This window comes from Pezoporus occidentalis, unplaced genomic scaffold (genome assembly GCF_034315485.1).
Source record: "Pezoporus occidentalis ecotype Australia unplaced genomic scaffold, CSIRO_AGI_Poc_V1 ctg4, whole genome shotgun sequence".
Taxonomy (NCBI): domain Eukaryota; kingdom Metazoa; phylum Chordata; class Aves; order Psittaciformes; family Psittacidae; genus Pezoporus; species Pezoporus occidentalis.
Window position 1 is genome coordinate 1,582,254 of NW_026915724.1, and position 499,605 is coordinate 2,081,858.

A 499,605-nucleotide genomic window follows, 5' to 3' on the forward strand; every position below is an offset into this window, starting at 1 on the left:
ATAGACCTGAGGTCCTGCCAGAAGACATGCACAATTCCACCCCAACCTAATGCCATGGCTATTTAGTCAGAGAAAGCTTATAAGATGCTCAGTCTCCCCTATTTCAGCATAAGTTTCCTACAGTTGCATCTCAAATGGTATTCCAACTGAGTGTATATAAATAACCTTCTCTGAACCTGGAATAGTTTTGATCTTTTTTATGTATCCCCACCTGACACAGCCTTAACTGCTATCACACAGGTAGCTTGCTCATTATACTACTCCATCCTCTGCTTCAAGTTACTTTTCTTGAAAGGCTGCACTGCATGACACCCCCAGCATGACATTGCGCAAGTCATGAGAGATCATGTGATATTGCAGGTAGTTTTTTACCATGTATATCCAAATGAGTGAATTAGACCTTTCCTCTTACCCTGCCACCAATGTTACCACCAGTTTTCCTCTCCAATTAACCCATTACTGTAATTGTCTCTCACCAGAAATGTTTGGTACTTTCTGAGAGCAAGGAACAAGGAAACTCCAAAGCTCTATTAAAATGGGTATGTGAACTTTCAACAGCCTCCATTATCTTCTGCCACCAGTAGCATCATGCTGTTGTGATGTTTTTAGGGGGAAACTCTGTTAATGCTGGCAGTCATTTTTCAATGATGAAAGATGTGAAGTTCCTACTGAAGTTCAGAACACTAAATTGTGGGAGCCAACACCTAAATGCAGCCCACTTGCAAGACCTATGACACAATAAGCTAGTTAGTCATAGGATGCTTCAGTGGATGTTATTCGATGAAGTACATTATATACAGAAACAGATTGAAACCACTGAAGAGAAACCAACAGAAAGGTCAAGCAAACAGCAAGAGAATTACTGAAAATTTGTCCCTGGGAAAAAAGAGAGTGAGCACTTCTTGGGCAGGATGCTTTCAGGAAAGGGTGTTGAAACTCTACTGCAAGAATCTGCCTTCTATTGTTTGACTTAAACTATATCCCAGGATCAAGGTGATCATGTACTTATGCCCTTGAAGATGTAGAATAATAGTGAAACATGATGAAGCCTAACCCTACTCAGCCCTGAGACTATTAACTGTTCTGTGGATAAATGTATCACAGAAGTCACCCTTGTTATTGCAACCTGGAATTAAATATTCATTTTGTCAGAAACCCTTCAAAATATCCCCATGTTTAAAGAGGGGCAAGCTGGGCAGTTTCCTGAGTGACCTGTTTTCTTTCAGTAAAATCTTTCAGTAAAATCTCCAGCCGTAAAGAAAATCTACCACAAATTTGTCTTTTCTCAAGATATTTTGGATTTTGTCACTTTTAAAACAAAAAAGAAACGTGTTTTGAAGTTTTGGAAGGCAAAGTTCTTTTTCTTAAGAAATTGAAAATGGTGAGACAAACCCCACACACTTCTAACAGTAACCATTTTGTTTGAAAAACAAAAAAAAAAATGGCAGTTGGTGGACCTAATTGTATAAGTAAAAATACAGTCAGGAACAGGCTGGCTGTTTCCCACTAGCCCACTTTTCCATTCCCTGTACCTATCTCTGTATTTGATAGAAAATGTATTTGACCGATACTCACTGCAAACAAGCCAAGTTCTTTTCTCTGAAAACACAGTAAATCATGAATTAATTCATTAAATTTATTACATATTCCAGATTTGGGTCAATTGCTGAGGTGAGTAGCTCGAGAGAGGACGCCTTCAACACCGGAGCGGGGAGGAGATCAGCGTCCAGGAGCCTCAACTCAGAGCCACAAGAGCCACCGAGGGAGCCTCAAGTCCTCGACAGGACCTGCCCGGGAGCCGGCAGCTCAGCTGACGAGAGCGAGCAGCTGACTCACAGGGGGCGGAGCCAGGAGCAGCGGCACCAGCCCTGATTGGTTAAAAACCTGCCTCAGGGAGCGCGGCGACCAGGAGGGGCAGCAAGGGTGTGGGGCGGCAGTTAGTGTGGGCGGGCAGGATGGTGAGCACTGCCCTCATGGACAGAGCCCGGTCTGGGAGCTCTGCTCTGGCTGCCCCGGCGGTGGCCAGCGTAGGCACCCAGAGAGAGCAGACGAGAGGGGAGGCTGCAGTGCAGAGCTCAGGGTGCAGAGAGTGCCTGCACCGGTCTGGTGAGGGGGGGGTGCACAATGGGCAGGGCTGCACTCGGTGCTCCCTGGTGGAGGTCCTCCTGCAGCAGGGGCTGAGCTGCGGGATGCTGTTAATAGAATGCAAGATGTCGGGGGAGCTGAGAGGGAGCTGGACTGCTTGCTCCAGGCCTGAACTGTGCAGGGACCTCAAGCATCCATTGTAGCTCAAGGGGCTTCCCCCTAAATCTGATGTCCCCACCCAGAACCACTTTGCAGTTCTGCAGGGGGCTGATGAGGAAACACACACCTTGCAACATGAACACCCAGCTGATGCACTGGTAAAGAAGATCCCTACTGGTGCTGCCAGGAAAAAGCAGCAGGTCGTAGCAGTAGGGAACACTACTTTGAGAGGCACAGAGGCACCCATCTATTGCCCTAACCCAGTCTCAAGGGAGGTGTGTTGCCTACCAGGGGCTCAGATCAGGGATGTTGTAGACAGGCTGCCTGGTCTAGTAAGTCCCTCTGACTTACCCACTTCCAGTGATACCTGTGGGTGTTAGTGATACAGATAGCAATAGCCCAGAGAACATTAAGGAGGACTAAAGAGCCCTGGGAGAGGTGGTTAGGGGCTCTGGAGCTCAGACAGTCTTCTCATCAATTCTCCAGGATAAAGGGGAGGACCTTAAAAAGGCTAGGTGGATTTGGCAGGTTAATATATGGTTAGAACAGTGGTGCCATAGTCAGCGGTTTGGATATTTAGAATATGGGACTCTATTTGGGAGGCCAGGTTTACTGGAGGCTGGTGGAGCTGACTGGTTGGAATGGAAGGTTACACGCTTTTAGAAAGACAGGCTCGGTAGACGGGGAGGGAGAGTTGCTGTTTGTGTTAGGGATAGGCTGGAGAGTATGGAACTCTGTCTTGGGACAGATAATCAGTTAACAGAGAGTTTGTGGGTCAGGGTTGAAGGGAAAATAGTTATGGGGGACATTATTGAGGGGATATGTTACAGACCGCCTGATCAACAGGATGCTGTGGATGAAGCGCTCTATAGACAGATAGGAACAGCCTCACGCTCGCAGGCCCTTGTCCTCATGGGGGACTTCAACCACCCTGATATCTGTTGGAGGGATGGCACAGCATGGCACAAGCAATCCAGGAGGTTCCTCGATTGTGTAGAAGACAACTTCCTTCTGCAAGTAATAGAGGAACTGACAAGGAGAGGTGCCATGCTTGACCTCGTGCTTACCAACAGGGAAGGGCTGGTTGGAAATGTGACGCTCCAGGGCAGCCTTGGTTGTAGTGATCATGAGATGGTCGAATTTGAGATCCTCAGGACAGTGAGAAGAGCATGCAGCAAGCTCACTGCCCTGGACTTCAAGAGAGCAGACTTTGGTCTCTTCAGAAACCTGCTTAGTAAGGTTCCATGGGATATAGCCCTAGAGGGCAGAGGAGCCCAAGACTCTTGGTTGATATTCAAGATCACCTGCTACAAGCTCAGGAGTGTTGCATCCCAACCAGAAGGAAGTGCAGCAGGAGGGCCAGGAGACCTCCTTGGGTGGATAAGGAGCTGGTGAGGAAACTTTGAGGGGAAAAAAAGAGGCTTATAAAAGGTGGAAGCAAGGACAGGAGTCCTGGGAAGCATACAGGGATGTTGTTTGGGAAGCTAGGGACCAGGTTAGGAAAGCTAAGGCCCAGTTAGAATTGAACTTGGCTAGGGATGTGAAAGATAAGAGGAAAGGATTCTATAGGTACATTGCAAATAAAAGACAGACTAGGGACAATGTGGGCCCCATCCAGAAGCTATCAGGAGAACTGGCTACACAGGATTTGGAGAAGGCTGAGGTTCTTAATGACTTCTTTGCCTCAGTCTTCACTGGCAAACGCTCTGATCACACCACCCAAGTCTTGGAAGGCAGATGCAGGGACTGTGAGAATGAAGATCTCAGGCCCACTGTAGGAGAGAATCTGGTTCAAGAGCATCTTAAGAACCTGAACGTGCACAAGTCCATGGGACCTGATGAAATCCATCTGCGGGCCCTGAAGGAGCTGGCAAATGGAGTTGCTAAGCCACTGTCCATCATATTTGAAAAATCATGGCAGTCAGGTCAAGTTCCTGATGACTGAAAAAAGGGAAATATAACCCCCATTTTCAAGAAGGGGAAAATGGATGATCCAGGAAACTGCAGACCAGTCAGTCTCACCTCAGCTGGAGACCAGTAATGAGTTGTGTCCCTCAGGGACTGGTGTTGGGACCAGTCTTGTTCAACATCTTTGTCAGTGACATGGACAGTGGGATTGAGTGTGCCCTCAGCAAGTTTGCTGGTAACGCCAAGCTGTGTGGTTCGGTTGATACGCTGGAGGGAAGAATGCCATCCAGAGGGAACTTGACACGCTTGTCAGGTGGGCTGATGCCAACCTTATGAAGTTCAACCATGCTAAGTGCAAGGCCCTACACCTGGGTTGGAGCAATCCCAGGCACAGCTACAGGATGGGCAGAGAGATTCAGAGCAGCCCTGCGGAGAAGGATTTGGGAGTGGTGGTCAATGAGAAAATGAACATGAGCCGGCAGTGTGCGCTTGCAGCCCAGAAAGCCAACTCTATCCTGGGCTGCACCAAAAGGAGCGTGACCAGCAGGTCGAAGGAGGTGATCCTGCCCCTCTACTCTGCTCTTGTGAGACCTCACTTGGAATATTGCATACGATTCTGTGTCCTCAACATAAAAAGGACATGGAACTGTTGGAACAAGTCCAGAGAAGGGCCACGAGGATGATCAGGGGACTGGAGCACCTCCTGTATGAAGATAGGCTGAGAACGTTGGGGCTGTTCAGCCTGGAGAAGAGAAGGCTGCGTGGAGACCTCATATCAGCCTTTCTGTATCTGAACGGGGTCTATAAGGATGCTGGAGAGGGACTCTTCATTAGGGACTGTAGTGATAGAACAAGGGGTAATGGGTTCAAACTTAAACAGCGGAAGTTTAGATTGTATATAAGGAGGAAGTTTTTTTTCTGTGGGGGTGGTGAGGCACTGGAATGGGTTGCCCAGGGAAGTTGTGAATGCTGCATCGCTGTCGGTGTTCAAGGCCAGGTTGGACAGAGCCTTGGGTGACATGGTTTAGTGTGAGGTGTCCCTGCCCATGGCAGTGGGGTTGGAACTTGATGATATTAAGTTCCTTTCCAACCCTAACTATTCTATGATTCTATGGTTCTATGATTTGAACCAGTGAAAATCTGAGCGGAATTTGGCTGTATGTCTTCAGGTGTGGGTTTATTTATAACTACATTGGTAACATGGTAATGATGAAAAAAGCCCAATGAAGACTTTCTAGACATGAATTGTGCTGCCCTGAAGGAAAGGGACAAAATTATCTATTCTTCCTCACAGTTGTCAGTGATAGCATTTTGCGGGACTGATAAAATGTGTTCCTCAGCAGGGCCTCCTATTGCTGGTTGCCCAGGACCATGTCCAGACAGTCTTCCCCCAAGGAGGGACACTCCACAACATTCCTGAGTAACTTGTATGAGGGCTTGGTCACCCTCACAGTGAAAAAGTGTTTCCTGATGTTCAAAGGGAACATCCTTCATTTCAGTATGTTCCCATTGCCTCTGGCCCTGTCACTGGGCACCACTGAAGACAGCCTGAGTCTGTGCTCTTTGACTCTCCTTTCAGGTATTCATACATACTGATGAGTCTCCCTGAGCCTTCTCTTCTCCAGTTTCTTAATCATCTCTGTGGTCCATCACTGGACTCTCTTCAGTATGTCCATGTCTCTATTGAACCTAGGAGCCCAGGACTGGGCCCAGCAATCCAGGTGTGGCCTCATCAGTGCTGAGTAGAGGGGAAGGATTAACCTCCCTCTGCCTGCTGACTTTGCCTCAATTGCAAACTGGCTTATGTTCAACTGGCTCATGTTCAACTTGGTGTCCACCAGGACACCCCATGTCCTTTTCTGCCAAGCTGCTTTCCAGTTAGGTGCCCCCAGCCTGTACTGGTGCATGGGGTTGTTCCTCCCTAGATGCAAGACTTTACAACTCCTCTTGTTGAACTTCAGGAGGTTCCTTTCACCTCATTTCTCCAGCCTGTCAGGGTGCCTCTGAATGGCAACATGACCCTCTCACATATTAGCCATGCATCCCAGATTTGTATAATCTGCAGATTTTTTGAAGTTTATTCTACTTCATCATCCAGATCATTAAATTAAGATGTTAAACATACAGTATTAGCCCCTTGGATATACCATAGTGGCTGATACCTACTGGCCTTTGGTGGCCCTTGGTGGCGAGTTACTTACTTACTTTTATTTGGAGAACACCACACTCCCAGCAACACAGAAGAAAACAAAGTAACATGAAAAGAATATGTACATGCACCTCCTTTCCCACTTATCCCATACTCTCAGGACCAGAAGGAAGACAGTGACAGCCAGGCAAGCAAAAGAGCCAAAGCTGCTTTAAATTGTTATGCACTATTAGGCAGTTACTCCTATTGTCTTTCCTAATGTCTCACCCTAGTATCACATTTTAGAGTGACGCCAGCAAAATATATCAAGCATACTAAACCATGACGGCACTCTGCAACATGCAACTTTATTACATAACCTGTTTGTAATAACTATGTCCTCTGCAGCTGTTCTCACACTATTAAAAAATATAACCCTTTGACTGGTGCTGAATGTACTCATATTCCTATGTCAAGCCAAGATGACACATACTAAGCACCACAATGACGCATGGAAATGTCTGGTACAGTACTTCCCGTCTTTATGGCCATAACAGAGGATTACCAAACAGACGGAGGAAATTGTCCATTCCGCTCGAAAACACTGACCTCCAGTGGCCAAACCAGGTGTCATAAAATACAGCGTCTGCTTTAGGCCAAATGCATAACCTAATGGGTGTTTCTCCTTCCACTAATCCAAATTCCGTGATACAAATATTTCCATAAAAGTTAAGCAGGACAGATTTCCTCACTGACATCTTACCTTACAACCCAGACCTGCCTCAGAGCACAGGCTTGGCTGGAGCACATCATACAAGATGGCATGGGAGTTCCTTTTATTTACAGAGTGGATGCTTGTAAATAACAGCTGGACAAAATTGTTCACGAGTCTTGCAGAATATCCTGCAGCGAAGAGGAACAGATTTTCAAAGACACTAATGGTCTAAATTCACACTAACTTTTTTCGCTTGTTTTTTTTATGTCCTGAAGGCAGTTGCCCATATGTTTGAACTGCTTTTCCTCTAGAGCCCTTGATGGTTGCCAGACAAATACAGCTGGGACAGTCCTGATTTTCTGTGACTTGTCCTTCTGTCCAGCAAAAGACTTAAGCATCCTATAGAACAGGAAGAAGCAACTGTGATGCTTTAGAACATTTAACAAGCAATTGTTACAACTAGGACAATGAGGTAGGGCTTGAACAAAACCCCAGATGTACTCATGTGTCTTTAAGTAAACCCAGCTTTGGTTGACTGTATGCTTACATGATAATTCCACATCAATACTATGATGTGGCAGCTCAGCTCAGCCAGCACAGGGAAGATCTAATGAACTCCTTCCGTTACCTCATAAGCCAACAAAAGAGCTCACACTTCAGCCTTTGAAAACGTGTAATTATTAAAGTCCTTTTGCATTTCTGCAAGCCCAGTGCTTTCAAGAGCTCAAGCTGGGACAACCAGCAATGACATGGTGTGTTTCTCAAGGGCATGAGCAAGCCCAGGGCTAGAGTTCTAGTCTGGAGAGCAGTTGTGAGATTTAAGAGTCTAAACCCCCACTTTAGGCATCCACATTTAACTGAAAAGCAGTGAACCTTAAGCTTCCCTATTATTAGGAACTTCCAAACATGCAGTGTAGACAGATTAAAGATTATAAAAACATTAGTCTTTCATGAATTTAAATCACAAAAAATCAACTGGCAGAAAAATGGCAAAACCCCAAAGAGGCTGTGTTACTGCTTATTTCATTTAAAATGCTTTGCATTTAAATGTCATAAGGAGATGGGAAGTTACAGTTCTCAGTCAAACAAAAAAAAAGGGTTTACTTCACCCTGAATTTAAGGATCTCAAAAGGCTTTGAGTTTGATCATGAGAGATAATGGCAGAAATACACCTGAAGACACCCCAAGGAGCATCTTCTTTTTCCAAGTGTCAATCTGTGCTGGATGGCAGATCTCTATTTTGGAAATAATTTTCTATGTCATCCCCTTCACTCCCACTTCAATGGGAACATGCAACAGTACATTTTTATTACACACAGCTGCAAGAGGGTGCTTACAGGCCTGATGACGTCTAGACATTTAGAGTTGTAAGCTCTGAAGAACAGCTCTGAGACACAAAGCTCTCAATTTATTCTGAGATAGGTGTATACAGTGCAAAGGCATCTGAGCTCACAAGCCCTCTGTAAAGACAATCATGTGTGTCAGAAGCACTACAGGGGCAACAGGTACTTAGCAACCCCAGAGGTACCAAACTTGTTTCTAGCTCACAGCAGGCTCAGTGACTATGTTGTCCTGAAATCTGCTTCATGACAAAGTCTAGGTATGCCTAGTGGGTCCACTGCCCTGCAAAACTATGCTGGTACCACACCAGGAGAGGACAGAATATGCAGCAAGAGAGGAAAAAGTGAGGCCAAAATACTCTCATCCACATGTGCAAACCCTAGGCATAAAAGGGCAAGTATATCCTCAGTGAAAGTGTGTGTGTAAATTTAAGCAAGGATCTCATCTTGAAAACTGCTACTTCTCCACCTAAACCCTACGCATGATGGTGGCAGGGATGATGTATTCATAGTTGCAAAGAGCAGGTATGGCTGCAGTGTCGCTGCAGTACTGAAGCAGGCTGCTTTAATAATCTTATTCTGGCACAGAGAATAACCGATTACTTCAGACTATGCATGCCAGCCCTGAGCAGCCTTTGAAATGGAACATGTGCAAAGGGACACTCTTTGCTCTCTCCTTCTGTATAGATACATAGATGAGATAGTCTCTAAATTTAGCAGTTGCTATAGTAGAAAGTGTATTACTGTTTTAAAATCAGGAAGTAACACATTCTGTCCATTCTTTTGTATTTACTTTTATGGATTCTAATGTACGTTAAAACCCAGCTTTCAGACACGAGCACTGTCAATGATTACAGAGTTTTTTCCCTTTTTCCTAGAATTGTCCTTCATGTAATGCTTTCCAGACTAGCTCAGCTTTTCATAAACAATGTAGTGAAACCATAATAGCATTGCTGCAGGTTTGTTGAGAGTAAAGCCATATTAACTCTGGCTGGCTGTTGGCTTGGCAAAATTTGCCAGTTATATGATGCAAGGTCACTCTTTTTTTTTTTTTTTTTTTTCCAGCACCATCCAAATCTCTTTCCCTTTTCCAGAGTATTATATCATTTGCCTTTTTTTTTTTTTTCAGTTCACTTAGTGTAATATATCCCTGAAGCAGCAAAACAGCTATACTTTTACACTTGGCAAAAACAAAGTACAGAGAATAATGACTCAAAACCAAAGTAAGACAATCAGACTTGTCTTTTGAAAGGTGCACAAAGAATGAATACTCATGACTGCAGGCCAAGCTTTTCAAATCTGAAGGCCTAAAATTAAGCACTGAATGAAGAGTGGCCCTGGTCTGCATCACCATATCAGACATTCTAAGAGTAAGACCATGTTCGTGAAGAAGATCGAAAAAAAGGAATTCAATTTTATTATTTATACTTTCTTTCCTTTTTTTTTTTTTTAATAATTCAGTCACAAGTAAGGGGTCTCACTAGAAGAGAGAAGTTTTGCTAGCTGAAGCGTTATTCTTCAAGTATCATATATAATGTCACAAGAAAATAAACTCTCTGGCATTCTTACAGTTCCTTAATGGGTTCCAAGTGCTATCATAGCCAACAGTCAGGGAAGGTAGGAAGAATATCAAATAGGTTGTGGAAAGAAAACTAGAGGGACAACACGAAGGCACAGATTTCCAATTTTATTAGAGTCTAGGAAGCCTTTTGTTGGTAGATGAGTACTCTAATTAATGTGTTCATAAATAGAACTGGCCAGGAAAATAAATTTCCATTCTGTGTTAATTTCCAAATTACCAGAATATTTTTCATCCTGCTTTGGGAAGAAAACCCGAACACTGGAAAATTTTCATGGGACTGAAGTCCAGCCATATTTAGTTTCAGAAACTCTTAAACACAAGGTGTTTCCAAAATGAAATGTGTTTCCCAAGATCCCTGGCAGTCACGGACTCGAATACAGTTATTGTAAATGGTAACAGTAACAGATGTGCATTACTGCGCACCAGTCTAAAACCAGTTAGTGGTGGACTTCTGCATAATCATGTTATTAGTGTTCCAACTGCAGTCTGCAATGGCCGAGATTCCTCCTGCCCCAGCCTCAGAGCAGCTCAAACAGTAACAGAGCTGTTAGACTTGGAGGGCCTAGGACCTTCAACCTGAGGTTATACAGAGAAATGCCATTTGGAAACTCATCATAGAGTTCCCATCCCCAGACACAGAGATCCCTGCTGTCAGGGTGGACAGTTTCTCCAGCTACCTGGGAACCCTGGGGCTCCCCAGTCCTCAGCCTGCCCTTCAGCCTACCCTCCTTTTCCAAGGAGGCAGGAAAAGGGCTGCCTAGGAAAACTGATAAATTTCTATCTGAAGCCTGTCCAGCACCTAAAGTTCAGATCCTACCTGTCATCCATCAGTGTGTAGGAAAGGCCTGACAGCTGCTTCTCCACATTCTTTGCCACATTCCCTATTAGAAATGTAGGAAGCACTGTACCATAGCTCTGTGCAGTCCTACTCTGGCAGCCTGCTCCAGCTGCTTTGCAAAGGATGTTTCTTTAGAGCACTCATTGATGCAACGCTGCTCCGCAGAAATAAAACCTTATGTAAGCCAAATACTTTGAAGTCTACAACATGAAACCCAAAAACTGTTATACATCAACAACCTCTAATTCTATGATTCTATAAAGCCTGAGAAACATCATACATCTTATTTTACAAAATAAGCAACAACAAATTCTATTTTTACCAAAGAATCTATTCTGGTTTCTCTTTTTTTTTTTTTTTAACTCACTCGATCAATGGCTTGGCTGACCTTTATGCCATTCTTTGTCCTCTGCCAAGATGATAGCCTTACCACTGCCTGTAACATCTCACAAAGCACAAGAAAACACTGCTCATGGATCCTTTATTACCTCTTTGGTAACTGTGTATCAGTCAGTTCCAATCTGCTTGCTTTTCTTTTTCGAATTCTGTGAAAAGGACAGACTCACTGCTGAACCTAAAATCTGACTGGTCATTTCAAACAAGCCCACCTTTTATGAAAAGACAGAGGAAATAACATGTGTCAGGTCCATTATCATGTGCCAGGATAAGATGGAAGTTGTCTTCCTGAAGCTGGAGATCTGCTCTGCCATGGGCCTCCATGGGCTGCAGGGGCACAGCCTGCCTCAGCATGGGCTGCACTGCAGGCTGCAAGGGAACCTCTGCTCTGGCACCTGGAGCACCTCCTCCCCTCCTGCACTGACTCTGGTGTCTACAGGGCTGTTTCTCTCACGTATTCTCACTCCTCTCTCTGGATGCAATTGCCATGTTTTTTTTCCCCCATTCTTAACTACGTTATCCCAGAAACACTATCAGTGTTGCTGTTGGGCTCAGCCTTGGCCAGCAGTGGGTCTGTCTTGCAGCTCTCTGGCATTGGCTCCACTGGACACAGGGGAAGCTTCCAGCAGCTTCTCATAGAAGCCACCACTGTAGCTCATCCACTACCATTTGGTTTTGCCATGCAAACCAAATACATGTCTTTATTTCTGTAAAAAAAAGGCACATGGACTTTACCAAACTGCTGATACCCTGACTCCTTTAAAAAGTCTGCACCCACTTTCAGGCAAAGATTCTACTTCCTTGCTGTTTCTTGTACTGCTTTCAGTGAGCTGTGCTTAAGTTTTGGCAACATTGTTTCTTATTGCCTATTCTGTCTAGACAGCAAATAGTTTAATTGTCCTCCTGGGTACTCCTCCAGCAGCACAGTTGCACAAAGATGGTAGAAAGCTCCATATCCAACTATACTTAATTAAGTGTACAATCTTTCGCCATAGACCATCCTGGCAAGACTTTGCTGCCAGAAGAGCCACGCAGTTAGGCATGACTTAGAAGCCTAGGACATAAGACTGGAAGGAGCATCAAATCCAGTTCCCCTTAAGGAAACAATTTACTATAATACTATTCCTGCAATTACCATATAATCCAGTTTCTTCTCTCCATTCATTTTGGTAGACTAAACAAGCCAAGCTACCTTAGAGTTTGTCTACATCTGAGTAGCAGTGCCAAGCTGGGCAGCTGCAAGCCAGGTCTGACCCAGGGGTCATGTAAAAGCTTTCACACAGCACTGTGCCAGAGTTAATATGCCCTGCTGAAAGGCTGGTCATGTTGTCTTGGACACAGCTCTATGCTAATCCTGCTTTATGTCTCTGATGAATGTTGCTGGAGAGATTTGTGATGAAGCTACCTCAGATGATGCCTTGCCAGTAGCTTCAGACCTGTTAAGCATGTACCCAGCGATGATGAGGGGAGGAAACAGCACATCCCAGTCAGATGGGAGGTGGCTGCTGCCTCCACGGCCAGCCATCTTGCACATGCCAGACTTCCCCTTGGAAAGGTAGTCTAGTAAAACCTGGCTGCAAGACAGACTGATGTTCCTGAAAGACAGTATGTGGCCCTCAAGCATGGACAATTGGAATAATGTTTTAAGATGCTCTTAAAACATTATCTTTCTCAGTCAATGCTTTCTACCAAAACTATTAAGATTGGCCCAAAATAGATCATGTAACTTCCTATTAGCCTCAGAGTTCCCTTCTAAGCAAAACTCATGAAGTTTTCTTTTCAGCCAGTTCCTTACTCACCTTGCAATTTTTCTTCTAATTCCCATTTATTTCAGTTTAACTAGTAATTTCCTATGTGGCAGCATATCAAAAACTTTACTGAAATCCAGATAGATCAACTGTATTTCTCTAGTCTAAAAATCCATTTTTATTAAAGAAAAATATTGGGCTAAACTTCAAGATCAGTCTCTGGTAACCTAATATTGCATTTTATCCTATTCTCCTTTTGCCTCCATGTGCTTAATTATTTTTCCTTTAAAATTAGTCCTCAGTCTTTTAATACAATTCAAGCTATGCTAATATGTTTGACATTACCCAGAACTTTTTTCCCCCTCTTTTCTGTCTCCATTTGCACAATACAACAATTAACTTATTAAATACCCTTCTTAATTGGTTTTGCAATGCCAGTACTTTCACAGTTCAGGCTAAAACTTAAGCTCAGTGAATTCTGCCTCCATCTCAAGTGCCTTAATTGTGCCCTTTCAGACTTATTAGCCATGCTGCATTTGGACCCATGTTCCACATCACCGCCTTTATTAAAAGAGAGACTCCTTGTTTCTCAAACCGTAGTGGAGTCTGGACCAGTCCCTGCTAGCCCTGGGACTGTGCAACCACAGAGCCATACCACAGAGCCATCTTAAAACATCTCCAGTTTAGAGGGATTTTGTTCTGTGAGGTTATGCATCTCACAGTGTCAGTTTACTTGCTGTTTATACTTGTGTTACTGAGATTGTTTATTCAGAGCATTGTACACCTCTGGCATATAATACACATTGGTTGAGAGCATTATATTTCTCACTGTTTAAAAATCACAAATAATTTAGTTGTCTGCACTCACAAAACTGTGATCACATAGGAAAAGTTGACATCCCCTGAAGCTGTGTGTAGCTCTTGGAATAATATAAAATACTGCAACATTAATTTTGTTATTTTAAATATCAGACTGATAACGAAGCTCTTAAGAAAACACAGTGCCACAACTTTATGGCAACCATATGACAGTCACATGTGAACTTGTTGTTCTTGAAAAGGCCAAAGAGCTTTTAAATTCTGGATTTCTTTCAGATTAAGAAACAAAAACCAAAACAAATGTTCTTATCCTTTGTTCCTTATTGACTAGATAATAGGTTACTTTGAAATTACTTCGTACAGTTATTATTATTGGAAGTCTGTTTTCTACAACACAGGCTTCAGAGTTTGCAAAACAGCCTCACAGTTCTCAACCTTTTACACTGGAAATAGGTTTTCTTGAAAAAGAAACCAAAATGAATGCCAAGATCAAAGAAGCCTAAACATTTAGTAACCTTTTGGCCTATATCTTTCTAAAGCACCTGCAGTAACATAGGAAGAAAAGAATAAAAATAGGTTCTTTTGCAGGATTCCCAGCATAGGCTGTTAGTTAGCCTTTGTGAGAAAGTGCACACAAACACAAACACACACACACATCTAAGCAGGAGGGGCCAAAGGGGCAGGTTACCCTGACAATAAAGTGATATTAGCCAAATGTGACCTAATTTCTCCACAGAACAGTCCAGGCAGAATTGCATCCAAGGGACTTGCTTACACAGAGAAAAATCCTCATTTTGGTATCTTCTTTTACTGGGGGGACAGGACTTTTGTTGTTTAGTATTCTTTTTAAATTAGCACCCAGACACTAATCTCTTCTTCAATAAGTTACAATGTAGTTGCTTACCCACTTTTCCAAAGTGCATTAGTTCGACTGTAAAAATCCATATTTAGTCAGCAGAAGTGCCCTAAGGCTGTACTCGCATTTAGAGTTATGTTGTTGTAGGAATCTTGCAAACACATGTGAGGGCACTGATTTTCCCTAAATCACTTGCAATAAGTAAAAATTCCAGTCAAGATAAATCCAGATCAGAGCATACAAAGAAATAGTAAAGAAGGGGATGTAATCTTAGTCAATCTGTGTACATTAGAATGATTTATTGGCCCATTTTTTCACTTTGAAATGTAGAAATAAAACAAATATGCAGGAAATAGTCTAGGAATATGCATGGTAAGTCAACAGTCTCCTTAAGCTGTCATTATATTAGCTTGGCAAATGATGGGAAGTAAATTTCTGGAGAAAAGCCTAAACTTGTCAGAGGTAACTTGGATGATTCTGGAAATGGTAAATTCCCATTTAGATAAAATGCCCACTACACATCAATTGGATAGGGGCACTACACCTGTACCTGTGCTGCCTTTTGGGTAAGATGTTAAAAATTTAGATTTTTTTTCTCTCCATAAGATCATTTTATAAACAGGGAGAGGTTAGCAAGGATCTGGGAAGGTGGTGTCCACTCCTCAGACACGCTTATTCACTTCTCTTCCTACTTGACAGTAAAACTGTGTGTATTAAAAAGGATTTGGTAAGCTTCATTTCCCATTTTAAATGCACTTTGAAATCTTGAATAATTCTATGGCAGTTATAGCTGTTACCATATCCTGTATGTATTTTTTCCAGAACAGGGCAGTTACAGTGATGGCTAGATTCAGTTCTATGCAGAAATTACGGCAACCTGTATACAAAATGTGTGCAAAATGCAGACTATAGTCGTACACCAAATGTGAGCAAAAGATTCATACATTACAGGGATGATGTGCATGCATGACTTGTTTCTGCAGGCTGTCTATCATTTCCCTAGAAACTCATAACACATCCATGTATCAGAGCTGTAACTATTATATGTCACTTTTGTAGTTATGAAATTTAAGAGTCCTTACTAGTGACTGGTAAGGTATCAGGACACTGTCAATACAAACGTACCTGAGCTGTTCTAGCGTATATCCATTGTATAAACAAAGCAGTATAATTCTCTTGATATACCTCTCATATATAAAGAGTCTTAAAAACTCAGAAAAAAAACTGTCTCTGGGGTTTTCTGCAGCATTGTCACCTGCAGATTTTGTGGAAGAAGCGTTATTCATGGTTGGACACTAACAGTGCAACATGCTGATGCCCACAGAGTGAGAGGATTTTCAAGACAGAAGACAGCAGTGAATGAAGACAAATTTTAAAGAAATATGACATTTAGGAATGTACCATAAGGTTGAGATGGGGGTAAATGAGACCTGAAAAACAGGCACTGCCGCAGAACAGTGGCATCACGGTGCAGAATGAAAAGGAGACACCAAAGAAAGGCATGAAAGAACAGTTCAGTTAGGTTGCCTAAACAGCTGTCCACAGCCATTTGAGACCCCCTGAGGTGTCTAGGACTCCTTCACAAAATAGGCAAATTATAATACACAGGAGACCCAAATCAGCAGCTGAGTGCCAGACAACATACTCCAGTTGCAGTAGATGATTCTGTTTGAACAATCAAACTCAGAAAAAAATGTTAGTGGACTGGGAGTAGAATATGATTTTGGAGACCTGCAAGGGTCTTGAAAATTTAACTTTGCCTCACTGAGCCTTCTTACTAAACAAAGTTAGAAGCTCATAAAACCAACAAGGATATATAAATTATTCTGCTGTAAAATTTTTACGTTCCCCAATCCTATCTAGCACTGATACCTACCTACACTATATTATCAAGTATTGATCATGGACGGTTTCTTTTCCAAAGGCCAATCCACTGATGCTTATTGGTGGAACCTCTGTGATATCGTAATCAACAACATTACGCCACATATTTTTCATGCTATTCTCCCTTCCTCACAGCCCCGGTTCTTAACTTGCAAATAGTGATCCAATCTAGTCTTACCACACTTTACAGTTCGTAACGTTGTCCCTTCCTTTCTTTTCAGAATAAATTAAAAAAAAAAAAGTAAAATTGCTTATACATATTGTAACCCATCTTGTTGTCTAATGTATAGATTGCTTTTTAATTCTTCAGCAAATTTACCTTGCCCCTGTCTGTTTCACTTGCAGTTATCAAAATATCTTTTCACAGATTCTACCATGCATTGTGGAGAAGGTGTTTGGACAGCTGAAACATGCTTTAGACACTGTTTGTTGTAATGTTTTACTTCCCTATGTTAAGGATTACTGTTTGCCATTTGGCTTTCAAGATCTTAAAATGCTGTTCAGGATCATAGAATCATAGAATAGTTAGGGTTGGAAAGGACCTTAAGATCATCAAGTTCCAACCCCGCTGCCATGGGCAAGGACACCTCACACTAAACCATGTCACTCAAGGCTCTGTCCAGCCTGGCCTTGAACACTGCCAGGGATGGAGCATTCACAGCTTCCTTGGGCAACCCATTCCAGTGCCTCACCACCCTCACAGGAAAAAACTTCTTCCTTATATCCAATCTAAACTTCCCCTGTTTAAGTTTTAACCCGTTACCCCTTGTCCCATCACTACAGTCCCTAATGAAGAGTCTACACTCAGCACCCTTATAGGCCCCCTTCAGATACAGGAAGGCTGCTATGAGGTCTCCATGCAGCCTTCTCTTCTCCAGGCTGAACAGCCCCAACTTTCTCAGCCTGTCTTCATACGGGAGGTGCTCCAGTCCCCTGATCATCCTCGTGGCCCTTCTCTGGACTTGTTCCAACAGTTCCATGTCCTTTTTATGTTGAGGACACCAGAACTGCACACAATACTCCAGGTGAGGTCTCACAAGAGCAGAGTAGAGGGGCAGGATCACCTCCTTCGACCTGCTGGTCACACTCCTTTTGATGCAGCCCAGGATAGAGTTGGCTTTCTGGGCTGCGAGTGCACACTGCCAGCTCATGTTCATTTTCTCATTGACCACCACTCCAAAATCCTTATCCACAGGACTGCTCTGAACCAATTCTCCAGCCAACCTGTAGCTGTGCCTGGGATTGCTCTGACCTAGGTGTAGGACTTTGCTCTTGGCTTGGTTGAACTTCATAAGGTTGGTATCAGCCCACCTGGCGAGCGTGTCAAGTTCCCTCTGGATGGCATTCCTTCCCTCCAGCGTATCAACCGAAGCGCACAGCTTGATGTTGTCGGAAAACTTGCTGAGGGTGCACTCTAATCCCGCTGTCTGTCCTGGGTTCAGCAGTAGCAGTCATTTTTCTCCTTATTAGTAGCTGGTGCAGTGCTGTGGTTTTGACTTTCAGCCTGGGAACAACACTGACAACACAGATGTTTTTAGTTGCTGCTTAAATGTTTAGTCTGACCAAAGATTTTCTGAGTCTCATGCTCTGCCAGGGAGGAGGGGAAGTCGGAAGGGAGCAGAGACAGGACCCCTGACCCAATCTAGCCAAAGAGGTATTCCATACCACACCACATCATGCGCAATATTTAAACTGGGGGCAGTTACCCGGAAGGGTTAGATCGCTGCTCATGTCAGGCTGGGTATTGGTCAGCAGGTGGTGAGCGGTTGTATTCTCTTCCCTTGTTATTTCCCTTATCGTTATTAGTACTGGTGGTAGCAGTAGTGGTTTGTGTTATACCTTAGTTACTGGACTGTTCTTATCTCAGCCTGTGGGAGTTACATTCTTTCGATTCTCATCCCCATCCCTCTGGGAGCGGGGGGAGGAAGGGGCAGGGGGGAGTGAGCGAGCGGCTGTGTCATTCTGAGTTACCAGCTGTGCTTAAACCATGACAGTGTCTATGTTACCGACAAAGATGTTGAACAAGATTCGTCCCAACACCAGTCCCTGAGGGACACCACTCGTTACTGATCTCCAGTTGGACATTGAGCCATTGAACACAACTCTTTGCGTGCTGCCATCCTGCCAGTTCTTTATCCAGCGAGTGGTCCGTCTATCAAATTGATGTCTCTCCAATTTAGAGACAAGGATGTCATGCAGGACAGTAACGAATGCTTTGCAAAACCCCAGGTAGATGACGTCGACTGCTCTACCCCTGTCCATCAGTTCTGTAGCCCCATCACAGAAGGCCACCAAATTGGTCAGGCAGGATTTCCCCCTAGTGAAGCCATGCTGGCTGTCACCAAGCACCTTGTTGATTTTCATGTGCCCTAGCATGCCTTCCAGGAGAATCTGCTCCAAGATTTTGCCAGGCACAGAAGTGAGACTGGTCTGCAAGATGGTATTCCTTGCTCAAATAGTAGCATCCGAGATTCTGTATGTATTAAGAAAATTAACAGAGTACAATGAATGATAGGGAAGTCCCATTGGTATCTGTGTCCCCTGGAAATGTACCAGATCTCCTACTGTGTTAAGGGTAAAAGAGTCCTGTAACACTGTCTAATGTTAGACAGAGTCCTGTAACACCGTAAATGTTAGACAGACGGGTCATTGATCCATTTGTTTTCCTGTGATTTTCCCAGTCTTGATGTCTTCTCCAGTTTTCCTGACTACACCCATCATCTGTTCCAGCAACTGGCCTACCACACAGGATGAATTTTTTGTGATACAAGCCTTTGGTGAATCAGATATTTTCCCATAAGCGTTCAGTTTTTCAATCTAGAATTTTTTAAGGGAAACTAAAGCAGAAAGATATTGAAATCATTATGGGCTCCACATTTCACAATGTCAGAGCATTTGCTTGTAAATATTTTGCTTTTACAGAATAAAACTGAGCTTCTTTTGTTTGCTTATCCTCATTTGTTTGAAATGAGATCTGCCTTTTGACACCATGTCTCCAAAAATTGCACTTTAAATGTTTCATGCAGATTACTTCATTTTGGAATACTGGCACTCATCTCTGGTTGATGTAGGGAATTTTTGCCTTTTTTGGCATCCGTAAAACAGCATATTGCATCCAACTGCAGATGGACTAGCTCCAATACAGTTCAAGAGCTGTTGACTTATTTTCAGGTATTTCTGTTAAAGTCCCCTTAGCTCCCTTCTAACAGGAAGCATTTTAATACTGAGGCAGGTATTTTTCTTTCATAAGAATTTTAAATAGCAAAGCACAAGGCAGGAAGAAACTGGCAAGCAACAGGCTTCCTAAAAATGAACCTGAGATTCAACTAGACTTTACATATATTTCAGAGGGATGGTTTCACACCTTGCATTTTTTCCCTCTTTCCAAATCTATGTTCTGCAGATTCCAAAGTCTTCCATACTCCTTATGTGGCTGTATCTAATGTTTTGACCAGACGCAACTGAAATTTAATGGAATTCAGTAATTAATTGACTGTTCTTTAGGGATTATTAGAAAGCTGGCAATTTTAGTCAAGACTAAGGATAGCATTTAGGAGTCCCAGGAGGTTTCATCTTTCACATAAACCAGGTCTAGAGATATCTGGCCCATAGATGAGGAATGGATAGATGAGAAGGAAAGCTCAAAGCTAGTACTGCTTAAATATTGATTAATAACACCCTCACAGCATTTGTTAAAGAGGAGAAAGTGCCTAGCCCTCCATTTGGTAATGCCATTCAACCATCTGCTGTAAGCATTCCCCTAAGCAGGGCTATCATGCAGGTACCTTGGCTGAACTGCCTGGCGTTGAATGCTGTAACAGATACAGTGGGCTGCAGTGAAGTACTCTGAGGGGATATCCTATCACATGCATTATTAATTTTTCTCAAATTGAAAACTTAGTTCAATCCGTGTTGGTCATAGTCAATCTAGGTTGATGGGCTGGTTCGTTTCAAGTAATTTAATATGCTAAGCAAGCAGGATCAGCTTTATGGATAAGATCAGGCAGTTTCATGGTCTTGGGAAGAATTCTCACCACCTTGGTGACCTTTTGCTCAGGAACTATGGCTGCATTTCAAATATCTCACTGCAAATTATTTCCAGTTTTCTGACTTTATTTATTCAGGCATTGCATTCCAGAAATTCTAGTTCCTTGGCATTTAAGCCATGGGATAACTGGTTTAAAGTACATTAGTTTGCTTTGGAGAAAAGGTTCCTATAGGTTATATACACCTTTGTCCACAAAGTCTCATATTAAAATCTGTGTGAGTGGAAAGCAGCAAAAATATTTTTGCAGATTTAAAGCCCACAAACTTGACAAAGCTCTTTCATTTCCTAGTTCTATGACAAGTCTTCGTTTTTCTTGAGATTATGAAAGGATTTATGTGCTAGTGTTTTCTGTGGTAACAAGTGACAATTACTGGCTTGCAAGAACCTTTGCTAACCTGCAACTCCCTACTTCCATATATCTTAGGCCAGAAATAGTGGGACAGTTACCATGGTGTGGAAACCCTTAAGATTTTGATTCAGCTCTTCTAAGTCTGCTGCTATAGATTTCTTCTTACTTCCAGTTTTTGACTTGCTCCTTTCTGCACCACTGTGCATGAATAATATGTGCATCATGAGGGTGTGTTTCAAAGGAAATGCACAGCTTGGCAATCGAGCAGGAAGCACATACTGTACTTAATGATTAGTTGGCATTTAACCACACATCAGTCTATTATGGGATTAAAAATCTATCACAGTGCCAGCCGCAGGAAAAGAAATACACAACTGCAGAGACTACTTGGTGAGTGTACACACAGCCCCATCCGCCCTTGCTGTGATTACAGACACTTGATAACTTTCCTGAGACATTCTCTAAGAAAATGAGGTACAAATGTTTAATTCTGGATTATATTTGCTAATATAGGTTAAGGAAATCTCAGATCAGAAGTTTAGGATAAGTAATAATAAACAGCTTGGCCAGTAAGTAGACTGGGGTATTATAATTATCTTTCCTCATATCTCGCACACAGAAAAGGTGACTGATGGTCTGTTACTCTGAGACACTGAATCACCCCCCACTGACTGTACCTTTTACCCCCAGTTAAACTTCTTCCTTAGCATTTATTCATTTATAAGTTTTCAATATGGATAATTTGTTTTTAAATCTGAGATTTAGGTCACTTTGGAAAGAATCACTTTATACTTTCCTTTTGGAGTTGCTGAGTTTTGAGAGATGTTTTATGATTTAAAAGCTGTTCTCCTATTCCAAAATAATTTCCTGAAGTAAATCTGACCAGCTTGTATACATCGGTGTGATTATTTCTTCATTCATATGCATAGAGTTGTATACATTTGCCACTGTATCTGTGCTAAAAGGTAAATGCTGTATATAAAAAGATACCTGTTTACAGATGATCTGAATGAATCACAGAATCATTGAGGTTGTAAGGGTTGTTGGCTGCCTTTCCTGCAGGGGCACATCGCTGGCAATAGATTCAGATGTCCCTTGTGCCACTACTTGCACAGGCAATAGGCATCAAATGGGAGCAATACTCAAAGCTCCCTGTAAAGAACTTTACCAAGTTACAGTTTTTGCTTTACAGATAAATAAAATCTGAAACAGTGGTCCGGGACAAACAACATAGTTCTTACTAGCTTATGGTCAACATAAAAGCCAAGACATGAGAAAAAGATTTTACTAAGATAACTTTACTGAATATAATTAAAAATGTCAGGTTGAAAAGTTACTGCAAGTCAAGACTTGCCTTTATTAGTAACTTGAATGCTTCACTAACTGTGAAGCAGAGATCTGTTGAGGAAGTCACAAGCAAAAAGTCCTGCATATAAAGAAAATGACTGGCAAGCCCCTGAATGGATTTGCAACCTGATCATTCCCAAATATTGCACCTTGCAGATAAGACTGCTGTTCTGCCAGCAGTAAGAGATTTACCTCTATGTTTCAAGCAAGGGTCCTCAGAAACATACAGCTTTAGACTCAAACCAAGAATTCATAATTCCCTTCCAGAGAAGTCTTGTTCCATTCCAGATCTAGCAGAGGGGTTCAAGATTTCTGCCAGACTTCAGCTTGAGAAATGTTACTTTATATCTTCATTATTAGGAACTAAGATAAACTCACACATCCCTGTCTGCATTTGTGCTTACACCTCATGCACGCAGCAGCCCCCCCTGTATGCCACCACCAGTTGCCTCCTGTAAAAGCCCCCTCCTTCCATGCTTGCCAGGTCCCAGCACGACAATACCAGCAGGTGGCCTGAGCAGCGGCTACAGCACTCCAACCTCTGGTGTCCCAAACCACCTCCTGCCCAAAACCCACTACAAACCTGTGATGGAAAAAACAGCATACCAAGTTCCTCATTAACCAACACCCCCAAGTCCTTCTCCGCAGGGCTGCTCTGAATCTCTTCTCTGCCCAGCCTGTGGCCGTGCCTGGGATTGCCCCAACCTAGGTGTAGGACTTTGCTCTTGGCTTGGTTGAACTTCGTAAGGTTGGCATCAGCCCACCTCACAAGCATGTCAAGGTCCCTCTGGATGGCATTCCTTCCCTCCAGCTTATCAACCAAACCACACAGCTTGGTGTCATCAGCAAAATTGCTGAGGGCGCACTCAATCCCACTGTCTGTGTCACTGACAAAAATGTTGAACAAGACTGGTCCCAATGCTAATCCCTGAGGGACACCACTCGTTACTGGTCTCCAGCTGGACATGGAGCCATTGACCACAACTCTTTGCGTGCAGCCATCCAGGCATTTTTTTATCCACTCTTGTACTTAAATAGACAATAAACTGGTTGAACACTGTGCTGGCAAGCTCCATGGGGCCAGGACCATCTCCACTGCTCTTTCACTGTCCCATGATCAGCCCGAGAGCAAGTTGAGCAGTACTGATGTGCTGCAGCCAGGATGAGTCCATGGGGGTGGAAATTAGCCCTGCCCAGCCTTGGAATGCAGGCTGCAGCAGGACACAGCCATGTGGCAATGTCCTCCAGCCAGGCCCACCCGTCACATTGAGCCTGTGCCAGAACCTGCACCCCATGCACAGTGAAGGCTGCGAGGACAGGACAAGGTGTGCTGCCAGCAACGCGTGGTGAGGGCTGCCTGCTTCAGGAAGGCTCTACAGCAGCTCTGGACCTTGGACTTGTATGTCCCTGTCTGCATTTGCACACACAGCTCCTGCACACAGCAGCTCCCCCTGCACTCCACTGCCAGCTCCCTCCTGGAAGCACCCCTTCCCTCCTGGCTTGCCAGGTCCCAGCACGACAGCACCAGCAGGTGACCCTAGACCCAGCTGCAGTCCCCCAGCCTCTGGTGGCCCCAACCACCTCCAGGCCCAAACCCTGTTCCGCCCCGCAGGCTCAGGACGAAGGGTCTCAGCAAAGAGAGATGGCAGGAGGTAAAGGCTTGGTTTGGACAGCAGGATCCAACCGCAGGCCTTGTGCAGGCTGCTCCCCACAGCGACCTGGGTCTGGGCACACTGTGGTGCTGTGATGCCATGACTGATTCCTCCTGTTTCCCCAAGCTTGAAGAGCAGCCTGAGAAGCCTTGGTCAGCGCTGGCACAGGCTGTTCCTGATGGCAGCACCAGGCCAGGTGTTCTGCAGCCACCAAGGTGTTGGTGTGATCATCCAGACCTTTGGTCCCTCGCCCGTGCCCAGCCCTGCTCACAGCTGCAGAGAGCCTTAAAGAGCCGCTCTGCCAAGGCAGCGAGCCCATGCGGGGCACCTGTGGTGCCCCAGCACCCAGTGCCAGCAGCCCCAGCCTCCTCCAGCCCCAGGAGCCGGGAGCAAGTGGAAACCACTTGTCTGCCAATGCCGTGTGTGCTCACAGCAAACACAAAGAGGTCTTGGGTCACAAGAAGATAAGAAATGTATTTACAGAACAACAAACAACAAAACAAAAACACAACAGAACAAACTACAATTCTTACACAAGCTACCCTATCCTATCTTAAACTACAATCTACAAACAACAACTCTACTGCAAACTTGAAATTTTCTACAAAAAAAACGTCTTCTACAGACTACCAATCTTCAAAATAAGCAACTCTTCTTCCTGAAATATCTTCCTTTTCTACCTTGATCGGCCCTGGAAGCGAGCAGCACAAGGTCATTTCAGTGAGGCTACTGATGGTCACAGTGTCTGCCACAGCCTGAGACACGCTGGGGAGAGCGTGACTGTGCCGCGGTGCTCAGCTCTGGCTGGGGCTGGGAGCCAGGCTCCTCACTATGAGACTTGGCAGCGCAGGGCAGCGCTGTGGTCGCCCCCAGGACAAGGGCACCGGGCACTGTGGCCCTGCAGCATGGTCAGCCGCAGCACAGCGGCAGCAGCCGAGCCACCCTCACTGCCGTCTTACCTCTGGTTAGTCCACTTCCATCTCCTCTTCATCCTCCAAGTAACACGTGCAGGCAAAGCAACCAAGATACTTTGTGCTTTATGTTCCCAAACAAAATAAACAAATAACTACAAATGAGTTTTGCTCCAAATATCAGTTCACCATACACGGCCCTATTGGTTTGAGTCAGTGTATACTCGCATAAATTATTTGGTCCCATCACACACAGTATCACAGTATGCTAGAGATTGGAAGGGACCTCAAAAGATCATCTAGTCCAATCCCCCTGCCGGAGCAGGAACACCTAGATAATGTTACACACATGCAGCAAAATTCTCTCTTTCACCCACCAAATGGCAGCATATTTGGCTGCAGTGGTTGCAAATGATTTCTCTTTCTTTAATACCACACTGGAGAAACTGGACAGTTTCCAATAGACAAAAAGCAAATAGAAAGCAAGCTGCTTCAGTCTTCAGAGAAGCCTGTTCTTATCTGTCAGTGAAGCCAAATGAGTCCCAGAACTATTACCCCAGAACTGCCAAGTCCACCACTAAACCATGTCCCTAAGTGCTACTACATCTATGCGTTTTTTAAATACCTCAAGGGACGGGCACTGTCACCCTGGGCAGTCTATTCCTGTGCTTGACAACACTTTCAGTGAAGAAATTTTTCCTAATATCCAACCTAAACTCCCCTGGAGCAGCTTGAGGCCATTTCCTCTTGTCCTATTGATTGTTCCTTGGGAGAAGAGACCAGTTCCCACCTCACTACAACCTCCTTTCAGTTGTACATCCTTTCAGGGAGTTGTAGATAGCAGTAAAGTCTCCCATAAGCCTCCTTTGCTCTGGACTAAACAACCCCAGTTCCCTCAGCTGCTTTTCATAAGACTTGTCCTTTGGACATTTCCCCAGCTTTGTTGTTCTTCTCTGGACCTGTTCCAGCACCTCAGTGTCTTTCTTGTAGTGAGGGGCCTAAAAGTGAGCACAACTGAAGAGATGAATGCCTGTCTTCAGTTTCCATAACTCTCAGATAGCTCCAAGTTGCAACTGGTTTACGTTATAGTTTGAGATAAAAACATTTCCTTGTTTCACCTGAAAATAACGGATGTCAAGCAAAAGGAGTTTTTTTAATTTTTTATATTTTTAACATAGGAATTCAGCACATAACTTCCAGGAACAATAATTGAAATCTGAGGATACAAAGACTTTTTTTTGTCTCTATCTACTGGGATAGAGTGTCTCATTATACTGAGACACTCAGAAATAACCCTTTCCTCTGCATACCTCCTCTTGCTAAATATTAGTTGCTCTAGACCAGTAAAGCACTAGAGGGAGCTCCGAGACAGACTCAAAGCCAGCTCTACCCAAAAATGGGAGGCTTAGGTTGGGCCTAACTGTGAGCACAAACCTGTATATCTGCGAGAGTTGTATTTGTCTTCACTGCCGTCTCTCATGCTTATCACCGTTTTATTCCTGTGAAGTTGGTAATACTCTGCTTTTCAAAAGCTACCAGATTTTCTACCGTGTGCTGCCTTTGGTACTTTGGCAGAGAGCTGAAAGCTGCTGTGGACTCAGGATAGGGCTTCCTGGATGGGAGCTTGCATGATTAAATTATTAAAGATTATTTTGTGCATATGCTTAAGATATGAATTAAGGCTGAAAAAAAAAAGTTTTAATTCACTCTTTTTTTCTTTTTCTTTTTTTTTAAAATACATTTCAAAAGGCATGATTCTGCAATGTTAAGTTACTGATTTAAATTTCTGGATGAAAAACTTCATTGTACCCAAAAGAGTATGTTATATTATTTCATTTTAGAAAATGAGCAGGCATTTTGTAGGCCATGGTACATATTGAATGACCAGAAGAGATACTGAAAAAACAGTAGGAACAACTGGGCTGTTTCACAAATGTATCACCTGAAGAAAGTAAGCAGGTCAACAAAAAGGCTTGGTTTGGTTGCTGTGAATATTATGAGTTGCAGTGCAGGAATGTAAAGCCACATCTTTAGAATTCAGCCTCTTTGGAGGTCCTCCCAGGAGCTTTTGGGATGTAGAATCAGGATAGATTTTTTTTTTTTTTTTGTGCTCTATGAGGTTGTTTGTACAAAGAGTTCATCTCATTTTTACTGCGAATAAAAATGTAATAGCAGTTGGAGCCTATGAGATGCTCTACAGCAAATTGAAAGACATAACTCACCTGCAGATGTAATATCTGCACAAGTTCATCCTTAGAGACTACTGGATCAAATGACATGATTTTGCAGGAAAGTGGCAGCTAACAAATTTTTAAGGCAAAGAGAATTATCATGAGTAGCCTTAGAAGCCTTGGGGTGAGACTGACACAGCTCACAGAAGGAACTACTTCACTCCAACTTATCTCTGTCAGTGTTCAGTACTATATACTGCAATGTAAAGGCTCCTATAAGATATTCATGACATAAGCTTTCTCTGGAGATATTTTTTTTTCCCCCAAAATTGGCAGTTGCTTCTCTAAAACTTGAGGATCTATAGTCCTTGACCTACAGAATTTTAGCTCAGCACTGAGCACATAAACTGGCATTAATGAATCCTATATTCTTTCTGGATATTTCATATCAACAGAAATTTACTAACAGCAGGGGGGTGGGAGGAAGCTTTTCTCATTATTTTGAATTTTCAACCAATCGTCTTTCAGTTCTGTTAGAAAAATATTGGGGAAAAAACACTTAAAAGTCAACAAGGAGAACATAGGAGAAACACACATTCACCATTCTGCCTTCTGGTGGCTCTGCCTCTGAAATTTAACAGTTCCACATTTACTCTTGCAGCCTTCAGAGACAAAGATCTGAACAAGATTTTAATAATGCCTGCCTCTCTCTTATTTTTTTCCAGGTTTTTAGACTGTTCCTCAGAGAAGAAACTTGTCTTTCTAATTTTCCTCTGCTCTTTTCACTAAGTGTTCAGCCTGAGAAGTGCCTCCTCATCTCAGCTTCAGTGTAAAAGTTTGTTGCTCTGGGACAGCCACTTCCTGGATGATGACACACTTCCAGTTTTATGGAAAACACTTTCAACCAAGCCCTTACCACATAATCGGATGCCTTCTCCAAATTCAAAGTTTCCACTTGAAATTGTACCTTCAAAATACAATTATATTCACAACTAGACAGACCTCCCACCTAAATGAGCTGTTTTCCCCCTCTTATAATCTCTCCCAGGTGGTGTTACTGTTTTTCCTACTCTCTGCGCCTCTGCAGGCACACCACAAAATTCTCCTCTACACTGCTTCATTTGTTTGTCATTTACTGTAGGAAGCGTAGCATGATCCTATCAGCCCAGCCTCCACCCAGGTCTCACTAGGGATGACTGCTGGTCTATAGGGCTGTATAGGAATACCCATGCTACAAAAACATAATGTGCATTCCAACACCACCTTCTTCATTAAAACCACTTTACACTCATAAAATATTGTCTGTCTCAGAGCTCCGATGAAGTTTAAAAGTGTCATTGTTTCCCTTCAGACAACCAACACTCATAAAAGAAATCTATTATTCTACATTTAATTTGTGGATTTTATTCCAAGTATCATGTTGGGGTTTGCAACTCCCAAATGACTGTTGCTGTTATTGTATGTATTTGGATGTTACGAGTCTTTGCAGGGACCAAGAATAAAAAAATAACTTATTTTTCATAACGAAAGTGTTCTCAATAGTAAGACCCAGGATCTCATTACCTTCAAATTAAAAATAACTAAAAATAAAACATTTCAAGATGAGTTAGAATTCCTTGGAGCAGATTCTGATCTGTTGATTTTCCATTTGTACAGCAAAAATAGAGCAATCAAGTAATAATACACTCCAGACGGTGCACGTTGGTGTGATTACTACACACCTCAGGTGGTATTATAAAACTTAGAGTCAGTGAACTTGAACCACCCAAGAAGAAGAATTACTCCATCAGCATTGCCTTGGAAGTCAGCACACTGTTGTGGAGAAATCAGAAAACAGAGCTGTGTATGCACTCACTTCTAGGCAGCTTAGGAAACATTACTTTTTTTGTTGTTGAATGGAGTTTCTTTGGTGAAGGAGAGTCATAAAACAAAAATTGCATAAAAATAAAAGATGTTGGTGAGACACAGTGGTTTCAAATTATCTATTTGAATAGTGAAAGAAAAGAAGGAGGTCAAGAAAGAGGAAGGAAAGAAGGAAGGGCGGGAGGGTGTAACGGAGTGAGGGAGGAAAGGAGGGAGAAACGGAGGGAGGGAGGAATGGAGGGAGGAAGGGAGGAGGAAGGAATGGAGGGAGGGAGGAATGGAGGGAGGGAGCGAGGCAGGGAGGGAGGAATGGAGGCAGGGAGGGAGGAATGGAGGGAGGGAGGGAGGAAGGAATGGAGGGAGGGAGGCAGGGAGGGAGGGAGGGAAGGATCACAAAGACCCTGAATGTCTGTGATGGCATTTCTAATGTGAGAGATCCACTTCAATGTACTCCAATTGTGAGCTAATCACAGTCTCCAACTGAACAAGTCCAAGTTTGACTCAGTTCAGAGCAGAATAGGTTTTCAGGAGAGACCTCTCAGAGTGCACCTGAACTCCTGCCTAGTCCTGAGAAGAGAAAAAGGTCTCTATTCTTTTCAAGAATAAATTTTAAGTATCTGTTTAATACCACACCTAAACTTTGTTTTTCTTTTATATTGCACTATTTTCCCAGGAAGTTTTCGTCTTTTCCAGGCAGCCCTATGAAGGACTAGAGTATCCACATTAAAAAACAAAACAAAATATTAGAACCCTGTATACATGTTCAGTATCAATATGAATATCAATTTTGTATGCAGATCCAGCTACAGGCCATATGATTAAACTTTTGACTCACCATGCTGATGAGCACCTAAACTTCTGGAGAAAGAACGGATTGAGAATAAAGGTTTGCTAGAAAAGATCTGTGTTACCTTGTAGTACAGGCCACAAAAAGGCACTCAAGGAAATGTTTTGACTTTCATATTAGATAACTATGGGTTCTGACTTTGAATATGCAACTCAAAGCTCAGGAATCATTCTCAAAGGGTTAACATTTGAGAGATCTAGGCTCCCATTCTAAGTTGTTTTGCTCACTGATTCCCTTACTGTGAATGGGGATGATGGTGTTTCTCACATCTCACACATGTAAATGGGTGTGACATAAATATGTATTTCTTAGCAGAAGCGAGTACACTAGTGCAAGATGGACTTTGCTGAATTAAAATCAACTACCGTGCGCCAAAGCCTATCCTAGCCTGGCCAGGATTGTCAGCATTAGTTGGGCTTCTATTATCTTTGGCACAAATGGCAGTTTCTTCCACTTCTATCTAGGATTACTTTACACATGAGGAGCTAAAAATAGAATTAAGCAAAACAAATCAATGAGACACTAGCATAAAAAAGAAATTTGGATATCTTAATATTTAATTAGATTTGAAACGTAACGTGAAGCTTAACACTGTTCTGCAGTGATAAGGGACAGGTCATCAGTAGGTAGTAGCTGCACTGCTTACATCAATGATTCTAGTTTTCACACTCCTGGAATACAAGTATCAATAGCATAACCTTTTTACTGAGATTCACTCTCAAGCCTTCAGGATTTATTTTTTTTCTATAATACATGTTTCAAATATATACAATAATCATAGAATTATAGAAAAGTTAGGGTTGGAAAGGACCTTAAGATCATCTAGTTCCAACCCCCTGCCATAGGCAAGGACACCTCACACTGAACCATGTCACCCAAGGCTCCGTCCAACCTGGCCTTGAACACCACCGTGGATGGAGCATTAACAACTTCCTCGGACAACCCATTCCAGTGCCTCACCACCCTCACAGTAAAGAACTTCTTCCTTATATCCAATCTAAACTTTCCCTGTTTAAGTCTGAACCCATTACCCCTTGTCCTGTCACTACAGTCCCTAATGAAGAGTCCCTCTCCAGCATCCTTATAGGCCCCCTAAATAATTTTCTAGAGTTACTCATTTATTTCAGCATAAGAGATATTTTCACAACTACAAATAAGTTAATTTTTCAGAGTTCAGTGGAGAAATACCGAAGCTTGCTCTGGAGCCATCTGTGAAAATGGCAGCATCTGGCCCAGTTAGTGCCACTGGGCACAGTTCATGATTAACACGGCCGAATGCCACATCTACACATCTTTTAGATACCTCCAGGGACAGGGACTCAGACACTCCCCTGGACATCCTGTTCCAATGCTTGGCAACCCTTTCAGGGAAGAAATTTTTCCTGATATCCAATCTAGACCTCCCCTGGTACAACTTGAGGCTGTTTTATCTCATCCTACTGTTTGTTACTTGGGAAAACACACTGACACCCACCTCTCTTACAACCTCCTTTCAGAAAATGCACAATAGCCATGTTATAGGCAATCTCAGATGAATGTTTACATCTGTTCTGTAAAATCGTGTTCTTTAGTACCATCCAAATGCATGGACCACAAAAAAACTGATGCAATTGCAGTGATGCTACATCGAGATTGTATTTCCTCCTAGGAGACTTTTATCTGTTACTGATGATCTGTTAAGTTATGCTGAACTAGTGACAATACATTTGAGCTTTGAATAGAAAAAGGTGCTTCCTCTTAACAGATAACAGAGTTAGAGACTAGAGAGTGTGGAGAACCAAGTCTCCAAGTGCTCGCTCCCAGCCCCATCACTGACCTGCTGTGCAATCTTTGCTCTTACTTGGAGAAAATTGAGAAATAGTACAGATTGCATATCTGTAGCTGGTGTGAGTCAGCCTATTTGCAGCAGGATAACCCCCAAATCATCCCATCAGTTATATGGAACAAACTGGAATTTAACTGGAGAAAGTACAACAGAAGACCAAGATCTAGACCCAGTGAAGCCAATAGGAAAAGATTTCAATAGACTATTTCTTGCTAATCTTTATTTATTAGCTGACTTCTCAGATACTTAAGTGAGACTGCATAACATCTTTCATTAAGTGTAAGACATCTGCCATTTCGACTAACAGCTTGCAATTCAGCAAAGTCTGCCTGATTTTTAAGGCAGAAACACTGTCAAATACAAATGTCCAAAGTCCTGTCAAAATAGGTACTGAAAAGCCTGTATAAATGAAGACACCGCTTTTTGAAAAGTCTCAAAATATTTATCAGGGCATAAACCTTCTTAATATAAATGTTTTCAACTCTGCTTTCTATCTTTCAACCATTTCCAGCAGCAAAAATTACTACACTTCATGTCAAATTCAGTACGCTGGCTCCCTGGCTGCAGCAAACTGCGACCCTCTGATGAAACCAAAAGCCGGAAAAGCTTAAACTGTCTGAAATGAGTAACAAAACAAAGAACAGTTGCTAGTTCTCTGGTTTCAGGTGTTTTTTTTTCTGTCAGGCTTGAGGAGGGATTCAGAAAGTACCCTGGGCATCACAAGGGAGCATTATGGGAGTCGAAAGAAGACAGAGGCAGAAGGGATGGTGTTCCCACAGCTACACTGCTGCCTCCACCCCTGAATTGTTTTCTCCCACCTTTTCTCTTCCCCCACCACCACTGCATCTTCTCCAGCCTCCTTGGAGAGCATGTGACTGGTGAAAGCTCATGGGGTGGGATGCTGTGTGGGTATGAGCTAGCAGGAGGGGAGTGGGCACAGAGTACAAGCCAGTTCACCAGCTGACTGAAGTACACTTTTGTACTATCTTAAAATTTCACTTTACTGATACAAACAAATAGCAAACAGTGAGAATTTTCTCTCTCCTTTACTAATTTTAATCACGGATTTGAGTTTTACCTACAGGTGATGATATCATTACGGGGGTTCATTAAAGAACTCATCTTCAGCTTTCTCCAATCCAAATGCTTCTTAAAGATTAGTTCTCAAAATGGATCTGAAAGCTTCTGTCTCTTGAGGATGTCTCAGCAGGTATCTCTTTATTTACCAGGCCTCAGGTCTCTACTGCTCCTGGAAAAGGAGCTTGAAGTTCAGTGATGAGTAGGTCAATATTACATTATTTTATACATCAATTAAGTTTAATCAGCAGGTCTCACTTGATACAAAACCTGCAGCTCTGTCTTTTGGTTGGTACAGGTATAGTGCCTGGAGGCCCTCAGGACAGAAACACTCATTTGAAGTTGTTTTCAGTATTTGAAGTGGCTGTCAATAGATGTTGAAACATTTTTCACAGCTTTTTCCCATGCAAGTGTGAAGGGCATTCAAATAAATCTAGCAAATGGGACATTCAAAACAAATAAAAAGAGAGTTTTTACACAAAATGGTTAAGTCACAAAACTCCTTGACAAAGGATAGTGACTCCTAAAAGTGTATATATATTTAAGAAAACACTGACAAGTACATTGAAAAGAAATACCTGGGGTGGGGGAGAGTATTAAACACACAGAATCATTTCTACCTCAGGAAGTACCTGTGCCACAAACCATTGTCAGCTGAGAGACTTCTCAAAGCAACTGCCATTTTATGATTCATCTAACATGATCTTCTCCCCTGTGCTTTTGCTTTAGGCCATTGTTCAGGACAAAAGAATGACCTAATACAGCCTCTCTTCTGTGATGCTCATTGGCTTGTTTTCCTGTGCAAAGTAAAAAGCGGGCTTTAAAACAACAAAGACTGGAACAGATGCATGTGTCATGGACTGGTTCTTCCCCTTCCTCAAGACTTATCAGTTCAGCAGATCAAGCGAGATACCCTCTGAGCCCAAGCCTTTCAGTTTCTGGGCTTTCCTTCCTTAGAAGGAGCTAAGTGGGAGGTCAAGCCCTGGTTCTGCCTTGGTTGTGTAACTGTCTTTAAATGTTTACCAAGATATGGCTTATCTCTGACTGGTTTTCTCCTGGTTTGCTTTTCTTACAGCCCAGTGTTTAACTAAACAAACAGCCCAACAGTCATCCCAATGATCATGTCAACATAATGTATTCATTAACTATTTTAGCAGCTCCTAATCCATCACTCTGGATATTAGAGCCTGACCTGGACACAGAAGGCATTGTCTTTAAGGACAAGTGTTCTGTTTGGCTTAAACTTCATTCAACTGAGTTAGTTCAAAGTGATGATAAGCACAGCTGGGCTTTTTTAAATGAGGAAGAATATAATCTAAACCACACTTCAAATACATAGATTCAGGTCTTCATTTTTAACCAGGAGTGCAATTAACTACTGAAACAGGCTAACAAAGGAAGTATGGGACTGTCTGTTTCCTGGAAACTTAATGCCAAGATAAATGGGTATGGTTTAGTTATTCAATAAGATCCAAGTGGTGACTAGGAGGAAAGGGATGAGGGAAGTACGAAAACTGAAGCTTTATGTTATACTGCAGGTGACATTAAAATTATCCATTCTGGCCTATAAAAGACGCTCTGATTTCAAAGCCATATTCTAGTGGAGCATTAATCCCTCTAGTGATTCCATATTAAACATAATGGCTCAGATCATTCATGAAGCTTATCAAATATCCCATCAGATTATATAAACTGGTAAAACCAAATCTGAAATAGAGACAGGATATGATTGTCTTCCTCTAGATCCATTTTACTTTTACTTACCTCCTTTGCAGTTCTTTTTACTTACCTCTTCACAGTTCCTGTTCAATAAATGATCTGACAATAGATTCATTATTTACAAAGCAGTGTCTGATCTACCATTTATACATGACTCCAAAGATTTTTCTTTTTCAGCTGCCATAATGATGTTTTAAAATATTTTCTAGTGATGTGACATTTACTTGCTCTACAGTTCTTGATTCAAACACTTCAGCATTATGCATTTTCAAGCAGCAGCTGTAGCCATACTTGATCTCAGAAACAATAATTCTTATTATAAATGCATTTCTTTTTTACAACAAAATCCCTCTTCACTACCTGTCAAGTTTAATAAAACAACTGCAATGCTGGGCATAATTCCTCAAGTAATGGCCGGAGATTTCCAACAGTTTATATTTTCCTTGCTTTGTGGAGTTGTCTGTAATTGCTGTTGTCAAATGCAGTTTTGAAACACAGTGAAAAGCCACATTTTCTTATTTTTACTGTGAGTGATTTTGCAGCTGCAACTCTTCACTACTTTCTCTTATTTTTTTGCATGAGAAGGCAAGTCATGTCCTGACAAGTACAAAAGTATAGAGTGTTAAAAATCACAGGGGGTAAAAACCTTTTTATCTGTAGATTCCACAGGGAAGTACTGTGTCTTTTCTTACCCTCTTTGCTTACCTTTTCCTTCCTATATGTGTTCAGCCTACTGGTAAAAGGTGAATGGAAGACCATACAACTTGGCAGTTCTTTGGCCAGAAGAAGTAATAGATCCCAATAACTATCTTATATCCACCAGAATTTTAGAAGCCAAATCTGCAAGTCTGACCTGTATTTTTTAACCCACTGCAATAAATTAAATCCTCAGCAAAGCTCATGGGCATACGCACTGACATGTTGTGATTTGATTTGTTTGCTCCAAAGGCAGTGTTTCTGACCCATTGGCCTAAATATTCCTCTCCCTCGAAGAGAGCAACTCAACCTTTGTGCCATGGCTAGTTCCCCTGTCAGCACACACAGTGCCAGGCAAGTGGAAACTGGGAAGAGGTGATCCTCAACTAGTGTGTTACCAGAGCTGCCATGCTGCTGATTGTGGGAGTGTCATGGTTTAACCCCAAAAGTCAACTAAGTACATCACAGCCGCTACTCCCTTCCTTCCTCTTTTGCTCCCTCCCTCCCTCCCTCCCTCCCATCTCCAGCTGGATGGGGAAAAGAATAAGAAAAAGGCAGAAACTATAGGTTAAGAACAGTTTATTAATTGAAATAAAGTCAATAATAATAATAACAGTAGTAATAATAATAATAGGAAAAAGGAAGAACAAAAACACAAGAGATGAACAATACTCACCACCTATTGACCAATGCCTAGCCATTCCCCAAGCAGCAATCAGTGGGTCCCAGCCAACCCCCTGGTTTACATACTAAGCATGACATCCTATGGTATGGAATATCCCTTTGGCTAGTTCTGGTGAGGTCTCTTCTACCTCCTGGTTTCTTGTGCCCCTCCTCACTGGAAGAGCATGAAAGACTGAAAAGTCTTTGATCAGGGTAAACACTACTTAGCAACAACTAAAACATCAGCATGTTATCAGCATTATTCCCAGACTAAATGCAAAACACAGCACTGCACCAGCTAATAGGAAGAAAATTAACTCTATTCCAGCTGAAACCAGGACAGGGGAACACTGGGACAGCATCTGCAGAGCTGGGGGAACAGAAAGTCCCTTGTCAGAGAGAAACACAGCTATGGCTGCCTCCTGTAGAGCTCTGTTGTGCTGACAGCAGTACTTCAGGAGTGTCTGTCTCTCAGCATGGGTGGCCTGAGGCTGCAGTCTTGTAGGGGTGTATGTATGATCCACTCAGCAGCATCCAAAGCTGTTTCCATCTGCCGAGGGTCCCATGGGCTCCTACAACTCCCTAAAGTTCTGGTGCACACTAGGGTGCTCATACCAGTGCCAGAGCTGTTTGGAACTGGCTGTGGTTGGCACAGTGTGGTCCATGGCCTCCTTTTGTTCCCATCACCTTCACAGCCTAGCACTGCCCATGCCCCACCACTCATGGCCAGTGAAGTTCTGTGAGATGGCTGAATTGAAGAGCAGAACAAAAATCTCACTTTTCTCAACAGAGGGATCAAGCAAAGAGACACGAGCCAGGGCTGACTCATGAGCCAGCACTCCCAGATCAGCCACAGCTCTTGCTGTGCTTCTGGAGGGAATCTCCATAGGCTGTGCTCCAAGTCCCCTGAGCAGCTCAGGCTCACTCAGTGGTCCCCACAACCTCAGGAGGGATTGCTATGAGGACTTGTTAATGTTTTTTTATACTCTGGAAATGCAGTAATTAATTACATGTTATTGGTATTTATTCTTAAACTAGGACAGAAACTGTTTGTCATGGCTGGTGTACAATACTCTGAAGCTGCCAATGTCACATATGATATCAACTTCTTGGCAAGAAGGAAGCTCTCAAAAGTAGACTCTGAAAATTTTTACTTTAATAATTCACCATAGTTTTCTTCATGGTCAAGAACATCTTTTCTGAATGTTCACATTGTTGGGATAATTAAAACAATATAAAATAAGTGGGATGAATAAATGTGTTTTTCTTACAGAAATCAGCACTGAACAAGGAGTATTCTTTTGTGAGTGGGTTTCTGCATACACGAAGGGTGTTTATAACAGTACAGATGACTTGTGATTCAACCTTAATTTAAGTTTCTAGCTGGATTGTAGTCTGTAGCAATGAGAATTAGAATTTTAATACTAGTCTTGTATTTAATTCCAAAACCGTTTATTTGTTTCATATTTTGCTCCAAGATAAAATCTCAATGACAGTAAATAAACAGTGACATGAAATCACTATTTATTTATCAGCACTAACAGAATTAATTGGAACTGAACTGATTTTCTAAAAGGGTTTTTAAGGGGTTGTGGGTTGGGTTTATTTTGTTTTCTGTTGGGTTGTTTTTTGGTTTGTTTTTTTTGATTTTCTGCAAGCATTTTAACTTTATTACTGTGTTGCTGAAAATGCTGGCTTTGCACTGAATACTGCTCTCATTTGTTGTGTCCTTCTCTCTAATGGACTTTTGGTTAGCAAATACACTTTATAATCTTACCTTTGGGAATATATTTATGGGGTAGGGCATCCTGTGGAAATTTTCTTTTCTCCCTCTGTAAAATACAGCAGTTTAATAGTTTTACTCTACTATTCTGTTATGCTATTTTTATAGACTGATTATTGCACATCAATGCATTATGGGGATATACACCAGGAAGAAAGAAAGCCTGCTTAAGCTGTAAAGACGTTACTGGTACAAGTACAATTGGGTATGACTGAGCTATGAAAGCTGGAAATAAGCTTAGTGTAAAAATTTAAACTATCTGAGAACTGAGATTCTGCTCTAGCTTTGCAATAGATGATGGGGGGTGGGCAAAAGAACAAACTTATTTTAAGACACAAACTGATGGTAAAGCTCGACAAAGAGAAGAGGTGTCTTTTAGGAGGAGGCATGAATTTAGGTGATGAATGAAACGGGGTTTTTCCATGGTAGTAGTTTGCAATAAAAAGTACAACATGCCGTGAAAAGGGCCAGGACTGTTCTGAGTATAAATTAGGTTTTATCTTCAAGCCCTTTGATCTCCACACCCAAATGAGGACTTGGGGATGACCTTGAAACAGACATTTTAAAAGCACTGATTAACAGACTTGTGAAAAGGAGGGGGAAATAGAGGCAGACATGAAAAATATGCTTAAAAACTGGAAAAGCTGCAAAAAGTACTTGATAAAATGGTGCCTTTTTAGTGAAAAAAAACCTGCTGTTAATTGTGTCCTCTCTGCACTTTGTATCAGGCAAGGCTGAAATTTTTATAGCAATGATAAGCAGGGGCAACAGTGCTCTGAAACTGGGGGTCTCTTTATAAATCACCAAATCCAGAACATCAAAAAGACTACCCTTTTTGCAAATTGACTGTGGCACAAAGCTGAGGGGAGGCTTCTCAGATGCCTCTCAAAGCAGGAAAAATTTAGGCAAGTTTTCAGGATGTAGTTTTTGTTCCAGAAAGTGTAATAAGCAAATAATAGGACACTCTCCTACACTTTGTTATAATCAACCATTAAATGGTGAGCATGAATTAGTAATTTCAGTAAGACTAAACAATAACAACTAAGGTTCATGTTTCTTAGGAAAAGAGGAAAGGAAAACAAAGATGGTAATTTAAGGATTATATTTATTTGTATGTATGTTACATTTTTTATGGAAAATAATGTAGGAAAATGTGGAGTTCAAAAGAGTTGACAGTTTCTTAAACAGTCTATGGTAAGTGTATCAACTGTTGCAATGAGGAAGAAGAAAATGTATCAAGATCTCTTTAGGCAGCTTAAAGGCTCTGTAGTATCCTCAAAATAACAAGGAAGCATCCAAATAAGGCCAAATTAGTACCAACAAATAGCTTAAGGATATAGGCTCAATTCAAAGAATAAAATGTCTCTTGCTCTTGTTATGTCAAAGGTTATCAGAAGGTAGTGTTACTGAAATATGAAGCAGAGACTATTCATTGATCTTTCTCTGCTGCATTGCTATTGCTTCTTCTAGGTTTGGAAAAGAGTTTTTAAGAAATCATGCCTCCTCAGACTTCTTATATACACTGTATCAGCCAGACTTCAGAGGCTAAAGAGAAAATAATTTTTCACATATAATAACTCCCTGTTTTGAACACGGCCATCAAGGTTCATATTCAGACAGAGGTACTACAATTTGGAAAACTATCTAGTGTTTTCTTACAGCTACTTGAGCAGACAGCATGGAGTCATTGCCTCTTGAGGAAATTATGCAAATGTCTTACCCAAACACTGCTGACCATAAACCACGTACTTGTACTGAGCTCCTTTCGACGAAGCACAGTGACTACACTTCATAAGCAAAACTTCAAGTGTAGGCATGTAAACCCCATAAACATTTGGCATGGCTGGGCTAGAAAGGAAAATTCCACCATTTGCATTCATCTGAAATTTAGCTGTCTGTCATGTAGCACAAAGAACAGGGCAGTTGCTAGAATAATACATGTAAGTACTTACTGGCCTTTTCTTCAGCTTGAGGAATGAGCCAATTCATGTTCCCGAACAGATAACTGTTTTTTTTTTTTTTTTTTTTTGGGGGGGGGGTGTCTTTCAGTCTATCTACTGGTTTTTTGCAAGTACAGATGCAAAAAGTCTGGAGAAGAGAAGGGTGTGTGGAGACCTCATGGCAGCCTTCCAGTGTCTGAAGGGGCCTATAGGGTTGCTGGGGAGGAACTCTTAATTAGGGACTATAGTGATAGGACAAGGGGTAAAGGATTAAAACTTAAACAGGGGAAGTTTAGATTGGATATAAGGAGGAAATTCTTTACTGTAAGGGTGGTGAGGCACTGGAATGGGTTGCCCAAGGCATTTGTGAATGTTCCATCCCTGGCGGTGTTCAAGGCCAGGTTGGACAAAGCCTTGGGTGACATGGTTTACTGTGAGGTGTCCCTGCCCATGGCAGGGGGGTTGGAACTTGATGATCTTAAGGTCCCTTCCAACCCTAACTATTCTATGATTCTATGATATGCAAACTACAGAAATAAACATTTGCATTTCTGCTGAGGTTTCCACCTGGTGATGCTCTGAAACAGTGGCAGCCTGATTGAAAAGCTCTTAATAAGTATTTTTAAATACTTCTTCAGAAGTCTCATGGAACCTAATCAGACCACTTCCACAAGTAAGTTCAGTGAATAAGGATGCTGGAGAGGGATTCTTCATCAGGGATTTAGTGATAGGACAAGGGGTAATGGGTTCAAACTTAAACAGGGGAAGTTTAGATTGGATATAAGGAAGAAATTCTTTACTGTAAGGGTGGTGAGGCACTGGAATGGGTTGCCCAAGGAAGTTGTGAATGCTCCATCCCTGGTGGTGTTCAAGGCCAGGTTGGACAGAGCCTTGGGTGACATGGTCTAATGTGAGGCATCCCTGCCATGGCAGGTGGCTTGGAACTAGATCATAAGGACCTTTCCAACCCAAACCATTCTGTGATTCTATAATAAAAGATTTATAATTGGTACCCAGTAAATTACCTGGTAAAGGTTCAATCTGATTTTTAGATTGTCTGAATATGAGTCTCAAAAGATAAAACACAGAAAGTGTTAGCACAACTATAAAAGAAAGAAAAGTTTCCACAGATTTTTGTAAAGTGAAACTTCTGCTTTTGGATCAATTGCCAATCTACCACACTAATCACTGTTACACCATGCTTTCCCAGATATGCTCGCTATATGCAAATTGCTTAAGGAATTTTACATGTGAAAAGGTCCCATTTCTCAACCTGACTTATGTATGTTTCTCCCAAGTGAACTGCATTATATGTAATAATAAGGACATCAACTGTGAGACTGATTCAGAGGTCCTAACTGCCCACAGTCTTACTGAGTTAGGTGGGAGCTATGTGTTCTAACAGGCAGTCACAAAAAGACCATTGTCTTAAAGATGAAGAATTCATGATACTAAATGTATTTCTGCCATTTAAGGTTTGGAGAACTGGCATTATCTTTCACAGATTACTGCACAAAACTTGCAGTTATATTTCTAAATGGTACAATTGGAGCACAAAGTGTTAAAGATAGGTCAAGCTAGAAATATGCATGAATTTTCCTCATGGAAAGCTAAGCAATACCAAAAGTAACTGACATATCAATTACAGCTAATGCCAAGCTGTTATTACCAAGAAGCATGCCTCAGAGCATATAAAGCTTGATAAATCCCTTGCTTTTCTTAACCTCAGGAAGCAATTCCTTTAAATTAAATCATTCTTGCAAGCAGAGTCAGTATGTACAACTCCTCGCACAAAGCGCTGTAAATACAATTTGTGGCAGCACTAATACAACAGGTAACATTAAAGTAACATCTGCCTAAGTTTCTTCCCTTTATTCCTTTCTTAAAGGGACACCAATCCCATCCCAGTTTCCCTATTCCCATAGGCAAAGCTGGGACTCCACCAGCTCTGTTGAAATCGTTTACATAAGAAAACACCGTGGGTTACTAAATCACTAGTTATTAACACAATGCTATTGTAATGTTCCAGTATTGCTGTTAGTGAATTTCTTACTCTTGTTAAGCACCATCAGACTGCCAAATACCCAGGCCTACAGAAGTACAACAGAGAATCATGACACAGTAATTAGACATCAGCCTCCTGCTCCAAAATCTAGTTCCGTGGTCGAATGTCATACAAGACTTAGGGCTCCTCTTCCCAAAAAGGTGGCGGGATCAATACCCTAACTGAAGTGCATCTACACCAATGCACGCAGCACAGGCAACAAACAGGAGGAGCTGGAAGCCATGGTACAGCTGGAAAACTGGCACAGTTGCTGCCAGAGAAAAGTGGTGGGATGGCTCACAGAACTGGAGTGCTGCAATGGATGGCTATAAACTCTTCAGAAGGCATAAGCAAGAAAGGAGAAGCGATGGCTAGCCCAGTATCTTCAGGAGTATTTTTGTTGTCTAGAACTTAATGATGATAGGGTTGAGTGTTTATGGGTAAGAATCCGGGGGAAGGCCAACAAGGAAGATATGAAGGGAGTCTGTTACAGGCCATACAACCAGGATGAAGAGACAGCTAAAATATTCTACAAGCAGCTGGGAGAGGTCTCACACACACTCGCCGTTGTTCTTTTGGGGGACTTCAACCTACCAGGTGCCTGCTGAAAATACAGTAGAGCAGAGATGAAATAGTCTCAGAGGTAGGGCATCATGGCTGGTATCGGAAAGTGTGGCCAGCAGGACAAGAGAAGTGATCATCCCCCTGTATTCAGCACTGGTGAGACTGCACTTCAAATACTGTATTCAGTTCTGGGCCCTTTACTATAAGACATTAGAGCATGTCCAGAAAATGGCAAAGAAGCTGATGAAAAAGGGTCTAGAGAATAAATCTTACGAGGAACTGCTGAGGGAACTGGGATTGTTTAGCCTGGAGAAAAGGAGGCCCAGGGAGACATTATTGCTCTCTACAACTACCTGAAAGCAGGTAGTCTCTACTCCCAAGGAGCAAGTGGTAGGACAGGAGGAAATGGCCTCAGGCTGCACCAGGGAAGGTTAGACTGGAAAATTTTCTTCCCTGAAAGGGTTGTCAGGCACAAGAATGGACTGCCCAGGGTGGTAGTGCCCATCCCTTGAGGTATTTGAAAGACACGTAGATGTGGCATTTAGGGACATGGTTTAGTGGTGGATTTGGCAGTTCTGGGCAAAGGTGGAACTTAATGCTCTTAAAGGTGTTTTCCAACCTAAACAATTCTATGATTCTAAGATGCAACATTACACAAAGTGTCCACAGCTAGCAGGAGCCTAGGGAACTGCAGGTTATAGGGCAAACAGCCCAGATTAGAACCAGTCCTGTTCAAACAAACATGAGATGAAGGACTGCAGTGTAGCAGAACAAAACTACTTTTGAGGCAAGGTCCTGTGGTGAGATTAATTATAATACATACAAAACCATAAAATTTGTTATTGCCTAATAAATCATTAATGGAATAAGCAGGGAAATTACTGCTATCTTAAATCTGTGTTTTAAGCTGTGGCTGAAATACAGAGCAACTAATTAAACAGAATCAGTATCGAATGACTCAATGAACCACATAATAATAATGCTTGTTTCCTTGCACATCGACTCCCCAACAGAGATGTTCAGAGGAACTCTCACACACAGTAAGCAAAGTCTCTATCTGCTTATCAACAGATAATATGCTGTGATTGCATCTCCCTCATGACAGTATTGCACACATTGCAGTGTAGCAGTCTATCAGGTGTGGATTTATTCTTTATTAAAAACAAACAAAACCCAATCAAACAAACAAACCCCAACAAAACAACAAAACCAAGTAAAGCATAAACCTTAAGGTTATCAGCCTGCTAATGTGTAATGAAACTTACCATTTCAGGTCCTCTTTCTGTCTCCATTACTGTCTTCCCAATCTCTTTTCATAGAACCACAGAACAGTTTGGGTTGAAAGGGACCTTCAAAAGTCATCTAAGTCCAACCCCTCTCTCATAACATTATGGTGTTGACATGTGTCAGTTTGAAATGTTAAACTATGCCTGAATTTCAGAACTTATTCTTGCTAAGGTAAGAGTTTTAATCTTTTACAGCCCTTCCTCCAGAGAAAGCTCTTTCAGTGCTCTTTTATGCAGCATAATCTTCTGTAAGAACTAAAAGACCTTTTACAGTTTGGAAGACCAAGGAAAGGTTTTGAATCTTCCCTCAAGACATTCTGAGGAGGGGAGAGATCTCCAGTCTTTAAATACAGGATCTCCCTCTTTACTTAAAGATGCATGAAGGAAACTTCATGGTTGACCTGACTGGGATCTTGTCTGTATTGTCTCTGCTCTGCTTTGGGCTGCCTTGAGAATTTCTAACATAAACTTACAATACTCACTGTAAATTGTGAGCATCCTTTTTTCTCCCAATGTCTTTTATAACAAAATATGAATATGTTTTTCTTCATAAATACATCTTCAAGATATTCTCTACACAAACACAAGTATAAACTTTTGCTTGATTCCAGATCTCCATACATAGGCCTTCTCCAAAGCAAAGACTGACACCTGATAGAGCCATTGGCAATACAGCCTGTGTAAACATTCATTCCAAATTAGACAGAGGTGTCAGGGACACGTTAGGCATCTAGCTGGGCAACCAGCTAAGCACTGACACTTCTTGCATTGGGTTCGAAGTTTGATTTGCTTCTCCTCCCACATGTCATGCAAGGCTGGTGGATTTCACTAAACTTCTTTCGGCTGCTGCTGGACTTCACCTCCATGCGCTGCTATGGATGCCAGCCATTTCGGGTGTATTTACATCTTTTCCTTTGCACAAAAGAATCCTGAGAATTTCTTGTAACACTCATGAATTGGCAGAACGCTTATCCAGCATGATATTCCTATGAAAATTAACTAAGCAGTTATTTTCACTCTATATATGTCTGTAATATATATACACACACACATAGAAATCTGTTATCTTTTTATTTGCTAGAGATTCCTTGTATCCCAGCCACAATATGCTGTTAACAACACTAAAATGAAGTCAGCTATAGCTTTTTGGTTCTCTTTGAAATCCAAAGAATAAAAATTTTATGATGCAGTTCTGGAATGAGTCCTAAACATACATTCTTGGACTTGTTTTAAAAGAATTCTTTATTCCAGAAATAACTCCAAAAATATTCCAAAATTTATGATTCAATACATGCTGCCCATATTACAAGCTTAAACAGCTTTTAAAAGCTTCAGCTCTGCATATAACCTTTGTTTCGAAAAGGTATTGTGCAGCTTTCATTGTCTTTGTAACAAATAGGTTGATTAAAACAAAACTTGTCGAGGCAAAGTCTTAAAATGTGATTGACGGCATAATGACTTTAAAATCAAATTCATATCTGATGTAAGAAAATGCACCACAATTTTTTTTGTAACAATGACTCATACCAGATCTGAATCTGGGTTTTTGTTAGAAACTGAAATCTTTATACCTCCATTACTGCAACATCAGCCAATCTTGTTTCCTCTACAACTTTTAGTGGCTTGTGCCTCCGTGTGTTAAAACTTTCTAAAACTCAGCACAACGGAAGAGCGCACAACTTTTTAAGGCACCATATTTAGACAAAGAGCATCTGGTACACACTTCCTGTGAGATCTTTGTTTCTGGTGCTATTCTATTAAAAGACCTGACAATCTAAGCAATAGGTCCTTCTGCTTTTACTGCTCTGGCTCTGGGGTACAATCCACAAGTCTAGTTGGCTGTGACAAGGTGTCTGGGAAGAGTTATGCAGTTCAAAGCATATGCTTTCACAGTACGTTTCTGAACAGCGGTCCAACTTAAATATCTGTATTAGGAAGTTGGCTTCACCATGCATTCAACCAAGACAAATGCTCCTTGATAGCATTTACCTCCATTGATTTCAACTAAATAGTTGAAGTAGACAGGACAAATACCTCCCATGAAATGGCAATACAAATGCCTCTCTCCATCTGCAGAAGAGTCACCCAGAACTGGATCAGAAGAAATGGTGATGGAGCTTCTCTGGACAGTTTCTTCTCTGGTTCATTTGGGCCTGGAATTCCCTCTGCTTCACCAAACCTGTGTTACGCACCTAAAAACACTCTTTCCAAGAGGTCAGCATTTGCTAACTGCTGGCTTTTAAACATAACTGGCAAAGGAGGCTGTGTGTAAGCCCTGCTCTCCATAAAATTGCTCAGTGATTGGTAGTCTCTGATTTCTACAGACAGACATGTTTTGTGCTGGTAAAGAAGCCTTACTCTGCAATCTACAGCATAGGGCAAGTAACCACGAGGGGGGAGTTTTTCCCCTCTACTGGGTTTTACCAACTTCGGTACAAAGTTCACTTTCTGTAAGGTAAATGCCTCAGTAGGTGACAGAAACAGTGGTCTCCTCACACCAGGGCTGGCCCCATGAATGTTCTATATTCTGCTGTGTAGGGAAACAATGGTATTACCTGCTTGAACACTTGAAGTTAGGTAACCTTTCTGAAACAAGCCCTAAATGAGCCGTTTTCAGGATGGCAATTGTTTCTCAATGGCTAGCTTTTTGTCCAGTCTAAATGCAGTAGCATTCAGCTTCTGATGTGGACAAACAACTAATAGGAAGCACCAAATACATTAATTTATATTCTCAATTACCTACATTCATGATGTTACCAATGTTATCAAATACTACCATAATGAGACTGAAGTAAATAAGGGCAGACAGCAGCTGAACCTGTTTCATGTAGGAACAGTGAAGAGGAACACATGCCACACAAAAATATGCAGTCACACAAGCAGTCTGACTCACTCCTTCTCCATGTGCTCCCCAGTTCTGCCTGAAAAGCAAATACCTTTGGAATCATAGAATGGTTTGGGTTGGAGGGACCTTAAAGATCAGCCGGTTCCAACCCCCCTGCCATGGGCTGGGACACCTTCCACTAGACCAGGTTGCTTAAAGCCCCATTGGACCTGGCCTTGAACATTGCCAGGGATGGGGCAGCCACAGGTTCTCTGGGCAACCTGTGCCAGTGCCTCACACCCTTGCAGTGAAGAATTTCTTCGTAATATCTAATCTAAATCTACCCTCTTTCAGTTTAAAGTTATTATCCGTGGTCCGATTACTACACGCAGTTGTAAAAAGCCCCTCTCCAGCTTTCTTGTCAGCCCTCTTTAGATACGGGAAGGCTGCGCTAAGGTTTCTCCAGAGCCTTCTCTTCTCCAGGCTGAACAAGCCCAACTCTCTCAGGCTGTCTTCACAGGAGAGCATCTTCGTGGCCTCCTCTGGACTTGTTCCAACAGGTCCACATCCCTCGTGTGCTGGGACCCCCCGAGCTGAACAAAGTACTGTAGAAAAGATGTTTCTTTTTGGGTCTTCAGCCACAGTCAGGTATAGAACCCGTCCTTCGCTCCCTTTCAGGCTGCTGGTGGGGAGTATACCTGACCTCACAACAGGATTTAGACAATGTCTAAACAAAGGGTCTCCAAAATTGCACATAGTAAAGAACCGAGTTTGAACAAAAACTGTCTTGTGTTAATTTAACTGTGTTAATTGTAAATAAATCAACCAACTTTCAATCATTTTGGCTTTAGAGCTGTTTTTTACAAACAATGTAGCAATATACGTACCTGTCAATTACCCATTTTTAGCAGAAGAAATGGAAGGGATAAATAGGGATGCTGTATATAATATATAAAGGAAATTAATATCTATTCATAAAGATATTTGTACTTAGTTATGCTATTATACATTAGTTTACACAATACACTTTTATACCATTATAAGTATTTTAAACTTTGGTTAAAAAAAAAATGCTGATTTAAAGCTAAGATGGAAACAGCTAGAATTTAAATTCTGCAAATTCCAGCAGATTCTTCCCACAACACTAAATTTATCCACAGCTTAACTATTTTATGGTGGAACATTTTTAACTTCACATTAAATAAAGCACTATGATTGTAACTTAGAAAGAAAAACAGAAATAAAAATGCTACTGAAGTACTGTACGAGTGAGTTAACAGTACTGCAAGAACTCTGGCTTCTGGAATTTTCTGCCGAAAGTCAGTGCCTGACTTTGTGACTTGATACTGCACCAAAACTAAAAATTCATTTTTAAAGAACGTAGAAACAAAACATGTTTTGTTTGGGATTTTTCTACATGCTTTTGACTTCCTTAGTACATCTTATAAATTGCCTAAGCATAACCTTACACCTCTTTGTCTAACATCAGCTAAACAGGGAGGTAAACAATAATGAGAACTCAGGAAAGAATTATCTGTCATATATTTTATGGCAGAGTACACTGGGCCTTAGCTAGCTCCTACTTTCTATTTCTATCTCTAATCCCCAGGAATTAGGGCATGCCAATCTGCTCTCTAAACATTAGCAGCTCTCAAAAAATTAAGACTTAAGTAAAAAATGCCATTAAAAATGTAATATACAGAAGGGGACGTATGCTGTGTGAACCTGGACAAGGTATTTCTATTTGCTGTACTTAGCTTCCCATTCACTCTTGCTCCTCTTCCCTGTTTAGACATAAGCCTTTCACAGCAATGGCTCTGTGTATACTTCTGATTAATGCTAACATCAAGGATACCTCGAGGTTGGTCATAGACCACAGGGGTCATAATCTCCCTGAACTCAAACCTGACCAGCTGCCTACCTGATCCTAGCAGCTCTCACAACTTTCAAATAGCAAGAGGAACTGCATGCAAGCCTCAAGGACTGTTGTCTGTTCTTCTGCTACACTGCAAGGCCAAAAAAAGCACAAAACTAAACATTTATGGAGACACTAACACAGGTCAGGACACACCGCTTGGTCCCTTTAAGGATAACATCAGTGTGGACGCAGCTTACATGCTTGTCACGCATCTGACAGGAGCCCCAGCTTCTGCAGCTCTACAATGTAAGCCAAGAATTGGGGTCACATTCAGAAGAGAAGTGGTGGTTTCTTTAGTAAGAATTAATTGAAAACACAAGAAGTGCCTGCCTTCCTTCTTTAAATGTGGTTGTTTGGGATTTTTTGCATTATTAAATGCAAGGTAACCTGCTGAACACCTTTTCAACTGAAATAGCAGAGGCTTTTCTCCTTGAACAGAATCAAACTCCTTTCAGCAACACTGTGCGATCTTCAAATGTACTTTGTTTTACTGATACAGAAGACATAAACCAGTCGAAAAAGTGGTCTTGAATCAGTGTTTATTGTGCAGGTCCCACATAAAAAGATATGAAATGTATGTGATGCATGATAGGAGAACAAACGGGAAATGAAAACCGGAAGATGGCTTGTGTATCCAATCTAAATAGTAAAGAGAGGTACCACAGCAAGGAAAATAAGGCAGGCTGAAAAGAAACTTTACAAGCACCACACAAAAGCTGTCCTGTGCAAAGAGCGAAATACAACACATGTGCTTCTAAGTCTCATCCTATTTTGAGGAATTTAATCGTGGATAAGCCTTTCCCTGCCACCTGTACAGAAATCGATGTTGCACAGAGTACTTCAGGGCAGTGAAAATAAGGAGGCTTCAAATAGTTGAAGTAATAAACATGAATTAAACCAGAGATCCAAACTTACCCACAGTACAAGTTTTATCCACATTCATTCCTGCAGACAGGTTTAATTGCTGTTCAGTTACATTCATTTTAATGTGAAATATTATTTCAACTTTGCCCTCTTATTTATCCAGTGTCAAAACTACACACAAGTATAATTGACAGGCATCAGAGAACCAACCTGTGATAGACCAAAGCAGTGGTTTCAAGGCTCTTGAGAGACTACCAGTCTGAAGGGGATGCTCACATCCATCTTATGCTGAGATCACATTATCTTTGTGAAAACTGTAGTGTTTTCCTGCACATCCCAGAGGAATGCCAAAATGTAGCCCTGGAGGACTACTGACATCTGGTGGTCACTTCACTCCTTCCCAACAGTATCTGCAGCTCCTGGCAGAGATCCCTGAGGTCTGGGGGGAAGTAGAACTGTTACATTGATAATTTGTATCACAGACCACAGGACTGTTAGCGTGAACTAAACCGGCACACCTCTGGGAATATAAGTGTTCTTATTTATAACTAATGCATTAAAAAAAGAGGAAAGAAAAAGTAAAATATAAATCAATTCTAAAGAAAGCTAAACCATATATATTGAAGTTTACCCTGACTTGATCAGATTATGTTCTACAGATGGCCTGACAAGAACACATGTCAGGGAAGCATTAAGTTACAGGCCGCCTTACTCTGTGTCAAACTTAGTGGAATTTGCTTGTTAACAAGTAAATGCAGATGAACTGCAATACACAAACAACAAACTCAGTTGAAGCTGCCGGCACATTAATAGATTAAGCTTACTCTAAAGCTTTTATAAATAGAGCATATTTAATTCAACAAGTTCTTGAGGACAACTGGGTTATGAAAAAGAATTACATAAAACTGTCCTTTTAACAAATGAAATACAGCATTGTTTCTTAGGTAAGATGTTTCTTGTTACTGAAAAGGAGTAATGAGATTTAGGTCTTCTTTTGCTAGACAACTAGCACAATATTAAATTATGAGTAGAAGTATTCAACAATTTTATCCATTTTGATATGTGCTAGATGGTGAGACTGGCCAGGCTGGCCAGTTCTCTCCAGCAAACTTGAGAGTGAATCTTCTTTCTGCTGTGTGCAGAAATAAAAATGCCACCAGCACTGGATCTAAAATGTTCTTAGGCTATTTAAAGCTAAGTTTTGCTTGTCGCAGTTATCTACAGCTTGTAAACAAAATTCTGAGGCTTTCAGACATTCATCAAGAATATAAAAATCTTATTAAACTGTCAGAGAATTTTCAGCCCTTCCCAACTGATTTCTTGCTGAAAAATGTTTCAAAGTCTATTCCAGGTAATTATGCACTTCTCATTGAACTGGGAGATCATTTCAAACCTAATAAAACTCTCAGCATCTGCTGAATAGCAGGAAGTAATCAAAGTGTTTTTCTACACCTTTCCTAAGTGCTGCAAGAGTGCAGCTTTGTGAAAAATCTGCAGTACAAATAATCTGTCTCCAAACTGACATCTGTTTTCACTTACCACCAATATGACACCTCTCCATAAGTAAACAGATTGCTAAACTACAGTTCCACCTTCTATCTAGGCTACCTAACCAGACTGAAAGATAGTGAACTATTTTAAACTACTTCTACAAAATGCATTGTTGTGCATACATTTTCTAGTTGGCTGTGGCACATTGTGGGCAATCATTTTTTTATAGAGGCATGTGCCATTGCTAACATAGCCAAGTAGTGTGCAAGATATAGCTAGTGCTCGGAGTGGAAACAAGAAAGGGTACATGGGACACTGATACAGCAGCAACTCTATCAAGCCACCGCAATGAAAGCAGTAAATGTGCACTGAGATTGGGTTGACTCAGTCAGGGCTCGAGCTGACCTGGGTACCTGGCTGAGCCAAAGCCTACCCAAAAAGCTTTCAAAAGACAGGTTTCAGGTTTTTCACTCGCATTTGCATTTCAGCAGAAGCCTAGCATCTGTTGACTGCTGATGTCTCTGGAGAATCTCACTCATGTGGCCCACAAATCACTGATGTCTGCTCAAAACCAGAAGACATAATAGAGATGGAGAAGTGGACAAATAACTACTGAGAAATACAAGGGCATTTCCAGGGTGTGCAGTGACTCAGTTAGAAAAGCAAAAGCTCAGCTTGAACTGAAACTTGACAGAGGTGTCAAGAACTACAAGAAAGGGTTCTTCAGGTACATTAAGAAGCATAAATACAAGGAAAATACTGGCCTGCTGTTAAGCAAGAAAGGGGAATTAGTTACCAAGACTGAATACGCAGAGATTCTCAACACTTTCTTCACCTCTGTCCTTACCAGCACTGTTGGGCCCCAGGTCTGGGGATCTGAAATCCAGGCTGACACAGACACAGATCCACCACCAGTGAAGGATGAGTTATTGTATGAACTGTTACAGGAGCCTGACCCCTACAGATTGATGGGCACTGACAATATCCACCTGAGGGTGTCAAGAGAGCTGGGTGATGTCACTGCCACCTGATGGTGTCAAGAGTGCTGGCTGATTTCATTGCAAGGCCACTGTCAATTATCTCTGAAAAGTCATGGAGACTGGGAGAGATCCCAGAAGACTGGAAGAAGGCTCGTGTCACCCCATCTACAGGAAGGGCCCAGAGGAGGATCCTGGAAATTACAGGTCCATCAATCTTACATTAATCCCTGGGAAGATTATGGAACAAATCCTCCTGTGGCCTATCACAAGTCAAATCAAGCACACAACTGGGAAAAGCCAGCACGAATTCAACAGGGGCAAACTAAACTGCGGACTCTGCCTACCTGGATTTCTCCAAGGCTTTCAATATGGTTTCCCAAAGCCTCCTAGAGAAACTGTTATATTATTGTCTTGACGAGTGGTCTGTGCAGTGGGTGGGGAGCTAGCTGATCACACCCTGAGGGTGGTGGCAAAGAGCTCCTTTTCGAACTGGCACTTGTCACTAGTGGGGACCCTCAGGGATCAATACTGGGCCCAACACTGTTCAGTGTCTTCATAAGTTATCTGGATGATGGGATCAAATGTACCGTTATTAAGTTTGCCAATGGTACCAAACTGAGTGAGGAAGTGGACGCTGTGGAAGGAAGAGCTACCCTGCAAGAAGACCTGGATAAGCAGGAAGAGTGGGCTAACAAGAACCTTTTGAATTTCAACAATGACAAGTGTAAGGTCTTGCCCCTTGGTAAACACAATCTCTAACAGTGCAGCACAGGCTGGAATCTATCCATCTGGGGAGCAGCTCTGTGGAAAGAGACCTGAGGATCCTGGTGGACAGCAAGCTCAATATGAGTGAACCATGTGCAGCTGCAGCAAAGAAAGTCAACAGGATGCTGGGTTACATCAACAAGGGTATCCCCAGTAGAGATAAAGATGTTGTCCCACTCAGTACTTCAAGTCACACCTGGAATACCATGTTCCTGCAACACAAAAAAGATGTGACAAGCTGGAGAGAATGGCTGCAATGATGATCAAAGGACTGGGAAGGCTGTTCTATGAGGAAAGTTTAAGAGAGCTGGGCTTGTTCAGCCTGGAGAAAAGGCGGCTCAGGAGAGACCTTATCACTGTATGTCAGTATTTAAAGGGTGGCCACAAAGATGGAGACTCCCTTTTTAGAAGGAGTCATATGATAAAAATCAGGGGTAATGGGTACAAGTTACTCCTAGGGAGATTCTGACTGGACACAAGAGGAAAATTTTTCACAATGAGAACAGTCATTGGAATAATCTCCCCAGGAAGTGTTGGATTCCCCAACACTGGACACTTTAAAATTCAGCTGGACAGAGTGCTGGGCCATCTTGTCTAGACTATGCTTTTGCCAAGAAAGCCAGATGATCCTTGAGGTACCTTCCAACTTGGTGTTCTACGATTCTATAATATCTGTTTCAGGTCTCTTCCTGCACTGGCGTATGAACATACAGTGACAAAAGTGGCTCCACAACACTACTTCTTAAAAAATTCCTAAAGGTCCAGCTGCAAATCAGTAGACATTCATCAGTACAGAGACACTCACTCCAGCACACACCAGGCACAGAGCCTATGTTCCACTTAAATCCTACTCCAGCTACTTAAGAGTAAGTGCTATTTTCTGTATTTCAACAATGCTGGTTTCTGCACAGTAATACATTTCACCTGCACTGAAAAGCTGTCACATTGCTGCATATCTATTAAATAAAAGCATTATAATTAGGTCAGCTACTGCATAAAAGAGACAATCACCACTTTAACAAAGCACTGTCAAAGCCCTTACAGGTCCTTGTCTGAAGAGAAAGTCTCTTCTTTCCTTTGTTGTCCCTCCTACGTGTGTTTTCCAAATATCTCAGCATTGCTAGTCCAATTCTACAATAGCAGGAGATGATTACTGTGTGACAATGTTCTAATTCACAGACATAATCTTTCTTCTATGTTTATATTTTATTGGGGAAGTTTTCCAGGGGCAGGCAGAGATGCCCTCCACTCACCACCAGGGACAGATGGGTCTAAAAATAACTTTGCCTGGTTCTAAATGGTAGTATCACGTTGGTAAACCTCTTTCGGAGACACATGAAAGCAAGATAACCCATTCCTGCCAGCATGCTGACCAGCAGGGTGGTGCCGAGAACCCTGGGAGCTCTTTTCTTGGCCACACGGAACGCTGTTGGCAGCACAGCTGAGATTAATATATTGTTGACGTGTCCTAAAACTTTGCAAAATGCTTTTCTCTTCAGGACACGCTCATAGTAGGCTTCCAAGTTGGGCCGCCTTCCATTTCCCCAGTTTCTTCTTGCTAATCCCAGAAACTTCAGGCGATGTAATGTGACAGCAAGTGATACATCTGCCAGACTGAAGAAATCACCACAGAGCCAAGGCTGACTTCCATCTTCTAAGCAGAGATAAAACATAAAGAATTAGGAGCTAATGGAATACAAGCCACAAAGAAGCCCCCATGTGCCAGCACTTAGTTTAGTGCTATTTTAAAATGCTGTCTAATAAACACCATCAACACTTCAGCTAAAATAAGGCTATAATCAATGAACATTTCCCTAAACCCTGTATATTCTTCACACAATATTCTAAACTCTTAGGCTCAGCAGCCTGGCCTACATTTGTTGAGGGGAAAAGAGATGCATTTTAGGTCCAAAAATTAAAACCCACAGTAAACACTTATTTTCCTCAACTACATTTCTCAAATCTGGATTAAATTAAACAGGAGTGGAAAGGAAGCTGGCACCTTAGCTTTTATTGAAAAGCTACCACTTGCCTGAAGAATTCATCATCTTGCCGGTCCCACTCAGCTCTATGGCATTCACTCAAACACTGTTAATTTGTTGGAGACTTTTAAGTCAAAAATAAATGGATCAGATGACTGACCAACACCAAACACACTAGCTCAGTGAGAAGACAGAGTCTGTCCACCTGTCCTTCCATGGGCTTTTTTTACACTGAGAAGATGTGAATGCCCCATCCTTGGCAGTGTTCAAGCACAGGTTGGATGGGTGTTTGAGCAACCTGGTCTAGTGGGAGGTATCCCTGGGTTGGAAGTAGATGATCCTTAAGGTCCCTTCCAACCCAAACCATTCTGTGATTCTGTGGATATTCACCCTGCCCACCGTTAGTCAAGAGCACAGATGGAGAACCCAGGCTCCCTCTCCAGTCAAAGGAAAAAAGGTGAATTTTCCTGGGATGGCTCACAGAAGGCACTGCCAGGCAGCATCACACCTCAGTGATCTGAACCACCACCCCATGAAAGGGCTGACCCATGCTGGCTACACCAAGAGGTTTTGAAACCCAGGATATGAAATTTGGTAGCTAGCATAGCTGCCAGCATGATAACCTACATCTCAAACAGGACTATGCCATTTCCTCTCTATTTGCAACTTTTTGCAGTTCTTCCCACACAACTGGAACAAAAAACACTAGTATGAACATTCAGCAGCACCTCTGTGGAAACAGTGAAATTTTGCAATGTCCCTTTGAACTCATTTGCCACCAGAGGAAAGTGACAGTCTGGCACACTGCTGGTACTAGTTTATTTCGATCAGTTATGCAGGTCTGGAAGAAAGGCCTCTGCAAAGAAAGTGTGTATCCTATGTTGCTGAAATGATACCTGAGGATTCATCCTGTGCATTAAGTAAGTAAGATGATGGAAAGGAAGATCAAAGAATCTAACCTGTGCGAAAGAAAGATGCCTGCTGTGGCAGCAGCAGTAAGTGAACGAGTGATTGGAGTGGTAGTGAGAGAAGCAGAAGCTCAGAGGTTGGCCAGGACCTGAAGAAGCATTGTTCACAAACCTCAAAAATGTGAGTACCTCAGACAAAATTCCAAGAGGCAGGTAATAGCCTGTGATCCTGGTGGTTTCCATAAGCTCATCGATATTGTATCAATTGACTCCTTGGAAAGGCTATTTAGCATAAAAAGCAAATGGGCTGCTGGAAATGGTGACAGACTTAGTTTGCTGAACAAAGTCATACCATTCTTTGTGAGTTAGAACATTTGCTACAACTCACGGTTGTGCCAGTAGAAAATTTAACCTAGATTTTCAATTGCTGTTTCAAATCCGCTGTCTTGATAATAACTGATAATTACACTACAGCTATTTATAGAGCCAAATGCAAATAGTCAGTGATTCAAGCAGATGTAGGTGATATTGACTAATGCTTCATGCAGCTCCCAGTGAAGTCAGAGGAAGGATTCCTATCTGCACTACTGGAAGTTGGATCAGACTCTGAAGAAGCAGAAGACTAATCCCATTTAAACAAAATTTGACTTCCATTTGGGTGGGTGGCAGGAAAACACAACTGCTTTCCAAGAGGGTGGGGGAGAGGAGTTGCTTAATGATTAGAACACTTATCCAAATTGCTAATTCTGCATATACTACAAACATCAGCACAGTATTTACACAAGATTGTAATAAACCTGTGTTAAACACTAAGGTTGCGATCATTTGAGTGAACTGAGGCCTGCAACTACATCAAGAATAACATTATACAGTTAAGCTTTTTTCTTATTTTGTTGTTAAAATACTGCAAAATTGTGCAGCTGATTACACTCACTATGCTGAAAGTGTGATCAAGCACTCTCATAAGATAGTGAGAACTCACTGCAGCAGTAAACTAAAATAGTATTCAAAACAGCATTAATCCCTCCTGTAATGTTAGATCAGTATATGCTAAAGGTAGCAAATCGGATGCATTGAAACCAGTTCTATAATGGTGCTGTCGATAAGTTTATTCTGTCTCACCAAACATAAGCACCAACAGGACTTAGGAAGAATAATTACTTACCCGGTGTTTCCTCATTTCGCCGCTGCAATTCAGTCTCAACCTGATCCAAAACTTTTTCCAGTTCATCCAGTATTTTCTTTAGGTATTTTATATTATCATGATCCAGGAGCTTAGACTAAACATATATACAGTTTAGTGTTTTAATCATCGTACAGAGTCTATACTTTCATCAGAGAAATTTTTACTTTAATACTACAGTGCTTATTTACAAAACATGACTATTTTCTCCACACACAGTCAGTTGGATATCATTTGGATAGTACTCAACAGCCTGATACCAGATATATACTTACATGTGAAATCAGTGGGATCAGTCCAGTACTTCAGTACACACTGAAGTGTGTAGCTGATCATAGGGGATAACTGCTTCATGCCTTGTAGGGTTAAACCACTGCATGGCATTACTGGTAATGACAGGCAAAACAAATACTTACATTGTGACAGAAGGAGCCTGACAATAACAAGCTCATAGTAAAGGGGGGGAATATAAAGAGTTTTCTTACTTTAAGGCGCTTCTGTTTTGCTATGTAGGCATCTTGAAGGTCTGGATTTTCTTCCGCAAGTTTCTTCAACTCTGATTCTGTGTTACTGATTTGGCCTGACACAGAAAAACAAAGGAATGACATCAGATACCCAAATGTACCCATAATGCAAGAAACAGATCAATAGCTTGTGTACAAATATCACACCAAAGAAATGGGAAGTGGTACTTCAATGAAGCACCACCACCAACTTGGGATTCAAAAACATCATATTTTGGAAAACTTAACCGCTGCATAAATTGACCTCACCACACCTGCTCATCAGTTTGCAATGAGTCATATGAAGTGATTATCTGCCAGGCAAGAATGAGAAATTCTTGTTAATATTTTTCTCTTACTCAGATTTCTCTACCAAAATCTGTCCGTGAAATTCTACTAAAGCACCTTTGGCCTCTGCTGGTTTTGCACCTCATTTCCTGGGTTCCTAACACACTTTTCATGCTGTGAAAGTGCAGACAGGCCCATACTGAGATCTTCTGCACATCAGTGTAGGTCACATGCATAATTCCACAGCAAAAGCCTAAATACCACTGAACATAGAACCAAGTTATTTTCAGTTAGCTAAAAATGTGACACCAACACCTGTGATCCCTTTCGGAAATGTTCATTATGCAGTACAAGGTTGTTCTAGAAAAACATTCATTACACGATTTAAAGAAATAATTATGTGAAAAATTTAAAATAATTTCACTTATTTCTACTACATGTATATAGCCTTTGCTCTTCTTAAAATGGGTCTGTGTTTGAAAATGCCATACTTACAGACCTAGAATACTCTCACTTGTACTTGATAATTAAGATTAGTTCCAATTAAGTTTTATAAATTAAACTGATTAAAAAATTCTTGCTAGAGAATAATGAACTCACTGTTTTATATATTCTTTATTTCAGCCTGACATGACTGTGAAAGCCATCTTTCAACACAGTATATGAAGAAATTGAAGGATGTAATCACATAACTAAAATCTTATATATGCAATTAATTACTTAATGGTATTTGGTATACATTAACGTAACCTATAACTGGCTGGTGGCTTATTATATCTAACACTCTCAAAAAGATCAGCTTTTCAAAGCTGGAAACTAAACCATCTGGGTTTGAACCAGCAAAGGAATTGTTTATGAACATCAAGAGCTATTAAAAAAATGCCTCAAATTAAGAAAGCAGGCTATGTGAACAGCATCTGCTGTCCAAACCCTGGACAAAAACAAAGCAACAACAACAAAATAGCTATAATAACTGAAAGATTATTTGCCAAGGATTTTTCTGAATACCACTGAACTATGCATTTCTGCAAATTACTGGATTTCATACTAGAGTACATTTCAGGAGGTTCGCTGTTATAATGAGGACTGGGCAACATAATTCCTCTACAGTTATCTGCCCTTTGCATATTTTTTTCATGGGAAACTGGTATGTAGTTAGAAGTCCATCAGGTAAAATACCCATCCCAAGGAAGTCAAAGAACATTTCACCATTGATTCCACCAGACCACTGGTTCATCCCTCATCCTGATTTTATATTGCTGCATTATTTTCACCCAGGATTTTAGTTTAAATTGTGGTTTAACAATTTCCGCTGGTCTGATGAGCCCATGCTACTTAATTCTTCACACTTTTTTTCTCCTCCCTACTCCTGGCACCAAGCTGACACTAGTACATTCCTCAGACAAAAAGGGCCTGATGATTCGCCTATTATATATTAGATAAACAGGCTCTGTTTCACTGAGGCAAATTTGCATTTGCATCACTTTTGAGAGAAAAGCAATTGCTTTAATTTAACAGGTAAACTTATTACAAGTTTACAAACACAGAAAAGAAGTGTTTCCTTCAGTGTAGTGGTTGGATGTAAGCAGTAGTAGAGCTGATCCCTAGAAATGGCTTTAGAAGCATAAACAGCAAGATCAGAAAATACAGCAGTCACAGCTGCCATTTTCTGTTATGTACAATACACATTTTCAGTCATTAGGGAAATTAATTCCACAGACACCTCAAAAATGACACTTGCTCTTCCAGTTTTCAAGGCATAACAGACTGCAGTATTAATAAAAAGTATATGCACAATTTACCAAGAACTGCAACCAGAACTGGAAATATATGTGCTCCACATATTCTGCTTAAGGTGCACTGAAGATGCAAGATGAGCACAGTGCAACAACCTACTAAGTGATAGGCATTCAGAACTATACCAGTACATACTACGAATTCTGCTGGTAGCATAGGCCGGAATCATGGAGTCCACTGTTAACTCAGGGTGCAGGATGCAGCCATGTGTGTAGGCATCCATAGGCAAGGAGTCTAAAAGCTCTCTATAGTGCTGCACCCTCGGATAATACATGCTCCCTTCTTCTGGCATTAATCTTGGTACTCCCTCTGCAATACAAAGTTAAGAGTGAAGTTAAGAACAGAAGAACCATGTAAATGACTAAAAGCAGTATTTCTGAAGTTGCTTCAGTTATGTCCAACCAGCACAGATGACATAGTCATAGCTAAGGAAGCTTCAATTGTTCCCTGCCGTAATTCAACAGTTATCAGAGGTCAGGGAAATGTGTATACACATACATCATTTTGAAATGTTTTAATAATTCCAATTCCTATGCAGCAATCCACATAAACACATATTTAAGAGGCTTTCAAAACAGAAAAACAGATTCAGCATCTATTCTGTACTTCTAGGAATGAGCGACTGTGGCACACAACCCTTTATCCCTCTCACAGTAGACTAGAATATTCTGCCCACCACTGAGTTCTACTCTGCCCTCAATCTGCTTGGGCCCAGACTCCTCATCTGATAAGGACACCAGCATTAAATACAAATAATTTTCTCCCAACAATGAAATTTTCTTTGTGCCTTAGAAATTGCAGTGCTAACCCCCTGAAACACAAAGCACTGCCTCTTCACACCTAAAAAAAATTACAGTTCTGCATTTCCTTCAAAAATTGAGGCAGCCTGTTTTCTGTCACTACAGACTTTTAAAGGCCTGCATGTGATCACTTCTGAGTATTTCTTCCTACTTTCTTCCCTCTTCACTCCATTTTGGCTCAAAAAATATTCTATTTTTCCACCCATTATTCTGAAACTGAGCATCTTTCTTTTCTTCTCACAGAAAAGCAGGACCTCCCCCACCACACCAGCTGTGCAGTTCTGTTCAACCATTATTTTTCACTGCAGTCTCACCACTGGCTTAGCACAGTGCAGCACCACCCTTACAGACTTCACCATCCTTCACCAAGGGGAAGGAGGACAGTGGTAGGTTTTTACTTACAGCTGCTTGTAAAGGTGCTGGAAGGCCTTCAGTTCATATTAAAAGGATGCGGGTCTATCCCATACTACCACTAGGAAAGCCCCTTGAGAGACTATAAACGTTTTCTAGTCCTGAACAAACTAACGTGTAACAGCTGACACCAACACAGCTGCATGCTATGGGTATGCAGGGAAGGATTTCATTTTGGCTGGACAGGGTGCTGGGACATCTAGTCTCTAAGTCATGCTTTGCCTAGAAAGGCTGGACCAGGTATCAAGGTCCCTTCCGACCTGGTATTCTGTGATTCTATGATTCACACCGAGAATGCGCATGGTATTACCATCGACAAAGGTTGCTTCCAGGTAATCAATGATCTGCGTTGCTTCACAAACGATGTTTTCCCCATGGATCAGGACAGGTACTTCTCCAGAGGAATTCAAACGCATGAACCACGGTTCGTTGTGCTCGCTCAGCGGCAGGTTTACATCGCGTTCTTCACACTTGAGGCCTTTTTCAGCTATTGCCAACCGCACCTGCAGCGGTACCAACGGGTTACCACAGCAGAGGCACTGCTCGGGCAGCCGTCCCTAGCCTATGGAGACGACGGGCGCGGCCCTGCCTCAGGTACCCCCGCTTCCGCGGCCACACAACCCGGGCCCTGCAGGCCGCGCCGCGCCCCCCCCCCCCCCCGGCTCCCCCCTCACCTTTTGCGAGGAGAAGGACTGCGTCCAGTGGTAGAGCACCAGCGGCGCCATGGCGGGCGGCGCGGCGAGATGCGCTTCTCTGCGCTGTGCCGGGCGGAGCAGGAGGCCTGCGTCTGCCCCGCCTCGGCTGGCTTTTGGCTATGAAAACAAGCGGGTATGGCCGGGGGGTGGGGGGAATCCCGTTTTTTCCCCGCGCTGCTCGGAGGACGGCCCTTTCTAAGGGGCAGCCGCCTGCAAAACCATCCACAGCATCCCCTTAGGCAGCGCGGAAGTGTGGATGCGCCGGTAAAAAGGTCACATTGCAGCATTTCCTCTGTATTGGGTTTATCTTTCCTTTTTTTTTTTTTTTTTTTCCCTCTCTCTCGAACAAGTATTTCCACTGTGAATTTCAGGGACACTGGCATCACGCACTTGGGGAAAAATACCAGAATTACCAGAAGACATCCTGAATTGGGCCTTATGGGAACAGTCTCCTGCAAAATACCCTTAAGTTATTGCAATAAGAAATACAGCTCTTTAGCCCCCTGTGTTCTTTCAATCTCAAGAGACAAGGCTTCTTAATTATTTTTTTTCTAGACAAAAATAGAAATTTGAACAGTTCTGCAACCAGGGTTTGGGTTTGGGTTTTGTGTTTTTTTTTGTGTTTTTTTTTTTTGTTTGTTTGTTTGTTTGTTTGTTTTCCAGGGCAGAGGAATGTCATTTGTTTGTTTGCTGTTGTTTGGGGGATTTTTTTTATTTTTTTTTCTGTGTAACATAAAGTCCTAGAAGCATCTGGTAATACACACTAGCTTCCCTTGTCAGAAAAAGTTTCCTCTATATCTCACCCAGGAGATTAGAGAATCACACAATGGTTTGGGTTGGAAGGAACCTTAAAGATAGTGTATAGTTTCAACCACCTGCCACGGGCAGAGACACCTTCCACTACATCAGGTTACTCAAAGCCCCATTGAACCTGGCCTTGAACACTGCCAGGGATGGGGCAGCCACAGCTTCTCTGGGCAACCTGTGCCAGTGTCTCACCACCCTCACAGTGAAGAATTTTTTCCTAATATCTCATCTATATCTACGCTGTTTCAGTTTAAAGCCATAACCCCTCATCCTATTACCACACTCTCTGACAAGGAGCCTTCCCCCATCTTTTCTGTAGCTCCTCTTTAAGTACTGGAATGCCACTACAAGGTATTTCCAGAGCCTTCTCTTCTCCAGGCTGAACAAACCCATCTCTCTCAGCCTGTCCCCATAGGACAGGTGCTCCAGCCCTCTCTCTTCTTGGCCATACTCTGGACCCACTTGAGCAGGTCCATGTCTTCGTTATGCTGGGGCCCCAGAGCTGAACACAGTACTCCAGGTGGGGTCAATAGTTTAGAGGATGCAATCACTGATAGTACCTCTGTCACACACTATTGCTGTACTGGGGAGATGAGGAAACTAAAACCATGGTCAGATTACAGAGTCCAGAATATTGTTCCCTTCATCCTGACTGCTTAGTTCACAATAAAGGCAGCTACTTCAGGTGAACCTGGCAACCCACTCCCACAGGCAACTTCTATAATACCAGATAGATCCCACCATTAATAGCCTTAAGACCTGAACCTCGTATATCAAGAGCTACATCCAATAACAAGTACATTTAATTTTAGGGGAAATTTTGACTAATTAAGCAAGGGAGTGGATTTAAGTCACTAAGAAAGAGACAAGGTAATGGACAAATCATGTAAATCAAATGAGAAGAAACAAAGACAGCTTCCAGCCCTGCACTATTCACACAAGCAGCCCTGTGCCTCCTCCAGAGACTAATTCCAGCCAGAGTCACAAACCAAAATAATCTGAGAGGCATGATGAGAGACTGCTCACTAATCCCAGCTGATAGCTGTTCAGTAACAGAACAGTTGCAATCATACTCGGGTGCTTCAGCCATCAGTATTTCTATGAAATACCACCACAATGCCCGTGTTTATAGTCCTGGCTTGCTTAACAGCTGTTCTCACGACTGACCACACGAGGCCTCCCTTTTCCAAAAACACGGTGCAAAGTACCTTCTCCTTCAAGAGACGCTGAGGGAGGAAAGGAGCAAATGCCTTTTTCTTCAGGATGAGTTCCTATCCGTCCACCAGTGTCTGCTTCCAAGCCCCTCTGCCTTCTCATACACGAATAAAAGCAAGCAAAAGGGCCAGGTTATAAAAAAGCTCACAGCATCCTGTAAATGCTTTTTCCACTTGCATTTACACAAAGCTTTACATGACAAATGAAAGCCTCTGTAAACTTACTTTTTAATGTATAAATGTCGTGATTACAAAAGCAGCACAAGGCACAGAGCCACCAGCTGTAAATCTGGCCAGCATCTTGGCATGTTGTCATCACAAGCAGACCGCTAGCACTGTGTGCTAATCACTTTTCTGACCATGTCAATATTCCTGATGTGTTTCTCTATATGGCCTCTCTTTGGCCTTTTTTAGCATCCTGTACATGCTTATGAATAATATATATACACCCCTCTACAAGTCTGGGGTCTTTTTTACATCAGGGGAAGAAAATAACCTTTACAGGTAATACTAATAGATAAGCAGTACTAAAATCAGCTTAATAAGGAGATGCAGAAATTAGTTCAAAGATCTGGAAATTAGTATTCTGGTAATTGGTTTTCTTACTTCACCATTTACTCCATGATATTGTCAGGAAACATCTAGGCCAGATGTGTCATTAAAGTGATGGACGCAAGTAAAAAAAGAAAAAAAAAAAAAAGAGCAAACCAGTATCTTTCTTGACAGATCAATTATTTGTAAAAAACAGACAAGAAAACAAAATCCCAAGTTTGATTATATTATGGGGAAGGGGGAAAGAGGGAGCAAGGAGGACCAAAACAAAAAAAAACCTCACCCTTTTCTTATTTTCTATGCAGCCATAGCCATTATAGCTGAAAATTAGCTGGATTCTGTGTATGCATCATGAACAGATGCACTGGTTCAGTTCCAAGTGCAGAACTGGCCTAATTGATAGTGCAGGAGTTAATACTTGTTGGGAAAGTAAGACGGGTTTTATTCTGAACCTTCTGTCATCAGCTGTTATTGGCTAAATTCCTGTTGCAGATGCTGCATTACTGGTGGTGACATGAGTCAAAAGGACACAGCATTGAATTCAGACATGCAGGTGAGATTTAATACTGACACAAGAACTGCCTTTAATATGACAGATGAATTACGTAAGCAACTCTTTAGAAATGGAGAAAGCAAAGTTACATCTCAACAGTCACAGTTGAGACTATTTGTGCCCTAATTTAACTGGGATGCCAACTTAAGTAATTCTAGATAGGTGATGCATATTCTCAAGCAATATAATTATCAAGTTACCATTTTACATCCAACAAAGTCTATGTATTAATAGAACTTATTTAGTCACTTTCAAAGTTACTTGAGCATATCTTCAGGGCTTTCACCACAAAACTCTGGCAAAGTTTTCCCTAAATGCCATAGTCCAACCTGTTTCATGCAAAAGGAGTTTAGTATGTCAGTACTTCAGAAACACTGCTTAATAGTTAATTTTTTATATAAAACTATTCTTAGTAGTTTTATAGCAAGTCTAATTCAAAATTTCCTACATTTCCAGTTCTTGAGCTGTAACAAAAATATTAAATGTTCCAATCGTATAAAAATTTCAACAGTTTTGATGATTGGAATAAACTTTCCTGAAATATCAGTGCTTTTAATCAAGTACAGAAATAAATGCATTATATTTATATAAGGTGCAAAAAGGGCAATTTCTTAGCTATAAGTCTTAAAATCTGGGTATTATCATTACAGCTTTATCCAGTCTATCACTCCTCAAGCTTTTATGCAAACAGCATCTTCAAATTATAAAATCTAACGTATCAGCCAAATTCAAAAGATGTAAACCACGTTTTCAGTTCCTTGCCCATGTTTGTTGTCTCTGTGCATTTACGTAATATGCTGGCTCAGGAACCTGATCATTACTGAGCTTTTAGGAACAATTCACATGCTTATCGTTCCCTCACATTAACTTAGTTGTGTGACTCACATGAGTAAAAATTCTATTTAAAAGTTAGATTTTTATCACGTCACATGCTTGCACAGCACTGTCTTGCATATTGGGATTTGGTTGTCCATTAAAATTCACGACTAAAATTAACCACAGCACAAACTATGAATGTAAAAAATAGTATCTTCCACCTATTGCCTATGGACAAAACCAGATCATGCAACTTTAACCTAGTACAATAGATTATTTAGATGTTGAAATGAAGTCCACCAGAGTTAGTGGGGTGATTCATATGACTTCAACGGCTGATATATTAGGTCTCAGGCCTGTTCAAATTCTACTACAATCACACTGCAAAATATAAAGATCTAGGTACTGGGATAACAACCAGGCACAGAAAGTCTTAAGGAAATCTAAGGGGTTAAACACAATTTTGTGAAATGTCCTTTGAAGTCTCATGCAGTATTTTATTTGAGTGGAAAATAATTTTAGAAGATTTCTCCTAAAAAAAGCCTGAAATCAGATTCTTTCCATCCCCAAAATAAACCCAAAGTTTAACAAATTTTCAAAAATTTTTAAAAGTCCTAGTTACACTTTATATTGAAAACGTTCTGAAAACTTTCATAAGTTAATTTGTAAATTAATTTAAACTAATCATTTGATCTTTTTCAGACAACTGCTCATAAAAATAGTGTTACAGTACTTTAAAGCATTATTGTGTACTTCCAAACATTTTCATTGAAAAGTAAAAAAATAGCTGCCACAGAGGAACAGCCATTACTTTTAATATTAATCACTGAAGTAACATTGAAATATATTTCTTCTTGGAAATTCTTATTACTGCAGCTTTAATTCTTGATGTTTGCTCATTACCTTTGTGCAAGCTGGACTAAATAACAAACAGTAATATGCAACGTATTTCAATTAGCCTCTTTGAAATCCCACTTCATGACACAGTCAGACAGCCATGTTAGATGGAAGTACAAAAAAGTGCTTTCAAAAGCTTAGGTCATCCTCTGTTCCAGAGCACCCTGTGCCAGCACAGCAACAGGGATGAAGGCTCTTCTGCCCTGTGCCATCTGAAGGCTCCATGCCACCACATGAAAATCATCCGGCTGTCTTAGTAACCCAGCTTGTTATTGCTCATGGAGGGGATGAGGCCATTAAGTGTGAATATCTTCTCTTACTAGCATTTTTCCCCCCAATATAAATTCCATAAATTACACACCAGTAGTGCAGTGTCATCAAATTATAGTACTGTAGAAACAAAGAGAAAACTGTAATGGTCAATTACAATACATCTATTTACTGTATTTACTGAATTTTGAAAGCTGGAGAATTTTTCATTAAGTTCCACTTCTCAGTACATCTCTATTAGCCAACCAGAATTTTTGTTCCTGATGTTTCCCAGTGGAGGGCTCTCAGTGTGCATGACTTGCGGTACCAGCTCTCATTTCTGTGCTTTGACAAGGGGAGACTCAGAGTTCCTGTTACACAACTTCCATCCTCTCCAGCCAGACATCAGGATACCGTTTTGTTAGGTCTTCAGAAAGATTTAAACTACTTCTCCTGTTTTTCTTCAAACTAACAAAACTGCTATTGTGGTTTTGGTTGTTCTTTGAGCTTTTCAGCCTCTTGGCATGTGTTGATGAAAAAGCCACAAAAGAATTAGCCTGTTAATCGATACCAATTAGTAAACCCCTAATTCACATCTGGATCCACAGAGATGCCACTTTAAATTATCCTTTAAGTCTGTAAATGAGTCTTCTTTCTTAAACATAGTTTAACTGTTTAAGAGTTTAGTAATCAATATTTATGGTTTAGGTGTACTAAACAGCAAGAAACTGTAAACTCTCTTGCTTTGTAGACAAAAATACTTTGGGGCACCCAGGTATTTTCAGTGAAGTAAGGATGATTTAAGAAACCAGACTTCTTTGGCTTGATTGTTACAAACTATCTATACCACTTAATACCTCAACTTTTCAATGCTTGAAATAAAAGAACAGCAGAATGTAAGACAGCTGGATAAATTCATTATCAAACAGCAAATGAACACAACATTCACCTACCTCCTCTTGTAAGCAAGACCCTCATTTGCGAAAGTATAAATAGGACTAGATACAGTTTTGGACAGCAATACATCTGGGCACTGAATTGCTGTCTATGTTCTTTTGGCACTAACTGAAACATGCTGGCATGATTTTTTCTCAACTATGTAACGTCACTCACTATTACAGAACAAATACCAGAGCTACTGCTCTGAAAACACACTTCCCTTGTCAGATTTAGCTCAATGAGATTTTCTTAAGAAAAATACAGTACATTAGCACCAGCTGAAGGCAGTAATACTTGCTATGCAGCATTTACTGAGTTATCTGACAAAAAAAAAAAAAAAAGAAAAAGAAAAAAGAAAGGCTGTACAGAGAAAGGGAAGAATTTAAATCTTGTGTGTAACTGATACAAATGAAAGTATGAAGCTGTCTCCATGCCCTGTGCAAGTGCAGGGGAGAAGTGAGGGCAGCAGGCAATGGTATGTGTCTGAAATAACAAACCCTTTCCACTAACACCCCAGCTAATGCATCGGGTGCAGAGGCAAAGCCAGAGGAGAGAAGCTGCAGAAGCTGAAGCAAGCTTTTCAGATTTTACAGAGACGCATAAGCCGGTGGGGGGGGAAGGGGCTGGAAGAAGACGCAAATTCCCTGAATTCCCTTAGTGTCCTATGAAGTCCAGTGGCCAAAACACAAAGGCAGGCTTTGACTTGTGTGTTACAGTCCTCAGAGCAACATACAAACGTTAAAAAAAACATAGAAACTATATTAATAGAAGAGTCCATTTGAGCAGAGCTTAGGTACAAGGAGGCAAGGAAGTGAGAACACCCTTTTGGCCCAGAGGGGATAATCTATCATTTCAAGATGAAGAAATTAGCAGGGCTTTTTCTTGACCTTGAATAATTAATTCTTTCCCTCTAACATGCTAGATAGGCCATTACCACAGACCTTCAGGGCTATCTTACTGTATTTCAATATATTGCACAAAGTGAGAAATAACTGGAACTGGAAAAAAAAATAATTTAATTTCAGTCTCTAACTTCACTTCTTAGTAACATTCTAATTCCAGCTCTGAAACTGTGTGTGACCTAAGGCAGTTGAACAAAGAGCTATTTTTCAGTCCACCTTTTATTCTCTACGAAAGCTTCACCCTTTAGTGATTCTAAGTCTGTGGAAAACACAATCAAGTTAACATGAAAAGGGAGTTTAACAAGAAGACGGTTCATATCTTGGAACAGTTTTTTAATTTTGTGACTAAACTTGTATTCCCCCTAAATTGTGTTTTATTTGAACTCCCTGGCTTGTGATCCCATTTCCTCCTGTTTTCTTGATGTCAGCTTCTTTGCTGTGGGCAGAAGGTCCCTCTAAACTGCAGCTGCATTTGTAAATGTTTCATCAAAGGCCCTAAATGTCCTGTAACCAGCAGACATGGTGGGTGCTACAAATGTGATCTGGGTCTATCTTGGGGAAGAACAGCATGACCATATTTACTGCCGATGCTATTCTGGGGGCTGTATGACGTGCTTCTCCCCTCTGGCTGAGCAATGCTTGCCCGTTTGTCTTTCAGCACTCACTCCAAGCATGATAGGATGAAATAAAACTAAATTTACTGGTTGCAAGCTTACTTGCATATTGAAGACTTCCATTTTAACAACTTAATCATGTATACACACATATGCTTATTTTAATAATAATGTTAAATTTTTTATAGTCTAGATAGACAGGTTACATTTTGAAAAAAAATCAAAACCCTAAAAAAACCTATTCGATATAGAATCATAGAATCGTTAGGGTTGGAAAGGACCTTAAGATCATCTAGTTCCAACCCCCCTGCTGTAGGCAGGGACACCTTACACTAAATCATATCACCCAAGGACTCGTCCAACCTGTTCTTGAACACTGCCAGGGATGGACCATTCACAACCTCCCTGGGCAACCCATTCCAGTGCCTCACCACCCTAACAGGAAAGAATTTCCTTCTTATATCCAACCTAAACTTCCCCTGTTTAAGTTTTAACCTGTTACCTCTTGTCCTGTCACTACAGTCTCTAATGAAGAGTCCCTCTCCAGCATCCCTATAGGCCCCCTTCAGATACTGGAAGGCTGCTATGAGGTCTCCACGCAGCCTTCTCTTCTCCAGGCTGAACAGCCCCAACTTCCTCAGCCTGTCTTCATACGGGAGGTGCTCCAATATAAAATAATTCAAATTAGTATGGAGGCACAAGCCTATTGGTTTCCATAAATGAACTAGATCTTAAGTCAGATAGGTGGCAATGCAGTATCTCCAGCTCTGCACAATACCTTTAAATGTGGAGAGCAGCTGTGACTCCCAATCACTATGAAAATGGGGAGGAAGAAATACTGCATTTCTTGAAGCAAACATGTACATAGAATTGCCTCTTCCAAAATCAGGCAAGTAGCTTAGGTATACAAACCAAAACTCAATCAGAAGCCAGCAGAACAAGATAGGTACTTCCAGTGATTGATTAAACCCGAGCTAGCACAAGACCTGTACTACACTGCGTAATAGAAAGGAGGAAAAAAGGCCAGCAACAAAACTTCAGATTAAGATGACATGCATACTTTGCACACTTCAAATATTACCATTTTGCCAACATGAATATGTTTAAACAAAAAACTAGAAACATGCCACTGACATAGAAAGGCATAGAAAACATCACAAATCACAAAACATCACATTTTTTTTCTTCTTTTAAGCTTATGCAAATACATTTTCAACAATAAAACTGGAGAATAAAAGTTGCATATTGTCCAATTAATTCATTCTCTGAAATTTTGGGTAGGCAAATCCAGATATTACAAATTTTCAAAAATGGCTGACTTTTTTAAGATATTTCATTGGGCTCAATTTTCTAGATATGATGAGCAAGCATCTCATTAGAAGTTTCAAATGTTAGACAAACACTGTAGTCTCAAACTTATAGGAAACCCATATACAAAGCCTTAATACATGAGAAAAAAACCCTGCAGCCCCCTAGTGCAGCATGTTGTGGCAAAGAACTACAGTCCTCCAGCTCTATTACACTTTTTGGTATTCATGGCAGAACCACATATAAGCAAAAATACCACAAAGTTACCATAGGTGAATTAACAAAAATTTTGCAATGTGTCATATGAAACAAGTGAATTTTAAAATTTAGTTCTCCAGTCAGCTGAAATGACCTTTGTAACTAACATACCCAAATGTCACTCAGGTTAATGATGTTGCCAAATTTTAAAATTTAGAACCTAAAGCATGAACTAATGTGATCTCTACCATGGACTTCACAGCACAACTGGGCTTAGGCATACCTACAAGTGAAAGATTTAATTACAAAAACATGAATAACTGAATACAATTGATAATAGTCAACTATATTTCTTATGCATTGACACATAACAGAACATCATATAACTCTTTTTCAAGCACACTATATTATTAGGAAGATACACATTCTGTAATTGGAGCAGACATCCCTAGAGATGTATTTTTATATTCTGTATGAATCTTAGATTAAATTTCACTGTTACATGCTGAATACACATTATAGTTGGGGTTATAAAAACTCAAGTAATGGCTACTCTTTCATAAAGGACCTATTGCAACAAAATCATAAACTTACAAATAAAAGGATTTTGTTTACCATGACAAATGTAGTTACTAAAGGATGATGCTTTGACAAAGAACATTAGGAAAATGGATTTAGACTCTACACATAGCATGAGGTGTTTTCTACTTAAAAAAAACAACCAAGCAAGCAACCAACCAAAAGAAAGAACCCGCCTGAACCCCATCCCCAATGTTCCTTTTAAAGAAAACTAAGGCAGAAACCCCTCCCATACAGTCTGTCTTTAGGAAAAAAAAAAAAAAAAAAATGGAATGCAAATACTAACACATCTAATGTCCATCTTGCACTTGCCAGAAGTACAGATATACATAATGTACTTACATGCAGAGTTGCAAACACGAATTCATGTTTTTAATTCACTAAAAGAAGAGCATAAAACTGTACTGTGAAACACACACAGCACCATCCCAAATTCTGCTTTAGTGGTTATGTCTTTCCAAGAGTAGCATCTAATCTTTAAGCTGAAATTTTAGTGCACCAATAAGAATCTATTTTGCAGCAATGCAATATTAAGTGTATTTTGCATCTTGAGAAATTGCTTTCTTAGCAAAGGGGCTAATAGCGTAATACATAAAGTGAACAGGTTTCTTCATCATACAAATATATGATGACATTATGTTACCAGCATTTAAAAAAGCCAACAGAACAGAAGCAAACTAAGAATAAACAAAATCTCATACCAGCTGGGAGTTTTAATTCATCGCTTAGGCTAATCATGATGCACTAACCCTTGCTATATTTTTTCAAGTAAAATTAAACATCAAAATACATTTAGGTGTTTAACTTGCTTGCTAGCTGTGATGAGATCAATTCTCCCCAGCTCCCAAGGCCAAATATTCCTGAAGAAGCACTAGAAACTTACCAATAGGGTGCATTTATCAACTCAGGCATAACAAGCATCTGTTAGTCTTTTACTGTTTTATCAAAAATCAGCAGGAGTAAGCCGTATTATCCTCACCAAAGTTTAAGCAGATTGAGGGAGTGGCTTTCTATTAAAGGCCTTTACAGTGCAGCCTGCTTCGCCCTATAATAGCATCCTCTGAAGTTCAGTTCCTTTACTGAGGACTCTGCTAGCAGAAATGAATTTTAAAAGAGACTACACTGTACACAAAATTATCCATATTAGATTAATCATCAAAGAGCAAAAACCTCTGCTTTTGCATCTCTGGTAGCATTTGCCTTCTCCATCATCATCTGGAAAAAATCCAAATGAACACAAGCAAAAGAACCACCAAGGTTGTACCTATAAATTATATTTAGAATGACAATGATTTTCAATCCATTTCACAAATGGATTCCCTCAGAGAACAGATTTTTACATAATTCTAATAAATTATCCAAGACATCAGAAGCACCAACAGCTGTTTTGTTCTGCTCCAGCACAGAATAACCGAAGTGCTTGCTAATAGCCAGGGCCATCAACATGCCATTTAAATTTAGAAATACCATCTCTAATTGATACTTTAACATTAACTTACCATCTATAAAGAATAAAAAAAGGCATTTCAATTTTTTTAAGAAAAAGAAACAGAGTTCACAAGACAGACCCCATCTTAAGATAGAATTAGGTACGAATGCAGACAGACATATGGCTTTGTCCCTATGTCTGATCAAATCTGCCAGATAAAACCAAGGCAAATGATAAGGCGCTGCAAGGTCCAGGGAGCAACTGGGGAGGTGCAATCCCTAAGGAAGCTGGGATGCATCCCTTCCAGAAGTGCACTCCATCGCAGAGGTGGCCCAGCATGATCTGCAAAGCTCTGGTCTTCTCCACCAGAGTCCTGCTGTGGGAGATGGAAATCGCATAGCTAGGACTGTGATGAAAATATTCTCTTCACCAAAACCTCTGTGAAGGTCTGTAATCACTGGTGATGAAATTGCTAGCTAATGAAGGAAGATTTTTAATGAATAGGTGGCCTAAAGCATGGCAAAAGGCCTAGATCTCTGAGAAGATGTAAGTGACTCTCAATAGAAGTATTCAGCATGGTGAGCAGTAAGGCTGCTGAACTTTTTTTCCCTGCAGTATTAATGCAACATGTATGAAAATTATTTTACTCATTAGTTAATTTACATGAAAATTGCCAGAGAAACTAAGATCTCAAAGGTATGACATTTCCACAGTCTAAAACAAAGCCACAAAATACACACTCAGGTAAGAGAGAGAGAGAGATGGCTTGCAGATCACTAAAAAACATGAAACAATCCCAATTATTACCTGACGTGACAGCTAATACAAACCCTCCAAACAATATAAAAAACTTCAATCAGGTCTTGGACCTCTCCAGGCACCTCGAAAATCTGTAGGATAGGAAGGGGCAGGGCTCAAGGGCTTTGGGTGTTGCTGCTGTTTTTTCAGAGCACAGAAAAGGATGAAGATGGGGGACTTTAACAACTAAGGGACCTGCTGGGAAGATAGTACAGGGCAAATTACAGTATTGCGTTACACAGAAAAGGGTTTTTTACCCAGTATGTGACTATGTCAAATCAGGAATATTTTTTATTTTTTACCAATACAGGATAAGCTGACTGAAAATGCAAGACTGCAGGCAACTTGGGTGAAAGATTATGGGAAAATATTACACGTATTTCCTAGAAAAATGAGAAAGAAATTAAAAACAAGACTGAACTGTAAAGCTGCCAGCTTTTCTGGATGCTTTCAATTGAATTACGGCAATTGTTTGCATAGATGCTCCGCAAACAGAGCAAACGATTCCACTTTAAGAGCAAAATAAAAATAAATCTTTTTGCTGGATTATTTTTAAGCTGGATTGGTTCTCTGATCCAAATCACAGCTCACTGAAGAAACAGTTGTGCTGGCAGGACAGAGGGCTAGGGGCATGAGAATATCTCAAGCCAGTGTCAGCCAAGACTGCCTTGTTAAACACACAAACTTAGATTTACTCTCTCCTAGGTTTTATTTTGTTATAAACTCCAAAACGAGCAATCTGTGTTCTTAAAGAAATTATGTGAAGGTCATAAACACAAATTACCCCATGTGATGGAAAAAAAAAAAAATAGAGATGAGTATCATGACACAAACGTGACTAAACTGAGAGCTCTTCAATGATCCTGAAACACTAGAAGAAAATATACGCAAGTAGAAAGTAGGTCAGATTACTAAAGGAAGACTATTAGGGAAGAGTGCAAGCACATGGGGCAAAACCAGAAAGGCCAAATGACAGAATGAGACCTAGTTAGGAAGGAACAGAAAAGGAAACAACTCAGCTACAGAAGAGGAGGGTGGTGGTGAAGGGAAGGGCTGTGCCAGTGCTCAGTGGGGAGGGACAACTTTCAGATGCACCATTAAGATGAAACAAAATGTTTAATGCTTTTTCCTTTCAGCCTTCACCGAAAGAGATATTCTGTATTTTAACCTCAGCAAAGCTGCTGCTGTTTGTTAAAGGTGATCTAGCTAAAGCTGTGGCAAAAGAGTACACATTCTTTACAGTTACTAAGCAATGGTTATTAAGTCTCAAGCCTGAAAGATGTATCAAATGCTGTATCTGTACCAAATCCCTTAACATTCATGAATAACTTTCATTAATAACTTTCATCTTGGAAAAGTTCAGTTATTGCATTTCAAATGTGCAAACTGTTAGAAACCAGGGAGGAACTGCAATATGGGATTAAAATTCAAAATTAACTTAACACTGGGGAAGTAATCTTAAGCAGGGAGGAAAAAAAAGTGTGCTGTTGAAAACCTGCAAGTGAAACTCAACTTCACTAGTAGAAAGTGGGAAGCAACTAGTTAAATAAATATTCTGTGAGAAAGGATTAGGACTACAGTGAATCACACAATAAAGGTGAGTTGTTACACATCATATTCTTGCTGTTGGGAAGGGGAAGGAATCATCACACTGCTGATTCCTGGCACCGGTGTAAAAGAACAGTGTAATTTGGGAGTCACACAGAATTATACTACTTTAAAATGGCACAGTATTAGCCAAATAATGTGTTTTGGTTTTGAAATAAACTTTAACAAATGCATAACATAACCGGAGAAAGTCCTGACAACAGCAACAGTGATAGTCACGAGGTCTAGGTGGAAATAATAACAGAAGATATTGCCTGTAAAACATGAGGAGCCATCTTCAAACAATTATGATTTTGCTGCAATGAGGAAAGCAACAAACCATATCCATCTTCCTAAGGAAGCAAGACTTGAACTGCACCAGTCGCAGAACTCATATCATCACCGTTTAGGAAAAAATTGCTAGGGATAAATCTGATTTTGTATATCTTTTCCACCTATATAATTTGGGTGGTAATTTAGGGAAATCATTGTACTTTTCTCCAAATTAACCATTATAAAATCTAACACATTTGGAGGTTGGGGTTTTCTTAGTGGATTAAGGTAAAGTGATGCACTCACTTTTGCTCTGCAGACATATAAAAAAAACAACCTACAACAAAAACACTAAATGCTGACAAGACCCAGAAACAATATTTCATGTTTTTTCCACAATATCATATGTACCTACAAACATAAAAAAATGTTGCACACCTTCATTGTAAGATAATCTAATATCTTTACACGTTTTTTAAAAATTGTTTAAAAAAAAAATTCTGATACACCTGATCTTACTTGCATGAAGAATTCTGTTGCTGTTTAAATCATTTCAGAAACAAAGATGATCATCATAAACACTGCACTTCTTAAAAAAAAAAAAACCACACCATTTTTATTGAAAATCTAATTCAGTTGCTTACAGCAACACTGAAAATAGATGTCCAGATACAGAACATACTCATCCTGCTTTCAAGTTAGAAGAGGATCTGTATTTTTTGTTTTTAGAAGCTTTATCAGCACTCCTGCAAGGAAAATAACTGTATTCACCAAATAAGCATATATCTGGAATTAAAAATACTATCTTACTGGCTAGGTCCCTGGTTCGAGTGCAAGGTAGAAATGACCAGTGCAGATAGGAGAGTAGTTTCATAACATAAACATTTATGTTAAAGTTATACAGAACTATGTTTATAAATGCTAATTTCAACTCTAGATACAAAAATTGGCATAAAAATTGTGGCTGTTTGTATGGAGCCAGGAAAGTTTGACTTGCTTTGAAATTTCTACAGTGTGGCTTTTGTACTGCCTTTACTTCTCTGCCTCCCATACAGCAGTCCTGCGTATGAACTCATCCAATACAGTGTGTGCAGCTCACGGAGCTCATCAGTTAAGCATCGTGCCTCCTTTCTGTAAAGTACTTGAGAACATTCTTCAGAGCTTTGCTTTATTTGAGTACAGATACCTTGCAGATATTTAATTTAAAGCTCATGTGTAGTCCCACTGAAGTAAATGGGATTACTAAAGTACTTAAAGTAATTCCTTGCTGAATCAGGCTTTTAAGGGTAAGAATAAATGTGCCTAATTTTTATTCATGCATCAGATATCTATAGACTAATAGTTTAAACTCAGCAATTTTGTATCTAGTTAATATTAAATCTCTGGGGTTTAATATCTTCACCTGATATATCTACCGTTCTTGCACCAAGGACATTTTTAATGTAACCTTGCAGCACAGTTTTTGCACTCACAGAGTCATCAGACACTAGTGCTTTGATGACTTACACAGAAACAGAGCAAGGTAAACTTTCTTTATTTGGCCAATATACAATCAAAATCACACTGTATGGTAAGTGATAAATGAACTGCACCTGGACCTTGTACTTTCTGAATGTTACACATACCGAAGACTTCAGAAAAGAACTCCTGTAAGTTAGATAAAAAAAATAGTGGAAGCAATTACATTTATTTTGGACAAAATAGGTAAATTCATTCATCTATCTATAACTGCTTATTTCCTGCATCTATGGAGGTTTAGAAAAATTTTTAGTACTGGGCAGAAGTGTCCGAGGAAACAAAAATCTGTAGATCTAAGGTATTTAAGAAATACATGATACACAGTGCATTTATATGATCATTACACCTACACCCTGGCCAGAAGCAAACACAAAGTGGCATGAACTGAAGGTGAGGCTTGTCAATGCAACATCCGTCAGTACAAACAATAAAAATTAAAAAATCTACAACCTCATCAGCAATGAGACACTTCAGGGCTCTTACATCATCAAGACCTGGCTGACTGATGCTAAGAGTTCTCCACAAAGTACTTCTATCCTCATATCTATCAAAATTTATCCCCCCAATTACTAGTTTAATTGCATAACAATATCAGCTATAGGTATGCTGACTTCTAACAGGTTACACCCATATAAACCATTTCACTCCTCTGAAATTAAATATGACAGAGCTTTACCTTGTGCTAAGAAAACAGAAAGGAGAGCTTGATAGAGTGAAAATAGCATGCTTCTCAAAGCACGTGTCCCATCACCACTACTGTTCCAAATCTTTTTCTTGACTAAGAAATGCAAGATGTGTGAGGGATAAAACCTGATCAGATCAAGAAACACTAAGAGGACGCTGGACAATGTCTTCTCCAGCAATCCCACCTCCAGCAACCTGTTCAGACTTCACCGCTGTGCTCAATAATGGCTTTCCACAAAGGCTCACACTGCAATGAAGGTCTTAGTCCTTAACTTCAGCAGGCTATATAGCCTTTCTCAGGGACACACAAAAAATGCATAATGTCTGCACTACATTGTGTGCTTTTCTACACACAAAAATATACAACAAAACTCTCAGGGCACATAAGGGGCATCGAAAGCTTCCCCATCTTCTCAGGAACAAGGCACAAGTCTTTGATCTTGCCTTTTTCTCTTTGTATGTGCATGTCTCCAAATAGGTGCACATTCTACCTATGCATATTCAAGCAGATCTAGAGATCCCAAAGCCCCTTCTGGGAACACAAGCAAGGCTTTGCAGCACACACTTCCTCTGATGAAAGGAGCCAAAGGTGCATGTATCACCTGTGGTGCTCAACTCACTCCTGAAGGTACTTTGCCACTGAACTATGCGAGTGTGGCATAAAAATGCACACAGAGCAGTATCTTGTGAAGCACAAAGCTTGAAAATTTATCTAAGTTAAATGGGTACATTCAGCATATTCAGTATCTAAAGTCAAAACTGCTTCTAACTGGGCTGGGCTGAATTTGGCACAAATATCTGAAGCTTAACCATTTCAGCTTCTAATGGCTTGTGTTCAAAACTTTAATTTGCAATTAAGTTTCTGGTTTTACTTACTAACATAGCCATTGCTACTTCCCCACTTTTCCAAATCATTTCTGTTCAGACAGTACCACTCCCCCTGATTAGTAAGTACCATCCATGCTTTTAACAAAATCCCCACTGAAGAGGAACATTTTCTTTCAGATTTCCTTCCAGCCCTGGTCTGTAGCTGTGACAGAACAAAAAGCCATGGATCAACAGCTTCCAATCCCTTCTCCACTACTCTCTCATCTGTTTCTACACTTCCATGTTTCTCTCGTCATTTGCCTCTATACTTTTATCTGATTATCAAATATCTGGCAACAAAGAGCTTGGCAGGATTTAGAGCCATTCAGTCACCCAAGGGCCACGGGGCTGAAGGTATAATGGGAGAATCCTCACCAAGTTCCCAGCGGCAATATCCTTGGAAGGCCCTGTCGATGCCACTCACGTGCCTTGTGCGCTATGGAACTGCTGCTGCTTTGCCCCTTCAGGACGTTGGGCTCCGTATGTGGTTTGGAGCAAAGACAAAGCATAGCTGGCCCCTGCTGCGCAGCGTAAAAATAGTCTTAAAGCTCAGAGAAAGTGAAAATAAGGAATAAAAGCAAACAGCGGCACCACTTGAAGGCACTCTCTTATCGCCTACTTGTTGCACGATCCAGCAGGTGCGGCAGGAACCTGCTCGGGAACCCGAGGGACGGGCGAGGGGCGCGTAAGGCCAGGCAGGGCAGTCGCAGCCCGGGACTTGCAAGCCCCCGGGTCTTGCCCCGCCCCGAGAGCCCCCGCGGGGACGGGACCATTTCCCCGGGTGGGGCGGGCAGAGGCAGAGCTGCCCCCGGGGCAGCCGCACACAGCCGGTCGCTTCTAGGGGACGAGTGCACGCCACCCGCTGCGGCGCGCCCAGTCCGCGGAGCGCGCACCTGCCCTCCGAGGCGGCCCGGGCGGCCGGGGGCGGTGCCGGGCGGGGAGCAGAGCGGAGGGGCGGGAGGGGAGGAGCGGGGGGCGGGCACCGCTTGCCGCCGCGGGGCTGCGGCTGGGCTGGGCGCGGGCGGGCGGCCGGCGGAGCGGTCGCAGTCGCGGGGAGCGGCGGGGCGGTCGGTCGGCGGGCGGGAAGGAAAGGAAAGGAAAGGAAGGCAGGAAAAGGAAAGGCGGGCGGGAGGCGGTGGCGGCGCCGCGCTCGCCCCGCTGCCCTGGATGACGGGCGGCCGGTTCGACTTCGACGATGGCGGCACCTACTGCGGCGGCTGGGAAGATGGGAAAGCCCACGGGCACGGCATCTGCACCGGGCCCAAGGGGCAGGGAGAGTACGCCGGGTCCTGGTCCCACGGCTTCGAGGTGGCGGGCGGCTACACCTGGCCCAGCGGCAATACCTACCTGGGCTACTGGGCGCAGGGCAAGCGCCACGGGCTGGGCGTGGAGACGAAGGGCAGGTGGATGTACCGCGGTGAGTGGTCCCACGGCTTCAAGGGGCGCTACGGGGTGCGGCAGAGCCTCAGCACGCCGGCCCGCTACGAGGGCACCTGGAGCAACGGGCTGCAGGACGGATACGGCGTCGAGACCTACGGGGACGGAGGTGGGCGCCGGCGGGGGGCGCCCCGCGCGCGGTGGCGGCGCCGGGGGGCGGTGGGAGGGAAGGGAAGGGAAGGGGGCGCGCCTGCGTGGGCGCGCGCGCTGTGGGCAGGGCCCTTCCCCCCAGCGGGCCGCCGCCCTCAGGCCGGTCCCCCGCCAGCGGCGGTGGGGTCTCTCTCATTCCCGTGCCCGGGCAGCGCTCACGGGGGGCAGCACCTTCTTCAGCGGCTCCGCCTCACTTCGCCGTCTGTGGGGCCCTGCTGGCAGCCGGGGAGCGCCACAGGTGCCTGGCGCCCGCCCCGCCTCGCTCTGTGAGGGGCTGCCCGGGTCCGGCCGCCCCGGTTCGGGCGGGTTGCGCTGCCCGGCTGGGCGCTTTCTCCTGGCCATCTGGTGGCAATCCGCGTTAGGACCGTCGGAGGACTGCTTTCCTTTCGCCCTGCTGAGGCGGCCGCCGGGCTTCCCGCCCGCGATAGCTAGACCCGGGGCGGCAGTGCTTGTCTCCGGGAGAGCCGGGGAGCAAGCTGGCCACTTCCCCCTTTCCCTCCCTCGTTTTGCACCGTTTTCATGGTGAAACAGCGAGGACTTAATAAGAGAGTCCTTGTGCCTTGCTACATTCCTGGCAGGGGTAGCCTTATACACTCAATACCTGTAAACAGGACGGTGAAGGTAAGTGGGTACACAGCTGTAAACCTGGGTCCACCCTCATGCAATAACTCATGTTTTATCAATTACAGTGCAGTTTTTAGCACAGTGCTCCATGTACAAGAAGCATTATGAAAATCACACAGGCCTGCCTCTCGCGCCCTTCACAGCGAGTGTTGCGAGGGCTGAGCTCCCGGTGCAGAGAGGACTGGGCAGCCTGCCCTCCTGCTCCAGTTGGGAGCAGCCAAGGAGTCAGGGTTCCATAAGGACACTTAATGTTGGAGCTTATTTGAGCGGGCAATTACAGTTGTAACTCCGCTGTATCACGTTCTGCAGGACAAATAAGCCTGGTATTTCTGTAATTCATCCTTCGCTGCTGTAATGTCATTGGCATCAGCGGAAGTGCCACCTGCAGCTTCTGCAGAGTTGTTCTTCAACTTGGATTATGCCATTGTAACAGGAAACACTGCTTCCAGTTTTAGGCTTAAAGAGTTTTGGGTTTTGTTGTTTTTTTTTTTTTCTGTTTTTTGTTTGTTTTTGTTTGGTTGGTTTGTTTTTTTTTCCAGAAATGCTGCTCACTGCACCTTTGAGCAGCATACTTCAGTAATATGAAGTAAATAGAATTTACCAAAATTGGAGATAATGTTCACATGATGTAACTCAAGGACTAACCCATGTATCAGGTCTCTTGATTGATGACGTTGATGGATCCTTCAAGGAATTCTGTTAAGAGATTTGCGGCCAAACTTTCAGGATCATGTCAGAGAACAGATATCTCTGTATTAAGCAGAGGAAGACACGTTTATAGTTGGGGTCATCTTTTCCTTCTGAAAATGCAAAACGTAGATAGTTCGGTAAGATTCATCTCATTCAGAAAATTAAATGTACTGTTGGTTTTGTGCCTTTTAATCTCTTGGGTGGCACCTTTTTGTAGTTGTCTGAAAATTGTTCCTTGGTGTGTAAAGTTCTGATGCTGAGAGACAGCAGAGATGTGTGTTTGGGGACTGAAAAACAAAAAGCATGAAAGAGATCTGAATTTTAATTTTACCACACAATAGACTTTTCAGGGTTCATTATATTTGTTTTGTTTAATAAATTACAAGCTGAAGAATAGCTGAATTTTTGTTTTTTCTTTACAGAAAAGTAAATTGCCATTCCAGTAAATCTTCCAGGAGTGATTTTCTCAATCTGAAGTTCCTTTTATCTTTTTCTTTAGGATTCTTGTGGAATATTTAAAATCTCAATTTAATCCTGATCTTTGGAACTAAATTTTTTGAATTTTAGACTTAGAATGCACAAGAAATCCTTTGTGTGAATCAGCGCATGAAGCATGCAGTTTACACTGTGAGATGTTTAGTCCTGTGAACTGTACCCTGTTACCATGGCCCCAGTCTTTCACGTGTTGCAGTTCATGTGAACAGAGGGTGTGAAGTCCCATTGATTTTAATGAAAGTGCTTATGAATGAAGCAAAGCAGCATGTCGTAGATATTTGCAGATGTGTTTTTGTTTTCATACTCGGGTTAACAATAGCTGTATTTGTACACCAGTAGAATGTATAAAGTGTTTTTACAAGGAAATCAGCTTTACATACATTTTTTTTAACATACTGTGAAATATTTGCAGGAAAGCTCTCTCCTTATTATGACCTGAGAATACCAGCATAGGGAGATAACTGTTTAGACAATGCCAATTGCCAGTTTGTTTTCAGATTGGCTAAAATCCAGGCCTCTTTGCTGCTTTTCTTTGTTGTTGTTTTTTCTCCCCTCAGTTGTTTTAAAATGTATTGGTGGCATTAGGAGATGTAGTTGAGAGGGCGAAAAGGAGTACAATCACTGACAGTGTTCCTCAGTGTTTATGCACACAGCACTTTGCACGACATGAGTAATATATGTCATGCTGTGTTTAAATGCTTAAAATTGTCACTCAGTCAAATCTCTGAGGAAAACACTATGAATTATAAACCATGATCCTTCACTCATTGCATGGGCCTTCAGGTGGCCTGTCAGGTTGTTCCCTGTGGCAGTCTGGACTTCTGTGCTGCCTCTAAACGGGATTTTGTTGAACCTGTATGAATCTGCAAGCCTACTGGAGGATATTTTATGGAGGGAATAATGCCTAATTTGAAATTTCAGTATGTGTAAATTAGTTTGCAATTTATGGTCCTGCCCACAATAGCAATAGTGGGCATCTTGCTGTAAGGTTGTGCACTGCCATGCCACAGAGGGAGGTCAGTGGCAAATGCATCCTAAGCAACAGTCATTGATAGTATATTTGTGGTATCTAAGCAGTCTTCTTTCTACGTGGATGCTTATCTAATATTTGAGTCTGAAAAGCACATAAAAATGCTGGTCTAACAACAAATTTGTTAAACCACAAAAGACTTAAGTAAACTATAGGAGCAAGTGGAGTAGTTCAGTAGGTCCTCAGCCTCTCAGTTTTTTCACACAGTATAGTATTAAGTTTTAGCCACAAGTAGGCAATAACATTTACAGCTGTAATTTATACTGAGGGATTTTTGGGAAGGATGACACAACTCCAAAGAGACAGGTTATGAAATTATACCTTACAACAATTTGCCAATAGAAACAAGAGGGAAAACATACTTTCTAATAGTTCCCAAACTCAAAATATGAATACCTTTTCAAGGGAACCAATTGAACACCAGATGGATGGTCGGTAGAAGTTGTGCCTGAACATTTCTTTAGTTAAAAAGGATACCAAATTTAGCTTTTGGAAAATTAATGCTGAAAAATGCTATTGTTTTATGGTCAAATACAGTTTTAGATTAGCTTGGTGGTTAGAGTGTTAATTAAAATTTCACAGGTGACCATTACAAGAACTCTGAACAGTCAGCATATAAGATAATGTGTAAGTGAAGCATTATAAGGGAAAGCAGGATACAGTGTGCATGTTGGTATTCATATTTATATAGACATAATATCTATATCGATTGGTAAATGTTACATATATCGTATCTTCACATAAGAGAAAAGCTTTTTTTATCACATATTATGTCATTTGCTGTAATATTTAATTATATTGTAATATTAACAAACCTTAACTTGCTCATGTAAAGTTTCCTACAATTTCTATTGTTGAAGAAGGTATTACAGTTGAGTCTGATATCATCAGTCAAATTACTGTGTCTCTGGACACTGCTCTCCAGACTTTTCATTTAAAATGTAGGTTGAAAAATCAAGGAAAATGACTGCACTTTCTAGCACACTAGTATCAGATGCCTTTCCCTTAATGGATTTGTAATGATAGAAGAGATTGTTGTCACCTGCAAGACTGCACAGAATTCTGGCTAAGTATCTTGGGTACTTTCAAAGGACCAGTTCAGTATGATTCTTCCATTTCCTCATTGACTATTTTCTCTTTAAAAGAAGCTGGCATTGATTTTATTTCCCTAGTAGAAAGGAAAATCAAACGAGTAAATAACAGCACATCAGTTATCCTTGGTTTAATGCCTTTATGGGCAACAGTGACCACTTCCACTTCTTTCTACAGAGTAGTGAAAAATAGGAGTCTTAAATGAATTAATTGGTTTTGAGTTTTCCATTTTTATTAATTAAACCCAGATATTAGTAAAAAAAAAAGGCTGCCCTTTTGTACTCTCATAAAATTCCATACTGAATAAGTGGATTCTGCTTTTAGTCTGACACTCAAATAGCAACATAAAGAGCCGTAATTACAAGTTGCTACTCTAATATGATATTGGGGTATAATCAAAGTTAGTATTGGATTCATTATCTCTAAATTAAATTAACTGGTGCAGAATGTTAGACACGTTGTTGTACGTAGCTGTAGGTATATGTAGTCAGATTCTTAGCTCCAGCATATCATTGCAATACCAGGGGGATCTCAGATATAATTATGGACAAAATGTAGTCGTTTATACTCATACAATATTAATACATTTCTGGGAAATGTCTGTTTAATAAAGAAAAATAATGCAATGTGGCTGTACTTTTGCAGTATTTACAGAATACGTCATACCAGTGCTTTGTGCTCATGTTTCTATTTGTTCTTTTCCATATGCTGAGGAGTTTTTTAAATAATCATGTTTCTAGATTCAGCACCCTTACAACCAGCAAAGCAGTAGGTATCCAGGAGACGGAGAATGAGAAAGAAACTAAGTTGTTTGTTTGTGTCAGCAGCCATCTGTTATAAAAAAAAACCTGCTTCCACTTTGTAGAATTTTCTACCAACACAAAATAGTTATGTTGTGGAACCTATCTAGTTTGATGTAATAAAGAAAGTGGACTTGGCAAATTTAATTGCATGTTAACATTGAAATGTAACTTAGCAGAAGAGGTAATATAGTAAAGCAGTAATTGATAGATAATTGGCATGTACATGATCAAAGTAGTATGCTTATACAAAGGAGATCAAATCTCAAAGCAAATGAAGCTTTGACCTACATCTGAAACTGCAGGCATTTCACAAATATTTTCACAAAAATGAAGTCAAGCATTGAATTTGACATTTGATATTTAGTTCTCTGAAGAATAGTTTTTAATAAGTGCTCTAATTAAAGCAGATCAAAATCAAAGTATTTTAAAGATGCTTATTCATCCCTCTGTAAGAATATCCAGACTCAAAATAGCTTTTATTTTTTTAAATAAAAAAAAAAGCAGCACTAGGTGTGTGAAAGACTTCATTTTGAGAAGCTTAAAGCAGTTTAATGGGAATTAGAGTGAAATGACCTTAGAAAGCGCATTACCTTGTATTTGTGGGGTTCCTGGCACTGTTCTTTGGAACTTCTTTGGAATTTTCGGTACAAATGACTTTCGAAGACGGGACACTAGAGTATGTATCCTGTCAAAATGAAAATGCCTTTCAAGAGTGTTCAAGGCCAGGTTGGATGAGGCTTTGAGGAACCTGATCTAGTGGAAGGTGTCCCTGCCCATGGCAGGGGGTTTGGAATGAGATAGTCTTTAAGATCTCTTCCAGCCCAAACTTCTCTGATTCTATGAATACAAGTCTGCAGTAGTAATATGATAATGCTGGATGTTGGCTCAAATGCAGCTTTGCATAAATATCATGACTTCTCATATCAAATACCATGTTGTTCCTTGTATCGGTCATTTACAAAATAGTTGTGATTGCAGCAGTGAAATGTGTTTATGGCAGAATGCTGTGCGAGTCTCTGTTTCTTATGTACTGCAAAACAAATGAAAGGGGGAAAAAAAGTGCTAAAGGATTCGTGTTTCTGATCTTTCTGTCACAACGTGGTGTAGAGTACAGTGCCATTTTTATGATACCGGGAATGCCAGAAAGTGTTGGTATCAAGAGTTCGTAAAGAGTAAGATTTACCAAGGTTTTGCTCTTCTGTTCAAGTACATGCAAGCCTTTAAACTGTTTTAATTTTACAATAGAGATTTATAGCAGTGGATCTAGAGCCCCATCTCAAGACAAGGCAATTTAGTGTTTTGTCAAATATGTCATGACATGGAGAGGTCTGTAGTCACCTTAAACCCAGAATAACAGGACTTTTAATACTACTCCTTGCTCTTTCTCTGAGCAGCTGGAGGAAAGAGCTATGAGTGTCCTGCTCCCTCCCCCCCTCCATCCTTGTCTTCCTCTCCAGCTGACCATATGCAGTATGGTTCTGCTTCTGCTGACCACCTCCTCATTTGACAACCTTAAAAAATAGGGAGTCCTGCTTTAGAAGGTTATCTTGATTTTTTTTTTTTTTTTTCCTCTGGACAGATCTATTCAAAAAATGCTTGCAATGATAGCTACTGTATCTTAGTTGACAAAATAAATTACGTCAGCTGGGAAAACAAGGATTTGCTAGGCAGAAAAATAACTTGTATGAAAAACAAGTAACAGAAGTATTTTATCTGCTATGTCATGTGCTGTGATTTTTCTGCGTTTCTTCTTACCAAAACCAGAGCTGACAACATACCATTGCCTTGTAGTGTACTGGATGTAGCATGCTAGGTCTATTACAAGTATAGTAAGTCTAAGTCTGCTTCCTAAATTTAATTTCTTCTTATTACTTTAAAAGGTACATACCAGGGGCAATGGACAGGAGGGATGCGACATGGCTATGGTGTACGTCAGAGTGTACCCTATGGCATGGCAACTGTGATCCGTTCACCCCTCCGAACATCTCTTGCTTCACTTCGAAGTGAGCAGAGCAACGGCACTGTTCTGCATGATGCCACTTCAGACAGTCCAGCCGGAACAAGAGGAGGTTTTGTGCTCAATTTCCACAGTGATGCAGAGGCAATGGGCATTAAGAAAAAAGGAGGCTTATTCAGAAGAGGATCACTTCTTGGTAGTATAAAACTTAGAAAATCTGAATCTAGGTCATCGATATCTAGCAAACGGAGCTCTGTTAGGAGTGATGCTGCTATGAGCAGAATTAGTTCTAGTGATGCCAACTCTACAATTAGTTTTGGAGATGGTGACTGTGATTATTCCCCCATGGAAGACCATGTTGATGCCACCACTACGGAAACCTATATGGGTGAATGGAAGAATGACAAGCGCAGTGGTTTTGGTATTAGTGAGCGTTCAAATGGTATGAAATACGAAGGAGAATGGCTGAATAACAGGAGGCATGGATATGGATGTACCATGTTTCCAGATGGCACCAAAGAAGAGGGAAAATACAAAAATAATGTTTTAGTCCGTGGAATAAGAAAGCAACTTATACCAATACGAAACACAAAAACTAGAGAAAAGGTGGACAGAGCAATAGAGGGTGCACAGCGAGCAGCTGCCATGGCAAGAACCAAAGTGGAAATTGCAACTTCAAGGTATGTTATCACAAAGTATATTTGTTCGTCACTGAATTTTCAGAAACAAGATTGTGTTACAGTATGTGAGCCCTTATTGTTGACAAAAGATTCAAAAGTACAAGGCTGTAAATGTCTTTAGTGAATGAATACTTACTTTTCAGTTTCACATGTGTAACTCTGTTGACTTTTGAGGCATTACACGTATGAAAAGTAGAGCTTCCATTCATTTGAGCAAAGATGTTTGTATGTGTTCCATAATATACTGTGAAAGTAAATTTCCATTCTCATACATTCCTTCTTTCACTCTAGAGCTGCTGCATTATGCCTTTAAACCTGTTTGGAAAATAAAACTAGTGAGCAAATGGATTATTTGGGGCATGTGAGGTGAAGACTAATATTTTCCCATAAGCATGCTCCATACGCTTAACTGTGTTGATTTTTTGGATAACATCTGAGACTCACTGAAGTTTCACATTTGACATCGAGCATCTTAGGATGGCATCTGTTTATCTGAGAGACTGTGGTAGGAACAGTGTAAGAATAATGGTTGAGGCTGTTGTCCTTAGAGGCTGTTGATGTGGTTGCCAACGACAGTATCCGTTCAAAGAGTTCTGTATGAGAGCTCTCTTTTTGGAGCATGCCTCCTGCAGTCTGAACTCATCTGGATCTTATGACCACCACTTTAAACCATAGCGGTCATCTCTGCCCTTCCCTCCCCCCTCCTCAATCCTGTCAAGTGTTTGAGATGGGAAAAGTGTTAATGGGTATAAATAGTGGGGAAAAAAATGTCATTTTCACTTTGAACTCCTAAACAAAAACCAAGCAAAGTTGCCTGAAATTGAATTGTTACAAATGAAAACAGTATAGACAAATTTAATAGGTTTTGATATTAAGTCTGAGAGCTCTTTAAGAAGCTGTTTAATTTTTAAGGCCTTCCAGTAGTTTTCTGTAGCAGTTTCTCTGTTGCTGTTTTTAGTTTGTTTCCTCAGGCAGGCTTTTCCTGAAATATGCTGTGGACCACAAAAGAGCCAGGAAATGTGCATGAAAGAAAATCTTCATGCTATTTTAGAAGGGGGATATCTCATTACACTTGGAGCTGGACAACTGATTCCTGATCTAGTGTGGTCACTAGTGTGACTATCCTTTTTCTGACAGTCATAAAGAATACAGAATAGACTGAAAACTGTGTAAGTGGAAAAACTTGCATACCATGGGTGGCTGTTAGTGAAAAGTAGTCAAGACACAAACATGAAGAATTTGGCATACTGTTAGGAAAGCCTTCTGAGCAATGGTCACCTAAGTAACTAGAGGGTAACATATACTCAACTACTTCTGTAGATATATGTAAGGCATTACATGACAGCATACCAAATTAGAAAAGCACATCAGTAACAGCTAACTTTAGGGAATTACTGGATTCCATTCATGTCCTGTCAGTGCATAGTAAGCCCTAGATGTGAAAAAATTGATGTTGACGGGTGTGTGGAAGAGTTGCCACCATGATTCCATATAAAGCTATTAAAAAGCCGTAGTCTGAGACCTTGGAAGTGAGGTTACAATGTGCAATTTCTGTGCTTCCCCTTTAAGAAGCGATATGTCTCTGAAATGTTTGCTGTTCCTTCCCTTCAATTTTAGGTAAAGGACAGAGCTCAAATTACTTCTTTTGGAATAGTCCATGAAAGCAAGGTTTATTTCTTGAAAAGATGTTTTTGAAAGTGCAGCAACAGAAGGCATCAGTTGTAGCGCACCTGTAACCATAGGTTTTTCAGCTGAGAATTTCTCTGAAACAGTCCCATGGACTGTATGAATAGCAAGATTGCAGATTCAGGTTTCCACTCGTTAGTGGCCTTTGCGCTACAGTACTGATAGTGAGGCAGAGACCTGGCACCTAGTCAGGCAACATCAGGCATAAAGATTGTATTAACTTCACTTCTGAGTGTTGCCCAGTAAGGATGACGCAACACTTTCCACCCCTTTAGTGTTCAGAATTGCCTTAAGTATCAGCAGTGGGAGCAAGTTCATGGCATTATGTGAACTAAGGGATTGTCATACTGGCAGTCAGTAGCACAGACTGAGAGCCAAATCATCTGGAATAGGTTCTAAAAGGGCATTGAGGAAGAAACTTCCACATCCAAAGGTTGCTAAATTCTAATCTGACAGGATTGATACAGTTTCAGGATGAAAGAACTTGCTTCTGTCCCAGTGAAACTTGAGGACCAGTACTGGTTTGTGAATGCTTTTTTACCAAACTAATATATTAATATGTCCTGGGTTTGGCTTGGATAGAGTTAATTTCCTTCCTAGTAGCTAGTACAGTGCTGTGTTTTGGATGTAGTATGAGAATAATGTTGATAACGCAGTGATGTTTTTAGTGGTTGCTAAATAGTGCTGACCCTGATCAAGGTCTTTTCGACTTCTCATTCCCTGCCAGTGAGAAGGCTGGAGGAGCACAGGAGGTTGGGAGGGAACACAGCTGGGACAGCTAACACAAACTGGCCAAAGGGATATTCCATACCATATGATGTCATGCTCAGTATGAACTGGGGGGAGTTGGCCAGGGAGGGCTGATGGCTGCTTGGGGCTGAGGTGAGCATCTTAGTCAGTGGGTGTTGAGCAATTGTATTGTCCATCACTTGGGGTTTTTTTCTTGAATTTTATTTCTTTTTCTCTTTGTTATCTCCCTTTTCATTACACCTAGTAGTATTAGTGTTAAGTTTTACTTTATTTCAATTTTTAAACTGTTCTTAACCCACAAGTTTTACCTTTTTCCAATTCTTCTTCAATCCCACCATGGGGGGAGGGGAGCAAGTGAGCGGCTGCGTTGTGCTTTGTTCTGGCTGGAGTTAAACCATGGCATAATAATATATTAATTCTTCCAACAGTAGCACTCCTGCAATGTCTTAGATGAACGTGAGGACAGTGGTCTTCTCTGTTTCCTAACAGTCGCTACTACACAGAAAAGCCCAGGAGGAGTGCCTTTTGTAATCTCTCTAATGTGTAATACAAAGGTGGTTCTGCCCATCTGGCATAACCTCACCTGGGCACACTGGCCTGTAAAACCTTCTATGTTTTCAGACCTGGCAGATGTCACCAGCAATGCGTGCTCACTCTAATCTTCCCTTGTTAGTGGAAGAACTCTACATAGACCTTTTCCCACCCCGAAAAAACATCAAATGTCCAGGTTTCCATTCTGAAGGGCTAGAAACCCTGTCTCTCAGCCAGATACCTTCCTTTTCAATGCAGCTTTGGGTTATATGCTGTTCTTTCTGTATTGTTTATTTCCAAAATCTTTGCTCAGCCAAATGAAACCAGACCATACTCCTCTTCATAGCTCCCTGCTAGTCATGACAGGTTTGGCCGGTAGTTTGACCTGTGACAGGTGTCCACACAGTCGTCAACAAGACCAACCACTGTTTTACCTTGTATTCCCGGTGTCTTTTTTATGCTTAAAGTCCTTATTAATAAGCTGTGTAGTCTTCCTTTATCTGAAATGGCAGGTATACGAAGAAAAATCTGAGGTACTTCTCAGTGCTTCTGGTTCTTCTCTAAACCTTAATTTACATTGCTCTCCTGACTCTTTAGGGGTTTGAGGCATTTTTAGTGAGGTGTTTTGGATATAATAGCAGCATTTTTCGAAAGATACCAGATCACAAAATTGGTGATGTGTAGAAAGCTGCTGTTATCAGGGAAACAGCCTCTGTGACACAGATCTGTATCCAAAACAGACTGTAAATTTGTAATGAATAAAAATGATAATGCAGCTTAACAGTCTTGATTGTTTATTATAGTTCTACTAGTTACATGTAATACAAAATATTAAGGCACAAATATAAAAATCCCAGAATGGCGACTTTCAGACATATGCTCAACATTTTACCCTTTTAAAATATTAAAAGGCTTTTTTTTTTTTTGCACTTTTTTCTTTTTTTTTTTTTTAAATAGGCAGTAATCAGTTCAAATTAATCTTTAACCCTTTTTTGCCAAAAGCAGTCAGGTTTACTGTTTACTCTGTAGACCAGTTTGTGGTCTTGGTGTCTAAAAGGAAAAGCTGCCTTCCAGAAATTTTTAGTAACTTCTTTCCTGTGTGTTTTCAAGCACCTGTAAAGTGGTTCAAGTTCTGGAAGATGTACATTTGGAAGTGCCCTTTGACAGAAGTTAAAAAGCCCCAAATGTCCACTCAGCAAACTCAAATAGAAACTTGGTTTGAGTATATCAGATGATTCTCAGTGCAGGGATTCTGAACTTTCTTTTCATTGCTGTCGTGTGTTTTATTCGAAGGGGATATCCCTCTGCTGTTCAGTATGAACTGGAATTATATTAGAGCACTTCTTCCTGGTATGAAAATCACTTAAGTTCTCATCAGAGGAGCTGTTTAGTGTATTATATTAACTTTGCCCTCATCAGTACTTACAGTAATATAAACTTTAATGGTTTTTGGAATTAAATCTCAGAGTCTGAACATAAACTTAACTTCTAATTCCTCCATGTCAGTGAGTGCTCTTATGTGTATCAGTCTTGTAAAGTAAACATGTAGCACTGGAAGCAGAAGGAAAGGTATTTGTTTACATAGAATCCTTCATGTACCAGATTTTTTCAAAAAAAGTGAGTATTAGGGTTTCAGAATTTACCTCTCAGAGCCAGGCCTTTTCTTTTGCTTTTTTTCCCTCCCCTCAGGTTTTATCTCAGTAATACTCAACATGAAACTCTCCTTTAAGTGTTGACTCTCTGAGGAAAAAAAACTTTGCAGAGACAGAGAGGGACAAGATAAAAGTACTATAAGAAATACGAATCAACAGATAGTGTATGGAGGGAAAGGGAGAAAGAAATCAGAAGAAAAAATGTTTCCTTGTAGGTATTTTCGTTATACTCCATTGGTCTTTCAGGTCATAAAACAAGCAGGTTACAGAATTGTTATCATCTTATTTATTCTCCTTTCTACAGAAGCTAAATACTTTTAATTAAAGTTCTGAGTGAGTTTTAAGTAAAGTGTGCTGTCATAATATGCCATGAGAACTGTTGACCACCTTAAAAGTAGTATTGTAATGGGTTTTCATTACATGAGCGCCTGAGGTTTGGTGGAAGATAAGGGTGCCTTTGTGTTAGGCACCCCACAAACAAATGACCCTGTTTAGAGCTGTTTAGAGACCTTGAAGCCTGGGAAAGTGGCAGTGCCCAACAAACAGAAACTGGCAGAAGATTGTGGAAGGACCAGAGATCAAGATCACAGTAAAATTAATATATTGCAGCTAATAACACAGAGCAGTTCCTCCTTGTTAGTTAGCTGTCTGTGCTCAGATAGCAGTGCCTAGCAAGCCTCTAGTTGGGAAGGCCTTGTAAGGGGAGCACTGAAGGGTGATTAAAAGACCGGTGCCTTTTCTGCAGCGATTTCTTTTTCAGAGTAGCTTTTTTAGACAGCTCAATTTTATTTTTAGCATGTTTGTGTCCAAGTCTACAAATGCTATGGCCTTTACTTTTTAATAGAAACTGCTACAACTCTGATTGTGATCCCATGTCATGAGCAGCCTGCTTTGTTCTGAGCCTTGAGTTGGTGGCATGGCCTGAGAAGGCAGGTGGAGGAGGATTGACTTGATGGCAGAGACCCCATATCACAGTTTCGATTTTGCTTGGGAGTGAGTCTGCTGCCATAGCCTGGAATTCCTTGTGTCCCTGTTCTCACTTGCTGTCATAGCAGCCTACTGGAGCCAGTATCTGGCTTGTGTAATATTTGACCCTGGGGATTATAGAATCATAGAACGGTTTGGGTTGGAAAGGACCTTTAGATTATCTAGTTCCAACCCCCTGCCATGGGCAGGGACACCTCCCTCCCACTAGACCAGGTTGCTCAAAGGCCCATCCAACCTGACCTTGAACACTGCCAGGGATGGGGCAGTCACAACTTCCTCCGGCAGCCTCTTCCAGTGCCTCACCTCTCTCACAGTAAAGAACTTCTTCCTAATCCTGAGCCCTGGCCTGGCACTGCCCCAGTCTGGGCCTGGGCAGTTAGCGTTGGCTTCACATCACTGGGCTGCACCTGCTTCTGAACAGTGCAGCTCAGTTATCCGCCCCTGGGCACCGGTGTTCACTGTACAATGGTTAAATAAGAAAACAATGTTCATATATTTTTGTAACCTTAATTCACAGTAAGCTTCCTTATGGTGTGCTGCATGTGTTGGATTTATGTGAAGTGTGTCTTAACTGTCAGGAAAGAGTACTAAATGGTTTAGTAGCCAGTTCCTTCCTTGTTTTCATTGCCTTGTGTGACCAGTGCTCTCAGCTTAACCTGAACAAACTGTGATTTCTAGGAAGAGATGGAATTATATGGATGTGGTAGTATAGTTTGTGTCCACGCTAGATGGCAGCTGCCAGTCATTCCAAATGGCACTGAATGTGCACCACACACAGCTTTCCATTATGAATTTAGCTGACACTACCAATCTCAATTTACTCAAGAAACTGAACTGGACACTTGCAAGACTACTGCCTCACACATCTTTGAGGTGCTGTGCTTATTATAGATGAAATATGAACATTGTGTTTAGGAATAGGATCCAACAAATACCAAAGGTATTTATAAGACTGTTTGCTTTAGTACAAAGAGCTGCCTTAGGTTCAAAACAAAATCAGTTTTAAGCATTTTAGTGAATAGTCTATTTTAAAATAACAAATATAATGCTGTGGGGAACTTAAAATTAAGTCTTGAGCTACTACGGATAGTAATTTTAATGTTAATTCTGAATTCTTTAGAGGAAAGCATATGTTCCTTGAATCCTGTGGGAATTACTGCACTAACTTCAGTGGGGCACATTTTCACTCGGATGAAACAACTTGTTGGTAACAGAATATAATCTTGGACTGCTTCTCTGTTATTTGCTGGGGAATGAGAAATACATCTGCTTGGAATATACAAATCACACAAACATCACTACACAGATTTTATTTCTTTTCTTAGTATTTAATGCAGTAAGATTACATGGCTGAAAATATGCAGAATTACTCCTGTACTATCCGTCAGCTGGAAATTTTAGAAAGTCTCGAGTATTTCACTTTCTGATCAAATTACCTATATCCTAATTCACCTACCTACAGCCAGACATCTGAATAGGGATATATTAAGGAAATTAAAAAAAAAAAGGCAGTTCTGGAGTGTAGCCAGTCTTACTTTGTGTTTGTACTGGACACACAATTGTTACCCTAGAGTTGCTTTCCTAACATGTTTAAATTTAGGGGATTGCTAGTACAAGATTAAAAATATTCTGTTTTCAAAATGTAAATGAACCAACACTGCACCACTGTTTTTTTTAAAACAACCATCTAAGGAAGCCTTTTTTTAATATACAGACCTTTTTGAAATGTTTCTTTAATGAGATGGATAAGGATTTTTTGCCTGGTTTCCATAGTACTTAATTTAGGAGCTGAAAGTCTTTATAGTGGCAGCCCAGCAAATATATGTGAAAACACTAATGTTGGTTTTTTTTTGATGATAGTGAGATGCACTAGCAAAAGACTAATATTTTGTTTTGCATACAAAGATGAGCTGTTATGCAGATTCTTGCCTTAGTTTTTACACAGCATCTCAGTTTTGATCTGCATTAGAATTGTTCAAAAGCTAAGCCACACAAACAGCATCTGTCTCTACTGACTTTCAGGAGGTTTTCTGTGATGGAAATAAATCTCCCTTAAAAAAACAAAATCTGGGTTGCTTGTACAGGTTGGTTTCATATGAACCATAGTGCAAAGCCATTAGGCTTACATTATTAGTTGCTATAAAAATATTCTCAAAACCAAAAAGATATATTTCTACTGTACTTAGTACAGCTATGTACATAGGGCTAGTAGCACTAGTCAGAGCTTGGGTAATTTATTTGATGCTTTGCTTAAAGACAAAACCAATTAATACAGAACCTTCCCAGCTTCTTTCTTCAAAGAGATAAGAAAACTTGCTGTCATTTAACTGTAGCATTGTCTGGGTATTCTACAGGGTAGGATGTTTTTCAGTGAACCACTGCAGCAGGAAAAATAGTAATTTAAATGATTTAGTTATTGCCCCCTACATCGATCTACATGTATGTTTCCCAAATAATAATAATTTTCTGAAAACTCATGTAGTTCAATGAGTACTGCTGTTTGTTTGAATACTAATTGATCAGTGATACGTATTATGACTTTTGTTTATTTTTCTGGCAATTAATACATTTATCTATTTTATACATCTAGTAGACATTGGTACATATTTTCAAGCACTGACTAGATTTTATTTGCCTACCTCACTATGATTTTCCTCTTTTACTACTGCTCTTTTTGTACTCTGTTCTACAATCCTCTGTTCTCATTGTCTGGGAAGGCAGAGGCACAGTCTTTTCACGGCTAGTGTCCAAGAGTAAATATCTCTTATGAGCTTGACTCCCCTCAAGCCCATGTAAATGTTTAACATCTGAAACAACCTCTTGATTATTCCTGTCCTTTTTAGATGTTTTCCCAGTTCTGCTACATAGATGTGTTCTCCCAAGAGCTCATTCCTGAGGTGTCCTGGTTTGACTTCAAGGACATTTTATTTAATAATAGAACATGGCAGGGGGGTTGGAACTAGATGATCTTAAGGTTCTTTTCAACCCTAATGATTACATCATTCTGTGATTCTATTTATGAAGTTAGGGTTGTTCTGCCTTACACATCACTCACTTAAATTGAAATTCATTTGGTATTTAAGAGTGAACAGTGAGTTTTGTGCAGCCCTTCTTTGCAGTTGCTCTCTGACTTTTTTTCTGTAACACTGATAATCACAAGTTCTGCTTCTTAGCTCTTCACACCTTTGCCCAACCAACCAATACTTGTGAACATCATGGGTTTTCAGCCCTGAGTTCTGTGGATATCCACTGGTGAACCTTCTTGGTTGGGAAAAATAATAATTTATCCCCTTATGTTCTGTTTCTTTTCCAACATAAACAATTCTGTGATTCTATAACCAGAAGTTAAGAGTGTGAGTCAAAAGGTGTTGGTGTCCTCAGCATAAGAAGGAGCTGTTAGAACAAGTCCAGACAAGGGCCACAAAGATGATAAGGGGGCTTGAGCACCTCCCATATGAAGACAGGCTGAGAAAGTTGGGGTTGTTCAGCCTGGAGAAGAGAAGGCTGTGTGGAGACCTCATAGCAGCCTTCCAGTATATCAAGGTGACCTACAAGGATGCTGGAGAGGGATTCTTCATCATGGACTGTAGTGATAGGACAAGGGGTAATGGGTTCGAACTTAAACAGGGGAAGTTTAAATTTGATATAAGGAAGAAGTTCTTTACTGTAAGGGTGGTGAGGCACTGGAATGAGTTGCCCAAGGAAGTTGTGAATACTCCATCCCTGGCAGTGTTCAGGGCCAGGCTGGGTGGAGTCTTGGGTGGCATGGTTTAGTGTGAGGTGTCCCTGCCCATGGCAGTGGGGTTGAAACTAGATTATTTTAAGGTCCTTCCTTTCCAACCCAAAATGTTTTGTGATTCTGAGTAAGTTTATCAAGGCGTTTGTGCTAAATTTGATTTTATGTTTTCTTCAAATTGATTCTTGATCAGAATATGCTCTCAGTGGCTTTTAACAGTTCACTAAAGTTCTGACTTTGAAATGTGATGGATATTTGATTTGAATTCATCTGCTCCTTGCACTTACAGTGATAAAAAGCTGTAAAAGTGGTTTTGAGGTCTGTTAAGTTGTGAGTTAACTGCTGACATATACAGTCATTCCATTACATGACGAACTTTGGCCATGGACTGTAGTGGTGAGGAGACACTATGAAAGCTGATGTCTCTTTCGAGAAGCTCAGAATGCAGTACAAGTACAGGTAGGTAAGCTAACAGAAAACTCTGATGCTTTGTTGCACACCTAGATTTTTGCTGCTTCCAGCAAGGATAAAGCAAGACTGGAATCCTCTTGATACAGAACACTATTAAATTATGGACCAGTATAAAAAAAGTACTTAGAAATATTGAATTGTGCACTGGTGTTTGCATAGGGGTCGTAGAAGTATTGGTCTGGCAAAACCTTTCACACGACAAAAGTCCTTCCATTTATTTGCTATTTCACAGTGTATTTATTCAGCTATTATTACTAAAATGGACATTTTTGGCTGACAGTTCAAAGATCATCCTGACTGAGTCTTCACAGGCCAGTCTGAGAAGTCAGCTTAAACTATCTTCAGAAACATTGCTTGCTTGTTGAACATCCCTAACAATTTGAAGAATTCTTCTCTACTTTCACTGTATGTAATCTGATACTTGAAAAGATACTTTTCTCTGAAAAAGCAAATGAATTTGCCAGTATGTGAAAATGCATATTTGAGTGGATGTATAACCTAGCACTGCTAAATCCATGCAAGAAATTAGTTCTGGTTTTGCATAGAAATTCACTTTTTAGAATTACGGTGACAGTTTCCTCTTGGATTATCTGCTTTTATGCACTCATTGTTAAACTTAAAACCATTTGATATTATCTCTCTGGCTGAGACCATTTATTGTCTTTTCCTTAGCAAAACTAATTCATATCTTTGAAATGTTCTGATCTTTTCATCTTTTCTTTGGCAGTGAATTGTCTCATTTTGCAAGTAAAAGTTCCAAGGGAGATGGAAATTGAACTTGCTTAGGTGCACATCAGCTGAGGAAACATTTTGTATGCAACTTTCACATTTGTATCTATTTATAAATGAAACTTTAAAGTAGATTAAGTAAGACCTGTTAACAGTATGACTGCTGTAGTTTGTTTCAGTTTATAGTGAGGAGTATTTTAGCTCAAGTTGTTTTTTTTTCAAGAATATTTACTGTTTATAAAAGGATTTTTGATGTGCTTTGCTCCTATTCCCATTCTTCTTGGTTTAAGTAAGTTTTGTTTCTTCTAAGATTAATATGAAGTAGAATATAAGGGGAAATGAACGGCAAGATTCTGGTAATATCCCCAATAATAAACACTGCAAACCTACATTTTCTTAGTTTTCATAGTTGTAGTTTTCTGTAAGATATTTTAGATATGATATCAAGTATTTATTACTTTATTAAGCATTTAACATTAATGCAGCAACAGCACTGTAAAAAGGAACTAAGAGAAAAAATGGAAATCTTGAATTTTAGAGCTATCAGAAAATTATGTTAGTATCTCTTTATGGCTGCTTTACTGTCCATTCTCAAAAAATAATACTGTGAGGTTTGGTTTGGCTTTTTTTGTTTGGTTGGTTTTTGTTGCTTGGATTTGGTGGTGTTTTGTGGTTTAGGGGTTGGAGTGTGGGGTTTTTTTTGATTTTGGGGTTGAGGTTTTTTTTTTTTGGGGGGGGGTGGTTTTTTTTTTTAGAAAAAAAGTATCAGTTGCTTCATGTTTCCCATGCAGCATAAACTTCATGTGCCATTCAGAAATTGCCTACACGTTTGGTTTTCTATTTGCTTGATTATCTTGAGGTGTCATCAACATTTTGCATTATGAGACTGCTGTTTGAAATATTTTTGTGAAAGTTTCCTTCTTTTAGCTCCTCCATTCAATTATTTATAGTGTCACCTGTTCCCAATCACTGATAAGCCTTGCATAAGAATGGATGCCATAAAGAATAAATTAAGATACTTTTTTATTTTCTAGAAAATATAAATTCCTTGTCAATATCCCCATGGTTTTGACCCTGTTATTGCTATCAGCATAATGCATGTTCTTCTCTTGGAAAGAAATGCATTAGATGGATTAGCTAAGCACTAAAAATATCTTTACTTAACCACCAAATTATATAACCATCCGATTTCTGTTGGCTGCTGGTCTCATACTGTGGTGTGTTTTAGAAGTCTGCATTTCACAGCACATCAAGTGAAAAAAAGTTTTTCATTTACATCAGATCCTCTTTCAGAATTTTTTTATTTTTTTTTCTGAATGTCATTTTGCATTCCAGAGGTTGGAAGTAGGATTTACTGAAAGTTTCTGATAACTGTTGTCACTTCAAAATTTTAAAATCCTGCTGCTTTTAGACAATACAGTCCTTCTTTTGTTTGGTCACTCTGGGGCAGTATGTCTCATGCTTTCTTTGTGTTTGTTGTTTGTTTTGGATGGGGGGGGGGTTGGATAGTGAATAGTAATTTAGATCAGATCCACTGCCGAGAGCCTTATTAATCTGAAATATGATGAGTAATTCTTCTAGAAAACGCTTTATGTATGCAAGAGAAGATCTGGTGACAATGGCCAGCTGTAGAGCTGTGTGTCATCTTTTTTTTCTCTGCATTTTCTGCATCATTTGAATTAAAGGATTTTCTAGAGTTAATCTATACAGAGGTCTCTGTAAGAGAGAACAAGAGGAAAATTGTTAATCTTCCCTTAGATTACTTAAAGCTTTGTAATGTCAAGATTTCTCTCTAAATTTATCTTAAAGATTTAAAGCAATTTCTTTCAGTACAGTACTGCAGTACTTGACTGTCTAAATAGGAGTAGCAGTAAGTTTATGGTATAACTCGAATTCTCTTTGCATTGGTGAACAAATCAAAAACAAGGCTTAACTTCAATGTGTAGATAATGGACTGAAATGGTCATCAAAAATGTTTGTGGTGAGGTAACTTTGTAGTCTGCTGGCTTTCTTTTTATTTCTTTATGGCAAAAATCTCATGTACTGTAATGGAACTGTTGCCTCTAGTCAGGTTCCCTGTGATAGGTCTGTGAGATTTTGTTCTTTGTAAATGTGACAAGTTTGCTTATATCCTAAGGTCAACCAAGTGTCACCTTAGTCTGCAGTGACATCCTGTCCTGCTGTTTGTTTTTCTATTGTGAAGCTGTAATTGAAAAGAAAAAAAGGAATACATGAATAAAGGAAATGATGCCATCAGAGCAATCACTTTGCATGTAAGGGAAAATATATAATCAGCTGGCTAAAGGGCATGAGAACATCCTGAAAGGTAATTGGGCACCTTTTGTTGAAATACTCTTGATATATCCCATTAACTTATTCAGTGTTGCTCAGAAACAATGCCTACAGACAGAGGTATGATACTAGGCTTTTTTTGCCTTTATTCAATCCTATCATGGTAGATAGCATCATCCTAAAACCAGTATTGTTTGCATATAGTTTCTGGAGAAATATGTACACAGAGGGTTCAAACTTTCCTCAGCAAGCTTTTCTGTGCTTTCACCCATGATGTTCTTTACAAGTGAGTGGGAGAAGCCCACGCCTTTTTCAGACCGTTCTCAGGGTTCATCTCTGCAGTTACATGGCTTGTAGAGCACAAGAGATGGAGTTGCTATTTCGTTTTGATTGAACAACTTGGAATCATAGAATCATAAAATAGTTAGGGTTGGAAAGGACCTTAAGATCATCTAGTTCCAACCCCCCTGCCATGGGTAGGGACACCTCACACTAAACCAAGTCACCCAAGGCTCTGTTCAGCCTGGCCTAGAGTACTGCCAGGGATGGAGCATTCATGACTTCCCTGGGCAAACCATTCCAGTGCCTCACCAACATCACAACAAAGAACTTCCTCCTTATATCCAATCTAAACTTCCCCTGTTTAAGTTTGAACCCATTACCCCTTGTCCTATCACTACAGTCCCTAATGAAGAGTCCCTCCCCAGCATCCTTTTAAGCCCCTTTCGATACTGGAAGGCTGTTATGAGGTCTCCACGCAGCCTTCTCTTCTCCAGGCTGAACAGCCCCAACTTTCTCAGCCTGTCTTCATACGGGAGGTGCTCCAGCCCCTGATCATCATCGTGGCCCTTCTGTGGACTTGTTCCAACAGTTCCATGTCCTTTTTATGTTGAGAACACCAGAACTGCACACAATAGTCCAGGTGAGGTCTCACAAGAGCAGAGTAGAGGGGCAGGATCACCTCCTTCGACCTGCTGGTCACGCTCCTTTCGATGCAGCCCAGCATACGGTTGCCTTTCTGGGCTGTGAGTGTACACTGAAGCCAGCTCATGTTCATTTTCTCATCAACCAACACCCTCAAGTCCTTCTCCACAGGGCTGCTCTGAATCTCTTCTCTGCCCAACCTGTAGCTGTGCCTGGGATTGCTCCAACCCAGGTGTAGGATCTTGCACTTGGCATGGTTAAACTTTGTAAGGTTGGCATCAGCCCCCCTCACAAGCGTATCAAGGTCCCTCTGGATGGCATCCCTTCCCTCCAGCATATCAACTGAACCGCACAGCTTGGTGTCATCGGCAAACTTGCTGAGGGTGCACTCAATCCCACTGTCCGTGTCACCAACAAAGATGTTGAACAAGACCGGTCCCAACACCGATCCCTGAGGGACACTACTTGTTACTGGTCTCTAACTGGACATTGAGCCATTGACCACAACCCTTTGCGTGCGGCCATCCAACCAGTTCTTTATCCACCGAGTGGTCCATCCATCAAATTGATGTCTCTCCAATTTAGAGACAAGGATGTCATGTGGGACAGTGTCGAACGCGTTGCACAAGTCCAGGTAGGTGACATCAACTGCTATACCCCAGTCCATCAGTTCCATAGCCCCACCATAGAAGGCCACCAAATTGGTCAGGCAGGATTTCCCCGTAGTGAAGCCATGCTGGCTGTCACCAACCACCTTGTTGTTTATCATGTGCCTTAGCATGCCTTCCAGGAGAATTTGCTCCAAGATTTTGCCAGGCACAGAGGTGAGACTGACTGGTCTGTAATTCCCTGGATCATCCATTTTCCCTTTCTTGAAAATGGGGATTATATTTCCCTTTTTCCAGTCGTCCAGGAGCTTCACCTGACCACCATGATTTTTCAAATATGATGGACAGTGGCTTAGCAACTTCTTTCGCCAGTGTGATGGGAATGATAGGTGGCTTATTGCACAAGCAGTATGACAGAGGCTTCCAAGGAAAAGAGGGTGCTGGAGCCATTCAGACAGCTGGCTCCTGGCTGTGCATTTTCCTACAGGATCTGTAGGAGCAGGCATGGAATGTGCTGTGAAATTCTGGTAACAACAGCCAGAGAGCCTTGTGGTAGATGCAGCAGCTATGGGAAAGATGATGGTCAGGAGTGGGCTGCTGTTAACTTTCAGAGTAATTCTGGTAGCTGATACCAAAAAGTTAGCAGTCTGCTGTGTGCTGCTATTCCCTAAGTATTCGACCAGCCAAAAGCCAGCCCTGGGTTTGGTGAACTGGCCTCATGAGCTGCGTACACTGTCAGGTCAGTGGATCTGTTGCACAGGAGAGCTTGGTTACGTGCATGGTTATTTCCAAGCATGCCACAAACTTCTGTGTGACCTTCCAGCAAATTAGTTATGGTGAGGCACCATGTTAGAGATATGTGACCTGGCTTGGAGTACTTCAGAAGGTTTGTATGAAAGGGGGAGAGTGTATGTGATGAAAGTACAAGGTCTAGGTTCTGTCTGAGGCTGTGACCCTATTGCACTTTCTCTGGACTGTGGAAAAACAGCCTTACTTATTCTGGCTCTTAATGGCCAAGCTAACTAGCTCAGATCTGGGACTGTCAGGACTGTGCTAATGCAACTATATTGCTTCTAGGTCTGGAACAGACTTGTTCAGTGTTTCATTTTATGTTGTAGATATTCTTCAGTCAAGCTTGTGCACAGACTGTCCCATGTGCAATGGAAAATAATGCCTTATCTAGCTGGCGTGCTCTAAGGATAAAATCCAATGACTACTGCTGTACATCTGGAGCATTGAAGGCCGTATTGCCTCTACTAGAAAAAAGCAGAATATGAGCTGAGTGCTTTAGCTAACATGATTAATGGCATTTTGCAATGCCGAGTAAGTTTTAATAGAATATATTAAGAAGGCAGGCTGAGAAAATTGGGGCTATTCAGCCTGGAGAAGAGAAGGCTGCGTGGAGATCTCATAGCAGTCTGCCTGTATCTGAAGGGGACCTACAAGGATGCTGTAGAGGGACTCTTCATCAGGGACTGTAGTGATAGGAGAAGGGGTAATGGGTTCAAACTTAAAGAGGAGAAGTTCAGATTAGGTATAAGAAAGAAATTCTTTACTATGAGGGTGGCGAGGCACAGGAACAGTTTGTCCAAGGACGTTGTGAATGCCCCATCCCTGGCAGTGTTCAAGGACAGGTTGTATGGGACTTTAAGCAATCTGGTGTTGTGGAAGGTGGGAGTGGAACTAGATGATATTAAGGTCCTTTCCTACCCTAAGTATTCTATGACTATATTATCATAGTTCCAAAGGGAGCTAAATATGTGACATTCAGTGGATCTCCTGTATTCAAGAGCTGATCTTTTGGCAGGCACTGTGAAATTATATACAGCAGAATCTTGTTAATTCATGCTAATGACCTAAGAGACTCATCACGGATTACTTGATTTTACAACTTAGCAAGTGAAACATGATGACAAAACTTTTAGAGGTGCACACTTTAACACCATGTTCTCTGCTTATTTATGTTGATGATAGCAGTTTAGATGTAAATATATTTGTAGTATATGAGTTAATGGATAGTAGTATTATTAATGAAACCAGTGATGGTTTCCTGAAATGACACTTGAGTACGACAGCCTATTGTTAAATCTCTTCAAAGAAACAGGACAAATCTAGTTCTGTGTGAGTGTGAGACCACAGAAGTGGCTGTGAAAGTAACAGATGTTGGTTTTTTTAGCATTAGTAAAAATATTCTCCTCTTATGTGTCCTATCATAGAATAAGTGTAGCTAAAGGTACTTGGGATTAGACATTCTGACTAGCACAGTACTAGTAGAATGCAGGCATATATGTAGGTCAAAACTGCCTGAAAAGTTTTATCTTCAGGTTGAATTACTTCTACAGAACTTAACTGCTAACATATGTTCATCCTTAAAACAGTAATTCCCAAACTACAGGCTCCTTGAACTTTGTCTCGTATGTTCTAGTAAATTCCTTAGTCTCTAAAGTACAGGGTAAATATCTTCATTATGAAAGTCTGCAATTTTTTTATGACCAGTTTTTTTTGGTCTGCAGTGTGTTTCCACCTTAAGTACTATTAAGAATGCAGTTTCATGATTGGCAGTGTGCTCTTAAATCAGCAAATGAGACTTTTTCAGTATGCCTTAGGAAGTGACACTGAGCCATTTAATATTTGTTATGCTCTTAGTAAAAGAAGGAGCTGAAGCCTGCTTGTACTGGAAACATCACACACACTTGTTACTGTGCATTGGTGTGTCAGCAGAGAAGTCTAACTAAATAAGGCAATGCATGAGTAGAGCTTATCAGCGTTTGACAGGAATATAGTCCACTAACAGCTGATACAGTAGCCCATCTTTTCTGTGCTATCATCGTCTCTCTGCGCTGCGCACAGATGTATGCTTGTCATCTGTTCGGCTACTGATTGTGTTCAGAACTTAGCCCTCTGCTTTTCCTTTTCAGTTACTTTATGCAGAAGTCATACCAGTGAGCTCAAACACTTATCCAAATTTTATATTTGTGTTTATAAAAAACTGTATGTGGAACTGTCAGCTTTCAAAGTTTAGGGAAGAGGCATACCATCCCTTCTGTTTCTTCTCCCACCAAATAGTCTATATTATTGTTTGATAGTATAAATAAAAAATAAGAAACTTCATGCATATGGGTGCCCTCATGGTCCTGCTGTGCAGTAAATGCTTGTAAAAAGTATCCATAACTTCATGAAAGCAAGTCTTGACTGATGTCACCTTCCTCGCTCTAAAGGACTGATACTGCTCAAGTGATTGGCTACGCTCCCAGTGACCTTCCTGGGAAAAGTGTTACACCTTGCATGTTGGTAGGTGCTTTTAGAAAAATCTCCAGTGTAAAATGCCATTAACATTGTTTCAGTATCAGTTTTTGCCTGTTAAAATCAGTTTGGTTCTCTGACTTTGTCCCTGTATTGTGCAAGAGTTTGGATAAAGTTACTAGGCCAATAAATAATCTTTAAGATCTGATGGCACCTGAACTGCTACAGAATGTCGTCAAACAGTCAAATACACTTTTTTTTATACTGGGAATGAATTTAAATGTCTGTGAATGCGTGGCCTCTTTTAAGGGATTTGTGAAAAATATCAGACTTTAATTTCTTAGCATTTCTTTCTGTGAAAACAAATTAGTGATTTGGGAATCATTCCTTTCCTTTCACATTCAAGTCATTAAGGTGCAAGCTCAAACATATTGAATTATTGACTAAAGTTTCTGTTACACAAAGTGATAAATACCTTTTACACCAAGTGGGAATTTAAAATAACAATGAAAAATACCTTTTACTTCTCTGTAGCACACATTTAATTTCTCGTTCCTCCTGAGTTATTCTCTGCTACCTTCTCAAGTCAGGGAGGGAGGAAGGGAGGAAGGAAGGGATGGATGGACCCTTTTTAATTTGTTGCACTGACTTCAGTCTTTTCATATTAATCCTTTTACATCTATCTTGAGCTCAGATGTGTACCCCCAGTTGTTTTTGACATATGCAACTAAAAGTAGCCTTGATAAATATAAAACTATTCTGATTTTACTGTAAATGCAAAGCAGACATTATGACCTTCTGTGTATAAAATCAGATCCAGTGTACTTCTGCCTTTTTACCTTACACTGTATGTGCTTTCTGCCACCCAATACTCTGGCAAGTCAGTATCTTGCTTATTTGTTCTTCCATATCCCACTATTACTGTCTTCCCGTTCTCACAACAGCATCATCAGTGTTCACCTGCAGCTTGTCCTTTTCTCTACAGGAGGCTGGCTGGGGAATGGAGAGTGCTTCGTATCTTTCAGAGAGCATTCAAAAAGTTCAAAGATTGTCATATGGGAACCTCACATTTTGTAAAAGTTGTTCATCGTGCTCTGTTAAAAATGATGCGGAGAGACTAAAACTCCTATAGCAGTTTAGGGAAGAATCTTCTGATAACTTTGAATCAGTCACAGTTGTAGAAAGGTAGAACAGATACATCTGAAAAGAAACACAATAAGGCTTTGGGGGGGGGGGGGGGGGGGGGGGAGGGGTTTTAGCTTTTTCTTCCTGTTCTCTCATCCCTAAGCTTACAATGAAAAGTCAAGTTTCTTTCCCTCCACAATTACTTTCCTGTCAGGACAAAGAAGAGACTTGCATCTTTGTGTGGGAAGAATGCTTCCCAGTGTACACTCTAGATGGGTATTTGCTGGAAGTGTTAATTTCTGGTGCACCACTTAGTGTCACAAAAGAATAAAATACACAGTTCCTGGTTGGGAGTAATACATGGGCCCTGCAAGCACTATTTGCTTTTTCCAAAGCTGGTTATTTTCAAATTGCCTTTTCATCATATCCAATACAGTGCTTAAAGAAAAAGAAAAAAACTGCCATTTTAGTTAAGAGATCCATCTTCTTCAATTTGATAACCTGGCGTCAATGTCCTAATGTGAATTCACAATTCAGTAGCATTGTTGTATGCAGTATGCATAACAGAGATGTCTTTCTCTCCTCTGAATCAATCTCTGATAATGGTACTGAAAGAATAAGCAGCTGATTGGGATGCTTGTCATTACAGCACGTGTGAAGGGTTTGCAGTAGATGCACAGCGTAATGGACTGTTTGCCATGTGTGTATCTCTTGCACATGGCTTTATAGCTAACACCCCCCCCCAAAATAAGAGCACTTTTGCAGTGCAATTAAGGACAATTTTAGGCTGCCTTTTGACACTTTTCTGCTGTGCCCAAAATACTCAAGTTTCTAGAATGTGTCTACAACCTCCCAGTATTGAGCTGGATGCAGTTCTCATACACCTGCATGATGTGCCTGGAAAGCAATATGATGTGTCCAGAGAGATGCAGAAGCTGTATAGTCCTGAATTTGAGTGCAGTGCCTATGCAGGAAAGCATGGCAAAGCCATTAAAATTCTTCAGTCATCCTTTATTTGGAGGAATTTCATTCATGAATATTATCTTTTTAATTTCTGAAAATGTTGAAAATATTTTAATTGTTGTAACCATATTAATTATGCAGACTTAAAATTTCACATTTTCTGTTTTTTTTTTAAAGATACACTCTTTATAAACGTTTTATCTTGTCACACTGCACAAATTTACTGACTCTGTAATGAAGGCTGTGTGACATAAAAAAAAAAACATAAACCAAGTTTGAAGCAGTTCAGTGCTTCACAAAACACACATTGTAGCACCTGGGTATCTGCTCATGTATGACAACTAGAGTTGGGCAAGCCATATCATATATTATTAATTGTATATTACCCTAGAACCTACACTTCAGTCAGTAGCACTGAAGCTTAAGAAAAGCATTGTCTTGGGTAGAGGCTGTACTTGGTACAAATTTTTACCCTGTGTCAACTTTCAATGCATTTCATGGCAAGTGTGTTTGGCATACATCGAGGACTGATAAAGAAAGAGCTTAACTTTAGTGTTTTAGAGGACTAAAACACTCCAAGAACTTCCAAGTTCTTCTGCTTGGCAGATTAGAATTTGAAAGATAGTGGCAGAATATGATGCCCATAATAATAAAAAAATGACAGTTGTTAGTTGTGGGAGATATTTTGGGGCTGAAAAAACTAACTTTGCTATGATGAGGCTATATTTTCAGCATTTCATTAAAGTTTATTCTGTACTTTTATGCAGTTCATGCTTATAATGACTTCTAAATTCAGACTTTTCTTAGGTGATTTTAACTTTACTGTTCATTAACTATGATTTATCTTTGGTATCATATTGTAAGTTAATGAAGTCCCACATGTATAGAAGTTTATCCATTCTGACTTTGCTTCAGCAGGTTGTAATGTTTACTGTTCATCCTGCAACTCCAGTTGCATGTTTGTGATGTACAGATGTGATTTCATCTTCTTGAAACTGAACAGTTTGAAAGCTTTTGGATTGAAATCTATTAAAAAATTGATTTATACTTTTGAAACTGTAGTTCCCATTCCTTTATCTGATGGGGGGAAACAAATTAGGGACTGTAGTGGTAGAACAAGGACAAGGGGTAATGGGTTTAGACTTAAACAGGAAAGTTGAGGTTAGATATAAGAAAGGAGTTCTTTACTGTGAGGGTGGTGAGGCACTGGAATGTGCCTCAACTTGGATTGCACAAGGAAGCTGTGAATGCGCCATCCCTGGCAGTGTTCAAGGCCAGGTTGGACAGAGCCTTGGGTGACATGGTTTAGTGTGAGGTGTCCCTGCCCATGGCAGACGGGTTGGAACTAGATGATCTTAAGGTCCTTTCCAACCTTAACTATTCTATGATTCTATGAAATCTCTTTCTATACATTTTGCCACCTGCTCAGGCGCACTGTTGTCTCTGATGGAACTTTTAAGCTTGTGGAGGATGCAGTTTTCAGGTTGTAAAGACAAATTCTGGTTTGGGCCACCAGAGCATTTCTTCTAGGTGCCCAACTGCTGTAACTAGGCCTGAGGCCTGGAAGTGAAATATCCTGCTGCATATATTCATAGAAACATAGAATGGTTTGAGTTGGAAGGGGTGTTAAACATCATCTAGTTCCAGCCCCCTGTCACAGGCAAGGACACGTTCCACTAGACCAGGTTGTTTAAAGCCCCATCCAACCTGACCTTGAACACTTCCAGGGGTGCTGCAGCCACAGCTTCTCCAGGCAACCTGTGGCAGGGCCTCACCACCTTCATAATAAAGATTTTTTTTCCTAGTATCTAATCCACTCTCTTTAAGTTTAAAGTCATTACCCCTTGTCCCATTGCTATATGCCCTTGTGAAAAAGTCCCTTTCCAGATTTCCTGCGTGACAGGTCCTGAGTGTATAGCCTGTTTACTTGTATAGCCTGTTACACCAAGGGCTGTTTACTTTGTGTAAATCTGTACTTTTCTGAATATTAAATTACTCTACATGTATGGTGACTTGTCTTCATTTTCTTATATAAACTGTCTTAATTGGAAATATTTTGTCTGCTTCTGCTAATGCTGAAATTACGAGAAGAAATCCCATTGCTTTTGTGATGAAAAGCTCAAAGTTATATAAATAATTGTCTTCCTTGGAGTAATTTCTTTTGTGGGTTGAACCTCCTTGTATTTTCTTGTAAGGGCTGTGAGGGAACATTGCTAGGAAAGTTGGGTAGTTCTTTTAAAGTATATGGGAGAGGTATTCTCTATGAAGAACCTTATTCTCCTAAGAGAAAGAACACTGTTCTCTCCTTTGCTATGAAAAGCATGTGAGGCTTGTAAGGGTTGTCTGTAGTGTGCTAATACGGAGGGATACTTTTCCTCTCCTGCACTCAAGTTACAATATACTAAGCAAATATTTATTAACAGACTTTTCAGGAGCAGTGCAATGTCAGCAACTGCACTCAGCACATCCTGGGTAACTGGGAAGCTTAGCTGCTTCCTGCCCTTCTTGCAAATACCACCTTAGTTGCCTCATTGTGTATGAATACAGTACATTACCTCTGTTTCCACCCTCAGTGAATAAACCACAGTTAAAGATACTGATGTTTCTGTGGAGTAAAAGCATTAGATTGATAGTCTGCTCCTCGACTGATTTTTTTTCCTTGTGTCTCTGAGCGAATAGTAATTGCGCTTGTGACTCCATTAGTTGCTGCTGGGCTCTGCTTAAGTGTATGGCAAGTTATTGTAGGGTTTTTGCTGCTCTATCCTGGCATTTCACACAAAGGCAACCATTTTTGATTATTTCTTCTCCATCTTTAATCCAGTGCTTTTTCTGTAAGATAACATATCTGAGGGTGACATTTCCTTTGTGTAGCCCCACTTCTTCACCTTCTGTTATAGTCCCAACCTTAGTGCATGGTGGCTAGATGTTTTGCAAGTTCTCTCCATTGTAGAGGTTCTGTATAACCAAAGGAACTGGGGAGATGCTTGCTTATGCTGTCCTAAACTTGTTCATTTTGAAAGATCTGCTGCATTGTCATTCTGTGTTTCTGTGACTGTTTCTGTTAGCTTATTTGTAGACCCTGGTAAGGTTGGTGCTGCAATGTGCACCTGTTCCTCTAAATCTTTCACCTCTTTTGCATCTTGTCTTTCATGAAAATGCAGGGTGAGAAGGGGTAAGGGAAAGAAGATCTGCCACAGGAATTTCTCTTTCAGGGTTGTATTTCACTTTCAAGATTTTACCTTTGTCGCTGTAAGATCATGTGCCAAAGTCTTGGTGATGCAAAAGCTAGAAGTTGTTAATATACTTGGAAGTAGGGGTGACCATTCAGCCTGTCTCCTCAGTGACATTCAGCTGGCTCTCCAGTGTCCTTGAAGAAGAGGGCTTGGGAGTACACTGAATGGATTGTCTTGATGATAGCAGCCCACTCCTGACTCCCAAGGGTTCTCAAACACAGCTGAGAGTGGGTAGGGATTTACTGGATGGAAACAATGTAGATGGGGAACATCAGATGGGATGAACATGTGCATCGCTCACCAACTATTTATGTATATCCAGCAGTGTAGTGGAATGAGGGGCCACTACTGCTAGGTGCCTTGGTGACAGGGTCCCTGCCCTGCCATGGCAGAGCATTTAGACACCATTGCTCTATGGCAGAGACGGTCACCTAGCAGTAGCAAGAGAGCAGGAAAAACATTTTTCTCCATCTTTCCATTCTCTGGCTTCCAAGTGCCAAGCGATGGGCAACAGGTTGTTGCTAAGTAGAAGGAACCTTGTCTGAATATGCAGATGAGGCCCCAGCATGTTCTCCAGCCAGGTGCAGTGCCGTGCTTCTGCGCCTCTGCTGATCTGCCTGAAGAGAAAAAGAGGCTTCAAGCATAGCTGATGTAGCTGTGTTTATTATGGAAGAACTCTACTGCTATGCTGCAGCCATATCTATATGTATATCTATAGTGTTCTGGGTATCTGAGTGCCATGACAGATAATGACTTATTTGGATTCAGTTTTTGTGTGACAGTGTGAGTACCGTTGATCCCTTTCCCCCTGAGGCGCTTTCATGCAGCCATGCTACTGACAGTCATGAGTGCTTTCTGCTGTCTCTTTTCTGTAATGGTTTTTGTTTTTTTTTGTAGTGTTTTGTTTAGCTTTTGAAAGTGATTAAACCCTTTGTACATGAAAATCCTCTTTATATTTCTGTCATAGTAGTGCTAGCTAGATTTTATTTTTTTTTTTCCTTTCTTCTTAAGGCACTTTGATCAGCAGGACTAGTCTGGCACCTTCTCATAGGGAAATTGCTTTAAGAACTCCTTTACCATCTTTGCTGTACTGGGGTGCATCAGTGGGGACTCTTCTGATCTGTCTCCAGAGTAATTAACCAGCTCTGCACAGATTTACATTGTCTTGTGTCAAGAGTTTTTCAAAGGAAATTTCAAGTTTTACTCCCTGTGTATCATAGGTAATGTTAAAAGACTTTTCTGCTGGTCTTGGATCATATTTAGGTATAACTACAACGATAACCTTCTGTCAAAAGTTCTACTGTTCTGCACACTTGGTTGGAAATCTCTCTTATGCTGGCGATTTACCTAAAGCCATTCATTCTATTACGGCACCATATTTTAAGCACAGTGTTAGGAATGTTTCTGTCACTGCTCTTAGTTTAGTCACGTCCTAGATATATTATGTGGTACAGTAAAAATTTGCTGGGGAAAAACAAGCCTAAATAATCTCATGTAGTTGTTAGTGCCCCACAGTGTTGCTTTGTATGGATCCTGCAAATTTTTGTTACAGTGTTGGATTTGGGGGTTTTTTACTTGTTTTATTTTCCCCCCAAATTATGTGCATTAATAAAAACTCAAGTTACATTCCCCACTTTATTCCTTCCTTTTTGGACCAACTATTTTTTGTAATCCTGGCAGCAGAGTGGACCACCCTCAAGGTGGTATCTTATCTCCACAAAAGAACTCTTCAGTTTGGCAGCTTAAGTTGTTCTCCTGGTATATAGGTAGTAGAGATTCAGACTGGGAGCAGCCACGCACAGTTCAGGTTTCATACTTCCTGATTCAATGTCCTAATTACCAATAGTGACACAAAGGATGTACAGTACTGCAAATTCTGCCTTTGGCAATGTTTTCTGAATGCTGACCATAAGCCAGTCATCTGTATTTAAATGCATGAATTTAGAGCTTAAATTCTTCAAAATTTTTACTACCTGCAACTCATTATCACAGAGTCATTTAAGTCCAAATGAAATAATGTATTTTGAATATGTCTCTGAGTATCTCCTTTAGGCAAGTTTAAGCTTCTTGGTGTTTAACATGCTGCCCAGTACCTAATCTGTACATCAGACTCTCTCCCATTCACTATGAAAGGACCTAAGCATTATTTCTGAGCATTAGGATTTTTACTCCTCATATCTGAGCACAGCATTGCTGAGCTTCATAATGCTTTGCTCCTGATCCCCACATAGTGTAAAATGTGAGCAGCTTAAATTTCGCTATTTTACCAAGGCACTTTGAAGATAAAGTGTATGTGCTGCAGAGATGGGGTAAAAGTACCAAGGTGAAACAACAAGTGGATGAGCTTAGTGCCTGCCTCAAAGGCTGAGAACCCAAAACAGCTAATGAAAATTCCAGTGTCATTCAGTTTACATCAGTGACTGCTGAGCAGTTAGTTCTTCACTGTCCTCTTTTCATCCTAAGGTATCTGAACGGTATGGACAATACTGAAGGTGTTTGAAGTAAACTTCAAGGTGATGCAAGTAATAGATGTTGAAGTGTTGTTCTGTGCATGTATAGGAGGAGGGGAGCAAACACAGGAGAACTAGTTAAAATGTATTTCAATTATACACACCCTTTCTGTGACAGATGACAAATAACTCCAAAGAAGATACGGGAAGTGCATTTTAGTCATATTTTTAAATTAGCCAGAGCAGTAATAGATCATGTTGTGTTGGTAAATATGTAATCTTTATTTCTTTTAGTCAAAATGTTTCTTTAAAAACAGGTTGATACTATTATTTAGGTTTTCTTTTAATACATGAATTAGACTGCTGAAAACTATAAATTTGTATTTTTGATTCTTTACCACTTCACTGTGGTATTTTATTCTTTAGCAAAACAAGCTTTTCCATGATAGCTTATGCTACTAAGGAGGATTTTTAATTAAAATCATTATTATTTTCTTTTACTGGTGCTGAATTTCTTGTCATTGGGAATAGGACTAGCGTACGATGCTGAATGCAATGCTGTAGTACTAATACATTTTTTTCATTGTATATTTGGCTGAAAGAACAAAATACATAGCTGAATTTGAGAATTTTGAACCGATATTGTTTACATGTGCAAGTAGGAAAAGATGATGCACCCTTCCCCCTTCATTGTTAAGTGGTAAATTGTTGCTATGGTGATCGTTCTTTCCATCTCATCAGCTATAACCTGGTTTTCCACATCAACTGAATAGCTGCAAGCAAAGCATGATCTTTATTAATTTTTTTATATCAGTTGATATTGTTTTGCTACATAGTTACTGTCTTGGGACTTAATGTCAGCATCAAGATGCAGTGAATGTAAGCAAGATAGTTCTAATTTTGTAGTACACAAGTCTGTGCGCTCATTAAAACAATCTTCATGTAGCTGCCAAGCACTTTAAGTGGATTTCTTAAAAGGAGCTTATTTTTGGTGTATACAGTTAATTTGTATTTTTTTCATCATTATCTGAAAGACTATAAGCTTTTGTAAATATGTGAAAAACTTTGTAAAATCCCAGAATAAGGTCTCAGTGAAGCAATTTGTTGTTTGTTAGCCAAAGTGATAAAAACAGGATGGTTGTAGTAAAATTTCACAGGACAGCTCTATTTTCTTGCAGCGTATATCAGTACACGTGGTTCAAATGCAGAGAGATGCCTGTGCTGTGACAACAGCATGCTGGGTGGCCTGTTGGAAAGTCACCAAAGGACAGATATAGATAGATAGATAGATAGATAGATAGATAGATAGATAGATAGATAGATAGATAGATATGCATATATATTTATATGTACATACAGAACTGATTTGTGCCAAGACAAAGGACATAATGAGCGTATGTGCCATCAAACTTTTGCCCTGAAGCCCGAGATTTTTCAGGAAATGGGCCAGATGTCCTGATGAACTTGGAGCCATAGGTAGGACACTGTGGTATCGCATGATAAGCATGGACTTTTAAATAACCTCTATGAACTTAAACTGATGCCTTTAAAAGTCAATATTAGTCTAAATTCACTTATGCATTGTTCATTACAGTCAGTCTTTCATGTAAGATTTGAAGTGTTGAAAAATGTAACCATATTAAGTTGTGTCCTGCATTGCTAGACAGCATATGAGCAAGTCTGGTTTTCTGATTTTACTTATGTTCCTGTACATTTCATTTGGGTTTTGGTGATTGGTTGGTTATGTTGGGTTTTTTTGTTTGTGGACTTTTCCCTCTACATTTCATCTGCATGACATGTTCCTGTTTTAGATTGTGTGTCATGAGCAATAAAGAAGTGTCTGTCTCAAAAGAAGTTTTCTATTTATTACTTGTTTTATGGTTCATAAGAGGGCCTGCACGATACAGAAGTGTTCTTAAAGACTACTTTAGCCTATCATTTCATGTAAAAGCATCCTAATTATCATATATGAAAATGTAAATAAGAATCTTAGTTTCTTGATTAGTAGTCTTTTTGATTCTGTATATGAAACTGTATTTTTCATGTCTGAAAATATTGTGCCATAGGCAGACTTCCCATTAGATGTTCCTGACCTATATTTGCAGTGAGGAATATTTTGCTGAATAATGTCAAAGATCATCTCTCAGTAGAGCAGTTTCTTAAAAGATACGGTGAGAATTCTAGTACAAATGTGTGTTACCTATGGAGGCAAACTAGGAATTGGATTGATATTTTAAGTAAGAAAAATGTCATTTCACAGTTTAAGTCTTACTGAATTACTTAGATCATTTGGAAGTATTTACTGCATGACTACCAAAGGATTAATCCTTTTGGTCACAACAAAGTTTACTAAATAGCCTGTCAGAAAATACTCCATGAAAGTGAGGAATGCCGTATCTCCTTCCAGCTGCAGAGGATGAGAAGTATTGAGGACTGAGAAAACATACTGTAAAGTTGCTCGAGCCAAAACAACCATTACAGTGTTCTTGTAATATCTGTTTGCTTTGCCTAACTTTATCAGGTATGGTATTTTAGCTTGTGAATCTGCTCATCTTGGTTTCATGAGCTGTCTCATTGCTTAATTTCCCCTTCACCAAATCTGTATGATAGTACAAACTGAGCACCTGCAAAAGAATATATCCAGCCATGAGGCATGAAGTCCTTGCATATATTTCACAATCACCACATAGACCACAGAAAGACTTTATTGTAATGTACTGATCCTTTTTTGCTGGGGGAGGGATACAAACAATTCCAGCTTTTGGAGCAAAAACTGATTGTGAAAGAGAAGCAGCTGCTTCATGGTTTGTTGTTGCATTTTCCTGAGTAACAAAACCAGAAAATAATTCTTCCCTGAGCAGGAGCAGAATGACCCAAGACTTAATGGCCCCCAGTGCCAAAAGAAAAACTGAGTAGTCTTTATACCAAGCTCTTTCATTGCCCAACCTTCTCATTTCCTTACTTCTTTCCTGAAGCTTGTAGTTTCAAGTACTTTTTTAGCCTGCAGTACCAATGAACCGGTACCAGGAACTGGCTGGAAACATGAGACATTCCTGAGTGCAGGAATGGCTGGCTGAGACTGGGGGAAAGAAAAGATGGTTCCTTTCAGCTGTGCTCTTCTGCAGTTTTAAGCATACGTGAAACTGTAGCCTAGCTTTATCTGGATTTTTTTGTCCTACACAGTCCCTTAAAGGGATCTAATATGTTCCTTTGTTGTATGAATGTAATCGGGAATTTGATGACCTGGAAAAAACGTATTCAGGCAAAATGCCAGCCAGAGAAGAGAATCCTCTGCACAGTAGGACCGTGCACATGGGATCTAGTATTTCTTTCTGTATTATTTCCCTTTATAATAATTGGGGTTTCTTTTAATGCTTCCGTTGCTATTGTTTCTGAAACCATGTACACATTTATACAGTATAAAGATGGTTCAGTAGTGGCGAACATAAAATCAAAACAAAACCACATTTGCCACATAAAAGAGCATAAGATAATTGTTCTTCATTCCACTTGAATGTGTGAAAGGTGTGCACAGGTTACCCTCTTTAATCTTGCTAAATTCTACTTGTTTCCTATAACCAGTATTCTGTTTATTTTGCCATCTGTTAATTCAAATACCTAGTTCTAAATTCTGCTGCATGTAGTGGTAAATAGACTTTGTGGCTATGACATCTGAAAAATAATTCTAACTTATTTCATAGTGGTGTTGAAATAGATTAGAAAATACAGCTACACTGATAAGTTACATATTTTTGTTTATTGTGCAAAAACATTTAAGTTAAAAAAACTATTACAGTTTTGATCATCTTGCGTATGAATGTGCTGGGAAGGAGATGGTGTTCTCTCATTGCCACTCATATAAGGAAAGCTAGACAAAGAGGCTGTTGGTGTCTGCCAGAGAGTATCTGTTGCTATAGATTGAAATGTATAATGTCAAAACCAGTTTAAACTAGAAATGATAAATAGTGCTTTAAAAAAAACAATAACAAAAATAAAACAGCAACAAAACACACCTTCTTTCCTCTGAATTCCTCTGGACCTGCTGAAGAATTGCAGTTCTGTCTTCTACCAGAAGTGTCAAGGGTGCAGTGTTTTGTCTGGGTGAATGTAGTTCCAACCCTAAATTCAGAAACTGTCTTTAATTCTTTTCTTGCCTTCATAATTCACTGGGAAAAAGACAAAAATTGTCCATACCAAAGATACACATACCAAGGAATTTTCTAAGCCGTACTGTTCAGGGTTTACATTTATTGGTAAAATTTGTCTGAAGATACATTTTTTCCTGTTTGTAAATCTTAGTTTCTTCACCTTGACTCTTGTTTCTCCACAGATACACTCTCAAATACTTTAATTTCTTTCTTATGCTGCTTTCACAGCTTAATTGCTGCTGAGCATATGTTATTTCCTTACTTACCTGTTTGGCTTCTTCCCTTTTAATATTTCTGTTCTGACACAAGCTTGACACCGTTAAGAGGCAATACCATTTTCAGGGAACTTGTTTAGACAACGTGTGCTTTGTTCTTCTTGAGCACTCTAAAAAAATGTTGTCTGAAGTATAACAGGGAGAAAAAACGTCAGACCTTTCATAAATATTTTCATCTGAGATTAGTGGCACTGCTTCTGTGTCCCCCAGTCTTTCATCCAAGCAAATTATGAGAGGGAAACATGATTTGCTTCATCCAAAAAGCATTGTAAGGGAAAGAAGAGTTTTCATTAAAAAAAAAAACAAAAACAACAAAACATACACCTGATTTGTAATAAGTAAATTAGCAGACAACACCAATGTAGAGATTGTTCTCCATAGCTAAAATACTTTTTAGCTGTGTAAAATTTTCTAGATATAAAATATTCTGGATTAACTATTCGGAATTATCTTTCAGGGTAACAGTGCCTTTTCCTTGTGTGTTTTGAAAGTGCTTGGGGCAGAAGGCATTTGGGTTTTTGGATTTACTCCAAACTAACTGTTATATTTTGCATGTAAACCAAATCTTATTCTGGAAATGTTTTCATGTGTAGGGTAAGAGACCACTGAATAAAGTAGATGGATAGTACTAGAACTGCAGTTACCACAAAGAGCATTGTACTGTAGAAGGATTTAGAGATAATACATTAATTTACTTGAAAGGACATTAAGAGAAAGAAGGTATAACCTGCAAAGAAATCTGAGTAGTTTTAGTTGTGACATTGCCACTACTAAGAGAAAGGTAAGTTTCCATTGATTATTAAACACAATGCCATATTACTTGTCAAAATAACAGACCTTTTTTCTTTATTTTTTTTCAAGACAGATGGATACCACGCACCTCTGAAAAAAAAACAAAACAAAACATAAAAATGATAGCATATTTAAGTTTCTGAATTCCAAACTTCACATTTTCGAAGTTTTTAAAGCTTGTGTTAGATGTAATTTATACGCTTTAATGCAGAGATATTGTAGGAGGAAAAGTAATTAGCTGGAGGTGGACGACTCGTTGCTTAATGAACCCATCTCCAGCAGGGCTAAATTCAGCTCTGACATAACACCAGCAAAAATCTTACACAGAAGCAATGTTCAGTTGCAACAGTGCAGTACGTCATGCTCCAGTCTCACCAGATGGCATTTCTTCTTCAGGTGTGTGTCACTTGAGGTGTGGACACTCTTCAGGGAGGTTAGATCAGGGAGCTGTTCTGTTTGTTTTTAATAGCAGCACACTTTCTGAACCTACACCTAGCTTAGCCTTTCATGCTTCCATGTAGGCTACCATAGTATAAGACGTCTAAGGCCTCCATGTAGAAGGATAGCATAGATGGGGCTTACTTATTTCCCTCTCACTGTCAGTGGGAGAATGGGATGGGTATTGAAAATGCTTGTTCTCAGCTCAGACGTGTCCAAAACCTTCCAGATTTCTGTCTGTCCTGATATGGTATTCACTGGTTCATATGCCCCTGCCCAGATTCCTGAACTGAGCAGGTAAGAATCTGCATTCTTTAAATTTAGTCCACCATGCAACTAACATACTCTTCCCTGTACAACATAAAAAAATCAATTATTCTTTTGCTAGGGAAACTCTGTGTTCAGATATTTCATATGCCTGCCCTTATCTGCTTGAATGCACAATATGTGAGATTCGTGACTGAAATTCTATCTTCTGCAGCAGCTCATGGCCTCATGAAATCTTAAAGTAAGCTCCAGCATTTCAATTGTAAGCAATTAGTGTCCATTAAGTACACCACGGAGCAGACTAATGCCCAACTGCGGTAGCAAAATGTCACAGAATAATAAAGAGTTAGCAACATACTGATACTCTTACACCCTGCTGAGATAAAATTTTTGGAATGACGACACCACTGGTGCTCCCAACATAGACATCAGTAGCCATAGTTACTCCAATATGAGTCTCCATATTGATCCCAATTACAGATAATGAGGTTCAGCCACTAAACCTGGTCTGTCACTGGTTATGAGATAGCAGTTAGCCCAAATATAAATTGTAGTACCAAGTACATTTTATACAGTGTTCCTGGAGGAGGTTTGGCTTTCTGGTCTGTGCCCTTCTCGCTGGACAAGGGCCCATTCCCCCTTGCGCAGCATTCTACCCGACATCAGCCTATTTGGCGTCTTATGGGAGCATCTTGAGAGTGATACTCGGGATTGACTGAAAGCAGGAAATTCATCTTCCAGTTAATTGGTTTTTCACTTTTTTCAGGCACTGTCTTTTAGATATTGGTTGAGAGTTGGCTTTCTGTTATGATCTGAGGCTTTACCACTGAGGAGTGTGTATGTGGAAGAATTTGGTCTCATAGTATGTTGTTAATGCGTCTGGAGATTCAAAAGACTGAGGCCCACGTAAATGGTTAACATCTTGGAAGTCATGTCATGTCATCTTCTTATTCATGGAGGGTCATTTTCGACGTTAATGAGTGATGCTAAATTCAATGAAAACACTGTAGTGTAGTTTTATAGTCACCAGCCAAAGACAGGCGTGACTAATTTATAGAGAGGGGCAAGAAAAAGAGCTTGAATGTTTTTACAGTGACTCCAGCTGAGCCTCCTAAGTAGTATTAGTTATACAGAAGGATTCTGTCAAGCAAAAGCACACCTAAGGACAAAGACCCCAGATGACTTGACCTTTCTCTGAGGAAACTATACCTCAGCTTTGCTAAAGCTGTTTGGCTGACTTCCACATCTTGCTGGCAGGGAATCATCTTTTCATATAGGGTGGAGTGACACCTTGTTCTCATGACAACAAAGAGCTCAATTTTGGTGAAACAAAAGGTTCTACTGTTAGCCAAGTAGCTTTGCAGGAAGAAATGTACACAATGGATATCCCAACCATTTATGGCTTGGAATGTGTAGCTGCATAGCTTCAGGTGCTCTGGAGGAAATGGGGCTTTTTTAGAGCTCATGATTCTTCAGCGTGTAAATTTGGTGGCATATACTCACCAAAAGAACTGGGACCTCTTACCCTGGGCAGTGGAGGACTGACACATCTGCTGACAATTGCCAAAAGAATTGTTCCAGCATCACAGATGAAGTCCCATGCCAAATATTCCTGAGATGCTGCCATGGGAGTCAGCCTTCCTTTTATTTTGACAATATTCTTGCTTCTAAGACAACCCAACAAATTTAACAAGAAAGTAGAGATCTCTTTTTAACACACACTATAAAATATGACCCTTCAGACTCTGTCTTGCCCTCTTCCCTCAAGACTAATTGTTAGGACCTCAAATGGTTTGGTCCTTAAATATAAATTTTTCCCTTCCAGCCCATTCAGTTTCAGCCTTCCGTGTCAGAGATGGCTTTTATTTCCTTTCCTTCTCTAAAGATTTCTTTCTCTCTGTGAAGCCTTTTTCAAAGAAAATCGACCTTGCTTTACAGAAGATCTGTAATTGACGTTCCTGTTTTCTTAGCACTGGAAACTGTGTATTTTCTCAAGGTAGATAAGAAAGGCCATTTCTTTCCTGTCCAAAAAAAAAATTATAAAGTTGTCCCAGTGCTATCTCACTTGTAGGCTGTTAATACTTGATTTTATCCTATCATGTTCAAAGTCTTAGACTGAGTCATTGTTTGCAGCATTTCTATGAAGATAATGTACGGTGTACCTGAAATTACTAGTACAGGATGTTGCATCTTGAACTTTTCTGTGGTGCTGTCACTCTTTGTAAAATATGTGATGTATTTAAAATAAGGAACTGACTTTTGTTTTTACCTTGACAAAAGCTGTTGAAAGAGAGCTATAGTGCAGTGATTCCTGTTGTGACTTGTATGCTCTCTGTCCAGATACTATGGAATTGTGCAGCCCTGTGGTTTCAATTGCTATTCATACCCATTAAACATGAGAAGAGGGTATCATTCTACTCTCCAGTAATGGCTCTTTTAGCAAACTTACAGATAGGTTGAATTTCTGCCTGTAAGAATTCTGATTAAAGTGCATAAAAATCCTAGACCTAAGAGTTCCTAAAAGCTTTCTTTGTATTTCTGCCATTCTGTGGAATTCCACCTTGATGGTCAGATAGCAATCTAGTTTCCATGTTGACCCTTCAAAAAGAAGTCAATTTGTACCCTATTTTCTCAACAATTTGAATATTCAGTGCACTGCTTTGCAACTAGACAGGTTAGCCATTCAAGAAAAAGAGTAAATTGCAAGACTTTATAGCTGGACTCACTTGCATGGCGGTTAGAAAAAAAACCTGCTGCCAGCACATTTCAACTCACATTAAAGGAGCTCCACAGAATTCATTGTAAACGAGCCCATTAGTTTAGCAATTCTTTTCAGGGCTGTATTTTATAGCACGAGTTTTCTTTATCTCAGCAGACCTTTCACCACACATCTGTCTCACAGAGAGTGAAAATGTTAGTTATTTAACAGATTGCAGAGTAAGTCTCTATTTGTTACCAAATGACTTCTCCTTTCCAATGAGAAATCACATTCCATGTACATCCACTTGCTGCCAGACTCTGCTCATGCCAGAGCAGCAAGGCTACTTATGGAATGGGCCCTCATGTTTTATTAAATATTGGCAGCTAAGCATAATAGGAGGTCAAATTCCATGTTCAGTAGACATACACTTCATTGATAGATATAGCTGAAATTCTGACTGTAGTTCATTGGGGGAGAGATTATTATTGTTATTATTTTGCTAATTATATAAAAATAATCTTTAATTACCTTGCACTGATCATCTTGAATTACAAATTCTTCAAGGAGGCATGTGTTTGCTTACCCTACTCTTCCAGTGGCTCTTCAAGAATGTCCTCCATTCCTCCTTTAAGCCCCCAGTAATGTAGGCTTCAGCAGAAGAACTGAGGCAAGACTGAAGCCTTCCCTGCTGCTGACCTTCATTTTACCCCATGGGATTCATACAGTAAGGTACAGATTCAGGTGAAGGTGGATTTATATGGACTCTGCCAAGGACCATCTTGTATTGGTACACAACCTGACAAAGTAAGTTGTTTGGGTTGTTTGGCCCAGAAAAGGGAAGGTTTCAAGCAGACCTTGTAGCAGCCTTCCAGTACTTAAAGGGGGCCTACAGGAAAGATGGTGAGGGACCCTTCATCAGGGAGTGTTGTGATAAGATGAGGGTAATGGTTTTAAACTGGGATCTGCAATTTAGGAAGATAACTTATTTAAGATACTTTACAAGGAGAGCTGGGTTTGAGGCTCAAGAATTGCCTTCCTCTCAGGGCACCAGATCTCAAGACTGGGCCTTAGTAGGAACAGCTTTTTAATGGGAGGGGGAGTGCATAGTATTGCCTAATAGGAGATTCTTGTATTACCAGCTGCTCTGGTGTCAGAGTCATGAGAGTCAGTAAAACCCATCAACCTTTAGATAATCTGGCAAGTCTGGTAGATCTGTGTTTGTGTGAAGAGAGGAAAATAAGAATTAGGATTGATTATTTTGGGACTTCCTTCTTCATAGCACGTAGTAGTATTTGCACTAAAATTCAGCTATTAGTGGTGCAGAAAAGAGAATATTTGCTTTCTAGAAGAGAGTGGGGGAGAATGCTAAGAATCCAGACAAGGACCATAGTAAGGAAAAAAAGGAGCAAATAGACCACAAGTGGCTATGTTGAGAGGGTCTCAAAACAGTAGGCTTTGTAAGTCTGCAATAAGTTGTTACTGTCACAATCCTTAGACTTACCATGCAGATCTGCATATCTTCAGATGAACAAAGCAGTCAAGGACTGCTTTAAGAAGGACTAAATAGGCTGCTGTGAACTCTCAGCAGTCTCTGAATGCAGCAAAAGCCTTTTGGGCATCTGGGAAAGATAATCAGCCCTATGGGAACCAGCAGAGAGCAGTGATCCTGGGTTTTCAATTTTTCTGGTAGCTGATAGGACATGCCGGTTATTTATTCAAATTGTGTGATATTGTCAGCATTGCGGTAGCTACAAAGGGTACATATATACAAATATTTTATTTGGAAGGGGGGGTATGTTTATGAGAGAAGACTATTTTGAAGCTGTTAAATGTGCTTGTCATAAACCCAGGTTTTGCATTTCCTTCACACTGGAGATGACAAAACCTGTGCAATAGCTGTCACCTGCTCTATGCCTGAAAGGATCCAACGTTACTTTCAGTCTGAAGTGCCCTTCAGTTAAGAGGAATTACATGTTTACAGATGGAAGGATCATCAAAGTCTTTCCTTAGCTTGTTTTTACTGTTCAGTCTCTTAATGTATATTAATATTAATATTATATTAATATATGATACAAGCAGATTCATTCATATCTGCCAGCCTGGAGAAAAGTCAAATCATATGCAACCATCCCTACACTTGTGCACTTGTCTTTAATGGAGAGCTTAGGTCTTTTGCTGATAAGGCTGTTCAGATATAACACATCGGTGTTTTCCGTTATTCAAGTATTTCTGTGAAATTTCTTTTAACAGTTATCTTTAAACATGTCAGAGAATTTGTAACAACTGAAAATAGGAAAACTAACCCCAGAATGGTTTGCTAGACAGTTTACTATCAATACTGTTTTTGTAGACATCTGGCACCTGATGGGGAACAGAAATGAACCACGCAAAGAAAGATAAGCCCAATTCAGTTTTGGCTGTCAGACTGCTAAGGACACAAAGATTGAACACACGCCTTTAAAAGTATGACAATGCCAAAGTTCTGTTTCTCCACTAGATTTTAATGCTCAGAGATACTAAAAGGACTGTTAAAAAAGAAAACACATTGCCACAGATTGTTTGCATTCATGTCAATATGTTTGTTATTTAAAGAACTTAATCACATATTCTTCTTTTAGTTGTAAATGCTTAAATTGCATTATTGTATCTCATGAAAAATTATTTTTTTTGCCGTTATGTTGTAGATATTTTTTCAAGGCTCCTCCAAACTATTTTAGATTTAAACTTTATCCCATGGTCATTGTATCCTTTCTATTCTTATTGGTTATGAAGTTTTCAATTCCATACTATTGTTACTATTATTTTGAGAAAATGGCAGAAATAAATGTGCGTGCTACAGCTTTTGGAAGACAAATAAGCGCCAAGCAAGTAAGCCTGAAGTTGTGATTTTTTTCTTAGTGTATTTCCTTCTGACAAGCACAATAATCAACTTTTTCTATTCTGATACCAGAACTGTAATCTAATAAGTGAGAGACTGCCAAAGTCATTTAGGAAAAGCATGAAGCATATTCTTATAAGTATTTACATTCAGGCAGTTCATCTTAACATTTTTTGAAGCCAGCAAAACCCACAGACTATTAAGTAAATTTTCACTTTTTTTTTTTTCCCTGCAATTTCCTGTGTTGTAATTGTCATGTAACCAATGTGTTGCAAGCTATATATATTATGATGTAAGGACAGATCAGATATTGGTTTACATTATGTATTTTGCTTTACAAATGCTTTTGTATTCTTTGCTAAAATATCTGGACATTTCCTGCCCTAAAATTAAAAAAAAAAAAAATCCTTAAAAAACTGCATCAACTCTCTACAAAGGAGAAATTAAGAAATACAGACATTGTGAAGGTTGAAATCTGACTTAGTTTTGCTGATTAATAGGGCTTTCAAAAGTTTTATAACTAGAATTATTCTAACAAAAAATGATTTAACATATTTTTTTCCTCAAAATTGACAATTGATTTCATACTTTCTGGTCTCTTCCTGTAAGCTGTTCCTGGTTTTCATCTAGCTGTATCCATGGGATGATGATTTGCTGTTGCTTTCTTGCACACAGTTTAGAGTAGCTGCCAGGTACTGGTGTTGATGATAGCAGTTGTCATACGTACTATTTTATTTCATTTGTCCCAGGTAAAGAACAGGGTTAAGGCATGGGGGAAGTGCAATGCACTAAAATATACTGTAGAAATTGTCTGATCGAATGATTACAACAGTCCATGTATTCCCATTTCCTTGAGCAGGAATTATACCTTCTCAGTGCAGAATGCTTATTACGTGGGGTTCTTTTTCCTTGAAGCTCATATTTTATGATGAAGGGAAGAGAAACATATTTATCTCTTTCTTTTTTTCTTCACTTAACTGTTTCATCAAGAGCAGCTGAAGCTCAAGTGTGCATCTATTTTGTTTTATGCTTCCAGCTAGATTCTGAAGCTGTCTTCAGTCAACCAATATAATTGGCTTTGGTGATCAGAAACGTCAAATTTGTTGCAGATATTCCTTTACCCCTTTCCAAAAATCCTGTCTGCAGGAATTAACATTATGGGGCCAGGGAACTGGAAGGAAAATACTGCTCACTAAGGAGACTTAATAATAAAATAGGATATACTCTGTCCTGTAAAGTAGCATAGACAAATGCGCATCAAGATTTCTACTTTTCTGTAGATGTACTTGGCACTTAGTGACATGAAAAGATACCAGCAGTGAATCACTGTTAGCAAAAATGGGGAAAAAATTCTGTAAGTGCAGAAGTGTTATTTTCCCCAAATTTCCCCACAGGAAAACTTGCTTTCTGCTTGATATTTTGCTGTTCATCTTGCTGAAATTGAAGACCATCTTCAAGATTTCTATGCCAGTGGTAGGGTCAAGTACAATCAATATGAAAGCAAAACTTCATTCATTCAAGCTCCTGCTAGAATAATAGATAAAATTGAATACATCACATCAAGAGCCAGCTCCATTACCCAGGGGCAGATTATCTGGTGTGCACATAAGTAATGCCAGGCTAGTGGGACACCTAAGGTTAGGGGAGTGCCATGTAAATGCAGCTTCCCTAGTGATGCTTAATAGCAATTTAAAACTGCTTTTTAAATTCAGACACCTGCATATGAGTCTTTTTCCAAACAGGTGAGCAGGAGTGAGGCCCTGAAAGACAGACTAAGGAAATTGAACTAACTTGTCTTGATTGTTAAAGGTGATTTTCAGAAATACTTTATTTTTCATGGATGCTGTCCTTCATTCACCTTAAATCTTTCTGAACTGCTGAGTACACATGGGACTAGTGTAAATTACAGAAATGTGTACCTCAGTACCTTTGAGTTGCTGAGCAGTTCTGGTTTTATTGATGTGGGCCACAGAGGTCTAAAGGAGAATGCAAAGGAGTTGTGTATCTTGGCATAAGAAGGGAGCTGATCATAGAATGGTTTGACTTGTAAGAGAACTTAAAAGATCATCGAGTTCAAACCCAATTCTTCTACAAACACACAGACTGATGTTTGCCATAGGACTTTTCGTATACTGGTAGGCACAGCAGAGCACGTTCATGCTGACCACTGCAGGAGTCCAACATCCACACAGTTCAGAGGAGCAAATTGTAAATATTTCAAGTTCTTTATTTTTAATGGAGTAGGAGGGAGTGCCTCCAGTGAGATGATCAGAGCACCCATGTCGGATGTCTGAAATACCTAGTATAAACAGTCCCTAAACCATCTAATCCCACTTCCTGTAAACAAAAGACTATGCCATTCTTTTCTCAGAAAATGGATTAAAGGGGACTTTTAGTACTCTGCCTCATATAATTTTACAGACTCAGAAAGATCTCTCTTTTTCTCTGTGAAATATACCCAAAACATTTCAGGGTTGACTGTGCCCAAATTCAGTTTTTATCATTGGACCAGGTAAGTTTTTACCTGAAACACTTGTCTTCCCCATTTTGTCTTCCCCATTGTTTCTTCACTGAAGATCTTCAGGAAGTTTTAAGTTAAAAAGTTTTTCTTTTTCAAGCCTGTTATTCTGTGGTCCTGACATTTCTTTTTCTTTCTTGAGACCTAGATGAGCTAGGAGTTATTCCGTCAGTGGTTTTATGGAGTCTGAATTATGTAGTACGGCAAGAACAAATTCCTATTTATACTTGATTTTCATCTCTCATATATAAAGACCACATTAACCTTTCTTTTTGCTGCAGTCTGTGGGGCTAGTCAGATTATTCTCGTACTCTTTCTATGCTACTTTCCATGACAGTCTCCCATACTTGCTAGATGTTTAGTTTCCCAGTATTCTGTTTCATGCAATGGGTTCTGGAGTTGTTCTCACTGAACTTTAGGTTACAGTAAGCTTTAGGTTACAGTAATTTGTCCACTTGGGGGTTTTGGAATTCAGAAGTTGTGTAATCTGCCAACTGACCATAGTATGTTTTAATTCATATTGAGACATCATGAAAGTAAAATATTAACTCTGGAGCAAAAACTAATTCATAAGGTAAAGCACACACATCAGCCTTTTTTTTTCTTTGTAGGTCTTCTACATTAAGCTTTGACATATGTCAGAGAGTTAACTTTTAATCCATCTTGATGTGCTTTTTTAATGCCATGTAATTTATGCTGCTGTTTAATTAAGTTACCATAGGTTACAAAATCAGAAACCCTGAAAACAATCCAACGATGTTAAATCAAAACAATCTAGATAATATACAGGACCCATAATCTTTACATGTGTATGAAGAGTTTGCAAAATGTCATTTGGCTAACCAGTCATTACCCCCAGGTTATTTTTTATGCAAATACTAAAATCAGGTAGGCCATTTGCCAGTTGTAAGGAATTTCCTCCATTTCTAAGCTGTTGTTACCTATAGATTAGTATTTTTTTCAGTTCTTCTAATACGAGTTTGGACTGGGAAAAAAAGCCAGAAATGGATTTATGGTGGGAAGGAGGAGTTTTCAGAAGCAAACTTCACTAGGTAAGATGATACAAATAAATGTGCGAGCAGCGTGTACATAATAGATCTGCTTATGCTTCACTACATGAGACTTTACTGACAGCACCAAGACAGTCCAGTTCCTGTGTGAAGGAGGTGTGGTTGAAACTAAAATCTGTCAAAGCACAAAGGAGATATCAAGTACTTTGAAGAGTTTTAAGTTCCGAGTTCTTGACTGAGGACATATATCTCATTTAGCCACTCCAGTATGCAGTCTATGAGCACTTTTTTCACTGGCACGAAGCTCTTGTACTGCAGTATCTCTAAGTCAGTCTTTTCTCTCTGTTTCCAAGATTCCCATTTCTTCCTAGTATTCAGTGACCTTCCCTCACTTCTGTATTACAGCAATGAGTTGCTGAAAGTGGTACAGCCAGCAATTCTTAGCTAGCTCTACATAGTTGTGAACATACGTCTTTTTAACCCTAGCATAGCAGAATACTGTTTTTCAGCACTATTATCACTGAAAGAAGCTGAGGAGGATGACTGGCATACTTGTTAAACGGCAGTGTGTCACTTGCACTGTTAAAAAATACATAGATGCTAGATAATTCTCCAGCATTCATTACTGATATGTATCAGAACAATATGGAAATAAAATGGGGACAAGGAGAAAATTGAATTACCAAAAGAATCATCCCTTAAAGTTTTCATCTCCAGCTCATCTTTTCCTGGAAATGCTATTGTTTTCTGTAGCAATTTATCAGAGCTCAGTTTTGCAGCATTGAGCTTCCAATAGACAGAAATGTAAAAATGTTGGGTAGTTTCATACCTGGAAAAAAGCAACAGAATATTCTTTGCTTTTTAGAAAAATCACTGTAGTTTAGAATTAGAAAAATGGAAAATATTTTTTTTAGATAATTGCAGTTTCAAAAAGGATGATATGAGTAGTGACCCACAATATGGAATGTTACTCAGACAAGCCTGATAGCTTTCATTAATGAAATATATCTCTGAGAACTTCATGTAGGTTTAGCCTTTACTGCTTTTTTACTATATGGAAATCTGTTAATAAGTAAGTGTTAATAATTTAGTAGAAGCATAATCACGTTTCATGTGTTTGGCAAAGAGAAAACAGAGAGAATTATTTCTATCATCTGAAGAAATAGAAAGCAAGCTCCTGGAAAGCTTTATGCTGGAAACACTGTGTTTAATAAAAGCTGAAAACTGAAACAAAGTAAACGTACATTGCTTACATTTTTACTCTGGACTCTGAATGAGGTAGCATTACAAGTGCCTTTGAAGGATACCATGGAAATACAAACTAATCTGGAGGGTGATGGGCAGTTCTAAATGGCGTTTAAATTTAGCTAAACATTGCATAATGCATACCAGACACATGGCATTATATATATGCGTTGTTGCTGCAGAATGCTAGATAGATGTTTAAGCTCTTCAGTCCTCAGTACTCCTTCTTCAAGTCACTTTTCAGACAGAAGTAGATAGAAATCTGATTGTAGTATTGCTGAAAGGGGGAGACTGCTTGTAAGAAACCCCTGACTGCTCAGAATCTTCATGAGTATAGCTAAGATGATGTAGTGAAAGGAAAAGGGAGAATGGCTTTAAACTGACAGAGGGGGGATTTAGATTAGACCTTAGGAAGAAATTCTTTACTGTGAGAGTGGTGAGGCACTGGCACAGGTTGCCCAGAGGAGCTGAATGTTCCATCCCTGGCAGTGTTCAAGGCCAGGCTGGATGGGGCTTTAAGCAGCCTGGTCTAGTGGAAGGTGTCCGTGCCCATGGCAGGGGGGTTAGAACTGGGTGATATTCAGTGATTCTGTGATATGTGTATGTTTACCTACCCAATCAAACACAGACAAGAAAGGTTATCGATATTGGAATTGGTTGTCCCCCAGGCTAGAAAGTTCAGGCTTCTTTCAAAATCAGACCTCCCCTTATGAGTCTGAATAAAATTTCTAACAGCAAAGTTACTCAGCCATTGGTCCTCCAGCCCTTGTTCTTTGGCAACAGAGATTGGTAGATACAGGAACACGACATGCTGTCACCAGGTACCAAAATTCTGCATAAGCTTATAGCTGTGGGTTCCTCTTTAATGTAAGTACAGTTTGATTTCTGCCATATCTCAAGATGCAACTTTATTTTGTCCCTGTCTTGATTGCATTTACCACCCTTGTGGACTCATTACCTAGGTAGTAGATTGTTCCTCTAAATATAAATTTGTTTCGGTTTAAATACTTTCATTTTATATTGGTTTGAAAGCTTTCAAGCACCTGTTTGAGACATCACATGGAACATTAATGGTAGGATGATATTTTTGAGTAAATACACAGATAAAAACACATGGCAGTTCAAAAGTTAGTGATGTGTATTATGTATTATAGTTGCTGAGATTGAATTTTTACAAAGGCCTGCCTCTTCACAGCTCTCCCTTTCAAATTCATTAGCTTTCTTTATAAACTATTCAAAACTAACATATTTTTCTCCAGTCTTTGATAATAGCATTCTAATAGTGTGGGGATCTGTGCAAGGCAAAATGAAACAACTACAAACAAAATACAGTGCCAAGCAGCACTGTCAGCAGGTAATTTGGAAAACATGCAGACAAATCAAGTGTGGAAGTCAGAATTAAAAACAAAACAAAACAAAATGCAGAAAAATTATTTGAGTCTGACACTTATAAAGTAAGTGTTCAGGAAGTGAAAGAGATTTCTGAACATGCAGTTTCAAATTGAAATAATGTACATATAGATGAAGTTATCAGTAAAACATCCAAAAACCATAATAGAAAATAATGCAGCTAATGCCTGTGTTCACAGGTGAAGCACAGTGCTCATGTTCTTTTCACACTTGCCGTATGTTGTCGGTCATTCTTGCTGAGGAAACCATCAGAGACGCGTCTCAGCGCAGCCACGTACACACTTCTCTTTTACTGGTCAAAGGCCTGCTCAGATGTGCCTTACCCTCCTGGGCCTATTTAATTCCTTGTGCTGTGTCATCTCTTGGGACAGTGCAGCACTGAGGCTCTGCTCAAGTGTGTCATTGAGACATTCCTTGACAACATTTGTGTCTGAACAGTTCCTCTCTTTCTGGTCTGCTGGAACTCCTGACTCTGCTTACAAAAGGGGCAGAATAGCAGGAAGTTTGAGCTGAAAAAAATAGGTGTGATTTAAGGTGGTGAAGGAAAGCAGTGCTCATTTACCCTCTGTTTCATTGGCTTCTTCCTACAGTGATGTACTTTGCACAGTTTCACTAGCTTATTTACTTATGTCACCATTTAATTCCTTGACTAATTGTTACTGTATGTTTGAACAGGATGCATGATTTGCTTCTTGGATATAATGATGCAGACGTTCACAGGCATCAATAAAGAACTGTACTATCCTGGCAGAATGTTTTCCTGATGCTGGTCATTTAATATATTAGCTTTTAAAATGTCTATTGTAGTGGGGCAATAGTATTTGACTATTTTTATATGGGGATAGTCTGGTTGTTCTGTCATCACAAAAGGATGATCAGTGTCTAGTCTATGTGGAGACTACATTATTATCTCACAAAACACTGTCCCAGTGCTAGGATTGCTTCATTAAGTTTATGCTACATAGACATAATTATTCAGGAGCTAAGAATAGCTCATCTAATTGAAAATAATGATTATAGAGAAAGAGCGGGTTTGATTACTGTTACTAAGCAAGCACATACTGTACAGTCATTCATGAACTGCACAGAACACATATGGGGTAATACGGTGTGTTTGTTTTCATTAACAGCTTCTTTCCTCCACCCCAAGTTGAAGGTGTTACTGCTTATTTGCTGTTTTGGGTGGTTTTTTTTTCAGGGACCTGTGAGAAGGCAGCATGAGCAGATACTTACCCAGTAAATTATGACAAGCTAAGCTTTGAAATAACATTCAACATTTATCCCCACACACATTTTAGGGAGGATGTAACTTAAATAAATCTTCTCCAGGCACCACAGATGAAACTGTCTATGTGGGGGTTTTTTATGTCTGTGTTTATACTAGTACCCTTCGGGATTAAACATCCTTTTAGAAATGCAAAGTCTGCTGTACTGTTAATCTTCTGGTGCTCATTCTGATTAATGCTAACATTTAATTTTTGCTTCATCTGAACCACGTAGAACTCTTCTGTATTCCTTGAAAATAACACTGATTTTTTACAGCAAAGTTGTTGAAAGTTTTCATTTATTTGATTGCTGTTGGTTAGTATCGTGAGACACATGGGCTCGAGGTTGCTGCTGCTGTTGTGCTCTTACCCATTTTTCTTCTTACTTAAATGTCAGTTTTCTGCTAGAATGTTATGACAAAATTCCTGATATCATGAAATTCAATATTTCTGGTTTAGAAAAGCTAATATCTCTGGAAGCTGGAAAAATCTCTGCCAGTTTGCCATGCTTAGCTTCCCCTCCATTCTGATGAACCAGTTTAGAGCTCTAGGCTATGTGCTAATGCTGTGGAAGCACAGAGAGATCCCTGCCATCAGGAATTTTTAAACAGATGACTGTTTAAAAAAGGAAGTTGGGAGGGAAGATGGGACAAACTGTGATGCAATCCTGCAGTCACACAACTATCAATTTGCACAGTCTGGAATCAGAGGCACTTGCACAAGCTGTTCTTAAGATGTTTTAAGAACTAGTAGAAGGATAAAAGTGGAAGCAAAGAGCAGATTACTTTACAAAAGTATTCAAACTGTTGTCTTGACTTCAGAAAAGTTGCCTTTTCAGATGGCTTTGGATTTGAAATTCAGTGAGTTAACAAGCATTTAAAACTGTTAATTTTCTATTTATACAAATGCCTATTGAAGCATCAATTACATTTTCCATCCTATTCCTTTCCAACATGGTCTGACTGTGGGAAGATTTCTCTTATTTTTTAGGCCAACATACCTCAGGTTTGCCCTTCAAAAAATTTTAGATGGCACCCAGGAATGAGCATTAACTTTGACATGCTGAAAATGCTGTGGAAATGCATCCTACTGTCCTCTTGACCATTGTGTATTGTGGTTTCACAGATCCCTCTTTAGAAGTCAGTGTAGTGGCCCAGTCTAACCTTCTGTACACTTCTATGCACATTCTGGTAACGTGTATTAAAATTATAATCCCAGGTTTTGGTCACGTACTATTTACTTCTATCTAGAAATCTTAATTATAAGCTTGGGCTGTAAATTTTGTACCTGCAATTAAATTTGATACAAGGATGAGCAGGACTGAAGGACTGAGAGGAATAATGTGTTGATTCCAAAATACTTTAACTGATTTGCAGTTACTTACAGCAAGTGAGCATAAGAGTGCACTATCTCGTATAATGTGTGGTAGCTGAGGACAATAATCCTTTGCTTGCATGTTATTGATGCAACTCATAAAAGACTTCTCTGCATCTAAACTGTTTTCTGCTCTGTACAGAACTGCACATGCAAGAGCTAAAGCTGACGCTGCAGATCAGGCTGCTCAGGCTGCTCACCAGGAATGTGATATTGCAAGAGCAGTTGCCAGAGAACTTTCACCAAATTTCTACCAACCAGGTAATTGTAGATTGGGGTTTTTTGTGTCTGGTTTGTTTTTTGTTTTGTTTTGTTTTGTTTAATTTTATTGCAGCGAAAAGGTTCTGTGTTAAGTTAAAAAGTTGACTTCAGTTTGAATGTTTCATTTGTACAGAAACAATAGTCTTGTGTAAGTCATGAAGACTACACTGCTAAAGGAGAATTTGTTTTCACTTTTTAATCATTTGATGACTGTTGCTTTGTGTAAGAACAGTTGAGTGTCAAAAAGACAGTATCAAGCATGCAGCTTTGCCTCAAGTTAATGGCTTCGTCAGGTCAGTGCCAAAGACAAACTTCAGAGAACATAAATCAACAGAAACCTGAGTTATTTCTATAATGTGTGTATTAAGGGGAAGATCCTTAGCTTTTTTACTGTCCAAGCGAATTCTTGATAGTCTTGGTTGGGTAAGGCCTGAATTCTAGAGAATGCTGTATCATTACACATACTTAATATATGAGGGAATCTTTCCGTGTTCTGCCTGTGGTGCTCTATGGAACATTAGTCTCATACTCAAGAGATCATAGAATTAAGCCTGTGTCACCTGTGCCATCACTGCAGCCCATTTTCACCTGCCACATGGTTCGGAAAGTTGCTATAGAAAGAAGCAAAGTGGGTTTTGCTTTGTTTTTCTGGTGTCTTTTCATGAGGTTAATATTTTTGTGTAATATTTTTGTGTACTGCAGTGCTCCTTAGCTTAAAGTTGGATAGATAAAATGGAGTTCTGTTTGCCAATTTAACGTCTTTATAAGTCTGTCCTTTAACCTGTCAAATCTGTTGAGTCATATCTCACTACTACTTTTTAAGGACTTGCCTGCAGTTGTATGCTAATACAGATTATAGCTTTGACATTCATTTTCACTCACTGTCACCTTCTGCACATCCTTGTTTGAGACACAGACCTGTTTATTCTTAAATGTACCCATATGGTGGATGCACACTAATATCATGACCTGCAAAATGGAACAGCGTTCCTCAACATTTTCTAGCAATTCACAATTTCCTTCAATTTTTAGCATAAATGACCACTGTATGTAAGTTCTTAGTAAATCGTTATTGTCAGCGTAAAGAATACTTGTTTTTATTTTATTTCTAAGTATTTGGTTGTAGAGAGCAATACGTGTTTAGGGGTTGGGGGGGCTCAAGCACTCTGTTTAGCACGTAAGGCGAGAGCTGGTCATCTCATGCAGGTTAGAATCTCCATTCCCCATATCAGTCTTGCACTCTTTCTTTGTATACATCCTGCTATAAATTCATCTGTCTTGAACATGGCTATTGAGACTGTAGGCAAAGCTCAGCAGAATTATTTCCAGTAGTAAAAGTTTACTAGATTTAAAATAATATCAATATGTACCTTTCACTGTTGGAAACTACCTCAATACAGCCTCTCCCATGGATTTACATTAGTGGCCTATACTCACTACTGATACCCGTCACCTTTTTTTATTTCATTCTTCCATCAACTGATGAACTCCAATTTTCATAGGATCAACTAGGTTGGAAATTACTTTTAAGGTGATTAAGTCCAACCTTTACACCATGACTGCCAAGTCCAACACTAAACCATGTCACTGAGACCCTCATCTACACGTGTTTTTAACACTTTCAGGGACGATGATTCCACCACTTCCCTGGGAAGCCTGTCCCAATGCCTGATCACTCTCTCAGTGAAGAAATTTTTCTAATACCCAGTCTAAACCTTCCTTGACCCAGGGTCATTATCACTTGTTACTTGTCCTCTCTCCTGTACTATCACTTGTTACTTGGGAAAAGAGACTAGCCACCTTTTCTTTCCATCCTCTTTTCAGGTAGTTGTAAAGAGAAATTTGTAGCAGTAGTTCATGTTATGAGTCATGAGTTAAGAAGTCATAAGCTTAGCTATGCGAAAAACAGGGACCCTGTCAAAGGAAAGCTTGATAGATAATAGAAGTAAGAGGGAATTAAGGCATTTGGAGTGAAAGCATTTCAAAGCTGCCAAACCTCTGAAATAAAGAAATGGCTAGAGTACTGGAGAGAAAACACAAATACCCGATGACATGAAATTTATACCAAGAAATCCCCCAGATCAAGAATTTGTTAGGTGGCTTTTTGTACTTCCTACCATAGGATGTGAAGCAGCATTGCGGACAGATTTGCTGAGATTTGGAAGGAGAAGATGTGGCATTCTTATTTTGCTCTCATTTAAAACTTCTATTCCAATTACAGAAGGGAAGTGTTTGTATCCCTTCCCCAAATGCATCTGTATGTGCGTACGTGTAACAGAACATTTCTCAAAGTTCACTTACTCTGTTCTTTGTGTGGAAATGTCTGCTGTGTCTATCAAAAGATAAGTACCTCTTTTGGAGCTGTCATGGTTTAAACCCAGTCAGGAAACTCGTTCACTCATTCCCCCCCCCCCACTCCCGGAGGGATGGAGAGGAGGATCAAAAGAATGCAACTCCCACAGGTTGAGATAAGAACAGTTTAGTAACTAAGGTATAACACAAATCACTACTGCTACCATCAATAATAATAACGATAAAGGAAATAACAAGGGAAGAGAATACAACACCTCATCACCAGCTGACCGATAACTTGCCCCCCCCCCCCCCCCCCAACCCAACCAAGCACCGACCGATACCTCCTCCAGCCCTGCAGCCTCCCAGCCCTTCCGGGGCACTCTCAGTTACATCCTGGGTATGACGTGCTGTGGTATGGAATACCTCTTTAACTAGCTTGGGTCAGATGTCCTGTCTCTGCTTCCTCCTGGCTTCCCCTCCTCCCTGACAGAGCATGAGGCTCACAAAGTCCTTGGCCAAACCAAAACATCATTGTTATCAGCTCTGCTCCCAGGCCGAAAGTCAAACCACTGCACTGCACCAGCTACCAAGAAGGAGAAAAATTACTGCTACTGCTGAACCCAGGAGTAGACAGGAGTCTAAATTTTAAATTACCTCAGTATTTTCATGATGTCAAAATAGAGCATATTTATACACATTTGAAAGAAAAATTATTTCTATTGCTTAAATAACTTTAAGATACCAAGATATTAACTGAATTTCAGTTATCCCAAATAAGCTTCAGCAAAGACCAGATTCATACATCATTGTGATCCTTTCAAATACTATCATGTCAAAGATGCTTTCCATTCTCAGTATTCCCAGTGCCCTTTCAGATACATTCTGAGTGGTACCAGTTAAACCCATAGACATACCTGTGCACATATTTCCTTACTTAAATTTTCTCAGGTGCCATGCTATGAGTCACTGGACAATGTTATAATTTGCTTTTGTCATTTATGGTAATAAAATACATAATTTTTCTTTAGGCATGTACCTTCACTCACACAAACAGTAGTAAATATCTGTTTCTCAGATAGCATTTTTCAATGTTTGAATGAAAACAAGGTAACCACTATTGCTTCCAAATAGTGACTTCTCAGGTTTCTTCTGTTGCTTGAACTTTTTATTTTTACAGTATCTTTATAATTTTCTGTTAGTGCTACTAAACTAATAAGTATTAATAAGTATTACTATTAATTAATATTAATAAATTATTAAGTATTAATAAGGTAATAATACGTATTGTCTTTCAGTCCCATAACTAGTTAAGAGAAAGCTTTCCATTGTGCTAAATCGTCTTGAAAAGAAGTTATTAGGGAAAATGTAATTTTTTTCTCATTGCTTGAATTGCTTAGTACAGTAAGCAAGCATGTTCTCAGCAGGGAATATATGTATGTATGCAGTATAAAATAATGTAGTATATCAACAAAAGTATATAAAAGTGTGTAGTGTATCAACAAGTCTCTTGAAAGAGAGGCCAAAGAAAAGGCGAAATACAAATACCTCTCTGTAAACAACAGTTAAGCATTTTTTTTATTTCTTCTGTCTTGGTGATCTCTGCATTACCTGTGGCCTAACTCCATTTAAGTATTTGGCAGTCTTTTGATAAAGATCTTAAATTTCAGATTCTTAAAAAGCAACCTTCTGGGCCATATAGCCTAGTATTACACACAGTTTATAAATACAGTGAATATTCATTACTCATTGTACCATGACAGTTTTTCCTTCCCAATTACTTTCTCTCACATTTCAATTTTATGTTCATTAAGACATTCATCAGAAGCTGCCAAGAGGTTCTAGCTTTGTAATGTACTTTAAAAGAGATTGAAAGGAGAACAAAGTGGTAGGAAGCAAAGTAGCATCCATTGAGTAAGAATAATAATGTCAGCCTGAATCATGAATGCTGGGGTACCATGGAAATCTTGAAATCTAGCTTTCCCAGTAATTGATTACATTATATATGCATATAAGGAAAGAAAGGATAATTGAAAAGGTCAGTGCCATGATGTAGGGACCGGCAAGGTTACAGGGAGCTGTTTTTCCCTAAGCTTGTTCATGCTAGTCTCTTGCTGCTGCTTTGGCTGTAGCAAAGATTTGGCTAGTGATTGGCAGATATGAAGATGGTATAACTTTGCAGAGCCCTACTCACAAGACTATACATTTTGTAGATTTAACAAACCTTGCAGTCTTTATAAAGACCATACTTCACTGGCCTTTTTATCATCAAATAAAATGAATTTTGAGAAATCCCAGCTTTGGCCTGTTTGTTTCCTTAAGGCATCACTAAATTTGCAGATATGTCAAAAAAGAGCACACCAGGACAGGAAACAAATGAAACATGAGTCATATCCTTATTCAAGGGAGTCATCCAGGGACAGTTTGAGATTGTCTTTGCTTAGAGAAAAGCAATAAATTCCATTTTGTGTCTTTGGTTAAAAACTAGAGAAGGGTAAATGACTAATGGGTGTGCTGTATCAAAGGCATAACAGAAAAGAAAAACATTTAGCACCCAGTAAAAAAGGGGGAATATTGTTCTAGTCTTGCACAAGGTTAATGGATCCTTCGGCTTGCCCATTCATTCTAAATTCCATGGGCCATCTCTAGGATATAGTGTTGTAAACACACTATCGGGAGATAAGATAAAGTATGAATTTGTGCAGACTGGACAGCTATGCCATAATTGTCTGTGTGCATATATATCCTGCAGCAAATGGATACTGCCCTTTCATTCAGTTTGGATGAATAACGTGATTAAATGAAAGTGGGGTAAAACTACTTTGCTGATGGGTAGGAGCAGTCTGGGCAGTTTACCATGGAGCAGTTAAGGTCTGGAAATTCAGATCTGAATTGTCTTATGGCAGATTATTTGTCAGGCCAGCCAGCTGCCAGATGAACATACATGGCTCACCAGAACAATTCAACCAGCTTTTGACCTCCTAAACAAGGCATGAGAGAAATCAAAAAGCAGTTTATCAGTTAACATTCTCTGAAGAGATGAGAAGGATTTCTTTAGGGGAAATATATGAGGAGAGAACAAAGATTTTCTAGTTAAAAGAATTAAGAATTTGTCAGGTTTTACCAATATTTTTTGCAATGGTTGGTTACCGTTACAGCATCAGTATTAACATGCTGTAAATACTTCAGTGTCGTGGTTTAAACCCAGTCAGGTAATTCGTTCGCTCACTTCCCCCCCTTTTTCTTGCCCTCCCCCTGCTCTCGGAGGGACGGAGAGGAGAATCGAAAAGAATGCAACTCCCACGGGTTGAGATAAGAACAGTTTAGTAACTAAGGTATAACACAAATCACTACTGCTACCACCAATGATAATAATGATAAAGGAAATAACAAGGGAAGAGAATACATCATCTCACCACCAGCCGACCGATAACTCGCCCCCCCCAGCCCGACCAAGCTCTGACCGATACCTCCTCCAACCCTGCAGTCCCCGGCCCTTCCGGCTAACTCCCAGTTACATCCTGGGCATGACGTGCTGTGGTATGGAATACCTCTTTGGTCAGTTTGGGTCAGGTGTCCTGTCTCTGCTTCCTCCCGGCTTCCCCTCCTCCCTGGCAGAGCATGAGGCTCACAAAGTCCTTGGCCAAACCTAAACATCACTATCAGCTCTGTTCCCAAGCTGAAAGTCAAAACACTGCACTGCACCAGCTACCAAGAAGGGGAAAAATGACTGCTACTGCTGAACCCAGGACATTATCCACCCCTTATTCCATACCATTCACGTCATGCTCAGATCCCCCATTTTCAATATACCATCACTCTTGGTGCACTCTTAACTTAGTGCATGGACCAGTCCCTATAAAGCTGCTGAGTCCATCTGGTCCATGACGTCAGGCTCCATCTCTTGTAACAGTCTTCCAGAGCAGGAGAGACTGTGTGCAGTGTTCACACTCGTGAATAACCTGGGCAATAGTGTCCATTGCTAAGTCCACCCCTCGATCATGAGTCCATCTCTGTGTTGCATCTCTGCTCTGATGGCCTGAAGTGCCATGGGCCCACCAGGCTCAAAATAATTCACTGTCCCCTTCAGCAGTTTCTGCAGCTTGTTGCTGGGGACTCCATACAGCTGCCTTCCATCTCCAATGCTTCCAAAGCACTGGAGGGGCCCAGTGGACTAGATACTTGCCCATACTGTCCCACACACCCTGCCACTCATGACTGTCCAGCCTTGGAGAAAACCTTTTGGTCCCCCTATATCCTTGTCTAACCCCAGACAAGACCCAAACCTGACTCTGCTTAACTTTTGAGATCAGACAAAATGGTTGTGGGTAGCACACATTCTGTGTGTGTGCCAACATGCTGATCCCCATCACAATCAGCAGGCAGGTCCCAAGGACACCCAAAGGCCATTCAAAACCTCCAGAACTCTCAAACGATGCTGCTGTACTTGTCACTGGGGCTGGTGTAGCTGCTGTACTTGTCACTGGGGCTGGTGTAGCTGCTGTGCTTGCCGGCTCTCCCACCGCCAGCTTCTCTTTTCCTGAGTCCAGCTCTTCCTCCTCTGCCTTGCTGGGAAATGCTGCGTGATCTCCTGCATCCTCCTGGGGCTCGGCGGGCGGCTTCCGGGAAATGCTCTCGGCCGTCGCGGGGCTCGGGTCGGCCGCGGGGCTCGGCTCCTCCGCGGGGCTCGGCTCCTCCGCCGCCTTCTCCCGCTGCTCGGCAGCCGCCTCCTTCTGCTCCTCGACCGCCCCGACCTCCTCCACCGGCAGCCGTCCCCTCGCGGCCTCCGGCTCCGTTTCCGCCGCCGCTTGCTCCCCGGGGCCGCTCTCCCGGGCCGGTTCGGCTGCCGCCGGCTCCCGGGGCCGCTCCCCCTCAGCTCCCCGCAGCCTCACGAAGATGGAGAGCAGGGTGAGGGCCAGGACGGTGAAGAGCAGCCGGACGGCCAGGTACAAGTCCACGGCCACGTCCGTCCCGCCCTGCTGCTGGAGCCCGTCCGTATTACAAGCCATTGCCATAAAGCACAGTGAGACAAGAACCTTAGCCCAAGCCCCATACTTGATAAACACTATCACAGCAAATACCGGCTCTACGTAAGTTACAACATTCTGAAGCTGTGAGATCAAGCAAAACAACTCTGAGACCCAATAAATCAGCATTGTGACGAGTGACTATTAATCCAGTCAGATCTGTCGTTATCTCAACCCTTCGTGCCCCACGTTGGGCGCCAAAAAGAACTGTCGTGGTTTAAACCCAGTCAGGTAATTCGTTCGCTCACTTCCCCCCCTTTTTCTTGCCCTCCCCCTGCTCTCGGAGGGACGGAGAGGAGAATCGAAAAGAATGCAACTCCCACGGGTTGAGATAAGAACAGTTTAGTAACTAAGGTATAACACAAATCACTACTGCTACCACCAATGATAATAATGATAAAGGAAATAACAAGGGAAGAGAATACATCATCTCACCACCAGCCGACCGATAACTCGCCCCCCCCAGCCCGACCAAGCTCTGACCGATACCTCCTCCAACCCTGCAGTCCCCGGCCCTTCCGGCTAACTCCCAGTTACATCCTGGGCATGACGTGCTGTGGTATGGAATACCTCTTTGGTCAGTTTGGGTCAGGTGTCCTGTCTCTGCTTCCTCCCGGCTTCCCCTCCTCCCTGGCAGAGCATGAGGCTCACAAAGTCCTTGGCCAAACCTAAACATCACTATCAGCTCTGTTCCCAAGCTGAAAGTCAAAACACTGCACTGCACCAGCTACCAAGAAGGGGAAAAATGACTGCTACTGCTGAACCCAGGACATTCAGAAATAAGCATTTTAAGTTTCTCATAAGGCAATTTCTAATGTTGTCTAATGCCTTGAAGAGCAACCGTGGTTTACATTCTGTTGACCAGTTGTGGATGTCCATAGCCTCAGAAGAAAACACATTCTTCCCGTCTTCCTCCTCTCTGCCATCTCCACCTCCTCCAGTTCACAAAATGCAAACTCCATATGGACAGGAAACAGAGATTTCTGCCTGATGCTAATTAACTGGAATGTACTGGCTAAATGCATATGGACCAGGCCAGATATTTTTATTTTAAAATTGCAATGAGCATTTTGCTTGATTAGAGTTACCAGCCGTGCCATCAGTTTGTGCCTTAAAGCATACGGAAGCACACTAGTTATTCTTAGTCATACAAGAGCCTGTTCATTTTCTGAAATTATTCGACATACGGCTTAATCATCCTCACACAACTGTTGTCAGGATTCTTGCTATGGCATCTTTTCTCTACAGTTTATTGCTTCCTTCCTCTTTCTACACAACTCTGGAGAAGCCAGAGCCTATGGAAGTATCCTAAGGCACTTCTGTTGTATCTAGTAATCAAAGAGAGAGGGTGTATTAGAAGAAAATATATCAATCTCAAGCTTTATTCTTCTCCCATTTCCTTTTATAACTCCTGTCATACCAGTCTTCACAACTTGACTGCCAAATTTATTGCTGGTCTCATCAAACCCTAAGTACAGATGCCCCTACCTTTCCACATCTTTTCTCTTGCCCAGTGGGAGGCCTGTCCAGCTTGCTTGCATTCTGCATCTTTCCTGCCCCACAGCCAAGCACACATGCTGCCTCAACCCACTCCTCAAGTGTTCCTGCATGCATCTGGGACAAGAGAGTTTTCTTGGGAGAAGGCCAAGGAATGAGAGACAAAGGAGCCTTAATTCTTCAGGATGCTTTCTTAGTCTCTCCAAGATACTTTTGAGTCACATAATCACATGATTTACTTAGAAAAAATTGTGCATAATGGGGTTTGAGCAAATTGACTTTTAAAACTAATAACAGATAACCAGTTTCCTGTAGAGGAATAAAGCTGTTATAATCACTGTAATTTTCACAGGCTTGCATTAAGTACTGATTTAGTTAATTTGCATCTAGATACAAGTTGTGGTTGCTTAGTAAAGGCTATAGGATCTGACTACAAAACTGTCTAGATAGTAAGGCAGCTAGCCTGGGCTAGCTTTCAGTGCTGCCTCAGCTGTGTTGCTATCTTGAAGTAGCTTCTTGTATTCTCACCTAGGTATACCTGTCTGAGCTACCATCATGGGACTGTTAATTACAGGTATAACCTCAGAGAAAGTGGAGTATTGTGTACAGTTCTGGTGTCCTCAACATAAAAAGGACATGGAACTGTTGGAACAAGTCCAGAGGAGGGCCACAAGGATGATCAGGGGACTGGAGCACCTCCTGTATGAAGACAGGCTGAGGAAGTTGGGTGGGGCTATTCAGCCTGGAGAAGAGAAGGCTGCGTGGAGAACTCATAGCAGCCTTCCGGTATCTGAAGGGGGCCTACAAGGATGCTGGGGAGGGACTCTTCAAATTAGGGATTGTAGTGATAGGACAAGGGGTAATGGGTTCAAACTTACACAGGGGAAGTTTAGACTGGATATAAGGAGGAAGTTCTTTGCTGTGATGGTGGTGAGGCACTGGAATGGGTTGCCCAGGGAAGTTGTGAATGCTCCATCCCTGGCGGTGTTCAAGGCCAGGTTGGACAGAGCCTTGGGTGAGATGGTTTAGTGTGAGGTGTCCCTGCCCATGGCAGGGGGGTTGAAACTAGATGATCTTAAGGTCCTTTCCAACCCTAACTATTCTATGATTCTAAAGAGGTCAGTGCTACCTTAGAGCTTTAATTGCCTCCTTTCTCCTGTTCAAAATTATTCATTTGCTCCCAAAAAGAACAGTTTTTTCAGGACACAAAACTTTCCCACTGTTGGCCTGCTCCAGTAAATTCCCATATTGGTCTGTCACAGTGTCCAGCCAAGGACAAGATGAAGTAGGGTCTATCACATGGGAGTATTATCACAGTGTCAACATTTCCATTATAAATTCTATTTATAACTGTGTCATAAATATTTGTTCCATGTTGAAATTCAGCTAACAAAGTCTGTACTGTGAGAACTTTCCTTATTGTGCTAATTTTCACTAGAGTGTGGTAATTTATTTTGAAAGTATTTTATTATGCTAATGAAGGCTTAAATTATGTTGAAAAAGGTTGGTTTCTCATAGTATTTTATAACACGTGGTATGGGTTACATGAGCAGTGGTTACAGTGCCTTGTACTACTTGACCATAAGCGGTTAACACTTGCTGTGGGCTCTTTTGCAATTGCTTTTTTGGAAATGGAGAACAAGATAGGTATTCCAGAGGAGAGGGTACACAATTAGAGAATAAAGTCTTCACAGCTGCATTTGTCAAGGCCAGAAAGTCTGCAAAACTGTAGCTTAGAAGTAGAGAGAGAACTTGAAAAGAAAGATGTTATTCCGATTACACACTTGGGCAGCATACAGCAATGTGTTATTATTTAGTCTGATGTAAAAGGTCATGCTGAGAATTTGAAGGAGATGAAGATTTCTGCCTATTAGTCTTGTAACAGTTATTCTCTCAGATCATAATCAGAACCGGAGTCAAACCTGGAACTGAAACACAGCCAGCAAGGAATTGGTAGTTGACTTTTTGTACAGTGAAATTAAACAGGATGAAGATTGTAAAAAGAGTAGAGGGACCAAGAACAGAGTAATCTGATATTACCTTCCTCGAAAGTATAGGCAAAAGGTGAAAGAAAAATGAGGGGGAAATAAAACGGACATTAACAGAGGATAATTGTCCGGAAGTGGGGAATGGGTCGCTGTGTCAAAAGAAGATGAGAATAGAGTACTGATACTGAGATATGACTGAGAAAACATAGACTCATAGAATAGAATCACATCAACTAGGTTAAAAAAGATGCTTAAGATCATCAAGTCCAACTGTTACCCCGGACTGCCAAGCTCACCACTAAACCATGTCACTAAGGGCAAACTGATCTCCCCTTATGGCTGCCCCTCATGATCTCCACTCGTAGCCACCCCTCATCTGCCCCCATAGTGGCCTACACTGTATAGCTGCCACCGTGCACATCCCATGGCTGTCCCTGCTCTCCCCTCATGATCTTCCCTCCTGATCTCCCCTCATGACTGCCCCTCACCCCTCATGGCCATACCTAACCCCTCACAGCCACCCCTCTCCTCCCCTCACAATCTCCCATCATGGCCATCCCTCCTCTCCCCTCATGATCTCATGACTGCCCTTCACCCCTCATGATGACCCATCATCTCCCCTCATGTTCAACAGTGTTTAAATTAATTTTGTTCAATCAGTTAAATCAGTTTTGTCAAAAAAATGTCCAATTTTTGTACAACAGCCACATGTATACACTGCAGAGCCTGTTTTGGCTTTCCACCCAACAAGGATTAACCACGTGCTATCTACTTTATTGCATACACTCCCTACCCCACTCCATGTACTTCTACAGGCTCCTCTGCCTCTTTTGGCTTCTCCAGCTATACAAACCTCACTAACTTAGCTACAAGGCCAGATTACCAGCAGAGCAGCCTCCTTTCTACAGTACGGAGGTGGGTGTTCAGCACACTGTGTATCTGATACTCTCTGATGCTCCATTTCTGTCTGTAAAGTGGAGTAGGAAATGCTCCTTCCAAGAGACTCTGGAAGAGTCTTCATCCATAATTGCTTGTAAACCACTTCTGTAGTAAGTGATACAGAAATCCAAAGTGGTAGTTGTAATAGAAGCTTGAGATTAATCTGGTTTTGGCATGTTATACATACTTACAGACTTGATTCAAAGCAGTCACTGAAAACTGTAAAGTATCCAAAAAGTGATAGGGAAAAAAAAAAAGTTTGATTAAAAACCATTCTCTGAAACCTCTTCTTACGGCCTGCAGAGGAAGTGTTCTTGAATGTTTTCTGGTCACAATAGGGGACACAAACCTGGGAAGAGCCTTCTCAAAAAGTACGATGAAGAGCAAAGTGTCCTTTGTCAGGGGCAATTGCCAAACTGTGAAGAGTATGGAAGAAATTTGGAGGAGTATTAAATGGATACTGCAAACTTAGAATTTAGAAATGAAAACTTAGAGCCCAGAGGTGAAGGGAGAAAAGTGCCGCTGTGTGAGGTCAGAATGGTAAGTGGCATGATGATTGGGGTTTCTCTTAAAATGTAAACGATAAATAATATGTTGGGAAAGAAGCCTGAATAGGGTGGAAGACTAAGAAGATCATATGCCCTAGTTTTACCAGAATTAAATTGATTGTTGTATTTCTATAGTTCTGGCATCTGCAGTGCAGCAATCAGTTCTGTTAGCCCACTTCAGACTCTAAAGCTTCTTAATTGATTCCATTGCTAGATATAAGAAATTAATTTTGCTAGAAGTGCAGTGCAGTTTAATGAATGCTGTTTCTGAACATTGAAAAATACTGGATTAACCCTCTACTCTCCAAGAAAATTCATAAAACCATGTATTTTAAAAACAGTAATTTTTGGGTCTCTTTATTTTACTCCTGGTTTTGCATCTTTCGTGTTCATAATTTCAAGTTGATTTTCTATAAACAGGGGGATAAAGGAAACTTCTAAAAAAAAAATGAAGTCTAACGTTATCATATAATGATGAATCCATTTGAAATACCTACAGCTTAAGTAAAGACAGTAATGCATATCTAAATCTGTGACTAGAATCAGTGGAGTCTAATACCGTCTAGTTATTTCCATGTTCCTTTGCCCATCTGAAGGATTCAAATGTAATTTCAGTTGTTTGGTTACATGCATATATTTCATGTTTTCCCTGCATTAGGCTTTGTAGGCACATATTCCACAGGCATAAGAAGGGCTGACATTCTGGAAACCAAGCCCTGGATGCATATCCTTGGATCTGCTTTTTTCTTTAGTGAAGAGTGGAAGGGTGTTCAGAGAAAAAACAGTGCAGGCATGGTTTATTTATCGAATAAGGATTTTTAAAGAGCCAAAAGTTAAAAGGGTTTTGGCAACTACTATGATTTCAGTAATTTCTTATATCTATATAAACTTATGTACCTGGAGAGATAGACCAGGAGATTGAGGCTCTGTTTGTGTAAGAAATTTTAGTTTAAATTGTTCTCAATATATGATACCAAATTCTGCAAAGCCAATCAAATGCAAGGAAGAAAAACCTACTGCTTTTGTCATGTGTGAATGTGGCCCAAGAGGCAATATATCTGATAAAACTTTACAGTAGAACAGAAAAGCAAATCTAAAACCGCTTTGCAAGAGGAGAGATTATACTGAGAGCAATATGTATTAAGAGCCATATGTATTTTGGTTTTAATGTAAAGCACGGTTGCCATATCAGTTTCAGTTTTAATCCTAATACTCATCAAATATAGTGTATCCTGTCTAGCTAAAAAACAAGACTTGACAGTTACTAATCTATAACATTTTCAAAAGGAGACTCAAATGTGTTAAGATAGTTTTCATGTCTGGTTGCAATAGGAATACTGGAAGTAGTTGATGAGAAAATAATAATAAATGATATTGAAAAATGGCAGGGAGAGAGAAGCATGATAAAGTTACAAGGAAATTTGAAATCATCACTCCTGAGTCTTCACTAATGGCTAGCCAAATATCATGGGTGATACGTTGTGTAGTTGTAGCATATGGTGAACAACATACTGTTTAAATCAGCAGGTGAGAGTGAAGTGGCATGTTAGTGGTGGACTTGGCAGTGTTAGGTTTACAGTTGGACTTGATGATCTTAAAGTTCTTTTCCAACCTAAATGATTCTATGAAAAACAAAGTTTTCAGTAACATTCCACATATAGCTGAAAGTAGCTGCTGCCACTTAACAGCAGTGGTCACTCACCAAATGCATACTAGTTTGCAGAATTGTCAGACCAAGATTTAAACTGCAGTGACTTACTCTGCAAAAGTGCTATGAGGAGCCCTTAGGGACTGACAGACTCAGGCAGTTGGAGATGAGATGTGAACCTGCTCTTGTTGAGGTTATCTGCCAAACTTCCATGGAGCAGGATGATAGCCATGCACTTGAAATGTGATACAGCAGGACAAGTAGCTTACTACTCTTCCAGGCTGTATATACAGGGGAAGTACATCATGGAGGAAGGTAGTGGTCCCTTCTCTGCATGATCCCACTGACACTGAATCTGAAATATTGTGTATAACTTTGGACATCAGAAAGTTGTGGGCATGCTGGAAGAAATATTAAGAAGTCTGGATTCTGTTGGGTAAAGGCAACTATTATGCCATATTAACAGTTCCTTTATATATATAAAATTCATCTTTTCAGGGATGTGCAGTTTTGATGAGAACAGGCTTTCATTTCTGCCCATCATTTATGATAGATGTAAAGGAGCTTAAAGAACACTACTGCTGCAGTTAACATTTGCTAATATTTTCAGTGTACCATTCTTAATAGCAGTAAAACAAACACTGACACCAGGCTTTAGGCTCCTTCATGCCTCAGTCCAGCTTGGCTGAAGTAAGGTAGGCTCTAGATTTTCTGTGGAAAAGCTAAAAACTTACCTTCTCAGTTATCTCATATTAAGCAGCCTGCAGGATCAGAAGCATTCAAGTAGGTTATAGTATGTGTATTACTTAGCTGGAAGCATTCGCCTTAACTACAATGTGTATATATTATCTAACGTGGAAGAATGAAGCTTTTATGCAACACCATATAATCTTTCAAATATTTTTTGAAGTACTATCAGTATTAATGAACAGAGAATTAGGGTAAGTAAAACAAGCCATAATTAAGATTGCTAGTCATGAACGATTTCTGTGTCCATAAGATGATGTCCCAGTGAGGTGTCAGAGAGAGCTGTGCAGCACTCATTGTGCCGTGTATCAGGTAGGATAAATCTGATATATTTCTCTGATGGCACCGAACCCAAAAGTATAAGGACCTACGCACTGTAATATTTATGCAGCTACAACAATGAATTTTGTGCCCTGTTTTGCAAATGTCACAGCTACTTCAGTTGCCTACTAAAGCAGTCAGAGAAATGGAGCAGAGGATAGATTTATAAGTCAGGATAAATACTTGTTCTTGCTTGGTGCAGGCTGCCAGCAGTTTTTGAGATTCATTAGTCTATTCTTTTCTGCCTTCAGGTGTCCCAGTGTGTATATGTCTACTCTATAATGATGCATTTAGAAACCTTTTGAAGAAGAAAATCTTACTTTTAGGGATTCTTTTATCCTTAACTATTTTTAATTATTCATTGGAGAATGCAAAAATGCAAAATTTAAAAATACTGGTTCTGTACTATGTTTTGGTATGTTAATGGTAGGAAGACGTAACTTTAGATTTGGGGAAACTGATGAAAGAGACAGTCTGCATTTTGTACAGATACAATTTTGTACAGGAATTGCATTAACATCTCTGTTTTGTCATCCTACTGCTAGACTCAAAAGTTTCTGATGTTGCATATGATTCAGATGGTTTAGTGGAAGTCCCTTTCCTTTTCTGTTGCCAGTGCTGTTGGTGGCAACTCAAGTCCATGTGCTTGAATAGACGTTTTGATATTTTCAGGAAGCGCTGCAAGATAATGTAGTGCCATATACATTTCAACAAATACCTGTGTGAAATGCAGAGACACTAGCAGTAAAGTAGTCAGTTCACAAGCCACACCAATTAACTCTCTGGTGCTGTGTAAACATTAGACCAAAGTAAGCACAGAGACATAAGAACTAGCCTTGAGTTTGGCTGAAGTTTATGTGTATCTCTGTGTAGCTAGTAAATATGTAACTCAGCTCTCTTGATCTCTGTCTAGTCCATGACAGGAAGCATTTGATGTGGGTTTTGAGAAGGCCCTGTCATTTTCATTGATGTCAAAACCAGGAAAATAAAGTACTGGAAGGCATTTTAAAGATGGTAGATAGCTATTCTAGCAAAGCTACCTGGAAGTTATTAATGATCCTGCGCAAAGCTGCTTCCTGAGGAGAGATAAAAAAAATAGTTGTGAGGGCAGCCTTGATACACAAGAATTTGTATGTCTGGGGTTCTTCTGCATGAGACAATAAGCAATTTCTGACAGTAATTACCTACTGTGGGTGCTTAGGAAGAAGGTAAGGTTGTGTTTAAGGCTGCATTAAAACCTGCTTGTATTTAGCAATGCTACCTTTTAAAGTTAGTTCTAGGTGGAAGATTTGTGTGTTATAACTTTTACATTGCTAAATGATGATGTGCCTTTGTCAGGTTGTGGCAATAGTGTAATATCACATTATGTGCTATCTTTATGTTATATTTTTAGGTCTTGTCAGTAGTACATGATTTGAAGAACAGCAGGCTGCCAGATCAAATCCCAACAGTTCCATAAAATAAATACGTGTTGACATCATTCTCCATGACGTTCATGGATCTAGTAAGTGAGCAACTGTTGGCACATGCTAGTTTCAGTGTTGTCTCCAGCGCAGCAGGAAAAGAAAAGCTACTAGGAATACTGATTAAGGAAGCAGATTAAGAAGCCCTAGAAGTGTAAGCTGGAGAAAATTTCAGCAATTTTATGAGGGAAAGGGAGGAGCAGGAGGAAATGAGGATCTGGGAATAAAAGTGAATTAAGAAAGATTAAGAGGCATTCCAAATAGTAAACATTATATTCTGTAGTATTTTTGGATTATGCAAAACATGCACCCTTCTCCCTGTTCTTTACGTTGCAGTTTGTTTTCCTAGGCAGCTGAGGTACTTCCAGTTTAGTGTTATTAAGACCAGAAAAAAAAAAAAAAGAAGTACTGTAAGGCAGCCAAATGGAATTTAAAAATTAATCCAGGCAAGATTCTTTATTTGCTTCCTGCTAGGGAAGCTGCTTACTAGGATTAAAATGTTGATCAAATCTCACCAAAATGCTGTTGCCATCAGAGGCTAAAAGTTAGAGCAGGCATCCAGATTTGGGATTTTTTTGCATCTCACCAAATAGCGTCGACAATCACTTCCACTTCAGTTCTTCTTTCTCTTTTCTGACACGCTTTAAACTTCAGCAAATGTGTGATTTATTCTCTAAAGCATTCTTGAGTACAGTTAGTGAGTCATTATTCCAGCTGGCATAACCAACTTCAGATGCAGCCAAAACAGGGCAACAGGACCTACATCTGTCATTTTGAATTAAGGAATTTTTAAATAACATATGTATGCATCAGTAGGAGTAGGACATTTCTTTCTAGGGAAATCTGACCTCCGATTTGGCAGTCAAATCAGGTGTCATTGTCTGGGGGACAGAAATTTTGCATATGTTGCTGTAGATTGATCCAACTGTGAAGCACCTACACCATTCCATGCCCTATTGCTGGGGCACTGTATCCATCAGAAGGGTACAGCAAACAGCTAGGGTGATGAACTCTTAAACTACCACTAGGAAGCATTTCTTTACCGAGAGGGTGTTCAAACCCTGGAACAGGCTTCCTTGAAAGGTGGTCAATGCCCCAATCCTGCCAGTGTTTAAGAGGCATTTGGACAATGCCCTTTATAACAGGCTTTACATTTTGGTCAGCCCTGAAGTGGTCAGGCAGTTGGACTAGATGACTGTTGTAGGTCCTTTCCAACTGCAATAATGTAGTCTTGTCTGTTGATATTTAAGTCAGACGGAAGTGATCTCTCAGTACCCTATGCCTGTTTAAGCACCTTGCCTTCTATCCATTAATTTCTCTGTGGCTATAATCCTCACCCCTTCATTTCCAGCCCTGTTGAGTCCCAAGATGGCAAACAGAGCTGTCAAACATTACTCAAACCATAACCATATCTCTGCTCCAATGAGTTCATCAACATATTTTGTATATGACAGTGCACAGCCCTCCTTCATTTGGTCTGAATTCAAGCCAGCAGCTGAGCAGTTAAAAGGTTTTTTCTCTCCTGTGTTACCAGTACAACCTTCAGAAAAATAAGATTTAAAACAGAGGAAGTACTAATTACATTAATTATAGTTCCCCCCCATCTCCACAATGAAGCAATAATAATAAACCTTACCTTTTTAAAGTTTACTGAATATAGTTATTTGCACTTTTATAATGACTCATCAAATGACTTCTTTTAGCAGACTGATAAGCAATTATTTTTATTTCCTTTACCTACACTTACTATCCTGAATGATGAGAATTATAAAAGAGATGTCCTGTCCTGAAAAATCCTGAAATAAATGCATTTTGGATAACAAACCAGATAGTTTTCACTGGCTTATTTCTCAAACAATATTTAGCAACCTGTAGTACCAGCACCAAACTATCTATTTTCGTTTTTTAGTACAGTGCATTTAAACGCAAAAGACTTCAGATTTTTCTTTAACAGTATTGTGCCCTGGATTTGTACTGGGATTTAATGTGCAGTATGAAACTTGCTCATAATTTACTATTTTCTTCTGGCACTCTTTTAATTCTGATTCAGTAGACATTTCTCAGCTCCTTCAGGAAGATGATGACATTTATGAAGATGTGATGAACTTAAGGCCAAAGTGCTGTGTTAGCTTTTGATTACTCAGAAGACTTGCACTCCATTCCTGGTTTTAATAGAGGCTTCCTGTGCAACTTTAAACTATCACTTTACCAAAATTTAGCAAAGACTGATACCTGACCACTGAATTCAGAGAGATTAGTTGGATGAAGCATGTGCTTTGGATCATTATTTCTCTTTGGTTTAGCTCCCCCATCTATGAAACAGGCTATTGGTATAACCTTTGTGCTCTCTTTTATATTGTACTTACAGATTGGGAACTTCTCAGAGCAGGAATTCCCTCTTTTTAATAGAGGTGTTCAATAGTTTAGTAAAAAGGGTCCTCTAATCTTGGAAGGTTTGCATATAGACTATAGTGCCCTGATTAAGTAATAGTGTCATCAGTACCGCACAGATGGTAAACCTTGCAGTAAAAAGTGAGTCTTTCTGCTAACAAGTCCTATGCATAAACAAAGTTAGGGAGTGAAGTAACTGCTTAAGGGATGGAATTTATCTGTTAGTGCAACGTAAATTTTCTTGTAATCATGAAAATATATTGTGATTTGTTATCTGGGTTGCTGTTTATAGCACTGTATGTTTACTATTTGTTAACTCAATGTAGCACTAGTTAGGTTACATTGTATAATGTGCACTCTGGTTTAAACAGCAGAAATAAGTGCATGCTTACCTAATATATTTCTAACATGCCCTGAAATTTAATTACATCATTTCAGCATCAACAGTACTTTAAATATTATGTTCTGTAAATGCTATATTCCAAAGCCTGCATTAATGACATTGCAGTAAAATTGGAATAGGAAATGCTTGTTTTTCTTGAATTGGAAGAATGGTGGGGCTGTGGGGACAAATGAGTGGAGGAAGTATCATGAAGAAATTATAGGATGTTCATAGAGTTATTGATGAAGTTGGGATGTTTTTCTTCAGGAGAAGATACGTTTTTTATTTTAATATTGCAAAGTATGACAGCCTAAATGCTATTTCCATATATTAAGAAGATGGTTTTGCAAAGTTTTTCATTTTTCTCTTAAAAACAAATAGAGAGAACATGTCTGAAGAACAAAATTGGTCTTTACGGTAAAGAACACATCAACCTCTAGGTTTTAAATATAGTTTTTCAAGTTATGATGACCCAATTAGTCATAGTCTCATTGGTAATGCCAGGTAATTCCCAAATTAGCATTTTTTGCACAGATTATTTACTTACAGCACCTTCTATCCAAATCACTTTCAAATGATTTAAAGATTGTGGCTGGGCTTTCACAAATTGGAGGATCTTTATCTCTTGTGAAGCAGCCAACCAGTTTACATGGAGTTAGCATCTTCTGTCATAGTATGATGAGAAGCTCTCAGATGAATTGCATAGTATCTCAAGCTTAGCTCAGAGAAACCTACTCTCCCAAAGCCTTTGCTGCTCCCAGAGAGTGGTGTTTCTAGTGGACTTCTAGTGGAGTTTCTCACAACATTCCCTCTAAGAAGGATTCATAGAATGGTTTGGGTTGGAAAGGACCTTAGGATCGTCTAGTTCCAACCCCCCTGCCATGGGCAATGCATCTGGCACTGGCTGCATTGAATAGGCAGGGGAATGACCTGTAGCTCACAAATATATAAGCATATACCTATATCTCTTTCCTCACTATCCTAGGTGTGTTCCACAAACCCTCTCAAGTTTTAGATTTCATGCTGAACTGATAAGGCATAAAGTCTTTTCTTAGCCTTCTTGGGAAACAGTGGCTGCATTTATAGGTTCCTGAAGGATGACATTTTCAGTCACTGCTTGAGATGCAGTCCTGAAACAGCCTTATGCTGCCAACACATATACCTCACTGGGCATGGGAGAGAGCATGTGGCTGTCACCTCTCTATAAATGCTGTGGCAGAACGAGGGCACCCTTCTCTTCTCATTTACAGGGCTGGCCATACTCTCACATCACTCACTGGAGCCATTCCAGAAGGAGGGACGTGTTACACAAAACCTGCATGAGAAATTCAAGATTTAGAACTATACATGTGTCTGCAGCCAAACCAAAGCTTCCCTCATCCCACAGCCATCAATGAAATACTCTTCCAGCAGGACAGCTGACAGTATGAGACTCTACGTGCATATGTCTACACAGTCATTTGGCTTTCAGAAGTTATTCCCCCCAATACTGGCTAACTCGCACTTCAATGGTGTCATCCAGCTGTTTGCATCACAACAGCTGTGTGAGCCAAAACTGACCTTCAGCCAGACAAGGTGCATCAGTTTTGAACCAGTGGTAGAAGGATCAGCATGTCACCATGAGAAAGCACACAGAAAGCTTATCTTTATTTATTTAGATAACATTTCTTTGTTCTGCCTTCCAGACCACATTTTTCTTAAGCACTCAGACATACCATGCCCAGAAATATATCTGCTGGTTGCTTAAAGAACAGAACTCCATGTTTATTTCCTAGACCAGATAATCCCACCCTACCTTCTTCCCACCCACAAATCCTACTCTCTTCCTCATTAAGATCAGGTAGCTGTGAAATCTTACAGAATCAGATGTTAGATACTCCCTTTCCAAATTCTCTTGGCCCTGGTTCCTTTAAACTCATGCTATAGAACTTTCTTATGCTGAAAAAAGAGGACTCCCTTGCCTATGTCTGTAGTGTTAGTAGATAATAATTTTAATGAATGTGACACGGTAAGCTGTGACAAGGATTCTTAGTCCTCAGAAGGGAGCCAAACTGTGTTCCTGCTGCTTGGAGTCAGTAGTTCAGACAGGTGCATAATCTGATTGTACTGAATGCAGCGAACAGTCCTTGGACAATCTCCAAAGCTAACTTCAGCAGAGCCAAGAATTTGAGTATTGGAAAGACCTGCCTGGCAAAATTGCAGACAAGAGATGTATCTGTAATAGCCATATGTGATGTACTGGGGGATGTAAGGGAAGGCTGCTGTGTTATGTTAAGGCAATCGCTCAGCGTCTGTTCAGACACCCTCAGACTTTACTTGGATGCAGATGGCTGCAGTTTTCTCTGGTGAGGCTCAGTGTCACTTAGCATCAAATATTGCCAAATACCCAGTAAAAGTATTGCGCTGGTAGCCTGTTGACACTTAACTTCTTTGGGAAGCTCCAGTTAAAAATTGTATTTTTGGTTTGGTGTTTTGTTCTTCACTCTACCAGTCTCTTGTGGAGTCATGGGCAGCCAAGACCTAGCTCCCTTCTCGTTTTAGAAATTCCAGCACAGTTTGGAGGTCTTGGGAGGAAAAAGATTCCCTCAGGCCAGCCTTGGGAGGCTTTTCGTCCTTCATAGGAAACAGTGGAGAGGGGTGACACTTCTGAGTCCCAGATACGTTCCTTATGAAAGTGCCTTCAATTAATCAAATGCCATCAGGATATTAGTAAAAGTCATATATTCACATACACTGGGCACTGGAGAGCTGTCACAGGATGTGAATTTTCTAGATAGGTGAGGAACAGAACAGTTGCCATTTGAGAGGTATTATAAGGCTGAAAAGATGGTATTCCAATTGGGATACTTTCAGCACAGGAGTCATAAGGAGCAAGCTAATATGAATGTGGATGTATCCATACTAAATAAGCATTGCAATTTGTAGCTCCACAGCTTGGCCTTAAAGGTTAGGTGGAGCTCTTTTAGCTGTCCTTTTTCTCTTTATACCCGCTAATCATATCCCCTGTGAAAAGAGAAGAAAACCAAAGTTCATGCCTGTTAAAACCCTCAGCATTACCTTATGCAGCCCAGCAAGACAGAAGGAAACCCCCTATGTGATGGAGAATTTTCTGAATGGTGATTGTAATTGTAATTTTATATATTAAATAATTATTTTATTTAAATCTGAATTATATTCAGAATTTTCTGAATGGTGATTGTAACTTTATATATATTTACATTTATATATGTAAATTTATAAAGTTAGAACTTTATAACTTTATAATGGCAACTTTCAATTTGTGCTGTGCTGCCTTTCCCTTTTACCAGGAACATTATAAAAAAATATAAGAACCAAGCCTCTAGTCCCCTCTCTGTGCAGGCTTAATTCTTCAAAGCTTCCTCCTCAAATGTTATTTGAGAACAAACCCTGACTTGTCTGTCTAGCCTTCTTTCTCAACAGCCCCCTATTTCAACCGCTGGTTTTCACATGCCAAAAATGTTGTGATTTTCCTGCTCAGAAGACATTGCATGCCAAGTAATTCTTCTTCTCATCAGTGCTTACTTACCAGATGACTCAGTAACTTCCAAAAACTTCATGCTGCTATTCCTTCCTCTCATCTTAGCACTGTGTAGTGATGCATATGCTTCTGGCATCTGTAAAAACACTGTATCTGCCTAGCACAGCTAGAGCCTCCTTTAAACTCAAAAGCAGAAAAAAGTGTGCAGACGTTCTTCTCTGGGCACAGAATATCTCTGTGGCATAAACCACAGATAAGCCTCACTTACAGAAGATCAAAAAAATCAGAGGAAAGTAGTGGTGGTAGCAAAGATAGAAGTAGAGAAACAGTTGCAATGTATTTGGCAAAAGCCATTATTGAACCTACAGAAAGATCATTGCAGTTCTTTGTTCACAGAGCATCCCAGCGTCTCATGGGACCTGATCCTGGAACCTGGGATGTGGCCTCTAGGGAGAAAAATAGGCAAGACTGCCACAATGCAGGCAGATTTACAGCAATTTTGTTTCAGCAGTGTTTGCTCAAGTCTAACGCATAGAATTGTTAAATCAGACAACAAAAACCTGGAGCAAAGCATCTAAGCCAGCTTGTCTTTATGTAAACAGCTGCACAGAAATGCAATTTAATAAGTGGGTCCTAATGGTAAATGTGCTTATCGGTGCTTAGCTGAGGCTTGGGGGGGAGGATATTCTTCCTACTGGCTGCTCTGTAGTATTTCCCTAGTAAATGTGAGAGAATTTGCCTTCATAGCTTCTAAGCAGGAATTGTGTTACAGAGTAGAGTGGTTAGTCTGAGTCTTCATATGGTAAGTGATCGGATTAACAAAACAAAGACAGTGTGTGAGAGTTCAAGGCACATATATATCTATATACAAGCTAACATGCACAGAAAGGGGAAAAAAAGTGATTCAGGCCCCATTTCCTGTAGGTCATACGGGAAGAAGAATAATTTCATTCTGATGGATAATTACTCCCACGTCAAACAGATACTATGATCATGAGGGTAGAAGTTAGGTTAGGGCAATTAAGCAAAATGTACCTCAAAACATGTCTTTCAGTAAAAGAAACATATGTAAGGCAAGTCAATCTTCAGTCCCTCAGACTTCACTCAGGGACAATTTATGACTCTTTGCAAAGCTGAAAACATAAAGTCACTGAACCACATTATTACATAGTCCCAACAATTACCAAAAAGTACAGTAACCTCAGTTACTGAGCTATTTAGACAAAATCACTAATGGATGTCCGTGAATTTTTGGTACCAACTGCCCCACCAGCATTTTAGTGAGGCGGTCCAGTCTGACATCCCACTGCAATAGTTTTACTCTGAAGTCTTAATTTTGTTTTAATCATAATGTTCCTATTACACTATTTTTCAGGCCCGGATTATATCAAACAAAAATTTCAAGAAGGAATGGAGGTGAAAGAAAAATCTGAAGAAAAAGTTCAAGAAAAACCACCTTCCCCAAAAGAGTCACCTCACTTCTATCGAAAAGGTACTACACCCCCTCGAACCCCAGAAGCAAGTCCAAGGCATAGTCCTTCTCTTCCTTCTGAGCCTTCACCTTCAAAACAACTAAAAAAGCAAAGCTCTGCTTCTGGGGCAAGACTCAATCAAGAAAAAAAGCTTTTAGCCACTGAGAATATAACACCCACAATTAACAAGCCTTTATATTCAAAAGCACCAGTGAAGGAAGAAGTAGCTGTGAAACACCAGTCAAAGTTTTCAGCCCATCACAATCCCATCAGCACAGAGAATGGGGAGCTGCATGACTACTACCATGGCTATTATGTAAAAATGAATCCAACAGCGCTTCCACAGGAGCTCAGGGAAGAAGATGAATATGTCAACCCATCACCGTCATCACTTGCACGGATACCACCCTCACAGAAGCCAAGTCCTGCTAGGTCTGGGGGTAAACCAGAAGCCAAAGAAAACAAACCTGACACTAAAATTAAGAAACCAGAATTTGCCACGCCAAAGAACCCATCTAATAATGAGTCACATACAACAGTGAAAAAAGAAGTAGAAAACAGCTCGGTAAGTACTGCAAAAAACCTTTCACTTTCACTGCACTTTCTAGTGCTGAGCTTTGCAGACTGCATACAGGCAAAGCTCACTTCTGTCCAATCTTCATTTGGATACAGTTTGCTAGGTAGAACACACTGCACCAGGCCAGAGTGAGGAACAACTGCTCCAGTCCTTTATATTACCTTCTTCGAAAACTGGGAAGGGATAGTTTACAGCCAGATGCTAGTAGACTTTTGAAACATAAATCCCTATTGCATCCAAAAATACAAAAATGTATTAGTATGTGTTTGTATGTATATGTATGTGCAGGTTTTATGCATGAAGAAATGTATTTGTACATACATATTTACACACACATATTTATAGAATCATAGAATAGTTAGGGTTGGAAAGAACCTTAAGATCATCTAGTTCCAACCCCCCTGCCATGGGCAGGGACACCTCACACTAAACCATCTCACCCAAGGCCTCGTCCGACCTGGTCTTGAACACTGCCAGGGATGGAGCATTCACAACCTCCCTGGGCAACCCATTCCAGTGCCTCACCACCCTAACAGGAAAGAATTTCCTCCTTATATCCAGTCTAAACTTCCCCTGTGTAAGTTTGAACCCATTACCCCTTGTCCTATCACTACAATCCCTAATTTGAAGAGTCCCTCCCCAGCATCCTTGTATAGGCCCCCTTCAGATACTGGAAGGCTGCTATGAGGTCTCCACGCAGCCTTCTCTTCTCTAGGCTGAACAGCCCCAACTTCCTCAGCCTGTCTTCATACAGGAGGTGCTCCAGTCCCCTGATCATCCTCATGGCCCTTCTCTGGACTTGTTCCAACAGTTCCATGTCCTTTTTATGTTGAGGACACCAGAACTGCACACAATACTCCAGGTGAGGTCTCAAGAGCAGAGTAGAGGGGCAGGATCACCTCCTTCGACCTGCTGGTCACGCTTCTTTTCATGCAGCCCAGGATACGGTTGGCTTTCTGGGCTGCAAGCACACACTGCCGGCTCATGTTCATTTTCTCATCAACCAGCACCCCCAAGTCCTTCTCCACAGGGCTGCTCTGAATCTCTTCTCTGCCCAACCTGTAGCTGTGCCTGGGATTGCTGTGACCCAGCTGTAGGACCTTGCACTTGCCATGGTTAAACTTTGTAAGGTTGGCATCAGCCCCCCTCACAAGCATGTCAAGGTCCCTCTGGATGGCATCCCTTCCCTCCAGGGTATCAACCAAACCACACAGCTTGGTGTCATCGGCAAACTTGCCGAGGGCGCACTCAATCCCACTGTCCATGTCAGCGATGAAGATGTTAAACAAGACCAGTCCCAATACCGATCCCTGAGGGACACCACTCATTACTGGTTTCCAGCCAGTGTAGGCCCCATCTCTCAGAACAATGTTTGTTGTACTTCAATGGATAATTGGGTAGTACTGGGAGCTGCACTCTTGCTCTTCTCCAGAGGTCTACTTTTGACTACTATTGGAGACAGGATGCTGATCCAGCCCATACAATCTCCCATTTTCATTTTCTTTCCTGTGTTGATTGTAGTCTCTAAACCCAGGCAATTTCCATCAAAATATAAACTGTTTAAAAATGCATACTTATAACAATGCTTGTGTTTTACAGTGAAGTGAAAAGTATTCCTTTCTTTTTCATCAGGAAATGGAGGAGATTTTAAACTATTTATTAAAGTTAGTGTGAATCTGAATCTCATTATTTAGAAATAACAGAACTATCAATAGTTATACAGAAAAGGAGAGATGACTAATAGCATTTCTATTCCATGTTAGAAGGAAAAGCCAGATTATCAAATTCAGAATCTCTGATGATGATAAAATTACATCTGGGACAAGAGAAACCCAGAGAAATGGTAGTTGTAGACCCTAAACTTCACCTTTAGAGCATGAGGAGGTCTAGATAATTGTAATAATGTTTCTTTTTTATAAGCATTGTTTCTTTGAATTTCTTTTGGTACTTAAGTATCAAAAAACAGTGTGTCATTATTGATGGGATAAACAGAATGGCACATTTAATGAGATCCAGATAGCTAATCACTGGTCTCAGTCAAAACAGCTGAATAATTGACACCAGACTTCATTAATAAAGAATTTAGAAATAAAGATGTATAAGAATTTCCAGCCAACATGCATTGTAAAAGATCATGTCAAGCAAGCTTGACATCTTCAGGTGTGACAGAGGAATCATATCCTCAATCAAGAAGGTCACTTGATGTGTTTTTCCACAGTAACTTATTCTGACAAGGAAGCCAGAGAAATGCAAAGGCTAAATGTCACATTAAAATAATTTTCAAAAACTGGCTGATGATTCTCAAGAAGTAATTAGAAAAGCATCAGAAATGTGGTATTATTCTGGTGGGGTCATTCTTGGATTAATTCTGCTACTCTATTTTATTAATATTGTTATTAATGACACAGAAGAGGACATAGAAGCATTACCCAGAAAGTTTACAGAAGACACAGAGATCAGGAAACTGATAAGTAATGAAGGCAGTGGAACACCAATATAATCTGATCCAAATCACCTGCTAAGAAAGATGCAATTATAATTATCCACGTACAGCACAGCAAAATGTAAGATTGTATATTGAAAGACAGTTAATAGAGCTTGGCCTTGCAGGATCAGAACTGGGAAAGGTTGCAAGAGAGGCAACTGAGCATGAGCTTCCAGTATGCTGCTGTTGCTCAGAGATGTTAATATAATCCTTAGATTTATCAACAGGAAAGATTATGCAAGAGTATATGGGAGTCTGTTTTATCTGGTTTTGGCACTGGTGCAGCCACTTTTGGAATAAAATACAGTGTCTGTAAATCAAGGATTTAAAATGAAAAAAAACCAACCTAAACCACAAGGAGCTGCAAGAATGATTAAAACATATCTTGCAATGAAAAATTCAAGGCAGAAAAATCTGACACATTAAATTATTTTCTGTAGTACACCTTGTAAAATAATTTCCAAGGCTATCAGGCAATTGTATAAAAAGATCCAACACCTTGACAGATTTGGATAAAAGTCTTGTTTTAAGTTGCTTTTAATGATATTAATTAAATGTAACATCAGTTTTCCAATGCTGAGGTTTTAGAGCAGTCACTGAGTAGTTCAGTAACGAGCATTTTGCCAAGATGGTATCTTCTCATTCATCAGGAAGCTTATATTCTGTTTTGTGTGGATCAGAGAAGATGTTCACAGTCGTTTTGTAATCTGCAAATCTGTATTACAGCTGATATCAGCCCTTTAACCTTTCAAATCTCACAGATAACAACTCCTATGTAGGGTGACACAAAGCTGTCAGGTTTGTAAATGTTGAGTGAGCATGCACAGAATTTTAGCCTGAATTGGAATTTTTATTCAGCTCAGGTGAAAATAAGTGACTAGAAATAATCCCTATTTTTACTACATTCCATCCAAACTAAATAATGGTTTGGAACTGAGGGAGTCTTCACCTTAAGAAACAAAATGGGACACCTAAACAGCAATTTATTGACCTGAATAATCAGGTTAAGGACTGTGAGCTTATAGCCTGTTATCAGGAAAGGTGGAAAAGTGATGAGATAGTGTATATTAGTTATTGTTTACTGGCATTACAGGTCATCTGGGAACTGTACCTCTCCTTCATTTGGAGCACCCTAATTGCATTATTCTTATTATCAGCATTTCAGGAAGGAAGGAAATTAGAGTTTAAGAACTCATTTTTGATATAATGGCATTTTAAGATATATGTAGATGTATGTGGTTTTTTCAAAGATGCCTTCCATAAGTCTTCCATATCGATAAATTTGCCTTTATAGAATAAATTTCCTACATGCTTATTTCTTTAAAATGCTGAAAAATGTAAAATGTAAAATTGAAGGAGAAGGGAGTAGCCTACTGGCCAGTAGACTGAGGGAGAGACTTAATACAGAATAGCTGTTAGCATTGTCTGGAGACTTTTCTTTTTAATATTTAGTATCACCTCTCAGCATCAGACAAGCAGTACCTATTCTGCAGTGCTCCTGACTGAGCTCAGCAGTGTGGTGGAGTTACACAGTAGCTAATTTAGGGTGCACAGTTACTGAGGAGAACCCAGATTAGCGTTCTTCTCTTTATTCCAGACATTTCTGAATGTTGAGAGAATTCTAGGGCTGCACTTGGGAATTATTTTGTTTTAGTCAGTATCTACAATAGTTTTATAGTCATCCTGACAAATGATTTTGCTGGGTTTGAAACTATATCTGTCTTAGATCCCCCATAAAAGTCTAAAATTATATTTGTTATGGAATATAAAGGGAACAGAACTCTCACTCTCATTAAAAGAGAATGAGAAAACATGGGTTTGGAATGCAAGATGAATCTATAACATTAATTGAACACTTTCATTAGGCTATCTGAAAGTGCTGTATAAAATTGTGCTGCACTTTTTAGAATCATAGAATAGTTAGGGCTGAAAAGGACCTTAAGATCATCAAGTTCCAACCCCACTACCATGGGCAGGGACCTCACACTAAACCATGTCACCCAAGGCTCTGTCCAGCCTGGCCTTGAACATTGCCAGGGGTGGAGCATTCACAACTTCCTTGGGCAACCCATTCCAGGGCCTCACCACCAGCACAGCAAAGAACTTCCTCCTTATATCCAATCTAAACTTCCCCTGTGTAAGTTTGAACCCATTACCCCTTGTCTTATCACTACAGTTCCTAATGAAGAGTCCCTCCCCAGCATCCTTATAAACCCCCTTCAGATACTGGAAGGCTGCTATGAAGTCCCCATGCAGCCTTCTCTTCTCCAGGCTGAACAGCCCCAACTTTCTCAGCCTGTCTTCATATGGGAGGTGCTCCAGTTCCCTGATCATCCTTGTGGCCCTTCTCTGGACTTGTTCCAACAGTTCCATGTCCTTTTTATGTTGAGGACACCAACTGCACGCAGTCTAACAAGAGCAGAGTAGAGGGGCAGGATCACCTCCTTCGACCTGCTGGTCGCACTCCTTTTCATGCAGCCCAGGATATGGTTGCCTTTCTGGGCTACGAGCGCACACTGCTGGCTCATGTTCATTTTCTCATCGAGCAACACCCTCAAGTCCTTCTCCACAGGGCTGCTCTGAATCTCTTCTCCACCCAATCAGTAGTTGTGATGAAGTATAGGACCTTGCACTTGGCATGGTTAAACTTTGTAAGGTTGGCATCAGCCCCCCTCACAAGCATGTCAGGGTCCCTCTGGGTGGCATTCCTTCCCTCCAGCCTGTCAACCAAACCACACAGCTTCGTGTCATCGGCTGAGGGCGCACTCAGTCCCACTGTCAATGGTGTCAAACTTGCTGAGGGCGCACTCAATCCCACTGTCCATGTCAGCAACAGAGATGTTGAACAAGACCGGTCCCCACACCAATCCCTGAGGGTCACCACTCGTTACTCATCTTCAACTGGACATTGAGCCATTGACCACAACTCTTTGCGTGCGGCCATCCAGACAGTTCTTTATCCACCAAGTGGTCCACCTATCAAATTGATGTCTCTCCAATTTAGAAACAGCGATGTCGTGTGAGACAGTGTTCAACACTTTGCACAAGCCCAGGTAGATGACGTCAACTGCTCTGCCCCTGTTCATCACTTTGGTAGCCCCCCCATAGAAGGCCACCAAATTGGGCAGGCAGGATTTCCCCTTAGTGAAGCCATGCTGGCTGTCACCAAGCACCTTGTTGTTTTTCATGTGCCTTAGCATGCCTTCCAGGCGACTCTGCTGGCCTGTAATTCCCTGGGTCGTCCTTTTTCCCCTTCTTGAAAATGGGGGTTATATTTCCCTTTTTCCAGTTGTCGGGAACTTCACCCGACAGCCATGATTTTTCAAACATGATGGACAGTGGCTTAGCAACTTCATTTGCCAGCTCCTTCAGGACCTGCGAATGGATTTCATCAGGTCCCATGGACTTGTGCACATTCAGGTTCTTAAAATGGTCTCGAACCAGATCCTCTCCTACAGTGGGCCTAAAGTCTTCATTAACACAAGTGAATTTCCAAGTTTTCCAGTGATAGTGCATTAGGAACATAGATACAAAATGTAAGATTTTAGTTCTTCCTTCTATGTATCGAAATCAGAACCATTGCTCACATCTGAATGAAACAAACATCTGGATTAAGAACTTTAAACAACTTTAATTACAGAAAAGTCTGCAGCAGCTGTTTTTTGTAATCAGTTCATGTTTCATATTTTCTGTGAATCTGTTACATCCTGAAGAGTGTCGTTGAGTATCATCTGTGCAGTAAGTTAGTTATAGGAACAGTACTGATTCTCTAGATACCTCATTTCCGGCATTGTACTCTAAAAATATCAGCACATACTTTTTATTCCACGCCTACAAATGTGTTTTTCTTTTTGAACATTTTTCTAATATTCAAATACCAAAGTTTAAAATCATTTCAGAGCTTATAAAAGTCATAGTTTTATCAAGGTAAAAACATGCTTAAAGCATGATGCCAAAGTCACCATTCATCAGCCGCTGCAAAGCAGCTGTCTGTTTGCAGGCAATTTACTTCAATAAATGAGAGGTAAATCATCCTTTTTCTACTGATAATTAAGTTTCGTCAAATTTTCTTTTACCTACCACAGTGTGAAGTTGCACAGACACACTTGAGTATGAACTAGTACTGTTTAAAATTGCTCATTAGCAGCCTCTAGCCCCAGTATCAGCTTGTGTGCTGCAATCCCACCTTGAATATATGCTAATTTTAGATTGTCTTGGATTTGGGTAAAAGGTAGGATTGAATTGCAGAAAATACCATTGTAGTATATATTTGTGAATACACATTTTATTTGCCTCATATGTGTCCATGTGTTGCCCTAGGTCAGGTCCAAGCCCAGGCACAAGTGTTCTACTATACTGTAATTTTTATCATTTTGTTTGTTGAGATCTTTAAGCCACACAGAATATTTATCATGGTTTTTACCTCTATTTAAAATCATTACTTTTTGCTGAGTATTACCTGGTGTGCTTTACCCTCATCTCTTTGTTCATTTAACATCCAGTAAGTGATATAACTACTATGATGTTAGAAAAATAGATCAGTATTTGTCTGTTCCTAAAAAAAAAACCAAACCTCTGAGCAAGAACTTTATGCTATATTTAATGGACATTCCTAATGCAATGGGATTACAAGACTAGTCTTAATACTTCCTGGCACTACATTTTAGGAAAATAACTTTCTTCCCTTCCCAAATGAAAACTAAGAATATAGTTATATTTTTAACTACAGTAGTGTGTGACTTACTAGAAGCTGAAAGGGCAGTTTTTAAGCAGGACTGGAGTTTTTCTACTACAGCCTCTTTAGTGCACCTGTTCTAGTCACTCTTGGACTGTTCAGACTAATTTTGGCTTTTGCTATTTTAAGCTCTTGCAGGACACTAAAGTCTTATTTGTGGTATTTGTCTTAGAGCATTAAATGCTCATTTCATAGGTGTCTACATACAGGTAGTAGTTCACTGCGTAACTGCATGCCACACAAATACTGTTTGATCATTTTTTAGTGTATTAGAAATTCTGCTTTGGGCTGAAAGTTGTGGTTATCAGAAAAGGAAGCAAAATGCTGATAGCAGGCCAAAAGAGATGAGATTTGCTTCTTTGTATACAGCATAGACTCGTTATCATAAACAGATAAAACGTTTTCATTTGATCAGCAGCAGCTCAGTTCTTAAGGTGTCAATTTCTTCTGTCTTTGTAGATGAGATTTCTTGATTCAGACCATAGTCCCCAGGGTTTTTAGCCTGATTTATCTAATGCTGTTGTGATGAGATTGTTATACATATCCTGACTGACACATGCATCATAAAGAAGTCCTTTCCCCTTTCATGAAGCTTGATTCTCTAAGATGGAGCACCAGTGATACCAGCTTGCTTTTTGAGCTGCAGTCCTGACTTGCCATGCAGCCAAAAGCTGTCTTGAAGCTGTCAGGATGCTGTTTCAGGGTATATTTCAGGTTCCTGTGAAGTCCCCAGAGGTCCAAATTTACCTTCAATAGCAGTAAATCAACTTGATTTCCATGGATATTATTTTCAAATATGCAAAGAATTAGACAGCCAAATCCTGATGAATTGTAATGGTGTTAGGCAATGATGTCCTTCACAGTTCCTTGCAATTCTTGGTGTGGTACAACTGTAAAATACAACTGTAAAATCTTTAGGTGGGATCCTGAACTATAAAGGAACTATTGACCTGATTTTGATAACACTGGTGCCCCTGTCCAAATTGTAGAATCATAGAACAGTTTGGGTTGGAAGGGGCATTTAAGGATCATCTAGTTCCAGTGTCCCTGCCATGGGCCCGGACACCTTCCACTAGAGGAGGTTGCTCAAAGCCGTGTCCTGCCTGGCCTTGAACGCTGCCAGGGATGGGGAATTCAAAACATCTGAGCAACCTGTGCCAGTGTCTCAGCACCAGAGAGAAATATGCTGAATCCAAATGATAGTGGAAATTAATATGTAATCGCACTTCCTGTAGAGAGATATGTAACATTAGCATATGTGTACTGTGGTTTGGCATGAGATTCTAGGAATTTTTTGGAAAAGAAGTCATCATTGAATGGAAGCTTCACTCTAAGACTGTTGACACTGACATTCCAAGACAGCAAAACTGCAAGATTATTAAAGTATCTGTTTCAAGTAAAACATGTTTTATTGTCCAAAATCTTCCAATATGGCTTTCATACATAAGTCTCACAATTGCCAAATGCATTTGATGGGAATCCTGATGGGAACTTGGATTTGCTTCACAGTAGAAAAGCATAGAAGTAACCAAGCTAGCACAACTGTGACCATGCTAGAAAGAGAAAGAAGAAATTAACCTTGAATTACACACTGTTACTGCAAGGCTGCTTACAGTGCAGTAGTAAGAAATGTAACCATATCTGGAGTCACAATTTCCTTTTATGCCTGTTCTCTGTCACTCATATTCTCTGGCACATAGTGGCTCACTTCCAGGAAGAAGGAAGAAACATGTTTCCACTTCTGTTCTGTGACCCAGTGGGTAAAACTTACCACTGATTTTAATAACTAACTTGTTATTCAAAATCCCTTTGACTAAGGTGACTTTAAACCTAGTGTTCATTTTCCTAGTGCATATTTTAGACATTCTGCCATTAAGCAAAATGCAAATCTTGCTGCCAATACCATCCCCCTATGGCAACATTTAACTAGCATCCTGATAATCTCAATTATTGGAACTTGAACACCTAATTCCTCAACATGTGAACAGATACCTCAGATTGGGTGCAAAGGGCACTTTAGTGCCATTATGAATAGAGGTGCTGGTTGGGTTTAGAATCCCCAGGGATTTAAGGAGTACTTGACATAATGTAGAATCTTAGAATTATAGAACGGTTAAAGTTGGAAAGGACCTTAAGATCATCTAGTTTCAACCCCCCTGCCATGGGTGGAGACACCTCACACTAGATTATGTTGCCCAAGGCTCTGTCCAGCCTGGCCTTGAACACTGCCAGGAGCATTTGCCACTTCTTTGGGCAACCTGTTCCAGTACCTCAGCACCCTCACAGCAAATAACTTCTTCCTTATATCTAACCCAAACTTCCCCTGTTTTAGTTTAAACCCATTACCCCTTGTCCTGCCGCTACCATCCCTGATGAAGAGTCCCTCCCCAGCATCCTTGTAGGCCCCCTTCAGATACTGGTAGGCTTTTCTTCTTCAGGCTGAACAGCCCAAATTTTCTCCACCTGTCTTTGTAATGGAGGTGCTCCAGCCCCTTTATTATCTTCATGGCCCTCCTATGGACTTGTTCCAACAGCTCCATGTCCTTCACACATATTTTGTGATTTACTGAAGAATTTAGCAATCCACATCTTGCCTACCTTTTTAACGACTGTGTAAAGGTGTTTTCTGGTAGAAGATGTTTAATGACTCTGTTCAGGATGAGAGGATGTGATACAATAATGACAGAAGCACTATTCAGTAGCTTCCCAGTTACACTGCTGCACCAAAGAAGTAATAGTAAGTCCTTAAACCTTAGCATTCCAGAAATTCTATAGCTAATGTTACTGTTACTGTGAAGCATAATGAACTTCTACAAGGTGCCCCTCATGTGGAAAATGAAAAAGGTGTCATTTCTAATGAAATATGTACCTTCTTACACAAGCCAGTGAGACTTATGTAGCTCAGAAGATTGGTTTTGCAGAGATTTTTTGTTCAGCTTTTAGTGATTTAGGAAAGTAGTGTCTGAGTTTTTCTGTTACAGTAAATGTGCAACCTTAAAATACAAGTGGCTACAAATCTTTGTGAAAATATTTTGTAGTAAACCAAATATGTTAAGAGGAAAACAGAAGAATTAAGAATCTCCATCTGTTCAGGACATTATTTCAAGTTGCATCCATGCTTAAAAAAAATTTACCCATAATTGCTGAAAAAAGTTTAAAAGTTTGTTCTCTGGCTTCACAGTTTTTCTAAGCAATTTTAGCTCTAGCTAGGAAGTATTTTGACTTCCCATTTCTTCAGTACATAGGTCTGTAAGGTGTCAGAGTAAATCAAAGTAAGTTTAATTTTGCAGTGTAAAAACAGTTTTTTAACTGTAATGGAACATAGTTATGTTGGCGCAATGTGGTAAATAACTTTTTTTCCCCTTTGGTTATCAAGAAAAGGGTATTCTTTTCAATTGTCATGTCTGTTTTGAAATCGGTTGGAATTCGGGAAGGAAGCTATATTAAGGATGAAGAACAGCACTCCAGCTTTCCTAAAATAGTTCAAGTTCTTTGTTTTTATTTTAAGCTGATACTGTTCCTGTGTGGATGGGTTTGTTTTCATTTGTTTATATAGTCATATTTGTCAGATGGCTTAATCTCACTGTAATTAAGAACAGTGTAATATTATACTCATAAATACCTGTATTTATACAGGTAATTTTCACAGATATGGTACTTAGCTCATCTCAATACCAACGGTAATGGCTGTGATTTAGGGCAGAGTCTGTATCTTTACTATTTAGATAATCCTTTAGTGCAGGCACAAAGCCAGTGGAAATGATGAAGTCAGGTCATGTTCATTGCTGCGCACCATGTGAAACTTTTCATTAATTCTAATATCTTTATTTCATTTTCAGGGCCCCAACTCTGTCATGATAGCCCTGGTAATGCTGTTGAATATTGGTTTAGCCATTCTTTTTGTCCATTTTCTAACTTGATTGGAATTTGGAAAGGTAAGAATGGTCTTGTTTTCATATAAAATCACCATATCCACCCCACCTAAAATGATAAAGATTAAATTTTTTGCGTATCTTTAATGTTCCCTACTTTAATTTTAGCTGTGCCTGAATGTGATTCAACATAGTTATTTAATAATATAACTGTTTTGACCCTTCAGTGAAGTCATGACAACTAGTGGTGTTAGCCCACAGTTCTCTGCAGTTGTGTCATCAGCCTTTTAAATGGCACCTGTCATACTCAGACACAGGGAAGGAGGCTTGGAATTGGGATGGGACGCAAGAGAGATGAAACTTGGAATATTCAGCCAGGGGCCCAGCTCAGTTTCTCTGCTGATGGCTCATGGCTTTGGGGTCTTCTGAAAGCTGAAGCAAGCAGCCATGTTGGAAAACAAACAAAATAATCTGCTGAAGCAGCCCCACCAGTGAAGTGCATTGGCTTCTCCATCTGTTCCAGCAGAGTGTGACTAAACTGGAAATGTACGGAGCTGCACTTTTTGTTGATGGAAGCTAACAGCTGCCTTACTATTTTACCGTCTGATGTTTTTAGTGGGGAGATGGGAAAACGACTGCCAGAGGAATGTGGTCAGAGGATTCTGTTGCTGTGGAAGTGATTCCAGCGTTCACTCCTATCTCATTAGAAGAAATAGTTAGCATCATCAGTCACCAGTCTTATTCCATTACCTGCTGCTTTTAACATCTCCTGCAGTGTTCTGGGAGATTGAATTTCTTTTGCCTGTGCATGATTCTATTCATTTGTTGTTTATGAAATTTGATGTATAGCCATAACATACTGTCTAGTACGACCTGGAGAAAGCTACCAGTTCTGCCTAGCAGCAGAAGCAGAAAATGAATGCTTTTCCTAATCTGAAGATAAAATTCTTAAATTTATTTTCCTAAACCTGAAGAGCAGTTTTCCTTTATGATTTAGTAACTAATACACCATGACTGCAAAATATAAAGATGTTGATACCTTCCTAAACGTGATCAGTTGCTTATGCGAATAGCAAGCTAAATTTTTCATAATAAAACAAGAATCTTAAGTTGATATCAGCACACTCTAAACAGGAGGTGGAATATCAGAATAAGGACGAGATACGGAGTTTGCATGTTGACTATTTTTTCTCTTTTTTTTCTCTTTTTTTTTTCCTTTTTTTTTTTTCTTCCTTTTCTTCTTCTTCTTTTTTTTTTTTTTTTTAAATTCTGGTGCTGTGGTAACTGCTGATTTGAATTATTATGTTTCAACACTGAGGTATTTTGCCAGCGGTTAAACTGAAGTCTTGTCTGAGTACACATTCATGCCAATGACAGTTAAGCTAGCTAATGCTCATAATAAATTGCCATAATTTTAAAATACTACATTTGTGTTGAATACATTCAGGTAGAGCATTTAGGAATGTTAGGTGACTGTGTATCAATTTGATGCCTTTGAAGTCTTTAAAGTCCTTGTATAATTTTACCTCAGCATTAAAAAAAGCCTCAAAATTTTTCATTTGGAAAGTTTGTCTTAAGTAGTTTCACAGCCCTTTATTCAAATGATGTGATCATGTTTCTTTTTATGTGCCATTATACTGTAATTATTGTACCCTGTATTAATCAAAAGCATGCTTATTTACTGAAAATACGTGGTGTGATCATTTGGCAAGTAAATATTTTAATTTAAAGCTGCAAAAAGCAAAGGGCTTGTATTATGGTTTATTTTATCTCTATTAGAAAATCTTTCATACAGTATAGTTTTTGAACCTGTTTGTAAACTTCCTACATGTTTGCATGGTTTAATGGGCAACATTCTTACAAAGTACATTAGCTATCTTTGGGTGCAGCATATTAAAGTAACGTAGGTATGGACTGAATACTGTGCAGCGAAGCAGCTCCAAGCAGGACAGTAACACGGTGGTGTTTTTTACAGAAGTATGTTGAGAATCCTGTGTTTTGACCAGTGTGGATAAAGAAGAACGCAGAAAGAGAGCAAATGAAAATAAAACTTGTATATTTATTAAAAAAAAAAAAAGTTTTAATTGTGTTTTAAATTTAGGAAAGTCATTTTTAATTAAGAACAAAATTTTAAAAGTTACTGTATAAGCCTTGACATAATGGACAAAATGTTCCATCCAACAGTGAAATCACCCCCTGTCTCCTTACATGGAGAGGTAATTTTGTAACTGACATATTTAATTCCTATTAAATGTTTATTTAAAATACTTTATGCTCTGGAAATAATGGGTAACAAAGCTTATGAAAATGTTTATAAATTTAATTAAGCATGTTAGTACCATTTATAAATATGTATGATTTATAAGCTTTTTTAAAACAAAGCTCAAACAAATTGTTGGTATTTTTCTAAAATGTGCACAGCTGTATTTTACATGAAAGGCTATTTATAATTGGTTGTTATACTGTACACTACATTTTGGACAGCACAATGAAGCCTGCCAATGTACTTAATAATGTGATTTTTGTCTATTTTAAGTTTCTTGCTGTCAAAGAATGAACTCTTTAAGTTTCTCTATTTATAATTCTTGACCCAAAATGTACAATGTACAGTTTTCACAACTGTATTTGCTCTAATAAAAGTAAGTTGGTTATTAATGGAGTTTCAGACTAGTCTTTCCTGTTTATTAATTACTTTGTTCACTCTCTGGAAACAGTTTTTCTAACAAATTCAATAAACAAGGAATGAAGCAGGAAAATGGGTGAAGTCCTGGCCCCTTTGAAATCTTTGTGTGTTACTGGTTTCAACAAAATGATTGTAGGAAACAAAAGTAAAAAAAAAAAAAGAAAAGAAGATCAAGTTTCCTTATGTGTCTTCTTTTACCTTCTGATACAGGACTTCCATATCTTTATAAATTTAGTATCTGAAATTATATTCCCACTGCAGGGATGGTTTAATCAATCTTGTTTTAATCAGTGAGTGAGTGGTCCATTAACAGCTGTAAGTGAATCAAGAGCTTTTAGATTTCCCTCCTTCTCAAGGTCTTAATAGGTTCAAAATAAACATGAAGTTTGTGAACCAGTATTCTACACAGAGAAAATTTGCCATTACAACTTAAAGCCACTGCATTTCTTGAGCTGGTAAATCAGCTGAGAATTTTATTTCGGTTCAGATTACAGCCAACTGTATTGAGACCCTAATGTTCAGTTTAAAAGGAGAGCAAGTTTTCTTTAATAGTTCCTATTTAATGTTAACATATTTTTAGGAAGTAATCGTTGCTGTCTTAATCTCTAAAATAATTCTACCCGCATGAAGCTTAACTTTAAGAGTGCATATTTTCTGCATAATAACCCATTCTCTAAAGAAAACTGTTGGCTTTTCAAGTACAGAAAAATACATTCTCAAGAAAAATAAACAGAAATAGCTATAATACTAGAAAATTTTGGCCAGGTTCACTAAGATGGCTCTCCTCTGACATTTTGTGATCCACATTATATATGATCGATAATGAAAGTAAAATTGACATGAAATAATTCTTCAGTTCTATGAATGCAATAATAGGTATATATAAATCTTAACAGCAACAAGCAAAGGATTTGCCCAGAAATAGAAGAAAATAAAGTTTTCATAATCAGCTGAGGAATATGACAGCTTTCAGAAAAACAGCAAATGAATGATGTTGAGGTGCCAAAGGCTGAAGAAATAGCTGAAGAAATAAATCATCTGTCGTCGTTGCTTTTTTAGTAGAGCTGGTCTTTTCTTTACTTAGTATGTATAGTCCTTACTTTGCCTTCCCATCTGAAAAACAATAGGAATGCGAAGAGTGTGGAATCATTTGCATTTGTTTTCCAAAAGGAGAGGTTTGGTTTAAAGCAGAAATTTCATGACGTATGACTACAACTTGCCTTTCAAATACAGACATATTTAAAAAATCATTAATACAACTGAGTGCTGACTTTAAAAGGAGTAAGCAGCCCTATGAGCATTTGATTGAAAGTCTCACAGTAGTTATTTACATAACTTTTAATGACACATCTTTCAAAAGCTCTGTTAATACAGTTACACAATACTAAGAGTCTGACAAAAATGTGGGTGCAATGATAAAAGCCTGCAGAAATTCACTACCTATTGCACTACAGTAACATTCTTAGTTGTTATTAATAAAACATGGTTGTGAATGGTATCTAAATGATTTTATTCATAGCTCATTTGAATCACTTAGGGGAGACAGTTGTACCTACCACTCTTCTATGGAAATGTAATTCAGTAAACAAAGCAAATGAAGAGAAGGGAAATTAAATAAGTCTTTCAAATGAAGTAGTCTTTTCATTCTCTTGTTTAATATTCACACAAACAGGAAAAAATAGAAATTAGGTTAAGTCTGAGCAAGAAGCTGTGTATGCCAACATGCAGTAGCTGAGCCATCTACAGTAACCATCTCATTTTTTTCCCACTAGACGCAGAAACTGCAAAATAAGAGACATTACACCTCCTACCATTGTAGGAGGTAAATATAATTAACATACACAACATCTTTAAGCAAAACTGTCTGTGACATCAATGGTTTTTAGCCTAGGAGGAGAAAGTAAAAATTTCATCTGTCTAAACAGTTAATGTGGCCATCACTGTAATAGCTGAACAAATCCCTCAGCAAAAAGAAAAACACAATAGGAAAAATTAAGCTGGTAACAGAATTTGTTAAAATCTCTCATGTTTCTTCCTTTTGTTTGCTAAAAAGGAAAAAAAACTAAAAGGCAGGGAGCAGATGGAGGGTTTTAACCTGATAATCTAAATTTCATCATGTCAGTATATGTGTTTGTTTCAGCTAATCTTTTTCAAAACTGCTTGGGATTGGTTATCTAGGAGATTTTAGGTGCAAACTGGCAGTATCTTGAGTGCCGTTTCTCCAAGAGGGAGGTTTTGAATTTTTTTCGGTGATGGAAAATAGCAGGATTTTCTGTATCGCCCTTGAAGTGGGTTTAGTTGTATTTTTAATGTGCTCCCACTATTTTTTTAATTATCTTTTATCCTTCACTGCCCACTCACCCCCAACTCCAAAGGCTGTTCAAGTTACTCTCCTTTTCCCCACATGTAGCTATTTGTCCCCATGTTTCAGCCTCTTACTCCAGTAACTCGTGCTTTTTCTGTTGGGCACACTTCTTTGAGCAGAGAGTTTAGCTCTCTGTGGCTACAGAACCCATCTCTCTTGCAGTTTGTCCTACACTGAACTGCATGTGTCATGTCACAATTTTCATTTTGTCCAGTTTTCTGCATACTATTGATGCTGGTTTATGCAACTGTTTTGTGATTTCAATCCTATGCTCACTGTCTCCAGTGTCAGGACGGTAAACTAAACATGGTAGTTGGGAATGAAAGAGAGAAGAAAATGGCTGAAAACACTATACACAGAGATTTCTAATGGCTCTTCAGGATTCGTAGAAACCAACGTAATGTTGTCATCATGGAGAAAAAGATACTGGGTTATGAACTCCACTACAAATGTCCGCAGTAAGATTGTGAAAAAGATTGGCCACATGGCTAAAGCTGATTTTCAACTCACAAAACCAAGGAGTCCTGCTGAGGGTTGTGATTTACAGGGAGAGTGTGATATGATGATTTCTGGACTTGATATACAGACATATGGATTGTTAGCTGGAATAAAATGCATCCTCTGTTGGAAAATGGGGTTTGCTCACTTACCTGAGCTTTCATATGTCCTCCTCTGTGTCTTACACTGATTAATCAGTCAGCTCAATGGAAATTGAGGCATATACATTTAGACAAGTACTTGGTTTTACTTTCATAAGTGGCTTCAATGTTAATTAAGTAAAGAGCAATAAATGATGTGTAAATTATAGGCTTTGAGCCATAGGTTTTGAACTCTGCTTTTTTTATGCCGATTTATCCAAATTGGAAGAAAATACAGAATGTAGTTGAATAGAATTCCAGGTGTTACCTTTCACAATAATAATGTGCATGTTAATCCATTACAGCACCTGAATTCCTTTGAGATCACTACATGAATTAGAGAGAGAAGTCTTTCTCAAATTTCCAAATCTCAGTTCTCAGTAGCAGCTTGGGAGAGACACTGTATGAGACCACAGAAGAGATCTTGACCAGGTTTGTGAGAATGACCGCCTAGATTTATAAAGTTCTTAGTCTTATAAGGTTCTTAGTCTACACTGAAAATCCTAAATTCAAAAATTTTCCAGCTCCTCAACACCTCACAGACACTGTTAAAAGACTTTGGCAGGGACAGGAAGGCGGCAAGCATAAGAAAAAACAGATATTACACTGAAAACTGAAGCCTATGAAAATGTTGAATCTGGCTTAAAAATATGCCAAGCATTGAAAGCATTTACACCTGGGATTTGGATCAGCCTTTGGAGCTACGGGATCTAATTCTGGGATTTCGGTCAGAATCGAAATCCAGGTCTGATTCCAAGGGCACACAGCTGAAATGCTTGAACTGGATATGGTTTTAAGGAAGGGACAGTGGAGAGTTAGGTAAAATCAGGCTGCTGTAACCCTGGGTTAATTAACCGTTACATTCTGTGCTTCTTGAACAGTGTCATTAACTGTATTTAACATTATAATTTTATTGTACTCAGGACATGTTCCACAGAATACCTCAAAAAGTATCATAATTTAAGGTAATGGTGCTTAATTACTTACCCATTTTTAGCTGGGAAGTACTTTTATCATGTAACACCACCCAGTCTTCAAAAATACTGTAAACTGCCTTCCATTTTAATTCTGACCGTTCTAGATTTGGTTAGGCCACTGATAGTCATGAAACGATGGGATCGGCTACCATGGAAACAGTGAAGGCAGAAGAACACCAGCAGCATTTCACAGGAGCTGGGACTAAAAATGACATTCTGCAAAGAGGAGGTAATTGAAAGGCATTTACATCACAGCGGATAGCTTCCATACATTCCTGTCATACCAGGGCAACACATTCCTGGCATAGATTGCAACAAGCCTCCACATGTGCCCATGATGTACAGCAGAACAGGCATTGTTGGAAGGATTGGAAATTAATATTTAGGAACAAGGAAGTATAGGCATGTTGAAATCAGAAACAGAAGACAGTAAAAAGTATGGGGAAACGCAAGAGGGTGAGGGGAAAGGAGAATATGGGGGGGGGAACCTATATGTGCTAAAGAGAGGGAAAGAGACTGTGGAGATAAAAGTACAAAGAAAATGGACTATGTTGGACGCAAGAAAAATTTGTTAGATGGGAATATGGAGAGGGTAGAAGACTGAGAAGTAACTGTCCTCAGTACATACACACCTGCTCTAGAAAGCTGCTTTCCAGGCCCACGGGGATTAAGACAAAAACAGATGGACTTAAATTGCATGAAAATTGAGATCCAAGTTAGGCATAAAGGAATATTCCCTAATTTCAGGAACAGTATCTTTGAATTTTATTACAGAAATGATAGGATTTTATATTTTCACTCTGGACAAGATTACGGATTGAAAGATTGCTGAGTGTCCTTAAGGCCTGCTTTCTGTGATTTCACGCTAATTAATATGGAATCTGGGCACTAGGAAGAGGTGTGATGGGAAAGAGCTGGGGGACTGGGGAATAAGCCCTTCTTTACAAAACCACATAAATTACATAGGGGGAAGAGAAACTTGAGGATGTACTGCAAAAATAAGGTAGGAGGATGTTAGGGCAAGACAGATGGTAGGAAGAAGAAAACGTGAGCAGTGCAAAGTCAAGAAGAATGTGAGCATTTGGGCTGAAGGCACACATGAGCGGAGGGGATAATTGGCCAAAACCCACAAATGTTAATTTGAAGAGGGTGTGTACTGCAGGAAGGACTACAGAAGTGGGCTGGGAAGCCTCAGGCAAGAGCACAACATAGAAGAACAGCAAAGATGGCATAGGAGCCCAAAGAAGACCCAAGAAGTAATACCAAGGAAGCATTGGGTCAACTACAGCACAGCTGTCCATCTCCTTCATTTTCTCAGTTGAAGATATTCACTGGACTTTCATGCAATTTTTAAGTTGTGGGAATAATTGAATTTATCAGGAAGCTTCCTTTTATTAAATGTTCAGGAAAACATCTGCATCCAAAACCTGCAGAAAACAGCAGCTTGCTGTTACAGCCAGCTGGCTTGAGTTCCACTGAAAGAAGTCAATAATACACACGGTAGCAATGCATTTTGTTGACTCTGTAGAATTGCTCTAAGAAGAATACTTCACACAGTGGGACTTTCCTCCTATGAATACAGGTGTGATAAAACAAGAAAAAAAAAAACCACAAAAAACAAACTCCTATATAATCACACAAGCTCCGCATTGGAAAGAATGTTTATACAAAATTGCAAGTTTACTTCTCTGTGAGCATCTCCTAAGACTACAGAAATGTTGTTGGTATTTACACTGGCTCACTGCTATAGCAAATGTTGCATATGCTCTCTAGACTGTTGTTGTGAGTCACACAAGAAATTACATAACATTTGGAAATGCATTCAGTCATCTGCTTGCTGCAGAAATATTGCTAACAGATTCTTCACTCCCTTGATCACCCTTGTTATGTGTTATTTTCATGCAATTTCTTCAGGGGAAGATGACTCAGCCAGAGAGTAAACTATAATGCTCCATTGACACCAGTGGCCGTATGTGCTGGTAATCAGGTACTGCCATCCCTTCATCCTCGACAAAGGAATCTATTGCATGGGGGTTTATTTGCATCCAGAGTACTACTCCACACTGCATACAAATGTTAACATGAACAGACTAAACGGCTACAAAACATGACCAGGAAAAGGCACAGCCCTCTTTCCAGAAAAATACCAGTTCTCCAAAGCATCAGCATTCCCTCTGACCACGCTCCTTGCAGCCTCTCTCATGCCTGTGCACACTGCGAGGCAAGATGAGCTTTTCCCTAAAGGTGAACACATGCAGGATCAAGGACAACTTTTACTGAAGGGTTCCTTCCAATAAGCCAGACTTAACTCATTCACCTCTGATTTACTTGCTAATTAGTTTATGCCAGGTCCCCAGAAGGCTCTGTGGGCATCTGCACACCTTAGGGCATATAAGATTACAGTATCACAGTATGCTAGAGATTGGAAGGGACCTCGAAAGATCATCTAGTCCAATCCCCCTGCTGGAGCAGGAACACCTAGATAATGTTACACAGGAATGTGCCCAGGCGGGTTTTGAATGTCTCCAGGGAAGGAGACTCCACAACCTCCCTGGGCAGCCTGTTCCAGTGTTCCGTCACCCTCACTGAGAAGAAGTTTCTTCTCAAGTTTAAGTGGAACCTCTTGTGTTCCAGTTTGTACCCATTACCCCTTGTCCTATCATTGTTTGCCACTGAGTAGAGCCTGGCTCCATCCTCGTGACACTCCCCCTTTATATATTTATAGACACTTATAAGGTCACCCCTCAGTCTCCTCTTCTCTAGAGACCCAGCTCTCTCAGTCTTTGCTCATAAAGGAGATGCTCCACTCCCTTAATCATCTTCGTTGCCTTGCGCTGGACTCTCTCCAGCAGCTCCCTGTCCTTGAACTGAGGGGCCCAGAACTGGACACAATATTCCAGATGCAGTCTCACCAGGGCAGAGTAGAGGGGAAGGAGGACCTCTCTCGACCTACTAACCACCCCCCTTCTAATACACCCCAGGATGCCATTGGCCTTCTTAGCCACAAGGGCACAGTGTTGGCTCATGGTCATCCTGTCGTCCACTAGGACCCCCAGGTCCCTCTTCCCTACACTGCTCTCTAACAGGTCGTTCCCCAACCTATACTGGAACCTGGGGTTGTTCCTGCCCAGATGCAGGACTCTACACTTTCCCTTGTTATATTTCATCAAGTTATTCCCTGCCCAGCTCTCCAGCCTGTCCAGGTCTCGCTGAATGGCAGCACAGCCTTCTGGCATGTCAGCCACTCCTCCCAGCTTAGTGTCATCAGCAAACTTGCTGATAGTACACTCAATTCCCTCATCTAAATCATTGATGAATATATTAAATAATACCGGTCCCAGTACTGACCCTTGAGGCACTCCACTAGTTACAGGCCTCCAATTAGGCTGCGCCCCATAGACTACAACTCTCTGGCTTCTCTCCTTCAGCCAGTTCGCAGTCCACCTCACTACCTGATCATCCAGTCCACACTTCCTCAATTTAGCCGTGAGGATGCTGTGGGAGACTGTGTCAAATGCTTTGCTGAAGTCAAGGTAGACTACATCCACTGCTCTGCCATCATCCATCCACCGTGTTATTTCCTCATAAAAGGCTAAGAGATTGTTCACACATGATTTCCCCCTGGTGAAGCCATGTTGACTGCCCCTCATAACCCTCTTATCCTTGATATGCCTTAAGATGGCACCAAGGATAAGGTGTTCCATCACTTTCCCAGGGATGGAGGTGAGGCTGACCGGTCTATAGTTACCCGGGTCCTCCTTCTTGCCCTTTTTGAAGACCGGAGTGACATTTGCTTTCCTCCAGTCCTCAGGCACCTCTCCCGTTTCCCAAGACTTGGTAAAGATGATGGAGAGTGGTCTAGCAATGACTTCTGCCAGTTCCCTCAGCACCCGCAGGTGCATCCCATCTGGACCCATGGATTTATGGATGTCCAGATTGCTCAACTGGTCTCTAACCCATTCCTCATTGACTAAGGCAAACCGCTCCGTTGACCTGACTTCATCTAAGGTCTCAGGGGTACAGGGCTCTTCAGGACTGCCTGCAGCAGAGTAGACAGAGACAAAGAAGGCATTCAGTAACTCTGCCATCTCTGTATCTTCTGTCACCAGGGCACCCATCCCGTTCATCAGTGGGCCTACATTGCCTCTGGTGTTAGTTTTGTCTGCCATGTATTTGAAAAAGCTCTTTTTGCTGTCCTTGACAGCAGATTAAGCCATCCGAGCCCCACTTATTGCATGGAAGGGGGAGAAGGGGTGTTGGGGTTTGTATTTGTTTTAAACACATGCATGCACGAACACATGTGTGCTGTCCAGGGTCCGTCTTTCTCAGACAGCAAGAAACTGTACTTCTACTATTTCCTGCCAGTTACTGTGGTCATTTCCCTCAGTGAAGCAGCCTGAAGGCAGCAAAGACATTTCAGAGACTCAGCGTGAACATGTGAGTTTCATCCTTTACCCAGGAGACTGACCACTTCTATAGCCCATCACTGCTAGAGAGGTAAAAATGCTGGATACATAGAGCATGTAAACAGCTGTAGAATCTGTCATCGATGCCTCTGGCCACTTTTACAAACATTTTATTATTGTGAGAATCAGAGTAATTTTGTCTTTTAAATTGCAAGTCTGTAGTGATTGACTCAAAAAATAAAAGGATGGCTTCATCTGCCAGAGATATGGACTGCTAAGTGTTCAGATCTGTGAGATGCCATCTTGCAAAGCAAAAATAAAGAAGGAAGGACATTTCCAATTCACTTTATGACTACTAGCTAACTGGCTGACATTTCAAAACCCTGTGTTCACCCATCTCACATTCTTCACACAAAAATGAGAGATACTGAAAACCAAAGAAAATGTATTTTCAGGCATAGGAGCAAGCATTATTTGAATTTATTTTGTATGGAAATAACAAGTGCCTTTAGGTTATGTATCTGAGTCAGACAACCTCAAAGATCATTTGTATACAGTTGTATTATGTCTACTGAAGCCAAGCCTGCATCTCAAAGGCTTCATATACAGGCTGTACACATACCCTACTGTGGACACCCTCTGTGTGTTGACAAGGCTTCTTTCAGTTCACTGTTTGGGCAACATTGAGCTGCCAGCTGACTGTGGGTATGAGCTTTAGGGGAGAGGACTTGCTATGTGACCTGGAAAGCTGGAGGTGGTGGAGCAGCCTCCTAGGCTCAGCCACTGATGGGCTCCTGGCATCTACAGGCACCTCGCCAACTCTGGGTCTGGAGCACAGTACCCTGGGGAGGGCAGTGATGAATAATCATAGAATCCTAGGATCATTTAGGTTGGAAAAGACCTTTAAGATCATTCAGTCCAACTGTTAGCCTAGCACTGCCAGGTGCAGCAGTAAATCATATCCCTAAGTGCCACATCTACACAGCTTTTATATACCTCCAGGGATGGGGACTCAACCACTTTACTCTTGCAGTGCTTGACAACCCTTTAGGTGAAGAAATCTTTCCTAATATCCAATCTAAACCTTCCCTGGTGCAACTTGAGTCTGTTTCCTCTTGTCCTGTCACTTGTTACTTGGGAGAAGAGGCCAACACCCTCCTCATTACAGCAGATCTGTAATGTGCCCAACTCTCACAGCTGTACTGGCCCCCAAAAGCTAGGTGCTTACAGCATACCATCACCGTTTTACATATTACAGCAGAAACCAGTTGTTGCATCTAGGAACCTATGGAGTATTTTCAGTATTCCAAATATGAATTACCAAAGCCCCACTGAAATACTGTGAAATACTGATGGTGATGTAAAATAAACCGGAAGGATAACAGAAAAAGTCACCACTTGTAAAACAAAAACAGAAACAAGAGGTGCTTCCGTCCTTACAGTTTGCACACGTGACTTGGGAAACAAGGCTGGTGGCCAAAAGCTGCCCAAATGTGCCTATCAAGTGTCCCTGTGTTGGGAGGGAATGTCCTGAGGAGCTGTCTGGCCACTGACATTTGGAAAACGAATGAATTGTGCTTGCCAGGTGCTTGAGAACAACATTTGGCATGAAATAGCTGGTATGACATGAGCTTGCAGGCTGTGTTAGCATTTCCTGTTCTTCTAGATCTTCTCATTGTATCAAGGGTCTAAACACAAGCTTGTTTCAGAGTACATCAGATATTCCAAGGGGGATAGTTACAGAAGTATTTACAGTATATTAATTTTTAATGACGCATTTAACTAGAGTAGAATTACATATAACAGCAGTGGAGACCTGAAATGCATCTGGAGTACGTGCTGTGGACACAGTGGGAAAAGCTGTGACAAGCTAAGGTAAGAAAATGAGGAAAGGGAGGTTCTGTTATCCATAGTGGCTCTATGATTGCATCCTCCCAAGTTTCTTTTCTCCAATTGCCCAGTGCCGAACAAATAAAATGCATTAGTCACTTTTCATAACAGGAATCCTTGAACCTGCTTGACATAACTCTGTTATTTCCAGAATGAATGAATTTTGCAGACCTGAGCTACCACTGTTATTTAGAGACCTGCTTTAACTGGAAATGGGATAAGCCCTGCTCTCCTCCACCCTTAACACTTCCTTTATGATTTTGGTTTGGGTTTTTTTCAATGCTACTTCAATATTTCTGTCCTTAATACCATGGCAGAAGTAATTAAAGTCAAGTATAAGGTTATATCTAATAAAGCAGTCTGGCACACACTGCTGTAGAGCAACCTTTCAATCCTTAGCAATTTGTGTCTCCTAAAGAAGACACTGGGCCTTTCCTGGAGAAAAGGCTTTGTTCCTGGAAGCCAGAGGTGCTGCTCATGGCACATCCACACCAGAGAACTCACTTTTACCTAACTTTGTTGCATTACTCAAAGATAGAAAGTTAATATTCTAAATCAGTGGTAAGGCTGATTAGCCAATACCTCTTATAAACTGTAGAAAATGCAATCGCAGTAAACAGAACTACTCTGTAGCTGGACAGGAGCTCTTACAAGCTGTTTTCTTTTCTACGAGGCAAAATGATTCTGAAAGAATGTTGACTAGTGACTTTTCATAAATGATGCAAGTAGAAAAGCCAGACCAGAAACACAAGCTACCTATTTCCTCTTGACATATTAAAGTCTTCCTGTCTCATCTGAGTTTCCTGAGTTTTTCCATATTCTTCAGAGATTCGCACAATTTGGCCTTTCAGTCTTTACAATAAAGGTGAATCAGTGATGCAACATGTGACATCTTATTACTGAATATGCAAGACGTTCACTGCACTGATTTTCACATTTTTCCACTTTGATTTTCACTACACTAATTTTGTTTTTATCCACCAAGAGACAAATTTCACTCAGGACATGGGTGCAAAATGTGCTGCGCTGGCACAGCTCCAAGGAGAAGCAGCAGAAGGGGTCAATAGTAAACATCCACATCATTCAGCTTAGGAGACTTCAAAGGGCTGAATGCTCATCCTGCTCATTAGTAATTTGAAAGTTACAAATGGTAGTCTTAGCCTTAGCCTTTCCTTCATCTCCCTCTGGCTCACCAATAAATCTCTGATATTTACTGAAATGTACAGCTTGTGTAAGGACACCGAGACGCTAGATGTTGTTTCTCCTTGACTTCACAGACACTGTTCTTGTCAGGATCATATGACTTCGAAATGAATGCACATCCACTTGAAAAGTTCAAATAGACCTAAACATTAGGTGAATTACCTTCTCCCACTGACAAATTTACAGTTTTCACCAGAAAGAATGGGAAATTTTGGCTTTTATACCATGTAAACAAAATCAGAGTATGATGAGGGCTTAAATAATTACTTGGAATCTAATAAAAAGATAAATGATAATTTATTACATTAATTCAATTGCATTAAGGATTCAGTTAGCATCTGCTTAATCCTAGTGTTACTGCAGCAAATGAATAAACATTCATCTAAATGCAGGAATGCTTTCTTGGGGAGGAAGGGACATATACAAGACATTTTCAGCTTGTTTGCTTGAAGATTAGGTCTCAATCAAGATTAAACAAGGAAATTAATTGAAGTCTCTCAAGTTTGGTATTTCACTACCTTTGGAAAATAAAGCCTTAATAAATCTGTTTAATAAAATTCAATGAGGGTTTTACAGAATTCACAACTCTGGGCAAACTCCATGGTAAACGTTGGGATGTTCATCCTTGAAGTAGAAACTGAAGCCTTTCTGCTAACAAACTTAGGATAGTGTTTGCAAAGGGATATATATTTCACTGAAAAGAGAAATGTGAGCTTTGGCATGTTTGTATCATTTGAAAGTATGTGATAGTGATGAAATTTCAGTTCTTGAGTAGGCCCTTTTGCAGATTTTTACACCTTTGCATAGTAACAAGATCTGTGCTAATGTCAGTGTAGGCAAACATGAAACTTCAAAGCAGTATCCTTATCTAGCACTACTCCAGCTGCTGCTTCTGCCTGGGATGCTTCATCATCCCACATTTTAACAAAGTACCTATGGAAACAGTCCTACCCAGCAGGACTCCATGTACCGTCTCCATTCAGAGCTTAGCCCCCTGCACCACACTTGTTTAAGGAAAGAGCAATACAACAAAATGGGCATGTTCATCATTTAAACCTGAAATGAAATAGCTACAAAAGCAAGTGGGAAATGTTATTGCAGGGATCTGCACCAGAGGTATCAAAGAAAACCCTGAGGCAAGAAAGCAAAAAATTTCTTCGTAATTCTTGTAATAAATTATGTTTATTTGGTGGCAGGAGAGTGCTGATCCCTCCTTTCTCCTGAGTAACTCTGTGAATATTCTCATTATTTTATATGTCAGATTTCACCGATTCACAAGGAGAATATAAAGTCAATAGATCTCAGTCCTCAAATCACTGTCTTGCAATGGCCACATGCCCTTCACCTGCACAACCACTACCAATGGACAAAACGCTCAAGCACAGCAAATAATCAAAAGGACTAGAATAACAAACACAAGTATCAAACCAGAATATGCCAACAGGTATGCTTATCAAGTTTAAATGCATTGATGGATCTGCTATTGTGCAAATTCAGATGATCTTTGCTTATTTTGTTTAAAACTGTCAATATCTTAGGCATCAGATGTGTCTGCTCGCTTTTATATTAAGTGAAAGAGTAAATCAGAGGAATAATTCATTGTGTATATTTCTCTTACTCTTTGGCTTGTTGTGTTGAATTGTCTTATTTTTTAATTTGATATTCTTATGATGTTCTATATATATAAGTCTTTTAATTCATCTTCAGCTCCTTGCTCCTATAGTATCCTTTTTTACTTGGTATTATCACCGCTGACTGTTAAGCGTCAGTACATTCAAGACTATTCTCTATGCGTTTGCCTTTGTGATACAGCATTCTCCTTTGTGACCTGTGTTTCATCTCCAGGGGATCTGACTTACTGCAATGTCACCCTCTGCACAAGCTTTCATTTCTCAGCAGAAACATGCCCTTCACATGTGCTGCTCATTACACGTCTTGCTTAGCTCCTTGTGCCCCTGTACATCCTCCAGTTACATCACACTGAGTTAACTGCATCCTCTGACTATTGTCTTTCCCTTTCTTAGCTCTGAATTGACAGCATTCTGGGTCAATTAAAGATCCTAGGTCAATCAAACCTTTCTGAGACACAGGAATATAGGGCTTCATCTTTAAGCCTCTGGGGACCACAGTTCAGTTACATGTCCTCGTCTTGGTCTTTGGTTGGTCTTCCAAGAATAGGGATCACAGGGAATGTTCATCAAAAGTCTGTGAAAAAATAAGTGTGATAATGCTTTCTCTCACTTGTCTTTACATCTGTGTATATACAGCACTAACATATATGAACAGTTACGAACTGTAAAAAAATAATATACAACAAGGCTCACAAAAATTATCATTTGCTGTGAGGAAAGGCTGACAAGTTGAGATCTGGCCAAGGTAGATCCCGTGTTGAAGACTCCAGCCAGGTCCATGTGCTGCTCAGTAACTGGTTTGTGGAAATCAAGCCTTGGGCCTGCCTACTCCCCATCTTCTGCCAGAAGCAGGAATAGGTTTATGCTGGCAGCTGAAGAGTGAGGCAGCACGTAGTGTTGCTTTGCAATAGAATGAGGTGAAAGAGCAACCAGGGTGGTTTCTTGCATGACACAGCAAATGATGCTCATCCGCAGGTATCCATAAAGTTGGGACTCATGTGCCTGTGTTTTGGAAGTGCAAGCCACAGGGGTCACAAGGCACATCAGCATGGGCTGCAGTAATTTGTGGTCAAGTCACAGTACTAAATCACCTCAAAGCACTGGAGTTTGCATGGCATTCCCCCACTCTCTGTTTGCAGCTTTGATACTTGGCACTTTAAACTACCTTCAAAGTCCTGCCACTTCCCCTGTAGCTGAACTAAGAGGCTGCTTCTTCCAGCACCCAGAGCACATTAACAGAGCAAGACCAGTTGTGTTACGGAACCAAAGGGGTTCATAACCTTCACTGAAGGAAATGGGCACAATGGGGAGCTTTGTCCAGCAACCTCACCAGACAGCTAAGATCATCAGCATGTGTGACAGCAACTAAAATTGCAAAACACCACTGCTTAGAAGGTGTCACGCAACATCAAGACTCATCTCTCTCTCATTTCTACAGGGGGTTGTCCATAGCACCCATAGCAATGGGGAGGAGACTCTGTCACCCACAGACACTGTGCTGCAGCCTTTGAATGAAGACTTCATGCTGAGACTCCCTCCAGCTGAGACAAGCTAAAGCTATTAAAATCAAGATTCATACACTTGACTTTAGTCAGACATAGCATATACTGACCAATGCCCCCCCACCAGCATGACAGGAGGGTGCTGGGCAGGTCTGCCCCATGGGTATTTTCAGAAATAGCTGAGCTCTTCACATGTGTAAGTTGCCGAGACCTACAAATTTATTGCACAGAGCCAGCACTCATTTATTTTCCATAGTATTTGAAACTGCCTGGCGTCAAATTCTTACTATTTATAGTCTTACGTGCAACTTAATATTTATTTCAACCTCCAATAGGGATGCTTATTGTAAATGCCAGTGGATTATTTACTATGGCAAATTAATTAGTTATGTAATGATTCTCTTTTTAGGGAGGAGAGACCGTTAATGCTTGTTGGATTATCTGAGCATTATGATCCTTTGAAGTTCTTCAGCATTTGTGGATATTTAGTTCAGGACAAGGACCATTCATCTTTAAAGCAACTGGTACAAATAATATTCTAGAGCTCCAGCATAAAGAAAATTATTTCACTTAACTCCGGTATTAACAGTACTTTAGTTCAAATGAACATGTCGGTTGTGCTAAATTACAATGAAATTCCAGTTAAAGAATATAAGATGGGAACATTTCATGACTTTATTTTGATGAATGTCATTATGGTGACTATCTGCTGTATTAATAATGATAGGACAACTAGAATAAAGTATCACCAGCTGTTACCAACCAGCTAAAAACCACTATTTTTTTCTCCCTTGCATCCTAAATGAAATTTTTAAAAGAGAAAGATGAATACTGAAAGATAGACATTCACATTGGTTTGTACTTCAACTTCCTTTGATGTTTTGGAGTGTAATCACATTTTATTTGCAGAAGATGAATCCATGTGCAAACAAATGATTACGTAGAAAATGTATAACTTGATATAAAAGAGCACAGTTCCCTGGGAAATATGACAGGCTACATGCTCATAGCTAGCACTTTAATTTGTCATTATTAGATGCCCTGCTAAGCAGCCAGATATGCAGAGCAGTAGTAGAGGCAAGCTCTCTGGGATGGGACTAGATGGAACTGACTTAATTCTTTTATTTTGTACTGCATATACTTCACTTGTAGAGCTTATACATAAATAATATTTACTTCTTTGTTGTCGTAATTTAGCGTCTATTTGGAGATGCAATTTTTTATTTCCCATGTAATTTTACTTTATTCCTTTCCAGCTGACAAGCAAAGGGTTCATGTTTTTGTTAGCAGACTCTGTCAGTCATCACTGCTTTTAGAAGCCCCTCAAGAGCAAGAAGGATGGGAAGCTGTCAGGAAACAGTTCCAAAATCAGCACTACTGCAAAGCACGGCCAAGCTAGAGAAAACACATCTGAAGGAGCTCTTCCCAGTGGGGATGTTTGGGGCAGGACTAATGATCTGCCCAAAAGAGCACACAAGCAGGAAATTGGGGAAACAGATGGAGCCGTGAGACAGTGAGAGAGGAGAGCATAAAGCTGGTAAACTAAGCAAATGGGCACCATTGTTTCCAAACCCAAGAAACTCTTCCACCGGAAAGATTACAGATTGCAATTAACATCTGAGTTCTTTGGTGTCCTTAAATCTCTGCACCCAGGGGTCCCATTTGAGGGATATGAAAGCACAACTTCCCATCTCAGAAATAGCAGAGTTGGTAGGCAATTATTGCCAAAAGATTTATCTGTAGTCAGAAACCCAAAACAGCCTGTAGGAGTTCCTAGATGGGAGCAGACATGGCAAGTGCCCTGTCTGCAGCTTCCCCCTGTGTTCTGACAGTTGTTTTTGGTTGCTCAGAGTCATTGCTGCTCAGAGTTACATTAGCATCAACACAGATATATTGGGAAGGAAAAAAAGTAATTGACACTGTCTTGATTGCATTCTGGTTCACATGCAATCACCAAAATAGTCATCTAGTACCAGGAATAATTAGCGGATTTAAATCACTGTTGCAATTATCATTACTGATACTCGTTGTTACATTCAAGTCATCCTGATGGTCTGGCATAGTATGGTACTGTTCAGGAAAATAAATAAACCACAGGCAGCTCTGTTAAGGTAATTTTTCACCTCAAGGCTATTAAGGACTTCAGAGAAGTTGCATCCCCATTACTGAAATGAGAAATTGGATCATCAGCTGATCTGGTTGATATGATTGGACATGGTCTCTTCTTTCATAGCAAGTCTCCATCTAACTGTGAAAAGAGAATCCTAAGAGATCTGAAAAGGCCTACTTACAAATTAATAGAATTTCCAAGCCCCAAAAGATACTGTATTTACTTGGACTAAGTTTATCATACAAAAAAAGGCCAAATTTGTAATTCTAAAACCAAGTTATATAGTCTACATTCTGGATTTGTAAATATACCTGAATAGGTTTGAGTAGTCCTGCCAATGACTACAGAAGTGCTTAAAGTACAGGCTATTTTCTGATGTCTCTGAGTTATGTGTTTCAACATGTCTGCATAATTTAAAATGATATATGCATGAACTGTCTCACATATGTATTCAGCAGAAAAGAAGCACGTAACTCAGCTCACGCTGCTAGCAGAAAAAAGAATGGAGATCAGGCCATTTTAGAAATAGCGTTTAGCAAGTTATGCCATGAAAGTAAAAATTGCAAAGAATCACCCTGTAACAGCTTCGGTAAGTCTTGAAGGGACTGTTGACTGACTGAATCAGCACTAATCTACATCCTAAGACCAGAGGAATGTAAAAACCCATATAATTTTGACAGTGAGCATTTCATCAAATATATATTTACATTGATGATGATATCTGTTTGATCATCCTCCTAAATGAGAGTCAGCTAATCAATATGAATATAATTTAGGGGGTTCTTTACTGACAGCTCAAAAAATACAATTTCTCTATACATTAATTATTTAAGAAGTCACATGTGTTGGCCTGCAGTAAATAAAAGTACTATTATGTGAATAAAATAGCAAATTTTAATTCTAGTTCCAGAAATGACCAGGCCCTAAGTGAACTTTTCCTGATTATATGGTTCATCCATGGCAGATGGTATTGCCGCAAAGAATTATGAGTTTTATAGTTTGAACTTTCCTGCAATTCATTCTAGGATGGTGCATGACTGGACTTCCAGCCAGCACAGTTTCTTTACCCTCAGTTCCCAATCAAACATGGAGATCTCTTCCAGGAACCCAGATCAGGTTCAGCGGAAAGCTACTACCTCTTAGCTCATCAAAGTGATGCCATCAGCATGCCTCCCAGAAAGCTAGCTAGCAAAGGATCTCGAGGGTTAAATTCAAGAGGTTCATGACCTTTTCTCACAGCTATAACTACACTGCGCCAGCAGCGCCTATGCTGCTTTCAGCGTGTCGGCTGAACCGGGTCCCAAACTTCTCCAGGGACACAAATTCTACATTATTAGGTAGCCTGCTCAGAAAGTCCTGTGTGATTAAAAAGAAATGTTTATAATGTCTGAATGCATGAATATTCACACATTTCAGGTGAGATTACTTCAAACTCACTGGAGTGAACACTGAAGTTTCAGAAAATCCATGAGCAGTCCAAGATGAAAGATGGGTTTTAGACACATTCTCATGAACAGACCTGTGCTAAAGATGGGTGACAAAGGCCTGTCTTAGGATAATGATTTACAGCAGGTTGCATGATAAACAGGAGGTTCTTGTCAAAAGATCACATATATTATCTACTCTCTACCTTGTAACAGAGCCCCTAATAAAGAAATCTAGCAAAATGTTGATCTAGATTTATTCTGGGCTTGTGCTTTGAGAAATTTACCTTCCCCTAAAAGGCTGAACATCTTAACATGTTTTTTCTTTCTATATTCTGTGACTTATTGTATATAATGCAAAAAGTGAGCTACTCTAACAAAACATTTCAGATCTTCATGTCTTATTTTAAATTGAAATACTGCATAGGGAGAAAGGGGAACAGATGCTGAAGATATGATGTCTCAGCCACTCCTAGCTGAAGTCTGACAGTTGTCATCAGTATAGATCTTATGACGCTGCTCCCAAAATGGAGGGTAAACACGTTATCTGAAATTATTATGTACGTAAATTAGTGATATTCTGGCAGCAGTTTTGACTCAAGATGATACTTGGTACTTTTTGACAAAGTCTGCTACGTAGGATGCTGCAAGCTTTCAATCTGTTGATGCATTTCTTTCTTGAAGTGGGTGTATTTAAGTGGTAGGTATAAGGGATAGACAAAAAAAAAAGGCAGAAATCTGAATAAATCAATCCATAACTGGGCAGTGCTGAATGCCCTGTGTGAAGACTTTTTGTACACCCAAATCACAGGCATGCTTTTCCTAAAGTATCACAAATTGTTAGCCTTTACGACTGACCTAGATGAAAACATGTTCAGCAGAACATCTGGGGGAGCAAGCAGTTGATGACCGAACCAAGAGGAATCAAAATCCTGGTACTTCCACACTGGTGCTATCATGTTCAAAATAGCACCAGAGAAATTAGGTCAATGTCAGCATTGCTAACTGGCACCAGCAAACCTCTTCGGCAGACTTTCACTGAACCTTTTTCTAGGCCTGTCTTTGGTAGTGTGATTTACTTAGTAACATACAGTGCATCCTCAAAATAAAGCAGTTCGTCAAAATTATGTATTTTTAGCCTCCTTCATAACTGAAAAAAAAACCAGAAATTTACCTCTATTTATGTCTAGAATAGAAACTTCTACAAAAATCACATCTACTAGCCGGGCATCATAGAGAAAACGCAGATGCACGCCAGACGTGTGAGTATGAACACAACCATCAAACAGCCCATTTTACTACAGCCCTCTCCAGAGTCACTTTGAAAGTTGCATTGCTGAACCAAGTTAACAATCTGAGTGCTTTTATAGCACTGTGGTCAGGCTTACAGGTCACTTCAATAGTCTGAGACATGATCCTTGGCTGATAAGTGGTGTCTGGCAGGATCATATAATGGGATTTTCATAACTCTCTTCAAATAACCCAAAGATAATGCCCACCAAGTAAAAAAAGAATAGAGTGAATGTTCTTTGACAAAGTAAATCAATTTCAGATTGATTTCAAGGTGCACACTTCCAGCTTTCTATGAAAGTCTTTACATTACTGGCTTTTTTGAAACTAATAGGAACAATTCAACATAAGTAGGAGCTTCTTCTGAAGCTAATTCCAAAAGGCACAATGTCCCAGTTATAAGCATTATATGTTCATCTTTGAATCAAAAAAACTAGAAATAAAGAGAAGTGGGAGCAGTTTTAGTTTGGTTTTGGGAAAAAGTAGGAAAATTCAGTGAGGGAATCAGTTCCTCCCATCTCCAGGCACATTCAGCTGTCTGCAGCACCACAGTCTGAGCAGTCGTGGCCAAGTGAGGTGTCAATGGTCCTTCTGTAGACTCAGAGAAGAAAGAGGACTCTCCGTCATGCAATTCATTCTAAGAATTCAAAACACCTTTCTCAGGATAGGGTGAAAGTCTCTCTGCGTGCATCTCTCCCATAAGTTTGTGCTTAAATGCAGTCAATCTCCTTGGAAGTGTTGTTCCACAGAAAAATGTAAACCATGATTTTGTCCTGACCTCAAGAGGTTAGAAAAACCCTAGCATTTAGCATATAAATCCTCATCTCATTAGCTATTGTAAGCAGAGTTTCCTGGAATTAAATATGAACTTTTAGAAGAAGCTTGTGGGAGAATGACTTGGTAAGATGCTTGGATCATGGCCACCAATGGAGCAATCAGCACTGTGTCTTTGGGAGCTTGGTCTCCTGCACCTTGCCTGGAGATGGCTGGAGAAATCCAGTCATCAAATCCCACATCAGCCTTACAGGCACAGCCCTGAGAGTAATCCTTTGGACTCCAGCCTTCTTTTTACACTACTTATACATCAACCATCCAGCTGTCAGCTCACATTTTCCTGTTGCAAGTGGTGGGATATTTCATATTCACAGCTATTTCATTCATATTTGCTAGGATTAGATGATAGACACTGAGACTTCAATTCCTGAATCATAGAACGGTTAGAGTTGGCAGGGACTTTAAAGGTCATCCAGCTCCAACCTCCCTGCAAAGCAGCTTGTTTGCATTAAAGGGAGAAAAAAAGAAAAAAAAAAAAAAGTGGTTACAAAGAAAAGACAGAAAACCCCAAACCTGGAATTTTCAAGTTCAAAATCCAGGAAGGGAAAAAAATCCGGGATTTTAGTGTATTTTGAAAAGTCATTATTTTAATGTTCTGATTCATGCATTTTTAATGTCTAGGGATGTAAATGCAGCTTTTAGCTCGCAGGCTATGCATCTGAAAGGAAACCAATTTAATCCGCTAAAAAGAACATTTAATATGTTTGTTTAAAAAATGTGGCAACAATGTCTATGTTCGTATTTTGCTGTCAGACCAGCACAACTTTGACATAAACAACAGCGAGGAGTACATCCTAAATTCAGCTTTCACTTCTTAACGCATTACGTTCATATCTCACAAGTTCCCACCAGTAATTAAAACGTAAAAATGCTGTATTTATTTCTTAATCCACTGTCTTATTGTTTTTAAGGCTGAAACAGAACACCCACGGATGCCAGTAAGACCAGCAAAAACTAAAGTGATTTCACAGAGAGGCTCAAGTGTTTAAATCTCCTTTTTTTTTTTCCCCTAAGAAAGAGGACTGCAATCTTTCATGAGAAAGATTATGATTCACTTCCAACACTAAAATCCCCTATCTCTTTATTCCAAAAAGAGATATTTTTTCCTGCATTACAATTTCCCAAAACATTGAAATACATTGTTATTTAATCTGGAGATTTCAGAGCCAATATATTGCCAAAATCAGATTTCTAACACCATTTTGAAGGACAAAGGCAAGACTGCATTACTTTGCTCCTCTTATTTCAGAGCTCCTGAGCTTCAGAATACACAAATGTCCTGCACTTTATTTGTATTCCCAGTATTACAGAACAGAGTAGTAATGAAATCGAGCCTGTCTCTCAATGGTGCTTCCAAGACTCCTGATAATCAGTGTATCATCTTTTGCACCACCACTGAGCCCTGAGCTGACACTTGGCAAGATCACAACAGCTCCCCAAAAATGTCTTTCTAGTAGTTTATGCAAGTTTGATGAATGGATATAGTTGAACTTCCTTTTACCCACGTGCATATTTTGCCCTTACAGCACTAAATTTCATCTGCCTTTTTTGTCTTGTTACTGTGAGATCTTGATGCAGCTCTTTATAACCATTTTTTTTTTTAGAGTATTCTGGATAATTCTGTATCCTTTGCAACCATTATAACTGCTGTTCTCTCTGTTTGCTTGTATATGTAAGAATATATTGAGGTGCTAGTGATGTCCCACCAGTCAGCTGCCTTCACTGCCTTCACTAGCTATGTACATAGTCTTTGCATTACAAATTTAAAAGTTGGTGGTTTTTTATCAAAGAGAGGATCAAAAGTTACTTGCCAATAAACTAATAAAATCATGGTGCTCAATTTGGTCCATCTGTCCATTCCCAGATCCATGATAACTTGTATTTTGGGTTTGAGTGGCAAGGTTTTAGTTGCAGGGGGACTACAGGGGTGGCTAGCAGCTGCCTGCTAGGCCAGCTTGGGACTTACCTGGACTGTTCACCAGCAACCTGCCTATAATCTATAGAGAAAACCAAGCAAAGAAGTAAAATAACTATATAGATGAAAGGAGGGATGGAAGGGAGGACTAAGAGGCTAAGGTATTTTTTGTGTCTGGTGTAAGACAGCTGTTCTTTTGAAACTGTTCTTTATAGCCTATGAAAAATATAAAGTGACATGTGAGATGCAAATAATTTCCAAAGCTGCATTATGAGAAAGTACAATTCATTTATGCTGTGTTGGTTGGAATTGAAGTCTAGTCCTTCTCTTGAGCTGTAAAAGCAAGAAAACCCAACCCCCAATTATTACAGGATGTTTCTGCTGCAAGAAATACCATGTACCTTTTAAAAAATAATTGATAGGCTTGTCACCCATGTAACTTAAGACTTCATCCGGTCAATGAATCACTTGTTCAGTTCGTTTGTCTTTTGACTTCCCAAGCTTGTTAGTTGAGCAAAAACGAGCCTGGCTTCTTCACAAAGGGCATTTACACTTATTTTTCTTTCAGTATCAGTACATTTCTAATGCCTGGAGATACATGTTGTAGGAAGAAGGCTACACGTTGCAGTTCATTTACTCCAGTGGAATTTGATTCCATCATATGAATCAGAGAACTGGAAATCATTGATGAACTGAGTGCATTACATTAGCATTCTAACAAGCACATTTCTGTGTGAAAAAATATGCCAGTGCTCTCTATTTAGGCTTAAAATATAGGAGAAAATGTCTTCCTGAGAATTTAAAACTATAAATTTGAGAAAAGCAAACTAGATTTAACCACCAAGACGTGCTGAATCTTCAGAAGAACAGAACATTTGTCCTTTCAGGCACTCCTGAACACTACCATTATTTTCCAAAGTAAACACTGCAATTTAGCAGTTATTAGATGATGTGGCTCATGCATCACTGATCGTGACTGTCCAAACATAAGCCCAACCTCTGCAACACGCTCAAGAGCGCAGATGGGGGAGAAAAGGTGAGACCTGGTAGTGAGGGGCTGGAGCTGGTTTGGGGCATTGCTGTGTGCATGAGTCCTACTCCTGCCCTCCAACCCTAGCAGGAGCAATGCCCAGCACACATTAACACCAAGGCTGTTGTCTTGACCTCCTCACGAAGGCTCAGTGACCAGTGGGGATCCCCATGACTCAGGTCCCCAAAGTTTGATGCCCCTTGTGAGCATGGGCTGATACCAGGATGAGTGGATGCACAGAGGACACCTCAGGGGTCAAGATCCTTCCCTCCTTCACCCCACACACAACCTTGGCTGATTCTCTCATGGCAGAGGTGAGAATGAGCCAACCATTTGCCCATAGCTATTTGCATAAGAGGAGCTAATTGCTGAGGAGAAGAAGGAAGAGCCCATCTGATGTATATGTACTGACTAATACCAGCTCAGGATCTGGCTTAGAGCATATTGTCTAACATTTTCCATCACTCAGGAAAGAAGGATCACTTCATGACACTGGGAGAAGTGACAGTACTTAAACCAGAGGTGGGCACTGGAGACTTCAATAACAGGAGGAGCACTCCACAGCTTGGAGAAAGTTCTGCTCATGCTGTTGCCAGGATAACAGATTCTTGATTATTTTGTGGAATTTCTTTTCTGTCTTTGTAGGCAGTTTACAGGAGGAACCATGACCTGGCACTGAAATACAGACTCTTATCATGTCTGAAGACAGCAGTATTGACAGTTTTCAAACAAACTGAATTTGGAGAGATCTTAAATAATTTCACAAGGATACAAGAGAAGACAGGGCCTTAGGTAGAACAAACAAAGGCACTGCCCAGTTTCTATCCTCTGTCTGCATACATGGACCATACTCCTTACAAATTAGAAATAAAGGGAGAACAAAAAAATCATTCAAATTCAGGTTTTGTGCATCAAAATGACTCTATTCTAAGTTTTTCCTGAATATCAAAAGATGTCCATATGGCACAAAAACAACCTAAAAATGGTACAGAAAAATGAGAATCATATTCACTGCGGCAAGATAATGGTAACAGTTCAGAAACTAACAGATGTCTATGGCTCAGTATTTTAAAGTTTGTTATTCTGATTCTGTCAAGGTGACATTTACAGTACAGTAACAATAATGCCATAATTTGATCAACTTAAATTACTTCTATTTTTAGCATTTGCAATGTTTTGATAAACAACTGAGAAGTGTTTCTTTACCAAAATACCAAATTATATGTCTTAAAAAAAAAATAAATAAATCAGTATATGTGGTTCAAAAATAAGGGGCAAAACTTCTCTTGAAATAAAATATAGGAAACCAGTGAATCATCAGAGATGATGGGTCTGCCATGATAGTAGTATCATGACAGCATTGACAGATCTCTTTATCTGAAGAGCTAAATTTTAGGGTCTCTTTCTTTTTTTTCTCCCTTTTTTTTTTTGCCTAAGACACCAACTTTTCCAGTGACAATTTCAGATACATGTTTCTGAAAAGCACTGCTTCTCTCTGCAGTCATTTGCCAAAGAAAGATCTGAAAGACACTTATATACAGGGGGTATCACTATTCCTGTGTTTTAAACACTGAACTAACCAGTTACATACCTTTCTCTAGCCCAAACCCTTTAATCTACAATTTTTTTCCAGTCATTTATAAAGTCCTGCTTTCAAACAGTGTGGTCACTAAATTAGTAAAGTAATTTAAACCAGTCAAGCATTAGCCAGCCCAGCCTAGTAATTGCAGTTGACGAACTATTTTTCTAAAATGTCTAAAGAAGTCACCTTTTTGCATATACAAATCATTCTAACTTAGGTTATTCCATCTGTACATTTATCTCCTAGACTAGTTACCCCCTAACCACATATTATTCCATTATTCTATCATTTCAGGCTTTCCAAACCAACTCAGCTTCTCTTGCAGTGCCTAAGACCTGTGGAGCTTGGGCTTGCACACTTAAAGCAAAACAACAAAGGCTTGTGAACAGTCAATGTAGCCAGGAAGACAACGAAGGGTGTAAATCATCCCTATTCACTGAACTTATTTTCTGTTATACCCATACAGATCTGTTTCCAAAAGCACCAAGTACCTCCCTCTTACTCTGATTTTACCACTGCTCATGAGAAAAGCTTTTGAAAAATGAGGCTCTATTTTGAAGGAATTGGGATATGAAAAGATGCTGGATTGATTTTCTAGAGAGTTAATTTATTTTTTTTTATATACAATTTTCCCAACAGACACCATTTTGGCCGCAGGTTTAATTTATATTGGCTTGTTATTTGCATTTAGATGACCAAATTCCTTGATTTAAAAGCCATTTCAGCCATTTCCACATGGCCTGAACTGCCAGACCGCTTCACTCACAGGTGCTTGTGTGCTTGAACAGAAATAGCAGTAGCAAGTGCAGAGCAGAGGCAAAGTAAGCCACCTTGCAGAATGGCAGCACGAGGACAGAGGGTCTCTCTTCTCTCCCACTCCTCCTATACTCCATTTCACAGGCTGCTCCCAGTTGTCACCGAGCCCTGGGCAGCGCCAGCTATCCCAGCTGCAGCCAGGACATTGCATTTTCCACCTGGCCATGAGGTCTGACCTGGCAATAACCCAATGTACCCACTTACCTTTCCTCAGCCAGCTGCTTTTCTGCATGATGGGAGAAGTGTTTGAACCATGATTCCCCTTTTTGTGCAAGGACTTGCTATCCATCATGCTGAGACTTTAATTGGAGGTGGGCTTCCTATTGTGGTGCCATGAAGGTTTTCCCTCTGCAACTGCATGTTTATTACCAGTTTCTCATAGAAACAAGGCAGAAGTATTCCAGTACCCCATGCTTTTCCTGCTGTGCTGAAAACTCACGCTGTGTACCATGTTTTTATTAACCATTCTTATTCATAATTATTCCTGCAAAGCCTCATTAAAAGGATCCTAAAATGCTCTCTGCAGCTTCCTCCCCTCCATCCTCAACATCACACATCCTCCTTTTCTCTCAATTATGCTAGCAGGCTCATGAAGAGTCGGCTTTGCCTTGCCATCAAAGCATCTCACTGCAGAAGGGCACCCGAGGTCACCCCAGCCCTCAAGGAGTGCCACTGGCTTCCTGGCTACTCACAGCAGGAACGGCATCACCCGCAGTGACGTTATTGTTATCATCCTTTTACCATCACCATTTGCAGTTTAAACTGTGAGCCTGTCCAGGGCTCTGGGTGTGTAAAACCTGGCTTCATTATCCCTTGTGCCCAAGCCCTGCTGATCCTGCTTTCCACCACCCCACATGACCGCCAATTACATGGTTTCTCATGGTGCCAGAGCAAGGACCTCTCTCGTTAGGACAGTGTAATTACATCTGACATTTGACAACCCGAAAAGGAGGAGTGGGATGGGGAGAAAGCAAGGGAAAAGCTCCATCTTCTCTTCGAACCTGGGAACCTCAGGACAGCATTTAAAGCAAAGGAGGAAGGAACCCCAGAACTGTGGGCAGCATCTGATGAAGAGGTAGTTAATACAGAGGAAGGTAGTAAATTTGGTAATGATTTATTTGTGGCATTATAAATTCCTTTTGAGAAACAATATAAAGAGAGAAAAAAATGTGTCAAAAGAGACACCAAGCACCAGTCACAGGACAAGTCACTGCACTGAAAGCCCCTGTACCTCCTAATACAAAAGCTCTTATGTTTGCATATTTATTATTTAGCTGCCTTAAATTCAAAATGAAAAGAGAAAAAAAGTGAAGATTACTTTCAACCCCACCTACCCCTTTGAAATACACAGGGACACTGTCACAGAATTTTGCCACACTCATTAATGCCAGCATACATTTTCTATTCCAGAGAGGGAATATTAACAGCTCCTCCTAACCCAGGCTGGAACAACAGCCGGCGAGCGGCCCCCGGGCACTGCCATCCCCTTGCAAGGATTATCAGTTTGCATTAGTCACAACAAACCTCCTCCCATCACGCAGCTTTTGCAGGGTTCTTTGCTTGGGAACAGTTGCAGGGCTGAGGCTGCTCAGCTTTTAGCTCTTTGGGTTGCCAACAAAAGAAATCACAGGTGACTGACGGGCAGGACCACGCTTGGTAGGGTTTTTTTTGCAAAAGAGACTCTGTTTGTCCTCTGGAACAGCAGGCATCAAGCTTTAGCCTGCAAATCCCAGACACATGGAAGGACAGCTTCTAAATCTGAAAGGCAAGCATGGGAGCTTGGTTGCGAGAAGTGGAGATTTTTTTACTAATTTCATGACACCGAAAGCTATTTCTTAGCACACTCTAGGGGGTACAGCTTAAAACTTCATTGAAATTGACATTCTAAAGAACTGTGGGGGTTCTTTTTTTTTCTAATTTTTGCCAAAATTAGCAAAGGGGAGAGAGCACTGAGGACAAGATCCATACATATTTCCTAAGAGATCCCTTTCCCAAAAGTAAATTTTGCAGCTTTTATGTTTGAAAGCACTCAGCTGGACCACTTTGAGAGCTTCCCAGTGCACAGAGCTTCTAAAGCCAATTTCCGAGCTCATTGCCTTTCCCCACCTAGCTCAGGCCTGTGCTTCTTGCATAGTTTTCATTTCAAAGACTGTTATTTCCAAGAGCACAACCTTTTCTTTGGGGTGGATGCAGTCACACTGAGAAGGCTGGTCATGCTTTAGCAGACATTAGCTAACACCCATGTAACTTCTAACTTAGACCAGGTACTAACATTTTTAATGTTTTTAATTGCATTTAAATTTCAGATAAGGAAAATTGGGCTATATTATAAATCAGGACTTGTTATAACACTAGTCCTATCAAGTAAAATCATGTTTCTAACAGTGGTTTCAGAAAAAGTACAGAGTGCCAACAAAGTCAAAACCTGAGGCTTGTTTCTAGTGGGATTTTGGGGTGTTTTTTAACTGAGTAATGAGGTGTCAGAAGGTGATGTCTCCTCTTCCAAGCCAATAGCAGTGTTTCAGTCTACCCAGTGAGAGGATCAAAATTGTCTACTTCAAGGGGTATATATTTATGGATATGTGTCATATTTGTGTATATGTATATGTGTCAAAGAAAATACCTTAAAATCCATGTATAGAGTATTCTGAGATTAATTCAAGGCACTTAAATTTGGATAGGTTTACATCCTGCCATGGATTTGGAGGCAGCTTGGACAAGTAAGTTAATGACAGCCAAGAAAACATAAGCAACAGTAGCAGAGAGCCCACAAACAGCACTGGACAAAGAGGAGGGAAAAAAAGGAGGGGTAAAGACTGCCAAGCTTATAGTAATTTTTGTTATATAGAATCACAGAATTATGGAATGGTTCGAGTTGGAAAGGAACTGAAACATCATCCATGTTTATGCCATGGGCAGGGACACCTTCCACTAGACCAGGATGCTGAAAGCCCCAGCTGACCTGGCCTTGAGCACTGCCAGGGATGCGGCAGCCACAGCTTCTCTGGGCAACCTCTTCCAGTGCCTCACCACCCTCACAGTAAATAATTTCTTCCTAATAATTAACCTAAATCTACCCTCTTTCAGTTTAATATCATTACCCTTTGTCCTATCACTACCTTCCCTGATAAACAGTCTCTCTCCATCTTTCCTGTAGGCATCCTATACCGGAAGGCTGTTGTAAGATCTCCCCAGCAAACATATTTATTTATGTATATATCTGTTTATACACACCAATATATTTGCATATGTGCTTTATGAAATATATATTTATAAAGAAATTACCTTCACATGACTAGCCAAGTCAGGAAAATCAACCAAGCAAATCACAGAGAAAAGAGAGAAGGAAGCACATTAAAAAAAGTCTGCAGGTCTAGGTTCCATTTCAAGATATTTGTAGCTTCAATGTATAGATGGTGCAGGAGGGCAAAATCTGAGAAGCAGAGCCTTGGCTGCATCAAAACACAGCTGTCATCTGTGCTTAACACGTGTTCTTTTTACCTACCTGAGTGGTTATTTAGACTTGCAAAAGCAGTGGCTAAGCTGTTTTGACTTGTAAGATGCTAATATGTGCCCAGTGGTGTGGTTATGGTTTCCAGTCTCACAGATTTAATCCTACCCACAAAAGAGTCATTTCTGACAGTTGCCTTTGGATGATCTCTTGGAGCAAGATCAGCCATAGACCACAGGCTGAGGCTGCTTGCTCCAGGGTAAGTCTCCAGACAGAGAGCAGGGTAGGATGGACACCTGAAACATCCATTAAGGAGAAGCAAAACCACATTAATTCATACATAACGTTGATAAATCACTCATCACTACCCTGCAAATCTTTAAATTAATTAACTGCATTGATTTTACTGGAAGAAGAAGACAATTCCAATAGCACTAACATCTCTAGACAACTGTGATTTTACTCAGAATCATATATATTCCCCAAATTCCTTGTCCAAACAAAGAGACTGACAGGACAAGAACATGTCTGTTTGGCTGTCTCTCCAGGCCACAGCTCTTCACACAATTAATGAACCATCGCTGTCCATCTAAGTCGTGGCAAAGAAGGATCAGATGGGCTAAGATTAATATGATCTATTTTGCCCTATTTCCTACTTCTGTCATGTTGTTATGCTTGCTGTATTACCTTTATTTCATTTTGATGATAAATTAAATGAACTGACACTTCCTGTGGAAATACAGGCTGGTTTTATGTGAGTGGATGGTTAAGGTGCTGGCTTAAATGTCATCCAAGCCCTCCATTTTTCATTAACAGGATAAGGAGAATAAGAATATGATATAAGAAAAATTACTGATATGCTCAGACCACACAGTGTGTGAAGCTATCCACTGCTGACTCCAAGCTTCCTCACTCTCTTCCACCTGAAGCCACACATTTTCTCATCATCCAGACAGGGTTTAAACTCCCTTCACATCCAATGTATAGGTCCTAGCACAGCGTGGTCCTGCCCAGAGCTGCAGCTCCTTGTTAATAACAGAAAACATACACTTGCCTTCATAGGACACCAAGAAATATGGTTCTTTGTATAAAAATAACTCTCTTGAATATCTATATGCAAACAAAGCAAGTGCCTGTGGAGAGATAGCCAGAAAACCTTGACACTCGCATCCAGCACCCCTTTCCTGTATGCAGGAACCTTGGCATTCTCAGGACACCCAGTGACAGTCAGCCTAGCTTTTGGAACTCCTCACCCAAACCTCCACCTGCTTTGGGGATTTGTAGTGTTATAATACTGACAGAGTGCAAAACAGTGAGCTTGCGATTTGAAAGCTCATCTTAATGACACTTTATCCCCTCTGTAAAACTAAGGGAGATGAACTTGCAGAACTCTGCGCTCTCCCACCATCTCCTCCAGCTGCAGAGTCATTACCAGCAGCTCTGTTCCAAGAAAGCAGGACAGACAACCAGAACTGGGGCTTCTTTCCATACCTCACTCGAGTCTATAAATCATATTGCTCAGGTCTTCTGCATGAAGCATTCTCTACCTGTAGATAAGTAGCAATGCTACAAATGATCTGCTGCTGGTCTTACAAGTATGTGTAAAATCAATTGCCTGCCTTCCCTGCAAAGCCATCTCTCTAACAAAGGTCCGGGTTTTTCAGGTGGTTATATCAGGTCCATTTTTAACTCCTGAAAAAGGACACATTAAGATGACAGGTACCTAAACAGCTTATTTACCAAGAGAGGCAAGCCAACCTGCAGGTCATCACAAAGCCCATGTAGCCCTAGGGTTATAGACATCTTCTATTCCAGCTCCTCGGTTATCCTCGGAAAGGGGCTCTGGCAATCTGTTAGCAGACACTCCTGTGATGTTTCTGTTTCATTCACAAAGCACCACTCCTTGCAGTTTGGCTTGGGTGGTAACAGTCATAGCAATAACCAGATTTTAAAAAAAGTGTAAATGCACAATAAGGAAATATTGTGAAGGCCATTTTCCACTGATTCTGCCTCCAACCAGTCAGATGAAATTTACCTCAAGGAGAAGGAGATCCAAGTAATCCAGGTCTCTTATGCAGCGATCACCTCTGTGTAGCTTTTCACACAAATCTTGTGTCTCTCTCTCCCTGTGAGCCAGGTGAATCTGTAGATGAGTCCATGCGGAAGGTGTGGACGGGTGGAGATATCAGTGCTGGGGTAACAGATGACATCCGCAGTATAAATTAAGGAAAATTAGCATTGCGCACAATTGAAGGACTACAGGGAAGAGCACCACAGAGTAAAAACAAGTAGCAAAAAAACTTGTTTAAGATGCTGACCTCTCTAAGCTAAGCCTGTCAGGGCTGGGCAGGGCATTTTTCTATTCCATTGCAGTTCCCACATGACAGGCCTTGTCCTTGAGATATCCTATCCCTGAATCAATAACCACTGGCACCAGCTCGTCCTGGCTTCTCAGAAGCTGCTCTGCAAGAATCCATGCCTGTTGCAGTAACACATATTACTGCCTTCTTTACTTTCTCCCACCATGTAAATCTGTGTTGCTTTAATTACCTTCATCTATGACCTGATATTAAGGGATGTGCAGGGGTCCACCAAATTGCCTGGGCTCAGCAGCACAAGAGGTAGCAGGACTTTCAACCTTGCAAGGTATCAAGCCTTTCACACATCTTGTGAAGTTACATAGAAAATGAAAGTTTGGTTTCCAGGCATTCTTTTAAGAGCTATCCTTTGTTATGTGTCAAAATCTCTTTTTCCTTTTTCTTTTTGCACCAAAGATAAACATCCTGTCTCCCTGGAGTCACTTGCTGTTATTGCACTGTTTGCCCACTTCTAGCTTATACTATTGATATTCTTCAAACAAATAGCATGCCTAGCCTTTCCTAATTCACTTCTCACTGAATTTTAGCCCTTGCTTTCCTACACACTTTGGAGATATCTTTCAAGTAAAGATCTTTATTTTTTCCCAGGATCAAGACAATAATTTATGATGTTATTTTAGCCTCTATTAAGTTAAAGCCTTCTGTTTCCCTGCATTTCTGGAGTACTACAGTTTTTTATCCTTATTGAAATAATTTTTTTTTATGCTCAGATTTCTTACAGTGGGAAAAATCTATATCCATGTATTTATAATTTTTATTCATACAAATAGATTTATGTTGATATTCATGTGTTCATTTTATATTCAGCTTAATCCTTTTCATGTATATTTAAATTCTTTCTTGACTTGAGATCAAAAAGGAGGAGCTTTCTATGCCTTGTTTGGCTTACGAAGACTAAGAAAAATTTCTTCCTAAATTATTGTATTTCAAAGATTTTCTTACCCAATTATCTTCTTGTGTGCATTTGAAGAGATTCATAACAATTATCACAACTTTAGGAATTATGAGAGTAACTCTGCAATAGTGAAAAGCATTGTTAATTTAATTGCAAACTTAAATTACTTCCAATACACATCATCAAATTTAACATCTGTTAGTTCAGGTGGGGTTGAGCCACTCCCAGCACCTTCAAAAATCCCCAGGAAAAGAGGATTTTCAAGTGCAAAGTCTCTTACAATACCACAGCTAGAAAATCACAATGGATGGTACAACCAGTGAGTTGGTCTTACTGGACAGATTGTGAACTTCCACCAGAGAGATGGAACAGAGAAGCAAAGATGTCACCTGAGAGACATACTCAGAGATAACCGAAAGGGCTATATATAATGTAGTTCTGCCCATAACAGCAAGAGTCTCTCTTACTTCCAACAACATGAATCAGTGTGTGCAGCCCAGATGGTGCAATCTGGAGGGCTGCAATGCCTAAGAACAAATGAGGAAGGGAAGGAGATATTTATCACAAAGGAGGAAACCACAGCCTAGCAGATCTGAGGCTTGTTCTCAATAATAAGAGCTGTCCAACTCACTGGCTAATGAGAACAGTCTTTCCCACTTCCTGGGAAGGTGCAGTTATTTTGGATTCTTAATAGAATGAAATAAAACCATACAAAATACTGCAAACAGAAATGCCTCTTCTGCATCAGATCCTACTTGTATTCTTACCAACTTAATAATTCATCAGCCAAAAAAAATAGTTGGGGTCAAAGCAAACTCTTCCCAATACAGGATCTTTGGTTGATGATGTCATAGCTCATTTGACTTGTTGCTGCTAACAGCAAAATAAATGCACAGATACGATGTTCAAGAGGCAAGCTGCAACAGCAGGATTCTTACTAAGAGTAAGAATGTTCATTCTTCCCTACTCTGGTACTAGGAAACACAGATGATCCCTAGCAGATTAAAAAAAAATGGCAGAAAAGGAATGGAAGCAAAGCATTATTAAAGGCGTTTTGGGTCCTGCCCACTTTTTCAAGCTTGGCTGCAGCGAGAAGCATTATTTTCAAAGTTTCATAACACAAAATACTGCAAAATGTGCCTGCTCTGTGCTATGTCAACATGACACCACCCTAGCCACCAATACTCTCACAGCCTGTTATGGAAAACCAGTGCCTCAGCCACATAGGCATTTGAAAGGCATTGCACTCAGGTTATCACAGAGCACATTTTACTGTAGAGCTTCACAACCACTTGATGGTCTTTCGTGGGAAAAAATAAAATAATAACATAAACCAGCTGGCCTATTTCTGCAGCAGTACATTCCTTGCTCCACCTTTCACCTGAACATGCTGTGCCCCATCTAGAAGTTCCTTAATTAACCCTTACTTTATCTTAAAACTATCAAATGTAAATTAATAGTCATCTGGGGTCATCTTTCCAAGGTTATGCTGCATGGCATCCACCTGCTCCTGCCTGTCAGAATTAAATCTGGAGAGTGCTGAGTTGCTCCATAACCTACGTCATTTGAAGATACAGCTTTTCACCTATGCAAAATGCAATCCTAATTTGGGCTTCACGATGTGAGCAATAAAGTCCCAGGAAGGAAAAACCCTCTTTACAAAACATTTTTTCCCTTTAGGGTGAGAAAAAAAAAGGGCGAATAACCATTTTGGGATGCTATAGCCTTGCTTAACTCTCTCTTTTTCATGCATGGTGGGTTTATTTTAAAACAACTTTTGTTAATAAGGAACAGAATTCCCTTATCTGACCTTAGACATATGTAGCTTCCCAGATGGGAAGGAAGGGCACTTTAGGCTAAATAAGCAAGTGATGTATAAGGTATAAACTGAGGAGAATTCTTCTCCTGTCCTCAGGCAGCACAGCTGCGAGTGGCAGCTTATAGCGAGTGACCGGCACACAGCATCACAGCGCTGTGAAAGAAGTTATTCCCCCCAAGTCACCACAAATGGCAAAGACAGCCATTCAAATGTAAAGCATTTTCAACTGTGTTAGCATTAGGCTCTTGATTCCCTTAGAACAGATATACCTTCTGTTTGCTTGGAAAAACTCCGGGGGCTAAATTTGCTGTTAGAAAATAGTGAAATTTGAGGCAGCTGCATGTTGTTATTAGCGACTTCTTAGCTAGGAACTGTGAAGCAGATTGAATGTTATTACGCAGTGGTAGATTGAGTAAACTGTATTTATACAGTCACCCCTCCAGTAGTCATGTTTAACAACTGAGGCAAATAAATACATTAGACCTTATAATTTTAGTAAATATGATATTCACCACTATAATTTTTTACCCTTCAGTCCTGGAAAAAAAAAGATTATATTTGAAATGTAATCTCCTCTTTCACTCTATTCAAGCTTTCAAACTTTTTTTACTATAAAATAAGAGACAAAGAAAAGAAAATAAGAGCAAGCATTAAAATAAACTTTGTAATTTCTAAGAGCTTATAATTGAATTTATTTTGCTTTTCACTTCTAGATAAACTTCTCTGTAAAAAAAAAAAAAAAAAAAGCACACAATACCTTGTAAACACTGTCTTGCAGTATTTCCATAAGACATCGCTCCCTAAATATGAGTCTTAGAAGCTGAAACACTAACACAAAGTTCTTAGAAGACTTCAAGAGTCATTCAGTAAATCTGTGCCAGTGGACTACGTAAATGAATATGCCTCAAAGCCTTTGATCTAGTAAGTAATAAAGCCATTTATCATGTACAAGTTCATTTTAATGTCTAAATTAATCAGAATAATAATTACTGATCCTGAACTGTTAAATTATTTATTTACCTGTTAGTTCATGTAAGTTCATAATAATACCTAAAATTAAAATTAGTTCTGTTGCTTCTCCCAGGTGGCATTCTTCATGAAGGTAAGGTTGCTTAAACTTTTTCTGACAGAATAAAAATGTAAGAAAAATATATTGAGGAGACTACTTGTAAGAAGAACCCCAGTTCATAACTCATGACAGCCAAACTTCAAAACACTCCAAGACAGAGCAATTTCTGCACCATAATAACTTTCCTTTTCCTTCCAAAATACAACCATATAGCATCCATGTGACAGCTCAGTCACATCAATAAACCTACATCTGACGCCAGGAAAACTGAGCAATATTAAAACAGGTATTTGTATCCACTATTCCTTTATAGCTCCTGGCTGGAGCTGAAGGCCATGTCTTTAGTAAGTAGATTAGTATACTTGTTGGCCAGAAATGGGGAATTCAGTGAATTCATTGAGCCAAAAGACATGTAAGTGTATGACCTTCCTACCCTTTCATCATTTTCTCAAGTCCGCTTATTTGGCTGAATTCAACTACTGATATACCATTTGTATAAATAACTATGAGTAAGTACTTTGCAAATCAAACAAAATCTATAAAAGGCTAGTACACACACCTGCTCACACTCGGGTGCATCCACAGAAATAAAGGATAATACACCTTTGTGCTTTGGGTTACATGGTGTCATGTGCAACAGGATCTAGAGAAGATAAACTTCCTTATTGAGGAAACGCAGGATGTCTGGAGGGATCTGGCCTTGGACATGACAAAGAGATCTTTTCTGCGATCTTTTCTGCTTGTTTTCATAGTGAAGAGGGCATAATTTGGCTAGATTTAAAACCTACATCCTGTTGAAACCTCGAAGATGGCTAATAACCCATACCTTAGTTTCCAGCGAGGTGGTACAGGTAACACTAATGAGAGGCTAGTGGTGCTGTGCATCTCTACTGTTGCCCTTTACTGGGCAGAATCACATCCAGTATGCTTCATGTCCTGGGCATTACACTGCTAACAGTTAACAGAAGTTTCCTGCTGGTTTAAATGGGTGTAGTTCCATCAATTCAATGAACATGTGTCCAGTTGCATCACTCATTAATGTAATTCTGCACTCTGTCTGAGTTTTTGGCACAAGCATCATTCTTGTCCACATTCTTGCCTTGACATTCCAGTGGATTATAGTGTCAGGAACAACACCCTTCTTAGACAGCTCTAAAATATCCCAGGCAGTTGGTATTTCAGTGGCAAGACCAGCCATGAACTGGCAGGTCAGCAATTGCAGTAGAATCATAATGAAATCCTGTTTGATATTTCATGACTAAATCGTTATTCTGTGCAGTTTACTCCACATGTTAATCATTCCAACTCTTTGTCCATCTCTGTCAAACACTGCTATTGAGAAGGAAGGGGTAAGAATTTTGGTCCTACTACTCTGTCTAGACTATTCAAATCCTTGTTTCTCTGTTAGGAACTTCTTTTTGTTCTATATGTGCACTTGTCACAAGGACAGGATTGCTCTTTAGTTTCAGTAGTTCTTTGCTCCCTGGTCTTTGTACCCTTGAGGCATTCCTAGAAAGCAATTCATTTTGCTTGGCAAAGTAACATATTTTTAGTATGTTCTAAAACATCATTGATGTCATGGTAATATTGTTTTCTGCAAGTATTAGAATGTGAGTTCATATTACTTGTTTATGCATGACCAGCACAACACGCAGTCTGCAGGAGAGGTCTCACCAGCGCATTGCAGAGGGGTGTATATACTGCAATTTATCCCTGTGGAGATAATCCCTATGGAAGTCTCTGCTGGAAGTGAAACATACGATGTATTTCATCACCTTAAGTGACTTTTTTCTCCATTGATACTATAGATGCTTGTGACTTCTTTTTCTCTGCAATCTTTGGCACATGAACTCCTGCCATATTGCAAGAAACTGCTGTTATTCTTCCCTAAACACACAGGCTTGCATATTGTAGTGTCATATCTAATCCTGTTTCTATTACTTAGTTATCACAGTCATCCCCTTTTTCTTGTAGGAATCCTCTCTGTCCTAAAACCATGTTGTCAGCAAATTCCATTAGGAAACAAGTACTCACTGTGACAAGGTGATCAACGAATACATAAACCAGGACTGGAGCCAAAGCTACAATCATGACCTCTTCCCTGTCTGACAGGGACGCTTTCAACACAATCCACAGTCATCTCCTGTAGGTGGTCCTTCAGCCCTTTCCCCCAACTGAAACGACTTCTCCTGTGGTTCTGTATCAAAGTCATCAGTGCAGGCAAAGGTTATCAAAGGCAGATATCTACCTAAGTTTGCCCATGTCTCAGACTGAATTTCATCCCTTTAGAATTTACTTTTATCTTGTTTAAATGCTTCCTTCAAAATGTCTTTTAAATCCTCGCATACCCTGAAGTCAGAGTAGCATATTCATACTAATCTAGGTGAGAGTAAAGGTGAGGTTTAGAAAAAAAAAGAGTAGAGCTCCATCTGGAGAGGGGTTGCAGCCCCACTTTGAAGAGTCCTTCAGTCTCCCCTAAGATAAGAATAAAAGCTTCAGCTGTTCTTTAGTGACAAAGCTGGTGAAGGGGCCTACAGCACATCTTCTGAGGAGCAGCTGAGGGAACTGGGGTTCATTAGTCTGGAGTAGGCTCAGGGGGGAACTTTATTGCTCTCTACAACTACCTGAAAGGAGGTTGTAGTGAGGCAGGTGACAGCCTCTTCTCCCAGGTAACAAGCGATAGGACAAGAGGTAATGGCCTCAAGCTGCACCAGGGGAGGTTTAGATTGGACATTAGGAAAAATTTCTTCACTGAAAGGGTTGTCAAATGCATTGGAACAGGCTGCCCAGGAAAGTGGTGGAATCACTGTCCCTGGGAGTGTCCAAAAACCATGTCGATGAGGCCCTTAGTAACATGGTTTAGTGATGGACTTGGCAGTGATGGGGGAATGGTTGGACTTGATGATCTTAAAGGTCTTTTCCAACCCAATTGATTCTATGATTCATCTGGTAACCCTTATCAGTAAGACAGCTTTCTTCAATGCGCCTTGCGTTGCTATTTAGTAATGACTTATGCCTTTTTCAGTCTGGTTTTATACCTATTTTTTGTAATGGGCTCATATGTGCCATGTTTCTTTTTTTGTTTCCTAACTTAAAACTCACTTGTCTTTGAAGGGATTCATCAGTGAAATTACCTCATTGCTATCTTCTCTGTGAAAGGTTTTCACAAATACTATCATAAACTGATTGAGGATAAAAGAGTTTGGTGTTTTTATTTTAGAAAAGGCACAGGAGAACACATTTTCCACCATGTGTTGTATAAGTAATTATTATTGTTAGACACATCATTGCAACTTGCAGCAGCCTCAGATCTGGCCCAGGACCCAGCTGTGCAGGGTGATACATAAATGCAAAAAGGTGAACCTTGAAATAAGGTTTTAAAAATAAGAAACATCAAATATGTACAGAAAGAGGGAGAATGAAAAGTGCTATAAACTGCCTGCATTAACAGCATCTTAGATTTATGATAATGGAACCTCTTGAAAAGCTAAGCTAGTTTTCATCATTTGTGTCACTTGTTTCCTTTTTATATTTTGCTCAGCTTGAATGGCGACAGGTTCATTGGTATTTCAGTCAGTTCTGTTGTCAGGCAGCAAAACTACGTGGTGGTTCTTGTGTTGTAAATACTCAGAGGGAACATTTTGAAATAAGCTATTTAAACAGAATTTGAGAGAAAATCTTGAGAATTTTACAGTTAAATATCTAAACTTTGGCTCAAAACTGACATGATGCAACTTCCCTTGGATATTTAACAGATCTATAATGCATGGACACCATTCTGCCTTTGCACAAAATACAAGCATGAAACTAAATTAACGCCTATTTTTCATTCATATTCCACCCTACATACAGCTGCAGATTACAAAAGTAAAAGTTGTGAAAGGTTATTTGGCTGCAGAACAGCTAGATTTGATTTTCTTCTCAAAACTGAAAGAATGAACAGAGAGTAGCACAAGCTTTTAACCCTTGTAATTTTTGCTGTGCTGATGCTCCCCGCTAAACACAACAGCCAGAAAATAATCCCATTGTTCTTCGAAGTTCAGTGTAAGCACAAGTTGACTTCAGTGATGAATCTGATTTTTCTGCCACTCCAAGCATTAACATACCCAAAACCATCTTTGAAGAGAGAAAGCTCTCCTATAAAATAGCAAATCATCTTATTCATGACCCAAAATATAACATGGAGATAAAAGATCTCTGTACATTTGACTTCTTGAAATAGCTCAAGATTCAGAATTTATCTGTAATAATCCAGAATTTCTGTTCTTAAAAGAAAAAAAGAATTAGATATTTTTTATCAATGGCAGAATAGCTCAGAAAATACCTAAGAAGCCTTAATGTCTCTGCAACAGCACTAGTGCTTACTCTGGAATTTGAAAATAAAATAATGTTGGCGCAGAAAATATTTACCCCAGGATGCAAATATATATCAGAACAGAGAGGAAAGTAAAAGGCTAACCCATAACTCTGTTCCTTGTCCACTGCAGGAGCAGAGGCGGTAGATTGTTTTGGGGAGATTGGGAAAAGGGGGAAATATTCTGGTCTCCAAACTTCTCAAACTATGTCTTCTAGTACAATAGCAGAATCAAAAGAGAGCTTTTGCCTCAGTTAAATATCTCATGCTATTTCTCTTGAATACAGTTAGAAGAAGTAAAGATGAGGAAGTAGTCAGAGCTCCTTTAGTCTTTGCTCAGGAAAAGCCTACCACTGCAGGGGAGCTGATTTGGGATATCTCAATAAGTAACGTTACCAGAAGCCTGACTACCAGGGAAAGGCACTCAAAATAATTGCCTCTAGGTGATCTCTTTGTACATCTCCTGCATTGAGATTATGGAAATGGTAATACAAGAGCCTGCTACACTGGCACTGTGTTCTCTGGTAATTAATCATGGTACTAATTATGTAAGACAGAAATGGGTCTAAGGTATGCAATTCAGATCCAAAATCTAAGACTCTCACAGTTTTGAGAAGTTCAAATTAATGAATCCGAACTCATCTCTGTAGAATTACAGAAATAATTGCTGCATAATGTCACCAAGGAAGTTAAAGATTGTATGAGTATCAGATCCAAATATACATAGATTAAATTTAATGTAAATCTTCTCTTTGCCGCGCCATATAATCAGACTGTACAAATTTTCCCTTACTCTGTCCTTACGTTCAGCCAGGTTTCACTACAATTTCTTCCCAAAGCTGTGGCTTCAGAGAGAAGTTATCTGGAGCAGCATGCTTCGTACAGCTCAAGATTTAAGTTTCTGATGGAAGCTCTTGTGATTATCACATCCAGTCTCCATATTGTAAGGCAGTCCACAAAATGAGCTTGAATTTTTTTCTGACAATTCAAGAATGCCTGCCTAAGTGAATGTTTCTACTTATAAATAATGTACCTGAATTTTACAATGACATTAAAGATGAGGGACCACAAAAGGGAATCCTACCTGGACAACAGAAATGCTTTAAAAAATTCCAACAAATCTTCAAAGATTACCTGTGCTATCCCTTTAAACTTCATTTAAATTTTAGTTAAAAGCCTGACAACAAAATTCGTGCAGTAATAAAACTGACTTCGTCCTTGAAACAATACCAGGAAGTTTTTGCCAAGATTGGCAGCGGTCTACCCTAGAAAGAGATTTTTCACCATCAACCCTAGAACAAACATTTGATCCATGGCAGGGGGGCTGGAACTAGATGAGCTTGAGGTCCTTTCCAATCCTAACTGTTCTATGATTCTATGATTCCTGTGAAAAGCTAGGAAAATATAATCAGAGTGGCTTTGCTAAGCATAGGTGCAGGATGCCACACATCAGGTGTTTATGGTGTTAATCTGCAGTATGAAACTAGAAAGAGAAGGAAAAAGAGGAGTTGTGACACAGTATTGTCAGCTCTTGTCTCTGCAATTCCTTTCCTCAGAGCTTTAGGCCATGTCTACATGCAGAAGTCACATCAGCTTTACTGAAACTGATACACTTAAGCAAACATCTTGCATTTGTGCGAGTATGTTTCAAATTAATTGCAGATACAACCTGAAGTGATATTAGTCTTAAAACCCTCAAAAAACTCTTCACATTTTAATTGGCACCAGATTATAGCATTATTTAAACAACAAAAATATTGCAGTCCTCGATCTTGTTATCTCTGGGACACAGGACAGTTAAGCTATCCTCTGCTTAGATGCTGTTCTAGTCAGGTAGTGCAAATCCAAAGGCAGAAAGCACAGGTAGGAGGCCTCAGAGAAGCTGGATGAATTTATCCAGCAGACCTGGTACAGCAGGTGTTTATTTATAGAACAGTAGTAGTGCACATGCATTCCCCGAAATACAAATCCAGCTTACATGAAGCAGGCATGTTTCCAAAGCTGTTTGGAAGGAAGGCAGAGCAAGAAATACAGACATGCTGCAGTTGGAGTTTAGCAGCTGTTCAGCTATTTTTCCTTTTATGTATTTCCTAGCTTCATATTTAGTTTTTCTCAATAAATAGCTTTCTTGAGTTTGCAGAAGGACAGGACCTGGGGAGACAAGGGTTTTCCTGGTGACTAGAAGTTGGTGCAGAAGAACACAACTATATTTCTTAGCTGGTGCAAATTACTGTATTGTGGGAACTGGCACAGAGTTACAAAGGTGGAAGATGCTTACCTTGATTAAACATACAGCGAGGTAGATAAAACTTAGACTTGGGTTCAGGCAGGCTGGCTCTGGGGATACTGGCAGCAGCTGCTGCCTCCAGACTGGGGGCAGCCTGTGTGTTACTGGTGGGAGGAGGCTGCAGCCCCTGCTGCACCCCTAGGTGCTTTGATGTTTACCTCTCTTCTTTGCAGACATTTTGTCCGCATAGTCAGACATTTCCATGCTTAATGGCATTGAGTATGCTGGAGACTGGACCATGAGAAACAGTGTGAATACCCTGAAAAAGTTCAGGCAGACTGTGGGTGGGTGCCAACCAAGGAGAGACAACGGGGAGGGTACAAGTTCCCAGTGATTAGCTGTATCAGTTGGCCACATGGGGAGCTGGCTGCTGGTCCCACAGACAGAATTTTGTGTCCTAATTTGCCACCTGCCTTTTGTCCTTTATCTGGACTATTTACTCTCTCAGGGTGGCTGATGCTGTTATCATGCACCCCCAGCTCTCCCACCCCATCCTACAAACAAAGATCTCAGAAAGACGTATGTAATCTTGCCAAAAGCCTTTAAGCAGAAAATGGTGTAAGACAACCCTGGGTATTTATACAGACCAGCAGGTGCCCAAAGCCAGCACAGCACTGGCTGCAATCAATGGTGACAAAGGTAGCATGCATTTCCCTGCCACTGGGTCCTACCAGCCACAGGCAAGGGATGACAAGTAACTCACTTGAAATCTACATGACATCTTCCCTCACATTTTAAGAAGCAGACAGTGGTCTCACAGGACACCACCTAAGTAAGTAATTTGCCAGTTAATTCTTAGGCACCCTTCAGATGCAAAATAATGAATGCAAAAGATCAATGGGTGAATTATTGATCCTGTCAGGAATCTTTAAACCTAATTATAGCACTGAATACTAACTGAAGTTGCTGTTGGCTACCTACCATCCACAGTAGGATCACTAGAATGTTTGCAAAAAAATACCCGAACAACTAAATCTTGCACTGTTACAGTATTTCACCTCATCTATTCCAAAGGAATGAACAACACCTGGATTGTTTGGGGTGAGGCAGTGTTTTAAATACAAACTCACTTGTCCCTGTCATCTAAAGTTGGGCACATTTCTAGCAACAGGAATCATCGCCAGCACTTGTGTGCACCTCCAGCTAAGCAGGAGCTCACTGCAAGGCTTAGTTTGTGTTAGTCACAGTACACATCCCCACCTTAGAACATGAAAAAGGTCTAAAATTATTTCAGAGTCTCTCCTTCACTTTTCCAGTGTCATCTCTATTGCATTCATGAAGGCTTTCAGAGAAACAACTGAGCAACCTGGTTTTGCTGTGCAAACTATTCTGCCAAGAGCTGAATCTGCCTGGAGCACATCATAATTTTCTGTTGAAGCAACTGGATTTTAAAGGTGGTTGGTTCATATAAGCCAAAGTTAACACTCCACTGCTCATCTCTCTTGTATTAACAAGCATGAGGTTCTTTTAAATTTGTCAGTAACTTTCTTGAGGCCTCCTCTTTTTCAAAGAGACATTTGCCTTTTCCACACTCACTGGAGTAGCTGGTAGTGGATACTTCATGTGTGGGAGAGAAAAGTTAAACCTCCAAATCTAACTAGAGTACTTCCAAGACATGAACTGAGGTTATTCCTAGAGGTCAATCGAGCCCATTCTGTGTCTCAAAGTATCACAAAGCAAAAAGCTGTACTGGGAAAATCTGTTTGGAACCAATACACTCCTACCAGCCCTTTTTACTGCAGTGAACTGACATGTTCTAACAGCAAATATACATCCCAGAATCTCAATCACCTGCACTCTGATCACAATTTATTAATGCCCAGCAAGCTGAGACTCACAGCAGAGCTCACCTTGTGGTACATAGGACAGGACATCTGTAGTTTAGGAGGCTGATGTACTGCTGGGTACTGCCAAGGGGTAGTTTGTAGACTCTGCTGACTGCAGCCTGCAGGTACTATGGGAGAAAAGTTTGAGAAAAGATGATGGTGCTTTAATGGAAATGATGGAATTGAGTGAGAAACTGAAAATCTGCCTCAGACAATGTAAAGAGAAAAGCTGAGAAGACAGGATTTGGGTGCCTTGTGGCCAATCCAGACAACCTTTTTAAAAAGACGCATACTTTCATGTGGAGTCCATTTCCCCAGACTTTAGGATGGACATCTAACAATGTCTCAATAGTTCAGGGAAAGAAGTAGGCACAAATCACCTTATATTACATTGACCTCCAAAGCACTTTAGAAGTAGCATCCAACGTAGCTACTTTTTTTCTTTCCATTGATTATTGTAGGGTGGGTTGACAGGTCGCTTAGATGGAGACACTGCAGATGCCTGCACTTTGACAAGAAGAATCTCATTCTGCTTGAGTCTGAATCACACACCATCTACCCATGAATGAGTCTTTGAAATGCAGGACAAACCAGAAAGCTCTATTTCAGAGATACTTCATGGATGAGTATGATTTTTTGCTTCCTGCACTATCTCTCCACTGAATTGGTCAGCAGTCTGAAAGAGGACAAAAAAGTACTTCTTCTAAAGAATCAGACCCTTGATATGGAAAGAACATTCTGGCAGGACACAGAGTGCCTGATATTCATGAACCAGTTTTTTTCCTTTTTATTTAAATAGAGATTTCCTTGTAACGTGCTCAGATGGCATGCTTAGTGCCTCAGGCAAGCCTGCGCAGCTGCCTCTACAGCTTGCAAAGGACTTGGCCACATTACAAGTGTCATATTTTCTCACAGATAAATTGTTCTTGAATAACATTGCCTAAGTAACAGGGTTTCCATCAGTATCAGCTTTGCATACTTCCTTCCCCTTTCTCACCCCCACTTTTATGATACAGGTACATTAACTGTGACCACTGCGAAGAAACTCTATTTACACTTTAGTTCCCCTGAGTCCCCCTTGCAACCTCCAAGAGAATGGATGGCATACAGGATCATGTTCCATGTTCCACCCTTGTGTCTTTTTTTAGCACCAGCTTTAAAAATCCAGGGCCACAGTGCAACGGACAAGGTTTAGTGAGTGCCCACAGCAGTTGTTATACAGTAGGTTAGAGACTGAAAGGAACTATCCTGACCCAGCATTACCATTTCCAGGATTCATTCCTGCAAAGTCCCAGGACTTGTGAGGACTCACTGGAGGCAATGGGCTTGGAGAGGAGGTCATGCATGCGTGAGTGAGAGAGGTGTGGATTTGTAAATTCCCAGAAAAGAATTGACTTCAACATAACAACTGGACATCTATTTTTTGTTTATCTGAATAATCTCTCTTATTTCACATATTACATATTTAATCCATATCCTCTCCTTCTGCGGGGCTGAGAAGGGACAGTGTGACACTAATGTATAGACATTTTTATCCTGAAGGAATTCTAGCTTCCTAATTAAAATTTCTTCTTCTGCCTAAATGATTCCCTGATGACACAAATTACACATGGCATGAATGGCAGGACATCAGGCTGTGTAATCTCCTGAAGACCATAGGAACAGCACAAAGCTGATGTGCAAGGTCATTATTATACTTATGGACAGTGCACCCAATTCCCTGTTCCTAAACCCAGCTAAATAAAAGATTTCAAACTTGCACTATGAAAGCAAGACTTAAAATCCACCACATCCTTGTCTGCAGGTAGGCAGCCCCTCTGTTGCTCTCTGTAGCTGTTCCTCACCCAGTGTGAGCCCCAGTCTGAGCTACCCTGCTCAGAGCTGTGCCATCAAAGTTGCATCTACATTAACCTGATAACATGGCGGTCTTCCTCTTCACCTCTCAAAGCCACACTGAAAACCCTGAAGAACCCAGATGCTGCATCTGATCTCTTTTTTAAGATTAAATTTTGAAGACATGGCAGCCTCCTGCTGCTGGATGGAGTGGAAGGGTTTGTTGTCCCACCCACACTTTCAATAAAAATGGCCCCAGGCTTTACCAGGAGAACCAACAGGGTTGGTTCAGAGCAACATGAGTATAGGCTAATATTAACAATATTTGCAGCACAGTGTCACCCAGCTGAAGACAGCAAGATGACACAGTGGATAAAACACCAATAGCTTCCATGGATTTTTCTATGTTACTGCTCCCAACATTGTTATCACTGATGGTGGCTAAAGTGAGGACAACAACCAGGGGAAATTTTAGCCAATGTTCAGTAACATGGCGGCAGCCCAAGTTGCCATCCAGAATGTAATTCCACTCCTCTGAAGACTCAGCAGGGCTCATTGCAGCAGATAAACAAGACGCTCTGTTACCCTGAGGCGTGACAAATACCTCTGGGGAGCTGCCTGGATGGAGAAGAAGGGATTGAGCACAAGATCCAGCCCCACATTCCTAAAATAAATTAAAAAAAACAAACCTCAGCTTTCTACTAGGTGCTGTCTTTTCACAAGTAGAACACATATCCCATTTCTGACCCCAGGGCACCAGTGCAGGACTTGAAACTGAATGTACTGTCACTGCTGGTGGCTTTCCCTCCTCTTGCCTAGGCAGAAAATGTTGAAGGTGCAAGCAGGGTGATTTGGGTTCACTCCACTGCAGTGCCATGGATATTAGACATATCACTTTGGGTACGTCTATATTAAGAGGGTAAAGACACACAAACCCTTTCCACTTTCTCTGGGGCCCCTCTAGGTCTGGAAGGAGAAGCAATAGAGAAGCATAGCAAATACTAGCTGCCTCACCAGAGTCCAGAAGCAGATATCCTTTTGATATAACAGCTCTGCACAGTTCTGCATCAGCACTTTTGTATTTTTCCAACCCCAGGCTGTCATATCCTTGTAGCGTCATTCAAACTCATCTATTTAGAAAAAAAAAAAAAAAAACAAAACAACAAAAAAAACATCTAACAAACAAATACTAAAAAAAAAACCCAATCAAACAAATAAACCCTTTGAGGTGCTTAGGTAGGAAGCAATATAAAAGCCCCAGAGAAATATCTTGTGTGGTGTGATAGCCAGTGAACTCTGCCTGAGAGCCTGTGACGTATGCCTTCCATTAACGTTCTTAGAAAAATCAATGAAACCTGCACTCCTAAGCAACTTAAGTATCCTTTTCCACAAAGTGGAGAGACAGAACTCCCAGAAGGTATCAGGAGCATCCCAGCGCAGAAGAAATGCAATTTGTCAGACAGCAACATTGTGAAATATTTCACAGCTGAAACTAGACTGACTTGACAGAAACTGAAGCCAGTTAACACCTCTTATTAGAATTTTACTCAAGAATAACACTTGGGCAAAGTGGCCTTAGCCCCAAAAAACATGTTGAACATGTTCTGACCTACCATAAATTTTACCATCTGCCTTCTCACCACAACATGCTCCCTGCCTCTTGGGAAGATATAAAACCAGAAAAACCACCAGTGAAGATTTAAGCCTCTCTCTGACTACCAAAGTTCAAGGCATCTACCAGCTACACCATGTACCAAAACACAACACACATGGACTACTTGCAGTCATACACTCAGTAGTCAATGCTTCTGTTGGACTATTTATCATTCTATCTGTTGGAGAGAGAAAAAAACATAGAGATTAATGTAGGATCAGATTCTGCCACAAACAATCATTGTCATGCCCGTAGTTTGTTCCTAAATTAAGGCCCTGCTTGATTTGGATTGAATAACAAATAATGTACAGAAAGTTGCATGTTACTAGGAAAAAGCCCATGAGCTGAAGAAGCAGCTAAATTCACAGCAAATCTGAAGTGCTGTGAACTATTCTTTCAACTTAGTTACTCTGTGTGACAGTCATCAGAAAAGTTTTACTGGCAGTTAAATGTTCTAACAGTTAATTGCTGAAAAATCAACACTGTATACTAGGTCAGGATGTAGTTGATAGGTGTCTGAGGACTCCTGTCCAACTTAATCCTATGCAGACTGGTCAGCTAATTGGCCTGCTTTGAGGAGTTATTAAAGTTCTTGTATCTTTAATATTCTTGTATCATCACTACTTACACTTACTTAATTCATGCTTTTTGTCACATTTTTACATAAATGACCACTCACAACACAAGAATGTTGCAGCTTGCTTTGTTCAGATTGAGGATAGTGTCTGCTGTTTTGTTGCTGCACTTTGCTTCTCCACCAAGACATTATGTCGTTTTTTTGAGCACAGCAGACATCAAATGGAAGAGTGTCCAAGGTCACTCCACACTCAATCCCAAGAGCTTTCTCTCCTTACCAAGACCATCACATCCGCCTGTGTGTCCAGGTGGAGTTCCTCTTGCAGGAGCTCTGTCCAGAGCAAAGAAACTAAATCTACTCCTCCTGAGCGCCGGGAAGATGCCTCAGTATCAGCCTGTCTTCCTGAGGATAATGAATTGCACTTTAATACTTCCCACTTGCTCACTGATAACCATTAAGTAAACTACCTATGACAACACTAGTGGTAGGACAAAACCCAAAAACTAAAAGAAATGTCACTTAAAGCTGCGACAAACCACAGCCATAGCTCCAAATACACTGAGGTCACCTCAGCCCACAGGGAAGGACAGGCAGAGATGGCTTGCAGCAACACACACCCTATGTCAGAAGTGATCATCCCCACACTTTTTGTTACTCCTCAGTGGGACCACAAAGAGTACTTCCCATTTCTTTTTTGTTTCTTTCTTTATTTATTTATTTTGGTTTTTTTGTCAAGCAGCTGGGAACTGTTGTATCCATGTATCACTTTTCCCTTGCCAGGCTGCTAAATGAAACTTAAAAGACCTTCATTAGCCACTTCCCATGGTTCTGCATTGTGGATCCATGCAATAGAAAAGCAAGGTCATTGACAGATGAAACCTGGCAAGTCTCCCTGAGCCATTCCAGGATTTCTGACCTCGCAGCTTGCTCTGTCAGTGATAACCACCTCATGTCAGAGTCAGCAAAAGAGATGTGCCTCAGCTTCTGCAGTCCGTGCCAGTGTAGCATTGCAGAGTACAAATGGCTGTCAGGCCGCAAATGGACAGACCTTAAAGATGTCACCACAGCGTGTTTTGTTGCTATTCTTTTGCCACCTCCCTGCAGAATTGATTTTACTTCATTATCTACTTATTTGCTGTTAACATTGCCATTTTCTCACTGAACTACAGACTGCTGCTTCTTATATCTCCTGTTTACTTGCACACAAAGAAACTGAATACAGCGACCAAACTTTCAGCATACACCCTATTCTTACTACCAGGCCCTTTGCCAAATAATACTGAACTTCTAGAGGAGCAGGCAATAAAATGTAAGAGGGAAATGGAGGTGAATTCCACATTCACTTACCCACAACAGTGATGTTATTATGAGCAATATACCACTATCAGACATTAAAGAAGTGCTGGACTAAACATGCCTTCGAATTAAACCTCCAGTCTTGTGTAACAAGGCTACTAATCTCTTTTGCAATTTAAGTTCCTTGAGTTTCCTCCCACACCACACTTTAACCCATTGCTGGTGAATAGTCCTGATACAATAAATAAAAGTAGTGACAGTGGAATATGAATGCCTGTACATCCCAATGTATCAAAGTGAACCACTCTTAATCTCAGAGCGCAGCAGTTGGCCTCACACACAGAAGTCGGGAGGCTTAAACAACAAGATCTAATGTTTTGGTAATTGCCAGTTTTCTCAGCCTCATCAGGTGAAGGGAAACATTTGTGTCTTGCTTCAAGAAATGCCCAGCAGAGCTGCTACCAACAGTACTTGAGATGCTGAGGTGGAGTCAGTTCTAGCAATGACTTCTACTAATGAGTGAACACTTTCTGTAAGAGAGCTGGGAAGCAGCTTTTCCAGAACAGTTTCAGTCAGCCTGCTTTCTTGCCAAACACCAAAGGGCTGTAGAGCTTCTTTTTTAGAAGGCAAAGGAAATTTCACCGAAATCTCCTGAGCAGCTTTGAATTAATTTATGTGACTCCGTAACTAGCTAGTAATGTAGCATTTTTCTTTGAAAACCTAGCCACTTTCATCTTCCTTTTTGTTCATATAAAGCAAGCAAACTCAGGTGAGGCAGCCAGGATCTGTGCTGCGATTCATAATTGTAGGGCTGAGAATCTATTTTCATTGACTGGACAACGGACAGAAATGGTGACTCTGCAGCTGACTCCCAGGACAGTATGTAAGATATGCATGGCATGCTGTAAGCTTTGTAGTCTCCTTGGCAGAGGAAAATTCCCTAGATAAGGACAACAGTAGGGAAGGGGAGGATGAACTGACTGAAAAAACTTACAGCAGCAGAAGTCCTCAGAAAAAAACCTGAGGTTTGGATTAGGTTCTTCTCTTTCATGGATAAGAATAATTCTCTTAAGCTAAAACAAGAGCAAGTGTTTAAACATCTAAACTTGAATAACTGTGCTAAAGTAAACCCTCACAAGCACAAATGCAAACAACCTTACTTCACCTCTGTCTTTCTGGATCAAGGCATGTCTTGAGGCAGATCTAACACCTACACAAATAGTGACAGGCAAAGAAAATAACTCTTATCTGAAAGGCTTAGGTGACTTGGCAAAGATTTTCCTCATCCTCAAAGGCCAGAACAGAACTCTCTCTCTTTAAAAATAAATAGTACTGTTAATTAAGAAATATCTAAATCCCCAGTGATTTACAGGTATCTCGTGCTATGCACAGTGCATTGATCTCGCATCTTAAACTCAATAATCTTTAGTAATCAGAGACACTTACCAGTTGAAGGAAGGAATATGCCAGCTTTCTCTTTCTCTGCAAGTTTTTTACCTCTGCCACACAGGAAAATGTCATAGTCTGTTTGGACATCTCAATTTACAGGATAACATACTCAGCAAATTAAACTTTACTTCAGAAACTGATTAAGTTAAAAGAAAAATCAAATGTGAGCTCAATGCCATCTGTGTAGACTAGTGCAACACATTAATTCGCTAATTCATCACTTCATTAACTCACAAATTCTCCAGGTCACAAACTCTCTAGCTCACACACCTGCAACCAAAGCAGCTACCAGCCAATGATGAGCAAGCTTGCCCTTCCTCCTCCCTTGCAGTGTGGGAATCCCTGTGCCACACTGGGAACCACAGGAGCTACTGATGGAGCCCCCCAGAGGCTTTTTGGGTAAGCTGGCATATGTCTACCTTCCAGCTTGAGAGCTTGGTCTATACATTTCCATAGTTTGGTGGATTCTGAAGAAACCAACAGATGGTTCCTCTGCAGGAGACAGGATCTGCAAGGGACAGCAGGCTGCAAGTGACAACAGTGTCAGAGTCATCCTTATCTCTTCTTCCCATGGTGTCTTGCCCATGCGGTGCTCCTGCTGTGCCCCAGTGGCTCAGCACGTGTCAGGCTGTGGCATGAGCTGTGTGTTGGGCCAAAACCGGAACTGATGAACAGACACACTCAACACTTGGCATAGAACAAACACCTAGCAAAACCGCTTAGGTGAGTGGAGGTACTGTTAGTCCTCTTCCTTGTCAAGGGGTGAATCCAGGGGGAAGATCTGGGTGTTCACTTAAATCCAAATGAGGTAACAACTGGTGATGCATGCTTTCAACACAGAGAGATACATGATAAACATAAAAACATTAATGGCAAAACTAATAAAAAGCAGCGCAATAATACAATGATCATAGTATGCAACATAAGATGGGATATGCCACTTGCAGATGGTGCATATTTCATAAAAACATAATACCAACAATGCCCAGCAGTTTGTTCTATCTTTGTTGAGATTCTGACAATCCTGTCAGTATCATGTTTGATAGCAATGGTCATCTTTTTTTGACAAATAATAGCCTTTTTATACTTGGTGATTGAAGTTTCCAATTCTTCATTTTGAGAATATGCTGTGTCCCCTTTTGGTCCTAAAGGACCAACTGGGTACAAGTTATAGGCCAGTATTTCATAAAGCTGAGACAAACTTAGCTTTATGGTCTCTATTAAGTTGTCCACAAGTCTCTAGTAACATTCATAGTATCATAGAATAGTTAGGGGTTGGAAAGGACCTTAAGATCAAGTTCCAAAGCCCCTGCCATGGGCAGGGACACCTCACACTAAACCATGTCACCCAAGGCTCTATCCAGCCTGGCCTTGAATACCACCAGGGATGGAGCATTCACAACTTCCCTGGGCAACCAATTCCAGTGCCTCACCACCCTTACTTGTTCCAACAGTTCCATGTCCGTTTTATGGTGAGGACACCAGAACTGCACACAATATTCCAGGCGAGAGCAGAGGGGCAGGATCACCTCCTTCGACCTGCTAGTCACACTCCTTTTGATGCAGCCCAGGATACGGTTGGCTTTCTGGGCTGCGAGTGCACACTGAAGCCGGCTCATGTTCATTTTCTCATCAACCAACACCCCCAAGTCCTTCTCTGTAGGGCTGCTCTGAATCTCTTCTCCGCCCAACCTGTAGCTGTGCCTGGGATTGCCCTGACCCAGGTGTAGGACCTTGCACTTGGCATGGTTAAACTTCATGAGGTTGCCATCAGCCCACCTCACAAGCATGTCAAGGTCCCTCTGGATGGCATTCCTTCCCTCCAGGGTATCAACCAAACCACACAGCTTGGTGTCATCGGCAAACTTGCTGAGGGCGCACTCAATCCCACTGTCCATGTCAGCGATGAAGATGTTGAACAAGACCGGTCCCAACACCGATCCCTGAGGGACACCACTCATTACTGGTCTCCAGCCAGACACTGAGCCATTGACCACAACTCTTTGTGTGCAGCCATCTAGCCAGTTCTTTATCCACCGAGTGGTCCATCCATCAAATTGATGTCTCTCCAATTTAGAGACAAGGATGTCGTGTGGGACAGTGTCAAATGCTTTACACAAGTCCAGGTAGATGACATCAACTGCTCTACCCCTGTCCATCAGTTCTGTAGCCCCATCATAGAAGGCCACCAAATTGGTCAGGCAGGATTTCCCCTCAGTGAAGCCATGCTGGCTGTCACCAAGCACCTTGTTGTTTTTCATGTGCCTTAGCATGCCTTCCAGGAGAATCTGCTCCAAGATTTTGCCAGGCACAGAGGTGAGACTGACTGGTCTGTAATTCCCCGGGTCATCCATTTTCCCCTTCTTGAAAATGGGGGTTATATTTCCCTTTTTCCAGTCATCGGGAACTTCCCCCGACTGCCATGATTTTTCAAATACGATGGACAGTGGCTTAGCAACTTCATTTGCCAGCTCCTTCAGGGCTCGCAGATGGATTTCATCAGGTCCCATGGACTTGTGCACGTTCAGGTTCTTAAGATGCTCTTGAACCAGATCCTCTCCTACAGTGGGCCCTAGGTCTTCATTCTCACAGTCCCTGCATCTGCCTTCCAAGACTTGGGTGGTGTGGTCAGAGCCTTTGCCAGGCTTTGCTTACCGAGGCAAAGAAGTCATTGAGAACCTCAGCCTTCTCCAAATCCAGGGTAGTCAGTTCTCCCGACAGCTTCCAGAGAAGGCCCACATTGTCCCTAGTCTGTCTTTTATTTGCATTGTACCTATAGAATCCCTTCCTGTTATCTTTCACATCCCTAGCCAAGTTAAATTCTAACTGGGCCTTAGCTTTCCTAACCTGGTCCCTAGCTTCCCAAACAACATCCCTGTACTCTTCCCAGGACTCCTGTCCTTGCTTCCACCTTTTATAAGCCTCTTTTTTTACTCAAATTTTCCTCAGGAGCTCCTTATCCATCCAAGGAGGTCTCCTGGCCCTCCTGCTGCACTTCCTTCTGATTGGGATGCAACACTCCTGAGATTGTAGCAGGTGATCCTTGAATATCAACCAACAGTTTTGGGTTCCCCTGCTCTCTAGGCTATATCCCGTGGAACCTTTCTAATCCTCTTCCTGAAGAGACCAAAGTCTGCTCTCTTGAAGTCCAGGGCAGTGAGCTTGCTGCACGCTCTTCTCACTGTCCTGAGGATCTCAAATTCAACCATCTCGTGATTGCTGCAACGAAGGCTGCCCTTGAGCATCACATTTCCAACCAGCCCTTCCCTGTTGGTGAGCATGAGGTCAAGCATGGCACCTCTCCTTGTTGGCTACTCTATTACTTGCAGAAGGAAGTTGTCTTCCACACAGTTGAGGAACCTCCTGGATTGTTTGTGCAGGGCTGTACCATCCCTCCAACAGGTATCAGAATGGTTGAAGTGCCCCATGAGAAAAGGGCCTGCAAGCGTGAGGCTGTTCCTATCTGTCTGTCAAACATTGTCTATGACATTACATTGCACAAGCACTCTCAGAGAGGAAGGATGGTTCTATTGTATTTGTTCCATAACAAAGCTGAGAGCAGACACTGCATACTCTCTACATAGACACTTTCTGTAGTACATGGGTTGAATGATGGCTTTTGCTTATTCAGCAGTTCCAAGGATAGAAGAAAGAAGACTTAGGTCTTGGATCATATCCAAGCCTCAGCAATGATTAATTTCACTCCCACAGTATCAACAGTTTCCCATATTCCTTTCCCTCAAAAGCGCTTCAGAGTAACACAGTGTCTTCCAAGTGATAAGTGTTAAATTCTCACCTGGTCTTCTAGACACCATACTGAGGCATTCAAAGCATTTTGCTGGTGTTGGTTCAGCACTAGGCATTCTTCAAAACCTCTGTACAGTGGACTACCAGGAGGAGTAGGAGCTGAGATTTTAGCGTTCTCGTGTCCTACAGTAAATTTTCTCCCCAGTCATCACCATTATGCTATTTGGGTGGCTATTTAAGCAACCCATTCCATCTTTCTACTATATCATTATTCTGAGGCTGATAGAGTAAGTGGGAAGTCCATGTAACTCCATGTGTTACATACCACTCCTGTACTATTTTATTTGTAAAATGTCACACATTATCTGGCTGAATGATTAGTATTGGCTGATACATTGGGTTTGTGTGGTAAGGTTTTTTGTAGCATGGGGGACTACAGGGGTGGCTTCTATGAGAACCTGCTGCAAGCTTCCCCCATGTTCAGTGGAGCTAATGCCAGCAACTTCCAAAATGGACACACTGCTGGCCAAGGCTGAGCCTATCTGCAACAGTGGTGGTAGCACCTCTGAGATAACATGGTTAAGAAGGGGGACAGCTGCTGCACAGGAGCAATTGCAGCTGGAGAGAGGAGTGAGAATATGTGATAGAAACAGCCCTGCAGACACCAAGGTCAGTGCAGAAGGAGGGCAGGAGGTTCTCCAGGCATTGGAGCAGGGGTTCCCCTGCAGCCTGTGGTGCAGCCCATGCTGAGGCTGGCTGTGCCCCTGCAGCCCATTGAGGTCCATGGTGGAGCAGATTTCACCTGCAGCCTGGGGATGACCCCACACTGGAGCAGGGGATGCCTGAAGGAGGTTGTGACCCTGTGGGAAGCCCACACTGGGGCAGGCTCCTGGCAGGACCTGTGGCCCCATGGAGAGAGGAGCCCACATGGAGCAGGTTTGCTACAGGACTTGTGACCTCATGGGGTACCCACTCTGAATTAGTCTGCTCCTGAAGGACTGCATCTCATGGAAGGGACCCAGGCTGGAGCAGGGGAAGAGTGTGAGGACTCCTCCCCTGAGGAGGAAGGAGCGGCAGAGACAACGTGTGATGAACTGACCACAACCTACATTCTCTGTCCATCAGCACTGCTCGGGGGGAGGAGGTAGAGAAACTGGGAGTGAAGTTGAACCCAGGAAGTAGGGAAAGGGGGGGGGGGGGGGTTAAACCGTACCTGGGTATGTTGCATGTAGGGTAAGCATTACCCAAACTGATCACTATTTTAACCCCAATCATAATGAATTTACACCCTTCAGAGGTATGTGGCATGGGACCTATAAAGTCTACTTGCCAAATACCCCAAAGGATTTTTCCTTCCCTAAGGATTTCTTGCTGTTCAATTTAGACAATATAATCCTTCATTTCATTACAAAATCTACAGGTTATCACCAGCTGAATTAAGGCTGTAGATTTCATTACATTCTCCTTTTTCTCCTTAAACTTTCATCAGTCATGAAATAATTCATTCAAGTCAAAACTCTTCCCTTTTTTCATGTGTGTATAAACCTAAGCAAATCTTTTCATCCATAAGTGATGGCAGAATATTATTGTGTGGAACCACTTTCATTAGATTAGACTTGAATCTTCATTCCATGCAGTAGCCAGACAAAGTAAAAAAACTTCAGTAAGATATGAAATCAAAAGTCTTATTACTTCTGGCTATTAAATAGATGGGGCAATATTCTGTAAATGAAGTGTTAACCCAGTAAGTCTAATAAACCACCTTCTCTCTTCGTTATATTTTGCTAGCATTAACACCTTCATCGTTAAACATTAAACTTTTTGTCACTAACACTGCTGTACAGTCTTTTCTGAACCCAGTGAAAAGGCTGTTTTTACATTTTGTAAAGTAAGGATTTCCTGTTTGCTGAACAGTCTCCAAATTTGAAATGCAACCTACAAGTCTGTAATTCTCTATTTCTTGGCACACACATTAGAATAAATATTGCATTCAGTTTTAACACTGACCTGTGAAGACAAAAAACCTCAGTTAAAAGCGACCTGTTCAGGAACTCCTTCAGAGAAGGAATACATACAAAAGCCCAGGAGGACTACAAGGTACTGAAGTATCTACATTTAAATAAATACCCAGTCCTATAGTTAGTCTGTTGTTTTGAGGAGACCCAACTACACGTGCTAGTCAGGGGTAGAGTTTATCCAGCTAGTCAGGGGTAGAGTTTATCCAGCTAGTCAGGGGTAGAGTTTAGTTTGTGTGCCTGGTCTGTTGTGGTCAGGGTTCTCTCCCAGGCACAATTTCTGGTCTGCAAATGTGGTTGAGATCAGCAACGTCCGAGTTCAGGCTCCTGGGAAATGAAATCGGGATCTCCTCACTCTGCAGCTCTCTGTATATGTTTCCAGTGAAACCCCTTTTGAGACAATATGACTGAAGACCTAGCAGAAGAATTTCACGTCTGGGGATACTTCAACTCCAGCAGAAGCATCATCCCTCTGTTCTCCTGCCACATCTTAAAGCAGGCTCACACTTGGCAGCCAAATTCTCCTAGTAGCACACGGTTCCTTCTTCAACAAATCTGAAGGATCAGTCTCAGTCACAAGTGAAGGCAGTGGCAGCAGAAAGTTATTATCCCAAGACTGAAGACATCACTTCTGGAAAATCACTGAGTTTTATGAATCTTCTTTTTCCAAATTCTTTGATAAATATTTAGCTATTCTCATCAGTTCAGTGAAAAATAAGGGAATGGTTCCTTCTCATTGCCTGGCTCATACAGACCCTTTGCAGCTCTAATAGGAAAATCCTTGAGGTCCCATACCTGCTAATTAGCAATTGTATAGCCTATTAGCAAGCAGGTAAGTGTCATATTTCAAAGCTAGGAAATTAAATGTCTTATTGCTGTAGGGCTGCTACTGGAGTGCTTTCTGCAGGAGCGTAAGTTAGAGTTATTTTTAATACTCAAAAAAACCCTATCCAAACTGCATTGTGTCAAATGGCCTTCCCATAGCTGTTGGGACTTTCTGGCTCTAGATAAAGTTAGTGGGTTTGTATCAACTTTCACCATGTGGAATTTGTCTAGTTGTTGTAAAACAATAGAAAAAGGTGTGCTTTCTTCGGTTTTGAAGAGACCATGACCATAAAACCAGCTGCAGGAGCCAATTCTGAGAACCTCTAACATGCATGTTCAAATGAACCATCTTTGCATTATCACGGTTTTTTTCAGCACTCTGAATGTTGCAAGTGGCTGTGGCTGCTTAACACCTCTTAATACAAGATACAGCTTGCAAGGAGAACTAACTTGTGCCAATTTTCCCCAGCTCAAAGGTGTTTGAGGGTTTTTTGTGTGTCGCCTTTTTGTGAAGTTCAGAAAATATCCAGGTGACAATTTATCTTTATAGATGAGATCCATATCTGTACAGAACAGAAATGGAAGGCTCTAATGAGGGTCTTTAGCACAAAAATGGCTTCCATCCTAATGAACTCAACATATTCATGTTGTAAGGGTAGTTGCAATCCTGACCCTAATGAGGTCAGGAAAGGAACATGTGCAGCAAAGTGACAACATCAGGGTGTGTAAGAGATTGAACTGCATCAGCTACTACTAAAAAGAAGCTCCAGCCCTTTTGCTATATCTGCTGCTAAAGCTCTTGTATACATCTATATAAAATCACACACACATTATTTCTTTAATCAGCTATTATCTTTGTTTCTGCTTTTTATGATGAACAAATATTTTTAGCATCTGCTGATGAAAAGAACTATCATTTTTGGTCATAGATATCATATGCAAAAGCTGTATGCAGAATAAATTTAGTTTAACAGTTTTAAATACAATTTAAAGAAGACGTTTAAATAGAATAGCTGGAGCTTGTCTTGAAAGAAAAGTTGAAAGAATGAATAAAGGCATGTAGCTGAAATGGAGGTGGTAACAGCAGATGCAAGAAAAAATATTTAAAATTAATGAGACCTGTGAAAAAGAATGGTAAAGTTGCATCTAAAAATAATATTCATGGGCATGCCATTGCAGGATATATTCACAGCAATGTTCCAGGCAACAATGACAACAACAACAAAACACAACACAGAAATTACAGAAAATGTTCTTCCTGTTAAACTCTTAATTAAAAATCAAATTATTAACTAAAAATAAAAGAAGATATGGTTTCTGCTTTCACCAGAATAGTATCTTTATGCCAAATGCCAGCACAGAAGTCACTTTGCACTATAAAATAACTTCATTGCAGCAGGCAGTGTACAACTTAATGAGATTGCTCACTTTTACAAGACAGGCTTTGGATCATTTTCTATTATCTCTTGCTTTCTCACAGCTAAGCATGCTAGGCCAGTACATGTTAATCACAGTTTTTAATTTGAATCACTATTAGTTTCTTTAATATTCAAAGCAGCCCTGCTAAAGAGAGAAACAATAGCTCCAAGGCAACAGAAGCTTTTCACTTCCCTTCTACTGAATAATAATATTTCCCAGCCTTATTTTCAGGCTGATGCTGAAGTATGAGCAGAGGTGCTCACAGTTGTTGCTAGATCCAGATGACTGTCTATTTCCATACCAACAGAGGCAGCCTCCTCTTCCTCCTTCAGTGCAAATAAGGAATAGAGGAGAAGGAGAGAGGTGGAAAGGAGCCCAGACCTGAGCCAGTGGCTGCAGACGCAGGTCAGGTGCGCCTCCAGCAGTCCTTCTAAACCTTCATGCAGTGGGACATGTGGCATAGGAGGTTGCTGACCTTGGTGGCAGGACCCACCACTGCAGCCAAGTTAGCTTCCTAGAGGGTAAGGCACCAAGCTGTGGAGGTGCTTGAGCAATCAAGGGCAGATTTTGCTAGGATCAGCCTACAGAGCAAACACCCTTCTGTGGACAGGGGATCCTTGACTACCCTCTGCTGCATGTGTCCTCAGTGACTCAGCATCACTGCTACAGCTTTTTCTTACAACTCTTCTTGGGTGTTGTCGGTCACTATCTGAATTAATTAGTCTGGTTTTAATTAGTAAGATAATTAACACCTCATTTTAAGCAAGAAAATAGTTCTCTTAATTGAAGTACTGTATGATTAAATCTGAATTTTGCCTCCAGCCCAACAGCTCCCCAAAAACTTGACCTGATAGTGAATCCATTGCGAGTCCTGGCCAGGAATCAGCATCCCAGAAAATCATGTTACAAAGATGTTCCAGCTCTGCCTGTTCCAAGCTTTGTATGATTTTTTAGGGTTCTCAACCCATTTTTTTCCTCAGGGTATATCCATGGCATTGCAGACAGTTTCACTATACAACCATATGAAGACTCTTCCTGCTGCAGAAGACGAAACACAAGAGACCACTACATGATTTATCATCTTCACTTGGGTTTGGTTTTCATTTACATTTCATAGGGAGGGTGGAAAGATACTGATTCAGCCAGTGGCAAATCGTTTAATGAAACCATCTTCAAAACTTTAGTCTGTGCATGGATTTGAGTGACCCAGAGTCACACGATGAGCAAAACCCCTCTGTGCTGTGGGAGATTTTTACACAGTAGGTCTTGTAGTAAGGGGAGGAGAGGAATTTTGCTAATACATGGAGAGATCTACAGAAAATACTGCTTGGGATTTTTGCATAACATTTCTTGCAGAGGGCACTTTTGGTTGCGTGGCAGATCCATGCTGATAGTCTACAGGTGAAAGGCTTTCTGCCACATTTCTAGTCTTATGAGTCATTCAGGAACACAGTGACAAGCACATATTACGTGTATGCACTTATTAAGGGCTAAACTGTAAAAATCCTCCTAAAAAATGGCTTCATTGACTGAAGCAGGTTTGTGTCACATGTAAGGATGTGTAGAATTTAGTTCCAAGTACAGTGCTTCCCTTCACATTTGATTGTTAATTTTTTATTCAGCAAGATAATAGCCTGTCAATTGTCAGCACGGGTAAGCTCTCCTAGCACTGTAATCCAGAGAGCTGCTGTTGATTTCACAAAGCGAGGCACTAACTTGCATCCAACCTCCTCCTTTTATACTGGGCATGATACCAGCTGTGTAAGAGTTATTAAGAATGTAAAGCCTAAACAGATCATATTCCATTTTTCTTGAACACTTTAGTATTTATCTTAGCTGTTCAAACAGGCAAATATTACTTCAGGTTTTTTTCCCAACAGAAATGAATAGAGTAAACCCAGTATAAAGCATGCAGGCAACATTGTGTAGTTTGCTTTCACATGCATCAAGATCTCCTGAAGGGAATAATGCTCTCTTGACAACTCAAAAAAATGTACCCTGCGGGATATGATAAATTTCATTACTTTGCATATATGCATTTAACTGGCTCTTGGGTTGTGTGAAAAACCCCTACTGTTCGGCAGCAACTAAAACACAACAGGGCAAAAACCTCACCCAATTTGGAGGCCTCCACCTCAACTCCAAGTATGCAAATTGTTTCACAGTTTTAAAGGAAGGAGGGAAATGGAAATACTCACTATTTCAAGTAGGGGTTTTAACATCAGGAACATGGAAAATGTAGTAGCCTAGCAAGATGAGAGTCAGCTTGGGGTTTTAACCCTTTGATATTTATTTCTTCTTGGTAGAAAAAAAAATTGTGTATATAGTTGAGGCTACCATGCAACTGCTAGATTCTCTCTATGTTACTGTGTGCACGATGAGATATCAAACATGGTGAGCTTAGGGAAATCAGATTCATTTGTAAGACCAGACCTATACTGTGGGGAAGGCTCACAGCCCTACAGAAAAGAAGGTGCTGGGTGTTGGCTGGTAGTAACCACCCCAGTCCATCTAGGAGTGACACTGATGTTGTATGATTCTATGATTCTATGTTCCTGAGGTCCACAAGTCTACAGTGATTCCTGTGAATGACCTCTGGGAAACTGGAAAACCCTCCAGTCCCACCAAGAGATGGCAGACTGAAAAGTTTCCACCTGACTGCAGTGCACATTAAGGCAACATGCCTCGAAGTGTATTGCTTTTTGCTTAGTTTCTCAAACTTCAGATGATAGAATCTAAAAATAGAGAAAGTAGTCACTGAAAGGGTCAGTGATTTGCTGTAGAGATCGCAATGATGTTCTTGTGTTACAACCTTTTTGATAACAGCCACGTACTTTATTGTGGTGGAAAATAAGATAGCTTAATTTGCCTAGCATCTTATATTACACGGAAGTATGGTCAGTGTGTTGTTCCTCAGAAATGTGTGAGACTGTTGCAAAATAGACTAAATTTGATGTCAAATCCATGTAACATCAATTTAAATATCCAAACAATACGTATGGTCAAGACCCACCACAGCTAGGCATCTGGCTCTATTTTCAGCTTGGTATTCCAGTGAAATCCGTGTGCTTAGATTCTGGTACATACTTTACTGTGTTACGCTATATGCTTTTCAGCCTGCTAGTGCTTTGAAATAAGAATTACAGTGGAAATTGCACTGGAAAATAAGAATGAATTTGGTTTGTCTGCCATCCCTTGCTACCTTGCACTGCTCCAAACCAGTCCCTTCATCGCATAGGATCTATGGGTTGTTCTTTGGAGGTGTCAAAAAATCTCACTGCAGAATTAAGGGATTCTGGGTCATTCTCTTGGGGCTAGATGCTTAGTAGATGCTTTGAATCTGGCCATGATTCACATTTCAAAGAACCCTTAAAATATTATCTTACTAATTTCATAAATATTTATAAAGTATGTAGCAGGGAAGCAACAATTCTTATTAAAAGCTTCTTACAGAAGGCACCATTGTAATCCAAGTATTAAAAACCCAGATCATTATAATTGTAATTGCTGAATACCTTGAGCTTATGGTGAGTGTAACTCTTCTAACAGAATTATGGTATCTTACTCATCCTTGTTGTATTGACAGAATGGAGAAAGTCTCTTCTTTCAAGTAAACCTAATATTAGTGTCTGACTCACCAATATTGCAATGTTTTGTCTATAAATATTTCAAACATCTTGTGTTTGATTGTATATTTGCTGCAACTGTTTACCCCACTTATACGTTCTCCCTTATTCTCTTCCATATTTTCAAATCTGAAATTGTATTTATCATTTTACTCCATACTTTCTCCCATTTGCTTTTTATATAACCAAAAGCACTAAAATAAAATTATAATTTACAAAGTTAAAATATATGTCAGTAAGAAATTATGTTAGTAAGACATTAAAATTCAAAACCACAACACCTGTAGCTAAGGCAGCTGTTTAAGCTAAAGTCCCTCTCTAAAAAACTCTGTGTTTTTTTAACTCAGAAGCTTTGGAAAGCTGTTATATATTATCTGGCCAAATACATACATGTGTGCATATGTGTGTGCATGTATGTGTGTATATATATTAAATGTATGATTATGTGTATGTTTATGTGAATGTATATGTAGATGTATACGTATACATATATGTATACGTATATGTATATGTATATGTATATGTATAAGGTTTCTTTTTGCCAGTAGTAAAATGTACCTTGAAGAAAAGAGGTTATGAACATACCAGTCTATAGCAGCCATGCATCAAGGCCCCTGTGACAAGTATGTGTGCACAAGTGACTATTTTCTAGGACTTCCAAAGTCCAGTCATTTCTAACAGCAGCAAGGAGAGTTTCCAAATTTCCTTTCTCCTCTTCTCTCTGCCCTGAGCTCTGCAGACATGAGCTGCCCTCCCTTCCTTCCCTCCCCACCTCTTCCCATTAGAAATGTCACTATCCCCATCTGCTGCCCCTGCACTCCCTGTGCTGGCAGGAACGTGCAGGCAGAACGAAGCAGCTGAAGTCATTCAGCATAATGTGGTACACTGACACTTCAAAGGCAATTACTAGCATTTTTCATGGAGAAAAAAAACTGTGCAAAAGGGATTAACGCTGCTATGTTTCTCTTTTGATGCCTGCAACACAGATCCAGACACATCTCCTGCACTGTCAAGTTCAGATCCTTCTTGCTGCAGGCATCATGTAGTTTATTTGTTCATTATGAGCATACACGCTTTTTACTAGCTAAGCTAACTGGTTACTGAGGGATTGTTTATGCCTTCCAGTACATCCCTGGAAACAAGATATACTTTCATAATACCTGAATTACATGGAATTTCCTTTGTGTGTCTATCTTAAATGATGTTACAAATTCAGACAGCAAATGTATATGTTATTGTGGTTAGCAGGACTTCTTTCATTTGAACCTATGCATGCTTTACTGTTTTTATCACATAAAACTGTAATAACACAGATCAAAAAGTGTGCGCTCTTATGGGAAAACACATTTTACAGGAACTGCTTCTTCTGATAATTACATATTTGGTGACAGAGGGTGAGGGGGTGAAGAAAAGCTATTTTCCCATCTGCAGCAATTCCTGACAGCCGCTTAAAAACAACAGTAATGAGGGAGAGAAAAAGCAATACTTGTGAAGGCTTTAAAATTAGTTTCAGATAAGTGTGCTACACACAAAGCCTTCCTTGATTTATTGCAGTTCGCAGGGGAGGGGGCTTTGCACAGCTCACTGGAATGCCTGGAAAATGCAGTTATCTCAGGATGTGTAAGTCTCAGTGAATATTTTAAGCAAGAAACACTTAGTGAATGGTTTACTTCACAGCATTCACACCATTCCAACTCTGGACAGATCCAGGAAATGAAGAAGTAAAAAATGGATCCAAGTTTACTGACCAAATAAATTGAAGAAAATGGAAACATTCAGATCGGTCTTTCCGAGTCCAAAGTAATTCACCTCATTCTTAACAGACTCCTCTTTGCTGTGGAGCCCCAGGTATGGGCTTGGGAAAGTCTAGAAAGGAAAAATGTTAAATGATAACTTTTTTTTCAGTGCCAGACAACAGCAGAAAGCCTTGTAACTGCTGTGTCCCAGGAACAAGACATGCAGAGCAGAGCTCTGCCCTCAGCTGTGCCCTTCACCCTACAGTATCACAGCAATTTCAGGGTAAGCTGGTTGCATGATCTTATACCTCACAAAACCCTGTCTCCTCTTGTCCATGGGGGTATGTGGCACAGCAGCCACCAGCACTGCAATAAGCAGAAACCTTCAGTCATGTGCAAGAGAGAGTCTGAGGCCTTTGAAAGGTCTTTGCTTTATAAAGTTATGGCTCCTGTGTTCTGCCTCGCAATCCTATCTGCTGGCATGTGTAATCATAACCCTTCAGCTGAAGACCTATACTATAAAAGTCTGCAATGCAAGTTACTGAATACATATGTTTATCTGTAAATGTCCCTATTTAGATATAGAAATTCTATTTCTACCTTTACATATACTGTACATTTTCTGTAAAATCAAGGCATTAAAATGTGTGCCTATGAAAAACAGAGTACACAAATGCCCTTGATTTCCAGGAGCTGTTAATCTCTCCTACCTGTGGAATTTACTGCTTAATAAACAAAGCGTTTCTTCTAAGACCTTGGATAATTCAGGGCAGCAAAAGTCTCAGAACACTGTCACTAAAAATTGTTTTGAGGCTTCAGCTGGTGATTACTGGACACTGTGAAATGGGTACACAGGGATACAAACACTCATACAGTAAAGAGTGTTCCCTAGACCAGTAAGACTATTTGAAATGTGCAAAATAGAATAAGAAAAGTAGGTATTGGTTATCAGGCTCTCCGTCTGCTTTTGATTGACATTTTAGATTCAGAGGAAACTGATTGCAACTCTAGTGACTTGATTCAAATATAAGCAGCAGCTGCTGTGATACTCCATCATGAACTGCTCCTGGAACTGTCTGTGGACTGAACACAAGTACAGACTTTTCCATTACCACATGGATGTAACTGTGGTTTTGTGTCTCCAGACATGATGCAGTTAGACTTCATATATTTTATTAACTCTTGATTTTGCTTTAGATTGCAAAACTAGCTATACTGACACCAAGTTTTAAATGAAGTATCTATGCACTTGGGTATGGCTTTTTTCTTGAGTGTTCTGAATTCCTATTTCAAAAAACAATTTTACATTTAAAGTGACGTCAAAAGCTTAACTTCTGCTAATTTTTGTGCTTGGTATTTAGCAGCCTGAAAGAGCGTCAGCTCGTTCTGGGTTTTCATTTTTTCAGGCATTTGGAAGCAATCTGCTAGCATAACCCAGCAGCCAGCGCAATGTGCAACTTCTTTAGTGAAAAGTGTCTGAACTCACAAAGTTACCACTGGCTGGGGACTGAGGCTGGAAAGAGAACATGACATCCTAACATCATAAGGAGGGTACCTGTCTGAAGGCAGGAAGCATTTGTACACTGCTCTGGTCAGCTGTCTTTCACCATACAGTGGCATCCAAGGATGCCAGCTCTCTTCCTGAGGGCCAAATCTAATACTCTGTCAAAATCTCATCAAAGGTCTCAGGTGTGGAGGTGCAGCAGAGAGGGAAGGTGCATATTGAGTGTCAGGCTGCGCAAGGGACAGTAAGTCACAGCAAAAACTTTAAGCATGCTTTTGATAGCTGAGGAATAGACCAACTTGTTGGGCAACGACCATTCTCCTGCTTCTGAAAGGCTTGTGTAGCCTCTGCCCCTTGGTCTTTGACCAAGAGCTAAAAACACACTATGGGGTTGCAGTTATAAGCTGTGGATGGCTAAATTCAGCCATACTGTATCAGTGTAACTGGAAACATGTTCCACTTTGCACGTTAGGCACATCAGCTAGTACAAATTGCAGAGAACATAAGGAAACACCTAACAGAAAGCAAGAGGAGAATACAAAAACATTTCTCAAAATCGATTGTACAAAAAAATTTATTGTTTAAAGAAAAAAACCCCACACAACACAGTTCCCAGATTCAATTGCTGTTCTGAGTGCAAGTAAACTTCTGATTCTTGCACTTCAAAATTTCTTGAATTAGTTTAGCAGTCTGAAAGGACTCAGCTTTTTCATAACTTAAGGCACAGCACCAAAATGCTCAGCCTGACATCCAGTCAGGGTTATTCTGGGGATTAATCAGGATGCCTGATTCCCAGGTATTTTGTGCACATTGACTGATCATCTGATTACAGCAGTGCTATATATGGATAAGACTATCCATCATGTAGCTTTCCAGACAGTATTTGATGTACTCTACCTCAGGAAAATTAGTGTGCTTATTATTTCGCAGCTCAGATTCCAGTTGCTTGCAGAAGCGACCTCCATGTTCTGCAATGATTTGAAACATTTCTTGAATTCAGAAAGCATCTCGTTTTACTATCATGGTGAAATTCAAGCACATGATCATATTTTTCTCAGAATCATCAGAAAATCCTTGTAAAATAATGCTATAATTGCCCTAAAACAAGCAAGAAAAAGGAAATTAGTGCATAATGCTGCCCACTCTTGTCTGTGTAGCTGCTTGGAATGGTTCTGATGATTTCTGTGAGGACTGGAGTCATCACTTCAAGCATGAGAAAGTTTTCTGACATTTCCTTTTGCTGCTTTCTACAGTTTGGGTGAACAACTCTTTTCAGAAAATACATGTATGGAAGTATGTGATTTTATTACCGTTATTTCTTTGTATAAAATGCTGAGAAGTACCTTTGGAAATTTTGTTCTTGAACCTTTAATGTCAAACGCCGTTGCAAGTGTTTCTGTAAAACAGAGATAGTTACAATACAAATGGTTACTTAATCATAAAGCCATCAATCAAACTTCCTAAATAACTTCAAAGCAATATGGCGTATCTCTTAGGAGTAGTGCCAATGCCATTTACTCTTCCACTGGTAAAGCTCCCACCTGTTTCTTCTCCCAGAGCTCTGCATATTTGTCTAAACTACATTAGAAAATAGAAATTAACCACAATGCTCCTGCAATACCTCATACAGACCCATCCCACTGTGATAACTCCCGTACTTACACTAGTAGTTCAGCTGAATGATAACCAAAGAGAGATTATGTTCATTTTTAAAGAACAGAAAACATGGGCTATTTTGACCTCCTTACAGGTCTTTTTGTCCTTTAGCTTGACATCCTGCCGGAATACTCTGGATCTGAACCTGTGTGATGTTAATGTGGGTTAGCCCCTAGAACAGGATTGACTCTACTAAAAGAAAGCATTATACATGGGTGTAGAGAATCTCTTTATAAACCCATCTAGGCACTTATTTAAATAAACTGTGTTCTGGATATTAGTAATGCCCCTGGCTTTCTGCACAGTCCAGTCAAGTGTAGTCTTTCCAAGTAATTTTAGAGATGTTAACAATAGAAGTGTTATAATGAGATGAAGGCTATTAGTAATCCTAATTTATAGAGATGGAAATTGCAGTACAAGGATACTAAAACATAGAATTTGAAAATTCTCTACTTCAGTGGGATTCTGGTGCCGGATAACTGCCTGCTCTGAAGTCTGCCGCCAGCCAAGCAAGGTCTTGGTTATGGAGAGAAAAATCTGTCTGCATGGGTCTTTTAAGAAACCTGCTTAGTGGTGAAAAGGGCTGGGAGGATATGGCCCTGTTGCGGAGAACCTGCCAGGCAAGGGAAAGGCACCGTCTGTTTTACACACTCACCTCCTTTCAGCATTCCACACACTGAGTATTCATCATCAGCTCCACTGCAAATGACTTCTTTCCAGTGTAAAGCTTTGGCACCATCGTACCAGACATTGAAGACGATCTTCAAAAAGATTATGTCACTTCCTAGTTAAGACATTGCAAATAAGAAAATGGTAGCTGGTGGGGAGGAAAACCATATATGCAGACAGATAAAAACTGGTGTTCTTTGAAGTAGAGCACTTTTTAAGACTTCCCCAAAACTAGCAAAAATACATATCTTGATACTGTTATTTCCAGTAAAACAAAAAGCTGGTTTTCAACAAAACCCACCAGTCTTAAAAAACATTTGAGTGAACAATTTCAAAACCTGCTTTAAATTTCTTTGGCAAAGATAACAGAGTTCATTCAGCTCCACAGGTAACCAAATAAAGATGAGGACACTGTAGTTTTAAGCAGGTGTTGCAAACAAGCTGTGCTGAATGCTGGTAGCCGTCACAAAGATAGCTATCCAGGGAAGCAAACTTAGCCCAGCTCCAGATTTTTTACTCAGAAGGTGAAGTTTATGACACAGCCATTTCATAAGTAACACAGGTTGCCATCTTAAAGCCGGGTTTAAATGTTGAAGCTGGGTTTTTATACACAATCCAGTACCATTTCCAGCTTCTGGAACAGGAATATTTTTAGTAGAAGTCCTGCCATACTTGGCTAGCCTAATGATATTCTCTCTCCTAAAAAAGATGTGGATCTTCCTCAGCCCAAAATAGCTTGAGGGCTTGCAAATCTTGTCTGCTTCTTCCAGACAAATGCACTTCCACCTAAACCATCTCAGGTTTGCATGTACAGTGCCAGTTAGCGTGTAGAGCTATGGTAACTGATCCAACAAGTAAAACTCATACACTTATTTCCACAGATCATCATTTCTGTCCATCACTGTAGTTTATCTATTCCATTTTTAATCACCGAAATTGATCTCCTAAATCATTTGGCATTTAGGATGGTACATCAGCTTTTTGCTTGCATTGAATTTTCTGCATTTGCAGAATATAATTGTCTAGTCAAGAGGAACTCAGGAACTCACTTGGAATCCAGGTAAGAGCAGCATTCCAGGTGGATTTGTTCATGGTGCTGCAAGGAGTCAAATTAAACATGAAAGCATGGGCTGTAGAATCTACAGGGAAAAAGTGTTTCTTATTGGTAGTGTGAATAGACTTTTGCAGGAAAACAACAAAGATATACATATATACACACTCAGAATAAACACATACACATTTTGAAATGTATTTAATATAAGGTATATACTATAAAATTGCCTAATATAAGTATTCATAGTAAGTATTAAATATGTATGTTGAAATATATTCTTTATTTATATGCTTACAGGGCACATTTCTTGAGTAGCAAGAGAAGTCAATTATCTGGTGGATATTTGGCTGATACTTTGCATGAAAAACTGAGAGGCAGCAGTACCTTTATTCCTCTTTTGAAGCTACAAGAACATTTTATTAGTGGTAAGCGAGCATGGCCCTCTGCTGAAAATATCCCTACTTATGCTAACCATGGAATCTATACAAACTTGCTGACTACAGCTAAAAATGTTTTTAACATAGCAGCATATTTTCCAGGATAATGTAAATGAGCCTTTGAGTAGATTTGCTTTTTGGGTGACCCACCTAGCATTGTACAATGCACAGTGTCAAAAGCAGTGTGATAAAGCATCATACAACCTGAATCTAATCAAATTTAGAGCCCATTAGCTGGTATTTTAAATTTTAAACAGATCATTCAGAGGCAGCCTTTGGAAGGATTTCCTGAGAGCATTTTTGTTTGTACTATTTTAGGAAAGAAGTCTGCTCAAGTCAGTTTGCTTCTGCCCTCCTTGGTGTGCTCATGCTGATGAAGTGCCCTGCTTGCTGTGGGTCTGGTGATGGGAAGCATGCTCCCTGTCCTAACCCAGACAGCAAATGGGATGGCAGGGTGCTTTACAGTGAAGGGTTTTGCCATGTGTTTTGGGGATTAAAGCAGCGGCCTGCAAAGGGAAACTGTTTGGCTGTCAGTAACCAGCAGTCAGCTTCTCATCTCAGATAGAACTACCCACCGGAAATTACAACAGGAAGAAGATCAAACAAAACTCACCATGGTCAAAGGTTTGGTTTGTGAGCTTACGTATGACTGCTTTACCCTTGCTATATTTTTAACATGAGTATTGATATAAAGCAAAGTACCCAAAATAAAAATCTCCTTTTGCACCTCAGTTTATAGAGCTATTTTACAGTGATACACACCAGTAATGCACAAATTTACAAAAGACATGGGCCTTTCCTTGCAAAATATTTCCACAAAAGCCCACCTTCTGGCCGCTGAGTCCACATGAGCACACTAGACACAGACACCATGGATGTGCCAAGTTGTTACAAAATCAACAAAATAAAAAAAATCAGTGAACTACATAGATCCAGCAGCCCACAACACAGGCACAGCAAGAAGGGACACACTCTGTTATACCAGACATGACTGATCCTCCGTCCAGACAGAATATCACATTCCCTCTTTTTTTTCAATAAAGCTTTTCATTGCAATATATTAGTTAAATCAATGTGGATAGCTTATACATTTCAGTACTTGCAAACACGTTTAAATCCCTTATCCACTGATATTTCCTGAATCAAAACATACCTGCTTTACTTGGAAGTAAACTTCTCTCATAGTTGCTGCAACAAGCATTCTGGTAATATTTATGCCTATGCAGTATAATTCTTATAATAGGCTAATTAATAACAGAAATATAACAGCTGAACTTCTTTTTATTTTTCTGTATTCATCAAAGAAACAATATGAAAGATCATATTTCCTCAGACTACAGTAACTGTTGTGCAAATGCCAGTAAGAAAAGAATAAGCTGGTTTTTACTTACCACAAAAAGTGTATGACATTTCTAGATCTGACGACGTACAAAGAAGTTCACTGACTCCAGGGGTGAATAAAATGAAAAAATATAGCCCAAACATGGTTACTTATTTTGCTCACTACTTAGCGAGCAAACTTTCTTTGAGGAAAAGAGGAACAAAAAGTCAGCACAGTCATCCTCGGTCACATGTCTTCAGGGAATTTTGTCTTTGGTTATTTTGTCAGATTATTTGCAATCTTAATGCTACTGCAGCACTATCAGTCATCATCACAATAAATTTTGTGAAGAGAATGTATTTCTGGTTTTGTTGTCACATTTTCCTCAGACAACACAGCTCAAACTACGAGTGAAAAATGAAAGAGAAAACTGCGTGAAAAGGGGAAGTGAGGAGAAGTAAAATTATGATTACCAGAAGTACATAAAGGGTAAGTTTTGTTGACTCATCAGATGTAACATTTGTTAAAGCAAACTTCAAACACTCACAGAGATCCCTGTACATACTAAAGAAGAGAAAAATCCACACATCATGAAGACTAAGTCTACTCTTTTATTCATATGGTATTCAGTAACTATCACAAGTTTTCAGTATGAATTTCTTACAAAGCTCACCATGCTTTAAGAACACACCAGCACTCTGGAGGAGTGTAATTAGATGATGTATTTCCAAATGGAGATAAATGCAGGAGCTGAATGCAACTTTCTCGCTTGTTAATGAGTGGAACCACTGATGTCCTGTACAGTCAGCTACCCATCTTCAAAGCTATGTCTACCACAGTTATACTTCTTAGTGAAAGCAGTCTTAGAAATCCATAAAATTACAATTGGTAAGTCCCACATCTGCCTCCCAGCCTCTCTCTTTGACCTTATCCCATGCTCTTGCCCACAGTGTCTCCTGGTGAAGCTGCACTGAACAATTGTCCAAGAGCACAAAGCTCAAGCCCTGACTGTTGTGACAATGCAGCGCACAGGCTTGGATCCAGGCAGACACTAAACAGGAGACAGTGAACAACAAAAGCTGTCAGATTGTGACTTGGATCTTTCTGTAAGAACATAGAATCTACCTGTTACCGCTGAAGCTAGGTTAGGAACCAAATTTTACCCTGGCATGTTGAAAAAGTCCAGGTTGCACATTTTGGCACTCAAGTTTGAAACACTAAACCAAAAACTCTTGAAGCACTTTTGGTATTAGATACACACTCTTATTTCTGCCTGGTAGTGCAACACACATAGAATAACATATTTTTTCTGTATCTGCTAAACCATTTCTGTGACCCAAACCTAGGTCAGCTTTTACTGCACAAACCCAGTAATACTGCTAGTCCCAACTACAGAAACAGACCCCAAAAAGTCTAATACCATATTTAAGAGAGCACAATCACCATCTGACAGGAAAAACAATTACTTTTCTGAATATAAAAAAATACAGAAACTTACTGAATATATGGAAGAATGACTTACAGAAATTATTTTCTCGGGCATTACCTTCTTGATTCGTATGTCTGCAGGTTCCTCTTAGATCAGGAATTGTATTTTTTACGACAAAGAAGCAATATATACAGTAGACTGGTATTTGGTTTTGTGCTAAGCCAGAAACTCAAGAAAAATTACAACAAATATAACTTAATCGATTGTTATGACTCTCCCCACTCCCCAGTACAGTGCTAAAAGTTTTTATTCTCATAAATTCTGTGCACACCAGGGTAATATTTTACATATTATAAAGTGCAAAAGACTAAAAAATTAGTTTTCAGAACCCTGAATGTGCAATGCAAAAGATAATTTAGGACTAGTGACATTCACGAAAACATGACTGATGCGCCCAGAAGATGGGAGGAGTTCAAGACTAGTTAAGGAAGGTGAGAATTCAATTAAAAGTACCTAAAAGTGCCAACTTTAATGAGCTAATACATGTAATAATTCACAAAGATAAAAATTTAGAAATTTAATATGTCTGGAGAATTCTCTTCTGTATTTCCAAATCTTTCTACAGACCACAAGAAGAGTACCACTGCTCTCACAGAGTTCAAGACTGAAAGAAACATCTAACCTTTATCTCTTAAGTGGGAATTCAAAATTACACAACTTTCCTGACAGATCTCTAGAACGCATACATCACACACAGATTTTGGCTGTTGCTTAATAGGATGCTGTGAAACATGGAGACCCTTTGTGATCATAGCAATAATACAGTTCTGTTTCAAAATGGCCAAATTTTGCTTAAAAATAGTAAGATATGTAGCGAAATTGAAATAAATTGGGTAGGATGTAATAGCTGGGAAAAAAAGAAATGGAGTGATGCAACAGCCACTAAGGAGTGATGAAGCAGCCACTAAAGAAGAGCCACCTTGTGCATGTATGGTCAAAAAAGGCTCCTTTCAACCACAAAGACATGGCTACTGATGTGGAGTCTGATCAATTAGAAACCAAGCCAGGCTCTCTCTTCTGGCAGTCCAATAGGTGTAGCAAAAGTCACAGGTCAGTTTGAGATGGGCATGAGACGGCACTGGCTGTACCCTATTGATACATATGATTATCCAGCTGAAAGCACATCCCTCTTCAGCCAGACTTGCACCTGCTTCGCTGCACGGTGCATTGGATGACTGATGTACATAGGCAGACTGGAAAAAGAGCTGTAGATTTACAAGATTTAATATAAAAGCTCTTTTAACATGAATGAAGACAAGCTCTCTGCTGAACTCTGTGACTTTCTAGACCTGGCTCAAGAACAGGTGGGGTTTTTTCAGATACTTGATTCAGTAAATGATATAGATGAGGAATGAGTCCCCCCTGGTGGCCTAGACAGATAGACACATGGGGAAACCTCTATTCTCTCCTGTTCCTTATTGGACAAGTCAAGACAATCACAATGCTTTAAAAAAAATCCATTTAACTAGGCTCCATTTTAAAACAATCTGGTTTGCTAATGGGAAACTAGGAACAATAAGTGCTACTGGTATCAGGGCTAAAGTTTCACTTCTGACCATGATTATAAAGTCTACAACCTTGACCATTGTGTCTGGTCAAATTGTCCTTAAATCAAAACAACCTCAATAACTTTAAAATCTTTTCAACAAATTCAATTTTAGATGCTGTGGCTTTTGATGCCTGCATGGATTGCCATTCATAGAAGTAACCTCTTGTGATGCTCACTGAAGCCCAGACTAGTGGACTAGAGCTGTGAGGAGTCTCCTCTTTCCCTTTCATTATGAAGGTCACTGGTGAAGAAGGATATAAAGGTCTATATATTTTACTTTTACTAAATAACCTTTCTTTACTATAATCTTTTCGTTACATATCCTGATACAGAAGGAAGATGAAAAAGAGAAAGAGAAGTGGAAAGAGCTGCACAGTAGTGTTACTTCACTAGAGTTTTGTGACAATTTATTTCATTCATTTTCATTTATTTTTAAACCCTTTGCAACTGTATTTAGTAGGGACCAACTTATATTCCCTTAACGGTACATGAAACAAATCCAAGCCTAGAGAATTTAGGACTTCATACCTATGACTTTTCACTGTGTCTACAACCGACATCCTGAGAGTAAAATTATAACTTCAAGCCTCCTCACCAACTTGTGGCTAAAATCCTTCAACTAATTAATGATATTTTTATCTTCTTTCTCAAGATATCTAAAAATTGCTTAACTTGTGATTGTTTTTCAAAATAATCACTTCGTAATTGGGTTGTTGGCTGCAGATGAGTACTTTGACCAGATAAGCACTTATAAGTCACAGAAATCTCCCTCTGGACAGATTTATAATACACATTATCATAATATCCCATCACAGAAAAATAAATAACAGGATACCAGTACAGCAGAAGGAAGTACTCCATTTCAAAGTGTTAGACAGAATTAAAAATTATGCCCTAGGTCTTGGCATGTACCAAAATCTCTTGTTAATGGAAAACTCTTTTAAGATGTTAGACACATTTTTTTAATAAAGAGGCAATAATAATTCAATTTTCCTTGCAGGACCACTTGCAACAGTTTTTGAAGTAGATCATTGTGCAGCTGAAGGCAGGCGTGTTTATTACTTCTGATCCTGGGTTTAGAGTTGCTGCTGAAGACACTCCAGTATAAAGGGGTAAGGCATAAGGCATGTGTTCACAAAACAGAAACATGCACAGCAATCAACATGAATAGAAAACTGTAGCAGTTCATGGATAAATCTCTCTTATCAAATCCTTTCATTCCATCTTTGACAATGTTTATAGTGGAAGTAGAAAGTCGTGCCCAGGAGTACTGGAAAGCAGCAGAGGAGTCAGCTCCTCTACACACAGCTGATGAAGTGCCTGAGAGTGCCAGGGAAATCCAGCCCAAGAGCAGTGCATCAGCACATAGCCAGTGGTGAGCTGGTAGCATTTGAGTATGAAACCAAATAGCTGTGGAAAGAAAAAGTGATGTGCATTATTCTGAATATATTTTTAAATGCTGTTTGCACTTTGGCTTAGTGGTTTGATTTGAATATATCCCATTAAACCACTGGAGACTATTAAAGTGAAGCAAATATACCAGGTGGTATCCTGCGGAAATAATTACGTTGGAAATATTTCTGCCTGTTGCCAGTAGGCTTACAGTTTATTCTTTCCAAGACACATTTAGGATTAAAGCTTATAGTTATATCCTAAAGTACACATTAAACCATTAAAGCTGTCATAAAGAGAAAGCAGAGGGGGAAGGGAGATGAAAGGGTTGTGTCCTACCTGAGGCTGTCAGAAAGCACACCACAGCAATATTGTCCACCCTGGTATTCCACAAATGGAGACAGCTGGACATGTTTTGCAACCATTTGCTCTTGTTCTCTGTTCTTCCCTGCTTAAAATAGCTGCTTGCTGAGGTCTGTATAGCTGTGGGATAATCTGTTATAGTGGCTCCAACCCCTAGCCAGCACACTTGTCCCATTTCTCAGGGGGGCTGCTGCAGGTCATGTTGTACATGAGAGCATGAAGAAATCTATGGTATGACCACAGAACTCCAAAGCAACCAAATTGCAGCAGCTTACCAAGTTTCCACCTATTAAATTATACTGAGCAACTGTAACAATTCACGTGTGCTCTTAATTTTTACAGCACAAACAGAATTTCAGGAAGTTTCCATCACCTAAGTTAGGCCCTCCCAGTACCATGCAAATATCTACAGATTTTCTTCATCTTTGCAAGTGTGATGATTTTGGGTTGTAATAAAGCAAACTCCAGTGACATTAGTTACCTTTTAATTCTAGAGAGTATGGTTAAGAGTGTGAAGTACCTCAGAGCTTTGAAGATTTCTCTTTGAAGTATCAAAAGGGGATAATTTTCTCATCAGACATTTTTACATTTGCAACAAAAGGCTGAGGGTTGTGGGATAATTTAATTTAAAAAATAACATTAAAGAATGGCAAGAAGCATTGTACTTCCTAATTAAGAACTGAGAGAGATTAATGAATAATATTGTGGACAAAGTCAAAAACTTGAGAAAAATGGAGAGAGACACTGGCAAGAAAATAGCCCGTACTCAAAGGCTAAAAATTAAAATTCACAAGTATCCTGTCTGTTTCCCTAGGAAAAAAAGTCATCTATAACCTTTTGTAGAAGCTTTTTAAGGCAGGAAAGGGAAGGAAACATATGTCTAGGAAAGAAGCTTGAGTCATTTTATACATTCCTGTCCTTCACAGCAGATTAAGTGGAACTGGTACCAGGGTAAGATGGTACTGGAAAGGCTGCAGGAGCTGGCAGCCTTCATAGTAGGTGTAGCCTTGCAAATAAGATAGCTTGTAAATCAGATATTTTAGAAGACTGGACTTCTACATCAGTATTTCCTTCAGAATCTCCAAGCATTGAGCACATTCTCTAGGTCTTATAAATTAATTGTTTCTTCCACATTGTACACAAGTTATCTACACCCAAAGAAACAACAGCATCTTCCAGGGATGACAGTGTTAGCAGGCAGTAATACTTCTGCAATTATAACTATTTTTCACCAAGGATATAAATTGTGGGGGAAAAAAAAAAAAAGGAATACAATAGTTCACAAAATTAATAAGATTGTGAAGGATGTGGAGGTAACATGACCAAGCTTTGGGAATTACTTGACAACATTTATTGAAACACTCACACTACAGTGACTTCTCTTGCAGTATTTGTTAGTACCAAGAGAGCATGTTTTGGTTTATGCACATTTCCGGGCTTAGAAGGACACATAGCACTGCAGTCTCCCACTTGGAAATACACTCCGTGCACTATGAAATATCTGCATTAGGACAAACTGTTCAGAACCCAAAGTAAAACAGAAATGCATCTGGAAGTCTTTTTGAGTTACACTTCCATTCCTTTATTTTGTTTCTAACATGAAGAACAAACTGTTTGAATACTACAATTTTGCGTCCTTCTCTTGCAAACTCTTACGTACTCTTCTTTCTGTACTTGGCATTTAAAGATGAAGTTAACTTTATCCACAAGCACAAAAAGGAGAGTAAACACATCAGACATGGAAAGATTATTTGTAATTAGGTGTAAACCATGATTTCAATAAGGACAAGTAGTACAACTAAGTGGTCAGAAGTGCCCTCATGTCTTCAATATGATTTACAGAGTTTTTTGTTATATATTACTGTTACCTAAGGAGTGATACTGGCTTAATGGAGCTAGAGCAGGCTTTTAAAATTATAGCTGTTCCAGACCAAAGGAACTGCCTCAAAAATATCTGGATGGGATGATTTGCTTTTTAATTACTCAGCAAGTACACTGAGAGCAGTTTCAACAGTCAGGAAAACAACATTTTAAAACACTAATGGCTTAATATGATCTATAGTATCATCCTAAGATGGGAACCTGCAGTAATAGTCTTGGAAGACATTTAGACTTTTAAATACATTTTTTCAGCTAGAACTTAGGAAACATCTGGAAGGGTAGCAATAATTATTTTCTTTTTATTTGCAATATCAGGATGATTTAATTAGTAGCACGATTTAGTTATTAAAAAGGGCACTTCTAATACAAAAGGATTAATTTGAATTTTGCTGCATTTTTTTTTTAATTCATTCATTTTTAAGGCTCAAAATATTATGCCCTTCATTATTTGAAAAAAGGTAAGTGTCAGTTTATGTGACAAACTTCTCCTTGGACTAAAAATATTTAACTCCAATTTCTGCATACTCAGACTGCAGAACTAACAAGTCTAGTCACACAAAAAAGACCTAATCCTCTTTTTACTTGAGTTAAAGGTGGCTTTCTTCGCAGTGCTTAAATCAAGAGGCATGTTTTTAAAGGCACAAGTCATAAACAGCACTCTACAGGAGATTCCCTCCTGCTTCCTCACCTTACATGTTAACAGAATCCATTTTAACAACCAGCTGCTAGTATTTTCTTAAAGTCAGTTCAGATACAGCACCTCTTTACGATGACATCTTCACAGAGCAAATCTTATGCTAAGGTGCTTTCCCCCCCAACAAGGAGAAAGGCTTCTAGCTCTCGACCTCTGGGGTCAGGGCTGCTCAGAATGGGGCTCTAGATCAAGAAACCATTGAGAAGCTGTGAGTAGCTAGAGATTATGACAACGCAGCCATTCTCCCTATCTTCTCCAGAGGCCTGCAGGCCTGTAGACTGAGGCTGTAGCAGAAACCGGCAACAATATGTCTGCTTTCTGAAGACTCCCCCTGCCTAGCAGTGCTCTCACAAAGCAAAGTGAAATTCATTTCCACCCCCTTTGTACCACCAGCAGCATTGATGAAACAGCCTGATCTTTTTGGATTAAGGATAATTACTCTTTAAAGCTTAAAAGCTTAACTATGCACTTGACAGGTAATGAGCACTGCTGATTCTTCTTAAAGGAACTGTTCTCTTTGCAATGGAGATGGTGAGACTGCTGCATAGCCCATGTGTTTTACAGTTCTCCTGGATAGTTAACAATAAAAACAAGCCAAGAACAAAGAAGCACAAGACAGATCTAAGGTTTCTTTTTTTTCCTTTTCTTTTACTATGTTTTGTGTCGTTAACTCTGAAGAAACCTTCACATCATTTTTAAGTTTAAAAAAATGTTTTGGATTTTTTTTATACATTCAAAAAATGCATTAGGGAAACTCTAGCTATCTGACACTTAAGAAACAGTAAGAGAATTTTACATTCTTTCCCATTTATAGCATGGCACCGCGAACAATGATAATGACGTTCATTATCTTCGAATTATTTCTTTTCATTGGCTTCATTTTCTTCCTCTAAGTTAAAATAAAAGGATTTGTCATAGCCCATGAGATGGTTAAAATCCTGAGGATCTGGGAAAAGTGCAGGATTCACAAGCATTGATTTTGTTTTAGCATAAAATGTTGTAAACATCTTGGTGATGTCTGGAATCTTTACATCTTTCTGATGGAAAACAGTTGCTTTTTCTGCCAAGATTGCATTGTATGTAATGGCTGTGTATGTGTCCATTTCATCTTTATAATAGAGTCGAATCACATAGCCTTTTGTAAGGACATGCAAAGTAACTGGAGTTACAAATGTAAAAAACCCGATCACCCCATAAAAAGCAGCTTGGATAAACAGACTTTCAAATCCAATACCAGTTTTGAACATGAGGTAGGGCATCATGAATAGGTTGAATATGCTGGTGGAGTAAGAGAAAAACTTCACACCTACATAAAACAAAACAAAAAGAAAATGAAAGTTAATACTTATGAGTAACATTTTCTCTATAATTACATATGTTCTGCCATTGGGTACTGACTGCATTACTTGAATCACTGCAGTTACTGAAAATCCAGGTCCCTTTTTTTAAGCTCACAAAGAAGCCATTGGAAGTTCAATCCTGTCTTCTTGTCACTGTTCTGGTTCATTTTTATGCACATGCTGGGTTTATAAAGCTGGTAACTGGCTCTATTTCTATGATGAACTCAGCTACTAGCACATATTATGCATACCTATTAGGGGTTTACTTCACAAACAGGAAACTGATTTCAAAAGAAACTTGATCCAGTCATGGACAGACATAATGGTAAACATCACAAACACGACTGGGATTTTCTCTCCTCACCAGTAACCAATGTTGACACTTAGTGTGCATTACAAAGAAGCGTGCCTGGTCTCCCACCATGCACAACCTGGAAACTCTATGTTAGTCAATATTAACAGGTACTCCACAGTCATCTTGCATGCAGCCTAAATGGCAGGAACCAGTATTGTGGATAACCCATGGTCCTTAAGCCACCATGAGAACCAGTAGTCTAAAACACTCTGGTTATTAAGTGTGTTAAGGCATACTTCCCTACTTAAGATACATTTCAAAAATACATATCAGAAAACATCCAGCAGGTTACTTTTCACTAAGGCTTTGTAACATTAACTGGTCAAAGAAAGATAACAAAGTCTCATCACAGGTAGTGCATTTTATCACAGCATCTGTCTACTTCAGAAATACTTCAGTAACATTTGAAAACATACAGAATGCAAACAGCAGTTACAGCTAGTCTTTGTTTGTTACTGGGCTGGGTAACACAGTCCAAAAGCTGCAAGGGAAACATAAAGAAGCTGCAGTTACAGAGGTGCACAGTATCTACAGAACACCCTGCACACCTACGTGTAGAAGCAGAAACCAAGCACCACCACCACAATTTTTGCTGTACAGAGGATCCAGGTTTTAACAGGGTTGGAAAAGAGAACACTCACTTTTACAATGTTTGATTTTAAAGTTATCAAACACTTAAATAATAATTTTTTTTTTTAAAGGCAATACAAATAATTTCAAGTCACATACCTAACACTGCCTTTGCTAAATTTCCTTTATAAACTAATCTTCCGTGTTCTGGGTGATCGTGAGGGGTGGATGTGCTGAGGCTGCGAACAGCCAGTCCTTGAAGAGATGTAACCTGAAAGATGAAAGCAGGCCATGGCCAAACAACATTAGCACCAATCTGGACTTTATAATATATATGTATATAGCACACTAGGTTTCTCCTAGCCTTGAACCTACTCCAAGCATCTTAAATTAGGAATTAAAGTTACGTCATATTACAAATCACACCACAAAGTCGAACTAATATATTTCTTGACTGCTTTCGTAATGCTCCATGTAGATATCCCAAGAAAGCATTTAATACTTGCAAACCCACTGACGAACACTCTGCTTGCCATTATTTCACATACGACTCTGCACCGGGACACTGGCAGGGCCCACGCCTGCCAGGCCTCCGTCTGACCTCAAATAGCCCTGAAGGGGACCTAAGTTCCCCATTTTCCGGACGGAAAAAAACCGCGATCCCACGACTGCCGCCCTGCCCCCGGTCAGCTCCTCCCGGGAAGGGAAGCGGGGCCGCGTCCCCGTACCACCACCTGCTACACAACCTGCTGGGTCCCCGCGGAGGTGGGCAGGGCCGCCCGGTGGCGGAGAGCGGCGGGGAGCTCGGGGTGAGCAGCGCCCCTCAGCCAGGCGGCGGCGGCAGCAGCGGAGGCCGGGACGACGGCACGCCGACAGCCCGCAGCCCGCAGCAGCAGCATCGTGTCGGGCCGCGTCCCGCTGCAGGCGGGTAGAGGAGAGCAGCACGGCAAGCGGTGCACCAGCAGCAGCCCCTCGCCGCCACGCAAGCCCGCGCTTTGGTTCCGCCGGCAGGAGCGGCCTGGCCGACTCCACCGCGCCCCCACCAGGCTGCCTGCGGCCGCCTCCGCCTGACGCTAGAGCACGGCGGTCCCGAGGGTGGTCTGGGACTGTTAGACGGGACCCAAGGGTGCCACTGGCACTGCATTCGTGGGGACAGCAGAGCGGGGCGAGCTGAGGGCCTACGCCCTCGGGTTAGGACCCGAGCCCGGTGAGTCAGACTGCGCCCGGCCCCGCGGACCACGGCTGCCGCTAACCCCGAAGCAGGAGCCGCCCCCCGGGCGGCACCATCTCAGCACCTCCCCCTTCCACTCCTAACAGGGCAAACCGGAACCTATTTACCCCGGAACTACGCGCCCCAGCACACACCGTTCCCGCCGTACGGCATGCCGGGAGCCTGGCGCTGCACGCCTCCCAAGGCAAAGGCAAGGCACCGGGGGGCGCTCGCCCCGAGCCGGAAGTGACCTGTGACCTGGCCGGAAGTTCTTGTGAGGCAACTGGCCCGGTACAGCGGGGCCCTGCGAGCGGGGCGGAGGTAGTGGTGCTGACGGGTGAGTGGCTGTGGGGGCTCCACCGCTGTTCGGGGGCCGAGGACGGCGGGGAGCCCCGGGGCCTGCCCCTCGAAGGGCAGTGGGCCTTGTCCACTGCGCCGCGATCGCCCTGCTGCCAGAGGCGAGCGGAAGCCGGGCCGCGGAACGGGAGGCTTGGAGCGGCCGGGGGTGCATGGAGGGGCGCGGTGCCAGGCTGGGGGTCCCCGCCGGGGCAGTGGTGAAGGGTGCGTTTCTCTGCGGGAGCGAAGCGGCCTCCTTGAAATCCAGGCGCCGCTGGGATAGGGGCTTTCCGGAACCATGTTTTAATTAAGTATCGCTCTTAAACTTTTTCCGCTACAAATGACGCCCACCCTCTTCCCACGCCAGGCCCTAGAGAGTGGGGAAAAGCTAAGGCCAAAAGCATTTAGGATGCACCCGCAGAGGTTGTTACACCAAGGTGAGAAGTGCCAGTTAAAGTGCTTTAGCTGTAATGGTCGATGAATATAAGCAAAGCAAGGTTGACGGAAAAGAGTGATACACTTACATGTAGTAAGAAAAATAAGGTTCTTAGTGCCATGCGTTCCTCAGAAGAAGATTCTGCTTTAATATAAAGAAACCTAAGCATTGGTAAGTTATTGATGGCTTCAGACATTTGGACAAAAAGGTGATGGTGATGCTAGTGGTTAACTTTGATGTCCAGTTTAATCTCAATTTGTGCGCAGGAGCTTAAAGATGTGTATTTAGTACTGTAGCTTATGAGCTAAGCTTGGTAGGGCAGTTTAGATAGTCACAGGGCACTGGTTTACTTGGGCTTGCTGAAGATCACTTGCAAAAGTTCACTTTGGAAGAAAGCCAGAAAAACATAGTTAGGCAGGTGAGGGACCTTTGAGATAAGATGTGTGTTTGTACACACATTTCTGCATAATTCCTGATGTGCTCCAATTTCCTGTTTTTGCTATACACATACGTATATAGTGGCCAAAAAAATATTGTTGGGAGAGAAATAATATTTATTAAGGGAAGAGTGAACTTACAAGTGGAGTAAGTGTTAACTACCTTTTTTTATGATACATTGGCTATCATCTTTGCACACGTAGTGCACACCATACACCTTGAGATCAGCCTTTTAATGTACTTAAATTTTGTCAATAATGGGCATTTCCCATTAACATTGGGAGCTTTGAGATATTCTTTAGAAACTTCCAGCACTTCAGCGTTTATTTTTTTTTGTTGTGGCAAAGTCATTTGGGATTTCTGTTTTTTTTTTTTTTTTTTTTTATACTAGAGTAGGGGATTAACAGATTTGGGTAGTTTCATGTAGTCTTAATGTGAAGACTTAATATTGGTACCACGAGGAGATCCAGTGGATTTTCTGAGGTTTCTTCTATCTCCCAACCTCGTATTTCTTTTCCCAGTACGTTTGTGTTCATGCTTCCCTAACCCTTACGCTTTGGGGAGAAATTAATACCTTTTAAAAGTATACTTAGCTTCAGATGTTTGACTGTGTTTTTGCAATTCTCAGTGTATATTATAAGAAACCCCTAAGTTTTGTCATAGAAGTGTGAGTTTTGTCAGATGGAAATAAAGTAATTCTGATGTATTTTGACAAGTTCTCTTGCACCTAGAAAGGTTCAGAACTTAAATTATCTTCAGCATGGTGTGGCTTGCATAACAGTAGTCTTTGATGAATGCCTATGACATTTTGCAATCTGCTAGCAGCTGTTTTTATCCCTAATGGCCAGAGCTGTACAGTACAGAGCTTTTATTGTATGTTGGGACATACAATAACACCCCGCTGCCTTTTCTTTTTCCCTTAAATTTTTATTGGGAGTTACTTAAAAGGAAAGTTTCCATGGGCAGAAGAAGAACATCTTACGTGAGATCTTTCATACTCCTTATGTGGTGGTGTCCTGCCTCACCTCCTGTTTATCTTAACTGGCACTCACCCATAGTATATTGTCTGGTCACATTTCACTGTGCTCCTGAATGTTTGAATTTTAGTGCCCGTGAGCATGGAGTAATGAATCAGCTGATGTCTAAATCACACCGTACAGGTTTTCTTTCACAGGATCACAGAATCCCAAGGGTTGGAAGGGACCTCAAAAGATCATCTAGTCCAACCCCCCTGCAAGAGCAGGGTAACCTAGAGTACATCACACAGGAACTTGTCCAGGTGGGCCTTGAATATCTCCAATATAGGAGACTCCACAGCCCCCCTGGGCAACCTGTTCCAGTGTTTTCTAAGTACACTACAATCCTCATTTACATTAATTTTATTTTATGTGTGGTGAACAATGAATACTGAACTGGAGAGCAGTATTTTTAAACAAGTTAGTGTACAGGATCAAGAATAGGACTAGAATTTAGGTTTGAAGAGTAGGAGGCTTCTCTTTTTAACACACAACAGCGTTTGTTTGCTGATGAACTCTTACAGATATACAAATGACACACAGAAAATGTCACATTTGGCTTCTAAACTGATCTAGGAATTGTGAAGACATTTATGTTATTTGCCCATATTTTCCAAAAATTAACAGTGTAGGATACAGAAATGTCGCTAGCTGAAGCAGACAGAGGCTGTGTGTGCAGTGCCCAGCTAATGAATTGGAAGCCATTTGCGTTTCTTTCGACCAGAATCTGAGTATTTTAAGAGTTTTCTGTGAGGTCAAAGAATTTGAGTGCTTGAAATGTTTGCATAGATTTAATTTACTTGTGCTAAGCAGAATAAAGCAGTGGCATTCAGGAATCTGTGCAGTGGTTGCATGTGCTGCAAGTTAAATTAGTGTATGCCCTTCATAACGTAAGTGTATGTCTATTCCAGACTCATCGACATACATACAGGATGTACAAGGAAATTATAATTCTGGGAAGCTTTGGGGATTAGCACACAGCTTTGGGAGTGAGGTGGGAAGGTCATGGACATGCTTTGGGTTTTGTTTTGCATTCAGTGCTCAAGAGAAGTAGAAAAGAGATCAAACTAAACTCACCATACCATAGTATTTCTTCTTAGAGTTGTAAAGGAGGAGAATAAGATGTTGAAGTAGGCTAACAAGAACACAAGAACACATTCCTTGTGTGGGTTAATTACCATGTTCTATGATACTTTGCTAAATTCTACCTCATAGGTGTAAATATTCTAGCAACTTGTGAAAATTTTCAGTCCTTTAATACCCAATGAGAACTTTGTTTTCTACAGCAAGAGCTTCCTTTTTAGACTGGTTGGAAAGTTTCTGTGCCAGATACACTGGTTCTAGTTGTCTCTTATTCTCCTCACTTATTAAAAAATGGCATATCCTTTTTATGTAATCTTTCTCCTAACAATTGCAGGGTTTGCTCACCTTTTTTTTTTTTTTTAAAAAAGGAAGCAAGGCAGTAGAGCAATAGTACCTAATATATGTGCATTTTTGAGATTAAAGGCAGGGAGTTGAGCTACCTAATTGCTAATGCCACATCAGCTTCTTGAAGAGGAAATGGAATTACAAATGTGTTTCAACAAAAATCAGTAGTTCTTCGCAGGAGTCTGAAATAGTCAGATCAGCAAAACATAGTAAAAAAAGGCAAATGCTTGAGTGTTCAGAAAACTTGGATTGTTCTCTTCCCCTGTGGTGTAGTCTTGGTGAAGTCAGACAGGCAGCTACAGAATGTGGAAAAGTAATTAAAATACAGGTAGTTACCAGAATTCTCACCAAGTCTGTTTCTTCATGTTGTCTTAGAAAAAATGTCATTTCTATTGTTTTCATTATGCAGAAGGAAATAGTGACATGCTTTTCAATAAATAGTGCATTGGAAATACACTGTAAGAAAAGAATTTCTGGTAAGAGAGTATACTAGGTCACTTGACTTTTCTGTTTCTAACCTACTATTTAGCACTTAAGGACATGCAATTGTCAATTAAAAATATATATATTTTTCTACAGCAAATTTCCCTTCGCACTATTTTTACTATACACACAAGCAGTAACTTGGGTGTGACTGGGAATTCTACCTCCCATTAAATAGCAATTCAAGATTCTATCCAAGAAATAAATAAATCTTGCGTATTTTCTCTGCCAGTGTTTTGGTGTATTACTTCTGCTATCCCACTTATTTTTCTGCAAACTTTGGAACCAATAAGAGAGTTGACTAAAAATAAGCTGTGGCTTGCACAAGATCATGTTAATACTGTCCCAAATGACTTTAATGTAGCTTTTGGGAAGGAGATGCTTTTCATAAAACAATCAATTTTGAACTGCAGTTATCTTCTAAAGTGTCATGACACACTGAACACTTCTTGATCCAGAAGAAGAACCAGTAGATTCTAAGAGGTTATTATTGGTTTGGAGTTATTGGTTTGGATTTTTTTATTGGTTTGGGGCTATTTTTTAGGTTTTTGATGTTTCCCAGTTTCTTGTTTTTCTTTCCTTCTCTTTTTTTTTGCATTGACTCTATGATACCAGCATAGAAACTGAGAGAAAACAAAATGTATCCCTTGCTTACATGTCAAATGCATCATATAATGGAATGTATTATGCCTTGTTCTTAAAAGAAGGTAGGCTTTATGCATCTTTTACTTTTGGCAATAGAATGTTAGTTTTGTTCTATATTTGGAACCAAACTTGGATTCTGGAATAGCAGTATGAATTTTATTTTTTTTTTAGTGTATGTTGTTTTGCTGGACTTAAACTGAGGAATAAGATTAGAATACTTTTCCCTCTTTGTTTATCCTTTTAATAAATTCTTATGTCTATGTTCATTCTAGTTTTATTTTGCTAAACTGAGTAAAGTGAGACTAATTTTTATTTTATACAACAGGCTCTTTGGTCAGTTCTGTAGTTCTTGTAATTAGAACTTGGTTTTCTTGAAAACAGGAATTCAGAATTGTGTGTTGTATTCCAGACAAGTTGTTGCTCGTGTGCAAGAATGTTCATATTTCCCCATCTTTATTGCAAAGAAATCCTTGATATGCATTTGCCTCCTTTTCCCCCCACCGCCCCCTCCCCCCACTACAGTGCTGCATCGGCTTATAATTGACCACAGAATGACTATACTCCCAAATAACAAGCCCTCACTACATGAAAGAAACTTGCATCAGTCCCTGTGTGCAGGAATCTTGCATTTAATACGATATATTTTCATGTGGCTCCTAGTTTGTCATTTTCGGGGCTGGTGACTTATATGTTCTGCAGTGTTTTCCACTTTTGTATTGTCTAAATCTGCCTACTCTTTTCTGGCAGCATGGTTTAAAACAAAAAAAAAAAAAAAGAGTTTTTTTAGGAATTAGTAGCTCTTCTCTGGTCCAGTTGTTCCATGTTTGCAACATCATACTGTATTTTGGTACTAAGTTTCTGTCTCATATTTTAAGATTACCTTCTCATCTATTTATGATTTACAGATTCCAGATTGCATCTTGATTGTGTTTCCTTTTTTCAAGGAAATGATTGATTCATTTTTTAGGTATTGGTTTATTCCAGCATGTCCTAAATCTGCAATGCTTACTGCACTTCTATCCCATCTTCCTTTTTAATACAGTTGAATTCAGACCACTGAGCCTGATTTTTTTTTTTTTTCTTCTTTTTTTTTTTTTTCTTCAAGCGTTAACTACTGGGTTTTGGTTTGTTTGGCTTGGGTTTCCCCCCCCCCCCGTAATCTTATAATAGCACATTTCATTTGATTTTATTAAAATGCTTATTGCAGCTTTTTGGGACAACTCTAATATTCTGGTGTAGACTTTTTTTTTTAAATTCCCCAGCTTTAATGTATTAAGTCTTCTCAGGTTATGCTTTTACCTTGCAAGATGTTAATATATTTGCATTCCCACTAACTAGCCTGTATTTATTCTGATATTTAGCGGCATTATTCTTATTGGAAACCAAGGCACATTTTATCATCATCAGTACCTCCAAACGGTATCACTTCTTGTGTGGTTTTGTTTTTGTGGGGTTTTTTGTCTGTTTGGGGGTTTCAGGGTTTTGTTTGTTTGTTTTATTGTTGCTATTATTTTCACTACTCTTCTGGAATGTAGGGAAGGATTTTCTGGCTTGAGAAAGAGGTAGCAAAGTGATCCTCTCCTGCAAAGCAGAAGTAATAATGTCAGGTATCCCTTCAGTTCCTGAGCAACAGATATTCTCCAATAAGATGATTGATATCTATTTACAAAAAACTGTTGAAATAGGGTGAAAGATCCCATCAGTTTTGTGCCGCATCTGTTCCAGCACCTAGATGTAATTTCCTTGGATGAGTTCCTGGAATTACTGAAAATGGCAAAGGCACTTAACACTTGATATTAATGTGTCTTGATGACAGTGGATGCAAGTTAACTCTCAAAGGTCATTCTTGAAATGTGTCCTGAACTGTATATTCAGGAACTTTTCATCTGCAAGAGTACAGGTGAAGATGTTCCTGATACCAATGGGGAAGGAAAATAGTTTAAGCTATTTCTGTGAAATAAGGATAATTTTCAAAGACCACGATGTAAGTGGAGGATGATTTCCGCTCAGTTCTCCAGAGACAACTAAAACCAGTTGGTTATGCATGTGTAGTTTGATTAGGTGTACATAATAAGTCAGCCTCTGAAAGCTTGAGGAAACATTCAGACTATTGCATATTTATAGAAATTATAGTTTTAGAAATGTAGAAATAATTTGAGAAAAAGGAGATGGAACAAATTGGCACCAAAGTGATGGTGAGAAGTGAAGCTATCGGCAGCATCAAAGAGCTGCATCTTCTGAAGAGATGCAGAGATCTCTGTAATTCTCCCTCCAAATCTTTCAGCTTCCTCCTCAACTTGCTTTCTTATTTTGCTAAGCTTTTACCAGAAACATTGGAGGGAAGAGATGTGAGTAGTGATCTGTATTCTGGTTTTCACACTTGGGGTCCTTTTCTAGTAGGTAGTCACAGTTCATGCCTCTGCTGTCACTTGTTGCTTTTCAAAGCAAGAACATGATTTGTCAGAATTCCTACCAGTCTTTTTGTTGCTGCCAGCTCTGGGTATCAGCTGTGAAACCACCCAGAATCACTGGTGCTGTTTTCCTGACCATGTGGGCACAGAAAAGTGGTAATGTACTACTGAACAGTAGTATTGATTTGTACTGGGTTAATGTTTAGAGAGTAGCTGTTAATGTGAAAGGAATTTTAGGACAGCAGTTGAGTGAGTGGAATTTCTCTTCCCAAGTTTTCTTTTCCACAGCAGAGATGCAGTTCAAAGTAAAGAAAGAAATGTTGTAACTGAGCATACCAGATTTGTCCTGTAAACAAGTGCTTCTATTTCTCTAACTCTTTGGATTCATTTACCTGGCAAAATTTGTAGCAAGCTGGATGTCACTATTTGTAAACTACAGAAGCCCCTGGTTAACTTACCATGTAAATACCTACATTAAGTGTCTGAAGTAGACTATCTAGGTGATACTGGTGGCTGTATCTGGAACTGTCAATCTCCTGGAAAGGATAAGTTGGAGGCCAGGTATTTAGTGCACACTGATTAGAGTCATCCCTCACCCTTCTCTTCTCCAGCCTAAACAACTGCAGTTCTCTCAGTCTCTCCTTGTATGACAGGTGTTCCCACCCCTTGGTCTTCTCTGTGGCTTTTTGCAGGATTCAGTTCAGCCTGGCATATGCTGGGGAGCCCAGAGCTGAGCCCAGCACTCTAAATGTGTCCCACCAGTGCTGAGTAGAGGGGTAGGATCACCATCCTCAGCCTACTGGCAACATGCCTCCTGATACAGCCCAGGCAGCTGTTGGCCACCTCTACTGCAAAGGCACATTCCTGGTTCAACTTGGTGTCCACCAACACCCCCAGGTCTCTTCCTGCAAAGCTGATGTGCCCCCAGGCAGGACTGCCTGGGGTAGTTCTTCCCAAGGTACAGGCATTTGCATTTCCCTTTGATGAACTCCACACTTTTCCTGTTGGCCCCTTTCTCCAGCTTCTGGATTATGGTAGGGATCTCTCAACAGCAAAAATAAATTTCAGAGCGTAACACTTTCAAAACATAATGTTCATCAACATTGTATGCTGTGTATTGTGAGATTCTTTTCTGCAGAGTGTTTATGGTAGCATTCAGGCTAATAACTAAAGCTGACTTATGACTGAAGGTGTTGCCACTTGTGTTTTTTTCAGACGCTCCTATTGCAAAAGCTGCAGTTGAAAAGAAAAAAAGCTTAATAGGAAGAGAATGGGTAAGTTCATCATCTCTGAGGTTTGGTAGAGGAGGTGGATTGTAAGACTTTAAATAATGATCTTGTCACTGGTTTTCTTGTAGCCTCAAGGGTTAATGGAACTTCCTACAGATGTTTTTAGGAAGATTTTCTGAAGTGACTGTTCATTTGCTGAAAGACCTGTTCAGAATGCATCTACCTAACAACAGATTTCACTTGTTTAATATGCATAGTGCTGAAAATTTACATGCTAAAACAGGATGCCTTTAGGCTTCTGTAACACTAAGCTTTTACATAGTAGACAAAAAAATTTCGCTGTGTGCTGTTTTAAATTTGTTTGTTAGTTAAGGTCAGCCTGTTGAATTCTGGAAAAGAGATCATAATAAGGACTGATTTCTGATAAGTTACATTGTGTGTGATCTGACTAAATCTCCAAAACTGTTGTGTCTGCCTCTACAAATGACCACTTAATGAAACATGATTGGAAAGATTAAAGATTTATCTACACTTTTCCTGAATGTACTTTAGCATGTTTGGCACTGGCAATACTTTATTAAAACTGGCAATAACTGCACGATAATTCAATTTTTACTTCAAATTCACAAAGCAGCTTTATTGATTGGGAGAATTCTGTATTTGCTGTAACACTAGATATAATGTGAGGTGCTTTGACATAATTAATTCCTATTCCTTGTTTTGTCAGAAGGAAAACCAACTCTGACAATCAAATGTCAAGGCTGTAGTCTGTACCTGTTTCATCTCCTGTACTTCTGCATGCAATCATAAATACTGGCAGTTATATCACTTTTCTAGAAGGGTACAGATCTCTTCTATTATACTTTCCAAAGCTGGAAGAACTTCCAGGACTTTCACTTTTAACTTTTTGTCAAGATAATACTGTTTTGCAAATCAAATTTTGTGCAGTGTCAAGTTCAAGTACTTTTAATGGTGTTCTAGCAATAGTTGCTGAATTAGTCCCTTAGAAAACGCAGTGTTTGAAAGGAGGCATTAACTTTTCAGTCTGAATTTGATAGAATTGTATATTTACGTGGGGTGCAGTTTTACATGCATTTTTTTCAAAAATATTTTAACATTACTGCAGTCTTTATTCCTGAAGAGTTTACAGGAATATGCAAAGGCCAGGTACAGAGTCACGTCTCCTTAGCGTGATGGTGTCCTGTAGTGCTGAGCACTCTACAGGCACAAAGCTGTCAGTGGTTCCTGCCTGCTGCATAAATAGACAAGGCTGGTGCAAGATGGAGGAACTGTGCATCCTGCACAAAGTGAACAGTGCAGTGGTGGCAACAGACGTTTTTTCAGCTTTTGTTAGGAGAGAATAAATAAAGGAGCAAAAAGAGAAGGGGGATAAGGCTTCTAGAGAAACAGAGGGTAGGTATGTAGTGAGACAGAAGGGAGAAGAGAAATGGAAAAAGCACAGTCAAAACTGCTGTGGGGAGTGTTTCCAAATTCCCTTGGGTTTACTGCTTTTGTACTTTCCCTGTTTCCAGCAAAGGTCACGACATGGATGTGCACTAACACTGCATGGTGCTTGGTTTGGCTGGGCAGTGGGGGAGGGTGAATCTTACTTTATGTCATTTCTTCATACAGGAATACTCACTGCTTTTACTCTTACCTGTACTTCAAAACCCACTTGTTTTTTGTTTGGGTTTTTTTTGTTTGTTTGGTTTGGTTTGGTTTGGTTGGTTTGGTTGGTTGTTTTTGTTTGGGCTTGCTTTGGTTTGTTTTTGGTTTGTTTGTTTTGGTTTTTATGTATATTCAGGTAACTTTTAGTAAGTAAAGCCATATTTATCATACATTTTAGTAAGTATGATAAATATGGCAGTAGCCTTACAGAGGGAAGCAGTAGTATGTTCAATTCACCTGATAATGTCTAAAGGAAAATTTCATCCATACTTAGGTTTTGGAAATCATGTCAGAATTTGATGATGGAGAAATGAGAGAGATATTAACAAAAAAAGTTCCTACTTTTGCATAAATTCTGTCTTCAAAACAGACAGCTGAGTGATTCAGAGAAGCCATTTTCAAAAAGGCAAAAGGCTTCTGTCTTACATCTGATTATATTGGGCTCTTTGGTTTGTAAACATAGAGAAGCTTGCATACTTAGTGATGTGAATTACTCATTGTGTTCTGAAATGATTAATCTGTTTTCCATTATAGATGGAGAAGAGAAAACATATGGTGGGTGTGAGGGCCCAGATGCTATGTATGTGAAGTTAATATCCTCTGACGGCCATGAGTTCATTGTAAAAAGAGAACATGCATTAACATCGGGAACAATAAAAGCTATGTTGAGTGGACCAGGTAAGTACAAAAGATATAGTACCTTCATGTTCTTTGTTCTCACTTTTGGACAGGTTTGAATTTATATCACACAGTGTGTGAAAGTTGGAATAAGTAGTAACTTTTCCAGATCCAGCCTAGTTCCTGTTTCCAGTGGAACATTTCACCTGTGTGGGGTATCGTACTACCAGCCATATAATTAGACTCTGTCTGCTTTTGGAGAGTTAGGGACCTTACAGTATCATTACTACTAGTTTCTCATGGTGTGAGAACTTGAGGGCATTACATGAGATGTGTAGCTGTCAAGCTGAAAGCAAAGAGGAATTGGTAGCTCTTCATTGCCACCTCCATGGTGGAGCCTTTAGTATTCTGTACTGGGTCTGGCTGGTAGAGAGTTAATTTTCTTCATAGCAGGTCATACGATCCCGTGGTCTAGATTTGTGACCAAAACAATGCTGATAACACACCAAACTTTTTAGCTATGAAGGGTTTGCACAGTGTCAAGGCCTTATCTGTTTCTCACTCTTCCCCACCCCCCCATGAATAGGTGGGGGTATTGTGCAAGGGGTTGGAAGGGAACACCACCAGTTAGGTGACTCAAACTAACAAAAGGGATAATGCATGCCATACAATGTCATGAAGTAAACAGGGAGAGAAGTGGGTTAAGGAGGTTAGCTATTTAGCCATCTTTTGCTTGGGAACTGACTGGGCATCAGTCTACCCATGGGAGGTAGTGAGTGATAACCTTTGCATGAGTTGTTTTTCTTTTTAATTCCACTTGTCTTTTGCTTATTAAACAGTTCTTTATCTTGACCCATGACTTTTCTTGCTTTTGCTCTTCCTTTCCTCTTCGCTTGTCTACTGCAGGGGAAAGTGAACAAGTGGTTGTGTGGTGCTTAGCCATTTGCTGGGGTTTAGGCCGCAATATGGTCATGAGATCCTATGGCAAAGAGTTCCTGTTTTTAATGACAAAGGGTAGCTTAAGAGGAGGGGAGATGAATTTGCAGCAGGGAAGGACCTCATGTTACTGCATATATAAGACTGCCTCTGGTTTAAGTGTCTGAAGTAATACGTGAAGACCAAAAGGGTGGAGGAGAAAAGACGGAGAAGTTGACACGAGTGCTTTCTCTCTTCTGTAGTGTCATCCCCTACCTGTCCCTCCTGCTGCCTGCTTTCACAGCTTATCAAGTTAATGTGTCTTTGAGGTTTCAACCCTCTGTCAAATCTGCCTGAAACTGGAAAATTCAAAGTTACTGTGATCATAGAAGGGACTACTGATAAGTATGCATATGCAGATACAGAACATATAGACTTATTCTTTCTTGGCTAAGACAGCTAGAAATTTCGATTGTAATACTATTGTTGTGACCTTTGGAACTGAACAAGAGCACCTACCAAGCAAGCATCAGAATTAAACCTAAATTTCTGGTGTAATTGTTCAGAATACTGTTAATAGACTGCAGCCAAAATAAACATTTTGCAATGCAGGGGATCTTAATATTCTTGAGGGTTGTAAATGCAGCACATCCTGCTTTATGCTGAATACCTAGGAATATGGGACTAACACAAGTCTGTTTAGAATGTGTTGTATTCACGTGGTAAAGCATTTCATCTTGCAGTGAATTGAGAGTCTGACTTTTGGTTTGGTGTTTTGTTTTTTTCTACAGGACAGTTTGCAGAAAATGAAACAAATGAGGTGAATTTTAGAGAGATCCCATCCCATGTCCTATCCAAAGTATGCATGTATTTCACCTACAAGGTCCGCTATACTAACAGCTCTACGGAGATTCCTGAATTCCCAATTGCACCTGAAATTGCACTGGAACTTCTGATGGCTGCAAACTTCTTAGATTGTTAAATAAAATAAATTATAATAAAAAATGTAAAACTTTTTTCAGTATTTAATACATGTAGTTCAGTTAGTAACTTTTTCAGATAGCATGTTGCGTGTGTGCTGTTGAGAACTGTAAAGTTCACTGCAGAGGCAGTTGCCTTCAGTCCTTTTGCATATAGCAATCATTCAGTTGAAATTTGTTTTGCTGCTTACACAAATAAGGAACTTTTCACAAACTGAGACAAATAAACAAATATGCCAATTAGTAGATGGCTATGCCTTATCCTTTAGGTGTGGTAGAACTTTCTTTTAATAAATGACCATAGAAAATACTGGAGTTTAGTCAAATGCTCTTTAAAAGGTAATTATAGTTAAATATGAGTAGCTGCTTAGGGTTTCTAACTTTCTGTTACTGTTAAGGTTTCTAAACATCTGAACTTAATCTCCTTTGTAAGATAGTAGCATAGTTACACTAATTAGATTAGCAGTGCCCTCTGAGGTTTGTGTACTAACAGTGATACTCCATTTAGGTTGAAAGTGGAATGTGTAGGAGAATGCTTAGGGCTTTTAATTTAAATCATAGTATAGACATGTCTAAAGGTGTACTTGATACATTTTTCTTTTATAACTTTGATTTTCCCCATTAGTATTTACAAATATTCAAGTCACTTGTCCGTACAGTAAGACTGTGATCATACTGACAGTGGCTTTTAAGGGGAAAAATAATTTAGAATCTGTGTATATTATCTTCTGTATAACCTATAAGGCTATTACTAATGTACTGTCACTTGAACTGATAAGGATTTTATATGGTTTCAGTTATGGCTTATTTCCATTGTTGTGATTGGTTATGTAAAGTCTGTATTTAATCTTTAGAGTAGTAGTCATTTAGATTTTGTAACATAATGACTGAAAAGATAATTATCCTGTCTTTTACCTCTTCCTCGATCTCTCTCTTGTATCCACAGAAAAAGACCCTGAAATGTGGAGGTCTTTTATAGTTGAAGGAAAGGGCATTAAGCAGATGTTTAAGGAGCTGTTTTATAAATTTCATAGGTATTTCCAATGTTTTTACAAATATTTAGGGGAAAAGGATTGGCAAGCCACTGACATAATACTAGAGTGGAACACATAACCTCTTGGTAGTTCCTGCTGGTAGCTGCCTGGACTTTGTTCAAAACATTTCCATAAAGAAACAAAAAAAAATAAATTAAACTTGAGAAAAGAAGTTGCTTTTTGTTCAGCTGCAGCCATAAGAACTCTTCTGCCAAAATCATCTGTAAATGACAATAAATCTAATGCATTATAAAAATTATGCCAGAACAACATGGTTAAGCATTTCCATCAGCTGCCACTGCTTCAGCTTTGTTTTGATCAAGAAGTGGTTGTGGTCTTTCATGGAAAAATCCCATGAACAGATGGTGGGACCTCTACTGATGTATTAACTCACGGTGAATTTAGAGGGCTGAAACTCTCCTCTAAACCTGTTTGCCAAAGTGAATACAGCTGTGAAGAGATTTTTCTGGACAAAGCCCAGTAACTTACATAGACTATGCAGTCTGCCCGTGGAGGAGTTCAGTTGTGACAAATGAAATTTTACCCTGGGCTTGAACAATGCTTGAATAGACAAGCTGACATTTGTCAAAGTGTTGATGGATTAGCTGACATTCACATCACATACTTGGCACAATTTATTGTGTTAAATGTGGGGATGTTTATGACTACATTGGGTTTTGCACAATAAAGCTGAAGTGCGTTGCAAGGCAATACTCTGAAATCCTATGTTTAAGCACTCTGGTCAGTGCTCTTAGTAACTCATTTTCAAGAGCACTAAAAAAGATAAACACAAACCTGTTGTGCTGCTTTTGTTAGAGCCACTGGGAATACCCTAAAAGGTCAAAGAATACCGACGTGGATATTTTAGTCCCAACTACATTTCAGTCTGAGCAAGTTGTACGTTCTTTGGCCATTTTTAATAGTTTGGATGTTAATGACTTGAAGTTTAAAACTATTTAGTTTAAAATTGAGGCAAAAAGGATGTCTTTTTAAAAAAAAAGTTGGGGTTTCCTTTTTTTTCCCCTCTTTAAGCGTTCCAAAACTATTTCCTGTTAAAATACATTGCATTTTATGATTCCATACTTCAGCAGCAAGGTAAAATAGCTGGTTTAGTTCTGAATAATAACTTAATTGTTTTTCCTTCAGTTTAATGTATAATACAGTAGCTTTGAACACTCAGGAAATGCAGTAGTGTCCTAGAGCCACACTATTTGCAAAACCATCGGATGTTAAAACTAACCAGATTTCTAAGGGGGAGGGTGGCAGAGGGAATTAGTGCAATTTCTGCAATAGCGACATGGGTGTGCTATTATCAGACCATTGGAAATTTACCACGCTTAACCCCTGAGTTTGAAATAAATTTCAATATTGAAAATTTTTAAACCTGTCTTTCTGTTGATTTATGGCTTTTCAGAGCATATTCACATGGAGAATCATGGTTTTCATATCTATGTGGTGAGCAAACTGCTAATATGTGTTTGGATACTAGGTTGTGAAACTGCATGCGTAAAATTAAAGGTCTGGGGTGTCCATAGTTCTGAAGAGTTTCATAGGTGTGAAGTGTTCAGCTATCTTTGTGCTCCTCAGAATTACAAGTATACACAGTTCTCAGAAACTACCAAGTACTAAAAGAGGATGGTATTCCTGAACAACCTTGAAGAGGGCATTTTGAAGACTTCAGATGTCCCATAATACTCCTTTTTATTTAGTAAGTAAGCCCTGTGTCTGATAGTTCAAATTTTAAACTGAACCACTGATTTTGCTGTAAAAAAATCCAGGTTCTTCAGTAACTGCAAGCAATGACAGAGGTCCTGCTGGATCATGTTTTTTCATCATTTGACTATGTCTAAGTTGCTGAAGAAGTCTCCAATGGGTCTCCAGCATGAAGTAGTCTGCGCATATGGAAGGATCAGAACTCCGTTCCACAAGAGATGGAATTCCTTTTTGGTTTTGAGGCTGAAGAAAGGAGGATTCACCATCCAGATTCACTGTGCCGTTACATTCAACAGCTGTGTTGAACACGACATCTAAAAGGCATTTCTTAACAGTAGTAAGTGTGGAAAATCAGTTGCTTCTATTTGCGTTTTATCGCTGTGCATCGTATTTCACAGGTACAAGTTGCAGCAGTGGCCATTGGGTTTTTTTTCACCCTTTCTTCTTTTTCCTCTTCCCATTGAAAGGGACTTCCCAACACCTGCCTGAAACACCTGTCTTGGTTTATGTGATAGATAAAGTGGACAAGGAAATTAATGGGGCAGGAAAGGTAACTTTGCAGTCCATGTATTGTGTCCCTAGTTTTATTTATTTTGTTGCGTCTCAAATGTCACACTATAAGAGAGTAACAGCTCTCTGCAAAGTTGATAAAAGCACAGTGTTAGGTGTGTAGGTATGTGTAGGTACTAGTTAGAAATAGCAGTTTTCCTGGGCCAAAGCTAAGGGCAGAGGCTGTGGTGTAAACTTCATTTCAACAACTGAATAAAAGAAAAATAGCAGGAACTAAATGTTTTACGCTTGAGTAGATTTGGAAATTATATTGGGTCTTTAAAGACAGACTAAAGAATTGCAATTAGCAGGAAGGGGCCTTAGGTAGTTTTTCCCATGGAAAAAGTTCAACTATGTAGGAGTTTTTGACAAATAAACTGGACTGGAGTTGGATTTCTTTTTAAATATAGCTTATTAGATGGCAGTTTTACAGGAAGTTTCCAATGCTGTGAACTCGATGTGTTGCACAATGACTGGAGGAACAAGCAAAGAGCACACAGTAGATTTTGTGATTATTATCAGCCACCCATGAAGCTTGAGTGTCATCACAAGGGCAGCACAGGGGAAAGAACAGTGAGCTTTTATCACTGCAAGTTTTAACAAGCGTTACATGTCATGAAATAAAGCTTTGCGTACGTTATGTCTAACACATAGGTTGTGGTGCAGTCTTTCTTCTATGAGAGAAAGGTCACAGAAATAAAGGAGAGAAGAAAAAGATACTTCTGTCATTGGCATGTTACTATTTTATGTTTACAGAATACAGGATTTTCCTCCCATGCTCCAAGGGAGGAGAATCGGAGATGCAAGATCATGACTGTACTTTAACAAATGGACTTCTTCAACCTTTTACCCTATTGAATTTACATATTTGGGCAGTTTTCAAGAGGTTAAACATGTAATGTTTTGTAGCCTCACTAGTTGACGGTAGAATTGGAAAATTAAGTTAAAGTTTCCCCTGAAATACCTACTGCAATTTAGATTGGTGAAAGTAACAACTTGAGAGGGTTTTGGTAAATTGGAATCTTACTGTACAGTGCCAAAGTCACTGGTTTTCAGGATAGTTTTGTGAGATTAGTTTGGGGGGGAATACAGACATGAAGTAGTGCTATTCCTTACATGTTGCCAACTTCTTTCCTCAACCCCAAGTCAGTTGGAAGTTAAAACAAAACACTGCTAATTCCTTTCATGTTAATTCAGATTTAAAACTGCCCTTCCAGGTGAGAATTCATAGCAAAGGCTTTTGTCCACATGAAAAAAAATGCCACTGGTATCCTATTTGCACTTAATAATAGAAAACCTTTATCTCCAAAATCACCACTACATCAGCCGTGAGACATAATTCATGCCTTAGGTTGCTATAAATTCTTGTTTCTCTGTTTAGTAAAACAATGGGATACTTGTTATACAGGTTTCTTTACTCTCACATAAATAGTTCTCAGTTTTGGTTGGTATTATGAAACCTGAAAAATATCTAACTGCATTTGGCGCAAAGGATTTAACTTTTTTCATGCAGGAAAAAACTTCCCACATTACCATACTAAATTAACAGATAATGTTTTCTAGAAGTAACACTCCATTTGACTCAGACTTACTTGGAGTTTGCTACAAACAAAACATGTAAATGATACATCAATATTGCATTAAGATTTAAGCTGCTTTCAGATTTGGCATAGAGCCTTTCAATAAGGAAAAATATCTTGACTTGTAACAAACAACTGTGACTTAAGAGAGCTGTCTGAAAACGTTCAGCTGAAATAGTCAAGTAAGTGCTCATCTATGGTGTTTTCTTAACACAGCTCCCTTTCCCTTTCTCACATAGCCATATCCCATAGGAAGTCCTGTCTTTCCCAAGGGACATTAAATAAACAAACACAAATAGACAGGCTGGCCCAGTGTCATCTTGGTGTACAGGCCTGCAAAATGCAATTCTGCCAGCTCTGTAAGTAGAGTTCTGGGTCTGATGATGGCAGTGTGCAGTCTGATGTGTGCATTTGAGGATTTGCTCCTCAGCACTCAAGAGTTTGTAATAGCACAGAGTAGGGTACCAGTAAACCTCTTCTCCAACAATTTTATCTTGCTTCAAGACTAGCAAGACCAAAAAGCAAATTAATTTTGAAAATTCCTTATCAGTATTGTCTTCATTGGTTACGAAGAGTCACTTCTGCATATTCCTGCAACAAAATCAACTAGGTATTCATAGTACTCTTGGGCTTACCTGGGAAGTCTGCAGTGCAAAGTCTTTAGTGTTAAAATGAAACTACTAAATGATAATTGTATTTGAATCTTACAGGTATTATCACTGAGCAGCATCTGAACCCTTGTTATTTGATGGAGGCTAATTAACTTGCTCACATGGGCTCTGGAAAAGGGTGTTTTTGATGTGGAAGAACTTTTAATTACATAACTTAGCACTTTTAATGCATCCATCTATTTAAATGAGTATAGGTCCTACACAATTCTCATTATTTTAATTCTTTACAGATTTTATCTTTATAGATATTTATCTTTAGAGCACTTAAAAGCGTTAGCGGACTACTGGTGCCAAAAAACATGGCTTGACAATTACTACAAATTGCTAATTATGGCATATTACTAAAGCAGGCATTTCCACTCCTTCCCCTAGCCACATGCCCTCCTTCTTCCCCCGCAGAAATTATAACAACTATGGGCCCACATATTAAGACAGACTCTTTTTCTGATCTGATGGAAAATTATTTTGGTAGTTTAGTCTTCTGTGGATAAGCTGAAATTCACACATCACACAGTGGCTGCAAAACTGTCAAATCCTAGACAAGAGAAGAAATGGAAGCATATGACATCCAAAAACAGTATTAGCCTCTTTGTGCAGCCACTGTACATCCAGTGGATCAGGAATAAGGTGAAACTTCTCTTTTCCTTAGTCTCCTTTTGTGCCTTTGAAAGTCCTGGGATGGAAGTGATAATCTGCCTGTTGCTATTTTGAACCAAGATGAAAATGGAATATGTCATTGATGAAAAACCTACATTATCACTGAGGAATAAAACAACAATAAAATCTCAACAGCTCAAAGGTATTTTGCAAATTTGGGGTATTTTTTTTCATTTTTAGATATGTATGCAATTTATTTCTTTGATATTCTTGGTAGAACCTTGTCTTGGTTTGATTCTACACCTTTAGATGCAGGTGCATCACATTTGTGTTTGCCATTAGGTCTCCATTCCATAGACTTTTTAAACTCCTTCACTGGCAGGCAGGAGTGGAAGAAGCAGTTGAAAATTCCTGTAAGAAGCAGGGAGTCCTCCACACTCACTCATGAGAGGCTGTCTCCTGGCACTGCAGGTTACGGTTGCTATGCCACTGAAGTAATATGGGGAGGTGAATGTGAACGTATAGTTGAATTCCTCCTTAGAAGGAGCCAAAATGGAAAGCTAAAAAAGTCTAGTGGACACAAACAAAAGAAATCAATCCCCTGTGTTATTACAGTAGCAGAAATTGTAAAGAAGCAGGCAGTGATGAGTACGGGAGGAAAAAATGGGGGGAGCAGAGGGAAAAAATGCTTGGTAATGTTTGGAAACATTATGGATAACACAGGGGATGGAATACAAAATTATAAAGACCCTAATCAAGAAATGTATTTGACCTTTGTGAAACTGCCCAGATATAGATCAATTACCTAATAAATGTAGTTTGAACAGTAGTTGCATTTTTCTTGTAAATGTAAGGTAATGCAAACTCTGAAGAAAAGTGGGTTTTTTGATCAAATTTATGAATATTTATAGAAACAATTTTACTAGGAGATATAATTTTCATTATCTGCTTTATATGTTTTTGATATGCGAGTCATAGTCATGTATTTGATCAGATCACTGCAAGATAGCTTCCAAAATGAAAATAACAGAAGAAATTCCTCTTACCCCTGAAGTTTGGAGTATTTGGGGCCTAAGGCTCCGACCCTTGAAGTCTCTGTCAAAATTTAGATTGAGTGATGCAGCATCAGGCTGCATTAGCCAAAGACTAAAGCTTTCTTTTTTAAAAACAAACGGCAAAAACCAAACAGCTATTGCATTGGCTATCTCTACACCTGCAACAGATTTGGAAGGATTAACTCAAGTGTTTTCCTCTACATTTTGCATAGGTAAAGGTCAACACTGAAAGAAACAGCACATTACAATATAAGTGATTCCTTGTGAAATCTACCCACTTTGGGATTTTGGGCCCTTCATTGCTGAGAGTACTGAGAAACAGAACAAATAATACTATGAGCTATCGCAAAATCAAGAACGGAACTGTATTTAAGGAAGAACATACTGACATTCACATAAATTCTCTCTGGGAGTCTGCTAACAGTGTTTGTTTTCTTATTGTGCTTAGGAGATTGAATCCCTTGAGCATTATGCACCACACAAAAACACTTAATAAAAAGCATTCTCTGAAAGCCAGGTTACCAATAAATGAGGAAAGGGAAAAACAAAAAAATTGACAAAACAATAAAACACAGGGAAAATTCTCCAGCTGCACCTATTCCCATGATGACGAAGAGCTAAAAATGTTGCACGTACATATTAGGCAATTGTGCAACACTTTAAAAAACAAAGATGTGAAAACAGTGATAAAATATACCACTAGTAGTCCTGTAAGAATAAACTCTACTCAAGGTGAATTTAGGGATGGGGGGGATTCTGGTCAGGAGTTTCAGCTACAGAGTAATGCTTTAGTTTCTTACATACCCAGTTAAGACAGGGTGGGTAGTAATTAATTTGTACTCTATTCATGTCAAGGGCAAGCTGCCCCTTGCTTTTTATGCTCAGTATCTTCAGGAATGGAATTTACAGTGCAATTGGAAGCTGTATCTAAGTAAACAATATTTTGGTTCAAAATATGGTGCCTTGGTTTTAACACTGCAAACCTCTGTGTGATAGGAAAAAAGTCTTCTTGAACATAAGAACAGTTAAATGCTATGATTTTCTGTTAGGGTGGCTTTTTGTCAAGAGAGATTATTTTCCTTATTACAGAGTGTAAGTCATATTTATACCAATTACACTTCACTTAAGACTAAAAAGCTGATCTCTCCATGCAAAACCAGCTTGCAGCCTACAAAGTGTGCTGGCATTCATAAGCTTATGCCTTTTCATATATTCTGACCTTCAACAAGGGTTTTCTGGAACATGGTTAAGAAACTGAATATACTGGATTGAAATTAGGTTTATCTCACTGTGATTATATCAACACGGATAGTCAATATGTCCATGTTTACAACTGAACACATGTCCACTGCTTAAACTTGATGTTCTTGCTATCTTTGTGGCATATGGCATTAAGAAATTTATTTTAGGATAAACATATGTTTGGTTCATGCAAAACAACAACATCTAGTAAAACAGAAATAGCAACGCTCCATTTAATGCCTTACTTCAAAGAACTGCAGGGAAAAAAAAACCTATACTAGGTCTAATCTAACTGTCTACTTAATGCAATAAATCCTCTGCAACCTAAATAGCATTGCAGAATGATATAGTGTGTAACTACGGACTTGAAAACACACAGAGCAAGACCCTTCTGACTTAAATGTTATTTAAACGGAGTTGGTAGAGCAGTGCCAGGTTGCACAGCACCAGTAGCTCATATTTTGTGACTGAGAATTGAAGCTGAATTTAGAGAATAAGAAGTATAGGATTTGGCTTATATGGCAATCATTTTTCCATCCTTACTTGGGGCATGCTAGTCTCCTTTCCCACTCAGAAATCAACACATGATCAATTCTGTCACCAGCAAATTCCCATAAAGCCAAGAGGCTTTCTTCCTTCGGCAGCTGCCTCACACGACAAGGATGCTGCTGCTGCCTTTTGTTCGCCCCTTTAAACAAGCCCCAGAAGTTGGTGTGCTCACTTTGACATCAGCAATACTGCTGATACTGGATACAATTTGAAAGCTGATGCTTTCATGTGCTGGGTTTATGTTTTCCTCCAGTTAGCAGTTTTCAAAGTTGAGAATACATAAAAATACACCGGAAGGTAAAGCTGTAGGTTGAAGTAGTGTTTTGTGTCATGCCAAATAGTAAAGTTAAAGAAAATAGGCAGGGTTTCAGATGCACAGCCCGTCTTGAGGTCTAAAATTAAAGAATCAGATTTCAAAAGTAAACACAAACTGAAACCAATTGTCTGCTAAGTTCATTGGATGTGTACAAATTAGGCCATCTCTGGAGGAAAAAATCAGGTGCTGCCAATGGAGCAGAGGGAACACAAGGGGATTCTTTAACATCATCATGAAGTGTGGGTATGAAGGGGCAGAGAATGGTACTCCAACGTTGCTTTTTGAATGTGAGCCAAAGTAGTGAGTAGGTGGAAATTATAATGACCTATAAAATCAGTATCTTTATTAACCCCCTGATAGTATATATCCACTAGATTATGAGTTTTATAGGTTTATCTTTGGAAAAAAAAATTGTGTTTGAGGATCCCTTAGGTCTGCAACACTATACCTGGAACAACAGCTTCATGACAAAGTGTTTCCACAAGTTGCTTAACTTACTGATTGCATGCAGGTCGCTTTTAATGAATGGTGCTTGTTTACTTTCACCTACACAGTTACCACAAAATCATCTGGTACAAAACACAGAAGACATTCCAGCCCAGGAAAGGAAAATGTGGAATCCAAAAAAGCTCTCTCTGAACTACACCCATGCTAATTTGGTCTCCGGACCACCAGTGTAGAAAAATCAGTCCATCTGACGACCTGTGGCAGACTACCACAGGGACAGGTCTCCCCTCACGAGAACTGTCCATCAGCGCGAGCCGCAGGCAGGCCTTCTCCCACAGCCCAGAGAAACCCATAGACGGCCACAGCCGCCATCACCAGCGTTCTCTAAAGAGTCTGGACTGCACAGCTAAAAACCTTTACAAAGAGAGACATCGGTCGGGGGGGGGAGTGTCAACCCGCTCCCTCCCGGCGGCGGCGCTGATGGCCGGCGTCATTGCCCGCCCCACCGCGGAGACACACGGCTCCCTCCTCGCCGCTAGGCGAGCAGCCCACGGGCAGCGGAAGCCCCTCGATGGGCGCAACGAGGCGCCTCCCATGGGCCCACGCCGACCCCTCAGAGACAGCGCCCGCTCGCGCACCGGTCTCTCCACAGTGCTGTCCCTGCGCATGCGCGGCCTCTCGAACCGGCGGCACGGGCACGTGACCGGGGAGGGGACGGTCGCGCGGCGCTGCGTCTCCGTGGGCCCTGTCCGGCGGCGCAGAGGGGAGGGGGAGGATCCATCATGGCGTCCATGCAGGTGAGGAGCTTGCGGTGGAGCCGGGGCTGCGGTACAGCCGGGGCAGCCGCGGGGTGCGAGGACCCGGCGGCGGCGGCGGTGGGAGTCCGGAGCCGGGAGGAGCTGTTCCTTCGGGCGTGTGCGTGGTAGTGCGCTGCGGAGACCGGTGCGGGCGGAGCAACTGCTGGGGCAACGGCTGAGGGGGGTCGGTTGCGTGGCGGCCATGGAACGGCAGCGGGCACAGGGGGCAGGCGGCCGCTCGGCGGGGCCGGGGAGGGCAGGGCAGGGCGAGATAGGGAAGGGCCAGTCCGGCGCTGGGATGGAGGTGAGACCCCTAGGGCAGGTTGTAAGGGGCAGGCCGGGCCGCGGCGGGTGGGGGGCGAGGAGGGAGCCGCAGGTGAGGGCGGGCGGGCCGGGCTATGTCACCGCTCCTTGGGGAGGCGAGGGGAAGGTGAAGGGATCCCTGTCCCCCTAGGCAGGGTTTGCGGAGGGCTCAGCTTCTCTGGCCGCCCTGGGAGGTGGCGGCTCGGCCCCCTCCCTGGCCGCAGCGTAGCGGGGATGGGGGGGGGAGGTCTGGGACAGCCGCCCGGTGTCACCGAAGGATGTGACCAACAGCTCCATCTTCACAGGCGTTTCCGGGGTTACGGCGGGGCTGGGGACAGCAATGTCTCGTTCCATAGCGTGTGTCCATGTTGCCTGTGGGTTCCTCCTTTTTTCCGTAAAACGAGATTGTAGTGTGGTGTCAGACCTGTGGACAAATAATGCCTGTTTTTACTTGGTTGGATTTGGTTGCTGTAGGTACAGTAGCATGAAACATCCTGCTGCTTGACAGGTATTTCCAGCTGAATTATTTATTCATACCTTCTCTGAAGGAGTTCTTAAACAGTAGCTGTGGAAATTGCTCTGCAAGAATGGATCACTTTCTCTGTGTGCTGCTCTGAGTGGGTGGTGATTTATTATGACTGGGCAGGAGAAGAGATAGCTGGGTTTTATGGCAGTGGCCCTGTGTTTCCTGATTTCACCTGTAACTGCACTGCTTTTCCTCAGTTTCTTACAGTTTTCCATTTTGTTTCTAGATCTGGATGATTAGCACTCCTGTTTCCTTTCGCAAACTGCTGCTTCTTTTCTCTTTCTTGTTTTTGCTTTGGTTCAGTATAACACATTTTTTTTTCACTAGTGATGGAACAGCCTAGAAAGAGTGTACAAAATGAATGGAATTAGTTTGTCCTGATAGCTTAGATTTAGTGTAGCTAAAAAAGAGTTAAGGTGTTAGAGCATTGAACTTCATGGGGTGAAAATTCTGCTCATGAAGTTTGGAAGGATAAAAAACCCTATGGTGTGTCTTCCTGAGTTACTGAAATGAAACAAGATCAAGTACTTGAACATACTGTACAGAATGTTCTTCATTTAGCTGTAGCTTAGACAGATAGTCTGATCTGCCTTCCTTTTGTCAGCTCTATCTGGCAAATGCATTTTTGTAATGCTCTTCTAAGGTTCAGCCTTTAACAAGCATAACTTCAAAATAGAGGGAATGATTTATTAAGTAGTATATTTTACAAAACTGTGAGAACTACAGGGAAATAGTAGTTGTGAAACTTGAAGCAGGCACTCTATGGGACTTTGTAAACCTGTGCTGTCCTGTTGTCTCTGGCCTAGTAAATGACCTTCTGCAGCTTGCTTCACCCTTGTTCCTGTTGCTCCCTCTGTAAAGGGGAAATGTTGATTACAATTAAATGAGGTTGTTTGGGATACTTGAATGTCAAATGTTGCCTAAAAGAGGGTAGTACTCACTTCCTGAAAACACTGTCATGGTAGGTCTGCTGTTGTAATTGCTTTCAGTTTAGAAATGCCAGCTGTAAGGTAACACTTTTTTTTTTTTTTATTACTAGTGTTCTGTTGTCTTTTGATGAGACATTCAAAGAAGCTTAGAGATTTTTTGTTTGTATGTTGCTAGTTGTAGAACATTCTGGTGACTTTTTCCTAAGGTTAGGAAACTACTGATTTAGTAATGTTGTTTAGCAAATTGGAAAAGGAATTGTTAGGTGTTGGTTGGTTGGTTTTTTTTTTTTTTTTTTAATATGTTTTTAATAGGAAGTGTAAATGAGAAATTTAGTATTGAACTGTAAAATTAGTCAGCTTCTCAATAGCAGACACCTTTGCAGGTGAGCAAGGTTTCAAGGCTCTGAATTCTTCTATTAATTAACAATTAAATCTTCAGCATGAAAAGCATTTATAAAGAAACTGTTGTGTACCATTTTAAGTGTTTTTCAGTTCAGGATCATATAATTTATTATTATCAGTACTAACATTTAATATGTAAATTGCCTGACAGAAAAAGATGTCTTTTTTCTGATTATGTAGAGTGTTTTTAAATACTCAGTTTTTAATTGAAATGTTTGTGCTATCCATTGCAGACTCTAACTATACCAGTAGTCTATCACTGCGGTTTATGGCCATGTTATTTCTATTTCTGATAAGAATTATATATTGATACATTAAAGAAGTTTTAGTTGCTTCTTCAATTGGCTGTAATTGTATACAGCCATGTATGATGTCCTGGGTTAGTTACATCTTATTTTCACAGATCCACCAAAATTTCTCTGAACTTAAAACTAGAGTTACCTGTTCAGCATGCTCTAAGTTAGCCTACAAGGAAGGTTTTGAAACTCTAACAGATCGCCTCTTTTTGCCAGTGGCGCTGAACATCAGCCTGAAGAGCTCCTTCGGTTCAGTTGATGGATGCGTAGTGATTTGTAAAATTTGTGACTTTGAGCCTTTATGCGTATCATTTAAATTTATTGTGATCTTTGTCTGTGTGGACATTCCTTAATGGTAGTTTTCTGTAATGCTTTTCTTCCAGAATAGTAGAAGCCAATGGTGATGCGATCTTGTGTTTTGTTTTTTGACCACAGTATTGTGTTGCCCAAAGTGGTGGCTAATTTGCTACTGCTGGATTGGTTTGCATAACTTTAAATGATGTTTGTTTTTCAAGGAAAAAAATTAAAACCCCCAAACAAACCTTGAAGGAAAAGCATTTATTTCAAGGTTTTTCCCAGAAAAACACAAGCTTGTGCAACTTTTTCATGGAAAAAAAGAATTAAAAATAAACAAACACAAAACAAACCCACAGAAAGAAAAAAAAAACAAACAACAAAATAACAACAAAAAATCCAAAACCACATAACCTCCCCTGAAAACAGAAGCAAAACCCCAACCCCCAGAAATATTCTGAGAAGTTTTAAGTAGTGTACAACAAGTGAATAGAATGGATTTGCTTTAGAAAATTTGGTATAACATCTTTAGTAATGTGAACTCGTAAAGCTACAGATAACATGGAAATGCAGCAAATGCTGAGGAAATAATAAGCAATAAACAGTTGCTCTTAGAACAGCTGGAGAAACAGCCTGTATTGTGGGTAGAAAGTAGCACCAAGAAAGTTCAGTTGAAAATGCACAGAAAATACATCATTGCTGTACAGAGTGTTAGATAATTAAGGCCTTTCCCTCAACCCCCAGAATGTCAGCTATTTGCATCTTAAACTTGGAAGACTGACTTTATCTTTAATGCTGACATCTTAATTACCATTGTTTTACATTTCCCCTCCTTTCAGTTTTAATACCAGATGACTTTAAACTGTAAATTACGATTTGACATCTTTAAACAGCTTTCACAAATGCATCTATGGGAACAGGTTTAGGTTTGTGTTTTATTACCTAGAATAACCTCATGTCTTTTCTTTAAAATTAGGCACATGAGTGTTGTACATGTAGGTATTTAAATCTGACTAAATAGAGCTACTGTAGTTAATAACACAACCACCTTTAGTCAAGAGTGTAGAATGTCAGCTTTCACCATCCGTTTGTGTAATCAGGATTTTATTTTTCTTTGCTCTTGAAAACTGCCTGTGGGTGGGCTGCCATCAAAATACATGCACACATCAAAATCAAGTGCTACTTGAGAAGTCTTGTTTCAGCAATAGTTTCTTTTTAAATAAATGTCTAAACAGGCATTTAATAAAATAATTGTTCTAGGTGACAATGCAGAATTCATGTTACCGTTCGAGATCACCAGGACCTTTTATCACAAAACACAAGTCAGTAGCAATGGAAAAGGTTCCCACCTTTTTCACCCAGTGGGGTAGGGGATGGGGAAAATGCATTCAGGCCACTGACATGTCAAGAAAAATTACATATGCTTTTGGGTAAACTTACCTGGTTCTATCCTTTATCTGCTCTTGGGTCTATTTTTACCTGTCCTTCTAGTCTTAGTGGAAGTTCTATGTTTCCAGCTGTTCTCAGAACAATTACTTATTGCTTTATCTTCAATATTGTCAGCTTTTTTATTTAATAATTTGGGAATAAGTTTTTTCTTTATTTAATTTGGCAGCTTTGTCCAGGAAAAAGTTCTAAACTATTTTTAATATATTTTCCAAAAAATACCAGACAAACCCAGCCTTAAGCAAGGGAAGCTTTCAGTCAACTGAAACTTCAGTGATGATGCATATGTTCTGTACTGTGAAATGTCACAGTATGGGATGCTATTTGTGTTGTTCAAACAAAATATTTGAGAAATTAAAATTAGTGGTTACTGTAACTATATAATAAATTCTGGGATATGGACACAGTGAAATTATTGGTGGTAACGTCTTGAAGTATGTAGTGGTGTCACTGGTAAAAAAGTGTTGAAGATAAAAATTTCAGTAATTTTTTATGGAAATTTTTGAAAATGCAAGTCCATAATTGAGACCAGAATGCGTGGAGAGTAAAATACATTTCTTTTGTCCACTAAGAATTTGTTAGTCCTTTATGTAACCTTCAGTTATCAGTCTATACTGATGTGTCGCATATTAGCTTTGGCATGTAGCCAAGCTAGAGTAAAAGAATATAAATGCAAAATATATGAGTATTTAACCAAGATGAGGTAGTTCAGTCTTGGTTTTCTTTGTTTTTTTTTTTTTAAATAAACTTTAAATCAATTGAATATCAGGTGAAATTTAAAATTGAAAAGTCTGTAAGTCAGTAAAGAGAAATAAAAGTTATGGCTTTAGGCCCTAAGAAGTCTCTCTTGCCTTTTTTTTTTTCATCTGCTTACATAAATAGAATTTTGGGAAACACTTTGCTGTGCAGCAACTGCACAATTTTTGAGGTGAATGGAAGAATTCACTTCTGAAAAAGGAAGAAGTGGTAGGCAAATTTACTGAAACCAGTGTCCCTGAGTGTTATCACCAACCTTTCTTCCAAAAAGACCAACTATATAGCTAAAATACAGAAAACCATGAATGCTTTCAAGCTGTCACATTGCATGTTGGTACCTTATGAATACATCTATGGTTTAAATCAAGAAAATAAAAGTATGGTTATTTATTGTAAAGAATAGTTATTCCATCTGATTGTTTAGTGGTGTACTTGTATTTGCTCTTAGGCCTAGCTATTTGAGCTCTGAGAAGGGGAGAAGACAAAACAATAGATTTGCAAAAGCCAGGGAATGTTGTCTTGTTAAGCTGCTCCCTTGGAAAGTTCTGCGAGTTTGTAATTAATAAGCTAAAGCAGCTTAGCTCAAACAATGTGTGAAACTCTGTGATCAAGCACTTTCTTTAATTGTTTGCACAAATTCTACTGAGCTAAGGCTTTCAGACTAAAGGATCTTCACTATAAATTATGCAGGTATAATTTACCTGGTGAATACTCCCACAGATTGTGTGGTTAAATTACCCCTATTAAAATGAAAGAGAGAATGCGCAACTTCTGTTGAACTTAGCCGTGATTATAGCTGTGGTCAACAGATACAAATGTGTTCAGTATTATCGCCATGTCTCTTATGTAGCCTTGTTTTACAACCAAGAGACAAGCTTTCGAGCAGCTTGCAGTCTGAAGTTTCCACTGGGGCAGAGGACAGCAAAGGTCTCTTGCTCAGTACTTGGAGCCAGAAGTTTTGTGCGTCTTGCATTGTTTTGAAGAGGTTTTGTCTTTTGAAGGGAAGAACAGCTAAGATTACCCATTCATTGAATCCTGCATAGCTTCATTTATTAAAAAAAAAGGAAACAAAATAGGTTAAGTAAAAAGAGCCAGTAAGAACCTTTTGTGATAGAATGAAGGTCATATAATGTGTCTTCTGCCTGCTTTTGATAGTTGAGGGCTTTCAGAAGGTATTCTGGAGTCTGCCAGCCTTTGCAGTATTTTTTTCTTTGTTTTTGTTTTTCCTCTGAGGTCACCTTAATCACTAGAATGAAAAACAGGTATCAGTCCAGGGTGGCAGAGCAAGAAGGGAGAGAACCCCATCATTTGCCTTCCTGGGAGCAGTATTAATGTGTTAAAGGACAGAAGTTAATGATGGTAGAGCATGAATTGTAAGACATCTTTTTTTATAATTAATGCTCTGATTGATGCTACTAGCTATTCATCCTTTCATACACAGTATTAAAAAATAATTGTTTCTTCTTGGGTGATTACAAATACAAAGTTGTTAATCTTTTTGTGTTCAGCTTAATTAGAAATACTGCTTGGATCAGCCCCAGGAAGACAATCCTGTATATATGTCAATAGATGTTTACTAGAGTATAGCAAATATTGTCTCTAAAAGTCTGCTGGAATAAAATGCTTAATAGAATTTAATGTTACTTGTTCACATAGATTTATGTATTTCTTTTTGATTAGAAATTGGTGGCTACTAGTGAGAAGGAACAAGGAAGCTGAATGGATTGAATTTTCCTAAGTTAGGAATTCTCTCCCTGTCATATTTAGGGATACAGATTTGATGATGATTTAAATCTTATTATAGTTTGCGTCTTCCAACATTTTGCCCCTTTTCTTTCCTAAAGGCTTTTTGTCAGAATGTAGCATTTTATTTTGGTTATCAGTCTTTCGAATGACTTCTAAAAGGATGAGAAATTCCAAGGTAAATATTTGGTTGCCCTCACTGTGCTAGCCCATGCTATTGTCTTAAATGCATTTCTTTAGCTGAAGCAGTTAAAATAATGCCAGACTCTTGTCATTTAAAGATAATTTGTGTTTGATTTCTTAATACTGTGTGAGGTTTGTGCTTGGTGTTGGTACATTTGAAGTCTCCATTTATAAAGCAAATGACTAGCTTGTCAGTCTTTTTTTTTTATTAGTGGATTTCATTTAAATTTGCTTTAAAATGACAAGTTCATGCTAAAAAAATTGGATTATCTGGCAAAAAGCTTTTCTGAAAGTGTTTTGTGTGTGTGGTTCTTGATTTATCTTTAATTATACTGTAGTTCTGATTTCAAGTTGATCTTACCTCTTAGTGTGTTTGTTAAACATATCACTCTGTTTAGAAGAGGACTGTGTTGCTTCCAGTTAAATATCGTAGAATATTTTGGAGCATGTGAAGTTAGTATTCTGTTAGTGAAGCAAGAAATCAACAATCCTTCCCCTCCAATGCCTAACCTAGTGAAATTTTTAAATGCTCAGAAGAACAAAGGATTAGTGGTAGAAACTTATTTGTAAGTAGCTAGTTAAAAGATTAATGTGTTGCCTTTTGGCTCTTTTATAAAGAGCAAAATGTACAAAATGCCTGCCATTCAGAACTTGAAGTATGGATTGGTCTGGGAAAATGACATTAGAACTGGGTTGCCAGATGTTAACATGTTTTATTAGGAATGAGGAGGAGGAGGAGACTAATCTGCTTCTGCATTCTCAGTACAGATTGAAAACCTGATATTCAGCCAAAAATAGATAAAACGGAAAAACAATTCTTCAAATCCGGGCATTATTTTTTTTTTTTGGACAGAGTATTTTGTGAAGCTGTGTTGTTGTGTGTCCTGCTGAAGCTTTAATTGGGCACATCCAGACAATTCTCTTTTTTTCCTCCTCTGGGCCTTGATTAAAAGTTACTGGAAGAACTTTGATTAGGAAGAATTCACACAGGAGTATAATAATCAAGTATGTGCATTGCTTGGGAGTTTGGGCCAGATTATTTCTCCTGAGCTGTAGGATACGCTCTGCAGGGGCTTTCTTGAGTGACCCGATTCATTAGGAAACAAATGATCTTTTAATTTGTTGGGACTTTTCATCTCTTTAGATTTTCTTGAGTAGCTTTTTTTCTTAAAATGTCACCATTTTTAATCTTGTTTCTCTTCATTTTGAGAGCTTTTTGGTATTTAAAGGCAAGGTTAGAGAGTAGCATGCAGTAAATTTCAGCAACACTCAAACTGCTTAAAACATTTTTTCTGTAGAGGAGTTGTGTTTGAAAAACAGGATTATTACTCAGTGTTTAGAACTTTATATTCTGGATTTGAGATTCTTTTCAGTAGAAATGTGTGAATGGAAGAACCAAAATACTGAAAATAGAGTTGGTCGTGGTCTTACTCTCAGGCTAGTAGGTTGTACTGGCAGACTAGCAACAGCTTTGCCTATGAATCAGCTTGGTGGTGTTGTAACAACAGTAGTGTTACAGCCTGTTAACAGCTCCTCTTGTTCGGGTGCAAGGTTCCCGTTTGTCTCTTGCATGCAGAAACTTATTCAAAACAGAAAAGATGTTTTTTGTGAAATATTTTGGGACTTGACTGGGCAAGGAGGTGACAGCCTATAGCTCATAAGTGAAATGTAAATTATTTGCCATGACTGCTTCCTAGTACTGACTGGTTTTTGTGCTAACAGAGTTTGTTGGCTACATTTATATCTTTGGGTGTGGAAGGGAATCATTGGTAATTACAGAAGAAATATTGTTAGGTGTCCCTGGGGTGCAGCTGCTTTACCAGCATAGAATAGAAGAATCAATCCCTGTGGGATTAATTTTTAATTTTTAACTATATATGAGTTAGTTTTTCTTCCTCTTTGATATCCAAACCAGATTAAGATTTGACTTTACAGTGTCTAAGAAGGCTTGGCCTTGGAAGGCTACTCCTTTCTTACATCACAGCAACAAAGAGAAAGGAATTAAAAGTGTATGGAAATAGAAGGATTCTAACAGAATTCACGTTCAGATGTTTTGGGCACCCGTGCTTTCTAGTCTGTGAAGTTGCTGTTCCATCTTATATCCCCTGATACTACCTAACTGAGCAGTGCTAGTGAAAGTCCCTGCCACTCCAGGTGAAAAGGCCACTGCATTCCAGCTTAATCACCCATCACAGCTTGTTTTTGTGGTAAAAGGTGTGGTGGTGGAGCATTTCCTCCGACAGAAATGAAGGGAAGCTGTTGCCCATTTTCGAAGCTGTTTGCCCATTTTTGACGTTTTGCTCTACTGGTAGGTTTCTGCTCTACTGTTAGAAAAAAATTGCTTTTTCCCCAGCAGTTTTCTGACAGACTCATACCACTGCTCTTAATATATCCTGCCATGTATTGAATCTCCTGGTGGTTTAATCAGCTCAGCGTTTCTTCCTTCCTTTCTTTCTAAAAAGAAATGTCTCCAAAATAAGACTTTCAAGTCGATATTAAGGGTTGTTCATCATAGGTAAAATATTTGACTAAGATGGTGTAGTGTTTATTTTACCCATTTAAGATATTGCTCATTTAAAACCCTGTGCATTTCGTGCAGAATGTCTTGAAACTACAGAAAGTGGAATATTCAAGAATTGCAAAGGTATGGCAGTTGAATATACTCATTGATCTTTCCTCAATTTTATTTTCTTTATATAATTTACCTTCATAAAGTTCATAGTTTCAGCTCTGAGGTGATAGTAAGTCAGGAGTATGGGCACATGGTCAAACTTGATTGGATTATGGTGTTGATATTTTAACTGCTAATCAACAGCACCAGTGTTAACAGTGTATGCATGCTTTGCCCACTGCAGTTATGAAGCATAGCGCATTAACTGAAACAATATTCATTGACTGTCTTAGTTGCCCTCAGCTATATGTACATAATCCATACTTGGTAGTGACTCTTATAACTAAGGGTGCCTTGCTTTTTCACTGTAGACGTTTTTGTTTGCATATAACTTTGTTAAACTTTAACTCTGTGGGCCCTAGTTTTCCTAGGGAGTGGCAAAGCTGATGTAAGAGTTTGGCAGTGGGCTTAGAACTGGAAATAGACACCTGATATTGTGATACTCCTTTTTAAAGGCATTGAGAAAGGCATGTAAAAACTGCCTACAAGGACCTGATAAGTTTTCATTGCAGGGGAGGAAAATATCTTTGATCTGCACCATTGCACTGTGGGGGATTGTGGTTAAAGTCTGTCTATCTGTCTGACCATGGGTATGATACTTGGTTTTGGTAGAATCGGAAAATGATCCCTGGTTTTGGAGAATGTGATGGTAATATTGCCATATATGCTTTAGGAATATGGGTTATTGCCTTTTGAGTTACTTGACAGGGACAAAGAGACCGGTGAAATAATTCTGTATTTGTTAGAAAGCATTTATGTGATATATAACATGTAACTCAGTGGTGCACAGCAGCTCAACTATCTGATTATAGAAGATGCGTTCTGAAATACTTATGTTGCTGACTTTCAAACCTCCTCCTGTCCTAAATTGCTATCCTCTTCCCCTTTTCACATACTGCATCTTTTTGCATGCTTCTGCCCTGCTTTCTGGTTCTTTATGGGATTCACCAGGAATCAACACAAGTGAGAATTCAGTGATGGTATTTGAGAACTCGTTACCACACCACTTCCACAGGTGTCCAAGTAAGATGTGTGTCAGTTTTGAGAAGAAGTATGTATTTCTGCTTAGTAAAGGTGCTAGAAGATACTGGCTTCAGAGATACATTTAACTGGAACCATGACAGACATTGAGTGTTGGCTGTCAGGATTGAAATGTTAGAGGTTGTTGTGAGCTGTCTGGAGAGCAGCAGGAATTTTACTCCTTTGGCACCAGTTAATGTTTTTGCTTTTTGCTCCATATGCTTGGAGAAGTCTTATGAGCTGGACAGTTTAGAAAATCTGTGGAGGATAACCAAAGGGTTCGCACAAATCCAGTTTGACAGAATAAGCAACAAAATACAAGCCATTGCTATGTCAGTCATGTCTCAACTACTGGCATAAACTCTCTTTTGGAACGGATGTTTGCATCAGTGTTAAGCTGTGTTCTTTGATTTCATCCTTGAGTCAACGTTTCCTGTAGAGGCAGGTAAATCAAGTAATCTGTGTTTCAAAGACTTTCACCTTTTTGAAAATACTTGTGTAAACTACTGGTTATGTTACTACTCATTGCCTTTTTCAGCTGGTTATTTCTTTAGTTGAAGGACTGTGGTGCTACCCAGTCTTGGGTTTCTGATCTTCCTACTCTGGCGTTCTGTTTCTGTCTAGATAGTGAATTGATGTTTCAAGTTAAGATTGCCTGTGCATCCTTCATTTATCCCCCTTTACATAAATAACTCCATGACTGCAGTCTGTGTTTTCTTTTGCAGTCTCTCTAAATAGAAAGTGGACAAGCAGGAAGGGAGCTTCTGTATAAAATCTTATGATGGGTTAGCAGAAATGTTGGAAAGATGGTCTTGTGATGTGAAAAGAACAGCTCCCAAGAGCGTATCAGTGTATAGAAAACATCTGTTTGGAGGCTGTTGTGGGAGTGAGTAGCTGCACTAGCTTATATATTGGTTTAAAGGGGCTGGCTAAGAGGCTGAAAGCAACTTGAGTATGTAATGAAAAGAAAGGTATTCTTGATTTGTGGTAAGAAAAAAAGCAAAACCAATAATGGTATTGACTTCAGATGTCCATGTCGCAACATGGGCTGGAGATATGTAAATAAAAGACTCCTGGTTATAAATAGTGTTGAAGAGATAAAAGTTTCCAGAAGAAAATGCAAATTTACAGTGGCAAGCTTTCTCAATATGGAAAAAAATAAATAGGAATAATAGTAAAAGGCAGTATCACTACAGGAGGAGCTATTTGTAACTTGAAGACTTTGTACAGAACAGAAAACTGACTGCTGAAGCTCAGTATGAAAGGAAGGAACAAGCATGTAAGAGTGAAATCTACCCGTTGTTCGCTGCTTTAAATTACCAGATTTCATTGACCTCACTTGTAGTAGCGTGTGCAGTTCTGGTGTCCTCAAGAAAAAAAAGGACATGGAACTGTTGGAACAAGTCCAGAGGAGGGCCACAAGGTTGACTGGGGGACTGTAGCACCTCCCGTATGAAGACAGGCTGAGAAAGATGGGGCTGTTCAGCCTGGAGAAGAGAAGGCTGCGTGGAGACCTCATAGCAGCCTTCCGGTATCTGAAGGGGGGCCTATGAGGATGCTGGGGATGGACTATTCATTAGAAACTGTAGTGATAGGACAAGTGGTAACAGGTTAAAACTTAAACAGGGGAAGTTTAGATTGGATATAAGGAGGAAGTTCTTTACTGTAAGGATGGTGAGGCACTGGAATGGATTGCCCAAGGAAGCTGTGAATGCTCCATCCCTGGTGATGTTCAAGGCCAGGTTGGACAGAGCCTTGGGAGGCATGGTTTAGTGTGAGGTGTCCCTGCCCATGGCAGGAGAGTTGGAACTTGATGATCTTAAGGTCCTTTCCAACCCTAACTATTCTATGATTCTATGAAAAGCACTAAGAGAAGTTTTTATAAATCACTAGAAAGATGAAGGGATGAGACTGTGAATAGAAAAGCAGAAAATGCATGATGCAGTTAAATGAACAACAAATCATGCCAAATAAAAAGGACAGAGCTTAAATGTATATAAATAGCAATAGCAGCCTGAGCAAGAAAACAAAGTGACATGAACTACTGTTGCAGGATATGAATCTGGAAATTGCAGCAAAAATAGAAGTATGGCAGGGGTAGGAGGAAAGCACTGACAGCTGGAACAGTACTACTGCAAAACACGCATTGTACTAGGAAGATAGAAATGAAGGGAGCATTTGCAGGTTAGTACTAATCATAACAGTGCTATAGATAACCAGTAATGTGTGTTTGAAAAAAGATCACTTGAGTCAAAACCACTTTGTTTTGCCTTTTTTCTATACTAGGTTTCTGAATTTATAGTAGTCTTTCACTGTCTGGCTGAAATGTGAGCAAAGGTCTTGGGAGTGCCTTTAGACAGCTTGTTCTTGAAAATGTATTGTGACACTAGTCATCAGGTACCTTAGTGGAAATAGGAGACAAATGCCACTGTGGCTAATAATGTAGATTTTTCCTGGCTGGTGTAGCTGACTCGTTCTACATAGCTCCATGCTCCCCCCCACCCAAGTTCAGAAAATCAAGATGATCTGGTTAAATAGTTATATTTTAAATCATCTTATATTAAAACTAGAATTACATTGGTCCTGCTGGTTTGTTTTAAACTGAGCAAAAGAATAAACAAAATGGTTCTGGAAATAGGGTACGTAAATAAACTTCCGTAATCTAAAGAAAGTGAAATAAACTGAGGAGCTCAGGGAGATGAAGGAAGGCTGAAATTTCTTTAAGTGAAGGATGCTAACCCAGTACTGAAATCTTAACCACAAGTAAAAAAAAGGAAGAGGAAGATGTTGCAGGAAGAGCCACTGAAGGCAAAGGTAGTTGAGCTGGATGAAGAGCTCACCAGGAATATGAAGAGTAAGTAAAGAGTCTGTAGGTGTACACTTTAGAAGAATTAATAAATAGGAACAGCTTCCTTTGATGCCTGGAATTGGGAGAGATAGTAGGAACTTACGGGAATGAATTTAAATTGGGTCATTTAGGAACAATTGACAATTTGATTTTTTTTTTTCCTAATTATATACACTTTTAAGAATAAAGTTTTACTTCTGAATGTTTGCTGAATGTTGTTTAGTATAACCTGAATGTGGATGTATAAGTTACATGAGGAGGTACAGCACTTTGGGTATTTAAGGAGACATTAAGGTATTTAATTACCTTGATACTTAAGGAAGCATCCCTGGCAGCGTTCAAGGCCAGGTTGCATGGGCTTTGAGCAACCTCGTTTAGTGGAAGGTGTCCTTGCCCATGGCAGGGGGGTTGGACCTAGATAATGTCCAAGGTCCCTTCCAAGCCAAATCATTCTGTGACAGATTCAGTATCTTTTAGACATCGGGTATTGTGTCAGTCACTAGGATCTTTCTGTCTGGGTTGGTTTTATTTTTTTTTTTCCCATTGTGTTTAAGTATCTGAATCTGAGGGCTTTTTTTTGATGTTATTTTGAGTGAGTTTCCAGGTGATAAATGCTATTTTTATTCTTCTACTGTCATGTGACAGGTTGGCTTCTGCAGATCACTGAACCAAAGAGTTTCTGATACCTATATGAATAAATAGACAATTAACTTGTGAGTTTCTAGATAAAAAGTAACCAAAATAGGTTTTGGAAGAAGAATCACACTGAACTGATGTGATTTACTTCTCTTACTGTGTGGTAACTATTGTAAAAGAGAAGCAGGAGCTGTATTCTGACTGGGCAAGTATCTTTTATTTGTGTTAGTGTGACATTTGAATAAGTACAGAAGAAAAATGTGGTATAAACCACTCTTTGTATCTCTTTTGTTTGTTTTATTAGTTGCAAAGACCACATCTCAAGGTATCACAGTTGTAGTTTGGTTGTAGTAAAGTAACTCTAATTTCGACTGTGTCTCTGACTGGGAGAGTGCATTTGTCAAGCTGAGTGAATTTACCAGAGGGTATTTTGAGGGCAGTCTGCATTGGCTTGAAAGAATTATGTGTTTAGTTGAGTAGATACTGGGGAAGGCTAAAAATAAGTTGAAATAAGTATAAGAATTCTCTGTCTATGAAGAATAAGAGAAGTAATCTGACATAATTTATATGACTCGCCTAGATCTCTTACTGTGAAGAAAATTCTTCCAGTTATAAAAGCAAGAGATAGTGATGTGGAAAATGTTAAAGGCTTTTAATGGCCAAGGTATTTTAAGAATTATTGATTCATGCTTGTGTTAGTAAGATGGAGAGGTGACTTCCCTGAGGTATCTTCCGAAATTTATAAGCGTCTACAAATAAGATAGTTAAAATCTTCTGAAAAGCGTTAATCCATTATACTTTGCCCTGCTATGCAAGGTGCTGCTAATTCTCAAGTGCTTTGTGCTGGAGGAAGTTTTCTGTATTCATGGCTGTCAAATACAAGGCAGGCTTTTCACCATATGAAACTGTTCCTTTTCAAATGCTTAATTTAAGAAATTTACAGTTGCAGCATGCCTTTTGTATGTAACGTGCATGGGCTTGATATATCAGAGTCATGTTTCTTGAAAAGTACATAAATGTTTTATCTTGAAGCTAGGAGTGCATGCTTCTGGTTTTGTGCATGGTGGTACAGTAGTAGTTAGACTTAGTGTTACTTTGAGAGAATTAATATTCTTTGTACCCCCTTTGATTAGCTAGTACATATATTGATAAACACTGGAATTCACTTCAAGTTGTAGCATTTAAATTTGAGATGTTTTCTGAATAACTGTGGTAACCAGCTCGATTTCCTAATTAAACTCTGTGAATCTGGTCTGTAAGGGCTTCATTTAAGAGCAATTTTTTTTTTTTTTAATTTAAACTAGATTTGACTCCTGATAATCCAGTTTTGTGTATCAATGAGACACAACATGGGACAGATTTTTTTAAATCATGGTAAGGGGGAGAGGTTAAATAAAAACCAATCTCCTTCATGATATCTTTGGAGAGTATCTTCCAAATTTTCCTAGGCTGTGTGTGCAGGCATGTAGCCAGCAGCTCAAGGAAAGTGATTCTTCCCCTCTCTCTGGCACTTGAGACAACATCTGGAGTATTGTCTTTAGGAAGCCCTGGTACAAGAAAGATATTAATGTGCAGGAGTGAGTCCAACAGATACCCACCAAGATGGTACAGGGCTGTACTACATGATGTACAAGAAGCTGACTGGATTTCTTCAACCTTCAGAAGAGAAGGCAAAGGGAAGACTTTGCTGATGTCTGCAACAGGCTCATGGGAGGATGTTTGGGAAAATGGAGCCACAGAGGGAAGACAAGGGGTAACAGACACAAACTGGAACATGAGATAGTCCAGTAGGATATAAAAGAAACATTTTATATCTTGAGAATAGTCAGACACTGGAAAGCATTGACCAGAGAGTTTTTTTTTCTAAACATTAACCCCTCTATTAAAACAATTTTTCAGTATTGGAATTAATTCTTGTTAATAGGCTGGGATGCACTCTGCAACTTGTTGCAATTGCTGTAGAGTACTCTAGAGCATTTTCTGGAAAAGGTCTGCAGGCAGGTCTTTGTTAATCTGTACAGAAGTAATTGAGCTGATGATTGATAGAAGAAATCTTGAAAATAATCTGGTGAAAGACTGAGGATACCCAGCTATGTTGTTAGGTAAGTTATGATTAACTTGTATGGCATAGTTAATGGAATAGTAGAATGTTGTAAAATGGATAGTATATTTTATTATTCCAGTTGGAGAAAACCCAAATAAGAACTTGTATTCCCCAAAGTATCACATCTTAAATGTGTATCATTTGGTCCAGTAGAAGTAGTTACCTTTGTGTGAAGACTTTGACTTGCTTCTGTCTGAGGTGGCTAGAATAATACTTATGAAATCTTTTATAATGCTTATAGCATTTTCCCCCATGAACTGTAAACCAGTTTGAGTTCCTGTCATTATGGGGACAGGAGAAATCTAGGAATTTATTATAAAATTATACTTTTGATCTTTAATTTCAAGGGAAGTTATCCAAGATGGTCATTATGGCTGGAGAGAACAAAAAAAAAAGGTTTGTGTCATCTCTAAAAGCAGTTGTTGGTCTTCTGTCCTGATTGCCTGCAATTCTGGGGTGAAATCGCACATTTGGAGTGAGTGTTTATGTAATTGCTTAAAAAGAAAAGACTTAAAGTGTCTGTCTGGGGTCAGGGTAAGGATTTGAAAAACAAGCTCAAAACAAGTTTTCAGTGCTGCTTGATAGCAATAGAAGGTTATTTCAAACCATAAACTGAATGTATAAGGACCTTTTCTTTAGGAGTTTCTTTAGGAGTTGTGTGTCTGAATAAATTCAGTAGTTCTGTGTCAAAGATACGAGATCCTGAATCACTTCTGTGTTGACAAGTGACTGCCTTATTTTCCCCTCTGCATTTTTTTTTAAGTTCTACTAGGCACCAGAAAAGTTGTTTGGAAGATCAGTAAGAAGCAGCTACAAGTGCATGATAAACCTGATTTTAAAAAATTATATGTTGAGTCAACATTAGATATTAAACTCCCAAACCATGTATTTTTACTCCTCTTGAGTGTAAGGTCATTTTGAATAGTAAGATGATGGAAGTGGACTGGTAGGCAGTAAATCTTAAAATTGTTGGCAGGAAAAAGGAGAATAAGAAATTAAAAAGCTTTGAACTTTCTTATGTGGCTTGGAAATGACAAAATATATTGCATAACTATTTATATATAGAAAAAACACACTGAAAGCAGTGCCAATAGCAGTACTTCACAGAAGTTGTATTTCCCTTGCTCCAGAGGTTGTAAGAAACAGTTCTGGTAGTTCTGAGAGAAGCAGCTGGTTGCAGTTACCAATTTATCCATGCCAAAATAGGTAGGAATTACCTGAGCTCTTTGTATTTCTAAATACTCTCACTCTATATGTTCTAAGTTACTATAAAGTTGTAATATAGTTTGTGTTCTTCAAGTCACGTAGTCTTCTTTTAGCTTTGTGTTCTGTCCTCTGGAATGACTTGGGACAAGGCAAAGGCTTTCACAGATGCCAGGTAGAAGTGTCTTAAATTACTTAGAGGAGGAAGAGTTGTGCTGTTAAAATCTTGGAGAATTAATTGTATATCTGATGCTGTCAGGGGATTATGAAATGTTTGCTGCCAGGTGTAGAGCTCCGATTGACATCTTTGTATTATGACAAAATTCTGGATACCTCTGTGTATTTCATAACACAACACAGTTCTTCACTTAGCAGTGTTGCAGATGTGAGTGCTGCTGCATTTTACTGAAACAGTAAGTTTAAGGTTTGTGACTTTTCAGTTTGATTTCTGGGACAAGGAGTCTTCCTTCTTTCTCATGTTTCAGTTTCACTTTGTATTTAAGTTTTCAAGTAAGACTCCTTTTACCTTTCAGTAATTGATGCAATGTACTTTAGTGTGAATGTTTGTTGTAGAACTTTATTTAATATTTCAAATATTTATACAATTTCCTTATAGAAACGATTACAAAAAGAACTATTGGCATTGCAAAATGATCCACCTCCAGGAATGACTCTAAATGAAAAGAGTGTACAAAATTCAATTACACAGTAAGTATGTACGCTATTTTATTTTTGCTATCAAGCTGAAAAGCCTATGTAATGAGAAGTTCTCTGCAGGCCACTTCCACCACTTATTGCAAGTAACATTCTGAATTTTTAGTCTAGGGAGTAGAATGAAAGACATGGTTCTGCTTAATGAGTATGTTGCAGTGATGTGCTGGACACTCTCAGGAACTTAATAGTGAATTCATTAATTTTTTATTAGGCATTTAGTGTCTAACAAATTGTCAATTGGTAGAAGCTTCTGCATATTTTAGAATAAAATAATTTAACAGTCTCTCATAACTACAAACCTCTGAAACCCCTCTAGATTTATTGAAATAATGGAATAGATGGTTTAGTCTATGTTATTTTTGTTAAGTACATTTTGTAGCTGTTAATTTCCCTTACCTTTTTTTCTCTAAAGCAAATGGAGGAAACTTCTTAAAGAGCGAAGTTATCCAAGAACATTTGTTTGCACTTTGCTCCCTGCTGTATTTTTTTTCTGTGATTAGCAGAACAGAGAATAACATTGTTAAATATTCTGTCTTCTATCCATTGAAATGGACAGAGGTATTAATGTTTTGTTGTTTTTTTTTTTGCTTTAATTGACTGCAGTTCTAAAGATTTAGACTGTGTTGACCTTTCTTTTAACTAATTTTCTTAGTTTAATTTTAGAGAAATGTTTAAAAAGTCCTTAGCAGATGTAAATGTGAGTATGAATGGCAGGCTGCATGTTCTGTACTATTGACTGATGGATCAACTTAAAAACATAACATAGAGCTGACTACTGATGGTGCTTCACACCTGCTTTTTTGGAGGTGGCACTCAGGCCATGTTACATGAGGCTTTTCTGAGCCTTCTGTGTACTGAATTAAACACTGTCGCTTTTTACCTGCTGCTGATTTTTGTGATACTTCATGCAGATGACTGTGACTAAAACAAGAAGGGACTCAGTCTCATATTGCAAGTGTTTTCTACTCATTTAAACATTTAAGCTTACACTTAAATAGAAAGTTTACAGCAGATGAATGGAAAAGGGAAAAGTCTGTGTGTTTGTTTGTTCCCAGAGACATTATGTACAACTTTTATACCTTGAAAGTAAAAACTTCCTATTTACTGTCATGCTAGGTCTTGGAATTGTCACTGTTTAAGAGGCTTCCTGTCTCAGTAACATTGTATTTTTTCTCTTTGAGGGTTTTTGGTGCCAAGTGGCATGTTCTGAGTTAATTAAGTTGCAATTTGAACTGGTGCAGTAAAGATTGGTGTGGCAATGCTGGTTGGGTTTGAAAGGTGTTGAATAAAATAACTGGTTCCCATGGTGTAACTGGGTCATTTGAAATGTTAAGCAATCATCTATTTTAAATACACAAGGATTAGAAATATGAGATGGCTAAATTGTAAAGCGCACAGGAAAGATGGGTTCTCTTGATTCCTTCACCATAAAAGGAGAAAAGTCCAGGCAGAGTTATCTTCTACTTAGTAAATGAAACTATTTCAAAAGTTTGGAAGTGGAGGTTCTGGATCACAGGGAACAGTAAAACTGAAGAGTGTTGGTCCACCATGTGTATAAATGCAAAAGCAGAAGGTATAAGAAGAGTTAAGTGGTCTGGAGTGCAGATAGGCAAAATCACAAAATTAAAATGTGAAACACCACTACAGCTATTACCATGCTGCTGTTGAAGATGCATTTCTGCTGAAGAGCATGACAGTTCAGTAAAGAAGCAGTTTCTCTAAAAAAAAAAAACCCGCCAAAACACAACCAAAAAGCAGCCAACCAAACAAAAGAATAATAGAAGATAAAACATGTGCACGGTTTAAATACACAGGGAGAGAGTGTATATGACAGGAGAGATGGAGAGGTTGGGAATAGGATCACCAGGACTGCCAGCTGGAGGAGATGTCAGCTTTTCTGAACATGTTGCTATTCTGAAAATCTCAGCTGCCCCACTGGAGACCGATGTTAATGTTATCTGAGTCTCTTGCTGAATCTTCACTTTGTCATATTGCTCAAATGTATAAAACTTAATCAAGGGTGAAAGACAAAAACGGGGAAGCAATGCTGCAAAGGATGGTATAAAGCGATCATCAATAGAAGTAAGAAATGAGAGAAGCTAGATAGCAGGGTGTTGCTGTATGTGTTGAACAATATGCATTTATTTTTGACTGGATTAAAAAACGCCCATAAATCCAACCCAAAACCAGTAACCCTCCCAGCAGCTCCACGTGTAAGCGACTTACCTGTTGTTATGATGGAAGGAGAAAATGAGAGGAAAATGAATACTGTGATACGTTGAGGTATTGTCTTTATTATAGTTGCAAATTATCCTTTTTGTTTTGTTTTTAATTTTCTGTGACCTTTTCCATTCTATACTTTTCCTTTATATACTAACTTTTCTGGTTTTGGTTCAATTACCTGTCAGGTTATATGCCACTAAATTTCTGAGTTTTTCACAAATGTAAGAGTAGCATTGCCCTTCCCCCTTGGATACATATTTTATTCTAATAAACTGTATGGATGATTTCCTTGACAGAAAAGTAAAACAACATGAAAAAGAACACATACCAGTTTGTTTCCTTCAGCCCTGTTTTTGTGTAGGAGTAAACTGTAACAGTAGTAGTAAACAATTGTTTCAGCTTTGTTTCACATTAACAGTCATTATATTGGGAACTGATGGTTTGGTGTCGAGTTCAAGTCATAATTACTTGTATAATTCACAGCAGTTATGTTAAATGCCTGTATGTAAAATACAAAGCTTGTTTCCTTCAAGTGTAGGCTTGTTATGTTACTCACCTTTGTAATTGTTATGATACTAATGGATATTTTGCTGTGATTGGTAATCAATTAGATTTGTCCTGTGCTGCAGGAAGAAAATTGTAATTTGTCAGTCCACAATACTAAAAATATTTTTTCCCATTCATTAGATGGATTGTCGACATGGAAGGTGCTCCAGGAACCCTATATGAAGGGGAGAAATTTCAGCTTCTATTTAAGTTCAGTAGTCGGTATCCTTTTGACTCACCTCAGGTAACCTGATTTCTTTCTTCTTGCTTAATGCTACCTCTGGGTTATAGCTGCCTGACACATGCTGAATATAAATATTATCCACCTATCCTGGTATGAGATTTAGTTACTTTAGTTTGTATTAAACACATTGTGCAGTTGCTTTTTCTTTTAAAAATGAGACTGCAGTGAAGTATAGTGTTGTGACAGTTTACTTGGTTTCATAGGAGGTGAAAGAGCAGTGTAAATTGAAGGCTTGAGATTGATATTCATATATTACAAAAGAACAACACAGGGTAAAGTAGGAAGATTGTGTTGAACTGTGGTACAGGAGCAGAGTAAACAACAAACTGCTTTTTTCATCCCCTTTTTTGCTCCAGCTTATATTTTTTTCTAGTTTGTATTTAAGCCTCTTGCATGTTCTCTACTGGTGTGTTAATACATCTGGAGAAATGCTTGTGGTAGGGATTCTCATAGATACATGGTGACATGTCTAAGAGAGGCCTGCAAATCTAGTGGTTAGAATTGAGCTGGGAGGTACTGTGTTGCTTTCACAGCAGTGTAAAGACCTGAAGTGGCAGCAATGCTACCAGGCTGCAGAATGAGCTTTGTACAGCCATCCTTCCATTATCTGCGGGAAGTGTTACAAGACATAGCTGGTAAGAGTAGTGTTCAGCTATCAGCCCTGCTTTTCTGAAACAGGAGAAAGAAAAGCAAGAGCGCCTTAGTTGTTGGCTTGTCTGTTTCAGCTTAAAGTTCCAAGAATGATCTCTGACACTTTTCTCATTGGTGTTGAAACTGAAGCACACAGCTGTGAGAGACACTTAAACCATAAACATTACATATTTTTAGGAACTGTGATTAAAAACTAGAATGCTGACATTTCAGTCTTAGGTTTTAAAGAATAAACTGTTCATCTGTGCTTCTGCACTTCATGGGGTTTGCAGCGAGCTGCTCATAGGTAATCCACAACATTGTAGCCACTTTCATTTGATTTCAGGTAGGTACTGTTGGTACTCATTACCTGATCTGTGCATTAGGCTCTGTGCTATTTGCTGTAAAGCAGCAAATTAGATCTGTACATGTACAATGATTTTTAGCACAGAAAAGTTAGGAATTTAAGTTCCTGATACTTGTTCGTTGTAGACAATTTTATAAAAATGCTGCTGTGCAGTAAGTTCATTCTATATGATACATAATTCTTTTCCTGCAAATCTGCTTGCTGTGAATTGACAGTTTACACTTCTGCTGCTTAATCACTTGGTTGTTTTCTGCTTTTAAATGTATGTTGTCTGTCATAGTGTGCATAATTTTACTTGCCTAATATGCCGAGTTCTGGTTTTCCTATAAAAGGAAGACATTAGTTAAAGCGAAATATATTACTGGTTTATGAAAGTAAGCTCTTCAGTGCTTAAGAAATACCAGTTTAAAGACTTAGGGAAGATCATTTTGCATCCAGTTTTTCTGCTGCCTTAGAAATCCATCTGCCATTTAGCAGATAGGTGTTAAACTATCTGATTTCAGTTTCCTGCATGATGAAGATGTTGCTGCTTACTTGTCAGTGTGAGTGGGTGTGTTGTATGCACGTATACGTATTTGTACGCATACATATATATGTATAACTTAGGAAACACTTAAGAGGCTCTTGGGTATTATATATATGAGTGGTAGAGGTTTATTATGTTGTTGCATAAAAGATGATAGCGGTTATGTTGGGTAAGGAGCTTGGGAGGATAAAAGCTGCTACAAAATTTTTAATCCATTTCCCTTGGCCCCGAGCCAGCTATGCGTTTGGCAGGAATTTGACGTAAGAGCAGTGGTTGACAATATTGCTTTTCTAACATTTTTTGGACTGTGTAATGTTATCTTTTAATAGGGCAGAGTTAAGGTTCTAAATGCTGTTCTTCCATATTTATCCATGTCTAATAAAAATATATTTAATTTGAAATAATGATCTAAATATATTCATAGAATCATAGAATCGTTAGGGTTGGAAAGGACCTTAAGATCATCTAGTTCCAACCCCTCTGCCATGGGCAGGGACACTTCACACTAAATCATATCACCCAAAGCCTCGTCCAACCTGGCCTTGAACACTGCCAGGGATGGAGCATTCACAACCTCCCTGGGCAACCCATTCCAGTGCCTCACCACCCTAACAGGAAAGAATTTCCTTCTTATATCCAACCTAAACTTCCCCTGTTTAAGTTTTAACCCATTACCTCTTGTCCTGTCACTACAGTCCCTAATGAAGAGTCCCTCTCCAGCATCCCTATAGGCCCCCTTCAGATACTGGAAGGCTGCTATGAGGTCTCCACGCAGCCTTCTCTTCTCCAGGCTGAACAGCCCCAACTTTCTCAGCCTGTCTTCATACGGGAGGTGCTCCAGTCCCCTCATCATCCTTGTGGCCTTTCTCTGGACTTGTTCCAACAGTTCCATGTCCTTTTTATGTTGAGGACACCAGAACTGCCCACAATACTCCGGGTGATGTCTCACAAGAACAGAGTAGAGGGGCAGGATCACCTCCTTCGACCTGCTATATTCCCTGTGTGGTAACATACTTCGGTTGTACAAGTCTTTTATAGTTAATAGGATTGACGTGTTTTATTATTTAAGCTGGAACCTGGGTGAGTTGTCCAGAACCCAATTTCTATTGTGCTCAGGGTTATAGAAATATTTCTTTGTGAGTCTCATTGTAGTTCCTGGTGTATGATGTTGTGGCTTATGAAATCATCCAGTGTTTTGGCTAGGCAACTGTATTCCTTAGGACGTGAAAGACCAAATCTGCAAAATATAAAAAGTTTAGTTTGATGTCTTTATACTGTTACCTTTGCATTTTTCTATGCTGTATGAATATCCATAGAGAAAAAAACAACCTACACTGAACCATTTGTTTAACACAGTTTTCACTAGCTATTTAGGCTCCCATTGTCTTATTTTATATTTCATTTAATAGCTTCCAAAAATGAATGAACCTAACATGGTAAAGTGTATTATTTAGTGTAAGTGAAAATGGCAGATCCACTTCTTAAACAACGTATTACTATTTTCCCAAAAGCAACAGTCTTATTTAAATCTGGACAGTAAATTACAGTTGTTTGTTCTTTTTTTTTTTTTTTTTTAGGTCATGTTTACTGGAGACAATATTCCTGTTCATCCTCATGTTTATAGCAATGGTCATATCTGTTTATCCATTCTAACAGAAGACTGGTCTCCAGCTCTCTCAGTGCAATCTGTTTGTCTTAGCATTATTAGCATGCTTTCCAGCTGCAAAGAAAAGGTATGAGCACCTTTGGCACTGTTGGAGCAAAATAAGTAAAAGTTAATAGAATTCTGCATTGAGAAGTGAAGTTTTAATTTCAAAATTCTAAAATAGACTAAACTACTATATGTACATTTCTACTACTGAAAGGATACTGAGCTAGAACTGCAGAATAGTGCAGTAAGTGCTTTGTTACTGTTTTCATGGTAACCTGTGCATATATCATTATTGCAAAAAAGAGTGAATGGAACCCTTCTAATTGTACTAATTCTGAAGTTCAGTCATGTTTTAGGACAATTCTTTGTAAAATGATTCCATCTCTAAAGGCAGTGTGAAATAACTATTGAAAGGTCTCCAGTGCAGATGTTTGCATGGCTTTACAGCTGTACTATTTCAGTGATCATTGTTATTTTCATTTCAGGGAAGTAGATGGTGCTAAGCTGCTTTTTTGATCATGGATGAGTGGCACTAATACCTTATGCCATTTTTGTTAAATGTCTACCCTTTTATTCTTGACTATTGCAGTGGAGCGTATATGGAAGTTAGATGTGGTCAGAGTTTGTATGTCTGTGCTATCCAAACATGCCTATTTATGTCACATGCTGATCAGTCCTAGTTATGTGTATGTGATAGAAAAACACCCTCCAAATGGCTTTGTACTGTATCCTAAGACTCTGGTTATGCATAATGATGACACTTGTAAAGAAAGCTGAAGAATATGAAGTGTGGATCAGATACAGAATTCATGTTAATTTTTTCACCTGCTCCAAGCTGAGGTGTGTGAATGTGAATTGGATCTAATATATCAGAATTAGATTCCGAAATGCAAAAGGAATTTAATTTGGATTTTTTTGATTGGATGGTTGTGTTTTTTGAATCATAGCTGTTCCTTTCTTTTGGGTTGGTATTTTTGCTTTCTTAAAATTTATTTCCCTCCCTCTCTACCTCCAAACTGTTTTGTCTTTTTCATTAATTTTTTGCTTGAAGTATCTTCAGTAAGAATTATTACCTGGATCTGTAGGAGATTTTTCTTGACAAAGGTCTAGCTCTGCCTGTTGCCTCATTTTCACTGCATTCACATGGTAGCCTTTCGTAAGCTTATTAAATAGCTCATGCATTACAATATGAGGATTGTCTGATTATTTGTAGGTCTTTTTTTCTGTTGCAGAGGCGACCACCAGATAACTCATTTTATGTAAGAACGTGTAACAAGAATCCAAAGAAAACAAAGTGGTGGTATCATGGTAAGTATTTAACTACGACCAGGAATTTTGTTTACTTTTTGTTTTTTTCAGGCTGAAGGCAGTTAAAATGTAGGGAAGTAGGATAATGCATTCAAAGCCTTAAACTCTCCTTTTAAATCTCAAAAGTTATTAAAATCCTGTTTCTAAGATACTCTGCTGCATTTTTTTTTTTAATTATATTTCAGTTAATTCCTAATGGAAATTTAACAGCACAGATGTATAGGTTTTAAATTTTAGGATTGGATTGGAAAGAAAGTTCTTGTAAACTGTGTTTAGTCCATGACAAGTCTTAAGTTTTGTGTTAAGGAAGGTACATAAGGAAACTAGATTTAGTTCTCAAGTCAGGTTGTTTTTGTTGTAGTTTGTTTGTTTGTTTGTTTGTTGTTAATGCTTTAAGAGCTTTTATGGTAGTTGAATGGTGCTTGTATGTTTTTAAACAGCTATGTGATTTAATAATTTCCACTGCTAATCAGAGTTCCAGTGTGGGACAGTTGGCTGACTTACAGAGGCTCTTAGGAGCTAACAGTCAATAATATAGTAATAAGATTCTACATGTACATGATAAAAAAACAATATTAAAATTGCTATGCATAGTGTCATAATGTCTGCAGTGCTAGTATTGTGTTGGTTTGGTTTGTGTTTTTATTTGATGTTTGTTTTGGTGTTGTGTGGTTGTTTTGTTTGGTTGGTTGGTTTGGTTTGGTTTGTTTTCTTTCTCCTTTTTCCATGTGTTCTTTGTCTTTATACTCTTTCTTCTGTCCCAAAATTTCATGTCTTCTTCCCAGAGCTGGGGTTGTATGTGCTTGTCTTATCCACTTCATTGATGAGGAAAGAAAGGAGGAGGGGATAGAGATGGGCTGTGCTTCTTGAACAAACCTTTCTTTGTTTTCCATAGGGAAATACTGTACAAATGAGGTTATCAGGAGCTCACGTATTTGGGAAGGGTTATGTTAGGGCAGGTAATGCTGTATGCTAGGATGGTGCAGGAGGTGTTGATCCCATCACTACCTTTCACTGAAGGCTCCGTCATAAGATATCCTCTTGTTTTTTTGCTGCCTCCCCACCCCAGGACATTTCTTGTCCCCCTGTCTGAAATGAGACCAGGTATTTTGAGACAGTGGGACTTAATAACAAAAGAGGCAAACACCAAAGCCTTCGTCCTTAGATTCTTAAAAGCCTATGGATGCCTTAACAAGAAAAACTTGAGAGTTTCATAGTGCTTGCAGTGACCCTTGGGGTTTTGATACATGATAATTTAGGAGAATGAAACTCAGTTTCTCATAATACTCTTACTAGTATCTCTAAAACAAGGTGACTTCAATTACAGTTAGAGGAGTGTGTATGTCATGGGATTAAGAGATATTTAAGAAAGTCAGGACTATATACCATGTGATTGTACATTATATTGCTTTTAAGATTGACCCCAAGAATAACAATCCTGTTGCCCACAAGGCTGCATTTTTCATCTTTACCACATTATTCAGTAGTCACTTTCTCTTTTCTGATTTGTTTGGGGTTTTTTTTTCCACTCTTGTAATGTGTTTGGTGCTTCTCAATTTCTAATTTTGCTTCCTCTTCATTGGCAGTTTTGGGAGAGTTTTTATTAACTAGTTTGATTTTCACTTACTAGTTATTTTAAAAGAGAAACAAGTAAAGTTTCATTTATTCGCTTTGTGATTCAAGTATGTATCTTGTACTAAAATTGTTTTGACTCAGGATTGAAGGCTATCAAGGGGAGCAGTCTGCAGATCCTACTATGATTTCTTACTCATAACAGTCAATTTGAGTTAAACAAGTAAAACTCCAAATGAGTACATAAAAGAAATGTGGGTTATCTGACTCTGAAAGTTGCTCAAAGCCATTAGGCTGCTTATAGTCCATAGAATATGTCATTTAATTACTTTTAAGTAACTGCAGTGGCTGTTTTCTGGAAGCCAGAAAACCCTCCCCCCCCCCCCCCCCCCCCCCCCAGTTTCAAAACAACCTAGTAACCAACTTCAGGCAAGAAAAAGTCAGTTCTGCTTCTGCTTCAACTGAAGGGTCACGTATCTAATCTTGTGATTCAGCCACTTTGGGCTGGGTAAATTGGGGGAGAAAAACCAATCCAAACTGAGAAAGAAAACCAGCTACCCAAGGGTAAACCACTGGGTGAAATAAATGCCAGTGCTAATAGAACATGAGAAGGGAGATGCAGAGTGGTTCTGCCCCTTCTGTTGTCATTAGACTGGCTTAGCTTTAATGTGAAATTGAATCACTGTGTTTTGAAGAGGAAGGAGGAAGACTGTTGTCACTTTTAGTATATGCATTTGAAGGAATTATTTTTTTTTTTATTTTCCAGGGTTTTTTTCGTTTTAACTTTGAGCAAGTAGTGCGTGGTTGGGAGTTGATATAAAGGGAACCGATATGAACACAGACAAAATGGCCATTTGAGATGCATTCTGATGTGTAAACATGTGTCTCTGAGTATTTAGCTTATTACAGTTTGTAATCTCTCATTTCATCCCTGCCCCAACAAAGCAATTTAACTTCATAAGCAGAGTTATGGAGCCTTTTTTGCTACAAACTGATATTCTTGTTTTGAGGCTCTTGATATTTGATAACTAAATACATTTCTAGATTGATTGCCCTACCCAACACCTGCTTCAAGTGTACATTGTTTTTGTGAAATTTCAAGCTCGGAGTTGACCATGTTATCTTAAAGACAGAGGAAGAGCTTTCAGACGCAGTTTACTTAGGCATCCAGGCTGAAATTGTTTTCATAAAGCTGTTGCCTGGCTTTGGTATCAGGAAGTAGATTTTTGTGAAAACAGGACAATGGTCATAGTCATAGAATTCTAAGGGCTGGTAAGGATCTTAAGATCATCTAGTTCCAACCCCCCTGATATGGGCAGGGTCACCTCACACTAAACCATATCACCCAAGGTTCTGTCCAACCTGGCCTTGAACACTGCCAGGGTTGGAGTATTCACAACTTCCTTGGGCATCCCATTCCAGTGCCTCAGCACCCTTACAGTAAAGAACTTCCTCCTTATATCCAATCTAAACTTCCCCTGTTTAAGTTTTAACCCATTACCTCTTGTCCTGTCACTACAGTCACTAATGAAGAGTCCATCCCCAGCATCCCTATAGATCCCTGTCAGATACCGGAAGGCTGCTATGAGGTCTCCACGTAGCCTTCTCCAGGCTGAACAGCCCCAACTTTCTCAGCCTGTCTTTATATGGGAGGTGCTCCAGTCCCCTGATCATCCTTGTGGCCCTTCTCTGGACCTGTTCCAGCTGTTCCATGTCCTTTTTTTGTCGAGGACACCAGAACTGCACACAATACTCCAGGTGAGGTCTCACAAGAGCAGAGTAGAGGGGCAGGATCACCTCCTGGTCACGCTCCTTTTGATGCAGCCCAGGGTATGGTTGGCTTTCTGGGCTGAAAGTGCACACTGCCGGCTCTAGTTCATTTTCTTATCAACCAATACCCCCAAGTCCTTCTCCACAGGGCTGCTCTGAATCTCTTCTCTGCCCAACCTGTAGCTGTGCTTGGGATTGCTCCAACCCAGGTGTAGGATCTTGCACTTGTCATGGTTAAACTTCATGAGGTTGTCATCAGCCCACCTCACAAGCGTGTCGAGGTCCCTCTGGATGGCATTCCTTCCCTCCAGCATTTCAACCGAACCACACAGCTTGGTGTCATCGGCAAACTTGCTGAGGGTGCACTCAATCCCACTGTCCATGTCACCAACAAAGATGTTGAAAAGGACCAATCCCAACACTGATTCCTGAGGGGCACCACTCGTTACTGGTCTCCAGCTGGACACTGAGCCATTGACCGCAACTCTTTGTGTGCGGCCATCCAGCCAGTTCTTTATCCACCGAGTGGTCCATCCATCAAATTGATGTCTCTCCAGTTTAGAGACAAGGATGTCATGTGGGACAGTGTTGAATGCTTTGCCCAAGTCCAGGTAGATGACATCAACTGCTCTGCTCCTGTCCATCAATTCCATAGCCCCATCATAGAAGGCCAGCAAATTGGTCAGGCAGGATTTCCCCTTAGTGAAGCCATGCTGGCTGTCACCAAGCACCTTGTTGTTTTTCATGTGCCTTAGCATGCCTTCCAGGAGAATCTGCTCCAAGATTTTGCCAGGCACAGAGGTGGGACTGACTGGTCTGTAATTCCCTGGGTCATCCATTTTCCACTTCTTAAAATGGGGGTTATATTAACCTTTTTTCGGTCATTGGGAACTTCGCCTCACTGCCATGATTAATGGTGTTTGTTTTCAACCAGCACCTCCTTACTGCTTTTGGGTTTGTTTTGATTTTTTAGTAGAAAGTGTTTTCTCTGGTATTGGGCCTAAATTTTTAGTACACAGTTTAAATACCCCTTCTATCTCTTTTTCATTCTGTCCGGTGTATTTTACATCTATAGTACCCTACTGTCAAAATGAAGAGGTTTTTTTATGTGCAATACTATTAATGACATAATATTTTTCAGTGCAAATGTAGACTTATTCACTGTTATTTTATGCATACTAAGTCTGTAAACGGTAAAAATACTGCTTATGAACTTATATTTTCTAGGTGTGTGAGGTTACAAGTGCATTAAAAATAGTTTGCTTTCTGTTAACAAGCATAATATTTACTGTTGACAGATGCAAGTATACTGCAGGAAGAGAAATACCTTACTATTGAGCACACTGAAGGAAAGATTGCCATAAATTACACTTTTTTGTTATGTCCTGTGCAATTACAGTATCAATAATTTTGTAATGAAAATTATTTTCAGGTTTAAGATTTTAGGATTACAGTAGAAACATATTATTTTTGCATAATTCTGTCAGCTGTAGTTTGTTTTGATTCTTGAGAAATAAATGTATGTACATATATATGAGTATATATATGTGTGTATACATATATATATTGAATGCATCAGAAGGAGCGCACTCTGCCAGCTCTTATCACTACATATTCTTTATAAAAGGATTTCTCAATGTGATAATTAGAGTGGACCTACTGTACTTCAGGGGTGCAAAATGTTAGGTGTATTTGGTTTTTCGTTTTCCTGATGAGTGGCGTTCCAAATATAGACTATGAAAATAACTGTCCTTTTAATGGAATACTTGCCAATTCTAATGAGTCGGGGAGCGTATGTGTATTTTTGGAAGTTTCATGGTTAATACTGTCTTTTTACCTAGTTGTTACTGAACAGAAACACAGAATTATTCATTCAGTGTATTTCCACTGCATGTTACTGTCAATGCTGGGATTATTTCTGCCTACAGCACCTTGCTAATTTGGATTTAGAATGTTTATATGTTTTCCATAAATGCTCTTCTTTTATTTTTAAAGATGACACATGTTGATGCCACCATTTTGTGATCCTCGTAGCAGAAGATAGTCCTACTGAGAAAATGAGCACTTTGATCATTCAGTCTTTGAACTTTAACCTTTGACTGGAAGTGACCTATAGGCAATGAAGACTACTTCCTTTGACTGCATTTTTACTAGTGTGCATTCTGGGCGCATGTTGATCGCTGGTTCAGTCCATGCAACTGACATGCTTTTATTAGTCATACAGTATTAATGCAGGTGTCCAGAAATGTCAGAATAATTCCATTATTTTTATTTTAAGCTTTTGGAAGAATTCCAGGTCTTCATATATTGTGCAATAACACTGAGCTCCTTGGCGGTTTTGGTGCATCCATTGCCGGCAATGGACATTGTACCAGGGAAAGGTTTTGCTCCTGCCACAAAAAAGATTGGTGCATGACAGAGTTTATGGAAGTTTCAGATATATTTGGATTATAAGCAAGGGATCGACCATTACCTTAAAAGCTACCCCATTCTTTGATATTTGGATTCTATGCACTGTGATTACAAAACTAGCAGCATGAGTTACCATGCTTAGCTGAAGGACTTTAATAAGATCATTGCATATTTATTAAGTTGTTATCTGCTGTCAAATTGTTTTGACATGGAAGGCTTTTCAAGTGACATTGGCAGAGAGGTACAATGTTATCCCTATGGTGAAATAAAACTACTTTTTGTATATAGTTATTCATATCTCTGAAGCAAAGGTATGAGTAATTTAGGGTATGAGTGATTTAATCAAGAATTTATTTTGGAGATAGGAGAGGATGGCAGTGATATAACTGAACTTGCTGCAGTCCATAATTGGGCTTGTAATTTGTACTTTAGAGCTTTTTCCAAATAGATTGCACACTGTTATTTCCTGCTAGCCATCAGCATGAGCCCTACTGCCTACACCAATATTTCATTTATTTATGTGTTTGAAAGCAATCCATATAACATTTTTTTGTTTGCATTCACTGTTTCTTTTGTGTTGTATGTCATGTTTGAATGTTACAAAACAATATTTTGATTGAAAAGCTTTGTCAGAAGATATTTTCATGTAAATTATTTCTTTATCTTGTAAGCATCATCTTGTCTTTTAATCCTGTACTATAAAAAGAAAAAAAAAATACATTTTTGACAGAGGCTTAATGTTTTGACAAAAAAGTGTGGACCTTCTTATTTAAGTTTAGACTAAAGTATATTTTCTTATCTTGCTTATCACATGCATCCATACCAGTTTTTTTTTTCCAGGCTTTTACTTCACCAGGAAAGGGGAAAAAGCCTAAAATCAGACATTTTTCTATGGAGCAACATTTATTGAAATGATAGTTGTTCTCACCACTCTGTAATATTTTGATACTGCCATTAGTTGTCTTTTTAGGAAGCACTTTTATAAACTTAATACCTTTACACATATGCAAAATTTCTATAACTTTTTTTTACTGTTGCCTTATTATTGCACTCAAAAAAACGTAAAATCAAGCAATTAATGCATGAATGTGTACAAATAAAAGCCAAAAGACACCCCTATGAAACCTAAACCCAACCCAGACTGAATAACTACAATAGCAAACAGAAAATTGGCTGAAAATACTGATTCTTTCTTTTTTCCTACTGCTCTGTGATAACTGACAAGTTTTATAGCCTTGTACATACTTCTCTGTTACCTAATATTTAAAACATATTAAAGTATAGATGCTTAACTCAGGGTGGATAGAATTCAGATGGATTTGCTTCCTTCAGAGAAGTGTTTTTTACAGCAACTGAATTATGAATATTGGCAGTGAAGTGAGGCTACAGTATATTTCAGGAACTGCTATTTTTTCTACTGTACTGAAAATATCTCTTGGCCTTTAAAACTCAATGGTGAAATCTAGCTTTCAATATAAATTTGATGTGTGTATATATTTTCACAATGAGCCTGTAAGACATAGAATTCAGTTTCTTTTATGAGCCAAAAATAATAATTTTAAGCAAATGAAATAGTACTGCTCCTGCCTCTTTGTTTAGCAAAATTTTATTGTTGTGAGTTGATCAAACTGGTTATTCTTGGAAATGGTTTTGTATGAAAGAGCAGCAATCTGATAGTTAATCTGTATATTCATGTTAGCTGCTCTGTATTGATTGAAGTGATTGATGCATCTTTGAGAAATTCATGTATGAATGAAATCACATAATGGATCCTATCAAAGAGTCCAAAGGAAAGAGACCTTATTGTGACACAAGGTAATGTCTCTGAAGACATGGTTCAAGTACATCTCGGATTCATGTATCTTTTCATATGGTGGCTTGCCATACTACAATACATGGTTTCTAGAGAAGCCTTATACTGTATGTATTTTGTTGAAGATGGGTGTTATAGTGCAAAGCATTATTTTATTGACCTATGCTATCACATGGACTGCAGTGAAGTTAAGTGATCAAATTTGTGCTGCTCTTTAATCTCCCCTATAATGTACTTAAAAAAAAAAAATACAAGGTAGCTTAGAAGAGAATGTACCTCAGGTCTTTTAGTTTACAGTTCAAATGTCTCCATTGGTTCTCTTGTAGATCTGTGGGTAAGTTCACCTATATACAGAGGGCCAAGACAAAGCCTGTGTACCACTCAAGCCCTCTAAATAGTGCAGCTATACTTACAATGCTATGATGTCCTAAAATAGGGCTTGAATTAGATTAAGGTGGTGCCATTCTTTCTGTAGGGTGACCCTGTGTATGTAACTTTCTTTCACTTGGAATTTCTCACATGAAATGGTTACAGAATTAGCTTGAAACAATCTTGCTTTTATTTTATGTCAATGTTCATGTTGTTAAACACTTTGTTTTGTGTTTAGTGTCTTTATACTATAACACAATAAATTCTTGTTTTAAAGTAGTTTGCTACCCTTGAATGGAAATACGTGTGGGCCATTTCATGGTGGAGGGCGGAAGCACTGTTCCTTACATTCAGTTACTCTTGTGACAAAGCTGTCAGTAGTTCAGAAATGCTACACTGGCTGTCAAGGGAAGAATTATGATAATAGTAGGAATTTTCTCTTTTCTCCCAAGGGTATGTTGTAACAGCTGAAGGAAATAGTCTCTTAAAACAAACAAAAACCATAGTAGTGCTTCTATTTCTCATGTATGATCAGCTGGCTCCTTATCATGGTTCTTTGCTATTTGACGAACACTTCAAATACTGAATGGGGAGTTTCAGAAGCAGGATTCTTGTTTGCTTGCAGTGGTGGGAATAAAGTTTCTATTACATCATTAGCATATGTCAGGACTGTTAAATGAAAATTCTGCTGCCTCATATCAATAGCTGCTTTCAGTCTTGTGCAGTGTTTTATTCCAGAGATGATGGCTTCTGATTTGTAAAAAGGCACTTTTTTAAAAAGCCCTATTTTTGTTGAAAACAAAGTTGTTTTTTTTTTTTAAATTCATTTATGATATGAATACTGTTCTGGATGCTTAACTATTATTACTTTATTTGAAATGCTGATGAAATCTAGTTCACATCTCAGGTTTTAAAGGTACGGTCTGAGGAGACCATAAAATTCCCATGTCAGTAATTAAGTTTTAGAGAAGAGATTAAACACACGCCTGTCAGGAAAGGTTTAAGTACAACTGACAGTAAGACTTTCCTGTCTTGTTCTTGGTGAGGGTTTTTTTATATATGTAAATATTTATTGAAATGAATGATGTTTAAAAACGGGGTGGATGGGGAAACCACTGTGGTGCTCATATTTCTTAGAAGATGGCCTGTCGATATTAAAAGCTTTGCAGTGGTGCAGCTATATAATTCTAGCTTTGTGGAGAGAAACAGTATAGTTTTTGCCTCCTCTGGTAAAGCATTATGTTGTGTTTGCACACTCACAAATACCGATCATTCTAAAAACTAATAGGTTTGAACGAGCTTGTTTTCCAGTTACTTATAATCCAAATTACTCAATCCATTTTGGAGTTGCTCTCCTCATCAGTGGTACGTGAAGAGTTGAATGTTGAACTGGCTAAGGGGAAATAAGCTGCCTTAGTGAGACTCAGTCTGCAACTGCAGCTACAGAGCAGGGTGGGAAGGGGGACTTGGAATTTGGTTTGTGTGCCAGGTAATTGTTGGCCTATAGTTTCCAGAACTTCTGTGAACTTTCCAAACTTTCCAAATTTAAATCAAGTTTTAAAATAATAAAATTGGAAGAGTGAACCCTCTTTTCCTATATTAAAATATACTTCAGAAACACGAATTTGAAAATAATTATTTCAGTTTACTGATAATAGCAACACAGGATATTCTGTTCACTTGCCCTGTTTTTTCCCCGCCAGATTTTAAGTACTTTTATAAGTAGTATTCGAAGGATTTTGAACAGTTGATTCAACTTAAGTTCATTCTCTCTGGGGCTACTTAAAATTGAGGTTGTTTTGGGTTTTTTTGTTTTGTTTTGGTTTTGTTTTGTTTTGTTTTTAATTACAAAGCAAGAGCATTTTCAGTAACTTTGCAGTTCCAAAGTAGCTGCTGTCATATAGTGGCTTCCTTAGAAACTTCTGTGGGTTTCATTCACCAAATTATTTTGTATTTGAAAAACACTAAATGCAAAATCAGTTGATCGTGCATGATTGATATCAGTGTAGAGATTAGATTTATAAGCCTCTGTGCACAGTCTTTTTAGTATGATACTCCATAGTAGCTCTTAAGGTGTGCGTGATAGTAGGTTAGATTGTATTTAACCGCTTCAGTTTATATACATGTTCTCTTCAAGTAACTTTGTCTTTTGAAGTGTCATTTTTCTTCAGACTTCTGCTGGTGAAAGAGCTGCTTCTGAGAGACTCTGCTTTTCTGGAATAGGAATCTAGCGAAGAGCTGGAGACCATAATGGTACCCTCTAAGGAAGATGTTAGAATCTGGAATCCTGTAACACTGACCACATTTGCTTCCCTCATGCTGGTCTGGCTTTTGATATTTAAAATTTCCATGATAAGATCATAAAACTTCTGTCTTGTCTTCAGCAGCTGGGGACCTATTCTTTTGGAGCTCTTTGGAGTGCTTTTTGCCAAGTAGGTCAGGATTAAATCTGTTCAGATGAACATTCTGTGGCCTTTCTCTTCCCAGGACTATGATATTATATGCATGGTGCTAATACAGTTCTCCGTGGCATTTTATCTTGACATATAAAATCAAGCAGGGTTCCTGCTATTCAGTGTCTTTTCTTAGTGTGTTGCCACTGAAAAGGAAGAATTTGTACTCCTCCTCCTTCCTTTCCAGTCTTATGATTCACATTCTTACCTTTCCTTCTAACTTGGTTGTCCCTGCCTGCACTGAGATGATTCACCATGTTAGACCAGTAGGGAACTGACTTGAGATGAAGAAGTGAAAATCTCAATTAGCATATTGAATCAGTTTGCTGCATAATTGTTTCAGAGCTAGTGCAAGAAATGGGAAGGATTTTTTTGTGCAGCTGGGGTTTAGGAGGTGATGACTGGAAAACTCTTTTGTATCTTGAGAATTTTCTGCATAATATAAAGCACTAGAAGTCTTGTTTTACGCAGAAGCTGAGTTACCTGCTGTAAGAAGCCTGTCCTGGGGGTCTGGACTGCTTATGCCCATCTGTTGGCAGGGGTTTCTTCTGTCTGTTGTTACAAAGCCTTTGATCTTTTGCCTTGAGTGTCTGTGCCTAGGATTTTTGGGGGATGTGGTTTTTTTTTTAATTTTTTTTTTTTTTAATAGCAAGCAGGCAGCATTACTTTGTGTCGATGTTGTCAGTTAAATTTTTATCAGAGCAACAGTGTCAAACCTTCATTGAATACAGTTACAGATTCAGATTCAGAAAATAGCCAGTTATTTTCCTAAAGGAAGGCAATCAGATGTTCTTGAGATTAGATAGAAAGCCAAATGTGGTATAGTCATCTAATACAGAGGACTTGAGACAGAAGTCTTGGATACAGAGCTCATTTGTCTATTGTATGCTTAAAGAACAGGACTCTTGCACTGTGATGGAAGGTTTTCAAGACAAAACCACATGGTTCCTTGTCTCACTCATTATTCTGAAGGTCTTGTTGAAAAGATGGAGGAAACTGTTTTAATCTCTATTTGTTATTTGTATTGGTCAGTAAAGAGCGTGTGATGTCATTCTGACCAGTGATGAAGGGTAACTAGCTCTTGACTGTTTTTCTTATTCTCTAAAGTGTTCATAAATCTATAGAAACCATTGGTAGCTATCTTTGCATGCACAAAAAAACCCCAAACCCACATCTTTTATTGGGTCTAAACAATTTGTTGAAGATTGGTATTCTGAAGATAGCAGTATAGAAAGTATACAATACTAAGTAAACAAGTTGCAAAGACTGATAAAGCATCCAGTCTCCAGATGATTTAGAGTATATTGAGCCTGCAGTCTTGATTCGCATCAGGATTTGAGTTTACAGGAGCAAAAAGAAGTTTGGGACATCACCTTGCACTAATGTGTTCTATATCACACTGAGTTTTGGACTATAACTTTTTAAACCTTTTTTACATATCTGTGCATTATATGCCCCAGGGAGTAACTTCGATCTTAAACATCATGCTGGAGTAACAGGAGACTTTGGCTTCCTTGAACAAGTAGGAGTCCAGACAATCCTATGTTGGGAATGATCTTCCAAATGCTCCTGCAGATTGTGTTGACTAACACAATAAGGATGCTGTATGGAGATAAAAAATGCTCACAAAGTGGGGTGGGAGGGAGAAATGAAAGGGGGAACAACCAGTTCTTTAACGTTAATTCTGATAGATTTCTGAAGGTGTAGCTGGTTGGGTGGAGTTCCTTTGGGGTGTTTTGTGTGTGTGGCAGTTCTTTTTTTAGGAGGGCATCAGTAATTGCACCAAGCTGTAATTCTTCTTACAAATTTCTTTAAAAGTGGAAGAGGGCAAATGCAATAAAACTATGGTCATGATCCAACAGAACAATCAAGGTCTTGTGTAAAAACCGTTATCAGAGTTTGTTGGGATAAGCTGCACTAAGAAAAACTGCTGGCCTGATCAGATTTTACAACTTGGAGAATAGATAGCCTCTCTCCATGAACTGAGGTAATAGGTTTCTTTTCGCTTTGCAATAATTTTTCAGGAACCCTGGTAAACTCTGAGCAAAGTAGACCGTGCTGTGCCTGATCAGGTTCTGCAGTCTTGCAGGTGAAAAATAGCCCTGGTATGGTACCTTGTTACGTTTTCGTAGTTCTGAAAGTTACTTCTGTTAGCTTCCTTCCTTGTTTTAGTCTGTAGGAATAGACTAAATCGTATCTCACATCTTCCTGGTATCTGAGTTACTATGAGGAAATGCTGAATAGAAAAGCTTGTGATTCTTTTCCATAAAAACTTCTCAGAACTTCTCTTAAAGTTATCTAAATGTCATCTGCTTCTATACTTTCCCATCAGCTAGTTTGTAATGTTGGGGGTTTTTTGAAGCTCATTTCTGTGCAACACTTTTTGAAAGTGAACGTTATAAAGGCTTACCATTTGGATAATGATAGGGATTGTCATTTCGTCTGGAAGACAAGTTTTGTTATGTCTGGAGGATCCCTGCACCTCATGTTTAATGTCTCGGGATTCTCTTTGGAGTAAACCAGAGATCTAATTGGAAAATTTGTGGCAATCTCTGCATAAGCCAATTCCATACTGTTTTGTAGCTAGATGGCTGCCTTGGGATGCATGGAAAGCCATTAATGCACCTGGCTTTATTTTGAGTAGAGGGTCCTGTCACTGTCAGGAGTTTGTCACAAGGTAAAGCATTTAATTCATTCTTTTTTATATTTACCAAGTTGTATTGCAGGATTTGGTCTCCAGAAAGAAGTTCTGCTGCATGAATTTAGTGCAGCTGGTTTTGTCAGATTACTTACCTGACAATATTTATGCTTCATTGCTGACAGTCATTTATAATTTTACTAGCAGCCCCCCAAAAAGCTTTACTAAGGGTTGGGGACTCACTTAATTTTGACAGGAGTTTGAAATGATCAGAAGCCAAACAGCTTTAACCAGCTTCATCTAACGTAAATATGATCTGTGTCTCTTTCAAGAGTACAGTGTTATACTATTAATCCACTCTTATCCTGTGAAAAAGTTATAGTGCTAGTTGCTGTAACATGTATAATATACAGCAAACTTCTTGCAGAGTAAACTCGCTTAAAAATGGCTACTTTGTAGGTGAAGTGGAATAGTTAAATTGCTTTTGATGTAGGTGTAAAATGTGTAAATTCTGTGGTTTCAACTGATGTAATACCTAGTGTTTGCTCAGTAGTGCTTCACCTTTTGAAGCTGCATGTTGCTGCTGTCCCTAGAAATAGCACACATTTAGTTGCTCTGGGAGCCATGACTTAAATATTTGGGCAAACAGACTGAAGCTGATACATACTAGCAAGAGGTAGTGTTAATGGCAAATTGGAGGCATTGGTAACCCTCTGGAACCGACCATCATTGGAGCAACAATGCGGCTGGTTGCCCTTGCTTTTAGCCGTTTCATTCATGAGATTCTATACTTCCGAGCACGTGTACGCAATGCTTTAGTGCAGTTCCTATTGGCAGGTAAGCCCTGTATGTGTTTTACTGATTCATGTTTACAATACTAGTAACTTCTGAAGCTTTTTTTTTTTTTTTGAAACCTGTTTTCCCTATGGAGACTGTGTCTGTTCTGTATACATAATGCTGTGCACAGAGAATTTCTTTCGTTTCTGCTTGCTGTTTGACTTCATAGATGTCCAAGATTTCTCTTGGAACAAGAACTTAATAATTTAAAAACTTACTAATTTAATATAGGTTTAATTTCCTGTATAATTTTATATTCTTGCCCAATTGCCTTAAGTCATTATTTTACCTTCTGCAAAATAGCAGAAATACGAGTCATTTTCAACTTGTGGCAGGGATTTTCCATTGCAATAAAAGGAGTCCTGTGATAAAAGGAGCATTTTAAGGAGGATTAGACTTAGTTTACCTTAACTACCTTAGTGTGGTAGCTAAGGAATATAAGCTTGTTACTGAAGTAGACAACATGTTTTGGAACAGTATAACTTACATAGCTGGGTGGAAAAGCAAACAAACTATGCAGAATGGAAAGTACCTTTCTGCCGATTCAGTTTTCTGCAAATCAGTTGTGTCCTTTTACATCTGCTTAACTGTTTCTGATGAATTTGATGCCGGTAGAAGAACATGTTTGGCAGTGAGTGAAATATTTAATTTTTATGTCCCAACACTGACCTTAACTTACTCTAAGATTTAAAAGGCCTGATCCCTGCTTTCTTTGTGACTTAGTCCATTACAGTCTGCCACTGGTAAAGTTGTTGGTAGGTATGATTAGGTACAATCTCTCACTAGCACAACTGTGCTAATAGGTGTACCTACTCTCGTCACTGACGTACAGACAGACTCATGCAGTTACTGGGTGTTTTTTTTTGAGGTGTAGTGCTGTAATCTGTGCCTGCAGTGAGAAGCGCTAACGAGAATCAAAAGCACTTCAGGATGGGCGTAATGCTCATACAATGCTGTCAATGAAAACAGCATCATGTCTGCACTTGTTTGAAAGCCTTGTTATGTAGTCAGAATGCTATCAGTAAAGCAAATCCTTAACAAACAAACATTCAGAAGCCAAAAAACAGCCTAGGGTTGCAAACAGGAATTTAATCTTATAGAGTCTATTGCTGCTTTGACCTGTAATTACACTTTGGCTTTCCTATACTTGTCTCCCAAGCAAAGCCCGGTGATGCAGAAGTGGGCCATTCCTAAATGTCTGACTGTGCACTTTGCAATGGAAAACTGAGACGCTATGGTCTTCAGGTTGATAGTTCTGATGTTAATTCTCACTAATTCATCAAACTGCAGTTACATTTGTCCTCATTACCTGTAGGTCACGAGATTTGAAGCCCTGATTGACCTGAATTAGCTGGGTTTTCTTCAAAAAATCCATTGCCTGTGTTTTATAGGAGTAATCCAAACCTAGTTTTCTAAATCTGGAAACAAATAGGAAATAAGAAAAGTTTCCTGCATTCTACACAGATGATGAACTTGTGTGTACTAGCTAACTGCATAACACACAAGTTCATACGGTTACTAGGCGTATTAACTATATAGGCACAAATGTGCGTAATTGCATTTTCTGTAGTTGTAAGCAGCCAGGATAACTGTACAGAAAGTTCTTAGTTCCTTGTGTTGAAAATTAAATAGAAAATTATGGAAATGGCTGACACAAAACCATTCATTTTGTTGTAACCCCAAACAAATTAAATGTGCAGATTAAAACTAGAGACTTAGGGTTAGCTTTTGTGTAGTTTTGGATAAGTGAACTGCGATAATGAATAATGTGAAGTTTTCTGAATATGTAATACAGCTCCTAACATTTACTATAAAATAATTTACCAGTATAATTTTTAAATTTCACTAGCATTATTCAACAAATAAGTTAAATACATTTAGGCAAGGCTTTACTATTTCCAGCACTGATGTGTGAGAGCAGTGAGAGCAAATAATTACAGAGAAATACAATTCTATCTGCAAAGCGATCTGAATTTGGGTCAGGGGGCCAATGAAAAAATGGCTTTGATACCTTGATGGTAAGAAACTTAGATGTAAGCTGGTAGTTGCAAAATCAGCACATTGTTTGGCTGGACTCACTTTGGTGTGTTCTAAAAAAATTATAATTGCTAAAGGAGATGAGGGCCTAGAAGTTGCACAATGTCCTTACACCAACAGTAATTTGAAGTGATGGGAAAAGTTGAATATATGCTGACAAGTGCAAGTTCTAGTTCACTTCATTTAGATTCTTAAAGTGATTGTGTGATTCATCTGATTTAGGGAACATGAATTTTAGACATGAATCATGAAAGATAATGTGTTATGTGAGTTGTTAATGCTCATGAGTGTTCACTGGAGCATAAAGAATAAATGGTTTCCTTTACCTGAGAAAACTGTATAGTATTGACTCGTAAGTTTATTGTATCTTGGTTTGTTCATGTGTCTCATTCAGTGTGCTACATAAGGTGCTGAATTTTTTTTTCACTAGTATGACGTGCATCGTAGACAAAAATCTTCCTTCATAGTCACAGTTCTGCACCTGTAACTGGGGAGAGCAAAAGTCCAGTAAAACTTAGGTTTGTCAATAATGCTGGCTGTTAATCAAATGTAATCCCAAACTCCTGGCTATTGTTTTTTTAATAGCTTTTAGTTATTGGAAAAATAATATTAAAAAAGGTAAGTGACCTGTTCTTCTGGTATTAAGCTATTAGAGGCTTTCACTCAGTTGAATAATACACGTAATGCATTGTCTGCTTCCTATTGTTATATTATGAGCACTCTGTAACAGCTTAATTACTCTCTCAACTTTAGTATCAAAATATATACTAAGTCCTTTAATACACGTTTTAAAAGTACAGCTAAAAAGAAACTTTAGAAAACCCTGGGACAGATTGCTGGAAGAGGTTGTAAAATCTGTCTTTGTGGAGGTTTTCAAAAGTAAACTGAGCAACTTGTGAACTCTGAAGTCAGATCCAGCTTTACAGCTGGTCCTTCTTGGGGGGGGGGGGGGGGGGGGGGGGGGGATGGTAGAGCAGGTGATCTTCAGAGGTCCTTTTAACCAATTTTTCTGTTCCTAATATGTTGATTTAAACTCAGTCTGCTGCTTCTGTGGTTCTGTCAATCTCCTTGTTAAATACATTACACTGCATTTTCTGGGGGGATTTTTGTTTGCTTTGTTGTACAAGTGTGTATGGAGAGATGGAAACTCATTTGTTGGTGACTTCTTTTTAATTACAATTCTAATAATAAAATTTATCAGTAAAAATTAAAATATTTTGATTTTTGCAAGTCAGCTTGAAAGTGCCAGTTTATTTTTCCTGAATCTAAGGTTAAAAATGAAAAGGCCAAGTGTCTTCAAGTGTCCTGCTCTCGTGTACACAAATGGAATTTCTCTGTGTCCTTTCCCCCAGTTAGGCATTTGCACAGGCATTTAAGCATTAATGTGGCTTTTTTTTCCTTCCTCTTGTTTTCAAACTGCATACTGAATTAATCACTCCTATTAACAACTTACCTACTGAAACTAGATTGTTGGGCAAGTCATGACACTCCCATTATGTACTAATGGAGTGGATGAGTATATACAAACTATGCATCTCATTTACAAAAATCGAGAGGCTTTAAATTCTGTTAAGCTGCTCTTACTGGAGGTACTGAGTAGGCTTCATCCCATATCTCAATAGCAGGGAAAAAAAACCCATGAAGGTACAGTAAATCTGAAGAGTTACTAGTAACGCAACTTAATTGTTCATGTATGTAAATCTCCAGTCACACAGGAAACTTACTAAAAACCAAAATGCTAATATTTGATCCTTTGTTTTATACCTGGACAAAATTAGATCCAGAAGTTATCAGTGTATTTAAAATATATATATATTAAGTTTTCAATTAAATTTGCTCTTTGTTATTTAAAACATTTGAATAACAAGTATTCAGTTTTCTTTCAGCCATATGTTGTTTGCAGCACAGAATATGTATTAAGATATGAGACTCTTCTGAGTTAATACATGTGTTTCAAGATACGTTTTTAAACTAAGTTTTTATCTCTGTAATAATAGCAATACTGTAAAAAAAGGTAGCTATTGAAATTAATAGCACAGACTGGAGACTTTAGAGGTCTGTTGGAATTCTGTCTGTCGCAGGAAGTTCAGAAAACTTCCCCTGTAACCTGATGCTGACATTCAACTAATGCATTTTTCTGCTGGATACACGGATACTAGGTGTATGCAGTGTGCACAGGTTGTTCTTGAAATGACTAACAATAAGTAAAAAGCAACAAAATCTTTTATAGACAGCGTTATGATTCAGCATCTGAACGAACCCTTACTTATGCAAAAGCTTGTAGTAGCCTTATGACAGGTACTTGCATGATTATCTACTGCTAACTTGTATCAGAAGACTGCAGAAGAAATTATACTATGTACTTCTGTGCTCGGCTCTTAAATGAAATGAGGGATGAGGAATCTCAGAAACGGAAAAACAGTGGAGGAATGAGAAAGGGGAGTATGACAAGCTACTACAGCTGAACACACGGTATGTATAAAAATGTCTCAGCAAATGCTGAGCTCTAAGACTATGATTAAATAAGTTTTAAATCTCATATTATTAATCTGTTGGATTGAATAAAACCTTGCTATCATTTAGACACTTGTAATACAGTTCGGCCACCAAGTGTCATTGCACTTATTCGGCATATAAATTATTGTCTGCAATATATAAGCTTACTACCAAAATTCACCTGGGTTATGTGTTATTTGGGAGTGTGCCCATACCATCTGTTTGGAAACCCTGTCAGGCTGCATCTTATTGTTTATTGGTCAGTTTTCATGCTGATCCACCACTTGGTTCAAGTCAAGATTCAAATAAAAAAGAGTAAGAGAAACCGGAGAAAATGAGAGTGCTGGATTCATTCTGATCCTGACATGTATCTGGATTTTTTAAATTACATTTGCTATGTCCAATGTTCTAACTCCATACCTATCATTAAAATCCAGTTGCCTAGGATAAAGATACAGACATCTCCCAAATCTAGTTTTGTTTATAAGCCTGAGGAGTTTTGTTACTGCAGTCTTGCAAATCGGGCAGGAAATCCGTTGCTTCAAGTTCTGATGCTTCTACCAGGCTTTGTCATGGATTTAAAAATTCCTGGTTTGTTTTACTTGACAAATAATTACCTGAGCCAGTCAAGAAAGCAGATTCCTAAAAAGCAAATCAGGTAGATTATGGACTAAACTCAGAAGCCTTTTTTCTTAAATAAACAATAAACTTTTGATTACTTTGAGATAAAGAATTTTACCTTTTTAATGCTAAAGGTTAATGTCTTGGAATTCCCTTCCCTTATTCTCTCTTCTATTGATTTCTAATGTCAAGGAGGACTTCAAGGAACGGTTTAGCCTTTAACCTCAATTTTGCACAGCCGCAAATCTGATTGCCAACTGCTTTTTTATTTTATTATTTTTGCTTTCTTTTATTTTTTCTCTCTAGCTGTACCTTCTGTAGAGGCCATACAAAAACCTGAAAGATGGGCAACGAGGTAACTGCTGGTGGAACCACAGGGCTGCTGTTGGTTGGAAGGGCACGGACAGGGGGCAATCCAAAAACGTGCACCAAGTGAGACAGGGCTTGATCCCGTTGGGCAGTGGCAGGGTGTGGACTTGCTGGGCCAGCCGGGGCCCCAGTGTCACTGCTGCTGGGGACTGGAGCAGGTACGGGAGGGCAGCAAGGCCCGTTTCCTGCGGGCTCCCCCGGGCAGGGCAGTGCCCAGCAGCCGCACCGGCTGCCCTTCCCTTCAGCAACACCATTTGCCCTAATTCCGCCCAGGAGGAAAGCTCCTGCCATGCTGCGTTCTTTTATCCGCCTCTCACTCGGTTCCTGCAAGCCATTATTTTCTGCTTCCTCGCACTAAGCCTCGCTATTCCGCTCCTTGCAGCTTAATCTCTGTGGGAGAGCAGGAATCCCCTGCCTCCAGCGCAGGCAGCGCTTTCGGGAGCAGCCAGCAGGGGTCAGGAAACGTGACCCACACGGAGGTACGACCACGGCAAGGCAATTCGCAAAGCGCGATGACCCCCCGGTCGCTCCTTCCGTAGCACCCGACTCAAGAGAGAGGGACTGCGCCGGGGCGGTTCGCCGTCGGCAAAGCGAAGGGGGATCCCGGGGAGCGGCTGGAGCTGGTGAGAGCAGTGCCCCGCGCCGCCGCTGGGGGCGCTGCGCGCCGCGTCTCCGGGCCGGGGAAGGGACGCGGACGGGGCCATTCGAGCCGCGGGAGAGGGGGGGAGAGAGGCCGGGGTGCAGCGCCGGGAGCCCTTCGCGGGCGGAGGAGCGCGGTGGGGGAGGCAGCGGCGAGGCAGGAGGAGGCCGGCGAGGGGCGGCGGGAGGCGCTGCTGCGGCGAGGCGGGGCGGTGGCGGCGGGAGGGCGAAGGGGGGGCGGAGTGGTTGGGGCCGGCGGCGGCCGCCGCGGCGGCGGGGTCAGTTCTCTTTAGTGTTTGCCGATGTTGGAGGCGTCTCCAAAGTGTCCCCGGGAAGCAGGTAACCGGGCCGGCGGGGCGGGCCCACCACCCGCTGCCGGGGGGGGGAGACCGCTGGATGTGGGGAGCCGCGCCGCAGGGGAAGGGGCTGCCTCAGCCGTCATATCCGAGGCCCCCTCCCGTCACCCTCTCCTCCAGCCGGCGCAGCGGCTCCGGGGCTAGGGCTCAGCAGGTCCCTCGGCGGCCCTCACCTCCCCGGGGCCCGGCAGGAGCTTCTGCGCCACGGCGCTGCCGTTCGGCTCTGCTCCGGCTGGGGACGGCGGTGGAGGAGGCGCCAACCCCGCCATCCGCCCTGCGCCCCCAGTTCCCTGCCGAGGGGCGGAGGAGCCGGGTGGGAGCACAGGTGGGGCGCCCAGAGCCACCAGGGGCTGCGGAGGAGGCCCCTCTGCAGCTCCCCACACCCGAAACCCTTCTGCTGGCGGCGGCCGCTGTTCCAAGGCCGGCCGCGGCCGGGCCGTGCGCTGGTGCTGGGATGGGCTCGGCGGGTCCTCCCCGGGCCTGCCCTGCCTCAGACCTCGGGAAGTAGTTGGGTGCGACCTGAACTTGCTCCGCGGCCCGGCGTGTCCTCCCGGGCCCGGCGGCGCGTTGAGGTGCGCGGCCTCGGAGGCGCTGGGTGGCAGCTGCCGGCGGCGGGGCGAGGGGCGCCGGCGCGGATCCCGCAGCCTGGCCATAGTGCTTGTCGGTGCCGTGTGGGTCACCCTCGCCTCGCACATCCTGCGCTGCCCCCAACTTCGGACAGGGCCCGAAACTTTGCCAGCGGGGCTGGGAACTCCCACTCCCAAAATGGATGTCGGCGATTCCTCTGCGGAGCGATGGGCAGTGCAGTGGCACCAGGGCTTGGGGGCTGTCTTTGAGGTGGGCCCCAGGGAGATACTGCTGGTAAACGGCGTAGCCCAGGCCGTTAGGCAGCGTTTTCCTAGTGTTAAGGTCTCTGGTGGGAGAAAGTTCATCTCTCACAGCCAGGCCTGAAAGTCCCAGGCATGCCCTCCTGGGAAAGTGGGGGCTGCTCGAGGCGAGCTGGGGAGGGTAAATCCCGCAGCGGAGCTGTTTGCCTTTCGCTTGGGGTCACACCCGCCAAGCCAGTGATACCCAAGCAGAAAATCTCCCCACAGTGCATCTGCCCGGTGTTGCCTTACGGCCAGTAAGCTGTTCCAAGACGTAAGCTCCTCAGGCTGTGCTTGGAATGCTCCCCGTGCAAATACCATGGTGCTAAAAAAAAGTTTGTTGTACAAAAAAGTAGGAGTGTTGCTGTTGTTACCCCTCTCTTTGTGTGAAATACTGTATTGAACACTACTGAGGAACATGCATGCATAACCACGATGTTGCAAGGCACATATAAGACTTATTTGCTCTGGTGTAACTAGGTGTAGTTGCCTTGCGCTTCTGTAAGTGAGCGTATGTTGCTCTATCTCGCTTATGTTACTGGTGTCATCAAGCTGCTCGGGAGTAAGGTCTTCCTGAGCTGTGTGGTAATTCCAGGTTAGCAGTCTACACCAGGGTAGTAATATTAATGCAGTTAAGTAGTTTATTAAATAGAAGGAGGTTCTGTATAGCCTGTACAGTCATCACTGTCTGTGTAAACAATGCTAGGCTGACAGATTTCTGAATGAAATATCTTTTCTAGAAAGCCAGCAGCAGTGCAAGATTTCCAGTTCTGATTTCCAGCAGCTGAACCTTTCGCTTTGCCCTAGAAAGACTCCTGGAGAGAAATATTTGTGCTCTTGCCTGTCTTTGCTAAGATTCCTATTGCTGACAGCTAGGAACAGGATTGAGACTGCCTGCTTGTTCATAGTTTTTGAGGGGAAGGGACAATTTTCTTTGCTTTACAGAGGGCTTCTCACCAATGTTGCTCAGCTTTAGCAGAAATCATCCAGCTTGAGTTCAGTTTAGGCTGTAGTCTGGAAGACAAAATCTTGGATTGCCAGCTTAATCTACCTTGTCCCCCAAGAATTATGTCAAAATAAGAATGATTTTGAATAATCTGATGCCCTGAACTATGAAAGTAGATTGTAAAGGAACATTCTAATTTTACTTGCAGATAAACCTGATTGGAGCTGTTTCAGTGACTTGACCAAGTTTAAATAAGCACTTAACTTGATTAGCCTCTTCCCTGGGAGAAAATCTCAGGCTTGATTTTCCTGCACAGGTTTATAAACATAACGCCACCACAGTTCTGGTTTACATTGGTGTGAATGTGGGAAGTGAATCAAATAATATGTGTTTTATTTGTAAAGTGTCATGAAAAATGACCTTGGGAAGGTTAGGGAACAGGCTGTAGTGAAGCAGATCCTCTGATTTCAAGACTACTTCTCCAACCATTAGGAAAGGTGCACCTGTCATGCTCTATCTAGACAGTGACCTGAAATATGTGGCTGTTGACTTGTCAGTCTTCAGAAAGTCTGAAAAATGCATCAATTATGTCTAGTCCGTCAGCCTAAAATGCATCTTGTAGTATCATAGCATTGGAGAGCAGGCCTTACAAACTGTGCAGGTTTTAGTGCCATTTTACTTGGTGTATAATTCATAAGTACACATATACATGTGCACAGATCTTCTCCCATTGGAGAGTCAAGTATCTGCTTCCTCACATGGGTCACAGTAACGTGGTGGGAAAGGACCTAACTGCATCCTTTCAGGATACTGTAACAACATAACTCCTGTTAATAAGCCACCAAAGCCTCACTTTTCTTTCCCCTGCTTACACTGATTTCTTATCAGCAACAGCAGGATCTATGACATAGGAGTTAGGCCTGTCTTTTGCCAGAATCAATTATTTTGCATTTCTAATCTTTGGGTCACACATAGCCTGTATATCTTATGACAGATCTTGATTTTTTTTCTCTCTTCCAAAAAAGAGATAGAGAAACAAAGGAAAAGAATGGCTCCCTTAAAGCTGCTGTGGATACTGGTGTCAAAATCCACATGGGAAACCAGGAATCCCTGCTACCTCTTTCTGCCTTCATGCTTCTTGGCTGTTCTTGTTGCTGGTTTCACCATGTTAATGCTTGTAAATACCCGCATGTATGGGTCTGAGCTGCCAGAGGCTCTGCCTGGGTCTCTCACCTCACCCAGCACTCGTCTGCTTGCTCTTTGCTGACAGGTAGCATATATACGGTCTCTGAAACCAGCAGGTCAGAAGGATAAGGCAGGAGTTTCCATTTGGTTGAGGGCTGTGTAAGGCAGAAGGCTGGGGTCGTGTGAAGGCAAGTCAGGGAATGAGGCTGGCAGTTTTGTTCAGGGAGGAGAGGATGTATGGTGGAAGGGGGAAATGAAGTTGATGTGAGCAAGTGACAAACTGCAAAGAGAGGAAATGGAACCTGTGTATAACATAGTTAATATATACATATATATTAAAAGTCAAGGGCTCGGTGCTTAAGGGATCTGCTCATTGTCAGCGCAAAGTCGTGATCAGCATTATCCAAAGCATGTTTGCATTAAAAGATCAAGAGTTCAGTAAAAATCTGAGGTAAAAATTTGTGAGATTTCTTGTCAGGTGTTGTTCTGGAAACACTTTAGGAGTTGTGACATGCAATCTTTTTTCTAATCTAAAAATGAATTTTGAAAAACCATCTGTGGTAGTGTGATGCTAAAGTCACATGCATGTCTGTAGCTGCTAAAGTTTGTTTGTACTTCATTTCAATGGTGTTTTGGTTTTCCTTTTTTTTTTTTTTTCCCCCCAGTAGTAGTCTGAAGGTTTCCCAGTAGTAAAACCTGTATTCCAGGGTCACAGTGTGCTCACCTGGGTCACACTGCATCTTTTCTTTTGCTTTATTCGACTGCATTTCTGTATGTTACAAATTCATTGATACTTAACCAAATAAAAACAAACTGTGGTGGTGGGTGGTTTTGTTTGTTTGTTTGTTTTTTTCCCTGGTAAATAACACTTTTGTATATTAAATTATTTCATTTTGTGACTCCAATATATTTCTGTATCCCCATAATCTATTTTAGTCAAAAAGCTGGGAGAAGTTCTTTTTAGACTAACTATAAATGAATGTTTGAGCACAGATTGCTGTTGGTGTTTGAGGATGTCCCAGTGATAGCCAGCGGTCAAGTATTATGGTGAGTGTGTGTTAACCTGCTATCTTTACTTTCTGGGGAAAGACAGCTTGCTGAGGTGTTTACTGTAGTACCACATGCTCAAAGGGTGTGTTTACAGTCTCATCTTTTCCTGAAAACTTCCAAAGGATGGTGTTGGCAGTGGTCACGCTTCCAGTTTTCATTGCTTGACAGCTTTGAGGAGACTGTCTTCAGGCTGAAGGAAATGGCTTTTGAGTTCAGGAGATGAGATTTTCTGGGGAAGTTTATTGCAATGGAAATGGTCACCTACTGGAACAAGAAAAGTTCTTTAGGAGATGAGGAACCCAATTTTTATTGCTATTGCTATTTTTAGTGTCTTATTTTTGGCAGCTGTTATGTATTTGTAGTTTCCAGTTTCTCATGCAATAACACCAGTTAAAAAAAAAAGGTGGTGTACAAATATAAGGAAATTTCACTATACTAAATGTGCAGATTGATGTCAGTAACTGAAGTTGTCTGGATCAGTACCCGGCTATAAGTGATAGAGATCTTCCATGTCAGCCAAATCCCAGGTCCATACACTGATATGGTGAAGGGAGGAAATCGAGATACACTGTTCCCAAGGTGAGAGTGCAGAACTGATACAGAGCAATGTTGGGTCAATTTGTAGCATATCCAGTTGTAGTGATACAAACAAAGAAATGAAATAATGTCTGTATGTATTTAGGCTTTGTTAAACACGGTAAGAACAAGAAATAATCTAAAATTGTTTGTTAGGAAGCTGTATTCATTTTTTGTTTAATTCCACCCCCACCCCCTTCTCCCTCTTCCCCCCCCCCCCCCTCACAATTCTGGTCCTTTTTCAGTCCTAGATACTAAGTTGCAGGGCTTTTGCCTTTCCAGGCTGTGGAAAATGTCTTCACTGCTTTTTGTTCTGGTCTTGTGTATCTGGTGGTACTTAAACCCACCTGCTTTGAACTGTATTCCATCTGTGGTGGCAATGGCCTTCAAGTGGACATTGCCAGTGGGTATTTTGTTTAGGACTGTATACTCAAGAGACATTCCTTTTGTACCAGTTTAAGGCCTGGGAATCTTAATAAATTACTTCAGAGGGATTTTCTGGAAAACTTCTGACTGGCCCTCTTGTAATTCAGTGCAACACACTAAGTCGCCTTGTATGAAATAGGTTCCTGTCAGCTTCTGCACAGCAACTAAGGCTGTCTGTCCTTCATGAAAGGGGATGAGAAGCTTGTCCTGGATGAAGAGGCAGGTAAAGCTTACCCTGGTTTCTCAGAGACATCTCTCAGTGTTCTCTTAGCTGTGTACACAGAGTTAGATATGGGATTTGACCTCTTCAAAAGGGAGAATGGTCCATATCACCTTTTCTTCATGCCTCTTCAACTGGCCAGTTTTTTATCACTTAGAGCCTGAAACAGGTGAAAAGTCATTGAAGATGCCAGCACTGGATCCCATTTCTATGGACTTGATGGAGTTGTCATTCATGAGAACATTATGGGTATGAATTTGCAGGCAACCGGAGGTATTTGCCAGGTCCCAGGAGAAGAGTTAATATAACCCTTCGGCTGTTATGTTACAAGGCTCTTCTGAAACTGGCTGTTCCACAAATTACTGTCAGTGGCAACTCACCACAGGAGGTGGCGTTGGAGGCCCTTTTTCATGTGACCATTAAGCTATACCTAAAATTTTGACTCTTTTTTTTCTGGTTCTCTTCAAATCCCACTGCAGTCAGAGCCCCTTGATGCTTTGTAGCATCCACCATCGTTACAGGTAGGCATGAGAGCAAACTGCTGCTGTAGCTGGTGATACGGATCTTTAATACTACAGTTTAATACCATACTTCAAGTATTGTAAAAGCAAAGTAAGCAGCAACTTGCCCATTTTGGATTTGGGTTTGTTTTTTTTCTTTTTTGGGTCACAGGTAGGACTTTGGACCTTTTTAAGGCTTTTAAGCCCTCAAAGCTTACTAGCTAACTCTGTGATCTCTAGGAATTTTGACATCTAGCACCAAAAAAGAAGCAGTTTTATTTGCTGTCATTGTAAATACTGCCTGGTACTGTTTACCTTTGCTCAGGCACTTCATAGTTGATAGGAGGAAGGGACACAGTTACTAACAAACTAATATACCTAATATATCCCCAAGATGGGGCAGGGCTGAGCACTGCAGGTGAATAGGGTTAGCTGAGCCAGTTCCAGGGTCTACTCTGCTTTTCAAATGTAGGTCTCTTTGCTGTTGTGCTGGATTGCAGACCTCTGCTCCACAGTTCTGGGGTCTGCATTTCTAACCTAAAATTCTGCTGCGTATCATTGCAGCCTTGATGCCTTTATTGCAGGAGGCAAGACTGTGTTAGGCGTATATATGTAGCCAAATACCACGTGTTCTGTTGGAGATCCTAGAAAACAGGGTCCTTTTTTCCTTTTGAAGTACTTTTTATTTATTTGATTTTGGTTTTGAAGGTAAGGAATGGGTTTTTTGGCTCAGTAGTGGACAGAAGCATTAGCTTTCTGCAAGTTCCAAAGCAAGTTTTTTCTTTCACTCTGGTTTAGAATGTCTCCAGAGTCACAAAAGCTAACTGTACCCTGCTGAAGATAATGTCCCTGGAGTCCTGAAGGTATAGTAAGTGGTCAGAAAGACATTCTTTTAAAAGCAGTTCAGAGCATCATCCACCCATCCATTCTGTCTCCAGGTAGTTGTGAGCCTATGCTGATGCAGACAGTGTTGTCATTCCTCATATATGCAAACTTAATTTTCAGTTTCACTCATTTCTGGGTGTGGTTTCCTTTTATTTTGAGTCATTTCATGCTGCCACTGAATCAGGCTGCACTTTTAGCCAGAGTTGTCTTTTGTTTTATTTCTGACTCTTTATAAAAATACTTGAAAGAATTCCAAATTTTAGTTCACAGTTTGTTTACATTTTTCTTGTGTAGTAGCTATGCTTATAATTTCCTCTGGTCTGGGAAAACAGGTTATTCTGAATCATCACCTATATGGCTGAAGATCTCTTATTTGTTATCTTATGATATATCCTGCTTGGTACTGCTAACCGCTAGTACATAAGGAGTTGAAGGAAGAAGTCTTGTTTTGTCATGCTGGTTCTGTGCCCCTACATTATTCTCAATTTGAACCAAATCTTTTTCACCAGGACTCTTCCTTTCTGTTGTTGGTTGTTAGTTTAGTATCCTTCTTACTGATTCAATTCCAGAAATTAACCTTTTGTCACCCTGCCTGAAGAGCATAGTCTCTGTGCTTCAGCAGAATGTGTGTTCAGTGTGTGGCAAGTTTCTAATGCTTAGGTAACACTTAGCACTGATAATACATCCAACAGTTTTACTTCAGTGTTTTCTGCCTTTGCGAACTGTGAAAGGATCTGTAAGCATGGCAGTAATGTTTTTTAACTCTTCCTGGATTGTCAAAATCTTCTATAATCTGTAGTTTCTTCCAAAGATAAATCACTTATATGGCTATGTTTCATTGCACAACTTCATAATTTCTGTTCAGAGCATTGGTTTGCTGCAAGAACTCAGTAGGCAATTGAAGTGATTGTCCTTGAGTATTTTGCTGAGTTGTAGATGATTGTTTTCATTCTCAGGATGCTTGAGAAAACTGCACTGCTAACTATTTGCTGCATGTGGCTGGACCAGTTAGCTCTGGCTTTCCCTTAATTCTTCCAGGTACATGCCTCTTCCTATCTTCTCTGTTGGAGTCCAGTGTTAGTGGCCCCAGGTCACCACTGGATACATATGCTCTGTCCATTTCCTTAATTTTTGGCCTCTTTGTTTTCATTGCTGTCAAACCAGGCTTGTGACATCAATTTGGCACCAGTTTATGGCCTTGTCCCCAGACACAGCATCTCTAAACTGTTAATTTTCTCCAGTTGAAAATTTAAGATTTTGTGCTTTTATTCTCTCAGAGAACTTGGTATGCTTAATCCAGTACTTAGTAATTATTTTAACCTTTTATTGTTGACTGAGGAGAGCTGCATCTAAAGTAGGGAGGAGCCTCTGAACTCACTGCAGAACTCCTGATATGACAAAGTATCTTATGCCCTGTTCTGTCCACCAGTGAGCAGGGAGCTAGTCTCATAAGCTGTATGTCAAAATTGTCTTATATCCAAGCATCATAATATCCAAACATCACATCCAAAAATCACAACATCTGTGGGAGAGCTAAAGAAAGGGAAATTCTAGGAGAAACTCATGAAGAGAAATGGCAATTTGACCCCAACTGGGTCTGGGAGCTGCAGCTTCTTGGAAGCTGTATGAGACTACAGGGCGGACAGTCATCACTCTAGCTGTGAAATACTGTTTTTCTTTAAGTACACTCTTGAAGAATAAAAAAAGGCACTCAAACAGAATTTTATCTACTTCTAACAATAGAGCACAAGACCCGCAGCTTTGTCCACTGAAAGCACCTTTTCTGAAGATCTTGTGACTGTTAGTAATAGGGAGTGATTATGGTATGAGGAGGGCTGGTAGCAGGAGCAAAGAGAAAGGCATGTTTGTGCTACTTCACCAGTCTTTGTTACTTGACATGATATGAGAAGTATTTTGTCACAGACAGTTAAGGAAAACTGAGATAATTTTCTGAATTCCATTAATGATATGGAATTTCTAGTTAGGGAATAAACTTAATTAAGAAGTAATTTTTGCCTGCTTCAGAACAAAGTAAAAGTTGGAGAGGTGCTTTACATCTTGTAATTTAAAATCAGTAAAATCTTATTTAAGATCTTAGGAATATAACTACCAGTTGCTAGCAAAGAATGGAAAAAATATAGCTTTTGGAAACATATAGGAGAGAAATTTAAAAACACTAATTAAATAAGAAGCTGGGCTCTGGGAGGAAGCTCTGGTTAGACTCCAGTATCACAAGTATGAAACCAATTACAGCTTTGATGCAGACGAGTCTTTAGTGGCAGTGTATCAAGTCTGAGTCACCTTTTTTTCATTTGCTTACTTAATCCTCTTGTGCAGTTTTAAGCTGATGATTGATTGTTAAACTAGTGGCTTAGGCTTCCCTTCTTTTCAGCTATTTTTCTTCGTGAAAAATCTTAGTTGCTCATTTTTGTTTCACCTAAGGCGACTGTGGTTTACCTGCCCATCACCAGCAGTAGGATGATTATGATGACTTCTGTATATGATGGCAAGCAGTAACCATTTTGGTATAATATTTTGTGTCTCAGTGAAAGATTTAAATGGCTGTGCTTGTATGACTTATTCCAGAAAGTAAAATAAAGTATTTCCAATGATTCGTTTCACATATTTCTAATCTCAGATTCCTTGTCCACAACTTCTGGAGCCACTAAATTAATTAGTTATCTTCTTGAACCTTTCTTATATGTTTTGTGGGGGGTAAATTTTGGGGTAGCCGTGGAAATTCAGTTCAATTTGTGTCAGTGTTGCCTCGAGTTTCTCTGGATGGTCCTCCTCTCCCTTCTCCAGGAGTTGAGGGACCAGGTGAGGTCAGGTTTTTACAGAAATGTTACAGATGTGACTGTGTATCACAGAATGTCTGGGGAGATACAAGTTTTCAGTTTTCAAGAAGTCATAGGTTACAGTCATGGTAAGGTGGAGATCTAAAGAGTTACAATACTGGACAGCCAGCTTTTGTCCTTTGGATTAGTGGTTACACCCAGCTGCAGTAAATGAATACAAAGAAGGATATTACTCTCTAGTGTTGGGGAGTGTGATGTGCCTCTCATCTGTATGACTGTGTAGGCATATGTAAGCTATTTCTTTTGTATATACCTCAAACCATGATGGGTTTTGGATGTGGAAGGCCTTCCACAAAGAAGGCTCTGATGGTCACCTTTCTGTTTCATGAAGGAGTTTCACATTTTCTTCTCTGTGATAATTCAGGGTATCCTGGGTGGGTCAAACTGATGCTGTTTCTGAACCAATGTTCTGGCAGGCTGGTTCGGAGTATTTTCTGGGCATAAAACCTGTAGCAGCATGAGAATTGGGTTAGTTCATATTGGCTGCTGGAAATTTCCGTGGCTTTTTAATCATCATCTTTGTTTTCTGGACAGCAGCAGTAAACTGGGACAAACTTTCTGATGAGTTTATTATTGTAAGGTAGCAAACATTTATATGAAACAGCCTAAGTTTTCCCCCTTGGACTTTGGGTTGTAAATAAGTTGAAAAGCATTGAGATGCTTGATTGGCTCAGTTTCTGATGTAACCGATTGTCTTTCCTTATCTTTTAGTTTTCTTCTGGCATTTAAGTCTTTGAGTTGATAATCTGATTGATCTCCTTGGTCATTTCAACAGAGAACAGCAATCTTTCTTTCCATTATGGTTTAAGATGTATATTAATAAAGTTTCTCTACTTAGGAGCTCTGTCTCATGTCTTCCTGTGAAGTCTCCACTTGAGACTTCAAGTGGCTGTCTGGTATACACACGACCTGACTATAGTGTCTTTCTTGGAAGAGAAAATAAGCCATGTGTACAGGCTGGGGTCATTGAGTTTTGCTGTACACAGTAAGATACGGCGTGGCCTGGGTTGCTCCTTTCTCAGCTTTTTCGTGTCAGCTTTGTTGCCAGGGAAGCAAGGGAAGAGTTGCATTCCTGCCTGTCAATATGCTCCACTTTCTGGTAAGTTTCTCTTTCGTCCTGGGTTCAATTATAACAGTTATTTTTCTCCTTAGTAGCTGGTGCAATGCTGTGCTTTGACTTCAGTCTGAGAATAATGCTGATAACACTGATGTTTTTAGTTGTTGCTTAGTAGTGCTTACCCTGATCAAGGACTTTTCATTGTCATGCTCTGCCAGTGATGAGGGGCACAAGAAGCCAGGAGGAAGCAGAGACAGAACACCTGGCCCAAACTAACCAAGCAGGTATTCCATACCACAGCGCATCATGCCCAGTATAGAAACTGGGGGGAGTTACCCGAAAGGCCAGATCACTGCTCAGGTCTGGCTGGGTATTGGTTGGCGGTTGGTGAGCAGTTGTATCGTGCATCACTTGTGCATATTATTTTCTTATCCTCTCCTGTTTTAGTTTTATATTCTCTCCCCTTATTATTTCCCTTATCATTATTGGTGGTAGCAGTAGTGGTTTTGTGTTATACCTTAGTTACTGGACTGTTCTTATCTCAACTGTGGGATTTACATTCTTTTGATTCTTCTTCCCATCCCTCCAGGAGCGGGAGGGAAGACAGGGGAGAGCGAGCAAATTTTAGGCTTTTGCACATGCAACTGTGCAGAGTTACGGTCAGTGCCCTAACCCGTGCATTTTCCATCATTCCTTACAAAAGGCCTGTCTTAGGCAAATATATTACATGGGAAACCTCTCTGCAAGGGAATTTATTTGCTTCTGTAATTTTGTCTATTAGTTTTAGTAAGGTCCATGATTGCTTATTTGTTGAGGGCAGGTTTGGCAGTAGACTTTGGGTAGGCTTCATTTGCTGTATTTTGGCATCTAGTGCAGTTTGAGACACTAAGTTAACCTGTCTAGTCTTCAGTTGCCATTCAGCTGTGTGGTGTAGCTAATCCAAAATTAGAAGCCTACTTGTTGATCACCTTGAATAACTCCCTGAGTCTGCTGGCTGTGTTGACTAGTGGTGTAACACATTTGTTTAAATACATGCATTATTGCCATTTCATTGCCTTTTCATGTTGGGGTTTATCTGAACCATCTGCCACATGCAGTGTCAGATGTGGCATGGGTCTTCAGAAGTCCTCTCTCAGCTTGTTAAAGCTGCAGCTGATGGAATATGCAGGTATCCAGATGTAATAACTTAGGATATCTCAGATGGCACTGGAAGCCATGAGTAGACTACTGAGTTCCATAACTGCATTTTCTTTGACTCCAGTGGGAGTTTAGACACCTTGCTTATATTTGGAAACAAGCAACATAAATATACATAAATTATGTGTATCTAATCCTTACCTGAATCCTCATATCTCACTGTACAGCAGTGCCATATGGAATGGGTAAGTGTTCTCATGTGATTACTGTACATGTAATGGCATTGTAGATCCCATGTTTTTCATACTAGTTACTTGTCTTTTGCTGTAGTGGCTTAAGCAATCTACTACATCCAAAATGCTTGCTTATTATATTTCCCATGTGACATATATTGTGTACTTCAAGTTGTATGAATCCTATCGTAAACATAAAAAGGACATGGAACTGTTGGAACAAGTCCAGAGGAGGGCCACGAGGATGATCAGGGGACTGGAGCACTGCTGGTATGAAGATAGGCTGAGAAAGTTGGAGCTGTTCAGCCTGGAGAAGAGAAGGCTGCATGGAGACCTCATAGCAGCCTTCCAGTATCTGAAGGGGGGCTATAGGAATGCTGGGGAGGGACTCTTCATTAGGGATTGTAGTGACAGAACAAGGGGTAATGGGTTAAAACTTACACAGGGGAAGTTCAGATTGGATATAAGGAGGAAGTTCTTTACTGGTGAGGCACTGGAATAGCTTGCCCAGGGAGGTTGTGATTGCTCCATCCCTGTCGGTGTTCAAGGCCAGGTTGGACAAAGCCTTGGGTGACATGATCTAGTGTGAGGTGTCCCTGCTTATGTCAGGGGAGTTGGAACTAGATGATCTTAAGGTCCTTTCCAACCGTAACTATTCTATGATTCTATCTTGATTGCAGAGTAAGCCTTTTCTAGCCCCCTTGCTCGCACGTCATAATTAAATGGCAACAAATATTCTTACCTTTGGCCATTTTGGTGATTGAAGAAATCTTAGGTTTTAGTCTTTGGCTCCGTAATTAGTTACCTTATTTGTTTTGTTTAGTTTTGTTTGGAAATTTTCCTTTCTTTTCAAAATTACACAAAGCTATTGTAAAGAGAGTTGTTTGATAAGGATTGAATTGGTGACAGATGTAAATAATTTGTATTCCCAGATAGTGGTAATTTGGTCATAGATTTAGGGACTCATATGCTTCATGCAGCCTCTTGGATCAGCATGGTATTGGAAATCAGGAAACCAGTATAGTATCAAAAGAAGTCTGTAAGATGAAGCAGTTTCTAGCTCAGTCTTCTGAGTCTTAAGTCCTTTTTTTTTCTGATTGTTTTAATGTGCTTGCCCAGTAATTTGAAGGGGAAGTTGAGCTGACTGCTGTTCGAAGAAGTAGCTGAAAAGTATTTTGAGTGCAGATTTTTAATCTGTTCAATTTCCTACTTGATTTTTATTTTCTTTTTCAAGAATGCCTTCCTGCCTCTCCTCAGAAGGCTTCTTACTGACCCTGTGTAGGAGTTTGCAAAGGATAGTCCTTCCGTGGATGATAATATCCTTACAAAAAAAACTTGTGTGTTTTCTGAAAGTGTGGTGGGATTTGATGTTCTGACCTGGCATTCATTGCAGCTGCCTGGCCCTGCCTTGGCTTCCCAGGGGTTTATCTGCAACGTTTTTCCTCTCCACTCCAAGAGCAGAGGAAACTGCTTGTAAGGAAGTATTTAGTTAGTCCTCAGGGTCTGGGCTTTAGCACTGGGCAGGTAGGGGGACTTTTCTGTAAGGCTTGCAGTTCCTTGGATTTTGAGTATTAGTCCCCAGTATTCTGTGTCAATTCACTGTCCTTTTTGTGTGCATTTTTGTCTTTGGTTGTAGATTAATTTATCAAAATAAGCAAAATAAAAGTTAGTGATTCCCCTCTCTCCCCAGCCTCCCCTTCAGGAAAGTAAAATGCTTTTAAGGCCTAAGTTTACTTGCTGTCATGGATTACCTAGCTGTTAATTAGCCAGTAGCTATGTCCAGTTTTCACTGAAATTAAGATTCTCTAATGCAATGTACTGTAAAAAAAGAAAAAATAAATAAAATACAGGCCACAGGTTTCTGAGGATGGAATCATTGGGAATAAGATCGTGGGTTTTGTGTGGAACAGTGTAAGGAGCTTTAACTTTGGTGTCTGTGGTTTGACAGCGAAGCTAAGCTGATTAGCAGGAGCTGAAAGGGCTAATTCCTTGCACCCACTCCAGGTCAGGAGTTTATGGCCCTCCCTCTACAGACACAGGCGCTCCTCTGATCTTCCTCCTGAGCTGCTTGTGAGCTAGTTCAGTGAGGTAAATGGACAGAAAGTATTCGCTTTTTTTTTGCTGTAGGGGAGGGAGGACGTTGGCAGCCAGCTGTTAGATCAGTTTGGCTATTGGCAAAGCATCCATGGTAAGGCAAAAAGCAACAATTTAATGGAGGAGTAAGTGGGGAGGGACAATGAGGACCAGCAGTGTTGCAGAATGGCTCTAAGAGCAAGGCCATAGATCCTTAGAGGCCTTGTGCGAGCAAAGCAAGGTGTAGGCCTCACAGGTAACCGGATGCCGGATGTGGGAGGAGAATGTGAAGGAAGCTGTGTAGAACTAACCAGTACTGTTGTGACTAGTAGGCGTGGCTAAACACCACGCGGATGTAAGAGAAGTGCGCCACAAATAAAGTAGAAGTTTGCTTATCACCCATATTGGGTTGGCCTGTCTTGCTTCTCCTCGCCGCTTACACAGCAGTAATATAGAATATAAATATATAAATACAAAAAAATATATATTTAAAGACATATATATATATACCCTAGATGATTTCATGCATGCTTTGTCAATTTTTCCTATTCAAAATGTATGAAATAAGATAAATTTTATTAATAATTCTAGGTAATCATCTGCTGACTTACTTTAAGTAGTGCTCTTGCTAAAATGCTACTGTGTGGCTATCTTGTTATTTGATTTTATAGAACAAAAAAGATTGAATTAGTGGCTGGTCTGAAAGTAATGCAAAGCTGTGTGTTTTCTGTCTTTCCCAAATAAGCTTCTAGATATAACCCAGTGAAAAGAAATTATATAAAGCTTAGGACTTTTGTAGTGCTCTTTGTATCAATGCACATACATGTACAAATATTTACTGTGAACATGAGAAGTGGCACACAAGAAATAAATTTTACCTTTTGGCAGTTTTGTATGCTTTTGTGTAACTGAATGAGTGAAGAAATATCAAGAGAACAGGAGGAGAGTGGGGAATTCAATGTTAAGTCTAAAATTAAAAGCAAACCCTCCTTAGTTAGGAAGCTGTTAACTATTAGTGTTCTGTGACTTGAAACTTTTACAGAAGAATCACATTAAAAGCTGCCAGTCAAAGCAGGGGTTGATCTGGAAAAACCCTTGAGATGCTGCTCACTTAGACACTGCCTCCAGTTTGTTGTAATGCTTGCTGTTCCTATGCCTTTCCATATTTTCATTAATTATGTGGATGAAACAGTGCACTTATTAAATTTGTAAAGGTTATAAGGTGGGCTTAGAGGAGGCTGCAAACGTTTCTTACCTAGAATTCAGTGTGATCTTGAAAAATTGAAATTATCTTCTTTTTGCCTTTTTTTTTTTTTTTTTTTTTGTAAGGGAATTTAAGGAAGACCAGAACAAACCCTCATTAGCTGCAGAAGAGATTCACAAGCAGCACAGGCTAGAACTTGCTGTGTAGCAGTTCTGCAGAAAAGGATCTGGGATCATGAATGTGACACTGTTGTGAAAAATAACAATTCAAATGTGTAAGTGGAAGTATTGGATATGTGAGAGACAAGCTCAGCAGTGGCTGGCCCTCAGTTGTTAACCTTTGTAAAGCACTTCACAAGTATGTACCATGTGTCATGTGCAACATACTTGTACACAGATTAGAACTTGTACATTGGGTTGTGGCAGAGCAGTGTGAAAGTGTGGTAACACCCTACTGCATATGTGCATTTTCACTTTCTGTGCAGATGAAGTCCAGTCTTCCAGTTCAGCTGTTCAGATCTTTAGTTTCTCCAACTATTGGTTTTTCATATAACAACTTGTGTTTCAAGTCAAGTATTGCTTTTTCAATTTTTCCACGTTGTGAAAGTGTTTAAGTCATTGTTTACGTTTTCCACCTTCTGTGCCGTCTTACCTGCTTACATATCTTTATTTACTCAATTTCTGTGACATATTCTAAGTATCATTTTCACATGAACATTTATTTCATATCTTAAGATATAAATTGATTGATGTTCCAGAAAATATAAGAAATTATAATCATCAGGAAAAAATACAAGTAATTTTTTATGCTGTGTGGTGCTTTTTAGCATGACACAAGTATATTCACAGTTAAAAATATTCTGCATCTGTGAATATAACTAAATTAATGCTTATATTGATTTTCCAAGGCAAGGTTTTGGTAGGGGGGAGCTACTGGAGGGACTTATGTGAAAAGACCCTGGAAGCTTCCCCCGTGTCAGATGGAGCCAATGCCAGTGGCTTCGAGATGGACATATTGCTGGCCAAGGCCAAGTCCATCAGTGATGATGGTAGTGCCTCTGGGATAACATAGTTAAGTAAGAAGGGGGAAAGTTACTGCGCAGGAGCAATTGTAGCTGGAGAGAGGAGTGAGAATCTCTTAGCAAAACAGCCTTGCAGACACCGAGGTCAGTGCAGAAGGAGGGCAGGAGGTACGCCAGGCACCGGAGCAGAGGTGCCCCTGCAGCCCATTGAGGTCCAACCCTAACCCATCTCCTGCACTGCTTGGGGGGAGCAGGTAGATAAATTGGAAGTGAAGGTGATCCCAGGAAGAAGGGAGAGGTGAGGGGAAGGTGTTTTTGAGGTTTGCTTTATTTCTCATTATCCTACTCTGATTGATTGGTTGTAATTTAAGATAATTTCTTGAACTCGACTCTTTTTTTCACCTGTGACAGTAGTTGGTGAGTGTTTTCGCTCTCTCCTTATCTTGAGCTTATATTTTCTCTCCCCTGTCCAGCTGAGGAGGGGAGTGGTAGAGTGGTTTTGGTGGGCACCTGGTGTCTAGCCAGGATCAGCCCCACCACAATGTTGTGTTTCCAAACTTAGAGGAAAAATGAATGGAACGTTTGACAGCAATATTTTAGCTTTAAAATGTGAAGTGGTTTGTTTTGTTCTTTTATTGTGAGTTTGTTTTGGTTTGGGTATTTTTAGTGTGAGACTAAAAATTGACAGTTTATATATAGTTTAACAAGAAAGTTAATACCAACTGGTAATGGAACCCGTGTAGCTGCCTGTGTGCAAAGTGCCTTCACAGCGGATGGGAAGTAAAATGCAAATATAGTATATTTACATCCCTTTAAATGCCTGCATATCATTTCTAAGCTGTGCAGGTTAGAGCGTTAAAAATACTGCAGTGTTATGCTGCAGAAGGCACCATAAGGTCTAGAATGTAACTTTACAAAAATGTCAGCACTGCGACATGCAGACTTTGACTGGGTGGAGATGTATGTGATTAGGACTGCAAGAAATACCATTGCTGTGGTGTGTTAACATGGCAGCTTGGCAGCTCAGTAAAGACACAACAGTGGCAGTCACAGCTGTGCAGTCCTGCTTTCCCATTGAGATCCAAGTGTCTGTGAGCATTGCCTAGTATCGAGGGGAACTCCTCTGGAGACACATGGGTGGAGTGGTTTCCTAGATGAGAGTTGGGTTAGCCACCTGAAATGAGATCCCTAACCCTATTCATAATATGTAAATAGATTTCTCCTTTTGTATATGCCAGTTTTCTCAAAAACATCCACATAGAAGATTTAACAACGTTTTGATTATATAACTGCATTTCCTCTCTGACCAGCTTAGTGAAATCTCTCTCCCCCAGGTCATACGTTTTGTTGTGTAGTAACAAATGGGTCTGTGCTCCTGGCTGGAAGGCCTCAAAATGTTCTTACTTTGCTGTTTATAGAATAGTACAACATTGGTATATATGTAAGAAATGTAAAGAAAAGATGGAGCACGGAGGTTTTGTCCCCTTTTTGTCATGGCATCAAAGATTAATCGGTTGGTAGTGTGAAAATGACATGACAGCATTATATCAACTGTGTTCTCTGTGTTGCCTCTGCTAGTGGATTTTTAGAACTGATTACAAATTTATTATCTCCATATGCATGTACTTAAAGAGTTAGTCCCTACAATTACATTTACGTCCTGGGCACTTGTTTATACAGATTAATTTACAAAATACTCGTCATTTCTCATAGGAGTTCTGCAGCTTGAGATATATAAGAAAACCCCAGCACCTATATGTTATGATTTTATTCTGATTTCATAATTTAATTTCCTATGAACTTTATTGTAGGACAAAGAGTGTATTTTTTTTTTCTCCTCAACTTTATCTTACTCATTTTCATACTTCCCAGATGCTATTATCAAACTGGGGGTTTTTATCCTTATTAGCAAAGGATCAAACCTACAATTTCTGCCTTTAGAACAACAATACCGTAAACCACATTATTTGGTCATTAGTAAGTTCTGCTTACTTGGAAAGAAGAATAAGCTTTCAAAGTACTGGAAGATGAAAGGCTAATTCACAGCTGGTAGGGCCCAAGAATGAGTCTTCAGTATATCTCATATATTACTATGTGAGTACTATGTGAGTGATGGCTTTCTCATAGTCATGTTTATAAAGCAGAAATGCTCCAAATTGTAAGGAGTTTCTTAAACTTTAATTATTGTGATGATATTTCATGTTTGTTTCATTTTAATAAATATGGCCTGATTCTGACATCATTGACTTGATGTTTACAATTAAGAACCTTTTATAATTCATTCTGATCTATACCAATATATTTAAAATCAGAATGAAACATGTAATATACGAAAGAATTCTATAGTTACACATTCTCAGTATTTAAGTCCTTCTAATAATACTGCTGTATGTATGACAGCAGTAGGACTTTTATGGTCTAAGCATAGTCCATATTTTTGAACACATGAATATATCTCAGTTGACTGCATATGTTTTTTATAATTTTTTGTCACTACTAGCGTTTTACTTAAGATATTTATGAGAAGGCCAAGCGAGTGCATCTTAGCTTCATTTTCAATTTTTTACTTTTGCTTTTCCAGAGATTCAAATCAGCCTGTCTTTCCTCAGTAATAAAACTGGCATTCCAGTCTGAACTTCTTCTCCAAAGCACAGTCAATAGTAATAGGATTTATTATTTTCGTTATAATAGTGCAGCTGTTGTACTTTATGGTGTATTGAATGATTTGGGATCTTAATCCAACAACAGTGTCCCTCTGAGTAGAGATACTTGGATGTTTTTTAACAGATCTGGGGGGGCAAAAATACTGATGTAATCAGAACTTTTTTATATAATTCTACTAATTTCAGTAAGATCTTAGATGGGATTGGTTGGGATTTTTGCTTAGGAAGAGAGAATTCCTCAACAGAAGTAGCAAGCAGCTTAGTGGTAAGGGTCTGCTTGTAATGGAGGAGAGCTGGGTTCCTGTCATCTTCTGCTTTTGCCAGAGGGACCAGAGCTGCTGCTGAGAAAGTCCCAGGTCTCCAGGCTGCTTGTTGGCTGCTTTGGGGGTTGTCTCTCTATTCACTCTGTACAGACCATATTATGGGCATGAAACCTAAAAAATCAAGTCCGTGCCCATGCTACTGCATAAAATGTATCATCCCGTTTGCTGCTGATGCCAAAAGGAGAAGTTCAAGACTTTCCCTGGAGGACTGAGAATGTCTGCCTCCTCTCTTATTTGTGTGGATTGCCTGGGATGCCTCCTGGCCTCTGAACTGCTCCCATGTGGTTTTTTCAACAGTTTTTTGTCAGTAGCCAAAGTTTTGCCGACGAGCATACTCTCAGTGAATAGTGTGAGGGAGCCGTGCCCTGACCCTCATTTGTTTACGAGTGTAGACTTAGCCAAAGAACAGGTATTGGTAATGAAGAGACTCATTTTGGGTAGTTGAAGAGAGATAATTAGTACCTGGCATGTTCCTGGTAAATGCTTTAGGCAGTGGGTTAAAGGCTAGTTTAGGAAATTGTAGTACCTGTGCTAATAGTTTATAGAAGTGTTGAAGTGCTCCGCCTGTTGACTGAAGAAGCAGTTATTTTTTAGAACGCTGCTTTGGTATTTTATTTGGTGTTTGGTTTTGCTCTTTTTTTTTTTTCCTCTTTTGTAGTGTGGTAACAGGCAGAAAACCCCAGGGATTTTCTCTTTTTGCCTCATTTGGTATTTTGTGTGCAATTTACTGAAAAAACTATGGCAAAAGATGGCTATGGCAGTTTGTTGTAATGACGTTCTTTCTTGAAGAAACTGGCAGGTGCTAATCTCATCAACAAAATAATTACATGGATTTTTATTCTAGAATAATAGTTCTTCCTCCTGTATTTCAGTCAGGGTCTGTCCATAGCTGAGCAACAGAACATTCATGGCATGTGGCTTCTGCTCTGGTGATGTTCTTGGGCTATGAGCTCTCTTTCTCAATGCTTCAGTTTGGAAATAATGTTTTCAGAGGCATTTACTTCCGTGGATAGTTTTGTGGCTCAGATCTAGGAGCAAAAAAGAAGTGTTGCTAATATCGCTGCCATTATTTGATAGTCAAAATTCAAAGTGCCCTGCTTATAATAATTTGTTTATTGCAGTGATAGGCAATGGCACAAGTTAAGATGCAGACTACAGCAAACCTGTCCGGACCCACCATGTCTCCTATGGTGCTACCCCTACCAGTTGCCACTACAAATACACTGGGTCTGCCATCCGCAATGAATGGATCCATTTCAGAATCAGCTGCCAGCTGTAGCAGTCCTACTGCTGGCCTTGTGGATCCTGCTCCTTCTAGCAACTCACCAGGTAAGTTGGTTCAGGTGTATTTTCTTGGTGTTCAAACAAATTTTTTTGATGTCTTATTGATTTGAAAAATAACTAAATAAATTAGGTCTTAAAGATTATTAAAATAAGAGAAAAAATCCTATAGAAAAATATTTTGGCTAAATAGATTGTTTATTAAGTTAAATTTCTTTAATTGAGCTCAGACTTACTGTGAAGTGTTGACCAATGACATAAAAGCTCAGAAAAAAACGAACGTCTATTTTGTCAAATTCTGAGCGTATCTTTTGTACAGAAGTTTTAGTGGTGCAGGAAGGTCTCCAAGTGTATTTCTCTTCCCTAGAACAGAATGTCTTCAGACTGCTTGGCAGTATTCAGTGTTTCTTTTGTAGCCTAATAAATACTGTAGTTCCTATGCTGAACTGGGTATAAAATGCAGAAATGTTATCCTAAAAAAATAAGCAAGAGACAGTGTGTGTTAGGGATGAGTTGAAAAGCAATAGAAAGTTAAAAAATAGTAAGGCAGTACACATGAAGTAAGTCATCTAAGAAAAGCAGAACAAAATCCTTAAAGGGGGAAAAAAGGTGGTTTTTGGGAGTGCTCTGAGAGTGACTTCATTATTGTGAGAAAAGTCTAAAACACCAGGAAGAAGCAGGGAGAAGCAGGTGGGGACCGCAGGGTTTCATCTGCTATATTTATCTTGCAACTCTTACTCTACTTCTGCTTCAAAGTGTCAAGAAACCATTCAGAAAGAGTAGTCAGTTCCTGGAACCAGTGTGCTCCTGACAGTAAACTTGGTGGCGTGGAAAATGTAGCATATGTATATGTCCTCCTACACTGTCATGCTTTATAGAGACATTTTGGAAAGAAATAGTTGTATTTTTAGTATTTTTTTTAATGGCATGTAATCAAAATGGTTATTGTAAAATACATATTCTCCTATGATTAATATGTAAATAGCATTTAAACATTGTATTTAGCATATTGCAGAATTATTTTTTAGCCAAAGTATTTTCTTTTCTAAGCCTGATTCTGCTTTTACAAAGCTTTACAAAGTTGTGAAGAACACATTTCTCCACAAAAACTTTACAGACTCTTTATTTGCAGCTCCTCTCCAAGATAACATGGCAAACCCCAAAGAGAAAACTCCAATGTGTCTGGTAAATGAGTTAGCCCGTTTCAATAGAATTCAACCCCAGTATAAGCTTCTGAATGAAAGAGGGCCTGCTCATTCCAAGGTAAGGTCACAGTTCCAGGTGATGAGCCATACCTTAAATGCTGAATAGATAATGTCATGGTCTGGACAACTGTGCTTGTCAAAGACAGCCATGCTGCTTGTCTGAGGGGTTTCTTACTGTTATTTATTTGCTTTCTTTTTGTTCTTTACTGATTTCAGAAAGTATGTCTGTATTTCTGTGGAAGTTCTGTACATCATTTTAAACGTAACTTTCACTTCCACCTTTGAGTTTATATTTGTTGGTCTCTGTAAAAGACCTTGTGAAGGTCTTTCCAGGGTAGGACTACGCTTTCTTAATCATTGTGGAGCATTTGCTTTTTAAGTTGCCTGAATCTTTCTCCCCAGTTGGTGTGCCTCTGGTATCAGGGTTTGTTTCATAGTAGTGCAGATGACAACAAAGCTAGTTTTGTGTCATTTCTTTTAAGCGCTTATTTTTATGATTCTGTATCCATAAAGTTGATTGCATTGATGCTGTATCATTGGATCTAGCATTATAGGGCACAGACGTTGTTACTATTCTTTCTGTTAAACTCTGTGCAACTTTAACATTTCCTGTGATATTAAGACTCCTGATACGATTATAGCATTAAAGTTTCTAGTGAACAGCTTTGGGCAGTTCTCATACGAGTTTGCATATCCAGCTTCGTTTTGGAAGTACAGATTAGGATGCTTTCAGGTGACGTGGAATACAAGGGGATAGTCTCATTATAATAATTTTCAGGCATAATTTTGAATTTCCTTCCTAGTTAAGAGCAGTCTGGAGGATTGCCTGAAAAGCCTGAAAAACTCAGAAACTGTGGTGTAATTAATAGCTGCTTGGAACTCAGTAGTGGCAGAGCTGTGTAAGGCAGTGGGGTCACACTGCCTATTTCAGTCACAACAGTTTCAGCTAGGTGTGGGCTGCCCCTCTGCCATTGCCCCTGGTTTCTCAGTTGCATGTTATATTGTCAGCTAGTGCAGAGTTGATGTGAATCACTGACCTTGTTTGACCTCATTCATGCATCCTTTATACTGGTAGAAAAGTCAGCAGGTGCAGGGCTAATGAGAGTCAGAAGGCTTTTAGGATTCCTCATTGCAAATGGAAATTAAAGTGCTTTTTAGTTTCCTGAAGGCATTTGGCACCACGGGATACACTGGTTGGTTGGTTTTAGGTTGTGGCATGTTAAATCTGTTGTGCTTTTCACTGTTGTGTTGTATATTTATTTTTTTACCTTTTATCCATTACTGTGAAATAAGAAGTACTTTCAGGATACCAAAAGGTGGCTGTTCATACTCCTTCAGCAGTAAAGAAATTTGAGTTACATTACATTCATGTTATACTTTACATTTTAGCAGGATAGGAAATAAAAAAAATCCCAAACGTATGCTCAGAACAATATTAAGGCTGATTTTGACCTGTGCAGCAAATGCAAAAAACAAAGGAGGGGAGGGGGTGGAAGAACAAGGGTGATATTGATAAGATTATGCAGACTTGTGTACCTTTGACTTACGAAAAGCAGAGACATAGAAATTATTATGACTGTGTTAGCAGTTTAGTATAATGTCTTGCTAGTAATAAGTTGATATACCTGATAGAATATGTGAAATGGAGCTGGGTTTATCCTAGAAAGCATGATCTGAAGGATGTAATGCTGCTGTGGCTGTTTGCCGTTGAAAGAACATCTCATCTTGCTTTCCTCTTACACATACTCTGTTCTTCACTAGTAGTTTTCATAATTTCCAGAGGCATGCTCTGTGAGACAGCTCACTGTATTGTGACCACAAATGCTAGTAAATTTTTGTATCCTTTTTTCTAGTTATCTCTGGAAAGTAAGTTCTGACACTTGGGGTGAAATGGGAAACTAGAAACAGTGGAGATAGAAGTGATGCTTCCTGACAGTGCAGTTAAAGTTTCTAAGAGTCTGCCCTCCAGGTGGATTCTTCATCATGAGAAAAATCTAGAAGTGTTTGTTAGCATAAACGAGAGTAAGCTCTGTGCCTTTGCATTTCCACGCTTTAGCCATCAGGTAAATTAGGGGGGAAGTAAGGAATACAAACTTCCTCAAAAAATTGGTGGGAAATACTTCTTAATTCGTAGCAGAATTGTCAGCTCCAGTATTGTAGAACTTGAGTACTTCATTGACTACTCCAGATTTTGGTTTAGGCAGTTCTATTCCTTTAATTAAATCCCACTTACTGCTGGGCGGGGCGGGTGTAGGAGTTTATCAGATGTGCTAAGTTGAGAAGGTTGGAGCTCTGGCCGTAGAAGTCAGCTGAGCAAATCCTTTATTGTATTGATTTTCTGCTTATTGCTCTAAGCATTAAGAAGAGAGTTATAGGTAGGTAAGTAGCCATTATTAATCATATTTTTATTTAAATTCAATATTATTCACCTCTTATAAAAATACTAGACTGATACTTTCTTGCAAAATAAAAAATATATAAACACCACGTCCAGAAATCAGATTTCAATTCTTCTAGTAATAAGGATGTATGTTTATAGATAATTTATGTAATTACAGGTATTTAGCTGTAATACCCAGCTTAGCTTTCAGGGGAGTGGAGTGGATAGCATTTGACAGAAGGCAAAATAAAGATACTCTTTCTTCCTTCTTGTTTCTGAGGAAATGTCATGACTGTTGTGGAAAAAAAGGACATGGCAATAGGAACTGTGATAGGGGGACTGGCACTGTGCTTCTGAAAATTACAGTAGGCCAAAGCTCAAGCCTGTAATTAAGACACAAGTATATATTTATAGCATTCAGTTCATATGCATGGTATGTACATGTATAGGGCTGAGTTGGGAGGTAGACACATACTTGTGTACAAATGCTTGTTTGCAAGTACATGCTAAATGAAAATATATGTAAAGGCAAATTTAAAGGTTGCCCATCTCTAGATACTTGGTCCTGGATCCAGCAAGTTTAAATAACTTAAAAAATTACAGAACAAACACCTATGAAAATAAAAATTGTATTTTATATACTCCTCACACTAACATGTAGATTTCTTTATGTTGGCTCAAGTGAGTTAACATGTTCTCTGAGGTAGGTATATCTTAGTTTACCATGTGTATCTGTCTTTTAAATCCTGCTTTATGTGTACGGAATTGATATGATAAAGACTTTGAGTTCTTACCCTTTCTCCTCTTATTCTTATATGCTCAAGTTGAACAGAACATGGACGTATCACACAGAAGATAAAAGAGTCTATCTAATGTTTTAAAATATGCATTGAGTTTCATCTTCATGATTTGCACAGCATAGATACTGCTTGAAATAATCCTTTATTCCAGATTTGAAATATGTTTTTTGATCAGTTAGTCCATTTCTGAACTCTGAAGTTTTACAGTTCCGTTCTTTGCTATAGAGTCCACATTAAAGAACTGCAGTTTTATTCAGAAAGATAATACTTCTTTTCTTTCTTACTTCATATTTTCGAACATATTTGGGTTGTGACTCTGCCCTAAAGTTATTTTCAGAAACCAGGTTGTGTGAGAAATTATTTCACTGGGTTCATGTGTTTGCGCCACATTCTCTGCTGCCTTGAAGAGGAGCAGTCATTTAAATCCATTCAGAATTATTAAAAAATTACTTTTTTTAGTAGCATTATTTACATTTTTCTACTAGTAGAGTGACTAAATTCATTCAAATGTGTGTAGAATCGTGGTCTTAACTGATCTGTATATAGTCTTTCAGGAGTAGATCATATGTTTTATGTTATTATTACTTGGTTTAAATATTATTCTGCTCTTTCATAGTTGACATTAACATTATGCTATTTTGCTTTGTCGTTTGAAAGGCTTAATGTTGCCCACTGCTAAGGACTCACTGATCTCTCTAAGAATCAGATAGTTTTCTGGGAATTGAACATAATGAAAAGAGAGCACAGTTTCTCTTCAGCTCTGAAAGCTTTTATACAGATTGGTCTAGTCCATAGTGATAATCTTGCCAGTGTTTACCTTTTCTTTGTCTTTGAAGATGTTCACAGTGCAGCTGACTCTCGGAGAACAGACATGGGAAGCTGAAGGAAGCAGTATTAAAAAGGCCCAACATGCTGCTGCTAGCAAAGCACTGAATGAAACTACCCTTCCCAAACCAACACCTAGACCACCCAAAAATAATGTTAACAATAATCCAGGTATGTCATTTTCCTCTCTGTGTAAATACTGTTGAAGTGTTGGAATATTATACTACCAATAAATAAATTTAATAAGATATAAGTTGAGTTGGAGGATGAGAATCAACATAGCTGACTTACAGGTATGATAGTGTAATGAAGAACTTCTAGGGAATTTGCACAGGAGAATTTTTAATGTACATAATAGTTGAACTGTATGTGAATATGTTATTTAGATTAGGATTGGATTTGTACAAGGTTGAGAGAGGTCCTCCTTCCCCTCTACTCTGCCCTGGTGAGACCGCATCTGGAATATTGTGTCCAGTTCTGGGCGCCTCAGTTCAAGAAGGACAGGGACCTGCTGGGGAGAGTCCAGCGCAAGGCAACGAAGATGATTAAGGGAGTGGAGCATCTCCCTTATGAGGAAAGACTGAGGGAGCTGGGTCTCTATAATTTAGAGAAGAGGAGACTGCGGGGTGACCTTATTAGTGTGTATAAATATATAAAGGGGGAGTGTCACGAGGATGGAGCCAGGCTCTACTCAGTGGCAAACAATGATAGGACAAGGGGTAATGGGTACAAACTGGAACACAAGAGGTTCCACTTAAACTTGAGAAGAAACTTCTTCTCAGTGAGGGTGACGGAACACTGGAACAGGCTGCCCAGGGAGGTTGTGGAGTCTCCTTTCCTGGAGACATTCAAAACCCACCTGGACACATTCCTGTGTAACATTATCTAGGTGTTCCTGCTACAGCAGGGGGATTGGACTAGACGATCTTTTGAGGTCCCTTCCAATCTCTAGCATACTGTGATACTGTGAGGTACAAAGTGATTGTAGATGACTGACATACAGGACAAAATAGTGTAAAGTGATAGGACTTTTAAATGAGTTCTCTTAAAGCCTACTTCTTTTGTTATCAGCTTTTCCCTTTAAGAATATGCTCAAAGCCAAAAAAAATCTAGAAGCTTGTGTAATACTCTGCAATGTCAAGAATCAAACCCAGGATTCCTTTTTATAGTCACAGCTTTTTAAAGTCACAGTGATTTTGAAGGACACAGGGCAAAAACATTGTCCTGGGCCTGGAGAAGCCATTTATTGGTCTCTAAAGTAGCAAGAGAGTGCTATCACACCACTTCAAAAGAATCCTTAATGGCTAATGCCCAGGATACAACTCCCAAGCTATTTTTGTATTCTGTGACCAGTAGATGGCTGTAGTGACACTGATTTCCAGTATTGTTTTTCAGTTTGTTAGATCATTACTGTTAGCTCATTAGCTTTTAGTTATAGTCTTAAATTTTCAAGTCTTGCAAATAAAACATTTTTTCTAACCTGTAAGATTACCAAATGACTGCAGTAATGCCTGTTGCTGTTTGTTTGTTTCAATGCCTCATTGCTCTCTTTGTGGTTTTATTTAATGGTATTCAGTGGGAAGAGACATTATTTTTTTTATAGTTTAAGGAAGTGTCATATTATGAGCACTTTGGAAAGATGAATAACCAGCTTGATTATAGCACTGACTTTCTCATTCATATATGAAGATTAATCTGAAACTGCATAGAGAATGCACTGAGATAAATGTTTTAAATGTTCTTTTTTATTGCTTGTGGTTAGGTTAGCATCTATATTCCAATCTTTTAGAGAAGCTGAAATGTCATGGTAGTTGCATCTTTTTCAATTTAAGAGCAGAAGAATATCATGCAGCTGCCTTTTTGCTGCTCATCCCAGTTTTGCTTGTGTCTCTTGCAATATTTGTGGTTTAAGTGCCTTACATGTATTCTTTGGGGGTTTTTTGCAGGCAGTATAACTCCAACCGTGGAGCTGAATGGTCTGGCTATGAAAAGAGGAGAGCCTGCCATCTACAGGCCATTAGATCCAAAGCCAATTCCCAACTATAGAGCAAATTACAATTTCCGGGGCATGTACAATCAGAGGTTTGTACTTTTCCTATTATTTCATTGTTTTTATTCATTGCTTATAAATCTGCTCTAAATCTTTGTGAAGTTCCTAAGTTATTTCAGAGTAAAATGAAACTCAGATTTCTATGAAGAAGAGTCTCTGCAGTGTTATTTTGAAACATGCATAATCCCTTCTAAAAGAAGAGAGGTGCCCTAAGCATGTCACAAGGAATAAAGACATGTAAAGCAATTGTTCCTGTTTTTTAATGTGCATACTGGAGTTACAGTCTACAGCTGTAGCAATGAGGACGCAGAACATTAGAGAGAGGTTTTGCTTTTCTTGCTGTAGTGAAACGTAATTAGAATCTGTATCATTAAAAGTGAAGTGCTCTTTTCTTAGAAATTGGATATAAAATTAGGAGGGATGCATTTTGAAAATTAACTTGAAACCATTCTCAGGTTTCTATTTTTAAACCAGTTTGATTGTCCAGCTATCTCGGTTCCTTAATCCCCAGTGTTTAGTGAGGAAAAATCCTTCATTTCACAGGTTAGAAATCTATATTCAGAGCCCTCCCTCAATGCAGTAATTACTGTAGTAAGTTGAGTAATTGTTAAGAAGATGGTATTTAAAATTATGTTTATAAAATATCAAATTCTTAAAGATTAAAAAATTTGAAACTCTTAGTGGGTGGAGCAGTTTTTTAACTGGCTATTCAAATATTTTGTTCTTCAGCATGTTCTGAATTTTTGAAGCATCTTTGTCTTCACTATTTGTACAGTTTAATACAGACAGAAAAAAAGTGGAGTGGGGCAGAAGGCCAGAATCTGAACTTGCCTGCTTCATTGTGCTTGTTTGAGTGCAGTTGCACCATGTAGGATGACTAAAAATACTGTAGCTAGCAAATTGATGAAAACTAAGTAGTAAAAAAAATAGATATGCATGTCTACCTGTATAAACACATACATAAACCCCTGTGCATATACCAGCTTACACATGTGTACCACAGTAAAGATGAAACAGAACAACAATGCCATGTAATACTGTTTTGGGGTTTTGGGCCTACTCCTGTTCTGGACATAATTGTTCATTTCCTTGTTTTTGATGTGGAGGTGCTGGGTCCACTATGATCCCAGTAAGAAAGACACTTAGTCCCTGTAAGGCATCATTAAGAAGATGTATAAGAAATATACAGTATAAGTTGTATGTATAAGCTGCCATTGTAAGAAGAGAACAGCAAAGATAATCTTCCACCCCTTCAGATGCTGAGAGCCCTGAGTGGTGTAGCATTGAACAAGACTGAGACCCACATAGAATGTCCCATGCAGACCTTGGCCTCAGCAGAGATTCTCCCCTTCTTGATCATTCACACAGGATTTTCTTACAAGGAGACAACCCTGTAATTTCTATAGGCAAACCAGGAATGGTGTTCACATGAGAACTTCTTGCTGTACTGTTAGATAAAGTCAAGGCCACGCAGGTGGTACCGAGGGGGAGCTGCCCGCAGGCCCCTCTCTTGCAGCAAGTCTGTCCTGTGGCTGAGTGATTTGTGCATCAGTCTCATCCTATGCCCCATGCTGGGCATGGGTCCTGCAGCACAGCGCAGCCCACTCAGGGTCAGGCTAGCTGCAGCGTGGGACGCTGGATCCTGCTCATCTGCCAGTCAGAATTGCTGCATTACTAACAGAGATTATAATAAAGGAAAAAACCCTCTGTTTTGCCACTCAAAATTTACCAGTCTTATACTGGTTTATACCAGTTTAAAGTCTCCTAAGTTGGAGTTTTGAGCAATTTTGCAACAAAGGCACATCAGGAGCTTTCAGTTCAAACAATATACATTACAGAAAAGCTAAAAATGGTTAACATTGCATTTTGTATGGCTTCTTTTATCTAAGAGCTTTACAAAGCAACTGTGGGAAAGGAGGTGCTGATGCTTTCAGGGTCTGTTTACTAGCTGATTAGGTTTCATGTTTGTCAGCACAGCATTTGGCACAGTTCAGTAGAACTGGTGCTCTACTCAGAAGAGGCCAAGGCTGGAAACAGCAGCTCAGGTTTGAGAAATATTGGCGGAGCTGAGGATGAAGTGTGCATACTACTCATCTCTGTAGCCAATGCTAGAACCTGTATTCCCTCACATCCCTGAGTATGCAGTTGGCTTGTTCATGGTTGTTCAAATTAGAGCAATTAATAAAATAAGATGTTGATTCTGACTACAGGGTCATCCAGTTTGCCTTGTCACCATTGAATGCTCGTTTGTTTTATTTTAAGCTATTTTTTCTTCAATTAGAATTAAAGAGAGTCATTCCTGAAGTTAAATTGTCCTGCAGTATTTTCAATTATAGAATGTCTGTAAGTGACAAAACAGAAATTACATCCTGTAGATTTACCTAAAGTAAGTGTTTTAAGCCAAGAATAAAACCAGTAGAAACTAAATAGCAGCTTTTGGTGTTTTAATATGGAAAATAGTGTTAAAGACATCACAAAATTCAACCCTTTGTTTCTTTGAGAATTCAGAAGCTATTTGCTTCTGATACAAAATTCCTCAAAATGTGTCTCACTGCAATCGAGAAAGCTTGAAAAACCTTCACAAAAATAAAAAAAAGGCTTTCAAAATTAAAACCGCTTGTGAAGTATAGGAACAAAGAAAATGCAAAACAATGACAAGCTAAACAACAGACATAAAGTAATTAAAGCAGTTTATTGCTTGGTTTTGAGGAATTTGGGTAGTGTGATAGTTCTTTAAGCAATGTCACACAAAGTGGTGGGGTCCCTGGAATAAACTACAGCTTCTGTGCATTTTGGCAGCTTCTGCTGCACTCAGCCTTTCATGTATGTGGTTGCTTGTGCCTGCATGTATATTGAATAACTGCAGGCTAAGACTGTCACCTTTCCCCTTAGTGCATGGGTGAGAGTGCACAGATCATTCCTCCTTTTCTTTTTCTTCATAGCCCTGCCATTTTAAGTACATATTTTTTCGATGTTAGCTTATTTCCAGTGCTGTTTGCAAGGCCAAACTTGGAGAAATAGAGAACAGCACATCCTTGCCTCTGCTGGAGCCATCCAAGCTGCCTGGCCAAGAAGCACAGGGTGACACCGTTCGTGGACATGTAGTTCCCACCTGCTGGGCAGGCAGCTCGCCTTCTGGGTACTGAGTTGATGCATGGAACTGTTTGCTTAGGCTTAGTTGCTCCTGAAATTATGTATATCAAGCCCTGTGGACCAGTACCCTGAATACTGACTCACCACATTAAAAATGAGATATAGTAAAAGGAAGTTTAAGGACTGGTCTTTGACCAGCTACATCTGCAACTGCTGTCTTCATAGTGGATCAATATGTTGCCCACATTAATGATCAAAAAGGGAATAGACTGTGTGATTATGGTATAAATTACTGAATTTATCATATCAGATTAATAAAAGATTTTATGGTGAAAGAACAGAATAAAATGAAAACTTTGTTTCTTCTGTGAATGCTGAGTTAAAGATTAAATATATGTATCAAAGGGAACAAATTTGAGGCTAGTGTTACTTGACATGAGTGCGTAGCAATGCAATCTAAATCCTCACGCAGCTTCATTTGTTTCACAGAAATTACATAGTCCCATGGGGAAGGAAGGAAAATCTAGCCAGAAGAACAGTTGCTAGAAGCCAGCTTTTGAAGCGAGTGGGTTGCACTGAGGGAGACAATGTAAAATCTGTTGAGTCTGTCTCCAGAAATACACCTACAATTATACAACCCAGTTATCTAATTTACAGAAAGAGAATGAAGTCTGAAATTCTCCTGGCCTTTAGAAGTCCTTCTGCACTGCCTGAGCACCCTGTTTACCTTCTAGGAGGAGACTTCTTTCTGCATGGAGAGCCTCATCCATCTGAGGCACAAGTAGTCCAATGCATAATGTAACGTGTTGTTGGATGTGAAAGACTTTGATCTAGTATTGATTAGATCATCCAGTAGCCTGGACAAGGTAAAGTCCATATTATTCCATGAAGCTCTTTCATGACTTTAGGCACATGATTAGCGTATTGTCTGTTGCAGAATTCCAGTCTGGGGCTTTCTGCTGAGGCTTTCTGCAACAGAGCAGGATTTTATGTGCGGCTGTGTACAAAGCAGATTTTTTTTCCCAAGTATATGTACTGTGGGAGATGTGAGGACACTAAGTTGCCTAAATATGGGCCTCTAGTGCCCCTTGAGACATTGTAGGGTGTTTGAGACATCAGTATGGCAACAGACTTAGAGGAGACCTTTGCTAGAGTGGCAGCCAAAGGCCAGGCAAGATACCCTAGAGCATTTCAAATGGCCCATGTAGCTAAGTTTAAACAATTGAAGGAATCTCTAAAAGTAGCGTTCAGCCATCATACCATTTCATGTAATCCACCAGGACTCCAACTATTCATGAGAAACTTCTGCTTTTCATGAATCAGTCCTGTGTCATATAATGCGGATGTCCTAGGTACATGACTACATCTCAACTGGTACTGTGTGCTTGTGGTTGGGCAAATAGGTGCTGTTCAACTGTGCTGTTGGGATTTGAATCCAAGCTCACATGCCTCTCACATAGTCTCTGCCTGGTCACAAGAAACCCAGTTTCCCATTCTAACCAGTAGAAGGTCTAGCAGAGCAGTTGCATGTCTAGAATGCTCTTTGTCATGCCACAAACAAGGATGTCTAACTTCTGTATGGAACTCTCCAGAGCTTCACTATAATAGCAACTTCGCTTCTATACATTAACGAAATACCTTCAGGCATCTGATCTTGAGCTGAGTCATACTCGAGAAATAACCCTAAGGATGTTGATTTGTAATAATGTGATGAATGCTATAGTGGGAGTCATCTGACTATTGCAGTGGAAGGACTGGAAAAAGATAAAAATCTCTTCCCAGGGAGGAGGCAGTGAAAAGCTTCAGAACAACAAATTCTTTAGGGGCATATCTGGGTAATAATAGTACTAAGGAGAGGCAGGCATGCAATAGTGAAATGCTTTTGGTTGAACAAAATAGTGTTTTGCTTAAAAAGCTGTTAGGCTGTGGACACCAGTGCCCTTGCTCTCCAGGTTGAGTGAACCCCCAGTTCGGAAGTCTGCTGTGTTTAGCTGAGCTAGTCACAAGAGAAGAACCTGCTTGGTTAGGAGTGGTGTGGGGTGGCACTGGGATTTTTACCTTGCAACAGTTGTCAGCTTCAGACTTCAGCCGCAGGGTACAACATCCCTCCACTAAAAAAGGCCAGGAAGAGTCAGAGGTGCTTTGCCTGCATTTCCAGTCAATTGTTGCAAAATTTTGTCCTTAAAATTTGCATTTTATGGATTAAGAGGTGTGATGATGAAGATGTTTACTGACTGACTTTGAGAAAACTCCTTTCTGCATTCCTTGCCCTCCTTGCAGCCTTTTGGACAAATGGCCAAAAACCCTTTTGGAAGAAAGGGTTTTTGAAAACTACTTGGAAATAGAAATTAAGAGTTTGGTTAGAATAGGTTGTATCTCCCTAAATACACGGTAATTTCATTCTGAACAACAGATACAGATTTCAGATAGTTAAAATTTAAGGAAAGAAAGAATAGTTCTAAGAATAATGCAAGTGATCATTCAGTTTAGCAATTTGATTGTTCAGCTGGAAAAGTCTTGTTTAGACCATTAGATGGCAGCATTAATTCATGTTTTGTTGTAAAGAGTCTCACAGCAGAAGCGCTTTCAAAAGTTGCATTTTCCTATTCTGAAGCTTTTTATTACTTTAAAATGTCTTAAATCCAGCAAAAATCAATTAAAACTGGGTTTGCTACAAAGTTTTCCTTCATCTGTCAGGTTTTCTTTCCCTGAAATGCAGTAACTTCAATGACATTATCTGCTTTTTATGTAAATCTAGTGCAAGTAAAAGGTGCCAATTTATGAGCAGTGAAAATTGAAGTGTTTGGTTTATCCGCAGAAAGATAGTGAGAATTCTGCATTTCAATATATTATTTAATTTCTCAGCCTTGACCTAAAGACATTTCCTTAAAGATAAGGCTGCAACTCGGCCACCAAACCTGCAGTCTGTTCATACTAATGAAGCTTTCAGATTATTTGAATATGTCTTCACTTGGAAGGAACTGAGATTGTTAGCTGATAGTTGATTCAATTTTGTACATTATCAGTTGAGGCAGGATTCAGATTGTAGCTTAAACTCTTGTACATCACACTGCTACTACCCTGCTAGTGTATCAGCATGCTAGTGTAATAATCCACTCATAGACTTTCAAAATAATTCTTTGTGTTTGTCTTCTGCATGCTGCATTTCCCTTCCCCTGGCCTGCTTGTTCCCACTCATTGCCTGCCTCCCACACAGACATATTGTTATAAGGAAAGTGTTGAGTACAGCTGTGCTAAGATTTTTCTTTGCTAGTATTTGTTTCTAGGAAAGGAAAAGGGAGAAAGTCAGTCCATTTCCTGTTGGTTTAAAACAGCAGAAACATCTGTTTGTCTTACAATAGCTTTCCCAAAAGAACAGTGGCAAGGGAGCTTGCAGGTGATGAGCTTTGCCATTGCCAGTAGCTATCAGTTTAGACAATGGTGATTAGTATGGTTGGCTTAAAAACAATATAAAAATTCCTTAAAAGACAGAGGATATTTATTCCTGCAATAAAATTTTTGACAGCTAATGTTTAATTTCCATAGTGTTTTAAATCATAAAAATACACGGAGTATCTGGGATCAGAAACCCCAGATTCTGCTGTGGAATCTACAGACTTCTTAAATGCTGTCCCAAAGCGATTTTTCTGCAGTCCCCTCACCCTATTATGGGATATTTCCAGAGTGCTCACAAGATGGTGTTATGTGATGTGTCCTGGCACAGCTTGCTTGTAATCCTTCTGACAAACCTATCCACTACATTAATGGGTGCATTTAACCTGTGAGGGATCAATAAAATACATACTCTTAAGTGTATTTACAATATTACATTGACAGCTGTTAAAATAATGCTATGTAGACTAAAAATCAAGCTGACAGAATAAAGAGCAAACTTTTTGGGTAGTATTCTCAGTACAGTGTTTCTTCAGTCTCCAGGTCAGTGTACTTACTTGGTATCATTAAAATCTCAGCCTTAGCTGAAGAGCCTCTAGATGCTTAACGCTTTTCTTGCCTAAAATGTGATATACAAGACATGGCGTTTTGTGCTGTTGCAGTGTTCTAAACTGTTTTCACTTAAGATTAAATAATTTTGTCAATGAGCTCTTGACCCCATTTATACAGGAGCTCCTAAGCCCTAATACTTTATTCTTCTCTTAATATTTGTCTTCATTTTCCGTCAGGGTATAGTGACCTCCCCAGATTAATTGCTTTCTTACTCTAAGAGAACTGCCCTGTCCTTTTGTGGTCCTTCGCTCACATTTGGGGTATTTCTGAATACCTGAAGCTTCTTTCAGCGGATAGGGTTCTTTTGATTGTCAACTTTCTCAGATCTTTCTTTGCTCTGGAGAAGGTACATCTGGCTCCACATCTCCCTCTCCAAGTTTCAGCCATGACTTGTCTTGTTCTCGCTTAGGCTGAAAACATGAAGAAGCGAAATATAGATCCTCTTAATCTTTGGTTTCTTAATGTCTGTCTTTCAATACTGTTCTTCAACTTGGGAGAGTTCCTGTAAACATTTTGATTCAAAGATTTTCAGAGCCTGCCCCAGCACCTCGTGAATCTCTTCAGTCTCTTGGCTTTGCAACTCACTGGGTGTCCTTTCTCTAGATCTGGTTGTTTTAACGCACCTTTACTTTCAGGATTGGACAGAAGACTAGCATTGCTGGTGTGTATAAATGTAAGCACTGATTCAGAATGCTCCTCTAGGAGCAGGAACTTTTGGGGTGTGTTTCTTTCTTTCCACAGTTAGCTTTTCATTCACTTATATTTTTTTCCTGTACTTCTGCTGAGCTGTGGGTATTTCAGTCGGGAGACACGTGACATAGCGTGTTCAGTGGAAGCAAGCCTGGGTGGCCTCCCTTTCTTGGTATGGTCTTTCTGCTCTGTCCAGAACCTGAACATTGGTTACCAGTAAATATGTTCTTTCAGAACCTGAGCAGTGGTTACCAGTAAATACATTCTCTTTCCTTTGCCTGCTTTTTTTGGTAATTGCACAGATGAACTGCTGTTAGAGCTGAAACATTAGTCTGAGAGGCTCTTGTGAGTTTCCTGAAGCAAGCAAGCAGAAAGAAGCTTAGTGGCTAATTTTTAACAGATTATAACTGAGTAAGATCTGATTGGAATTGTACTCTCTCCTAGTCTGAGATCTTTGTCTCTTTTGAACAAGAAGCTCTGCCGCAGGTTTGAGGAAGTATTTCGTTTTCTCAAGAAAGGTTTTCAGGATTCTTTTATGACAGACTAAATGGAGTCTGAATGCAGAACTTCTCACCAGCAACCACTGTGTTACAGTTTTTCTTCAGGTCTTGTCTACAGTTGTGATTTTGGTGGCTGCTTCTGTGAAAGGAAGTACAATTAACATCTCTTCTGAAATGCTAATTACCAGGATTGTGTGAAGATCTGCTTATCTTTTTAGGATATCTGTTTTAGTTGGTCATTGTCACACAAAGGATAGCTGCATTCACAGCATCAGCTACTTTGGCACCATGATATGTTTGGATAATTTGTTTCACTGATATGGGGCTGAATCCCCCAGTGTTGTGATCAAAAGGGAAATCATCTCTGCAAAAAAACTAACCCAAAACTCTCTTAGCTTTTAGACAAGGGAGGGGAAAATGGAGGCTAATCACCTCACTGATTTAGGTTCAAGTCTGACATTATTGTCAGTGAAACAGAAACAGGAATTCTTAAGGAGGTGGACATCAGCAGCTGAACCTTAGTTCCATTCAGTAAAGGTAATCTCTGTACTGACCTTGTTTACTAAGTCATAAATCATAATAACCATTTTGGATACACAACAGAAGGAGATTAAACTCTTCAGAAGGGATAGGGAAGGAGGGAGAGGCAGTGGGGTAGACCTGTGTGTTTTGACTGTCTAGAGCTTAATGCTGGTGACTATAGGGTTTGAGTGTTTATGGGTAAGACTTAGTGGGAAGGCCCGCAAGGCAGATAGTAGTAGCCTGTTATAGATCATCCAACCAGGATGAAGAGGCAGACAAAATACTCTGTAAGCAGCTGGGAGGAGTCTCATAATTGCTATCCCTTGTTCTCATGGGGGACTTCAGCTTACCAGATGTCTGCTGGAAATACAATACAGCAGAGAGGAAACAGTCTCAGAGGTTCCTGGAGTGTGTGGAAGATAACTTCCTGACACAGCTGGTGAGTGAGCCAGCTAGGGAAGGTGCCCCTCTGGACCTATTGTTCATTGTGTGTGATGTGATGGTTGGAGGCCATCTTCAGCATAAAGATCATGAATGATAGAGTTTTTGATTCTTGGAGAAGTAAAGGCGGGCAGGGGGTTCTGCAGAACTGCTACTTTGGACTTCTGGCATGTTTAGGAGCCTGGTTGACACCAGAAGGCAGTCCTAAAGAGCAAAGGAGTTCCAGTATGTTCAGGAAAGCTGTCCATGCTTCAAGAAGGAAATCTTAAAGGCACCAGAGCAGGCCATCCCCATGTGCTGAAAGACATGCTGGTGGGAAAGAAGACTGGCCTGGCGGAACAGAGAGCTCTGACTGAACTCAGGAAAAAATTAGAGTTTCTGAACTTTGAAAGAAAGTGCGGGCAAGTCAGGAGGGCTACAAGGATGTCATGGGGTTATGCAGGGAGAAAATTAGAAGGGCAAAAGCCCAACTAGAACTTAATCTGGCTCCTGCCATAAAATAGAATTAAAAATGTTTCTGTAAATACATTAGCAACGAAAGGAGGACTAAGGAGAATCTCCACCTTTTATTGGATGCGGGGCGAAACAGTGACAATGGATGAGGAAAAGACTGAGGTACTTAATGCTTTCTTTGCCTCTGTCTGAATAGTAGGACTATTTTTTTTTCTCACTGTGCCCAGCCCCCTGAACTGGAAGACAATAGGGACTGGGAGCAGAATGAAGCCCCTATCATCCAAGGGGAAATGGTCAGTGACATGCTACACACTTAGACATACACAAGTCTATGGAGCCAGGTGGGGGGATCTACCCAGGGGTACTGAAGGAGCTGAACTTGATGGATCTTAAAGGTGTTTTCCAACCTAAATGATTCTGTGATTCTATTCTAACAGTCCTTCCTGTCTTTGTCCTCCATGTCTTTTTTGGAGTCCCTGCTTTCTAGAATACAGTTATACTCTATCCTATATACATTTTCTACCAAGTCTGCAACTTATATTGTAATATATTGATCCAACATGATTTAACTTTTTTCCTGCGTTAATATTCAGTACCTAATTGTACTCAGCAGACCAGCTGAGGTGAGTCACCGTGCATTGGTGACTGCTACTACTGCACCCTCATTGCATCACTTTTATGTTTTAATTAGCAATTTATTTATATTTAGTTGTCTTACAGTATTTACATTGGTGTAAATCCATTTGTCCATTAAAGTTTGAATATTGAAAGAGTATTGTATCTGCTATTCATGAACAAGTTTCCCTAGGAAGTCTGCTCTTTTTATGCTTTTAAATAGAAAGGAATTAAAGCATGGAAAGACTTCTCCACTCATCTTTTTAGTTCCTGACCTTTTTGCCCCTTCCAAACTTCACTATGATAGATTAACAGATCCTTTCCCTTGCCTTCCCTTCACAGGTGCACATAAAGCTTCCTTCATAAGACCATCCACGTTATTTTCAGCATCCCTGATAGGATCCCTGTAGGGCAACACAGAATCTCTTTACAATTGACCAAGCTCTCTCTGTCTCACATTTTATTTCTTTGCAAGTCTGATGACACAGGTCTGAAGTTTTCTGGACAGAAGCTGTAGCTGGCCATGATAGTAGTTTTTTATAGGATGCAGAGATGATAACTAGCAAGGTGGGAGAGTGCATCCTCAGTTAACTGCGCTCAGCTGCTGAGAATTGACTCTTTAAGCTGGAATTAAGTGTGGTTTTAGAGTTTGTTCTTACTTTTAATCGTATAGTTGCCAAGTTTAAAATTACAAGTTAATTTTTTTACTCCGGATAATGCAGTTAAATGCCTGTGTTTACATTCCTCCAAGTGGGAAGAGAATATAGCCGAATATACACTAGTTATTTGAATTTAAGTTAACTTGGATGGTAAGAATCACACTGTGAGCTTGCTTGGACCTTCTTCCTCTGTGGAATTTTAGGTTAATTAATTCTTATGAAGCCCTTGGCCTGAGATGATTTTGTTAGTAACATTTTTATTAGCATTATATTACCAGTATAAATATATGATAAAATTAAATGAGGTACTTCATTCTTTCATTTGCTTGGTCTCTAGGTGACAGGTGACATGATTTTATTTTTTTTTATATTAGTTTTTTATGTAGAAAGAAAATGACATTGTAGTCAGATATGCAACACTGTTTATGTTCTTTTACTGTAATGGATATTTGGACAGCATTCTCAGTAATCACTCTGCATGCTTGTAAAGATTAGTGAGTAAGACAGTTCATGGGAAATTTTATGAGCTGAAGTAGATAAGAATTTGAGATGTTTGTCTTCTGAATGTCTGCTTTAACCTCTAAGTGTACAGTGTACATCACAGCTTCATTATGTTTTCCCTTTTATTCTTATTATACTTCTTTTTCTGGCATAGAAAAGAACATTTTCTTTTTCCTTGTATTTATCTTTTTCTCCCTGCCGTCTGCTATCTCCATTACAACATTGTCCACTTGACATTATCCAATGCCTTAAACTCTGGAGGCAGTATTCTTGTTATGTTCTTGTATTATTCATGCTATTTTTGCAGTCAGGAATAAGTTGAAGTTATGTTGACCATTTTCGTTACTTAGTTATTCAGTTGACAGATAAAAATACTTCTTCAGAGGCACATAACATTCTGTGCTCTCTTCTTGATTTTGATTGTTGTTTTTCATTTGTTTTTTCTCTTAATCTGCAGTGTAGGGTACTTTGGAAAGTTCATCTCATGATCTTTTTTTTCCTAGTTTTTTTTTTTTTTCCCTTTTATTCTTCTTAGCCTTTCCTTCTTTTCCTTGTATTCTCTTGTACTAATTTGTTTTTTTTTTAAAAAAAAAAAAGGTATTTGGGCTGGTTTTGAGACCCTTCTGGCACTTTGAAAAGTGTTAACTTCTAAACTTTAAGGCTTTACACTGTGAGAGAGAGAGCAAAAAAAGTGGAAGAAGAGATCTGAACCTGCTGTGCATGGAAACATCTCTCTATAGCTAGTGCTGCAATATGTTTGTGGTATTTCTTGTTAGAGTAATCTATGACTGTTAAAATATTTAACTTAAAATGTCTGTAGTTTTCTGTTCTTTTTTTTTTCTAATTACTTTTGAGGAGCAAGTGTTTTTACTTGTTGATGTACATATTTGCTGCAAATGGTAAACAAAGTAGTGGTACATGTAGAGCGTAAATATTGAAATACTTATTACAGTCAAATGTACTGAGCAACTTGGAATTCAGAGATAGAGTGATGTGGCAATGTTATTATCTTGTCATCACAAATTCTTCTGGAAAGAGTCCACATTAGATAATGTTATGTTAAACTGAATCCCCCTCCCTTTTGTTTTTTTACTCAGGAATGCTTCAGTATTGTGATCCTGAAATCATGAGTCAGTTTTTTTGATTAAGATAGTCATACAGCTTGAAGGAACTGCATGGTCTCTAGCCTAGGAAAAGAAGAAAAAAAAGGGAATCATCATTAACTTCATGGAATACTCCCAACTCAGCACAAAGTTTAAAAGAAATTATAAATAAAGACATGCAAGTAAACAAGGATAAAACTCACTACGAAGTTACTGTATTCTAAAGGTAGATTATGTCTGGCTAATGTGTTAACTTATTTTTTAGGTAAAGGGAGTAAAGCAAAAGTTATATTTGTGAGAATCAGTTCAGCATTTTATAGCATTAGATAAGGATACTGTTTTCATTAAAGTGAAGGAAATGGAAGGATTTATATAAGAAATGCAAGGTGGAAAAGGAAAAGAAAAATAATCAGCAGTATTGAAAGTCAAACGTGGAGGAAGATGTATTAAATACAGATCTTTCAGTTTTAGAATCAAACTTTCAAATTTCTTTGTTAAAGGTGTTTGCACAAAAAGTAGGAAAAAGTTCATGTGCTGTTGAAGGCTCAGTTGCTACACAGGAAGATCAAGATATGCCAGGAAGAGTTGGATGATCATGAGGACTGACATTAGAAATGGGGTGAGACTAGACTTTCCAGTATAAGATGTAAGATGAAGACTGTAGGCACTAATAGCTCTAGCTTGGTTGTCACCTGAGAGTTAATTCAGTTGGAAATCACAGAACAGGATTTTTATCTAATATTATTAATTATTTGCAAGATAAACGAAGAACAGCTGATTGAACCAGAGGAGAGGCAAATGTGATTTTTAAGATGGGTTGAGCAAGATACTTCCAGTAAAAATCTGTAAATATTGCTAATACACAAAACACTGTTAGCCTTTCATATAGTATATTTTCTACCGTTCTTGACACTCATATTTAAGAACAGGAGCAAGCATAGGGAAGGGCTATGAAGGATTATCAGGATAGTGGGTAGCCTTTTGTACAAAAGACTTCTAAACTAACTTGACTTGTTCCCTTGCAAAACAGAAGTCTGAGAGGGAATGGGAAAGCTCACCTTGGAAGGTAAATATAACAAAAAAGTAAGTGAGCTATATAAGTTAAAGGATTAGCATTGACACAAAAACAAAAGTATAGCCAACCTGAGTATTAGGAGATTCCAAAGTATCAACTCAGTGTCCAGATCATATTCCCAGCAGAATCACTGTTTTCTAATAGACCTTAATAGATAAAGAAGACTGCATTTGCCTGCAAGATTGCAGTTGCCTGCAAATCATGGATCTTGAGTGTTTAATGGAGGATTTGCTTGCATTCTTACATTTGAAATAGAAAGGGTTTGGGGGTTCTGCGTCTTAAAATAGGAAGCATCTTTGTTATGTTTTCTCATTATTAAAAAAAAAATACAGATGCTTTTGAATCTCTCTCTGTTAATACATTTCCATCACATGGTTATTCTTTACAATTCTTACATGGTCAATTAAATGTTCTATTGCTTAGTGGTTTTCTACCAGGTCAAAATTGGTTTCATAAACTGATCATATAGAGAAAAAATATTGAATAATTCAGAATTAATTAATTTTAAACTTTTAAAGATTCAGATTGTAGTTTAAAACCATCTTTCTAATGAAGGATGATCTGGGACAAGTATACATGATTTTTCATTTTTTAAAATCTTGACCATGTAGCTGAGGGGAGGTCAGTATTAGACAGGTGAAAACAGTCATAGACTATTTAAATAAATTAGCTGAATAGAAATTTCAGATTTTCCATCTAATAACAGATGTCCGTGGCAAAAAAAAAGCTGCATAGTTCCTTGTCTTGCTCCCTTTACATTAAGAATGCTTTTGGAGGGTGTGAGGGTAATCTAGAAGAGGACAGCCAGACTGATTCAGGGATAATGGACTGTGGTTCTCAAAAGGAGTACTTGGAAAAGAGAGCCTCTTTGTTCCCAGGTGTTGTTGTGGACCTGCTGAAAGAACCAGGAGGTGGACTCTATGAAGACAAAAGTGGCTGAACTGGATGTTTCCTTCTTCAAAACATAGAGCTCACATCTGTAAGAAATGCACGTGGCTAATGGACTGCTCAGAAAAATCAGACGTGGCGAGGGACCAGCTGCACTAAGCAACTTGCTCCCCTAGAGGAATTCCAAATGTTATGGAGAAAAAGTTCTTCACAGCAAATACCATTTCATACTCCCCTGTGCAGTCTGTGGCTCTTTATGCCTCCACTTGTGAAGCTCACAGCATTCTCCTGGTTAAGCAGTCTCAGCAGGGCTGCCAGCTTTATTGAGTTGGTATGGAAAAGGAGCCAGGGGAAAAAAGCACAGAAAATGACCCTTTCAGCACAGAGCTGGCATCTGAAGAATGACTTTCCCATTCATGTTGTATCTTGTGTTTCCCTCACCTTAGCCAGAATGGTCCCTATTCCTCTTCACTTTGCATTAAGAAATGGGAATGGGGTAATGCTTCCTATAACACTTGTGTAGTGGGGAAGTAATTGGGTTTATTTGTTCTTTTTTACATAGGTGGAGAATACATTGGCCGTTAGAATTTAGACAAAGTCTCGCTGGAGTTTTTAACAGTGAAAAGGAGGCTAAATCTAAATAAATCTCCTGGTTCCCATGAGCTGCAGCTTGCAGTTGTGTTTTTTTTTTTCCCCTTCTAAGAATATAGTAACAATATTTATCAAAAACGTTTATGCCATTGAGGAATCCAGAGAAATGCAGGAAATGCAGTATGAACACATAACGTATGTACTAATACTTTATTTGTCTTTGTGTGTGTGGATTTGATGGCCAAAAAGGAAGAGGCCCCAAGGGCTCCTTAGTATGCAATTAATATTTTGGCTAGAAAAGCAGCAGATTGTTTCAGTATGCTTACATGTTATGACATCATATTCCAGTAAAATTATAATGAACAGAATTTTTGTTTGTCTCTGTGGCAAACCAAAATGAGTTTTCTAATTGTCAACAGATTTTGGTGATTTATTTAATTATAGTGGCGCCCACTCACACCAACTTAGTTAAGGTCTGTCAGCATTTCTGTTACGAACCCCTATTTTTAGTGGTTTATAACTAGTTGTAAATATTTGCTCATTGCTGAAACTTGGAATTCCAGGTCACAGTCATAGAGCAAATATCCTTTTTCAGGTTGACTATTCTAACGTGATACCAACAACATTAGCTAAAAAGTTGATTTCTGATGCTAAGAAACTTAGAGGGAATGAAGAGAACCTGTTTTCCAGACCTCTTTTCTGAGGGGTCTTCTTAAGAATCTCAAATGTCCAGAAGAGCCAGATAGAAATTATCTTGTTTTAATAGGTTATATGTGACTGGTTGTTACAGTATTATCCTTTATCACTTCTTTTTTTCATTCCAATTGAATCTATTGTTTCATATGTCCTTTCATTGTCTTCTGGTCTTGTAGTCAGTCATTTGGTTGTGTCTGTCCAAAGTGTCTGCCAGTATCACCTGGGAATACTTTTTACATAGGAATTTTATACAAAGGAAAGTCTTAGCCTGTGTAGCTGCCATGTAGAATGCAGAGAGATGTGTATTCTTTAAATGTAGGTAATTTAAAAACTTTCAGAAACCTAAAGAGTCTGCGAAGTGTTGCTGTTGGAAATTCTGACTGTTTCGGTTCTGTGGCTGAACAGTGTCAGAGAGGTAAAGGAGCATAGGACTGATGCGTAGGAGTTCTTGTGATGGAAAATGTGCTAATATGTTATTGCATAACAGCAAATCTTTTTAGTAACTCAAATGTAGTATATTGGGAAGGTTTGTTAATGATCAGTGGCAGGTAGGTAATCTTAAATTTGCGTGGAGTTGTTCCTTACATGAGCGTCCATCTTCAGGATACAGAATCATTCTGTATTAAAACTCAGTTTAATCATCACACCGTACTTTCAGACTGTAATATGATCACTTTTAAGGCTTTTGTTAACACTGACTCTGTCTTCACCCTTGAGATGAGGAGGATGTTCTATTTGACATGCTCCATGTTGTAGAAAAGCCAGTATCCTCACAGATTTAGTTCATTTTCTGAGCATTTCAGGTGCTCCTTTGCACTTTCCTGTCAATGTTCATATTATCAGTGCTCTTCTAACCCTGCTTGAGGCCAACCAGAGCAAGGAAAGTTTAATCAAAACCATGTAAAAGCCTAATCATTCTGCCAGTGCCAAAGAGCTGCATGAGGCTCTAGAGCCACAGGCTGAATATCATTTTTCCATATTATCACATAAATAGCTCCCTAAACACTCTTTAAAAGAAAAGGTGGAGAGGGGGGGAGGCAAAAAAGTGAGGGCCTGTTGTAGGATCTGAGTTTATGAAGTGAATTAAGGTTCATGTGCTTTCCTCCTTTGCCTGTAATGGAGAGTAACTCAATAAGAAACAAGAACTTCTGATGGATATTGTATTTTCCCTAAGCCTAGGTAGTTTCTAAAAGCACTACTACTCTTTATTTAAAGAGGATTGTGAAGTAATGAGGTGTGATGTGCTATCAAGGTGCCTACTGCTTTTGCATGACAGAGCTTATCCTGTGCTAAGATGCAGCTAACAGAGTTAGCAGTTTCAGGCTGTAGCTGTAGATCTGAGAATTTCTGGGATGGTGGGAGGGTTCCTGGGAACTCTTTGAGGAACTTGGAGGTGCCTGTTGGTGCAGGGAAAGGATAACTGCAGGAGGCTGTGGCTTCTAGCAAGCTGTAGCAGCAGCCAACCAGCTTTGTCAGCTAGTCCTGATCAAAAGTTGAGCTGAGCTTTTGTTTCAGAGTGGGTCAATCTCCCTTTCAGGGTGCTGACTGACGGCTGCTGAACACGAGCCAGCTTGTGCCCAGGGGAACAAGAAGGCCAGTGGCATCCTGGCCTATGTCAGAAATAGCATAACCAGCAGGGTCAAGGAGGTGATCATCCCCCTGTATTTGGCATTGGTGAGGCTGCACCTCAAATACCGTGTTCAGTTCTGGGCCCCTCACTACAAGAGAGACATTGAGGTGCTGGAGCGGGTCCAGAGAAGAACAAAGAAGCTGGTGAAGGGTCTGGAGAATAAGTCTTATGAGGAACGGCTGAGGGATCTGGGATTGTTTAGTCTGGAGAAGAGAAGGCTCAGAGGGGACCTTATTGCTCTTTACAACTACCTGGAAGGAGGATGGAGTGAGGAGCTGTTCTCCCAAATGACAAGTGATACGACAGGAGGAAACAGCCTCACAGCAGGGCACGAGCAATCCAGGAGGTTTCTGTAGTGCACCAGTGACGACATTCTGACATAGGTGGTTGAGGAATCAGCATGGGCACTGCTGCTGGAGCTCACACTTTCAAAGAACTGGTCAGAGATGTGAAGGCTGGAGTCAGTGCAGGGACCATGAGATAGTGGCAGGATATTGAGAAGAGAGAACAAGACAAATATCACAGATCACAAACTGGACCTCAGGATAGTAGACTTAGGTCTCTTCAGAGACCTGCTTGGAAGAATCTCAGGGGATATGCTCCTGAAGAGAGGAGTCCAGGGAAACTTGTCAAGGTTTACCTTCTCCAAGGTCAAGAGTGGTTTAACTGTCCATCCCAGCATGCAGGTAGTTCCCCAACTCGATCCTCCTCCATCAAGAGCAAGTCCTACCTGCTCCAGACTTTCCCGCTTGTTCAAGTAAAGGCAGCAGGAAGCTTGCATGAATGAAGAAGGAATTTCTGTCTAAACTCAAACAGGATTTGTGACCCAGCTGAGTTGACCAACGGTGAATGTAGAGATGCTGTACAAGTGTGCAGTAATGGAATTAGGAAAACTGAAGTCCATTGGAAGTTGAGTCTCAAAAAGGATGTTACGGGCGACAAGATGGGCTTCTACAGCAGCAAAAGGAAGACTAAGGACCACTGTTAAGTGGGGTAGGGAACCTGATGATCATGGACAAGATAGTGATACTCAAAGTGCCTTCATCGTAGTCTTTACTGATAAGACTGGCCTTCAGGAGTCCCATGTCCCTGAGATCAGCGGGAAAGTCTGGAGCAGGTAGGACTTGCTCTTGATGGAGGAGGATCGAGTTGGGGAACATTTCAACAAATTGGACAGGTCCATGAGGCCTGATGGGATGCATCCGTGAGTGCTGAGGGAGCTGAATGATGTCATAGTGATGCCACTTCTGATTATCTTTGAAAGATTGCTGTCATTAAGGAGGTTTCTGAGGACTGGAAGAAAGCAAATTTCACACCTGTTTTCATGAAGGGCAAGAAAGAGGATATGGGAAAATAGTAATTCAGTCAGCCCCGCTTCAGTCCCTGAGAAGATTATGGGGGAAGTCATCTTGAAAACTGTTTCTGACCGTATTAAGAATGACAGGTGACTGTAAGCAGTTGGCATGGATTTAAGAGGGTAAGGTTGTGCCTGACCATTCCGATAGCCTTCTACAGTGAGATGACTAGCTCAGTGGATGAAAGGAGAGGAAAAAGATGCTGTTTATCTTGACTTTATCAAGGCTTGTAACACTGTCTCTTATCCTCCTTGACAAACTCATGAAGTATGGCCTGGATAAATGGACAGTGAGGCAGTTTGAAAACTGGCTGAACTGCCAGGGTCAAAGGGTTGTGATTAGTGGCATAAAGTGTAGCTGGAGGCCAGTAGCTAGGGGTGTACACCAGTGATCAATACTGGGGCTAGTACTGTTTAAAATCTTCTTTAATGATCTGCATAATGTGGCAGAGAGTACCCTCATCAAGTCTGCAGATGGTACAAACCTCGGAGGAATGGCTGATGCACCAGAGGGTTCCTCTGCTATCCAGAGGGACCTCAACAGGCAGGGGAAGTGGGTGGACAGTAAGTTCATGAAGTTGAACAAAGGGTAATGCAAATCCCTGCATCTCGGCAGAAATAACCCCATACATTACTGCACGATGGAGGATAGCTGCCTGGAAAGCAGCTTTGCAGAAAAGGACCTGGGAGTCCTCGTGGGTACCAAGTTAAACATGAGCCAGCACTGTGCTGTTGCAACAAAAGTGGCCAACAACGTTTTGGGCTGCATTTAGAAGACTGTTGTCAACAGGTTGAGAGAAGTCATCCTTCTGCTCTGCTCAGCCCTGGCGCTGGGACCAGTTTTGGGTTCCCCAGTACAAGAGAGACATGGACAAACCAGTGCAAATTTGGTGAAGGCCATAGGGTGATTAAGGGACTGCAGAATCTCTCATCTGAGGAGAAAATGAGAGAGCTGGGACTGGTTAGCCAGAAGAAAAGGCACAGGTGCAGTGTTGAGGAGCAAGCGACAGCTCGAAGTCAGCTGTGGAAGAAGTGGAGTTGATGGTGACTATGAAGCTTTTCATTATTTTTCCTTTGATTTTAAATAAGTGTAATATTTTTCACTTTAGAAATATAGGTTGACCTATGGTGTCAAAGGACTGTGCCTGAGTCTTAGTTTTAAATTCTTTCAAGGTATTATTTGCATCTATTGCCTGCATATTCCCTAAATATATTTTTAATATTCCCTAAAACAGTATTGCAAACCAAGTAAAACCAATAAACCAAAGGAAAATGTTGATACAGGAAGTATTTTATGTAAACTCACTAAGTGAAGGGAAAGAGTGAAATTCTGCCTTTCACTTGAAAAAAATTGCATTCTTTTTGAAGTAAATCTCAGTCTCAAGCCACTGTACTTTTTGTTGTAGATTTTGCCACATTGATAGTGTCTTGGTATTCTGTACCTTTTAGAAGCAAAGGGAGGCACAAGGTGAATGCTGTATGTCAGAAGCAATGAAGGAAGTGGTGGAGTGGGATAGAAATTAATGTTGCTGTTTCTTTGGTTTGACAGCTGCTTTGTTAATGAGTGGCACCATAGTGTTTGAATTTCATTATGCATATAGGGCCTTTGTAATGTTCTTCCAGAAAGAGTGGTCAAACACTGGAAGGGGTTGCCCAGAGATGTTATAGAATCTTTATCTTTGGGGATATCCACATTACCCTGGATAATGTCTGAACAAGACAAGTGTAACTTCAGAGACTGACCCTACTTTGGGTGCTGTTTTGGACTAGATAACCTCCACGAGCCTTTCTAACCTGAGTTATTCCATAATTTCATGAAAATGTGACATAAGCAAATGCATTTCCAGGTCTTAATAATTCCCTGTAACTGTGTTAAAACTGTAAACAGGAAAGCAAATACCCACTTTTAACATGTCGTAAAGGCAACTTAGCTCACCCCTCCAAGGCCCTATAGCCAGAGGCTTGTTGGAGCCTGTATTACGGTTTTGCCCTTTCCAAATAATTGTATTTTTAGAATTAGGGACAAAGTTCAGGGACACTGAGACTGGAGTGCTTATCTGGGTTTGGAGTGTGCTGCTATCTAACACCTTTTTGTCTGGTAATTGAAATGAATCAGTTACAATTATTAATGAAAAGTGAGAAAGTCTTCATATGAAAACATCATCGTCTGTGTCAACAGATGAAAATAGAGGGAGGAAGCTTTAATAAGGATCCTTTAAGAGGAAAAAGGAAAATGTAATACTTTGTCTTCAAATGATTCTAGTTTTGTTGTAATGGAGCTAGCTTTTGCCCATGCTTTTGGAATCCTGTTTTTTTTTACAATGCCATAAAATATATACAAATTATTTATCAGAAATGAAATACGATTTCTGATAGGTGTGTATTTTTCCAAGGACTAAATCTCCAGTGTGTAAGAAAAGCCTTTGTCTGAGGAAGGAGCACAGGCAGACCACACTACATAGCAAAGAGTATGAAGAAGATTCCCTCATTTACGTAGAATATAATTAGAGAACTTTTTGGAAATGTTCTCTTAAAATATTATCATTTTAACAGTGATTAGAACTAATTATCTTTACTGAATTGCTTTTAATGAGTGTGGGGCTGGTGGTGGAATACTTCTTTTCTGTAGCTATTGCTTATGTAGACAAGTTTTTATGTTTGTAGTTGTCAGAGTGCTGTGACAGGACCTCCCAAACCCAAGAATGGCATTACATTGCCTTCTTCATTTGCTGCTAGTGAGAGCCAGGTTTCAGGGTAGTGAGTATGGGTTGGGTAAGCTATTATTATTATTGAAAATAGAGATGTGGAATTGATGATACAATGATACTGTTGATGATACTGTTTCCTTCAAGAAATAATATCTGTGCTGGTTCATAGGAAAATGTTTTGGTTTTTTTGCTTTAAGTGCCTTTCAGACATACTCAGAAAATCAAACCTTGCCATTATATTTGGAAATATTTCTATAGGATGGAAAAAAACAAAAAAGAAAAACAATGTGGGTGAGCTGAGCTACGCCAACAGGTTTCAAATGGCAGACCTTGCAGTGCTTCTTCCTCCGTGCCTTTCCTGTGGGACAGGAGTTGTCTCCCAGGCATGGCTTACACTGAAACTTTCAGTTCTCCTTAGGTTTAATCTTCTCAAGACTGAAACCAAGAAGAGAACAGAGCTGGGCAGCTTGGCTGAAGTATAGTAGAGCTCATTGCAGAGCCCTGCAAATGTGGGTGAAGAGCTGGTTGTCATGTAGGAGATGCTGTCAGAGTTACTGATAGCCCTGCTGAGGAACAGTCTGTATATTTGAGTGTTAGGTCTTACTCTGTAAGAAAAGATAACATTTTATTCCTAACCACTGCTCTATATTACATAAGATTGATGGTTAAAATTCATAACTTGTATTATTTTCTTTTCATGACTTCTTTCTAGGTATCACTGCCCAGTGCCTAAAATTTTCTATGTCCAGTTAACTGTTGGCAACAGTGAGTTTTTTGGTGAAGGAAAGACTCGTCAAGCTGCTAGACATAATGCTGCAATGAAGGCCCTTCAAGCTCTCCAGAATGAGCCTATTCCAGAAAAATTACCTCAGGTTTGTGTCAGAATCTTCACATTAAGACACCAAATCAAACAATTTAATTGCCATTTTTTCAATGTTTAATTTTTAATGTTTTTTTTTTTCCTACTAGCCTATGTAATTAGAAAAATAATACTGACAAATTGTTACTGTTTTTTTCTTCGTAACCACATCTAAAATGGAGCTAGACTTAAATAACAAAAATAAGTAGGGATTTTAAAGATGGGGTTGTCAGCAGTGGCTAAGTAAAAAATAAAATAAAAATGAAATAAAATTTTTGAGCTCATACCAGAAGTGGAGAAAGTGTCCATTTAATCAATGGCTTCATGGAGAGTTAATTAGTAACCTTAAATATGTGTTGTGCCATGCATATGATCTTTACAGTTGAAATTACTTGTGCCCAATGTACCCCAGAACCTGACGGAGCTTACTGGCAGCTACTGGTCGTCCGTCTGATAGTTTTAGGCTTTTAGCCACTTAGTACCTTTTTAAATAGCTAGCTTTCTCACTGCTGTGTTGTAAGGGGTGTATATTGCTGCTTAAAAATGAAAATGTTGCATCATACTTTAAAAAATATGTATCACAAAATTATTGTCAAAATAATCTTTGCAAATTGAAAGGACAAATATAATAACATTTCTCAGTCCAAATGAATGCATAAGGAGACAATCTTCTTATTTTGTACACTTTTTCTGATGATGCCTGTTGAACTCCTGTGCACAGCACAAAACATTACTAATGGTGCCTTCAGTGTCTTGTGTGAGTAGTGAGAGTGTAGAGTTTTGAGCTGTGTTCTAAGAATGGAAATAATTTTCTATAATGAAAAAAATCTTTGTTCTTTCTGCCTCACCCCGTGTCTACATCCTCCTTTTGATCCAAAGACAGTTTGACTCACCCCTTTGTTTTGCTGCATTATTTTCTCGGATCAGGAAATTCTCTTCAAAATCATTTACTAGAATTAATATTGGTTTTATTTTAAAATAGGAAAACTATTAAAAAAGAATATGTAAAGTCTTAGGAGGAATCCCTTTTTCCTTTCTCACTTCATTTCTTTCCCTTCATTTCTCTTTTGGTTTCTAGTCAAACGTATTGGTTGATAATGAATCCATAGCACAAGCCTGGCTGGGAATTTCATGTTACTGAAACAAATTTTTAGCTCAGCATATTCTTAGTTTTAAAAAATTGTATGATTAATAATATATTTTATCAAAATAATCTTTGAATTCAAGTTATCCATTAATCAGAATGGAAATGAAACCACTAAGTGCTTAGGATGTTAAATAGTAGACAGAAGTAAATATGTAACATCGATATGGACCTCCTTTATATACTGAATTTTCACAGCCCATGTACATATGCAGTTTACCTAGCAAAGGTAATAAAATCTCTAATTAACATTCTTGCCTAATCAGTTCTGTTTCGTGTCTGTTTACATCAGCATCTCTTAAGATGTGCAAGCTTTTAGAAAATGTAGTCATGGAAAATTGAGTCTCCTAAACTCTTGTAGCCTGCTGTAGTATTGCCTGTCTCGTGAGCTCATGAAGTAACTTCATTCTTCTCTTCAGCACCGTAAGTTGTGTATGTAAACTGATTCAAATCCACAGTTAGCGATGAGAAAAATAGGATAGAGTTGTCAGGAGACAATACTGTAGATTAGCTGAGACATTCACGTTGTACTTGTAAAACCTGTGGGAGCACTGTGAGTTTCTGGTACAGCAGTTGAAGACCACTTGGGATATGGTTAGGATCTCAGTAGCAGCTGTCTGTAAGTAGGAGACTGTCAGCTCCTCAGTGGCTTGGTTATACTGAGAGTAGAGGGAGCTAATAATGAAAAAACTGCTCTGTTACTTCATGGGTTAGAGGTGTAGGTGACTGGAGAAGGCTGGAGGCAGCTCTATGCCTAGGTCATGGTGGAGTACAAATTGCTGCAACATGTGGAGTTGAGCGTAGCTCTTCAGAGAACTGGAGGTTGGTTAAAGTAGAGCTTAAGTGTTTCATGGTGCCAGGGTTCAGCCTCCTCCCTGCTTCTGGTCATGTGAAGTTTGCACAGGGCTGCTACATGGTGGTGGGATAGGCCTTTGCCATGGGATGTGGGTGAGCTCAGTAACACTCTGGTTGCTTAAGCAGAATTGACCTGCTTGGTCAGCCATGGGAGATGACTGATTCACCGTTCCTCAAACAGCATGCATGGATAAGGGCCAGTACATGTTAGAGTCTGGCTGGCCTCAATTACGTGACTAGATTTAGCTTATTTCTTCCTCAGTCACTGCCAGTGTGCTTCCAGGGAGAGCAGAGAGTACAGCAAGGACAGACCTGGTACAATCTAGAACTACATCCCATTAGTAACTTAGTAAATTTCACTGGAATGGGATCCATGGAATATAACACAGTAAATACATGGGTTTACCTTTTGGCCTTCATAACTATGTTTGTTTAAAATACAGCCTTCTATGTATTCTTTGATTTTGATATACCATTTCCCCTCCTTTAAAAAAAAAGGCTGAAAGCTTTTATGCATATAAAACCACTAAAGAGGAGTGTTGCCGTCTGAATACTTCATTGTGCAAACATGTAGAAGAGCATAAGGTGAGCAGAAGCAAGAAGCAATCAGCAAACAGGGCACGGTTATGGGTGAACATGAACCTGCTTTCATAAAAGAGGTATTGTGTGCTGCCAAAGCACCTCTGTTGTTTCATAAATGTAAGGCTAAGAAAGGCCTTACAATTAAAGTGTCAGTTGTGGAATGAGGATCAAATTTAAATCCAGAATGCTTGAGACACTCCTGAACATATTTTGTCTTCCTTGGGGAAGTCACATGACTGTGGCTTGAAAGATTATTGCTCAGTGCTAAGGTCTAAAACTTAAAATCTATGGTTCTTCCTATTCTTGACCCATGGTTAAACTGTCTCACTGAGTTTGGTGGAAAAATATGCAAAGATATGGTATAAATTTAAGGGTAGAAGGGACAATATGGGATTTTGTGGACTGATATGTTTGTATTAATCATGAAATTTTAAACTGTAACTTCTACATTCGACTCTACCTATCTGGTTAAGCTAGAACATAGCTAGAAAGCCTAAACATTCTTGACTTAAAGTCTCGGTGACAGTCCAGTGGGCTTTGTATTATTTTATGTAAATTATACCAGTGATTGAGTATTCCCCATTTCAAGGATAATTTGCAAAGTATTTCTTCTAAATTCACTTAGCCTCATTTTCTATCTATTTGGTATTTTCTTGTCTTTGCTAAATGTAACAAGCAGACATCAAAAAATATCTCCCCCATATACATTCACAAATTTTGCTTGAGCAATTTTGAAGCTTTTTATAGAACAGGTTGTTTCCACACTGTCTCGGGGTAAAGTTGGAGTTTTTTAGCAGTAGTTCATCCTTGTAGCTTTTTTTATCAGATTTTCAGTTTATCAGTGTCCATTATAAAACACAAGCTTAATAGAATACAATACTGGGTAAGATTCTCACTTAGGTTCTTCCAAACTAATAGTAGCCCACTCTTTACATTTGATACTCTTTATATTCCCCCCCAGTATTTTTACTTTTAAGTATTGTCCCTTTAACTCTGTTTAGATCATCTTTCTCAGTGAACCTAATCAATGCTTTGCCTGTCCTGTAGATAATGACCTGCATTCTTGATTTAAGTGATACTTTACTTTTCATTATATGAAATGAGTAGAGGCCCGACATAATTTAATTCTAACTACCCTTGTTACTGCTTTGCTCTGCACCCTATTTTTTCAGGAGGTACGTCCTGGGGTTTTAGTTTTGTATATAGCTCCAGGTTAACGTTATGGATTGAAATTGCTCTTTCAGGCTCAGGATTTTGCAGTCATTTAGTGAGACAAAAAGTGCTCCCAGTCTGCATGCTGTAGCTGACTGCTGGATTTTTGGATCTGCATTATCTTACAGATTAATATATAAAGAGTTAATTAATGGTAGATAAAAGGTTGATAAATTCCATTGTTAATGTGAAGAACCCAATGCTTTTAAATGTTATTTTATAACTTTGGTATCTGCATTGTGCAGCTATGTTGGGGCTGAAGATTTAGATAAGACTTTGTTATGTAAGATGGGAACTCTGTAGGAGTCCACCTAATTTAGGTCAAGTTTCTTTGATGTTTACCTCCACTAATAAAAAATTAGGAACCTGGCCAAGGTTACATGGGTGTTGAAAGATCTCAGTTTGAAACATTCAGAGCTTTGCAGTCTGAAAGTAGCTGAAAGTGAAACCTTTGAGAACTAAGGAAGATGTGGCCTGGGGAGCAAACACCTAAAGGTAGTTGATGTAGAAGGCAATAACTCTTTCACTGATCCCTATGCTAGTGTTTGTCTGAGGAAAAATAAGACTTACCTAAAGTGTAAAGCTGAATTATAGTCAAGATAATGTTTGCATGTGCCTTTTGTTGCTTTATTTCTTAGCCTCTCTGTTTGTTATGTTCCTATGGATAAATAAATAATGTTCTGTGTTGAGCAAGCTGTTCTCTGTCACTACCTTTTCACACTGGTCATAACTCCCACAGGGAAGTTGATAGAGAGGCCATTAACCAGCTGGACCTGCTGAGGACACCTGTAACCTGGTGACCTAGTCAAAGCATGAGGGTGATTCACTGAATTTCTTCTGAGAGAAATACAGTCCTCTGTACTTCTTCCTTGCTTGAAAGGGTTATCCACAGAGAGTCTGTTTGATCCTCATGTTTGACAGAAGAAGTGTGTGTCACATGGTTATTACCCATGTCATTAATAACACTAAAACCCATAGAAGGTATTTTGCCACCTATCATTAATTTATCAATTAATGTGTATGTGTTTATTATGAAGCATAAGTGCATTATATATGGCTTCACAGTTAGTGGGTGTCTGATAATGGGGTGCTGAGATGGATGTACAAAAGGCTGATATACAGCATGACAGGCGGTCTCAAAAGTCTGAGAAATCAGGGAAGAAGCATACTGTATTTTTACATCCTCTAAAAATTGTAGTATGATAATGTATTCTTCATTTTCAGAATGGAGAAACAGGAAAAGAATCAGAAGAAGATAAAGATGCAAACAAGTCTGAGATCAGTGTAGTGTTTGAAATTGCTTTGAAGCGCAATATACCCGTCAGTTTTGAGGTATGTATTACTTGTGTGTTTGCTAAGAAAGAATTAAAAAAGTGCCTCTACAACTCAACACAGTTAAAAATACATTATGAATATTACATTTGAATTAATGCAAACTATAAATAAAAAAGATGTTAGTGTATCAAAGTCTAAGACACTGAGTTTTTACTATTAAATTAGATGTTCTTTCAGGATATGAGAGACCTAATATTTGATTGCAAATGGGTGTATGGCAGAAAGACAATTCCAGGATCTGCTGTGGGATTAGAATCAGTAGCCACATCAGTAGCCACACTCAGTCTGATTGGAAATAATCTTCAAAACAGTCAGCCAAAGTCTTTGCTTTAACTGCTTTAACTGCTTTAAACGCTTTAAAAGTTCCCACTGAAATACTTTTCATCCGATGTACTGGTTTCAGAAAGCCATGAGTATCTTTTTATCTGTTTGACTCCTTATCTATTTCTACTTATGACTTCATGATTTTTTGTTCTCATTTAACATGATTTTATCCAAGAACCTGCTTCTGACACCTTTGTTTACCTTAAGTAATAAAGAATATTTGGAATAGCTCCAATTCTATCAATGAGCTAACTACGGGAGAATAGCAGCAGGAAAATTTTTTCTGTTGAGAGAGTTCTTACACAAACTGGTTGTAAAAATCCAACGTTGTTGTGGTAGGAGCCACCACACTTCAAGCTCGTTTTTTTCCCTTTTTGTTTTTCTTTGTAATGCAGAAAATGCAGATGTAAGTGGCACTTTAAAGTTTTATATTTCTGGGGTTTGTTTTACATTTAAACTGAGTGTTGGCCAATGTCAAATGAGATATTTGGACCTTAGAGATCTGAGAAATCCCTCAGAAGGTAAGAGAGACAAGGAATATTGGTCTTGACTAAGGAATTCCTCAGTCTTGTAAAGGCTGTATGCTTCATATGTATGGTCTATGTGATATAGAGTAATTAGAAAGTTAAGAGAATGTAAAATCTGGAGGATAAAACTGGGGTGTCTGGGGGTGTTGATCTCAATTTGCAGCTACATATAAAGAACATAACTCTTCTGTAAGATCAGGCATAATGGAAACACATGCCTGTGTTTCAAAAAGGAAGCTCATAATTAATGTTTCGGTTTTCACACATAATTTTCTTTCTTGAGCATTTAGAAAGTATTTTGAATCGTTCCATACAAATCATTACACTAAACTGCAAGGAGGTGTATGAGCATGGGTCAGAGAATACCTTGGAGATTGGAAAGTAAGCAGGGATAGTGCTTCAGATGTCTTCTTAATTTTATTCCTTTTTTTCAGCTTATTTAAGGGAGAGCATTTGGCAAATAGACAATGAAGGCAGAGATAACTTGGTATAAGAAAAGTCTGATGGGTCATTTGCCAAAAAACATTACCAAAATTGAAAAAAGGCAGTTTCTTTTCTCCTGACAGGTTTTGTGTTATTTCCTGCCCTTATATTTCCTGTCCTTATATAGGTGACATTCTTAATAGTTTTGGCTGAACTTGGTACTGGCTTATATTTCAATAAAAATGCTAAGCAGTTGTGGGTAATCCCCAGGATCTGATGTTTCTGATAGGATTTTATTTACAAATGGTCTTGTGTTATTCCAGGCAAGCATCAAAGCGTTCTCTGATATTTCTCTGACATTGTGTGTGTGTGTGTGTGTGTGTGTGTGTGTGATCTGCCTTTTCTTCATCTGACAAAGCTTCAGCAAATGTTCCAACAGTGTTTTGTTATGCAACGAAGCAGTGACCATAAAGATATGTAAAGTTCTATGTAAACATGTCCTCAGAATTGCACAAGAAGTGGAAAATAGCAAGAGCATGCAGAACCTTGTGGGTTTCTTCTGTCTACCCTGTTTCATGTAATATGTCTAGTTTTAATTGACTAGGAACTTTAGGATGAGTTTTAAGGAACTTTTATCTATTAAATTATTAACTAAAATAAAAGCATTTAATTTTGACAAAGAACAAGCTTTACTGCATACTCATCACTGCTGCATCCTTAGCTAACCTTTAATCATGCCCTTTTTCAGTCAAAACACAACTCAGAATTCTAAGGCATTTGTGGAGACATTCAAGGCCAGGCTGGATGTGGTTCTGAGCAACCTGATCTAGTTGAAGATGTCCCTGCTCATGGCAGGAGGGTTGGACTAGGTGAACTTTGAAGGTCACTTCTAACCCAAATCATTCTATGATTCTGTGACTCTCAGTGAACAAACAATTTTTAAGGAGGAGTACAAAACGGATTGCTGTAGGAGTTAGAATAGCTGAAAAATGGTCATTTTGCTTCTTATTCCCTCCTTGGCAGTAGGCTAAAACCTTGCTTTTTTCAGTTCTTTTGCAACATATATGGTTTTTGTTTCTGATTTGTGAGTAAGGAGTTGGGAGAGCTGAAAAGACGTCACTGAAGTCAACCGCTTCAATTGTTAGAACATGTTGGACTGTTTTAGGTTGTCGTTTTATTTTCAGTAAAAAAAGAGAGAATGACTTTGGATTAGAGTGCTCTTTCTTTAGAATAGCAAATACAGTAATTTTACTATTAATTTTTTTTGTTTATTCTCAGTATCAGTAGTGAGGCGATAGAGTGCCTGAACAGGTAGATTTTCTGCTCCTCCATCCCCTTCCAGTGTTCTGGGAAAAAAAGAGTTGCAGTTCCTTGTGTCCCAGTCTTATCACAGTAAAGCAGAGATTCTATATTTTGAAAAACAGGAACTGACCAATTTGCCGATGCTGGGAGTCTGAGCAAGTTCTCAGCAGGCAGTCTTACACCCATCAAGCTCCTTCTCTCCTGGGGATTAAGGCTTTTAGGTTGGATGATGGACATACTGAATAGCTCTTGCTCAGGTTTTGCATGATGGTCAGTCACCGTTCCTTACTCCAGTTTTAATAAAACATACAGGCTTATTTTTTCTTTTTTAACCGGGGAAATCTGGTATGCCTGCACAGCATATGGAAATATATTAATATATTGGTATTTTGAAACTTCTTAATAATCACTGGATATAGGTGACATGTTTTTGTTGACCTGCTTTTTGACTACTCCATTATTGGTTTCTTTTTATGTCCATTTAATCTTGTCATAATCTTTTGAATTTCCTACCTGGAGTTTCATTAATAACTAAACCATCATTGCTCTTTCGTTGTAGTTGTACTGCTGTTTTTCATTTGTCAGCATGATTCGTTAAATTGAGCCAAATTCACTTTTGATGTAACTTGACCTTAGATGTGTTTTGGCCCCATGTGTTTTCTCTTCCTGGAGTTATTCTTTAAATCTGTGGAATACAAAAAGAAAAGTGTATTGAACTGTCACCTTTAATCAAATTCTCAGCTTTAAATTAGCCATGACTTGGTCCACGGGTCGTATCTTTCAACTGAGGACATAGTTTAATGTACTAATGCATATAGTGTTCTTGGACAGCAAAGGCTGAATTTCTTTTCAGTGTTTTCTGTCCCAAGGCTTACAGAACAACTGTTTGAAATCATGTGGAGTAAAAAGATCTAAAACCTGGGGCTAACCAAAAATGCTGTTAGGTAAATATTATTTTTGCTAAATTACCAAATTTGGATGGTTAGCTTGATCCAGATCCCATCTAAATCCTATGGGGTTCATTCCGTTGACAACACAGACTTTTTTTCATTTACACACTAACAAAGAAACAATTTTGAATGTTTTCCAGGCAATTATTTACCTTGTGTCACATACTAAAATGTTTAAAAGATGAAAAACACACCAGAATACATTAGTTTTATATTAAGAAATACATTTTCATGTATATGAAAATATGATCAGGTTTTGTATTAACATTCTTCATACACATATATACTTGTGTGCATTTATACAAATATGAGAAAATTTATATGAAAGTTATATTTTAGGAACTCAGCAATTATATTTGTTAAGCATGTTATTTTGCCCTTTTTAATCTGATCACTATAGACATTCTTATATGTTTTATTAATACATTATATTGCATGTAAGTAGAAGCACCTATATAATGGTATTAGTAAGACCACAAAAAGATTAAGGACCTTAGTAAGGTTAATTTACCCATGTTTTCTGGACAACATGTTGTAATACCTGGATAGCAATGTCCAGGGATGGATTTAGATATGCCTTTAAAACAGAGAGGGAAACACTGCAGTGCAATGAAGATGTTCAGCACTGATATGAAGCCCAACTGTGCCTGAGAGCAGGAGATCCTGGTGCTGAGCTTGTCCCAGCTCTGATGCAGGCAGTGAAGCTTCCTGAGGCTCAGCTTGGGTCTCAAAATCACCACTGCCTTCTCACATGGTGAACATTAGTGGGCACCTTTCAAGTGAGGCAATCTTGAAAACACTTCTGAAATTATTACCTGGAATCTTAAGTGTGGGAACACTGCTGGACTACAACAGCAAAATCCCATGCTGGCACAGATGTCGTCTTATTCTGGGAAAATGTGGACAAAGTTGTCTGTTAATTTTCATTTTGTGTCTTTTTTGTGATAAATGCTGTGGTAATTGTATATACTGGGTGAAGTTGCCACAAAAGAGAGCTTAAAAAAGAAATACAAGCCTAAGGAGACCTCATTACAGTGTAATAGCAAAACTAAATAATGCAAGGGACATGACCTTGATAAAAAAGAACTTTAATACAAAACATGTTGTAATAATATTAAGGTTGAAGGTTTCAGCCTGTTAAAAATGTAGTTATTACACCAAGAAGGCCGTAGCACCTTCACCTCAATTCCCTTGCACTCAAGCATTACACTTCAACAAATGGTTTGATGTAATTCTGCCTACTGAAAACATATGTATTTGTATTGATTTTGAAGATGATACAAGGAGATGCCTGTCAGATGCTCTAATGTCTCCTTATGCACATTACATGTAACAAAGATTAAATTAGGTAGCTGCTTCCGCCCATCAAACAAAATAACTGAACCTTTTCCCAAGTGAGGTCTCTAATTCCTGATAGACATTGTCCAGACCAGTATAGGGTGCATACATGAAGAGATGGCTACCTTAACACTTGTAGTGCTGTGATTTGTTGGTGAATGCGTCCTAACAGTACAGCCTCTTAAAAGGAGATTGTGTGTATATGTAAAAATGAAGACAGAAAAAGAGCTAAAGGAAGGTACATTCAGAACTTTTTCTTTTTTCCTTTTTCCAAATTACTGTAACTTTTAACGTTGGAGAAGTACATCAAATGTTTTTATTCAGTGTCATCCTGATGTGTTTGGAAGGGAATGAGTAAATGAATCTTTTCAGAACTGATGGCTTTTGTGTGAGTTGTGGTGGCTCTTTTGATGTTTCCTTTTGGTACTGTTGGGAAGGACAGCTGAGAGTCATGGAGGTGAGAATGTGGCAGGCTTTCCAATGTATAGGATATTGCTCTGAGTTGTACTCTGGCAGCCAGGACAGCATAAAAATACACGCCTTTCACACTGAAGTTTGGGACTGTGCATGAACATCCTAAGTTTCAATTATAATAGAAAAAAATGATGAATGGGTTGAAGTGATGCCATATAAATCTAGTATTGAACATGTTTTATGTAAAGAAATAGCCAAAGTGCAGTGGACCTTCATGAATTGAATTTTTTTTTAGTATATGAAACACATTGCAAGGTAAAAAACAGCAGCCTTGGTCTACATATGCCTTATTGTTGTGTGTTGTATTATTGTATACATCTTGTTGAAAACATAGGTCTGCTGTACTTTCTGGGAAACATTGAACATGATCGTTAGATTTGCTTTATCTAATTAGCCTTAATTTTCTGTCCTCAAGTGTGATACTGTAATTAATTGTCCACATTTTACAGACATTCATCTAATGCCTTCAATTAGTAGGAAAACTGCATTAGTAGTAAGTACATTGCAGAGATACAAACAAGTTATATTCTTGTAGAGTGATTTGAGTCAATGTTACTTTCACTTAAAAGGTGATTAAAGAAAGTGGACCTCCTCATATGAAGAGTTTTGTTACACGAGTTACAGTAGGTGAATTCACTGCAGAAGGAGAAGGCAACAGTAAGAAACTCTCAAAGAAACGTGCCGCAATAGCTGTCCTACAAGAACTTAAGAAACTTCCTCCGCTTCCTGTGATTGAAAAGCCAAAACTTTACTTTAAAAAGCGTCCAAAAACAATATTGAAGGTATGTGTCCATCTTTGACAGAATTAAGAATGTTTGCTCAGACGGTAACAGTTACTCAGATTTAAAATCAGTAAAGGCTTTTTCTCATTTTCTGTCAATATTGTTGTTTGCCTGTGCCAATACGCCTGTGCTTTTTTAAATTCTGAGATTGCTGTGAAATTCTCACACATAATATAGCTTGTAAAGTGCTCAGCTTAAGAGCTGAGCTCACATCACTGAAGTCTTCAGGGGTTTGGTCCAAGTCTAGTGGGGGATCAAACCCTTCAAGCAGCTCTGTACAGCCATGTGAAGTTTTAGCATTGTCTTTGGGAGACGCCACCAAGCATATGTGGTGGTTCCCTTCCTGATCATTTCCCCCTCCCCAGTTTAAAGAGGGAGAAAGATATATGAAATACTAGATATACAGAGAAACAGTGCACAGTCCAGCTTCCTCCCCTTGTGGAGCTGGATTTGGGAGTTTTGTGGCTTCAGCTTCAATTTAATTTTTGAAAGTTTTGAAATAGAATGTGGACATCTCAGCCTGCTGCACCACTTTGCCAAGTGCCAAAGGACTTTTTCTGTTTCAGGTGTCTGTGTTAAAGTTAGCGTGTGCTTGAAAATGCTCTCTGGCACTTAAATACAGATAGAAAATGCTGAAAATGGGAGACCGGCCAATGGAGAACTTGCAGACTTTGCACCCTCTCTCCATTAAAACATACCCTTCTCAGAGGCTATTAATATGCTTCCTGCTGCACTCATGAGGCTTCCTTTAGAGGCTCTTGATTTTTGAGAGCTCAAGCCTCATAAGTGGTGCTTTTATTCTTAGTGGCAGTAATTTATTGCTACTTCTACAATTCAGTCAGTCTGTGGTGACTAGCCGTGGTTTGTCTACTCATCCTAAATTCATACAAAACCAAAGGGTCGTCTGAAGTAATTAGTCTTCCAAATGATCTAAACAAAGCAGCCACACAGTGTCCAAGTATTTGTGAATCATCACTACCTGGTCTCAGTACTGAGCAGCTAATTAGATTAACTTGTCATTTTCTCAATGTAGAAGACAAGGCTTTAGAAATGGCTGAAATCTGCTCCATTTCATTTAATTTAGGAAGTAGCATTTTGTGAGGAAGTAGTTAAACTCTCTGTACATGAATTTCTATTGTCTGCCATGTTGGATAGCGATTTTGGTATACGTAAGGGCACATTAGTAGACTTTAATACTCATTTTAGGTCAATGTAAATAGCAGTGGAGAGATACTTACTTTCTCTCTGGTTTTAGAGTCACTTTTGCCCCATACTGTGCAGATCAGGAACCTTGAGACTAGAATTGCAGGAAAAAACATGAAACCTTCATGTCCAAAATCTGTACTTCAGAATATAGTTTCAGGACCTAAATTTTATCTCTTTTTCTTCTGCCTTCGAAACAGAATGAGTGATTTGTCAAAACAAGCTTGGTTAATTAAATACCTGTCTCCTACTCTAATTCTGAGGATCTAATTCTCAAACACGTCCAGGAAAAAGTTAACATAAAAAATTATTCAATGGAAAACCATCAGCATTAATGCAGCTGCACGATCTGAAAAGGCTGTTGGCTCTGGCAGTCTCATTTTGGAAAGATTTTCTCAAGAAAGATGCTAAGGGTATAATAATGTAAAAAATACCTCACATTACCAAGTCCCATTTACCATTACAATTTTACGTTGAATTATCTGAAGTTTGCCAAATTAAAAGAGATGTTAATAGTCAGAATAACCTGGATATGTAGAAGGTTTTTATTTTTTGAATAGCCAAACTTCTGAAATCCTTTCACTATGTCCATTTCCTTTTAAATTAACCTGCATATGTTTTGAGCATCAAAAAAGTGACAACACTAACTTATTTTTATTTTTATATATATTTATGAGGCTATATCTTATTGCCTGCACTTTATTTAGCCTGCTCTGCATTTTATCTCTGCCTGGCTTCTTGCCCACACAGCTACCCTTGTGCAGGACATTGTTTTGATTCTGTCACCTACGTCTTCTCTTAACAATTTCAGCAGTTACACTATGTAGGTTTTGCTGCACAGCTTTCTTAATATAATATCCCTCTCTGGTTTTTTGCCTTCAGTTGCTGATCATCTCTTTAGGTTCTGGACCACTTGTTTGTTCTTATTTGAGAAGCTCAAACAAGCATGAATGCTGATGTTATCCTGCAAATGGCTTCATGAAGAGGAAGTAACTCAATAACATAAAACCAATTCTACATTCAAATGCCTTTTACATTTACAAGTTCATTCTTTGTGTTATAGTATATAAATTAGTTAAATATGACTTCAGATAATTTTTTTTGGATCTTAATTTCTTCTTTGTAGGAACTGCAAACAAATATTTTCATAGCTATTTGCATCCAGAGAGCATTTGCTGTGTGATTAATAACATATTAAAAGGACTTCAAAACGAAATGTTTTGTAAGGACTGCAGTTTTTCACCTCTCTGTGAAATCTTGGACAGATCAGTCTCTCAGTCCTTTTGTCTTCCCTCCATCAGTTTAGTTCCTCCAACAAGCATACATTTTGACATGTTATTGTAAGGATTCATCTGTAAAGCATTTGGAATACTTTGTGGGTGGCTCACACTATGCAACATTTCTAACCCTTGGAGTTACTCCTCTCTAGCTTCACTACGTAACAGTTTTGTGAGGGTGAATTCCTATAACACAAACAGAGCAAACCTTCTACACCTTTAGTTGCATTGTAGAATGGAAGGCAAAAGTGTTGAGAAAGAAGGCAGGAAAGCTGAGAGAGGCAGCTTCCTTGTTAAATGGCAAATCTGTTTAAGTCCCCTTGTAAATCCCTCCTCAGCATATGGCATACTCTAGCACTGCAGCAACCTGTTTTAAGGTGTTAAGGGAAAAGGTCATAGAAATAACGCAATAAGATGCAATTGACTGATGGACCCACTAATTTTCATCCATCCCAATAGGACCTCCATAGAGACATGAGGGTATTAGCAGCTTGCAGATACTAGTTATCCACACTACCTTCAACAGTGGCAGACAACAGAGATATAATTTTTGCAACAGTTTTGTGCTTAAGGATTCTTACCTTCTGTCTCAGAACAGATCAGATGATGGGAATTTTACTTCTTATTTTCTCAAAGGCAGTATTAAAGAAGAGGTAACCCTCGTAAATGACTTATTGCAGCAGCATAATAGTTGTATGGATATATGCTGAAATAACGGTTCTTTCTTTTAAATCTGTTTTAGACTGGACCAGAATATGGTCAAGGAATGAATCCTATCAGTCGTCTGGCTCAGATCCAACAGGCCAAAAAGGAGAAGGAGCCAGAGTATGTTCTTCTTTCAGAGAGAGGAATGCCTCGCCGTCGAGAATTTGTTATGCAGGTATCATCTGCCATCACATTAGAGATAATGCTCTTGCTATGTTATGTTCAAACTCAAGCAAAATGGTGGCATGATATGAAATGGATCCCTCTGTGTTTAGCTCTTTCTTTGCTTTATGGTCACTTACGCAAGAAATACAGTATCAGAAAGCCTGTTTAAACTTTCTTCTGAAACAAATAGCAATTAGGTTACGTGCCTTTTAGGTGCTTTTGTTGTAGTGGTTTTGCATTTTTTATACTCCTTATTTTTATTACACCTGGTGGTCTTATCACTTGTCTTTATCTCTGGTGGTTCAGGATTTATTTACTTTTACTTGTCTTTTTGAAAAAAATGGGGTGTTGCTAATCAGAGGATTGCAATACAGTCAAGTATTCTGAAATATGGATATGAGTATCTCCCTATTACCAAGCATTTCAGTTTTAAAAAGTGTTATAAATCTTTTCAGATTTTCAGTTTCTTTGTGGCTTTGTTCATGTCTGAAATATCACAAAACCAGCCTTACATCCAGTGGTTTAGCCCGTCCAGTTAAAGGCTCTGGACCTAATACAGAAACAGTAGGTGCTTTAATTTTCAAATGAAGAACATGTACAAAGATTTGATATAGCCTTGATATTTTGTTAGCACAAAAGCAGGTTGAGAAAGATTAGGAGCAGGAAAGAATTCTTTACTCTTGTGTTTTCACTCATGGGTAGTTTTGTGTCAGAACAATTCAGAACAGCATGCCTCAACATATTTTGACTTGTTGTCTACAGACCACACCAAAATGTCACTTCTGATCACAAGCAGAATTTATGATGTTCCAGCATCTCCTTCCCCAGGAAATTAATTATATTTTCACTTAAATCTTTGAGTCCCTCCTTCATGTTTATCAAGATAGGCTAGCAATCTTAATTTCCTTGGATCTCAGTGGTCTTTCTTGATGATATGTTTGTCTCTGAAGCAAAAGAAGATATTGGGATCCTTTTGTTGCAGAAACTGATTTATGAATATAAACTTGGATTTCCAACTTTTTATGCTACGTGAAAGTACTTGAAAAAAGAGTAATTCTGTCACAGACAGTCCCTTTTTCCATGCTTACACTCCCATGGGGGCGTGCACAGTTAGAGATGGTTGCTTGAAGCATCAGAAGATGACTGTGCAACACAGTCCAGTATTAGAAAGATGGGCTGGGAATATTTTTTCTGTTGGAGGAGTCTCAATAGTGGCAAAATCCTTGGTTTGAATAAAAAAAGGATCTTAAAAGCAGTGAACATGTAGAAGTCTCCCCTATCTAAGAAGACTTAGGAAATTCAAAGAAATTCCATACAACAGTTGCTTTGTTATGAATACTTTTAAACACTTTAGCTCTGTTTTTTCCCCTTTTGTAATATTTTCACACTCAAATCATACTGCTGTTTCTCCCACCTTCAGGAAGTCTCAGTGAATTCATTATGACATGCAAAGAACCTTATCAGGATAAAAAGCCTTTGTATAAACTACTTAAACAATGTTTTCATTTAATTTAATTGAATGTGGAAGTAAAATATCCAGAGATAATATGTTCATTTTTATCTGTCACACAAAGAGCAAGTTTAGATGTGATGAAATGGATCCAATTACTTGTCCTGACTACTAGATAAACACAAGAAAACCTCTGATGACATTAGTTGGTGTTCTGTTCCCAAAGTTAATTTCAGAAAGCTCTTTCTCTTTGTAGTCAGACCTTTAATCCTTGATAGAGGTTTTAATAATAGCTAAACCAGTTTTACAGGTCTGAGAAATAGCAGCGTATTGATTTATTGTGAGCTATGTTATAAATTATCTTTTTGCCCTGTCCCGTTAAAGTCCCTCAATTTTATTGCATATAAACTCATAAGGCTATTTTTTAATTGTGGTCGTGGAACTGCATAGAAGGTAAGGTTTATATTTTGAGTTTATTAATGTTTCTGGTTTAGGTAGACAAAGCTTTTTTGCATAATTCTATATGTATTTAGAAAGGATATTTGTGATCACTATTATTTATTTACATCCTCTGTGTTTAGAATTAATAAGTATTTGAGTAAATAAAAATGAAAACTATGAGGAAAATATATAAATGGCAATGTGAGGAAAGTGAATAGTTATTGTATAGCATCAATTACTAAATTTATTGCTATTATTTATTTAACAAGTGCATGACTACTTTTACAATATTTTTAAAGCTCCTTCCAGACTGTTTTAGGTCTTTAACCTCTGAGGTTTCTTTCATTCAAATTACCTTGGCTATTTTATTATTCTTATTTTATTTTGGTTTCCTTTTTTTAACGCACCTTGAGGTAATACACTATCTTAAGAAAAAATTTGGCAAATAAAATGGCTTAATGAAAAGACTGAAATATACCTATCCAAGAGCTATGAATATTGCATAAGTGAATAGCAATGACAGCACTAATTCACAAAACAGACTCATACAGCTTCAAGAATTTAAAAGCCAAGGAATTAGATACTAGGGAGAAGTTTTTTACTGTGAGGGTGGTGAGGCACTTGGCACAGGTTGTCCAGAGAAGCTGTGGCTGCCCCATCCCTGGCAGTGTTCAAGGCCAGGTTGGATGGGGCTTGGAGCAACCTGGTCTAGTGGAAGGTGTCCCTGCCCATGTCAGGGAGCTGTAACTAGATGATGTTTAAGGTCCCTTCCAACCCAAACCATTCCATGATTCTATGAATAAGCTAGAGTTTCACTCTTTGTGGATATCCATTGTCTATAATTTGCCTTTATTTTGAGATTTTAATTTCTCCCAGGTTTATGAAAGGCATCCTGTTTGTCAAAACCCTTGTGTGCAGTACAGGCCACAGGTCCAATGAGGAGACTTCTTTCCAAAGACAATTTTGATAAAAGCTTGTCAGGTGTAAGTGCTGAAGAAAGCAGACCCAGCCCCCATGTTCCTTGCAGCGCGTGCAACAAAGTGGAGGAACATGAACGTGGTATTCATCTTTCTTTAGAAACCACTGTAATTTAAATCTCCAGGTCATTGTTTGTCTCTCCGTTGTTCTGGATACTGTCCTGATAATGCGGGGGAGCTTCTACAAGAAGGCAGCGCTTCTACAAGAAAGAGGAAGCACAGGTCCTACAGTGCTTCCTTCCTGCGTTAAGAAAGAGTGGGGGAGTTGTGCAGCAGGGAGAATGGGGTTGACAGAGGCTGGTGAAAGAGCGAGACAACTGTGTGTACATTGAGAGACAGAAAAATGTAACTCTTTGAGGTATGAGTTTGGGGACCTTCTGAAAAATCTCATCCAGCTCCTCCATGTGAAGCAGTATTGTAGTCCCCTTTTGCAGTGACTTTTTCAAGATTGCATTTTCATCAAAAGAGGCTGACAGTTGTTGGTAGGTCAGCAAGATTATTACATCTGATATTAAGAAGTCTTACCTTTGTCGTGATCATGATGTGTTTTCTTTTTAAGGTGAAAGTAGGCAATGATATTACTACTGGAACAGGCCCAAACAAGAAAATAGCTAAAAGAAATGCAGCAGAAGCAATGTTGCTACAGCTGGGTTACAAAGCCTCTACTCCTCTTCAAGACCAACCAGAGAAGGTAAGGATCAGTTGTTAAAATGCCCACATTTTACCCTTGTCTGGAGTTTTAGCTGTCTCAGCTAGTCACTTAGTAAGAGTGGAAGCTTAACCATGTGCACCCCCTCTTTTAGGAGGTTGCTTGTCAGAGATCAGCCTTTGTTTAGCTATAGCTCTATAGCTACACTTAGTAGTGTACTATTCTAGGGGTAATTACAAACAGTAATGTAGTTCCATAGGATAGTCTGTATGCAAAAGTGTACATGTGACATGTGTGCCTATTTCTACTTACCAATCAGGATGAATGTACGTCTTGCTCTTAATCCATTTTGGACATCCAGAGAGCATTGAGAGGAATGATGTTAGTAATTTTTATACGTGAAGCAGCCATGGTAGTCAATGTTTGTCTTAGTGTTGCATCTCCTGTTTCTCTCTTCTTTAAGAGGAGCTGCTCGATGTATGCTAGTCATACTCACTGTCACTATGTTCTTCACTGTTCTTAACTGTACTTAGTCTTCAACAAGCGTGCCATACTCTAAACTGAGATACTTGGAACCTAGATGGTGTTTCTAGTGAGAAGACACTACATTCATAGCTGTTTTAAAAAGGCTTATGACAGAGTCAAATGATAATTCATTTCACCAGAATGCTGAGACTTTTCTGCTCTAGAAGATACTTTCTATCAGTTTTTCTTCACTGCCAATTTGGCCAAAGGGCTTTTTAAAAAAACAAATCAAAAGAGAGAAACACAGGTTTTCATTCCTGGATTTCAAACTGGCTGAACTATTTTTACTCACTAATTTTCAGAGATAAAGCCTGAAAAATTTCAGCCTACAACATAGTTGCTTTGGAGAGCTCTATGCAGTGGAAACTTGTGGTTATATTAAAAAAATAGAGTGGCTGCTTTGTTTCCCTGCATTTATTAAACTATTGCCTACAAGTGCATTATCTTAAAAAAAAAAAAAGGTTTAATTACATGCTTGCAGACATAGATATCTTAGAATTGATAGGAAAGCATACAATGGCCTGCTGTTATACTGAACACAATGAGCAAACATGATGCAGTATCCAAAAAATGTGAACTACTCAAATTTTATGTAGTGGCGGTATTCAAGATCATAGAACAAATTTTTATAGCTTTGCTGGGGTTAAGGACATAAAATATCTAGAACATCTGGCTTTATCTTCTGTATATAATAGACTGAACATATTTGCAGATACTGTGCTGGAGAAGAGAGAAAATAGCCTTAGATGTCTACCAATTTGAGCATTGCAAAATTCCTTCCATAAAAGTTGCACAATAAAGATGTACCATTAAAAGATACTTGTTTCTCTCTTTGACTCCAAAATGCGGCCTAACATAGATTAGCTGATGTATCAGGTTGGCATCTAAATGGACAATTTTCACTTGTGTTATTTTTGATGCTTTTAAAAAAGGCAACTTCTCTATCCCCTGCACCCCCCACATTCTTTCATCCCCTTCCTCCTCCCTTCAAAAAAAGCAGAACCAAAATCAGAGTTTTTTCCTTAACCTCAGTGCATAAAATGTGACTGTATTAATTGTTTTAAGGAAGACCTAAGAGTTTTACAACAGCCATGCATGGTGCTAATGGCAGCACGGGTAAATAGGTAATCCAGGTAATGTAAAATATAAAGTCTCTGCTCTTTTCTGAGGTAATCAGATTGCTGGAAGAAATCTGTAATGGTTGTGTGAAACCCTGAGGAGAGAAGTTTGATAGTGCCCTGAGAGACTTTTTGCAGCTATCAGGATGTCAGTTCTGTGTGTGAAAATGGAGAGTTGTGATGTCTTTACTTTTTCATGCTTCTATCTTTTAATTTCTTCCTGTCACTTTAATTCTCTTAGGCAGAGGAAAACCAAAATAGATTGCATTCATTTGAGACAGCAACACTAAGGATAACTAAGTGAATTCTTCTTAAATTCCTCATCACACTCAAGTTAATAAACAGTAAAAAGAGATTAATAAGGAGAGTTGGAAATTCTCGTTTTGTAGCGGCACACTTGTGCTGATTTTCCTGTCATGTTATGGATGCACAATATGGATTCATGACAAAAAACATGCTGTTGTAACAGACAGTGGTAAATACAAATATATTTAAGGGACTCTGGAGCATAGGCAGTTTTTTCATCAATCCTCCCAGTCAAAAGGAGGGAGTTTCAAAGGGCCAGTCAAATCTGGCAAATCAATGTATGGTTACAGGACGGGTACCACAGGCAGGGGTTCAGCTACTTGGACCATTGGACTCACTTTGAGAAACCTGTTCTATTGTGGGCTGATGGAGTTTATCTGTCAGAGAAAGGGAAAAGCATCTTTGGTCATAGGCTTGCCAAGGTTAGGAAAGATAAAGATCAGGTTAGGAAAGCTAAAGAATTAAATCTGGCCAGGGAGATCAAGGGCAACAAGGGAAGCTTCTGCAGGTATATTGGTGATAAAAAGAAGATTAGAGAAAATGTGGGGCCCCTCCAGAAGGAAGCAGATGTGATTACCAGAGGCATGGATAAGGCCAAGTTACTCAACAACTTTTTTGCTTCAGTCTTCACTGGCAAGTGCTCCAGCCGCACTGCCTAAATTGCAGAAGGCAAAGATGGGACGGGGAGAATGAAGAACTGCCCGCAGTAGGTGAAGATCAGGTTCTAGACCACTGAAAAAATCTGAAGGTGCACAAGCCCATGGGACCTGATGAAATGCATCTGCAGGTCCTGAGGGAACTGGCAGTTCAAATGGCCAAGCCACTGTCCATCATATTTGGGAAGTCATAGCAGCCTAGTCTCTTTTCCGACCAGAAAAGGGGAAATATAACCTCCATTTTTAAGAAATAAAAAAGGAAGTCATGGGGAACTGCAGGCCAGTCAGTCTCATCTCTGTGCCTGGGAATATTGTGGAGCAGATCCTCCTGGAAATTATGATAAGGCACATGGGAAAAAAGGAGTGACTGGTGAAGCCTACATGCTAAGTAGTAGTAATTCACTAATGGTAAATTGTGCCTGACAAATTCAGTGGCCTTCTACAATGGGGTTACAGTGTTGGTGGATAAGAGGAGAGTGACTGACATCATTTACCTGGACTTGTCAAAGCATTTGATGCTGTCTTGCATGACATCATTGTCTCTAAACTGGAGAGACATGGATTTAGCAGACGGACCACTTGGTGGATAAGGAGTTGGCTGGATGGCTGCACTCAGAGTTGCAATTAATGTCTCAGTGTCCAAGTGGAGACCAGTGACAAGTGGCATTCATCGGGGGTTGGCATTGGAACATTTGACATCTTTGTTAGTGACATGGACAGTGCGATTCAATGCACCCTCAGCAATTTTGATGATGACACTAAGCTATGAGGTTCGGTCGACATGCTGGAGGGAAAGAATGCCATCCAGAGGGACTTTGACACCCTTGAGAGGTGGCTGAACTTCATGAGGTTCAACAAGGCCAAGTGCAAGGACCTGCACATGAGTGGGGGGAATCAGAAGCACAAATACAGGCTGGGCAGAGAATGGATTTAGAGCAGCCCAGAGGGGAAGGACTTGGAGGTGTTGGTCAGTGAGAAGCTCAACATGAGCCGGCAGTGTGTGCTCGCAGCCCAGAAAGCCAAACGTCTCCTGCGCTGCATCAAAAGGAGCGTGACCAGCAGGTCGAGGGAGGTGATTCTCCCCCTATACTGGAGTGCTGTGTGCAGTTCTGGTGTCCTCAAGATAAGAAAGGCACGGACCTGTTGGAGTGAGTCTCTGGACTCACTCCAGAGAAGGACCACAAAGGTGCTTCAGCCCTCTGAAGCACCTCTCCTATGAAGACAGGCTGATAGAGTTGGGCTTGTTCAGCATGGAGAAGTCTTCAGGGAGACCCTAGAGCAGCCTTGCAGTACCTAAAGGAGGCCTTCAAAAAACTTGTAGGGACAGGGACTTTTTACAGGGGCATATAAGGATAGGACAAGGGGTAACCCCAGTGAAATCTGAAAAGGGTCATTGGCTTTGCATTCATAGAGCTGATTGTCAATAACTCCTATTTCATGAACAAGCTCGTACGTTTTTGTCCACATTTACACATAACTCTAAAACACTACCATCTTAATTACTGTGGAGACTTCAGGAATGGCTCCATTTTTAACTTCTGTGTTAATTGCTCCCTTTCTGTGTCTGAGTAATACCCGGTGTTAAACATAATATAATTAATTTGAAGGCAATTAGCTTCCTCAAAGAAGTCTGTGTATTAAAATCAAATGGAAAATTGCAATCTTTTCTATTGTGTCCACTTCAGTAACTAAAAGTATTCCTAGCAAGTAAATATTTTAAAATTATACCCAAAATACTTTGTAGTGTTTACGCATTCTTTCATGGATAGATATTAGGATCTTCTCATTTTAGAATATAATTTCTCTCTTGTATGTGTATGTTTTCAGTTGAGAGCTGCATAAAACATTTGATTTTAACTCTGATTTGGTAACATTGAGTTAAGCCTAATCCTTGGGGAAACATTTATATTTCAGTGTTAGGCAATAGTTGTTAATGTTTATTCATGAAGGGTATTCATTTCTCAAAGAACCTATTTTAGGCAAAAATTAAGATGTCTTAACAAAATTTTGTGAGCAGATGTGGCAATTCCAAGTCATCCTTTATAGGATCTTTCAACTAATTTATAAATATGAATGTTCTGTTTAAGGAGTAGTTTGCTCTTTACTTATTTTTTTTCTACCTGTTTCAGCTTGGAGAAAACAAGAGTTGGAACAGCCAGAATGTTGGGTTTCCTGAGCCGACAAGTAACAGTAAGTATTGCTTTCTAAATTTATATTTATTCTTAGTTCTCTTTGTCTCTGTAGGAATTGGATTATTAGAGACAATTGAAATGCTTTTTATAAATATTTTAGGGGTTTTATTGCAATTAGGTGAATTAAGTCTTGAGTATCCTCCCTGTGAGTGTAGGTATGAATGAGTGCAGGAACAAGGAGATTTTTATTTAGTCATTGAATCATAAAATCCTTCAAGTTGTAAGGAATTTTTGGAGGTCATCTAAGCTGCCCACTCAAAGCAGGGTCAGTACAGAGTTCAGACAGGATTGCTTATGTCTTTTTTTTTTCCAGTTCTCCAAGGACGGAGATTCCATTGCTTTTCTCAGCAGCCTGTTCCAGTGCTTAATTATCTTCACTTTGATTTGTTTCCCTTTTATCCAAATCATAACATCTTCTGCTTGTTTATGACTATCATCTCCTGTTCTTCTTCTACATACCTTAGTAATGTGCCTGGCTCCATCTGTTTGGCAACCTCTTTTTGGTATTGGAAGGCTGCTATTGGGTCCCCCACAGCATATCACTGTCCTCTAAACCTGATCATCCAAACAGATTTTCATCATCTAGTAATTCATCTATCTAGATTCTAACATCATTGCTTGGATACAAGGATGCTGAGGGAGGCACAATGTCAAAAACATTGCTAAAGCCAAGGTAAATGACATCCACTGTCCTCCATTCATAAATCTAGTCATTTTATCACAAAGGTAATCTGGTTGTTTAGGCTGTTTTTTAACCTGGATAAATTCATGCCCATTGTTCCCAATGGCTTTTTATTTTTTTTTAGTGTTTGTGTGCGCACCAATGGCTTTAAGAGGAATTACTGCATGATTTTCCCAGGGACAAAGTGGGGATGACCAGCCTGCCTTTTTTTTTATGATGATGCCTTTCTCCAGGCATTGGAGACCTCTCCTGATCTCCATGACATTTTGGAAGATAATAGAGTGGCCTTGCAATGACATAAGCTTGTTGACTCAGCACACTAAGATATATCCCATTTGGTCTAATGGACTTGTATGGGCTGAAAATTTCTCAAGACATCCCTGACCCTGATCAGGTTCTGGTACTGGTAATTCCTTTCTTCCTTGAGCCATGTCTGAAGACACAAAGGCCCAAGTGACCTTGTTGATGAAGACCAAATTCAGTTTTATTGCAACAGGTAATGAATAGGACAGACCTTTGAACCTTATAGCTAGGATTTTGCTGGTTAGGGTAGTAAAGATAATATTTAAATAGTACTTCCTTCACTTTTCCATGAGCACTGGATTCTTCTCTTGAACTGTGTTAGAGTTTTGGACTTCTTAAGAGCCCCAGACATCATCTCCCTTAACTAAGGAATGTACTAGAGATGGACACACACATAAGCTGCCTTCCATTTTTTGTCTGTATATGTCTGAAGGACATGGTCCTAAAAGCAGATTTTAGGGGGATTCAGTATTGTTCCAGTATACATGCAGAATTTCCAGTCAGACCTGGGAAATAATTTCTGCTTCAACTTACACAAAAGTTTGCTAGTATTTAATTACTCTTGGATTCAGCACATGTCATTGTGCTTCCTTGAAAAGAAGGTTTCTACAGGTTCTAAGACCTTCTTATTAATTGCTTCCTTCCAGCCCTACTGTCAATCACCATCAATCCCCTTCTAAGTGATTTCTGTTTGTGTTGCCAAAATCTCTAAGGACATGGCCTCTGAAACATCTTCAAATGCTAACATTTTTAAACATTAACATATGGGAGTTTGTAACAGCACAATTAAGACATCTAGCTTTTCTCTCCTATCCCTGCAGTGTCTTGTAGCAGATATATTTATAGATGACATCACAACAATCTACTACACCAACAGGAAAAAACAGTCCTTTTCCCAGGCTTCATCTGGCAAGAAAACTTTGGCAGTTATACATGTGACTCCAAATCCAGAAGGAAAACACAAAGGCAAACTCACTCAACAGGAGACAAGATCAACACAAAAATTATTTTAAACCTGTGCTGACCAAAGAACTTGTTTTTCACAGATTGACCTGCTCACAGATGTTTTTTGCAGCCACCACAGGCGATGGTACAGAAACAGGTTTTCATTCTGGGGTGCTTTTCTAATGCATGAAAGATATTTCTAGATGCTTTCCTTTACATTCTTCTGATCTCCAAGTAAATTGGAAATCAAAGAAGATGTGGCTATCATGTTGATAGACACAGGATTTATTTCTCATAATCCTGTTCAGACACCACTGTGCTTAATCCCCTAACTCCTTTTTGAGGGTTCCAATCTAGAGGCAACAATAATAAACAGCTGATAAAAGGGTATCATTTTTAATGTCATAAGGACTGTGCTATCCTTTTGCAAAGCAGGAAGGGTTTGAATCCAAAATGTTACCAACAGGCATATATTTTTTTACTGATTTTTTTAACTCTTCACCTCTAAAGGGCCTTTTCCTTTTAGGGTATTTTCTTTAAAATTTACAGCTTAACTGTGATTTTCTGTGATAAAGTCATAAGAGGAGGATGAATATGTAGCAGTTATGTAAAGAACAGGCCAGTCTTTCTTCACCTTGCAATTTCATCCATGACTCATGGAAGACCGAGAAAAGCATTTTTCTTTTCTAAACGTGATATCATTTCTGCCTGAACAAATTGCTAATTGGTCTTCCTTTTTAGTTTCTCATTGAAACCTCTCTTGGTATTTCTAAACTAAAATGGCCTTTCTGATAGAAGTATGAATCTGCTGTACCTATTGGCACTGTATTATAAAGTTTCCCTTTGCAGGCAGATACTCTTTCTTTGTGTGCATAATACAGTTTCCATCTGAAACTGTGTGAAATAAAACTGGAATAGTAAAGTGAAGTTTTATACTTTAATACAGTAAAACAAAAATCATAGCAGTCATATTTTAGTACAGTAGAACAGATTTCATTGTAGCCTCATTATGTGGTTTGGTTTTGCTGAGAAATACCCTACAGTCAATGCATTTTTAGTGTCCCCTATTAAATATCCTTGAAAATTAGCTCCTCTTGTTCACCTCTATCGTGTTACTTTTGCAGATAACTTAGCAGCAAACTTCACTTCTGTTCCTCCTACTCACTGGAAAAGCTTCTTCTGACAGGTTTACTTCTTTACCTCTCCATTTCACAATCTTAAAGATGAAGCAAGAAGCTATTTGTTTCTTGGTTTGGGATATCTTAGACTTTTTTCACATGTGAAATAACAATAACATTGAGTGGGGAGTTTTCTCCCTGATGCTTCTGGAGGAGATGTGGAGACACTGTGTGCAGGCCACAAGCATTTGCAGCCCATACAGGAGATGTTTACTGTGAACAGAATGCTCATTTATCAGTCTGGGTTTGACTTAGAGAGTTATCAACAAAAAAACAAAACATGAAACAAATAAACAATCCTAATGCAAAGTGCATTTTTTTGGGAACTTACTTTGGTTTTATATTTCTGGACGGGACAACACAAACATGCAGTATGTCTTCTAGGAGAAGCTGTAGATGAGCTATGAGGAACAAAAATACATAAAAATAAAAGGAAAAAGTAACAGTGGTTTTATATATTATAATTCTAAGAAGGAAAAAATGACCCTAACTGGTTTTATATGTTCCCCACCCTTAAATTTCCATAGTATAGATTTCCTTTATCTGTTTCCTGCAATTCGGGTAGTCACAAAGTATTGAAAAACTAATGAGAATAAAATAAAATATAGTCAGAGCAGTCCTACCTCTCTGTAAAGGACAGGCTCTTTGTTTTTCTTGCCTAACATTTTATTACTAGAGATTCATGCATGACTTTACAGTCTTTGTTCTTCAGAGTACATCTGCTCCTGCTGTTTATTCACCACCTGAAATCATAATCATTTGTTTGTGACATCACAATTAGTTACTGTGAAGATGATTAGATTGTCACCAGCAGATGATTATGATTTCAGATGGTAAATGAGCAGCAGGAGCAGATGATCTCCTAAGGAACAGAGACATTTGATCTTATGCAATTGTTCACAGTAAAAAAAAAAAAAAGGCAAGAAGAAAAAAACAAATAGGTATTCAGAAGAGTTTCTTGAATCTGTGATGAGGAAATCTAAACTTTTTTCTATAAATAATGTGTATTTTAATATTTGTTTAAAATCTACTTAAATAATAGATTAAGAAATTAAAAAAAAAGAGAAAAATAAAATATGCAGTGTTGTTATAAGCCTTAACTGTATGGTTACATTCAACTTCTTACTTAGATGTTGGGAGATGGGAGTTGATAAGAGAAAATAAACCCAAAATAAAGAGTGTATTTGTGAAATTTTGCATACTAATGCATCCTCCCTTTGGAGGAAGAAAAATTTATGTGAACTTCCTAGTTCTGGCCCTCACTAGTTTTAGAAAGACTTTTTTTAATAGTTGTCTTCATGTTTATTTTTCAACTGGGCAATTTGGTGAAGACTTACAGTAGATAATTTGATACTCCTGTGTTTCCATGAACAGTAACTGAAGTCTGCAGTTTGGGAATAAAGTCTTTTGTTTGTATTTCAGACATTTTTAATTGGCATTTGTGTGTTATGTTTTGCGGAAATATCTGATTCTTTGGGGTGTTTTTCAAAGGTGGTTTGCAGTGGATTGTTTACATTTTTTCTGATTAAGTACTGCTGTTTCTTTGGATTTCACTTCTGAATGGCTTCCAAACTTACTAAACTTTGTCAGTTATAATATACTCTTACTAGGAGTTACATTTATACATCACTCTGAATAGAAACCACAATAAGAGGGTTTGACAACACTACTTACTTGATGAAGCCACAGAAGGCCACAGAACAGTAGTTTTCAAACTGTTTGGTTTGGGGTATTTTTGGTTTGGTTAGTGGGTTGGGTTTTTTTTTTAGCAAACATACTATCAGGTGAACGTTATACCATGACTGTGTGTTCAGGGTTCCATCAGCTGAGCCTCTTGCCTACATTCTGTATAACCTTCTTATAGCAGTTGATAGCACCTTGCCTCTCTGGATTCATCCCATCTTTTAGCGAATATATGAGATAACTAGAATTTCTTTCTCACTTGAAAACATAGGAAAAATAAATTTAGAAGCAGAGGAGATTTGTCCAATTTTTTTTTCTTCCCTGAGTTACTGAAGCTAGGAAATCTGTGCTGTATTTGGCATTATCAGTAACTAAATGTTTTATTTTTGTATTTCATCTAGCAATCAGAATGAAGTAATAATTTATCCAGAATAATACCAATGAAATAACTCTTGTATATAGTTTTTGAAATACTTAAAAAAAAACAAAACCTTCTAAACCATGTAATACTAAAAACCACCTCATATTAATAAAACAGGGGAGTGTGGTCATTTTTTCTTTATTATTTGTTGTTTTGAGAACTAGCGGCAAGATCCAAATTAGCATGTTTGTGTGTGAGTGGGATTTGGGCACAATTCGTGTAAGATCACAGCTGCAATTGGTGCTTCTCCTTTCCCCACATTTCCCCTATTGAGATGCAGTTTCCCCACATCTCCCCTATTGAGATGCAGAGTACTGCAAGCTTCACATCTTTGGATGTGATACTTTCTCTGCTGAGTTTAAAGGACAATGAATATTCTTAAACTACCTGGTATTTTAAGTATGTGCCCAGAAAGTTGAGAGACAGATTTAGTTTCCTTCTTCACTAGAAGGAGAGTACTTAAGGGGTGGCGTAATCTGGATAACAGCAGCTGTCTTTTGGAAATATGTATCTAATATCATTATGATTTGCAGACAGAAAATAGGAAGTCACATGCTGTCAAAATGCAAGAAATCCACATAGAAGGAGTGATCTAAAGGAATCATGACTTTGTAGTCTATCTGTTGATTAAAGCATTTGTAAGTGAAGGTGCAGATATGTATTCTGGTGTTCCCTGGCTGGGATATTATACATATATATATATATATATATATATATAAAAAATATATATAAGTATTATATTCTACAAGCAACTTGTTGCTTGATTCTTGAGTGGTATGTATTGTGCGTATGTAGGAAAAATACACTTGGGCTGTAAGGCTTGTGGTTTGGATGCCATCAGGCTGAGGAAGAATCTAAGACAGCCTTCTAGGAGACTGATTAACCATTAAGCTCTTGATATGTCTAGAATATATAAAGAGGAAACAGCCACCATCACAGTAGATAGCCAGCTCTATGGGTAGAGATAATTACAGAGAAACTATTCTTTTGCTTTTTCTAGTCCCCCCTAATTCCTATATGAATTACGTTTGTTCAGGGTTGCTGGTGTGTTCCTTTGAAAAAACCTGCATGGGAAATAGCAATGCAGAGCTCTTTTTTTTATATTAACTTGCAAATTCTGATTTGATAATGTAATTCTATAAATTATCTGCATTTGGATTTCTGTCCTCAGCAAGGCAAACAGACCAGTATCATACATTTAACCTCAACACTGTGTTTCTCTAAATACTGTCACTTTTCTGAAGTAATTTCTCCTTTTCCTACTGTCCCCCAGCCTGGAACCCACCATGTTCCTCACCCATAACCTAGGATAATAATGTCCCTGAAGAACTGAATCTTGTGATCTGAGGCTTTATTGCTGCCATAATCAAGACTTGGTTCTCCATTCTCTCCTCCATCCCCTTTCTGTTATGTCAAACTCCTTATCCCTATGACTTCCACTTCCGCACTGCTTTTGTTTCCTGTGATTTCCTCTTCACTCATACATATACTGTGTCTGTTGATGTCCCCCTTGACCTTCTTAGCTCAGCAACCTTTCCATCCTTGTCTAGTAGACTTGCTCATTCTTTCATCTATTCTACCTGCGGGTCATGCCTTTGTTTTCATCATCACCATTCTCATTCCCCTCTTAATCTGTTAATGAAAAGTCTTGCCTGCACAGGTCACCTCCAGTTGCACTTAGGCACTTCCTAATTGCTTTACTCCCTCAAAATCACATTCTTGCAGCTTTTACAAGAACCTTGCTCTGCCAGTTCACTAGCTTGATTTGCTCCTGCTCTGAATTTTCTCTTTACTGATAAGAATGCTGCCTTTTCTTCTGCATTTAGATCAGTTCTTTTCAGAACCTGCTTCATCTTAATTTTAGGTTATTTGGTACGCTGATGTTTTTTTGGAAACTTATGATGCAGAAGTTACCATGTAAAATAATGGTGTAGGTGTTTCATCTCTCTGTTGGATTATTTCATAGAATCTCCTCTACAAATTCCCCACTGCAAACAGTGAGTCTTATTTTTACAAAAATCTTATGTTCCCAAGCAGGAGTAAAGCTGTGGGAGATTTCAAAGGATTTGCCTCACATGAGTTAAGCATCAAATGTTATGGAAATGAATACAATTTGTCTCCTGTAATACTGCAGTTTCCCTTTTTGGCTGTATAGAAAATGTTCCAGTGAAATTAAAGATATCAGAACTGACTTCACAAAGAACTAAATAGCATTTACTTCAGTGTCATGGTTATTTTGAGGTTAAAAAAAAAAACAGTATTTTCGTGAGTGACTTTACATAACATCTGTTTGTTTAAGGTCATGTAGATGAGATCTTTTGATTTAAGGACATTGTGTAATGAGAAAACATTTTTTCATGTCTGAATATTGTAGTAGCTGGTGACTTAGAAATACAGCAGATAGCTGTGTTAAGTGGGTAATGATTGCATCTTGGTATTTCAAGCCAAGATTGCCTGTAGACTGCGAACATAATGGCCATATTATTTGCTTATTCAATTGTTTGACTGACGTTTTCTGAGTTCCTACTGAGGTAATGAAACAAAATTTGAAAATATTCTAGTATATAAATAGGTTTTTGTAGGGAGTGGAGTATAAAACAATAATTTCTTTTTATGATGACATTTACGTTTTCCAGTCTTGCTATTGAAATAGTTAATTGGCTTTGTAAATTCTCTTTTCTTTCTCTCAGTGGATTTTTAATGGACTATATTCTAGGGCATGTTGAGAACCTGCCAGTTCTATGAAGGAATCATTGCATGTGAAAGTTCTCTGTGCCTTTTAAGGTTTTGTCCATTTTAATTTACATAATAGTGAAGTCAGGATTAGATCTGGGTCTAACATTTCCTGCTTAACACCTTACTGGAGGATTGTGCCATATATGTTAAGCAGCACAATATAAAAAGTCTGTCAATACAGGTAGCATAATCTGAAAGAAAGCTTCTTGATGATTACTGATTATTTTATTCAGTTCCATAAATGCTTATTATCTCCTTATGAACAATCTTTTCTTCATCCAGTGATGGATTGCTTCAAATATCAGGGTGTTAATTTATGAGCATGTCATACACAGAATTATATCATGGTTTGCTGTGCATCATTATGCAAGACATGAAAACACTCCTTCTGGCTGGTGCCTGACTGGTTGTAGTGCAGGGAAGAGCATATGCTCTTCAGGGATGTTGGGGGAAGTCATACACCAGCTTATACTGCTTGTGCATACCAAATACAGCTTTCCTGTAGGACAGGTGAAAGCCTAGGGAGAAAACTGTAGTTCTCTAAGGAAGAATTAAGTTGTGGTTTTAGACCAGTTACACTGAGCGTCCATAAACATGAAAAGTCAATAAGTGACCTTGAGCCCCAAGAAGTCAGTAAGTAAAGGCAGAGGAAGAGTATCCCTACAGCGCTGATCAAGTAGAAAAGAGAAAAAATTAGCACTGATATGTATATGCGAATTGACAGTACAAGCCTCATGCTGTAGGTCTTCCTTTGGAGTTGAATTGTAAAAGTGGAATTTCAGCTTTTCATTTTTTCTAATCTTCCTGACAGAAATAGAAAATCGAAAATGGGACACCAGTGGTACCAGTGTGGACTCTGACAGTGTTGCCTGATAGTGTGCAGGCAACACTGTCATGGCTCTGAACATTTCCTAATTTAATAGCCCACTGCTGTGGGGGAACTTTTCACTGCCCCTGTATCAACAAATTCCATTTTTTGCAGAGTCTTACTGCATTAAGGCTCATTTGATGATATTGGTGGTCATTCTCATTCCTCACCCTCTTCCCCATGCAGAAAGTCCCTCTTGGGATTAGTTTTGTTTTCCATGAACTCCAGAAGGAGTAAAGGTCCAGACAGTGGGGATCCCTTTTGTAGAAAGGTCCCCTTCTCTTCCCAGCCAAGGGGACCATTCAGAGAAAGGGTTAGGGATAAAAATAACACCACTCCAATAGATCGTTTGGAGATTGCCTCTGCTACTGCTGTTGTGAAAATAAGTGTAATCGGAGCATGGAGATTACACTTCAAGGGGAAGGCTTGTGAAAGATAGTCAGGCCATTTTATATCTTAATTGTACATTTGCCTTGGAGTCTAAACTGTTTGGCAGTTGTCCAGTACATGACAGCAAAAGTAGACAATGGAAGATCAAGAAATGTATGTATAAGTAAGAGAGCCATTTGGTGCGGAGTTTTCAGAGACTTCAGAAGATTGTGAGAGACTGCTAACAATTACCACCAAGGATGAATAAGACATGTTTTTCAAATGTTAGTGATTACATTGCATTACTAGCCTGCATATTTTCATAGCATGTTTGCCCACAGGTTTAAGTAATATATATGGAAATTAGTTTAATGTACCTCTAAATTAGAGGTACAGTCATGAAACGTTAAAATAATTTCCATTTCCATTTATATTAGCAGAAGATGCAATGTTGTTGGTTTAAATGGTAATGACTAGTAATTGTGATGATAACCCTTAGAGTATGGTGAAGTTAGCATGGGATCAATATTTAGTGGACACAAAAATCCAAAGTGCTTTTAGCTGAAAGACTATTGACAATATGAAAATATTTACCTAGAGAGGTTCTGCAATGCTTAAAGGTATTATAGGATAGCATTTCTTCCTCCTGTATTTTTTATTAAAGTGCTTGTTTGAAGACTAATTCAGATAATTTCTGAAGAGTTCTTTTGTTTTCAGACTTACTTCTCTGTTGATGTCATACTCCTTGTCTTGTGGTAACAACTTTTCTACCGTAATTAAACTGTTGCATACATGCACTCTACAATTTAACAGAGTTGAAGTAAGCAAACGATAGTGAGGAATGGTATTAAAATAATCCTCAATAATATATTGCAAATAGATAATGAATTAAAAGTTTTCAGAGTCCAAGTTTTATTGTCTTTTTAAAACTAGTCTGTAGGAAAGAAGCTGCATGAAGCATAGGCCCTGAATATAAAAAGTTAATAGCTTGCAACTGTATTAATGTCTAGAATATTACATTACTTTGTTTCTAGAGATAATCAATGATGGTAATATAATATCTGTCTCTCAGAGCCAATGTATGATTTAAATTAATTATTGCTTATAAAGCACTTTGAAGTCTTTAGCAGAAAGGTGTTGCATAAGTTTAAAAGTACTATTATTAATTTAACATCACTATTAAAGTCAGTACTTTAGGAGCATTTGCCATACTCTGTTCAATATCATTTTATTCATCATATGCTGCATATTAATTATTTTAACATTTAGAAAGGTTAGTAATCTGGAAGTATTCCAAACCATTGTTCCAGACTGCAGTTAGATATTTGGGTGGATCATGTAAAAACAGTGAAATGGCTGAGAAAGCATGTGAAATGTTTGTTTTAAATAATATTACATCAATGGAACAGACATCTGCAGCACTGGACTTGATTTTAAACTTCTTTAAAACTTTTTTTTTAAGCTAACGTTGTACTGTGCTTTTCTAAAATGGATTATTTATATGAAAAACATTATTTCTAAACAAGTACACTGCTTTGTCTTTTATTCAGTCTTTCTTTCTGTTTCTCAAATATTTTTGGGAAATCAGATTTACAGGGGGCTGGTCTGAGAAGGTAATGAACACCTGCCACTCAATATTATTGTTGCTGTTTGATGTTGTATCCTAACATCAACTATCAGTGTCTGTGTTATCTATTTTAATTTTCATTCATGTTATGTCTTGTATAAGACTGTTTAAAAATATGAGCAGTGATAGGCCTTGGAGGTTATAGCCTTAGAAAAAGGGTATAAAATCACTATCATATAGTGATTATGTGCTATAAAATAATGCTGCATGTTTACATAGTTGTTATCTATGAGGTTATAATCTAAATTGTCCCAAACAGAGAAAACAAAATTTAGGGACCCTGTCCTCTATCTTCCCCACTAGTCTTGAACTTGTGCTTAGCTCTAGAGTTCAGCACAGGGTCCACTAGCTTTGGAGCCAGTTGTTAAGACTGGGTAAAACATTTTTAGAGTTTGGGGTCCAGCCAGGCTCCCCAGCCCCACAAAGGTAATTAGGGATAGCAATCAAGTGAATAACAGGTAGGTCTTTGTGAATGGTACAAAGTGATACTCCAGCTTCCTGAAAGCAATATTAATTTAAAAGCCAAATGTGTGAGCAATTCAATTAAAATATTCACCTGTAAGCAGTTTCCTGAGTCAGCAATGAGGAAGTTCGATTTTCACCATGTACTAGAAAATGAGGATATTAATTACTGGTAATATTTTTTGAGTCTTCTCCTTGTGGTAGACATTTTGTTTAAAAATACTACTTTCACTACTAGGATTAGAAAAATGTTTTCTAGGTAACTGGAAATTAATGTTCTTATCCTCTTTGAATTCTTTCTACATTCTGAGATGAATTTAATGTGTACTGCAAATGAATTAAGCATTGAACTCTTTGATTTCTTTTGGGATTACTAAATCAGTTAACAAGTAGGTTTATCATCCCTAGAATGAAATGCCATATGGCTCAGGTTCACCCATCTTATTTTCAGATATATTCTGGAAGATTAAAGTATGCTATTAATATGAAATTACACATTTCATCTTTCAATTTATTATTAATAAGAACAGTTTTCCTCTTATAACAGCAAACTAGGGACTCATGTTTCCAGCAGATGCTTCACTGTATATGAAAACTAGCAAATTTGAGACTTAATTCTGCACCTTTCCATGCAGAAGAATATCTGCAAAACTGATCAAGTGTGTGCTCCTGTTTCCAAGCAGTTTTAGGGTTGAGATGCTTTCTGAAAATATAGTATATATTTTTAAATGTGGACAAGTTATCCCTAATTTACATGTCACTGAAACATTTAAAAGTAATTCACGTAAATGAATGTAGATCTTTTTTATGTTTACCCTAACTCCTATTGATATTAATGGTGACACATGCATGCTTTTTTTGTTCAATGTAAATGTTGTCCAAGGCACATAGCTATTTGCAAACCATAGGATGCCATACATGTGCTAAATAAATACATAAATAAATAATTTCCTCTTAATTGAAGACATTAGAGTCACTAGCACCATAATGATGTGGCTGCATGGCAATTTAAGGTTATTTAAGCACAGGCTGCTGGCAAACACTTTAAACCAGCACTTGAATCAGTGTTCCTACTGCCAGACGCCTTCCTTTGCATCCAGCAGCTCATTCTCATGAGCATCACTGCATGGTCCTACAGGTGCTGGTCCTGGAACAAGCAATAGAGCAGCTGGAGAGTACAAACAGCAGCTGTAGGCAGGAGAGAAAAGAGCTACTTCTGGTGGCAAGAGTGCTGACATAGGCTAGTTTAAATTATTTGTAAAATAACAGTCTAAATTATCACATAAGATAGGAGGTAGAAGATTGTAGTGAAATAATGGTTGTGCTACTATTTTGAAGTAGCAGCTGTTCCTCATGGTTTTCAGATCTCCAAACCGTATTTGTTCGTGTTGTGTGTTCTGTGCTAGCCACTGTTTTAGAATCCAGGATTGTAAATCCTTAAAAAGAGCAGGGGAAGAGTAGGAAGACGGGTACTTCAAATCTGCTTTCTTTCTAAATAAATCATGCAATTTCATTTGCAGCTACTGTGGAAAAAAGGATACTGCTTCTAAATGCTTACTTTGTTTTCAACTGTAAAATATGTTAATGAAATTGTCTTCATGCCAAACCTATTCTGGAGTAATGAGAATGGTCTTTGTCTTTGTTTTCAGCACCAAAGGGAATACTCCATCTCTCTCCTGATGTTTATCAAGAGATGGAAGCAAGCCGCAACAAATCAGCCCCTGGTACTACTGTAAGCTATTTGTCATCCAAAGAAATGAGCCAGACTTCTAGCTCTTTCTTCAGCATATCTCCTACAACAAATAGCACAGCTACGATTGCCAGGGAACTTCTCATGAATGGAACATCCCCAACTGCCGAAGCCATAGGTCTAAAAGGAATATCTCCTGCCTCCCCATGTTCTGCAGTGCAGCCTTCAAAACAGCTGGAGTATTTGGCAAGGATTCAAGGCTTTCAGGTATGGGAGGGGGAAAATGAAGCTCTTCAGCCAGAATCATAGCATTGCCATCAAGGTTTCACTCTTGCCCTCTTGAATGTGGGCATGCATGTAACTTATCTTGTAAAATTAGTTGGTGTCCAAGGCAGTTTCTGGGTCCAGGAGATACCACCCCTGCACCAGTATACATGTCCCTCTTTCTCTTGTTTGTTCCTTCCTTCCATTCACCTTACTGCAGACCATCTTCCTCTCCTTTGTTTATTCTTCTTGAATAATTACGGGCTTAAATTGTGCTTTTTACATGCACTTCTTTAAGAGTCTTCACTTCTTGGCATTAGAAGCTTTATATATTTCTGGCATTAGTTTCTCTCTTCGACTCTGAGCCAGAAGGTAGTGATGCACCACCTTAACTTTGTGTTTGTCTTCTGGGCCAGGTCGTTAAAGCCGTAACTCTGCCTCCCACCCTGCACCCCTCGCTTGTAACCTGTAGAACAATGTTTTCGTCAGAAGGTGCAGGCTAGGAGCAGAACTGATGTCAGAGCAATGCAGAATGTTTTTGACATCACAGTCAGTTCTAGAGAATGTAAGATGAACCGCACAGGTCAGTGCATGAGTCCTTCAGCACTGATAGCCTGTATCCATCAATGGCAAATACCCTGCATTTCATAGAATAGGTGTGGCAGCCTCTGTAGTACATCCAGTCATATCTGCAGTGTGGAAGATGTGAAAAGGAAGCCTCTTCCCAATCACCATGACATACAAAATTACACACTATAAGGACAGTAGCTCATTTTGCTGTGTTGCACCACCAGAGGATAGAATGAGCTACATAGAAATACTATTTTTCCTGTCGTAGGTTTTTTATACGGGTGGTTTAGTTTCTGTTTTTCAGAGTTGTGAATTTGTTTCATTTGAAAAGTTGGTTTCGTATGTTCTAGCATATGTAATTTGATCATGTAACCAAATTCTGGAAATGGGAGGTTTCTGTTAGAATTTTGCATGCCTGACAATGATTTGTTTTCATCAAAGCCCATGTAATTTACAAAGTATGCAGTTGTTGGAAGTGGCATAAAAAAGGCTGCTAGAATTCAAGATGCAGCGTCAGATGTTCTGTTGGCATAAGCAGCATAGTTCAATTATATTTGCATACATCAGATATCACTAGTGGATTTGATCTAATGCTGTTTCTGTCTAAAATGTACATGCAGCTTTCTTTTGGTCTTCATTTTTAAAGTATCGTTTTTGATTTATTAGTTTGAATGTCTCTTAATACAAGAAATGGTAAAAGCCTAAGCCTCACTGTAGTAGAGTTAAGCTGCTAATAGGAATTCAGTTTTCCTGAGTTCCATTTGTTACCTGCCTGCAGTAGAAACAGATGAATTCTGATGAAAAGAAATTCAATCCGTGAAGTTTTCACTGCTCGCTTTCACATCTTGTCAGATTGCTTGTGTCTTCTAGTAACACTTTATTTTCATAGAACCAATGCACAATTTATGTTACCGTTTTGATTCCTACTTGCCTACAGTATGTGGTTACTGTAAAATGATTAGTTGTGTTTGTCCTGTTTTTTCTCATGCTTTGATTCTAGATGCTTCTGTAGAAATTGTTTATAAAAGCTCTTACCTTGAGCCAAAAAATATAATCCATTTTATCCGTAAACTAGACTACTACTTTTTACTTGGCCCTGATACAAACCAAGGAGTTTGGTAGAGAATCTCGATTATTAACATCTGTCTGCTGTGTATGTAACTGATGGTTTTACACCATCTTTGCGTGGTTTTTAACACCTCACTTGAATAAGCCTGGTATTGATATGAAACTCTGCTGCTGCTGGGTGGCTGAGCTGAGGTGGAGCAGTGAACAGAATCTCTGTGGGAAATGGCTCGGTGGCCTGTCAGGTGCATATCACAGGTCTCTTCACCATTTCAGCCTAGAAAGCTCTTTGTGTTTAAGAGTTTAAAAGCCAATTTCTTTACAGGTTAACTTTCTCAGGCATATTCACAAAGTAGAAAACTACTGCATTTGCAAACAGCTAGCTTGTTTCATGTTTCCTGAATGACCCAAAATGATTTTTAAATTGTTAGCATGTATTTGTATTCTGGTCCGGATGATAACCATAGTTTTGTCTTTCATTGAAGAACGCTTGCATTCTGTTCTGTTACAATGTATTTTTGAATTTTTAAAAAAATCAATAAATACTCATATGATGTTTCATTTGTAAATGTAAACAATGTTATTTGCTTATTTGAATGGGTCTTTTTTAACTTCTTTAGCCTCAGGGGACACATCTTTACAATGTGGTTATTTAAATTCTTCTAAAGTGTTTGTATATTATCTCAGCCATGTTCAATTGTAAGCCCCTAATATTAAGAGTTACTGGGACCAGTGTATGGAAAAATACTAAAAAAAAATTACATTTTTATGTTTTATGGCTTATTATTCTAAGTAGATTTGTCATCAATAAGCAGCAGCTCAGTGTCACTGAAAAACAGGTGTTTAGCTTGGATACTTTCAAGGCTCAGGCTTCAAATTACCTGTGATAATTAAACACAAATACTTCAAGCAAGCCTTTACAAACTCTGAATAAAGCATTTTAGTGCTTGCTTCCTATACGATCTACCAGTTAATTGTTTTGCAGACTTTGCCCAGAGATTATTTAAAGGAAAATTCAGCTTTGGTAAAGATGTTGTTTTTAAGGGACTATGTGGTATTTTGGCCCTTGTTTTGTAACTAGATTAGGAAAGTTACAGGTATTTTTGCTGACTGTTGAATTGCAGTGAATTATTCAGAGAGTTTGTTTAAATGGAAACATTTAGAGAAGCTGTTTACACATGAATCATTTGAGCTTCCAGTTTTTACTGAGGCAAAACCCAAGTTGCAGGTAGTCCAGTAGGAAATTCCCCTAGGAGTTTCCATGAAGGAAAGACTGTAAAATTTAAAAAGCCACAATTGCGTGCCCACAGTCAGGCCTGGTGTGTGGCTGGCAGACATACTTGGCTTGCTGCATTGGCAGGATTTAAGATTCTTAACATTTTCTCTGTAGTGGCTATATAATAAAACCTCACACAGGATATAGTTTCTACATGATGCATTCCTTTGATTGCAATGGTTACACAGTTTATATCTTACACCTCCTCCCACCTCCTTAGCATTTGTTTAGAGGCTTAAATGTTCCATTTTATACATTGATAGATTTGAATGTTTTATTGTTGGGCATTTCTAAATGCTTCTCATTCCCCCAGCCGGTACCGAAGGCATATGTTTCTGAGAGACCACATGCACAGATCACCAGCTCTAGGGTCAGGTTTACTTGTGGCACTTACATTTCAGTGTGTGGTTTTGAATTGTCACCAGAGATGGGCCTAAACTAAATTTCCACAGTTGTATTAGGGTTGACACTGATCTCAAGTGTTTCCGTACCATGGCTCTAAACAAGACAAGCCCTCATTTTGTTTTGATGGAGTCTAGGAGTGCTTGAATGTCACTACTGAGATACACACGTGAGAAAAATTTCAGTGAAATCCAACCCTCAGTGAATTTTAAGGAAAAATGTATAGTTTTGGTCTGATTTGAATGTAACTGCAAATTTCCTGGAGCAGGTTAAATTTTAAGAAGCACTTAAATGCCATTTTCAAAATTGACACAGGGACTGTGGATGCTAATGGCAAGTCATTTAAAGCTGCAAAATCATCTGAAAAGGTAGATGCTTCTTTGAATTTTCATAAACATCTGTGCAAATTAGGTACCTAACTTGCAGTTCACTTGTAAGCCTGGGCACCCTACATAGTGTTTTGCAAGTTTGTGCTATTGCCTCACACTGTGAAGTCAGTCATACCTTTGAGACTTCTGCCCTGTGCTGTGTTGCCTGATGCAGACATGTCCTCGTGTGCTGTCAGTTGTCACTCTAATGTGATTGATAATGGTACTTTCCTCGGTGTCTGCTCTCTGCTTTCATTGAAGGATGTAGTCACTTACTGAACAAGCAAACAGGGGCAAGTCTGGCTTCTTCAGACTCAGCATGGTATGTGAAGCAGCCATTGGTCGTAGCTTGGGCCATGCTGTGACCATTTTGTGGTCTCTCAGAGTTAGCTGTGGTTACTGACAAGTGCAGTACCACAGAACTGGCATCTGGCTTCCCAAGTAAAGGATGGTGGGTGAGCTTTGCATCTGATCTGTCTGAATTTGCAAGGGCTTGTGAATCCCAACCTGGGTTTTACCCAGGGTTCTCTTTCTCTGACAAATATTAAATTCACTGTTAGAACCTGTTGACAATGTTCATCACAGTTTAATAGTTCATAGTCTTTTTAATGGTGAAGAATTTGGGCCTGAAACTCTTTCTGGAACAAACCTAGATGCATTCATGAAAATCAGATTTGAGTTCACGGGGAATTTTTAATACAAAAGGAATGAGCAAGAGATTAAGGGTTAAGCCTGAAGGAAATAATCGGGATATAAATTACTATCATCACATTACAACTTTTGTATCTTGACATTTGGTGCAGTTGCCTTTATCTTCCTTCATTAACATTTTGTGTCCAAGTACGTCGACTCATTGATGATGACCAAAATAACAATTTCAATTCAAAAGTTCTTTTCCAAAGCAGGTCACAATTAAGAAATGTTGGTTGCTTCATGAAATTAAAATTCATTGGACTTCACTAGATGGAAGCAGCTTTCCCTTCATTAGTTCTTGCTCATTACATGCTGCAGGAAAATATGCATGCTTAATTTGAAAGAGCTCCCTGGAAGTCTTGATATTAGCTATGTCTCTCCTTTCTTACCTCAGAAGCTGTTTTTTGCCTTAGTAAGAGCAACATCTTATCCCTTTTCAGTCTCTCTTTTTCTCTTCCCACAGCAAGCAGAATTTTGTTCAACTTAAGTTTCATCGGTCTTTGCCAGCACACCAGGATATTTCTTTTTTTTTTGGTCTTCAATGTAACTTAGGACTGGAAAACTAAGGCCAGATTGTTTATTTGTACAAGTTGTTGCATGTCTGAAGGCAACAGATTGACACACCAGTTGTGGATTTGGGTAACAAAGAGCGCTGCACAAAAAAACCCCATGATAAATAAGGAGAAGGCTACAGCAAAACTTTTACCAGTCTCTTGAGCTCTTGAAGAGCATAGATCTCTGAATTAGCTTTGAAAATTGCAAGAATTCATTGGTACAAATTGCTGGTTAGGAATTAAAATAAGCAGGAAAAAACCCCAAGCATTTCACATAGACTCCAGATTCAAATAGCTATAGTAAAGGGACTTAGGCGATATTTTCTGTTGTTCCGGTAAGTAGGAGTAAGGTGAAAGCATTCTGAGAAATGCTCAGCATTGCAGAATCTCCCTGATGAGGAGGCCAATGGGAAGAAATGAGGACAGACTAATAAGAATGCTGTGATGGAGGTAGAAGCTTCAATGAAGGGCTTTGAAGCAACACATTAAAATGAAGCTTCCATGGTTTCCCAGAAAATCAGTGGGTATTTCCTGTCTCTGGGTGTCTGATGGGCTATAGATTGCCTTCCCATCCCAAATGTTCTGTCTCATTTTTTGTAACAGACATTCTTCTATTTTGTTTTTGTTGGTTCCATTTCCATTACTCTTTGAGGACAGAAAGCAGCAACTTCTCTCTGCTTCTTTCAGCCTTTCTGGTAGCTCACTGCCTTGTGTAATGTGGCCCCACATGAAGTCATTCACCTTAACTCTTCCTACACTACAAAAGTTTTAGTTAGAAGTTTAATCATTTTGTGGTGATTGTGTTCAAGTGATCAAAGAAGCTGTGGTTGCACAATCCCTGGAAGTGTTCAAGACAAGGTTGGATGGGGCTTTGAGCAACCTGGTCTTGTGGAAGGTGTCCCTGCCTATGGCAGGGGGGTTGGAACTGGATGAGCTTTAAGGTCCCTTCCAACCTCAACCATTCTGCGTTCTATGTTTCTATGCTTTATTTAGTGGTGAAGTTGAGGTGAGATATGGTAAATTGAACAAAACTCAAACCATCTCTTATGAGTCATGAATTACTAATGTGATTTTCCTCAGATTTCCTCAAATTGCTTTTGAGGAAAAATAAATGTAAAATTTTACTGTGTTTTGGGGGATCTATGTACTGAATCTGTTATAATGAATATAGTTGTAATTATGGTGTTGTCAGAGTATATTTTCAAAGTTCCTTGCAGATGAATGAACCAAAAGGTATGTCTTAGCAAGTCTTCAGGAAAAAACAGTGAGGGAAAGTGTAGCAAGTACTAAAAACTAGAATGTAAACCCAGGTCATCCTGTTCTGTCCTTGAACTTGTCAGCTCCAAAAAGGTTTGTGGCCACTGTCAGCTTGGGACTGGAATGCCAGCAAATGGGCTAGTCCTGTAGAGTGCAAGTCTCATCACTCATTCAAATTAGACGAAACGATCAATAATTAAAGAGAGCTTTTGAAATTACAACAGTAGATTTCCTGGCATCATTAATGTAAAATGGATTTGAATGCTATGTCAGCAAACTGCTTTTATATAAATGCTTCTTTGAAGAAGACCTTATCTCCAGAAATAAGGAAAAAATTAGAGTATTAAAAACATTATCGTGTTTGTGGAATAATGTTAGAGAATACTTTTGAAATAAGGCTTTTAAAGTAAATACTACTTCATCCACATTTGGGGTTAGCCCCCCTATAATTCTAAGTATATAACTGTGCAACTAGCTCCCCCCTCAAGTCATTGGAGACTTCTTTCCCAGCAGGATTAACCAAACTGCAAATATTAGTGAAATTGTTCTAAAATAGTAGTGTGTGGTCGGGCCCAGGGGCAACTGTAGTCAGCTGATTTGCCTTCATGTTAACACTCAAAGGGCAGTGGGAATTAGTGACATTTATATTTAAAAATAAGTACTCATAAAACCCCTTGAAGTAGCTTGAGAGTGACTGTGCTGCCATGAATTCTCAATACGTGCTTCTGCAAAACAAGCAGTGGAATAGGGCTTTTGGTTCCTTTCCCAGTGCCTTGAGTCTTAGTGAAGTTTACTAGCACTGCACCTGCTCAATGGTCAGATTGGTCTATAAAATGATGTGTGAAATGATGCTGTGCTCTATCATCACTGGAAGTATTGAAATCTGGCCTTTTGCAGAAGGGTATTCCTGCGTGTTTGTACTGTGCCATGCTCAATGGCCAGTACAATAATCTCAACAGCAATGTTGGTCCGTTACCCACAGGGAGTATAAACACCTTTAGAAATGGTGTACAAAGTCCTCATTATCTCAGTTTCTGTCACGCTGGTTACTTTTTCTTCACTTTCAGCAATTAGCAAACTATTGCCTGATGTGCAAATTACTATAGACTTTTGTTGTGGGTTAACCCCAGTAGGCAGCTTAAGCCCCACACAGCTGCTCACTCATTCCCCCCTGGTGAGATGAGGGAAAGAATCAGAAGGGCATGAGTGAGAAAACTTGTGAGTTGAGAGGAAGACAAAAGCTTTGTGTACAACCAAAGCAAAAGAAGGGATTCATTCACTGCTTCTGTGGGCAGGCAGGTGTTCACCCATCTCCAGGAAAGTAGGGCTCCATCATGTGTAATGGTCTGGGAACACAAATGCCATCACGTTGAATGTCCTCCCTTTCTCCTTCCTTCCCCAGCTTTAATTGCCGAGCAGAATGTCATAGGTGTGGGATATCCCTTGGGCCAGTTGGTGTCAGCTGTCTCTGGGATGCCCCCCTACAGCTCCTTGTGCACCCCCAGCCTGCTCGCTGGTGTGGTGGCGTGAGGAGCAGAAAAAGCTTTGGCTCTGTGCTAGCACTGCTGAGCAGCAATGAACACATCCCTGTGTTGTTAACACCATTTTCAGCACAAATCCGAAACTTAGCACTATACAAGCTTCTGTGAAGAAAATTAGCTCTATCCTAGCCAAAACCAAACCTTATTCCATACCGTTTACAATATGCTCTGGTCCCATACTGTACAATAGATCCTCATTAAGCATCACTTCCCTACCCCCCCCCCACTTCCCATCCTTTGCTTTATACACAGATAGGATTCCCTTAGTCTATGGGCCATCCCTTTAAAAAGTCCACAAAATGTCCATTTAGTCCATGTTTATCTGTTTGGGTAGATACTCAGGACAAGAGAAGTGGTGTGTTTTATGGTGTTATTGGACACCAAAGTCAGATCAGTTGGATCACTGCTGCACTTTCATGGCTTTTTGTGAGGCTTGTCCTCTGCTGGTTCAGCTGGTACCTATAGTACAGCATACAACCCAAATCTTGGGTTACAGTTTAAAAGCATATCCATTACAATCTTCCTCTGTTGTCCCTTTGTATAAGGCCATTGTGTTTAACATTGTAATGAACTCCTCACCTTCTCCAACATGGGCTTATCCACAGGCCCAAAGGTCCTTCTGCTCCTGTGTGGTGGTCTGTGGACAAGCCCATCCTTTAGGAGTGTACCTGCTCCAGAATGACCTTACCTGACCTTACCCATAGGCCACAGTCCCTTCAGGGGAGTACCTGCTCTGGCATGGACTACTCCATGGTCACGTATGCTTCTGGATGTGCCTTTTCTAGCATTCACTTATCCAGTCACAGTCCCCAGGACTTGAGTTCTAGCCTGTCCAGTACAGCACCTCAGGAACAGCAGCAATGCCCTGGCCATCTGCCAGCCCATTACTGTTATCAGTGCATTCCCAGGCAGAATAGGATGATAAGGAGAACAGGAAATGGCAGAAGCAAAAAGCAGCCACTAACAAGCGCTAGACTACAGTGAAGCAAGCAAGCCCCATGGCAAGCACAGGAGCTTGCCAAACAGTAGCTAACCAGCTATAAATTTGATCTGCCATTCTCTGATCAAATCTGTTGCTACCTCAAACCTGTCATGCCCTACACTGGGTGCTAGAAGGGACTGTTACGGGTTAACCCTGGTTGGCAGCTCAGGTCCACACAGCTGCTCACTCGCTCACCTCCATGGGATGGGGGAGAGAATTGGAAGGGTAAAAGTGTGAAAACTTGTGGGTTGAGATAAAGACAGTTTAATAGGTAAAGCAAAACAGAACAAGGAATTAATTCACAGCTTCCCATTGGCAGGTAGGTGTTCAGCCATTTCCTGAAAGCAGGGCTTCGTCATGTGCAGGGGTTACCTGGGAAGGCAAATGCTGTGACTCCAAACCTTCCCCTTCCTCCTTCTTCCCCAGCTTTTATGCTGACCCTAAAGTCATAACATGTGGAATATCCCCTTGGTCATTTGTGGTCAGCTGTCCCGGCTGTGTCCCCTCTCCAATCCTTGTGCAGTACCAGCCTACTCGCTGGTGAGGTGGTGAGAGGAGCAGAGGCGGCCTCGACTCTGCGTAAGAACTGCTCAGCAGCAAGGGAAGCATTAGTGTTATCCACTCTGTTTTGTAGCAGAGCATACTCTCACAAATGTAGCACTATACAAGCTCCTGTGAAGAAAATGAGCTCCATCCCAGTCAAAACTAGTACAGCCTTTTATACTTCGCTGGCATCTTTACAGTTTTGTGCCACTGGGCATAAGTCACGAAATAGGAGAACTCTTTTTATCCATGTGAATTTGCACATAGAACATAGTTGTTGTGCTGTGAAGAAAACCTACACCCTTTTATCAGGTTATTTGTACAAAACTCCCCCATTTATTCCAGACAACAGTGGAATAAAACTACAGTTTTTGCTGTATTAATAGGGAATGTAGTTTCTTCTAAGGAAAGGCAGCATATCAGTCAGGATTTTATTGATAATTTTACTGGTATCTCTGATTTGCACAACATCAGGTTACCTGTTAATCAAGAGTCCTTACCTCAGTCTCAGAAACATGCAGGTGTGCTGCTACACTGAAAATCAACTTGATGTTGAATGGCTGTGTTATGTAGGAGAGGGCTTCAGGGTCTCCAGCCCTAATTCATACATGACTACCCAAAAGTAAGAAAACATGCTGGGAATGTGAAATAGAGGGAGAGATAAACCAGAACAAACTGATAGGAAGAATTGTTCCTGAAAGACAGACCTTCATGTAAAAATCAAAGCACCTGGACTTCATTGCATTCTGGTTTATAGGGGATTTTTTAATCAACTAACTTCAGAGGGAAGGTAGACAGTACCACAGTTGATGGCAGTGACCCAGGGCAGACCTACAAGGAATGGTTTTATTAGTTTCCATTTACTTCAGAAATGTTTCTCTGGACTGTAGACCATCTAGTCCACATTATCTTATTTTTGACCTCAAAGGAAGTCAAAATAGTGGTAGTAGTTCTGCATAAAAATAACCATAAGAATCATCCTCCTACTAGTTACTGTAAGGAAAGGTGTGCAGCTTCGGAAACCTAGCATATTCATTCACAGAGCATGGTGCAAGAGATAATATTTGCTGCAGGAAGAATGTTTCTGAATTAATTCACAAGTATGCAGAATTAGGAAAACAAATGCAAATCTAGCTACGAGGGGCAGTAAATTTTCTAACACCAGGTCTCCAACTACCTGGCTTCTGGCCAGAAATCTGTCTAAACTAGCTTTCTTCTCTTCTGGCCATCGTTGCCTCCCTCCCTCTTACAAGGAAGAAAGCCCTTTATTCAAATGCTGCTGAAGTTTCATTATTCTTGCCTCCATAAACAGCCAGGTGCTTCTTTTTTGTTTCAGTTTCTAAAAGGAAAGAAGGATAAATGGAGAATAGCTGGCTAATGGCAGTGCCTGTGTCCCCAGGTGAGGTGTGGATGTCACCTCGGTAACATTTTAGCTTTTCTCCTCACATCTTGCAAATAACAATTTGAAATCCTCCTACATATCCCTGTGCTTAACTTGGTCCATGGAAAAAAATGTGGATTATATTTTCATAACCAATTTTAGAACTTAGGGGGTTTATGTGTGAGAAAATATAAAAGCTATCAGGGTCTCTCAAGATACCGCAGCCAGAACTAAATGCACCAGGCTGTGTTCCCTGCCAAAATCTTTCTAAGTAAATCCTAATGTGACTTGATAACTTAGCTACAGACCTTGTCTTGGAATACAGCCAAAACTTTGAAAGACTGGAAGTTTCAGCTGGCAAAAATGTGAAGGTGAGGTGGTGAATTCATAGCAGACTGGGTTTTCATTTTAATTATAAGGGAACTCAGCTCTCAAGCAGAAACCATTGAGAAGAGAGGCGAGAAGAAAAGGTGAAGAAGGAGAAAAGAGACAAGTAACAGTTTATGCCCCCTCTGTGAGTTAAGCTGAGGCTTTCAGGGAAGGGTTTTTTGGCATTTGTTTCTTTCAGTCTTGTTCAGAATTGGGAGCACAACGAAGCAGATAATTGTCAGAAGTGAAATGGTTCTTTCTTGTTCTACTTAAAGAAGGGTGGTTCTTTCTGCATACTGCCCTGTATCTAGGTTAGTGCACAAATCCAGTGTCTGTACCAGCATCAGACTTTTCAGCAAACTCAGGCAGCTAGTTTTGTACTCACAATTTCATAGTGATCCTCTTCCCTCTTCAGTAATGCGGCATCTGGGGCTTTCATGTACAGTTTGTAAATGGAGAGCAGTCAATGCTTCACAATTTCGTAATTAAAGAGTGTTCATGAGAACATATTTCCATTCATGCTGTTGCTAGAATTTTAAACCCAGATAATTTTCTCCCTCCAAACTAACCAAGTTCCTCTCTCATGTCAGTCAGTTTTTCAGGATGATACCCAAGACAGGGGCTCCAACACAAGTGCTCCGTACCATGCTCATCCGCTGTGTATGTTATTAGCAGGACAGAAGCTCTTTCACCTCCCTCCATTTTTTTAGGCCGTATGATAACAACAGGAGATCCCACATTTGCCAGTTTTTCATATTTGCTTTGACTGTGAATTATAAATTTTTTTCAACTCTTCTCCTTGAAAATACAGTATTTACTTGAATGATTATGGGTGAATGGATCAGAGGCAAACAAGTTGTTTCTGCAAAAACCATGTCAGCTATAGCTTATGTTATTTTGTAGTGCTTTGCACTGTTTTAATTTCTGAATATACATTTTTAATCATGTTTTTCTTACTCATTTTTTGGGGGGGAAGATTGTATTCAGTGGTGTAACTCACTGTGGTTCAACTACTCTCTACTATGTCTGCAAAAAAATACATATCTTAGTTATTAGACTAGAGGAAATGAATAGGTAGCAATGTGTGGTTTTTACACTTACATTACTTTTCAGTGTAAGTGTGATTTTTAATAGCCATGTCCTGATTTTATCTCTGGATTTTAGCTTCTCTGTCAGACAAACAGGTCCCTTTTCACACTTGAATGCCAGCCATTGAAAATGCAGTTGCTCAGATGCTCACTTTGCTTGTGCTCCACAGGAGCACTGTCTTTGTAAGTACATACCTGGGTTAAGGTTGACATAGGGAAGGTAAACAGTAAGCACCTTACTGTACCGATTGTGCTGCACACTGTGATGTTGGCTAATTTTCTCTTAATTAGAACCAAATGTCACATCCAGAGGCAGGAGGGAGCTGTGCCTCCTTTGCTTGACTGAGCATAATATGTGGCCAAACGTTCCAGATCTCCTGCATCACTGGAACAGGAGCTCCAAATTCAGGGAGTATCTAAACAGCATGAAAAAATTCCAGATGTATAGGCTTCTTTGGCTTAGACAATAAACTAGTCTTGCATTTAGCAGACATTTTGTATATTCTTTTTTTGGAACTGTGTCAAATAATTTTTTCACTCTTATTTGTATTTCACATTTTTTTGTAGATGTCAGCTATCTGCCTTACTAAAGTGAGGAACATAAAATACTATTGCAGTAACCTGTGACAATGCCTTTAGTCTGCTTGCTGTTAGCTATTTATGGTACAGTAATGTTTTATTTCTTAGTCTAAACCCTAGGACCATATTTTAATGAAGATTTAAGACTACGATACAGCTGCTATTCAAACTCTGTAAGAGAGGAGCATGTTGGAATAGCTCAAGATTTACTGCTGAACTGTCGGTCTTTAAGCTACCGAGTGTCTTTATCCTTCCGTGCAGTAGCTGTGGTGCAAACTTTGCCCACTGGTGTGAAGCAGACACAGCGATTAATGAACCTGAGGCGCGCTAATCAAACATATGTTTTCTTGACACAATGATTGTGTTATATATCACATCCGAATGTACAGGCCTTTATCTTCCCTTAATGATCTAGCAAGGGGGCTTTTTTAAATGTGGGTGTTTTTCATGCACTCCTTAGATTTGTTCCACAGGGGGTGACCATTAAAAACATCTGACGGGCATGCAGTTAGCCAGCTCCCTGCTGAGATTAGTAAAATACTATATTTAGTAATAGCACTACATCAAGGAACTCCAGCATTGCAGGAAACAGTTTGATTCAACACTTTTTTTCTGTTTTTTTAATTTATTTTTTTTTATTGTATGTATTATTTTTTCATCTGGGACAGTTCTTTTTTTCATCCTGGTCTTGTTTTTTATCTATGCTTTAACTTGTCATAAAAGTCTTTGTTCATACAACAGGACTTTTTCCCCAATCTAATTTTTTTTTTCCTTTTAACTCTACTCCTGTTCTACTCTCATAAATAAAATATATGGAATTGTAAAGCAGGTAGTAAGAATGCAAAGTGATATTTGCTGTTCCACGCCTGAGGAGACTAATATATTGTTTGTTACGAAAGTTCTGTGGGTAATGCAATAGAATACTATACTGTGGTAGCTCCTATAATTGGCTTTGAGAAGATGGTTGAAGTGAGCAAGTATATTTAATTTATTAAGGTATAGTAAAGTATATTTAATTTATTTAATTATTTTATAAATGAAAGTATATTTCATTTATTTTCACACCAGGAGTATTCCTTTGCCAGTAAACATGCATGGAACAGAGTCTGAGCTCAAACAAACAGAATTGTTTCACTTTCTTTATAGTAGATGGCATAGGTATAAGTAGAAGAGCAACAGAAAGGGAAAGATAAAAGACCAGTATAGAAAAACAAGAATTTCACTGGGAAGCTAAAGAAAGAAAAATTATTCTTGAGACTCGTGTGATTTTTGAGCCCATTCTGGTTTGCTTGTCCCTGTAAATCCAGAGCAACTTATATAGAATCTCAGAAATTATTCTGTAAATTTTGGACTAAATTGGGTGCTTTCCCTTTAAGGGGCAGATTTAAAGCAATACCATCCTTTGTTCTAACAAAATAGTTCAGGCTTGTCAATCCAGAAGATTTGTGCATTGCTGAACATAATGGCATTTTATTACCTAGTTTATTTCTGTCTAGCATTCTAAGACTCCTGCTGGTGCGTTGACTCAAGAGTAGTTTTTGGTTTGGAAACATGAACTCCAGTGTCACAGATGAGTTTTTTCTTTTGGTAATGCATATTATTTCTTTTAAGTTATTAAATGGTCAAGAAAGGAAGTGTTTGGCCAGACAGAAGTTGTGTTTCAAACTGTGAAAACCTAAGCAGCAGTGTGTGAAAATAGTAGTCTTTACTTTTGCTCCTCTTGGTCTGTTGTTAATGCAGTTAGCTTGTTTCTAACAGTAGTTCAGTATATTATAGTGAAGCTTAACTGCTGTGTATAACGGGTCTCTCACCTTCCTCAGTTGTGAATCAATAAACCATAGCCCTTGTTCCTGCAGAAGGACGGATGTCCAAATCCAGAAGTGCCCACTGAAGACCAGCAGACTATCCTGTCCTATTTACACAATAATTTAGGCAGATTAACGATGGCCATTATCTGAAATTGCATATTGATCCAGTGGATTATAGTAGCTTATTTCAAGACAAATCCTTCAGTATTTTTACAGTTTCTATCAGGACGCTTGCACATAGGAAGGTATCATAGCAAAGGTAGATTCAAGAGATGCCTTTATAGAAATACGAAATGTGAAATTTCCTGCTCTTAGAGCAGGTTTAGGATAGAAGTAACCTTAAATGTATTTTCTTGCGCAGCTTTATGCAGTGTAATTTAGTTTTCCCTTTATAAAACAACATAAAAGGTTGAGAATTTTGGCTATGCCCTTCTACATTCAGTTGTAACATTGTAAACATTCATCTTATATCTTCCTTTATGGGAAGCTATAAATGTCCGTCAAAATATTTGCATCTCTTCAGTAATTTAAAGTATTACAAACAAGGGCCAAATTTCAACATACTTGTCAAATGGTTTCAGACCTTCACATACATTTCTATATACATACCCCAGTTTGTACTATCCTTCTACACATACTCATGCCATGCAGCTTGTTCCTGACTGAAACAATCTGTGGAAAAGATATACAGTTGCATCTCATGTGGATATCAAACATGAGCGCATACATGTATGAGTAAATGCATGGCATGTGCTTGTAAAAAAAATGACTTCTAGAACATATATCATTGCTTTGATGCCCAGGATGCACTTTGCATTTTAAACACAGAGGTTTTGTGCTGTACCCGTGGAGTGCTGTGTTTGGGATTTCTGAGCTGGTTATACATGATTTATCTCAGATACTCCACGTATGTAGTTACCCAGGAGAAAAGCTAGCAGTGCTGTGTGCTTTTTCCAATAAATGAGCAGGCTCATGTAGACTTATTGCCAGGATCTTGTTGTTGTGGTGCTGCTTTGTGCTATGTGGACGTACCTTGGAGGAGGATTATGTGTCAATCACTCATAATAGTCTGAGGCTGGAGTCTTGCATTTGACATACATAGAAACTTGCACAGCCCTTACTACAGACATCTGTATGCTGGCCATTATTTTCTAACCAGGTTCCTAATGCTGTTCTGTAAGGTGATCTCTGCCAATATGTTATCCAAATAAAACATTCTGAATTTTAGTGAGTGAAATTTCATTGCTGTTTAACCCTTAAAATGCTCTATGCTAATTTGTGAATAATTTGGCCAGCCTTCAGTCACCTCTCCTTGATAGCAAATACTGAATCAAGTATTTACTTGATTTGTTTCCTGCCTTAGATGGGACACTATTCTTCAAATAGATTTAGGGACATTCAGGTTCCTCCCATACTTAGTTGTAATAGCTAGGACATATAAAATGCAATACTGCTGTCCAAAAACCTAGAAGCATCTGCTCCTATTTAGACTATTTGATAACTATTCAACCACTACCCTATCTGTTAGAGTGCCTATTTTGGGCATTCTGCCCAAAAGGTAAATACTTCGCACTCTTGGCTGGCAAAAAAAAACCCGAAGCAAAGATCAGATTTGAAGAAGAAAGAAATAAAATAGAGAGCTTGAGAATGTAGCAGCTAGACTGATAAATAACAAAATGTGATTACTGGGAAATTGCGCATACCATGCCAATTGTAGAAGAAATCTGAATGTTTCTGTGATTGCACAAATCTGTAGGCTAGAGAGGTTTGATGGAAGGACACAGTTATATTCTGTCCCCCATTTAAAGTGCAGTCTTTTGGGTTTTATATTACTTTTCATATTAACATAATATGAAGGTGTTTGGGTTGGTTCAACTGAAGAGCTTCAACAGGGCAAGAGATAATTAGAGAACTGTTGTCTGAGAAATTACAAAGTAATGGCCTTGATACATTCAGATGAAGCCAAAAATGCATCATGAAATTCCTCCAGGAAAGTTAAGCCTAGAAAGAAACCAAAATTCTGAATTTATTGCAATTTCAATGTGGGACTCTACAGGGGTTATGGATCAAATCTGCTGTTGCAGATCATAACGTCACATAATACTAATTATAATTTTTCCTCTGGATATCTCCTGTTCTTTCAGCTTGTTAGCTTTGCTTTATTCCAGTGGACGTTTGTGAAGTGTAATGTTATTTATATTATTCTCATTACAAATAAGCCTACAGGCATGCTATGCAGTTCAGAAAGTGCTATATTTCCATTTCACCATATGTGATCTAAGACATGTACTTTTCTCAGTCACCAGATTTCGCACTATTTGCTATGTCATATTTGCAGTACAGAATCATCCTCTTGAGGTTTTTTGCCCCATTTCTCCATATCACATCCCCGCAACACATACTCAGCAGAATACGGAGCTTGCAGCCAGATACCACAGTTGTGGAAGCTTCTTAAGTCCTTGTCATAACAGTAGTCCCTGACATTTAAAGAACTTCAGTTTATATTTGCAAGCCAAATTTCATACCTTCATACCTCTTTTGATTAATCAAAATTAAACCATTGTATATGCGAAGGGGCCTCTTGTGGTTTCTAAGTAAGTAGTATGGCTTTTCTGGCAGAGAGCCACAAGCAATTTAGTGGGCACATATTGTGGGGGTTGAGAGAGAGGCAGGGATAATCCAGAAAACTTTAGGAAGGGCTGAGTGAAATTAGTATTTTTATACACAGTACAAGAATTTTGCATTCTGTATCTTACTTTTGGCCACAGTAAAACTGTTTTGATGTGTTGGTAAAATAATTCTATAGCATCAACTTGGTTTTCCTCTCAGCCAGTTTTGCACTGATTTTGCTTCAGCTGAATTATTCCCAATTTGCACCTGTGGCAGAGAAGAGCTAGGCACAGGGGATTTCATTCACACAGTGTACAATTAAGTATCATATATACTTATGTCACTAAATTATTTCCACGGGAATAACTTTAATATTGTTCCTAGTTGTCTTCAGAAATAATAAAGTTTAATTTTGTAGCCTAAATGTCAAAATGAGGCTTTATCATGTAACTTTTGCCTGAGAGCTGTACAGCTGTAAATAGATACTAACATAAAAGGTCTGTCTCCAGCAGAGCCGATCTCTCTTTCCATTTCTGACAGGGGTCACATAGCCAATGTAAATTACCACCATAAACTAAATTCCACCTCTCCTGTAGAACAAAGTGCTTGATCTGCCTGTCTAGAAGCCAGGAGCTACACAGAGAACTGTAATATTTCAACAATTCAGCATGAGTGGCAACCTATTCTTAATAATGAAGCACTGGCAACATTTAATTTCATTTTGTCTCAACATATTAAAATCCATGCTTTCTTTAGGGGATTTAGGAACTATTGGAAGGGAGCCTGAAGACAAGGAGAATAATTCAAATAGAAGCACTATCTTCCTCTGTATTTCATGCAAGATTGAGGTTCAATATGCACATCTTGACATTAGTAGGGAATGAGTTACTCTTGGAAAAGGATAGCCTAGCTGTCTCAAGAATGTGAGTTCTTCTCCATTTTATCTGTCATTTGGATTTAATTAAAAATCAAATTCAAATGTAGATTAGCCGCGTCAAAAGAGTTAGTGGGTTTTAGTAGAAATGGAATTACTTTTGAAAAATTTAAATTATTATTGCTAAGTTTTTGGAAGTATAATGATTTACATGTATGCTTCATAACTAAGCTGCGCAATGCTGTTAAAATTTATATCTAGGCTGGAAAAGAAAACCTGAAGCTAGGTCCGTATATAGATACAACATCTTGGATTCAGTCTCACAGGCCTCAGGAACTGAAGAACACAGCACTAGAAAAACTATCCAACAGACAAATCAGAGAAATTTTGGCCCCAGTTCAGTATTATTTTACACACTTCTTGTTTTATACTGAAGATGAATTCAATGTAAATGTTTGGAATTCTTCTTACAAACTTGTTGAAAAGGGACAGTATTTTAGCATGATTCCCTTGTACAAACCTGGTGTTTAGCAGATTACGTATGTTATTCTGTTATAGGTACACTACAGTGATAGACAAAATGGCAAAGAGTGTATGACCTGTTTGACACTGTCTCCTGTGCAGATGACTTTCCAAGGTATCGGAAGCTCCATTGAAGCCAGCCATGACCAGGTATAATACCTTCACCCCACACTCTCGTAATTTTATTAATATCCAGTAAGGCCAGAATATCAGCGTTAGTAGATTTTAAATGTCAGCACATCTTGTGCTTTTCATATGGCATGTTCTTGTCACTGGGATTTGCTTATCTTGCCATAGTAAAATCCTGATTAGATCTAAAGAGCAATCCATAAAGGAGACAAAACTTGCCTTTTACATATTTTTAAGACGTTAGGAAGCCTGAAGAGCTTGCTTTAGTTTAAAGTCAGATGTAAGGTTTCTGCAAAGGTTGTGTTTGATTTTATGAATGTATCAGGTCTTGTCTATCCTATTTGTAATAGAAGATTAGGGGTAGATGGAAAAGCAGGGAGATGAAGCCATCATCTCCTGCCATCATCTGTCACAAGAAACTGGCATTTGAGAGGGGAAAGGAATTTTTAATCAGACTGTAAAACTCCTGTTTTGTTTGGCTGTTCTTAAAATGTTTAATTCAAGCCTCTGGCGAAGAGCCAGGAAGAAAAAAACCCTAAATGTTAATCACTCAGCACCCTGCTCCTTCAGATGGGAACTTAGGGGGGCTTCCATTTTAATATTCTTGTCCTCCAACACTCAAGTATAAAAGCAGGGCAACACTTGGTTACTCCAAACGTTTTAAAAGCAAAAAGGAAAAAAATAGATGAAACCAAACCTTGTACCTTTCAGATCTTCAGTAGATTGGAAACAGTACCAGTTTTATTTGCCTTTGCAGGCCATCTTTGAATTGTACTGTGTTCACATTTACCATACATTTTATTAGGCTCTGTGACAAATTCTCTAAGGAAAGAGGGAAAGAGGGATAATTCTTAATAATTATCAGAATTATTAGTTACTTTTGGGGAAAAGTTTCAGACACTTTTATCCATATTTTTGATTGGTGCATTGTTGGTTTTTTTCATTTTATTGGAAGTTTCTAAGTTAGTTGTTAACATAAACTAAGCCCATTAGTTATTTACATGGTAACATGAGGATACTTCCTGTCCTTAAGTGTTCGAGTGTTTGGTGTTTTGTAATAATGGAGAGCTGTGGTAAGTCAGACCATACTTCGATGTTCAGTTCTGATTTCATACAGCAACTTGTTTATGCTGTTCTAAACTCACTCTGTTTTTCTTTCGGTAAAGATTGTCTTTTAAAATTTAGTTATAACTCAAATACAATATTTAGACATTTCAATGAATTTGAGGTGGTCCCTGTCAATTTGATAACAACTACATTCTGGGCTACCAGCCAGCTTGGCCTTTGTCTTAGCATTTATTTAGGCTAGAGTATGATATGTAAACAGAAAAAAGACTTTGTAAGCAAAAAGCACATTTAAGCCATCTGAATAATTATACATTTAAGACATCTAAATGAAAAAACTGCTATTGAGCCTGCAAAGTCAAGCACCTAGAAATGAGGAAATTCTAGATTACATGCAGCATTAGTCTGATCCCAAGCGTACCCATTCAGTGCTCCAAACAGGACATTCTTCTGGGAGGAAAAAAAAACACCATAAAATCACATAGATAAAGATTTTATCATAGGATGTGCAGAAATAGGTTTGCTTGAAGCATAATGTAGCTGCAATTTCCTAATCTTGCTTCAACTTGAAGTTTAAAAAATGTTCATTGTTGGTTCATTGGTTTTAGTTATGTAGTTTTCAACAGTATTCTTCAAAAGGAAAGAAAAATGTTTTGTCATTGCATGATGGTGTGGTTGCATTATTGAACCCACATCACTTATGAAAAGATTTCATCTGAGCTGAGAGCAAAAGAAAGCAATCACCTAAAAGCCAACTGCCAGCCAGTGGGTCACGAAAGAGATCCACATACTGGACAGGATTCACAAATTTCTGCTTGTCTCCTTCCTAAATATCAAGAGTTCCAGTATCTGGGAAAAGGGATGCTCTTGACTGGTTGTGTTCGATAAGCAGGGTGGCAGGACTGAATTGAAACGTTATTTGCCTTCACCTGAATAAATAGAGAATAACAAATCATTAGCAAACAGAAAGCTCATCAAGTGTCTGTCAGGCACTGACGTTAATTACTGACAAAATTACAGGGCTTAATGGGCTAACTAAAAAAAACCCAGAGCAACCAACTTTTGTTTCTTGTTCCTGTGTAATTGGTATGATTTTGCTTGGGTTTCTCCCATTTTTCTCACAGCAGATTAACTTGATACAGTTATTATTCTTATAAAAATAGGAGACAGAACTGCTGTACCTTTGTTAAGCTGAAATACCCACATTTTAAAGTTGCAAATGCAGTAAGTGCAAGATAGCTGTATCGTATAAGACTTGAATTCCAGAAACTCTTCTTTATCTTAAGTAGTCTATTACTTTTAAATCATCTCTTTTGCATTGTATGGTAATTAGGACTAGTAATTAGGACTAGTCACCTGAAAGCCTGCGATTTCAATAGGCATGTTGATGCCTATGAGGCCTGACATAGTTTGACTTCAGGATCTGTCCACTTCTATGCTCATGAGTATAATTTTTCTCATGTTCATTCTAAAATGTAGATTTTAGAATTTCTATGTTTCTTAAAAGCAAAACTGTCTAAATGAGACTCTGGAATAGTTCGTGGGAAAGTGGTGGGAGCTGTATACCAGATTTGTCCCTGTATTGCGGCAGCAGAACCACAGCTGACCACATACCTTGATCAAAAAAACAAAGAGAAATGAAAAAAAAAAGAAAGAAAGCCAGCTTCCCAATGGCATCTCCAGCACTACAGTCTGCCTTCTACATTGGATTTGTCTTTTGTAATATATCTCTCTACTCACATCCAGTGGTAGATTTGCTTCCAGCAGATACCAGATGGTTACAATCCTACATAAGTACATTATCTTGCTTTTTCAAATATGCCAGGACTTGACACAGCAGTTTTTCAAGTCACTTGCTCTTTTCCTATGCTCTCTAGGAAGTTTTCATTCTTTAGATTGGTTTAACTTGTGATTTTAATGAGTTTACATTTTTTCCCTATATACTTCATTTGAGCTCTTTCAGATTAAACATTTCATACTTGTACACTAATTAGTGTGCATTTCAAATGGCTGATTGACAAGACATATCTCATTTGATCATGAAGCAGTATTGTGGAAGCAGTTGCTGCTCTTTCATTTTCCTTTGGCAAACAGTAAAAAAAGGGAAACATCCCTGAAGTACCGCTGCAGTCTAGCCTGCTGCATGTTTTGTTGGGTTTTGTGTTTAGCTGTGCCAACATCTTTGGTAGAAATGTAATGGTTTTTAGAATACTTTTTTTCTGAATGATTTCTTTTCCTATTTGGGCCCATTTTGAGATTTTTTGAATGCTTGCCATGGAATACTCAGCCTGTACGACTGAATTTTTAACCCTGATTTTTTTTTGAACTTGATGTTCATTGAGGAGTGACCAGTTCTTTACTTAAATTTCAGGAGAGACATCAAAGAACAGTGCATTTTCTTAAAGTTTTATTAAAAATTTTTTGGTGATTTTGGAGGTTTTTATATATGTGCAGTTTTTGGAGTTGGCAGTATTATCCATTTGCTTATTACTGACTTCTGCCATTACTTCATCCTATAGTCCCAATGAGATGTGCTGTTAAAGTGACAACTTCTTTCAAAGCAGACCTTTTCTGCTTATATTTTTAGTCCATGCTATTTAATCCAATCCATTATATTTGTGTTGTATGTTAGACCATGTTTTTAGAACTTTCCTACACTTTAATGCCTAAAATAGAATATTTTTATTTTCTAGGGCAGATAACCATTGTGTGATGCTATGTATAATCTACCACTATTATCACTTTTATTTTCAAGTATAAAAATAGCTGGAAAGGGAATAAGCAGGGGCAGAAATTGTAGAGGTAGAGAGCTACTGATGAGACAGAGAGACTTGATAAGAGAGTCCAGCAGGGAGGAGATGTGCTAAAAGAAAGCTGCCACGCTCAGCAGTTTCAGAAATTGCTGACAGAGCGCTTGACAAACAGCAGTGACATGCAAACGGAAATGTGGTATGAGGCAAACCATCAATACAGGCCTGCAAACAGGCATTTCTGGGCAGGGCCAACGGATTGTGGTAATGCCCAAAGGTGAACAACTCCCAGTGCACTTGAATATAGCAAAGGTGAAAGTAGTTCTCTAGGCATAAAAGACCTCAGAGATGGGTGTCAGGCTCAGGGGAAGGTGTCTGAAGCATTGAAACTTAAGGTTTAAGAACTTTACCCGTAGCAGCAAATACATAATACATATGAAGTTCCACATCTCTGTATTTGTTATGGTCTGAGAATTGTAGATCTAGGGATTTATGCCAGCCAGCATCACTGCCTTATCTGTAAGAAAATCAAAAGCCACAAAACCTAATGCTGTAGTCAGTGAGTATGCAGAGGATGAGAATTTTGTCCAGTGCTGTACCTGAAAAAGATTAATGGGATTAGGTTTTTTGTTAAGATACCTTTCCACATCATAAAAAAAGATTATTTAGTGGACATGACATTAATTTCGGCTTAAAATTATTTTTGTTCTAAGGTGAAATTCTTGTTTTCTAGATGTTCAGATTTACTTTAGGGGGCAGTTTTATCCTGGACATAACCAAAAAATAAGAAAATATTAGGGTTTTTTTTTTTTTTTTTTAAGATACATGTGTTACTTTTTTTGGCTGGTGTTATGATGTGCTTCATTTTTCAGCTTATTTCCACTTGATTTACTATAAATGCAGTTCTCATTTCTTTGGGGTGGCTTCTTTAATAAAATGAGAAAATGTTAGTTTGACTCAGTGAAAATCTTCTTGTATTTTTCCCAAAGCCTGGCAGTTCCATCACAGCCATTTCAGCATCAGGACTCCTACCCGACCTTGTAAAAGCATCTCCTTCTCATGCCAGTGTGATGCGGCTGACTGATGCCTTCTCCTTGACATAATCTTCAGAGCGAGTGAGGCATGGCCACAGCTGAGTGCCTGGTGCTCCAGAAGAGCCCATTCATGCTTTTGATATATAGCACCATGTCTCACTCTTCTCTTACTGTGTCGGGGAAGTTTCAGTCAGGAGTCATCCCACCAGGTTTTAGTTAGAATCACCAGGCTGTTGTCTGCTATTTGGAACTTTTTCTTTGGCTGCTGTGCTCACCATGACTGTGTGTGGAATGTTGGTACATTCTCTCTGTATTCTTCATCTTCTGTTTCGCATTATCTCCGTCTAGATGTACGTGACAGAACATTTGCTTTTCCCTGGCAGCTGAGGCTTTCCTTGGTGAGCCTGAGATCAAACATTTGTATTTGTTCAGGATCCATAATCTTTCGTTTTCAAAAAGTGAGTTAATAATTAACTGCCGAATGGGAACAGAATGTAAACCAAGGCCTGGCTATCTCCTGCCAGACCTCTTCGGTGCTCTCACTCAGGGCTTCCTGAGCAGCTTCCCAATGTGACTGCTTGCTGAAGATGCCGAATCTGATGTTCCATGGCTCTGTGTATGTATGTTTGTTTACACAGTAGTGTCAGCAGGGTATGAAATGCTGCTGTTGCAGTCTCAGGGTGTCTTACCTTGCTTAGCATGTAAATGATGACAAAGAAAGACCATGTATTTTATGGGGACTCTTCTGTTGGTGACAACTGTTGGTGAGGTTTCACAAGAGTGGTGAGATTCACAGAATCACAGAATGGTTGAGGTGGGAAGGGACCTCTGAAGGTTGTCTGGTCCAGCCCCTGTGCCCAAGCATGGCTACCTAGAGCAGGCTGCCCAGGACCATGTCGCAGGATTATCTCCATAGTGGGAGACTCTATCTTGGTCGTTCCTTCTCACCGAGTTCATCTCCAATCCTGGCTACTTCCTAAACCACTGAGCTGGCAGAAACTAACTCCAGTTTTTATCTAGTTAAGTGAATTGAACTGATCTACTGTGGCTTACAGGAGTACCAGAGCTGAAACAAGGGAGACATCAGGACTGCCCAGCCAAGAGAAGAGGAGGGGAAGCCACCCCCTTCCACAGCAGCAAGCTGTTAGATCAGGTTACCCACCTTGTAAAATGTCCAATGAAGAGGATGAGGCAAAAATTAACTGTACAGAAAACTTATTTTTTTTGTAGAAAGGTTTGTCTTGTTTGGTACTCAAACCTGTTCGCTGTACAGTAGCATGACCTGGCATAAGAAAATAATACGAATGCACACATAAGGAGGGAGGAAGAGCAGGATCATATCAGCCCTGAGCTGGAGAAGTTTAGATGTTTTGAACTGCACCCTTAGTTGCTTGCATTAGCAGGCTTTCAGTGCAGCGTAGCATGTGGAAGTGAAAAGAAAGGCGTTAACAACATGCAGTGAGCCAGCCTTCTATGGATTACAGGCTAGCTCTTTGCTATCCTTAGTCTGAAAATCTGTTTCTGGGTTGGTTTGTTTTGCTGTTACTTTAGGCTCAGCTGGCCAACGGGGAAATATAAAAATCTTGAATCTTCTTGCTGGTGTTAGGGGAGAAGCTTAAAAGGGAAAGATACTGGAGAAGTTTGGAGAAGCTGAAAGTGTCAGTTTCTTCCTTGTCACACTGCAGCAGGAGACTGAGCCTTCTTGCAGTATCAAGAAATCTACCAGCTTTTTTCCTGACAGGAATAAACAGAGGGAAGACAACAGAGGTGGGTTTTTCTACTCAACAGTTAAAATTGGATAGGCATACACCTACTAGACAAAAGTTGGTGACAGAGATGGAGGCCAAATCAAAGTGGAAGGAGAGCCCCCTAGTAGTTTATGTTGCAGTTGGGATTATCAAGAATCTGGATTTTTCACCTTGACCCTGAGAGGACATATTTCATTTTAATAGCTATGTTCATTTTAATTTCTAGGACCGGTAAAACCTTTCAAACCTTATGATTTAAAACTAACACTTAGTCAAAACCCAGTTGCTTTTTTTGTAGGCACCTCCATTTTAGACAAAGAAAGTTACAGTGTACATGACTCAACTTTGTCACCTACCCTGTACTTGTCAGAGTTATTCTGTGGCATTTTCCACACACTAATCAAAGTAATGCTGTGTCTGTTTGTTGATGTGTGTTTAATCACTCGTCATTCAGTGAAGTTGTTTAACACACTAATGATGTAATTGCCATTTCAAAATACATTACCTTAACCACTCTGCAAGACAAAATAATGATTTGCACATGTTGCATCTGAGGAAATGTGCACTTGCCAAAATTGTGTTTGTCACCTAATTTTTCCACTTCTCTTGAAATAATATCACGTAGCTGGCATTATGCATTTACCTAGTACAAATGAAGTTTCATAGTTTTCTTGTTTGCATAATCGTCATGCAGCTCCCCTGAATCTACATAGTACATCCTACACCCCTTCATGTCAAGGATTCATAGCAAGAAGCCAGGATCTCATAATAAATATCCCGACAATAGCCTGAAAGGAAAGTGAAGGAAGTTGGGTTTTATAGGTAATTAATAATAAGTAATTAGTAATTTTATGAGTAATTACAGGGGAATAACCAAGCTCATGTCCCATGAAATACAATGGGGTAACAAAACAGTGCTCCTTTCTGTCACCACTTTATATTTATCAAATTGGTACAATTTTCCTCAGAGTTTCAACAACTTTTCCTTCTTTTTGAGATAGGTCTAACACAACATGACCAGCCCTGGTGGGCTACTCTAAGCTCTTCTGTAAACTTGGACTGCACCGTTCCCACAGCAAACTCCAGTCATCTGCTGTGTCTACATAACTTATGCACTCGTCTGTATGTAGTTTGGGTGATGTTTTTGGTGCTGAAGCACTTTTCTCAGTCTGTTGTAGGCAAACTTGTGTCTATTCTGGGCAGAAGTAGCATTACTTCAGGAACAAAGGAATAGTTTTGTCAAGTAATGGGAAGAGTGTCAAAGTAGTCATGCATGCACACTCAGTGCAGATTGTGGCAAGTTCCTGTCCAATTTAAAGTTCAGTTCTAAAGTTGCTCTCTAAGCTATGGTACCTGTAATATGGATCAGTACATTGAAGCTTTAGATCTCTGCTGAACATGAGGAAGTTGTGGAGCTATGTTTAGGAGCACTAAGATTAAATTCAGTTCCTAGATATTCATGGTGCAACAACATCCTGCTTTCTTCATTGGATGTTTTTTTAAATACCCTATCAAGAAAGAGATGAAAACTTATCCTAGCTTGATCATGGAAATTCCTTCACTTTCCTTTTTTACATGATGACTATTGATATCCTGTGTCAGACATCTCCAGGGAAAAGAAGTGCTTATATTCTTTCCTATAACTCATTTAACATAGAATCTGAGTCCTTCTCTTGTCTGTCAAACTCATTTCATATATAGTTTTTTGTAGTCTCACTGAGTTCCTCAGATCATCGTGTCAGAACATCCCACTGTTTGAGACAGGAAGGAGTCATCAGCCAGCCTTCTCTTCAAAGCATTTAATGCGCAATATCCTCACTTGATGGGAGTTTTTGCATCCCCAGAAGCTCCATATGTACTTGTGTCCTTCATTTCATAGCCCTTACAGATGGTCTGTGTCCCAGTACTAATGCTTAATTCCAGTAAGATCCTTCACATATGCTGAATGTAAGTCTGCTTCCAAGTAATTCACTGTCTCAAGGATCCAGGACTTGAGATAATAAACACTAAAATGGAGGTATCAAGCAAAACCAAAACAGTGAACTCTTAAGTTAAACTTTAAATTTTGTAAGTATTTCTTCATATTCATTCTTTCTCTTTCCCATCATTAGGGAGACTGTGAGACCTAGTTTTCCACAGATCCTTACGGCTGTACAAATAATTGATTTTACAGTCCAAAATCTCCTCTCTCATTCTGCATCCCCTCAAAAAAACAATTCAGACTGGCCCAAAATAAAGAAAAAAGTGTGTCTAGCCAAAAAAAATAATTAATTTTGTACTTGGGCATTAGTAGTGAAAGTAGGAAAATAGCTGAGATTCACAAAGCTGGTGGGAAAAATGATGAATTACTTTACCTACAAGCTCAGCGGCTTGTGTGCTCACACAAGATGCAGAAGATGTAAATTTTATTCTACACCTCTCTTTGCAGGAGCATGAATCCTCTGTAGGAGCCCTCCTCATGCTGCAGAGCAGCACAGCTGGGTGGCCACAGGAACACAAAGTAAAAAGCACAGAGTGGTCATCTTCTTTGATGCACTAAAACAGTGTGCTCAGTAGAGCTGCGTGAGCAGAAGGGTTTGGGGGAATTCTTCTTTAACAAGATGGCAGTTAGAGGGCTGTTCTGAAAGGTGAAAAGAAGGATTCGATTCCTCCTGGGAGTCAAAGAGCCGTAAGCTATGATTTTCCACAGTTTGGTATTGACTATCAAGTGAATCTTGCCCTTTTGTTTTCACAACAAATGGCCAAAGCTAAGCAAACTAATAGATAACTTCTAAGTTTCTGAAGTTATTTACAGTTAAATTGCAGAATACCTGTCCCAACTCTGGAAGTGTGTTTACCCAACACAAAGCTGCTTTTTCCAATGTATATCTATTTTCAGGAAGAACATGCTTACCTTGCTCTACAGCCCACCCCATCCCTGCCACCAATACATATCCAGGTGGTGGTGGCATTGATTAAACCAGCAAGCCATGTGCTCCTCATGGTTGGAGGTTGCCACACGGACCCCAAGGAAGGACTGCTAGGTCAGGCTACAATGGCAGTTTAAGGTAATAAGACATGTTCTGCTGGACTCACTGTGTTCCCCAGCAGCCTCTAGAAAGTCTTCTTCCTTGATCTCATAATTCTTCTAAGCATAACTTGCAGACAAAATGAGAACTTCTCTTCCTCAGCATTCAGCTCTTCAGCTGTCTATAAAAAAGCTTTGCATTTGCTTCAGGGTGGATATATGGCAAGAATTCATAAAGGACACCTTGGCATTTGTTTTTATCTCTGCTGTTGCTAAATCTCTTATACTGGTAGCTCGATACCGTAAGTGCTGAAGACTTAATTCTCTACGTGCTAACAGCAGTGGGGCTCTAAGCAGTTCCTGTACCCATCATGCCTAAGCTATTTACATAAAAAGCACACCTTTTGCTGATACTGGCTACAGGGCTCATCCCAGTAACATAAAGATTTTAGCTGGTTTGTGGGATCACAGAACACCTGTTTAGTCATTGCTTTAAGACATCAGGCTGTTCAGCAAGTCAGTCCTATTTCAGACTACTCCCTAAATATTTCATATTTTAATGCTGGTTTGAATAATTGGGGTCATTTTTCTAGCACAGCAGGCTCTAGGGAATTATGAATTGAGAAAATTTTTATGTTGTCATATTTGATTCAGTACCCTGTTGTCATTTATGTGAAGTGGTACAATAATACACTGTCAGTCATTTAGGGGACAGCTGAGTGTGCATGGAGCTTTGTTCTTGTGAGTGAGGCTTCCCAGGGTGCCGCAGTTCATCAATGCAGCTAATACTGCAGGACCAGGGGCTTGGTTTTGGAGTATGCCAGAAAACAGGAACATTCTTTCAAATTAAATAAAAAATAAACAGGGATCAGTGTGTAGACCTTTTTTTGTCATCATGCATCTGTCCATACTTGTGAGGAAAGTAGTACAAAAGCAAAAAATTGGAAAAGAATGTTTGCTATAACTTTCTAAGCTGCAAAATAGTTAAGCAAGAAGATACGGGTTTGGGACGGAATTAAGGAAATTAAAAGGAGGCATCAAACACTGTCTTGACCAGAAAATGGTTTAAAGCCCCATTTGACCTCATAAACAAAAATATTAGCACAGAAGTAGTCTGACATGCTGGCAAATAGATTTGCACATGTCAAAGTACTTTGAGAAAAGTTGCAAGAATTTGAAAGTTTTTTGGCCCTCATTTAAATAAACTGGATCTTGCAGAGTTTTTTGGAACTCCCCTGATAAGTAACACTTAAATCCCTTTTGATCAAATACCCTTTCTCAGGCAATTACATCTTCTTAATTTAGAGGCCAGTTCAAAAGATTGCTTGTTACCTTCATTTAGCAAAGGTTCAACTGCTGCAGTTTTCTGATCCTTTTAAAAAATGCAGTGAAAGTTTACACAATAAAAGTTCTTTTTTCATTCTCAAATTAATTATTTTGAAATATCTCACAGATTACATCAGTTTCTTACTTGCATTCATGTTGCAAGATGGCGACTATTGTATGTTGCTAGTGATGCATTAAATTAGTTGTTTACATTATAAAATCTAAACATATTAGAATCTTTTGTGTTTGTCTTCAAAGATTCCTATTCTAATAAAGCTTTCTGAAACAAGTTAGGTTGTCTTTTTTGTTTAGTTTATGCATCAGTGGAGAACCTAAAGATCTGTAGCCTCTAGCCATCCCTGTCTGTGTTTAGTAGAGTGTAAAGTGATTGTATTTGGGGCAACATATATTTTCATTTAAAAAGGAAAGTAATATTTTTCAATTAATCATTTTGCAGTTATAAAAAGTAGCTCCTGGGGCAAATGTAGATGGAAAGTTAAAATTTATCCTCTGTTCTTAAAGACTGTTTTGCTGTGAGTTTTAGTTGGAGTAAAAGAAGTATGTACAATGTACTGAAAAATAGAAATTTTGGCTGCGTCCTTCCTATTTCTGATGGCTTTGTATCACTCTTCAGGTCAAAGTGATACAAGACCAACATTCAGTAGAGAACAGTATTTGGGATTTTAAAGAAATGCGCAATTTGGACTCTCAATTTTGCTCTTTAAACAATGTTATAACAGAGACCTAATGAAATATGAAAAATAAAAGCAAAAGCTGACAGCTTTAATATGGCTGGAGTTGTTTTGTGAAATTAACTTCTTTTATTATTAAGGGGAACTCATGAATACATTTTTAGCAGCAAAGGAGCTTCTTGAAGAGTCAGCTGAGCAGTGTAGCAATGAGTCCCCATACTTTCCCCTCAGCACACTCCTTTTAAATGCAATTGTCTGAGTTCTTCAGCTGGAGATATGACTGCTTTAATACACTTTATAGGTCATTCTGCATCTGCCTTGCAAACATGTGTTTTAATGTGTTTAGACATACACCTTTCTATGTCAACAGTATTGGCAAGTCATGAGAAAAGAGCAGGGTTTCATTTGCCTGTCAAAACCCAAAATAACTGCATTAAGCAAATGGCCAAATAAAATTGTCACCACTCTACTTTCTGTCAATGAGTGTCACTGAAAGGAAGAGTAGTGAGCTAAGTGTTAACTGCAGAAGATTATTTTCTATGTAAAAGATAGGCCTTGTAGGGTAACAAGTCAAGATCACTTCATATCTAAATAACCTCTAGAACATACAGTGACATATCAGGCACTGTGTTATAGTAAGACTTGGGAAATGTGACAAAATAAGCAGTGGAATGAAGAGAACAGTACTAAAACCAGTTGCAAAAAAAACAGGAAGAATAGAATTTGATGAAACTATGAAATATCTTAAGGAACATCTTGTTTCTAGTCATCACTAAACAGTGAGAAAAGTGATAAGGGGTAAACTGGCTGTTTTCAATGTACCATCTTTAGACAAAAAGGCTAAGTGATTAAAAGGTACTGAAGATTACGTAAATAAGTGTAGCATTTTAAAGTGTTGGATTGAAAAATAAAAGGATATATTATTTGCTTGAAAGATTTTTTAATGAAAGAAAGTATGAGAAGGTATGAAGCAGTCTGATGTAACAGCCCACCAGAAGTTGTTTCAGAGGTAATCACTTGCTGAGATATTTAGGCAAGATGTGTTCCATCAGCAGCATAAGACACTGCCATGTGTAACAAGATAGTAGTACTCAGGATACCTGAACAGCTTTATTGAAGTTTAATCATGAAGCTTCAAAATTAATATGGACTATGATCCAAAGTCTAAAATACAAATTAAAGCCCCATGAGAAAAAATAAAGGCTACATTTTAAATATACCCTCTAAGTCAGGACTTATGATTTAGATACTTTAAACTATGGTATTCAGAAACAAAAAACACGCACAGCTTTTAAACGGATGCATGCTTTATTTTTTGCCAGAACTTTACTCGTTCAGTTTATAATGATACCAGATGAGTTTCTAAACCACTTTCATTAAGAAATTCTGACCAAATGTCCTGATCCTGTAAACATTTTCATATTTAATGTAGGTCTGCATACGAGTTGTTCCTTTAGATCACCTAATGATCAATACGTACAAATGTACAGACAGGCAGAAATGCAAGTTCAACTGATGTGAATGAAGGTTGATCTGAGGTGAAATACAAAATACAGCAACATTCCCTGGGTTTAGTATCACATCTTCATTTTGTCTGGGATCTTCTCTAAAGTGCGTAACAGTAAAACAAGGCATCTCTAAATACAGTCAAACTAAGAACTGATATTCCTACATTTAATTTTTAATGTAAAACTACATGAAAGTTGCAGTTTCCAGCTATAGCGCAGAGTTTATAGTAGAATAGATAATTTGGTTTTTGAACTCCCTTTTGCCCTCTTTTCTTTTCCAATGGTATAACCAAGTGATGTGGATTGGTTTCTGCTATACAAAGAAGTCAGAAAGTCTTTTTGGGTCTCAGAATGGATATTGCGAGTACACTGAGGTAGTGTGTTGGCTCAGGAAATTTGGTAAAGGCAGTGTTACAGAGTTTGCAGCTGAAGTTTCCATTAAATTCCTTGTCTGGCAGAAGAAAAAAAAGCTGAATATCACTGAGTTTGAGAGAAGCTGTGTGCTTTTCTTCTTGTCTGATCTTCCTCTACCTTTTAAAAGATCTTGGTTTTGTCTTTGTTACTTTTGAGACATCTCCCTGAAAATCTCTCTTACTGTAGGTCCTGCAGGTCCACTTAGGTTGCCCACACCTTCTCCCATAAGCAGAATAATTTAAGCTTCTTTAGTCTTGAAATGCAGAGAAGATTTTGCATAGCTTATTCTTCTAACTCTTTTTCAGAACCATCTGATTTGTTAAGATATCTTTTAATCTTTGGATCTTATAGCTAAGAATTCTCAAGTTTTAGAATATCAGTGTTATCTCCGCTGGTGAAAACACTTTCCTCTTTCTTATTATGATTCTGACTGTGTGTGTCCATGAAGTGGAACTTGCATCATCGCAGATTACCTGCTGAAAGTTCAATTTTTATAATATTACATGTCAACATGAGTGGTTTGCTCCAAAATAGCTGGGGTTTTTTGCAGTTCTTGGTCTTTGCTGGGGAGAAAGCAGAAAGTACAGCGAAAGCGCATTTTCTGTGTCAAAAGCAAGTCTTTACGTTTAAAAAAAAAAGGTATAATTTCCCCTAAATTTCATTATTCCATGAGCTGCATTCCTTGAGTGCTGGGAGTAAAGTTCAAGATGTTAATATGCTTGTATGATTACGATGCTTTTGATGAATGTGGTCTGTATATAGGTCTGGGCTCCTGTTCAAAATCAATCTGTCAATAGGAAAATGTCATTAGAGGCTGAACTTGCTGAGGATGAATTTGTATTCTCTAAATAATCACCTGGCACATTCTGTGCATAATATCCTTATATAATGTCAAAAATTACAGAGAATGTAAATCTCAAAAGATATAAGCTTTCTGTGTACAGATGCGCAGGATGTACCTCTGATAACATCTCAGCGTACATCTGAGCAGTCCTGTTGAAACTAATTGATTAATCCAGTCTTATGTCAAAAGTCTTATACAATGTTGAATAAATTAAGGCTATGAGTAAGAACAAAATCCTTACAAATTATCTCAGAGCAAAAGAAGTACGGCCATGCTGTTAGTGCAACATAAGAAGTAACGTGTATATTATACGTTACTTCTTACAGAAATTACAAACATCTATATGCCAAGTTACAAAAATTAATTCACAGGGATTGCTTGTAGTTAAGGTCACTCAGTTACAAGGCATTTTCAAGATCTGGTCCAGATTATATTCATCCATCAGCATACTTAAAACAACTTGTCATTATGGCGTATCCTGTATAAATTAACTATCTGTGTATACATCACATACACAATCAAATTATATTTTACATTTGAAATATATTTAAAATATTTTCTTTTGTTATAAATTTCTTCGGTACAATGTTTTTTCTGCTGAAATCTGAGATGATCTCTTTAATTGTGTAGTGTTGTGTTTCAGTAATTCAAGTCACAGTGCAGGTGGTACATGCAGTTTGCTGATGTTAGAGATAGTATTTAAACAACTCCATGCTCAGAGGTAGTATATCAAAAGTTTTTAAATTGAGGGTGACAGGAACTGGTGCTGCACTTTCATGTTATCCAACAATGTGGAAGAATTTTGACATACAGCTGGAATGATCAAACTGCACCAGTTTTGCTGTCTTAACTTCATTTGACATGAATTTCAAAGGTATTTGAAAATTACTAAGTTGTCTGCTACATTTGAAGAGTTTGCCTTCTTTAGAGAACTTTATAATAAAGCCTGATACAAGGGGGGTTATGATCTCAAAATATTGCATAAAGCAGACATATTTTTTGGTAAATTTCCTTTTATGTTTAATTTGTGAGTCAGGCAGAAGCTGTAGTTTCTACAGGAGCTGTTACTATAAAAGTTAAGTACACTGCTACTAACCTACCTACATTATTTTACAAATGTACTTCTTCCACTGATGCAGGCAGAAACTGGCCTGAAAATACTAAAGATTACTTCAGATCATCAGTATTTTGTGTATATATAGTAGATGAAATTGGAAAACAAAGGTAACAACAGGAAGCCCAGAGTTGTTCGCTGATACAAAGTGGGTTCTAATTGTACAAGCCTTAGTAAGTGTTGTAGAATATTTACTGGTTTGTTGCTTTTTAACACAAAAGGCAAGACTAAAAAATCCCTAATCTTTTTTGTTGTGTTGCCTAATACTGCTGTGGCTCAAAGAATGTAGCTGTAAGAGTAGAGACAAACACTTTATAAGGTAAAAACTATGTAATTTAAAGTTTTCTGTGAATACCTGTAATTCTTCAGGATTCTGACAGCTGTGACCCATAGGACTTAATTTACTTTTATAGTTATATGTATGTATGAGTCATATAAAAGAAATGAGGATACCAAAACTTAGAAAAAATAATTTAATTACAAAAAATGCTGTAAAAAGTGATAATTGAAAGTTAGGTATAAGGAAAAATCTTTTGGAAAATGGTTTCCTGTGCTTTGTATTTAAACCTTTTATTTTTTATTTAGTTAATATGAAACATTTCCCTACATTTTTATTTACAGTAAGGTCTTTTATGTTAGTGATGCCTTTTTCTGTCTGAGTACCGAGTGATTACTGCATAGTGACTCACAAAGGGTACCTTGATGTGATAGCATTTCATAATTATCTGACAAAACAGCTGATGATGATCGTTTGGTGTTTGCTGTGCTTATCTGCAGCAATAACAAAGAATTAAATGCTTCCTCGCTCCTGTGTTACAGTTCTCATACTTTCCCTGCTAGCTCACATAGGCAAGAGAGATGTGTTTATACCAAGTATGAAGTTCAGTAGGGACTGTAGGAGGGAGCTGGTTGTTAAGAAAGCAATACATGTCTCATATAAGAAAAAACAGTGCCCTGTGCAATAGAGATTTCTGTTAAACAGAAGTCTATGGGGCGAAGGATGATGGTGTGTGATTGAGACACCTGTTGAGAAAATAGGCAACTATTGACAAGTCTGATTCATGACTGAGTGACTGCTCTGCTAGTCTTCACATGATCCCCACCGAGAGTGAGCCTCGACCGCCTGCTAAACAAGGGCTGTTTGAAGTTTCTTTTTAACATTTCCAAGACGTTAATTCAGCAGGACATCTCCACTGGGGTTCTCGATGTCACCAAATCAGCAGCTGTTGAAATCCATTCACTTCAGCATGAAATGTTTGCATAAGTTTTTTTCTTTTTTTCTTTTATTTGTGACAACAGCAAAGTAAATAAAACCCTAAAAATCCTGCACTAGTCAACTTGTATATGTGTGAGAACAGCTTCTGGTTGCAATTGTAGCTGCTAAGGCAAAATGTTTATTTGTAGAGAGCAATGACAGTAAGAGTAGTTTATTATGATACACAAAAAATCCTGATTTTAGTAGACATTTTTGTGACATTTTTCCAGTGTAAACATTCAGTTAAGTTTTGTGCCAGCTGTTGAACTTGTATGAAAAGTGTTTTTAAATTGAATTGATTGTTTTTCAATTCAAAAAAATCATAAAAGTCTAGAAGCAAATGTTTCCTGTTTTTTTCCAGTTAGTAAATGAAACGCTGATTCTCGGGTAGGAAAACATTTCTATCTGACTCACATTTCCCTGAGAAAACAGCTTGTATCATAGAATTAGTTTAGTTTGAAGGGGAAACAGAACAAGGCAAGACATGTAAACATATGACAAAGCTTACTTTGATATTTAAATGCTTTTTTTTTTTTTTTTTCTTTTCCTGGCCATCTGAGAAAAGGTGTGGTGAATGTAGTCAATTGTAAATAGAAACTCTGTATTTTCAGTCAGCTTCATTGTTAAACCTGAGAACTGCTGACCACATAGGAAGACTCCTGGTTTGAGCCATCCCTCCTCTGTTTATTAAATCTGTTAAGACTTAAGTGTATTTTTACAAGTTCATTAATGTATTCCATTCTCTCTGATGTATTTTTTCCCACTATTATCAGATTTCATTATATGGGAGGAATTATCAGATCAACCCATTATACAGGCGAGCAGCGTTAAGTCTGATTGGAATTTGGGCTTCCCTCCGTTTACAGGGGGAATATTGTGTAAATCAGACTCTCGGGTTTCAGTGGGAGGCACAGGGCTGCACAGCATCCATTTGTCAAGTTGATTGCACCTCAGCGAGGTTGCATTAGCTTGTCTTTGAACAGAAGTGAAATCCTATGCGAAGCTCCCCTTTCTGTCATTTACACTAACATCCATCCTCTTAAACCAAGGCCTCAGAGAAAAAACAAAGTGATGGCACAATATAATCAGTCACTCAGGTTGTCTGTCATCTGTTTTCTTAAGGAAATGACTTTTAAGTTAGTGGAGCAGAAAATTGAAGAAAATTAGCAGAGGGTTGTTGTAGAAGCAGGAGGAATTTTTCAAAATTACAGATGTATGTAGAGAAGCTCAATTGCATCCACCAAACAGCAATGCAGTTAACTCTGCTTTTTACTTTAGTGTCAATGTAATGCCAGTGTGCCCGATATGCAATAATTCAACTTTTAATGAAACTTTTTTCATAAACTTGAATTAGGTTGTAAACACACAATAAAAAGCTGGTATGCACATTTTCAGCTTTTATGTCAGTGGCTGTGTTTTATGATGCTGTATACTCAAGTAATTTGCACTTTTTTTCTTGTGTCAGGAAAGCTGAAATGTTAAGCTGGAAAGGCCATTGTAAACAGATCCGTGGAGAGTCTTGTAAGTTCTTTTGAAACTCAGGGAACAGATTTTTTACTCTAATGCGAGTGGCAGCAATAAATGACATTTCTTGTTTAAATTGATGCGCAGTGAAACTTGGACAGTACAGTAGCAACAGTTGCTACAAGGTTTATGGTGCCATTGAAGATAAAGATGTCCATTTTGCCCAAGGTAAAAAGCACCACGTTTAATATAGTTCTTTTTCTCCTGTCGTCCTGAACTCTTCTTTTACCTACTCTGGAAGTAAGTTTTTAATTAGAGATACTTTGGTTTAACTTCAATCAGTAAGAAAATCAGTTTTGTCTTGTGCAACTTAAGGGAACATTTTTCAGTGTGGTATTTTCCTAAAGGAGGGTTGTGCATGGCTATTTTAAGTTAGAGCAAAATAGCACATTCCTAGTTCAAAATAAAAACTGTGAGCTCTTGCAACAAACTGGTGTGAATTTTGAATTTCTTTAGTTATTTTGGAATACATATGCCTTCTGAGGGCTTTCCAGACATGCAGAAAGTGATGTGACTAGCATCCATCAATTATGCTTCTTTCTTTTCTTTCTTTTCTCCCCTTTTCATTCTGCCCAAGGGAAAATTGCATGTGGTTTTTATTTGTTTATGTCATGCAGATACAGTAGTGAAATCTACAGCACAGTAACAGAAATATTACTGGTCTTGGGTGAGAAGCATCTTATATTCCTTTTCCCCCACTCTTTTCTGCTACAAATATAGACATGAAACCTCACAAAATGAGTCTGGTTAATCAATTGCTGCGTCTTAACATGCCTTGGAAACCTTGGATGGAATCTGATATGACAATACAAAATTGTCTGATTTATACCAATGCACTAGCACATTGTCACTTGGAAAGAGAAAGGAAATGTAGAAAAAAGATTGCTATTTTAAATACTATGCAAAGTGTCCTTTTGTAAGTTTTATGCACAACTGTTGTTTGCAGCTAGTTTAATTTTTCAGTCAGTAAGTATCAGATTTTTCATGTGTCTCTTGAGGTAAACTTACATTGGCTTCACAATCTTGAATACACTTAGATTTGGATAGCTTTAATCAATAGAGACATTATATACACTGAAGTCATTTAAGATCTGCAGGATCAAAGCATAAGTGACTCCATACTTCTCCTCAAAAATAAATCTCAAAAGATTTCAGAAGGAAATTATTTTTAAACACAGCATGTAAAATTGTATAAAAAGTTGCAGATTATAGAAATATCAGGTACAATGTTTGTGAAGCTCATGTTTCATTAAGATATATATTACTCAAGGTTGTGCTATGAAGATGATAATGGCTACATTTTACACTTCTTTTCCCTTTTATAACCCTATGTTAACATTTAGGAATCCGGGAACTTGAGAGCCCTAGTAGATCAATCTTGATTGGTTTATTTTTCTTTGTAAAGATTTTGATAGCCTGGTAATGCTTTTGTTTGAAAGAGTATTCTTTACTTCCTCTTGTGGGGGATGAAATATTGTTACACCCAGCTCTTCCTGTGAAATAGTGAAAAACAATTTAGGTAACTGAATCTTTGATGAGGAGACCTTAGATTGAAAAGCCTGGCACTTAATTGCCCTTTTACTCATAATTCTTCTATGTTTAACCTCAAAGGCGATTTAAAAAGTTACATCTTAATTGCGTAGCCTCATTCAATCATTAGTACTTTGCCTTGCAGCGATTTATTACAACTTTATTTCCCTGAGCCATCAATGAAGATGATGCTGAATTTTATATTAGCCAAGTGTCCTTTTGAGATTAATGTGGTAATATAGATGTTATGCACCTTTTCTCTGCTTTAATATTTGTGTTATAGATTGGAGTTATAGGTACAGCACAACTGCTGCAGTAGTTTAGAGAATGCTGCATATATTGCCACAAGAACTGATGCTGGAGATTTATTTGAAAATGTGTTTCTGCAAGAAGAAATAATAACAGGGCATTCTCTGATGTGCTGCTCTCTAGCTATTTTTACAGCTTATTCTCTAACTATTTTTACAGCTTACTTTTTACACAGGGTTTTCAGCTTTGAAGATAATAGTTGGACTCCCATTGTGAGGAAAGCACTGTAATCAGATGGGCTAGGAGATGGGGATATGGGCAAAAGGGTGCTGTGCCAGAGATGCCACCCTTAGCATTGGGCAAGTTACCATAAATTTGACTTTTCTTTCACAGCAGTCTTTTGGAGGTTCCTACATTCTTAAAATTTTTAAGGGTTCCAGCTGCTAAGGCTATGAAATACCGAAACTCCCTTGTGTCAGTGCAGGATCAAGGTAGAGTTCATCATGAGCATATTTCCTGTTGTGTTCTCTAATTCATTTGGATAGCTATTTAAATGTGGCAGCTAGAAAGCATTGAGACCCTTTATGCTACTCTATGTAACTGCTGTAATTTAAAAGTTCACAGCTTTTCCATTCCATTCCTATCCAAATTCTCAGATTAGAACTGGCAGCTACTGTTGTCAACTATACAAGCATTTCTGCTTGCACAAAGCTCAGGGAGACTGCCGTGGATGAGGCTGGTTTGATGAATACTTCAAGCCAGGTGTGCTGACACCAATGCAAAAAGCACCGTTTTGCCTTTCCCACACTCCTGGCTTCTCATTCCTGATGCTTTCCTTTGAGCTATTGCAGCTGTTTATCCTGCAAGCAGCAAGGGAGACAAGGCTGGGGAAAGATACGGCTGCTTCCTTCACACATACTTACCACTGGCACTACCCCGAGAAGTGCTGGTTTGGCTGCAGATTCTGGAGCCAGCCAAATGGGGTATGTAGGTGAATCAGATGGCTCTCCATAGCATTGCAAAAATAGGCAATCACCCATCTTTGGGTGAAATAACATGAAACTTGGTGAATGCTGCATCCTTGCTGCACCCGTTAAGGAATAGGTAAGCTTATGCTAGTAGCAGTTCAAACACCAGCAGCCTCCAACCTAATCCCAGGCACATTTCACCTCCTGAAACAAAAACATATGTGGGGATACTCAGGCACTTGAACTAGGTGGAAGAAGGGTATGACTGGATATTAATCTTTATGGAAGTTGGATATACCTGGAGTAGAAGAACAAAAGCAAATGAAAGAAAAGCAGATGAAGCAGGAGGAAAAGCATTGCAAAAGACTCAAAGGAAGAAAAGAAAGTGAAATTAAAAGAATTACGTGAGCACTGGAACAGTCCCACAAAGGTTTGAGTGCTGGCTGAAAAGACTCCAAGAGGGATGGCAGAGATATCTTGCTGTTGTGTGAATCTCTTGCATTCAAGGAAACAGGAATGAAGTTGAGGGCAGGTGACTTTGGAGGTGTTTTATTTAACAAGATATGCCTAAAAGATGCTTGACTTTATAATTTTCTCCTCTTAATAGAAACAGCCCTCAGGGCCTCAAACTTTGGCTAATCAGTTAGGTCAAAAGGGTAATAATAATGTAGAAGACTATGAATTAGAAGTGTACCCTGGGGAAAGCTTGACCCAATGCAGAAGTAGAAAATAACCATACAAAACTCTGTAATGGGATCCTCTGAATCTGAATGGGAAAATGAGGGCTCATGCAAATATGCTCACCATCTAATATGAAACATAACTCCAGAAGTATGTATTTTTATTCCCTGTTACAAGAGTGAAACCACAGTGGAGTTACTGTAACACTGAGGCTGAACTAATCCCATCACAGAATCAGATTTTGGTAATAAATAGTTCCAGGTGTGATCCAAGGATTAGGAATGCTTAGATTTGTTTAAACTGAAAGGTGTGGAGTTTTTTTCAGTCTTTCCACTGACAAGGGAAGGTTGTATGAGGTGTGTAACTCCTGTCTCTCAAAACTGCTTATTATCTCTTTTTACTGGTATATCTATCTCAAATACTTTACCAAGAAAGCTGTTACCACTGTGTTTATGTTACAAATAGGGAAATGAGGGATAAGGATGATCAGCATCTTACTAAAAATCAGCCACCATGCCAGCAGCAAACCTGGAAGCATAGGTGCTGGTCCAGTGCTCTGCTTAGTGGGCTCTGCTGCTTTCCAGGGCATCCTTATAATTTGCCACTTTCTTTGTCATGAAACATAGGGTTTATGATGGGTCAGGTTTGGGAAAGAGATGCTCTTTTGAATATGCCCATCTTGTGAGCAGCATTAGACAGGAATAAAATGAGCATGTATTTAAAGATTGTACTGTGTTGCACATACATAAGGGACCGACCATACTAGGGTTGCATAGGCAATCACTGGGGTTGCCAATGCCTACATGTTTTTCAGTCTTTGGTTTTACAATTTTAATGATTATGTCTAATCAAGTGCTTGAAGTTCTGTGAAATAGAGCTTACCTCAGTTTTCAGTTCCTTTCCACAGGATGTGGCTGTATTGGCAGCAGATAGTTATTTCAGTCGTGTAATTTGGATAAGTTTGTACCTGAAAAAGGAGCTGCCCAGAACTGGCTTTGAGGACACAGAGTATTTATATCTGGTTTTGTACCATAGTCCCTGTTCAGAATTTATACAATGGTATCGAAGCATCAGGTAGGTGGTGACTTCCACTTATAACCCAGGATTTTCCATGTGTGCATCCCTTTTATGAACAGGAACAAAACAGTTTATGGCCTGGAGCACTTGACTTTTCTCCCTAATCCATGTGTCCAGAGAGATCAGAATGGAAAGAGAAGGCATGGCAAAAGAGAAGGAGTATGGAGAAGACTGTTCTTTTGCACCTACACTGGCATTTACGGGAACTGTGCAAAGAAAATAATCACCTGTGGCACCAACTACAGGGCCTTTGGCTATGCTTTCCTTTAGTCTGTGGTGCTGAGCAGAGGGTCGGAGCCAGGGCTGAACTGTCGTGGGATGTCCTTTGTAATGCTTCTAGATTTCTTGAATAATTCATGAAGCTTTTGGACCCCTTTTCCCCAAACATACTCAGAGACAGTTGTGCTGCAGAAGAGAGTTTGAAAAACTCCGTAAGGAAAGTGGCTTACTTCTTCAGCCTTTATATAGGCATTTTAAAGCAGATTTTATTATTCCCTATTCTAGGGGGACTACAAAGCTGAGCATTTACTTTTTGCAGAGTTAATACACTGTGGTGTATTATATATTATACTTTTTCTCTCTTTATTAGGGTTTTACTGCCTTATTTACATTGTAATAGCAATAGTGATGTTTTGCATATAATCATATTGCCTTTGATTGGGAACGACACCAAGATAACCGAGTGCTTCACGGTGCAGTTATTTGTGTTCTTTGCAAGAATAATTAAAGTATCATGCCAAAAATCTTATCAGAGCATGAAAATTTAGCATGCCAAGAGTGAAGCTATTTATGTGGCATACCAATGGTTTAGTTGCTGACAAGATTCACTTTTAGAAACTCTCTCTTTGCTGTTTCACTATTGTTAGTTAGAACTGTAAAAAGTGTAGTTACCAGAAAGCATTAGGAGGAAAACAGATTTTCAAATGACCTGTGATTGCAGATGATTCAGTTTTTAAAAAGTCGTCAGAGAAACTGATTTTTCAGAACTGAGCAAATATTTTCTGAAAAATCAAGCCATGGGCAGGTATTTGAAAGTCAACCAGCACTGACACAGCTATTCATGCTAATCCTCTCCTAAATCTTCACCATAAAGTTTTTGGAATCTAGTTGCTCATTTGGAACAAATCTTCAAGTATTAGCTTGCTTCAGACTTATTGCAGCTGACTAGGAAAAACTGGTGCTGAAGTTGTTCTGAATAAACAATCCAAGACATTGTAAAATGACATAAATGCATCTATTTCATACATGCTTTATGAAATAGATCCTTTATTTACCATTAGATCTTCTTAAGCCACCAATATCTACCTTGTTATTTTTTCCTAAATATTTTCTCTATAAAATTAATTAATTCATTCCCAGCCAATAGATTTAACTGTCTCCAGTAAAAATCACTTTTGCATGGTGCATATACCTTCCCCTTTAAAGTTAATCCACAGTTTTTCTTGAAGAATTTTTGTATGCTTATAAACACTGGTCTGTTGCAGGAGGGACTTAAAGGGATTTATCTGTCAATGCTTGAAGGAAAAATCATTTACTAAAGTAGTATTCAGATCTGCAGGGCATGTTTAGCATTTGAAATGCATCACTAACACTAAGTCAGTTTGGGTGTCTCAGCAAGTAACTGGTCCCAGAAAGAATATTGGCAGTATCCTGCAAAGTGCTGATCTTCAACATTTTTACTGCTTTGCAGAACTGATTTCTCAGTCCCAAGGCAATTGTCCATATCACACAAGTACTGCATACTATTATAGTCGGAAGCCTCTGTTTGAGAGTAATCCAAGAAAGAATACCAGTATTTTGTTTCCAAGTTCTTTTTGTGAAATATTTGGCTTCAATGCATTGCTAATCTTCATAGGGTTCTTTGAAAGTCTTTCTTTAGAAAAAGATGTATTTTTTTCTTTGTGCATAGTTCATTTTTAAACCAACTCTAGCTAAAAATTGCTACATAAGCTGTTTTTTTCAAGAGAGCCAATAGCCCTATTTTTGTCTCCCCACAGAAGGAATACATTTATGTTTTTAAAATATATGTATTTGAGTAGTCATATAAAGTAAGCACATAAAGGTGCCATATTGAATTCATTAAGATTTCTCTCTCATATGTAATCCCAAGTATCTATATCCTTATAATTTTATTGGCAGAGGGAGCAAGTATATGGTTTGACATATCAGCTGGACTATGAATACCTAAACGGTAACACACTTCCAAGCTCATGCTTTGATTTGGGTTTCTACCTTCAGTATTAGCTAAGAAGTCCCTACTGATGATGCCATCTCCAGACCATGTTTTGCAGGTAGATTTTGCCTGTCCCATATCACTCCTCCAAAGCCGGGAGATGGAATGTCCTTTGGTCCCTGGTTCCTTTGGCTGTTCAATGCTCAGCTTTCTTGCTGTTCTTTGTGCACTAGAGTATAACCGCAGGCAAAGTGAGACAGCACATTTGCAGGGCTGTGGAGCTGCCAGGCCTTAGAGAGCCATGATTCCCATGGCTATTGCTGTCCCGAAGAACAGAGGGCTCTAAGAAAACTAAAGGCAGAGGACAGGTCACTGATTCAGTCTTCTTCTTCGATAAAAATAATTATTAGGAAACAGAATTTAACTTTCACCTCAGCAGCAGAAATTAGTACCATTTTTGTTTGACATAGTGACATCTCACATTGTTAAAGAGAGCCCTTGGTGGCTACTGGGGATTAGTAAGGGGAAATATTTCACTTGCAGGTGACCTACAAGAATCTGGCCCAGGGCATGGGTGATTGACAGCTCTTCAAATGTGATGTCTCTAGGAGGCCCCTGTGAAGGAAGCTCCACATTTAGGTCTGGGGAGGCAGGTGTCAGCGCTACAGACCCACTCTGCCATAATTAGTAATCTCTGCTGGCAGTGCTGGAGCAGGGACTGACTGCTGGAGGAAACCCAGCCTCAGGGTGGTGGGTGAGGGCCTTGGTGGGACATGGGGGCTTTTGTACCCCATGACAGCCCTCTCCCCGGGGTAAGGTCATGGAAGTGAAGGAGGAGCCTGTTCTGAACTGTTTTGTGCAGGCTATTCTTTTTAAGCATGAGCATTAGAGTGCAGTGTAGTCTTGGAGAAAGCAAATGCTAAAGGAAGGGGTTTAATGCTCTTATTTCTGCCCCAGATTCCTTCTCACAACCTGCATTTCACCAGTCTTTTACCACTTCAGCTCCTTGCTACACTTTCCCATGAAAACTTTTTTTCCCTTGTAAATGATGTGAAGCAAATACCTAATAGTATCTACCTTTAGTGCTGACGCAAGAAAATTAGAAGAGGTATATTACAGTTCTGTTCAGTATTCTTCCCAGAGAAAACTGCTGCATAGGTCAATTTACTTGGTACTGTACACTGCTTTAATCTTAACTTGAGGTCTGCTGTAGATATACAGCAGCTGGTTCTAATGTCTTCATGCATGGTTGCAAGCAAGCCAGTTAATTTCTGTTTGTTGAGAGGTAGGAATCAAGCAAATTTTTCTCTGTTGAATGAAAACATTGTGGGGCTGGTAACAGGTGAATAAGCAATACTGAGTAAGAAAACAACCTGGAGTTGCCGCCTAAACTTTGAAGGGCTGGATTCCACAACAGAGAAGTCATGGTTTCATCTCATTTATAATAGCAGTAGTTTAGCCCCAGATCTTTTATTAGAAAAATTAAAAAGAAAACTGGCTTAGCAGATCTTGTTTAGGAGAAAACATGTCACCAGTGAAGAAGCACTTTGCTTCAAGTCCACTTTGAGCAGTGCTGTAGGCTGCTAACTGGGGTGGTCACTGTATTCGTAAACATACATGCAGGCTACAAAATCAGGATCCTATCATAATGGTAGCTTAATTCCAAATACAGATTATGGTTGTACCTTAAAATTACCTAAAAGTGTTCATATGTTTAGAAAATTAAATTTTAGATTAAAATAGACAACAAATTTAAGAGTGGAAAATGAAATCCATGTCTTTCCTCTCCCAGATGACCACCTATAGAGTCAGACAGCTGTATCCTCTCTCAATGGGAATCTTATGCTGTTGCCTGAACAGTGCTGCATCCTTAGTAGGAAGAGCAGAGCACACCCACAGATGAGGCTGTGATGTGGGCAAGGTGAGAGAGAGAAATAATCTGAGGGGATAAAATCTTTTTTCCCCCTCAATTTACTCTAATTCATTGCTGTTGTTGTTGTTCCTGTGTCTATATTCATAGAATGGTAGAATCATCATAGAATGGTAAAATGGTTTGTGTTGGAAGGGACCTTAAAGATCATCTAGTTCCAACCCCCTGCCATGGGCAGGGACACCTTCCACTAGACCTAGGTATTCAGAGTAGAGAGCATGTTTCTAAGCTCACACTATTTTATTACCAGACTTTCTTCATCTCTACAGCCCTGCTTCTTTAATCTGTCGTAGGCTTTTATGAGAAGTGGAAAATCTCAGGCTAGGAGGGATGCTGAATCAGCCCTTCTTCCCCTGTAGTTGGTACTACCAAAGTCTCTGTATTGTTGAACCATCGACTGAGAGGAGTTGCATTTCAGAAACTGTTTACCAAGGAATTGATAAAAGGCTATAAAAATTTACGAACTACACAGGATAGAGACTAAAGAGAATTACTCTTATATGTGTAATTTCCACAGAATGTATCCCCATTGTTAATTAAAGAGGCAGCTAAATGCAAACTTCAGTCAGTTTCCTCTCACGCTTGACTTCTTCAAGCACTTTCCTGTAAAATTCTCGTGTTTACCTAAGCCCTTAGGTGAAAAGCCACCTTCCCCTCCCCTATGCCTAGTGGAGCTAACAAGCCATGGCTCTTCTTCTCCCAAAACTCTCAGCTCAGCAGAACTTAATTCACTTTCTTTGCCCAGTTCTAACACATGCCACCACATTAAGTCAGGAGAATGAACCTTCCTACCCTTTTATGCTCACTGGAGGATTGACTGACAGACAGGTAGTAAGCACTTCTTTGTATGTCATCAGTCATTATGTACTTTGACACTAAAACTAAATCAACTTAATTGCTACCTGCTGCCAAAAGAGGTGCTCTTATCCCTTTTCTGCCACCTTATTCCCAACTTTATGGTTGCTGGCTCCTTTGCACCATCACCTGCCCCTGCAGGGACTCAGTTCAGAGAAATGAACCCTGTGAAAACATGGGAATAGATTTATGACTCCCCTTGGGCACCAGCAGATGCACATGGTGGTGGAAGACTGGAGGCAGGAGCGTGTTCCTGGCATGGGAGGGGATAGATTGGACAGCTAATTTTAGAAGTGGCACAGTGTTAGATCAGCCTAGTTGTCCTGACAATCTAGTGTAGGTATTCTCTAGAGAACAGAATAATTGCAGTATTCCACAATCAACCTGTTGTTCCTGTTGTGAGTCAGCCTGTATAACTGAATTAACTTTCCCAGTGAATCGTGTTTCTAGTGTAGCTCATTTGCCATGGTTGCACAGATAATCTGTTAGTGGTGACACTAACGTGTACGTCTGCCATGCCACCCCTTGTCTTGATGCATCTCTTCAGGCCTGTAGGATGAATGAGATAGATATGAAAACTGACTAGCATTAAATATAACTTCATTTTTCCTGGCAAATTAATTGTAGGCCAGTCACTGATATGTCCTGATAGATAGTTGCAGCAGCATAATCAATGAAGCATCCACAAGGGCTGTAATGGTGACAGGGGAGTGGAGAAGAGGGGAGAAGAACTGCTTAAGCAGATTCTGGCACAAAAAAAAATTTACCTGAATAACCACTGCTGTAGTATAGGTTTAGCAAAGGCTTTTCTTTATCTAAAGTGTAAAGGACATTCACTTTTGAAGCAGATGGTCTGAGTTAAACCATACTGCCAACATGCCTGTGGATCCTTGCGACAATCTCAAAAGATTAACAGGGTAATGCAATTTGCTTCTTGGTGTCAATCAAAGTGGGTGAAAATCTGAGCCCTGAGTACAGGGTAAGATAAAGCAGCTGTCTGACCAAAACTGGCAATAAGTTAGTCCTAAAAGGAGCTTCTAAGATTAGATAGCGTATTCCGGGCTGGTTGTTCACACAAGATGAATGGTGGAGGAAGGGGCTGGGGACAAGAGGGGAATTTCTCAGGTATCACATCACCTGTTTGGAAGCATGCTCACCTTACTGAAACTGTTAGGCTAGAGCAGACACACTGGGTAAACGACAGAACAGATCTGAACCTGCAAAATATTGTAATTGTATACATATACCTTTGTTAGCATCTCAAGGAGTTACGCTTACATCAGCATCTTCAAATAACAGTTCCATGTTGTCTCTGCTGGTATTCTTCAGTACATGTCATTGCATGAAGAGTTGCGGAGCCAATATACTCTCAGATTCTCAGCAGGGGGTTGCTGAAATGAAAGGAGAGTGACAGCAGGATCAGTCCCACAGCATGATAGTGATACTTGTGAACAGCTTTGAAGCATTTGGACATGTAATATTTTGTTGCTGCATGTAAAGTTCTCCGATGTCTTTCAGAGCACTTTAAAATCTTGCCATATGCTCTAACCTTCTTTTTGTGTGGCCGTGGGTTATGTGCAAACCTTCAGGATGAGTGCTAGAACTGTTGTGAGCATATTGGATGCTTGCATGATTCAGGGTGCAACTTGAAATTTGCTCAGCATCCCACGCTGACTGCAGCCCATTGAACTAGGGTACTTTCAACACCTCATCACAGCAGGCTCTTAACAAGTGGACTGCATTATGTTAGCTCCTTGGAAGGAAATCAAGTACTACTCTCTTAAAATTGTCTGTCCCTTTCTTTCTGCCCAAATTTGTATAGGTTGACAAACTTCCTCTCAAGTAATTCCTTAGTGCTACTTTGCTCTGTAGCACATGGAGGAAGTTTGTCATGCAGAGCAGCCTGCGAGTCAGACCTGTTGGGCACATCACTGGCACGTCAGGTTCTTACACAGAGGCTAAAAGTAGTTTGTGTCAATGCTTCCCATTAGCCGCCCTGATTTTCAAATGGAAACTTGACTGTCACTTCAACTTAACTGCATCATTTCCTATCATACAACGATGAGCAGGTTTTGTTTTCCTAAATGTACTATGTGTAAAGACTTTAGAACCAGACTTAAAATGTTGGTTTGTTTGTAAATGAAAGCTGGTATTTCACGCTCATTCTTTCTTATGACCGTTCAAATCAGAGGCAGAGCTTTTGTTGTTCTCCCTAGTTAAAAACCCCATTCATTTAATGCTAATCGTGGGTAGCCTTTTAGTTAGAACAGGATCATTTGAAGTACATTTAAAGTATGCCTACAAAGTATAGCTGCATACTGCATAACATGTTAAGAACTTTAAATATTTCACATGTGTAAATATGCTTTATTACTGAAAGTGTACTTTATGCACTGTGAGCCCTAATTTTTTATTTTAGGACTTTGATTTACTTCAAGTTGTCTCTATTAATAAATTTGAGGTATACATCTCCAATTTGCAGGTCAGCCACCTTCTATCTTAAAAATGTTTCGCTTGTTTCCTCGGAAAAATTCTGAATTTCTGATTATGAAAGGGAGCTGTTTATCATTGTTTGAGGTGTTTGTTTGACAAGCAGTCATGCAGAAATAGTGCTGTGTGTAGGCTCCCAGTATAAATAGAAGCAATCATGATCCAAACTGTGGATAAGTAATTAGAATAATAAGTAGAAATAAAGAAGCTTTGTCAGCTTGCATTCCTTCTTCTGAAGCAGCTAAGGGCAAGTGTAGAAACTGATCCTTATCTTTTGTTTTTCCCTCCAAAATAAGGATAAAATTGGATTTATGAATAAGCGCTTATCATATGAATTTAGGTTTATGGAGGATGTACTCTAGTCTGTCAAAAATAGGTTGCCTAAGGCAGATTTGCTTCTAAAGAGAAAAATGCGATAAAGCTTAGGGTTCTAGTGAAACTGAACTGCACTGTACTTCAGTAGTTCAGTAATTCCTGAATTGTTACATTCAGATTTTCAGCCACTGTGATTCTTTGTTGATTAAAAAATCCTCTGATAAATACCAAGGACTAGAGAAGTGTCCATCTTTTCCTTCTGTCTGAACCTTTAGAAGGAAGAGAGAGATAATAATTTACACATAAAAATTAAATAGTGATATGAAGCTGTTATATGTATTTCAAAGAAATGATTGAGAATAGTGACAATGAAACTAGCTTCCATGAAAAGCGACCATCATGCCTATGCTATAGCCCGTATCTGACTAAGAAAGCTATGAAAAGTTGGTCTCATTTCAGATGTTTTCCACTCTTTGAACTAGGGGCTAGAGGATGAGGTCAAAAATGACTGCACATCATGTATGATCTGTACAGTCCCTACCATGACTTAATCAGCCTTAAATTATAGCAGAACAAACCAGTCTTCTGATTCTTTGTTGTATAATCTACTGAACACAACAGTCTGTGGATTATTCTTTGCTACAGGTTTGTAAATGTTCTGGAACTGAAAAATAAGCAGATGAAACCCATTTTTTTTCTAGTACTGCCAGTTCTTGTTTGTAGACTAGTTGTATAAATAACTCCAGGACATCTGACATCCTATTCATATAAAATGTGTTGTCAATATTTGGCATGAATAGGTTCCATTTCACCAACGTTCTTTTTGGTTCTTTTTTTTTTTTTTTCTTTTTTTTTTGTGGGAGTATTTCTATCTTTTTAATCATTTTGGAATTTGGAAATTTATTCATATCTCCTTAAGCTTATAACAGCTCAAGGAACACATAATCCCTTTTAGGCAGCCGTTTTTACAACTCTTGGTGTGTGCCTCCGAATCAGCATCAAACATTGGCATCTCCACTTCCTTCTTCATCAGAAGTAGTGAAGTTTCATCAGAACTAGTGAGAAAAAATATTTCAAGAGAACGTAAAGATGTGGTGCTTCTGTCCTCAGGGAAAACCCCCCAGACAAACAAAAAAGAAAACATATTTAATATTAAATGGAAGAACACAACACGACTTTTCAAATCCATCCTGTGTACTTCCTTCAAACTTACCAAGGAATTTAAAATTTCTCACTGAGGATGGACACTCATTTTGAGACTGACAAATAATAATGAGAATTGAATATGATTTGTCATAAGACAGAGCTCCTTTGCCTGAATACCTGTAGTGTGACTTGGTGTTTTTTTTTGTGTGTGAAAACCTTGGATTCAGGATATCCTGTTTCTCAGGTCTAGAAAAGAGCAAAATTCAGAATAATGTAGTTTTCAGTCTTATTGTTAGTTTAATAAGATGCCCTATCACCTACTTGTTCCAGTTTTCTGATCCATTTGATATAAGTACCGCCAAAAATATTTGGGCTCACTATTTCAAAAATCACTTCTGAGCTTCCGAGCTCCTGAGGCTGCTATATACACTGGCTATCTCCCAGCCTCAGGCAGGGACAAGAAGCAGGTGCCCAGAAGGCCTCCTTGCTGACTTCTCTCCAGCCTGACTTTTCCCCAGACATAATCCAAGTGCATGGGTTGCAGGAGGCATTGCAGCAAGATCGCTGGAGCAGGCAAAGGGTACCTGCTCCTGCGGTGCTCAGTGTATGTACCTCAGGAACTGCTCTGATGCACACCCTGGGAGTCATCACTGAGGTGAATGAAATATGCTGGGTCTGGCCCTGAAGAGCACTGAAAGTCTGTGGACCATGGCTGTTCTCCTGCATGATGTTCACATCTCAAGGAACTCCAGTGTGTCCAAATCTTCCTCTTCCAAACTTCAGATCCCACTGTTCAGCATGCTGAACTCAGCAAGAAATTATTCAAGGAAATGCTTCAGGCAATGGAATATAAAACTTTGAAAGGTCCAAAGGTTTCTGCTTGTAATGGGATCCCAGTATCACTTAAATTCATGGATTACCTGATCCTTTTTTCTTCTTAAACTGGATATTAAGATACATGGAAAATCCACAGTGTTTCAGCCTCCAGGAGCTTAGCAGTAAGAGCCTATTATACTGTAGGTAGGTATAACCCTAATCTCTCTTGCCGGCCTCCCTGGCTGGAATAACAGCCTGAGAACAGGTCACTTTATATAAAATAATAACTTTGGGGGATTCATGGCTTTGCTCTTCCCAGGTTATGAGCCCAGACACAAAAGTCTGACCAAAGCAATGGAGCCTTTAGAAAACGTTTCCAGAAGAAGGGCTGGATGTCTAAGCTGTTTTCCCATCCCGACTCAGAGAATGGTTTTTATGGGATCATATATCAACAAATAAACTTTTAGCTAAGCTATGGGAACAAACCCAAGTGGTTTTGGCCAGTAATAACATCACAGTTGAATAAGGATGATGCAGAAACCTGAATTTTCAGAACTTAATTTTGTCTTGTATTGCTAATACTCCATTTGAAATTAATAGGTGACATTCTGCCTCAGTTTTATTTTAACTCTATTTCACAATTAAACTTTTCAACAAAGCCACAGCATTTCTCAAGGTTGAAATCAATATTCTCCGATAACTTAATTCCATTTCTGGATGCAACAGACCTAGATTCTTTCTACACTAAATGGAAACAGAGTGCAGGGTATTTAATATCCTGTCACTGAGACAGTGCAGGCTGCTCCTCTACAGTGAGTAGTATTTAAGTACATGAGTTTTGAGAATAAAAATGAGCTGGTAAGCTAATAAAAGGGTAAGATGTAAAGACAGTCATTGTTTTTACAGCTAAGTAAGGCCTCACTAAATAATTTCAAGCAGTTTGAATGTTTAGAATAATCTTTTTTAGGGTAATCTGTCCAACTAACTCTTCATAACATTAATACTTTGAAATAATTGATTTTCAAATACTGAAGCAAGCAGACCATGAAATTTAAGACTGAAAAGCAATAAAGACAAATTGGTTTAATCTAAAAAACTATTTTTTAAAAAATGCAGTACAAGTTCAGTGAAGCACAGCTCATGTTTTAAGAAAGCCTTTGTTTGTCTTGCATGGAAAGAGTCCTACCAATTCTTATACAGATTTATTGTATATTCTTGAAAGAAACACAGTATTGTTTAGAGGAGGTGGGCGTTCATAGGTCAGTTATAACAATCTACAGTTTCAGGCTGTTGACTTCAGGATATACAGCTGTTTAAAATTCTATATATTGTATAGCCAAATAAGGTAAACACCCACTTTTAGGCTAGAATAGAGCTGATGATAGTATTCTGACCACCTGCTTTCATAATCTGAATTCAGTACCCACTGAATTCAGTACCACTCTGTTGTTGCCCAGTAGTATACTGTATCTGTCTGGGATGGACTAATTTACTTCATAGCAGCCTGTATGATGCTACAATTTAGGTTTGTGACAAAATCAGTGTTGATAACACACCACTCTTTAAGTCGCTGATGAATAGCGCAAGCACAAGATCAAGGTGTTCTCTGTTTCTCACTCTACCCCAGTGCAAATAGGCTGTGGTGGGCAGGAGGTTGTCAGGGGACACAGCTGAGGCAGCTGACCCTAACTGGCCAAGGAGATATTCCATGCCATATAACATTATGTTCAGCAATAAAGCATGGGGGAGAAGGGGGGGGAGGGAGGGGTAAGAGTTTTTCCAAGGTAGCCATCACTTGCAGAGTGACTGAGCATTGGTCTGCTGGTGGGAAGTGGTGAGTGCCTTTGTATCGCTTGGATTTACCTCTTTTTTCTTCACTTACTAAACTGACTTTATCAACCCATGAGTTTTCTCATTTTTGCCATTCCAGTTCTCTCCCCCATCTTGCTGGGGGCGGGGGGGAAAATGAGCAGGGAGATGGATGGGGGCTTAGCTGACGCCCAGAGCCAACCCACCACAAGTAAGCAAGAACTCTTTGGATGCCTTCAAACATTTCAGTTCAGCAGAATAGGGTATTCTGCATTAAGAAGGTGCATAGTACTGAAAGCTCCAGGCTTCATGTTTGATAGTTTATGTTGCTGGCAATATTCAACTTTATGCTCACATCGTAACAAAAAGTTAGGTATCACTTTTTTTGTTTCTTTTCTTCTTTATTAACTCTGTTAATACACACAGTTCAAGGCTTTGATCTCAAATGTATCCTTAAGCCTAATCTGCAAAGTGTGAGGTGGCCATTGATTTTGAGCATGCCATGTACTAGACTCAAAAATGAGGGTTCATGTACCTAATCTGCACAGAAATCATATAGCTTGACCCGCAGTGTCTTCTTGGCACATATATATATTTATATATATATATATTTTTTTTTTTTTCCATTTCAAGCCTATCATTGGTTTACAGGAAACTTCAGACTAGGGCAAAAAATGTGACCTGCTCTTTTATTTTTATTATATATTCAGCATTTCCTGAGTTATCCTGAGAAATCTGTTCCAGTATATGATAAACTCTATTGCTCTTTCTCTACACTATACAGAAATAAACACTTTATTTGCATATATAAAACACAGTTTCAGTTTTCAGCCTTGGGTTATATGCAGTATGTTCCTCAAAGCTCTGGAAGTAAGCATAAAATCATCTCTTAGTAATGTTTGCTGATAGCATAAAGGCCAGCAGAGCGTTCCATGGTGGTAAGTTGTAGAATACAATATAGTAAGCCCAGCTGATTCAACAAAGTACATCCTGACACAGCTAACTGCACGATTATTCATCAAGGAGCAAGGGATCAAAGCCATAACAAAGAATTTTAGCCAAAAAGTAAGTAACTGATCAGGGGTCATATAAGATGGGCATCTGCATAAGAGTTCCCATAAGACTACTTGACCATGAATGTCACAGGTAATAGTATTTATGAGTTAGAAGGTGTATCCTTGTATATGGCATTGGTCAAGCTGATGCTGGAAAAATTCATCTAGTCCTGATAACAGCATTTTTAAAGGGATATGGAAACACTGAGGTAAGTTCAGAAAACAGCCACAAAAGTATTTTCTGGAGGAAGTGGGGAAAAATCCCTTCCATTGGGAGACTTGAAACCTCGTTTGGTGTAATGTCTTAATGAAAAAAACTGGGAGCTGACTTGAGTCTGTCAAAGTATTTACAAAATAAAAATTGTTGTTGCCTAAGGGACTCTTTAGTCTATCTGAGCAGGACATAATAAGAACCAATAGCAAAATTTTGAAGGGATGCAAATTCAGATGACAAAGAATAAGTTCTAAGCAGAAAAATGTTTATTCATGGAAAGTGACTCCTAAATGTCTCTAACACTTTGTGGAGCAGGGTAGGATTTCTTTGGTCAACACACAGGGACAGCATTATTATAATAGGACATAAGGGAGGACAGACTACACCAACTCGGATTCCCTTCTGGCTTATGAATTGATGAATATATGTGGTTTATAATTATGGAACAGAAATCTCACTAACCTGTAACATTTATTGCTGGTCCAAGTAGCACAGACCAGGAAAATGCACATTACCAGAGAGGGAGAGCAGCTAAACTGAAAAAAGTGTACCCAGGTATGGTACCAACTTGCTTTCATAATGAGGTCTCAGATGAAAGCTGACGAATTCTGGGTAATTCTTTTTGAATCTAATGATACGGTGAGGTCTTTTTTTCACTTCTGATTGCAGTTTTGAATAATGGATTCTTGTGTTTTAAGTCTTTCCATCTCCTGTAGAAGCAATTTCTAGCTATGATGGATTTCTCAAAATAAGAGAGGAAGCCTAGTATCCGGTCTCTGGTTAATACAAGCACAGCTGAGAACTGCAATTTTGCAAATGGTTTAAATCAACACAGCCAGGCTCATTACTGTTCTTGTTTGCTGTAGTTTTCTGAGGAGAAGGCAGGAAGGGTTGCTTTTAAAATTCTTACGTGTAACTTGGTCTCCATTCATAGCTCTTTTGTTCAAGGCTGGGATGGAAGAACAGACCTCTGAATGACAAACATCATGGGGAGACTCTGGAGTTCTTTATACACCTAACAAGTTACTTTTACACTGCTACTACTTTTTCAGCATTGGGTAGCTTTCCCTTTTTTTCAGCAATAAAATGATTAATACTTTCCTGTGGATACTGTGTCTTACCACAGCATATGTTTCCTTCCACAGTATTTTTCTGTTTATAGAGTGAGCATATTTTTGCCCATGTTTTACGACTGTATGAAAGCTTGAAAACTAAAGAGAAGTTAAATAATAGCTCTCAAAAAAATTTGGTGATTTAACTTGGGCTCTGAAGCTCTAAGTTCAAAGCCCATCTTGGATCTCGAACTGGCAGACATTAACACTCGGTTTGAATATTCCCTGTTGGATGCATCATAAAAATGAAAACACAGCCACGGTCTGTTGTTTTATCTACTGGTGGAATTCTGTCTTTCTACAGATCTACTTGTTTTCCACAAAAAGATACATTATTTACTACTGCAATCTAAAAGAGATGGATTTAGGGTAGGGGGTTTCCCTGCATCATAGGGGAATTTCTCCTTAAACCACAGAGTAGTGAAGTGTATTTCAGTGACCCCAGCCTAGGTTTTTCTTTTCTTTCCCACTTAATATTCAGAACCCATTAGCAGGGCTTAGTATATCCAGATCAATTTTGCTAAGTTTTGTCTAGTTCCATTAGTGCAAGACAGGGTTCTGCAGTGTACAGGGGACACCCCGCTCTCCTCCTGTCCAGCTGATTCTGCTGTTTTGTTCCATATACACTAAAGAATGCCAGAAGCTGATTTTAAGACATCTCAGGTAACTGTGCAGAAATGGGCAGAAATTTTCACAACATGGCCAGATAATATTGTTCCATGATTTGCAACTACTATGCATGATAACTACTATGTTGGAATTCCAAAGTTTCCTTATAAACTATGTAGTCACGAAAACATTTTTTGTACCTTTCAGACACCTACAACACTTTTAAGTGGGTTAGTTTTATGGGTTGCTCTATAATGAAAGCACAAAAAGAAGCATTTTCAGAGGTTTAATTCTCTCCCCTATTTATTTAGGATAGGACAAATTATGCTCCAAAGATACCTGGCTCCTGGCTGCTCACAATAGACAATTAATTTTGACTACATCTTTGGCAAGTTCAGGGTTAAGTGAGAATGAATCCATCCATGAATTACTAGCCTGCCATTTCTTCTCCAATTAACAATTTATTGGGGATTTTACTAAAATAAAAGATACTACTGGTTATGAAACTGGTTATGAAATAGGAATAGTTCAAGGTTATGCAAGAGCATTCTCTGTAGTGATGCAGTCTGACATTTGCAGACATTTTGAATATAAATATTTATAGGAGAAGGATACGTCTAGACCCAGGTAAGTGGAATGTGGTATTAGAATCATGCAGGATTAATTTTAGGAGTGGAGTTCTTGTTCCATTCAACCCAGTTCCCAGTAGTTATTCCACTCCAAAGACAGAGTTCTGTTAGCTTGAGGCTGGGCACAGAAATCTAGCCATATTTAGCTCAAAGAGAATATGTATTTCTCTGGTAGAAGAGACAATTGTGAGATGATGGCTTTAAACTAGCGAGAAAATGTTTCAAAGTGGAGGGACAATTTAAATTCTTTAACCTCCACTTGTATGAGCTACTTCTTGGCTTCTCATGTATAAAAGCTTCTTGGCATGTGCCCTGCCTGGGGTCGAGTAGGACGTGGGAGAGATTGTGCTTGGATGTCTGGAGTACTACCACTTGGGGGGGAAAATGTGTAGCATTCCAACAGATATAATTAATGACAAGTGTTGTTGTCTTTCTCCTGTGCCATCCACCCAATGGCTGCCTGGTGCTGACCCCTTGCTGTCCTGCTGACCTCTACAAAGTTTATTTTAAAAAGGCATCCTTGCTTTCCCAAACTTTTCAGCTAGGCTTCCCTTGGGCTTCTTATTCAGTGCATGCCCAAGTCTATGCCTGTGTCCACTCCTCAGTGATCAGACACAAGTGTTTCCATTAGAGGGATGATTAATGGAAACTTCCTTGGGAATGGGAAAGGAAGAAGTGGGTAATACAAGTCAAGAAATGTGTTAAAACTGAACAAAGGAACTTTGTTCAAAAATAACTTATTTTTCAAGTGAGCGGCAAATTGCCTTTACTCACTTGGGTCCTGCCCACATCAGTAAAATGCTACAGTTGTTTCTGCAGTGGTGGGCTTGAGAGAAGTTTGTGCTTTCAACCCACTTTGTAGTGAGTGATCACATCAAATAATTCCACTGGCTGAGTAAGCTTCTGTGTTGGCAGATTTAGTAGATACAGGTGTGTTGGTAGATTTAGTAGATTTAATGATGTGTAGTGCAGGTCATGGAGTTTTTGCCATCTAAACACAAAGTAATAAAGCAATGCACAGGACTGAAAAGGGTACAGGAATCCAAACTGGCTATTATGAGAGCACAGCTGTCAAGTTACTTCTACCTGGTAGCATTCTCCAAAGAGAAAACTGCATGACTGAGTCCTTCATTTGCATGATGAAGATCATAGATCAATTTCTGTCTGATCTCAAACATCACCTCACCCTTTGGTTACCCTTTTTTTTTTTTTGTTATGGGATGTTAGAGGCAAAAACCTGTTTCTTCCATTTTGATTAGACCTCATGCTTAGCTCTTTGGTGCCCAGAGACAGCATCCACCCTGTCAGCCAATGCAACCTCAGATTGAAACAACTCAACAAGGAAATGGATGTGATGACTGATTTTTCACTGCTGAGGGGAGCTGGTGAGAAACATGAATGAAGGACAGAGAGTAATAATGTTGTGAGGAACTGAGGAGCTCTGTGCTGTCACTTCGCTGGGAAAGTAGAGGGCTGGAGTTTCTAGCACTGCCAGGTGGGACCTTCCACAGTGCTTTACAAGGAAGAAGTTTTGTATTTTCCAGGAGAAATCAGTGCTTTTTATAGCTTGCTCTTTTTAGTCTAACAGTCTAACAGTGTATTAAGAGCTGTTGCAGAGACAACAATAAAAAATGTTATCTTCCCACAAGCCAAACAGTGCCAGCAGCTCTTCTGCCTGCCAAACTTTGCTGTTCAACAGAAACAATCAACTCTGACTACTTGGTAAGTTGTTAATTGGCATGTACACATCATATTCTTTATGGAGTCAATTTCTCAAGGCTAGTGCTTGATTCTGTTGACAAATCAGAGAAACTGGGCAGTTGAGCTGTGGTGCTACAAGGAGACTGAGGCGTGGGGCTGGAGCTGCTGTTTTCTGCTCAGCAAACCATGTCTGAAACTCCTTTGCAATCTGTACATCAACAAATAAATTAATTCCACCTTTAATTCCACTGAACCAGTTCTGCACGTGCTCCTGCCCTCTCCCATTGCCAAACCCCATTGGGCACGATGTGCTTGTGAAGGGCTGGTGCTGGCTCAGACGTCCACGTGCCTGCATGAAGGGAAGGCTTGCCCCTCCCTGGCATAGCAAAGGCATTCTGCTTTTGTGACATCTGGGCCATTTCAGCTGTTATAAGGAGGGGTTTGCTCTTTTTAGAAATTATTAGCAAAGTAAGCATGCTGTTTATTAGAATATGTAGTGTATATGTATATTGTGAACTTGTAACTGCGATACAAAAATACCAGAGCACAATTCTGAACCATTTATTAAAAACTCCTTCCTACCCCTACCCCAGTGATGAGTGGGAATTACATTTTGAACATGCAATTTTATTTTTTTTTTATTTTCTGTTTTTCTTTTAGGATTCATAATAATTTATATTCAGTTATAAGTTGAAATCACATGTTTAAAATCATATCAAAATATTAGGTAAAATTACTTTACTTCAGCTCTTCAGATATGACCAGCTTTCATGAAACCGTGGCAACAGTTAAAACACAGGAGAGCCAGTGATCACAAAGAGCAGCTAGAAACCTTTTTTATTATGTTTCCTGAAAAGTACCGTTCATGTAAACTGCATTATTAACTCAGTGTTCAGCTGCTGGTAACACTGATGTTGTCAGACCAGCTTTAGCCAGGCACAATACTATAAATAAGACCTAGAAAAGATCAAACTTTGGCAATATAGAAATATAAGTAGTATATATGGCTAATGAGGGAACAAACTTTGTGTGAACACTGAAGAAGATATTTTCTTAGGAATGACAGTTTATTCATTTTAGTACAATTTTATGGGGCCATCTTCTTAATAAAGTGTTCTTTCACACAGTCTGGTAAGTGTAATAGTGATTAGATTTTTTCTCCAAGATTGTTGAGTTTTTGTCAGCTACCATTCTTCATTTCTTTTGCTTATATAGAGAGGGTTTTTTTACTGCATTTGAATGATTGATATTCATTCACTGTATTGTTAATTATTGCACCCTTACTGGAGTAAACTAACCAGCTTTGTCAGTTCAGTAGTGCTTCTTTTGTTTTCTTTTCTATGATTAATACCCATTTTTGATAACAAGTTACAGTTCAGTCAATTGTGACTTAAATACGCGAATGAGATTAATGTTAGGGAAATACAAATTATTAACGAATTTGCAGGGGTGGTTGATTTTAATGAAGTGAGTTTCTTACTAAATACATGTTCAAATGATCAAATTCCTCTATAGCTAGAAAGAAAGAAACGCCACTGTTTGTCACAGCATTGGCAATAGGGAGCATGCTTGTATCGTGTCATTAACTTCTTATTTGAGTAAAGTATTTTTCAGCCATTTAGAATCATAAATTGAGTAGAAACAGACCAAAATTAGTAGATCATAGACTCCACCTTCAGGGCAACTGGGTTAGTCCACTGCTTTGTGTCTCATGAAGCTTCACCTAAGAAGTCCACAGAGCTTTATTCTACCAAGGTGATATCTATAGACAGAGAACTGACCATGCTCTTTCACATCTCTTCTAGACAGGCACTTTATTTTATTTAATTTTTTTCAGATCTAGAATAATTTGATTTTGGCTGCCAGGCAAGGAGAAAAACTTCAGTTCTGAGGTAGACGTGGTCTACAGAAACACTGTATTTTCCTGACAGAACTGAAAGGTTTTCAGCATTTGATCTTCTCTTTTTGAGTGTAGTCCACAGGAGAAAGGGATATGTTGTTTGGCAGCTATCTTGCCAAAAATGAGGGTGAATATTCCCATGTATAAAAGAACGAGGACAAAATGGGTTTCATAGAGGAGCGTGTCAAAATGCAATAGGCACTGGGGTGACTTAGAAAGCCTCTTTTTTTTGTTGGTGCCAGGGTCATTTTTGTTTAGCTGGATGTGTGTTGCAGTTCAGTAAAGACACACAAGAAAGTTACTATCCTCAATATGGGGATTAAGTTGTCTTCTTTTTCTCAGTTTTTTAAAAAAGTATTCCTCATTTATAGGGAAAATGGTTAGATAAACATGAAAGTATTCCGTTACTGATGGCTGTTCCAGGGACTTGCTTTATTTTTTGTTAGAACCATTGTAGTACTATCCTTTGCAGACTGACGTTGGTTTACATCGCAGTTTGGATGATCTTCTCCAGTTGTATAATCACAGACCAGCATGCGGAGTCTGTGGGTGGTTTTAAGAGATTTTCTAGGTTTCTTTGTTTCAGGAGTTTGCTGTCCAAACATTATATGATTTGTTTATACTGATTTCATTGTGAAGGAAAGAATAAGTCTGATCTCCTCTCCTTTTCTTTATTGTAACTTGATAGCATGACAGTTATCTCAAGCATGGTTTCTGTTAGATCTTATTTGTACTTGAAGCATATTACTGTATAATACTCATGGTTATGAATGTATTTTCTCTGCTTCTTGTAGCAGCCTTAAAAAGCTAGTATTTCCTTTATGCTATGATTGTATTGTTTATGTGACAGCTAAAAGTATTAAATACTTAGAGATAACAGACTGGGCATAATCTTTTAGTCTCTACTGCCATTTAAGTATTTCTGCTTTTATTGTGAGTGTTTTGATTCTAAGAAACTTAATTTTACTCTATAATGGCAGAGTAAAATTGTTTGTAGCATGATCCTGGAAGCCCTCACATAGGGTTTGCATACATGAGCAGGCTTATTGGAATCATTTGCATAAAGAGAGCTTGAGTAGTTAAGGATTATTATTATTTTTCTTAATAAAGTCTTTTATTAAGATAGAAATGTATATTGATTACCATGCCTCATATGGAAAAATATTAGCTATAACAACATCCTGAAGGATTTATTCTTAGCTGTGGTTGGAGCAGTTGCTAGTGGTTTCTGTGTTTTACACAGTAACATAGACCTATTCAGGAAACATGAAGTCAGACTCTGTTCCTTCCACAGCCTTAAGGTATTTGTAATGTCCTGTCACAGGAGACTGTCTAAATGCAAGTACAGCTATTTATCTACCTTTTCAGATAACCAGAGCCACTGTATAACAAAAACTTAATATACTCAGGATTACACAGAGAAATCATGAGGAGTATTACTGCATCCTACCAGCTGAAGTAGCCACCAAAAAACAGAGTACTGGACTGCAGTTCCTGCTTTCATCACTTCCTCATAAAAGTGACATTTCATTTCATTTCACATTTCATTTCACTTTTGGGTGACATGGTTTAGTGTGAGGTGTCCCTGCCCATGGCAGGGGGGTTGGAACTAGATGATCTTAATGTCCTTTCCAACCCTAACTATTCTATGATTCTGTGATTCTATGATTCTGTGATTCTGAATTTAATGTTAAAGTATCGATTAGATAAAGGACAGAAATTATCTAGGGAGCATAGGGGTGATCCTTGGGATAACTCAGTATCTGTAGTGATGATTATCCTATGGAGTCAGGTTCTTCCTTGGACTCTTCTTTCACCCATGAATGTTATGTCTTCTGCAGTATCTGAATCTTCCCTGTCACTGACCTGAAGGTTAGACTGTCACCTGGGATGTAGGATGTGTGATTTGTTGACCTTAAGCTAAGAAAAGTAAAATTTGTAACTCTTGTACACTGGGCAAGTGTTTCCACACCTGTGTCACTGAGAAAAAGGGGAATCTCACCTCCATCCACTTTACTGGTGTTCACCTTCTCAGTGAAAACAATGAGCTCTGCTCAGGCCTGTCAAATTGCTGCAAGAGCCAGCTGTCTTGGGGAGAGGTCTGTGTATCTGCAGACACTAGCTGACCAAGCTGCCGTGTCCTCTGCATGTGATCCTGGCTTTGCAGCTGAACTCAAGGGAGCAGGAGTTCACCTCTGGGCTTGGAGTACCTCATTACCTACAGGTAGATGCATACTCAGCATGTAGCTTTCTTGGGTTGTTCTTCAGAGAAACCTGGCTCTCCTCTTAACACCAAATAAAGAAACTGAGCGCTTAACTTTAGACCTTTTTGATTTTATTCCAAGGATATGCTATTTTCTATTTTACAGTGCCTAATTCGTAAGCACCTGAATTCTTTATTGAGTCTAACCCTGACAGGTTATTTTGTCACTAGCAAGATTTTGAATAAGCTCTTTTTGACAGCTGTGGTTAATGGATTTTAATATTAGAGGCTAGGATGAAATGATAAAATAGCTGTGAGCAGATCTTCCAGACTAAAAGCCAGCTGTTCAGTAAAGCTGTTGGACATATATCTATATTTTTGACTGTAACTGTAAATGGAGGAAAAGCAGGTCCATAGTTACAGAGCTCAGTTAATCAGAGTCAAGGAGTATCTCATCTGCATTGCTGAGCTGCCAGTTGGAGAGGTTCCTGAATTTAAGAAGGCAGAGTTCTTAAGGAAATCTGGTTCCTGCTTGTTAATGTCTCTCTTGAAGCACTTTTTGAGCTACGTACTGCTCGGTGTACCCTGTTCTTACCACAGAAGCCTGTATGACACCATTCATGGAGATGACTGAAAGTACCTGATCCATCCCACATTGTTAGTACTCTTTTTATCTTTCTACCTGTGTTGCAGTAGCAGCCAGAAGTAGGAGTTAATGGCTGTAGAGCAAATCCAGGTGTGCACAGCCAGTTCCTACTTAAATCAACAAGCAAATGGCAGTAGAAGCTGAATCTGGGGGTAGATTTGGCCTTTCCATTGAAAAGGGGAGCTGCAAGCAGTATAAAATATAAAATATAAAATCGTCCAATAAAAAGTATATCGGCCACTTAACAAAATTAACAGGAAGGTAACTGGTACTGATTTTAGGTGAAGGCTAATCCTTCACCTCAAGACGCATTTGCTAAAGAAATGGTTGAAATTGTATGTGAAATAGCAGCACTGGACTAGGCAGGGGAAAAAAATATGCATTACAAGAGTTTTCTGCAATGCTGTCATTTAACTCAATCACTAGAGCGATGAGTCACTGAAAGGAGATCAGTTTTTTATTTCACCTTTAGGAAATACCAAAATGCTCTCACAGGATTTTGAGGTAAAAGGAGAAACAATGAGGCCACGATACTGCTCCTGTATTACAGAAAGGCAGGTTAAAATACTCTATTTGAAAAATATATTTTATTAACAATATGCATAGAAACATGGAAAGGAATGGGGGGACAGAGATAGTATATTTTTTTCTTTTTGTTGCATAATAAAGGCTAATTTCGGGGCACTTGGAAGGTATTCTCATACCTGAGATAAGAAGCTGAGTCCAAGCGTAAGGCTCAATGTCTTTCCTGTACTGAGGGACTAGACAAAGTACAGCTTGCATTTTATCCACCAGATTCAGCGGCATCTTCCAGGTTTCTCAGGTATTGTGAGTATCCTCAGATCCCAACTGTAAGTTGGAATTTATACATCCAATCTAAAATTATAATAGGTCTGTGGAAGAAGTCCTCTTAAAACATCAACTTCTTTGGCTGCCACCTCCTGTCAGAATATGTGTCAGTTGCCATACACTAGCTCTCCCCAAAAAGTAATGTTATCTTGCAGTTCATCACTAATTCCAAACACTCAGAGCTGGGGTTGCTGGATGCTATAAGCTAATAAAGAATGTATAGAAGATTAACAGCAGGAGCAACAGATCCAGGTTAAAAATTCAGTGACCAGGAACAAATGTGCCCTTTATTTAATCTCCAGCTAAAATCCTAGATACTTTATTGGCTTTAAACTTTTCTCATTTAGTAGAAAAATCTAAGCTTATTGTTTCTTCTTAATCACAGCCACTTTAAATGGGACATATATGGCTCTATAAATTAAGCTAGCACAGAACTATTCTGTGTCTAAAAGACTTGGAAATTGTTTGGCAGTTAACTGTTAAATGGTATCTAAAATACCTGGAATTTCCTCTGAAGAAGTATACGCTTCTAACAGAAAGTTAGAAAATCTAATTTACACCAGAAATGATGGAAATGTACTGCCTGATAATATCATATTAGCTAAATATACGCCTGGAAAATGATGAGCTAAATGGCTCTCCAAGGTCACACAGCAGATTAGTGGCAGAGTCACTGTCTTCTGAATGAAACAGATTTTTTATCCCACAAAGCCCCATCATGTTCAAGTATTTTCATTCACTTTGAAATGAACTAGTCTAACCTCTTGAATTTTTTTTCACACTGAAAAACCAACAAGTACACAAATGTGCCACGCCAAACATAGTCAAGCCCAGTCTGTGATATTTTGACTGGAGAACCTATCCTGGACCTAGAAAACCTTTCCTCAAAACTGACATATTCTCATAAAAAGATTTGTTTCCTGATTTTGTGTTTTTCTGAGAAAGAATTTTGATTAGCTCTCTTCCTGATTCCTAGTTCAGTGCCCTACCCAGCTGGTCACATGTCCCCCCAGCAAATATGAACACGTCCCCTCTTTGAGGAGTAACAAGATCTGCAGCATCTTCATAATACTTCTGATGTACTTTTCTTCTCAAATTTGGGGCCTTGACATAAAAAGGCTGGAATGAAGGATATGGTGTTGTGAATACCCAAGTGAAGGCAGGGAGCCAACAAAATGCTGTTGTAATTACAAGTGAACATTCTTGTATCATAAAACTGCAAAGAAAAAGCTATAAATCAGAGCTGGCCTGGTGGTCCCTGGCAGCAAAGCACAGGAGATTTGAGCTCATTCCCTGAGCTAGCCAAGAGTGGGATCCTCATGGAGGCAGCAGCTCATTCCAAGGGAAGGGCATTCCTCGTGTCTCCTGAGTGATGGTCATGAAGCACTGATTTTGGTGGGAGTCAGATGCAGCCTTCAGCCCTGCAGGAGTAATAATTTGAAAAGTGCTGGCCATTGTGGAAAATAAAACAAATTGAGAACCGGAGGAATTTTATCTTCAGGAGCTCTTGTGTGCGTGTTTAAGAGCCTACCACTTTCAGTGTTACATCTGCACTATTGTCCAGATCCCCTATTTGATCACTTATTGTACTGGAGTATGTAAGATCATCCTTTATTTCAGGTACCTAGTTTCATGTTTCCATACAGAAACTCATGACACCAAACTGTGCTAAAACCTGTCTCTGGGAATTAGAAAAATGCAATGCAATTAAGTAATACTATCCAGACTGTCTCTACTGAAGTCCCTGTCACTGATGAACATGGACTCGAACTTAATCTTCAGTTAGAAATGAGGTTTTCTTCTGTCTTGGAACATGTTCCCTGTTTTTCTTTCTGGTGTCTCATAAGGATTTAGCTCTTGAAAGTCATTGATCTGTCTGGAAAATTCACCAATTTGAAAAAAAATTGAGTAAGTAGCAGGAGGGTAGGAAAGTATTAAAGCTGTGTGCATGGGGCACTTTTTCTAGAGACCTTTAATACAAGCTCTGCGTGGGTTATTTTCTGTCCCTCTGAAAGATGTGGCTTGAGCTGAGCCCACATTTACAGTATGGGAGGGGCAAAATAAGATGATCTCCTGTTGTTAAAATAAAAAATAAAAAAGTCCTGAGAATACACAAGTGATTACAGCAAAATAAGCCCCAAATTGACAGCTGCACAAACAGCACTTGCCCAGCAGTGGTAGTCAGCTACTAGGAATGCCCAGTTTCCCATCAGATTGGTAAGAATTTATAATTAATAGCACATTTGGGGACTTTTCTGTAATGAAACCACAATTGAATCTGCTAACCTGATTACAGAGGAGGCAAAGGAGAGAGGGCAGAAATTCAGTGCCTCGCTTTGCTGAGTACATTATCTGCCTGTTGATAGCAGCATGAGACCAAGACAGACAGTGTTTTCCAGAATCAGCCCCTGCACTGGTTTAAAAGATGCAATCCTGAAAGGTGAAGGGCTCTTTCCTGAACAGATGTGACCCCCTTCAACTCTGATAAACTTCCCAAAAAGATGAGGGAAATCTGTGCCACAGAGGATGTGCTCAGCACATTGAGGAATTAAGTTAGTAATGTCCCAGATAGCTGTGGATACCTCATTGTAGGAGTCAGTTTTTATTTAATTTTTTTTAATAGGAGCATACACATCTGTCTTTATACCCAGCAGCTTTTCTGGCCCACAAGAAGTCCTCTGTGAGTTTCCCCAACTGAGCTCAGTGGGATCTCTGTCAGCTGCAAGATTTATGTCATCTTTTTCAGTCCTGAGAACTGTTCCTTAAGCTTTTCACATCTGGATTTAATTGGAAAGACATTAAAAGACATTAAGTGTGCTGGAAAAGCATATTTTAGAGAATATCTTTATAGACACTTCCATTAAAGGAGCTGATGGTTGTAGGTTAAAATAGGATGAGGACAAGCCATCAACAGTTAGCAAGGGCAAACTTACATTACAAACTACTTCAGATGAGAAGTTCAGCCTGTAGCTCTTGGGCCTGACTCTGATCTCACTTAAATCAACTTCAATTAGGAGAAAAATACCAGTTAATGCAGTGTAAAAATACCCTGAGATCAGAATCAAAACTTTTGCCTTTTGGAAACACTCAAATTACTAATTACATACCATATATGCTAAATATAATGCTTTTAGCTGTCAATCTAGATTTGGAACTTTGTTGGACGTACATGCATGCCTGTAAAATGAGACTTGGTGAATGAAGAGGGGGGATTGGTTTTAGGGCTCTGAGGGTGGAAGTATCCTCCTCTGAATGCCGATAGACAGGCCACAGGAGTAGAGTTACACGGGAGCAGAGATACAATACAATTTAGTACATGGGCTTCATTACAGATGTTGTAATGAAGGAATCTACAGCCTTAAGCTTCCCCATTGTTCCAGCTATATAATGTGCTCCTTGAAGAAGCCAATGGACAGTCGTTTACATTAGGTGTACTCTACGTTTTTTGTCTTCAAACCAAAGTTTCTAGTCATGTTTAGACTGATACACACTTAAAACCTAAGGTACTGGTCTTGGTATGAGAGAACAAACATTCTTTCATTTTAAAATTGCTAAAACCAAGGAATCTGATATTTCAGAAATTAGTTCCATGTCTAAAGCAAAGTGTAGGGTCGTTAGAAACAGAAACATGTCGAGCTGTAACAAAAAAAAAAAGCATTTTTGTAAAACATTGGGGGAGAAAAATACTCATTAGAATATTTCAGCAAAACAAATTTGTTAGAAGCTCTCACCTGTCCTCTTTTCCTAAAAGGGAGTCTTTTCCCCACTGTGTCACATAAAGTGCTTAGCTTTTTTTGTTTTAGACTCTCTCTATCTTGGGCTATGATAAAATGCATGCAGGCTAGTAAAACTGACTCTTACTTTTATTGCCTGACCTTGGGCTAGCCCTTTATGTGCTTATGCACTCTCTTCTTCACTTCAGTTTCCTTCTCTTTAAAATTAGGAATAATAAAGCAACCTCTGGTCTTTAGTGCCATTTTGCCTCATGGAGAAAAAGGTATTTGCAAAAAAAGCCCCAAAACTTGTAAGCATGTTTTACTGAACTTGTAAATTGTTCACTAAGTGGAAGTGTAGTCATGTGGGGTAAGCATTGTGTAATACTTGATAGTTTGAACTTTGTTGTATACTAATTTGGTGTGGATCTTTGAGAATTCATAAGAATTTTTTGAACCACTCTACATGAGCAGTTACCTAAGAAAACCACTTAGAAGAAAAAATGCTTGTGTCTTATTTAAATACAACTCAATCTAGAGCTCATACATTTTGTTAAAAGAGTTCTGGCTACATCTACACTGCTAATATTGGTCAGAGTCCATTCCCTGGTGGGGAATGATATTGTCTTCAACTCATTTATGTACTGCTAGCTATAAAGTGATGGCTGTAGTAGTGATTTTAAAAACAGAATGGAACTGTGGAGGTCAGACAGATGGAGAGGATTGTCTATTGCAGCATATTTTTAAAGTCAACATGAACTCTTACATAGCCAAGAACCTCAATCCATTTATTAAAAATCCAGAGGTCAAAGTCTTCTGCAATATGGTTAATGACAATGGACTTGCAAATCTATGGCAGTGATGTGTAGAAATGTGTCTAAATAAATAATTAAAAACCCTATATTGTTCTGAGAACACAGCTGACAAGGATACTTTCCAGCCATCAGTGATGAAAGAGACAGTGATTCACCGCCTTTCTTCCATGCTGGTGTAGGATTGTGCCTGAGGATATACATTCTCCTGTTTTCAGTTTTAGGTCTAAAGCCATGTTTCTTAAATTCTCCTATAATGTTTGGCTGCAGCTTCTCAACCATGCTTGAGTGTTGTCACAATTGTGTGACTTAAACCTCTACTTACCCATGCAATAATTTGCCATCTAAATTATCTCATTTGGAAATCTCTAATTATTGAAAGAACCTATACTATGTAGATGTGTACCTCCTTCTGAAAGTCAATGTTTAAGCAGCTTTTGTCTGAGGATGTAAAATTAGAAACAAGATTAATTTAAGATTAAATGCTGTCTGGTGAAAATCTGATGTATATATGTGTATATAAACATAGTGTAAACACTTGGAAATTGAATTTAAAAATGTTTTTCTTCATGTTCATAAGTAAGCTGTGATGATGCATGATTCTTTTTGTCTTTGTTCTTTCAATTGTAACAATTGAAAAAAAGAAAGAAGTTTTGAGTTTAGAAATAAATTTTCTTTAAAAGAACTTCCAGATTTTTAAGACCAGAATTGAAGAATATACATTGAAAAGATGCTGAAAATATCTGACAAAAGAGGCTTGGTTAGGATTTTACTGCTGATACTGGGGCCAAACTTTCACACTTCACATCACCATTAAAAGAGGCAGACACACCTCAATAGGTATTGGCACCGAACCTGAAAGCTCTTTTGAGATGTTCATGAAGAAGTGCCAATTTACTGGTTTCCAGCATAGATAGTCATGGAGGCAAAAGTCCGCATTTTGGTAGCACTTGAAAATGTTGCTCCTCACAGTCGGGAATACATGAAGTGGGAGGATTCTGAGAATGCAACAGGTTTAAGAACAGTCCTGTATGGTCAGAGCCCTGTCTTTTAGCAATGCTTTTGTCTTATTCCACCCACAGGTAAGAACACAACCTAAACTTGGCAACTAGACTAACCTCTCCATGCTGGATTGATCTCTTGCATTAGCGTTAAATTCATTCAGTTTGACATTCAGTATTATTTATGAAATACTCTTCATGCAAAACCATACCTTTTAATTATTTTGAAAATTAGGTGCTTTTCAGCATGGTTTTCTCTCTTTATGACTAAAAAATCTTGTATCACCATTAAAGCAATAGAACTGGCTCACCCCAGATGATCATGCAGATCTGTCTTAGGCTTTGAGGAACAATTTGCCACTCATAGAATCATAGAATGGTTTGGGTTGAAAAGGACCTTAAAGAACATCTAGTTCTAACCCCCTATAGACCAGGGTTGCTCAAAACCCCATCTGATCCACTGAAGCAACGTCATTACAGTGTCTCCAAAGAGAGGAGGGTGAAAGGTTTTAACTCTGCTTCCCAAACATTTCACTGCAGAGTCAAATACCCATATGCCTAGACTCTACACTTCCAAAAGCTTGCAGATATTACTTCACCTCAGTCCCCACATCACTGGGATTGCAGAATTGTTGCGTAATACCAAGAATGGCAGTCAGATTCTAGTGTGTTGGTTCACATGTGAAAATAAGCTATGCCTACCTGACTCTTCTGACAGTTAACTCAAACAGTCTCTTAAGTAGATTGTTGAAGATGAAAACCTACAGAAATAAAATTCCATGTTGTATAGTGTCTTTTACTCCATTCACTTAGAATATTGAGAGGCATGTAGGAATGAGCACACAGGTCTGATAAAGCTAGGTGGAAGAAGGTAACATGCATGCTGTTGTTGATAGAAGCTCTGCTTAATATATTGGAAAAATTGTTCAAGAACAGTTAATCCTTACTGTAGGATTACCCCTAGAAAGCTGGCAAGGTCGGGCTGTAGATGGATTGTGTGTCATTTAAATTCTGGCTGCATGAGTTGCCTGAGGGTAGCATTAACTACTACATGGGACTTGTTCTAAACTACATCTGTGAATCGTCATTCTTTGTTTGAAGATAGTTGAGTCCTTCTATCCTCCAAGCTCTTCTCTTGACAGGTGCAATCAGGAGCCTTAATTGTAGTCCCTACCAGGTGACTATGCCTTTGTGCAGAGATTAATCAGTTTGGAAAATGCTAGTTCCATGTAAACTACATAAATTAATCAGATTATAACCCTGTGTTTTTCAAGCATATCATAAACTGCTTGAGGAAAGGGCTTAAAGTCATTTAATTAAGGTTTACATTGTGCAGTGTGAAAAGCCTTTCTGAATTTTATTTTTAAATAGATGTTAACATTGGTTCACATGAAATCTAATCAGCTGGGGAGAATGGCACATTGTGAAGAAAGTGGTGAAAACTAGCAAAAGTTATTGCTTGCAATACAGTACATTCTTTTACAATAGAAGCTGTGGGGTTTTGTTTAGCTTGTATGTATCCAACCTGGTAATTCCAAGAGAATTAAATGGACATAGTAAGGAGTCAAATTTGAGCTACTTTGTGTGCGTTTACATATGTAAGTCTATACAATCATACATATGTTCCCTTTGTGTATTTCTGTATGCATGCAGTTAAAGACTGAGACTTAGTCATGTATATGGCATGTGGCCACAATGAGCTGCTTGACTTTGCAAACTCAACCTTGAACTAAGACCCAGCTACTACAGACAGTAAAATCTTCTCCTTCATGACCTACTCTGGACCCTGACTTAATTCAGTTTTGCAGAGGAACTATTTCTGCACATAGTTTTACATCTTCAGAACCACGATTAAGGCCAAGCTGAATATGCTTTTTTTATGTACTTAGAAAACCGATGTTAGGAAAAGTATCACCAATAAACTAACAGTATCAAGCAGTGTGTTTATTAAGATTGTCTCAGACCTCCTTGGTAAAGTCAACTGGAAGGGCCATAGAGAACAACAAACTTTTACAATTTTCAGCTTCATGGAATAATCTGAAACGTAATATAGATTTAAGAGGAAAATCACAAACCACATACTGTGCTAAAATAAATATGCAAACATTTTATCATGAGGATGTGGTCTTAAACGCACATGGACTAGTGTAGTGCCTGTATGCTGTTCTTGCTAAAAGAATGATCTAATGTTACTAGATTGTCATTGTAAGACGCTTAATCCCCAGAGTGAGAAACAGGAAGAATATTCACAAGTTTCAATGCTATTTACTAATTGCCAATTGACTTAAGGAAAGCTAAAAAATGACTGGAAACATCCATCCCTATCCTGATACACACACGTACTTATAATGGAAATGGCAGCCAAGACAAACAGCTAGCAGTGCAGTGCATCCTGTTGGCATCATATTTTTGGCACTGCTGTAGCTACACAGAAAACAAGTGATACAAGAAATGTGTAAGGACATCTGTTCTGTAACCTATGGGGCTTCACTCACAAAACAGTTGTAAAATCTTCTGGGGGAGAGAAAAATTTCTCTGTATCTGTGCAGATGCTCTATTGTAAGAAAAATATCAACGGAAGGAAGTGTTAGCCTTTAAAAGAGGAAATTGTTCACCAGATTCACTGTCAAATGTTCCATTCTTTCCTTTTCATTTAACCTAAGTTATCTGCCATTCTCAAGTTATATTTAAGCCAAGTGGTGTAAATCTGTTGGGACTAATAGAATTGAATCATGGATTAAATTAGCCCTATGTCTGCTTGTAACTCTTCTTCACTGCAGATTACTTGGGCTCTGTGACACTGCTGACTATTCAGGTCACAGCCTCCCAGCTACCAGCTTCCTTCCTGAATCCAGCATCTTCATGTCTGTCTAGGGGCACAATGGGGGGAGGAGAAACATTAAGGACACCTATTAAAATCCAAAGTATCGCTAATTTACCAGCTTCTCTCAGCTTTGCTGGTCCTTCCAAATGTAAGCAGGCTATGAAGAAAGAAAATGGGGAGTTTTTAAGACACTGCAAGGCTCTGTCTACCATTTTTCTACTTTCCTTCAGTTACATCCCACAAATGAACATTTTAAAAAGGAAAGAAACTTTCCCAGAAGTCAAAAGTTATTGAAAAAGTTGGGATATAAGTAGTTAGGCTTCCCCCACAAGTATCTTATGGAGAGAAAGACATGGCTCCATGAAAAAGAAATTAGATCTCATATAAATCTGGAACACATTAGGAAACTGGAAGATAAAGAGGGACTGTGGGATGTAGGAAGTTGGGAGGACTTTGGGAAGGGAAGTTTAGATCTGGGAGCAGCTGGGGGTCCTGGGTGGGAGAACAGGAAAAAAATGTAGGGGCCTGGATAGGGGGAGAAGTTGAAGTGAAGAAGTAAAGGTGACCATCTCTGCTGTAAAAGAAGTCAGAGCTCTGGGATGGATAGTAGGGAGGGGAAAAATGGGTGCACTGGAGTGGCTTGGGAAAGATGTGAGACTGAGGCAGAAGATGTGGGGAGTGGGACTTGGTAGTGAGAAGCATAAGCTTTTGAAGATATCATCAGCTTCCAGAGCATCAAAGGTGAGAAATCTGGCAGTGAGGGATGCTGTAGAGGGTTGACTTTTCAACAGTGCTCACACAAACACCCTTTCACCTCTGTTAGAGCAAGGATACAGGTACAGGACTGCTTGAAGAGCATGGCTTGAAAAAGGTTGACATGGAGAAATGAGACTGTGCCATCTTACAAGCTTAGAATTTGGATGTTGTGTTGGTATTAAACATGCATATTATTAAACACCCTGAATCATACCTTTGTTTTATATGTTTCCTCTAACTGTTCCATATTTACTTCCTTGACACCCATACAGTAATGATCCATGCTTATAAGCAGAGTTCATTATTTTATAACGTGGTACTTCCCTTGCTGTTAGAAGAAAAGAAATGCCCTCTGTTTCTATTGGAATAGTGGCTAATAGTCCTCCAGGGAGTTCCAAAGCAGTTTTCCTGGAAAGCAACCCTGAAAACGTCTCTGTAATTTATGTGGTATGCCTTGTGATAGCCAGTTCTAGGAGTAAAATAGGACTAAATAACAGGTGGATTCATATTCAGAGCAATTCTATAAGGGAATTAGGAAGTTTGGGTTGGTCTAATTAATCTCTTGATAATGTGGGGATTTCAGTGACCACTGGTCAAGATCAGGCTGTTCTGTATATCATATGATCAACCTGTGATCTAATCTTGAATTAAACATTTCTTGGCTTTACTTCTTACCAAGCATGATCAGGGCCTTTTTGTCCAAGCCACTGTACAAACAAATAACCTGAACAAATAGTTCTCCCACAACAAGTTTACAATTCACACATCACACCCGGAAGCTAAGAATGGATAGAAAAAAGTAAACAAGGTGTGTTAAAAAACAGATGAGATTGTAGTTAAACTATGTAGGAGAAGCACATGTCTCAGCTTCCTTGCAGTGCTAAATGGTAATGGTTTTTGGATTACCATACATAACAAGAAAAGAGGTCCTGACTGTTTTGCTAATGTGCACCAGGAAAAATAGACATAAGAAGACAGAAGATTCCTGTCTGCCAGTCCCTACCCACTGAACTGTCTCGCTCTCATAGTTGCCAACCCATGACCAACCAAAGTACAATAGAGAAGCAGTCCTGTGCAAGGAAGCATAGGAGCCCAAACTGCTCCCCTTCCTCACATAAGTAGTGCTGGCATTGTGATGAAAAGGACCCCAGGGAGAAGCAGAGAAAAGAGAAGTTGGGATGAAGAAATGTGCCAGGTTACTGGAACAAACAGAGACGTTGAGAGTGGATGAAAACGCTTGTTGCCACTGGGAGAAATTATTTGGGTTTAAGAAACAGTGATTTTGCTGTGCAGTCAAGATCAAGGATGGAAAGGGAGAGGATGGTTAGAGCTTATAAGAGAGCTGAGAATGAATGTCTAAAGCTACAAGAGACAATATGAGGTGGTAGAGAAAGACCTGTCTCATAAAAAATGCAAATATATCAAAATGCCAAGAAAACCAGAAGAAATGAGGAAAGGGAGGGTTCATTCACTGGGGTACTGAACAGGTGATAAAAGCGAAAGATGGGAGAAGCTGTTATTGAGGTGAATTTGAGACTCAGTCCTTACCCATAACATAATAAAAGAATAAAAAGAAAGATGCAGGCAGCAGAGATTTTAAGATGAAGGGGAAAATTATGTCAACAGATGGGAAAAACAAGTAAGTATGGAGCATGTTAGCTGTCAAATACAGGAGGCCCAAAACACATGGTAAAGATAGAGTAGATGGGCAAGTAACACTGATAATCTGATGTTTACCAAGACACTTTATGAAAGGTTTAGCTTTTGATTTGTTTGCTAGGGAAAAAAAAAAAAAATATTCAAGAACTAGAATGATTCCACCTTCACACATTAACGGTGAGAATACTTTTTGCAGTCTTAGCAGGTAGTTATTACTATAGAGAAATCTAGGACAATTGGTCTTTTATTTCAGGGCAGCCTAGCAATTTTTGCACTGTTATTCATCTCACCAAAATACACATTGTCTAATAATATTTAAGTTGTATAAACACACCTTTCAAGGGAAGGAGCTGTTGAAAGAAGCCAGACAAAGAATTAGTACAAAAGCAAATCTTGTACTTCGTTACAATGGCAGCTCCTGTTCTGGACAGATTCCCTGCTCTCCAAGAGGTAAGGGAAGTGAACATAGCGACACGCATTCTTTCTGTCCCAACAATTAAGAAGAAAGCAACTTCCAATTTTCTAAACAGCATCTGTAGCCTCTGTGTCAAGAACAGTTCCATAGGGCCTGCAGTCAGTTCCAGTGTTTGAGATGTTACTTGAGGTGTCAGTGAAAAGTTACCTCTTTTCCCCCGGGTTAGTACTGAATGCATCTAGGTGAGAATGATTAAAGAGAAAAATCCTCTTTTCAGTTGTGCTTGACATTTCACCTTCAAGACAGAGCTGACCTCAACTGTTTTATTGTGCTGGCTGTGTTTTCAAAGTCAGCCACATGGTGTCTGAGAGTTTCATACTCAACTTTTGCTAAATTAATTACAAAAAAATAATAATTTTTTTCTTTTTATCAAAGTGGTTGGGAGTGAGAGAACAATTTTGAGTCCTAAAGCAGGACTCACAAAGATGAGAGAGAATCTGGTCAATAAAGAATGCACTTGTGAAGAAAAATGTTAGCTGAAAATTGATCATTCTTCTATTGCTGATACTGCATAATCATCTCATATTAGCTTATCCTGTTTAGCACACTTCACTACCTATGCATAAGACAGTAGTCTGCTGCATTCGAGATCCAGTCTTGGAGTGCCAGTAGTTTCCTGCTGACCCTCTTCCCATTGCTCACACCTTCTGCAATCATGTACAAGACAAGAGTTTGTCCATAGGAGCTCTGGAAAGTGTGAGCTCTAGGAAAGCACATGGGGAAGCTGGAGAGTCTTGACAGGTCAGAGAGGCAAGAATCCTAAAAGTATATCTTAGTCTTCATGTAGGTGATGAAGCTTGCATTAACACAAATGTAAGTTACTCATATACCCAGGAAAAAGAAGATATCCTCAAAGCCACGCATGAACACAGATTTATGTTAAGTACCCACCCCACTAGTTCTGTAACCTAACTGGCTTCAATATACAGGAAATTATTTAAATACAGGATATCAAAATACACACCTTCACTTGGCGTTAATACAGTTGTGTCAGTGGGGTTTTTGACAACTCATTTTTATTTTAGGCAGCGTTAAGTGCCTTGAAACAGTTTTCAGAACAAGGACTGGATCCAGTGGAAGGGGCTATGAAAGTTGAAAATGGATCGCATGAAAAGTAAGTACCATTTAATCCTCTGCATTTTAATGCCTGTGTGGCATGGTAGATAAGGAATGCTAATTAAGAGCTTAGCTGACCTTTTAAACCTGTTCAGAACTATTTCCTCTGGAATTTATGTAGTTTATGACAATTTGAGAGGATAAACAAGATTTCAGGTTTAGCGTTACTGGTAATGTTTACTAATGAGCTATGAGACACTGCATCCTCCTATGGAAATCTGAAAGAAAAAGATTTTTCTTTTCATTGTAAGGATTTTGAATAATCAGCATAACATGATTTTTGTCAAATGTGTTTTATCACATCATATTGCCTGTAAATAGGGGTAGCTATCTGCAAGTAAGTCCTTATGGGTGCAAGATGAGCTTTACCCCAGAGAATTTAAAAGTTAAAATTACTTTCAGGTCTTAAAAAATTCTTATATGGAATATTGGCTTTAAGTAGTAGACAATAGAACCAAGTTTCACACTGGCTTTTCAATTATTTAAGAAAGTGAGATTGTCTGTCCAGTATGGACCTTTTTTTTCCAGTTGCTAGCCTGTTACTAAACAAATTAAGAAGTAATAGATTAAAAGAAAGAAGGCTAAAAGTGGCATTTGGAATTTTCAATAGATATATTGTGGCTATTTATAAACTAATTTAATCAGAAACATTTTTCCATATGATCTCATCAGCATAGCATTTGAACATAAATATTGTTGTTTCACTTTAAAATGTTACCTTCCACAGTGACCTTTGAATCTCATGTGCCATCTGGTAATAAACATGTCTTAAAGATGTGCAACCCTGGACCTTACCACTCTTGTTAATGTATTAATCTTTCAGACAAGTCAAGCATCTGGGAGAGAAAGCAGACAATAAACAGACTAACTCAGGCACCATTGCTCAGGACTGCAAGGATTCAAAGGCTGTCGTCTAGGAGGTTCCCAGCACCCACGGCTGCCACTGCATCCTTATAAACCTGTCAACACGCAATAGGGTGTATGTGTACAAGGAAATGAATGACTAATGCCATTATTTGAGTCTTATGTGAAGACAACACTATTCTAACACAAGAGATAGTATACATGGTACTGTTTATTCAACTGTGGAAGAAAATAAAATTGAACATCTCCCTTAGAACTCAAGATCAGAGCATAACTCAATTGCCCAGAGGCAGAAGAAGTCTGATCATGTTACTGGAGGTCAAAATAACAACTAATTAACAAAAAGTGTTAGAGAAAGAAGGGAAACTTTAAAATCAATTAGTATTGAGGAAAACAAGTCAGCATTGGTTCAGTTATACAATCATTTTGTAGTGTAGTTTTAAGTTCAGCTTACTGTTTTTTAAATAATGCTTGGATATTTTAAAATTAACCAATGACAGTGCTGTGAGAATTGTACTCGTTGTCTTCATATACAGTCATACAGCTTATCTTTTTATGCAAACATTATGCATTCTTCATTCTATATGAATATGTATGACTTAAGATGCACTACTCAGAGTTGTATGCAAACAGAAGTTTAAATCATGACAAGTATTTGCTTAACATGAACAGATGTTAGTTATGATCAGTCTCAATATACTCCAGGAGAAAAGGAGATATGGTATTTGATTTTCCTTGCCATAATCAATTAAAGAGGCGTCTTGCCTCCAAGCAACATTTTCCCCTTCAATTCTGCTCTCTGTTGTGTGAAGCACATCTACACCCCATTCTGTGTGTTGTATCAACCCACCGTTTGCATCAACTGAGTGTTTTTAATCTCTGCATTTGGACCAAGAGCAAAAGGCAGGACTGCAACGTTACCAAGAAAAGGATGGAAAGCTGTTGATGTAAAGATCATTCTTTTATGAAAGGAGTGGCAGCAGAGATAAGACCTGTGTCTACTCTGTACCAGCATATTTCTTATAAGTACGTGGTCAAATGCAGTAAAACCACATCAGTTCATGTGTACAATGGCAGTGTCGTCTCTTTCTTTATCATTCACTGGTAAGAGAGTGAAATGAAAGAAGGCCTATTAAAAACTAACGAATGACTGGCTACCACACCAAAGCCAGGGTTCAACCTACCTTTCCCCATGCCACCACCTTTTACAAACTTACTCTGTTAGACCAGTCATCCTGGCGTTTAAGTCATTTATTTATCCATAATACAGATACCTTATTTTATAGAAACCTAATGCAGAAAACACATAAAGCTAACCACTTCTAGCCACTGCACAACTGTCATGACAACATTGCACAAGATTTTAGAAGCATGTAAACCAGGGATCACAACCCAAGTGACTCATGCAGAAAAGAAGACAAACAGCAATGTAAGGAAATGGTGCAAGCTATGGTGGCATTGATTCACCTCTGGGACAGTTTTTTAGGGTAACATGCATCATGTTCTTATAGAATCACTGGTCGCTGAAAATTTGAAGTCCTTCTTTCCACTTCTTGTTTCCCAAGGGTATGATTCACTCTCCCCCCAGCAGATGAGACTTTGCCTAAAAGTTTGCAATTTCCTAGGGTCTGACTCCATAAAAGAGTCAGGAGCAAGCTGAACCTTTCAGTCCCCACAGAACTGGGAGCTTTCCAGACGCGGTTGGCACCTGGCAGACTCAAGTTACTCAGGCAGCAGCATACAAAAATAATTAGCTCTTGCACACTGTCTTTCTCAGGGATATGTTATGGGCCTAGCTGCCAACCTGAGCCAAAATTCTACTGCTCCTTCACCTTAGCAGCCAGCTAAGAGCTCAGAGACAGGCTCAGTCTGTGCTTTACCAGTACGTGCCAGTATGCAGAAAAATGGCATTTCTGTCCTCTCCCGTGGAGAGCAAGAACAAAAGGAAGAGGCAAACCCATTCCTTGACAACTCTGTCCTAAGGGCAAGAGCTGAGCTTGCTAGGGAGAATGTGACGAGATTGGCAGTATGATCTCCCTGGCATTAACAGAACCTTTGTGGTGTGTTCCCTGTCCCATCACTACAGAGAAACACTTTTATTGGTTTGCTCAGAAGCTCAAGGTGCGGCTTGGTGCTTGGTGCCATTCTCTAGGTACAGCCACAAAAATGTGCCCGGTAAACTTCAGATTAGTTGCTTAGTTGCAGGTGGCCTCTGTGCTGAGAGCCAGGCTTATGCAGTGCATATGGAGAACCAAATACATGCTACCAGCTGCCTAGACCTAAAATGGGTCATTCAGCCTCCAATCCAGACAACAGTAAAGAAAGATCATCCTTATGAAACTGTTACTGTCTATCGTCGGAAGTCCTTTTGCTGGTCAGAAGCATGCTTGTTTCTGACTCTGACAAAAACCAGGACAAGTAACTGACTTGAGGAGCTCCCTCCTCTTTCTTCAAAAGTATTGAAACATGAAGCAGAATGGGGGAGGAGGGTCACAGAGTAGCAGGATTTCTAACTATTTTCCAAATGCAGGGCTGACTAATAGTTGCTGTAATCACAAGTCAGAAAGCCCTGGGGGGCCTGAAGTAAAGTGCAGTTTTGAAGCACCTCCCAAGCCACAGGTTAAAAGGCTCACAGAAGAGGCTCAAGAGAAGGTGAATGTAAAGCTTTGCCTAGCATAATCTGAAGAAAGAGTTCCTGCTCCCTACAGCTATGATGGGATCACAGAGACCTCAGTATGGAGTTCATAAAGATACCTGAGCTCCATAGTGTCATTTTGCTGTCACTAAGGCACTCCAAGGTTCCTGTCTCACTGAAAAGGTTTCAGTATGTCCCCTGCTTATCATGCATGAGAAGTTTCTCAGAGAAAATCCTGCAGAATTCACGCACATGTACAGAAATGCACTTTAAATATAGTTTGGCATTATCACCAGCAACCTCCCAAGAGCCTGAGGAAAGTTCTTGCACCAGAGATGTTGCAGCAGCCCATGGACTTGTCTGATTTTGGTTCACAGCTATTGCTCTTAGTTCCTGAGCTGGCAGTATCTGAAAGCTGCTGGGGAGGGCTGAAGTCTAACAGTCTAAAAATCACTTTATTTTCCTTCAGTAACCTCTTCTTTTTTAGTTTTTTTTTTTCCTGATTTTGCTTCCTAAAATTACATAAGAGCTTTTAGGGGGGCATATAGAACAGAGCAAACTTTGTATTTAGTTTTGTTAATAATTAGCTAATGTTGGACACTGGAAGAATATCAATATGTTTGAATGTCATTATTACTTCTAAAAGGGTTGAGTTTACTTTTCTGACAGCAGTTACTGTATTTTTTTGTTTTGATTTTTTAGCTTATACTTTCTTTGAGATAGAGACTTCATCAAATTTCTTTTTGAAAAGCACAGAGAATAGTTTAGTTCCCTGTTGAGCATGCATCCCACACCCCTCATCCTGGATCTCAGAGCATTTTCAAAGATGAGCAAATACCATGTTTTTACAGACATGGATCTGAGGTGCAAAATGATGCTTAGGAATAAGACAGGGATAAGTAACGAGGCTTGGGATAGGCAGCCTGTCAATCTAGCAGACTACTGAGGGTACTGTGGTGAACACTGTTTTCAACTCTAAGGGATAAGAACTCAAATCGTCATCAGTTCTGGATGCATAGAACCCACTAATTGGGAGGAACGATGCTAGAGAGAAAATAGGAGCCTAGCTATCCTTTCAGACAATCTTCTCAACACTTATCTGGGGGGCAGTGAACTAAGAACTTGCACAGGAAAAGGCTCAACACTAAGAGTGTGGGTATCTGATATCACTCGAAGGACAAGAAGTCACATGGTTAATTTTATATCTGAGTTATCATCTCCAGTTGCACCCTGGCCTGTCAACAACTCAGCACAAGCTGGAAGTTTCTGTTCTTGCATTGACACATATAGGAAGGGGGCTATTCCAAAGGGACAGATGTGCTGCTACCAACAAATGCAGAATGCAGCAGTATCGGGGCCATAAAGCTGGAGAAGAGTGTGCAGTTTTCTGTCCCCAGCCATCCTAATGATCACCTCCCATTTGCAGTGGAGCTGAATTTACCCCTCAGCTAAAGTCCCTGCTGAATTCAAAAGAGAATTATGCTTCCATATAATTTCCCCTGATCGAAATCATAGTATTGAAAAGATTTAGCGCTCATCAGCAACGTTTTTAAAGGGACTTTGGATAATGAGTAGAGAGGGAGCTCAGGAGGTCTTTTTCCCTCTGCCACATCTTATTACTTCTGAAGGATGAGAAAAGGGCTGAGCCACAACAGACTTTAAAAATCAGTAGGGGAGTAGTAGGGATGAATAACTGTAGGAATATGGAATCTCCTCCTCCTTGGCCTGAAGTGACAATGAAATTGAATCCTTCCTAAAGTGTATGCAAAGCCCTTGATCTCTCTGAGGGTACTTTACTGCATGCATTTTATTGGTGGGTGGCTGCTTGTTGTTCTTGTCTCTCTGGCCTGCTCCAATTCCCCATGAAACAGCAGAAAGTTTCCCATTTCCTGCAATAAGAGTTGAGAAAAAAATTTAAGCTGGTTTTGTTTTCCAGTTAATAGGCAGAGTGTTGGTGTTTTACAAAACTCTTTGAAAGAAAAATGCACTTGGTAAAATCTCTTTATCCTCTCCCAGAAACATCCATTGTTTCCTCACTCTCAGTGCTTGTCATAAGCAGGTAAGATTTTCTTTGCTCAAAGAAAAGTGTTCTTTGCAACCCCTGAGAAAAGTCATCAGAGGGTGGAATGTTATTTTAGTGGTGGTGAAGACAGAGACCATGTCAGAGCCCTGAATACAACATTGCATGGTGATTTTTATGTGCTTTGAGGCAACATCGTTCTGTGAACAGTGGAAACAGAGTGTGACTGTCCTTCACCAGCCTTCCAGATCAAACCTGGCAAATTACCTGCACTGAGCAATAGTGTTAGGCACATATATTTGGCGGAGCTTCCCAAGGACATCTCCAGAACAGCTGGAAGGAGAGAAACATGTCCTGAGCTGCATCTTGCTCTGCCTTTCCCTCCCCACAGATGATGAAGCTCAAGATGAAGGGGTAAGGTACCACCAGGATAAGGCTTGGGGAAATATGGCTTCCCCTCTGGATATTCACCTCTCGTACAGGTCCCTTTCTGCTTGTAACTGCGTTCCTGAGGCATGATATGATCTGAGCAAGTGCATACATCAGTAGATGAGATGGGTATGAAGTGTTTTGGTGGTATGATTTCTATTATTCCACATGAATGGTACTGGCTTTTGTTTTTGACCATACAGCTTGTTATTTGCTTTATGCAGTTAGTCATGGTTGGCTGTGCACTTTTGTGCTTGGTGTTTTAACTCTGCAGCACTTCAGTACAAAGGAAATTTAAAAAACAGTAATGAAAATATTTCTAATCTATTCTTAATTAAATAGACCTCAATAATTATTTATGTGAAGAGGGAAAGCAAAACAAAGTGATTGCTAACCTGAAAATATAGTTTATTTAAGGGACAAACTTTTCTTTATTTAACCAGGATCTAGGGGAGTCTGAATACCAGTGAAGTTTTACCTGACAGCACACAATAAATGAGAGGAAAATTAACCTGGATAAACCAGTTTATGTCTCTCACTACATTATATTAGAAATATTTTTGTGCATTAAAACAGATCACCTAAGCCTGCTTATTTGCTTTTACTCATGATGATATGTGCAGCATAGATTTTCTTTTTTTATAAGGCACTGGTACCTGTCAAAAATGTTCAAGGGCAATAATAATAAAGTCAATGTAGTGTAATTCCCTGTTTTAAAATTCCCTGTTTCCACCCCCTGCCTGATCCTCAATTCACTTTGTTTGAACTGGGCTGGAGATAGATTTGAAGGTTTTTAATTTATTGAGGTTTAAAGATATGAGGTCTTCAAATGTACTTCAAAGTAAAGAAGACATTTAAGTATGATAGGGAAAAAGAACTCAAAATGTGACATCTGTCTGTGGTGCAAAAATAGAATCAACTCTTGCCTAAAATACACGTGAATTGTTTGAAACTAAAAGACTGAGCTCCACCCAGGCTCTGAAGAGAGTAGAGGTTTGTCCATCAACTTCAATAGAGCCTGGATTTAATCCATTGTTGTACCCCCAAACCATGTAGATCGAATGTAACTGTGATAACCCATGTACTTAACCGAACTTTCTTGTCTTGTGTTATCATAAAATGACAATTTATTGCAAACCAAGGTTGACGTCCTCCTATATGGAAACAAAATATAAAGTAAAAGAGGTACAGAACTTTTTTCTTGTCAAGGAAGATGTACCAGTATAGAGTGCAGCACAGTACCTATATTCTGACCAGCTTTTACACACAGCCTTATTAACCAAGGTCCCACTTGTCATATCACTAGGGTTATTGGTAATTGAAAGTTCAACCCAAATGATAAGTTGTAAAGTTGGGAATTGTTTACCGATGGATTAGAAACAGTGCACTTAGGTATCTGGTAAGCAGAGACTACAGTTCCCATGTACAATACATGGTAGGAGTAAATAATTAAATGAGCACAGAAAAGAAAGTTTCTTGCAAAAGAAAAGTCACCAGGCCTAAGGCCGTGCAGTCAATTTATGCACCTCACTTCAACAAAGCTGCCCTTATTATTGTGAAATGTTTGTTGCATGTGATCTACACAGCACAGAGAAAGATGTTGCTACTATTTCAATGTTTCTTCTAACTCACAGACAAAATAACCCAGGGCCAGAATGTCAATGGCACTGAACTATTTAAATATACCAGAAAGGATGACATTTTCAGATGTTTTCTGAAAATCTGATCCCAACTGGGCACAATTAGCTTGAATATCACCTTTGGAAACTGCTTTTGAAATACTACCAGGTCTATCAGCCTATTGTGAAGACCTACAAAAATAAGTGGGTTGCTGAGGAGGAAGAACATTGTCAAGATCTTGGCATCCCTATATACAAAATTTTGTGGCAGAGTTTGAAGGCAACTGAAGCTAAGTGCAGGAGACTTCTGTCCCTTCCCTCTGCATCAGTTATACTCCCAACTGCTGCGTTTGCACAAGAGCTGATGTAAAAGTTTCCACAGATTTCAAGAAGATTGGAAAATACTTTTGTGAAATAAAAGTTTGTGAGAAATCGGAGACTTAATAACATCCATAACTTTTTCTTTTGCTAATTTCTTTTACAATCTGGTTTACCAAAAATATCCCTTGCAAACCCTTCCCAAATAAATCATGGTTTCTTTCTACAGAGTCCTTCACATTTTGTTTCAGTCGAAGAATAAACACAGAACAGCAGATTTGCAAAATCTGGAAAAAGAGATGGTACTAGCTTTTTTGAATGGAGTTAAACATTTTTTCTGTATATAATTTTTTTTTGTATATTATTATATTTACATACTAAAATATTATATATATACTTGCATGTGTGTGAATGGATTCAAACCACACATTTGTGTGTGTGTTTGTATGCATTTAAATATTTTATACAAATGATCTATCTACCAATTTGAAAACAGAATGTTATTTGAAGAAACAGCTACATTCTAGGTACACAAATGTTTAGGTGTCTTACCTGGGGGCAAGCTAGGTGTGGAAAAATCTCTGTGCAGCCCAGATTTAATGCAAAATATCTTAAAGTCCACAGAGAGTCAACTTCTTAATGCAGAAGATTGTCCATGTGTATCTCCATTTCTGGGCATGGTCAGAAGCACTTTAATCTTAGCCGCATGAACTATTTCCTACTCCAGAAGCTCTGGAACTCTAAAGCTGGATGTTCTCTTTCTCCCAAGGAGAGGATACCCAACCCTGTAGACATCCGGGATCTAGACATTTCTACCAGTTTGGGTACCATACAAAGTACTGGTGAAGGAGGAAGTCCTGCCAACAAAAGTCTGCTTTTTACTCAGGAGGTAAGACTGGAGATTAACTTTTTCCTCTGCACCTTGCTTCACAAAATTCCCTGAGCCCCCAGGCTGTAGTCTTTGCTGAAGCAGAGTGTCATCCATCTCTCCAGCTGGTCCTCTTCACTTTGGACAGACCTATTCATCACTCACTAAATCAGTGAGAAAGGGAAAGTATTCCTATTACCTGCTGCTTAGGGTATTTGCAGAATAGGATAGAAGCCTGGTGTTCCAAGTTTTTTCCTTAGAAACAGTGAAATATCAATATTAGCTAATCAAGAGGCAGTTATTCACATTCACTTTTGTACTTTCTGAACCAGAGAATATTAAATTACTCTGTACAAAATGGAATGGTTTTCAAGAAGATGAAAAGTAGCCCAGTGACTTCTATGATTCGATGGCTAAAGAGTTCTTTGAAGGTGGAAGGTGGATCTGTTAATCAGACTCTGTTAGTGCAACAAAAATTCATAGTTATCGCACCCTGTGCATCTTAGAATTCAGTCTGGTCTGCAAAAGCACATGGGAAGTACAGCAGTTGAATATGATGTATGTATGTCACCCTCCCCATAAGGAAACGGAAGTCATCTTACTGAAACGGAAACTACCATCCTTCATGACTACTGAATGAGTGATGAACTTCCCTCTGAGCAACACGTGATGTAAGCCCATGAAATGTATGACCATGACATACTCTGTGTCTTTACAGAAAGGCTCATGCTCATGGATTCATGGAATGGAAAAGCATCTGTTGCATCTAAAGTCAAGAGGCAACTATGTTCTAACAAGTACCTTAGGTGTATTTTCCTTCTTAATTGTATTAAAAAATTTAGTCTTATTCTTTCTTCTTTAATCCAGAAATTGTATTATAACATCTCATGGAGCTCCAAGCTTCTGCGGCTTCTCAGTTCTGTTTTTACTTGCATACTTGCTTTTCCTGGTTTAATCTTTTATTTTTGTTTCCTAACTTGGATCCATCTGGATTCATTCTGTTATATTTCAGAGAGAAAAGATACAATAAAATTTGAGAACAAAAAGGGTGAATGAATTGGGAATAAAATTAGCAGTTTTATTTTATTGCTTAAGGCCTTCATGAAGGAACAATTTGTGCAACATTGCTGAAAGCCAAAGAAATCTTAACACAAAAAGAGTCAATAGTTTGATAAAACCCAGATCTCCTGTTTTGTGCAATTAAAGGTTAGACAGGGTGATAAGAGCTTTAATTTACCTTTGGGACATTTTCATCAGATTTTGGATTAACTTAAAATATGCTTCCTGTGCATTTTTTGCCAGGTGAAGGTCCTTCAATGTTTCCTCTGGTGCAGAGGAAGAGAAAACACTTTCCCAAAGTGAGGTGAACTCCACAAACCCAGATATGCTATCAGGAGGCTTTCTCCAAACTCCATAATTCTGCAATTTTTCTTCTAGCAGCCAGGAAATACAGTGGTATGAATTCCCATATGTACTAGTTTGATGTGAGTTCTGTTATTATTAATTTATACAGCACCATGCATGTGTATGATTCTTTATAGAAAAAAGATAATATCCCCCAAGAGCTTGCAAACCAAATGGCCCAGTGGTACAAACACTTCTTTAGCTTTCCTAGGATGTACTACCTGGAATAATCCACTGATGTCAGTGGACTACTTAGGCACCAGTAAGTGGTCTGCTGGGTAGGAAGTGTTTGCAGGATTAGGCTGTAGTTAAACCGTGAAGCGATCATGGGTGATGAGGGAAGGAGGGCAAGCTTTCCAGCAATAAGATCATGCTGTTGCTTTGGTTATAACAAAGGTGTCAAGGGGTTAGGGCATTTTTAATGTTTTATGTTATTTGTGATCCCATTACCAAGAAGGAAATGCTCAGCTTTTTAGGCCACACAGAAGTGAACTGCTGAGGGGGAAGGCTTGCTTCAAGCAGGGGCAAAAGCACAGCCCTTGAGTGAGGAAGAGGGCTCCAGAGGTAAGGAGGAATGAACAAGAAGAGACACTGACCATATGCTCGGAGGGTCTCCATCCTCTGCTGCAGCTAGCATATATTCGCTACCTCCCTGAGAGCTTTTTTTCAGGTTCTTTTTCAATTGAGGGCATTTTCAGAAGTTTCCCAGTACATTTCCAACTCTTGGCAAGACCCAAACACATCTGTGACATTTAGCTGATAGCCTCCTTAGTGAGGGGAAGGTTGCCAATGAATCCTTGTGCAACTGTTTATGCTACAAACCAAAGCATACGACTGCCAGTTTCACTCTTACAACACAGAGAGCATTTTTCCTCCTTAATTGAAAGTGTGGAACACAACAGAGCCTTTAAATGCTGAGAAAACAACCAGCTGAAACAAGTAGTAAGAGAGACATCAAGGATGACAGGCAGTAGGCCCTCTGCCCAGAGAGACATGCATCCAGGGCATGCTCTATTTTTAAAAGCAGCCTACAGACTGTAGGAAGAATATAGGATCTGGGGGGCAGGGAAGTGTTTGTTCCAGGGTCACAAGGCATTTCAGAGAAATGCGTCCATGAGGAAGGGATGCTGCCTTTGGAGTAAGGGCACAGACTGGCTATGGGGTTGGGATGAGGCTGCAGTGAAAGCCAGTGTTAGCAGTGTTAGCCTGACTGGTCTCAGTGGAAATCTTTCCTGGGAGGCTTTTTCAGGTGAAGATTTTTGCACAGAATTAACTGTGAGACTGTTACTCTATGGGGACAAGCCCACAGCAGAGATGGTGTGAGCAGCAGACCAGAGCACCAGCACCTCCACCCCACCAAGGGCTGTACAAATGGACCAAGTGGCTGGAGAAAAAACAGTGTAGGAGCTTGTAACCTCACTGCAGTTTTGCTTTTCTGACAGCTCCAAGAGTTAAAATTTGGGAGGAAATAATTTTAATTATGAAAGTAACAAGGAGACAGCAATGAGCAGGGAAACTCGGGCAGGAGATTTGCTTTCAGCAGCTTTCTACAGCATGAATATTTTGAGTTTTCACCATCTTGTAGCAACCAAATGGGTGCCACAATGGTTAAATGAACTGAGAGACACCTCGCCCCTACACTTGGAGGGTGAGGATGGCACTTGCACAGAAACAGACATCACCAACCCTCACTTTTCTGAATCCCCCCCTCAACTTAATCCCTCTGTGATTTGTGAGGCTCTTCTCTTTCCTGAGCTAGTTTGTGAGACGTGACTAAATTTGTTTCCATACATTTTTTAAAGTTTTTAAATAATTCTGACAGATCACAAAGAGCACTTGAAGCAAGCAGATACGTGTAGGCAGATCCATAGATTATGGAACTTGGATACTCTAAATTTTCTCTGCCCTTTTTGGTGTTTAACCTGTTCCAGACAGTATTGCTGTTTCCTCTGACAAGTTTCACATTTTCTAATGTGAATTTTTATACTTTATTAGTAATATGCTTTGAATTCTACATGAAAAGAACTGGTGACGTAAACAGCCAGAACTTCCTGACTGACAAAACTTTTACATATGACAATTCTAAAACTAACCAAAAGATGGTCTGGTTCTGAGCTTGTTTTTCTTACCATAGAGACAGCTTTTGATGTAAGAACCCCACATACATGTTTACTCAATGCATCTGACGCTTGAGATCAAGCTTTTATTGGTACAAGGTACTCCAGACTGTCAGTCACAGCAAAATGAGCCATTGTCCCCACAGATAATTAGCATGCCTCTCCCCTCTTAGAGGCATGTTTTCAAAGTTGCTTCTGACCTCCAGCATGAATGGCGTCACACATACTTTAGCTGTAACGCATGCAAAGTGACATTAGATGTACCACCAAGAAGCACTCATGCTCTCTACTACTGCTTGCAGTCAGATAGAGCTCATGCTTCACAGCTCTAAGTGGTGGCTCTTAGTACTTGCTGACCTTCAACAGACAGCTCTCAGCAGTATGCATGTGCTTGGAATGCTTGAATCAATGCTGGCAAAGTCTAGTATTTCATTAGTTGTGACCATGTCCTCTGGTGGAGTGCAGGGTCCAGAAAGACTAAAAAAGGTCTAGTAGATCTGAGTGAGAAAGGGAATGGTCCTCCCAGCTTAGCAGATGGCTGCAGTGATCCTGACAACAGCCTTGGGATCATCACAGTCCATGACACAGTCAGCAACCAAGGCAAAAATTCACAGGGAATGACTGTCCTCACCTTCTTCTTCCTGACCCTTGAGAATAAATGTGACATGGGACGTCACCAGGCAAATGCAGCCTCTGAGTGTGTTTCAGCTTCTCTTAACATCACTGCCAGACTGCAGCTACAGAATTTTATATTAGTTTTTGTACTTAATTACCAACAGAAATCCCAGGAGGTTTGGTCTCAAAAATATACTTAGAGGGGGAATATTGTCTGGATGTAATTTAGCTGCCATTGCCCAGCATTTCCATAGATCCCTTTGACTTGTGACATTAAATATATGGAGCAAGCACATGAATGGATTAACATACATGGCCCTATAATTAGCTATGTTATTAAATTTTCTAAGTAGTTGGGGGGAAAGGGGCTTGTTTGCCATCTGTTTAAAAAGTATCTCTCTTTCCACTGAAATCTGGATATAAAAAACCCCAGACATGTGGGCATGACTGCCTTACATACATTAGTGGGATTATTTCCCTTGAGTTAACCAAAGACGAGTATGATTCATATATCAGTAGAATGTTGTGCAAAATGTGCACAGCATTTTTTCACATAACGTTCCTTTCCTTCCCATTGTAAATTATGAATCATGTAAACACCATGAATTACAGAGTTTTTTGGTCTGGGATTTTAATTTTTTCATTGTGACCCTATAAAATACGTAATGGAAGAGTAATTATACCAGGCAGTACGGTAAATTCTTCCATGAAAATTAATTTTTAATCCCATTCTTGTCGCTATGTAGTCACAGAGTCATTTGCTTTGATTTCCCCAGAAAACTTGCAATAACCAAACTATGATTTTAGAAAGCATGCTTCTATAGGAAGAAGGAAAAACTGGCACTGGGTAGAAAACAGATCCATACTAAATATTTAATTATTAGCCCCAGTTATGTGGAAATTGTCTTAAAGATGTGAAAACAGATGCATTCAAAATAGCTTAGAGTAAAACCCTTATTCAGAAACTCTTCATGGAGCTTTGTTGCTCACTCAGAAGCCCCATGAAAGCTTGTGCTGTGAGAGCACAACAAAAAGACAGCATAAAGGAAAAAAAAAAAACAACCCAAACTGAAAGACTCCAGAGCATGGGAAGCCTTCCGATATGGTAACTGAACAGTACCGTAAGTTGATATTTCTACATAAAGCCGTATTTTTAATGCCACATTTCTTTAGAATGATGAACAACTTGTGATTTCCAATCAACTATTTAGCAACAGCTCCTGCAAAATACAGACCAAGTGTTTTTTAATAACTTTTTTCAAAATGTAAGTATGATAGCAGTACAAAATCACAGTTGAAAGGAAGGGAACATGGGTCTTGGTGGTTTTTCCACTTGCCTCACACTACCTGAAAGGATGTTCACTTAAGTCAGAGGCAGAGACACCCTCTCCCATATCAGAAGTATAAGTTTGGGGTTCATTCTGACATCCACAAGGATTAAATTTAAAAGTTGCAACAAAGCAGTGAAGAAGGCACAGCATAAACCAACAGGAGAACATAAAGGGAAGGGAGCTGTTAGGTACATCGACGTGTGCAGTCTAGCTTCCCATACAGTCATTGGAGAGGGTTAAGCTTTCAGCATGGGTGCTCTGAGTCACTGCCCGGAGGAGCTCCAGGGGTGATTACTTACACAGCACATTAACCCCACAGGAATACATAGGAGGTCTAAAGTTCAAGATCTGAACATGAATACTCCCCAGAAGGTACGGAGTTTGCATTTCTTTCTATTTGCCACTATCCCCATGAGCTTCTCCAAGCCACATTATGGAAGACCAAGAAACTTTCTAATTTACACCAGCCAAAATCAGCTGCAATCAGTGATCCAGACTAAAGTTTCTCTGCCTATGACCTCCTCTCTTGCAGTGGTAAATAACAAGTTCTATGTTGGCTGTTTGTCCCTGCACAGAATGAAGTAGCCAAGATAAACTAGCTGGGTATTCTTTGCATGCAAAAAAGAAAAGAAAATGAAAACCAAAAAAGAAACTCCCTACTAAGGACCCTCATCTATCTGTTTTTCTTTAGGGATGCTTTAACATTAGCTAAATATCACTTATTTACACCTGAAGAAGTTAAATGGTCTTGTTCCCATGAACTCTCTTACAAATGCTGTCCTGGCCTGTGATTTATATAAAAGTAGCTGTTCCCTTAATTTTATTCACAATAGGTTCATTCTTACCGCATGAACCTGCTTTGTCAGTATTCGCTTTGATTTATGGAAGATTTCAAACTACCAAAATAACTATCCCTTTTCTTTTCATTAAAGCTAATCCCCACAAAGACACTTTCATCTGCTGATTAGTCATGCTTCAGTGTTCCTTGCTAACCAGAGGCTAAGTTATTGATGTGTTAAAGATGTAATCGCAGAGATTCAAGACCACTGAAGAAAATTCAACGTGTTGCTCGACAGTGTCAGAATTTAACAGTGTCTTGCCTTATTGAACCAGCCTGGATAGCACATGCTCAGCAGCATGGTCAAATCTCTAGTTAGGCCACAAGTAAGAAAGGCTGAGTTAGACAGTGCTTCAAGTCTACACAGACACCTGCAGTATAGATCATGAAGAGAAGGGGTAGGGATTTACAAAATACTGCGGGAAGTGGGATTCCCCTCCTCATTCAGCAGGAACAAATCAAATCCTGGTGTAACTCCAATTTGCACCCAGGTTCGAGGGAACTGAGGGAGCCAAGGGAGCAACACATTTTCTATTATTAGCTGTACACATAATTCTGAAAAGTTCACTGGCATGGCTTACATTTCCCAGGCCTTGTCTCATTTGAATATTTGCTTATAAACTATCTAAGCAAACACTTCTTGCACCTTTTCATGCTCCGGCAATTCTGACCACTC

At 39.5% G+C, this 499,605-nt stretch overlaps 7 protein-coding genes and 4 long non-coding RNA genes across 21 annotated transcripts; 7 read left to right on the top strand and 4 right to left on the bottom strand.

Moving 5' to 3' along the window:
* Positions 1-31,909: 31,909 nt before the first annotated feature.
* On the top strand, positions 31,910-34,129 carry LOC134171128 (uncharacterized). The gene is made up of 3 exons (XR_009967493.1): positions 31,910-32,136; positions 32,556-32,681; positions 33,624-34,129. It is a non-coding gene; the product is annotated as an uncharacterized LOC134171128 (long non-coding RNA).
* Positions 34,130-48,507: 14,378 nt separating this feature from the next.
* GDAP1 (ganglioside induced differentiation associated protein 1) lies at positions 48,508-67,260 on the bottom strand. 2 transcript variants are annotated; one of them, XM_062633172.1, is made up of 7 exons: positions 66,694-67,260; positions 60,268-60,460; positions 58,882-59,055; positions 56,644-56,738; positions 56,141-56,255; positions 51,368-53,739; positions 48,508-51,329 (listed from the first exon to the last, which is right to left on the bottom strand). In XM_062633172.1, exons 2-6 carry the CDS (start codon positions 60,371-60,373, stop codon positions 53,357-53,359), a joined length of 873 nt encoding a protein of 290 aa, XP_062489156.1. In that variant the 5' UTR covers positions 60,374-60,460; positions 66,694-67,260; the 3' UTR covers positions 48,508-51,329; positions 51,368-53,356. The 2 variants fall into 2 exon arrangements, with proteins under 2 accessions (XP_062489156.1, XP_062489155.1); XM_062633171.1 differs by lacking the exon at positions 66,694-67,260 and adding an exon at positions 60,632-61,104.
* Positions 67,261-78,473: 11,213 nt separating this feature from the next.
* On the top strand, positions 78,474-170,894 carry JPH1 (junctophilin 1). Of its 4 annotated transcripts, none has more exons than XM_062633168.1 (6): positions 78,474-78,982; positions 85,638-86,394; positions 132,238-132,356; positions 156,474-157,135; positions 168,207-168,302; positions 168,408-170,894. In XM_062633168.1, the coding sequence occupies exons 1-5, from the start codon at positions 78,604-78,606 to the stop codon at positions 168,285-168,287; spliced, it is 1,998 nt and encodes a 665-aa protein (XP_062489152.1). In that variant the 5' UTR covers positions 78,474-78,603; the 3' UTR covers positions 168,288-168,302; positions 168,408-170,894. The 4 variants fall into 4 exon arrangements, with proteins under 4 accessions (XP_062489152.1, XP_062489151.1, XP_062489153.1 ...); XM_062633167.1 differs by having other exon boundaries at positions 168,467-170,894; XM_062633169.1 differs by having other exon boundaries at positions 168,856-170,894.
* Positions 170,895-236,854: 65,960 nt separating this feature from the next.
* Positions 236,855-244,332, bottom strand: LY96 (lymphocyte antigen 96). 2 transcript variants are annotated; one of them, XM_062633175.1, is made up of 5 exons: positions 241,503-244,332; positions 239,670-239,759; positions 238,607-238,735; positions 237,639-237,691; positions 236,855-237,263 (listed from the first exon to the last, which is right to left on the bottom strand). In XM_062633175.1, the coding sequence occupies exons 1-5, from the start codon at positions 241,594-241,596 to the stop codon at positions 237,189-237,191; spliced, it is 441 nt and encodes a 146-aa protein (XP_062489159.1). In that variant the 5' UTR covers positions 241,597-244,332; the 3' UTR covers positions 236,855-237,188. The 2 variants fall into 2 exon arrangements, with proteins under 2 accessions (XP_062489159.1, XP_062489157.1); XM_062633173.1 differs by having other exon boundaries at positions 236,855-237,393; positions 241,503-244,331.
* A 3,449-nt stretch (positions 244,333-247,781) lies between these two features.
* Positions 247,782-252,127, bottom strand: TMEM70 (transmembrane protein 70). The gene is made up of 3 exons (XM_062633176.1): positions 251,812-252,127; positions 251,225-251,336; positions 247,782-250,106 (listed from the first exon to the last, which is right to left on the bottom strand). Exons 1-3 carry the CDS (start codon positions 251,962-251,964, stop codon positions 249,658-249,660), a joined length of 714 nt encoding a protein of 237 aa, XP_062489160.1. The 5' UTR covers positions 251,965-252,127; the 3' UTR covers positions 247,782-249,657.
* A 372-nt stretch (positions 252,128-252,499) lies between these two features.
* Positions 252,500-264,914, top strand: ELOC (elongin C). The gene is made up of 4 exons (XM_062633190.1): positions 252,500-252,612; positions 260,684-260,742; positions 262,900-263,043; positions 264,690-264,914. Exons 2-4 carry the CDS (start codon positions 260,739-260,741, stop codon positions 264,878-264,880), a joined length of 339 nt encoding a protein of 112 aa, XP_062489174.1. The 5' UTR covers positions 252,500-252,612; positions 260,684-260,738; the 3' UTR covers positions 264,881-264,914.
* A 1,115-nt stretch (positions 264,915-266,029) lies between these two features.
* On the top strand, positions 266,030-268,821 carry LOC134171197 (uncharacterized). Its single transcript, XR_009967539.1, has 2 exons — positions 266,030-267,962; positions 268,608-268,821. It is a non-coding gene; the product is annotated as an uncharacterized LOC134171197 (long non-coding RNA).
* A 6,463-nt stretch (positions 268,822-275,284) lies between these two features.
* UBE2W (ubiquitin conjugating enzyme E2 W) lies at positions 275,285-341,863 on the top strand. 3 transcript variants are annotated; one of them, XM_062633182.1, is made up of 6 exons: positions 275,285-275,428; positions 293,405-293,496; positions 296,413-296,515; positions 299,616-299,771; positions 300,922-300,997; positions 341,724-341,863. In XM_062633182.1, the coding sequence occupies exons 1-6, from the start codon at positions 275,414-275,416 to the stop codon at positions 341,744-341,746; spliced, it is 465 nt and encodes a 154-aa protein (XP_062489166.1). In that variant the 5' UTR covers positions 275,285-275,413; the 3' UTR covers positions 341,747-341,863. The 3 variants fall into 3 exon arrangements, with proteins under 3 accessions (XP_062489166.1, XP_062489168.1, XP_062489165.1); XM_062633184.1 differs by lacking the exon at positions 341,724-341,863 and adding an exon at positions 306,335-309,212; XM_062633181.1 differs by lacking the exon at positions 341,724-341,863 and having other exon boundaries at positions 300,922-301,576.
* On the top strand, positions 341,733-485,806 carry STAU2 (staufen double-stranded RNA binding protein 2). Of its 4 annotated transcripts, XM_062633177.1 has the most exons (14): positions 341,733-341,931; positions 343,016-343,146; positions 347,105-347,264; positions 349,040-349,175; positions 371,380-371,539; positions 376,544-376,651; positions 382,562-382,774; positions 385,997-386,134; positions 389,552-389,683; positions 394,376-394,436; positions 407,362-407,669; positions 426,185-426,298; positions 483,781-483,869; positions 484,695-485,806. In XM_062633177.1, the coding sequence occupies exons 1-14, from the start codon at positions 341,733-341,735 to the stop codon at positions 484,786-484,788; spliced, it is 2,043 nt and encodes a 680-aa protein (XP_062489161.1). In that variant the 3' UTR covers positions 484,789-485,806. The 4 variants fall into 4 exon arrangements, with proteins under 4 accessions (XP_062489161.1, XP_062489162.1, XP_062489163.1 ...); XM_062633178.1 differs by lacking the exon at positions 426,185-426,298; XM_062633179.1 differs by lacking the exons at positions 483,781-483,869; positions 484,695-485,806 and adding an exon at positions 457,286-458,244.
* Positions 359,202-365,417, top strand: LOC134171193 (uncharacterized). The gene is made up of 3 exons (XR_009967538.1): positions 359,202-361,951; positions 362,226-362,344; positions 363,679-365,417. It is a non-coding gene; the product is annotated as an uncharacterized LOC134171193 (long non-coding RNA).
* LOC134171192 (uncharacterized) lies at positions 397,515-398,299 on the bottom strand. The gene is made up of 3 exons (XR_009967537.1): positions 398,170-398,299; positions 397,878-397,947; positions 397,515-397,713 (listed from the first exon to the last, which is right to left on the bottom strand). It is a non-coding gene; the product is annotated as an uncharacterized LOC134171192 (long non-coding RNA).
* Positions 485,807-499,605: the final 13,799 nt, after the last annotated feature.

What these genes read in the sequence shown, in the direction of transcription:
- TMEM70 (XM_062633176.1), bottom strand. Translation starts at nt 251,964, where the DNA reads ATGCTGCTGCTGCGGGCTGCGGGCTGTCGGCGTGCCGTCGTCCCGGCC. An exon ending in CCTCCGCGGGGACCCAGCAG is followed by an intron (nt 251,337 to 251,811) that starts GTTGTGTAGCAG and finishes TTCATCTTTCAG; the next exon opens with GTTACATCTCTTCAAGGACT. An exon ending in TTTAGCAAAGGCAGTGTTAG is followed by an intron (nt 250,107 to 251,224) that starts GTATGTGACTTG and finishes TGTTTTATGTAG; the next exon opens with GTGTGAAGTTTTTCTCTTAC.
- LY96 (XM_062633173.1), bottom strand. Translation starts at nt 241,596, where the DNA reads ATGTTTGGGCTATATTTTTTCATTTTATTCACCCCTGGAGTCAGTGAA. An exon ending in AATGTCATACACTTTTTGTG is followed by an intron (nt 239,760 to 241,502) that starts GTAAGTAAAAAC and finishes TTTTCCCTGTAG; the next exon opens with ATTCTACAGCCCATGCTTTC. An exon ending in TGCTCTTACCTGGATTCCAA is followed by an intron (nt 238,736 to 239,669) that starts GTGAGTTCCTGA and finishes TGTCTTAACTAG; the next exon opens with GAAGTGACATAATCTTTTTG.
- JPH1 (XM_062633168.1), top strand. Translation starts at nt 78,604, where the DNA reads ATGACGGGCGGCCGGTTCGACTTCGACGATGGCGGCACCTACTGCGGC. An exon ending in CGAGACCTACGGGGACGGAG is followed by an intron (nt 78,983 to 85,637) that starts GTGGGCGCCGGC and finishes TTACTTTAAAAG; the next exon opens with GTACATACCAGGGGCAATGG. An exon ending in ACCAAATTTCTACCAACCAG is followed by an intron (nt 132,357 to 156,473) that starts GTAATTGTAGAT and finishes ACTATTTTTCAG; the next exon opens with GCCCGGATTATATCAAACAA.
- UBE2W (XM_062633181.1), top strand. An exon ending in GTACAAAATTCAATTACACA is followed by an intron (nt 293,497 to 296,412) that starts GTAAGTATGTAC and finishes CCCATTCATTAG; the next exon opens with ATGGATTGTCGACATGGAAG. An exon ending in TTTCCAGCTGCAAAGAAAAG is followed by an intron (nt 299,772 to 300,921) that starts GTATGAGCACCT and finishes TTTCTGTTGCAG; the next exon opens with AGGCGACCACCAGATAACTC.
- GDAP1 (XM_062633171.1), bottom strand. Translation starts at nt 60,682, where the DNA reads ATGGCGCCGCTGGTGCTCTACCACTGGACGCAGTCCTTCTCCTCGCAA. An exon ending in AGTCCTTCTCCTCGCAAAAG is followed by an intron (nt 60,461 to 60,631) that starts GTGAGGGGGGAG and finishes GTACCGCTGCAG; the next exon opens with GTGCGGTTGGCAATAGCTGA. An exon ending in TGCTACCAGCAGAATTCGTA is followed by an intron (nt 56,739 to 58,881) that starts GTATGTACTGGT and finishes TTTCTGTGTCAG; the next exon opens with GCCAAATCAGTAACACAGAA.
- STAU2 (XM_062633177.1), top strand. Translation starts at nt 341,733, where the DNA reads ATGGCACAAGTTAAGATGCAGACTACAGCAAACCTGTCCGGACCCACC. An exon ending in TAATGTTAACAATAATCCAG is followed by an intron (nt 347,265 to 349,039) that starts GTATGTCATTTT and finishes GGTTTTTTGCAG; the next exon opens with GCAGTATAACTCCAACCGTG. An exon ending in GTCCAAAAACAATATTGAAG is followed by an intron (nt 382,775 to 385,996) that starts GTATGTGTCCAT and finishes AATCTGTTTTAG; the next exon opens with ACTGGACCAGAATATGGTCA.
- ELOC (XM_062633190.1), top strand. An exon ending in AGCTATGTTGAGTGGACCAG is followed by an intron (nt 263,044 to 264,689) that starts GTAAGTACAAAA and finishes TTTTTTCTACAG; the next exon opens with GACAGTTTGCAGAAAATGAA.